The sequence below is a fragment of the Pecten maximus genome, chromosome 2 (assembly GCF_902652985.1).
Source record: "Pecten maximus chromosome 2, xPecMax1.1, whole genome shotgun sequence".
In the NCBI taxonomy this organism is placed as follows: Eukaryota; Metazoa; Mollusca; class Bivalvia; order Pectinida; family Pectinidae; genus Pecten; species Pecten maximus.
This window is the reverse complement of record NC_047016.1, coordinates 14,627,785-15,173,533: the sequence shown is the minus strand read 5'-3', so window position 1 is coordinate 15,173,533 and position 545,749 is coordinate 14,627,785. Positions and strand designations below refer to the sequence as shown.

Genomic DNA, 545,749 nt, shown 5'->3' with positions numbered 1-545,749 from the left:
TAGCACTTTTCATGCGTAATGCATTCGCTTATCATTGCGCTAACAACACTTCCGCTACATTGTTTTCAAGGGTTAGCGGTTTATCATTTTGCTAATATGTTCTTATTTGGTTCTGTACTATAATTTGAGTCTGTCAAAATTACGTTTACTGCAATTATAATTTCACTAGATAATTTAGACCTCTCTATGCCCATTGCAATCGTGCTCGTAGCGAGAGCCTTTCAAATTCGACGTAGGTTATGGAGTTCTCTGCTTGAGAATGCTCATTCTGAACTTATCTATATCGTTCGTGGTACCCCTAAACTGCAGTAGATGCACGAATTGTTTCGGACTTTAAATTGTTCAGCATGTTAATCATACTCATTGATACCAGTGTAGTGGAACTGGACCGGGTCGATCATCGGCGACCAGGTAGCTCAATCGGTAGAGCATCCGGCTAGTGTTCGGAGGTCTCGGGTTCGAACCCCGGTCTGGCCGTGCATTTTTCCACTCCTATTACATTTGGTGCCTGTGACCAAACCTTGTTTCAAGTGAGGTGAATACTTGACAAGGGGATACCCGAACCTGGGTTGTGAGTTGTGAAGTCTTCGGGGTCGAAGACTTAAAAAAAAAGGAGGGAAGAGTGTAGCGGAACTGGACCGGGTCGATCATCGGCGACCAGGTAGCTCAATCGGTAGAGCATCCGGCTAGTGTTCGGAGGTCCCGGGTTCGAACCCCGGTCTGGCCGTGCATTTTTCCACTCCTACTACACAAGTATACTTTTCTATTCCTCATCACGCTCAACAGCCAACAGAGGACCATTGAGAATGAGGATATCTAGTTTAGATAACCATGGAAACTCTCTCATGGAAATTTAATTTATATAGCAGGCCTCCTCTTTTTATCATTTTTTATAATGATTTTTGACCTTGTGTAATATCGATTCTTCACTGTGTCCATTTGAATTGAGGTCACGTGTTGATCATTCTTGCGTATCCATGGCAATGGCGTTCGTTAAGCCTCTTCCGGGGCCAACTCAAAATATTCATGGTTTCAAACATTCGTATGAAATATGATGTGTAGATGATTATTGTTGACATTAAGAACGGTTAACATGTCCTATTTCTGTGTACTCCATCACTCTTCGCCGAACTGGAAGAGTTCGTTCGGTACTATATCAGAAGCAGATAGTTTGTTTACAAACATACGTCTGACAGCGTGTGAAGAAGGTGTTTACTATCTCGACAGGTTCACCACATACTAGTGACGTACGCGGTTTTCCAGGAAGTCCTATTTCCCATCGTTGACTCTGAGTCTGAATAAGCTATTTGATTCCTTTTTCTTTAATATTACATGGATGTTCATTGGATTTCTTTATCTAGATATAATATTTATAGTACCAATAAGTTTCAAGCTGCTTATATTATTTTGATATCTAAAGAATCATTAATCATTCTGAATGTTGAATATTATTGTAATAAACGTAAATATATTAACATATTACAATTTCCACTCGTAGTGTTTCCTGTACAATAATTGTAGTTTGTTCGTTTTGTTCCATGTATTGTTTACATAAGCATCATGTGACCCAACTATTGAGAGCATGTTGCACTACGTCCCATTTTATTTTACAGTGTGGTTGATACACGTTTGTAAGATAGTCTGCTTTGTACAAAAGCTTCTTCGTCTGTAATGTTTATGTTGTTATATATAATATATTCAAGAATTTTGATAAATGTGGGAAATGTTATGAGACCTATAAATCATTTCTGGCTTTTAGCGACCACAGTTATGTATAAATTAACACATACCGTACATAGTTAACATGGTATCAACAAAACCGAAATTTCAAGTCATATGACATGGTAAAAATTTGGTCAAGTCACGCCCACTTTTCCTGAGGTGACATACGAAAGCTATTTATATAATTAATTTGATAATCACAAAAAATATAAATGTGACACATGAAAACTTTCCCCGAGGCAAAGATTTCCGTCTTATGTATGAGTAATTCTGCTATCATAGGATAGAGCATATATATATGATGTTTAGCATATTTTACTGAATATGCATATAAATCTCCATGTAACATTGCCCGTTAGTATCTTGTTTAATGTAATTTAAATATATACATAAGAGCCTCTGTGTAACATTTTGCACAAGTATCTTTTTTTAGTGTATATTATGTAAATGCATACATCTCCGTGTAACATTGCCGCTATTCTTTTGTTTAGTGTATTCGTAGGAACCTCCATGTAAAAATGCACGCCAGTATCTTGTTTAGTGTATTTTATGTATATTCATAGGAACCTTCATGTAAAAATGCACGCCAGTATCTTGTTTAGTGTATTTTATGTATATTCATAGGAACCTCCATGTAACATTGCCCGCAAGTATCTTGTTTAGTGTATTTTATGTATATTCATAGGAACCTCCAGGTAAAAATGCCCGCAAGTATCTTGTTAAGTGTATTTTATGTATATTCATAGGAACCTTCATGTAAAAATGCACGCCAGTATCTTGTTTAGTGTATTTTATGTATATTCATAGGAACCTCCATGTAACATTGCCCGCAAGTATCTTGTTTAGTGTATTTTATGTATATTCATAGGAACCTCCAGGTAACATTGCCCGCCAGTATCTTGTTTAGTGTATTTTATGTATATTCATAGGAACCTCCATGTAAAATGCCCGCCAGTATCTTGTTTAGTGTATTTTATGTTTATACATAGGAACCTCCATGTAACATTGCCCGCAAATATCTTGTTAAGTGTATTTTATGTATATTCATAGGAACCTCCATGTAAAAATGCCCGCCAGTAACATGTTTAGTGTATTTTTATTTACATACACACATCTTCGTGTAACATTGCCAGCTATTATCTTGTTAAGTGTATTCTTATGTTTCACGAAATAACTGAGAATATCATAAATAATTCAGAAGATCAGATACATAACCATTCCGTACATGTAATTTATCACTTCATCATCGAGATGGACAGCGTAATACGGTCATCTTAATGTCCGAGGTAACCCCAAATTGCCAGTGTATAACGTGGACTTTATTGATCCGTATGAAGGTTGCAGAGGATTCACTAAACGCTTAGCAGTATGTTCATTTTTTTTTTTTTTTTAATGTTCATAAATTGGTGGTAATATCATGATACGACAGTGGTATTTTCGTAATGAGCAAAGTTAACTGTGCCATAATGCCTGGCATAATTTAATTGATTATATCATACATAGCGCCCATCATAATTGAATTGATTATATTGTACATAGTGCCCGACATAATTGAATTGATTATATTGTACATAGCGCCCGACATAGTCAAATTAACTTATCGTACATACTGCCCGACATAATTGAATTTATTATATCATACATAGTGCCCGACATTATTTGATTTATTATATCATACATAGTGCCCGACATTATTTGATTTATTATATCATACATAGTGCCCGACATTATTTGATTTATCATATCATACATAGTGCCCGACATTATTTGATTTATTATATCATACATAGTGCCCGACATTATTTGATTTATTATATCATACATAGTGCCCGACATTATTTGATTTATTATATCGTACATAGTGCCCGACATAATCAAATTAATTATATCGTACATAGTGCCCGACATAACTTAATTAATTATATCGTACATAGTGCCCGACATAACTTAATCAATTAAATCGTACAGAGTGCCCGACATAATCAAATTTATTATATCGTACATAGTGCCCGGCATAACTTAATCAATTATATCATACAGTTGTGTACATATAGTGCCCTATATAATCACATTAATTAAATCGTACATAGTGTCACACATTATTTGATTGATTATATCACACCTCGCTTATATATTTCATTTACTTCTGACAAATAATGCAGTATAATTATGAATTAATCTGTCTAAAATGCTTACCTTGATGACACGGTTGCCATAATTCATTAGTTTTGCTTGCATTGTGGCTGTTCCCATTTATTAGCGAACTGTCACCTATATATTGCTATGTAATTTGTTAACTGCATAAAAGTGCAGTTATAAAATTAGGAATTTATCTGAGCTGATTTACATAGATGGTAGATATATGGTAAATATAATAACCCTACAATTTAAGTAGCAAAGAAGTTATATTTCCTATTATTTACTTAAATGTTAAGCGCTGCTTGAATACAACTCGCTATCTTTATTTACCACGAGTTAGCGAATAAATCGCATTGTTGGATTTATTTCCTCAAATGAGATGGTTTACATGTATATGTACATCTATTATTTTATATTTGAACGCCTGTTAACAATACAACCATGATATGACATCTTGTTATGGTTTATCAGTAACTATGACCCCAATGTACAATCATAGCATCCTACAAATTTTGAATGTGGCGCAAGGTACATGTATCATTGGAAGGTTTCTACGTGTTATTCAAAATATAAACAGGACGTCAAGCTATCGTCTCCATGGTGCAAAAATGTCTTCCGTCAATTATTGATATTTTGCGAAGCATTAAAAACTTATTGTAAGCATGTTTCTCGAGTTATATAATGAATGGAATCTAAAACAAGTGTTCATATAATGTTGAAACATGAAAACGTGTGTTTGATCCTTTATGTTTACTGTTGATACAGCTGATAGGTGTCGGAACCCTATTGATATTGTAAGCTCCATTTAAATCTTTTTTACATTAGGGGGTAGTAGGCTTCCGGATCAAATTGACTATTCCAAATGAAATACTGCAGTAGCTGATATATAAATGTATCAGTTCCAAGGTCATCTACATGACCATATATATTTGTTATATAAGAATCCTTGTGTTGCATTTTTATAATAACTCAATCAATCAAAATGCAATTATTTATTCAGAAAACGAATGATTCATGTAATCCATTAAATCATTACTTGAAAGCGGGACGCTAACCAGAACGGGTAGATCCAGCACCTGCTGACTGTAAAATGAAGAAAACTTAAATTAGTTTGTATACTAAACTTGTAAATGTGAAAAATAAATACTACATAAGGGAAAAATCATCATTGTGCAGTATAATGAATGAAAAATCAAATGTATTTTGCTATCAACATAAGTAAATTGAAACCAGCATAAATATCTTGCAACAATGAGTAATGCGGATTATTTATATAATGAGAAAGATAATTTGAGTACTTATAAGAGTCATGGATGAGATAATTTCAGTACGTATTAGAGCCATGGGTTGGATAATTTAGTATAAGAGCCATGGATTAGATCATTTCAGTACGTACTAGAGCCATGGGTTGGATAATTTAGTATAAGAGCCATGGATTAGATCATTTCAGTACGTACTAGAGCCATGGGTTGGATAATTAGTATAAGAGCATGGATTAGATCATTTCAGTACGTACTAGAGCCATGGGTTGGATAATTTAGTATAAGAGCCATGGATTAGATCATTTCAGTACGTACTAGAGCCATGGGTTGGAAAATTTAGTATAAGAGCCATGGATTAGATCATTTCAGTACGTACTAGAGCCATGGGTTGGATAATTTAGTATAAGAGCCATGGATTAGATCATTTCAGTACGTACTAGAGCCATGGGTTGGATAATTTAGTATAAGAGCCATGGATTAGATCATTTCAGTACGTACTAGAGCCATGGGTTGGATAATTTAGTATAAGAGCCATGGATTAGATCATTTCAGTACGTACTAGAGCCATGGGTTGGATAATTTAGTATAAGAGCCATGGATTAGATCATTTCAGTACGTACTAGAGCCATGGTGATATAATTTTACTACGTTTTCATAGTCATGAGTGAAATAATTTCAGTACGCTTTAGAGTCATGGATGAGATCATTTCAGTACTTATAAATCATGGGCTAGATAATTTCAGAACGTATTAGATACATCGGTTAGATAATTTCAGTAAGTATTTGAGCCAAGGGCGAGTTTGTTTTAGTACCATGGGTGAGATTATTTCAGTACGGATTAGAGTTTGGGAAAGCTAGTTTTAGTACGTATTACAGCCATTGATGATTTGATTCCAGTCCTTATTGGAGCCATATAAGAGATAATTTAATTAACAGCATACAGTATATAATTCCACATATTCGACCAATGTCTAAGTTTCTTATTTATCTTAAACAGTTGATACATTATTAAAAGTCTTACCACAGGTGGATCAGCGGATGTTTTTGGGAAGGATGAAGGGACAGAAAGGGAACGCCTCCAACCAAATCGACGACGAGCTACCTCCTGTTAACGATTCAAATTGTCAGTAAAAGTGTGTTCAATTGTGTATAAAGTTCATCTCCTATGAAATGATTTTATAAAAGGGCTAATTGGCTTTACGAAAAAAAAAACAAAATGATCAAATACATTTATTTTCAGTATTTTATATAATCAAACATCTGAAATATTGGGTAATTTAGTCCAAATTGGTAATTGAATATTGCAATTTACCTTGCGTGTACCATGTCAATACATGTAGATATCAAACACAACGCTACACTTTATTTTTATTCTTTATTGTATAATTGCTTACCCCCGATCCGTATTTAGTTTTATAAGCTGCCACACAATCCGTGTCCGACTTGTCATTTGTAGACATCTTGCCTATTCCAACATTTGGACATTCCCCGTTAGGGCAATTCCTTAGTCTTTGTGATGTGGTTGAGAATGATTCCGAAGGCAATATTTTCACAAACAGCACACTTTAGTAAAACAATAAACATACATACATATTATAGCAGATAGATCTACTAAGCAAATTAAAGATCGGTTGTGATGGAAAGTGTTTCGGTTTGGTAGATAGCAGATATTTATAATCAGATCCATTAAAACAAATTATATCTTCCCAGTGCAGATAACATTTCGTAGCATACGAATTATCAACACGTGTGTAATCTATCTGTTCTAAATATAAATATCTACTTTAATAGATTACAATTATTCGTACATTTTCCATTACTAGAGGGATAGATAGCCCTCGTTTTTACCAGGACATAATAATTTATCAATAATTCACACACATTACATTTTGCTTTATATTGTGGTACGTTTTACCTCGTCGATTCACTTCTTAACAGAATTTTTAACATGCAAAAATGTAACACATTGTTCCTTTAGAATACCATTTTTTTCTTATTTTGTTTTTCAATATGAAGATTGATGCTCCCACCGACTGGTACCAGTACACTGACAATGCTTCTGACATTTAAATTATGACAATGTCCATATATAAACATAGTGATTAAAACTGTACGGTGCACTGTACGCCAGTGTATGGACTACGTAATCCACAAAGGCCTATACATTCTTTGATAAGCTAACCAATAATGCTGAGTCTGTGGAACAATTGGAAATGTATAGAGATATTCAAAGTTACAAACCCCACATCGTCATCGAAATAATATGCTGATCCCGTAGAGTCTGATTTTAACGCATCAAGGCTATTCACAGCTGATCCTTTTTTCTTTTCAGGAACTTTATATTTGAGCCGGAAACTGAGGTCTTTCGGAACGCATATGCCTACGACGATGTCCTCGCCCCTGCGTAACAGACCATGAAATATACATTGCATAATGATATTATTCAAATTAATAGTCTGAAAAATCGAAGAAAATGTGTTTCATAGTTAAGTTACTTTCATCGTTTGACACCTTTTGTAAACTTAAACATTTAAGACGATGAACTGTTATTTTAATAAGAAATATACAGTTGAGTTAATGACTTAAACTTTAGCTGTGTAGTATAATGATGTACATCATGTATACTCCAGTACAAAAATACTTTAACTCTAAGCAGCTTGAAATTACAATAAAGAAATTATAGGGATTCACACTTACTTTTCCAGTCCAAGCGCCGATATCATAATGAATTTTGGTAAGTCTGAATTAAACATTGCCAGATAAGTATAGGATCCTCCTAGAATGACATTGAACGCTGACGAGGAACAATCTTTGTCTGACGTTTCTTTATAGTTTGTGACGTCATCAGACCTCATCATTGTCATACTCTCATGCTTGTCACCTCTAATGACAAGCTAGAAACAAAAAGAACAAACATTGATTGGTCGCATTTTAGAAACACTTTGTCGTTTTTACATATCTAGATCAAAACATTATAATCGAAAAATGGCAATATAGCACATGTCCTGAGTTGTAAGCCTAAAAATAGGTTTAGAGGGCCTACATCGTTCAGATTCTAAGTTTTAAAACATAACACATACACCACAGTACCATACATGAGAGTAAAACATTTATTCAACTATCAATTTACTTTCAATCACTTTTGTTCAGTCCTGCATTTCTGCCTCAAGAGAACTGAACTATACCGTATTCAGTTTCCTTCTCTAAAGGATGTAGCAGACTCAATTCTATCAATATCCCTTCATCAATATAAAAGAAGGCCTCATCTATTAACGCTGTTGGGCCTTCACTTTCACTTTCTATGGAATTATTGCATACGTTTATAGAGCACTGAGTCTCTTCACAGATAATGTTCCAGATTCATTCCAAATTATTCTTCTTGTTTCACTTTTCCATCCTCCCCCATGAGCTCCCCCCTTTCAACATAGTTTGCTACTGATGATCAAATCGGGTCAAATTATTCTTATCCTAACAGAAAAGGGGTATTTTATAGTTTACAGGTATGAATTAATGCACCTAGTTGGGCACCGCATATCTACTCCTGGGAGATCCGAGTCATAATTCATATACAATGGAGACACCTAATCTAGAGATAATCCTAGAGTTTCTTACTGTAACACTACCAACGCCAGTACATTCAGTATTATATAGAACATGAACTTTAACTCTCAAAATTTTAATGTTAGAGCATTTCTCCAAGTTTTCTTCGTGTTTGTTTAACCATCCTTTCTCTATACTGGTTTTGTATTTTTATTGAATTTATTTGCAAATAGTTTTGGGAAATAAATAACACTTTCATAAGCTTTGACTAATGTACAATATATGATGAAATATATTTTAAGTTTTATTTTTCTTAATATCTAGGTCTAACCTGGGCAAATTTTTCGTCACAAATTGCCATATCCCAAGAATCCCGTACAGCACAATTAGACGTTAATTGGAAATTACTGGGCCGCACGACACTGGCTCCTGGTATAGTTGTTACGTCGCCACTTTCATCGTAGAACATGTCCACCCTCAACTTATCTTCAATCTTCTGTGTGAGTGGAAATCTTTGCAAAACTCTGTTTCCTTCGGAATTCTTAAGCAAAATAATGTTTACAATCATTGCGTCAGTTCGTTTTCAAGGTACATAAGACTTCAGTAGAAATAGTTAATACTCGATAAATCTCAACATAGCCGGAAACAACAAAAATAGTAATTCTTAATTGAGATCGATAAGACAAGGCTTAATATAAACAAAAATAAAGATTTGCTTGGAAACCATTGAAAAGTGAAAGGATAATAAAATCCGGGAAGGTAAGTGTCTTGAGTGTTATCAATGACACCATACATACATACATTTTGTATCTAGGTGAAATCAGAATTATGACACAAGGAAACCAAAACATAGAATTCACTGCACTTCAACTTCAATCCTCCTTTGCAAAATACCTAATATCGGGTGTTAAAAGGAAGACGTATCCGAGCCTTCCATGAGTAATAAGATATCACAACGCCAGGAAGAACCCCCCGTCAGCCTCATTAATCATGAATATCCTACTGATGTTTGAAATCAGCACTAACTAAGCTGAATTCTGTACTAACATAAGATTTATTTGGTTAATAAAACCGATTATTCACGATTCAGAAATATTTGAGAAAAGAAAGAAAAATACACATATTCTATCAAATTAATTTCAAATAATCCTGAGTATCATCTCTTTAAGTCTAGCCAAACAGTTAAACATATTTGGGAGCATTCTTTTCAGAAAACGTTCTATCGGATTTGTAGATAAGAAGATGTTTTATAGAAAATCTGGTTTTGAAGATTGGTATGTTTTTGTCGGTTGTATTTTGAATTATTTTATAAAACATGCTTACATCATCGAACCCGAAGCCGACATTGCGGAATGTATTCCGAGGGGATCTGAACCTTTGTGGATTCTCCGTGAAAGATATGGCGCCTGTATCATAAGGGGCGTTACTGACATAGCCTCCAAACCAAACGTCATCAACCAAAACAGGTCCGCCTCCAAGGTACAAACCAATACGAGGATCGTCTCTGGTAATGTAAACAACAACTTAGTCAACATGATGAGTACGATAATAGTATGCAACTGTTAATCCAAGCCATAGGCACATTCTCTAAATGCCATGTAAAAAAGTATCCATCATCAAAGATGGAGCAAATTCCAGATTGTGTTAAAGCTCCTTTTTCTAGATTGTGTCATTTGTTATTTGATCACGCTACTGTTAAGCTTCCCCTCCAAAGTTCAACACTCTTAGCCCTAAGCACTACTGACTAAGAAGTACATGTACCTAAAAAATGTTAAGTTCGGTCTAGAGAATAAGACCTGAGTACAGAAACTGAAAAATTACTTTACATGTAGGATTCGGTTACTTTCAATTAAAGTAGAAATATTTTCAAAACAGTTCTTTGACGCGTCATACTTATCTATATAAATAAACAACGAGGTCTTACGGATTCTCCAGGTCCGGTAACGATCTGTCAAGTAAGCCCGCTGGTTCCCCTTTGTTGTCGGAATCTCCCACAAATACTGAGTTCACCACCAACTGTCCAGAGGTAAATCTAAACAATTCATGAATTTTTTACAGTTCAACATTATAGTAGAAAATTTTGCCCGTGTTCAAAGACCGAAAGCAAAGGCATACAGTGTAATCTCTAGGTTGGATTATGACCACATTTCCTTCTTCATAAATTTCCTTAATTTTACTCGATATTGGTTCGAGTCAGTGTTAGCATTTACACATTATGGAGTTGTTCTTCTTTGTTCATACTAAGACAGTGTCTCATATCATTACATGCAGTTGCTATAAAAATATCTCAATAGCTTATCACATGACGTCATAATCATGTTTACATGTGAGTTAATGACTTCACAGTTGTGCCTGTCATCACACCAGTCTAACACGACGTTACAACATAATATGTAACGTAAAACTTCCCGTTATTAAGAACTGTACCGTCAATATTAACCTCACGTTACAGCGTCTACACGCTTCACTATGACGTCACAGCAAGCATTAATTTCTACATCACTTTTCGGTATGTCACATAATGATGCTGTCGGTATATTTCTTTAACTAACAATACAACGTGATTGGGCCCATTTTGAAATACATTTATAGTCAGTAAACATTATATTATGTAACTTATATAACAATAATGTTCTAAGAAATTTGCCATAACGTTTTCTTCATTTGAATCCTTATTCCTAATATACAGTTAATTTATAAATACATGTAATACTTTACCTTTTCATGACTAAACCTTTTGGACTGTCCGAAAACCTTGGCAAAATAGAAGTGTTAATTAAAACAACCGAATATTTTAGAGAAATGTTCATCACAAATATGAAACCCTAACGTTATGTAAATCATACATATTTCATCTTAACATGTTTTGAAGCGGTTACGCTTAATTAATCATGAAGATAATTACTACATATGATAACGATTTTAAAATACTTGGCCCCATTAGCCTCTGATATCAACCCTAAAAATAGGACTTTTTCTGTTTTCAATTCCTGTTAATAACAAGATCACAAAACTTCATTTGTATATAACAGAAACACAAGACGAACTTCCCATTAAAGTAATGACTAAATTGATGTTACTTACGATGAATCTTTCACCTTTACATAACCTCCTCTTATTATCGCGTTCTTCATGCAGTTTTTGTATGCTGCCAATTAAAGACGTTCACAATGGATTAATGGTACTTTCATCTTTATCGAAACGGAGTATTTCACAAGTTTCATGTGATAAGCTTTTGTCGATTTCAGTATAGATATTAACCATAATTATATTGTCATGTTAGACATCTCACTTACACAAATACCCAATCTAATTCAGACAAAACATTATTTTACTTATTCCATTACCAGTTACATACCTCATCACAAACTTCAACCACTGACCTATTAAGAAACATTACCCATATCAATGTTTTGTCTAGCACAAAACATCTGACTACATCAATGTCTTCTGTCACAAAACATCTGACTACATTAATGGCTTCTCTAGCACAAAACATCTGACTATATCAATGTCTTCTGTCACAAAACATCTGACTATATCAATGTCTTCTGTCACAAAACATCTGACTATATCAATGTCTTCTGTCACAAAACATCTGACTATATCAATGCGTTCTGTCACAAAACATCTGACTACATGTACATCAATGACTACATCAAGGTGCTCTCTAGCACAAGACATCTGACTAAATCAATGTCTTCTGTCACAAAACATCTGACTACATCAATGGCTTCTCTAGCACAAGACATCTGACTATATCAATGTCTTCTGTCAGAAAACATCTGACTACATCAAGGTGCTCTCTAGCACAAGACATCTGACTATATCAATGCCTTCTGTCACAAAACATCTGACTATATCAATGCCTTCTGTCACAAGACATCTGACTATATCAATGCCTTCTGTCACAAGACATCTGACTATATCAATGCGTTCTGTCACAAAACATCTGACTACATGTACATCAATGACTACATCAAGGTGCTCTCTAGCACAAGACATCTGACTAAATCAATGTCTTCTGTCACAAAACATCTGACTATATCAATGGCTTCTCTAGCACAAGACATCTGACTATATCAATGTCTTCTGTCACAAGACATCTGACTATATCAATGCCTTCTGTCACAAAACATCTGACTATATCAATGCCTTCTGTCACAAAACATCTGACTATATCAATGCCTTCTGTCACAAGACATCTGACTATATCAATGCCTTCTGTCACAAGACATCTGACTACATCAATGTCTTCTCTAGGACATTCTTACCTGTTATTCTGTTGAACTCCACGAGTGCGACATCAGAATCGATGTCTAATGGAGTTACCAATGGGTTGTACATATTACCACGCAAAAGGGTGCCATTCTCATCCAGTCTATCGTCAAACCTCAGACCGTCCTAAGGTTAAAATATATTTATGCTTATTCGAAAAAAAAACATTTACGGTCATATAAAGCAGCATATGCAATCAAGTTAAGAACAAAACATAACTTTATTATCGAAACTCAGTACATGATTTTAAACCAGAAACACGACATATCTATAAACACTTTAAATAAGATTAAGAAAGGTAATCTTAACACACACATACAAACCTAGGTGTTTCGTCCTTTTGATTATCACTACCTGGGGTCTACATAAAACATTAAGATTTTAGGGGCAAAGACATGTGAGTTTGACTGTGTATAAGTTCTGCTACGAATGTACGTCTTCAGCATGTGGTCAAAAAGTATAATACTCACCAATCTGTTGGAATGTGCCACATTGTTACTAAATTTGGTGATTGCGGTTTGTTGGGCTTCTCCGTACTGCATGAACCCTTTACCCTTTGATGGTCCCATAGGTTCTTCAGTGAGAAAACGTACCATATACCGATACCCTGTAGACAGTGTAAAATGTTCTGTACATATATCATGTCTACTCTGATGATGTCAAATTCGACAACCAGCGAGATGATTCTGACATGTCTCTTAACTGATTCACTGCATAGTCCAAATGCAAATGGCATACGGATATCGAAATTCGACAAAAACTTATGTTAATACATTTGCCATCAGCTTAAGATTTATTATTTTTTTCTGTAATTTATTCCTATTTTATTTCCTTTTTTTATCATAACGATATCAATTTTGAAACTCGGGTAAAGAATATTACTGGCCCCTACCTGTCCGCCGGCCGCAACATTATTCTCCAACACGGTTAGGGGGTTTGTGATCCAAAATGTTGATGGTTTCCTGGAACAACAGCGACATTGTATGATTCCTGGACATGCCAAATGTTTAAATATCCACATTCCAAATACGACGGCTTAATTGGGGTACATTACTTACATATTGTCGGTCTGTATAAGATCGCCAAAGAGCTGGCCAGCACCAAGGTTCCCCGATATTGTCGTCCATTTTTCTCCACCATCTTCCAGGAAAAAACCGTGACCAATACTGTCGAAGCAGACGTTATCCATTACCTAAGTAAGTAAGTAAGTAAGTAAGTAGTAAGTAAGTAAGTAAGTAAGCAAGTAAGTATAAATTACTAATGTCAGATGTATTATCTCAAAACATTTATCCGATCATCAGACATAAGATGTTTTAATGACATGAATTATAACTGGCATTTGAAAGACATGAAAACATGTTTAGATATAAACGTTGTATTATTTGACTTTTGATAAAGAACGGTGGGCTATTTTTATAGTGCTATATAAAGTAAGACCTTTCAAAGCGATTTTAAATTTGCGAAAAGTCCTGATATACATATGTTTGTGTTAATAGGAACCTTTTCCTGTGAATACAATCACACCCGATAGTGTGTGTCTAACACCGTTAATTAAGTAAACTTTAACTTGATGTGATGTGTCTAACACTTTTAATTGGGTAAACTTTAACTTGATGTGATGTGTCTAACACTTTTAATTGGGTAAACTTAAACTTGATGAGATGTGTCTAATACCGTTAATTAGTAAACTTAAACTTGATGAGATGTGTCTAACACTTTTAATTGGGTAAACTTAAACTTGATGAGATGTGTCTAATACCGTTAATTAAGTCAACTTAAACTTGATGAGATGAACACCGTTAATTGAGTTAACTTAAACTTGAAGAGATGTCTCTAACACCGTTAATTGAATTAACTTACACTTGTTGAGATGTGTCTAAAGAACACCTTAAAAAAGTATCAATACAGTAAGATGCCGATATAACTGGGTTTTGTTGGGGTTTTTTTTGTTTTTTGTTTACTCATTTCTTTCTGATGTTAAGGGCTTAAAGTATTGATACCTAGGACTAAGGAAAATAAACTCAAAGTAGGAAATAAGAAAATATCAAAATATGGATGGGGAGGTGAATTAGCCTCATAGTTTTATAGATTTCATAATTTTCAATATTTTATTACGTTAATAGGTCCCAATGACATATATTTATCATTACTTGGTCTGAAACATGTACACTTGCGATATGTAAGCTATATACAGTATACACTTACTTCCATTAACGACCACAGATACCAGGAGGATTAGCTCCGTGTATAGCAAGACCAGAAATGTGGTGCTGGTGATTTTGTAACAATTTGTGACGTAACGAGTTCGTGCTTACCTAATTAGCTTCGTCTATAGCGAAGACCTAATACGTTGTTGTTGTTGTTTGTTTTTTGATTTTGTAACAATGAGTGATGTGATGAGTTCGTACCTTAGCTCCATGCGTGCCGTGAACAGTGACGCATCTTGCGTATGTTTGGTGGATGGAGTTCCCGCGGGCGTATGTGGGGGAGGGGTAAACAGCCGGGTCCCGCACATCCTCACACATGTGCCAGTGTATCGGGTAGTTACCTGGAATCAGTATAGTACCACTACAATCTAGCCAACCGTAAGTGTTATATAACGTAATAATTATTAAAACGAAAGTCAACAGTATTCTGAATAAACATAAAGTATACCCTTTGATGTAGACTGGCCCATATGGACGAGTTCGGCGCCCTCAATGTGGAAGTCTTTAAATCCCTTGAGAGCCTAAAAAGACATTTCTAGATGTTAGTGCACTACTGGTTAAAACGAAACAGTTGAAAACCGACAAATATTGAAAACATGACTATGCCACATTTAATAAATAACAAAAGAAAAAAATACATATCCGTATTGAAAAAGCATAATAGCATTTTTATAAACATAAATTTTGCACTTTTTGTTCCTTTAATGATTTTCAATGGTAATGGGTTATCTTCTGAAATCGCGTTCTGTGTTTACTATAGGTTAAAGTTTAAATGAAGCATTTTCATTTCAAATCTACTGTCAGCTTTATTAAGCTGAAGCCATAGTTATTTGACAGACACATACACGCGCGCGAGTGCACTTATACACATGCATTATATCTACAAACATCTCCACGTAAATTAAGCATGTTTTGATAACTGAATATTTCAGATATGCTAACCTTGATATGACCTCCAAATTCGTCTGCAAAATCAACCATTACACCTTCAATCACCACATTTCTGGTCAGAACAGCAATCTCGGCACGCATGTCCACATTTTTGAAGATTTTTCCATAATGGGTAAATTTCGGAGAAACTGTCAAGAAATTGTGTTCAACAACGAACAGAGAATAAAGACATGCAAGGAAAACCGAAATCTGAACTTAAAATCGATTAAACGAGGGAAAACAGTAGATTTTTCTTGAATGGAGATAACTTCAAAAAGTACAAAAATAATAACGCGACCAGGTGGTCCGCAGGGTAAACGTCTTCTACTTTATCCACCTTACATATATAGGTCAAGGCGACACCCGCCATAGAAATATAGATCACGACGACACCCACCTAACAAATATAGGTCACGACGACACCCACCTTACAAATATAGGTCACGACGACACCCACCTTACAAATATGGGTCACGACGACACCCACCTAACAAATATAGGTCACGACGACACCCACCTTACAAATATAGGTCACGACGACACCCACCTAACAAATATAGGTCACGACGACACCCACCTTACAAATATAGGTCACGACGACACCCACCTTACAAATATGGGTCACGACGACACCTACCTTACAAATATAGGTCACGACGACACCCACCTTACGAATATAGGACAAACCCAGTTATGTCACATTATAACAATGAGAACATGAGATGTGAAAACTGAACCAACAGATCTATCCTTCAGTACATGTGCTCTTCGAAATATTCAAGAAATTATATTATTCAGCATTTCGACTAGAAACTTATTGAGCTCTTTTAAAAGTCAAAGAGAATACATCAGATGAAATCTACAAAGGATACCGACAATGATAAATGACTTACGGTCGACCCTGACCTGGCTACTAAGACAATTATCACAGTCCATCACTCTGCCGGCTTCCACCTGTTCCCAGTCGTAGTCAGTCGAGGTGATGATGACGCGATCCCCTGTATGATACAATGATTAACCTAAATTAATAAAAGTATCCGTTTTCTGCTCACTGCTTGATGAAAACATTATCTCGTGTACATCACAGGGCATGACCTTTTTCTCTGACGTTATCCTGTATTCCGTTTTATTTAACCAACGACAGTGCCATTTGTATCGAGTATTTCCCTTGCTGTAAACATTGGGGTAATGTAGTAGTTATTACATGGGATGGCGTCGATAAGACACCTTTGAATAGTGATATTATTACATAGACGCTGTTTCCTGTATAAACTAGAATGTGGCTTGTGTGGGGTACACATACGATTGAAACATTGCAAAATTAAGCAAAATTCAATGTACATTAACTCACCCGTTTTCCAGGAAGTGACGTCATCAATGACGTTGATGATAGGACAGGATTTTGTCATTTTGGTAACTTGAAACTCGACGAATGATTTTCCGAACCCACGGGACTTAGTGTAACTGAATACAAAGTATTTAAGGCCAGTATCCTCCGATAGATATGAGGCTGTAGACGTCTGGTGAAGTCCTCCAACTTTGTATGGTTCGAATCCCTCAACAGTCTTCGAGGGGTCACCTATAGATAAAAGTTCGATAAATATAACGGCCATTTTCACTACTACATGAATATGAAAACAATTTTTCTGTCGACATCTTTTGGATCCAATTCGCAATTTTAAAGAAGAAAAAAGGTGAAAGGTCCTTATAATATTTTCGCATTTTATCGTGGCACTGTAAGTATATAACTTCTATTACAGATATAAGAAATCGATTTTGTTTTGATTTTTCTTTTTTTACATTACCGACCTTTCGTTAACACCATGGCGAATCCGTCATAGAAAACCAAGTTTCTGATCTCACTCTGCCCAGTAACGTCTCCGTAACCAAGCGTCTCCAGGGCGTCAAAGAACCGTGTTCTGTTCAGAGAATTTTCTCTGTCAATGATAAACTTGCGGACCGCAATGGCCACTACATTGCCGTCCGGGATAGCTACAATGAAACAGAAGAGATTGTAATCGAATTGTAGCATTTATAAGGACAGTGTCGCACTGCCCTTGTTTGGTTATGTACAAGTTGTACATTACACCTATTTGTAACATCCAGTAATAGCCCAGAAATGAAGAATGAATTCGGTTCATGATTCCGTAACTTGATAACGATGTATTTACTTATCCTACCGTCTGTGTATCATTAAAACTTATCCTACCGTCTGTGTATCATTATCACTTATCCTACCGTCTGTGTATCATTATAACGTATCCTACCGTCTGTGTATCATTATAACTTATCCCACCGTCTGTGTATCATTATAACTTATCCTACCGTCTGTGTATCATTATCACTTATCCTACCGTCTGTGTATCATTATAACTTATCCTACCGTCTGTGTATCATTATAACTTATCCTACCGTCTGTGTATCATTATAACTTATCCTACCGTCTGTGTATCATTATAACTTATCCTACCGTCTGTGTATCATTATAACTTATCCTACCGTCTGTGTATCATTATAACTTATCCTACCGTCTGTGTATCATTATAACTTATCCTACCGTCTGTGTATCATTATCACTTATCCTACCGTCTGTGTATCATTATAACTTATCCTACCGTCTGTGTGTCATTATAACTTATCCTACCGTCTGTGTATCATTATAACTTATCCTACCGGCTGTGTATCATTATAACTTATCCCACCGTCTGTGTATCATTATAACTTATCCCACCGTCTGTGTATCATTATAACTTATCCTACCGTCTGTGTATCATTATAACTTATCCTACCGTCTGTGTATCATTATAACTTATCCTACCGTCTGTGTATCATTATAACTTATCCTACCGTCTGTGTATGTATCATTATAACTTATCCTACCGTCTGTGTATCATTATAACGTATCCTACCGTCTGTGTATCATTATAACTTATCCTACCGTCTGTGTATCATTATAACTTATCCTACCGTCTGTGTATGTATCATTATAACTTATCCTACCGTCTGTGTATGTATCATTATAACTTATCCTACCGTCTGTGTATCATTATAACTTATCCTACCGTCTGTGTATCATTATAACTTATCCTACCGTCTGTGTATCATTATAACTTATCCTACCGTCTGTGTATGTATCATTATCACTTATCCTACCGTCTTTGTATGTATCATTATAACTTATCCTACCGTCTGTGTATCATTATAACGTATCCTACCGTCTGTGTATCATTATAACTTATCCTACCGTCTGTGTATCATTATAACTTAACCTACCGTCTGTGTATCATTATAACTTATCCTACCGTCTGTGTATCATTATAACTTATCCTACCGTCTGTGTATCATTATAACTTATCCTACCGTCTGTGTATCATTATAACCTATCCTACCGTCCTGGTATCATTATAACTTATCCTACCGTCTGTGTATCATTATAACTTATCCTACCGTCTGTGTATCATTATAACTTATCCTACCGTCCTGGTATCATTATAACTTATCCTACCGTCTGTGTATCATTATAACTTATCCTACCGTCTGTGTATCATTATAACTTATCCTACCGTCTGTGTATCATTATAACTTATCCTACCGTCTGTGTATCATCATAACTTATCCTACCGTCTGTGTATCATTATAACTTATCCTACCGTCTGTGTATCATTATAACGTATCCTACCGTCTGTGTACCATTATAACTTATCCTACCGTCTGTGTATCATTATAACTTATCCTACCGTCTGTGTATCATTATAACTTATCCTACCGTCTGTGTATCATTATAACTTATCCTACCGTCTGTGTATCATTATCACTTATCCTACCGTCTGTGTATCATTATAACTTATCCTACCGTCTGTGTATCATTATAACTTATCCTACCGTCCTTGTATCATTATAATTTATCCTACCGTCTGTGTATCATTATAACTTATCCTACCGTCTGTGTATCATTATAACTTATCCTACCGTCTGTGTATCATTATAACTTATCCTACCGTCCTTGTATCATTATAACTTATCCTACCGTCTGTGTATCATTATAACTTATCCTACCGTCTGTGTATCATTTAACTTATCCTACCGTCTGTGTATCATTATAACTTAACCTACCGTCTGTGTATCATTATAACTTATCCTACCGTCTGTGTATCATTATAACTTATCCTACCGTCTGTGTATCATTATAACTTATCCTACCGTCTGTGTATCATTATAACTTATCCTACCGTCTGTGTATCATTATAACTTATCCTACCGTCTGTATATCATATAACTTATCCTACCGTCTGTGTATCATTATAACTTATCCTACCGTCCTTGTATCATTATAATTTATCCTACCGTCTGTGTATCATTATAACTTATCCTACCGTCTGTGTATCATTATAACTTATCCTACCGTCTGCGTATCATTGAACTTATCCTACCGTCTGTGTATCATTATAACTTATCCTACCGTCTGTGTATCATTATAACTTATCCTACCGTCTGTGTATCATTTAACTTATCCTACCGTCTGTGTATCATTATAACTTATCCTACCGTCTGTGTATCATTATAACTTATCCTACCGTCTGTGTATCATTATAACTTATCCTACCGTCTGTATATCATATAACTTATCCTACCGTCTGTGTATCATTATAACTTATCCTACCGTCCTTGTATCATTATAATTTATCCTACCGTCTGTGTATCATTATAACTTATCCTACCGTCTGTGTATCATTATAACTTATCCTACCGTCTGCGTATCATTGAACTTATCCTACCGTCTGTGTATCATTATAACTTAACCTACCGTCTGTGTATCATTATAACTTATCCTACCGTCTGTGTATCATTTAACTTATCCTACCGTCTGTGTATCATTATAACTTATCCTACCGTCTGTGTATCATTATAACTTATCCTACCGTCCTGGTATCATTATAACTTATCCTACCGTCTGTGTATCATTATAACTTATCCTACCGTCTGTGTATCATTATAACTTATCCTACCGTCTGTGTATCATTATAACTTATCCTACCGTCTGTGTATCATCATAACTTATCCTACCGTCTGTGTATCATTATAACTTATCCTACCGTCTGTGTATCATTATAACGTATCCTACCGTCTGTGTACCATTATAACTTATCCTACCGTCTGTGTACCATTATAACTTATCCTACCGTCTGTGTATGTATGAGTATAACTTATCCTACCGTCTGTGTATCATTATAACTTATCCTACCGTCTGTGTATCATTATAACTTATCCTACCGTCTGTGTATCATTATCACTTATCCTACCGTCTGTGTATCATTATAACTTATCCTACCGTCTGTGTATCATTATAACTTATCCTACCGTCCTTGTATCATTATAATTTATCCTACCGTCTGTGTATCATTATAACTTATCCTACCGTCTGTGTATCATTATAACTTATCCTACCGTCTGTGTATCATTATAACTTATCCTACCGTCCTTGTATCATTATAACTTATCCTACCATCTGTGTATCATTATAACTTATCCTACCGTCTGTGTATCATTTAACTTATCCTACCGTCTGTGTATCATTATAACTTAACCTACCGTCTGTGTATCATTATAACTTATCCTACCGTCTGTGTATCATTATAACTTATCCTACCGTCCTGGTATCATTATAACCTATCCTACCGTCTGTGTATCATTATAACTTATCCTACCGTCTGTGTATCATTATAACTTATCCTACCGTCCTTGTATCATTATAACTTATCCTACCGTCTGTGTATCATTATAACTTATCCTACCGTCTGTGTATCATTATAACTTATCCTACCGTCTGTGTATCATTATAACTTATCCTACCGTCTGTGTATCATTATAACTTATCCTACCGTCCTGGTATCATTATAACTTATCCTACCGTCTGTGTATCATTGAACTTATCCTACCGTCTGTGTATCATTATAACTTATCCTACCGTCTGTGTATCATTATAACTTATCCTACCGTCTGTGTATCATTATAACTTATCCTACCGTCCTGGTATCATTATAACTTATCCTACCGTCTGTGTATGTATGAGTATAACTTATCCTACCGTCTGTGTATCATTATAACTTATCCTACCGTCCTGGTATCATTATAACTTATCCTACCGTCTGTGTATCATTATAACGTATCCTACCGTCTGTGTATCATTATAACTTATCCTACCGTCTGTGTATCATTATAACTTATCCTACCGTCCTGGTATCATTATAACTTATCCTACCGTCTGTGTATCATTATAACTTATCCTACCGTCTGTGTATCATTATAACGTATCCTACCGTCTGTGTATCATTATAACTTATCCTACCGTCTGTGTATCATTATAACTTATCCTACCGTCCTGGTATCATTATAACTTATCCTACCGTCTGTGTATCATTATAACTTATCCTACCGTCTGTGTATCATTATAACGTATCCTACCGTCTGTGTATCATTATAACTTATCCTACCGTCTGTGTATCATTATCACTTATCCTACCGTCTGTGTATCATTATAACTTATCCTACCGTCTGTGTATCATTATAACTTATCCTACCGTCTGTGTATCATTATCACTTATCCTACCGTCTGTGTATCATTATAACTTATCCTACCGTCTGTGTATCATTATAACTTATCCTACCGTCTGTGTATCATTATAACTTATCCTACCGTCTATGTAAGCGATGAAGGCATCAGTTGCTTTTTCCAAGCTCTTTTCGGAGGATGTGCCGATACGGAATACTCCCTGTTCCCGGTCCTCCGTCCCTGTAGCCGGGTCGTAAGACTTTACAATCAGGCCTTTTAGTTGATCTTCCTTGTTGATCTGTTAATCATTATTGATTCGTTATTTGCAAATACAGTGACACCAGAGACAAATCGTTGATCTATGAACAGCATTGTCAGCATTGCAATGCATCTAACACATTGTGAGCAAAATCGACATGGCTAGTTTGTACAATATATGCGATACAAATGAGCTAATTATGTCCCCCTGAAACATGCATTTTTCTCTTGTTTTTGTTGAAATTTAAAACCAACTCAACAAATTAAATGTCAACAGCAATGCCCACAGTTTGTTATGATACATATCAAAAGTTTACCAAGTTACTTCAGTTAAATTGCACCATATCACTGTTTTGACTGGATTTGTTGTTTTGATGCCCCTCAAAACAAATGTATTGCTAACAATCAGTAAGTCGACTTAGCAGTCGGCCTGGCAATCTATTATATTGAAATATACCTTATCAAATATCGACCGGGCAATCTATCTTATTGGAATTCGACCTGATCAGTTTGAAACAAACCTTGAACGGGATAAATATGAACATAATCTACATGTACATGACATCTAATATATCAGGATAAGACGTTTAGTTTTCAGACAATATGCAGCATATTCAGAGTAATGTTTCTAAATTAGATAGGCTGTAAAATTGTTAATTGTGCTAGTCAACTACAATATATTTATAAATTTCAATGCCAAATCATATTTAAAGGAACAACGGATATTTTAATGTTGATGATACTATCTTCAGATACATCCTTTGGTGTACATTACCACATCATGAGAGGTCAACGCGTCCCCTCTGATATTTTAATGTTGATGACACGTATCTACAGATACATCCTTTGGTGTACGTTACCACATCATGAGAGGTGAAGTCGTCCCCTCTGATATTTGAATGTTTATGACACGTATCTACAGATACATCCTTTGGTGTACGTTACCACATCATGAGAGGTTCAGTCGTCCCCTCTGATATTTTAATGTTTATGACACGTATCTTACCACATCATGAGAGGTGAAGGCGTCCCCTGATAGTTTCTCCACTGTATCAGTTATCTTTGTCCACGATAATTTATCCTCCCCGTGTATCTCTAGAGTTCCATCGACGTCCACTCCAATAAACTTTCTCCCGAATCCTGGGACTGTATAGGTCTCGTTCGAGTTTCCTGGAATATACATACATCTAGTTATTACACATTACCATTAATGTGGGGGTTTCAGGGAAAATAACAACAGGACATCGGGGGAAACATAACATGTATGAATTCGTTTGTTTTTGTTTAACGTCCTATTACAGCCAGGGTCATTTAAGGACGTGCCTGGTTTTGGAGGTGGAGGAAAGCCGGAGTACCCGAAGAAAAACCACCGGTCTACGGTCAGTACCTGGTAACTGCTCCACGTAGGTTTCGAACTCGCAACCCAGAGGTGGAGGGCTTGTGATAAAGTGTCGGAACATCTTTACCACTTGGTCACTGCGGTCCCTTATCTAAATATTTAATACGTACATGAATGTGGTACTAAGGATGGTATCTTATCCTTTATTATAACCACGGATGGTATATTCTAATTTATCATAACCACGGATGGTATATTCTAATTTATCATAACCACGGATGGTATATTCTAATTTATCATAACCATGGATGGTATATAGCCGAATCTATACTTGGTCTTTTCATAATCTCAGCAGAAGTCGACCGGAGGAAACTACTGTTTCTACAAAAAATGATAGCTATGGACCAATCCTATCTGCCGAAGCAAATTTTTACCATACGTCTACATTTATATATTTCAGTGTTACCCAACACACCAGCTAACCATAAATGATATTTCCCTGATATAGTTAAAGTACTCCGGAAATACAATCTTCTTTATTATTTGGAGACATATCTACGGTCTTACATATTTCCAACCAAGTCCCAATGGAAACGCATAGTGAAATCCACTATTAGGTCCTACGAAAACTCGGCTCTCAAGGAACGTATGGCAAATGATAATGACTTCTCCTTTTTCCAAAAGATTCATTGCTCATATGACCTATATAGCTTGTGGCATGCTGCGGAATCTCCGTCCGATATGCAAAACATTTATTATATATGTTCTGTGTTGGCTCTGCCTAGTGGCCTTGCTGATGAACAATGCCCACTCTGCACAATGTCTCATGACGTCGCAGTAATTCATCTGTGTGCTGATTGTATAGTCAATATTGCTCTAAAACAAAGCTTTATGGAAGACATTCTCATTACCTTCGGTCCAACTGTATTCCATTTCATTGAGAGAATGGATGCTACTGCCTTCACCCGCACCATATTCGGAGCCAATACAGGAATTCCCTTCATTGACGATACAGACTATGAACAATTCCTCATGAAATCTGTTCGATTTGTCGCTCGTGTTACGCGATGTCTGTTGTAATGTCTTGACTTAACCCAACGTAACTGTTTCGCGCGGACATGAAAATCCGTTTCAATGCCGCGCTTGCATCTCGATGTATATACATATTTTTTTTTTCGCGTTTTCTTCTAATTCCTCTGTTCATTTACTTTTTTTATGTCGATTTCCTTGTATTTAAAATCTCCAACCGGAGGAAATAAAGTATGATGATGATGATGTAATTTATCATAACCACAGATGGTATATTGTAATTTATCATAACCACGGATGGTATATTGTAATTTATCATAACCACGGAGAGTATATTATAATTTATCATAACCATGGATGGTATATTGTAATTTATCCTAACCACGGAGGTATATTGTAATTTATCATAACCACGGATGGTATATTATAATTTATCCTAACCACGGAGGTATATTGTAATTTATCATATCCACGGGTGGTATATTGTAAATTATCATATCCACGGATGGTATATTATAATTTATCATAACCATGGATAGCTATATTGTAATTCATCATAACCACGGATGGTATATTGTAATTTATCATAACCATGGATAGCTATATTATAATTTATCATAACCATGGATAGCTATATTGTAATTTATCATAACCACAGATGGTATATTGTAATTTATCATAACCATGGATAGCTATATTGTAATTTATCATAACCACAGATGGTGTATGTAATTTATCATAACCACGGAGAGTATATTATAATTTATCCTAACCACGGAGAGTATATTGAAATTTATCATAACCACGGATGGTATATTATAATTTATCATAACCATAGATAGCTATATTGTAATTTATCATAACCATGGATGGTATATTGTAATTTATCATAACCACGGATGGTATATTGTAATTTATCATAACCACGGAGAGTATATTATAATGTATCATAACCACGGAGAGTATATTGAAATTTATCATAACCACGGATGGTATATTATAATTTATCCTAACCACGGATGGTATATTATAATTTATCATAACCATGGATAGCTTTATTGTAATTTATCATAACCACGGAGAGCATATTATAATTTATCATAACCACAAATGGTATATTGTAATTTATCATAACCATGGATGGTATATTGTAATTTATCATAACCACGGATGGTATATTGTAATTTATCATAACCACGGAGAGTATATTATAATTTATCATAACCATGGATGGTATATTGTAATTTATCCTAACCACGGAGGTATATTGTAATTTATCATAACCACGGATGGTATATTATAATTTATCCTAACCACGGATGGTATATTGTAATTTATCATAACCACAGATGGTATATTGTAATTTATCATAACCACAGATGGTATATTGTAATTTATCCTAACCACGGATGGTATATTATAATTTATCATAACCATGGATAGCTATATTGTAATTTATCATAACCACAGATGGTATATTGTAATTTATCATAACCATGGATAGCTATATTGTAATTTATCATAACCAAAGATGGTGTATGTAATTTATCATAACCACGGAGAGTATATTATAATTTATCATAACCACAGATGGTATATTGTAATTTATCATAACCACAGATGGTATATTGTAATTTATCATAACCACAGATGGTATATTGTAATTTATCCTAACCACGGATGGTATATTATAATTTATCATAACCATGGATAGCTATATTGTAATTTATCATAACCACAGATGGTATATTGTAATTTATCATAACCATGGATAGCTATATTGTAATTTATCATAACCAAAGATGGTGTATGTAATTTATCATAACCACGGAGAGTATATTATAATTTATCATAACCATGGATAGCTATATTGTAATTTATCATAACCACAGATGGTATATTGTAATTTATCATAACCATAGATAGCTATATTGTAATTTATCATAACCATGGATGGTATATTGTAATTTATCATAACCACGATTGGTATATTGTAATTTATCATAACCACGGAGAGTATATTATAATGTATCATAACCACGGAGAGTATGTTGAAATTTATCATAACCACGGATGGTATATTATAATTTATCCTAACCACGGATGGTATATTATAATTTATCATAACCATGGATAGCTTTATTGTAATTTATCATAACCACGGAGAGCATATTATAATTTATCATAACCACAAATGGTATATTGTAATTTATCATAACCATGGATGGTATATTGTAATTTATCATAACCACGGATGGTATATTGTAATTTATCATAACCACGGAGAGTATATTATAATTTATCATAACCATGGATGGTATATTGTAATTTATCCTAACCACGGAGGTATATTGTAATTTATCATAACCACGGATGGTATATTATAATTTATCATAACCATGGAGAGCATATTATAATTTATCATAACCACAAATGGTATATTGTAATTTATCATAACCACGGAGAGTATATTATAATTTATCATAACCACGGATGGTATATTATACGTTTATTGCCATGGTTGCAGGAAGACTTGACGATGTGTTTACCCAAGGCATGTCATATTTCCCAAGGAGTAAATATGACTTGCCGCGGGTAAACTAGATCTAGGGGAGGGGGGTCATGGTGCTGTCTGACAGGTAAGAAATGACATATCTAGGGGAGGGGGATCATGGTGCTGTCTGACAGGTAAGATATGACATATCTAGGGGAGGGGGATCATGGTGCTGTCTGACAGTAAGGGATGACATATCTAGGAGAGGGGGGTCATGGTGCTGTCCGACAGTAAGGGATGACATATCTAGGGGAGGGGGGTCATGGTGCTGTCCGACAGTAAGAGATGACATATCTAGGGGAGGGGGGTCATGGTGCTGTCCGACAGTAAGGGATGACTTATCTAGGGGAGGGGGATCATGGTGCTGTCCGACAGGTAAGAGATGGCATATCTAGGGGAGGGGGTCATGGTACTGTCCGACAGGTAAGATATGACATATCTAGGGGAGGGGGGTCATGGTGCTGTCCGACAGTAAGGGATGACATATCTAGGGGAGGGGGGTCATGGTGCTGTCTGACAGTAAGAGATGACATATCTAGGGGAGGGGGGTCATGGTGCTGTCCGACAGTAAGGGATGACATTTCTAGGGGAGGGGGGTCATGGTGCTGTCCGACAGTAAGGGATGACATATCTAGGGGAGGGGGGTCATGGTGCTGTCCGACAGTAAGGGATGACATATCTAGGGGAGGGGGGTCATGGTGCTGTCCGACAGTAAGAGATGACATATCTAGGGGAGGGGGGTCATGGTGCTGTCCGACGGGTAAGAAATGACATATCTAGGGGAGGGGGATGATGGTGCTGTACGACAGGTAAGAGATGTGTCGTTGGTATACACTCATTGACAGGTAAGAGATGGCATATCTAGGGGAGGGGGATCATGTTGCTGTCCGACAGGTAAGAGATGTGCCGTTGGTATACACTCACCGACAGGTAAGAGATGTGTCGTTGGTATACACTCACCGACAGGTAAGATATGTGCCGTTGGTATACACTCACCGACAGGTAAGAGATGTGTCGTTGGTTATACACTCACCGACAGGTAAGAGATGTGTCGTTGGTATACACTCACCCACAGGTAAGAGATGTGCCGTTGGTATACACTCACCCACAGGTAAGAGATGGTATATCTAGGGGAGGGGGTGATGGTGCTGTCCGACAGGTAAGAGATGTGCCGTTGGTATACACTCACCGACAGGTAAGGGATGTGTCGTTGGTATACACTCACCGAGAAGTTGGATCTTAGCGTCCCCAGTGTATCGACAGGTCTCCGATCCGATGTCCATTCGTCCGCCATCAATATGGATGTAGTATGTCCGGAGAACAAGGTCACTGTCCGGAGCAAACACTAACTGACCACCAGTTGATATTGTTATACTGTTTAGGTCCACCCCGGGACTTTCGTCCAGTAGAATAGGAGTAGTGATTGTGACATCTTCACCCTCATCCGGGACCTGTACAGCAAATTAGAAAAAAAAACTAGATATCAACATTTTAACACCAATTAATATCTTTCTTAGTTCCAAGTTACGGGTCAGCCTTTTTGTTCATTTTAATATTTGATTACATGCAAGCAGGTAGGAAGTGTTTACGATCACTGATTGGAAAGATAATGTCAATAAGATAAATTGTTTAAGTATCGTCAAACTGGAGTAAAGTATCAAGTTGTGAGATACATCATAACTGGAAGTGTATTTAATATAATTAAACAAGATAAGCTGTAAAATATTGGGCTCCATTAAATCAGAAGGTAGATAATATTAATTGATATATTTTATTATAAACACAGTGAGTTATTTGAGTTAATATTGTTAATCCGCAATGTGATCTTCCTGTCGTAATATGTTAATATATGATGTCTTCTCGTGAAGTACACACACGAATATTTACAGCTCCCTTATTCAGCTTAATAAACTCGGACTGTGAATGATTAGCATGTATGCAGTGGGGAAAAAAAGATTCAGCGGATTAATAAGCACGGAATCAAAATTATGACGTTCCCTATTTGCGACGTTATCGGAACGTCAACTAGACAGTCTGGGAGTTTATGGTAAACCATGACCATTGAAAGTGATGGCTGGTCATTACTTTCTTAATTTAAGTGTAAGCAGGTACTTTTTACTGTTTCCTTGCTGCCTGAATCAAATAATGACATATCCCTTCGTATAATTTGAAAATAATGACCCCTCCCCTCAATTTAAGCATCTCTATGATCGGGAATTTTCCTCTGTCTCTGAGAAAATGGCTGCAGAAGGTGGAAAAAGTGCTGTTTCAGAGGGTAAGTTTGAGACTGTCTGTGATGAGCAAAGGCCATGTCTGCTGTCTATATCTGGTATCAGATGATAAAGAATGCTGTAATGTATCCATAAATGTGCTTAATGTCATGATTACGTTTTTTATTAAGAGAAAGTACGTTTTTATAAATTCACTATTCCAACTACATTTTGTCTAAAAGATACGATTTACCGTAACTTTTAAATTGGAAAAGTTATGGTTTTACCTTACTTTTGTAAGTTATGGCTTTTCATGACTTTTCTTATCAGGGAGCATTAATTGTTGTTCCTCATCACTACAAAGAAAAAAAACCTAATGGCTTTAGCCTGAACAACTCTGACTAACAAGTGTGTAGTGAGTTGGTCATGCACTGCCGAAGTATAGTTAGCTTGAACAAATATCTGTTTTGTTTGTGTTGTCAATATATAACTATTTGTTTTACACCTTTTTTGTATGTGTGTAGAGTTTTGTTCGATAATTAAATAATATTTTGCAATATTGTAGAATTCTTTTTAAATCTATTGATGATATTGTTATTTTCAATGTTTTTACTGTTATATCGAACTTCATTCAGGAGTGATTAATGCATAAGAAAATGGAAAATTAAACCATAGAATAAATTATCAAACATCAATTTGTTTATATCATAACTTTCATGATGTTACAGGTCAGTTATAATGAATATATCTTATGTTGCTATAAAAGATGTTTAATATATTGTTAGCTTTCAATCCATTTAACTAAAGAGGCATAATTTTCTGATAATGTGTATTTATGTTTTAATAGACAGTGTGGATAATCGTGTCTTGGGTCAAGAATGTAATTTACCTGATTTAATGGAATGTCACAAAGAAGCATTAGCTAAACTATGTAGGATTTGTGGAGGAACTGCTGTCAAGCCAGTACCAAAACTGCGATTCATATCAGATATCAAAAACATATATGGGGTTGATTTGCAAGCTGACAATGATTTTCAACACCCTTCAGATATATGCCGGGCTCATGCAGCAGTATTTTACAGATACCGTGTTTCTACCAACCGAAAGGAACCTTTTTCTACATCAATGAAACTTACAGAATTTATGCCACACTCCCAAGATGACTGTTTATATTGTCAACCTGGTACAAATTCCACGCATGCACAGGAACAGTCCCGGAAAAGAAAATGGCAACCACCTGGGAGGGGAAATCGAGGAAATTTGATCACTTTGCCAACACCAGCTTGTGAAAATACACAAAGAAAAAGTACTTTAGAGTCAATGACAGAAACCTTTGTAAACCTGTCCACAGATGAGCTAGACTGTGTAATACGAAGACTCACAAAACAACAAAAAATCCATGTTATGGAAACAATAATAAAAGATGAATTAACTAACATCCAGAAGGATATTGAATCCAATCAAAAGAAATTTTCAAGCATTTCAGAACTGCTAGACGGCGCCATTTTGAAAGGACTGATCAACGCAATTTTACCGTTTTCTCCTGTTACTCGCTGATCTCTCACAAAAAGCTGACGTCAAGCGAGTATTTTTTCAAAACTCAAACTGAATTTTGCGGAAACGGTTGCATATTTAACTTCTCCACGAGGTAAGTTAACAACAAATGGCTGAAGCGTTCAGTTCCTACAGAACAATAGACCAAGTCACTACTAAATCTGTGTCAATACACGCTGTGCTTGACAACCATAGTTAATCTGAGATGGAAATTGTGGATTGTGAATATATCAATTAATCAAAAACGTAAAAGGTATTTAACAAAACTGTTGAGTTGTTTCTTTTGATTTTGTTAACAATATTATTGTCTTTACGTAGATTCACTGAAACTATATTATCTAAGCAACCACGACTGCCGTATTTACCAACGTCGCAACACACCCTGAGTGAATTTTATTTTCTTCGTGCTGTATTTAAATGATTTGTTTGATGTAGATATAAGGATTGTGCCTCATTTTGACTGCGTATACCGTAGTATGCCCGCAGTTGGCAACGAACATATCATATCGAGCGCTAATCATAGGAAATGTTCGTTTCCAACTGCGGGAATACTACAGAATGTGGTAGGCCTACAGTCCTTAATGTTATTGATATATGGAACAAAATTCCACTGCGCACTAATCCCACTAAATATAACTCATTTAATAAACTAGAATTTGAAACCAAGTTGACATAGTTCATTTGATAAATTATTCTACCTCCGCGCATGGGAATACATTATACGACTGTTATATCGGTAGGGTATACATTATATAACTGATATATCAGTAGGGTATACATTATATAACTGATATATCGGTAGGGTATACATTATATAACTGATATATCGGTAGGGTATACATTATACAACTGATATATCAGTAGGGTATACATTATATAACTGATATATCAGTAGGGTATACATTATATAACTGATATATCAGTAGGGTATACATTATATAACTGATATATCAGTAGGGTGTACATTATATATCGGTAGGGTATACATTATATACCTGATATATCAGTAGGGTATACATTATATAACTGATATATCAGTAGGGTATACATTATATATCAGTAGGGTATACATTATAGACTGATATATCAGTAGGGTATACATTATATATCAGTAGGGTATACATTATATAACTGATATATCGGTAGGGTATACATTATACGACTGTTATATCAGTAGGGTATACATTATATAACTGATATATCAGTAGGGTATACATTATATAACTGATATATCAGTAGGGTGTACATTATATAACTGATATATCAGTAGGGTATACATTATATAACTGATATATCGGTAGGGTATACATTATATAACTGATATATCGGTAGGGTATACATTATAGACTGATATATCAGTAGGGTATACATTATATAACTGATATATCAGTAGGGTATACATTATATATCAGTAGGGTATACATTATATAACTGATATATCAGTAGGGTATACATTAAATAACTGATATATCGGTAGGGTATACATTATATATCAGTAGGGTATACATTATATAACTGATATATCGGTAGGGTATACATTATATATCGGTAGGGTATACATTATATAACTGATATATCAGTAGGGTATACATTATATAACTGATATATCAGTAGGGTATACATTATATATCGGTAGGGTATACATTATATAACTGATATATCAGTAGGGTATACATTATATATCAGTAGGGTATACATTATATAACTGATATATCGGTAGGGTATACATTATACGACTGTTATATCAGTAGGGTATACATCATACGACTGTTATAGCGGTATATGAACTTTACAACTGAGATAGAATTAATATCTTATTGAATAACTGTACTTACTCCATCTTCCCAAGTAGAGGACTCAGACCATTTTTTAAGGCCCGCAGTGGTGTGCGGACAAGCACTGGTCATCGAAATGACCAGCAGCACCAACGCGAATCGCATGGCCGGCATGGTAAGCAGACTTGGACTGAATGGTCATCGTTGTTAAATTTGTTTGATTTTATATGTTTGCCGCCTTCAGTTGATTTAAATCTAATTTTGTTTATCTTAAATTTGGATGTGTAGTCGAGTAGATATGGCCTCTAGTGATATAGCACCAGCCTCGTCCCAACACGGCCCAAACATTAAAATGGAGAGAAGCGTACAGCCTTGGCCTGGGGATACTTCACGTAATGATCTAGGCTTTCTGTAGAGTTGGGTACGGCCATGGTCAATGCCAGTGTGTAAAACTATTGTATTTAGAACATATATCATTAAAAGCCTACATTTTCATATAGAGGGCCGTTAAATGAACATATCTAAGTAAAAAAAAAGGTTATTTGTCATTCGGAATATGGAAGCACTAACATTAACTTTCAGTATTAGTTTTGTATGTGGATTATTTGCAAAGCTCATACTTGATAATAGATGGTCGTCTTGTTTTTATGGTCATGGTTCTGTGTGATAGACAATCGCAGTCTTTATGGAACTCGTGTAAAATAGGATATTTTGATATTTTTGTCAAATAAATTACTTTTGATGACGAAAAACTATTTAACTTCACTCTTGTATTCAAAAGGAGTAATTACTAATATCATACCTATTTATGTCTGAACTGTTATGTCTTAATGTGTTCGATGCTTTTAGATGTGCCTACGGCTCCGTTTTTATCACCTTAGTTCCGCTGGCGTAATTCATACAGTGTCAACCAATGAATTTCATGGCGTTCAATTTTCGCGGTTTCATTTTCAAAGACTCTTTTTCGAGATCACATTTTCCCGAAATCACGAAGTGTCCACAGTCCACTTCAATACATCATAGGATTGTAAACGAGTCATGGACATGAGCTGCATTATACACCTGTTCGTCCTTCTAGGTATTGTCAGGTATGCTGCATGGCGCCAAGTGTGGAATCTAGAAGCGAAGTCAAGAGTTCAAAATAGTCATTAACAAATGAAACATGTAAAATAGAGCAAGTGATGTGTAGTTTAACTTTTATGAACGCTTTTAAAGGACCGTGAACAGTGTGTATATGTTGTTTATAAGAATTTTGACATGGCATGATGAAACCGAGTACAGGGAAATAAAATGCGCCATAAGAATCTGCCAGTGTCCGTGTCTGGACATACGGAAAATAAATCGACCGCGGGTATTTCTCGGTTAACAGTACATTACAGAGGTAGTCGCGGACTTCGTACTTTGTACCGGGTGAATGGTCTCCGGTATGCTAAGTAGAGCGTAACACACAAGTTTTGTTTTTATAATTGTGCGATATATACCATATGTATGTTACAGCTACCCTATTGCAATATTAGAAAATCACTATTTGGCTACATGTGGTAGCATTCTACTAATTTCGTCTTAAATACAAACATATATACCGATACAGCATACAATGATACGTGGTTTGATTATATACTGTACCCCAATCTTAAGAAGATAACTGTAATTGATGACATATCTCATAAAAAATACAGGTCCCTTAATCCTACTTTTGTTTCCCTATTTCTTTGATAAATGCCTTTATTTCATTTAAATATGCTACATTTAATAAATGTTTTATTTCATTAAAATTTATTACATTTGAAAAAAATTATTTCATTAAAATGTATAACATTTTATAAGTATTTTATTTCCTTCAGAAATGTATCTCCATTTTTCATTCAAAATATATTTCTTTTGATTCTTCCACTATGTTAAGATATTTTTTCAATAACATTTCATTTGATGCAATTATTTGAATTTAAAAAAAGGTTACCTTATCAAAATTCTAATCTTCATTTCTAGATAGTTTGCAAGTTGTTTTTTATTTATCTATTTGTTAATATCTGTCGTTTTCTAGAGAATGATCCAGGTAGAAGTAATGTATATTTTACCAATTTATGATAACTTTAGACCTCGACATTTTACTTTCATTTCAAAACAAGGAGGACATCAGTATTTAAACTTGTCCTGTATTTACAAGGCCATGTGACGTATGTAGAGGGGTAAACAAAATCGTTCTATACACAGTTCAATGAATTTTCTCATTAATTAAATTATTTCAACCGTAAATCTACCCCCTATTATCAACTTCACTAATCAATGTCTGTGTCGCCTGTCCCGCGGTGTATTGACAGGGTTAATCCTAGTGACCATATACTAGGCCTTGACCCTGGAATCCACGTGTACCACTCCATGGCCGAATACGAGGATTTCACATGATTTCACATGCCGTAGTGAATTTGATGTACTTTCTAGAATCACAGCTCATCCGTACCATCACATAGGTACATGTAGAGTAAAATGTACGTGTGATATTATACCAACTAATTAAAATTAGACTTGTAATGTCAATTCCTGTACGATACTCTACGATACACTGTAGTAGAGGAGCGGTAATCACAGGTCTGATTAGATTAGATATGGTACTATCTGTGTTTTGTATACCGTTACTAACTCACTTGTCCTCGACATCTTCTGGTAGGACTGGGAGCCTCTTTGAGTCATTTAGTTGTTTTCTCCGTCCAGTCTCAGTTCCTCAAAAGTAACGACACGATTTTGTTAAGAAAATATAGCATTGATGTTACAAGGAAAGGGTAGTATTTGTTAACGGTAATATTTGAAAAGGTCATATGTGAATAAAGCTACAAATGGCACTTATGTTTGAGTAAGGCCATCTTACGTAGCTTCGAAGCTGTATGGACAACATACATCATTTGTACAATCATTTGTGGTCATAAATCGAGCATGATCATGTTTTCAAGCAGCAGTCGAAGTGAACAATATTTTCACCCCGAAAATGTGTACAAAAACAGAAAAGTTGACGGTATTGGCTCGTGTATCCTACATTATGGGTATATTTTAGTATTTATAGAGCGGAGTCTCCGTTTACTGAGGGCGAAATATAAGGTAAAAGTCACTTTAAGAACCTGAACTCGTTCTTTGAATTAGAGTTATCAATGATATCTGATCTGCTTTAAAGATGTCGATATTTTATGACGGAATTTGACCACAATGTATCAAAACCATTAAATACCCCGCTGAATAGAAATCAACACTTTGGTTGGATAACATGCTTTCAAATATTTTACCACTTAAATGTTGATTTTACAATTCTCGAGAACCTAACTGTTTATACCAAGCGCCACCCCTACAATGTAGGTATCAACCAGTGTGGTCAACACACCTGACTGTTTATACCAAACGCCGCCCCTACAATTGAATATGTACCTCTACAATGTAAATCTAATTGGTTCAAAATATGCCAAGATACGCGTCAATGGAGCATTTTTTCTCCCTGGCTAGATAAGTTTTTATTAATGAGTTACTGGATGAATTATGTGATTCAAAATACTCTTTATGTATACATGATGTAAATATTTAATGTTAATTGTCAAACTCAAGCAGATGATTATTACCCTTTTGTCTTTGTAAACTTGGTTTGGACAGTTCCATGGACATCTGCTACAATTACAGTTGTAAGTGGCGATTTATAATTAGCAACAACGCATCCAAATCGACCGTGATTGATTTTTAATGAACGCAAAAGTGTCTTTTCAAAAATAACACGCAATTGGAACCTCGGAAATGAAGCTGTCTGTGAATCTATCAATATAAACATGTCGGTATCCTTCTGAACAACTTCAGATCAGGCTGTCCAGATGTCAATGAAATCGTTCACAAGCTACGTTGTCAATGTTTTGCTTTGCTTAATTGTAATTTATTTGGTTCTGGAATCAGCCCTTTTACCGGTGCAAAGCTGTATAAAACAATTGTATTGCCAAGAAGTCTATTTTGCTGTGAACTTTGGTATTCAATCTCAGAGACCGAATGAAATCGCATTGAAGCATCCAAGATTATCCGAGGCACACTAGATCAGATATTGCCCTTAGTATGCCTGACCTTACATCTATATGTCTAAACATCTAGTTATCGAAACTTTGTTTCGGCTCTATGCAGAACAGATGCACGTTTTACAGCAAAGAGATTATTCTTACTGCGTCTTTTTCATGTATATTTTGACATTTGCTGTGATGGAAAAGGTTTTGTCCTTGACATCTGGAACATATTTAACAAATATGATCTGCAAGAATTTTTGTACCAGTTTTTGCAAACTGGAGATTTCCTAATTAAAAATATCGGAAACATCCTCACAGTGGAGCGAACGTCTCGGTGTCTGTAATGATGTCTGTAATGATGTCTGTATGATGTCTGTAATGATGTCTGTAATGATGTCTGTAATGAATTATCTAGATTCAAACGTCTACAATGTAAGATAAGCCCTTCACCACTATGGTACCGTGCTAAATGTTTCCCTTATCCAAATAAAACTTGTAGAAATGTGGCAAAGCTATGGGGAATTCCATCTAACTGCGAATGATCATGTGCACAGTGCAATGTAGAAGATGCAGTTGCTCTTTGTATACTTGATTGCTCTAGTTCATCGGTGCAAACTTTAGGTGACGTATTTTTTTAGTCAATGGTCCATGTGTTTGTATTACTTACTAACTCGTGTCGGGACGTCCAAATAGCAACGATCCTCGGTAGTCCTGCTGTCATAAAAGATATATTCGAACATGAAGATCGCCTTTTTGCATCATTTGCAACATATTGTTGTTTTTCTGCAGAAAACGCATCCCTAACAGTTTATACTGTTTGTATAATCAACATATGTATACCGTGGATTAAGTCAGCTTATCTTTGTGTTTAAGTATACAGGTCAATAGCAATTAAGTTAACTTTTTAACCAAGTTCGCTTATCTGTCAGTCACGGCTAGCTCGAGGGGGTTTGTATATATATATATATATATTGGTTAGGAGTCAATGAGTCAAGTGTACCTACCAGGCCGTGTCACTATGTAATCAACTGAGCTCAACGTGGAATTTCATATATCGTTTTAATCTAAAGTTGCTTTTATTAAGAGATATTAATGTTTCATAACAGTTTGATGAGTCTTTTAAACGAGTCCTCGACTATCAGTAACGTTTTTTTTCAATCTAAGTGTGTTTCTCCACATTTGATACGTTCACATTGTAATTTGAATCTCGATGTTTGTTGGATTGAAAGGCCTCCAGCTATGATTCATTCTTTATATTTATTGTTTGTCTTTAATTTACAGAACAGTAATCGTGTTAGTGGGTTTGACCTTGAATGAGTATTCCTCCTGCAACACATGGCTTCAATTTTCGTAAGATTCACATTCTGGGTAAATTAATGTAAAGTAACCTGATAGTTCAAATCAGATATCTCAACATTATACTTATCACAGAAGGTACCCCAATATACATGTGTTTATATCTAGTTTAAAAATACACGTACAACTGACATGTAATTATCCAAATTAAAGAAATACAACTTTTCTGAGAAGGAATATTACACAAATACGCAGTATTACTCCAGAGTGTTGGTGAAATATCTAGAACAAATTTACTTCCAGTATTTCTTAGTCTTGTATGGAATAAATAGAGGTTACACAACGAGTGGTTGTTGGATATGGAATTTATTTCACACGAGTAAGTTATTTTTTAAAAGTTACAAAAGACACGAGCTTTAGCGAGTGTTTTTTGCAACTTTTAAAAAATAACTTACGAGTGTGAAATAAATACCATATCCAACAATTTCGAGTCGTGTGACCTGTTTCTACCACAATAATATCGGCTTGAATCAAAGGGAAACGTGGCCAAGTATAATTTCGCGTATGCAAATAAAGTGTACCGGTGACGTCCGGGACCCGGTGATGTGACGTCATTAGATTATTGATGACGTCGATAAAAATTGCAGCTTGTGTCAAAGTTCACCGTGTTAGCCAATCAAAATGCGTACAGAGTTTATACCACGTGTGGTATAAACAGATTGTTAATCAACGGCTGTAATGATTAACTGATGGTCTGAGAGTTGAATAACACGGGGTATTGTGGTAGAAAACAATATTGATATCAAATTATAGTTTTATAGTTGCCTGATATTTTGTCACTTGGAATAAAAACTAATACAATATTACATGGAGAGGTAACTCATTTGTTCATCCTCAGGGGAAATCGTTTCATCTGAAATACGGTTATCCGAAAGCTCAAGCAATCTTTTTTACCTTAAAACATGAGGAATTCAGGTAACCTTGATGTCATGAGAGGTATTTCATTCAAAGAATAGTATTTATCTTAAAACTAATAACGTAACCAGACTGTTATAAAATGATATTGATATACGGTATCAGGAAGTGACAGCCTATTGATTTCATTACTCCTTCAATTTACGTATGTACAATGTACTTAAGATAAATCAGTGATACATTTTGTTACCTTGGAGATGAAGATGTAGAGCGAATGGGTTTCATCCGGCGATAGAAATATATATATATCGCATTCCGAGCCGTTAAGGAATTGGCCGAGAGTTACAATCTATAAATTTTAATATGGGTATATGTATGTCGCATGACTTTGACCATAAATATTTACCATCCATTGTCTTAAATAATGGATTTATTGTATTTGTAAAGAGGTTACTCCATATTGCAATGGAATTTATTCATTTTTATGTAAAACAAAACAAAACACACAAAAAACAAAAACAAAAACAAAACATGATGTTTGATATCAGAAAGGTTTTACTGGCGGCTATAGAATACAATCCTATTACAACTACAGAATCAACGGCTATATCATTGCATTGCTTTTCTTCTCTATAGAACTTCCCAACATGAAGTTTGAGTGTTTAAGCACGTTCGTGACCTGGTAATGACCTTCCAAAGTCGTCCTTATCTTTTGGTATTAAGGAAAGTCTTATCAGCTGGACAAGCTAACAGAATTTGTGGATCATTTAGAATCCGAAAGACAGGACGTCGACAGTATGTTCACCATGAGACTTCTGCCGTTACTGGTTATCGCTGTTTACGGATACAGGTAGTGATCAGATCATTATGAGATCGTCTTTACCTAAAATGGAGGAGTGATTTTCTGAAATCAAGTTCGTTCCTCCCCCTTTTTTAAGAATGGAGGGCGTTACGATTTACAGTTGCGTTAACCACGGAGACGAATGCTTCATTGCTCATCCATTTTGATTTGGGTTTTTTTTTTTCAAATGAAAAATGTTTCCAAAATCTGTTAATGATGTTATGTATTGTTTTACATCTACCAGGTTTGTTTGTATAATTGTATTGCTCGTTGTTTGCGAATCTTCTTTTAAGGTCGTGTACAAATCATGTATTTGTTATGGCATCGTTGTTGGTAATTTCATAGATTCTTCATTGGCCTCAGATTGATTTTGACAATAGAATGTTGTAATATTTTCCCCTCTCCAGTCTCTGCTTGGCTGCTGATGACCCTGTACAGATATTTTTGTCCCATATTGATAATGCGACAGCTAATCTCTGGGCCCAGTTGGAGACCGACAACGACCACGTGTTTCTAAGGAACGATCTGGAGTCCTTCATCCACTCATACGACACCGACAGTAAGTATTTACCATTATAAATGTGTCAGATATAATGTTTATAATGCTATCACTAATAAACATCCTACTGAATGTCTAACAGAGAGTATACCAGTATGTAATCCATTCAGTTGTCTGTTTTCCTTTTTAAGACAATTCTCATGTTACGATGGGGGAATTCTTCACTCATTTTCTGAAAGATGATCCCGACTTAGGTTCAGTTGCATATGGGCTGTTCCAAGAGTTTGACGTTGACCAGAATGGTACGATCGACACCAAGGACCTTGATACAGTTTATGCACGTATTGATATGAACGGTAAGTATCGCCATACATACCGTAAGTAGTCCCACATTCATACAGTAAGTAGTCTGGTATCCCTACGTAGTCCTGTATCCCAACAGTAAGTAGTCCAGTATCCCTACGTAGTCCTTTATCCCTACAGTTAGTAGTCCCATATCCCTACGTAGTCCGGTATCCCAACAGTAAGTAGTCCGGTATCCCTACGTAGTCATGTATCCCTACAGTAAGTAGTCCGGTATCCCTACAGTAAGTAGTCCGGTTTCCCTACGTAGTCATGTATCCCTACAGTAAGTAGTCCGGTATCCCTACAGTAAATAGCCCCGTATCACTACGTAGTCATGTATCCCTACAGTAAGTAGTCCGGTTTCCCTACGTAGTCATGTATCCCTACAGTAAGTAGTCCGGTATCCCTACAGTAAATAGCCCCGTATCACTACGTAGTCCGGTATCCCAACAGTGAGTAGTCCGGTATCCCAACAGTAAGTAGTCCGGTATCCCCACAGTAAGTAGTCCGGTATCCCTACAGTAAATAGCCCGGTATCCCTACAGTAAGTAGTCCGGTATCACTACGTAGTCCTTTATCCCTACAGTCAGTAGTCCGGTATCCCAACAGTAAGTAGTCCGGTTTCCCTACGTAGTCATGTATCCCTACAGTAAGTAGTCCGGTATCCCTACAGTAAATAGCCCCGTATCACTACGTAGTCCGGTATCCCAACAGTGAGTAGTCCGGTATCCCAACAGTAAGTAGTCCGGTATCCCCACAGTAAGTAGTCCGGTATCCCTACAGTAAATAGCCCGGTATCCCTACAGTAAGTAGTCCGGTATCCCCACAGTAAGTAGTCCGGTATCCCTACAGTAAGTAGTCCGGTATCCCCACAGAAATTAGTCCGGTATCCCTACAGTAAGTAGTCCGGTATCACAACAGTAAGTAGTCCGGTATCCCCACAGTAAGTAGTCCGGTATCCCAACAGTAAGTAGTCCGGTATCCCAACAGTAAGTAGTCTGGTATCCCAACAGTAAGTAGTCCGGTATCCCTACAGTAAGTAGTCCGGTATCCCCACAGTAAGTAGTCCGGTATCCCCACAGTAAGCAGTCCGGTATCCAAACAGTAAGTAGTCCGGTTTCCCCACGGTAAGTAGTACGGTATCCCTACAGTAAGTAGTCCGGTATCCAAACAGTAAGTAGTCCGGTATCCCTACGTAGTCCTTTATCCCTACAGTTAGTAGTCCCATATCCCTACGTAGTCCGGTATCCCAACAGTAAGTAGTCCGGTATCCCTACGTAGTAATGTATCCCTACAGTAAGTAGTCCGGTATCCCTACAGTAAATAGCCCCGTATCACTACGTAGTAATGTATCCCTACAGTAAGTAGTCCGGTATCCCTACAGTAAATAGCCCCGTATCACTACGTAGTCCTTTATCCCTACAGTAAGTAGTCCGGTATCCCAACAGTAAGTAGTCCGGTTTCCCTACGTAGTCATGTATCCCTACAGTACGTAGTCCGGTATCCCTACAGTAAATAGCCCCGTATCACTACGTAGTCCGGTATCCCAACAGTGAGTAGTCCGGTATCCCAACAGTAAGTAGTCCGGTATCCCCACAGTAAGTAGTCCGGTATCCCTACAGTAAGTAGTCCGGTATCCCCACAGTGAGTAGTCCGGTATCCCAACAGTAAGTAGTCCGGTATCCCCACAGTAAGTAGCCCGGTATCCCTACAGTAAGTAGTCCGGTATCCCCACAGTAAGTAGTCCGGTATCCCTACAGTAAGTAGTCCGGTATCCCCATAGTAAGTAGTCCGGTATCCCTACAGTAAGTAGTCCAGTATCCCAATAGTAATTATGCCGGTATCCCTACAGTAAGTAGTCCGGTATCCCCACAGTAAGTAGTCCGGTATCCCCACAGTAAGTAGTCCGGTATCCCCACAGTAAGTAGTCCGGTATCACAACAGTAAGTAGTCCGGTATCCCTACAGTAAATAGCTCCGTATCACTACGTAGTCCGGTATCCCAACAGTAATTAGTCCAGTGTCCCAACAGTAAGTAGTCCGGTATCCCAACAGTAAGTAGTCCGGTATCCCAACAGTAAGTAGTCCGGTATCCCTACGTAGTCCGGTATCCCCACAGTAAGTAGTCCGGTATCCCTACAGTAAGTAGTCCGGTATCCCCACAGTAAGTAGTCCGGTATCCCTACGTAGTCCGGTATCCCAACAGTAAGTAGTCCGGTATCCCCATAGTAAGTAGTCCGGTATCCCTACAGTAAGTAGTCCAGTATCCCAATAGTAATTATGCCGGTATCCCTACAGTAAGTAGTCCGGTATCCCCACAGTAAGTAGTCCGGTATCCCCACAGTAAGTAGTCCGGTATCCCCACAGTAAGTAGTCCGGTATCACAACAGTAAGTAGTCCGGTATCCCTACAGTAAATAGCTCCGTATCACTACGTAGTCCGGTATCCCAACTGTAATTAGTCCAGTGTCCCAACAGTAAGTAGTCCGGTATCCCAACAGTAAGTAGTCCGGTATCCCAACAGTAAGTAGTCCGGTATCCCAACAGTAAGTAGTCCGGTATCCCAACAGTAAGTAGTCCGGTATCCCTACGTAGTCCGGTACCCCAACAGTAAGTAGTCCGGTATCCCCATAGTAAGTAGTCCGGTATCCCAACAGTAAGTAGTCCGGTATCTCAACAGTAAGTAGTCTGGTATCCCAACAGTAAGTAGTCCGGTATCCCTACAGTAAGTAGTCCGGTATCCCCCACAGTAAGTAGTCCGGTATCCCCACAGTAAGCAGTCCGGTATCCAACAGTAAGTAGTCCGGTTCCCCACGGTAAGTAGTACGGTATCCCTACAGTAAGTAGTCCGGTATCCAAACAGTAAGTAGTCCGGTATCCCTACGTAGTCCTTTATCCCTACAGTTAGTAGTCCCATATCCCTACGTAGTCCGGTATCCCAACAGTAAGTAGTCCGGTATCCCTACGTAGTAATGTATCCCTACAGTAAGTAGTCCGGTATCCCTACAGTAAATAGCCCCGTATCACTACGTAGTAATGTATCCCTACAGTAAGTAGTCCGGTATCCCTACAGTAAATAGCCCCGTATCACTACGTAGTCCTTTATCCCTACAGTAAGTAGTCCGGTATCCCAACAGTAAGTAGTCCGGTTTCCCTACGTAGTCATGTATCCCTACAGTACGTAGTCCGGTATCCCTACAGTAAATAGCCCCGTATCACTACGTAGTCCGGTATCCCAACAGTGAGTAGTCCGGTATCCCAACAGTAAGTAGTCCGGTATCCCCACAGTAAGTAGTCCGGTATCCCTACAGTAAATAGCCCGGTATCCCTACAGTAAGTAGTCCGGTATCCCCACAGTAAGTAGTCCGGTATCCCTACAGTAAGTAGTCCGGTATCCCCATAGTAAGTAGTCCGGTATCCCCATAGTAAGTAGTCCGGTATCCCTACAGTAAGTAGTCCAGTATCCCAATAGTAATTATGCCGGTATCCCTACAGTAAGTAGTCCGGTATCCCCACAGTAAGTAGTCCGGTATCCCCACAGTAAGTAGTCCGGTATCCCCGCAGTAAGTAGTCCGGTATCACAACAGTAAGTAGTCCGGTATCCCTACAGTAAATAGCTCCGTATCACTACGTAGTCCGGTATCCCAACAGTAATTAGTCCAGTGTCCCAACAGTAAGTAGTCCGGTATCCCAACAGTAAGTAGTCCGGTATCCCAACAGTAAGTAGTCCGGTATCCCTACGTAGTCCGGTACCCCAACAGTAAGTAGTCCGGTATCCCTACAGTAAGTAGTCCGGTATCCAAACAGTAAGTAGTCCGGTATCCCTACGTAGTCCGGTACCCCAACAGTAAGTAGTCCGGTATCCCCATAGTAAGTAGTCCGGTATCCCTACAGTAAGTAGTCCAGTATCCCAATAGTAATTATGCCGGTATCCCTACAGTAAGTAGTCCGGTATCCCCACAGTAAGTAGTCCGGTATCCCCACAGTAAGTAGTCCGGTATCCCCGCAGTAAGTAGTCCGGTATCACAACAGTAAGTAGTCCGGTATCCCTACAGTAAATAGCTCCGTATCACTACGTAGTCCGGTATCCCAACTGTAATTAGTCCAGTGTCCCAACAGTAAGTAGTCCGGTATCCCAACAGTAAGTAGTCCGGTATCCCAACAGTAAGTAGTCCGGTATCCCAACAGTAAGTAGTCCGGTATCCCAACAGTAAGTAGTCCGGTATCCCTACGTAGTCCGGTACCCCAACAGTAAGTAGTCCGGTATCCCCATAGTAAGTAGTCCGGTATCCCCATAGTAAGTAGTCCGGTATCCCTACAGTAAGTAGTCCAGTATCCCAATAGTAATTATGCCGGTATCCCTACAGTAAGTAGTCCGGTATCCCCACAGTAAGTAGTCCGGTATCCCCACAGTAAGTAGTCCGGTATCCCCGCAGTAAGTAGTCCGGTATCACAACAGTAAGTAGTCCGGTATCCCTACAGTAAATAGCTCCGTATCACTACGTAGTCCGGTATCCCAACTGTAATTAGTCCAGTGTCCCAACAGTAAGTAGTCCGGTATCCCAACAGTAAGTAGTCCGGTATCCCAACAGTAAGTAGTCCGGTATCCCAACAGTAAGTAGTCCGGTATCCCTACGTAGTCCGGTACCCCAACAGTAAGTAGTACGGTATCCCTACAGTAAGTAGTCCGGTATCCAAACAGTAAGTAGTCCGGTATCCCTACGTAGTCCGGTACCCCAACAGTAAGTAGTCCGGTATCCCCATAGTAAGTAGTCCGGTATCCCCATAGTAAGTAGTCAGGTATCCCTACAGTAAGTAGTCCAGTATCCCAATAGTAATTATGCCGGTATCCCCACAGTAAGTAGTCCGGTATCCCCACAGTAAGTAGTCCGGTATCCCCACAGTAAGTAGTCCGGTATCCCCGCAGTAAGTAGTCCGGTATCACAACAGTAAGTAGTCCGGTATCCCTACAGTAAATAGCTCCGTATCACTACGTAGTCCGGTATCCCAACTGTAATTAGTCCAGTGTCCCAACAGTAAGTAGTCCGGTATCCCAACAGTAAGTAGTCCGTTATCCCAACAGTAAGTAGTCCGGTATCCCAACAGTAAGTAGTCCGGTATCCCTACGTAGTCCGGTACCCCAACAGTAAGTAGTCCGGTATCCCCATAGTAAGTAGTCCGGTATCCCCATAGTAAGTAGTCCGGTATCCCTACAGTAAGTAGTCCAGTATCCCAATAGTAATTATGCCGGTATCCCTACAGTTAGTAGTCCGGTATCCCCACAGTAAGTAGTCCGGTATCCCCACAGTAAGCAGTCCGGTATCCAAACAGTAAGTAGTCCGGTTTCCCCACGGTAAGTAGTACGGTATCCCTACAGTAAGTAGTCCGGTATCCAAACAGTAAGTAGTCCGGTATCCCTACGTAGTCCTTTATCCCTACAGTTAGTAGTCCCATATCCCTACGTAGTCCGGTATCCCTACAGTAAGTAGTCCGGTATCCCTGCGTAGTAATGTATCCCTACAGTAAGTAGTCCGGTATCCCTACAGTAAATAGCCCCGTATCACTACGTAGTCATGTATCCCTACAGTAAGTAGTCCGGTATACCTACAGTAAATAGCCCCGTATCACTACGTAGTCCTTTATCCCTACAGTAAGTAGTCCGGTATCCCAACAGTAAGTAGTCCGGTTTCCCTACGTAGTCATGTATCCCTACAGTAAGTAGTCCGGTATCCCTACAGTAAATAGCCCCGTATCACTACGTAGTCCGGTATCCCAACAGTGAGTAGTCCGGTATCCCAACAGTAAGTAGTCCGGTATCCCCACAGTAAGTAGTCCGGTATCCCTACAGTAAATAGCCCGGTATCCCTACAGTAAGTAGTCCGGTATCCCCACAGTAAGTAGTCCGGTATCCCTACAGTAAGTAGTCCAGTATCCCCACAGAAATTAGTCCGGTATCCCTACAGTAAGTAGTCCGGTATCACAACAGTAAGTAGTCCGGTATCCCCACAGTAAGTAGTCCGGTATCCCAACAGTAAGTAGTCCGGTATCCCAACAGTAAGTAGTCCGGTATCCCTTCGTAGTCATGTATCCTCACAGTAAGTAGTCCGGTATCCCAACAGTAAGTAGTCCGGTATCCCTACAGTAAGTAGTCCGGTATCCCAACAGTAAGTAGTCCGGTATCCCCACAGTAAGTAGTCCGGTATCCTCACAGTAAGTAGTCCGGTATCCCAACAGTAATTAGTCCGGTATCCCAACGGTAAGTAATAAGCGGTATCCCTACAGTAAGTAGTCGGTATCCCCGCAGTAACTAAGTCCGGTATCCAAACAGTAAAGTAGTCCGGTAATCCCAACAGTAAAGTAGTCCGGTAATCCAAACCAACAGTAGTAGTCCGGTATCCCCACAGTAAGTAGTCCGGTATCCCAACAGTTAAGTGAGTGCCGGTAGCCCCATCAGTAAAGGAGTCCGGTAATCCCCGAATGAGTAAATAGTCCGGTATCCACTAGTCGTAGTCCGGTATCCTCACAGTAAGTACGTCCAGGCATCACATAGTAAGTAAGTCCGGTATCCCCACCAGTGAAGTAGTCCGGTATCCCACAGTAAGTAGTCCGGTATCCCACAGTAAGTAGTCCGGTATCCCTACAGTAAATAGCCCCGTATCACTACGTAGTCCGGTATCCCAACAGTAAGTAGTCCGGTATCCCCACAGTAAGTAGTCCGGTATCCCCACAGTAAGTAGTCCGGTATCCCCACAGTAAGTAGTCCGGTATCCCAACAGTAAGTAGTCCGGTATCCCCACAGTAAGTAGTCCGGTATCCCAACAGTAAGTAGTCCGGTATCCCTACAGTAAATAGCCCCGTATCACTACGTAGTCCGGTATCCCAACAGTAAGTAGTCCGGTATCCCAACAGTAAGTAGTCCGGTATCCCAACAGTAAGTAGTCCGGTATCCCAACAGTAAGTAGTCCGGTATCCCTACGTAGTCCGGTATCCCAACAGTAAGTTGTCCGGTATCCCCATAGTAAGTAGTCCGGTATCCCTACGTAGTCCGATATCCCAACAGTAAGTAGTCCGGTATCCCTACGTAGTCCGGTATCCCTACGTAGTCCGGTATCCCAACAGTAAGTAGTCCGGTATCCCAACAGTAAGTAGTCCGGTATCCCCACAGAAAGTAGTCCGGTATCCCTACAGTAAATAGCCCCGTATCACTACGTAGTCCGGTATCCCAACAGTAAGTAGTCCAGTATCCCTACGTAGTCCGGTATCCCCACAGTAAGTAGTCCGGTATCCCCACAGTAAGTAGTCCGGTATCCCCACAGTAAGTAGTCCGGTATCCCAACAGTAAGTAGTCCGGTATCCCCACAGTAAGTAGTCCGGTATCCCCACAGTAAGTAGTCCGGTATCCCCACAGTAAGTAGTCCGGTATCCCTACAGTAAGTAGTCCAGTATCACTACGTAGTCCGGTATCCCAACAGTAATTAGTCCAGTGTCCCAAAAGTAAGTAGTCCGGTTTCCCAACAGTAAGTAGTCCGGTATCCCAACAGCTAGTAGTCCGGTATCCCCACAGAAAGGAGTCCGGTATCCCTACAGTAAATAGCCCCGTATCACTACGTAGTCCGGTATCCCAACAGAAAGTAGTCCGGTATCCCCACAGTAAGTAGTCCGGTATCCCCACAGTAAGTAGTCCGGTATCCCCACAGTAAGTAGTCCGGTATCCCAACAGTAAGTAGTCCGGTATCCCCACAGTAAGTAGTCCGGTATCCCAACAGTAAGTAGTCCGGTATCCCTACAGTAAATAGCCCCGTATCACTACGTAGTCCGGTATCCCAACAGTAAGTAGTCCGGTATCCCAACAGTAAGTAGTCCGGTATCCCAACAGTAAGTAGTCCGGTATCCCTACGTAGTCCGGTACCCCAACAGTAAGTTGTCCGGTATCCCCATAGTAAGTAGTCCGGTATCCCTACGTAGTCCGGTATCCCAACAGTAAGTAGTCCGGTATCCCTACGTAGTCCGGTATCCCTACGTAGTCCGGTATCCCAACAGTAAGTAGTCCGGTATCCCAACAGTAAGTAGTCCGGTATCCCCACAGAAAGTAGTCCGGTATCCCTACAGTAAATAGCCCCGTATCACTACGTAGTCCTGTATCCCAACAGAAAGTAGTCCAGTATCCCTACGTAGTCCGGTATCCCCACAGTAAGTAGTCCGGTATCCCCACAGTAAGTAGTCCGGTATCCCAACAGTAAGTAGTCCGGTATCCCCACAGTAAGTAGTCCGGTATCCCCACAGTAAGTAGTCCGGTATCCCCACAGTAAGTAGTCCGGTATCCCTACAGTAAATAGCTCCGTATCACTACGTAGTCCGGTATCCCAACAGTAATTAGTCCAGTGTCCCAACAGTAAGTAGTCCGGTATCCCCACAGTAAGTAGTCCGGTATCCCAACAGTTAGTAGTCCGGTATCCCCACAGAAAGGAGTCCGGTATCCCTACAGTAAATAGCCCCGTATCACTACGTAGTCCGGTATCCCAACAGAAAGTACTCCGGTATCCCCACAGTAAGTAGTCCGGTATCCCCACAGTAAGTAGTCCGGTATCCCAACAGTAAGTAGTCCGGTATCCCTACAGTAAATAGCCCCGTATCACTACGTAGTCCGGTATCCCAACAGTAAGTAGTCCGGTATCCCAACAGTAAGTAGTCCGGTATCCCAACAGTAAGTAGTCCGGTATCCCAACAGTAAGTAGTCCGGTATCCCTACGTAGTCCGGTATCCCAACAGTAAGTAGTCCGGTATCCCCATAGTAAGTAGTCCGGTATCCCTACGTAGTCCGGTATCCCAACAGTAAGTAGTCCGGTATCCCTACGTAGTCCGGTATCCCTACGTAGTCCGGTATCCCAACAGTAAGTAGTCCGGTATCCAACAGTAAGTAGTCCGGTATCCCCACAGTAAGTAGTCCGGTATCCCTACAGTAAATAGCCCCGTATCACTACGTAGTCCGGTATCCCAACAGTAAGTAGTCCGGTATCCCTACGTAGTCCGGTATCCCCACAGTAAGTAGTCCGGTATCCCCACAGTAAGTAGTCCGGTATCCCCACAGTAAGTAGTCCGGTATCCCAACAGTAAGTAGTCCGGTATCCCCACAGTAAGTAGTCCGGTATCCCCACAGTAAGTAGTCCGGTATCCCCACAGTAAGTAGTCCGGTATCCCTACAGTAAATAGCTCCGTATCACTACGTAGTCCGGTATCCCAACAGTAATTAGTCCAGTGTCCCAAAAGTAAGTAGTCCGGTTTCCCAACAGTAAGTAGTCCGGTATCCCAACAGTAAGCAGTCCGGTATCCCAACAGTAAGTAGTCCGGTATCCCTACGTAGTCCGGTACCCCAACAGTAAGTAGTCCGGTATCCCCATAGTAAGTAGTCCGGTATCCCCATAGTAAGTAGTCCGGTATCCCTACAGTAAGTAGTCCAGTATCCCAATAGTAATTATGCCGGTATCACTACGTAGACCTGTATCCCAACAGTAAGTAATCCGGTATCCCTTTAGTTTGTTACCCAGTTTCCCTACAATAATATTCCAGTATTCCAAGTAGCCCGGTATCCTTATAGTGAGTAGTGTCCGCAATAAAATGAATCCATCTTCGTCGAGAATTTCCCTGACTTCCATGTTACCATCCCTGACTTCGTGTTAGGTCGATGGCTACTTAATAGATAACCTAGACGACCAGAATTTCCTTTTCTCGCCTTCATTACCTCATTAGAATGATTATTGTAGTTTACAGACAAAACTAGTACTAGAACAGGTTAAAAATAATATCATCATGTGTTCTCTGTAGTAATTGTACAATGTAATGTTGGGGGATAGCCTTCTGTAGTAATTGTACAATGTAATGTTGGGAGATGGCCTTCTGTAGTAATTGTACAATGTAATGTTGGGAGATGGCCTTCTGTAGTGATTGTACAATGTAATGTTGGGAGATGGCCTTCTGTAGTAATTGTACAATGTAATGTTGGGAGATGGCCTTCTGTAGTGATTGTACAATGTAATGTTGGGAGATGACCTTCTGTAGTAATTGTACAATGTAATGTTGGGAGATGGCCTTCTGTAGTAATTGTACAATGTAATGTTGGGAGATGGCCTTCTGTAGTAATTGTACAATGTAATGTTGGGGGATATCCTTCTGTAGTAATTGTACAATGTAATGTTGGGAGATGGCCTTCTGTAGTAATTGTACATTGTAATGTTGGGAGATGACCTTCTGTAGTAATTGTACAATGTAATGTTGGGAGATGGCCTTCTGTAGTGATTGTACAATGTAATGTTGGGAGATGGCCTTCTGTAGTAATTGTACAATGTAATGTTGGGGGACGGCCTTATGTAGTAATTGTACAATGTAATGTTGGGAGATGGCCTTCTGTAGTGATTGTACATTGTAATGTTGGGAGATGGCCTTCTGTAGTGATTGTACAATGTAATGTTGGGAGATGGCCTTCTGTAGTGATTGTACAATGTAATGTTGGGGGATGGCCTTCTGTAGTGATTGTACAATGTAATGTTGGGAGAAGGCCTTCTGTAGTAATTATACAATGTAATGTTGGGAGATGGCCTTCTGTAGTAATTGTACAATGTAATATTGGGAGATGGCCTTCTGTAGTAATTGTACAATGTAATGTTGGGAGATGGCCTTCTGTAGTAATTATACAATGTAATGTTGGGAGATGGCCTTTAGTAGTAATTGTACAATGTAATGTTGGGAGATGGCCTTCTGTAGTAATTGTACAATGTAATGTTGGGAGATGGCCTTCTGTAGTGATTGTACAATGTAATGTTGGGAGATGGCCTTCTGTAGTGATTGTACAATGTAATGTTGGGAGATGGCCTTCTGTAGTGATTGTACAATGTAATGTTGGGTGATGGCCTTCTGTAGTAATTGTACAATGTAATGTTGGGAGATGGCCTTCTGTAGTGATTGTACAATGTAATGTTGGGAGATGGCCTTCTGTAGTAATTGTACAATGTAATGTTGAGATATGGCCTTCTGTAGTAATTGTACAATGTAATGTTGGGAGATGGCCTTCTGTAGTGATTGTACAATGTAATGTTGGGAAATGGCCTTCTGTAGTGATTGTACAATGTAATGTTGGGAGATGGCCTTCTGTAGTGATTGTACAATGTAATGTTGGGGGATGGCCTTCTGTAGTGATTGTACAATGTAATGTTGGGAGATGGCCTTCCGTAGTAATTGTACAATGTAATGTTGGGAGATGGCCTTCTGTAGTGATTGTACAATGTAATGTTGGGAGATGGCCTTCTGTAGTGATTGTACAATGTAATGTTGGGAGATGGCCTTCTGTAGTGATTTCTAAAGAATGTACTGAATAATGTTTCCATATCTATGAGGCATGGTAGGCTTGGTTACTGTTTCGTTTATTTCCACATCTATAAGGCCTGCTAGGTTTGCTTATAACATTGCATTATTAAGCAGTCTTTTACTTCAAACTGTAGTGTACCATTCTAGTAGTTTAAGAAATTGTTTAAGAAAACTGCAACATTTTCCCAATAAGATCTGATCATCTACACAATCAAGAGGTAATTTTGCTTTTGTCAGAACATTTGTCATCATTTTCCCGGCCGTTCTTGTTTTGTTGGACACCAGATTTACAGTACAGGTTAACACCATTTTAATACTTTTTCCTTCTCCGTGCGTTTTCGAGGATCAAGTTCAATATTAGTATTAAGTATATAATCGTCAAAGACCCACAGTTGATTGGACTACGATACACTACACTTATCACCCAGATGGTCCACTCAGCCAGAAAATCTCGCTTCTGTAGATGCCATCTGATTTGCCCCGACACATTTTCAAGTAGATATTTAAGCCAATGAGATTGAAGGTAGCATAGAAGCTGCATATAAAAAACAATGGCTGCGAATATTCACGTAAGCGTATGTTGATTGGTTACTTTTTATCGACTTACGTCATTGAAACAATTTTTGTTTGGCTGAGTGGACCCATGGGTGATAAATGTAGCGTAGTGCAATCAACCGAGGGTATGCGACTATGATAGTATATAGACGACACATATATATGGTGATGTACATTTAAATAAGCAATGAGCTTGTTTGTATTGTGTGAGATTTCCATTGTCTTGTCACACCAATTTCCTAGGGGATAAATGCATCTAATTTATATTCAACAGGTGATATGCGAGTCGATGAAGCAGAGTTCAAACAATACTTCAAATCTGTAAGTCGTATTTGATTTCTCATTTAAAATGTTATCCATCAGTCTTTATATCTCTAAAACTAGAAGTATTGGATGTATGGAAGTATTGGAGAGTTCCTCTCTCAGATAATGTCCTGCTCTACATTTCAGCTATTGACCATTCTCTACCTGCTGCACATACAAGGTATCCCCGACCCGGGACCAATTGAGTAGTAAACACAATAAAACATCTTGTTGACAGAGGACTTGTTTTGTAGTTAGTTGATCACAATTTATACCATAACAGGAAAGGAAAGACAGTTGTGTGACATAAATTGTAGGATGTCAACTGTAGAATGTCAAACTTGTATGAATAACATTGGTAGCAAATTTACGAAACCGCCAGGAAACATGCACATCATTTCGTAGACATACTATAGTATATATGGCATTCACGAAAGATAAGTCTTCACCTGGCACGATAAGATCTCAAAAACATTATCAACTAACCTATATAGATGCGTTCATGACAAAATCTGATAGATAAGGACAAATTGTCGTTGATAAATCATCGAATACAATTCTTCGTAATCGTTCAGAATCTTAATCTAGTTACCGGAAAAGAAATCTAAAAAAAGAATCCATCAAATAATTAGTAGTCTCATGGAGCAAAATATACTGACCAATCAAACAAAATGTTACATTAAGGTCATACATGGAAAATATTCTTACCAATCAAAAAGAATGTGACATACAGGCCAAATGGGAAATATACTGACCAATCAAGTAGAATGCTACATAAAGGTAATGGAGGGAATATATACTGATCAACCAAATACAATGTTACATAAAGGCCACGGAAGGGAAAATACGGACCAGTCAAATACACTGTTTCAAAAAGGCCAGTAGCCATATTATCTACCTTTCCTGGAAACAGGTAAATGTAGAGATACATTTTTAAATGATTTGTGTCCTATGTGTTATTGTTTATAAAAAAATATGTCTTTATGTGGACATTTTGTTACAGAAAGTAATAATGAAAGTTTTACAAAAAAAAAAAAACCAACAAAAAAAAACAAAAAACAAAAATACGTTGGTTATTAATTACTTTAAAGGCGACTCGGAAACTTAGTGTGGAGGAAGTGTTTACAAACGTTACATACGTAAACTGATCTTAACGGAGCTACATGCATTATATTGTCTTGACCGCAAATATGGTACATACGTAAAGTCTTATGTGAGGTTTTATTCAATAGGAGATTTTATGAATCGAATACTAGAAGTTTATAGTAAACAAGCTTTGGCAAGGCGAGGAGAGGCCAGTTTCATGAAATGTTAAAATAAAATAAAATTATAATTTTTGACAGGTTTTAGAGTCAAATGAGGAGGGCAAAATCAAAAGGAGGCAACCATTTGGTTGCGCAGCCAATGAAATCGCTATAGAGTATACTACACCAGTGACATAAACTGTATACGCAAACATATAACATGGGCGATTACACTGGTAACGGACCGATTATGTGATAAAAAGAATTATCTCAACAGAGACAGTTTTACATGTGTAAACGTATCGTAACGGAGCAGGCGTTTCAGACGTACATCTGGGTTCACTTCTTTGATTCTTTCAGTTTGTTAGAAGTCGTTCCAATGTTTGTAACACATTTTACCCATATGATCTTGAACTTTGGTAAATTCCTTTACACATACTTTGCGGGCCTACATCACAAGAACCTTCAAGGAAAATATCAAGAGTATACGTCTTTTGGGTTTTAAACAGAAGTCGAAAGGTAAAGATGACGCTAAACGGACGACGGACTCCGCATGACGGCATCAGCTCACTTCGCCATTCAGTTTGTCCACTACCATATTTAACAAACTCTTTTTTTTTTTTAATTTGTCGTTTGTCTTTCAACCTCTATGGTATTCCATCTGTTGAAATAGCGACATTTCCTTGCAATAAACCTTGGCTAGACAATTATTAGATACACTATGTGTTAACGGTGCCATTGAAACGCATGGTGTTTGCTGACAAACCTGGTTCATTGAGGATATAGCATATAGCAAAACTAAAAAAGTTTTTTTTTTTGTGTGTGTGTGTGTGTGTATGTGTCTTTAAATGATATGATAAATATGTTAACTTTGCTGATTTATAAATGAAACATATACCAGTTAAGATAAGATTAAAGTATTGTTTTATTATGAGCCTGGGTATACTCTATGTTGTAAAGATAATAATACAGTGGTTGCATACACGCGTGCATACATATCATATTCCAGCAAAACCGTAATAGGCCCAGAGTTAAATGATTATTAAATATTTTTAAATGCGCAGAAATATTTAGGTTGAACTGACAAATGTTTAAATGTGATTGAATCTAAAGATGGATTTTGTTAATAGGAAAAACTCAATCCAAGGTGAATGTTTATCTGTTACTCAGCATAACAAAATTGCTGACGGTTTTCTCATTATACCCTATTGCCGCTAAAATATTGAAACCTATTATAGATTGAAAATTATTTGACGCCAGCTATGGGAAAGGCGGGTTATCCATCAAATAGTAGTAACGCTTACGTATTACGCATTAAAGCATTGACAGTAAGATCGTTTGGAGTTCTGACTGGGACAAAGACATTTGGAGACAGAGACTGTTGAGGGAAAAGACACCTGGAGACACTAGAATCAGATTCGACTGGAGACTGCTGGACTGGACGGAAACGCGCGTGGCTTAAGGCGATTGAGTCTTTTAAATGGCATTATACAATCAGACACTTATGTATAATGCCGGCCTAGTCAGCGAGTTAGAGAATAAGTCGTTGTATTTTCTTGATACAATTGAAGTTTCAAAAAGGACCTTAAAGTCTACGCCTTGTGTCCACCACAATAGTGGCTTTAAATGCCAGCAAGATGCTCACAATATTTCAAAGTCACACTTGGATTGTCCATATGGTTCCTACAATTAGTATAACACGTTTGATATATCCAAACTTAACTCGTCCACTCAGCCAGCACAACACATTATGATAATCCGACCAAACTCTTCCACACACTCTGTATAACACATTTTAAACATAACTCAATCAAACTCGTCCCCACAGCCAGCATAACACATTATCATGACCCAACCTTCCTTGTCCCAACATACAGTATAAAACATTTTTAACATAACCAAACTAAACTCGTCCCTACAGCCAGTAATGACACGTCCCAGGAATCTGTAATATATACTTGTGCAGTAAATCATTGTATTGCTGGTAAACAAGGCTGACTTTATTGATCACTTTTGTTTATATATCATGCTAAGTACTGTATTTTCACGGCATGGTTTGGTTGTAGGTTTACGTTTCGAAAGGGAAGTAATTTTGAAATCAAAAGTATTCCAGTCGATACTTTCCTTTAGTATGAGTTTTTATATCACCTAACTTTACAACAGATACGGCTGTAAATCAGGGCTCTCATTTGATGTAAAATATGCTAATCACAAACCTTCACATTTATTATCATGTATGAATCAACATCCTGTTCATAAGCTATCTACCGTCTTTCAATATAAATACACATTCAACGGACGCGTGGGACACATCACATTCTTGGAATAAACTTGGTAACACAATTATATATCGATTTATATAAAAATAAACTTTAATATATATATGAAATATTAATATATATTTCTGATGTCACAAATAATGCGACAAAAATGAACATTGGTCAAAAGGAGTAAACAACAACACTCCCTTTGTATTGGTCACTCATAAGATCATGCTGAATTTGTTGTTACGATTAGTTATGGAGAATTTTTTAAACAAAAGACAGGAATACACAAGTGACTTGAGGGCTTTATTTACCCTCGCCAAAATAAACTTTACCCTCGCCAAAATAAACTGTACACTGCCAACATAAACTTTACCTTCGCCAATATAATAAGTTTAAGACAATGAATTATATTTATCCTGCTAACTCACCGAATTAAACAGGACACTCGAAAAGACAAGCTCATGAGTTAATATATAATGTTTGATGTACTAGTTATTTGGTTGCCATCAGATATATAAACGAGATATTGGGATTGAACTCATAACATCAATTCATATTCAATGAATAATAATATTGGTATAAAATGAAAAAGTGTGATTTATTATTGATGATAAACATCTAGGAAGCAGAGAGTTTATACTCGGATGGTTGATACCGGAAACATTCAGTTAAATTATACTACACATATATTTCATTTTTTGGGATCCACTTCTCAGAACTACGTATGGTAGTCAACACTAATATATACTTTCTGTCACACAACTACTCAACTTTATGTAATGTGGACACCGTCTATTGAGCTCCACCCTTCTGCCTTGGGGAGGAAATATACTTTTCAGTTATTCAATATTCAGTTCCCTTGACCAAATATGCTGCTTACCATATTTGACAAGTTGATCATATTTGATAGAAAACCGTTTATCTATTAATATGAAGGAACACTTCACACACACACACACACACACACACACACAATCCTTCCTCCTTTTAGGTCCATAAAAATACATCCCACACGGAAGAAGAAAGCATTTATGATTCACTTCTAATTCCCCTTTTGGGCCCCGTTAACAATGAGTCTCCTTTACGAAATAATATTCCAGACCAAACTGAGCAAATAAACCATCCAGAAAAAGATAATTAAGAATGTGCCAGTGCATTTATAAAGTCCACTAGTCCTTCGGACCAGCTGTTTAAAAATAGCGATATACAAGAAAAACACGGATATTTTACCGATTGCATCCGCAGCTTTCCAACTATTTGGATAGCTACATACATTGAAAAGATATACCTGTCCAAGGCTAGAATTTTTTAACATGTTGCGAAAGGTTTACACTGATATGATTATTTACAGAAAATGGCAATAACTAAATGTTTGTTTTGGGAGGAAATCACACACATCATACTAATAACTAGTTTATGGAGGATTCCAATCCTAATATAACAGCACTACTTTGGAGGACGACACAGAATATATAGTGATCGTAGTGAAACACACGTATTGACAAGGCTACTGATGAGAACAGACTAACAAATATTACATAATTGGATAAAGATGATATATGAATATATAGGTTTACAACTTGCTACAAAGAGGTAACGTATGATACCTAACACCTTGTGATAGTTCTGAACACTTCCTCTCCAGTATGCATTAGAACTTTTATTCTATTCGGCTGACCTTAACAGTGTTGTCTCCGTAGCCTACCCACAGCAAGTTTACATCAACACTAAGCAGTAATGGTTTGCATGACGGCCCTACTGACACGGTAAACAGGCAGTCTCCTAACCCATCTAACACATCAATAGAACTGGAACTTTGGTCGCACACTAACAGGTTACCGTCACTATAGAAACATAACCCGCCTGGATGAAATGGCTGTCTCTTTCCTTTGTAGGTAAACTGGGGTTCCAGTAGACCGTTATACACAGTGACGCAAGGACGCACGTCGACGTCGTTTCCGCCGTGAACAACAGCTATCGCAGTGTCCCTACTGTCCTGACAGTGTGATGTTATACGCAATGGTTTCATAAGAGGGCCTTGGATTTTATTTGATCTTAACACCTTTGGTGTTATATACAGAAATGCTTCCGCCGCCAAATACCGTGTCTCCCATACTGCCTACGACTACATGATTTTCTACTGTAAGACAGAAACAACTGATGCGATTCGATAGAGAGAGGACTACCCCAATTGCTCCAGTGTCGTAATACTCGACAATGCAGTTGTTTGAACAGGCCACCCACAGTCGTGTCGAGGTGTGGCTGATACAAATATCATCCACACGGGCTCTTGCCATCACTGACCTGATGGCGTTGCCTTTTAGGTCCACCAATGTTACCTTATTAATCCTATCGAACGCAATCCATGTACCATCCGCTGTCGCACAAATAGCAGTGAATGCACTTGAATGTTTGAAATGTGAAACATGACTCAAACAGTATTCTGTTGTGTGGCTTCTTTGGTTGTGTTATGATTTGATGCTCCGGGAGATTCGATAGGGTTATCTTGCCAGCATTTCTTTGAGGTTCCTGTTCTTGTATGCACGATTCTCGCGTATTCAAACAATGTATGGTTTCTGCAAGCACCTCTAAATTGTCCTCTGTTTGTGTCGAGACGTCACTTTTGTCAAGATGAGCATTCACGTCTCTCTCCAGTTCACAGCTGATATTGGAACAGGTCATCCTTCTCTCGTGTACACATCTGATATCTGAACCGGCCATTCTTCTCTCGTGGTCACATCTGGTAACAGAACCGGCCATCATTCTCTCCTGTTTTTGTTTAGATTCCTTTTGTCTTCGTCCACTACGTAGCAAGCCAAATGCACTGCTTATGTCATTTAAAGGGTCCGCGTTCTCGACAAAGGTGAAATTAGATAGGTGTTGAGGTGATGCTGGAACTTCAACGTCAAAATCTGAAATTCTCTGTTCAACGTCAGCTATACTAGCACTGTTTTGTGTTAAGGTTAAACGATATTTTTCAAAGTCCGAACGAAACTTTTTAAATTTCTTTGACAATGCATTTTTGTAATTCTGTAACATTTGTGCATGTTCCTTTTGCATGAGGCTACAGAGATTTACGTATCCTTCCCTCATCCTTTTCACCAGATCGTGGATAGCATGTCCCTGTGACTCCAGTCTCTGGATCAAATCACTATAATATGCATTGTTTTGTTTCAATAGTCGTTCAGTGTCCTCTATTTGCCTTTGGAACTGAAGAATGTTTCTTCTCTCTCTTTCTTCAACGAATCTTTGAATGCTATCCATACTGTCCAAAGTAAGAGACATGTTTTATATGTAGACGTTTACCATCAACTTGAACCTCGTCCAAACCTTTCATCACAACGCAATATATACACGAAAGAAAGTAAACCACGCGAGATATTTTTATAAAACCACTGTGTACAACGAAGTGACGTCACGAAAATGTTTTACTGAAATGAATCCCCTAAGTGTTCTTAATATATAACTTCCTGATCTTCAGTGAAATCTGACTTTCCGACAGAATATTTGTTAACGGTCACGGTCTGGTTATTCAACAGGATATTTTTTCTGCAGCTATGCGTTTTAAACAGTGATGTAGTGATGAGTGAACAATTGTGTATCCATCTGCCATACATACGTCTCGGAACAAATAGACACGAGCACAAATGATACAACCTGAATCGAAAATACCCTTATACATTACTGCCAGAATTTGTCACATAAAACTCCCAATTTTTTTTTAACAAAAAACTTGAAATTTAATTCGTAAAATGCAACTATTTAGACTAAACAGTTGTTAACCAGTTTCATGAGTAATGATGAATTTTGGGAATGTCATACACATACACGGAGTATGATTCGAGTCTGGTGTCACAGTGGATAGTGTACCGCCTTCACCGAGACAGTTTGTTTCCCTGATGAACATATCCTGGTTTACCTCGCCACTTCACCATGGCTATAAACATGTTTGTACATAAAATAAAATGGTTTATGAGCCTCGTTTTATTCCTTAGCAAATACGGAAGGTTCGTCAAGACTAGTTGGTCAAACCATTCTTGGAAATTTGAAGTATGTTTATAAACAAATATTGGGGGTTTATATTTGAAATAGTGTTTTTAAATAACAAAACAGTGACGCAAAATGACTAACACCAGACAGGCTCTTTATCACTGGTCTCGCAGTATAGCTCAATATTTGTGATAGACAATACAATTGTTATAGAAACACAATAAAGTATGAAAAATGATCCGTTTAGTTAACATGTGTGTTATCACAAGATCGCACGGTGAGTAACTTATACGTAGCATAGGGTTTGCTTAAAATGCATCATTTAAACATTTTTTTCAAATAATTCATTAAAACAATAAGTCAAGTCTATCACCCATACACTTCAAACCTCGTAAAGTAATATATCTTTATATATACTCGAACATTCCCAGTTCTGATTTGTTTGGTCAATTGTCTAGTATATAGCGGCCCATTCAAGAAGAATAGTGGAGTGACTGCAGTTTTGCTTGTTAGTTTTATTTAGTTTAGATACACGATATATGTTCCCCTTTGGAACTGCTCTCCATCCAATCCCAGCCATCTGAAAGGTTTCAACAGCAATATAAAACAATAATATATGTTTATATATATATATTATATCACATAACTTTTCATCGTGTTTTGTATAGTGACAAGTGGACTTTATATTTTTATGTAATTATATCATTGCGTATTAATGACATCCGGGCGTTTATCTCAATGCAATTATTATACATTGCAACTTATAAAACAAGAGGCCCATGGGGCCTGTATCGCTCACCTGGTTGAATTGGACCAAATGTCAAAATAATGTTCATATTGAATTTGTTTTATTTGTAAATCTCTAACAATGCTATATATGGTTATAGTGTGGGAATCCGAACTGCTTAAAAGATTAATGAAGTCCAGACTCTCTAAAGGTCTGAAAGATCTCAAGAATAGTTTTTAGAACATGCATGCATTCATCACTTTATAACTAGTAGCACTTTAAAGGAATTACATCTATTTCCCCTATTGGGCCCCACCCTTTTGGCCCCTCGGGGGGTCAGAGTCACCATTTATGCAAAATGTGTTCCCCTTTCCTCCCAAGGATGTTTCTGACCAAATTGGGTTCAAATCCATTCATAACTTTATGACTAGTAGCGATTTAAAGGAATTAACTCTATTTCCCCTATTGGTCCCCACCCTTTTGGCCCCTCGGGGGGTCAGAGTCACCATTTATGCAAAATGTGTTCCCCTTTCCCCCCAAGGATGTTTCTGACCAAATTGGGTTCAAATCCATTCATAACTTTATGACTAGTAGCGATTTAAAGGAATTACCTCTATTTCCCCTATTGGGCCCCGCCCCTTTGGTCCCTTTGAGGTCAGAGCCACCATTTATGCAAAATCTGTTCCCCTTCCCCCAAGGATGTTTCTGACCAAATTGGGTTCAAATCCATTCATAACTTTATGACAAGTAGCGATTTAAAGGAATTACCTCTATTTCCCCTATTGGGCCCCGCCCTTTTGGCCCCTTTGGGGTCAGAGTCACCATTTATGCAAAATCTGTTCCCCTTCCCCCAAGGATGTCTCTGACCAAATTGGGTTAAAATCCATTCATAACTTAATGACTAGTAGAGATTTAAAGGAATTACCTCTATTTCCCCTTTTGGGCCCCGCCCCTTTGGCCCTTCGGGGGTCAGAGTCACCATTTATGCAAAATCTGTTCCCCTTCTGCCAAGGATGTTTCTGACCAAATTAGGTTCAAATCCATTCATAACTTTATGACTAGTAGCGATTTAAAGGAATTACCTCTATTTCCCCTATTGGGCCCCGCCCCTTTGGCCCCTTTGGGGTCAGAGCCACCATTTATGCAAAATCTGTTCCCCTTCCCCCAAGGATGTTTCTGACCAAATTGGATTAAAATCCATTCATAACTTTATAACTAGTAGCGATTTAAATGAATTAACTCTATTTCCCCTATTGGGCCCCGCCCCTTTGGCCCCTTTAGGGTTAGAGTCACCATTTATGCAAAATCTGTTTCCATTCCCCCAAGGATGTCTCTGACCAAATTGGGTTCAAGTCCATTCATAACTTATGACAAGTAGCGATTTAAAGGAATTACATCTATTTCCCCTATTGGGCCCCGCCCCTTTGGCCCACTGTGTACAACGAAGTGACGTCACGAAAATGTTTTACTGAAATGAATCCCCTAAGTGTTCTTAATATATAACTTCCTGATCTTCAGTGAAATCTGACTTTCCGACAGAATATTTGTTAACTGTCACGGTCTAGTTATTCGACAGGATATTTTTTCTGCAGCTATGCGTTTTAAACAGTGATGTAGTGATGAGTGAACAATTGTGTATCCATCTGCCATACATACGTCTCGGAACAAATAGACACGAGCACAAATGATACAACCTGAATCGAAAATACCCTTATACATTACTGCCAGAATTTGTCACATAAAACTCCCAATTTTTTTTTAACAAAAAACTTGAAATTTAATTCGTAAAATGTGACAATTTAGACTAAACAGTTGTTAACCAGTTTCATGTGTAATGATGAATTTTGGGAATGTCATACACATACACGGAGTATGAATTGAGTCTGGTGTCACAGTGGATAGTGTACCGCCTTTCACCGAGACAGCTGGTTTCCCTGATGAACATATCCTGGTTTACCTCGCCACTTCACCATGGCTATAAACATGTTTGTACATAAAATACAATGGTTTATGAGCCTCGTTTTATTCCTTAGCAAATACGGAAGGTTCGTCAAGACTAGTTGGTCAAACCATTCTGGGAAATTTGAAGTATGTTTATAAACAAATATTGGAGGTTTATATTTGAAATAGTGTTTTTAAATAACAAAACAGTGGCGCAAAATGACTAACACCAGACAGGCTCTTTATCACTGGGCTCGCAGTATAGCTCAATATTTGTGATAGACAATACAATTGTTAGAGAAAAACAATAAAGTATGAAAAAGGATCCGTTTAGTTAACGTGTGTTATCACAAGATCGCACGGTGAGTAACTTATACGTAGCATAGGGTTTGCTTAAAATGCATCATTTAAACATTTTTTTCAAATAATTCATTAAAACAATAAGTCAAGTCTATCACCCATACACTTCAAACCTCGTAAAGTAATATATCTTTATATATACTCGAACATTCCCAGTTCTGATTTGTTTGGTCAATTGTCTAGTATATAGCGGCCCATTCAAGAAGAATAGTGGAGTGACTGCAGTTTTGCTTGTTAGTTTTATTTAGTTTAGATACACGATATATGTTCCCCTTTGGAACTGCTCTCCATCCAATCCCAGCCATCTGAAAGGTTTCAACAGCAATATAAAACAATAATATATGTTTATATATATATATTATATCACATAACTTTTCATCGTGTTTTGTATAGTGACAAGTGGACTTTATATTTTTATGTAATTATATCATTGCGTATTAATGACATCCGGGCGTTTATCTCAATGCAATTATTATACATTGCAACTTATAAAAAACAACATAATAATAGTTAGTATATTAAAGAAACATGTTTATTTCCACATATTTTGCAGTAAAGTTATCACAAGCAATCATTATCAGAGGTAACAAAATAAAGTCTATCTTTCTTATCCAGCCCATCAAGGTCTCCGTTCTCCGCTCGTAGTATATATAGTAAGGGTGTCGTGCACATCAAAAAGCAGGACGATATTAAATTTGTTCAAAGTAATGGTAAGTTCTCATGAATGTAAAATCATGTTAATATGGTATCAGACACATGGTTCAAATTGCTTTTAAATAAATGATAGATACTTAAGTACTGTAAATGAAGCCTGTTGATACAACCAGTGGAATTGATGTCTGTTGACGAGTATTCCTAAATTCATTCAGCATAATAGTAACTTTTATTAGATGTAAAATATCCGGTTATTTGATTACACTTTCTCTATGGAAATGGTTTCCTGCAGATTCAAAGGATCCGGAATGAATAACAAATATCATATGTCCCTTAAAATAGGCAATCGATAAAGTTTATGAATTGCTTGTAAAAAATCAGATATGTAAAAATAAGAAAAGCGCACCTTATACATGTACTATATTTCACAGAATATCGAGGAAGATGATGAAATATGATACAAAGATGATAAAATTAAATGCCGTTTAAAACATGAGGAAGGGTATTGCACACTCATTCAACAAAATCAAGTAAGATAATAACAAGACTATGACATATATTTACCAGATTATATTTATACCAATCTGTGGAGTGATTTCTTTGTATACAAATGCGAGTATGTTTGTGTACAAATATGTGAATATGTAAAAATGTGTGCATTTTGATAATAAATGTGTGAATGTTTGTGTAGATATCGGTATATTGGTGTACATATCTCAGTATGTTGGTGTACATATCTCGGTATGTTGGTGTACATATCTCGGTACATTGGTGTACATATCTCAGTACATTGGTGTACATTTATCAGTACATTGGTGTACATATCTCGGTATGTTGTTGTACATTTCTCAGTATATTGGTGTACATATCTCGGTATGTTGGTGTACATATCTCGGTATATTGGTGTTCATATCTCGGTATGTTTGTGTAAATGTCGGTATATTGGTGTATATATCTCTGTATGTTTTTGTACATATCTCAGTATATTGGTGTATATATTTGTTTATCATGCCGTCACATCATGTCTCCGTATATTGTATATATCTTAACCAATATATCGCCTTATTTCTTTGTATCATTAGGCCTACTCTATAAATATTGATATCATGATTATGTAAAGTTCTTATTCTTTGAAAATAATTGTTTCAACCGGTTATGATTTTCTTCAGAAGTCGAATCCCGTGTTAACCACTATTTTAATGTATGTTTTTGTCATCATGATTCTGTTTTGAGGTCAAATTCCTTGCCAACCGTTGTTTTAGCTTCTCTTTCTTAACACAATTTCAGAGATCGAATTGATTGCCAACCCTTTGTCTACACCTATGTACAATATATGTAACCTAAGTATATCTTCAAATAACACTAATCAAAGTATAATAAACATTCCAACACAAGAACACAGTAAAAAATCTGAATAAAAATAAAACGGCAAAAGGCCAATAAATACCGATAATTCACTCATATTAATCACTACATAAACCGAGCACGATAAAAGAAAATAAATATGTAACAAAACAAGTAACAAAAAACATAAAGCTAATTCCACCATACAAATATATTTGCATGATGAATAATGAACACCAATTCCAAGAAAAAAACATGACTAGATTACTTAAACTATCATATACATGATATACATAATACAAGGAAACCATTGTCTTACTAGTAAAACTAACAAAAGATCAATGAGCAGTATTATTTTTGTTTAGTTGGTTATTTACGTTATCAGCCCAGGAGACTTCATGAACCTATGATACAAATATCACAGGGAAATACTCAGAGGGATTTTATTAATTACTGTAGATATACTTGAGTTCAGAACAAAGTGATAATAGAGTATAACTCTTATGTTTTGAGGAATACATCCCTTTTAAAGAAATAACTTAAATGCTGTATAAAATCCTTCACAGTACATTTTACATTCAGTTCTGGAATTGAAGAAAGGCAGGAGGTATGGAAGTATAATCAGTGTTGTAAAGTCTAACTAATCATCGATCATATACATTAAAAATTCTGATAATTTTTACAAGTACATATTAACATGTGATTCACGATACAAACTTCCTTTCGGAACATCTCTGCTGATAAACTTATTTCAAATACATGCTAACATATTTTTTTTAACATTTTGGCATTAACACATTTCCTCTTAACAAGATAATTAAAAAAAACATAATTGTGTATGGTATTTCAACATATAGAAAAGACCAAACGACAGCTAAACAGTCCATTAAATTACAATATCAATGTTCTCCATTGTTGTACATCGCAAAGCCCATTAGAAAATAGAGGCTGATTGTAGTAAATACAAATTAATTATAAAAACAAACACATCAGGTAAAATTCTCCGGTTAGATTGCTGTGTCAACAACCCATCACAATCAATATTCCATTTACTGTTCACAATACCTTTAATTCAGAAGGTATTATCACAACCAAACACAGTCGAGTAATGTCACTGATCACGATCAGATTTGAAGGACTGTTTTAAATTGCATGTCTTTAAAAGACATTGCCTACACAAATTGTGATACATTACTTGAAGCAATTCATGATAGGATCACTCCATGTGTTTACCAATGTTGAAGCGTTGCCACATCAAAGCATATACATGTAGTACGTGCACTTAAAAAGATGTTTTTAATTGACTAGATGTAAACATTACTCGAAGATAATTTGTATAAGCTATAACAGTCCAATTCGAAGATAATTTGTAAAATCTATCAAACAGTCTAACTTGAAGATAATTTGTATAATCTATAACAGTCCAATTCGAAGATAATTTGTGTAATCTATAACATCCCAATTCGAAGATAATTTGTATGATCTATAACAGTTCAACTCGAAGATAATTTGTATAATCTATAACAGTCCAACTCGAAGATAATTTATATAATCTTTAAAAGTCCAATATTAGCATTTACTATTTTTTCTTTTTAATTAAAAAAAGCTAGTACTAACATGTCGAATCATATTCAAACAATATATATTAGCTTCTACAATATCTTCACAACTGTCGGTAAAACAAATATGAAACAATGTAATACTATTTTCATTAATTAAATCATTAGCATAATATCAAAACATTCTGTCAAGTATTCAATCATATAACTAACTTGCTTTTGAAGCAAAAACGATAACCATTCTACATGTCATATATACTTAAGGACTGTCAAATAGTCCGCGACTATTTATTGTGGCTATTACATAGGTAAAAAGCTCTACAAATGTGAGCTATTGTCTTTTCTACTTATAATGTAACCATCTCTTTAGTGGTTACAGTTCAAAATTAAAGTCTCTTCACGAAGTACCTACTACTGAAACAGGAACAGTATGGTCAAGGACAAGACAAGTCTCGACATAGGAATGATAGGGCCGTGACAGGATAAAATTGGCGTATCGGATCTGTGATCTTGGCAAAGCTTTATACGCAAACACGTCAATCACTGAACATCTTCGAGGATAAATGTCGTCAAAACGTAACCATTTTCCATGTAACTGTAATTTGCGAGTAGAATTGATAGATTAAGTATGCAAGGATCCTCTTTCCGATGACATATCAAATCAAATACACTTCGTAAAATACAGTATTGTCTTCTATTCATAAACATTAACATTTTGGAAAAATGATAAAGCATACTATGAATTGTAAGACGTTTTGTCTTTAACAATTCGAATTCGCATGGTCCATGGAGGGTACTTTTTGTACATACGGTGGGTGGAACATTCACAAACTGTTTCTTAAATTCAATTACATGTTACCAACATCATTCATCTGTAAAACATCATAAAACAGCTTAGACGAAAATGTCTAACATATTGGAACACGCTAAAGGTAAGCCTTCTCCATGTTGTAAAACATCGCCATGTGACCTAGGTAAGGATGTTAATTTACCTCCCAGCAAGGTGACGATGTCATTGATCTCTGAAGACAGTGACCCATCATGTTAGGGAACATGGAAATATGACCAGTGTAGGGAGGCCATTCGTCATACCACGGTACCTTTCAGACCCTCAACTGGACAATCCATTCCTTGATCGCCTGGTACACTATCATCAACACTTTCTAAGTGAAATAGAGGATGTCCATTGCCAGTGGGAGTACAAGGGCTGGTCTCTTGTGGAGGTTGTGAAGAATTATCATCGTTATCTTCATCTGAGTCATCATCCATGTAGATGATTGGGATCTGTAAAGGTAGGTTACAATTATACTTATTAATATATTTAAAGCAGACATATGTTTATAGTTAGATTTCATCTATGTTAAGATAAATCGAAATATTAAACTTCGAAATCAATGGTTTATAACATTTACTTATCCATTCACTGACATCCTGCAATACCACAAGTGTTGATATCACTCGGATGGAGAAGAGACCACCATCTATGGATATGCATGCCTTACTATAAGCAGCTGGTCAGACGCTATAAAATATGCGTTACATGTGAACTTTCATGATTATTTCCCTCTTACTCTGTGATAAAGAAATATATATATTTATATAGCATTTTACATTATATCAATCTGTCTCTCGTACTCATTGGTACAGTCTTCCTCCTTATCCAATTTCTAAACTAAATTTTCGCGGATGAAAAATACCGACTATCTGTAGGAACACGTATTCTATTACTGAATGCGTTCGCCTCTATTATCCGACACTATACGGACACACGTACCCTACCACTGGAATACTTTCGCCTTTAACACGACTCTAAACGGACACATGTACCATACTACTAAAAAAAAAGTTCGCCTCTAACATCTGACAATATACGGACATACGTACCCTACTACTAAACAAGAGATCCCAGAGGGATCTTGGCGCCCACCATTGAATGATCTTCATAGGTTCCATGTCAGATTGATCTTTTCTCTACTTTTCCCTTCCTCTAAGTCTTACTAATCTGTGTAAATTCAGAAACAGCCCTCTAGTACTTTTCAAACAAGGGGAACCTATATATAAAATTTAAGATTTAGCGATAATGGCTGTCTGTCATGATGTTTTCGGATTGGTCCCAAAATGCAACATCAGGGACCCAAGGGAATCTACACATGAAATTTGAGAAAGATCCCTTCAGTACCTTCTGTAAAATAGCGATAACAAACTTCAATTGTCAAAATCCAAGATGGCTTCAAGTCGGCCATGTTATTTTCCGATTGGTCTCAAAATGCAATATGCATAGCTAGGCACCAAGGGGAACCTTAATATGAAATTTGAGAAAGATCCCTTCATTACTTTCCGAGAAATAGTGATAACAAACTTCAATTGTCAAAATCCAAGAAGGCTTCCTGTCGGCCATGTTGTTTTCCGATTGGTCTCAAAATGCAATATGCATAACTAGGCACAGAGGGCAACCTTCAAATGAAATTTCAGAAAGATCCTTTCAGCAATTTCTGATAAATAGCGATAACAAACTTCAATTGTCAAAATCCAAGATGGCTGCCTGTCGGCCATGTTGTTTTCCAATGGATATCAAAATGCAATATGCATAACTAGGCACAAAGGGGAACTTATATATGAAATTTGAGAAAGATCCCTTCAGTGCTTTCTAGGAAATAGCGATAACAAACTTCAATTGTCAAAATCCAAGATGGCTGCCTGTCGGCCATGTTGTTTTCCGATTGGTCTCAAAATGCAATATGCATAACTAAGTACCAAGAGGAACCTACATATGAAATTTGAGAAAGATCCCTTCAGTGCTTTCTGAGAATTAGCGATAACAAACTTCAATTGTCAAAATCCAAGATGGCTGCCTGTCGGCCATGTTGTTTTCTGTTTGGTCTCAAAATGCAATATGCATAACTAGGCACCAAGGGGAACCTACATATGAAATTTGAGAAAGATCCCTTTATTACTTTCTGAGAAATAGCGATAACAAACTTCAATTATCAAAATCCAAGATGGCTGCCTGTCGGCCATGTTGTTTTCCAATTGGTCTCAAAATGCAATATGCATAACAAGGTACCAAGTGGAACCTACATATGAAATTTGAGAAAGATCCCTTCAGTACTTTCTGAGAATTAGCGATAACAAACTTCAATGGTCCCTTCAGTACTTTCTGAGAATTAGCGATAACAAACTTCAATGGTCAAAATCCAAGATGGCTGCCTGTCGGCCATGTTGTTTTCCAATTGGTCTCAAAATGCAATATGCATAACAAGGTACCAAGTGGAACCTACATATGAAATTTGAGAAAGATCCCTTCAGTACTTTCTGAGAATTAGCGATAACAAACTTCAATGGTCAAAATCCAAGATGGCTGCCTGTCGGCCATGTTGTTTTCCGATTAGTCTCAAAATGCAATATGCATAACTAGGCACCAAGGGGAACCTATATATGAAATTTGAGAAAGATCCCTTCAGTACTTTCTGAGAAATAGCGATAACAAGAATTGTTTACGGACGGACGGACGGACGGACCACGGACCACGGACGCAGGGCGATTTGAATAGCCCACCATCTGATGATGGTGGGCTAAAAAAAGTTCGTCTCTAACATCTGAAAATATACGGACATAGTACCCTACAACCGAAACAAAAGTTCGTCTCTAACATCTGACACTATACGGGCACACGTAACCCTACTTCTGGAATACTTTCGCCTCTAACACACGTCTATATATGAACACGCGTACCTACTACTGGATTTCTTTCGCCTCTAACATGATTGCGTGGAGATGTACGTATCCTATCATAGAAATAGTTTCAATGATGTAAAAAAAACAAGCTATCTGGGGATAAACGTACCCTTCTACTGGAATAATTCAGCTTTCAGTTTCGTTGATGTAAAAGATAGATTTATTTAGAGATTACATTGTCTACTTTAGAATAGTTATTCCCATCTCACATTTGTTCCTAAGTTATTAGAAACCGTCTCATCCATTTGTCTGTTTTGACAACAAAGTATGTTTTAAAAACTCTCATTTTCTTTGATGTCAAAGACTATCTGGGTATACACATACCCTGCTATTGGAATCCTTCATTATTCCACCTCTCACCCTCCTTGACGTTGAGGCGGTAGAGCTATTATCTTCTCCGTTTGACTTTGCAGAGTTTGAAGTGCGCATGTCCAAGTCGGAAGTGTCTGCCCCTGTTGGCTCGCCCCGTTTCCCCATTGAATTGTGCTGGTGTAGCCTCCTCTCATCAATGAGGGGAGACGCTTGTGGGGACAAGGAGCTTGGCCGGATCAAGTAGCTGATGGTGAACAAGGCGTGCAGGTCAGTTCAAAGTGTGTCACATGAATTAATGGTTAATGGTATTATCTATTTCCATAATGACTTTCTCGTCTGAGGTTTGCTAAACTGACATCATCTTGGAATGAAAACGTAGTCAGAACCTTTGATTTTGTCTATTTTCAACATTTTAATTCCAAAATTATTGATAATAATATGACTGGTTGAGGATGCAACCATTACCTATGGACATTGCTCCCCCGCAATTATTGATACTTTAGAACAATTTTACAAGACTAAATTTCCCCCAAAGACATGCAGCTTCCCGTATGTGAAACATGTACAAATAGTATGACTTTGTCCCCACCACTTACATAATGTCATCCAGTTCAAGACGTAGGTCATAACTAGGGTTGACAATCACATAGGAAATGTTATTGCGCTTCTCATTTCCGCAATCTGTTAAAAGGAAACACCTTATGTAACATGCTGCATATGAAATATCAAATAGTCATGACTGTTACAAGAGTGAGGCTAATATTCAGATATGTTACAGAGTTTTGGTACATATATAACCAGCGACTGGAAGAACGTGTGAAAATTTGATCCAAAATGCATAAAGGCTTTTCTAGTAAAAACCATGAAATACATTGTAATTTAAAATTATAAAGCTGAGTCTAAGCCTGATAACAAGGTGCAAAAGTTAAGACTGAGCAGGTCTTGATTTAGTGTTTTGTAGAATTTGGCTGGTATTACAATGCAGAAAGTTCAGGAAAGAAGAAATTATGGCGGCATAGAGGCTACCATAACTGTCTAAGCACGGGATTTACACGGCGTGTTCACATTTTCCTTCCTGTGGAAGAATGCGGAAACATTGGTATTTTGATCTTCACACAAATCTCTATAAAATTCTAATATTACTTTTTTTAATTATTTTATTTTTTAATTTTAGTGCTGCGTACAGGATACGGACTAATGTATTTACAGGTAAGTGTTAAAAATACTGACGATTGTAATTACAGGTAAATGCTACCAATACTGCCTAGAGTAATTACAGGTAAATGCTACCAATACTGCCTACAGTAATTACAGGTAAATGCTACCAATGCTGCCTACAGTAATTACAGGTAAATGCTAACAATACTGCCTACAGTAATTACAGGTAAATGCTACCAATACTGCCTACAGTAATTACAGGTAAATGCTACCAATACTGCCTACAGTAATTACAGGTAAATGCTACCAATACTATTTGGAGTTATTAAATACATCATCAAATTTAGTTTTCTGAAATTATCTTTCGGAGCTTTGTAAAACTCAAAGCGAATGTCATACTTTAAACAAAATTGAAGAATACATGTACATGTATATCGCAAACTATAAATCTTATTTCACGTCAGGGATGATCCTGATAATTAATGGAAATTAGACACAGCAAGTTTTTATCCCTTTTTTGGAAATATAATGAAACAATTCATACTACACTATCATATTTATCCTTTCAAACAATCATTTAACCTATTTATAAATAATGATTATATTTATGTCAAAGCGAGCCCTGCTAAGTTAGTGGTTATCAACTTGTCCCTACCACCATACCGAAACAGGCGATACATTGAATTGGACGTTTGAAATAACAAACTATGACTACTTCAAATGTATCGCACAAAAATAATAAAAATAGAATAGTTTGGTTAAATGTTTGGGAAATAATTCATGCAGGATTGCAACTGTGACAACAGCAGCATACAAGCACAACAAATATGATAGATGTATTAACATTGTTTAAATCTACATATATACGTCCTGTACTACTACGATATTGTATGTGCCCTCATAATACTGGCATGCAACTTGTAGATCAGAGGTCGACATTAATTCCTATATATGTTAGTATATTAGAACAGAATTTTGGGACATCGTCCTGGTAAATAGCAATACGTTTGTCTGAAAATCATGAATTTAATATCTTGGTGTGTGAATCAATAACTGCACTGGCAGTATTGTTCTAAGCTTGTTCTAATGACGTGCAAAGACATAAGGACTGTTGTGTACAAGTAGGTATAAAATTATAATGTAAATTTAGGTACAAGGTTGTAATGTACATACAGGTCTATAATTGTCATGTATTTTGGCTCTAAGATTATTATGAACATGAATGTCTAAACTGGTCAGAAACTGTCATGTACTTGTAGGTCAAAGACTGTTATGTCCTTGTAGATGAAACAATATGTACTTGAAGGCCTTAGACTGTCATGTATTTGTAGGTCAAAGATTGCCATGTACTTTAAGGCCTAAGACTGCCATGTACTTAAAGGCCTAAGACTGTCATGTACTTAAAGGCCTAAGACTGTCATGTACTTAAAGGCCTAAGACTGCCATGTACTTAAAGGCCTAAGACTGCCATGTACTTAAAGGCCTAAGACTGCCATGTACTTAAAGGCCTAAGACTGTCATGTGCTTGTAGGTCAAAGATTGCCATGTACTTAAAGGCCTAAGACTGTCATATGCTTGAAGGTCAAAGATTGCCATGTACTTAAAGGCCTAAGACTGTCATGTGCTTGAAGGTCAAAGACTGCCATGTACTTAAAGGCCTAAGACTGTCATGTGCTTGAAGGTCAAAGACTGCCATGCACTTATAGGTCAAACAATATGTGATTGAAGGCGTAAAACTGCCACGTACTTTTAAGTCAAAGACTGTCATGAACTTGTAGGTCAAAGACTACCATGTACTTTAAGGCCTAAGACCGCCATGTACTTAAAGGCCTAAGACTGGCATGTGCTTGTAGGTCAAAGACTGCCATGTACTTAAGGCCTAAGACTGTCATGTGCTTGAAGGTCAAAGACTGTCATGTGCTTGTAGGTCTAAGACTGCCATCTACTTAAAGGCCTAAGACTGTCATGTACTTGTAAGTCAAAGACTGCCATGTGCTTGTAGGTCAAAGACTGTCATGTACTTAAGGCCTAAGACTGTCATGTGCTTGAAGGTCAAAGACTGTCATGTGCTTGTAGGTCTAAGACTGCCATGTACTTAAAGGCCTAAGACTGTCATGTGCTTGAAGGTCAAAGACTGCCATGTACTTATAGGTCAAACAATATGTGCTTGAAGGCGTAAAACTGCCATGTACTTGTAAGTCAAAAACTGTCATGTATTTGTAGGCCAAAGACTGTAATGTGCTCGTAGGTCAAAGACTGTCATGTGCTTGTAAGTCGATATTTTAAACTGTTAAGTGCTTGCAGGTCAAAGACTGTCATGTGTTTGTAGGTCAAAGACCGTCATGCACTTTAAGGTCAAAGACCCATGTGTTTGTAGGTCAAAGACTGTCATGTGGTTGTAGGTCAAAGACTGTCATGTGCTTGTAGGTCTAAGACTGTCATGTGCTTGTAGGTCTAAGACTGTCATGTGCTTGTAGGTCAAAGACTGCCATGCTTATCATTGGCTTTGGTGTAGAAACTATATGTTGTTTAAGGAATGAAAATAAAACAAAAGACTAGAAATTATGTTGAATATTTGAAAAGTCAGATGTTTGAAGACAATTTGATAAACATAGTACTGACATTGAAATTGATGTTAGCTCCATCATGGACTTCTTCAAATAAAAGCAAATGGATATCATCTACCATGTCAGTGACGTAAGCAGCCACATACAGTATTGACAGTAATTCAAAACAATGAATATTAACTGTGATATCATTCTTCGGAGACAGAAATGTGTGCTTTTATGTACAATATGCAAGGTAATGTGCAGGATATCAATGTTGATAATTTTTGATTAACAAGTGTCGGGTATATTACTTGTGCTATACAAAGTGTAAATGCCCCTACCCCTTTTTCTCCTGTAGCGCGTCCTACTATCTGAAAAATGGAAAGCAACAGATGCATAAATAAAATGACAAAATTTGCATGGGGTAACATACATCACTAGGAACATAAAGCCTTTTTATTTTTTGCAGAGTTATATCTAATATAATGATATGAAGATACCTATAGAGTCAGTCGCACACTAGCTGTAATCATAAAAAGTAGAAAATTATAGAAAAAGGTAAATAACTTTAATGTTCAAAAATGACTTAGTTTATCATGTTTATCTAGGTCTGAAGTTGCTTATTTCTTAAATTCAAAAAAGAGACAACTTACCATAGATTCCATTTCAAATTTATTTATAATATTAAGATAACCAAATTCTACAACAATTGTATGTCCTCAACAATATTACAAGCCAGCAGTTAGGTTATTCAGGTCAGTGCACAATAATGTTCACATCTCACTACCAAATTTTATTTCCAGACATAAGTTATATTTAATTTCACTAAATCCCTGTAATTTTTTATACCAAGAATGTGTACAACATTAGTACAAATGTATAGACAATATGGTACCATATAATAGACAAAAGTCTTTTGAGGAGAAGCATCCTGTCAAACTGTGCCAGTCTTCAAACTGATCTTCCATATCATCGTAATAAAAGAGGCTGACAGAGTTAATCCCCCATATAAGAAGTCAATCTTACAGCCTCTGTTAGTTAACAGGCTGGAGAGTGAGGAGCACTGACAATTGTGGTAGTATAATATATAAAGTAGTATAATATATAATGTAGTATAATATATAAAGTAGTATAATATATAAAGTAGCATAATATATAAGGTCAAACAACTTTACATGAGTATGTTTATTTGATGGAACAGATTATCATACTTTGATAAATATGTGTTTTTTTTTCTTAATATAGCAACAGCAGAAGAAGATATTGACAGAAAATGCTATGAGGGTTAATCATCTGGGTGATTTACAATAGACTGACACAGGCATGCAGTTATAAAGGACAAAGTGGCAGCAACTCTTATAAAATTGGTAAATTCACAACTTCTATATGACAAATAGTTTTCTTGTTACTTTTAATGTGACCGAAAAAAAAGTAAAGGAAAGAGTAGAGAATGGGAGTGAGTGAGGTAGAGAGTGGGAGTGAGAGAAGTAGATAGTGGGGTAGAGAGTGGGAGGGAGAGAAGTAGAGAGTTGGAGTGATTGTGTTAGAGAGAGAGGGAAAGTGGGATAGAGAGTGGGAGTGAGAGGGGAAGAGAGTGGGAGTGAGTTGGGTAGAGGGTGGGAGGGAGAGAAGAAGAGAGTTAGAGTGAGAGAAGTAGAGAGTTAGATAGAGAGTGGGAGTGAGAGGGGAAGAGAGTGGGAGTGAGTTGGGTAGAGGGTGGGAGGGAGAGAAGAAGAGAGTTAGAGTGAGAGAAGTAGAGAGTTAGATAGAGAGTGGGAGTGAGAGAAGTAGAGAGTGAGAGAAGTAGAGAGTGAGAGGGGGTAGAGAGCAAGAGTGAGTGTGATAGAGTGGGAGTGGGGTGGAGAGAAGAATTGGGATCAAGTGGGGCAGACTGGGAGTGAGTTTAATATCGAGTGGGATAGAGAGTGGGATTGAGTGGGGTAAAGAGTGGGAGTTAGTGTGATAGAGAGTGTGATAGATATATATAGTGGGATGAGTGGGGTAGAGAATGGGAGGGAGTATGATAGAGAGTGGGATCAGAAATGGGAGGGAGTGGGGTAGAGTGGGAGTGGGTGGGTAGAGAATGAGATGAAGGAAGAGAAAGGAGATCAAAATTTTTGAGAAATGGAGAGAAGGAAGAAAAAAGAGGCAAATAAGAAGACTGGAAAGGGAGATAAGAGTATATAAACATAATGCAAAGGGTGAGATTTTCAAATATAGGGTAAAAATAAAGGGTTTCAGAAAGGGACATATTCAGAGTTAAACATATAGTAATGGGAATAAGATCTGTCAAAACTATGGGGATACAGGCGTGTTCATTATCAAATTGAATTTGCGTCAAATTTTATTTAGTGAGAGAAGAATATAAATTCTTGAGAAAATGAACTCTCATCATATTAAGCTTGTTGTGTACCATAATCTGACATTGGCAGGCCTAGACTCTGCATTCGGGACTTGACCATTTGACTAATCTCGTGTCGCTCTGGTGTCATGTGAGCATCATTTTCATCATGTTCCAGTCCCATCATACTCAGTGATACCTGATGGTAACAATAGACAAGTCAGTAAGGCTTTATCAACAACATACAAAAATAACTTTTACATTTAATACAGAAATGTGTGAAAATTAAGATATTGGCAAACAAATTCCTATATAATTCAATTTATTTTAAACTTTGTCATGCTTCAATTATTCCATATATATATAGATATCAACTGAATTTGATATAATATGTTATAATATTAAGCTATATTATAAAGCAGAGACAGAGTCATCATTATTTGATACCATTTGCACATTAAAAATGTAACATTTAGGACTGATTAGCAAGTTTAATACATGTTATAAGGTGGGGTGCCATGCTATGGTGTCCAGGTGATCTTTCAGTGTGCATGATTAATCTATAATGAGTCTGTAATGGCCCAAACATCTGTGACATTTGTCCTCATTATGACCTCCACTGTTGTGAGGACGTATGACCTCCACTATTGTTAAGACTTATGACCTCTACTGTTGTGAGGATGTATGACCTCCACTGTTGTTAAGACTTATGACCTCTACTGTTGTGAGGATGTATGACCTCCACTGTTGTGAGGACGTAATACCTCTACTGTTGTGAGGTCGTGTGACCTCCAATGTTGTGAGGACGTATGACCTCTACTGTTGTGAGGTCGTGTGACCTCCACTGTTGTGAAGGATGTATGACCTCCCCCTGTTGTGAGGACATATGACTTCCTCTGTTGTGAGGACATATGACCTCCACTATTGTGAGGACATATGACCTCCACTATTGTGAGGACGTATGACCACCCCTGTTGTGAGGATGTATGACCTCCAATGTTGTGAGGATGTATGACCTCCACTGTTATGAGGACGTATGACCTCCACTGTTGTATGGATGTATGACCTCCACTGTTGTGAGGATGTATGACCTCCACTGTTGAGGATGTATGACCTCCATTGTTGTGTGGATGTATGACCTCCACTGTTGTGAGGATGTATAACCTCCACTGTTGTGAGGACGTATGACCTCCACTGTTGTGAGGACGTATGACCTTCCCTGTTGTGTGGATGTATGACCTCTACTGTTGTAAGGTCGTGTGACCTCCCCTGTTGTGAGGATGTATGACCTCCATTGTTGTGTGGATGTATGACCTGCACTGTTGTGAGGATGTATGACCTCCACTGTTGTGAGGATGTATGACCTCCACTGTTGAGGATGTATGACCTCCATTGTTGTGTGGACGTTTGACCTCCACTGTTGTGAGGATGTATGACCTCCACTGTTGAGGATGTATGACCTCCATTGTTGTGTGGACGTTTGACCTCCACTGTTGTGAGGATGTATGATCTCCACTGTTGGTAGGACATATGACATCCCCTGTTGTGAGGACGTATGACCTCCTCTGTTGTGAGGACGTATTACCTCCACTGTTGTGTGGACGTATGACCTCCTCTGTTGCAAGGACGTATGACCTCCACTGTTGTGAGGACGTATTACCTCCACTGTTGTGTGGACGTATGACCTCCAATGTTGTGTGGACGTATGACCTCCAATGTTGTGTGGACGTATGACCTCCAATGTTGTAAGGACGTATGACCTCCACTGTTGTGAGGACGTATTACCTCCACTGTTGTGTGGACGTATGACCTCCAATGTTGTGTGGACGTATGACCTCCAATGTTGTAAGGACTCATGACCTCCATTATTGTTAATTAAGACATATGACTTCCACCATTGTTGTTGGGGTGGGGAAGGGGGGACACAATGTCCTGGAAGCTAAAGATTTGTATCAATCCAGAAGAATCTGCCGTAGATACAGGTGTATACAGGAGGTCTCATCAAAAATCCAGGTAACATATGGGTAAAAACGACGGTTAGCCCAATAGGAGATTCATTCAATGGCCTGATTAATTGGAGAGCATTGTTTACATGTTTCAGCTATAGGGTAGGTTTTGATAACAGCTCTTATAATATGGTGATAATTTACACTGTGTTACACACTGGCATCTCTTTTACTATATTCATTGTATTGATTATTACACATAGGGATATAAACATCCCCTCATACAAGCAACATATACTTTTGGACATTTATACAAAATAATGTCATATATCAAGCTGAAAACAAGAGGCCCATGGGGCCTGTATCGCTCACCTGGTTGGATTTGACCAAATGTCAAAATAATGTTCATGTTCAATTCCTTTTGTTTGTTAACCTCAAACAATGCTATTTATGGTTATAGCGTGGGGATCCCAACTGCTTTAAAGAAATAATGAAGTCCAGACTCTCTGTGTTTACAACATGCATTTATAACTTTATGACTAGTAGCGATTTTAAGGAATTACCTCTATTTCCCCATTAGGCGCCTCCCCTTTGGCCCCTTGGGGGTCAGAGTAACCATTTATGCAAAATCTGTTCCCCTTCCCCAAAGAATGTTTCTTACTAAATTGGGTTCAAATCCATTCATAAATTTATGACTAGTAGCGATTTAAAGGAATTACCTCTATTTCCCATATGGGGCCCCGCCTCTTTGGCCCCTTGGGGGTCAGAGTAACCATTTATGCAAAATCTGTTCCCCTTCACATAAGAATGTTTCTGACCAAATTGGGTTCAAATCCATTCATACCTTTATGACTAGTAGCGATTTGAAGGAATTACCTCTATTTCCCCATTAGGCCCCGCCCCTTTGGCCCCTTAAGGGTCAGAGTCACCATTTATGCAAAATCTGTTCCCCTTCCCCAAAGGATGTTTTTTACTAAATTGGGTTCAAATCCATTCATAACTTTATGACAAGTAGCGATGTGAAGGAATTACCTCTATTTCCCCATTAGGCCCCGCCCCTTTGGCCCCTTGGGGGTCAGAGTCACCATTTATGCACAATCTATTCCCCATCCCCAAAGGATGTTTCTGACCAAATTGGGTTCAAATCCATTCATAACTTTATGACTAGTAGCGATTTGAAGGAATTACCTCTATTTCCCCATTAGGCCCCGCCCCTTTAGCCCCTTGGGGGTCAGAGTAACCATTTATGCAAAATCTGTTCCCCTTCCCTGAAGGATGTTTCTGACCAAATTTGGTTCAAATCCATTCATAACTTTATGACTAGTAGCGATTTGAAGGAATTACCGCTATTTCCCCTAATGGGCCCGCCCCTTTGGCCCCTCGGGGGTCAGAGTAACCATTTATGCAAAATCTGTTCCCAATGCCCAAAGGATGTTTCTGACCAAATCGGGTTCAAATCCCTTAATAACTTCATGACTAGTAGCGATTTGAAGGAATTACCTCTATTTCCCCCATTAGGCCCCGCCCCTTTGGCCCCTTGGGGGTCAGAGTCACCATTTATGCAAAATCTGTTCCCCTTCCCCAAAGGATGTTTCTGACCAAATTGGGTTCAAATCCATTCATAACTTTATGACTAGTAGCGATTTAAAGGAATTGCCTCAATTTCCCCTATTGGGTCCCACCCCTCAGGCCCCTTGGGGGTCAGAGTCACCATTTATGCAAAATCTGTTCCCCTTCCCGCAAGAATGTTTCTTACCAAATGGGGTTCAAATCCATTCATAACTTTATGACTAGTAGCGATTTGAAGGAATTACCTCTATTTCCCCATTAGGCCCCGCCCCTTTAGCCCCTTGGGGGTCAGAGTAACCATTTATGCAAAATCTGTTCCCCTTCCCTGAAGGATGTTTCTGACCAAATTTGGTTCAAATCCATTCATAACTTTATGACTAGTAGCGATTTGAAGGAATTACCTCTATTTCCCCTAATGGGCCCGCCCCTTTGGCCCCTCGGGGGTCAGAGTAACCATTTATGCAAAATCTGTTCCCCATCCCCAAAGGATGTTTCTGACCAAATCGGGTTCAAATCCATTCATAACTTCATGACTAGTAGCGATTTGAAGGAATTACCTCTATTTCCCCCATTAGGCCCCGCCCCTTTGGCCCCTTGGGGGTCAGAGTCACCATTTATGCAAAATCTGATCCCCTTCTGCCAAGGATGTTTCTGACCAAATTGGGTTCAAATCCATTCATAACTTTATGACTAGTAGCGATTTAAAGGAATTGCCTCAATTTCCCCTATTGGGCCCCGCCCCTCAGGCCCCTTGGGGGTCAGAGTCACCATTTATGCAAAATCTGATCCCCTTCTGCCAAGGATGTTTCTGACCAAATTTGGTCAAAATCCAATAAGAACTTTTTGACTAGTAGCGATTTGAAGCAAATGTTGACGGACGGACGCCGGACGCCGAACGACGCACCATGGCATAAGCTCACCGGACCTTCGGTCCAGGTGAGCTAAAAATATCAATAAATATTGTAGTAAACTGAAAACACTATCAAAGAAGTTGTATCAATATGCAGAACAAATTACTCACATCGGCATTGCTAATCATTGCAGTCAGAACTATTAACTTAACACAAAAACACACAAAAAACAAACACTTCAAAATCAATAAGAATTAAGTTCCTTGCACACAAAATGAAAATGATCAACAAGAGGCCCAATGGGCCTGTATCGCTCACCTGGCTCTACCACAACTTTGAAGTTGATTGAGGTCATTTCTACACATACTATGCTGATTACCTCTTCATTCAAATATGCTGGGTTTATTCATATTAATAAATGTTCTAGTCCTTCATTCCAGTATAATATTTGCCTAATATCAGATTTCAGAGACTCTTGGCTATCACAAAATTATTGTTTACACATTTAAGCCGATTTCACCCCTGTGACCATGAATGTAGGTCAAGGTAATTTATTTGAACAAACTTCATAGCCCTTCACCCCAACATGCTACATGCCTAATATAAAGTCCCTACGCCTCTAGGTTATTGATAAGAAGTCATTTGAAGATTATAGCCTATTTGACCCATGTGACCTTGAATGAAGGTCAAGGTCATTCATTTGAACAAACTTGGTAGCCCTTCATCCCAGCATGATACAGGCCCAATATCAAGTCCCTTGGCATCTTGGTTATTGAGAAGAAGTTGTTCGAAGGTTATAGCCTATTTGACCCATGTGACCTTGAATGGGGGTCAAGGTCATTCGTTTAAACAAACTTGGTAGCCCTTCACCCCAGCATGCTACAGGCCCAATATCAAGTCCCTGAGCATCTTGGTTATTGAGAAGTAGTTGTTTGAAGATTATAGCCTATTCCACCCATGTTACCTTGAATGAAGGTCAAGGTCATTTATTTGAACAAACTTGGTAGCCCTTCACCCCAGAATGCTACAGACACAATATCAAATCCCTATGCCTCTTGATAATTGAGAAGAAGTCGTTTGAAGATTATAGGCTATTTGACCCGTGTGACCTTGAATGACGGTCAAGGTCATTTATTTGAACAAACTTGGTAGCCCTTCACCCCAGCATGCTACAAGCCCAATATCAAGTCCATGGGCCTCTCAGTTATTAAGAAGAAGTTGTTGGAAGATTATAGCCTTTTTGACCCATGTGACCTTGAATGAAGGTCAAGGTCATTTATTTGAACAAACTTGGTAGCCCTTCATCCCAGCATGCTGCAGGCCCAATATCAAGTCCCTGGGCCTCTTGGTTATTGAGAAGAAGTCGTTGGAATATTATAGCCTTTTTGACCCATGTGACCTTGAATGAAGGTCAAAGTCATTTATTTGAACAAACTTGGTAGCCCTTCACCCCAGCATGCTACAGGTCCAGTATCAAGGCCCTGGGCCTCTTGGTTATTGAGAAGAAGTTGTTTCAATGAAAAGTTGACGCCGGACGGACGGACGGATGATGGACGCCGCACCACGGCATAAGCTCACTTGCCCTTCGGGCAGGTGAGCTAAAGACACACACGGAGTTTAGATTACAGTATAGTTTTAAATATATGTAAATGTTTTTGAAAAACTTTAGAATTTCTAATATTAGAAAATAAATCCGTCCTAATTAAGATCAATACAAACTCAGAATTTTCTGATCTTAACATACTATTATTGGTCAATTAAAATCATTTTCCTTTAAAAAGGTTTCAATCTAAATCTTGTTCATAATTTTTGCTTCCATTCTATGGAAATATTTTTTGTTGTAACAATTAAGGATAATTTTAAATGAAATATAAAAAAGCACTGTTAGCTATCTAAACATCATCCCAACAGTGAAACATGTGACATCAAACCAAACAGTATCTAGGTATTACAGCTGTAAAATGGTAAGCCGGGGTACAGGTGTGCCCTTATCTGTATTAAACTGCTTTCTGTTGTGGGTTATAGCCAATATGAATGCCAGCTGCCTTACAGGTTCATAAACCTCATTTACATTCCTTTGAATTAATGCAATAGGCATTATTATTATAGATGGTCATTATTATAGAGGGTCATTATTATTGAGGGTCATTATTATAAAGGGTCATTATTACACATCATTATTAATATTGCAATGTTTGATATGTCACTATGTTAACATTTGAATTTGAGAAATGGAGTAATGTGGTCACCATGGAATACATGACTCTGTCCAGTTATTGTTAAAAATTGGGGAGGCAACCAGAGGCAAGCATATTATTTCTGGGTTACAACCAGAGGCAAGCATATTATTTCTGGGTTACAACCAGAGGCAAGCATATTATTTCTGGGTTACAACCAGAGGCAAGCATATTATTTCTGGGTTACAACCAGAGGCAAGCATATTATTTCTGGGTTACAACCAGAGGCAAGCATATTATTTCTGGGTTACAACCAGAGGCAAGCATATTATTTCTGGGTTACAATAAAGTATACAGGGATATGCATCAATCATCTTTCTCCAGATCTGTCTTGTCAACTTGTGTTATTTCAGACAACATACTTGAACGATATGAAGACTGGGGATAGTGAGTGATTGAAAACTGATTTCTGTATTGTTTCATAAAACTCTAACCCCAAAATAGAATTTGCTTGGTTTAACAATGCAGTGTAGATGTTGTAAAGTGATATAGAGTGAAGACAAAAATAAACAAAATAGACGAACTGTTATATAAATTGCTTTACCTCACCTCATTGACCATCAGTCTGAGAATATCATGTCATTATATACCCAAATTCTAGGTCACATGTGTTTACAGCAGAAACCATGCACAAACTCAAGCTCAAGTTTCTAAGTATCTTCAAGCATTTTCTTTCTGACAACACTTTTAAATCTATTTCAAATCACAGATTTAATTCAAAATCAAAACTTCTGCAAGCAAAGGAGTTATAAGGCAAATGACTACAAAACATGGCTGAAACATTTTTTTTTTCTGCTGTTGAAAACTTCAAACCTTCAAATAAATATGGGTAGGAGATCAGTATTAATGTTAGTATTAGTAAAAAACATGAGCATGAAATAATAAAATGGTGTCATATCATAGAGAGAGAAAAAAAGCAAGGAAAACTATGGAAAAATCTAAGGACAAACTACAGGAGAGGTGAAAACTCTAGTCTGCCTCAAAGTGTTGGCCTACATTGTCTGGTTTCTTATTGATGGTAGAGGATGAGGAGGTTGAGGACTGTCTTGGCTTCCGGCGGATCTGTATCAAGAAAATATGTCAAAGATCATATTTAAATACTTCCAGGTAAGATATTAGGGATTAATATAAAACTTAATTCAAAATATCAAGGCAAAAAAATGAAATGCAGCAATATCTTATTAATAGTGAAAGGAATATTTAAAGGAAAATTACAGTCTCAACTGTTTTGCAGAATGCAATGTGCAAAAAAGCAACCTTTCATCAAAAATGATTAAAAAAAAAAATAGTGATCATAATTTCAGACCCATGTAGTGGTTATAACACAATTAGAACTGTGGTTTGTTTAGACTGTGAGATTGCAGGAATCCCGATAAGGATGTAAACAAATTAAATGTTAGCACACCAATATCTTTAAACTAGAGAAATGCGATGAATTTGATTTATGTGTTCAGTCATTTCTACAACTACACTGATAGAGATAGTTGTTAGAGACAGCTTTACTCTCACATGGACATTCTACTTGGAAATACCTACATGTACAACACTGTTTTAAGAGATAACACTAGGGAATTTTCAAGAAAAGAAAGAGGTAGTTTTCTTACAAAGCAAAAACCTGCAATCTGGAGAAATACTTCTAGAATACTTAAGTGGAAAACTACAATTAATAGAGAGATTGAAGAGACAAAGCTGGACAATTTTCTATAGAGAACTAGATATGTAGGGAGAGGAGAGGAATCTTTTAACTACAATGTATTTCTGTAGAAAACCCAATATACAGGGGAAAGAGACAGACTTTAAGGTACAGGACAGGAGAGGTGTAGAATCCTACAGAGTGGAGAAGATTGGGATCTATTTATAGAAATTGTATTGGGAGAGGAGAAGTTTAGGATCTTTTCATAGAAACTATATTGGGGGAGGAGATGTTTAGGATATATTCATGGAGACTATACTGGGAGAGCCATACATTTGTATGTTTAGGAACTGTCAAACTTAACTAACAGAAGAGAATTTTAGGATCTATTTATAGAAACTATACTGGAAGAAGCAACTTTTAGGATCTATTTAGAGAAACTATACTGATAGAGGAGATGTTTAGGATCTATTTATAGAAACCCTAAGACTACTGGCAGAGGAGATATTTAGGATATATTAATAGAAAGTCTACTAGCAAAGGAGAAGATTGTGATCTATTTATAGAAACTATACAAGCAAAGGAAAAGTTTATAATCTGTCTACAGATAATATACTGGCATAAGATAGGTATAGAATCCTACAGAGAATACCTACAAAAATAATAATGTATAGCTCTGAGAGAAGAAGCGGTACAATATTCTAGAAATGTGACCACTGGGGAGAACAGATATTTTTCGGCCATTTTATAATTAAAAATAAATCACTTAGAAGATGTATTTGGTAATTCTGCTGAAAAATATGTATGTTTAGCAAGCACATCACACCAGCAGTGGCAATGCTGTTACTACTATCTGTGTATGCATGATTACATCCTGTGTAAATAAGGTGAAAATCAAATTAAATAATGACTGCCAAATGTTTAATATGTAATTAGAAAAGGTAAAGTAGAGTAGAGAATAACAGCGAGAACTACAGATGAGTCAATTTGACACAGATAGAGTGACATTACTGATATTCACCATGTCATGAGACTGTTCCAGAAAGACAATGTGACTTATTTACTGATTTCCTGACAAACTATCAAAAGTGATACGTACTACAGACTATGATTTGGAGTAATGGTTTGACTTGAGACTGTCATGGCTAACAGATTATGATGATTACAATGAAAGCTTCTGTTTACAACACAGACAGGAAAAAGCTTAGCGGTCATTGCTGAGGATGAATATATCACAAATTACTATTTGCTGGATGTATAAAAAAAAAAAAATTCTGTTAGATTTTATCCAAAACATTCTTCAATCACTTAAATAAAGATGCACTTCTTAATTTCTTTAAATGTGATCACCTTACATTAGCAATACACCATGTTTATAGTGACATGTTTAAGCATACATCAAAAGCTTAATCTACATGTAGATATATCAACCTTTTATATTTTAATATCAACCTCATCTTATATTTATATAAATATTTACCATTGTATAAATCAAAGCTATTAAATTGACAACATATAATGAGGCATTTCTAAGTTACAACACAATATATTATTGTATAGACCTTTACATCTTTAAAACATTTGAACTATACCTTACTCTAATCCTGAAAGGACATGTATCAGCAAATATAGAATCAAATATGACTGATATTTAAAAGCTAAATTCACATTTTATGAATAATAAAATGCATGACATATACATAATCCAACACAAGAAAGCGGTTTTAAGTGTGCACAAAAGCTTTGAAAGGTGTAACAACATAATAAAGATGATATGCATTTCCTCTGAAATAAAAGGATAAAGTAGAGTAGCAATGTTTAAAAAAGAAAAAAAGCACTGGTACTTACAACTGAATTTCTAAAGGCTAAGTTGAGGGCGGACTGATCGCGCACTACCATGGACGCATTCTATATCAACAAATAGACAGTAAACCAGAGCAGTTGGTTTGTATACTTAACAGCTTTTTGTGTTATGTCCGCAGTTCTCTTCTTTAAACGTAACAGAAATATTCTCTAGTTTGGAATGTTACTGGACATTGGTTTTGAACATTGCTGAAAAGTTTTCTAAACAATATAAGGACTGTGATGTAATGGATGAAATTAGTATTTTGTTCAATTCCCTAATAATTCTCCAACTGCTGTTATTGTGCCCGTTATGTGTCTGTGTATTGTATCCCATGGTGTGATCTTAAGTGTACCTGTGTATTGTGTTAGTGATGTGTTATCCCATGGTGTGATCTTAAGTGTACCTGTGTATTGTGTCTGTGTATTGTATCCCATGGTGTGATCTTAAGTGTACCTGTGTATTGTGTTAGTGATGTGTTATCCCATGGTGTGATCTTAAGTGTACCTGTGTATTGTGTTAGTGATGTATTGTACCCATGGTGTGATCTTAAGTGTACCTGTGTATTGTGTCTGTGTATTGTATCCCATGGTGTGATCTTAAGTGTACCTGTGTATTGTGTTAGTGATGTGTTATCCCATGGTGTGATCTTAAGTGTACCTGTGTATTGTGTTAGTGATGTATTGTACCCATGGTGTGATCTTAAGTGTACCTGTGTATTGTGTTAGTGATGTGTTATCCCATGGTGTGATCTTAAGTGTACCTGTGTATTGTGTCTGTGTATTGTATCCCATGGTGTGATCTTAAGTGTACCTGTGTATTGTGTTAGTGATGTATTGTACCCATGGTGTGATCTTAAGTGTACCTGTGTATTGTGTTAGTGATGTGTTATCCCATGGTGTGATCTTAAGTGTACCTGTGTATTGTGTCTGTGTATTGTATCCCATGGTGTGATCTTAAGTGTACCTGTATATTGTGTTAGTGATGTGTTATCCCATGGTGTGATCTTAAGTGTACCTGTGTATTGTGTTAGTGATGTGTTATCCCATGGTGTGATCTTAAGTGTACCTGTGTATTGTGTTAGTGATGTGTTATCCCATGGTGTGATCTTAAGTGTACCTGTGTATTGTGTTGTGTTAGTGATATGGTATCCCATGGTGTGGTTTGGATAGGTCAGTACATCAAGTTGTATATGCGGTTTTGATTGGTTGGTTCCGTCTGGTCAGTCCACACATGCATGTTTCCTTGTCCATGGTATTGGTTTAGATTAATCCTGTTTCAGAATGTATGTTTTTCTTGATTTCATATGTATTATATGTTACTTTAAATTCTTGTTTGATATGTCTGATTAAGTTTACATGATTAAGTTTATTGAGGTAATAAATGATCAAGGTCATGTAATTGATATATTGCTTCTCTAGTTTTGATTATCTTGTAAATTGAACATATCTTAATGTGAATGGGAGATTTGGCAACTTTGTAAGGTCAGTGTTTATTTAATTTACAGTCAATTCAGAACTGTTTATTCAAAGCTTGATTCTGATCATGAAAATCGTAAGGAATTGTAAATGGGATTTTGTACTGTCTCAGGTCAAGTCAGTTACATGTTCATGTAATACTAAAGTAACGTTTGTGTGTAAGAGTAATCTCCCTTATTTCATGTGGAATTGATCATTATACTGGGTTTGGTCTGATGACAGAGGAGTTAGTCCTTATTTACTATGATACACGATGAATCCTGTCGCAGCAACTTCAGTCAAAAATCAATAAGCAACTTCATTTCTGTTATTCTACAGAATCTGGTTTGTTAATTGTTTCGGTGTATCAAATTACTTCAATTATCTCCAATCAAAAATAAATAGCTATAATTTTTCTTTAAAAAAGTACGCATTTTTCAAACCAACTGCTGTATAAAACATAATGGTAATTCAAATAAGTAAAACATACAAATACACCTGTATATACATATATAATGGGAACCATGTATATAGGATGATATAGACTTTTTACACAGTACACATGGATATGATGACAACATGATGCATTATATATACCAGTTTGGACATTCAGTATCAGCAGTCATATTTAACAATGTTTACAAAACAGCATAACATTTGTATCAAATGTTATATACAATTTTAATGATCATTGTGAAAACAGAAAGTTTCCTTCAAGAAAATCTGTAGCATTTTATTTTAATAAAACTTATGACCTCATTAAAAAATAAAAACTAAATGTAGAAATCATTTCACAAAGAGAACTATAACTCTACTTTACTAGCAAATGAGAAATTTATTGGGAAAAAACATACCAACAAAGCTGAAACGACCTATTATTTAATGAGAGATTTATGCTACCTTATGATTCACTTACCGGTGAGGTTGCGTCCCCTGAATGGTCATGGTGAACCTGAGTACGATATATCCCTATAGGGATTTCACATGTGGTGGAGCAGAACTTCTGATACAATCTGCCATAAGTACGGATCCACAGATCCTCTTTTTTGATTTTCATCTTAGAAAGAAAAAGAAAATTAAACAATCACACTCTTAATGTACCTGTATATGTGTCATAAAAAGCAGAATTCTGAAACTACTGTATAAATCAGAATAGAGGAAATTATGGCAATTTTTCTTAATACAGAAATCATAAAATGACTGTAATATAAAGAAAAATTTATACAGAAGTTCACTAAATCTATAATACATTCTAAAGGTCAAGTTCTTACAACCATCCTACATGTACATTTTCCATATATTTTAATACTAGGTACATGTATATGATGTGTCCTGTTAATAAAATATAAAACATGATGGAAATGAGGTAACTCACGCATGACAGATGTCCGGAGCCAACAGCTTGATCGATTCCCAGGAGAAGTCTCACAAACGTAATCAGGTACTCCTTCACAAATGCCTGAAACCCAGCAACAGTACATCAATCACTTCAAAACAAGGTGGCGGCCATTTTAACACAAGGTGACAGCTATTTCAACGTAAGGTGACAGACATATCAACACAACGTTACAGACATTTCAATACAAGGTGACAGACATTTCAATACAAGGTGACAGACATTTCAACACAAGGTGATGGCCATTTTAACACAAGGTGACAGACATTTCAACACAAGGTGACGGCCATTTCAACACAACGTGACAGACATATCAACACAACGTTACAGACATATCAACACGACGTGACAGACATTTTAACACATGGTGACAGACATTTCAATGCAAGGTGACAGACATTTCAATACAAAGTGACAGACATATCAACACAACGTTACAGACATTTCAACACAAGGTGACAGACATATCAACACAACGTGACAGACATTTCAATGCAAGGTGACAGACATTTCAATACAAAGTGACAGACATATCAACACAACGCTACAGACATTTCAACACAAGGTGACAGACATATCAACACAACGTGACAGACATATCAACACGACATGACAGACATATCAACACAAGGTGACAGACATATCAACACAACGTTACAGACATATCAACACAAGGTGACAGACATATCAACACAAGGCGACAGACATTTCAACACAAGGTGACAGACATATCAACACAACGTGACAGACATTTCAACACAAGGTGACAGACATATCAACACAACGTGACAGACATATCAACACGACATGAGAGACATATCAACACAAGGTGACAGACATATCAACGCAAGGTGACAGACATATCAACACAAGGCGACAGACATTTCAACACAACGTGACAGACATATCAACACAACGTGACAGACATTTCAACACAAGGCGACAGACATTTCAACACAACGTGACAGACATTTCAACACAACGTGACAGACATTTCAACACAAAGTGACAGACATATCAACACAACGCTACAGACATTTCAACACAAGGTGACAGACATATCAACACAACGTGACAGACATATCAACACGACATGACAGACATATCAACACAAGGTGACAGACATATCAACACAAGGTGACAGACATATCAACACAAGGTGACAGACATATCAACACAACGTGACTAATAGAATCTTTCCCTACCTTGAGGGTGTGACAGAGAAATCTCAACCTGAGGGGAAGATTCTTGAATGTCCAACCCGAGGCTTGCCGAGGGTTTGGACATTCAAGAATCTCCCCCGAATGTGACAGACATATCAACACAAGGTGACAGACATTTCAATACAAGGTGACAGACATTTCAATACAAAGTGACAAACATTTCAATGCAAGGTGACAGACATTTCAATACAAGGTGACAGACATTTCAATACAAGGTGACAGACATTTCAATGCAAGGTGACAGACATTTCAATACAAGGTGACAAACATTTCAAAACATGGTGACAGACATATCAACACAACGTGACAGACATTTTAACACAACGAGACAGTCATTTCAACACAACGACACAGACATTTCAACACGACGTGACAGACATTTTAACACGAGACAGACATTTCAATACAAGGTGACAGACATATCAACACAAGGCGACAGACATTTCAACACGACGTGACAGACATATCAACACAACGTGACAGACATTTCAACACAAGGTGACAGACATATCAACACAACGTGACAGACATATCAACACGACATGAGAGACATATCAACACAAGGTGACAGACATATCAACGCAAGGTGACAGACATATCAACACAAGGCGACAGACATTTCAACACAACGTGACAGACATATCAACACAACGTGACAGACATTTCAACACAAGGCGACAGACATTTCAACACAACGTGACAGACATATCAACACAACGTGACTAATAGAATCTTTCCCTACCTTGAGGGTGTGACAGAGAAATCTCAACCTGAGGGGAAGATTCTTGAATGTCCAACCCGAGGCTTGCCGAGGGTTTGGACATTCAAGAATCTCCCCCGAATGTGACAGACATATCAACACAAGGTGACTAACATAAATATATACTTACCTGGTATAGTAAGGTGTCTAACATAAATATATACTTACCTAGTATAGTAAGGTGTCTAACATAAATACTTACCTGGTATAGTAAGGTGTCTAACATAAATACTTACCTGGTATAGTTAGATGTCTAACATAAATACTTACCTGGTATAGTAAGGTGTCTAACATACATACTTACCTGGTATAATTAGGTGTCTAACATAAATACTTACCTGGTATAGTAAGGTGTCTAACATAAATACTTACCTGGTATAGTTAGGTGTCTAACATACATACTTACCTGGTATAATTAGGTGTCTAACATAAATACTTACCTGGTATAGTAAGGTGTCTAACATACATACTTACCTGGTATAGTTAGGTGTCTAACATACATACTTACCTGGTACAGTTAGGTGTCTTTTACCTGGTATAGTTACGTGTCTAACATACATACTTACCTGGTATAGTAAGGTGTCTAACATACATACTTACCTGGTATAGTAAGGTGTCTAACATACATACTTACCTGGTATAGTAAGGTGTCTAACATACATACTTACCTGGTATAGTAAGGTGTCTAACATACATACTTACCTGGTATACTTAGGTGTCTAACATACATACTTACCTGGTATACTTAGGTGTCTAACATACATACTTACCTGGTATAGTAAGGTGTCTAACATACATACTTACCTGGTATACTTAGGTGTCTAACATACATACTTACCTGGTATAGTAAGGTGTCTAACATACATACTTACCTGGTATAGTTAGGTGTCTAACATACATACTTACCTGGTATAGTAAGGTGTCTAACATAAATACTTACCTGGTATAGTAAGGTGTCTAACATACATACTTACCTGGTATAGTTAGGTGTCTAACATACATACTTACCTGGTATAGTTAGGTGTCTAACATACATACTTATCTGGTATAGTTAGGTGTCTAACATACATACTTACCTGGTATAGTTAGGTGTCTAACATACATACTTATCTGGTATAGTTAGGTGTCTTTTACCTGGTATAGTTAGGTGTCTAACATACATACTTACCTGGTATAGTTAGGTGTCTAACATACATACTTACCTGGTATAGTTACGTGTCTAACATAAATACTTATCTGGTATAGTTAGGTGTCTAACATAAATACTTATCTGGTATAGTTAGGTGTCTAACATACATACTTACCTGGTATAGTTAGGTGTCTTTTACCTGGTATAGTTACGTGTCTAACATACATACTTACCTGGTATAGTTAGGTGTCTAACATACATACTTACCTGGTATAGTTAGGTGTCTAACATACATACTTACCTGGTATAGTTACGTGTCTAACATAAATACTTATCTGGTATAGTTAGGTGTCTAACATACATACTTACCTGGTACAGTTAGGTGTCTTTTACCTGGTATAGTTACGTGTCTAACATACATACTTACCTGGTATAGTAAGGTGTCTAACATAAATACTTATCTGGTATAGTTAGGTGTCTAACATACATACTTACCTGGTACAGTTAGGTGTCTTTTACCTGGTATAGTTACGTGTCTAACATACATACTTACCTGGTATAGTTACGTGTCTAACATAAATACTTATCTGGTATAGTTAGGTGTCTAACATACATACTTACCTGGTACAGTTAGGTGTCTTTTACCTGGTATAGTTACGTGTCTAACATACATACTTACCTGGTATAGTAAGGTGTCTAACATACATACTTACCTGGTATAGTAAGGTGTCTAACATACATACTTACCTGGTATAGTTACGTGTCTAACATACATACTTACCTGGTATAGTTACGTGTCTAACATAAATACTTATCTGGTATAGTTAGGTGTCTAACATACATACTTACCTGGTATAGTAAGGTGTCTAACATACATACTTACCTGGTATAGTAAGGTGTCTAACATACATACTTACCTGGTATAGTTAGGTGTCTAACATACATACTTACCTGGTATAGTTACGTGTCTAACATAAATACTTATCTGGTATAGTTAGGTGTCTAACATACATACTTATCTGGTATAGTTAGGTGTCTAACATACATACTTACCTGGTATAGTAAGGTGTCTAACATACATACTTACCTGGTATAGTAAGGTGTCTAACATACATACTTACCTGGTATAGTTACGTGTCTAACATAAATACTTACCTGGTATAGTTAGGTGTCTAACATAAATACTTATCTGGTATAGTTAGGTGTCTAACATACATACTTATCTGGTATAGTTACGTGTCTAACATACATACTTACCTGGTATAGTTAGGTGTCTAACATAAATACTTATCTGGTATAGTTAGGTGTCTAACATAAATACTTACCTGGTATAGTTAGGTGTCTTTTACCTGGTATAGTTACGTGTCTAACATACATACTTACCTGGTATAGTTACGTGTCTAACATACATACTTACCTGGTATAGTTACGTGTCTAACATAAATACTTATCTGGTATAGTTAGGTGTCTAACATACATACTTACCTGGTATAGTAAGGTGTCTAACATACATACTTACCTGGTATAGTAAGGTGTCTAACATACATACTTACCTGGTATAGTTACGTGTCTAACATAAATACTTACCTGGTATAGTTAGGTGTCTAACATAAATACTTATCTGGTATAGTTAGGTGTCTAACATACATACTTATCTGGTATAGTTACGTGTCTAACATACATACTTACCTGGTATAGTAAGGTGTCTAACATACATACTTACCTGGTATAGTTACGTGTCTAACATACATACTTACCTGGTATAGTTACGTGTCTAACATAAATACTTATCTGGTACAGTTAGGTGTCTTTTACCTGGTATAGTTACGTGTCTAACATACATACTTACCTGGTATAGTTACGTGTCTAACATAAATACTTATCTGGTATAGTTAGGTGTCTAACATACATACTTACCTGGTACAGTTAGGTGTCTTTTACCTGGTATAGTTACGTGTCTAACATACATACTTACCTGGTATAGTAAGGTGTCTAACATACATACTTACCTGGTATAATTAGGTGTCTAACATAAATACTTACCTGGTATAGTTAGGTGTCTAACATACATACTTACCTGGTATAGTTACGTGTCTAACATAAATACTTATCTGGTATAGTTAGGTGTCTAACATACATACTTACCTGGTACAGTTAGGTGTCTTTTACCTGGTATAGTTACGTGTCTAACATACATACTTACCTGGTATAGTAAGGTGTCTAACATACATACTTACCTGGTATAGTTAGGTGTCTTTTACCTGGTATAGTTACGTGTCTAACATACATACTTACCTGGTATAGTAAGGTGTCTAACATACATACTTACCTGGTATAGTTAGGTGTCTAACATACATACTTACCTGGTATAGTTAGGTGTCTAACATACATACTTACCTGGTATAGTTAGGTGTCTAACATACATACTTACCTGGTATAGTTAGGTGTCTTTTACCTGGTATAGTTACGTGTCTAACATAAATACTTATCTGGTATAGTTAGGTGTCTAACATACATACTTACCTGGTATAGTTAGGTGTCTTTTACCTGGTATAGTTACGTGTCTAACATACATACTTACCTGGTATAGTTAGGTGTCTAACATACATACTTACCTGGTATAGTTAGGTGTCTAACATACATACTTACCTGGTATAGTTAGGTGTCTAACATACATACTTACCTGGTATAGTTACGTGTCTAACATAAATACTTATCTGGTATAGTTAGGTGTCTAACATACATACTTACCTGGTACAGTTAGGTGTCTTTTACCTGGTATAGTTACGTGTCTAACATACATACTTACCTGGTATAGTAAGGTGTCTAACATACATACTTACCTGGTATAATTAGGTGTCTAACATAAATACTTACCTGGTATAGTAAGGTGTCTAACATAAATACTTACCTGGTATAGTAAGGTGTCTAACATACATACTTACCTGGTATAGTAAGGTGTCTAACATAAATACTTACCTGGTATAGTAAGGTGTCTAACATAAATACTTACCTGGTATAGTAAGGTGTCTAACATAAATACTTACCTGGTATAGTAAGGTGTCTAACATACTAGCACTGAACACATTTCCTGCAGCAAACGGCAGTCTGAACATGTAAGAGAGATGAGAGCCACGACTTTTCTCCTTCTGCAAAATAAAACAATAGAAAATAAACATTGTGCCACAGATAATTAAATTTATGAAGTGTAATATGTATTATCCACATGTTTATATGTATTATATAATAGTAATGAATCAATTTTTCTTAACATTTATTCTATTGTTCCACACACTATATTTTTAAGCAGAAGACCACAGGTATTCAGGATTCATGGACGATAAAGGTGGGGAAATTTAAATTCCGTTAATAATAAAAGAAATGGGATTGAAATCATAAGTAATAAATATAAGCATTGAACTGCTTTCATAATTCAGTTGGCCTTCATAGACATATGAATGCCAACTGAAAGCAGATCAATGCTTAAACATTGTTACTGATGACTATCTAAGCATTGCAGTTAGTTATCCTCACAAAGGCCTACAGTTTTACTATTTTAACTGTCAACAGAATGGCACATCTAACTTATAGAACCAGAAACATACAAACCTTTTCCATTTTTGACAAAGTATAGGAGTATGTATCATTGGCTCTGAATTGCATAAATCTCATGTTTGATGACTGGGATAACTCGGTAATAATATTGGCACTTGGAAATAATCTGAAAATGATAACAGCTTAGATTCAATATATTGTGGTGAAGACATTACCAATTCAGATAAGTTGTTGGTTCATGAGATATCTTACACGTCAATGTTTTATTTTAAAAACGGTCAAATATGACCCCTTTATAATGACCATTGGCGACCATAAAAATCAGGTGTAGAACTTGTTGTTATGATATTATGATGTGAATATGAACCCACCATACAAATCTAGGTCAAATCCATTCAAGTCATGTTCTCAAAATGAGAACTAGGGTAGTGACAATGAACCACATATAAACAAGCTATGTACAGTACAAACAAATGTCTGACTTCATATCACACAAGTTAATAGAACTTTTCCAATGAGATCAAGATGTTGACCATAAAACTGGAATGGTCCAGATCTCTCAAACCCCTGGGTTGTTACATCTGTAGTTGATATCTGTCACAGAAATTAGGATAATTGGAAAAAGTCTTTAAACAAAGTTATAAACTCACCTAAATATGGTCTGGACCCCCACTATAGTGCTACAAAATCACCTGAAGATGGTCTAGACCCCCACTATAGTGTTACACATCACCTAAATATGGTCTGGACCCCCACTATAGTGCTACAAAATCACCTGAAGATGGTCTAGACCCCCACTATAGTGTTACACATCACCTGAAGATGGTCTAGACCCCCACTATAGTGTTACAAACTCACCTGAAGATGGTCTAGACCCCCACTATAGTGTTACAGACTCACCTGAAGATGGTCTAGACCCCCAATATAGTGTTACAAACTCATATTAATATGGTCGACACTCCCACTATAGTGTTACAAACTCACCTGAAGATGGTCTAGACCCCCACTATGGTGTTACAAACTCACTTTAATATGGTCTAGACCCCCACTATAGTGTTACAAACTCACTTTAATATGGTCTGGACCCCCACTATAGTGTTACAAACTCACCTTAATATGGTCTAGACCCCCACTACAGTGTTACACATCACCTTAATATGGTCTGGACCCCCACTATAGTGTTACAAACTCACCTGAAGACGGTCTAGACCCCCACTATAATGTTACAAACTCACTTTAATATGGTCTAGACCCCCACTATAGTGTTACAAACTCACCTGAAGATGGTCTAGACCCCCACTATAGTGTTACAAACTCACCTTAATATGGTCTGGACCCCCACTATAGTGTTACAAACTCACCTGAAGATGGTCTAGACCCCCACTATAGTGTTACAAACTCACCTGAAGATGGTCTAGCTAGACCCCCCACTATAGTGTTACAAACTCACCTGAAGATGGTCTAGACCCCCACTATAGTGTTACAAACTCACCTGAATACTGTCTAGACCCCCACTATAGTGTTACAAACTCACTTTAATATGGTCTAGACCCCCACTATAGTGTTACAAACTCACCTGAAGATGGTCTAGACCCCCATTATAGTGTTACAAACTCACCTGAAGATGGTCTAGACGCCCACTATAGTGTTACAAACTCACCTGAAAACTGTCTAGACCCCCACTCTAGTGTTACAAACTCACTTTAATATGGTCTAGACCCCCACTATAGTGTTACAAACTCACCTGAAGATGGTCGAGACCCCCACTATAGTGTTACACACTCACCTGAAGATGGTCTAGACCCCCACTATAGTGTTACAAACTTACCTGAAGATGGTCTGGACCCCCACTATAGTGTTACAATCAGACAGAGTATCTTCTTCCGCAGAGTTTGATGTTTCTTTGTTTACAATCACCACATTGTCAGCCATGCTTATTCCAGCTTGTAATAGATTGTCAATTCTGTTAAATGAGAGAGAAATGATGTTGTTATGGTAAAATAACTTAATTAACTGAACATTGACTACCATCCTATAACTTGACATATTGTGGAGCTCTATGTTGTCATCAAAAAATATACACAATATAAGAACACACTACACCAGAACCAGAATTGATATCTTTACAAAGGCTTGCTGTAATGCCTAACCCAAGTTAGACAGACTTACAAATCCATCAACAACAGAGTAAGCTGGAGTCTGGATTGACAGACTTACAAATCCATCAACAACAGAGTAAGCTGGAGTCTGTGGATTGACAGACTTACAAATCATCAACAACAGAGTAAGCTGGAGTCTGTAGACTGACAGACTTACAAATCCTTTAACAACACAGTAAGCTGGAGTCTGGATTGACAGACTTACAAATCCATCAACAACAGAGTAAGCTGGAGTCTGGATTGACAGACTTACAAATCCATCAACAACAGAGTAAGCTGGAGTCTGTGGATTGACAGACTTACAAATCATCAACAACAGAGGAAGCTGGAGTCTGTGGACTGACAGACTTACAAATCATCAACAACAGAGTAAGCTGGAGTCTGTGGACTGACAGACTTACAAATCATCAACAACAGAGTAAGTTGGAGTCTGGATTGTCAGACTTACAAATCCATCAACAACAGAGTAAGCTGGAGTCTGTGGACTGACAGACTTACAAATCCTTTAACAACAGAGTAAGCTGGAGTCTGGATTGACAGACTTACAAATCATCAACAACGGAGGAAGCTGGAGTCTGTGGACTGACAGACTTGCAAATCCATCAACAACAGAGTAAGCTGGAGTCTGGATTGACAGACTTACAAATCCATCAACAACAGAGTAAGCTGGAGTCTGTGGACTGACAGACTTACAAATCATCAACAACAGAGTAAGCTGGAGTCTGTGGACTGACAGACTTACAAATCATCAACAACAGAGTAAGTTGGAGTCTGGATTGTCAGACTTACAAATCCATCAACAACAGAGTAAGCTGGAGTCTGTGGACTGACAGACTTACAAATCCTTTAACAACAGAGTAAGCTGGAGTCTGGATTGACAGACTTACAAATCATCAACAACGGAGGAAGCTGGAGTCTGTGGACTGACAGACTTACAAATCCATCAACAACAGAGTAAGCTGGAGTCTGGATTGACAGACTTACAAATCCATCAACAACAGAGTAAGCTGGAGTCTGTGGATTGACAGACTTACAAATCCATCAACAACACAGTAAGCTGGAGTCTGTGGACTGACAGACTTACAAATCATCAACAACAGAGTAAGCTGGAGTCTGTGGACTGACAGACTTACAAATCATCAACAACAGAGTAAGCTGGAGTCTGGATTGAGAGACTTACAAATCCATCAACAACAGAGTAAGCTGGAGTCTGTGGACTGACAGACTTACAAATCATCAACAACAGAGTAAGCTGGAGTCTGGATTGAGAGACTTACAAATCCATCAACAACAGAGTAAGCTGGAGTCTGGATTGACAGACTTACAAATCCATCAACAACAGAGTAAGCTGGAGTCTGTAGACTGACAGACTTACAAATCCATCAACAACAGAGTAAGCTGGAGTCTGGATTGACAGACTTACAAATCCATCAACAACAGAGTAAGCTGGAGTCTGTGGACTGACAGACTTACAAATCCTTTAACAACAGAGTAAGCTGGAGTCTGGATTGACAGACTTACAAATCATCAACAACGGAGGAAGCTGGAGTCTGTGGACTGACAGACTTACACATCCTTTAACAACAGAGTAAGCTGGAGTCTGGATTGACAGACTTACACATCCATCAACAACAGAGTAAACTGGAGTCTGTAGACTGACAGACTTACAAATCCATCAACAACAGAGTAAGCTGAAGTCTGTAGACTGACAGACTTACAAATCCATCAACAACAGAGGAAACTGGAGTCTGTAGACTGACAGACTTACAAATCCATCAACAACAGAGTAAGCTGGAGTCTGTAGACTGACAGACTTACAAATCCATCGACAACAGAGTAAGCTGAAGTCTGTAGACTGACAGACTTACAAATCATCAACAACAGAGTAAGTTGGAGTCTGGATTGTCAGACTTACAAATCCATCAACAACAGAGTAAGCTGGAGTCTGTAGACTGACAGACTTACAAATCCTTTAACAACAGAGTAAGCTGGAGTCTGGATTGACAGACTTACAAATCATCAACAACGGAGGAAGCTGGAGTCTGTGGACTGACAGACTTACAAATCCATCAACAACAGAGTAAGCTGGAGTCTGGATTGACAGACTTACAAATCCTTTAACAACAGAGTAAGCTGGAGTCTGGATTGACAGACTTACAAATCATCAACAACGGAGGAAGCTGGAGTCTGTGGACTGACAGACTTACAAATCCATCAACAACAGAGTAAGCTGGAGTCTGGATTGACAGACTTACAAATCCATCAACAACAGAGTAAGCTGGAGTCTGTGGATTGACAGACTTACAAATCCATCAACAACACAGTAAGCTGGAGTCTGTGGACTGACAGACTTACAAATCATCAACAACAGAGTAAGCTGGAGTCTGTGGACTGACAGACTTACAAATCATCAACAACAGAGTAAGCTGGAGTCTGGATTGAGAGACTTACAAATCCATCAACAACAGAGTAAGCTGGAGTCTGTGGACTGACAGACTTACAAATCATCAACAACAGAGTAAGCTGGAGTCTGGATTGAGAGACTTACAAATCCATCAACAACAGAGTAAGCTGGAGTCTGGATTGACAGACTTACAAATCCATCAACAACAGAGTAAGCTGGAGTCTGTAGACTGACAGACTTACAAATCCATCAACAACAGAGTAAGCTGGAGTCTGGATTGACAGACTTACAAATCCATCAACAACAGAGTAAGCTGGAGTCTGTGGACTGACAGACTTACAAATCCTTTAACAACAGAGTAAGCTGGAGTCTGGATTGACAGACTTACAAATCATCAACAACGGAGGAAGCTGGAGTCTGTGGACTGACAGACTTACACATCCTTTAACAACAGAGTAAGCTGGAGTCTGGATTGACAGACTTACACATCCATCAACAACAGAGTAAACTGGAGTCTGTAGACTGACAGACTTACAAATCCATCAACAACAGAGTAAGCTGAAGTCTGTAGACTGACAGACTTACAAATCCATCAACAACAGAGGAAACTGGAGTCTGTAGACTGACAGACTTACAAATCCATCAACAACAGAGTAAGCTGGAGTCTGTAGACTGACAGACTTACAAATCCATCGACAACAGAGTAAGCTGAAGTCTGTAGACTGACAGACTTACAAATCATCAACAACAGAGTAAGTTGGAGTCTGGATTGTCAGACTTACAAATCCATCAACAACAGAGTAAGCTGGAGTCTGTGGACTGACAGACTTACAAATCCTTTAACAACAGAGTAAGCTGGAGTCTGGATTGACAGACTTACAAATCATCAACAACGGAGGAAGCTGGAGTCTGTGGACTGACAGACTTACAAATCCATCAACAACAGAGTAAGCTGGAGTCTGGATTGACAGACTTACAAATCCATCAACAACAGAGTAAGCTGGAGTCTGTGGATTGACAGACTTACAAATCCATCAACAACACAGTAAGCTGGAGTCTGTGGACTGACAGACTTACAAATCATCAACAACAGAGTAAGCTGGAGTCTGTGGACTGACAGACTTACAAATCATCAACAACAGAGTAAGCTGGAGTCTGGATTGAGAGACTTACAAATCCATCAACAACAGAGTAAGCTGGAGTCTGGATTGACAGACTTACAAATCCATCAACAACAGAGTAAGCTGGAGTCTGTAGACTGACAGACTTACAAATCCATCAACAACAGAGTAAGCTGGAGTCTGGATTGACAGACTTACAAATCCATCAACAACAGAGTAAGCTGGAGTCTGTGGACTGACAGACTTACAAATCCTTTAACAACAGAGTAAGCTGGAGTCTGGATTGACAGACTTACAAATCATCAACAACGGAGGAAGCTGGAGTCTGTGGACTGACAGACTTACACATCCTTTAACAACAGAGTAAGCTGGAGTCTGGATTGACAGACTTACAAATCCATCAACAACAGAGTAAACTGGAGTCTGTAGACTGACAGACTTACAAATCCATCAACAACAGAGTAAGCTGAAGTCTGTAGACTGACAGACTTACAAATCCATCAACAACAGAGGAAACTGGAGTCTGTAGACTGACAGACTTACAAATCCATCAACAACAGAGTAAGCTGGAGTCTGTAGACTGACAGACTTACAAATCCATCGACAACAGAGTAAGCTGGAGTCTGTAGACTGACAGACTTACAAATCCATCGACAACAGAGGAAACTGGAGTCTGGATTGACAGACTTACAAATCCATCAACAACAGAGTAAGCTGGAGTCTGTAGACTGACAGACTTACAAATCCATCAACAACAGAGTAAGCTGGAATCTGTAGACTGACAGACTTACAAATCCATCAACAACAGAGTAAGCTGGAGTCTGGATTGACAGACTTACGAATCCATTAACAATAGAGTATTAGTTGGAGTCTGTGGATTGATGGACTTACGAATCAATGGATCCTATCATCCAGAAGACGAGAGGAAAGTGACAAATGGTGTCCAGGAAGGCAGTGTCAGGTCTACAACAGAGATGTGAAAGGTATTATAGGACAGCCATCAGGGTACAACCACGTAACTCTTTGGTTTCAAAAATACATTTATCAATTCAAAAAGTATTAATTCTCAGTTATTCAATAATTGCATTTGGAGAAACAATACAGAAAAGAATACTTACACATTACCCAGCAATAACACAATAGGGTTGAGGCTACTTTTAGGTCGGGCATGAGAACGTAGTGGAACAACAAAGTTGTAGATACCATTACTGGCAAAGTCTGCAGCTAGGATGATAGCTCTGTTATTCCAGTTATACTCCTTAGTAGTCTTATAGCTACAGTGTTTACAGGCCTACAACAGATACACATTGTCACAATTATAATGTACAACCACTGTTATACTCCTGTCTGACAGTATATACAGACCTACAACAGATACACCTTGTCACAATTATAATGTACAACCACTGTTATACTCCTGTCTGACAGTGTATACAGACCTACAACAGATACACCTTGTCACAATTATAATGTACAACCACTGTTATACTCCTGTCTGACAGTGTATACAGGCCTACAACAGATACACATTGTCACAATTATAATGTATACAACCACTATTATACTCCTGTCTGACAGTGTATACAGACCTACAACAGATACACCTTGTCACAATTATAATGTACAACCACTGTTATACTCCTGTCTGACAGTGTATACAGACCTACAACAGATACACCTTGTCACAATTATAATGTACAACCACTGTTATACTCCTGTCTGACAGTGTATACAGACCTACAACAGATACACCTTGTCACAATTATAATGTACAACCACTGTTATACTCCTGTCTGACAGTGTATACAGACCTACAACAGATACACCTTGTCACAATTATAATGTACAACCACTGTTATACTCCTGTCTGACAGTGTATACAGACCTACAACAGATACACCCTGTCACCATGTACAACCACTGTTATACTCCTGTCTGACAGTGTATACAGACCTACAACAGATACACCTTGTCACAATTATAATGTACAACCACTGTTATACTCCTGTCTGACAGTGTATACAGACCTACAACAGATACACATTGTCACAATTATAATGTATACAACCGCTGTTATACTCCTGTCTGACAGTATATACAGACCTACAACAGATACACCTTGTCACAATTATAATGTACAACCACTGTTATACTCCTGTCTGACAGTGTATACAGACCTACAACAGATACACATTGTCACAATTATAATGTATACAACCGCTGTTATACTCCTGTCTGACAGTATATACAGACCTACAACAGATACACCTTGTCACAATTATAATGTACAACCGCTGTTATACTCCTGTCTGACAGTATATACAGACCTACAACAGATACACCTTGTCACAATTATAATGTACAACCACTGTTATACTCCTGTCTGACAGTGTATACAGACCTACAACAGATACACCTTGTCACAATTATAATGTACAACCACTGTTATACTCCTGTCTGACAGTATATACAGACCTACAACAGATACACCTTGTCACAATTATAATGTACAACCACTGTTATACTCCTGTCTGACAGTATATACAGACCTACAATAGATACACCTTGTCACAATTATAATGTACAACCACTGTTATACTCCTGTCTGACAGTGTATACAGACCTACAACAGATACACCTTGTCACAATTATAATGTACAACCACTGTTATACTCCTGTCTGACAGTGTATACAGACCTACAACAGATACACCTTGTCACAATTATAATGTACAACCACTGTTATACTCCTGTCTGACAGTATATACAGACCTACAACAGATACACCTTGTCACAATTATAATGTATACAACCACTGTTATACTCCTGTCTGACAGTGTATACAGGCCTACAACAGATACACCTTGTCACAATTATAATGTACAACCACTGTTATACTCCTGTCTGACAGTGTATACAGACCTACAACAGATACACCTTGTCACAATTATAATGTATACAACCACTGTTATACTCCTGTCTGACAGTGTATACAGACCTACAACAGATACACCTTGTCACAATTATAATGTATACAACCACTGTTATACTCCTGTCTGACAGTGTATACAGACCTACAACAGATACACCTTGTCACAATTATAATGTATAACCACTGTTATACTCCTGTCTGACAGTGTATACAGACCTACAACAGATACACCTTGTCACAATTATAATGTACAACCACTGTTACACTCCTGTCTGACAGTGTATACAGACCTACAACAGATACACCTTGTCACAATTATAATGTACAACCACTGTTATACTCCTGTCTGACAGTGTATACAGACCTACAACAGATACACCTTGTCATAATTATAATGTACAACCACTGTTATACTCCTGTCTGACAGTGTATACAGACCTACAACAGATACACCTTGTCACCATTATAATGTACAACCACTGTTATACTCCTGTCTGACAGTGTATACAGACCTACAACAGATACACCTTGTCACAATTATAATGTATACAACCACTGTTATACTCCTGTCTGACAGTGTATACAGACCTACAACAGATACACCTTGTCACAATTATAATGTACAACCACTGTTATACTCCTGTCTGACAGTGTATACAGACCTACAACAGATACACCTTGTCACAATTATAATGTATACAACCACTGTTATACTCCTGTCTGACAGTGTATACAGACCTACAACAGATACACCTTGTCACAATTATAATGTACAACCACTATTATACTCCTGTCTGACAGTGTATACAGACCTACAACAGATACACCTTGTCACAATTATAATGTATACAACCACTGTTATACTCCTGTCTGACAGTATATACAGGCCTACAACAGATACACCTTGTCACAATTATAATGTATACAACCACTGTTATACTCCTGTCTGACAGTGTATACAGACCTACAACAGATACACCTTGTCACAATTATAATGTATACAACCACTGTTATACTCCTGTCTGACAGTATATACAGGCCTACAACAGATACACCTTGTCACAATTATAATGTATACAACCACTGTTATACTCCTGTCTGACAGTGTATACAGACCTACAACAGATACACCTTGTCACAATTATAATGTACAGCCACTGTTATACTCCTGTCTGACAGTGTATACAGACCTACAACAGATACACATTGTCACAATTATAATGTATAACCACTGTTATACTCCTGTCTGACAGTGTATACAGACCTACAACAAATACACCTTGTCACAATTATAATGTATACAACCACTGTTATACTCCTGTCTGACAGTGTATACAGACCTACAACAGATACACCTTGTCACAATTATAATGTACAACCACTGTTATACTCGTGTCTGACAGTGTATACAGACCTACAACAGATACACCTTGTCACAATTATAATGTACAACCACTGTTATACTCCTGTCTGACAGTGTATACAGACCTACAACAGATACACCTTGTCACAATTATAATGTACAACCACTGTTATACTCCTGTCTGACAGTGTATACAGACCTACAACAGATACACCTTGTCACAATTATAATGTACAACCACTGTTATACTCCTGTCTGACAGTGTATACAGACCTACAACAGATAAACCTTGTCACAATTATAATGTACAACCACTGTTATACTCCTGTCTGACAGTGTATACAGACCTACAACAGATAAACCTTGTCACAATTATAATGTACAACCACTGTTATACTCCTGTCTGACAGTGTATACAGACCTACAACAGATACACCTTGTCACAATTATAATGTACAACCACTGTTATACTCCTGTCTGACAGTGTATACAGACCTACAACAGATACACCTTGTTACAATTATAATGTACAACCACTGTTATACTCCTGTCTGACAGTGTATACAGACCTACAACAGATACACCTTGTCACAATTATAATGTACAACCACTGTTATACTCCTGTCTGACAGTGTATACAGACCTACAACAGATACACCTTGTCACAATTATAATGTACAACCACTGTTATACTCCTGTCTGACAGTGTATACAGACCTACAACAGATACACCTTGTCACAATTATAATGTACAACCACTGTTATACTCCTGTCTGACAGTGTATACAGACCTACAACAGATAAACCTTGTCACAATTATAATGTACAACCACTGTTGTACTCCTGTCTGACAGTGTATACAGACGTACAACAGATACACCTTGTCACAATTATAATGTACAACCACTGTTATACTCCTGTCTGACAGTGTATACAGACCTACAACAGATACACCTTGTTACAATTATAATGTACAACCACTGTTATACTCCTGTCTGACAGTGTATACAGACCTACAACAGATACACCTTGTCACAATTATAATGTACAACCACTGTTATACTCCTGTCTGACAGTGTATACAGACCTACAACAGATACACCTTGTCACAATTATAATGTACAACCACTGTTGTACTCCTGTCTGACAGTGTATACAGACCTACAACAGATACACCTTGTCACAATTATAGTGTACAACCACTGTTATACTCCTGTCTGACAGTGTATACAGACCTACAACAGATACACCTTGTCACAATTATAATGTACAACCACTGTTATACTCCTGTCTGACAGTGTATACAGACCTACAACAGATACACCTTGTCACAATTATAATGTACAACCACTGTTATACTCCTGTCTGACAGTGTATACAGACCTACAACAGATACACCTTGTCACAATTATAATGTACAACCACTGTTATACTCCTGTCTGACAGTGTATACAGACCTACAACAGATACACCTTGTCACCATTATAGTGTACAGCCACTGTTATACTCCTGTCTGACAGTATATACAGACCTACAACAGATACACCTTGTCACAATTATAATGTATACAACCACTGTTATACTCCTGTCTGACAGTGTATACAGACCTACAACAGATACACCTTGTCACAATAATAATGTATACAACCACTGTTATACTCCTGTCTGACAGTGTATACAGACCTACAACAGATACACCTTGTCACAATTATAATGTACAACCACTGTTATACTCCTGTCTGACAGTGTATACAGACCTACAACAGATACACCTTGTCACCATTATAGTGTACAGCCACTGTTATACTCCTGTCTGACAGTGTATACAGACCTACAACAGATACACCTTGTCACAATTATAATGTACAACCACTGTTATACTCCTGTCTGACAGTGTATACAGACCTACAACAGACACACCTTGTCACAAGTATAATGTACAACAACTGTTATACTCCTGTCTGACAGTATATACAGACCTACAACAGATACACCTTGTCACAATTATAATGTACAACCACTGTTATACTCCTGTCTGACAGTGTATACAGACGTACAACAGATACACCTTGTCACAATTATAATGTACAACCACTGTTATACTCCTGTCTGACAGTGTATACAGACCTACAACAGATACACCTTGTCACAATTATAATGTACAACCACTGGCAAATATAGTATCAGATGAATGTTTTCAAATTTCAACTACATAAGGAATCAACGTTACTTTCTAAATCATTATTTTCTCTAATATCCATATAGTGTTGAGTATTAATATTATTATTGACTTGATAAGAAGTCCCAAGCATGCACTTAAAATAAAGAAGAAATGTATGAAGTTTGAGTTTGATCTGTTCACTTTAACTTGAGTTAATATCTGGAAATACAATTTCTATGTATAGCAATGTGACCTTGACCTTTGATCTTTTGACTCAAAAAGAAATACCAAGCATGCACTCTTGATAAGGAAGGAGTATATCATGTTTGAGTTTTATCAGTCCATTAAAACATAAGTTCTTGTCCTGAAATATTGATGCATACGGATGGAATAATGGATGGACAGACAATGGCATTACACTATCTTCTTCTGATTTCCGATTGGAGGGATATCAAATCCAAAATATAATGCTGTGTAGAACATGATGCTATAAAATGTGAATAGAAGTAAATTAGAGATATCTTGTACAAAGTAACAAGTGGAGGTATAATAATTAATACTGAAAAGCAATACCATCATAAATAATACATATCCAACAGTGATAACAGGAGATCAAGACTCAGAATTATAGAGATGACTTTTGTAAGTAAAGATTTATGACATTCCGATAGATATTTTGTCCTGAGCAATGAAAGCACTATATATAATAGATTCTATCTTCAATTCTCTGTCATCTATTCTCATAATAAAGGTTTGAATATACATGTATATATATATATAGAATCATGAAACCAGCTTCAGAGAAAAGATTGAATCTTGGTTGAAATATAAAGAGTAGGTACTAGTCCTACTGACATTAATATTGTGTAGGCATCACTCACATTAGCCAGCTGGAGACAGCATAGAGGGCGCTTTTCCTTCATCAAGTGACACAAAGTAGGACTAGTGCCAACATAAGGAGTGATTGGTGGAAATCCTCGAATGTACCTGTCAATCAAATCAGTTACTCTTATATCATTCTCAAAATCATTATAGTTACAGCATTATTTTCTGATTTCTCTTGTCCCTTGGAGACCTGTTTAATGTAGAACTAGTTTTAGAATATAAGGGTTACTGTTTAGAAACCAAGCTTTTGATGAAGTTTAAATCTGAGTAAGAGACAGTCTTTATTTGATGTGTTAGGACGAGGGGAACAAACCATTACTTTTCAGAACTACCAATCTTACTCAGCATCTTGGTCATTTTCCAAGTCAAACACAATGTCATCCTCCTCTTCCTCAGATTCCACATCTGAGCTGAGTTGTATACGGATGTCGTTAGCCTCCAGTACTGCTGGAACTGGTGCAATACTGGGCCTCTTCTGTAAACTGGCAATGTTAAGGCCCTTTGGCAGGTCAAGTTGGAGCTTCTTGCTATCCTTTCGAGTGGGAGCAGGTGGACGGGTGATCTCGGACGGGTTAGGAATGTTGGCCCGAGTGTGCTGAAGCTCCAAGGCTACTGTACCTGTACAGGTATACAATATCATTAAAGATAGCTATGGCCGTCAACAGCAGATTTACCAATATTATTTTTTTATTGAAAAGCCTATAGCCAAGTAGAAAATGTCTGTAAGTCCTCCCTCCTATAACGTATCCCATGCAGAAGGGGTCAAAGGTGACCTCTGACCCTTTAATCTTGACCATTGACAACAAGAATGTAATCAGGTGTAGACTTTCAAGATATGTTGATGATCAATGGAATATGACATGATGGGATATGATGTAGCAGGAAGGGATGAACAGACGTGGGTAACACTATAAACTTCCCCTAGTTTACTGGAGGGAATATCAAAGGTATTCTATCCTTACAAATGGTGAGATTGTAGTTAGTATAACCTATTTACACAAGCTATCGTTGTGAGATTATAGTAAGTATAACCTACCCTCACTAGTTATCATGGTGAGATTGTAGTTAGTATAACCTACCCACACTAGTTATCATGGTGAGATTGTACTTAGTATAACCTACCCACACTAGTTATCATTGTGAGATTGTAGTTAGTATAACCTACCCACACTAGTTATCATGGTGAGATTGTAGTAAGTATAACCTACCCACACTAGTTATCATGGTGAGATTGTAGTAAGTATAACCTACCCACACTAGTTATCATGGTGAGATTGTAGTAAGTATAACCTACCCACACTAGTTATCATGGTGAGATTGTAGTAAGTATAACCTACCCTCACTAGTTATCATGGTGAGATTGTAGTTAGTATAACCTACCTACACTAGTTATCATGGTGAGATTGTAGTTAGTATAACCTACCCTCACTAGCTATCATTGTGAGATTGTAGTTAGTATAACATACCCACACTAGTTATGGTGAGATTGTAGTTAGTATAACCTACCCACACTAGTTATCATTGTGAGATTGTAGTTAGTATAACATACCCACACTAGTTATGGTGAGATTGTAGTAAGTATAACCTACCCACACTAGTTATCATTGTGAGATTGTAGTTAGTATAACCTACCCTCACTAGCTATCATTGTGAGATTGTAGTTAGTATAACATACCCACACTAGTTATGGTGAGATTGTAGTAAGTATAACCTACCCACACTAGTTATCATTGTGAGATTGTAGTTAGTATAACATACCCACACTAGTTATCATGGTGAGATTGTAGTTAGTATAACCTACCCACACTAGTTATCATTGTGAGATTGTAGTAAGTATAACCTACCCACACTAGTTATCATGGTGAGATTGTAGTTAGTATAACCTACCCACACTAGTTATCATTGTGAGATTGTAGTTAGTATAACCTACCCAGACTAGCTATCATTGTGAGATTGTAGTTAGTATAACCTACCCACACTAGCTATCATGGTGAGATTGTAGTTAGTATAACCTACCCACACTAGTTATCATTGTGAGATTGTAGTTAGTATAACCTACCCACACTAGTTATCATTGTGAGATTGTAGTTAGTATAACCTACCCACACTAGCTATCATGGTGAGATTGTAGTTAGTATAACCTACCCACACTAGTTATCATGGTGAGATTGTAGTTAGTATAACCTACCCACACTAGCTATCATTGTGAGATTGTAGTAAGTATAACCTACCCACACTAGCTATCATTGTGAGATTGTAGTTAGTATAACCTACCCAGACTAGCTATCATTGTGAGATTGTAGTTAGTATAACCTACCCACACTAGCTATCATTGTGAGATTGTAGTAAGTATAACCTACCTACACTAGTTATCATGGTGAGATTGTAGTTAGTATAACCTACCCACACTAGTTATCATGGTGAGATTGTAGTTAGTATAACCTACCCACACTAGTTATCAGGGTGAGATTGTAGTAAGTATAACCTACCCACACTAGCTATCATGGTTAGATTGTAGTTAGTATAACCTACCCATACTAGTTATCATTGTGAGATTGTAGTAAGTATAACCTACCCACACTAGTTATCATGGTGAGATTGTAGTAAGTATAACCTACCCACACTAGTTATCATGGTGAGATTGTAGTTAGTATAACCTACCCTCACTAGTTATCATGGTGAGATTATAGTAAGTATAACCTACCCACACTAGTTATCATGGTGAGATTGTAGTTAGTATAACCTACCCACACTAGTTATCATGGTGAGATTGTAGTTAGTATAACCTACCCACACTAGTTATCATGGTGAGATTGTAGTTAGTATAACCTACCCACACTAGTTATCATTGTGAGATTGTAGTTAGTATAACCTACCCACACTAGTTATCATGGTGAGATTGTAGTTAGTATAACCTACCCACACTAGTTATCATGGTGAGATTGTAGTTAGTATAACCTACCCACACTAGTTATCATGGTGAGATTGTAGTTAGTATAACCTACCCACACTAGTTATCATGGTGAGATTGTAGTTAGTATAACCTACCCACACTAGCTATCATGCTAGCCACTTTTGACGCCTCCTTAGCACCAGTGGGCAGGTTTTGCTGGTCCATCTTGCCCCCCTCCTCCTGGGACTGGGCCAGGTTGAAGGTTCGGGTATTCTCCTCCTTGGTGATGTTTAGGTAGAAACAGATGTCCGACTTTTTCATGATATGTCTGGGACCAGGATTTAACTGTATGTTAGAGTCCTTCAGGTCAGACTGTTGTATGCCGACCAGACTCACACCAAACCTGTATAAACATGGATTCCAAACACACTATATCAAACCTTTTATCATTATCTTTCATCGCTCTTTAAATAAATATTTAAATTCAAATTATGTCCTTTTTATTTCTTCCCTATCTATGATGATCAAAAGAAGAATTTTTCTATTTTACACTCATATGTTAATTAAAACTATATATCCTTTTAAAGCATATAAAACGCAAACTTTTGAATGATATAAATACATTTTATAGGTATGAAATGTAAAACTGTACTCCATAACAACTCCATACAACAGTGGTCTTGAATTAAACTAATTGGTTTGTAGGAAATGTCTATTATCTTTTGTTCTTTATCTCAACTATATTTCATGGAGCTGATAAAATGTACAGATGTTATCTATTCTCTTATTAAAAAACTAACCTGCGATGGGCATGAAAGGAAGCATAAGTAAAACTTTTGCCCTCATACTCCCCGAAGAATTTACTGTCACGGAGTTTGATGTGGTATATCTCATTGCCAGAACACCCACCATATAGTCTCTGCCACTCCTCTGATGATGTCTGTCCTTCACTGTAACCAACAAATATACAATACAGATCTAGAAACCAACAAATATACAATACAGATCTAGAAAGTATCAGACACTTACTGTACTGGATGTTTTATGATAACTTAATTGACTGGATAGAAGACAACAAACCAGACTGACCAAAGTCAGAGTAAGCTGGAGATATATAGGGTATATGTGACAGGTACACAGTTGTCATCTCTGCCTACAGGCTATTTCCTCTAAGGCTGATTGGTAGAATATTGGTAGGATGGGGGTAACAGGTTTGATCACTGGTGTAGACACTCGATAGTTCCTTCTAAAGTAGTGAAACTGGAAAAATGACTAAACAATCCATGACCTTTGAGGAACACAATGCCTGGAAAGTGGATTACATAGCACTCAGTGTCTAAATATTGTCCATTCAGGGTGTCTAAATATTGTCCATTCAGGGTGTCTAAATATTGTCTATTCAGGGTGTCTAAATATTGTCCATACAGGGTGTCTAAATATTGTCCATTCAGGGTGTCTAAATATTGTCCATTCAGGGTGTCTAAATATTGTCCATTCAGGGTGTCTAAATATTGTCTATTCAGAGTGTCCAAATATTATCTGTTCATGGTATCTAAATATTGTCCATACAGGGTGTCTAAATATTGTCCATACAGGGTGTCTAAATATTGTCCATACAGGGTGTCTAAATATTGTCCATTCAGGGTGTCTAAATATTGTCCATTCAGGGTGTCTAAATATTATCCATTCAGGGTGTCTAAATATTGTCTATTCAGAGTGTCCAAATATTATCTGTTCAGGGTGTCTAAATATTGTCCATTTAGGGGGTCTAAATATTGTCCATACAGGGTGTCTAAATATTGTCCATACAGGGTGTTTAAATATTGTCCATTCAGGGTGTCTAAATATTGTCCATACATGGTGTCTAAATATTGTCCATTCAGGGTGTCTAAATATTGTCCATTCAGGGTGTCTGAATATTGTCCATTCAGGGTGTCTAAATATTGTCCATGCAGGGTGTCTAAATATTGTCAATACATAGTGTCTTAATAATATCCATTAAGTATTTCTAAATACTGTCCACACAGAATGCCTTAATATTGTCCATTAAGATTGTCTATATTCTGTTCATACAGAATGCCTAAATATTGTCCATACAGAATGACTAAATATTGTCCATACAGAATGACTAAATATTATCCATTCAGTGTCTAAATATTGTCCATTCAGAGAGTCTAAACATTGTCCGTTCAGAGTGTCTAATTATTATCCTTTCAAAGTGTCTAAATATTATCCATACATAATGTCTAGATATTGTCCATTCAGAGTGTCCTGATATAGTCTATTGGAGGACATAGTGTCTTGAGAATGACACTGTAACAAGACAGGGATGATCACTGACCACTGATAGGCATGTTTACTGGCATTTAGTGATAAGAACACTGGCAGTAACATTAAAACATTGTAGACACATTGTCAGAGTAACAAATACAGGGACTGATGGTGACTAAGGAGAGATGTACTTACTGTCCTATGGTGGTATGTAACAGGAGAGTGACCAGGGTGGCCATACTTACTATCTATCGCGGTATGTAACAGTAGGAAGACCAGGGTGGACATACTTACTGGCCTCTGAAGGCATGTAACAGGAGAGTGACCAGGCTGGACATACTTACTGGCCTCTGAAGGTATGTAACAGGAGAGTGACCAGGGTGGACATACTTACTATCTAAGGAGGTATGTAACAGGAGAGTGACCAGGGTGGACATACTTACTATCTAAGGAGGTATGTAACAGAGAGTGACCGGGGTGGACATACTTACTATCTATGGAGGTATGTAACAGGAGAGTGACCGAAAAGGGTGAGGACCAGGGTGGACATACTTACTATCTATGGAGGTATGAACAGGAAGTGACCAGGTGACATACTTACGATAGATGGGTATGTCCCAGGAGTGACGGATGGACATACTATCTATGGAGGTCATGTTACCAGGAGAGTGGACCAGGGTGGGACATACTTACTTCTATCTATGGAGGTATGTGGTATGTAACAGGAATGACGGTGGACATACAGGGTGAGATGTATACCATGGTACTATATCATGGAGGTATGTAACAGGAGAGTGACCAGGGTGGACATACTTACTGGCCTCTGGAGGTATGTAACAGGAGAGTGACCAGGGTGGACATACTTACTATCTATGGAGGTATGTAACAGGAGAGTGACCAGGGTGGACATACTATCTATGGAGGTATGTAACAGGAGAGTGACCAGGGTGGACATACTATCTATGGAGGTATGTAACAGGAGAGTGACCAGGGTGGACATACTTACTGGCCTCTGGAGGTATATAACAGGAGAGTGACCAGGGTGGACATACTTACTGGCCTCTGGAGGTATATAACAGGAGAGTGACCAGGGTGGACATACTTACTGGCCTCTGGAGGTATATAACAGGAGAGTGACCAGGGTGGACATACTTACTGGCCTCTGGAGGTATATAACAGGAGAGTGACCAGGGTGGACATACTTACTGGGCTCTGGAGGTATGTAACAGGAGAGTGACCAGGGTGGACATACTTACTGGCCTCTGGAGGTATGTAACAGGAGAGTGACCAGGGTGGACATACTTACTGGCCTCTGGAGGTATGTACCAGGAGAGTGACCAGGGTGGACATACTTACTGGCCTCTGGAGGTATATAACAGGAGAGTGACCAGGGTGGACATACTTATATAATTACTGGCCTCTGGAGGTATATAACAGGAGAGTGACCAGGGTGGACATACTTACTGGGCTCTGGAGGTATGTAACAGGAGAGTGACCAGGGTGGACATACTTACTGGCCTCTGGAGGTATGTAACAGGAGAGTGACCAGGGTGGACATACTTACTGGCCTCTGGAGGTATGTAACAGGAGAGTGACCAGGGTGGACATACTTACTATCTATGGAGGTATGTAACAGGAGAGTGACCAGGGTGGACATACTTACTATCTATGGAGGTATGTAACAGGAGAGTGACCAGGGTGGACATACTTACTATCTATGGAGGTATGTAACAGGAGAGTGACCAGGGTGGACATACTTACTGGCCTCTGAAGGTATGTAACAGGAGAGTGACCAGGGTGGACATACTTACTGGCCTCTGGAGGTATGTAACAGGAGAGTGACCAGGGTGGACATACTTACTGGCCTCTGGAGGTATGTAACAGGAGAGTGACCAGGGTGGACATACTTACTGGGCTCTGGAGGTATGTAACAGGAGAGTGACCAGGGTGGACATACTTACTGTCTATGGAGGTATATAACAGGAGAGTGACCAGAGCGGACATACTTACTATATATGGAGGTATGTAACAGGAGAGTGACCAGGGTGGACATACTTACTATCTATGGAGGTATGTAACAGGAGAGTGACCAGGGTGGACATACTTACTGGCCTCTGGAGGTATATAACAGGAGAGTGACCGGGGTGGACATACTTACTGGCCTCTGGAGGTATGTAACAGGAGAGTGACCAGGGTGGACATACTTACTGGCCTCTGGAGGTATGTAACAGGAGAGTGACTGGGGTGGACATACTTACTGGCCTCTGGAGGTATGTAACAGGAGAGTGACCAGGGTGGACATACTATCTATGGAGGTATGTACCAGGAGAGTGACCAGGGTGGACATACTATCTATGGAGGTATGTAACAGGAGAGTGACCAGGGTGGACATACTTACTGGCCTCTGGAGGTATATAACAGGAGAGTGACCAGGGTGGACATACTTACTGGCCTCTGGAGGTATGTAACAGGAGAGTGACCGGGGTGGACATACTTACTGGCCTCTGGAGGTATGTAACAGGAGAGTGACCAGGGTGGACATACTATCTATGGAGGTATGTACCAGGAGAGTGACCAGGGTGGACATACTATCTATGGAGGTATGTAACAGGAGAGTGACCAGGGTGGACATACTTACTATCTATGGAGGTATGTAACAGGAGAGTGACCAGGGTGGACATACTTACTGGCCTCTGGAGGTATGTAACAGGAGAGTGACCAGGGTGGACATACTTACTATCTATGGAGGTATGTAACAGGAGAGTGACCAGGGTGGACATACTTAATATCTATGGAGGTATGTAACAGGAGAGTGACCAGGGTGGACATACTTACTGGCCTCTGGAGGTATGTAACAGGAGAGTGACCAGGGTGGACATACTTACTGGCCTCTGGAGGTATGTAACAGGAGAGTGACCAGGGTGGACATACTTACTGGCCTCTGGAGGTATGTAACAGGAGAGTGACCAGAGCGGACATACTTACTGGGCTCTGGAGGTATGTAACAGGAGAGTGACCAGGGTGGACATACTTACTGGCCTCTGGAGGTATGTAACAGGAGAGTGACCAGGGTGGACATACTTACTGGCCTCTGGAGGTATGTAACAGGAGAGTGACCAGGGCGGACATACTTACTATCTATGGAGGTATGTATCAGGAGAGTGACCAGGGTGGACATACTTACTGGCCTCTGGAGGTATGTAACAGGAGAGTGACCAGGGTGGACATACTTACTGGCCTCTGGAGGTATGTAACAGGAGAGTGACCAGGGTGGACATACTTACTGGCCTCTGGAGGTATGTAACAGGAGAGTGACCAGAGCGGACATACTTACTATCTATGGAGGTATATAACAGGAGAGTGACCAGGGTGGACATACTATCTATGGAGGTATGTAACAGGAGAGTGACCAGGGTGGACATACTATCTATGGAGGTATGTAACAGGAGAGTGACCAGGGTGGACATACTTACTGGCCTCTGGAGGTATATAACAGGAGAGTGACCAGGGTGGACATACTTACTGGCCTCTGGAGGTATATAACAGGAGAGTGACCAGGGTGGACATACTTACTGGCCTCTGGAGGTATATAACAGGAGAGTGACCAGGGTGGACATACTTACTGGGCTCTGGAGGTATGTAACAGGAGAGTGACCAGGGTGGACATACTTACTGGCCTCTGGAGGTATGTAACAGGAGAGTGACCAGGGTGGACATACTTACTGGCCTCTGGAGGTATGTACCAGGAGAGTGACCAGGGTGGACATACTTACTGGCCTCTGGAGGTATATAACAGGAGAGTGACCAGGGTGGACATACTTATATAATTACTGGCCTCTGGAGGTATATAACAGGAGAGTGACCAGGGTGGACATACTTACTGGGCTCTGGAGGTATGTAACAGGAGAGTGACCAGGGTGGACATACTTACTGGCCTCTGGAGGTATGTAACAGGAGAGTGACCAGGGTGGACATACTTACTGGCCTCTGGAGGTATGTAACAGGAGAGTGACCAGGGTGGACATACTTACTATCTATGGAGGTATGTAACAGGAGAGTGACCAGGGTGGACATACTTAATATCTATGGAGGTATGTAACAGGAGAGTGACCAGGGTGGACATACTTACTGTCTATGGAGGTATATAACAGGAGAGTGACCAGAGCGGACATACTTACTATATATGGAGGTATGTAACAGGAGAGTGACCAGGGTGGACATACTTACTATCTATGGAGGTATGTAACAGGAGAGTGACCAGGGTGGACATACTTACTGGCCTCTGGAGGTATATAACAGGAGAGTGACCGGGGTGGACATACTTACTGGCCTCTGGAGGTATGTAACAGGAGAGTGACCAGGGTGGACATACTTACTGGCTTCTGGAGGTATGTAACAGGAGAGTGACCGGGGTGGACATACTTACTGGCCTCTGGAGGTATGTAACAGGAGAGTGACCAGGGTGGACATACTATCTATGGAGGTATGTACCAGGAGAGTGACCAGGGTGGACATACTATCTATGGAGGTATGTAACAGGAGAGTGACCAGGGTGGACATACTTACTGGCCTCTGGAGGTATGTAACAGGAGAGTGACCAGGGTGGACATACTTACTGGCCTCTGGAGGTATGTAACAGGAGAGTGACCGGGGTGGACATACTTACTGGCCTCTGGAGGTATGTAACAGGAGAGTGACCAGGGTGGACATACTATCTATGGAGGTATGTAACAGGAGAGTGACCAGGGTGGACATACTATCTATGGAGGTATGTAACAGGAGAGTGACCAGGGTGGACATACTTACTATCTATGGAGGTATGTAACAGGAGAGTGACCAGGGTGGACATACTTACTGGCCTCTGGAGGTATGTAACAGGAGAGTGACCAGGGTGGACATACTTACTATCTATGGAGGTATGTAACAGGAGAGTGACCAGGGTGGACATACTTAATATCTATGGAGGTATGTAACAGGAGAGTGACCAGGGTGGACATACTTACTGGCCTCTGGAGGTATGTAACAGGAGAGTGACCAGGGTGGACATACTATCTATGGAGGTATGTAACAGGAGAGTGACCAGGGTGGACATACTATCTATGGAGGTATGTAACAGGAGAGTGACCAGGGTGGACATACTTACTATCTAAGGAGGTATGTAACAGGAGAGTGACCAGGGTGGACATACTATCTATGGAGGTATGTAACAGGTGAGTGACCAGGGTGGACATACTTACTATCTATGGAGGTATGTAACAGGAGAGTGACCAGGGTGGACATACTTACTGGCCTCTGGAGGTATGTAACAGGAGAGTGACCAGGGTGGACATACTTACTGGCCTCTGGAGGTATATAACAGGAGAGTGACCAGGGTGGACATACTTACTGGCCTCTGGAGGTATGTAACAGGAGAGTGACCAGGGTGGAAGTGGCTGGACACAAACAGTTGTTGGCAAGTAAGGCATACTTAAACTCATCTTCACACACTACATGCTCTGGAGACAAAAATCAAAATATGCTTGACTATTATGTATTAAACAAATACCACAGTTTCTCACAAAACATATTGATGGCCATGGTGTAACACCAAAGTGTATACATCAATCTATCTAATTACAAAACTTACCAACTAAGAACTCAGATACATTTTGTCTTTGTTGTAGAGGGAAACTTTGAATTCCACCTTATAATATGTTAAATTTAAAGATTCATTTGTAAATTGTTAATCAACTTTATCTTAAAATCATATTCTGCAATATACAGAAATAGTATTAGTAAAATTAGGCCCGAACAACAATATGCATTACCTACCTGCAAATTTGACATGGAATTTGTTTTCTGGTCTGAAGATCTGTACATACTGAGCACAGTCTGGGGCAAAATCCTTGATAGCCCAGGATCTGAGTATGGTGTGCTGGTCCTGAAGCCAGAAATAACATAAAATCATGTAGAAGATTAAGACATGTGACAAGGCAACTTACTATGGTTTTTATTTATAATGGTTGCTACTGTATAGAGATTTAAATTCATGTGGTCAATATTTTGCATTTTGGTTCTCAAAAAATATTTGCAGGGATTACAGTAATCTTGCCCCGTATTGGGATCAAAATCTATATTTGGCAAGTTGCTGAACCCTTCAGAGCCGTGATGGTCTAATGTTGACAGTGCCCAATATTGGGTAACCCTCTAGATTTTCAGATTGAATAAACTTCATTTGTGAGTTCCTTGATGACTTTGTTGTTACACCTACAGTACCTTGGTGAAGGTTGCTATACCTACAGTTCCTTGGTGAAGATTGCTATACCTACAGTACCTTGGTGAAGGTTGCTATACCTACAGTACCTTGGTGAAGGTTGCTATACCTACAGTTCCTTGGTGAAGATTGCTATACCTACAGTTCCTTGGTGAAGGTTGCTATACCTAGAGTTCCTTGGTGAAGGTTGCTATACCTACAGTTCCTTGGTGAAGATTGCTATACCTACAGTACCTTGGTGAAGGTTGCTATACCTACAGTTCCTTGGTGAAGGTTGCTATACCTAGAGTTCCTTGGTGAAGATTGCTATACCTACAGTTCCTTGGTGAAGATTGCTATACCTACAGTTCCTTGGTGAAGGTTGCTATACCTACAGTACCTTGGTGAAGGTTGCTATACCTACAGTTCCTTGGTGAAGGTTGCTATACTACAGTTCCTTGGTGAAGGTTGCTTTACCTACAGTTCCTTGGTGAAGGTTGCTATACCTACAGTTCCTTGGTGAAGGTTGCTATACCTACAGTACCTTGGTGAAGGTTGCTATACCTACAGTTCCTTGGTGAAGGTTGCTATACCTACAGTTCCTTGGTGAGGGTTGTTATACCTACAGTACCTTGGTGAGGGTTGTTATATCTACAGTTCCTTGGTGAAGGTTGCTATACCTACAGTTCCTTGGTGAAGGTTGCTATACCTACAGTTCCTTGGTGAAGGTTGCTATACCTACAGTTCCTTGGTGAAGATTGCTATACCTACAGTACCTTGATGAGGGTTGCTATACCTACAGTACCTTGGTGAGGGTTGTTATATCTACAATTCCTTGGTGAAGGTTGCTATACCTACAGTTCCTTTGTGACTTTGTTGCTATACCTTAAGGTCATCTTTGTAGCTTGTATTTATACTTACAGCAGCTGTTCTGTCACTCTGGTTCCTGGCTGCCAGGATAAAACATGCAAGTGCATCCTGCATCCTGTAAGAGAAGGTTAATTATGTATTAACATAACAAAGACCATAACAAATAGTACAGCGAAGAACTTCTTATCTTTTTACAAATGTCTGTGAATGAGAAGTTTTTATGAATATGAAACCCACTGGCAATTCAAAGTACAAGAAACTCCAAATTACTGTCTCCTTCATTTGAGGTCCAACACAGATTGAGAGGTATCAACATTGTTGAAGTTTCAAGGTGCATGTGTAGATATAAATATATATATACCAAAATGTTAACTACATACTCATATTGTGACAATGTTCTTGTTTAGAAACATCAGATACATAGCCTTATAAAACACAACTACCTACCTACAACGGGTAAGATCAGCGTCCTTGAGGGCTGACCCTTGTATATATATGACCCTCTGGGTCCACAAAGGAACCTGTAGTAACATCTTCATAGTGGAGTCCAGCTCACACGGTGATAGTAGCACTACATAGTAATCCTGAAAAATAAAAACAATGAATGGTAAATATTTTTAAGTGAATGAACTGGACAGGATTGATTGCTGCAGGTGGGTCCATTAATTCGAATGTCAGGTAGCCCATTTAATTGAATGAATTAAGTTAGTTAAATGTTAGGTTGCCCAGTTAGTTAAAATGTTAGGAAGCCCAGTTAATCATAATCATGACTCAATGTCTTACATCAATGTGTTGTGATCATCAGGATTTGATGTCTTACATCAATGTGTTGTGATCATCAGGATTTGATGTCTGACATCAATGTGTTGTGATCATCAGGATTTGATGTCTGAGGTCAATGTGTTGTGATCATCAGGACTTGATGTCTGACATCAATGTGTTGCGATCATCAGGACTTGATGTCTGACATCAATGTGTTGTGATCATCAGGATTTGATGTCTGACATCGATGTGTTGTGATCATGTGGACTTGATGTCTGACATCAATGTGTTGTGATCATCATGACTTGATGTCAGACATCAATGTGTTGTGATCATCAGGACTTGATGTCTGACATCAATGTGTTGTGATCATCAGGACTTGATGTCTGACATTGGTATGTTTGTATCTTGCAAAAAATGTTCCAACAATACATCCATTACGCTATTGTTGTGCTGTTGGTGCACTGGGAATTCGATTCTTTTCATTGTGTGTCTGTTCATTTGCCATGTATTGTTACAGTGTGAAAATCAATATAGATTACCCATCTGTGAATAACGCATTTTACCATGCAGTTCTGGTTTACAATCAGTTTGAAATCAAACGCTTCTGTCAGCAAACAAAAAATTAACTTACCCAACTGAAAAATTGCATCATGTTTAAAGTACAGAAAGCTTTGTGTATTTACAAAGTTAAAAAATCCACCAAATAATGGTGTCATGTTATCAACTTTCTGGTCATGATTAGTTAATAAAAAGCTCATAATCATACGGTGTCTATCAATAGGAAAATTGAGCACTTGAATTGATCTTGTTTAAAAAAGAATTACCCGCTCTGTCACTTTTGTGTAATGAGTATATAAAGTCATAATGACCTTCAAATCCTCATCATTCCAACAACTTGTATAATCTAATGTGACATCAACATGTGCATGGCTTTCCATATGTTCACACTCTTACTAATATATCTACATGTACCTACATTTCATACCTGATATCTGACCACCATTGTTCATACCTGATATCTGACCACCATTGTTCATACCTGATATCTGACCACCATTGTTCATACCTGATATCTGACCACCATTGTTCATACATGTACCTGATATCTGACCACCATTGTTCATACCTGATATCTGACCACCATTGTTCATACCTGATATCTGACCACCATTGTTCATACCTGATATCTGACCACCATTGTTCATACCTGATATCTGACCAGTATTGTTCATACCTGATATCTGACCACCATTGTTCATACCTGATATCTGACCACCATTGTTCATACCTGATATCTGACCAGTATTGTTCATACCTGATATCTGACCACCATTGTTCATACCTGATATCTGACCACCATTGTTCATACCTGATATCTGACCAGTATTGTTCATACCTGATATCTAACCACCAATGTGTCATACCTCATATTTGAACACCAATGTTTCATATGCTCTCTAATTTCAAGGATCTTAATATACATATACTTGAAAAAAATAGTTCTAAAGAATATTGTTTCTAAACAGAACATGGACCTGATGAATTTCCACATGACCAACTCTAAAGAAATATCCTCCTTATTGTCTTACTTGTAATAAGCAGACTCTCCGAACCTGAGAGTCCAATTTTTCTTAAATATCATGATTAGCTGTGTACCCTCAATAAATAGACAATTCTTTATCAGTAAAGGTTTTTTTCCCATAATTGTGTCGCAAAATCTTTCATAAAATTTTGGGCTAATACTCCTTAATTCATGCTGAGATATTGACAAAAAGTCAATATTTTTTTCATATTTTTTAACTAATGATTGTGAAATTCCTAATGCTTACTCACTTTTTATTTGACCTACTAACAATGAAGCGTTATTGGAATAAACAAATTGTAATAGTCATATACTTCAAGGCCAAACTTAAACTTGCCAACTTCTTAGAATTTCCAGGGCAGAAATTGTGAATGCTTAAAATCTTCCTTAGAAAATTTCAACATGAAGAACATCCTCCTACCAAACTATTGTCTATACCAAACTATTGTCTATACCAAACTATTGTCTATACCATATTCTAGGCTCTTCTTTCTGTAGTACTGATTGGAGTTTTGAAATTATGAACAACAAGCATGGTGGGTATTGCTGTCTCCTACTGGCCCCCACTTAAAACAGTGACCTTGAGTGTGACCCAAAAACCTGGAAACTCGATCTTAAACTTGATCTATAGCTACTCATACTTAAGGTACATGCTAACCTTCACCAACACATATCATGAAGCATGGCTGAGAAAAGTGTGGACAACAAAACAGACACCAACACACACAAACAGAACATGCTAAATTTGCATTACAAGTTTCTCTCAGGTTAAGAGGATTCATCAGAGAACATGGCATATTACTGAATTTCTACAGCTATCACTGAAAGTGAATACTGGCGTAAACAGATCAACTGACGAGAGGGGCTAATGCTAATAGGTCTTGTCTGATCAATACAAAGACAGGATATAGCCTCAACACAAGTAATAGGTGGTAGACCTTAGGCTTGTTGATCTCATTACAGGTAAAAGATGGTGGACCAAGGCCTGTAGGCCTCGTTACAGGTAATAGGTGGTGGACCTAGGCCTGTAGGTCTCGTTATAGGTAATAGGTGGTGGACCTAGGCCTGTAGGCCTTGTTACAGGTACAATGTAATAGGTGGTGGAGCTATAGGTTTGTAGGTCTCATGACAGGTGATAGGTTGTGGAATTAGACTTGTTGGCCTAATAACAGGTAATTGGTGATGGAGTTAAGCTTGTAGGCCTCTTAATATGTGATAAATGGTGGAGCTAGACTTGTACTAAGTTGTAGGATAGGTCACATGTCAGGTGATCGGTTGTGGAGGCCTCATGTCAGGTGATAGGTTGTGGAACTAGGGTTCTAGGTCTCATGACAGGTGATAGGTGGTTGAGCTAGGTTTGTAGGCCTCATGACAGGCGATAGGTGGTGGAGCTAGGCTTGAAGGCCTCATGTCAGGTGATTGGTGGAGCTAGGCTTGTAGGCCTCATGTCAGGTGATGAGTGGTGGAGCTAGACTTGTAGGCCTCATGACAGGTGATTGGTGGAGCTAGGCTTGTAGGCCTCGTGACAGGTGATAGGTGGTTGAGTTAGGCTTGTAGGCCTCGTGACAGGTGATAGGTGGTCGAGTTAGCTTGTAGATAGGCATCAACACAGATAAAAGCTGGGGGGATAATTATATAAGGCTTGAATGTATCGGCACAGCTAATTGGTTATAGCTAGTGGATCTAGACATGAATGTCTCATCACAGGTAATAAATCGGGGGTGAACCTAGCTTTAGATCAAAGTTGATTTGCAAATCAAATACATATATATAGACTTATTTAATCTTTACATTTCTTGATGATGATAAATTTCTTAGTTTAAAGAGACCTGATGAATGGGTACTTGTGATCTGTAGATGATCTGGTTCGGTACTGGCGGTCTGCCAGAAGCTTGTTTCACAGACTGATCTCATTAAGAATAAATTGTAATAGATACACCTTCTGATGTACTTTAATTGGACACTGAAAACTACAATTTCTTCTTGATTAAAGCTCATGAAATAAAATTGATGAGCAGGTGTCACTTGTTGCTTGACAGTAATTTGTGACTTCAAGCTAAAGTAAAAGACATTATATAAGGTTGCTGTCTCTTGGGAAAAGACCATTATCTTGTAGGTGACTTTCAGTCAACGGGTATTGATTAAAACACATACAATTTTTTTGACAAGCATGTATTTTGTAGATGAAATATCATCAATATCACCAGGATAATTCGGTAGTCATAACAAGATACTCTCATTTATTAAGATCCTATCAAATAATTACTTTAAGTTAACATTTTCCTACTTTTTGGGCTGCTTCTCCCAACAATTGTTCAAGCCAAATGTGGACCACTGTCATTCTAATAAGGATAAATAAGGATTTTAAAAAAATGCTATATTTCCTCCAGGGGAAACATACATTTTGTTTAAACAACAATGGATATCCTTTGCTGAATAATGCCCTAGATTAAATTTGATCAAAATCCATCGAGTCGTTCAGAACTAGTTGACCACCTTCAGATCAGGTGACCTAACGAATCAACTGTAATTTGTGAAGTGATATCAGACAGTATCTTACAAATGCTGGTTCAAAAATTACAGGTACAGAATAATCAAACACAAAGTATGGTCAGCAAGAGACAGAACCTACCACAAGACATGGCCCAACACAAGGTATGGTCAGCAAGAGATAGAACATTAAACAAGACATGACCCAACACAATGTATGGCCCAACACAAGGTATGGTCAGCAAGAGACAGAACATTAAACAAGACATGACCCAACACAATGTATGGCCCAACACAAGGTATGGTCAGCAAGAGACAGAACCTTACACAAGGCATGGCACAACGCAAGGTATGGTCAGCAAAAGACAGAACATTAAATAAGACATGGCCCAACACAAGGTATGGTCAGCAAGAGACAGAACCTTACACAAGGCATGGCCCAACACAAGGTATGGTCAGCAAGAGACAATTTGTCAGCAAGAGGCCCAGTATCTTACAAATGCTGGTTATGAAGGGCGATCAAAAATTACATGTACATAATTCAAGGTATTGTCAGCAAGAGACAGAACATTAAACAAGGCATGGCCCAACACAAGGTATGGTCAGCAAGGCACAGAATCTTACACAAGGTATGGAAACACAAGGTATGGTCAGCAAGGCACAGAATCTTACACAAGGCATGGCCCAACACAAGGTATGGTCAGCAAAACACAGAACATTGAACAAGGCATGGCCCAACACAAGGTATGGTCAGCAAGACACAGAACCTTACACAAGGCATGGCACAACACAAGGGCCCAATGGGCCCAAATCGCTCACCTGCAATGCAGTGATCTTTTCATATATGGATCCTGCAGTTATTTGAAAGCATGCTACAGGACCAATATAATGTCTCTCTGCACTTTGGCTTTTCACTAAAAGTCATTTAAAGATTTAAGCATACTTGATCGACGTGACCTTGAATGAAGGTCAAGGTCATTCATTTGAACAAACTTGGTAGCCCTTCACCCCAGCATGCTACAGACCCAATATCAACTCCCTGGGACTCTTGGTTATTGAGAAGAAGTTGTTTAAAGATTTTAGCCTTTTTGACCCCTGTGACCTTGAATGAAGGTCAAGGTCATTCATTTGAACAAACTTGGTAGCCCTTTACCCCAGCATGCTACAGACCCAATATCAACTCTCTGGGACTCTTGGTTATTGAGAAGAAGTCGTTTAAAGATTTTAGCCTTTTTGACTCCTGTGACCTTGAATGAACGTCAAGGTCATTCATTTGAACAAACTTGGTAGCCCTTCACCCCAGCATGCTACAGGCCAAATATTAGGTCTCTGGGACTGTTGGTTATCGAGAAGAAGTCGTTAAAGATTTTAGCCTTTTTGGCCCCTGTGACCTTGAATGAAGGTCAAGGCCATTCATTTGAACAAACTAGGTATCCCTTCATCCCAGCATGCTACAGACCCAATATCAACTCCCTGGGACTGTTGGTTATTGAGAAGAAGTCGTTTGAAGATTTTAGCCTTTTTGACCCCTGTGACCTTGAATGAAGGTCAAGGTCATTCATTTGAACAAACTTGGTAGCCCTTCACCCCAGCATGCTACAGGCCAAATATTAGGTCTCTGGGACTCTTGGTTATTGAGAAGAAGTCGTTTAAAGATTTTAGCCTTTTTGACTCCTGTGACCTTGAATGAAATCAAGGTCATTCATTTGAACAAACTTGGTAGCCCTTCACCCCAGCATGCTACAGACCCAATATCAACTCCCTGGGACTCTTGGTTATTGAGAAGAAGTTGTTTAAAGATTTTAGCCTTTATGACCCCTGTGACCTTGAATGAAGGTCAAGGTCATTCATTTGAACAAAATTGGTAGCCCTTTACCGCAGCATGCTACAGACCCAATATCAACTCCCTGAGACTCTTGGTTATTGAGAAGAAGTCGTTTAAAGATTTTAGCCTTTTTGACTCCTGTGACCTTGAATGAAAGTCAAGGTCATTCATTTGAACAAACTTGGGAGCCCTTCACCCCAGCATGCTACAGGCCAAATATTAGGCCTCTGGGACTCTTGGTTATTGAGAAGAAGTCGTTTAAAGATTTTAGCCTTTTTGACTCCTGTGACCTTGAATGAAAGTCAAGGTCATTCATTTGAACAAACTTGGTAGCCCTTCACCCCAGCATGCTACAGACCCAATATCAACTCCCTGGGACTCTTGGTTATTGAGAAGAAGTTGTTTAAAGATTTTAGCCTTTTTGACCCCTTTGACCTTGAATGAAGGTCAAGGTCATTCATTTGAACAAAATTGGTAGCCCTTTACCGCAGCATGCTACAGACCCAATATCAACTCCCTGAGACTCTTGGTTATTGAGAAGAAGTCGTTTAAAGATTTTAGCCTTTTTGACTCCTGTGACCTTGAATGAAAGTCAAGGTCATTCATTTGAACAAACTTGGGAGCCCTTCACCCCAGCATGCTACAGGCCAAATATTAGGCCTCTGGGACTCTTGGTTATTGAGAAGAAGTCGTTTAAAGATTTTAGCCTTTTTGACTCCTGTGACCTTGAATGACGGTCAAGGTCATTCATTTGAACAAACTTGGTAGCCCTTCACCCCAGCATGCTACAGACCCAATATCAACTCCCTGGGACTCTTGGTTATTGGGAAGAAGTCGTTTAAAGATTTTAGCCTTTTTGACCCCTGTGACCTTGAATGAAAGTCAAGGTCATTCATTTGAACAAACTTGGTAGCCCTTCACCCGAGCATGCTACAGACCCAATATCAACTCCCTGGGACTCTTGGTTATTGAGAAGAAGTCGTTTAAAGATTTTAGCCTTTTTGACTCCTGTGACCTTGAATGAAAGTCAAGGTCATTCATTTGAACAAACTTGGTAGCCCTTCACCCCAGCATGCTACAGACCCAATATCAAGTCCCTGGGACTCTTGGTTATTGAGAAGAAGTCGTTTAAAGATTTTAGCCTTTTTGACTCCTGTGACCTTGAATGAAGGTCAAGGTCATTCATTTGAACAAACTTGGTAGCCCTTCACCCCAGCATGCTACAGACCCAATATCAAGTCCCTGGGTCTTTTGGCTATTTAGAAGAAGTCGTCTAATTTTTTTTTAGCCTTTTTGACTCCTGTGACCTTGAATGAAAGTCAAGGTCATTCATTTGAACAAACTTGGTAGCCCTTTACCCCAGCATGCTACAGACCCAATATCAACTCCCTGGGACTGTTGGTTGTTGAGAAGAAGTCGTTTGAAGATTTTAGCCTTTTTGACTCCTGTGACCTTGAATGAAGGTCAAGGTCATTCATTTGAACAAACTTGGTAGCCCTTCACCCCAGCATGCTACAGGCCCAATATTAGGTCTCTAGGCCTTTTGGTTATTGAGAAGAAGTTGCTTGAATGGAAAGTTGACGCCGGACGGACGGCCAGACGGCCGGACGGCCGGACGGCCGGACGGACGACGGACGGACGACGGACGCCGCGCCACGGCATAAGCTCACTTGCCCTTCGGGCAGGTGAGCTAACAAGGTATGGTCAGCAACAGTCAGAACCTTACACAAGGCATGGCCCAACACAAGGTATGGTCAGCAAGACACAGAACCTTACACAAGGCATGGCACAACACAAGGTATGGTCAGCAAGAGTCAGAACATTAACAGAGGTATGGTCCAACACAAGGTATGGTCAGCAAGAGACAGAACCTTACACAAGGGTCGGCCCAACACAAGGCATGGTCAGCAAAAGACAGAACATTAAACAAGGCATGGCACAACACAAGGTATGGTCAGCAAGAGACAGAACCTTACACAAGTCATGGCCCAACACAAGGTATGTTTAGCAAAATGGACTGTCATGAGTAAGAGGTATTCAGTACCAGCTAATGTATGAACATTTTAATTACCTTTAAATCGGGATTTAGTAACCTGTATTTAATTACTAACCTAATTGTATTTTGGACATAAATTTGGGTTGTCTTACTAGTAATCTAAGACTGATTTACCTTTAAATTAGGGCTGTCTAACTAGTAATCTAGGACTGATTTACCTGTAAATAAGGGTTGTCTTATTAGTAATCTAGGACTGATTTACCTTTAAATTAGGGTTGTCTAACTGGTAATCTAGGACTGATTTACCTATGGATTAGGGTTGTCTTACTAGTAATCTAGGACTGATTTACCTATGGATTAGGGTTGTCTTATTAGTAATCTAGGACTGATTTACCTATGGATTAGGGTTGTCTAACTGGTAATCGTAGGACTGATTTACCTATGGATTAGGGTTGTCTTATTAGTAATCTAGGACTGATTTACCTGTAAATTAGGTTGTCTTATTAGTAACCCTGGACTGATTTACCTATAAATTAGGGTTGTCTTATTAGTAATCTAGGACTGATCTACCTATAAATTAGGGTTGTCTTATTAGTAATCTAGGACTGATTTACCTGTAAATTAGGGTTGTCTTACTAGTAATCTAGGACTGATTTACCTATAATTTAAGGTTGACTTACCTGTAATTTAGGGTGGGCATAAAATTCATTGAGGAAGTCCATTATGGTGTCAGCCTGGAGAGTGGTGGTACACACAACAACATGTTTCTCTGTCTGGGCACGGTGGCTGCTGTAGGCCCCACCTTGTTTCTGCCGTTCCATCCAGAAAAAGGCTAACTGTTCAAACTTTTGAGGAATAGAGAGTAAAGTCATTAAAATATTCAATGTTGCTTAATTTAAATGTTAATTTGATAGATTTTAAATATGTTTTGACAACAGACTTCTACATTAAACACAATTTTTATTACTCCACAATGATTTCAAAATTTGAACAATAAGGTGGTTTTTTTATCAACATGTCATAAATACCTGTGTGGGCAAGACAATAAGGGCAGCCCCAATCATGCATATCATAAAGAACTGAGATATCCAGATGTCAGGGCATATATCTCCATAGCCTACAGTAGAGAAGGTGACCACAGAAAACCAACAGGACTCAAACAATCCAAATTGTTGGTTACCTCCCCTCTGTAGATGTTGTATACCACAAACACTGAAACCAATCAGACAGTTTGTGTAGTTAAAAGATTTTATACAACCAATCACAAAGCTCAATACTTCATATACAACCAATCAGTTTAATTCATATACAACCAATCAGTTTATTTTATCTACACAACCCATCGCAAAACTTAGTTTATATAATTAATATATACAGACCAATCAAAATCATCAGTTTGTCTTTTATACAAAGGCAATAAGAAAGCTCAATTTACATAAACAATAAAAAGGGTTCAGTTTGTTTACTTTCTATACATAGTCAAATCATATATAGATTTAGTGTACTAATTACCTGGTAAACACAAGGCACAATACAGTAGCACACAGAATCATGAGTTGTTGAGCAAGGGCTGATTGGGATTTCATCATCACTCGGTGTAAATCATTCTGAAATAACAACAAAGTGCTGATGTATGTCACACATATAACGTCAGCATGGTCTAACACTGGTGTTTCAGTCATTTAATCTGTCTGAAATATTTTCTTTGCATATCTAACCATAGAAAGAAGCCCACAATAGCAAGGGGACCATCTGTATACAACATACGAGGGACAGCTGTATGTATGATTGATATGTTTTGAGCCTCATATTGAAGGATTTGAATTTTGCCAGACATATTGTATTATTTTTCGAAATAATCCCCTTCAGTATCTATACATTTTGCCAGTGGTGTTTAAGGGCCTCAATGCCACTTATATATGACTCCTTTTCTTGGCTGTTCAGAAAGTCATCTAATCCATGTATGATGTCATCATCGGACTGAGAGTGCATGAGTGCCTGAAATAGCTATTTTCAGTTTTGGAAATAGACGAAAGTCTAATGGAGTGAGATCAGGTGAATAAGGCGGATGCTCAATCAATTTAAAGCCACAATCGTGAATGGCAGCCATGCCAAAGACAGACATGTGAACAGGAGTATTGTCCTGATGGAATAACACACCTTTAGTGAGCATTCCGCGGCGCTTAAGTTCAATATTTTTCTGTAACTGCCTCAGAAGTGAAGTATAGTATGTGCAATGGATTGTTTGTCCCTTTTGGAGATAATCTATCAGCAGAATACCATCTGTATCCCAGAAAACTAACCATTGAAACAACTAGTATTTGCCTTCTTCGGCAGGGGAGAGCCGGGGAGCTTCCATTGTTTCGATTGTTGTTTGGCCTCTGGGGTAAAATGATGGACCCATGTTTCATCCGTAGTGACAAATATTTGAAGAAAGTTGGCAGGATCTTCCTCAAAAAGGTTAAGATTAGCATGCAATAATGTGCGCCTGGTATGCTTCTGATCAACTGTCAGAAGTCTTGGTACCCATCGGGCCAAAAACTTTCTCATTGCAAGATCCTCGTCAGAATGGAATGTACTCTTTCCTGTGAAATGCTAACTCTACTGGCTATATATCTTTCTGTGACTCGTCTGTCAGTCATAACAATATCATTGACTTTATTGACCATTTCTGGGGTTGAAACATTGACAGGCCTTCCAGGACGGGTCATCCTCAAGGCTCTGTCAGCTGCACTGAAATTCCACCACCCACTTTTTCACTGTAGCAATATATAAAAGGGCATTTTTACCTAGTGTTGATACCATATCATTATGGATATTAGGTTTTAAACCTTTTTTATGCAAAAATAGGATCACTGCTCTTTCACTAATTTTGTCCATTTTGCAAAAGCTGCTTGTCTTGTTTACTTTAGTGTGCTACCTCGTCGATACAAATTAACCAAATAAGACCAGTCCTTGGGTACATGGCCCTATATAGACAGAGAATAGTAGGACTTAAAAAGAAGACCCTTGAGTACCTCCTTCAATACGAGGCTCACAACATATCAATCATTCCTCGTAACACAGGGATCATCTGTATACTTAATAACAGGGGGACCATCTGTATACACAATAACAGGGGGACTATCTGTATACACAATAACAGGGGGACCATCTGTATACACAATAACAGGGGGACCATCTGTATACACAATAACAGGGGGACCATCTGTATACACAATAACAGGGGGACCATCTATATACACAATAACAGGGGGACCATCTGTATACACAATAACAGGGGGACCATCTGTATACACAATAACAGGGGGACCATCTGTATACACAATAACATGGGGACCATCTGTAAACACAATAACAGGGGGACCATCTATATACACAATAACAGGGGGACCATCTGTATACACAATAACAGGGGGACTATCTATATACACAATAACAGGGGGACCATCTGTATACACAATAACAGGGGGACCATCTGTATACACAATAACAGGGGGACCATCTGTATACACAATAACAGGGGGACCATCTATATACACAATAACAGGGGGGACCATCTGTATACACAATAACAGGGGACCATCTGTATACACAATAACAGGGGGACCATCTATATACACAATAACAGGGGGACCATCTGTATACACAATAACAGGGGGACCATCTGTATACATAATAACAGGGGGACCATCTGTATACACAATAACAGGGGACCATCTGTATACACAATAACAGGGGAACTATCTGTATACACAATAACAGGGGAACCATCTATATACACAACAATAGGGGGACCATCTGTATACACAATAACATGGGGACCATCTGTATACACAATAACAGGGGAACCATCTATATACACAATAACAGGGGGACCATCTGTATACACAATAACAGGGGGACTATCTGTATACACAATAACAGGGGAACCATCTGTATACACAATAACAGGGGGACCATCTGTATACACAATAACAGGGGGACCATCTGTATACACAATAACAGGGGGACCATCTGTATACACAATAACAGGGGGACCATCTGTATACACAATAACAGGGGGACCATCTGTATACACAATAACAGGGAGACCATCTGTAAACACAATAACAGGGGGACCATCTATATACACAATGACAGGGGGACCATCTATATACACAATAACAGGGGAACCATCTGTATACACAATAACGGGAACCATCTGTATACACAATAACAGGGGGATCATCTGTATACACAATAACAGGGGGACCATCTGTATACACAATAACAGGGGGACCATCTGTATACACAATAACAGGGGAACCATCTGTATACACAATGACAGGGGAACCATCTGTATACATAATAACAGGGGGGGGGCATCTATATACACAATAACAGGGGGACCATCTGTATACACAATAACAGGGGAACCATCTGTATACATAATAACAGGGGAACCATCTATATACATAATAACAGGGGAACCATCTATATACATAATAACAGGGGGACCATCTGTATACATAATAACAGGGGGACCATCTGTATACACAATAACAGGGGAACCATCTGTATACACAATAACAGGGGAACTATCTGTATACACAATAACAGGGGAACCATCTATATACACAACAACAGGGGGACCATCTGTATACACAATAACAGGGGGACCATCTGTATACACAATAATAGGGGGACCATCTGTATACACAATAACAGGGGGACCATCTGTATACACAATAACAGGGGGACCATCTGTATACACAATAACAGGGGAACCATCTATATACACAATAACAGGGGGACCATCTGTATACACAATAACAGGGGAACCATCTGTATACATAATAACAGGGGAACCATCTGTATACATAATAACAGGGGGACCATCTGTATACATAATAACAGGGGGACCATCTGTATACACAATAACAGGGGAACCATCTGTATACATAATAACAGGGGAACCATCTGTATACACAATAACAGGGGAACCATCTGTATACACAATAACAGGGGAACCATCTGTATACATAATAACAGGGGGACCATCTGTATACATAATAACAGGGGGACCATCTGTATACACAATAACAGGGGAACCATCTGTATACACAATAACAGGGGAACTATCTGTATACACAATAACAGGGGAACCATCTATATACACAACAACAGGGGGACCATCTGTATACACAATAACAGGGGGACCATCTGTATACACAATAACAGGGGGACCATCTATATACACAATAACAGGGGGACCATCTATATACACAATAACAGGGGGACCATCTGTATACACAATAACAGGGGGACCATCTGTATACACAATAACAGGGGGACCATCTGTATACACAATAACAGGGGAACCATCTATATACACAATAACAGGGGGACCATCTGTATACACAATAACAGGGGAACCATCTGTATACACAATAACAGGGGAACTATCTGTATACACAATAACAGGGGAACCATCTATATACACAATAACAGGGGGACCATCTGTATACACAATAACAGGGGGACCATCTGTATACACAATGACAGGGGAACCATCTGTATACATAATAACAGGGGGGGGGGCATCTATATACACAATAACAGGGGGACCATCTGTATACACAATAACAGGGGAACCATCTGTATACATAATAACAGGGGAACCATCTATATACATAATAACAGGGGAACCATCTATATACATAATAACAGGGGGACCATCTGTATACATAATAACAGGGGGACCATCTGTATACACAATAACAGGGGAACCATCTGTATACACAATAACAGGGGAACTATCTGTATACACAATAACAGGGGAACTATCTGTATACACAATAACAGGGGAACCATCTATATACACAACAACAGGGGGACCATCTGTATACACAATAACAGGGGGACCATCTGTATACACAATAACAGGGGGACCATCTGTATACACAATAACAGGGGGACCATCTGTATACACAATAACAGGGGAACCATCTGTATACATAATAACAGGGGAACCATCTGTATACACAATAACAGGGGAACCATCTGTATACACAATAACAGGGGAACCATCTGTATACATAATAACAGGGGGACCATCTGTATACATAATAACAGGGGGACCATCTGTATACACAATAACAGGGGAACCATCTGTATACACAATAACAGGGGAACTATCTGTATACACAATAACAGGGGAACCATCTATATACACAACAACAGGGGGACCATCTGTATACACAATAACAGGGGGACCATCTGTATACACAATAACAGGGGGACCATCTGTATACACAACAAGAGGCCCAATGGGCCTGTATCGCTCACCTGGCTCTACAGCAAATTTACAGTTGATTGAGGTCATTTCTACAGATACTATGCTGATTCAGATAACAACTTTATTCAAATATCAGAGTAAGCTAGGTTTATTCATGTCAATATATTTTCTAGTCCTTCATTCCAGCATTCTATTGGCCTAAGATCGGATCTTGGTGACTCTTAGCTCTGAGCATGCTACAAACAGGCCAAATATCAAGTCCCTTGGCCTCTTGGTTATTGAGAAGAAGTGATTTGAAGATTATAGCCTATTTGACCCCTGTGACCTTGAATGAAGGTCAAAGTCATCTATTTGAACAAACTTGGTAGTCCTTCATCCCAGCATGCTACAGGCCCAATATCAAGTCCCTGGGCCTCTTGGTTATTGAGAAGAAATTGTTTGAAGATTATAGCCTATTTGACCCCTGTGACCTTGAATGAAGGTTAAGGTCATTTATTTGAACAAACTTGGTAGCCCTTCATCCCAGCATGCTACAGGCCCAATATCAAGTCCCTGAGCCTCTTGGCTATTGAGAAGAAGTTGTTTGAAGATTATAGCCTATTTGACCCCTGTGACCTTGGATGAAGGTCAACGTCATTTATTTGAACAAACTTGGTAGCCCTTCATCCCAGCATGCTACAGGCCCAATATCAAGTCCCTGGGCCTCTTGGTTATTGAGAAGAAGTTGTTTGAAGATTATATTCTATTTGACCCCTGTGACCTTGAATGAAGGTCAAGGTCATTTATTTGAACAAACTTGGTAGCCCTCCATCCCAGCATGCTACAGGCCCAATATCAAGTCCCTGGGCCTCTTGGTTATTGAGAAGAAGTTGTTTGAAGATAACAGTATATTTGACCCATGTGACCTTGAATGAAGGTCAAGGTCATTTATTTGAACAAACCTGATTGCCCTTTCCCCCAGCATGCTACAGGCCCAATATCAAGTCCCTGAGCCTCTTGGTTATTGAGAAGAAGTTGTTTGAAGATTATAACCTATTTGACTCATGTGACCTTGAATGAAGGTCAAGGTCATTTATTTGAACAAACTTGGTAGCCCTGCACCCCAGCATACTACAGGCAAAATATCAAGTCCCTGGGCCTCTTGGTTATTCAGAAGAAGTCGTTTGAAGATTATTACCTATTTGACCCATGTGACCTTGAATAAAGGTCAAGGTCATTTATTTGAACAAACTTGGTAGCCCTGCACCCCAGCATACTACAGGCATAATATCAAGTCCCTGGGGCTCTTGGTTATTCAGAAGAAGTCGTTTGAAGATTATTACCTATTTGACCCATGTGACCTTGAATAAAGGTCAAGGTCATTTATTTGAACAAACTTGGTAGCCCTTCACCCCAGCATGCTACAGGCCCAATATCAAGTCCCTGGGCCTCTTGGTTATTCAGAAGAAATTGTTTGAAGAGTATAGCCTATTTGACCAATGTGACCTTGAATGAAGGTCAAGGTCATTTATTTGAACAAACTTGGTAGCCCTTTACCCCAGCATGCTACAGGCCCAATATCAAGTCCCTGGGCCTCTTGGTTATTCAGAAGAAGTTGTTTGAAGAGTATAGCCTATTTGACCCCTGTGACCTTGAATGAAGGTCAAGGTCATTTATTTGAACAAACTTGGTAGCCCTTCACCCCAGCATGCTACAGGCCCAATATCAAGTCCCTTGGCCTCTTGGTTATTGAGAAGAAGTCAATTGAAGATTATAGCCTATTTGACCCCTGTGACCTTGAATGAAGGTCAAGGTCATTTATTTGAACAAACTTGGTAGCCCTTCACCCCAGCATGCTACAGGCCCAATATCAAGTCCCTGGGCCTCTTGGTTATTGAGAAGAAGTTGTTTGAAGATTATAGCCTATTTGACCCCTGTGACCTTGAATGAAGGTCAAGGTCATTCATTTGAACAAACTTGGTAGCCCTTCACCCCAGCATGCTACAGGCCCAATATCAAGTCCTTGGGCCTCTTGGTTATTGAGAAGAAGTTGTTTAAATGAAAAAGTTGACGCCGGACGGCCGGCCGGACAGACGGCCGGCCGGACGGACGGCCGGACGGACGGACGGACGACGGACGCCGCACCACGGCATAAGCTCACTTGCCCTTCGGGCAGGTGAGCTAATAACAGGGGAACCATCTATATACACAATAACAGGGGGACCATCTGTATACACAATAACAGGGGAACCATCTGTATACACAATAACAGGGGAACTATCTGTATACACAATAACAGGGGAACCATCTATATACACAATAACAGGGGGACCATCTGTATACACAATAAGAGGGGGACCATCTGTATACACAATGACAGGGGAACCATCTGTATACACAATAACAGGGGGACCATCTGTATACACAATAACAGGGGAACCATCTGTATACACAATAACAGGGGGACCATCTGTATACACAATAACAGGGGGACCATCTGTATACACAATGACAGGGGACCATCTATATACACAATGACAGGGGGACCATCTGTATACACAATGACAGGGGGACCATCTTTATACTTACAAACATGTTTTGTAAAGCAAGTTTGGCTAACCAGCAATTCAGGAATACAGGGATAAACAAATTACGAAGGGGCTCCTCCCAAAAAATCTGAAAAAAAAGAAATGTAAATATACCAATGGGAATTAATCATTTGTATCAAGAAAGTAATGCAATGTTGCATATAATGTGTGACCAATATAGACATTAATGATTATACAAAACACATATCTATATTTGGATATATATACTTACTGTGACAACAAATGGTACAGTGTTTACTAACTCTAACAGGAACTCCAATGACAAAACTTGCTGCAAAATATTTCCCTGAAAGTAAAACAATGTAGTATTATTACCAAGCTAATTAAACAGAGCCTTTCTAATCTGTTGTAATCAAGCCCCTTGTTAATCTGTTTGTTTTCAAGCTTACTTAACAAAGCCTTGCTAATTTGTTATTATCAAGCCAACTAAACAGCGCCTTGCTAGTCTGTTTGTTACCAAGCTAATTTAACAAATCTTTGTTAATAAATGTTTGTTATTAAGCTCACAACAGAGCCTTGTTCATCTGTTGTAATCAAGCTAACTTAACAGAGCCTTGTTAATCTGTTGTAATCAAGCTAACTTAACAAAGCCTTGTTAATCTGTTGTAATCAAGCTAACTTAACAGAGCCTTGTTAATCTGTTGTAATCAAGCTAACTTAACAGAGCCTTGTTAATCTGTTGTAATCAAGCTAACTTAACAAAGCCTTGTTCATCTGTTTGCAATCAAGCTAACTTAACAGAGCCTTATTAATCTGTTGTAATCAAGCTAATTAACAGAGCCTTGTTAATCTGTTGTAATCAAGCTAACTTAACAGAGCCTTGTTAATCTGTTGTAATCAAGTGAACTTAACAAGGCCTTGTTCATCTGTTGTAATCAAGCTAACTTAACAGAGCCTTGTTAATCTGTTGTAATCAAGCTAACTTAACAGAGCCTTGTTAATCTGTTGTAATCAAGCTAACTTAACAAAGCCTTGTTAATCTGTTGTAATCAAGCTAACTTAACAGAGCCTTGTTAATCTGTTGTAATCAAGCTAACTTGACAGAGCCTTGTTAATCTGTTGTAATCAAGCTAACTTAACAGAGCCTTGTTAATCTGTTGTAATCAAGCTAACTTAACAAAGCCTTGTTCATCTGTTTGCAATCAAGCTAACTTAACAGAGCCTTATTAATCTGTTGTAATCAAGCTAACTTAACAGAGCCTTGTGAATCTGTTGTAATCAAGTGAACTTAACAAAGCCTTGTTCATCTGTTTGCAATCAAGCTAACTTAACAAAGCCTTGTTCATCTGTTTGCAATCAAGCTAACTTAACAAAGCCTTGTTAATCTGTTGTAATCAAGCTAACTTAACAGAGCCTTGTTAATCTGTTGTAATCAAGCTAACTTAACAGAGCCTTATTGCTAATGCGTTTGTTACCAAGCTATGTAACACATCCATTCTCTAGCTACTAAACAGTCTTGTTAATCTGACCTATAGCTATTTCTATCAGGTAACTACTTGAAGAGATATTGGAGCTAGTTTTCACTCGGACACTGACTGGTTCCAGTTTCTATTGACAAGCTTGCATTGTCTTGGCGGCAGCAGATGAGTTCATTCAGGTCACAAAACCCCTGAGGCGCTCATCTTATTTGGATTTCTGTCTTGCCACTTGCGGATGCTCTACATCCAAGGGGATTTGATTCATTATACAGTCTAACATTCCACACTAATAATGAGTATACATTTAAAGGTCCTCTATAGATGTATATGTACTGATCTGTGTAGTCTTTAAATTGACACCAACAAATCTGATACAAATATTTTGAGCTTTTGATAAATCAGCCCAAATATATTTTTTTCCAGCAATTATTACAAGGTGAGAAATGTCCAAGTGGAAGACATTTTCCAATGTGAAAATATAGGGTTTTCATTAATATTACTCTAATGACCAGGGTACAATGATAACAAAGTTAATTTATTTGAGGTGGCACTAAAATGAATATCTAGGTGATGATTTTGAAGATGATGTAATTATAAGTATAACGTAAATGTGATATGGTAGACATTTATGGTACAGACAACACAATTGTATGTGATATAATGTCATCGTTGTATATCACAATGAAATGAGAAGGTCCAGGTTAGTTTGACAGATACAGACCATTAACATTTCCTGATGAATCTGACATAAGGATGCAAACCAGGAGTGAACCAACCATTTACAGTTGTGATTTCAACATTAACACTTCAGACCCCAGAGGAACGTTTCTAGATATCAAATCAATGTAAGCCATATCAAAAAGACAATTCCCTTACATGATTCAACCTTAAGATTTTTAAAATATTTACTTTTATGTTTTTATTTACTTCTGTTGAATTAATAAATTAAATCATGATGAAACAAAAAACACTCGATAAATTAATGTTTTTACTTCACAATTAATATCAAAAAATTATTTTCCAAGAAAAACAAAAGAAAAAACAAACATCCACACTCCTTAGATTAACTGAACTGGAATACGTTTTTTGTTAAACACATGACAACATTTAGGTACCTCATGTATGTGTGAAAAGTTGTATTTATTACTTTTAATGGAAAAAGAATTATAAAAACTTCAGTTTTACCATGACAGTTTTGCATATACACAGTTTTACCATGACAGTTTTGCCTACAGACAGTTTTGCCTACTGACTGTTTTACCTTGACAGTTAATTGTCTATACCAGCAATGTTACAGCAACAATTTTGCCTACAGACAGTTTTACCTGGACAATTTTGCCTACAGACAGTTTTCCTAGAGAGATTTGCCTACAGATAGTTTTACTGCAACAATTTTGCCTACAGACAGTTTTACCTGGACAATTTTCCTACAGACAGTTTTACCTGGACAATTTTGCCTACAGACAGTTTTCCTAGAGAGTTTTGCCTACAGACAGTTTTACCTGGACAATTTTGCCTACAGACAGTTTTACCTGGACAATTTTGCCTACAGACAGTTTTACCTGGACAATTTTCCTACAGACACTCAGCTAGATCAAACTCACTCTTGTATGTATGAACTTTAATACATTAATGGAAATTCCCGTTTTTGAACAGCACTTTAAAAGCTACGACAGATAATTTGTAAACAGTATCATGTTCATGCACATGAATTGAACCAGAAGTGTACTCTAACATGGTTATTCTACCACCAAACATTGATACCAAAGATTAAATTTCATTACATGAAAGCAAACTTTAAAAGCCATTGAAAGTGTATTGGATAACTGATCTCAGCCACAGTGTAAAACAAGGCATGTTCATGCACGAACATTGATCTGTTAAGTAAAAGGGTGCATGAACATAATGCATTGTTTTATATACATAAAATGATATATATCTTATTATATATTGTAAATATATATATATTATAGATACTATAAATTGTTTTATATTATATTTACTATATATTGTTTATGATACTATGTATTATTTTATATTATAGATACAATGTATTGCTTTATATTATAAATACAATGTATTGTTTAACTTTTATATAATAGATACTATGTATTGTTTTAAAGTATAGATACTATGAATTAATCTAAGCATTAACTGTGTTATTATTATTGATCTTATGTTTTATATATTAGACAATATTTATATTATTTTATATATATAATTTGAAGACAATATGCATGGTTTTATACTGCTATAGCTATAGCTATAGATCATACAGAAATGTAAGTATTTATTATCTAGCGGACATATTTTCCATCTTCTTGAAATTTCCATGAGGGAGATCTCATATTTCAAGATTTTTTTGTTTGGATTAACATTTCTAAAAACGATGAAAAAAAAGAAGTTTAACTGGTGATTGATGTATATTTGAGTCTCCCTCTCTGACAGTGAGGGCTGACCAGTATAGCTGTATAGTTTTATGTAGTCATTACTTTATGGTTTATAGTGTATACTCTTACCCTATTATTGTAGACCACATCTCATGGCATACAGTTTTGATATAACTGTTTATAGTATGGGATTATTTGATGCATTAATTGATAAAACATCTATTAGCTATGATCTGCTCCATTTAAGAATTCACAGCACCCTTCAAGTTTTCAAAATATTTCTTTTTCACATTTATATCCTTACAAATTTGTCTTGTATTAAATTGGATCTGTTTCCTTCTCAGCTGAGTCCGATAATGCAATCAGAAGAGTTTCACTAAATTATTCACACAGCCTAAATATCAACATCCCATGTTGATAAATGTGTAACTGTGTCCTCCATGTCACCGACACTGTGGTGCCCAGCACTAATACAGCCAGAGAAACCTATATATGCATACCTACTTCATAATTCATCACAAAAACAAATGATATAATTATATCACAGAAGGAAAGTAGTACAGTACCTGTGTTATCAGATTTATTTTTATTATTTCATTCGAAACTGCACAAGTGTTTGCTGTTTGGTATTAATGGCTTATTATCATAATGTTGTATATCAGATGTATGGGAGGACACAGCCAAAAGCAGCATTTGCTCAGTCATAGCATTGAACTTAATGATACTGAGCAAACAATGAGTCGAGTAGCAGAATTCACAGTATAGCCAAACAACTCTCAGAACTTTCATGGTCATAATTTCAAACCCCAGGCAACGTCAAACTCCATTCAATATTAAACAGTCGAGATCTTAACTTTATAATTACAAACAACTTTAGCCACCTAAAACCCAAATGTCCTGTCAATACTACCTTTCATAATGCCTTCCATCAATCTAGATATCCTTTATATCTCCCCTCTCATGATCCCCTCCATCAATCTAGATATCCTTTAATTATCTCCCCTTTCATAATCTCTTCAATCAATCTAGATATCCTCTTTATCTCCCCTCTCATAATGCCTTCCATCAATCTAGATATCCTCTATATCTCCTCTCTCATAATCCCCCCATCAATCTAGATATCCTTTATATCTCCCCTCTCATGATCCCCTCCATCAATCTAGATATCCTTTAATTATCTCCCCTCTCATAATGCCTTCAATCAATCTAGATATCCTCTTTATCTCCCCTCTCATAATCCCTTCCATCAATCTAGATATCCTTTATATCTCCCCTCTCATGATCCCTTCCATCAATTTAGATATCCTTTATATCTCCCCTCTCATGATCCCCTCCATCAATCTAGATATCCTTTATATCTCCCCTTTCATAATCTCTTCAATCAATCTAGATATCCTTTATATCTCCCCTTTCATAATCTCTTCAATCAATCTAGATATCCTTTATATCTCCCCTCTCATGATCCCCTCCATCAATCTAGATATCCTTTATATCTCCCCTCTCATGATCCCTTCCATCAATCTAGATATCCTTTATATCTCCCCTCTCATGATCCCCTCCATCAATCTAGATATCCTTTATATCTCCCCTCTCATTATGCCTTCCATCAATCTAGATATCCTCTATATCTCCCCTCTCATGATCCCCTCCATCAATTTAGATATCCTTTATATCTCCCCTCTCATGATCCCCTCCATCAATCTAGATATCCTTTATATCTCCCCTCTCATAATGCCTTCCATCAATCTAGATATCCTCTATATCTCCCCTCTCATTATGTCTTCCATCAATCTAGATATCCTCTATATCTCCCCTCTCATGATCCTCTCCATCAATTTAGATATCCTTTATATCTCCCCTCTCATGATCCCCTCCATCAATCTAGATATCCTTTATATCTCCCCTCTCATAATGCCTTCCATCAATCTAGATATCCTCTATATCTCCCCTCTCATTATGTCTTCCATCAATCTAGATATCCTTTATATCTCCCCTTTCATAATCTCTTCAATCAATCTAGATATCCTCTATATCTCCCCTTTCATAATCTCTTCAATCAATCTAGATATCCTCTTTATCTCCCCTCTCATAATCCCTCCCATAAATCTAGATATCATCTATATATCCCTTCTCATTATCCCTTCCTTCAACCTAGATATCCTCTATATCTCCCCTCTCATGATCCCTTCATTCAACCTAGATATCCTCTATATCTCCCCTCTCATAATACCTTCCATCAATCTAGATATCCTCTATATCTCCCTTCTCATTATCCCTTCCTTCAACCTAGATTATCCTTTATATCTCCCCTTTCATAATCTCTTCAATCAATCTAGATATCCTCTATATCTCCCCTCTCATAATGCCTTCCGTCAATCTAGATATATTATATATCTCCCCTCTCATAATGCCTTCCATCAATCTAGATATCCGCTATATCTCCCCTCTCATAATCTCTTCAATCAATCTAGATATCCTTTATATCTCCCCTCTCATGATCCCCTCCATCAATCTAGATATCCTTTATATCTCCCCTCTCATGATCCCCTTCGCAATCTAGATATCCTTTATATCTCCCCTCCCTCATGATCCCCTCCATCAATCTAGATATCCTTATTCTCCCCCTCTCATTATGCCTTCCATCAATCTAGATATCCTCTATATCTCCCCTCTCATGATCCCCTCCATCAATCTAGATATCCTTTATATCTCCCCTTTCATAACCTCTTCAATCAATCTAGATATCCTCTTTATCTCCCCTCTCATAATCCCTCCCATAAATCTAGATATCCTCTATATATCCCTTCTCATTATCCCTTCCTTCAACCTAGATATCCTCTATATCTCCCCTCTCATGATCCCTTCATTCAACCTAGATATCCTCTATATCTCCCCTCTCATAATACCTTCCATCAATCTAGATATCCTCTATATCTCCCTTCTCATTATCCCTTCCTTCAACCTAGATTATCCTTTATATCTCCCCTTTCATAATCTCTTCAATCAATCTAGATATCCTCTATATCTCCCCTCTCATAATGCCTTCCGTCAATCTAGATATATTATATATCTCCCCTCTCATAATGCCTTCCATCAATCTAGATATCCGCTATATCTCCCCTCTCATAATCCCCTCCATCAATCTAGACATCCTCTATATCTCCCCTCTCATAATGCCTTCAATCAATCTAGATATCCTCTATATCTCCCCTCTCATAATGCCTTCCATCAATCTAGATATCCTTATATCTCCCCTCTCATGATCCCTTCCTTCAACCTAGATATCCTCTATATCTCCCCTCTCATAATCCACTCCATCAATCTAGATATCCTTTATATATCCCCTCTCATGATCCCTTCCTTCAACCTAGATATCCTCTATATATCCCCTCTCATTATGCCTTCCATCAACCTAGATTATCCTATATATCTCCTCTCTCATAATCCCCTCCATCAATCTAGATATCCTTTATATATCCCTTCTAATAATCTCTTCAATCAATCTAGATATCCTCTATATCTCCCCTCTCATAATGTCTTCCATCAATCTAGATATCCTTTATATCTCCCCTTTCATAATCTCTTCAATCAATCTAGATATCCTTTATATCTCCCCTCTCATGATCCCTTCAATCAATCTAGATATCCTCTATATCTCCCCTCTCATAATGCCTTCCATCAATCTAGATATCCTCTATATATCCCTTCTCATTATCCCTTCCTTCAACCTAGATATCCTCTATATCTCCCCTCTCATAATGTCTTCCATCAATCTAGATATCCTTTATATCTCCCCTTTCATAATCTCTTCAATCAATCTAGATATCCTTTATATCTCCCCTCTCATGATCCCTTCATTCAACCTAGATATCCTCTATATCTCCCCTCTCATAATACCTTCCATCAATCTAGATATCCTCTATATCTCCCCTCTCATTATCCCTTCCTTCAACCTAGATTATCCTTTATATCTCCCCTTTCATAATCTCTTCAATCAATCTAGATATCCTCTATATCTCCCCTCTCATAATGCCTTCCGTCAATCTAGATATATTATATATCTCCCCTCTCATAATGCCTTCAATCAATCTAGATATCATTTATATATCCCTTCTCATAATCTCTTCAATCAATCTAGATATCCTTATATCTCCCCTCTCATTATGTCTTCCATCAATCTAGATATCCTCTATATCTCCTCTCTCATAATCCCCTCCATCAATCTAGATATCCTTATATCTCCCCTCTCATGATCCCTTCCTTCAACCTAGATATCCTCTATATATCCCCTCTCATTATGCCTTCCATCAATCTAGATATCCTCTATATCTCCCATCTCATAATCCCCTCCATCAATCTAGATATCCTCTATATCTCCCCTCTCAAAATGCCTTCCATCAATCTAGATATCCTTATATCTCCCCTCTCATAATGCCTTCCGTCAATCTAGATATATTCTATATCTCCCCTCTCATAATGCCTTGCATCAATCTAGATATCCTCTATCTCTCCCTTCCTTTTTTAATGAAGTTAGATATCCTCCATATATGTCCTCATTCTCAGACATCAAGCTAGATTGATCTTCTTAACCTCTGCCCACTGACATAGCTCTATCAAATCAACTAAATTACCCTTACTCCTTTTTCCTTCAAACACAGCTGTGTCCACAAAAAAAATCACTAACTAAGCCTATCTTATATGACATATCTCCAGTTTGAACACCAATATATCTACTTCTGACCTATCAATCCTTTAATCTGTTATCCAATACACAAGTTCATGTAGCAGAGTATAAAAAATCACTTAAGTTACCATAGGTTTCCATGGTTACAAATGTACTTATAAAAACACCTAGATTACATATTGTATGTGACGGAATCATTATGATTGACATTTTATACCATTTTATAATCAATAGCATCACCTTGCCCTATTAACCTAACCTAATACATACAGGATTAAGAATGGATTCTTCCAGACATCAGTCTATTTAAGGTTTGTGGGATATAATATGCATTTTGTCAGCTTCCGCTTGGTCAGGAGATCAACTGTATCATACAGAGTTGTAAGAAAAATTTCTTTATTTAATTTCTATTTCTCCTCCAATACACCTCAATATACCTTATAGCTTAGCACACATATCAATCAAGGACATTTCAGGGGCAAACCTTCTACTATAGAGTTAGAACAGAACTTATTGATGGATGTTTAGGGAACGAACCATATATGTACAATAGAGTTAGAACAGAACTTATTGAAGGATGTTTAGGGAACGAACCATATATGTACAATAGAGTTAGAACAGAACTTACTCAAGGATGTTTAGGGAACGAACCATATATAATAGAGTTAGAACAGAACTTACTCAAGGATGTTTAGGGAACGAACCATATATGTACAATAGAGTTAGAACAGAACTTATTGAAGGATGTTTAGGGAACGAACCATATATGTACAATAGAGTTAGAACAGAACTTATTGAAGGATGTTTAGGGAACGAACCATATATGTACAATAGAGTTAGAACAGAACTTATTGAAGGATGTTTAGGGAACGAACCATATATGTACATTAGAGTTAGAACAGAACTTACTCAAGGATGTTTAGGGGACAAACCATTTATGTACAATAGAATTAGAACAGAACTTATTGAAGGATGTTTAGGGAACGAACCATATATGTACATTAGAGTTAGAACAGAACTTACTCAAGGATGTTTAGGGGACAAACCAGATGCTGCCAGCATGCTGCGAATCCGCAAGAGTAGTTGGTGTTGATTAAGGATATTTTATGAAAACAATCTTGTAATGCACCAATGAATATTGATTTTTAAACTTCTTATGTTGCAAATTACAGAAAGCAGCAGTTCTTTTCTTCTGAAATTCAACAGCACTTATATCTTATCAAGATTTGGTCTGAACATTGTATCTGACACCATAACTATGACTGGCCTTAATCACAGACTTGGGCTAAACAACTGATGTATTTCACACTTTCCCTTGTACCCTAACTCCTTCATTAGAAGAGATAGTTAACAGTATTTTTCATAAACATACAGATGAAGATTACCACCTTTCAGTCTATCATATTTCCCACAATACAAACTCAGAAACACAACAGCCTTACCTTATAGCTGAGATATTGGACAAGAATGGTCTCAACAAGGCTGATTCCAGCAACTGTCACCTGGATGATCCATAGACCACTTGACCGATTGACCCACAGAATCCTGTTCCTGTATAGTCAACATAGCCAATAAGTAAAAACATTATTTCATTTAAATTGCAATTCAACAAAAGCCACAATTACACATCATAACCAGACTGTAGGTCAGAGGTATATACACCTTCTCACATAAAATCAGAAAAAAAAAGCATACAACTTCAAGGAAATTTATAAATATAGCTAGCTAGACTATTTAATAATAACTTTGTTTGAAAATGGCATAAAACATTCACCATTTAGAAGTTTAAAAATTGGGCTGCTTGACCTTTTGTTGAATTCTGATCAACATTGCTATATATATATATAATCATATAAAAAACTGACCATAAGAATATTTAGAAATTTAACATTAGCCTCTGACCTTGCAACCTTGACCTTTTAACCAGGAAATTTCTAGATTTTCTTAATTTGCTTCTTTAATGTCAAGGGAAATCTTTTAACATTCTGTTTTTCTGATAACAGTGACCTTATAAAAGTGTTGAAGTGTGTGATGTATGTATATTTCATTTTTCATTAAGATAGTTCTTAATGAGATCTACTTGTCTCATGGTGCCTGCAAGGATAATTCTCTTGGGGAATTCTGTATAACCAGTGTCACACTGGTTGAATGAAGAAGTCCAATCTACATCACAAGGATGAGTAATTTTGGTTAACAGAAATCCCTGGAGAGGCTTTAGGAAAGATGATGAAAATCTACACGAGATTTAAACTATAAAAACATAGCATACATTTAGTAGAAAAATAATTTTCTTCCAGCATTAGATTATGTTAAGTTGCCTTAAGTAAAGATCAGATTAACAAATAAAACTTGATGTCATTTAAATGAAATTAAAATCAAAAACATAATAGAAAATAAATAACATAATTTGTATTGAAAACTGATTAAACAATTGAAGGGTTAGCCTTGGAGAAACAATGGCAGCTGGCAGTCCCAAATATCAATTGTTTTAACAGTTAATATGTCATTGTAACACAGACCAATATGTAACAGGCTGTACTTTATCAGGCTTTAACACTTTATCAACTTACCAGTTGATAGATGGATTTTCTTGGAAACGATCAGGATCAACCGGTGTCCAACAGTCCTGGGTTTCCACGATCGTACCATTTGGGAATTCTTGGCTGGAAAATACAACATGATCATTTTAGTACACATCACTATGAACAAGTGATATAAAAGGGGTGTCGGCTCTCATGTAACTTCATTCCTTAATTATCTGTCATATTGAAAGTCATATGTCAGTAGTGAATGAATTATGTGTGAACATGTTAAATAGTAAACCTATAGAATCTGGGGAAGTTTAGTCCATTACTTCTTGTAGCTAAAACACTAACAATACTGTCATAACTGCCATCCAGGCATTTTCATTTCTTTTTAGGTTTTCTCAAAAAAAAAACAAAAAACCAACAACAACAACAAAAAAAACCTCAAAAACTGTAGGGATCAATAGAATTCCTCTAATGGATAAGAAAAAAGATCCCTGTGTCACTATTTGTGATGGCACAGGAAAATAGAGCGAGAAATATTGGCTACAAAGATACAAGAAAATAGAGAGCGAGACATTGGTCACAAGGACACAGGAAAATAGAATGAGACAAAGATATGGAAAAACTGACTGAGATATTGGAAGATAGAGAGAGACATTGGTCACAAGGACACAAGGACACAAGGACACAAGAAGATAGAGAGAGACATTGGTCACAAAGATACAAGGACACAAGGACACAAGACGATAGAGAGACATTGGTCACAAGGACACAAGGACACAAAGATACAAGGACACAAGGACACAAGAAGATAGAGAGAGACATTGGTCACAAGGACACAAGGACACAAGAAGATAGAGAGAGACATTGGTCACAAAGATACAAGGACACAAGGACACAAGAAGATAGAGAGAGACATTGGTCACAAGGACACAAGGACACAAGAAGATAGAGAGAGACATTGGTCACAAAGATACAAGAAGATAGAGAGAGGCATTGGTCACAAAGATACAAGAAGATAGAGAGATCGAGGCATTGGTCACAAAGATACAAGAAGATAGAGAGAGGCATTGGTCACAAAGATACAAGAAGATAGAGAGATCGAGGCATTGGTCACAAAGATACAAGAAGATAGAGAGAGGCATTGGTCACAAAGATACAAGAAGATAGAGAGAGGCATTGGTCACAAGGTCACAAGGAAAAGAGAGCGAGACATTAGTCACAAAGATACAAGAAGATAGAGAGAGGCATTGGTCACAAGGTCACAAGGAAAAGAGAGCGAGACATTAGTCACAAAGATACTAAGAAAATGGAAAGAGACATGGTCACAAAGATATGGGAAAACTGAGTGAGACGTTGGTCACAATGATACTAGAAAATAGAGTGAGATTTATGAATGTACGTTGCTATTTTAAATGGTGTAGGAGTACTTTATGGTTGGCTATGTCAAGCCTTCAGTTGTGTTACAATTCCCAATACACCAGAAAAACAGAATCTCACCACCATTCAGTTCTAGAAACTCGGCTGTTAATGTGAAAGCTTTCACAAAATCAATATCCATCTATCAGAAGTTAAGTCATATCATTACCGCATTTACATAGGACACCAATCATGGTCCCACAATGTACCATATCTTGTTAAAAGGTAGGCTTAGTATTGAAGATGTATTTCAAAAGTATTCAAGATACATATACATACATGGGTAGGTATGCAGACATATTGATAACCAACAGTTCCTGGCATCCTAGTAATATGTAACAGAACAAGACTGGTTTGAACACTCAGGTCGCCAGGTAGATGATAATTAAAATGTTGGTCTACAGGTTGGAGATTCCTAGTTTGAATCCCAATCTGGTCACTACATTCTTCCTCTCCTTTACTTTTATCACCAAACTAGTTACTAATGGAAGGTAATAGAGCGTTTTTATGTAAAGTTCTTTGGGGTTGAAGTGGAACATGGATTGGGCTGAATACTGCTGCCTAGGTAGCTCAATTGATGACAAGGGTCCATCTAGAGTTTAGACTTAACAGGTTCAAATCCCAGTCTTTAGTCATTGCATTTTTTTTTCTCCTAAAACATTTGGTACACACTTAGATATACCCACAGATGATAGCATGGCTTAAGGTGTACATGTCCTTGGAGGTGAAGGTTTGGTTGAAGGAGGGAGGAGTGAAGTGGATTGGGCTGAACACTAGTGGCAAGGTAGCATATATGGTTAGAGTAATCTGCGTAATAGGGTAACCTGCATAATAGGGTAATCTGCATAATATGGTAATCTGCATAATATGGTAATCTGCATAATATGGTAATCTGCATAATAGGGTAATTTATGTAACATGGTAATCTATGTAATATGGTAATCTGCGTCTTGGTTTGTTCATTGTAGTTTTCATCTCCAATTTATTACAGTGAAATAAGGTGTAATAAGAAAATATCCAGCCCAACTTTGGGCTAAAATAAGTGATCTGACACTCTCTAGACAGAATTATGTCAGTCAGACCTGGTAATTAGGAGATTTACTCACACATAACACTACCCTACCATTCTCAAAGTTACTCACACATAACACTACCCTACCATTCTCAAGGTTACTCACACATAACACTACCCTACCATTCTCAAAGTTACTCACACATAACACTACCCTATCATTCTCAAAGTTACTCACACATAACACTACCCTATCATTCTCAGATTTACTCACACATAACACTACCCTACCATTCTCAGATTTACTCACACATAACACTACCCAACCATTCTCAAAGTTACTCACACATAACACTACCCAACCATTCTCAAAGTTACTCACACATAACACTACCCTATCATTCTCAAAGTTACTCACACATAACACTACCCTACCATTCTCAAAGTTACTCACACATAACACTACCCTACCATTCCCAAAGTTACTCACACATAACACTACCCTACCATTCTCAAAGTTACTCGCACATAACATTACCCTACCATTCTCAAAGTTACTCACACATAACACTACCCAACCATTCTCAAAGTTACTCACACATAACACTACCCAACCATTCTCAAAGTTACTCACACATAACATTACCCTACCATTCTCAGATTTACTCACACATAACACTACCCTACCATTCTCAGATTTACTCACACATAACACTACCCAACCATTCTCAAAGTTACTCACACATAACACTACCCAACCATTCTCAAAGTTACTCACACATAACATTACCCTACCATTCTCAAAGTTACTCACACATAACACTACCCTACCATTCTCAAAGTTACTCACACATAACACTACCCTACCATTCTCAGATTTACTCACACATAACACTACCCAACCATTCTCAAAGTTACTCACACATAACACTACCCTACCATTCTCAAAGTTACTCACACATAACACTACCCTACCATTCTCAAAGTTACTCACACATAACACTACCCTACCATTCTCAAAGTTACTCACACATAACACTACCCTACCATTCTCAAAGTTACTCACACATAACACTACCCTACCATTCTCAAAGTTACTCACACATAACACTACCCTACCATTCTCAAAGTTACTCACACATAACACTACCCTACCATTCTCAAAGTTACTCACACATAACACTACCCTACCATTCTCAAAGTTACTCACACATAACACTACCCTACCATTCTCAAAGTTACTCACACATAACACTACCCTACCATTCTCAAAGTTACTCACACATAACACTACCCTACCATTCTCAAAGTTACTCACACATAACACTACCCTACCATTCTCAAAGTTACTCACACATAACACTACCCTACCATTCTCAAAGTTACTCACACATAACACTACCCTACCATTCTCAGATTTACTCACACATAACATTACCCTACCATTCTCAGATTTACTCACACATAACACTACCCGAATCATTCTCAAAGGTTACTCACACATAATACTACCTAACCATTCACCGTAGTTACTCACACATACAACATTACCCGACCATTCCCTCAGCTTTACTCACCATAACACTACCCAACCATTCTCAAAGCTTACTCACACAACACACCCAACCATTTCTCAACAGTTACCCACACAATCGCCATCTTACCTACCATTCTGCAGATTTACTCACACATAAAAATTAACCTATCCATGCTCAGATTTACTCACACATCATACCCTAGACCTTCTCAAAGTTACTCACACAATAACCCGACACTACCATTCTCAACAGTTACTCACACAATAACAACACTACCCTACCTTCTCAAAGTAGTTACTCACACACAATAACCACTACCCTACCATTGCGCAGAGATTACTCACACATAACACTACCCTACCATTCTCAGATTGACTCAACATAACATTACCCTACCATTCTCAAAGTTACTCACACATAACACTACCCTACCATTCTCAAAGTCTTCATCTCTAAAGACGACTACAGCCCAGGTTCTTTAATTCTAACAGTTTGGTAAATATATTGGCACCTGGTCCTGTAAACATCAGGTCTTAAACAGTTATTTGAACTTAATTTACTTTATAAATGGTTAAACAACCACTATACATTACCATCAGAAAACAGGACATGATTGCATAAGACCTGAAACCACAGCCTTTCAATACCTTCCTTATCAAGTCAGAAATATCTACTTCCATATTCCAAAAGCTAATGCAAATTAAAGTTAACAAATACATTGGTAGCCAAATGTAGGTTGACATGAAGTTTTCCAAAAGCTATTAGTGTAAATTAATATGTATTTCACAACTACATATATTGATAGCCCAGCATCATCCTATGTATCTTCTAAATTATAGCCTCTGAAATTACCTGGTAATACAAATTCTGTAAAGCAAGCCGTTAACATATGGTATTTAAGTAAAGGTCAACAAATGCAAAGGGTAATGCTTTGAGGGGGATGTCTGGCTATAAACACATGTTAATAGTTAATGTGATGCCTTCCATTTACCAAATGACAAAACACAGGAACTCCTGGATTTAAAACCCTAGCAAATCCATACTGATCATCATTACCACGACTCCCAATTCAGGATGTAGAGAATCAAAATGAAAGGTCACGATAATGTACAAAAAACAAAGTAACAATGGCCACTATCAAAGGTGAGCGTTTTTTGTATCATGATCGTTGTGGTGATGAGAAACTATCCTAGACCATGCACATTAGATAACAGACAAATCAACCAGAGACAATCCCAACACCATACTCTATGTACATCTACTCAGGCTGCTGTATAACAAGAGGCCGAATGGGCCTGTATCGCTCACCTGGCTCTACAGCAACTTTGGAGTTGATTTAGGTTATTTCTGCATATACCATGCTGATAACCATTTCATTCAAATATCAGAGTAGGCTAGGTTTTTCATGTCAATACATTTTCTAGTCCTTCATTCCAGTTACAATTGGCCCAATACCAGGTCTCTTTGCATTGTGTAAAGAATTTAGCCTATTTGACCTATGTGACTTTGAATGAAGATCAAGGTCATTCATTTGAACAAACTCGGTAGCCCTTCACCCCAGCATGCTACAGGCCTAATATGAAATCCCTGGGCCTCTTGGTTATTAAGAAGAAGTCATTTGAAGATTTTAGCCTATTTGACCCATGACCTTGAATGAGGGTGATACTTACATTTGGACAAACCATCCATGGACACCCTTACAACACAGAGGACAGTTAACTTACCATTTGGACAAGCCATCCATGGACACCCTTACAACACAGAGGACAGTTAACTTACCATTTGGACAAACCATCCATGGACACCCTTACAACACAGAGGACAGTTAACTTACCATTTGGACAAACCATCCATGGACACCCTTACAACACAGAGGACAGTTAACTTACCATTTGGACAAACCATCCATGGACACCCTTACTACACACAGAGGACAGTTAACTTACCATTTGGACAAACCATCCATGGACACCCTTACAACACACAGAGGATAGTTAACTTACCATTTGGACAAACCATCCATGGACACCCTTACAACACAGAGGATAGTTAACTTACCATTTGGACAAACCATCCATGGACACCCTTACAACACAGAGGACAGTTAACTTACCATTTGGACAAGCCATCCATGGACACCCTTACAACACAGAGGACAGTTAACTTATCATTTGGACAAACCATCCATGGACACCCTTACTACACACAGAGGACAGTTAACTTACCATTTGGACAAACCATCTATGGACACCCTTACTACACACAGAGGACAGTTAACTTATCATTTGGACAAACCATCCATAGACACCCTTACAACACAGAGGACAGTTAACTTACCATTTGGACAAGCCATCCATGGACACCCTTATTACACACAGAGGATAGTTAACTTACCATTTGGACAAACCATCCATGGACGCCCTTACAACACAGAGGACAGTTAACTTACCATTTGGACAAACCATCCATGGACACCCTTACAATGTAGAGGGCACATGTTAGCAGCTTGATTACAAGGTTGAATATTCGTATCCGTAAACCTGTTGAGAATAGAAATAATATGACCAGATTATGAAATAACTAGATTGATCATTACATGAATTTCCCAGTCTGAAAGATAAATCCTCTTCCATGTGAACCACTTCTTTCATTGTCTATCTGCTTCTGCAATGCGAGATTTGGTCGATGAAAAAAAAAATTTGGAAGATATATGTTAGCAACTGTATTGAAATATTGACAAAGACAGTAAAATGAAGCACTTTGATAAAATGATTTCATGGAAAATACACCACAGCATTTACAATTGCTCTGAAACATTGAAATTGACAAAATGTTACCAAATATTGAGTCCCTTAATTTTTGGTGCCTAAGAATGTGTTTTTAGCATTCGAACATTGGTGAACCGTTGGTTGGTACATGTAGCTTAGTTGCAATTACAGTGTAATTGTACAAAGCAAATAATAAGCATGAAAAGAGCATTAATTGATACATAGAAGGGTCCCCTACCAATGTATCAACATGTCTGTAAAAGTATAACACTTTATTGGCCTTCTAGACAGTGAAAAATTCTTACAGTCCCTGTCATGAAGTCAATTTGTGCATACTGCATGGTGTTATATTTGCAGCAGACGCTCTTCTGCAAGCTTATTATAACAATTTGTGTGATTTTGCTTTGTTTATGAAAAAACACAAAGAGAATATATCAGATTAAACATAATTTTTATTTATTTCTATTGCATGGGCCAAGGGGCTATAACAGCTGTGGCACTGGTAGACTTCAGTGATACCAGGGTAAATTAGTAGTTATGTACATAATTCGCTTGGCAGGCGATTTAGTTATTTTGTTTAACGTCCTAGGAACAGCCAGGGTCATTTAAGGATGTGCCAAGTTTTGGAGGTGGAGGAAAGCTGGAGTACCAAGAGAAAACACTAGCCTATAGCTATGGTCTGAGTACCAGGCAACTGACTCAAGTAGGTTTAAACTCGCAACTCAGAGGTGGAGGGCTATAGTGATAAAGTGTCGGGACACCTTAATCACTCCTCTTAGATGGAACTGTTGGCCAGGTCCATGGAACCAAAGGGAACAAGCTTGATAGAACACATTATGTTATTTGCATTGTTGTTAAAGTAATCATAACTTGTATCAACTGATTTGCTTTTTTGGCATCTTTCCTGTAAGTTCATGTCAGACACCCATGTATAATCATTAACAGGGATTTACTTCTGAGTGGGTTAATGGGAATATAATCACTGTTACAATATTTAAGTCACAACTTATCTAACTTATTGATTAATTTTCATGAGAAAAATGAAAAACACAGAGTATTTATCAATCCTAACTACAGAAATGGAAAAGGCTTACATTGTTTTTACCAATGATAAGAAGAACGACGATGCAAATGCTAGCTACCCAGATTAATGGACAGACAAGAATATTGGCTTGAGGTTTAAGGAGCTTCTCTTTCCATTTATTTTCTGTAACTGAATGTTAAATCCCTATAGAGGTGATATTGGAAACACAGACAGAGCCTTCCTAACTGATAGCAGTGGCATATAATAATAACGTTTTATATAGACAGTTAACCTCCCTACAGACAGTGGTGACAGTTACATTATACAGACAGTTAACCTCCCTATACAGACAGTGGTGACAGTTACATTATATAGACAGTTAACCTCCCTACAGACAGTGGTGACAGTTACATTATATACACAGTTAACCTCCCTACAGACAGTGGTGACAGTTACATTATATACACAGTTAACCTCCCTACAGACGGTGGTGACAGTTACATTATATAGACAGTTAACCTCCCTACAGACGGTGGTGACAGTTACATTATATAGACAGTTAACCTCCCTACAGACAGTGGTGACAGTTACATTATATAGACAGTTAACCTCCCTACAGACAGTGGTGACAGTTACATTATACAGACAGTTAACCTCCCTACAGACAGTGGTGACAGTTACATTATATAGACAGTTAACCTCCCTACAGACAGTGGTGACAGTTACATTATATAGACAGTTAACCTCCCTACAGACAGTGGTGACAGTTACATTATATAGACAATTATAACCTCCCTACAGACGGTGGTGACAGTTACATTATATAGACAGTTAACCTCCCTACAGACAGTGGTGACAGTTACATTATATACACAGTTAACCTCCCTACAGACAGTGGTGACAGTTACATTATATAGACGGTTAACCTCCCTACAGACAGTGGTGACAGTTACATTATATAGACAGTTAACCTCCCTACAGACAGTGGTGACAGTTACATTATATAGACAGTTAACCTCCCTACAGACAGTGGTGACAGTTACATTATATAGACAGTTAACCTCCCTACAGACAGTGGTGACAGTTACATTATATACACAGTTAACCTCCCTACAGACATTGGTGACAGTTACATTATATAGACAGTTAACCGCCCTACAGACAGTGGTGACAGTTACATTATATAGACAGTTAACCTCCCTACAGACAGTGGTGACAGTTACATTATATACACAGTTAACCTCCCTACAGACAGTGGTGACAGTTACATTATATAGACAGTTAACCTCCCTACAGACAGTGGTGACAGTTACATTATATAGACAGTTAACCTCCCTACAGACAGTGGTGACAGTTACATTATATAGACAGTTAACCTCCCTACAGACAGTGGTGACAGTTACATTATACAGACAGTTAACCGCCCTACAGACAGTGGTGACAGTTACATTATATAGAGAGTTAACCTCCCTACAGACAGTGGTGACAGTTACATTATATACACAGTTAACCTCCCTACAGACAGTGGTGACAGTTATATTATATACACAGTTAACCTCCCTACAGACGGTGGTGACAGTTACATTATATACACAGTTAACCTCCCTACAGACAGTGGTGACAGTTACATTATATACACAGTTAACCTCCCTACAGACAGTGGTGACAGTTACATTATATACACAGTTAACCTCCCTACAGACAGTGGTGACAGTTACATTATATACACAGTTAACCTCCCTACAGACAGTGGTGACAGTTACATTATATAGACAGTTAACCTCCCTACAGACAGTGGTGACAGTTACATTATACAGACAGTTTATAACCTCCCTACAGACAGTGGTGACAGTTACATTATATACACAGTTAACCTCCCTACAGACAGTGGTGACAGTTACATTATATAGACAGTTAACCTCCCTACAGACAGTGGTGACAGTTACATTATATACACAGTTAACCTCCCTACAGACAGTGGTGACAGTTACATTATATAGACAGTTAACCTCCCTACAGACAGTGGTGACAGTTACATTATATACACAGTTAACCTCCCTACAGACAGTGGTGACAGTTACATTATATAGACAGTTAACCTCCCTACAGACAGTGGTGACAGTTACATTATATACACAGTTAACCTCCCTACAGACAGTGGTGACAGTTACATTATATAGACAGTTAACCTCCCTACAGACAGTGGTGATAGTTACATTATGTAGACAGTTAACCTCCCTACAGACAGTGGTGACAGTTACATTATGTAGACAGTTAACCTCCCTACAGACAGTGGTGACAGTTACATTATATAAACAGTTAACCTCCCTACAGACAGTGGTGACAGTTACATTATATAGACAGTTAACCTCCCTACAGACGGTGGTGACAGTTACATTATATAGACAGTTAACCTCCCTACAGACAGTGGTGACAGTTACATTATATAGACAGTTAACCTCCCTACAGACATTGGTGACAGTTACATTATATAGACACTTAACCGCCCTACAGACAGTGGTGACAGTTACATTATATAGACAGTTAACCTCCCTACAGACATTGGTGACAGTTACATTATATAGACAGTTAACCGCCCTACAGACAGTGGTGACAGTTACATTATATAGACAGTTAACCTCCCTACAGACAGTGGTGACAGTTACATTATATACACAGTTAACCTCCCTACAGACAGTGGTGACAGTTACATTATATAGACAGTTAACCTCCCTACAGACAGTGGTGACAGTTACATTATATACACAGTTAACCTCCCTACAGACAGTGGTGACAGTTACATTATATACACAGTTAACCTCCCTACAGACAGTGGTGACAGTTACATTATATAGACAGTTAACCTCCCTACAGACAGTGGTGACAGTTACATTATATACACAGTTAACCTCCCTACAGACGGTGGTGACAGTTACATTATATAGACAGTTAACCTCCCTACAGACAGTGGTGACAGTTACATTATATACACAGTTAACCTCCCTACAGACAGTGGTGACAGTTACATTATACAAACAGTTAACCTCCCTACAGACAGTGGTGACAGTTACATTATATAGACAGTTAACCTCCCTACAGACAGTGGTGACAGTTACATTATATAGACAGTTAACATCCCTACAGACAGTGGTGACAGTTACATTATATAGACAGTTAACCTCCCTACAGACAGTGGTGACAGTTACATTATATAGACAGTTAACATCCCTACAGACAGTGGTGACAGTTATATTATATAGACAGTTAACCTCCCTACAGACAGTGGTGACAGTTACATTATATAGACAGTTAACCTCCCTACAGACAGTGGTGACAGTTACATTATATAGACAGTTAACCTCCCTACAGACAGTGGTGACAGTTACATTATATAGACAGTTAACCTTCCTATAGACAGTGGTGACAGTTACATTATACAGACAGTTAACCTCCCTACAGACAGTGGTGACAGTTACATTATATACACAGTTAACCTCCCTACAGACAGTGGTGACAGTTACATTATATAGACAGTTAACATCCCTACAGACAGTGGTGACAGTTATATTATATAGACAGTTAACCTCCCTACAGACAGTGGTGACAGTTACATTATATAGACAGTTAACCTCCCTACAGACAGTGGTGACAGTTACATTATATAGACAGTTAACCTCCCTACAGACAGTGGTGACAGTTACATTATATAGACAGTTAACCTCCCTACAGACAGTGGTGACAGTTACATTATATACACAGTTAACCTCCCTACAGACAGTGGTGACAGTTACATTATATAGACAGTTAACCTCCCTACAGACAGTGGTGACAGTTACATTATATAGACAGTTAACCTCCCTACAGACAGTGGTGACAGTTTCATTATATAGACAGTTAACCTCCCTACAGACAGTGGTGACAGTTACATTATATAGACAGTTAACCTCCCTACAGACTGGTGACAGTTACATTATATAGACAGTTAACCTCCCTACAGACAGTGGTGACAGTTACATTATATACACAGTTAACCTCCCTACAGACAGTGGTGACAGTTACATTATATAGACAGTTAACCTCCCTATACAGACAGTGGTGACAGTTACATTATATAGACAGTTAACCTCCCTACAGACAGTGGTGACAGTTACATTATATACACAGTTAACCTCCCTACAGACAGTGGTGACAGTTACATTATATAGACAGTTAACCTCCCTACAGACAGTGGTGACAGTTACATTATATACACAGTTAACCTCCCTACAGACAGTGGTGACAGTAACATTATATAGACAGTTAACCTCCCTACAGACAGTGGTGACAGTTACATTATATAGACAGTTAACCTCCCTACAGACAGTGGTGACAGTTACATTATATACACAGTTAACCTCCCTACAGACAGTGGTGACAGTTACATTATATACACAGTTAACCTCCCTACAGACAGTGGTGACAGTTACATTATATACAGAGTTGTTAATGCATGGAACTGAATGACTTCATTTTGAAAAATGGAAAATATTTTGCCCATGTTGGAGCATAAACTTGTGACCTCTTGGTTCTCTAAGCAAACACCTTAGCAACACTAGTCTTGTTGTGGAAATTCATAACTATACCAGATGCAGTTGTTAATGCAAAATGTATGCTGAACTTCTTCACTAAACAAGAAAGAACTGGAAAAACATATTCCTATCAAGTGCCTTGATCGGAATCAAACCAGGCTCCCTGGTGCAATAATCCACAACCCATGATCAACATCAATTGAAACCTGCATCCACAGCTGAGTGACATATCCAATCCCATATCCGAGACCATTATATAACACTATGTACACAAACCTTATCTATCAAATACTGTAGTAAATAAGGGCTAGCCAAATTAATTCACATTGTACACAATCATGACATTTATGCTAGGGTACATCTAAGCTTAATATCTCGTCACATTTCATCTACGACAAGATATGGTGGCTGTAGATTGCCGAAATTGGGAGATAGGTGTATAGGGATAGCATTAGTCAGGCTGAATGGTTGCCATAGAGTCCCTCTGTGGCGGCCATGGTATTTGTAAAGATCCAATGACCACCATAACTTATCTGCATCCAGAAATTAAAAAATACAGGGAGTTGCGACTATAACATTTATATCTGACTGCTACTCATGTATGAGATCGTGGGAATACTGCGGTGGTCATATAATTCCTATTGGCGGCAGATACGTAGATATTATAGACCCTGCGGCTGCCATGGCAACTGTGAACAAGCCATTATACTGGACATTTGTCTGATAAAGAAGGTGACTGATAAAGAAGGTGACAGAGTATGTTATGTACACTTAAATGTCATTAAAACATCTCACATCAACTATCCACTGCTTTTACTTTCTAAATCTACATTACAACAATTAACATACGTATAATTACCAACCAAGAGGAACTATCTGAATCTTAATTAATACAGTGTACTGTTAAACTATTTTTCAATCATGCAGTAAAATCTAAAAAAAAGAATTCTTCTGGGTGTAATAAAGACTTTTTGGGTATGATGCTAATTAAGACCTTTAAATTTAGAAATAATACAGAGACCTTTTGGGTATAATGCTCATGCAGGGACCTTTAATTAGAGTATGATACCCAGATGTTTCGGATATAATGTTCAGAATTTTTTGTATATATAATGCTGATAGAAACCTTTTTGGTATATGAATTCTTTTGTATAATATTGAGGCCTTTTATATAATACTGAAACCCTTTGTATAATACAGAGACTCTTTGTATAATACAGAGACCCTTTGTATAATACTGAGACCTTTGTATAACAAGAGGCCCATGGGGCCTGTATCGCTCACCTGGTTGGATTTGACCAAATGTCAAAATAATGTTCATGTTCAATTTATTCATACACATACTCTCTAAGGGACTGAAAGACCCTATGGATTATTTTTACAACCTAATTGTGTTTGAAGAAACTAAGTTCCTTAGGGTGGGGAAAGACCCTTGGGCCTCTTAGACTCCGCCCCTCAGGCCCCTGGGTGTTCAGAGTAAAATTTATACAAACTCTGTTCCCCTCCCCCCAAGGATGTTCCTGACCAAATATGGTTCTAATTCATTTATAACTTTATGACTTGTAGCAATTTAAAGACTAATCTCTATTCCCCTATTTGGCCCCGCCCCTCAGGCCCCTGGGGGTTCAGAGTAAAAATTTATACAAACTCTGTTCCCCCTTCTCCCAAGGATGTTCCTGTTCAAATTCATCCATAACTTTATGACTAGTAGCGATTTAAATGATTAACCCTATTTCCTCTATTTGGCCCCGCCCCTCAGGCCCCTGGGGATTCAGAGTAAAAATTTATACAAACTCTGTTCCCCTTCTCCCAATGATGTTCCTGATCAAATTTGGTTCAAATTCATTCATAACTTTATGACTAGTAGCGATTTAAAGGATTAACCCTATTTCCCCTATTTGGCCCCGCCCCTCAGGCCCCTGAGGGTTCAGAGTAAAAATTCATACAAACTCGGTTCCCCTTCCCCCAAGGATGTTCCTGACCAAATCTAATTAAAATCCATGAAAAATTTTATGACCAGTAGCGATTTAAAGACTAATCTCCATTTCCCATATTTGGCTCCGCCCCTCAGGCCCCTGGGGGTTCAGAGTAAAAATGTATACAAGCTCTGTTCCCCTTCTCCCAAGGATGTTTCTGACCAAATTTGGTTCTAATTCATTCATAACTTTATGACTAGCAGTGATTTAAAAGATTAACCCTATTTCCCCTATTTGGCCCGGCCCCTCAGGCCCCTGGGAGTTCAGAGTAAAAATTAATACAAACTCTGTTCACCTTCCCCCAAGGATGTTCCTGACCAAATCTAGTTAAAATCCATTAAAAACTTTATGACTAGTAGCGATTTAAAGACTAATATCTATTTCCCCTATTTGGCTCTGCCCCTTAGGCCCCTGGGGGTTCAGAGTAAAAATGTATACAAACTCTGTTCCCCTTCTCCCAAGAATGTTACTGACCAAATTTGGTTCAAATTCATTTATAACTTTATGACTAGTAGCGATTTAAAGGATTAACCCTATTTCCCCTATTGGGCCCCACCCCTAAGGCCCCTGGGGGCCAGACCAACCGTTTATACAAAATTGGTTTCCCTTCACCCAAGGATGTTTCAGACCAAATATGGATCAAATCCCTTTATTCCTACGGAAGAAGAAGGATTTCAAAGAATTTGCTATATTTCCCCTATTGGGCCCCACTCCTAAGGCCCCTGGGAGGCCGACCCACCGTTTATACAAAATTGGTTCCCCTTCACCCAAGGATGCTTCAGACCAAACATGGATCAAATCCCTTTATTCCTGCAGAAGAAGAAGGATTTTAAAGAATATGCTATATTCCCCTATTGGGCCCCACCCCCCAGGCCCCTGGGAGGCCAGACCCACCGTTGATACAAAATTGGTTCCCCTTCACCCAAGGATGCTTCAGACCAAACATGGATCAAATCCCTTTATTCCTGCAGAAGAAGAAGGATTTTAAAAAATATGCTATATTCCCCTATTGGGCCCCACCCCCCAGGTCCCTGGGAGGCTAGACCCACCGTTTATACAAAATTGGTTCCCTTTCACCCGAGGATGCTTCAGACCAAACATGGATCAAATCCTTTTATTCCTGCAGAAGAAGAAGGATTTTAAAGAATTTGCAATATTCCCCTATTGGGCCCCACCCCCCAGGCCCCTGGGGGGCCAGACCCACCGTTTATACAAAATTGGTTCCCCTTCACCCAAGGATGTTTCAGACCAAATATGGATCAAATCCCTTTATTCCTACAGAAGAAGAAGGATTTCAAAGAATTTGCTATATTTCCCCTATTGGGCCCCGCCCCTCAGGCCTCTAGGAGGCCAGACCCACCGTTTATACAAAATTGGTTCCCCTTCACCCAAGGATGCTTCAGACCAAACATGGATCAAATCCCTTTATTCCTGCAGAAGAAGAAGGATTTTAAAGAATAAACAATATTCCCCTATTGGGCCCCGCCCCCCAGGCCCCTGGAGGGCCAGACCCACCGTTTATACAAAATTGGTTCCCCTTCACCCAAGGATGCTTCAAACCAAATATGAATCAAATCCCTTCATTTCTACAGAAGAAGAAGGATTTTAAAGAATTTGCTATATTTCCCCTATTGGGCTCCGCCCCTAAGGCCCCTGGGGGGCCAGACCCACCGTTTATACAAAATTGGTTCCCCTTCACCCAAGGATGCTTCAGACCAAATATGAATTAAATCCCTTCATTTCTACAGAAGAAGAAGGATTTTAAAGAATTTGCTATATTTCCCCTATTGGGCTCCGCCCCTAAGACCCCTGGGGGGCCAGACCCACCGTTGATACAAAATTGGTTCCCCTTCACCCAAGGATGCTTTAGACTAAATATGAATCAAATCCCTTCATTTCTACAGAAGAAGAAGGATTTTAAAGAATTTGCTATATTTCCCCTATTGGGCCCCGCCCCTAAGGCCCCTGGGGGGCCAGACCCACCGTTTATACAAAATTGGTTCCCCTTCACCCAAGGAGGCTTCAGACCAAATATGAATCAAATCCCTTCATTTCTACAGAATAAGATGGATTTTAAAGAATTTGCTATATTTCCCCTATTGGGCCCCGCCCCTAAGGCCCCTGGGGGGCCAGACCCACCGTTTATACAAAATTGGTTCCCCTTCACCCAAGGATGCTTCAGACCAAGTATGAATCAAATCCCTTCATTTCTACAGAAGAAGAAGGATTTTAAAGAATTTGCTATATTTCCCCTATTGGGCCCCGCCCCTAAGACCCCTGGGGGGCCAGACCCACCGTTTATACAAAATTGGTTCCCCTTCACCCAAGGATGCTTCAGACCAAATATGAATCAAATCCTTTCATTTCTACAGAAGAAGAAGGATTTTAAAGAATTTGCTATATTTCCCCTATTGGGCCCCGCCCCTAAGGCCCCTGGGGGGCCAGACCCACCGTTTATACAAAATTGGTTCCCCTTCACCCAAGGATGCTTCAGACCAAATTTGGTCAATATCCACTGAGTAGTTTAGGACTAGTAGCGATTTAAAGGAAAAGTTGACGGACGGACGACGGACGCTGCGCCATGCCATAAGCTCACCGGCCCTTCGGGCCAGGTGAGCTAATAATGAGACCCTTTGTATAATACAGAGACCCTTTGTATAATACAGAGACCCTTTGTATAATACAGAGACTCTTGTATAATACTGAGACCTTTGTATAATACAGAGACCCTTTGTATAATACAGAGACTCTTTGTATAATACAGAGACTCTTTGTATAATACTGAGACCCTTTGTATAATACAGAGACCCTTTGTATAATACAGAGACCCTTTGTATAATACTGAGACCTTTGTATAATACTTGTATAATACTGAGACCTTTGTATAATACTGAGACCTTTGTATAATACTGAGACCCTTTGTATAATACTGAGACCTTTGTATAATACTTGTATAATACTGAGACCTTTGTATAATACAGAGACCCTTTGTATACTACTGAGACCTATGTATAATACTGAGACCTTTGTATAATACTGAGACCCTTTGTATAATACTGAGACCTTTGTATAATACTTGTATAATACTGAGACCCTTTGTATAATACAGAGACCCTTTGTATAATACTGAGACCTATGTATAATACTGAGACCTTTGTATAATACTGAGACCTTTGTATAATAATGAGACCCTTTGTATAATACAGAGACTCTTTGTATAATACTGAGACCTTTGTATAATACTGAGACCTTTGTATAATACTGAAACTCTTTGTATAATACTGAAACCCTTTGTATAATACAGAGACCCTTTATATAATACTGAGACCTTTGTATAATACTGAGACCCTTTGTATAATACTGAGACCTATGTATAATACTGAGACCTTTGTATAATACTGAGCCCTTTGTATAATACTTGTATAATACTGAGACCCTTTGTATAATACTGAGACCTTTGTATAATACTGAGACCTATGTATAATACTGAGACCTTTGTATAATACTGAGCCCTTTGTATAATACTTGTATAATACTGAGACCTTTATATAATACTGAAACCCTTTGTATAATACTGAGACCCTTTGTATAATACAGAAACCCTTTGTATAATACTGAGACCTTTGTATAATACTGAAACCTTTGTATAATACTGAGCCCTTTGTATAATACTGAGACCCTTTGTATAATGTGGAGACATTTTGTATGATACTTTGTATAATACTGACACATTTGTATAATACTGACACATTTTGTTTATTATGCAGAGACTATGTTCTGGTTTAAAGCTGAGACCTTTTAAGCATAATACTTTGACCTTTTGGGCGAGACGTTTTAGGTTTAATGTTGATACTTTTTAAAAATAATTAATTTGTAAAATAGGGACACCTGAGCCATAAAATAGCAAAAATCAGTTTGTAATCAGTTAAAGCTCAATATTGCTAACACAGTTTTAACAAGAAAATTTGGTAATCGATCGAATTACAGTCATCCACCAAATTTGAAATTATATGCTGAGAATGTGCAGATAATTAATACATGTAGGAACTAGTTCTAGATACTGAATGTCTTGACAGATCCACAGTAGTCAGTAAAATATTGATATGAATGAATTCAGTAACAATTAACACTAGTTCTAGAAGGCAATATCAGAAGTTTAATGCAAGTTATCCATGTCCCGTATGATGAATCATGATCATGTATGCCCCAAGTAACCCAAGTAAGATTCACTCTTGGTGAACCATTGCCCCAAGTAACCCAAGTAAGATTCACTCTTGGTGAACCATTGCCCCAAGTAACCCAAGTAAGATTCACTCTTGGTGAACCATTGCCCCAAGTAACCCAAGTAAGATTCACTCTTGGTGAACCATTGCCCCAAGTAACCCAAGTAAGATTCACTCTTGGTGAACCATTGCCCCAAGTAACCCAAGTAAGATTCACTCTTGGTGAACCATTGCCCCAAGTAACCCAAGTAAGATTCACTCTTGGTGAACCATTGCCCCAAGTAACCCAAGTAAGATTCACTCTTGGTGAACCATTGCCCCAAGTAACCCAAGTAAGATTCACTCTTGGTGAACCATTGCCCCAAGTAACCCAAGTAAGATTCACTCTTGGTGAACCATTGCCCCAAGTATGAAGTTCCAGTATCAAGTATAGTGTCCGAGGTATACAACCCTGAGATAAAGTACCGAAGGACGGACAGAAGGTCAGACACAATACAAAACTTCATTGTTTTATACTGTTCCTTCCATTCCACGGTGGATGGCTAGTAATGGTAAACCCTAAAATGGTACAGATGGCCTTAATTAAGACTAAATGGCAACCATGACTTTAAACCATATTCCTCTTCTGGTTCGATCTCCTCAATGTGTCTCTCAATGTTAATAAAAGCAAAACAAGAGTAGATCTACTGGTAGTAGTGAAAATACATCCTTGTATTACATTAAAAATATGGAAATAACCAGAAAATAATCGTCCAGTCATAATTCAGCTTATAAAACCAAACACAATTACATATCATGATTATAACATAATTTTCTAAGTTTCAAAGAGATTTAGGCAAAAACTGAGTGGATATATCTAGACAAAAAATACACCTTATGATACATGTAAGTTACCGTTGCCTTAATATTGTGGGCAGAAAATCTACACAATAACTAGACAATGTCTGTAAGACATAAATGCCCCCACTGCCACTTGACACCCCGAAACACAGTTTGGTGAGGATCGCATCAGTAGTTCCTAAGATTAGCTAGTTACATTTCATAGGGCCACGGGACAAGATGGGACGCGATGCAATGTGACAGGACATGGGACGGAGATGGGAAACACTATATACCCCCCCCCCCCCCCCCCCATTTCATGGCAGGGGCATTAAAAAGGGAAGGATATTGAAATTTTCAGGCTCAGATCCTAATTTAAAAATCAAATTATAGAACATAACTAGAACACTGAACACCGACAGCTCAGCAAGGGACCTGTCATGTGACACCCCCTCATCATGAAGAAGGCATCTGCCCATATATAGCTAAGGTTAATGTTTGACATTAATTCTTCAAGAACAATTACAAGGAAGTAAAATATACATTTTACATTAACTATGACTTGCTTCCTTCCACCTCTATATTTGCTGGGCAATTAGAAATGTAAATACATATGCAATCTTCATTTGTTAATTTAGACTTGTTTCATTTCAACATAAAAACCTCCCCCATCAAGAGCCAGGGATGTAATCATAGATTCAATTTGTTTTTGACCTTTAGACCCCAATGACATTAACCTTTAACCCAGTGAGGGGCTGTGATAGCTCAGTTGGATGGAGCATCAGCCAAATAAACTCAGATGAAGACTTGAGGTGAGTGTTGCACTCCCTACCTGCGGTAGTTTGTGTTTCTCAAGAAGCTAAGAAACAGACTGATCGGTGTTGACAAGGTTGTGTCCATGGGCCAGTCACACTTTACCCTTATTGATCTGGATAGCATATATAGATGATGGACCTCCCCAGCCGTATGTTGTTCTGTACAGTATCCACTACATCGTAACTTCTACAAGGCGACCCCATCTAAAAATGACCCTAGTTGTTCAATCTAATCAGCTTGACCTTTTTGTCATCAATTAAGTAAGCTTCTCAATTGCAATGTATTAAAAAATCATAACACAAAATGATTACATGTTAATCAGTAGGTACAGATACTTTAAAAGTTTCCATTGCAAATTTGTAAAAGCAAAATCACAAGAAGCAGAATTAAACACCTTGTTATTATTCAATTTGTCATCATTTGGATTTCTGGTTAGAAAAGATATATGGTTAATGTGAAAATATGGACAATATTTGTAGTCATGAATGATTCCCAGGAGTCCCATAAGTCATTGTGGATATGGAGGAAACCCAGAAGGCTGCACTCTTACTCACAAATACAATAATATACAGAACAACATCAAACATGTCTCGTCATACTTACTAGATCTTTGGTTTTTGATGAAATAAAGCTGTAGCCGTTCTTTCAGTGATTTTTCATTGGTAAAGAACTCAACTCTCACTCTGAAAAATATAAACATAACAACTTTTGTAAACATTTATTATAAATATATAAGGACACCTTTGTTGTCTTGCTATATACTCCTGGGACCAGGCTGTACTGCTGTCTCTATACTGACTTGTTTTCTGTACAAGGCTGTAGGATTATTCTAGAGAACTGATCAGAACATAATTTATACACAACACAACAAACAGTATGAAAGTTCAAAAATTTATTGAATGGAACCAAAACTTGTTCAGGCTCATATTGATGATCTAAAATGTTTGACTTTCTCAGGGGCTGCTCATTCTTACAACTAAATTACAATTAAATTTGACTCACTACTAAAAAGATACACCTAAATAATTAAAAAACTAATGATACTAGTGGGGCAAGCAACCCCCGAGCTTGAGCGATCACAAGCTTAGATAGATATGACTGAATAAAGAAAAGAGAGATCCCTAGCTTGAGCGATCTCAAGCCACCGAGTAAGCAGCTGTACACAATAGCTGGCGACTCTGCTAAGACTGTATAAGATGGAGCGACCCCGACAGACCTTGCAATGTCCTTCTAGTTCATCTTATCTTATGTAGTTGATGATATGTTGTCTTTAGATAACAATATCTATCAATTATGTCAACTGAATATTCCCTAAGGAACTTGAAATCATTGACACTGGACTCGTGACCACCAGCTGCTTACCTCGACCTGTAAGAAATTGCAACAGTCAAAGCTGACGTGTAACAGTTAAGATTTCAAATTCCCTTATTTAGTTTTCCTTTTCTAGACAGTAAAATCACTACTTCCTCTACCTAGTGTTTATATTACCAAGTAGCTTCAGCATTTAAGGACTTTTATCACTATTTCTGTAACAGGTATACATGTCGACTACTGATAAAGATAACGATTAAAACAACACATACTTTGGCGAGTTTAATGCAGGTTGATAAGGACCGAATGTTTTATGGTCGGACATGATCTCACTGAGAAATATTCTGTGTGTGATATAAATTAGACATGATTGATGCTTGCTGATAAGCCTTGTGGTTCTATTTCTGGAGATGTGACATGACCTGATTTGACAGAGATTTGGATGTTGGTTGTTAACGATGAAGCTGATGCTGGAACACCTGTTCTATTGTCACCTCATACATCTGAGGATGTGACATGACCTGATTTCACCGAGATTTGGATGTTGGTTGTTAACGATGAAGCTGATGCTGGAACACCTGTTATATTATCTGTGTACTATTACCAGGGATCCCATGTAAATCTATGTATGTTTGTCATATATTGGCCTCGTTTTATCTTTTTAGTTGGAATTTTTATTTCACTTATATGTCAGTGATCTATTTTTGTATCTAGCTTGTATAATAAAGTGGCATATTTCATATAATTTTGATGCTTTAATTATCGTAATAACTGAAGATGTTTGCAAAACATGGGTAACTGCAAAAATATGCATGAAACCAACAAAACATTGTTTCTGCAATTTCAAAAAATCATCTCTCCAATCGTAAATACACTTTCTGAGATAAAGGGATACAAATGTACATGTAACAAAATATGTACTATATTATACAAATATATCATGGGTATCTGTGCGAAAGTCCAGAATATTTGACACGAGGTACTACTAATCGACCAATGTTCTATTGCACGAGGTCGGAGGCCAAAGGCCGAGTGCAATAGTACATTGGTCGATTACCAGTACCGAGGGTGTTGACATCTAAGTGACTTAGAAGCTTGAAAGGGTAGGACTAAACTCAGAAACGTCACAGGTGATCAATAGTTTGCACGTGATAAAATTTCAAAATGTCACAGGAGTTCAATAGTTCGCACGTGACTGTGAATAGTCATTTTAGCCGTGCAATAGTCCAAAATATAGCTTATGTATATGGTTAAGGAAAATCAAATGCATCATGTAATAAAACTGTTTAATAGATAGGACAGTCAACATGTTCTTTTATTATTCCAACTATAGAACATGTCACCCTATAGAACATCAGAATTTTTACATACAAAAAATGTGAATGATATCTTCCAGTACTTTCAGAGAATTGATTGACAAAATGTAAGACCACAACATGTGACAATTAATCATCTTTTTCTTCAGATGATCAAGTTTTTGAAAATGGACATGCATAACTTAATAAAGCTGAAGAGAAATCTAGTACAAGAGGCCCAGAGGGCCTGTATCGCTCACCTGGTTTCATGAGATATGAAACAATAATGATGCTTAAGTATATTTGTTGCTGGTATTAATTGCTATGTCAATATATATCATAAGCATTTTATATGGGAACATGTACATTGGTTTTATTTTAATACTAAAAATGCCAAAAGTGCATTAATCCATGAAATGAAATTGACTTTTGGTGCTACCCCATAGGGATCCTACCACACAAATGTGAGTGATATCCATTGCTTAGTTTCAGAGAAGAAGTTGTTTAAACAAATTGACCAATTTTGGCCCCGCCCCTCAGGCCCCTGGGGGGTCAGCCCCACCATTTGTACAATTTTTAATCCCCATCCCATAGGGATGCTACCAGTAAAATATGAGCGATATCCATTGCTTAGTTTTAGAGGAGAAGTCGTTTATATCAATTCTGCAAACTGACCCCTTTTGGACCTGCCCCTCAGCCCCCAGGGGGGTAGGCCCCGTCATTTGTACAATTTCAAATTAATTCCTACCCCAAGGTGATGCTACCAGTAAAATATGAGAGATATCCATTGCTTGGTTCAGGAGAAGAAGTCAATTATATGAATATAGCCCGACTGACCACATTTGGCCCCTGCCCCTCAGGCCCCTGGGGGGTCAGCCCCATCATTTGTAAAATTTTGAATCCCCACTCCAAAGTGATGCTACCAGGCAAATATGAGCGATAACCATTGCTTGGTTTCAGAGAAGAAATCGTTTATATCAATATAGCCAGATTGACCACATTCGGCCCCACCCCTCAGGCCCCTGGGGGGTCAGCCCCATCATTTGAACAATTTTGAATCCCCACCCCAGAGTGATGCTACCAGGCAAATATGAGCGATAGCCATTGCTTGGTTTCAGAGAAGAAGTCGTTTATATCAATAGCGCCAAATTGACCCCTTTTGGCCCCGCCCCAGAGGCCTCCAGGGGGTCAGCCCTATCATTTGTACAATTTTGAGTCCCCTACCCATAGGGATGCTTCTGACAAAATTTGTTCAAATTCCGATCAGCGGTTATGAAGAAGAAGTCAAACAAGTCAATTGTTGACGGACGGACAGACGACAGACGGACGACAGACGGACGGACGGACGGAGGGACGGACGGACGACGGATGGCGGATGACGGACGACGGACGACGGACGACGGATGACAGACGCCACGGTATGGCATAAGCTCACCTTGGTCCTTCGGACCAGGTGAGCTAATAAGAAATTTGAGGGAAAATCACCCAACTTGATTTATGATTATGAAAGGGCAGACAGCACACAACATATATATATATACAGACCAAATGGTATTTGAAACCATCAGGGACTCATAATAGTTTGACTTAATGTCTGCATGCTGAAATTTTATGAAAAAAAAATATATAAAAGAATATCTGCAAAATGTAAAATTAAGTAAATTGATAGTCTGTATGTTTTCTAAAGCTACTAAGTGAAGTATGTTTTCTAAAGCTACTAAGTGAAGATTAAGTCACCTTTGTGAAACTCCTACATGTAATAGTGCTATTTACAAAAATCTAAAAGCTTTTATAGAAGGCAGCTGAGCTTGATGTGACAAAGTGGTCCAAATTTCAAAGCTTTTATTACACCCATCTAAAACGTGAATTCCATAGAAGTGGACTGTCACATGGGTATACGCAGCCAACAACACAACAACCAAATACTAACAAAGATTGAGGGTGATGTTTGCAGCCAAAAGGAATTCCCAGTTATTTTGTACATGTATACAGCCAGTTTTCTACTGATAAGTATTAAACAGGTGCATTGACCCACCCTTTATAAAAAAAAGTTGTTCTCCTTCCCCTAAAGATAATTGTGACTGAATTTGGTTAAAATCCATTTGCTCAAAAGAGGGCAATTGAACAAGCAGCACATGTAACACTCACCCCCACCCCCTGTTCAGGGATATGTGAACAAGGGAATTAATTATCATCAGACATTTGCTATGCTACAACCTTCCAAGTTGGCTACTATTTCATCGTTGTTAGACCTGACACCTGGACACTATGGAAGATGATGGTAACAACAAATCAGTTTCCGTACAGCTATCCAATGTCACAAGTACGTAAGACTTTGACAATTCATCAGACAGTCGCAATTTGTGAGCTTCATGATCATCGGTTATTATGAAGCAACTACCACCTTCTGCCCTTATATTGGCACCTGTGTAGGGACTGCGGAATTTGATACGCAGTATTGCTTGTGAAAGCATCGCTGTAACCCCTGGAAACTAGAGGAGGAGTTCCTGGTGGAGGGAGATATATGTAACCATGGTGAATACAAGCCACAATATACCACTAAGCTAGAGAGATCTTCTCTTTAGCTCAATCAGTTGAGCACAAAACGTCACTTGTAAGCCATCATTTTTCGATTGGGACAATTTTCTGACCTCAACGTGACAGCTGATGATCTATAATCATAGAATGTATCATCTGTTACAAAAAATTAGTGTTTATCATTCTATGAGATCTTAGTTGTAAAAAGGAATTAACATTTTGTTAGTATTTTTCAAGCCACGATAACATGTTCAGGCCAAGATGGACAATGTGAATTCTACCTACAAACCGATGTATATTAAATTTTCCAAACCATATTACTTTGAAATTCTCATAGTACTTAATATCAAGGGTCTCCGTACAAATCTGTTTGTTTGTATTTTGCCTTTGTTAGTTTTGTTGTTTTGTCAGTATTCTCTGTTGGTTTAGTTTCAAGAAATATTTAGCAACAAAAGATCCAAAGCAAGACCAGCCTACTTTCAATTTGTGAATTTTTTTGTGATTAATGCGTCAAACACAACTACCATGTTTTCTATTGGGCAAGAAGCACAAAAAGCACAAAAAAACACATTAAAAAAACATGATTCTATCATTTATAACATTATAATGAACATTTAAAATGCTAACCATCATCAGCTTTACTTACTGTGGTGGCGGTGGTATATTATCACAGTTAAACGACAAACGACGAACTCCACTGTTCCGGTGGAAATCTCCTCGTTGATGCTGATTTCGTTGTTTACGCATGGAGGAGTTAATGCTACGAGTCCTTGGATTGTGTATGTGATGGTACAGCCAGACATTGGACATCATAAAATGTAGCGATGTCCCTTATATCAAACAAAAATAAACAAAAATGAACACCCTTTGTGTGTTCCTTTATTTGGTCTGTATACCAGTTGTACCAAATAGGTATGGTACCATGTAATAGAATTGAAGTTTTCAAGATGGCATCTGTCTCTACTTCAAACATAAAACCTGATTATTTAACTTTTTAACAACTTAATGGATGTAAAATCAATAGATGAATAATTCCATCATGTAATGAAACATGAGATTTACACAATTTCATGATCTGTGATCTGCAAAATGAATTGAAGATTTGCCAACTTTTTTTTGACAAAAACATTTGCAAGACGAATGAAGCATCACAGTTCTGCCATCTTGGATCCAAGTGGTATGTTTCAGAAAACAAACCATGTGAACCAGTTCAGTTCTGCATATTCCATTACAATTACAGCAGATTATAGAACCGGTACAACTGGTACGCACCAAATAAAGGAACGCCTGAATCACCCTAAATCCTCTAGATCTGAAAACACCCTTTATATGTATCAACAGCGAGAAGCCACACCCTAATAAAGAGCACAACATGTACATGACCATGATATGAGGAAAAAATTGTAATTAATCAGACATGATGAAGTTGCACATGATAAGCCACAGGATATACTCCAAACCACTAGGGTACAATGATAAACTACACAAAGATCTGATGACCTTTTCAGGAATACTGGAGGTCTCTAGATCATCTCTCCCATAAACCCTTAACCTACACTAAATAATGGTTAATAACTCCGTATTATCAGTACATATATAAATGTACATCAAGGTCAACACATAGCTCCAACAAGAGTATCGTACCCAAAGACAATACAGACTCTGTCAACAGACTCTAGAGTATCGTACCCAAAGACAATACAGACTCTGTCAACAGACACTAGAGTATCATACCCAAAAACAACACAGACTCTGTCAACAGACACTAGAGTATCGTACCCAAAGACAACACAGACTCTGTCAACAGACACAAGAGTATCGTACCCAAAGACAATACAGACTTTGTCAACAGACACAAGAGTATCGTTCCCAAAGACAACACAGACTCTGTCAACAGACACTAGAGTATCGTACCCAAAGACAACACAGACTCTGTCAACAGACACAAGAGTATCGTTCCCAAAGACAACACAGACTCTGTCAACAGACACTAGAGTATCGTACCCAAAGACAACACAGACTCTGTCAACAGACACAAGAGTATCATACCCAAAGACAATACAGACTTTGTCAACAGACACTAGAGTATCGTACCCAAAGACAACACACACTCTGTCAACAGACACTAAAGTATCATACCCAAAGACAACACAGACTCTGTCAACAGACACTAGAGTATCGTACCCAAAGACAACACAGACTCTGTCAACAGACACTAGAGTATCGTACCCAAAGACAACACAGACTCTGTCAACAGACACTAGAGTATCATACCCAAAGACAACACAGACTCTGTCAACCGAAACAAGAGTATCATACCCAAAGACAACACAGACTCTGTCAACAGACACTAGAGTATCATACCCAAAGACAACACAGACTCTGTCAACAGACACTAGAGTATCGTACCCAAAGACAACAGTCAGACTCTGTCAACAGACACTAGAGTATCGTTAACCCAAAGACAACACAGACTCTGTCAACAGACACAAGAGTATCGTACCCAAAGACAACACAGACTCTGTCAACAGACACTAGAGTATCGTACCCAAAGACAACACAGACTCTGTCAACAGACACAAGAGTATCATACCGAAAGACAACACAGACTCTGTCAACAGACACAAGAGTATCATACCGAACAACACAGACTCTGTCAACTGACTCTAGAGTATCATACCCAAGACAACACAGACTCTGTCAACAGACACTAGAGTATCATACCCAAAGACAACACAGACTCTGTCAACAGACACTAGAGTATCATACCCAAAGACAACACAGACTCTGTCAACAGACACAAGAGTATCATACCCAAAGACAACACAGACTCTGTCAACAGACACTAGAGTATCATTATCAGAGACAACACAGACTTTGTCAACAGACACTAGAGTATCATACCGAAAGACAACACAGACTCTGTCAACAGACACTGGAGTATCGTACCCAAAGACAACACAGACTTTGTCAACAGACACAAGAGTATTGTACCCAAAGACAACACAGACTTTGTCAACAGACACTAGAGTATCATACCGAAAGACAACACAGACTTTGTCAATAGACACTAGAGTATCATACCAAAAGACAACACAGACTGTCAACAGACACTAGAGTATCATACCCAAAGACAACACAGACTTTGTCAACAGACACAAGAGTATCGTACCCAAAGACAACACAGACTCTGTCAACAGACACAAGAGTATCGTACCCAAAGACAACACAGACTCTGTCAACAGACACTAGAGTATCGTACCCAAAGACAACACAGACTCTGTCAACAGACACTAGAGTATCATACCCAAAGACAACACAGACTCTGTCAACAGACACAAGAGTACCATACCCAAAGACAACATAGACTCTGTCAACAGACTCTAGAGTATCATACCAAAAGACAACACAGACTCTGTCAACAGACACTAGAGTATCATACCGAAAGACAACACAGACTCTGTCAACAGACACTAGAGTATCATAATCAGAGACAACACAGACTTTGTCAACAGACTCAAGAGTATCATACCCAAAGACAACACAGACTCTTTCATCAGACACTAGAGTATCATACCCAAAGACAACACAGACTTTGTCAACAGACACTAGAGTATCGTACCCAAAGACAACACAGACTCTGTCAACAGACACTAGAGTATCATACCCAAAGACAACACAGACTCTGTCAACAGACACTAGAGTATCATACCCAAAGACAACACAGACTCTGTCAACAGACACTAGAGTATCGTACCCAAAGACAACACAGACTCTGTCAACAGACACAAGAGTATCATACCCAAAGACAACACAGACTCTGTCAACAGACACTAGAGTATCATACCCAAAGACAACACAGACTCTGTCAACAGACACGAGAGTATCATACCCAAAGATAACACAGACTCTGTCAACAGACACTAGAGTATCATTATCAGAGACAACACAGACTTTGTCAACAGACACTAGAGTATCATACCGAAAGACAACACAGACTCTGTCAACAGACACTGGAGTATCGTACCCAAAGACAATACAGACTCTGTCAACAGACACTAGAGTATCATACCGAAAGAAAACACAGACTTTGTCAACAGACACAAGAGTATCGTACCCAAAGACAACACAGACTCTGTCAACAGACACTAGAGTATCATACCGAAAGACAACACAGACTCTGTCAACAGACACTAGAGTATCGTACCCAAAGACAACACAGACTCTGTCAACAGACACAAGAGTATCATACCGAAAGACAACACAGACTCTGTCAACAGACACAAGAGTATCATACCGAAAGACAACACAGACTCTGTCAACAGACACTAGAGTATCGTACCCAAAGACAACACAGACTCTGTCAACAGACACAAGAGTATCATACCGAAAGACAACACAGACTCTGTCAACAGACACTAGAGTATCGTACCCAAAGACAACACAGACTCTGTCAACAGACACTAGAGTATCGTACCCAAAGACAACACAGACTCTGTCAACAGACACTAGAGTATCGTACCCAAAGACAACACAGACTCTGTCAACAGACACTAGAGTATCGTACCCAAAGACAACACAGACTCTGTCAACAGACACTAGAGTATTGTGGCCAAAGACAACACAGACTCTGTCAACAGACACTAGAGTATTATACCCGAAAACAACACAGACTCCAGTGAAATTTGACAACAGCTTATCCTATCCAGAGACAACAGAAACATCAGTAAAAGTGACCATAGCTTATATCCTACCTGGAAACAACACAGACTTCAGTGAAATTTGACAATGCATATTATACCCGAGACAACAGACTATCCACCAGTTCTAACATCATTAAATCTGATCGATGAAGTAGCTGCAATGTAGGTAGAAATTGTTCTGTGACAAAGAGACTGACCTTTGTATACATCCCCAGTGAAATTCAAAACCTTGCTCCACCAAGACAGATTGCCAAACAGTCAGAGCTCAAACAGAAAAGGTTTCATTCAATTACATAATGCCAATTTCCCTAATCAATAATCTATTACCCCTATCAACACCACGGTTGCCACATTGGTTCAAAACAATTGCAAACAGTTAAACCTGATAATTCATCTCAAGGTTCTCCACTGATGAATTCACACGAAATAAGAGCTGACAGGTATTCAACATGGTGGTCATTTTAAATCACCATGTCTAAAGTCAATAATTCATGGTAGGATCATATATATGTATGGCACAAAAACAGTATAACCAAGACCTGTTGCCAGAATATATCATTCCAACTCCAACTACAGTCTATAATAAATCTAATGCTGTTAGAAAGGAGCATTTCTGAACAAGGCAGTTGGTTTTTACTCCAGATCTGTACAAGCTGAGCAAGATAGATTTTTTGTTTTACCTAGATCTGTATAAGCTGAACAATTTAAGACAGTTGGTTTTTACCTAGATCTGTTCAAGCTGAGCAAGACAAATGGTCTGTTTTACCCAAATCTGTAAAAGCGGAGCATGGCAGATGTTTGTTTTAACCCAGATCTATACAAACTAAACAGAATTTTTTTTTTTTTTCTGTTTTTACCTAGATATATATATTGAAGCTATATATGCTGTCTATGTCCAACTCTAGTCTTCTGGTTATAATGTATCTCACTCAATCTCAAAGGTAAGAGAATTGATTATATGAATACAGACAGACAAATTTACACTTATTTCCATTTCTCTAGCCTCCTGACAATCCCTTTTTGATTGGCCATTGTGATATGTAAAATCCTATAGCCACCACTGCTGGAAGGTTCCACTATCTCCAAGATAAATTGTCTGATATGGGACACTGAGCCAGTAATGAACTGGGCACGTATAGCCATAACAACCTTGTTCTGTGACTAAAATTGCCTGACAGAGGCCTGACAGAGGCCTGACTGAGGCCTGACAGAGGCCTGACAGGGGACTGACTGAGGCCTGACTGAGGCCTGACCGAGGCCTGACAGAGGCCTGACTGTGCCTGACAGAGGTATGACTGAGGCCTGACTGAGGCCTGACAGAGGCCTGACAGAGGTCTGACTGAGGTCTGACTGAGGCCTGACTGAGGCCTGACTAAACAAGAGGCCTCATGGGCCTGTATGTCACACCTGTTCTTTAGCTCATAAAGTGATGATTTTGGAAGATTTAATTTGTGTGAATTTCAAAGCTGATTTAGGTCATAAATGTGAAACCATTTATAACATTTTTTGAAGTAATTGTTACATAAAACGGACAAAACTTTTGATGTTCAGAAACAAAACTGCTGTGACCTTGAACGGTGAAGGTCATTCATTGGAACAATTTGGTAGCCTTCATCACAGCAGTCTATATAAAGCTATTTGTGAGATTTCATGACCCTTGCTCTTTCGGTTATCAAAAGCACATAATTAACCCCTGAAATGCATAAAATAATTTGGCAACCTGTCAAAACTTTTGAAAGGGTGTAAAATTTTAATTTGTCACCCTGATCAGATGTGAAAAGGTATCATGGTCACTTGCCCAACCATGTGGGTTTCTACGGGTACTCCAGTTTCCCGTCACAATCTGACCCCTTGAATGTTTCACCCCGGGCCAACTAAGGTGATTACTATAAGTTTTAACTGTTTTTACTTGTTTCACAATTGTGATAAAATAGATTAAGCAATTATGCAGGTTTACAAGCTAGTTATCCAATTTGAGGTTGTAGTGTCAATGTCAAATTGTACCCAGTTGTTAATATTTGGTGATTCATTATGTGATGATATGTAAAGTCTGTGAATTTTTGGAGGTTAATACTGGTTTATCCAATCATATAGCAAGAATTCCATGGAAGTGGATGAGCCACCTGAGCAGAAAGTTGTGTGATTACAAAAGTTATCACAATGAAACAAATTTTCTACTTTTAGTAACAGTGACCTTGACCTTTAGACCTGAAAGCAATCCCAAGCAAACACTTTGGTAAGGAAGATCATCATGAAGTTTGAGTTTGATCGGTCTAAAGGAGCTTAAGTTATCACACAGAAACCTCTGAGGATGACGCCATCACCACCAACACCGTTCATGAAGAGCTTTTTCTCACTGGTTTGGGAAGGGGCCTTTTTGTCTCATCAAAAGTTTTTTTCTGGGGCTTGTACAATCTCTCTCACAGACATTTCAAGTAGAGGATAAATGTACGTGGAATACTTTATTGTGCTAGTCACATACATTAACCTATACTCACATGGTGGGAGTATTCTATAGGAGTATGTTAACTTACTTGCATGGCCGGGAGTATCCTAGGAGTATGTTAACTTACTGACATGGCCGGGAGTATCCTAGGAGTATGTTAACTTACTTGCATGGCCGGGAGTATCCTAGGAGTATGTTTACTTACTTGCATGGCCGGGAGTATCCTAGGAGTATATGTTAACTTACTTGCATGGCCGGGAGTATCCTAGGAGTATGTTAACTTACTCACATGGCTGGGAGTATCCTAGGATGTGTTTACTTACTCACATGGCCGGGAGTATCCTAGGAGTATGTTAACTTACTGACATGGCCGGGAGTATCCTAGGAGTATATGTTAACTTACTTGCATGGCCGGGAGTATCCTAGGAGTATGTTTACTTACTTGCATGGCCGGGAGTATCCTAGGAGTATGTTAACTTACTGACATGGCCAGGAGTATCCTAGGAGTATATGTTAACTTACTCACATGGCCGGGAGTATCCTAGGAGTATGTTAACTTACTGACATGGTGGGAGTATTCTAGGAGTATGTTAACTTACTGACATGGTGGGAGTATCCTAGGAGTATGTTAACTTACTCACATGGCCGGGAGTATCCTAGGAGTATGTTAACTTACTCACATGGCCGGGAGTATCCTAGGAGTATGTTAACTTACTGACATGGTGGGAGTATCCTAGGAGTATGTTAACTTACTCACATGGCCGGGAGTATCCTAGGAGTATGTTAACTTACTGACATGGTGGGAGTATTCTAGGAGTATGTTAACTTACTGACATGGTGGGAGTATCCTAGGAGTATGTTAACTTACTCACATGGCCGGGAGTATCCTAGGAGTATGTTAACTTACTCACATGGCAGGGATTATTCAAGGAGTATGTTTACTTACTGACATGGCCGGGAGTATCCTAGGAGTATGTTAACTTACTTGCATGGCCGGGAGTATCCTAGGAGTATGTTAACTTACTTGCATGGCCGGGAGTATCCTAGGAGTATGTTAACTTACTCACATGGCCGGGAGTATCCTAGGAGTATGTTAACTTACTCACATGGCCGGGAGTATCCTAGGAGTATGTTAACTTACTTGCATGGCCGGGAGTATCCTAGGAGTATGTTAACTTACTGACATGGCTGGGAGTATTCAAGGAGTATGTTTACTTACTCACATGGCTGGGAGTATTCAAGGAGAATGTTTACTTACTGACATGGCCGGGAGTATCCTAGAAGTATGTTAACTTACTTGCATGGCCGGGAGTATCCTAGGAGTATGTTAACTTACTCACATGGCCGGGAGTATTCTAGGGGTATGTTAACTTACTGACATGGCTGGGAGTATTCAAGGAGTATGTTTACTTACTGACATGGCCGGGAGTATCCTAGGAGTATGTTTACTTACTCACATGGCCGGGAGTATCCTAGAAGTATGTTAACTTACTGACATGGTGGGAGTATTCTAGGAGTATGTTAACTTACTCACATGGCCGGGAGTATTCTAGGGGTATGTTAACTTACTTGCATGGCCGGGAGTATCCTAGGAGTATGTTTACTTACTCACATGGCCGGGAGTATCCTAGAAGTATGTTAACTTACTTGCATGGCCGGGAGTATCCTAGGAGTATGTTAACTTACTCACATGGCCGGGAGTATTCTAGGGGTATGTTAACTTACTGACATGGCTGGGAGTATTCAAGGAGTATGTTTACTTACTGACATGGCCGGGAGTATCCTAGGAGTATGTTTACTTACTCACATGGCCGGGAGTATCCTAGAAGTATGTTAACTTACTGACATGGTGGGAGTATTCTAGGAGTATGTTAACTTACTCACATGGCCGGGAGTATTCAAGGAGTATGTTTACTTACTGACATGGCTGGGAGTATTCTAGGGGTATGTTAACTTACTCACATGGCTGGGAGTATTCTAGGGGTATGTTAACTTACTGACATGGTGGGAGTATTCAAGGAGTATGTTTACTTACTGACATGGCCGGGAGTATCCTAGGAGTATGTTTACTTACTCACATGGCCGGGAGTATCCTAGGAGTATGTTAACTTACTGACATGGTGGGAGTATTCTAGGAGTATGGTAACTTACTCACATGGCCGGGAGTATCCTAGGAGTATGTTTACTTACTCACATGGCCGGGAGTATCCTAGGAGTATGTTTACTTACTCACATGGCTGGGAGTATTCAAGGAGTATGTTTACTTACTCACATGGCCGGGAGTATCCTAGGAGTATGTTTACTTACTGACATGGTGGGAGTATTCTAGGAGTATGGTAACTTACTCACATGGCCGGGAGTATCCTAGGAGTATGTTAACTTACTTGCATGGCCGGGAGTATCCTAGGAGTATGTTTACTTACTGACATGGCCGGGAGTATCCTAGGAGTATGTTAACTTACTGACATGGCCGGGAGTATTCTAGGAGAATGTTAACTTTAACTCACATGGCCGGGAGTATTCTAGGAGAATGTTAACTTTAACTCACATGGCCGGGAGTATCCTAGGGGTATGTTAACTTACTCACATAGCCGGGAGTATCCTAGGAGTATGTTAACTTACTGACATGGCTGGGAGTATTCTAGGAGAATGTTAACTTAACTCACATGGCCGGGAGTATCCTAGGAGTATGTTAACTTACTCACATGGCCGGGAGTATCCTAGGAGTATGTTAACTTACTCACATAGCCGGGAGTATTCTAGCACTATGTTAACTTACTCACATGGCTGGGAGTATTCTAGGAGTATGTTTACTTACTCACATGGCCGGTATTATTCAAGGAGTATGTTTACTTACTCACATGGCCGGTATTATTCAAGGAGTATGTTTACTTACTCACATGGCTTGAAGTATCCTAGCAGTATAACTAGCCATAGTTATGATATTGACTTAATTACTGAATGTAAATATTTGGTCAAGTCAACAATGATTTCAGCCAAACCAATAATCAAATATAATATCTGCCTTTTATGATATCTAATATAAATTTCATTAGAACTGAATCAAATGAAACCCTTCAGCATATATAGCGAGACAATTGGCATCCTTACACAATCAGAAATTAACATTTCAAGTCTGCTATTGTGATTTCATATGATCTGACTATGAAATTCAAAGAGCAATGAAATACAATCTTTGCCTCATATATCACCTAATAGAATTTTTTTTAAATATTCCTGTTGAAACTTATCTCAAACCAATGTGAAGCAATGAAACTTGAAAGTGAAAAGTTGAATTTTGGAGATCTCAAACACAATATCAAAATCTAGCTCAAAAACAAACTGTTTGACCGACATGTAGAAGCTCAAACATCATGGATCAGTTAATGTTAAAAATTTGTATTGACTATATATACATCACCATTGATTCCTAACAATCCATAGACAATCCATAGTTACACTGATAATCCACAAGTGAAATAAAAGAAATCCAAAAACTATCCAATAAGTAATACCTATGATCCACCATCCTAGAAATTATCAATATATAGTAATACCAATGATCCACCGTCACAGAAACTATCCATATATAGTTATACCAATGATCCACCGTCACAGAAACTATCCATATATAGTTATACCAATGATCCACTGTCACAGAAACTATCCATATATAGTAATACCAATGATCCACTGTCACAGAAACTATCCATATATAGTAATACCAATGATCCACTGTCACAGAAACTATCCATATATAGTTATACCAATGATCCACCGTCACAGAAACTATCCATGTATAGTTATACCAATGATCCAGTGTCACAGAAACTATCCATATATAGTTATACCAATGATCCAGTGTCACAGAAACTATCCATATATAGTTATACCAATGATCCACCGTCACAGAAACTATCCATATATAGTTATACCAATGATCCACCGTCACAGAAACTATCCATATATAGTTATTCCAATGATCCACCATCACAGAAACTATCCATATATAGTTATACCAATGATCCACAGTCAAAGAAACTATCCATATATAGTTATACCAATGATCCACCGTCACAGAAACTATCCATATATAGTTATACCAATGATCCACTGTCACAGAAACTATCCATATATAGTTATACCAATGATCCACCGTCACAGCAACTATCCAAATATAGTTATACCAATGATCCACTGTCACAGAAACTATCCATATATAGTTATACCAATGATCCACCGTCACAGAAACTATCCATATATAGTTATACCAATGATCCACTGTCACAGAAACTATCCATATATAGTTATACCAATGATCCACTGTCACAGAAACTATCCATATATAGTTATACCAATGATATAGTTATACCAATGATCCACCATCCCAGAAACTATCCATATATAGTAATACCAATGATCCACCATCCCAGAAATTATCCATACATTTTTTAAGTACTATGAAAAAGAACACTTACATTCTGTAAATCCTGGGACATGTTACTGAAATATGTACACTATATGACTAAAGTTAAAGGAATTATGTTAATTTGCTGTATTTCGCAATAAACATCATCAGCCATTTCACAATCTGTGTCTATAACACTATGCAAAGGATACAAAGTAAGTAAAATGTACAAACTAGTAATAGCACATGATAATGTAGCAAAAGTGGAGAGCATATAAAGTCACTTTGCTAGCTTAGGTGAGCAAGAGGTCACTACTTTGATGTCCAGTGTGGGCAGGTTTCATTACTCCTTCCTATTACAAAATAATTCACCTGTAATATTTTTTCCCAAATAGTTAAGTTTGACCAATTCACCCCTTACATTTTATCCATGACCACTGAAATCAATACAACTTGTATTGATGTGTAGAGGAAATGTACTAAATGGTTAGAGTGTCCATCTGAATTAGTTCCGAGGTCCCAGGTTTGAGTCCGAATCTAGTAATACCCACAGAGGTCACAGGTACAGGGTCTCATGTGTGTCTTCGGGGTCGCAGACTTTGTGGAAGGAGGGAGGAATGTAGTGGGATGGACTGAACGCCTGAGTAGCACGGTAGCTCAAATGTTATAATAATTAGAGCGTCTGTGTAGAGTTGGGAGGTCCCAGGTTCAAGTCCTGGTCTGATTTTCCTCTCCTGTTACAGATGTTATTATACTTTATGGTGTGACTATATATGATAAGATACATGTATGATCTGATGGTGTGAACATATGAATTACATATGTTTAGGTGATTAGGTGACAAACAGACTTTTGGTTTATTTTGTTTAATATCCTATTTAATTTACAGCCAAGGTTCTTTAAGGGCGTGCCAGGTTTTGGAGGAGGAGGAAAGCCAACGGCCTGTGGTCAATACCTGGTAACTACCACACGTGGGTTTCGAACTCGCAACCCAGAGGTGGAAGGCCAGAGACAAAGTGTCCAGACACCTTAACCACTCGGCCACCGCGAATCTTTGTCAAAAACAGACTCACTAGACCATGAGCAGACGCACAAAGCAAAATGGCTTTAAATTATAGTACAACTGACATTTTTCTGAATCAATAAAATTTACATTGCTCTATGCATAAGTCCATGGAGATTTAAAACACATCACAGATAAAGCACCAATAGACAAGTTAACACGCCCAAGAAACATTCCTGGTATTAACCTCTGTATATACTGGTAACAACCTCAATGTATATAAAGGATAAAAGACCGAAGAACCATCAACATGTACAACATTACCGGTAGGAATTTAGTCAGATCAATAGAGTATTAAAAACTCTCCTAACAAAGATCAAAATTAAAACAAAAACTGCCTATTTTAGCCTAGTTTTTATTACTACAATGTATCAGTGTAATGTAGATTAAAAGGATACAGTCCACACAAGTTAGAATTTTATGAGATGCTTTTTGTAAAAATTGTACAAAAGCATCTACTTTTAATTTGTTTCTATGGACTTGTAAGCCTCAATTTTCTAAAGAGCAAATAATAATATGTTATTTATATTGTATGAATTCTATATAGATCTAGCAAGATCGATTTACACATGTAGCTGGCCATGATTGCTTCTCAACAGTTTTAAGCTTCATGAACAGACTGTGAAATATTTGCTGATTATATATATACATATGTATTACGTAATTGACAGGAAATAATTCTTATAATGCCATGAAAATGCGATCCAAATAGAACCACTTGCAATTGCACAATAGTGTTCTTACACACAACTTAAAAGCATTCAGTCACTCTTCAGTGCAGATTCAACAATTCAAGTCAATTTCAGAATTCACATAAAAAATATTGTAATTCTTTATTGTGTGGCAACAAGTGACCTTCTAGCATATTTTTCTATTTATGACATTAGATATAAAAATCATTACCTAATAAATATATTTTAAGGAGGTTTATAATTTAAATTGGTCAGGTCAGGGTTCCAACCAATTTGGCTGTCTATACTGACCACAGATAGTTTTATGCTGACAATAGCTTGAAAATTCATGAGATCTCTTGAACTTGTGTTGTTACTTTTAAAATGACACTATAGCAATTGTACATCAACAGACTGAGATCTAGGTTTAAAATGACAATATAGCAATTGTACATCAACAGACTGAGATCTAGGTTTAAAACTATGGTTTACTAAACATGATGTATGACAGTAATATGGCAAGGTAAACAATGAAAGACAGAAATGATCATGATAAATAATATATCATAAACAATTAAAGATAAAAATTATCATACACAGATAATTACCTTGGCATATCAGGGAATAAATAAAACAAAAATAGACCATATAAAGCTGACTGAAATTCATCAATATATCTATAGACACCTGTGTTTCACAGCAGTTTTAAGCTGTATAATCACCTGATTCCAAACCTCACTGATTTCTATATCCCAGCACATTACAACATCCAACATTTGTTTAGGTGGCAATGCAAGTAAGTAATTATATAAAGTACCAGATCATCTCACAAAATCTGTCTTAGTTTGGAACGAAACACAATTCATCATTCATCCTCCTCCAAAATGTCCTGTTGGCGTTTTATAATGTCTAACTGGCGACACAAACTGAAGAATTCATATTTGCCTGTAAACACAGTGACTTCCTGTATAATCAATAGAAGGCGGTTTCCAATCATAACCCTTTGTTGTTAATTACAAGTACCAATTAAAGTGTTTAGAGTGACGCCACATCAGTCACTAGACATCAGTCACTGGACCATTACGATAGATACACCAGTACACGGGTATTGATCTAAACATTTCGTCACGTCCATATGTCACCAGGTGTAAAATACCTGTTAATATAGGTCAATGTAATCCTTACCGAACAACAAAAGGGGAGGAAGAACATTTTCCCTACTCTAATTACGATTGTCAATATTTACATTGACATCAAAATAAACGTTCAAGTTATTACTGTCACTCATACAATATTGATTTCAACACCTTTAATTATTAATGTAAACCATTAGTTAGACTAACGGGCTATACTGACTTCACACCCTAAAACATACAGTACTGTTTACCCGAAATCAATTTTGATGAGATGCTCAGTTAAATTGTTAAATCTTTGAAAGAATCTGCAGTGAGTATACAATTTTCACATACAATTTTCACAAAGTATTCATAACAAATAGTGAAACTGAGCGATCTGAAAATCAAAGAATAATTGGAAGTTTCCATGTGTCAATGGCAAAATTGAGCAAAAAATTAAGAGGCCCATGGTCTTTAAACATAACCTGAATTTTGATATATATTTTTCCCCCTCCCAGTGGGAAATGTGACACCACAGGGTCATCAAATTCACAATTTTGGTAAAGCATCTTTTGACCCTTAATTTCTATCTATGAAAAGCATTTGATTCCACCATATCTTGGTCAAATTTGGCTGACCTTTGGCTCTGGACGTTTCCCAAATTTCACTAAATTGATGTTGGTTCAGTCGTTTCTGAGAAGAAGTCGAAAAGGTAAATTGTTTAGGACATATATTTATAAATAGATATATTGCTACAGACTGGCTTTGTATCAAATCGTTTTTGCTAGATTCACACTAAGCAAGATAACAATTATGGCAAATTCAATGTTTGCTTAATCAACCACCCTTAGTGTTGTTAGAATGTTCAATTTTGATAAAATAAGGACTTGGCCATCAATAATTAATATTTCATTATACAAAATTTAATAACAATAAGTGGATGATAAAACAAAAATGAAATAGATTGTTCCCAATGGAGACTCTGTGTACATTATATCAAACTTAACTAATAAAATCCATAGTCCCCTCAGCCTCTGGATACATCCAACCAGGAAAATGTAAGAATATGAATAATTGTATATGGCCAAATCCAATTCAAATTAATTAGTGTCATTTTTAAAGTAATCAAATGGCACATGGTTAATATAACTATCTCCTTCCTTTGGCAGGAGTTAATGCAGTTTATACCTGGTTAGTTTAACTATTTCCCTCCCTTCCCATGAGGCCTATATCTGGCTAATTTAGCTATATACCCCTCGAGCTCCCTCCCAATGAGGTCTTGATACCCCTCAAGCTCTTTCTCTTTTCAGTCAGTATATATCTGGCTAGTTTATCTATACCCCTCCCTCCCTATACAGTCAGTATATACCTGGCTAGTTTATCTATATCCCTCCCTCCCTATACAGTCAGTATATACCTGGCTAGTTTATCTATACCCCTCACTCCCTATACAGTCAGTATATACCTGTCTAGTTTATCTATACCCCTCACCCCCTCTCTATACAGTCAGTATATACCTGGCTAGTTTATCTATACCCCTCTCCCTCTCTATACAGTCAGTATATATCTGGCTAGTTTATCTATACCCCTCACTCCCTCCCTATACAGTCAGTATATACCTGGCTAGTTTATCTATACCCCTCCCTCCCTATACAGTCAGTATATATCTGGCTAGTTTATCTATACCCCTCCCTCTCTATACAGTCAGTATATATACCTGGCTAGTTTATCTATACCCCTCTCTCCCTATATCTGGCTAGTTTATCTATATCCCTCACTCCCTATACAGTCAGTATATACCTGGCTAGTTTATCTATACCCCTCACTCCCTCCCTATACAGTCAGTATATATCTGGCTAGTTTATCTATACCCCTCCCTCTCTATACAGTCAGTATATACCTGGCTAGTTTATCTATACCCCTCACTCCCTATACAGTCAGTATATACCTGGCTAGTTTATCTATACCTCTCCCTCTCTATACAGTCAGTATATACCTGGCTAGTTTATCTATATCCCTCCCTCCCTCCCTATACAGTCAGTATATACCTGGCTAGTTTACCTGACAGTATACCCCTCACTCCCTTATATATATAATATTTTGTATACAGGTACATAATGTATTACCTATAACTGAAAAACTGATACATGTATACAGGTAAATCATACATATATACCTGAAAAATATAGGTACATCATGTTACATCTATACCTGGAAAATGTATACATGTATACAGGTACATCATGTTACACCTTTACCTGGAAAATTTATACATGTATACAGGTACATCATGTTAAATATATATCTGGAAAATGTATACATGTATACAGGTACATCATGTTACATCTATACCTGAAAAATGTATACATGTATACAGGTACATCATGTTACATCTATAACTGGAAAATTTATACATGTATACAGGTACATCATGTTACATCAATACCTGGAAAATGTATACATATACAGGTACATCATGTTACATCAATACCTGGAAAATGTATACATGTATACAGGTACAATCATGTTACATCTATAACTGGAAAATGTATACATGTATACAGGTACATCATGTTACATCAATACCTGAAAAATGTATACATGTATACAGGTACATCATGTTACATCAATACCTGGAAAATGTATACATGTATACAGGTACATCATGTTACATCAATACCTGGAAAATGTATACATGTATACAGGTACATCATGTTACACCTTTACCTGGAAAATTTATACATGTATACAGGTACATCATGTTACATCAATACCTGGAAAATTTATATACTGAAAACCTCAGCACCAAAGAGCCAAAATCACTTTCGTGTTTCACAGATAAAGAATGGTTAAAACTTCCATCATGTCCATTTAAAATAATGATAAGTGCATGACTATTAAATATACCGATGCATGATTTGAAACCTGCACACAAACAGAAAAAAATTATCTTCCCTAACATGCTAGATCTATCGGTCGTCATGATCAACTCTACCAAAATAGTTACATTGTTCTTGTCATCAAACGATACACAATAATATCTCCAACTCATGATCAATAACACAAACTAGTGGCCTGTAGGTACCATCATAGATATCTATCAAACCTTAATCTTCAAACCCGGGCAAACATTCCATGGATCTCCTCCCTCCATCTGTCTACCTCACTGGTAGAGGAGTAGCCAGCACAAACATTTTTCCAATATTGTTTGCCACACTAACGACAACATGCGATTCCTTTGATGGCTGGTCACTCAGTGAAGGTATCACATTGCTCTTCCTCTACAATAGAGTTTGTGTATCACCGGTTATCATTTATACACAGGTAACATTACTAATAACATCAACAGCTTGGCCCTGTTGACGAAGGCATAGGTTAATCAATATCCTCATCATCCACCTTTATGTAAAAAAAACCTGGGACTGTGCATACTGTAGCTAGTAATATTTGATACATATCATACATACATGTACTGATACAAATCAAACAAGATCAGGTAATTATGAAGCTGAATGTGACACCCACAATTATCAAGATGTCACATTATAAACGAGAAATATCTTTAAAATAGATAAACGGCATAGTTTTAATGCTGGTGGTTATAATGTAAAACTGCTGGTGAAATAGATTAACAAACTAATGCGTTTCAACACAGATAACAAAATTATATCAGTTTGAATCATTTTTGGTGATATTAAAACTGCATTTGAATCAGGAATATAATTTCATTAATGTATCATTTGAAAAGACGCATCCTCTTATTCAGCTTGCAATCAATCTTAACTTTGTTTCATTTTTAATTGCTTATCTACATTTCGCATTTATACCGCTACATTGACCAATCACATACTTCATCTTGACCAGTAACGCCACCTAGCTGTCGCGTCATATCCGGGGCAAAAAGAATACTATACGGCTATGCTGTAAAATGAAATATAACATATAAGAAGATGCTTTCATCCCTTGTATTATCTTGTTTATATTCCTATACCTGCCAAATGTGATGGCAATCGAATGATGGACAAGTTAAAATCTCAATGTCTGTATAACATGCAATACAAACATTGGTATCATCGACCGATTGACCTAGATTGATCAATTCGTTGTCCTTTTCACCCAAAAAGAAATCCCAAACAAGCAGTCCCTAGATTATGAATCAAAACGTGAAGTTTACGATGTGTCCTCTTGAACTTGATGAGACATTGTCTGGAAAACACCTATCTAATTATAAGTATATATAGTGACCTTAAACTTTTTGACCTAGCAAGCAGTTCCAATAAGAAAGCAGTGTGAAGTTTGGGCCTTATTAGTGTAGCTACTACTTGAACTTGAGTTATTGTCTAGAAACCATTTTTTTCATTTATAGTGGCAGTGACCTTGACCTTTGTCCATTAAAGGAAGAAGAGTTTGAAGTTTGAGCTTGATGCATGGTCGACTTGAACTTTATTTATTTTTTCTATGCATGAATGGTGATGCAGACTGTCAGAATGATGGAAAATCGGCTGGCCTGACAGACAGATGGGTGACGGCATTACAATACTATATAATGTAATTGTTTTACATGTGTATAGTATATGCCATCATGTCACATACACAGATGTTATATATCACCTTTTTATGTAAAATTTGTCAATAAAGATAAATTATTACTGATGGAAAGATGATTATTTTACAAGTCACTATTTAAATTTGTATGAATGAATCTTATCTCCATCATTGATTTTACTGATTTTGAGAGTGCGCTAGCGCCCTAGATCATCATTTCATACATAAATACAGACAGTCCAATTCAGTACCATCCAACCAGCCAGTAGTAAATAATGAAACATCTATTACACCTCTGAGGTTCTATTTTCTTATTGCAAATTTTTACTCATTTTCCCTTCGGTAAATCTTTGGCAAATTACTCACAAACGAAAATATGATTATACGTCATCAATTTATATGTCACATCTGCAATATTTCAGTCAGTTGTGTGAGAAATAGTTGAAGTGGTTTATATTAGTGTAGCTTCTATCTACCAATTAAGGGCAACAGCAGCTAATGAAGACAATCAACAACATGTGTCTACCGCCTCAGTATTTCCTATGGTTCTACCTTACACACACCTGATTTACCTTAGTTATCTCTGAATGTCCTACCTCAACATTTCCTATGGCTCTACCTTACACACACCTGATTTACCTTAGTTATCTCTGAATGTCCTACCTCAGTATTTCCTATGGTTCTACCTTACACACACCTGATTTACCTTAGTTATCTCTGAATGTCCTACCTCAGTATTTCCTATGGTTCTACCTTACACACACCTGATTTACCTTAGTTATCTCTGAATGTCCTACCTCAACATTACCTAAGGCTCTACCTTACACACACATGATTTACCTTAGTTATCTCTGAATGTCCTACCTCAACATTCCCTATGGTTCTACCTTACACACACCTGATTTACCTTAGTTATCTCTGAATGTCCTACCTCAACATTTCCTATTGCTCTACCTTACACACACCTGATTTACCTTAGTTATCTCTGAATGTCCTACCTCAACATTTCCTATGGCTCTACTTTACACACACCTGATTTACCTTAGTTATCTCTGAATGTCCTACCTCAACATTTCCTATGGCTCTACCTTACACACACCTGATTTACCTTAGTTATCTCTGAATGTCCTACCTCAACATTTCCTATTGCTCTACCTTACACACACCTGATTTACCTTAGTTATCTCTGAATGTCCTACCTCGACATTTCCTATGGCTCTACCTTACACACACCTGATTTACCTTAGTTATCTCTGAATGTCCTACCTCGACATTTCCTATGGCTCTACCTTACACACACCTGATTTACCTTAGTTATCTCTGAATGTCCTACCTCAACATTTCCTATGGCTCTACCTTACACACACCTGATTTACCTTAGTTATCTCCCTTTCCGTAAAATTTGCCTAGTTTAATGTAATTGACATTGTCAATCAATATCATATTGGTGGCACCAATATACTGAATGGCATTACATTACATATGATCTCTAAGATTATTTTCTGTATCTAGAGAGCCAGTATGTAAGGGGAAAAAAACCCTAAAATTTGAGGGTATGGTCCAACACAAATCATCAAATGTTTACAGTTGTGATGGTATATACTCACCATCTTTGTCCTAAAAACGGGTCACAATTATCTCAGTAGAAATGTCTAGACTAAAATAAACAAGTTACATATCATAGTGCCTTGCCCAAGGACAAATCATTAGATCAGACCCCATTCAATAATTCAGTTCCCATGTAGCACCAATTATCCAATGTTCTCAGGTGGAAAATAAATGTCAGTGCTGGAAAGGCCATGTACCATATACTGTTCCTGTTAACTCCCAGTGTTGTAGCCACTTGACCGCACAGTTTGACCACAGTATCAACTGTTTAGGTAGTCATAATAAGTAAATAATGGGACAACAGAGAACCTCTGTGCAAGTTTTTGGAATCTGTATCAATTTTGTACAATTTGTATTGAGATTTTATTTTAGTTGTAGCCAAGATGTGGCGGGACTGGACTGAGGGGAGGGTTTATGGTCAGTCAGTGAGGTTGCTCAAATGGTTAGAGCATCAATCTAGAGTTCGGAGGTCCGGGTTCGAGTCTCAGTCTGGTTGCTGCATTTTTTCTCTCCTGTTACGTCGAAACCTCAGCTTCATTTGCAACATGTCAAGCAATAGTACTAAGTTCCAATGAAGATTTTCTATTTAAAACAGTAACCTTGGCCTTGTATCTACTTGTACCACATATTTTTATTATTTTAATTCAAATAAGAAAATCAAACCAGTTGAATGATGTTAAGTATTTTTGTTGATGTGATGATTTTACCGTATTTATCCAAGCCAGGTAAATAAAGTCCATTAATGCATAGAGTTTGATCAGTAAAGCACACAAATGCCATTTTTATTGTCCTGCGATAAATAAGCCTGCTACACATTTTAAGTCAAAGTATATGGTCCCTCGGGCTTATTACAGAGTGAAAACAGTAATTGAAAAAGATGTTGCTATGGCAAGAAATGAAAAGGATATGATATACCATATGATGTATGTTACACTTGGAATATTATATAAACCATTAATTTTAAACTTGCCCCAGTTCTCACACTTATGTATAACAGACTCTTTATCACTGCACAATTGGCAACTGATAAATGAACTCAGATTACACAATATACCCATTATCTGCATGTCTGTTGGTACAAGTTTATTTTACTTTAAAAAGATAGACATATATACAGCTGATATTTCTTATGATTTTGAAAGTCATATCATAAAAGTATTCCATATTCTTTTAAAACTTTTTCATAATTACATTTTTTTTTTAATTAAACAAAACTTAAAAATCATGCAACAAAATAGAATGATCAGAAAAAATAATATATGAGATATTCTACACCTCGAGTCACAAAAGTCTGACTATATCTGTTCTAGTACCTTTTAAGAACTATTCCTGATGACTTTAGTGGTAATCCTCCCCCTCCCCCTCCCCACTCCCTCCTCCTTCCCCAAATTTAAAAATTATACTGCCTAATATAAGTAAAGTGCATCGGAGAAAGAAAAATCTGAAACTGAAGGCTCACTGGATCATATACTGGTAGGTCTTATGAAATACACAGGCGATATTGCCGCTCACTTATAATTTCTGAGGTTATCGCAATATTTTTGCTTTGATTGTTACACTTATTTCCTATCATTTTTTTATAATATACAAATGTACACAAATATATTTCATACTGCTTGGCTAATACAATGCAAACTTTTTATGACACAATCAGAGCTGTACAAATGTTTATAAATAGATCTATAGCCAGATCTTTAAATAATTTCCACAAATTTAATATCACATGTTTGTTAACATGGTAAATTGAGACATACAATTTCCATCAAAATATAGGTACTGTAAACGTACTTATATTAGCGCACTCATATTTTCGCGCAAACTACCACCAGCGACATATTCGCGCAATCATGAATTAGCGCATCGACGCTTTTCTGGAATCGACTATACTTTGGGAAAACACCCTGTTACTAAAAATAGATTTGTACATTGTCAGCGATAGGGCCTGGCAGGTCGCACTGACTACAGTTTAATTGTGAGTTGTTTTTACTGAATAAATCTATAGATACATTGTATACTAGTTGTATTGGTGTGTTTGGTCAGTTTATAACTATCCATCATGCTGAAACGTTGGTTAATATCCGCTGTGGATTCGCCACCTCCGTCGTCGATGTTACCCGATCCACGGTTAGCAAACTGTCAGGCCGATGCAGAAAATATCGTATTAGCCAACGATGAGATTACTAAAACCCCACCAAATTCTCAAAAAAGAGAATGTGTATTCGGTATGTCCCTGCATCTTGTACGGGGGAATTACAACCGTTAGACGTTTCCGGAAACGATGACTTTAAAAGATCTGTAAAAACGTGTTTTCAAAACTGGTAAGCGGACAGTGTGGATGGTTTGCTCAAGACTGGTGGACCGATCGATTCAGTAAATGTGGATTTCAAGCTTACCACCCTGAAACCCCTCCATGCTGGTTGGATGGTTTCGTCCTTTCAGTCGTTGAAGAAAGATGCAGTCATGCGTGGTTGGGACAAAAGCGGCATACTTGGAGCTATTCATAAAATCCGTGACTGAACTGTAGGCCCTATAGCCTTGCGGCTTATACCCTAATTACTGCCATATGAACTGTTAACAGAGACAGTGTTTGCGTAGTGTTGTATTTATTATTTTGTGTTTTTGTGAATAAAATAAACATCGATTGATAAGCATTGTACGTTGTGTTTGATGTCAAATAACTGGTTCACACCACGGGAGATAGATCGTATTGGATTACTAGCAAAACATAGCTAGTTATTTCACGTAATGTATGCACACTTACTAGATACAAAATTTAGCGCTGCACATATATTAGCGCTGCACATAAATTCGCGCACTAATGCTAGCGCGAAAAGCGCTTAAATATGATTACCGCTAAAATAAGTACGTTTACAGTAGTTACTTACATTTTTAAGATTTTGATTATCCCAGGTATGGTTGTCTTACTTTAAGTTATAAATCAGAAATCTCTAGACGTCACATATTTTTTGGGATATGATCATCTCTCCAGAAATACCCACAATTAGAACATAAATATCATGGTAAGTCTTCTTTTCAACCAATGCACATGAAACATTTCTTTCTTTCTTTTTTTTCATACATGTATGTGCATGTACCTATGAGATGTACATGTATGCAGCTTTACAAGATATAGTGTATATATATATCTAACAGAGATTACCAGATAGCACGCCCCAGAAATCAATCGGAAACATCCTCATTGACAGATTATTGCTTTGACCAGTACCTGTGTACATGTAATTCCAGGGTTTTGTGAGATACAAACCAGATATGATATATGAAATTACATTGATTTAAAAAGGAAGGTGAAATAACTAGCTATCAGGTGACTGAGGAAATTAACTATAAGTAATAGCCATGAAGTCAAACCAGAAGAATTTCACGAATGACATATATATACAATGTACATGTATATATAACAATAGGTTGAATCAAAAGTCATGTCAGTTAATTGGCACAACAAGCTGTGGTCACTGCATAAGTTCAAAAAATATTCTCTTCCTATAAACATGAACAAAAGGAATATGTAGACATTGTGTCAATGAAACCACCTGGCCAATTGGTATACTAAATATGTTATGAGCATTAGCATTAGCAATATCAAGTTCACAACTAATTCTACATCCCACAAGTTCACAACTAATTCTACATCCCACAAGTTCACAACTAATTCTACATCCCACAAGTTCACAACTAATTCTACATCCCACAAGTTCACAACTAATTCTACATCCCACAAGGAAATAAATGATTTCCTGATGAGGTCAATATAAATAACAAAACTTTCCAATGGTCTTTTGCCAACCTGCATCTCTCAAAACTATTTTTCATGTTGCTGTCTGTCAGCTAAGCCAACATCTCTCACAGATCTAGAAATCTTATGAATATTCAATCAGGTCTTTAGAAGTCTTATGAATATTCAATCAAGTCTTTAGAAGTCATGAATATTCAATCAACCTCAACATATACATACTGCAGGTAGAGTAACAGGGAAGAAAATCAAAACCACAAAAGAGAAATCAAAATAACCCGCTTATCATACAGCAGTAATTAGCTATACATGTAGAATGGTTACATTTTAAAGGTCAAGGATGCATGGCTGATGTAGTGTGTGTCCTTGCTTTCAAAATCAGATGGGTAGTACAATATATGGCACTGGTCAACACGTTTCTTGTTTTGATATAAAGACAATTATGTCACTGGTCAACACATTTCTTCTTTGATATAAAGACAATTACACATAATTGATATATCTGATATTGAAATTGGAAGACTTCACTTGGCAATTCAATGACATTACCTATTATGATAAAGCCTCTTTTATAAATTCAATCTTTACTAGCTTAGCATGCATTACATAATTCAAGTCAGATAAACAAAAGCCACCACATTCAGCAAAGAACATAAACAGTTTATCAGATGATTATATAAACAGTGGGATATTGAATTTTATTGATTGAAAATCTGATATATTCGTGAAAGAGTGAAGGTATCATTTTGATTTTTGACCAATGAGACTGGTACTTTCTATTCTCAGCAATTATATTGAAGCCACATACAGATGAAGAATAAGGTAGAAAATTAGTATAAGTTAATTTTAAATTGTCAGAAACATCTTTGCGACTATCTAAATTATACCATCGATAACAGTTTTGTAAGCATATATATTACACTGAATTACATTGATATAGATCTATAACACTTAATATAGATTACACTGAGAATTGGATATATTCATGATTATATGTAAAGGGAAATTAATTCTGCTAGCCACTTTTACAGTTCAACGTTCAATAATTGCACCATAAACAATAAATACGAGGCCTGGTTTGACCACCCTTTACTTAACAGTAATTAGGACCAATAAGCTGTCATGATCCCTACAGTCCCTACATGAATTTTTCATATGTCCACTGACAGACATACTCCACATATAAGTTATTTACAGGAGCAGGCATGGTTATGCCTTTATGTTTGTATCTATGATATAGTTACATAATTTAAAAATTGATTGTGATATATACATAGTGATATATTATGCGTGATTGTAAGAATGTCCATTAGCGACTCGTGTAAGGCAGGCTGGCAATGTAACGATTCCACGATGGACCACAGCCGCGAAATATAAACTCTCCGTCTCTTTACCTTCCTGTCATTTTGCTCATTCGTATAGCTCCTTTTCCTTCTCTCGTTCTTTTTCAGTGAAGTTGTTTCGTATCTGGACTGATGAGTAATGCTGGCTATTTTGGAGATTACAGATATTTCTAATCAAAGTGTCGAGGCCACTCATAGGTCCTGTGCAAGAGGGATTGAAATACAGGAAAAAAGCAAGTACATGGCAGGAAATAAGAAGTAATTTTTGTTGTTGTTTCCTAAAGTGCATTCCTGAATGTTTCACTGATGATTATCCTATGTCATTTTAAGAATTTTTATTTACTTTAAAAAGGCTGTGGTTGTGATGAACGGTGAAGAATTAAATGTTTAATTAAACCTCACTTGAATTGGCATACTATGATTAAGTGTAATCTGTGATTGTGATGTATGTCATGTTTCTTGATAACCACATCGCGATTCCCTACGTCGAAGATTCCTATGAATTACTCTCCCAGTATATTTTGGTTCCTAAATTTTTAAATTGTAGGCATGCTGTTTACTGCCTTTTTCATCTCCGTGTATTAACTGATCTGTATCATGAGTAGATATTTGACAACTTTCGTTAGAAGAAACTCTTCTCGGAAATTTAATTTGTTCGTGATGAATGGACCTACCTTATCTGTTCCGGTGACTTGTTGAATCGCATGTTCATGCTATATACTTTGTACAAGCATTTCACTATCTAATTTAAAACATGCAACCTCTTTATTGCTATCGGAATCTCTGTTGCCGAAACAAGCGAACATTATAAGGTTTCACCTCATAATCATTTCAACTAGCTCAACCAGCATGCCATTTTTGTGTGGCCTATTTCTTGGAAATGATGAACCAATCAGAAGTATTCTACTTTTATTTCAAGCATCAAATGTAAAAACAATCGGAGATTTCACTTATCGATTTCCAATTGGAAAATCTGAGATAGGCGAGGGCCATTTTTGCCAACCTAAGAGCTCGAGGTGACTTTCCGATGTCGCATGATCTACAGTGTATACCAGTTACCTCCCCTCAGAAAATAGTTTGGAATACTCAGGGATAAAACAGGTAAATGTGTACGATTTTAACTGTTTTTCTATAAATTATTTATCTTAAACATGTACATATACCAGCATGTCTTCAAACATATAAAAGCATGAATCATATTACTTAATCACAAACAAATACTTCGGGGAAGGAGATAAGATTGTCTAGTGTGTTGTTTTTGGGAAGAATTATTTCCGGTCCCATCCTGGATTTATCGGGATTTATCATAGAAATAAGCAACATTTTGACTCCCCTGATCAGCATTCAAAATGAATTTGTTTTAGCGAAAGTTGGCGAAGATCCCCTATGGTGGCTGTTACACAGCACCCAATAAGCGGTCTTTTTGTTCCAGGTGATCGTAGTTTAACAAGAATTGGCCTATTATTTTTATCTATCTCATTTTGTTTTCCTGTTTTTGCATAACTTGTAAAAACGTTGTCCACAGTTATTCTGAATACATTTTTTTATGTACTCCCAAAATTTCCTTTATTGTTGACTTATGAACTTCCAATCTTTCCCTGCCTTCTTGTTCTTGCTGCCCTGCAATTCCGAATACCATTAAATTATTCTCTCACCTTTTCCTTTCTCCTAGTTCTGATATGACAAAGTCAGTGTTTGGTGGCATTTGATCCTTTGGTTTTACTTTTGTGATTTCCTCCTTGATTATATCACGTACCTGACCTTTAACAGATCAATGCCACAGATTTTCCCAGTTCCGATAAATCACACTCAAATTCCTTGATGATCTCTTTACATCTTTCTTCTATCTTCTTATTGGTTAAGATGTTTTTTTCTACAACTTCTTGACAGGGACCGCAAAACCCCAATGCATCAGATTTTCTAATCATTTCGATATCTTTAACCTTTTTGTGTAGGCATTGGTTGCAGAAATTCGGGTGACAATGATTACATTCCAGTATTTCCTTGGAGGAATTTGCCGTTGTCTTAGAACGTACTTTACACTGTTGTTCTTCCAACTCCCATGGCATCTTAAAAATGTCTTCTCTGAGCTGGAATTTAGCTGGTTACCTGAATTAGATTCAGTCATGGACGCTGACTTTGTCCTTGCTGTAACTGCACCTCCTGGACTCCTTCTGATTTTGATTTTGGGCATTTGTTCCAGACAAAAGCGACTCGACTCTCAGATCTGACATGCTGGTCTAAAAATATCACTTAATATCAATTCCAATTACCTTCTAGCATTCATCATGAAAACGAGTGAAAATGCTAAAATATGTTTCTGTAGTTACGGAGCTCCAAAGAACATGAACCTTCTTATGGGGTGACGTCACAATAACAATGATATAAAGGCACTGATGGACCTATATAGCTATTACAGGTATACTTCATGACAATAATACACCACATCAATAGCAATTCAGCTCATGTGCAAGCTACAAATATCTTTACCAAATTAATAGAAAAAATGTGATACCCTTTCGGTAAACTAGAAAGATTTCATTATTTCAACCAAACAAATACACTGAAGGAAGTGGATCCACCTACCCACTCCTTTAACACTACTTCACATTTTCCCAAATATCAACCAAGATTCAAAATACCATTTTAAAGAACTAAGGAAAACACAATCTTGTTGAATGCCTCAACAAGAGTCGAAGCTATCCATTTGAGCTACATAGCCACTAACGCTCAGCTGAGACCAGTTCCACTATATATTCCATCTCCTTCAACAAAGTCTTTGAGCCTGAAGACACACACGAGAACCTATACCCCTCTGTGGGTATTTAGTTGGGTGCCAAATGTAACAGGAGAGGGACGAGGGTTCAAACCTGGGACCTCCCAACTTTAGATAGACGCTCTAACCATTTAGTACATCTAGAGCTTAATGGTTTACTTGCACAACACACCCCAATCCAGTTCTGATACATAAACCCATTTAGGTCTCCCCAGCTGTTCATGATCATGAGCCAATATTATCAATATAATTACTGCAAGTATTATTACAATTTATTGGTGTTTTTAAATATCCAGTATTAGCAAAATATACTGTTCCCAATATATTCCATGTGATGCCCCCATAGTCCTTACAACAGCTACATTTATCTTAGGTACATACATAAGATTACAACAACAATCTGTAACTATACAGATGTACATGTATCAATGACTCTCAGGTGTTAATTAGCAACCTTATATACAGAGTTCTTAGTCCCAGGTGTAAATGTTACGACTAGAATACAACAATGTGGACAGGATGTAGTGTTCTACTCTCTAGACTATTTCTCTGATACATCATTTATAAATGACAATGACATCAATTTGTATGAAACTTCATCAATCAAACTTGGACATCAGACAGAGCAGTACTATATTTTCTGTATAATACTAAATCTTTTATATGATGCTCAATGATCAATACTAGGACTCGAGAAACCAACAAATTACAAATTCACATAATAATGATAGCAATTTAGACAATACATCTCTATAAATATTTTATTATCATTCTTATACAGTATAACATTGTGTTTGACAATGGCAAATATCACAATATTTTTTTTCTACAAGTCGGTGGATCTAGGACTCTGATCCAAGTTCCAGTGTTGCTCACACAAAATTATGTACAATAAGTATAATTGCTCATTAATCCAAAAACAGCATACAATTTATTTCTAAAATGCCATATATTGTTCAGGTGAAATTAAAACATATTTCCCATACGTTACATTTACAAGATTACCTTATAGGTAAAGTCTGCACTTTAAAGTGACAGCATTCTACTTTTTTTTTATTATTCTAATTCCAATGATTGCATAAATATATTATGGCTTCCCATATGAATCGTCTGTGGTGACATCATCTCTGATATGGCAACCAATGTTGTGACAATGCTGCACATAGGAATACAGAAATAAGCTCTATTGATCAGGGTACTGCGCATTATATATCCCCTCACTTGGGGCCCCACAGTGAATTTATGTGCCTTTTTTAATCATTGAACCAAGTTTGAGTTATCAGTTTACAAATAGTTGAAAAAATCTAGATGTTGATCTGGACATTTGAAATTGACTGTGCATATTGGGATTACTGATGGTGTATCATCATGTGGTGTGTCCTCTTATGCCACAGATGTATGCTGGGAAAACACAGATTGTATCTTAATGGATCAGACATCACGTACCATTTCAAAAACGTATGGTATTTATGAAGAACTTCACCAAAACAACAAAGAATACTTGTGTCAAAAGATAAACACAACATAAAGAAAATTTCATGAAGAGATAAGTATGCAATGTAACATCTTAAGACTGTTGTTGAATACATGAGCAGCGTACCAAGATGCAAAGTAAAGAAATTTAAATTTTATATCTTTTACAAAATATAATTTGCTGATGTGAGACAGGACTCCATGATGCTTGCAGGATAAAATCTCATTATCTACAGCACTCTTTGCCAGATAGATACCCAGACTTGTCCTTTTATTACTCAGGCCCTGCTAACATGTACAAAGTCCTAAGCCAACGATAAATTTAGGCAGCTGCTCTTCTAAATGAAGTGAGTCATTTTAAAAGCATCTCCATTTACTGTTCAGTAGTTTTTTGAAATTTGAATTTTACATAGACAAATAGAATTTTATTGTGCTGAACCCAAAGGTGTCAGAATGCAGCTTCCATCTATGGGATGCGGACATGCAGAGATCACAGTGCTAGCAGTAGACTATGCATGTAGATTCTCTCAAACACAGCAAGTTCTTGAATGATATGTTTTTTTCAAAAACATTCTTTTAAGCAACGTACAACCACAACAGCAATCTGCCAATATGTCAATTATAATTTTAACTTTGAATCAGGCCTTTTTAGATGTGTTGTTATAATTACATCCTTTGTAACAAAACCCATTACACTATAGATGTACTGTTCTCCCAAGGCCACCACCCTTTTATTGGAAAGGGAACAAAACACGATAATGTTTCAGTTAATGTCTGCAAACCTCAAACGTGGTTTATGTCGATCAAATTTAATTGATGTCTGTAAGCCAATGGCTAAATAACACCCCCTCCCCCTCTCCCCAACCATGGTAAACAATTGACACCTATTGTTTTGGAAGACACTACCATTGTATTTGCTATCGCTCAAAGCATTGGTACAAGCTTTAAAGTATACCAATAAAATTCAGCTTTATGAGACAATATCTCAATTATAACTGACCAATCAGCAGCCTCTATTATATTTACGTAATATGCTTCTGGAAACAAAAGATGTCTTAAATAATAGGCAATACACAAAGTTTGTATAAAGTTGATGTAAGTTAATTGATGAGCTATCTTGATGAGCTGTTGGTCATTATACAAAACCTGTGTACAGTGACCAGCTCTCACCTGTGTACAGTGACCAGCTCTCACCTTTGTACAGTGACTAGCTCTCTATCATGACAACCAATATTTCTGAAGAAAAAAAAACTACATGCATGCATGTCTTCATATTATTCCTTAACAGCCCTATTCATATGAGAAGTACAATATACCAGTATAGGCTTAGCCAGTTTTCCAAACAAAATATATACATGTATATATATCTTTATGTAATAACACCCCCTCCCCCTCCCCTCAACCATGGTAAACAATTGACATCTATCGTTTTGGAAAATACTACCATTATAATTACTATTCTTCAAAACATTTGTACAAGTTTTTACCACTAGTACTATTTACAATTATTACAACTATTTTTTTAGTTATCTTTATGTAATTGTATGTACATGTATTATTGAATAAGGAAATATTTTGAAATGAAACAAACTAAGTTAGGAGTATAGTCTGGACAGAATATGTCTCACTTGTATATAACAGTGGCATTAATATGAAGTGCCAGGATAAATTGATGGAACTTAATGGCTTTCAGAGAGACACAAGAATATGTCATGAATAACATATAACAGACACACTTAAAAACATATTCTGAGGAGCAGTTGGTTCAGTTGACCCCAGGTTAGTTTGCTAGTAAATGGGTAACTGACAGATGTTTAAGATTAAAATGTAAAACAGATTGCCTGCCTGTTGAGGGCAACTAGACTTTAGGCAAATCAATTTTCGAATTAGAAGAATATGTATTATGCATAATTTGTTGAATAAATGAAACCTTCAAGGGACAAAAACTTGTGCATCAGACTATTAGTCGAGGTCCAGGCCAGAGTAAAAACTCACAGTGTTGGCATAAAAAGCAATTATACAGATAAAAACTGTCTTAACGACATCAGAAATAGGTACATAGCTGTTACGTCTATCAACATTGGATTAGTACATCCAATTTACGTACATTTTGCACATTCCAATGATTTTCAGGTAAATATCCTTACTTAAACATGCCTTATACAAGATCTAAAATGACTTTATGTATACATAGCCATGTTTCATTCATCAGCACTTTGGTAACTAGGAAACAAAATTACAAAAAGTGTTAGGATACATTTGTGTGTGTTTGTTATAGGCACCATAGGTGTCATACAGGGATTATTGGGCCACCTATAAGGAGCCATATCACTATATCTCCAGCCTCTTCTTATATATATATATATAATCAGTAATAATTATAATCCAATTTTCCAATTAGCTAAAAACATTTCTAATATGTGAACTCATAACAGTTTTAAAGGTTGAAAAATGAATTATGAAGTTAGGTAACTATGTTAGGGCCAACATGTGCATACCATCAAACTGTCATCCCATGCTGATAACGTTAAACAAGTTAAAAGGAAATTCAAAAGAAATGAAATAAATGATAGTACATATACAGTTGTTGACTGGGGTTGAGGTCATCTGTTGCCAAAAATCACAGTCGATAACTGTTTTGTTATATCCTTCTCAAACATCAAATATTTTACTGAAAATGACAATAATGAAATTCATAATAATTTATCCACATAACAAGAAAATTGACAATGCTTTAAAAAATTGACAGTGTGATGATTTGTTGTTACATTTATTACATGTATTATCTTCCTCATGCAGACTAGATTACAATGAAACATAACTATATGAATTCATTAACATTGTTAAACAAGAGGCCCATGGGGCCTGTATCGCTCACCTGGTTGGATTAGACCAAATGTCAAAATAATGTTCATATTCAATTTGTTTTATTTGTAAATCTCAAACAATGCTATATATGGTTATAGTGTGGGAATCCGAACTACTTTAAAGATTAATGAAGTCCAGACTCTCTAAGGTCTGAAAGACCTCAAGAATTGTTTTTAGAACTTGCATTAATCACTTTATGACTAGTAGCGATTTAAAGGAATTACCTCTATTTCCCCTATTGGGCCCCGCCCCTTTTGCCCCTTTGGGGTCAGAGTCACCATTTATGCAAAATCTGTTCCCCTTTCCCCAAGGATGTTTCTGACCAAATTGGGTTCAAATCCATTCATAACTTAATGACTAGTAGTGATTTAAAGGAATTACCTCTATTTCCCATTTGGGCCCCGCCCCTTTGGCCCCTCGGGGGCCAGAGTCACCATTTATGCAAAATCTGTTCCCCTTTCTCCAAGGATGTTTCTGAGCAAATTGGGTTCAAATCCATTCATAACTTAATAACAAGTAGCGATTTAAAGGAATTACCTCTATTTCCCATTTGGGCCCCGCCCCTTTGGCCCCTCGGGGTTCAGAGTCACCATTTATGCAAAATCTGTTCCCCTTCCCCCAAGGATGTTTCTGACCAAATTGGGTTCAAATCCATTCATAACTTTATGACTAGTAGCGATTTAAAGGAATTACCTCTATTTCCCCTATTGGGCCCAACCACTTTGGCCCCTCCGGGGTCAGAGCCACCATTTATGCAAAATCTGTTCCCCTTCCCCCAAGGATGTTTCTGACCAAATTGGGTTCAAATCCATTCATAACTTAATAACTAGTAGCGATTTAAAGGAATTACCTCTATTTCCCCTATTGGGCCCCGCCCCTTTGGCCCCTCCTGGTTCAGAGCCACCATTTGTGCAAAATCTGTTCCCCTTCCACCCAAGATGTTTCTGACCAAATTGGGTTCAAATCCATTCATAACTTAATAACTAGTAGCGATTTAAAGGAATTACCTCTATTTCCCCTATTGGGCCCAGCCCCTTTGGCCCCTCCGGGTTCAGAGCCCCCATTTGTGCAAAATCTGTTCCCCTTCCACCCAAGGATGTTTCTGACCAAATTGGGTTCAAATCCATTCATAACTTAATGACTAGTAGTGATTTAAAGGAATTTCCTCTATTTCCCATTTGGGCCCCGCCCCTTTGGCCCCTCGGGGGTCAGAGTCACCATTTATGCAAAATCTGTTCCCTTTCCCCAAGGATGTTTCTGACCAAATTGGGTTCAAATCCATTCATAACTTAATAACTAGTAGCGATTTAAAGGAATTACCTCTATTTCCCCTATTGGGCCACGCCCCTCCGGCCCCTTATGGGTCAGAGTCACCATTTATGCAAAATCTGATCCCCTTCTGCCAAGGATGTTTCTGACCAAATTGGGTTCAAATCCATTCATAACTTAATGACTAGTAGTGATTTAAAGGAATTACCTCTATTTCCCATTTGGGCCCCGCCCCTTTGGACCCTCGGGGGTCAGAGTCACCATTTATGCAAAATCTGTTTCCCTTTCTCCAAGGATGTTTCTGAGCAAATTAGGTTCAAATCCATTCATAACTTAATAACTAGTAGCGATTTAAAGGAATTACCTCTATTTCCCATTTGGGCCCCGCCCCTTTGGCCCCTCGGGGTTCAGAGTCACCATTTATGCAAAATCTGTTCCCCTTCCCCCAAGGATGTTTCTGACCAAATTGGGTTCAAATCCATTCATAACTTTATGACTAGTAGCGATTTAAAGGAATTACCTCTATTTCCCCTATTGGGCCCAACCACTTTGGCCCCTCCGGGGTCAGAGCCACCATTTATGCAAAATCTGTTCCCCTTCCCCCAAGGATGTTTCTGACCAAATTGGGTTCAAATCCATTCATAACTTAATAACTAGTAGCGATTTAAAGGAATTACCTCTATTTCCCCTATTGGGCCCAGCCCCTTTGGCCCCTCCGGGTTCAGAGCCCCCATTTGTGCAAAATCTGTTCCCCTTCCACCCAAGGATGTTTCTGACCAAATTGGGTTCAAATCCATTCATAACTTAATGACTAGTAGTGATTTAAAGGAATTTCCTCTATTTCCCATTTGGGCCCCGCCCCTTTGGCCCCTCGGGGGTCAGAGTCACCATTTATGCAAAATCTGTTCCCTTTCCCCAAAGGATGTTTCTGACCAAATTGGGTTCAAATCCATTCATAACTTAATAACTAGTAGCGATTTAAAGGAATTACCTCTATTTCCCCTATTAGGCCACGCCCCTCCGGCCCCTTATGGGTCAGAGTCACCATTTATGCAAAATCTGATCCCCTTCTGCCAAGGATGTTTCTGACCAAATTGGGTTCAAATCCATTCATAACTTAATGACTAGTAGTGATTTAAAGGAATTACCTCTATTTCCCATTTGGGCCCCGCCCCTTTGGACCCTCGGGGGTCAGAGTCACCATATATGCAAAATCTGTTCCCCTTCCCCCAAGGATGTTTCTGACCAAATTGGGTTCAAATCCATTCATAACTTAATGACTAGTAGCAATTTAAAGGAACTACCTCTATTTCCCCTATTGGGCCCCGCCCCTTTGGCCCCTCCTGGTTCAGAGCCACCATTTGTGCAAAATCTGTTCCCCTTCCACCCAAGGATGTTTCTGACCAAATTGGGTTCAAATCCATTCATAACTTAATAACTAGTAGCGATTTAAAGGAATTACCTCTATTTCCCCTATTGGGCCCAGCCCCTTTGGCCCCTCCGGGTTCAGAGCCACCATTTGTGCAAAATCTGTTCCCCTTCCACCCAAGGATGTTTCTGACCAAATTGGGTTCAAATCCATTCATAACTTAATGACTAGTAGTGATTTAAAGGAATTTCCTCTATTTCCCATTTGGGCCCCGCCCCTTTGGCCCCTCGGGGGTCAGAGTCACCATTTATGCAAAATCTGTTCCCTTTCCCCAAGGATGTTTCTGACCAAATTGGGTTCAAATCCATTCATAACTTAATAACTAGTAGCGATTTAAAGGAATTACCTCTATTTCCCCTATTGGGCCACGCCCCTCCGGCCCCTTATGGGTCAGAGTCACCATTTATGCAAAATCTGATCCCCTTCTGTCAAGGATGTTTCTGACCAAATTGGGTTCAAATCCATTCATAACTTAATGACTAGTAGTGATTTAAAGGAATTACCTCTATTTCCCCTATTGGGCCCCGCCCCTTTGGCCCCTCAGGGGTCAGAGTCACCATTTATGCAAAATATGTTCACCTTTTGCCAAGGATGTTTCTGGCCAAATTTGGTCAAAATCCAATAAGAACTTTTTGACTAGTAGCGATTTTTAGTATTTTCTGTGATATTAAGAGCTGTGAATACCATGGCAACAGCTTAAAAAATGCTCAAAAATTGCAAAATATTATGATATTTGACCCAAAATGACACAATTCTCTACACAATTTTTTTTCTGAAACCTATTTAAAATTAAATATCTCTATCCCAAAGACAGAATTAATCTTGTTTTGACATATGTTGTAAATTAAGTTTTTCCGCTATTTCACCTTTTCTGTGGGCTTCAATTTTTCGCTGTAGGCAAAACTAAATTTCCTGTGTAAACACACTTTCGGAAAATCCGGAAATTTAAAATCCGGAACCAATTTATTAATTTTTGTTTTAACAAATGTGAAGCCTGTATGTATACTACTTCATACTGAATATACCAATTATAGTGTACATTTATTTTTTCATTTTTTATGCATATCATAATACAGGAGTTATTTGCTTAACAAAAAAATCGCCCATGGCCAGGCTGTCCTACTGTAGTGTACTACCTTATCCGATGGTTCGACATATCCATGTCCGTTTGTATACGGAGTCAAAATACCCGACTATCATTGGTTGTATGCAGAACAAGTACTTGATAACATAGTCGAAAATAAGCAATAAATAATAACAAAGAAATTAATTAATTGTAAATGATAACAATTATTCCTTTATCTAATAAACAATATTGTGCACAGTTACAGATCAAAACAAAGTTCACGGTGAAATCATAGACACAAGCTTTACACACGGGAGTCGTACAATGACAGTATAATATTCCATGAAAACGATACATACATTATAAGAATATAAATGTATAAATTGTACTCATACTATTTATCTTAAAATCCGTTTATATATTGTTCTACAATTTAACAATATTAAACAATAAACAGTTCAGGAAAATTGATCGACCCTACGCGTGCTGATTTTGTATCAAAGATGAAGGCTGCGGTCAGTGTTTATCGGCTGCATGATCATGCATTGCCACGATCTTTTGAACAGAGTAAAAACATCCCGCATATCATTGTTACTATATATTGCATCGTCGTATTCAGAATTTAGGCATATATAGATTTAAATCAATGACAGACAGGTATTTTTTCTTTGCATTTTTCGATGGAAGATATGTAATTTATCGTTTACTTTTTCCTTTTTTTTCCGGCGGCCATGTGTATCAAAACAGTAAACAGAACACATATTGGTTTGTAGACTAAAACGTGCACATTTTATTCTTAGTTATGTATACCTGAACATTTTACTTCACCTGTGCACCTGTATAAACAATGGGATGATGTGCGACCGACAGCCGGAAACTAACAATAGGCTCTGGTAACACCGTTACGGCTGATCGGTCACACTCTGTCAATCAGGCGAGGTCAGCAAATTTTACCCGAGACAGCATGACGCGTCGATGTTCAACACAAAAATGGAAATTTTGGTATAGTTTAGAAGGGAGGGACCACAAAAAATATTCGCCACAACCTCAGTATTCGATTCAACAATGTTCGAATCATCCATGCTTAATTTACTAAGATAAAAATGGGAAAAAATCGGGACCGAACGAAACGTTCGACTCATCCGATGTATTCGATTCAACCGTGTTCGACACAAGTGAGTTTTACTGTACATGGTTCCATCTTGTTTACGAACGGCGCAGTAGAACTTTCTCAGTAAATCGTTCAAATCCTCAGTTGAATAATCATTGATCAGCGTAAGAGAGAGATCGCATGTCTACAGAAAGTCGGTCAAGATGTTTTCCACTGTTTTCATCACATTTTTCGTATTTTTGCTGTTACGGTCATCCAAAATTTGCTGTATTTTGTCTTAAGACACTAGGGCAAACCTACACAAACCGTCTGCACCACTTGTAGCCATTTCCAGGATGTGCAAACGACAAGGGAAGGTAACTCTAATGTTTACAGTAAATCGTAATCACTCGGGCGCATTCGGGTACTTCAGGAAAGGTTAGCGGTCAACAGTCAATTTTAACAGTCGATTTTAACAGTTCGCTTGGACTGATGACCACAACAGTTAAACTTTTGGCATTTTTCCTTTTATACTTTATTGTTGATTGAGGGTATAACAATCGAAAATGTGATTTTCTTTTATAAACTATAAAAAAAGTTTACCCACTCCCCAAGGGCAAACCTAAGACCCCAGGGTCATGAAATTCACAATTTTGGTAAAGCACCTGAAGACTCTTTCATTTATGAAGAGTATTTGATTGAATTGATTCTACTTCATTTTGGTCTTGAGAAGAAGCTTTTTGAAATTAAGTTAATTTGACCCTTTTGGCCCCGCCCCTCAAGTCCCAGGGTGTCAGTCAGTGCCAATATTAACATACTATTCAACAAACATTCCTTACTGATAATTCAAACCAGGTATGCATTATTTCCAATAGCAATTGAAATAAATTATGGTCAAAATGGGTTTTCTTTATATACTGTAAACTATAGTAAATTCTACCCCGTCCCCAGGATGAAAACTGAAACCCCTGGGTGATGAAATTCACAATTTTGGAAAAGGACCTTTATATAAGTTAGTTCAGCGATTTGGGAGAAGTCGAAAATGCAAATTTTTATGACACACGACGACAAAAGGCGATCGCAATAGGTCAACTGAGACTTCGTCTCGGGTGACCTGAAAATCTTTTTTATTTACTTCATGTCAAATGGTAAGCGAGAAAGATATTTGAAATAAACTAACATTGAACACAATAATTTACAAAGAAATTTAAAAGAACACTTTAGAGCAGCAAAAGTATGCACAACAAATTCTTAAGTTTTCATGAAAAACTGTTAATGATAGTGATATATCGATGGAATCCTGAAAATGAACACCCTACATTTGCACTACTCTAGATCTGACATTCAGTGCAGGGAAACACATTCAATTCTGACTCAAAACCTGTGATCATACAGAAAATGAGACTGGAAATGGAATTTACTGGTGTATTCCCACATGGAAGAAAAGTGAAGAATATATATGGTGCCACAGAAAGTCTGGGGGTACACTGGGGTCACATGCTCCAGTCAAATGCTGATGGCAAAGCCAATATCTCACTTAAATAAATTGACTGTCTACTTTAGATACATGCTGTATGTGTCTACAATGACACTATAATGTACTACTTGTACAACATTCCTATTTGGCAACTTTACAGAAAACATTATTTGATTGAACTTCCACTGTGACCCTTGGAGGGGCATGTGAAATAGGTATTTGATTTACATGTTTGTGTTTTTTGAGAAATGAGAAAGAAAAGAAAACAAAGTCTAGATCTGAAATTGCTTTCAGTTTACTCAAGTGTGAAGAAATGTGGTGAATGTCTGCTTGAACATGAATCAAATTGCTTCAAGTGTATTATAGAAATCAATTAATTCACAAAAATGTATTGTTAAAACACAATCAGCTATTATCAATTTATAGATTCAATATATCTTCGTTTCAAAAATGACCAAAAAACTTCAAATAAACAATACAAAAAAAAAAAAAAAAAAGTTTTTTTCTTATTTCAATTTACATGTTAGGTTATATTGGTTGCATTAAATGGAGGCTTGCAGGAGCTCAAGTTATGATGGTGAACCCAGGAGGACTAGGTGTATCGATCATTAAACATTCATATTTATTTTAGCAGTACATGATATCTGATCCATATGTCTGAGATTGATTCTGCTTAGAAATGTGCTGATTAGTCTGATCTGCACCAACCATCAGGTGGTATCCATGCAGGTAAATACTGTATAATTGGAAGGAGATCGAAGTGTGGCAATTAGCTTCAACCAAGACTGAGTGTGAAATTGTGACAATTGACTGAAGTATTGACTGGCTCCATTATACTGGTATACACCGTTAAAATGTTGTACTGACTGTGTAATTATAGTATACACCATTACAATGTTATACTGACTGTGTAATTACGGTATACACCATTACAATGTTATACTGACTGTGTAATTATGGTATACACTGTTACAATGTTATACTGATTGTGTAATTATGGTATACACTGTTACAATGTTGTACTGACTGTGTAATTATGGTATACACTGTTACAATGTTATACTGGCTGTGTAATTATGGTATACACTGTTACAATGTTATACTGATTGTGTAATTATGGTATACACTGTTACAATGTTATACTGACTGTGTAATTATGGTATACACTGTTACAATGTTATATGGACTGTGTAATTATGGTATACACTGTAACAATGTTAAACTGACTGTGTAATTATGGTACACACTGTTACAATGTTATACTGACTGTGTAATTATGGTATATACACCATTACAATGTTATACTGATTGTGTAATTATGGTATACACTGTTACAATGTTATACTGACTGTGTAATTATGGTATACACTGTTACAATGTTATACTGATTGTGTAATTATGGTATATACTGTTACAATGCTATACTGACTATGTAATTATGGTATACACTGTTACAATGTTATACTGACTGTGTAATTATGGTATACACTGTTACAATGTTATACTGACTGTGTAATTATGGTATATACTGTTACAATGCTATACTGACTATGTAATTATGGTATACACTGTTACAATGCTATACTGACTATGTAATTATGGTATACACTGTTACAATGTTGTACTGACTATGTAATTATGGTATACACTGTTACAATGTTATACTGACTATGTAATTATGGTATACACTGTTACAATGTTATACTGACTATAATTATGGTATACACTGTTACAATGTTATATGGACTGTGTAATTATGGTATACACTGTTACAATGTTATACTGACTGTGTAATTATGGTATATACACCATTACAATGTTATACTGATTGTGTAATTATGGTATACACAGTTACAATGTTATACTGATTGTGTAATTATGGTATACACTGTTACAATGTTATACTGGCTGTGTAATTATGGTATATACTGTTACAATGTTATATGGACTGTGTAATTATGGTATATACTGTTACAATGTTATACTGACTGTGTAATTATGGTATACACTGTTACAATGTTATACTGACTATGTAATTATGGTATACACTGTTACAATGTTATACTGACTGTGTAATTATGGTATACCCTGTTACAATGTTATACTGACTATGTAATTATGGTATACACTGTTACAATGTTATACTGACTATAATTATGGTATACACTGTTACAATGTTATATGGACTGTGTAATTATGGTATATACTGTTACAATGTTATACTGACTGTGTAATTATGGTATACACTGTTACAATGTTGTACTGACTATGTAATTATGGTATACCCTGTTACAATGTTATACTGACTATGTAATTATGGTATACACTGTTACAATGTTATACTGACTATAATTATGGTATACACTGTTACAATGTTATATGGACTGTGTAATTATGGTATACACTGTTACAATGTTATACTGACTGTGTAATTATGGTATATACACCATTACAATGTTATACTGATTGTGTAATTATGGTATACACAGTTACAATGTTATACTGATTGTGTAATTATGGTATACACTGTTACAATGTTATACTGGCTGTGTAATTATGGTATATACTGTTACAATGTTATATGGACTGTGTAATTATGGTACACACTGTTACAATGTTATACTGACTGTGTAATTATGGTATACACTGTTACAATGTTATACTGACTGTGTAATTATGGTATACACTGTTACAATGTTATACTGACTGTGTAATTATGGTATATACACCATTTCAATGTTATACTGATTGTGTAATTATGGTATACACTGTTACAATGTTATACTGATTGTGTAATTATGGTATACACTGTTACAATGTTATACTGACTGTGTAATTATGGTATATACTGTTACAATGTTATACTGACTGTATAATTATGGTATACACTGTTACAATGTTATACTGACTGTGTAATTATGGTATACACTGTTACAATGTTATACTGACTGTGTAATTATGGTATATACACCATTTCAATGTTATACTGATTGTGTAATTATGGTATACACTGTTACAATGTTATACTGATTGTGTAATTATGGTATACACTGTTACAATGTTATACTGACTGTGTAATTATGGTATATACTGTCACAATGTTATATGGACTGTGTAATTATGGTATACACTGTTACAATGCTATACTGACTGTGTAATTATGGTATACCCTGTTACAATGTTGTACTGACTGAGTAATTATGGTATACACTGTTACAATGTTATACTGACTGAGTAATTATGGTATATACACCATTACAATGTTATACTGACTGTGTAATTATGGTATATACTGTTACAATATGTTATACTGACTGTGTAATTATGGTATACACTGTTACAATGTTGTACTGACTGTGTAATTATGGTATACACTGTTACAATGTTATACTGACTGTGTAATTATGGTATACACTGTTACAATGTTATACTGATTGTGTAATTATGGTATACACTGTTACAATGTTATACTGATTGTGTAATTATGGTATATACTGTTACAATGTTATACTGATTGTGTAATTATGGTATATACTGTTACAATATGTTATACTGATTGTGTAATTATGGTATACACTGTTACAATGTTATACTGATTGTGTAATTATGGTATACACTGTTACAATGTTATACTGACTGTGTAATTATGGTATACCCTGTTACAATGTTGTACTGACTGAGTAATTATGGTACACACTGTAACAATGTTATACTGACTGAGTAATTATGGTATATACACCATTACAATGTTATACTGACTGTGTAATTATGGTATATACTGTTACAATATGTTATACTGACTGTGTAATTATGGTATACACTGTTACAATGTTATACTGACTGTGTAATTATGATATACACTGTTACAATGTTATACTGACTGTGTAATTATGGTATATACACCATTACAATGTTATACTGATTGTGTAATTATGGTATACACTGTTACAATGTTATACTGACTGTGTAATTATGGTATATACTGTTACAATGTTATATGGACTGTGTAATTATGGTATACACTGTTACAATGTTATACTGACTGTGTAATTATAGTATACACTGTTACAATGTTATACTGACTGTGTAATTATGGTATACCCTGTTACAATGTTGTACTGACTGAGTAATTATTGTATACACTGTTACAATGTTATACTGACTGAGTAATTATGGTATATACACCATTACAATGTTATACTGACTGTGTAATTAGGTATATACTGTTACAATATGTTATACTGATTGTGTAATTATGGTATATACACCATTACAATGTTATACTGACTGTGTAATTATGGTATATACACCATTACAATGTTATACTGATTGTGTAATTATGGTATACACTGTTACAATGTTATACTGATTATGTAATAATGGTATACACTGTTACAATGTTATACTGACTGTGTAATTATGGTATATACTGTTACAATGTTATATGGACTGTGTAATTATGGTATACACTGTTACAATGCTATACTGACTGTGTTATTATGGTATACACTGTTACAATGTTAAACTGACTGAGTAATTATGGTATACACTGTTACAATGTTATACTGACTGAGTAATTATGGTATATACACTGTTACAATGTTATACTGATTGTGTAATTATGGTATATACTGTTACAATGTTATACTGATTGTGTAATTATGGTATACACTGTTACAATGTTATACTGACTGTGTAATTATGGTATACACTGTTACAATGTTATACTGACTGTGTTATTATGGTATACACTGTTACAATGTTATACTGACTATAATTATGGTATACACTGTTACAATGTTATACTGACTATAATTATGGTATACACTGTTACAATGTTATATGGACTATGTAATTATGGTATATACTGTTACAATGTTATACTGACTGTGTAATTATGGTATACACTGTTACAATGTTATACTGACTATGGTATACACTGTTACAATGTTGTACTGATTGTGTAATTATGGTATACACTGATACAATGTTATACTGATTGTGTAATTATGGTATATACTGTTACAATGTTATACTGATTGTGTAATTATGGTATACACTGTTACAATGTTATATGGACTGTGTAATTATGGTATACACTGTTACAATGTTATATGGACTGTGTATTTATGGTATACACTGTTACAATGTTATACTGACTGTGTAATTATGGTATATACACTGTTACAATGTTATACTGACTGTGTAATTATGGTATATACACCATTACAATATGTTATACTGATTGTGTAATTATGGTATATACTGTTACAATATGTTATACTGATTGTGTAATTATGGTATATACTGTTACAATATTATACTGACTGTGTAATTATGGTACACACTGTTACAATGTTATACTGACTGTGTAATTATAGTATACACTGTTACAATGTTATACTGACTATAATTATGGTATACACCATTACAATGTTATACTGACTGTATAATTATGGTTTATACACCATTACAATGTTATACTGACTGTGTAATTATGGTATACACTGTTACAATGTTATACTGACTATAATTATGGTATACACTGTTACAATGTTATACTGACTATAATTATGATATACACTAGCTGTAACAATGTTATACTGACTGTGTAATTATGGTATACACTGTTACAATGTTATACTGACTATAATTATGGTATACACCATTACAATGTTATACTGACTGTGTTATTATGGTATACACTATTACAATGTTATACTGACTGTGTAATTATAGTATACACCATTACAATGTTATACTGACTGTGTAATTATGGTATACACTGTTACAATATTATACTGACTGTGTAATTATGGTTTACACTGTTACAATGTTATACCATGTCTGGTATATGGATGGGTTATAATAATTGTACAACTGCAGAATTTCAAAACCAAACTATTATGATCCTTTCTATATCAACTCCAGCTTTTTAGTAGATTAATCATTAAGCTAAATTTTGTCAGCTTTATAAAGTCTGTTAAAGTCACTGATATGATGTAAAACATAATGTATTATTGTTCCAACATTTCACCTTCAAACTCCCTCTCATCTATGGAATTTCTGATGTGAGTTGAAAGCGATACTGGTTTCTATTTCAATCATCATTACATCAATTCAATAAAACTATGCTTGAGGCCTCCTAAATAGCTTTAGACCTCTGGTTTACATGATGGCCCAGATATAGCTAGCTACTCAAGCTCTCAGTATGTATGAGTTAGGTACATACAGATGTACCTACAGGTACATCAACACTTCCTGGTGTTACAGTTGGATTCCTTCCAGGCAGTTACCAGTACTAAATTGTGCACTTACTAATCGTATACATATTGTACATATATATATTTGTTCAGAAGGACTGTATATATATAATAATAGTACAGTATATATATATAGAGGTTACACAATGAGTGGTTGTTGTATATGGTATTTTTTTCACTCTCTTAAGTTATTTTTCAAAAGTTACAAAAACACAAGCTTAAACAAGTGTTTTTTGTAACTTTAGAAAAATAACTAAAGAGTGAAAAAAATACCATATATACAACAGCACGAGTTTGTGTGAACTGTTTCTACCACAATAGAAAAGCTATTTTGAGGATGAATTGACCTGTTTTGTGTTAACATAGGTTCTTTTCGCAATATCAGGTGCGAAGGGTGTGGTGTAAGGATATGACCTAAATTGAAATGCCACTAATTAATATGCAAAACTGAAAATGCGTAAATTTATGGAAATATTGTAATTTATAACAAATCATCTCAAATAATAAGCAAGTTTTCATTTTCAAAGCAATAAATCTATAGAAATTCACATATATTTTCAAGAATATGACAAAAACAACTGCAAACTACTTCTTGTATATGTGCTATCACTTCCGGGACATCGGAAAGTGCTCTTCAAGTGTTAGCCAATCAAATCGCATCGAATCATATGTGATTAAAAAATAATCTCGGTCAATGAACGTGTCAACCAATCAAAATACATTTAGAATTTATCCCACATGTGCTATAAACTGAATGTTATTCAACAGTTGTAATGATTATTTCATGCCTCAGTAGTTGAATAACACCCACCTATTGTGTTAGAAATGTTAATAAACCTTAAATGGCTATAGAATTAAACAATGCCCATCATCTGCAGGCCCGGTATATATTTTGCATTATAATCAGATGCATGGAATAATTATCAGAAGGTTATGCTACATGCATTTCATTTTCCTGTAATAAAATAAGCCTACATTGAATGAGAGATAATACTGATATTGACCCCTGGAGATAAATATAAAGCTTTACATGTAGAACAAAGTATAATCATTTTCAGTTTGAAATTTGATTCTGTTTTTAAAACATTTGTAGTGGGACTGGACTGGGTCGATCTTCGTTGACCATGCAGGTAGCTCAATTGGTAGCTAGAGCATCCGGCTAGAATTCGGAGGTCCGGGTATGAACCCTGGTCTGGTCGCTACATTTTCTCCTCTCCTGTTACAAAATTGGCGCCCAGCTAAAAAACCCATGGTGGTGGTATAAGGGTTTCGTGTGTCTTCGAGGGCGAAGACTTGGAAAAAAGGAGGGAGGTGTGTAGTGGGACTGGACTGGGTCGATTATCGATAACCAGCTGGTAGCTCAAATGGTAGCTACCGACTAGTGTTCAGAGGTCCCCGATCTGGCCACTACATTTTCTCCTCTCCTGTTACACATTTAAATATTCATCCTGTAGACCGTATTTATCTTATTTTTTTTATTGATAACACAATTGTATAATTATTGGTAATTAAATCATGCATTATACATTGGTGTTATGTTTTGTATCTAAAACACATTAGGATCCTTCAATGAATCACAATTATTGCAAGATCTTGTAGCAGTCAAGTGAAAATAACAAATTTATAAATTTTAGGAAAGATTGCAATTTCTAAATCATGAAAGATTTTGGATTTACAAAGCTATAGTTTAAAATATACCAAGAACTTATATAATTTTGAACATGCAATAAAAATAAAAATGTCTTTCTTATGTTTTACAATAGTATTTTCTATGAATATAACTATTCAGATTGCTTGGTTTTATTATTTAAACATCAGCTAGGTCAAAGTCAACAAACTCAATATTTACAATGTAATTAGCACAAATTGGCTCTATAAATGGATCATGGTCACAAGATTATAAATCCCTTATATTGTTAATATCTAGGACCTTACCTGTAAACATTAAAGCTACAAACATTTTTAAATTGTCTTTTAATTTAATTGTTTCAATTAAATGCCACTTAAATTAATTTGTTTTTAAGAAACACATTTAAACTAATCTTGGTTCAACACCAAAATGTATCAACTTTTTCGTGACACTTAAAACATATCTGTAAAAGGGTATTACAAAATATTTATAGGCCTATTGTGAAATTAGCAATACTTTCGCTTCTATAAATAACAATGGTTAATTAGGCCTATCACCGAGCTAGTGAACGGGATATAAACTAGAACAATAAATTGTCATTATATGATTCGTTCTGAAATTCTACACTATATCTGTGAAAGTAAACATACCTGTCTTCAAATGTATGGACAGAATCTCCCAAGACGAGGTCCCTAAATCTATACCGAGGTGGCAGGGACGGCACTTGGGAGAAAACATCAGTTTGTGCTGTGTGCATGTTTTCGTTTTACCCGCACCATTTTCCAGCATCCTAAACTTTGTTGCAGTCGACAACATTAAACCAATTTTCGGATTGTACGATACGGAACGCAACCATTTACAATCGATAGTAAAATTTTGATCCAGGAAACATTGGTGTGCTTTATTTCCATTTTGCATAATTCATATAGATAATTTACATTTTATCTGTAAAAGCAATATACATTACAAAACAGCCAGGTCTAAATTGTGAAATTGTATCCCACCTAAACAGATAAACGAATTGATTCTGAAAAATAGTGTCATGGCGACTAAGCAGACGACTTGTGACAGCACGCTATGCTCGAATCTAATTTTATGACTAAAACGGTGGAAACGTCCAGTTTTTGACAGTAAGTTGTTTAGTTTATTGACTCAATTACATCAGTGTTTTGTACTTGCATCATCAAAACTTGTTGTTATTGTCGTTGCAATAAAAGTTCGATGTCATTCCGTCGGTAATCACAGTGCCCCTATCTGTCTCAACAGTATGATCATTGTACAGGTTCGCGATTTGAGATCTGCGCGCATGATATGAGACCACGGCAACTCTATCCCTCAGTGCTATGTTTATTCATTGTAATTTTATTCACTGTACTAAAATATTGACAGTGTCAGTTTTTATCAGTCCTCTAAAACGCTATCAGCTGGTCATAACCACAGGAATCTGACGTTCTTTAAGTTAAGGACTCACACGGCGAAATATTTTACTATACGTTATCACAAATGTAGTGACTCCATCCCCCTCATTCGCTTAGTTCTATTTGAAATTCAAATGATGTGAAATTTTAATTTCATATCAAATTAAAGTTTGAAGTTCTCGCTACCTGAAAAATGATGTTATTGTTTAGGTTTAACTGCAAATAAAGGCACACAGGTACTCGAAAGACAGTATAACCCTATCCCCCACCACCTAGGGAATTCCTGCCTTTAGCCCACGTCATTCGGTTTTCTGTAAGAGTGAATTTTTTTTCTAAATCTCAAGGCATAACTGGATCTTTATTCTTGTACAGTGGACCCTCGATAATCCGAACACCTTCGTTCCCAGCCCAAGCCGTCCGGATTACGAGTTTTCCGGACTGCCGAATTTCGTCTACCAGGTCGTCCAGGGACGTTTAAATAACATACATACACGTCTAATTGTCAGTCTTTTTAACAATAAATATACTTATGTTTCTGATATGATTCTTGTTTTGTTTTATTTTGTAGAAACTAAAAAATAAACTATGTTTTAAAAGAACATGTAAAGTGAAAGTTGTTTTATCTATAGCGGGCATATGTGACCTACAAACAACACACATGTGTCACGTCCCGGAGGTTCACAAACGAGTAGAAATTACAAACGTTAAATTCCTTAAATAAAAGACCCGGATTTTACAACTTACCAACAGTCCATGTTTTTGCGTTTTTTTACCGTAAGTTAAAACCCTTAAATGAAAGACCCGCTATGTACAAAGTACGTTTTTTACGTAAATTAGAAACCTGAAGTGAGACCCGGTCTGTACAACTTACCATCAGTCCATGTTTTTTTAATGATTTTTACGTAAGTTAAAAATCTGAAATAATTAATTAATGTGGTGAATCGTATCTCACTTTGCTGTCCCAAGCTACCTATTTCAAAGTACGCGACACCAGCAAGAACTACCCAAGCTGTCTGATAATTATCAAACCCGTATTCTCTTAACAACGTGACGCTTAATTAAGTAGATCAGAGGTATCGGACGACTATTAACTAATTTGTGTGTATCAACCCAGTTCTTGTGATCACTGCTTAATACTTAAATGTGTATGTAATACATAACATGAATCTTTCAATGAGTCATCGTTACACGTAACGGTGTTACAAGCCGATATCCGTGTTAATGATGTTAATTAACGATCAAAAATGTATTACATGTATTGTTGATAAAAGCAAGACCAGTCTATACTATAAAATCCTTTAATACTGTAGCATTTTGGTCATAAAGAAAAGCAAGGTACCGTTATAAAAACAGAGATACACAGGTAAACACCCGGGGCTACGACCTGGCAGCGGTCGCTATGACTACACACAGTGTCAAGCAATAGTCTGTACAGCTGTCGACACAGGTGACTTGCCGCGACATTTTTTTTTCCTCGTGGTGAAAAAATCGTTCGGATTATTGCGGGAAATTTACTAAAGAAAAGTATGTTCCGTTCCCAAAATGGGCTTCCAGAATCGGAATCCGAATTTCCGGCCTGGTGAGTACAAATAACGTTACAGAAATCCGTTCCCGTGTTATTCCGTCCGGACTGTGAGTTTTTCGGACTATCGGCGTCCGGATTATCGCGGGTCCACTGTATATAGGAAGCATACCTATTCCATACATTAATTCAATAATTGCTAAAAAAAATAACTAAAAACCTCAGAAACTCATTTTCATTGAGTTCAGGTTTTAGGTTTTCATTTTGTTTAAGGTTGTTATAACAGCCAGGGTCATTTAGGGAAGTGCCAGGTTTTTGAGGAGAAAAACCACCAGCCTACGGTCAGTACCAGGCATTTCAACTGCTCATGTGGATTTCGAACTTGAACCCCAGAGGTGGAGGGTGAGTGATAAAGTGTCAGGACAACTTAACCACTAGGCCATCGTGGCCCTCATTTTCTTTCAGGACTTGCATTGGTTCAACAGAAACAGCAGCTGATTGGCTTATTTAGGATTAAATTGAATAGGTAATCTATGAATAAAAATAGCAGCTGTCTTTTTTTATAGCAAGAGGGCAAATATTTTTATCAATTATTTGATTAAATTATGTCTGATTCCTGTGTTATAACTAACCAGTGAATTTCGGAGCCCACAATTATAATAAGTTTTTAGCAGACTGTTTCTCGGGAACCTGAAGTGGTTGTGTCCTTGGGCAAGACACTTCACCCTAACTAATTGTGCTGGATGGCATGCTACGGGCTTCCTGTATGTTGTTCATTGAGGAAGTTACCAACTACTACAAGGAGACTCTACATCAAAATGACCCTGGCTGTTCACAAGGCAATTATAACCTAGCAAAACAAAACACAATGAATCTATATAGGTTGAAACCTGACAGTCAAATGACTCTATCACTGGCATAAGAAAATAAAGCGATTTAAAAAAAAATCTTCTTCTATAAGAAGGGTTTGGTCCATCATTGGCCTGAATCATCTGTAGGTTGACTACAATGCATTGTACTGGATGGCAGATCCTGGGATACATGTATTATATATAATCATTAAACTTTCTAGGTGAGCAACAGGCCTTTTTGACCTTTTGTATGTCATACAAAATGTCTTGGAAGAAGACACTGATGTATGTTATGTATGTTATAGAATGAATTGCCTGAAACAATCAAGTGCATGCAGCATCAAAGTCTTGTTTTTGGTGGGGTTTTTTAAACTTACATTTTCTAACAAACATTAAGATATTCTTATTTATTCATTTTATTTTCTTAATGGATCCATCTTTAGCCTCAGCATACTCTTGTTGGAACAGTGAGGCAAGCAATATTTAAAAGTATTGAGTTTCAAATCACTATTTCAACAAACAGATCTACTTCCAACATCATTGGAACTGATCATGATCAATTAGAATGTATAGGTTATTTGAATAAATCATGAACATTAATTAGTGAGTAGATAAATTATATCAATTTGAATGAATCTTAATATCAATAATGTACTAACTCCAGCTTATCCCAATCACTAACAGGTGATTGTGATTGGATAGATATAGATCTCTTTTGAGTGACAATGTTTACCTAACAGCTGTGTGATGGATAGATATAGGGTAGATATCTTTTGAGTGACAATTTTAACCTAACAGCTGTGTAGTTGTAATATCACCTAGAATATGACATCACCAGGATTATTGTACTCACTACTGTGTTGGTATCATATACATGTATATATTATCAACATTGTTGTTATCGATACAAAGATTTATGGGCATTAGAATGTTAGTTTTCATCATCTGTAAAACAGTTTCTGTATGTTTGCTTTTATAATTTGCTTTCTGTAATTTTTCAGTTGATTCATTACATGTTTGACATATTGGCTACCTTGAAGTCAGCACTTGAAGTTTCAAGACTAAAGACAAGATTGATATAGACAAGATTACAAACGAGAAATGATTTGTGTAATTTTTAGTGATTCCTCTGGGAGGCTTTGGTGGAAAGAGCGTATGTAGATTATATAGATATATATTGGCTAATCAGTGAGATAAGCAAAATTGTTAGAGTTTTGCAGAAGAAAGGTAGGTACATTAGTATGCGCTTGTAGGGGCATGCATGCTCATAAGGAATTATACCATAATAAAAAAAATATGATAAGTTGGAATTGGTTATTGTATCCTTGTCACAGATCATATTATCAATACACCATTGATGTGTTTTTTTTCCTTTTTCCAGATGGACACTTTTGTGTACCAAGAGAAGTAACTCCGATATGACAACTTCTATTTCATCAGAGTCCAACGTGGAAACGAAAGCGTCAGTGATTATTTTCACAGAACCATGAAATTGTCCTCACGTGTAATCATTCTGGCCATCATCAGTTTTATATTGTTGATTTCCTATAAAATTCTGGAGCCAAACATCATTGACACAAACTCTGGATCAAAAAATGCTGAGAAAGGCCAAATTATTGAGAGAATTAAGATCAAGGGAGATGACTCTGCCACCCTTCAAGGAAAACTGTCTGGAAAGACATTACGAGATGCTGTGATAGCCGAAATCACAGCTAAATATTTACTGAACTATTCCTATCCATTGTCAGAGTCACCGTGGAAAGTGGCAGAAAGTATTGCTACAGACAGACAACTCCACCCCACTCACTGTAATGAACTGGGTGAGTACTTCATCTATCTTGTAACAAGTACCTTTATACAGAAATACACAAGTTGAGTAGATACCAAAGCAAAGGTATTGGGTATATTCATAGGAAATAGCATTACGACAATGTTTTGATTATTTGGGTAGAATGAACAGAGCTCCTTTTGAGTGTGAATCAAGGATGGAGTAAACAGAACACTCATTCTTTGGGTGGATCTAAAGTAGAATACAAACATATAGAGTGCTCACTTTGAGTAGGATAGAATATACTTAACATACACTTAGCACTCACTCTGAGGATGAATCTTCATGTAAGTAGAGTTAACAGTGTGCACATTCTAGGGGTGAATCTACAGTAGAATTAACAGTACACTCGCACTGAGGGTGAATCTACAGTAGAATCAACAGTACACTCACACTGAGGATGAATCTTACACAGTAGAATTAACAGTGTACTCACTCTGAGGGTGAATGTACAGTAGAATTAACAGTGTACTCACTCTGAGGGTGAATATACAGTAGAATTAAAGTGTACTCACTCTGAGGGTGAATCTACAGTAGAATTAAAGTGTACTCACTCTGAGGGTGAATCTACCGTAGAATTAACAGTGTACTCACACTGAGGGTGAATCTACAGTCGAAATAACAGTGCGCTCACTCTGAGGGTGAATCAAGATATATAATTAACAGATCTAGAGCCCTCACTCTGAGGGTGAATCTACAGTAGAGTTAACAGAGCGAAACTCTTGAGAGAGAATTTACAGTATAATTAAGAGAGCGTTCACTCTGAGGGTGAATGTACAGTAGAATTAAGAGAGCGCTCACTCTGAGGGCGGATATAAGGGTAGAATAAATAATGGGCCACTCACTCCTGGGGTTAAACAGTACATGTATTTATGTTGAGACCTTGTGCCATGAAGATCCAACTTAGGTAATTATAGCTTACAAATCACCCACATCTTCCTGTATTTGATATCAACATGTTTTACTGTACAAAGAGTTTACATGCAGATATCATGAGGACATACAGATGAAATAGACATGTAAATGTGTTGAGGTTGTCTTGTATTTGTACTGACCTTTCATCAGAGTCACTGAGAAGGGATTCCAGGTCAACTGTCGACATGGACCCTGACTTTTTACGTAGGACCACAACTGGAACTTTATGGTATCTGTCGCGCTTGACCATCTTCACCTCCTTGATGGAGTAATCTCTCTGGGGGATCCTCTTCTTGCACTTCTCTGTAATATTGTAAATGTTATTTGGTCAGATCTCCAACGATCAAGGTTTACTCACTGTTAATCAGTGCTTGATTAATTTGTACAACTATATATTCAATCCTGAAAATTTAGATCTCAGTGCTACATGTCATTTAGTTGTCTTCCATATCATTGCTAAAATTTTAAAGTATATGGAAATTGTAAATGAATATATAATTTCAGTTTCACAATTGAATTGGTTAATTTCACATAAGCACACACAATTCTGTGATGAAGCAATTGCAATTGAAAGTTTTGTTGAACCTTGAGTTATTTAGATCATAGAAATTTTTGACAATTTACTTCTTGAAGGTAAAACTTGATATATATAATTTTAGCCCAACTTCATCATATAGTTTCATGCTATTCAAATTTCATTTCTCCTTTCGTCCATCATCCATCTGTAAACAATCTTTGTTATGGTGCTAATTCATTCAATTTCTATTTTAATCTGGAAAACAAAATGGCAGACAGATAGCAATCTTGGATTTTGACAGTTGAGTATTGGAAATATACTTCTCAATCTTTATATATAGGTTTCCATTGGTTCCTAGTTGTGGTCATTTCATTATGAGTCGATCTGATCAGGAAAACAAAATGGCTGACAGTTGGCCATCTTTGTTGACAGCTGAAGTTAGTTATCGGCTGTGTCTTGGAATTTCTGTATGGATGTTTTTAAAGTTAATTATTTACTGTCCAGTGCTTTTTCTAAGGGCTTTTTTGGGGCTGTTAATTTTCCCAATTCATCAGTTTTCTTCCCAAAATGAGACAAAATGGCCCCATCCCAAACCAATGAGAAAAAGCCCTGCTGTCACTGCCTACAAACCAATGATGCTGAAGTTTTATCTTTTACCCTCATAATTATCCATGTGGTATTTCACGCTGAAGATTTCATTTGATTAAAAATGGGGCCAATGCTTTGTGACCTCATATGAAGTTTTCATTGTGACCTTTCCTAGGAAATTTGCAATGTTTTTTTTTCAATTGAAATCTAGATTCTTGCACACAACAGTACTTTTCTGATTTGATAGAAATATGTCCCCAGAGTTGTGCAGTTTGATAATAATGTTTACATGATCAAATTATGAAAATAACTAATAAACCTTACATACTATTCGGAAATAAATTAGTCTATACGATAAATATTGACCAAGTCCAGCACATGTTTGGAGACCTGTATGTACAAAGTATATATTAAAAGTAACAAAAGTACACGTAGTTGGCTGTCAGTAAGCCGATTACCAATGCACTTGATATATATTACTTTGAAATTACTGGTGTCAACCATTTTTATCCTAACATTTCATCTAAAGAAGTTGCAGCGTTTCATGTCAATGTTCTAACCTGCATGCATATAGTTTCCAGGGGATTCATTTGCCTGTGTTGATGAGAATCTGACCAGAACAGCAGACCTGCCATGTATAATCCTGTTAGTGATACATGTTAGGGTATATCATATGGTTTGTAGGTGTTGACTTAGTTAATAAGTAACAGACCACTATACATCTTGACTAATGTTATCACAAAGCATAACAGTCTCATTGTATTTATGAATGAAACTCTGGTATGTAGTAGGAGTGGAAAATTTTGGAGATTTATATACTGCTATAACTCAGCAATGTAGCCATCTGAAAGCAGTTTAAAAATTATTATCGTAGCCATCTCAAATCAGTTCACAAATTATGATGGGTGGTTATTGGGCCTTTAGCAAACAGCCAATGTCTTCCCCAACTCCCTGAGGAGTGTATAGCTGTAGCTGCCATTTAGGAGCTAACAACTTGCACACAACATTTCTTGCACTGCCCTTACACATACTTGTACAGCTGAGTCAACTAGAACACATTAACAGAGTAAAGTATCCCGTTCAAGGATACACATTGCCCATGCCAGACTCGAACTAGCAAGCCTTCGGTCATGTAGCCTCGCGTCCTACCACTAGACCACTATGCCTCTGTAATGACAATGACTATGCATTCATTATTCCAAAATAAATTTACAATATTGATTTTGTAAATTGATGTGATGTAAAACATAATTTATATGGACTATATATACAGTGTATATATATATAATTGTGATGCTGGGAGACTATAAGTTACCAGATATTGATCTCCTCAACCACCTACATGTATCCCAGGTGGTCATATATATCCAATTATGTTGTAAAAAACAATACTGATAAACTTGTGACCTAAATTGATGCATTCAAATGATGAAACCAGTCTATATAATGCCATATTATATTAACAACGATGAAATGGAACCAGTCTTTATATTGCCAAATTTTACGGAGAATGATCAATGGAATCATTCTTTATGTTGCCATATGATACTGACAACGATGAATAGAACGAGTCTTTATATTGGAAATTGCCATATCATATTGACAAAGATGAATGGAAGCAGTCTTTATATTGCCATATTATATTGACAATGATGAATGAAAGCAGTCTTTATATTGCCATATTATATTGACAACGATGAATGGGGCCACTGGGCAGTTATATTGCCATATCATACTGACAATGATGTCAGAATGGGACCAGTCTTTATGTTGCCATTGTTAAAGACGAACATAAAGTGGAAAACAGCAAGAAATGATCTTAGAGACGAATTTAAATTTGTTACCTTTAAATACAGAAAGTTTGTTTATGAATTTGGGCATGATTTAGAGATGATATGGACATTTGTTTAATTGATATGCGTGTATCAGTATAACATTATATTGGGGCCAAGAGAGATAGATAAGTGTGTACTATGTGTAATTTAGGACTGACATTTAGATAGACCAGTCTTGCATGTATCCAGGATAGTGTTTGAAGTTATCTATAAATTTCCATTAAAGTCAATCATTTCCTGCAATATGAAAATAAAAGCTGCAGTTTTCTCTTTCTCTGCTCCATGACAATTTGATATCATTTTCTAGGACACTGTACCATATGAATAATAGGATAACCAGCAGCCTAAAGTACCTGTTGTATAATAGGTTTTGTAGATATTAAAAGATATTTATGTATGAATCTGAGATTATAATTGGTGATTTATACAAGTAATCTATCTTGCTGTAAAGTGATATCCTGAATCAACTAACAGATTCATGGATATTATGTCAAACAACAACACATGTTTGCAATTAAAACAGATGATTAAAATATTTACAACAAACTGGAGTCTGTAAAGAGGAATTCACAGAACTTTTACTTGTACATTAAAGGAATGTTTGATGTGAGCAACTTCAGAATATTTATACCATAAGTATATTGCTATTCAGAAGACATATTGCTATCAAGCTATAGTCACTGTAAGACATGGTGCTTTATAACTGTAGTCACTTTAAGACATATTGCTATCAAGCTATAGTCACTGTCAGACATATTGCTATCAACCTGTAGTCACTGTCAGACATATTGCTATCAAGTTGTGGTTACTGTAAGACATATTGCTATCAAGCTATAGTCACTGTCAGACATATTGCTATCAACCTGTAGTCACTGTCAGACATATTGCTATCAACCTATAGTCACTGTCAGACATATTGCTATCAACCTGTAGTCACTGTCAGACATATTGCTATCAAGTTGTGGTTACTGTAAGACATATTGCTATCAAGCTATAGTCACTGTCAGACATATTGCTATCAACCTGTAGTCACTGTCAGACATATTGCTATCAAGTTGTGGTTACTGTAAGACATATTGCTATCAAGCTATAGTCACTGTCAGACATATTGCTATCAACCTGTAGTCACTGTCAGACATATTGCTATCAAGTTGTGGTTACTGTAAGACATATTGCTATCAAGCTATAGTCACTGTCAGACATATTGCTATCAACCTGTAGTCACTGTCAGACATATTGCTATCAACCTATAGTCACTGTCAGACATTTTGATTGTTAACAAGCTGTAATCATCATAAGACATATTGCTATCAAGCTGCAATGTAAAACACATTTCTATCAAGCCATTGTCACTGTGAGACATATTGCTATCAAACTGTAGTGACTGTATAAGACATTGTTAAAAATGCTGCAATGATAAGACACATTGCTATATATATCAAGCTGTGGTTACTGTAAGACACATTGCTATCAAGCTGTGGTTACTGTAAGCCACACTGCTATCAATAAGACACATTGCTATCAAGCTGTGGTTAACTTACTGTAAGCCACATTGCTATCAAGCTGTGGTTACTGTAAGCCACATTGCTATCAAGCTGTGGTTACTGTAAGACACATTGCTATCAAGCTGTGGTTACTGTAAGACACATTGCTATCAAGCTGTGGTTACTGTAAGACACATTGCTATCAAGACATAGTCACTGTAAGACACATTGCTATCAAGCCGTTGTCATGGTAAGCCACATTGCTATCAAGCTGTAGTCACCAAAGACATATTGCTATCAAGCTGTGGTCACTGAAGACACATTGCTATCAAGCTGTGGTTACTGTTAGACACATTGCTATCAAGCTGTGGTCACCGAAGACACATTGCTATCAAGCTGTGGTCACCGAAGACATATTGCTATCAAGCTGTGGTCACTGTCAGACACATTGCTATCAAGCTGTGGTCACCGAAGACATATTGCTATCAAGCTGTGGTCACTGAAGACACATTGCTATCAAGCTGTGGTTACTGTTAGACACATTGCTATCAAGCTGTGGTCACCGAAGACACATTGCTATCAAGCTGTGGTCACCGAAGACATATTGCTATCAAGCTGTGGTCACTGTCAGACACATTGCTATCAAGCTGTGGTCACCGAAGACACATTGCTATCAAGCTGTGGTCACCGAAGACATATTGCTATCAAGCTGTGGTCACCGAAGAAATATTGCTATCAAGCTGTGGTCAATGTAAGCCGCATTGCTATCAAGACGTAGTCACTGTTATCCAAATTGCTATCAAGCTGTGGTCACTGTCAGACATATTGCTATCAAGCTGTGGTCACTGTAAGACATATTGCTATCAAGTTGTGGTTACTGTAAGACATATTGCTATCAAGCTGTGGTTACTATAAGACATATTGCTATCAAGCTGTGGTTACTATAAGACACATTGCTATCAAGCTGTGGTTACTGTTAGACACATTGCTATCAAGCTGTGGTCACTGTCAGACATATTGCTATCAAGCTGTGGTTACTGTAAGACACATTGCTATCAAGCTGTAGTCACCAAAGACATATTGCTATCAAGCTGTAGTCACTGTCAGATATATTGCTATCAAGCTGTAGTCACTGTCAGATATATTGCTATCAAGCTGTGGTTACTGTAAGACATATTGCTATCAAGCTGTGGTCACTGAAGACATATTGCTTAAGCTGCTGTATCCTTAATACATATATTGTTTAAAGATATTGATATAGCTTTAGAAACCAAAAGACACATTGCTATCAAGCCGTAGTCTCATGGTAAGACATATTGCTAACAATAACATGATGTAGATACCTTAAGACATGTGCCTTATGAGTTTTTTGTAGCCACCATTTTCAAGGCACTTGACATTCTGTAAGGAGTGCTAATCAACTGTATCCAGAGCTGCTTCTCAGCCTGTTGAAGCTAAATGTTCCTTTTTGACTGATACTTGGTCTCATTGGTATTCATCAAATCATCTTTACAAAATCTTATCACAAAAGTCTGCACACCATGTCCATTCCAATTAGGCAAGCTTAAGCCTACCTGGGACATTAAGAGAGCTTTTAAGACAGTTGATGTTTTATCACAAATGGTTAGGAATTTGTGGAAAAGTGACTTTCATTTCATATGTTTCTTTTACATTTGATTAGGAGAGATGTTAGCAAAGATAACAGTCAGTTACATTTTTTATTGATATATTGATAGGCTTGCATTTATTATGCTAATTCATTATACCATACACCATGAAAATTAAGAGATAGAAAAACGATAAGCTGCTGAAATGAATTTCATTTTTGCTGATAGTTAAATAAACTATAATGTATGTATATATATTGTTTGATTGGTTTGGTTTGGTTTGTTTTGTTTAACGTCCTATTAACAGCCAGGGTCATTTAAGGATGTGCCAGGTTTTGGAGGTGGAGGAAAAAAGATAGATATAAAACCAGTAAGGTAAAATAACTATCCAAGAAGTTCCATTGTTCTGAGTATAAGATTATGCCATTACTGTTGGTGTGTCTTTTGTCAGTCTCCTAACAAATATTTACATTAATATTGCAGTATGTATATGTACACAATCTACCAGACAGAAGTGGCATTTGTCAGACTGATAATACCATAGCTCATAGCTAGACTGACAATAAAAACCCAACAAAACGGCACATATCCATCTAATGGAATACACTGTCAGGAACAAGAATTGTTTTTTTTTTCTAAATATAATCGAATAGCTAGAATGGTAGGAAATGTAAATATATAACCATTTGACTGTCTTAATAGGATCTTTATAGTCAAAATGACTGATACAGATTATAGACATGCAAATGGTCAACATATTGCACATATATAGACCATGATATTTGTCTGTAAAGCTGTATCATTCATGTCACTGTAAATGCCATAACAAGACATTTTAATAACTAAATGTGAATATATACACAACACAAAAAACAGTATATGATGTTCAAAATTTATTGAATGGAACCTATACTTGTTCAGGCTTAATCACTCAAACTTTTGGCATTCTTAGGGGTTGCTCATTCTTACGCTGAATTACATCAAAACAACTTACAATATTACATAATTAAATTAAATTGCTACTAGAAAAGATACACCTATACAGTTAATATAGTAGTGATACTAGTGGGGCATGCAGCCCCCTTATAACTTGAGTGATCACAAGCTTAGCTATGACTGTATAATGAAAGGAGAGATCCCCTTATAAATGGAGCAATCTGAAGCCACAGAGTATAAGCAGCTGGTATAGCAGCCGGCCCTGCTAAGACTGCTTCAGATGGGGTGACCCCCAAGCTTGAGCGATCCCAAGCTTAGCATCTACATCAGAAATAAATACACAAAACATAATACAACTTTGTATAATGAATTGGGGGCAGGAAATTTTGGGTTCCCCGAATTACAAGTCCAAATCGAAAGAGGTTACATTAGATAAAAGTAACAGAATGGGAGCTCTCAAGAAAGAAATATTTATGTGTTAGAAGGATAAGGACAATAGGAAATTAAAGACAGTATTCATAGTGAATCTATTATCGAAAACTTGAATATGATTGATTATAATTTGTCCAAACTAAGCACAAGATTGCCATGTAGAAAATTATGCACATTGCAGTGCATTATAAATGTCTTAATCTTAATTAGTTATGAATATTTAAATACTGAACACAAACAAATCATATAACTTTTAATGTAAACCTGTTAAGGAGAAAAATAGTAGGATTCATTTATATGATTACCACTAAAACATTAAAACATTAAACTATTATTATAACGGGTACAGATGAAAACATGTGAATCTGAGGACAGATAAAACTAAACTGTTCCTTCCCCTATTCCTGTAGATTGTCAAAAGTGGTAGGGGGCTTATTTGGAAGAGAGGGCTTATGTGGAGGAGAGGGCTTATTTGCAGTGAAATACAGTAGGTATCATTCCCAGGTAAATATATATCTTAAAATCTACAGATTAAAGTGCTGGAGAAAACCAGAGTACCCAGACAATATCCCCATGACAGTCAGGCAAGTGACCCAATACAGTTTCATGTTCAATCAAATATGAGTAAACTATCAGCTGCCTTACCCAACCACCCTGTGATTGTTTCTCTCAAATGTCTCTTACCATTCTGTATCAATTTTTACGACATCCTGTCGAACAAATGTCCCAATCATCACATCAAAGTGAAATCACACCATCAATTTGGACAATTAACAGCAACAAAAGTTGGCCTGGGAAACAGATTCCATGACAGGTTTCAGGGCCTTAAGCCACATCTTTGGATGTAAAAAAAATCAATACAGATGAAGTATTAATGTCAGCGATGGGTTTCTCAGTTGGCACATACTTCTCTATCATGTCAGTTTCACTACATCTTTAGGTCAATATATCACTTCCAGATATCCAAAGGTTTTAACTGGCCAGGGGGTAAAGATACTTACCCCATAATACATAAGCTCTAGATAATGATTCTTATTGGACAGGTGAAGATAGAGATTCCTACTGGTCAGGGGGTATAAAGGTCCAGATAGAGATTCCTACTGGTCAGGGGGTATAAAGGTCCAGATAGAGATTCCTACTGGTCAGGGGGTATAAAGGTCCAGATAGAGATTCCTACTGGTCAGGGGGTAAAGATACTTAATACATAAGGTATAGATAGAGATTTCTACTGGTCAGGGGGTATGAAGGTCCATATAGAGATTCCTACTGGTCAGGGGGTAATAATGTCCAGTTAGAGGTTTTTATCTGACCATCTGAGATTTATGCAAATTCAAATGAACCAATCTCTTAGCAGTGCCTAATCAATAAGAGTATTTGCTTTCCCCAAGAAACACCATTAAAGAAACAATAAGAAACCTTCTGTTCATAAGTAACAGGAGAAAAAAACTAAATACAGAACGTGAGGTTTTCATGGAGACTTTTTGACAGTGTTGATGTTGTTAAACAAACAGCACAATATGTCCCTATTTATAGGCCTTGATTTACTTTATAGCTAATGCTAGGGTATAGCCCACACATTTCTGTACCAAATATAGACTACATCTGATAAACTGGCCTTTCACCTATAGTTTAGTTATAACGTAATAGTTATTTAAGTTATTCAGGAAAGCAGAATTAGTTCAGCTACCGCAATTTGACTATTTACTGGAACTATTCCTGGTTTAAGAACAGCCTTGACATACTGTTTAACAAGGTTACAGTCCTGATTGGTAGCGGCAGTGTTAGCTCATATTAGCATGACTGCCAGCCCTGTTTAACTCCCAGGTTAACCATTAACAGTTAAACATGCTTGTGTTAATCAAGTAATTAATACCTGCTAATATGATTAGTGTTACTCCATTTAAGTCAATCATTAAGTTATCGTCCCCTGATGTATAGTAGCACAATGGAAGCTACAAGTAGTTAATCTTATAAATACGATGATGCTGCATGTATAACAAGTGGGTGGGTTAAAATACCAATCATTATAATTAAATCGTGCATAGGTTAGCAAGTCTAACGAGCATGCCGTCTGATCTTTTTTGTCACAACAAAACACTACCAGTAATTACAAAACACAGATCCTCATCATCATATCTCACACATATCTCAGACAGAATTTAGTAATGGTGTTGCATGATACAAGAGGCAAAAGGGGCTGTGGGAATACTTATTAATGTTGCTAACTGTATTACCGTAAAAAATATAACTGTAAATTGAGATATTTTGGTGGTGGTTATATTTTGGTTTATTTGGCACCTAGTATATGAAAGCATCAAAATTTAACACACCAAATTAAAACCAGATAACACTGTCAGTATTGAAATACCAAATTATCAGGATGCACCCTTTTCTTGCCTGATAATAATACCAAACAAAGTAAACAAAGTAGGTATTGTGGCTAACAACAGAGGACTTTTTATCAGTGTGTTTGCATGAAATGTGCCATTTTTTCATTCTTCAATAAAGGTATGGTTCCTAAAATTGGTGTTTAAATGATGATTGTACTTGTAAACTTTCATTTTGAATGTTATTGCTGTTTGTGAAAATGTGAGTTACTGCATATGTGGCTCAGGTAAATTCACATGGTTTTGATTGATTCTTTGTCTAAATTCAATCGGCCAAAACATAACATGTATGCTTACTGACACTTAATAAAAATAAAATGTACTGTAAATTAATGAATATGTACCAGGGGTAAATGGATAGATGTCATAACTAATTACTTGTTCATATGTTTGTATAGGAAACAAAATAGGTTGGTCAACTGTATGGGTCATGACAAATCTTCCGGTCTGTGAACAGCCATAACTTCAAAAGCAATCACTGTGTGATCATGATGAAAACTTCAATGTTCATGAACAACTCCCATGGGAAATACATTTGATCTCAGACTCAATGGCACTATTGCAACATGAACATCAGAATACGCCAAAATTTGACACATGGTTGATGGAAACATCAAATTCAGATACACCAAACTAAAACCATCCAGTTTTGGCGGAAAAAAAAAAAGGTCAAAATTTCCTGACACCAAAATATCCCAATTTATGGTACTACTTTTGGCAGAGGTATTTTTCCCCCATTATACAGCAACCAATTTCAGAATTTGCAGGTCAGAGGACCAATGATGTTTTGCACAGAAATGTAATTGAAATCTATATATATTGTATATATACTGGTATATCTTAATAATTCTCCCATTACGATTCTTGGACCTTGTATGTTACCAGGGGTGCATGGGACTGCTGCTCTCACCCCTATGCAGAATGAGTGTGATTTTCATCTTTTGCCCATCAGCAAGCAGTTTCACAGTAATTGGGCGGAGAGCCTAACCTGTTCAAGTTCGATCAGAGCTTGGGACCTTTGGAGTGAAATGAAGTGTATAAGTGTCATGGCTAGTAATTGGCTATGGTTATGCATAGAAGGAGGATCTCAACTTTTTCCATGTAAGGATCTTGACACTAGGGATGATAATTATAGTCATAGCACATGCGATGCATAAGAACTGGTAAATTCAAAACTTTGTAAAGTTTTAAGTAATCTGTTTGAAGGTGAAAAATTAACATGAAGATTTTGATAAAATTGTCATATATATTATAATATTATTGAATTATTAAGCATTGAACTGCTTTCATTTGGAAGTTATGGGCTGATGAATGCCAACTGGACAAAGGCAAATTCAATGAAGCGTGCTAGTGCTTCATGTTGAATTTGCCTTTGTTCAGATGGCATTCATCAGCCCATAACTTCCAAATGAAAGCAGTTCAATGCTTATATTTACATTTGACAACGAATTTGAAAGACTATATCCAGGAATTTTACTCTGATAATGAATGTACAACTTATTATCGTCAAAGATGGAACAGCCTTTTCAACAGCCATCTTTCGTTATCGCCAACGTGACAATTATGACGTCACTATAATAATGACGTCATGATAAAGATTTGGAAGTTATGGACTCATAACTTCCAAGTGAGCTTGGTAAAGTTATATAGTGGGGCTGCAGTGTAAATGTAAATATATTACTGTATATCCTTATATTCTAAGCAGGATAGATATTTACTGCACCTTCTGTTGTTGAATTCAACATAACTTTATGCGACGGAAATGATTTCATTGGGTAAAATTTCTAGGTATTGTGTACTTTACTTTAAACATATTTAATTTCAATTAAGGAAAAGGGATTAGGCACAAGTTATTGCAACTTACTAAGGCCTTCTCCCAGGTATTGTGTATATAGTTATAATTACTGAATGTTAGTTGTTACATGATACAACTATGGTCCTAGTGTTGTGTTACACAGCATCGTCTGCAGCGCTACATGCTGTCTGTATATACAGTCAGACATGGCATTTATTTATGTGTCAAGTCCAATTTATATCTGCAGACTCTATTTACTGAGGATCATTCTATTACAAAAGGCTGTCATTTTAATTTATTTCAGCAATATCTTAACACCTTTAAGATGTAACAAGTGATGTAACTGGGACTGGATTCCCAACTGGTGCTGTCAAATGAACACCAGGATGAGACAGGTGAAGATAACCTGCCAGAACTACTTGGAGAATAAGCAGGAACTAACTAATACACTGTTGTGTTAGGATCATAAATGAAACACATAGATTTGTGTGAAATGTTCTCTGTGATAAAAAAAAACACTGGGCATTTCTTCTCATGATTTTGATAGGATTTTCAGTTTTGATTTTCACCTGTTAGTTTGGTTTTCTTGTATCTTAAAATACTGTCCCTATAGAACACTTTGTACCTAAGTATCAAACAAACACATGACTAAAATCTATTTCAATATAACAATTCAGTTATTACCTGAAGATCTATAATAATGTATATACGTACCTAGTAAACCAGCCTTTGGTATGATTTATAGAAAACCAATGGAAGTCAATACAGTAGCTCAGTTTTGATGATTTGGTACACTGGCTGTATTTATAATATCCCTTAGTTTATAATGGTGAATGTTTGTACAGCATACACAATATGGTTAGCGTTGTTTTCATATAGAAAAATAAATACTATGATGAATAAAATATTGATTCTCTACTTCATAAAAAACTTTGAGAAAATCTAGCTATTTTCATTTATATTTTCATTGATTCATCATAAGATAAATGCATAAGATATTAATACAAAGACCTTCAGTAAGCAGCAACCTCATTAAATATGTGTAAAATTTGTCCACAATAAAATGAAAATCGATAAAAAAAAAAGAACAGGTTTTTTCCTGGTTTTTTTAGTGCTGATAATGGGCCCCATTCCCAAAATTATTTCTTTTTTAAGCAAAGTTTCCAAAATTTGCAGTTTGCTCCCAAAACTTTTCTTCCTAAAATGAGGCAAAAGGCCCAATCGCGAATCAGTGGGGGGGAAAAAACAACCTGAAGAACCTTCCTTGAAACAGTATTTCCTTGGATATCATTTGAAAACCATCAGCCTGTTAGATCAAAACATACATCATCATTGATTATTTGAGTTTAATGATTAGCATCAACCTGAAGCCAGGAACCTGGGTAAAATGTTTATATGCACTGGTAGAAAGATTTATTATCCTTTAAAAGTCATAACATCTGTAACTAGGAACCATCACTGAATATCTATTAAAGGCCAAACATACAAGTTGAGTAAGGGACATTAGAATTAAACCTAATGATATAAATTATCTGAAAAACAATGGCACACAAACAAAGGATACCAATGACACATGATGGTGATAAGCAATGCCATCTTACTTAGATGGTGAAGACCAATGATACCTGACAATGGACACCATTAATGACACCTGGTGATGGACACCAATGTTACCTAGTGATGAGCACCAATGACACCTGGTGATGGACACCAATGACACCTGGTGATGAACACCAATGACACCTGATGATGGACACCATTGACACCTGGTGATGGACATTAATGACACCTGGTGATGGACACCAATGACACCTGGCGATGGACACCAATGACACCTGGCGATGGACACCAATGACACCTGGCGATGGACACCAATGACACCTGGTGATGGACATTAATGACACCTAGTGATGGACACCAAGGACACCTGGTGATGGACATAAATGACACCTGGTGATGGACACCAATGACACCTGATGATGGACACCAATGACACCTGGCGATGAACACCAATGACACCTGATGATGGACACCAATGACACCTGGCGATGGACACCGTTAATGACACCTGGTGATGGACATTAATGACACCTAGTGATGGACACCAAGGACACCTGGTGATGGACATAAATGACACCTGGTGATGGACACCAATGACACCTGATGATGGACACCAATGACACCTGGCGATGAACACCAATGACACCTGATGATGGACACCAATGACACCTGGTGATGGATATTAATGACACCTGGTGATGGACACCAATGACACCTGGTGATGGACACCAATGACACCTGGCGATGGACACCAATGACACCTGGCGATGGACACCGTTAATGACACCTCACCGGTGATGGACATTAATGACACCTAGTGATGGACACCAAGGACACCTGGTGATGAACACCAATGTCACCTGAGGATGAACACCAATGACACCTGGTGATGGACACCAATGACATCTGTCGATGGGAAACAATGACACCTGACATTGACATTTTAGATGACAGATATTGTGAATCCTTGAAGACATGATCATTCATATAATGACTTCTTTCTTTGAAATTGATCATTCAGCAAGCACCCATAAATGTCACATTTCTAGCTGTCATGTGGTTTCCTCAAGTGGAAAGGCATCATTATATGCTAGGGAAATCATGTCTGTTTCTGGGCCTTCAGTGATAGAGATTCTTGCATGATGACAGATTTCCTCTGATGTGTATTGGAGTATGAGTATTTTTTTAGAAATACATTTGTAAATGGTTCTTTGTGAGAAACCTGCTTGACATTTTGAGAACTTGCTACATTGAAGGAAACTTTTGTGGGTGTTCTAGGGACAGCTAACAAGGAATGTAATGTCATGTTATTAGCTCACCTGGTCTGAAGGATTGTTGAGCACATGCAATGGTGCGGCATCCTTTACCCGTCAACTTAACTATTAGTCATGAACCACCGAGCAAATTTCAGCCAAATTTGGTTTGGAGTATCCTTGTATGAAGAAAACCCAGTTTTGTATAAAGGATGGGCCTGGCTCCCACAGGGGCCTGAGGGGCAGGGCAAGCAGGGAAAATATGCACCAAATAGGTCAAAATCCTTCTGAAAGAATGAATGGATTAGGTTAATATTTGGTCTGAAGCTTCCATGGGTGAATGGGAACCAGTTTTGTATAAATGGTGGGTTCTGGCCCTACAGGGGCCTGACAGATGGGGCCAAATCGGAAATATGCACCAAATTGGTTTAAACTATTCTTCTCCTGAATGAGTAAAAGAATTTTGTCCATCTTTTGTCTGAAATACTCCTTTCGTGAAGGAAAACCAATTTTATATAAGTGATGGGTCCTGGACCCACAGGGGCCTGAGGAGTGAGGCAAAATATGGAAAATAAAGCAAATTCTTCAAAATCCTTCTTCAGTAAAAATGTAGTCTGTTTTCCCATACTTAATGCCATATCCAGGTGAGTGATACAGGTCCTCTGGGCCTCTTGTACAATTACAGAGAAATTACTAGTACGATTTTACACAAATCATTGACACCAGATTACAGATTGCTGAGTACAAAGTATATTCTAGATAGATACTACCTCAACTTACTTTGATTGACCATTAAAATGTTTTGTTTTATATAAAATTAATTGAAACAATTTGATTCATTTGAGGAATAATCAATTTTAAATAAAAATATCCAAGATCTAATCCCTTAAACATCATACAGTAGTAGTGGTCGTAGCAGTAGATAGACTTTAGATAAAAGGTTTATTTCCATAAATATGCTTTTTGCTGACGAGGATTGACATAGACAATATTACAATGCTTTATCAGGTATGAACTGCTCATTAAGACAATATTACAAGGCTTTATCAGGTATGAACTGCTCATTAAGACAATATTACAATGCTTTATCAGGTATGAACTGCTCATTAAGACAATATTACAAGGCTTTATCAGGTATGAACTGCTCATTAAGACAATATTACAATGCTTTATCAGGTATGAACTGCTGATTAAGACAATATTACAAGGCTTTATCAGGTATGAACTGCTCATTAAAGGGAGAATCTGCTTTGGCAGCAGAGCTGTTAATATTACTTAAATGTAGCATTCAATTAATTAGCTACACAAAGAGAGGATTTAATTTGTCTGATTAAACACTATGTGGCAGTCTCTGTTGTTTTATTAATACTATACCTACTAGTTAACTGGCGGAGTAGACATACTCCAGTAGGACATTCCTGTAGTTGGGTGCATGCTTGCTGCTCAAAGAGTCAGCGTAGATATGTCTAAATGGATAGTCCATTATTATATAGCTGTAATAGCATTACAGTTCTGTAACAGCCTTCATTGATTGATTCAGTCTAACTAGTAGTATTTACAGGGCAGTTACCTTACAATAGAGGGCAGTGAAGACAATGTATATTGTCTACCGAGTAACCAGGTCATGGTGCAGAACAATGTTTTTACTCAAATAAACAGGCCATGGTCATAACACCGATCTATTATGTCAATAAGGTTCAAATCTAATCCATTTGGCTTTCCCTTTATCAGAAAATCTATTTTACACAGGGTTTTATTGTACTGTACTAGAAGTGATAAATACAACATCATTGCTGCTGCTGCTGGTATCATGGCATTATTTTGTGGTACTTTACATAATGCTGTTGATTCTACTAAATGTCTTGCCTTTATTCACTACTTAAAGGTAGTTGATATTCACATGCTATTAAGTCAATGACAATGCTATGTAGCTTTGTATTTTTTTCTGCTTCAATTATTCATACTGGTATCTCACTTTATTCACAATATGTGACCACCACATCTTATTGATGAAAAGGCTATCAAACTTATGGCTGAGCATGATATTATAAAGCCTTACTGCAAATGTGATCAACAAACCTTTCAAAAACAACATGTTACAGCTTAAATAAAGTGTATCTGCTTAAATATCCAGATGAAGGCCCCTGTGGGTGTCTTGTTTCTGAAGTATGTATTAATGTTTCACTTTGCTTATTAATTTTTCTGGCTTCAATTTTTCTTGATGGATATTTCTTTATATTTACTTATAAATACCATTTCTCATTCCTGCTACAAATGTTTCACATAAGACATCTATATCATAATCTAAACATCTACAGCATTATCCTGTAGCTTTAGAGGCTGAATGTCCCCCAAAAGTTTTCTGTGTTTGGAGATGAAGGACAACTTAATACTCTATTAGTTATTGGAAAGGTATATTGTACTGCTTACATTGTGGGAAATAACTATTTTGTTTTTGCATCAGGATGTGAAATTATGACACAGAACCATTGATGAGGTGTAGATAAAATAAATATCATGCTACCGTTATATCAATGTGTGTTCTCTGTATTTATATATATGTGTTATATAAGCAATACATGACCTCATTGACCCCATTCGCTATATATAATGATCCTTTACTGATATTTGTTCAATAAAATAGAATGAATCCTCTAGAGCACTGACAATGATTTTCTAAAAATCGTATTGGTGACCTTTGACCTAAAGTATTGAGAGAGGATTTTCTAAAAAAATAAAATAGAATAGTGTCCTTGACTCAACAACCCTAAAACTTGTCTGAGATATTATATAGTCCTTTGTAAGTGTATGAAGTTTGATTTAAATCAGGGAATGAAGATTATGTATACTAGAGTGCTGAGAAGGATTTTCTAAAAAAAAGTAATGGTGATGTTGACCTTGACCCAACATCTCTGAAACTCAATCTTTTTCGAGATAGGATGGTCCTTTATACTGGTAATTGTGTGAAGTTTGCTCAAAATCACTAAAGGAATTAATCTTCTGTAGCGCTATCAAACTTTCTTGTTACTTATGACTATTTCTGTACAGTATACTGTATGTATACATGTACCTTTCCCAAGAAGGGGACTAATAACGAATAATGGTAATGAGAAATTAATGCAGTCATGAGAACAGCTGAAAATTTAGACTTAATGTTTATATTTGTTGCAATTCTAATTCTAAATTTCCCATTTAAAAAAAAAATATAATTCCAGACTCCCCTGAAAATAGTAGATGATATCTGTAATGACTTACCCTCAACACTGAGACGGTCTGTGGAAGACATGGCAAACCAGAGCACAAGCTTGCCCTCTGTGAATTTCTCTGTAACAATGTATATTCCAAGCTGTTTACATTTTACCAGTAGTTGTTGTGGTGTATATATACTCCAGTAAGGTTTCACTTTTATAATGTAATCTTCTGAATCATACACACACAGATTTATGAGAATCTGTTACTAATAAATATTCTGTAGTATTGTACTACTCCAATAAATTTCAGCTTTTATGATGCTACAGGGTCACATAGATTTATGAACAGAGAAAAATATATATCTTTCATTTCAAAGCACTTGGATTTTCAGAAATTCCTCAAATTGAGTGAATGTTGTTATCCACTTTTTAAGGATCACCATTGACGTTTGTTTGCCAAGTCTGGTGGTCAAGCTAGCTGACAGTGATTTCCTGATGGAAGCTCTCCTTACAAACACAAGTCTTAATAGTGTATATGTATGTACCCATATTCTGATTCATTCAGGGTTGAAATGGATTTCTGCTGATTTCCATGATTTCCAGCAGCAAGACTGCTAGATTGGAGACAGTGTAACATTAGTTTTCCTACTTAATTGGAATTTGTACGATTATTTCCTCTTCCGTACACAAATTGAAAGCTTTCGGTCCGATCCCCAATTTCATTCATATAGGGAATTGTGGTTGCATGGATGCAAACATTTCTTGGCAGTTTTATCAGAAAACTATTGAATATTACAGGCCACTTTTGGAGGAGGCTAATGCTTGTGCAACATTGTGCAAAGTCTGATATAAAATTCACTCACAGAACTTAAAAAAACTTGAAAAAAAAATATAAGTAAATTTTATGATGATGGCAGCTGTTCCAATGCTGTTCCTGTTTCCTGAAGATGAACCATTGATTCAGTCAATGCTAAAGCACTCTATTTCCCATAAAAGGACCATTGACATATTGTGATCTGGTTGTTAGATCTGAGCAAATGTCAGTATAGGTCCCAAACTGCTCTCACTTGAGAATACATGTATGATGTGCTTGACATACAAGTAGATCTACATTTGTATTGCACTTTTACACAACATCATATATGTCAGCTTGTGTTTCACAAATTATTGGACATCATTGGCATCTGACAGGAAAAGGTTTATTTTCATTTCCATGGAGAGGAGATAGGCTCTCTGACAGGTAGATATATTTTTTCTATAATCAATAGTGAATTAACTGTTACCTGTGTTCCAAAAGACATGTCCATCCCACAGAATATCACTGGCAATAAGCTTTATATAATCTGTTGTAGATTTAACGACCAGTTTATAACACAGGTATAGAACTTTTATGATGACAGTAGTGTACAAGTCAAAGCATGCCTCACAGGTTAATGAGGAGGAACTAAAGGTGTGATAGCCGTGACGTGTTGATAAGTATAGATCTGTAAATGATGTTAACGAGTAACATTATTGATGAATTCAAACACACCGAGATTCCTACTTCCTGTTTGGAAGGTACTAACAATTCAGCAATAGCCTGCTGTAGGTTCTGTGTCCATTACACTAACAGGCACAATTCAGATGTGTTCAGTCCTTCACATGTTGGACCTTATAAACAACACAATAAGCTCATCTGGATAAATACTCAATACTTATGATATGCAATGCTTAATGACAGGTATATAGTTCTTAACAGGTAAGCTTCATCATAGGTAAACCATCAGCATCAGCAGCTGTGGAAGCTGGGTGTCATGGCTATGTTAGTTATACCATAAGTCATGGTGTCTTGTGTCAGATATTTCCAGTTCACTGCTTTAATCATAGCATTCAGCATCAGTTACAGACACCAGTAAAACTCTATACTCTTCATAACAGTACTAATTCCATTGATCTCAAACATCACACTCATGTAGCTTATAATCCAAATACATGCATGTTCATTCATGTCTAACTTCGGATGGTTCAGCATTTAATCAAATTTGAATGTTTGTAGTAAATTGTTTAAAGACTGAAGTACACCTTTGGCAAGCTGTCTTCACTGAAAAGGCTGATTGAGGTTGTAGCAATGTTGTGATTAGTCAGTCTCCAGTTAAGAAGCAGGCTGTACCACATGGTCACAGATGGCTGAGTAATTGTGCCTCATGAAATATGAATATGAGTAAAAAGTATCAATGTCATCCTTATCTTCATATCCAGGCAGAGATATGCGGATTATAAGATTATGCATTAACACTGTATCGCCTTTCAAGAATTGGGCATATACATTGAAATCACCTGCAGTCTGACCAAAGGGGCTCATAGTAGGTGCATACTTTTACTGGGGTTACTGGTATGAGGGACATAGGGAGCTTTCATTGATCGCTGTTGTTATGTTGCTCATGTGTTCACACACTGGGAGTCCATGCTATGTAAAACATTCAGACTCAGTATCAAAGTAATATACTTGTACCAGCTGCAGTAGCGCATATCCATAGAAGCAGGAGTAGTAGTTAATAAACTATAAAAGCATTTCATCAAACCAATCAACGTGTCTACAGATTTGAATTTTGTTTGTGATAATAAAAATAAAATTTTACAATGGTAATGCTTGCAAGGAAAATGATTGTATAGAAAGACAATTACCTGAATACAAAACTTTTTTTTTTCTTTTATATCTTGGAAATATATAAGTCTAAATGTTAAGAATCAAAAGACATTGGTTGTTAGTTGTATAGGCACCTGTACACCTACATAGAGGGAGGAAGCTAGCTATATATAATATAGGGTGTAGTTGTTTTGTCCTAATTAACACTCATACCATGGAGTCTGTAGTAATGGAATTTGGCTGATCCTGATTATTGTTGTTATGTATAGGATTGCGGAGTGTCTGGAGTAGCATTACATGTCGGACATGGTGGAAGTAATATCTAGGATACAACAAATACAAACATTAATCACAATAGCAGATCCTTGTACATGTTTTCCTTTCCTCCCAATTCATAAAGGATCAAGACTCCCTATTTGACCCTTAATTTAGACTTGTAATCATGAAGTTTGTTACTTCTTTTTCTCAGAGGGTACCCAATGAATCTTTCTGAAATGTCGAATTTTAGACTGATCAGGAAACAAAATGGGTAAGAGAAGTTAGATGATTTTGACATTAAAGTTTGTAATTACCATTTCTGAAAAATTAATCAATGAATATTTCCAATGTGTCATTTGTGGTTTCTTCGTTGCTGGTTGTTCATTTACAATATTGAGATTGAAGAAATATTAAAGTACAATCATTTTTTGTCAATATATTACATGTGTCAAGAAGAACTTTCAAGTGTGGACACCTATATCCCTCTGGGATCTCAAAGTTATGGTTTCATCGAAACGCTTAAAATTGCTAAATAAATGAACTATATACATGTAGTAGCTTGTATATATATTTGCTCAATGTAACTAAATTGACCTGATACTCCTCCATGTTGTATGTAATTAAGCTGCATTGGTATATGTAATCATACTAAGTGCTGCTGATCAAAACTGCACAGCAACATTGAAAATGTATAGGTGATCTTCTGGCAGGAGCTTTGTTTGTTAAGACAATTATTATTGCAGTCACACTGGTGCCTACACATGTAATTGGCTGCCAATGATATTCTTCAGTTGATTATTTCACCAGAAAAAGTGTGAGGATCTTCATGTTTCACCTTTTTTTCTGAAACACATTCTTATTATAATCCTAAAACATGACAGGTTGTTAGGACTTCTTACATAATCTTAAAATACATTACGTTTTATATACTTCTAAAACACAACATTTTCCTATAAAGATCATAACATCCTTCCAAATTTATATATTGTACAAGTACAAGAAGAGCCAAAATGTTGATATACTGACATGTGTATTATGGTGTATATATGCACTCACCATTACAGGGGTTGTTTGTGGATTGTTAAGTAATGATCCCTGTCAGATAGAACTTGTTATTATGGATTTTCAGCCTGTGCTTCACCAATCACTATATGTGGATAGGGGTTATTATAGTTTCAACAAAAAGTCAACTGATAAGATGAGATTTATTGAACGTCACTTTTAATATTTACTCATTTTTAGCATTTGAATGGTTAATCAATGCTTTTGTTTCCTTTTGCTGCAAAAAATTATGTCATACTCATAATAATGATATGAAATTCTAGCTGGTTTAATGGAGTTTGTATCAGTCTTCAGTATAGATAAATATTGATGTTCACACTTCAAACATTTGTACAAGCCCTAAAGTAGCTGCTACATTTAAAATCTAGGAAAGTACAGATCAAAATCGAAGAGTCAGTAACCATTAATTTTTTTTCCAATTTGTCCCTGTATTCACAAAACGACTGGCCTTTGTGTAAGAACATCAATCCTTTAGCTTTGATTGGGTAACATATTGATATACATTGGTAACCCATGGTCTTCTATTCTTTTGGATTTGCTAGGGTGTCTCTTTTTACACCGTGTGGTATCTAGCCTCCTTCTGAAGTTGATTCGATATATCATACACCATCATATTCCTTGTTTATGGTCTAGCCTCTCTTTGGAGTTGCTAGGACATCCCTTTATACAAAATGTTATGATTCAGTTTTGCTCCCTTTCGGTTTTCAAGATTCAAGATTCTTGAATCAAAATTCATTATTGCTTTCTGGGCACATGTGTATGTGCAACCTTGAATGAAGAGATCAGTATAGAAAACAAAATACATGTATATATATAGCAGATTGGGGATTGCTATGCTACATGTCCCTTTTGATATCCCTTGGTCTACTTGTTTCCTTTGGGGATTGTTCCTTTTATACAACAGGGTATCCCTTGGTCTACTTGTTTCCTTTGGGGATTGTTCCTTTTATACAACAGGGTGTCCCTTGGTCTACTTGTTCCCTTTGGGGATTGTTCCTTTTATACAACAGGGTGTCCCTTGGTCTACTTGTTTCCTTTGGGGATTGTTCCTTTTATACAACAGGGTATCCCTTGGTGTACTTGTTTCCTTTGGGGATTGTTCCTTTTCTACAACAGGGTGTCCCTTGGTGTACTTGTTTCCTTTGGGGATTGTTCCTTTTATACAACAGGGTATCCCTTGGTGTACTTGTTTCCTTTGGGGATTGTTCCTTTTATACAACGGGGTATCCCTTGGTGTACTTGTTCCCTTTGGGGATTGTTCCTTTTATACAACAGGGTATCCCTTGGTCTACTTGTTCCCTTTGGGGATTGTTCCTTTTATACAACAGGGTATCCCTTGGTCTACTTGTTTCCTTTGGGGATTGTTCCTTTTATACAACAGGGTATCCCTTGGTCTACTTGTTCCCTTTGGGGATTGTTCCTTTTATACAACAGGGTATCCCTTGGTGTACTTGTTTCCTTTGGGGATTGTTCCTTTTATACAACAGGGTGTCCCTTGGTCTACTTGTTTCCTTTGGGGATTGTTCCTTTTATACAACAGGGTGTCCCTTGGTCTACTTGTTTCCTTTGGGGATTGTTCCTTTTATGTAACAGGGTATCCCTTGGTCTACTTGTTCCCTTTGGGGATTAGTTAAGTTTTATACAAAATGACAATCCTTGGTCTACTGTCTTCCTTTTAGTAACTAGGGTTTCATTTGATCGATCTTTTCAGAATACTTACAAATGATACCTATGTTTTAAGCTAAAGATATTGTTCCTATGCGTTTATTTCTAGGTAGAATCTATACATCATAATTATCCCTTCCCTATGAAGCTAACTATTCCTGTCTTCTTATTTCAAAAACAAAAGTAATTAATTAAAGCGAGCACATACCATTCCAACACTTCCCAGGGGCCTGCATGCAGTTGTTTAATTAAAATGACGGAGTTTAATTTAATTTCTCACCTTGAGTAGTCCAGGTGTGGATAGATAGCCAGGAGAGATAGCATTAAACACTCTCCCAAGTGAGAAACAGACCCACAGCGATGTTTGTCACTTATTGGCACTAATGTTTATTGCAAAGAATAACATCAACCACACATATTTACTACAAGGGAGGTAATTATGACTATTGGTATCATATGATATTATTGACTGCTACACACCTATTTACCATAAGGGGGGTTATGCTGATTATCACCTGATAATGTTAACTATACCAACACATATTTACCACAAGGGAGGTAATACCGACTATCTGAAACACCCTGACTACATTTACAAACTTAAATGCCTGTAAAGGCTCATAAAACATACATATTTTTAGCTCACATGGCCAAAAGAGGCAATTGAGTTTATGCTGTGGTGCAGCTTCTGTTGTCTGTTGTCTATCTCCGACCCTGTGTCAACATTTTCATTTCAATACCTTTTTCTCAATAAGCAACAGGACTCATGATGAGAGACCTTAAATTTGACATGTAGCATGCTAGGGTTAAGGGCTACCAAGCTTGTTGAAATCAATGACCTTGTTTTATCTTTAGAAGCTAACATATAACTGGTTAAACTGGAGGTTCAGAATGAAATGTCACTCCGACCTGAGTTAGATCTAGGTAAACTGTGCATTAGTTAACAGACTGAAATACCCATCTAAATATATTGTCTAGGGAGGCTGGACAGCACCTCCTGTAACAGTGAATGGTGTCAACAAGAAAACGCTTAGCAGCTGGTATACATTGATACAAAATAGTGATTTCCTATATTTACACGCACACATTACTGTAGAGACTATATCGATCTGTGACACTTCCCTATGGGACTGCAGAATTGCTCCTGACATGTATAATAAAACAAAGTATTTGTTTACACTGTAGAATTTACATTGAATTATGTAAATCTCTATTGGAATGAATGTGTAATATGGAATGTCAACAGAAATGTACAATCACATTTCATTTACTTCACCAATAAAAGCGTTCATACATTCACATTTGTTGGACAGGTGCTTCCAACTCTTTTCTCACAATTTACTTCACCTATGTTTCTTTTTCTATGTTATATAAGTCTGACTAATTCTTGATTACACATTCAAAATGTTTCATGTCTAGACTTCACTTCGGATATATGCAGTGTCATGGAAATTGTCCACTGCGGGTGAAGAGTTTTCAAATTTCATAGAATTGTTGGAAAACTTGGCAAATTCATGCTCAGTTAATTTTCCATGGACAATCTACAGCCTGGAAGACCCTATATCCCTTTTAAGTACATTTCTTTGCCATAATTTATCAAATAAATTGGAAAAATTTCTATTATGATTGATGCATTTGATGCATTTATCCAGCAATCAACGTATACCCAACAAGGCCATTAATTCCCATTGCCAAAATCATGCTGGAGATTTTCAGTAAATCCGATATCAATTTTTGACATTCTTTGATCTTATGCCACATTTTCCTGGTACGTTTTATAAAAGATAATGTTTCATCTAAATAAAAATACAGCAATATAATATCATTGACTTATAAATGGTACTGTTTCTAAAACCATCTTTAATTTATGTATCGATTTATACTGGTTAATGACTGTTACAATTTATTGTTATCCCACACAGTTTACATCCTAACATTTATAATTAATTGGTCATGCTTTCCAATATTAATTGGCACCAAATATTGGAAATGTAGCCTATTGATTCTTTAGGCTTTCGCTTTGGGCTTAATAAGTATAAATGCAATTTTGGGAATTTGAAAAAAGAAATTAATCTGCTGATTCTGGTTTCAAATTTGCATAACTATAGTATGGATGTCTTGATGAGGTGTTACAACTTCAGGCCCACCAAATATCTTTTCAGAGCTTGTTAATTAGTTGTCCTTTAGAGAGGATTCAAAACCGTCCCATGCAATTTGATCAATATGAGAAAACTCTGTTTGCCAATTTGTAGTCTGAAAATAGAGGGAAAATGCAATCAGGATCCACACTCAAGACCTCTGAATTCTAGATGCTTACTCTAACCATAAATTGAGGAATATGCAAGGCCAGAGGACCAAAAAGGCACACAACAGACATTATATCGGTGTGATATAATGTCTGTTGTGTGCCTTTTGGGTCCTCTGGCCTTGCATATTCCTCAATTTATGGTTAGAGGAAGCATGGATATAATTTTGAGGGTTGCTAACTTAATAAAAGTGAAAATGCAATGACCAGATTGAGACTTGAACCCTGTACCTGGCAAATTGGAATCATAAAGCCCAGTCAAGTTCCACAACACTTCTCCCTCCTTCAGTTGAGTGTTTGACCCTGAACACACAAGGTGCTATATCCCATAGGTATATTTATTTGGTGTCAAATGTAATAGAAGAGAAAAATGCAATCATAAAATCATACAGTGCTCAAACTTGGGACCTGCAATCGCTAAATGGACATAGCTGTAACCAATTGAGCTACCTACATGACTACTGTCAGTCAGCCAAGTCCAGTAACAGTACAGTATCACTCGTACCATAAACCAGTTGATTAACAAGTTTTACTATTCATATTGTGTCTGAACTCACTCTTCCAATAACACTTCTTTATGACTATCCAAGTTGTGTTATTGTTTTGGCTATGGATACATGACCATACTCCCAAAGTGGGTTGGTCATCACAAGACAAGATGACACATGGTAACCTAGTTCTGTCACAGTTTACAGATTTCTATTTCCAAGAGAGGGTTCTACACAGACCATCATGACAATTGCAGACTCTGTAATACAGACACTGTAATACCCTTGAGCAACAAATTGCTGTAAATGTGTCTCTGTTTTTGTCAGTGAGGTCAAATCAAGATAAGCCTGTTTATAATTGCCTTTCCAATGAAAAAAGAAACATTTTTTTCTGTCTTATTGATTTATTTGTTTTTAAAAAATTATCAACATGTTTAGAATGATAAAGGAACAAAATTTATCCTTTAAGTGATATAATTATGATATCATAGTTAAATTGACCTAGAGAAATATAAAACCTTCAACTTCAAATATCAACTTAAGCCAATTGAAACACCAATGAAAAGGCAGAATACAAATTGACCAGTCTATGCTTGATATTTAAGTTCATGGATCAATATCAATATGGTTATATGTAGTTTTATTCAGAGAATTTTGGACAGATGTCTATTCAGGAATTTGCTTGAGATAAAAATGTATTCAAAGAAGATTCAATAGTAAAGTCACAAAATAGATATCCTCTATGCTGTTACATGACCTTTAGAAGCTAAGTTAGGAATGAGTGAATTTTGAAAAGCATTTGATGATGTATGCTTTTCTTGGAATGTACATAGTAGAGGTACATATACATTATTGTATGCTAGTCTGTACTATATGATAGACAATATTTCATAATATACCATTAATAGTGTAGAAGAGGCAGCATTCAGAATTATCAGTTATTCTATTTAAACCTTTTTATCAATATCCATATAAACAATAGGATTCATCGGTTAAACCAGACTGCACCAGTTGTGATTATGTGTGGCATTCTTTCAAAATTGATTTTCATTGATTTTCAATTCAGATATAATCTGGTCTATATTTCTCTTGTCTTGTGTTATTCAGTTTGGTTGAGTCTATATTGATCTTGTTCAGCCCTTATATACTGTGCTGTCACTATGTGTCTATAGGGGAATCTAATATTTGGGGATCTTATATACAATACTACTACTTCTCCTAAATTTTCAGGGAAAATAATCATGTCTGAATTGGTTAAAATGATCCAGTTGAAGTATGGCTTTGAACATTCTTCCAGGTCAATCACAGTATTCCCTGTTTGTTTAAATACTGGTATAATTTGTTCAATCTTTTGTAGATTTACTACAAGTTTGAGGTTATTTTTTAAGAGAATGGTGAAATAAATCATAAATTTCAGTTTTAACCAATTGAATAACCATAAGACCACTGGTAATCTCTTTGAACCAATTGAATACCCTCAACATTACTGGTAATCTCTTTGAACCAATTGAATACCCTCAACATTGCTGGTAATCTCTTTGAACCAATTGAATACCCTCAACATTACTGGTAATCTCTTTGAACCACTTGAATACCCTCAACATTGCTGGTAATCTCTTTGAACCAATTGAATACCCTTTACACCACTGGTAATCTCTTTGAACCAATTGAATACCCTCAACATTACTGGTAATCTCTTTGAACCACTTGAATACCCTTTACACCACTGGTAATCTCTTTGAACCAATTGAATACCCTCAACATTACTGGTAATCTCTTTGAACCACTTGAATACCCTTTACACCACTGGTAATCTCTTTGAACCAATTGAATACCTTCAACATTGCTGGTAATCTCTTTGAACCAATCGAATACCCTCAACATAACTGGTAATCTCTTTGAACCAATTGAATACCCTCAACATTGCTGGTAATATCTTTGAACCAATTGAATACCCTTTACACCACTGGTAATCTCTTTGAACCAATTGAATACCCTCAACATTGCTGGTAATCTCTTTGAACCAATTAAATACCCTCAACATTACTGGTAATCTCTTTGAACCAATTGAATACCCTCAACATTGCTGGTAATCTCTTTGAACCAATTGAATACCCTTTACACCACTGCTTATCTCTTTGAACCACTTGAATACCCTTAACACCACTGGTAATCTCTTTGAACCAATTGAATACCCTCAACATTGCTGGTAATCTCTTTGAATAGAGTTCACTATAGATCTAATCATGATGGCCAAAAGGAAATATCTTTCGGCAACAAACACTCAAAAATGATGAATCAAATTCAAGAACGTGTGCCCTCATTATTTTATATTGCAATTAATTGTCTAAAACAAAATTACATGTGCAGACCATCACAATTACATCTCTGATATAATAAATTGTGTATTTATGTGACATATGCTAGAAAGTGGTTTTAAGAAATTACCTTAATCAATAAGCAGTTTTAAACATCCCTAGCTGGCTGTGATGTGAATGAAAGCTGTCTATATTTGGACTCAGATCAGTGTAAGAGATATATTTTATTTTCAATATCTAATAAGACTTTTCTCCAGTAATATTACCAAAAGTATTGGCTAGCTGTACAGATTTAAGATTTCCCAAGAGAACATATGAATGGTAATTTGTTTCAAGTTTTATGATAATGATATTTAACCATAGCTCTATTGTGGATCTCCGCAGATTTTTGGGGTATCTAATTTTTGCAAATTTTGTAACCAATAAAATCACAAAAACCGACAATTTTGTCAGTGTTGGTTGAATGAACAAACTACATCCCTTTGCGTATATATACTCTCTTCTTTTACACATGTACATGCAGTCAACTTCGAAAATATTGAAGTTGGAAACAATTTCAGCAACAGCGTAGTATTATTGAAAACCTGCTTTGGTTCACTATAATGTATTTATCCATTTTATTACTGAAATAAAAAATTCTGAAATAACTGAAACCACGAAGTAGTTCCTGCTGTGGTACCTATATATAATCACAACATAGTGTTCATTAGTCAAGTCACAAATTTTTATTATTTAGGTCTACATGTCATGGATTGAGTTGTTTTTATTATAAACTTTTGCACACAGATCAATAGACACATTTGTCATTAAAGAAATGAATAATAAAGTTTCGAAGGAACAAGACACCTAGCTAACATATCTCCAAAAGTTTTGGGTAAGAAGGTCTTACACACACACATGAACCAACTCCATGTATGTCAAGTTAATACTCTTCAGACTGGAGCTTTGATGTATGTCTCAAACAACGTGAAAAATCAGGCATCAGTATATATATAATTGTGACTGTATGTGACAACTTAGAAACCGATTAGAGCTGTATTAATTGTGTAATTGTACAATAATTAGACTGAAATTTATTGATTCAAGTAAGAATTCTGAAGCTTGTGCAATGTGACTGCACTTATATTTTTTGCAATACAATATCACTCAGTCGGTATATCCTGAATTTCAAAGTCAGGACCAGTCAATAAATATCAAACTATTGTCATAGATGTCAACTTTCAAATTATATTGATAAATTGCTCTAAATGAAGTGAAAAGCTTTATTTTCATGCTGCATGCAAATCTCAGTTGATTACCAGTCACTCTTATTGTGATCTCCAAAAAATTTGTCATAATGAGATATTCTCGTTGAAAGCTTTTTGGGATAAAATGAAACCCATTTCCAGGACAAGTACCTCCAATTAACCACTCTTTATTGGTACAATGCATCCGGTATAAGCCCACCAATACCTCTTCATAGTGGAGCATGAGGATATTCCCATTACCAACTGTAATTCTGTTCCCCTGAGCAATTCTATTATGAGAAAAAGTATTGGCCCACAAATTTTGGTTGTTGAACAGTTATATGAATAATGGCATAACATGCTAGTGCCCTTACCAATATTAATCAAATATTTTTAGGGCTGTTTTGTATTGTAAATGTATTTACAAATGTATCAATAAATAGCTTTGAGAAGTGTAACACCCTGACATGAATTCTTGATGAAACTAAATACACAAAAGTCAATATCCTTGGAACACCTTTGGGTCAATTATAAGACAGCAGACCTGTATCAATAACAGGCAATAACATAAATAAGATGGAACAAACAAATATAACCACCACCACTACATTAAAAGATATTATAGAATGTAATAATGAACCACTCTGTTGTTGTCTGTGAACATTTTAATACTCTCATCAAATTTCAGGTTGATGCAAGAGATCCATCTTAAAATGACCAGCATTCTGAGCCTATCAATATCATATATGCCCCCCACAAGCTGCAATAGTTGCACCGACTCTTGTGCATTGGATTGATCAGGATATTGACCCTCTTTATTGATAAATGGTTCCATTCCTCATCCAGTGCCAACACCAACTGAGTGACATTGACATCTTATCCTAAGTCTGTCCAACTCATCCCATAAATGTTCTATCAGGGAAAGGTCCAATCAGTCTGAAATTTGACGAGGGTACTAAATGTATATGGGTGAAAATGTGTATTAACACTAATACATTTTAATTAAAGAACCTGGGCAATCAACAAAGAATAAGTTGTGAAAAGAAAATCCTGCAGTTCACTATAAGGAATACTGCATCAACAAATCAAATCGATATGAAATTTTTCAGTTTGAAAAACTGGGTCAAAAGATTGTCAAGTTGGATCACCTTCAGAATGTTGGCTTCTCTGAATAAGTTAAATTGTTATAATGAGTGCACCTCTACCTTTTTTATGGGAAAGGGGTTGTTTGAATTAATGCTTGATTAAAGAATGATTGGAATGATCATGTTGTAATTATGTATAAAGAGTTTGTGTTGATATAGTCATTTTCCACCAATCCCCATAACAAACTTGTTGTGAATTGATGTTTATACATTAAATTGAATTCTTGCATCGAAATAATGTAAAGTAAACCTCATAGAAATATTACACACCTCAGGATTACTACACAAACAATTCCCACCCAAAAATCAATGTCAATTTGTAAATCAAATCAGTCATTATTGATATAGTTATACGGTTCTGATGTTAGGAGACCTAGCTGTACTATGGGGAATACATTGTCAATCATTTAGTCCCTCCAGGTTACTAATCAATGACACATCTGTTGCTCACTTCAACCCTCCAGGATACCAAGCAAGAAAGCTACCTCTCCCTTTAATCCTCCTCTCCAGGTCACCAAGCAGGAAGGATGCCTTCCCTTAAACATTCCAGGTCACCAGTCAGAAGCATATTAGGGTCACTAAGCAGTAGGGACCTAGATGTCACATGAGAAGTTGTTTAAGCTGTACCTACCTGAAATAACAGGATAGCCAAAAGAAGATCTTCCTCTTGACGACATAATGCATTACAAATCCAGCATTCCAAATATTTCTGCCAAGAAGCACAGAATTCTACAAATTTATTCATTTGACCTTGTCAGCTGTTGTTTAAATCCTTCCACACCAAATAAAAGTAATATTATCTTAGGGAAACTGCCAGTCTTTAGAACGAACATATTCTGTGCTGGATCCTAGTGCTGGGCAAATCAATGGTAAGACAGCGTTACTCCATGGAAAAGCCTTCAATCAATATCTTAATTCACTTGCACCCTGCTGCTGTTATACCGTTTTTAGCTTTAGCCCCATGTCCTGTTTTATACATGTGGTGACTTTTTTCATGTGTAACTTTTCCCAATAGTCGATAGATGATCATGACACTGTGGATTGTATATAGGTACTGAAGCAGAGCCACCTGGTAATAGTAATTAAGATGATGTGGTGGTGTGTAGAAAATGGTTCATTTACTTCTTGCTTGAGCCTCTGGGTAAAATGTTTATTATTTTGAACCATGTGCTTTTCTAAAAACAATGACTCGATCCATTCTATCTTAGATGTTATTTATGCATTATATATCACTGTTTATCCAATAACTACGCTTGTTTCACTGATATGGCACATGATAAAATTTGTAGCAGTGTGTTATTGTTTTGTTTACACACCGCGGTGTGTAACCACTTTCTAAGCCTTCAATCGGTCATTTGTGACCCCCAACAAATCTGATTAGTTTACCTCTGGCCTTTGACCACAGACTATTTTTACCACTCTCAGGTATTCTTTTTTATCGTCTGTCTTCAAAAGATCAACATGGACATGTTTTGTGGATTTGCCGGTGGTCAGCATTAGCATAACTGGGTGAGATCGAGGGGTGTCCTCATGGAAATGTTAATTAATCTTGGGGTTGAGTCGTACAAAATATAATTAGATGATGGTGAAATCACAGGTGCCCAGTTTCTAATAATCCATATATAATATATATCAATTCCACTCTACTGCTAATTATAAATAGACTATTTATATAGTAGTAGAGTGGAATTGATATACATGTATATATATTATATATGGATTATTAGAAACTGGGCACCTCAGAGTGTGGGTAAAATAGACGACGCACAGAAGCGAGATATTGCATCGATTATAGCGAGCCATAACTGACACCCCACCTCCCCCTTGATTCTTGATATTCAGTCAGGACCCCGATAGCCTGAATGAATCATCAAAACAATGAACAAATATAATACAAAATGGTTAAATCGCTGTCCCTATAATCATAGTCATTTGAATGAAACGGTCGCGGCATCTAACGTAGGCCTATAAGCCTAGAGCTTCCCTTTGTCTGGTAACAGTAGTAGCTATATATATATATATACAGTTTGGTGTCATTCGGTATGGATATTGTACCAACAGAAAAAAAAAAAAACCAATAAACACTTTTTATCATTCCACTTACCTTTATTACGAATATTTATCCCAAACACAAAAATGTAAAAATCATTTTGGAACATTTGTCTCGTGTCAGTAAACTAATGAGATTTCGTGTAAACACGCTGACAAACGTGAAATACATATTGTTCTGCACTCCAGCTCGGTTTCCGAAATGTTTGTTGAAATGCAAGGTGTCTTGAATAAATTGATCTCAGAATGAACATTTAACGTCACTATAACCAGTAATAGCATACCTAAGAAATCCAGGAAAGGTCAGATAATTGAATCTGACAATGATTAGTCTAATATTCAGCTGTGACGTTCAACTTCGCGATGACGGTGTCATCTTCGAATATATTTGAGCGGAGTCATTTACACAAGTTACCTATTAATAAATCACACAGACACAAGGATTGTCAAACAAATAATTTGTTTTGTAAAATTATATCATTTACAAATATAGTACAGAAGATATGAGTCGTGCATCTAAAATAGATGATAAGCTTTCATTCATTGTCGCGTAGTGATTTGGTTCACAGAATTCAGTTGCTACATTGGGAGAATTTGAACTTGACAAGCGGGATAAACAAATTCTCGGACTCGTGAAGATTGTTTATCATTTTTATCCATCTCTCATTAGTTAATTTTCTGGTACAGGATCATTAAATTATGTTGTTTTTCCTTAATGATATAAGAGCAGTTGGCCGTTGTTGAACAAGTTACTATTGTCCTGAATCCTGATATCTATTCCTTAGGTTTCTACTGATCTTGGTATGCTTTACAAGAGCATCTAGATTCAATGATGCTTGGAAAAAAATACTGACCTTAGTATTTACCTTAGTATTTACCTTAGTATTTGGAATTGTCCAGGGAACTCCTCTCTCAATTTTCTCTTTGACACTCGTGCTTTGTTACCCTGATGTGTAATTAATTGAACAATTCCTGTTATATTTCTATCTTTTTCATTTTGTATGGGACAGGTATACATACTCTTCATTACTCTATTGGTTTCTGGTTTAGGGGCCACGGTGGCCGAGTGGTTAAGGTGTCCCGACACTTTAACACTAGCCTTCCACCTCTGGGTTGCGAGTTCGAAACCTACGTGGGGCAGTTGCCAAGTACTGACCGTAGGCCGGTGGTTTTTCTCCGGGTACTCCGGCTTTCCTCCACCTCCAAAACCTGGCACAGCCTTAAATTACCCTGGCTGTTAATAGGACGTTAAACAAAAACAAACAAAAAGGTTTCTGGTCAAGAAAGTTTTGCATTGATTCTAAGTAGTTGTATTATTAACAAAACTCACCAGGAAATAGTTGTCAAATATCTTTTTATTCTTGAACTATTTTCGTAAATGAATTGATTAAAGTTATTAAAATATTGGTATGAGAGATATTATAATCAGACAAATAGCACCAAGTTGTCTACACTGTGTTGATGATAACAATTTCAACTGTTACATACAATGCTCAATAGGAAATGTGATTATCAGCATTGTTGCTTTCATTAAGTTGTAAAATGTTTTAAGAGTTTCCCACGTCAAGATTTTGGTTATGAATCAACGCAACAAAGCAGTGATTGTCTTGTTTCTTAAGACTTCATCAAATAATCATATAACTGATCATGTTCAGGAAAGGAAATATCGTAATTTCACTCACATTATTGAATTGACTTAAGGTTCTCTGTTTGTAGTTTGGGAAGTTTTATAGCTAAAATAGTTACTAAAAAGACACAGAGTCAATGCCTGTCTGTTCAGATTTAATCAAGAGTTTTTATCCTCCACTTGGATACCAAATGATGTGCAGGGTGTTTAAGAAGGCAAAAAGATGAAGAAGGTGGTGGGTCACAACAAGCAAGGAGGGTACTGCTGTATAGTTGTCCCATGATGGAACAATCTGTCTATATTCCATGAAGTTTGTATGTACATACAAATGTACTAATTCCACACTAATGCCAAAATAAAACATCAGTTATCAACAGATTCTAGTAGGAATGGGACAAAATCCTAATTCATCTTTGATCAATGATCGTGCCTTACTATACAATACATTACTTCTCTAACGAATATGGTAGAAATCCCATGGTAGAATCCAGCTTTGTGGGGATGACATCTAAGATTGATCCATTTTCATTTTGTGCCATTTCTCAGTGTACTACATAATTCCCAAAGCTGTCCTGTTCCTGCAGTACCTTTGAATACTGAATCTATGTAACACTGTTACCAGCTTGGTAGACATCACCAGAGTGTCAAAGATAGCAGGAAATCTTTGTATTAGCCTTGATGTGTAAAAAGAAGCTTTGCCCCAAGAAGTAGGCCATCATATTAGTTTTTTATCAACCTTTCTCTCATATCGCGCCATGTTGGATAGAGTTTGCCCATGTAAGATAGGTATGTAAGATAGGTATGTAAGATAAATCTATCGATCTTACATAGCATTTCACGCGCGCGGAGTTATCTGCGTTCAAGGGGGACAACTCTTACAACGTCGTGTGCTTGTATTTACATTTGACAGTCCTTAGATTTATTATATCGTCGGTGTCGGTTGAAACGTAGGATTTAACTATAAAAATACACACATTCTGAGATAAATATATATCATATCAGCTATAAACCAATAGGGCTACACGGTTAAACGATTAGACATTTCATCTAAGCGAAATATAACTCCGTTACTGTATACATAGAGTAGTAGACTAGGCCTACAGTCCTGTTGTAACAGTTACAGTAAAGACTGGCCTACCCTACAGGTTTTTCATTTGCCATTTAAAACATGCAAACACACACAATCACCTGGCAATGATAGGAAGTTGAATAAAAGCCATAAATAAAAAAAGAAAAGTTTATAAAAAAGAAAATGTCAAACATCATAACCGATGAAATGGTTCCGTTCCGTCAGCACAGGGGCCTGGATTGTTCACTCTAGGCCTACTGAACTCAGTAATATAACCTGTGTATTTGGAACATTCGGTACAAATGACACCCCTCAATATTCATATATAGAAATATTTATTCTATTTTTACAACAGAGTCTACTGTATATTTGTGTAGAGTAACCAGGAAAACTAACTGTTATCCTAGCCTTTCATCGTTATCGACGGACCTACCTTCGTCATAAGGCATTCTATCAAGAAAACTGGTTAAACACATATAATCCTATGTCACAGAAAGGATCGAATACTCGTATCGAGTCACTGTTCGCTGCTTCACACATGAAGTTGCCAAAATCACTGTGAATTTAAAATTACCACCCACGAAACATCGCCGCGTCATGGCGATCGAGATCGACATCTGTATGAATGGAATTCCAATGACAGTCGTGACGTAGTATTTAAATAAAAAAATGTGGCTTGGCAATACAAAGTACAGTGTGTTCCGTGAAATGATCAAATATGTCGAGGTGCAAATCAAATCATCAGTAAAATTGGAAAAAATCATTTCAGCATTGGATTTTTCAAAGTATTGTTGATAGAACTTCTTTTTCTCGGATGTTGACAATTTGATCACGGCCACGTAAAAGTCGGTCAAGTAACGGTAATTTTCATTCATTTTGTTCATTCGTTTTTCACTTAAGCACAGAAGGAATGAAATTTGTGTGCAAACTTAGTTTGCCAAAATGGGGTATGATCTTTCAGAATATCATAAGTATTTTTAGTATAAACGTCAAATAAAAAAAAATTTTAAATGAAGAATATGGATGGCTGAGGGACACTTTCGCCAGAAATTTGGTAGTGGTATGACAGAAAAAGGCTCTTTCATTATGTGTGTATGTAGGATAGGGATATTCCACCCTCGGGATCACAAAATGTGGTAAAACCCTCGGCAAGCCTCAGGTTTCACCACATTTTGTGACCCCTCGGGTGGAATATCCCTATCCTACATACACAAATATGAAAGAGTCTTATAATCTTTGTATATGTCCATGTACCAGTCTCCTAGTGAGTTAACATACAGGAAAAACCTGAATAAGTTTGATAATTTTAGAAAACCAACACAAATTTTTTTGAAATAATTCCTGAATTATAGATATGACTAATAAACTGTTGTCATACTGTATTCATTGTCAATGTGAATGCAATCTATTTTTTTTTCAATAAAGATCATGGTTAATGAATGTAAATGATAAATTAGAATGGTGTTAATACAAACTTCTGTAGAATGATAATAGAACAGAAATTGTTTGATAGCAAAATTAAAACCTTCTGCTTGCATGGATGTTATACATCTACAATATGTGCTGGGAAGGGTGAATTTTTATCAGCAGACCAATAGCTTCACCCTTAATCCAATAATGGGGAGGAGGTGGCCAGTTTTTTTCCCCTGGGAAAACTGTAAGACTGAGACAAAATGGTGAATTGTTGAAAGATAAGCTTTCTTTTGGGAAATTCTCTATGAAGTCACAAAAACCATTTAGAGGCAAAGTTAATATGGAAAATCAATAGTATTTATAACAGACTGAGAACTAACTGGTAAGTTGTTGAAAGTTTATGTTTCTTATGGAAATTGGATAATAAAGTCACACAAAAAACATCTACAATTCCTTTCCATGTTTAGTAGAAAGTTACAATAAAATTCATAAATGGAGGAAAAGTGTAAAATATTATGATGTTACCTTCATTTTAGTGTGTAGTCCATTAAGCTCCATGGCACAGATGTTTGATAAATGACTTCATACAACACAACTTATACAGATAGTTTCTTCTGAATGACATACAATATATCAAACAAGACAGATATATATCCAGGATCGAGCTCCTTGTAATTTTATCTTCGAAATTAATGTACCTGGTAAATCAAAATATATTGAGTTTTAAATTCACTACGTCACTCAAACAGTTGTAATAGATTTTGTAGAATGGCAGGCATGGTAACATCAACATGTGACTAGTGAGAGTCATGCATTGTTGTTCTACAACAAAGGTGCTGCAGCAGTCAAGATCGCTATCTATCATATGTCATTAACACTAGTTCCTCAAACAAATAATACCTTCACTGGTATCCAACACCATACAGATGTCATACATATGGGTCATCTTCCTGTCATGTCTTCTCAAGTAGAATTAATTAATTTTCAAAAATAGACTGCCTACTACTGTGATTATCAAGAAAAGTGCTGTGCATACAGGTATAGGCTAACCGATCATGTACCACCACTGTCAGTATTGATGAATTCCAGTTGGTACTGGCTTAATTATTCATTAGCATTGTTCATTGAGTTGCAGGCAGTGGGGTACTCGTATATCCGTTACTCCCCTATCAGATATTATCTTAATCTGAAACACATTGTTAGCCACTGATATTGCAATAACCTGGGAATGTATTGTAATTTACTTGGTTGATCAAAGGTTCTCTTATTAACAAGTTCTGAACAGGAATTTTCAATCCTAAAATAATGTATATATTCATGCAAGCTAATTTTATCCTTCTCAGCATTGTTACAATAGTAACATGTGTCATGCATAATATGTACCCACCAACCAAACAGTATTCGGATACTTTTTTATTCTGGCATAAAATGTGTCCCCCAACCCTTGCACTCTTGCATTAAAAGTACCCCCTACCAAAAATCTTTAATTCAATCTAATATTGGCCAGGGAGGTTATCTTGGGTCTGTAGCATGCTGGGAAGTAGGGCTACCAAGGTTGTTAAAATAAATGACCTTGAACTACATTCAAGGTCACAGGGGTCAATTAGGCTAAAATCTCTTACCAACTTCTTATCATTAACCATAAGGCCCAGTGAGTTGAAATTGGGCCTGTAGCATGCTGGGGCGACAGACTACCAAAAATGCAAGTTTGTTCAAATGAATGACCTTGACCTACATTCAAGGTCATGGGGTGAAATAGGTTAAATTTTTAAGGACTTATTCTCAATAACCAAGAGGTCCAAGGACTTGATATTGAGCCATGTAGCATGCTGAGGTGAAATGCTACCAAGTTTGTTGAAATGAATGACCTTGACTGTAGGTCAAGGTCACAGGGTTCGAATAAGCTAAAATCTTTAAATAAATTCTTCTCAAAAACCAAGAGGCTAACATCTTTAAAGAAAAAATTCTTGATAGCCAAAAGACTCTGAGACCTTATATTTAGGCCAATAGTATTCTGGGATGAAGGACTAAAAAATGTATTGACTTTAATAAACCTGGCCTACTCTGATATTTGAATAAAGTAGTAATCACCATAGTATCTGGTGAGCCCATTGGGCCTCTTGTTATGCAGAAGAATAAAAAAGTATCCTGGGGGGGGGGGGGGGGGTATTTTTATGCAGGGGAATAAAACGTATCCGTGAAGTGGGGAAAAGATTCCTTTTAAATGCATATGAAGGATTCCTATATTGATCCTAAGTCATAATTGGTGGTTGGGGCAAAAAAAAATCAATTTTTTGGCCACTGACCTCTACCCCTGTTTAGGTTGATACTGGGTGCTATTTCGCATTGTTGATTCCTGACCTCTGCTACTCAGTCAAGGTGTACTGGGGTAGTACAATCATTTCTTATCCCTGACATCTTAACTGCCAAGCTTTAGGTCTGACATGTCTGATTTACCCATGCAATAGTGGTAAACCAAATTCCCTAGGGACAGTCTGCACCTGCAGCAGAAGTCCTGATCTTCACCCACTGACTGTCTCCCAGACAGAACAATACACCATGGCTCTGTGAAATCTGGCACCATTCCAGTCATTGGATGTTTGTGTCTCTGGCTTCATCATTGGAACTAATTAACACTAGTTTTGGAGATATAAGATTTTCATTCTGCATGCAACAGCCAACTTTAATTGCCCCATTTGGTCCATCACAATCTACTACCAGCCTGGTCTTTTACCAGGGTAATTATTGAAGCCATTGAAGTGTCAGGAAATCTAACTAGATTAACTTAAATCATCTCAACCTTGCTTATTTGTAGTTTCAAACAAGTAAAAAAGTCAGTTGCAGTGTAATTAGAAATTGCTGTAAACATGATTTGTGTTATTTGTCGAAATTCATTTGTAGCCATTAATTTTCTGTAGTATTTAACAGAATCCCCAGGAGAGGCAGCATCAGAAAAAGTATCTCAAATTGTTAACAGTGCTCAGATGGATCTGTCATGATACACTGTAATACTGGAATGCTTTCAGTATAGTAAAAGGAAATCTGTCAGATAATAGTGTCAGGATTACATGGTATACATAATAGAGGTAGAACTTCAGGGGATTTTCAGATCCAGATTTTGTTAAACAATAGACTGGATCTGAAAATCTCCTGAAGTTCTACCTCTGCCCAAGATGGCAAACTTGTCTTAGTTTTTATGAGCACAGCCTATGACTCGCCTGCATGTAATATATTTCACCATTCCCCATGGAATAAATTCTGGTGAATTGTGGGATACATGTTGATGAATCATGGGATATAAACTGGGGAATTGTGAAATATATTACATGCAGGCGAGTCATAGGCTGTGCTCGTAAAAACTAAGACAAGTTTGCCATCTTGGTCAGGATCCTGACCAAGTGAGCTCTGATAATCTGGATTTGATCATTGATTTCAGGCTCGGAATTCCTACTTTTTAGGTCACCAGACCCAAAGGGTCAGAATGACCTATAGTCATTGTGCTTCGTCTGTCATCGTCCGCCGTCCACCATATGCTGTGCGTAAACTTTTCACATTTCAAACTTCGTCTCAAACTCTAACAGTGGGATTGAGCTGATCGAAACTTGCCTGAAATGATCCTGAGATAGTCCAAAGTTGGTCCAAATTCCAAGATGGCCACCATGGCAGCCATCTTGAAAAACACATTTTAAACTTCTTCTCCAGTTCAACTAGTGCTTATTGAGCTGGAATTCGGTGGAGATGTTATGGAAGGGGAGCCAAGAAAGTGTTGTTATTTTTCAGCCTCATAAATACTTTGACCTGGCAGCCACAGTGGCCATTTTGTAACATGATTGCGCAATCATAGTTTTCCTGAACAACACACCTATTTCAAACTTCTTTCCAAAACTTTCCAAATTTTAAGATAGCCGCCTATCCTAGAAAACTACATTTATAAAAATAGGAAGTTAATGTATTTTGTTCTGTGAAAATTTACAGGTGCCATATTTAAAAATGAATATCACCTTGGTTTAAATAGATATAGCCTATAAAAATGACAAGATCGATAGCCTTGACATTTCATTGTAATTTGGAAGGAAAACCAAGCTGGAAGAACTAATATACAAGGGAACTTTTGGATGTACGTGCAGGTTAATTTCAATCATGGGTTAACATAGGGAATCAGGGGATATATGCAAAAAGATCATGGAATGTATAAGGAAGATTTTTGGATACATATTGGTAGATCATGGGTAATATCAGTTAAGGGGGTTATTTGATTCGTGTATATATATATTGATCACAGAATACGGTATATATATTTACTGTATACTCAGGGAATTCAATGTGCAATTTCTGGGAAAAGGCTTAAAACCATTTAAAAAACATTATAATGTTTATGGGAACGATATTTTTTATGGCTGAACCTTTCTTATGAAGCATCACGTTCATGTGTATTTCGAGTAGACAGTACATAGCCTTTACAGGTCTGTATCCATAGATTAAAGTCAGGGAAAGGGATTAAATGTCAATTTATCATAATTCTATTCCTGACAATAACTGTCTTGCTCTTTCTGTGCCTGTTTCCCTCGCTGTAAGGAGGGCATTGATTCCAGTATGAACAGGCCATAACTTCACAATTTCTCATCAACTGCACTGTGTGCATCACAATCATATGTAATCTGTTCCATGTTCATATTCTCTTTAGTCTTTGTCCTTAGGCTATCATGATCAGAAAACAATAGTTCAATCATTGCAAGGATTTTAAAGACTGTTTCATTACCGTCACCTTCTTTTAGAAATTTAATTGCCGCGGTTCAAAAAACATTTCCTCATTAAATTGTTTTCTTGTTCTTTTCTGAATCAGGTAGTGTGCTTATATCTAATGTACACCTGTGTGACTTTATAGTACAATCCTAGAACCAATCACAACACTCCTAGGTATTATTAAACACCACTCATCTTGTGCTCGGTATAACGACACAGTGAATTCAAGATCAAATTTTGGTAGAGAAAAATGTCGTGTCAAACATGTATAACTAATATCCAATATCCAATATTTTCTTGTTTTGTCTGATTTATTATAGACTGTCAGGTGCTCCTGTCGGGATCTAGTACTCTGTTACAGCATCATTGTTTCCATCAGCTGAAACTTAAACCCAGATTCACTCTCCTTCTGTTACATTACATCACATTACATCACATATAGTCAACAATGATCTCAGTCAATGATATTAGTTTTAAATAGCCATTCTTACTAAGTTTTTTGTTTCCCAGATAACAAATATTAGGTATTTAGCATGCTGAGATGAAGGGCTACCAAGTTTGTATAAATGGATGACCTTGACCTTCATTCAAGGTCACAGCTAGGGGCCAAATATGCTAAAATCTATCAAAACTCAGGTGACCGTTTAAAGGCCCATGGGAGTCTTGTTATTATTGGAATTAGTTACCACTATTTCTCAAAACATCCTAAATGGATCTTTCTCAAGTTTCATATTAGTCTCTAGTTGTAAAAAATGAGTTTTGAGACTGATTGGAAAACAACATGGCTGGCAAGTGACCATCTTGGATTGTAACAGTGGAAGTGTATCAACAAATAGTTATATCTTAAGATTGGGTTCTTACAGAACATTTCTCTCAAACTTGAATGGCTGATAGACAGTCACTTTGGTTATTAGGTGTTTGTTATTCCAAATGAGTTAGAGGAGGACTGAAAGATGAGAAAAGTCGAGAGAAAAGGTCGCTCTTACATACATGTAGATCCAATATAGGTCAATCGATAGTGACCCCTGGGATCTCTTGTTTCATTTTCATGATTTTGATGAAGCTGCATAGCTATTATTGTATCATAATATAGCAGCAACCTTGTTACAATTATATGTGGGTGACAGGTTTTTGTTGATCAATTGTCGTGACTGGTTTTGTTCTATGCCATGGACAAATATTTTTTAAGATTTGGGTGCTTGGTGCTAAATTTGGACCCACTATAACATAGCTCTTCCTTGCAGTATGGAAAGCATACAACCAGTTATAGCAAGTTTATATCTGGTGAAAAGTTTTTTGAAATGTTGATAATGACAAAAAATTTAAACTTTTTTTCATTGTAGGTCCAATTCTTGATGCAATGACAAAGATAAGTATAGAGACAGCAGATGTAAACAGGGCAGGAACCCAACTCAAAATGACCTTCACCTTGCCTGATGGCCAAAGACTTATCTTCAAACCTAAATGGTAACTATGACCATTGTTAATTGTTGCTTTCTCAAGAATTAAAAACTGGTTTGTGCAGTGATGATATCAGAACTGCATTATTCATGATGATACTTGTTGAAATAAGTCATATAATTGTTTGCTGTTTTATTAAGGTGGTTCTAAGAAAGATTGCTTGGTTGAAGTACACTGATATTTGCTGTGTTACAGGTACCCACGAGAAGAAGTCCTGAGCAATGGTCCTTATGAAGGCTGGGACAGGCACAATGGCGAGTTAGTGACCTTCCACATAGGAAGGTTAGTTTATACAAAGCTTACTTCATAAATCTGTCTGTTTAACATCCTCGCAACTAGCGAAGGTCATGTTGTTTAACATCCTCGCAACAGTGAAGGTCATGTGATGAAGTATAGAAAAAATATAAAATATAAAGATAAAGCTACCATCTTATACAATGGAAGCACCAGATCAGTTGTGGTCCATAGCTGATGACACAAACCTCCAATTCCGCATGGGTTTAGTCACCTCCTAGGATCAGCATTAGAGTAAGGCCATATTCTTAGGTTCTCTAATGTTGTCTGAGCAGGAGATGTCAGGGAAACCCCCTCCAAGCCTGAAGAATGGCAGGGTAACAATTAGTATCCCCTTAACATGCAGTAAAAAACAGCAGACTTATTCTTTCCCCACTCCAGTGTGGGTTACAAAAATGTTTAATTGCTTAGTCCAGATATACAAGCTTTCAATTTTTTTCAGATAGAAAAAAAAATCAATCAACAAATGTAAAACTTAATTAAGTTCAATGAAAGGTACCTACTTGAATCCCTAGAACAGCCTATTGTTAATTTGTGTTTTGGTGTCTTGCCAACTATCATCAGGAGAACTTGGGAAAACAAGAAGCTCATAGGGCCTGCATCGCTTATCTGGATATTTTAGTATTCATGGGAGACACTTTCATTTATTGTAATGCAATAGATATAGCAAATTCAGATGAAAAACTTTCTACATTGATATCTGATTAGGTTAGGTGATCCTCCTTTTTATACATCAATAAGTTCTCTTTACCCCCCAAAAAATGTTTTAGGCTAACATCTTTGTTATTTATTTCTTCATTTGTGCAGATCGAAGAACACTTTAAACTTAAGTTGTCCAAAGGACATGTTTCAGCTCGACGGTAGCCGTCATCAAATATAAAAATCAATATATAGTGACATCATAGATACCTGTGATGTCACCAATTTTATCTCACCTCAGGTCCACAGCGTCAACCACTTGTCATGCATCCGTACTGCATCCTGCGTCATGAACCATGCAGTGAGCAGATTTTAACAAAACTTTGTATGGAGCATTCTTGGGTGAAGGAAAACCAATTTTGTATAAACAATGGGTCTAGCCCCCAGGGGCCTGATGGGAAGGGCCCAATAGGGGAGATATATAGCAAACTCTTCAAAATCCTTCCTCAGTAGAAATGTGGATTGTTTCCCCATATTTATATTTTATACTGCCATATCCAGGTGAGCAATACAGGCCCTTTGGGTCATTTGTTATGTTTGTCAGCAACTCTCGGCATTAACATTCGGATCTAAGAAAGAACTACCATGTTGGTCTCACTCTTTTTTTAGTATGTGTTTAAATATCTGTAATAAAGGTATGATTTGCCTCAGGTTGTTGGAGTTAAACAGAACACCTTTAGTGATTGGCCGAAAGATCAACCTTCAAACAGAGATTTTGCCACATGCCACAAGCAGACTAAAGAAAACTTTCTTCACCAAAGGTAATGATCAAGTTATATGGAATTTTGTTTACTATTATAGTGGAATGTAACTAGTGATTGTTATCAATTAAACAGTAAGTGACATATTTTTTTTTTTTCATGATGAATGTCCTGACAGTGGAGTTCAGGTTTTGACCAAACAGTTAATGCCTATTTGGTCAGTCAGGGTCTCAGCATGGAGTCAAAGGTCAAACCTTCTCTGATTAAAAGCTATATTGATCCTTTTAAGATTTTGTTATTTACCCCCTCCCTGACAATGAAATAAGTGGGGTATATTGGATTCAGGTTGTGTATTCTATTAAGATCTTGCCTGGCTATCCAAACGTTTTGAAACTTCACTGATGTTGTCAGCAGTCAGGCACACTTTGAAGTTATCCACCTGTGCTTACCGTTTTCATTTGGATATTTGTATGGCAGTTACTCTCAGTCCCTTTGATATACATCAAAAGTTCATGGTCAGGGAGTGGTCATGGGTCGGGAATTAGGTCATAGATGAGGCAGTATGACCAGTTTGGTTTATTTGGTTTATTTTATTTAACGTCCTTTTAAAAAAGCCAGGGTCAACTTAACAACTTGGCCATCGCGGCGCTTAGTATGATCAAAGGTCAGGAATTAGGTCATAGGTTAAGGAGTGTGGTCAGAGATCAAGAATTAGGACATTGGTCAGGTAGTATGGTTAGAGGTCGGAAATTCGGTCATAGGTTAATGAGTGTGGTCAGAGATCAAGAATTAGGTCATAGGCTAAGGAGTGTGGTCATAAATCAGGGAGTGTGGTCACCAGTGAGGAAGTGTGTTCATAGGTCAGGATATGTGGTCATTGGTCAGAGAGTGTGGTCATTAGTCAGGTAATTTGGTTTGTTTTTGTTTAACTTCCTATTAACAGCCAGGGTCATTTAAGGACGTGCCAGGTTTTGGAGGTGGAGGAAAGCCGGAGTACCCGGAGAAAAACCACCGGCCTACAGTCAGTACCTAGCAACTGCCCCAGGTAGGTGGCGAACTTGCAACCCAGAGGTGGAGGGCTAGTATTAAAATGTCGGGACACCTTAACCACTCGGCCACCACGTCCCCTTAGTCAGGTAATGTGGTCACTGGACTGGGAATGTGGTCATTGGTCAGGATATGTGGTCATTGGTCAGAGAGTGTGGTCATTAGTCAGGGAATGTGGTCACTGGTCAGGGAATATGGTCATTGGTCAGGGAATGTGGTCATTGGTCAGGGAATGTGGTCATTGGTCAGGGAATGTGGATATGGTCATTGGTCAGGGAATGTGGTCATTGGTCAGGGAATGTGGTCACTGGTCAGGGAATGTGGTCATTGGTCAGGGAATGTGGTCACTGGTCAGGGAATGTGGTCACTGGTCAGGGAATGTGGTCACTGGTCAGGGAATGTGGTCACTGGTCAGGGAATGTGGTCATTGGTCAGGGAATGTGGTCACTGGTCAGGGAATGTGGTCATTGGTCAGGGAATGTGGTCATTGGCCAGGGAATGTGGTCATTGGTCAGGGAATGTGGTTCAGACAGTAAATTCTGTAAAGATATTCTGTTACCTTCATTGACATCATATTGAGTATGGTGAGATAAAACAAATTAAAGTAATTGTTGTTTTATGTTCATTGTAATTGTAGGAAACAACACCTGTTTTTATGGTATGTGCTACTACTGTAAGGGAGAGTCGACTGGTGTTTGTGGGGAGGGTGATATACTGGAGGGAGTTGTCATACTTTGGTTACCTACCACTTATAAACTGTCCAAACACAACCACCCATGGAGGCGGACTTACAGAAGCTACAAGGCAAGGTGTGTATACAGTAAATGTACTATACACTCACATGTTAGCACATTATCATGTTTAATTGGATATGTACAATAATGTAATTAATTTGATGTACCTACATCAGAAAACAGTTGACAGAAACTGCAATGAGCACAGTCATTATTTAGTGCTTCAACTTACAGGACTGAGATCTCCAATATAAATACTAACAAAACTGCTCGAGGAGTAATTCCAGAGAAGATCTCATGTGTCCACTAAGGTCAAAATAATCATGTGTAGTATTTAATTTGTATACAGTTATGGTGAACATGATAAACGGTCTATCTAGATCCTATGGACCGATATTAAACATTATTGGTATATTTCTATTGTCACTAGACAATCATTAGGCTTTTATCCCTGTCACGTCAAGGTCACTGAGATTTCAATAATGAAAACTTTTTACTTGTCAATATTATATTATAGATTGTCCAATGTAGACCATGGTTTTTAAGTGAAACCTTACACCATTTGTATAATCAGCTTTTCATCTACATGTAGTGTGTATCGCCTGTTTTATTGATATCTCTAAAATATCGCCACCACCAGACAGTACCAGTATTAGTCCTTGTTACCATGGTTTGACATGTTGTGTGACATTCCTGTCATCCTCACACTATTGTTACACTGTATTACCAAAGAGCATGATGTAAACCTACGTAGGGAAATGTCATATATTAGACCATGGTTTGAGTCCATTTGATTGTCTGGCTTGTTAAATTATTGATAAAGTTTACTTAACATCAAGAGCTTAACTGAAATTAACAAAAAAACAAAACCAGTTATCCATGATCTAAAATGCTGTGTCATCAGCTGCTCATTATTTGATGTTGTGTTTGTATGTAGACCTCTGGATAATTTATATGCTTGTAATGCAATAAACCCAGTGGTCCTGTGTCGATTTCATACCAAGTCATCTGGTGTAGACTTCATACCCTGTGGTCCTGTGTAGACTTCATACCCTGTGATCCTGTGTAGACTCCATACCCTGTGATCCTGTGTAGACTTCATACCCTGTGGTCCTGTGTAGACTTCATACCCTGTGGTCCAGTGTAGACTTCATACCCTGTGGTCCTGTGTAGACTTCATACCCTGTGATCTGGTGTAGACTTCATACCCTGTGGTCCTGTGTAGACTTCATACCCTGTGATCCTGTGTTGACTTCATACCCTGTGATCCTGTGTAGACTTCATACCCTGTGATCCTGTGTAGACTTCATACCCTGTCGCCCTGTGTAGACTCCATACCCTGTGGTCCTGTGTAGACTTCATACCCTGTGATCCTGTGTAGACTCCATATCCTGTGATCCTGTGTAGACTTCATACCCTGTGGTCCTATGTAGACTTCATACCCTGTGGTCCTGTGTAGACTCCATACCCTGTGGTCCGATGTAGACTTCATACCCTGTGGTCCGGTGTAGACTTCATACCCTGTGATCCTGTGTAGACTTCATACCCTGTGGTCCTGTATAGACTCCTTACCCTGTGGTCCGGTGTAGACTCCATACCCTGTGGTCCTGTGTAGACTTCATACCCTGTGATCCTGTGTAGACTTCATACCCTGTGAACCTGTATAGACTTCATACTCTGTGATCCTGTATAGACTTCATACCCTGTGGTCCTGTGTAGACTTCATACCCTGTGGTCCTGTGTAGATTTCATACCCTGTGATCCTTTATAGACTTCATGACCTGTGATCCGGTGTAGACTTCATACCCTGTGGTCCGGTGTAGACTTCATACCCTGTGGTCATGTGTAGACTCCATACCCTGTGATCCTGTGTAGACTTAATTCATACCCTGTGATCCTGTGTAGACTCCATACCCTGTGATCCTGTGTAGACTTCATACCCTGTGATCCTGTGTTGACTTCATACCCTGTGATCCTGTGTAGACTTCATACCCTGTGATTCTGTGTTGACTTCATACCCTGTGATCCTGTGTAGACTTCATACCCTGTGATCCTGTGTTGACTTCATACCCTGTGATCCGGTGTAGACTCCATACCCTGCGGTCTGGTGTAGACTTCATACCCTGTGGTCCTGTGTAGACTTCATACCCTGTGGTCCGGTGTAGACTTCATACCCTGTGGTCCTGTGTAGACTTCATACCCTGTGGTCCTGTGTAGACTTCATACCCTGTGGTCCTGTGTAGACTTCATACCCTGTGGTTCGGTGTAGACTTCATACCCTGTGGTCCTGTGTAGACTCCATACCCTGCGGTCTGGTGTAGACTTCATACCCTGTGGTCCTGTGTAGACTTCATACCCTGTGGTCCTGTGTAGACTTCATACCCTGTGGTCCTATGTAGACTTCATACCCTGTGGTCCTGTGTAGACTCCATACCCTGTGGTCCTGTGTAGACTTCATACCCTGTGGTCCTGTGTAGACTTCATACCCTGTGGTCCTATGTAGACTTCATACCCTGTGGTCCTGTGTAGACTCCATACCCTGCGGTCTGGTGTAGACTTCATACCCTGTGGTCCTGTGTAGACTTCATACCCTGTGGTCCGGTGTAGACTTCATACCCTGTGGTCCTGTGTAGACTTCATACCCTGTGATCCTGTGTAGACTCCATACCCTGTGATCCTGTGTAGACTTCATACCCTGTGGTCCTGTGTAGACTTCATACCCTGTGGTCCAGTGTAGACTTCATACCCTGTGGTCCTGTGTAGACTTCATACCCTGTAGTCCGGTGTAGACTTCATACCCTGTGGTCCTGTGTAGACTTCATACCCTGTGGTCCTGTGTAGACTTCATACCCTGTGGTCCGGTGTAGACTTCATACCCTGTGGTCCTGTGTAGACTCCATACCCTGCGGTCTGGTGTAGACTTCATACCCTGTGGTCCTGTGTAGACTTCATACCCTGTGGTCCTGTGTAGACTTCATACCCTGTGGTCCTATGTAGACTTCATACCCTGTGGTCCTGTGTAGACTCCATACCCTGTGGTCCTGTGTAGACTTCATACCCTGTGGTCCTGTGTAGACTTCATACCCTGTGGTCCTATGTAGACTTCATACCCTGTGGTCCTGTGTAGACTCCATACCCTGCGGTCTGGTGTAGACTTCATACCCTGTGGTCCTGTGTAGACTTCATACCCTGTGGTCCGGTGTAGACTTCATACCCTGTGGTCCTGTGTAGACTTCATACCCTGTGATCCTGTGTAGACTCCATACCCTGTGATCCTGTGTAGACTTCATACCCTGTGGTCCTGTGTAGACTTCATACCCTGTGGTCCAGTGTAGACTTCATACCCTGTGGTCCTGTGTAGACTTCATACCCTGTAGTCCGGTGTAGACTTCATACCCTGTGATCCTGTGTAGACTTCATACCCTGTGATCCTGTGTTGACTTCATACCCTGTGATCCGGTGTAGACTCCATACCCTGCGGTCTGGTGTAGACTTCATACCCTGTGGTCCTGTGTAGACTTCATACCCTGTAGTCCGGTGTAGACTTCATACCCTGTAGTCCGGTGTAGACTTCATACCCTGTGGTCCGGTGTAGACTTCATACCCTGTAGTCCGGTGTAGACTTCATACCATGTGGTCCTGTGTAGACTTCATACCCTGTGGTCCTGCGTAGAATTCATACCCTGTAGTCCGGTGTAGACTTCATACCCTGTGATCCTGTGTAGACTTCATACCCTGTGATCCTGTGTAGACTTCATACCCTGTGATCCAGTGTAGACTTCATACCCTGTGGTCCTGTGTAGACTTCATACCCTGTAGTCCGGTGTAGACTTCATACCCTGTGATCCTGTGTAGACTTCATACCCTGTAGTCCGGTGTAGACTTCATACCCTGTGGTCCGGTGTAGACTTCATACCCTGTGGTCCTGTGTAGACTTCATACCCTGTGATCCTGTGTAGACTCCATACCCTGTGATCCTGTGTAGACTTCATACCCTGTGGTCCTGTGTAGACTTCATACCCTGTGGTCCAGTGTAGACTTCATACCCTGTGGTCCTGTGTAGACTTCATACCCTGTAGTCCGGTGTAGACTTCATACCCTGTGATCCTGTGTAGACTTCATACCCTGTGATCCTTTATAGACTTCATACCCTGTGATCCTGTGTAGACTTCATACCCTGTGATCCAGTGTAGACTTCATACCCTGTGGTCCTGTGTAGACTTCATACCCTGTAGTCCGGTGTAGACTTCATACCCTGTGATCCTGTGTAGACTTCATACCCTGTAGTCCGGTGTAGACTTCATACCCTGTGGTCCTGTGTAGACTTCATACCCTGTGATCCTGTGTAGACTTCATACCCTGTGGTCCTGTGTAGACTTCATACCCTGTGATCCTGTGTAGACTTCATACCAAGTCATCCGGTGTAGACTTCATACCCTGTGGTCCGGTGTAGACTTCATACCCTGTGATCCTGTGTAGACTTCATACCCTGTCGTCCGGTGTAGACTTCATACCCTGTGATCTGTTGTAGACTTCATACCCTGTGATCCTGTGTAGACTTCATACCCTGTCGTCCTGTGTAGACTTCATACCCTGTCGTCCTGTGTAGGCTTCATACCCTGTGGTTCTGTGTAGACTTCATACCCTGTCGTCCTGTGTAGGCTTCATACCCTGTGATCCTTTATAGACTTCATGACCTGTGATCCGGTGTAGACTTCATACCCTGTGGTCCTGTGTAGACTTCATACCCTGTCGTCCTGTGTAGACTTTATACCCTGTCGTCCTGTGTAGGCTTCATACCCTGTGATCCTTTATAGACTTCATGACCTGTGATCCGGTGTAGACTTCATACCCTGTGGTCCTGTGTAGACTTCATACCCTGTGATCCTGTATAGACTTCATACCCTGTGATCCTGTTTAGACTTCATACCCTGTGATCCTGTGTAGACTTCATACCCTGTGATCCTGTGTAGACTTCATACCCTGTGAACCTGTATAGACTTCATACTCTGTGATCCTGTATAGACTTCATACCCTGTGATCCGGTGTAGACTTCATACCCTGTGGTCCGGTGTAGACTTCATACCCTGTGATGCTGTGTAGACTTCATACCCTGTGATCCTGTGTAGACTCCATACCCTGCGGTCTGGTGTAGACTTCATACCCTGTGGTTCGGTGTAGACTTCATACCCTGTGATGCTGTGTAGACTTCATATCCTGTGATCCTGTGTAGACTTCATACCCTGTGATCTGGTGTAGACTTCATACCCTGTGATCCTGTGTAGACTTCATACCCTGTGATCCTGTGTAGACTTCATACCCTGTGGTCCTGTGTAGACTTCATACCCTGTGGTCCTGTGTAGACTTCATACCCTGCGGTCATGTATAGACTTCATACCCTGTGGTCCGGTGTAGACTTCATACCCTGCGGTCTGGTGTAGACTTCATACCCTGTGGTCCTGTATAGACTTCATACCCTGTGATCCGGTGTAGACTTCATACCCTGTCGTCCTGTGTAGACTTCATACCCTGTGGTCCTGTGTAGACTTCATACCCTGCGATCTTGTGTAGACTTCATACCCTGTGGTCCGGTGTAGACTTCATACCCTGTCGTCCTGTGTAGACTTCATACCCTGTGGTCCTGTGTAGACTTCATACCCTGTCGTCCTGTGTAGACTTCATACCCTGTGATCCTGTGTAGACTCCATACCCTGTCGTCCTGTGTAGACTTCATACTCTGTGATCCTGTATAGACTTCATACCCTGTGGTCCTGTGTAGACTTCATACCCTGTGATCCTGTATAGACTTCATACCCTGTGATCCGGTGTAGACTCCATACCCTGTGGTCCGGTGTAGACTTCATACCCTGTGATCCTGTGTAGACTCCATACCCTGTGATCCTGTGTAGACTTCATACCCTGTGGTCCTGTGTAGACTTCATACCCTGTGATCCTGTGTAGACTTCATACCCTGTCGTCCTGTGTAGACTTCATACCCTGTGGTCCGGTGTAGACTTCATACCAAGTGGTCCGGTGTAGACTTCATACCCTGTGGTCCGGTGTAGACTTCATACCCTGTGATCCTGTGTAGACTTCATACCCTGTGATCCTGTGTAGACTTCATACCCTGTGATCCTGTGTAGACTTCATACCGTGTGATCCTGTATAGACTTCATACCCTGTGGTCCTGTGTAGACTTCATACTCTGTGGTCCTGTGTAGACTTCATACCCTGTGATCCTGTGTAGACTTCATACCCTGTGGTCCGGTGTAGACTCCATACCCTGTGGTCCGGTGTAGACTTCATACCCTGTGGTCCGGTGTAGACTTCATACCCTGTGGTCCTGTGTAGACTTCATACTCTGTGGTCCTGTGTAGACTTCATACCCTGTGATCCTGTGTAGACTTCATACCCTGTGGTCCGGTGTAGACTTCATACCCTGTGGTCCTGTGTAGACTTCATACCCTGTGATCCTGTATAGACTTCATACCCTGTGATCCTGTGTAGACTTCATACCCTGTGGTCCTGTGTAGACTTCATACCCTGTGGTCCTGTGTAGACTTCATACCCTGTGGTCCTATGTAGACTCCTTACCCTGTGCTCACATGTAAAATTAATACCCTGTGCTCATATGTAGAAATACGTGATAGAACAAGTGTCTCAGTAGTGAAAAGAGTCAGATTTCAAAGTTCTGATTTTTTAGAGTTTTTGCTTACTTTCTGATGAATACGAGTGATGTGATAAGCGCCATAATATAAACTTCATATTTACATAAAATGTGATTTATTAAACCTGTTTAATAAAGACTAAAGGTTTGTGATATCAAATAATTGAACTACTAAGAAACCCTATATTACATTGATACAAATTATAACCTGTATTGATGTTAAAGATGTTTGATGTTGTAATATACTGTTGTACTGTTTGTAAGGTGGGAGACAGATAACAAGTACTGTGACCAAGTAAGGAATGTTGAGATGTACAGCAGTGGTCCGAGACTACTTGACCTTATAGATATTACTGTACTGGACTATCTGACTGGGAATGCTGACCGCCATCACTACGAGACAAATGGAGCGCAGGCAGACAGTCCTGTGGTTATACTGGACAATGGCAAGAGGTGAGTGACCAATGTCATATTGACACCATCACAGATAAGGTATTTTCTTGAAAATAATTACTTCACCTTTGTCCATCATTGCTACATCATTGAACCATCATGACTTCACCAATGTCCACAACCTTTGATTAATTCACCAATGTCCACAATCATTGATTCACCATTGTCAAATCATTACTTCACCAATGTCCAGAATTATTAGTCCCCTGCCGTTTGAAAAACGGGGGGACTATAGGTTAACCCTCCGTCCGTCTGTCTGTCACGCAATAGTTGTCCGGACAACTCCTCCTAAAGTACTACTCCGATCTTAATGAAACTTGGTATACATGATCAGTATAACATGTAGTTGTGCATCCCACATTTGTTTTTTTCGAAAAACCATTTTTCAAAAAAAAATTGGAAATGAATAGGTGCACTTCTAGCTCAGGCAGGGGACTTTGTATTGCTGTTGCAATACTATCCATCCTTGTTATCATTGATTTACCATTGTCCAATCTTCCTTGACCTGTTTATGATTATTGCTTTACTGTTGTCCAATAATTGCTTCATTATTGTTCAATCATTACTTCAGCAATGTCCACAATCATTGATTGGCAAACATCCACAATCATTACTTCACCATTGTCCAATCATTGTCTCACCATTGTCCAATCATTGTGTCACCAATGTCCAATCATTACTTCACCAATGTCCAATTATTACTTCACCAATGTCCAATCATTGTGTCACCAATGTCCAATCATTGTGTCACCAATGTCCAATTATTACTTCACCAATGTCCAATCATTGTGTCACCAATGTCCAATCATTGTGTCACCAATTGTCCAATTATTGTCTCAACTTTGTCCAATTATTGTCTCACCATTGTCCAATCATTACTTCACCATGTCCAATCATTGTGTCACCAATGTCCAATTATTACTTCACCAATGTCCAATCATTGTGTCACCAATGTCCAATCATTGTGTCACCATTGTCCAATTATTGTCTCAACTTTGTCCAATTATTGTCTCACCATTGTTCAATCATCACTTCACCATTGTCCTATTATTACTTCACCAATGTCCAATTATTGCCTCACCAATGTTCAATTATTGTCTCACCATTGTTTAATCATTACTTCACCATTGTCCAATCATTACTTCACCATTGTCTAATCATTGCCTCACCATTGTTCAATCATTACTTCACCATTGTTCAATCATTACTTCACCATTGTCTAATCATTGCCTCACCATTTTCTAATAATTACTTCACCATTGTCTAATCATTGCCTCACCATTTTCCAATCATTACTTCACCATTGTCCAATTATTGTCTCACCATTGTCCAGCCATTGCTTCATCAATATCTAGTCATTGTCTTGTTATACTCCAATTATTTTGTTGTATTAACTCAATTTAAATCTTTATTCTGGTTTATACATATGTATTGGACACTACAGTAGATCTAAGTATGTATTGTATTGAAGATTTACATGTTTGTTTTGACAGCTTTGGTAATCCATACAAAGATGAGGAGTCCATACTGGCACCACTTTACCAGTGTTGCAGGTTGGTACTTTGATTTTTTAAGTCTATTACTGATGGTAAAATACTCGACTCAGTTTCTATTTCATGCATTGTTTGTTATTGTATTGTTATCTACTCAGTATACACTTGGTATAAGCTGAAGCACACATGTTCATCAAATTATATCTCTGAAGATTGTATATTAGTGTTACATTCTCTCCAACCTGCTCTAAATGATGATGTATTTGAAGTAGGTATTCATTATCATTTTACAAGTCATTTAGAATATTATTGATCATGTTTCAGGATACGTTTCAGAACATGGCAGAGATTACTAATCCTACAAGATGGGGTCTTGTCCGAGGTGCTGCGGGAAGTCTTAAACCAAGATCCTATCAGACCAGTACTGTCAGAGAGTCACTATGTGGCGCTAGACAGGCGTCTCAGGGGTATACTGGCCCAGATACAAGAGTGTATAGACCATGAAGGACTTGATACAGTTTTAGTCAAAGGTGACCATATAAGCTGATGCTGTACTGGCAAAAGATACAGTACTGACCAAAGGTCAAAGGTGATCATATCAGTTAATACAGTACTGGGTATCATTTCACAAAGCTTCGTAACTTACTAACGCTCGTAAATATTTACAAAAAAGTTACGCAAAACTTACAAAGTTCATACATCCATTTCACAAAGGTGTTCGTAATTTTTTTGAATCTTACGACAAAATCGTACATTCTCCCGGTAAAAATATATCACTCTCTAACTTGGAGGTTAAAAAAAAAGACCACACTATTAAGATGAAAACTGTCCTATTACCGAGTCCCGTATACAGACTATGAACTTCATTTTGTTCTATCAAAACAACCGTATTATTGAGAGAAGATAAAAACAATTTCGGTAAAATTCCAATATCATATTGTTAATCATGTGGTAAAACAAGCAGTAACAACGCAATTTTCACAGATTTTGTTCACTGCTCTCAGATATACGCAATGCTCTTGAAATAAACTAAACATTGACACAGTCTACGAATATGCATACAATTAGTTGCATAACAATGAGTATATTGCCCGAATCGCTCCTCGACATTCAAAACTCGATTTCCGCCTCGAAACAATTGCTCACAAGGCAAAGTCGTTCTCTTATGTTAAATTTGTAATTCAGTACGACGTCATTTTCTGTTCAAAAACGCATGTTTGCATACAATTTTAAATTTCATAAGTTACAACAGGGTGGATATGGCATAAAGTTACACAAGGTACTTACGCAATCTGACTTACGCAAAATTTGTAAGTTACGATGCTTTGTGAAACGATACCCTGGTCAATAGTCATTATATCAGCTGATAAGGTACTGTTTGGTCAAAGGTGACCATATCAGTTGATATAGTACTGGCCAAAGGTCAAAGGTGACCATATCAGCTGATGCATCACTGGCCACTGACCAGAGTTACAGTAGTGATACTGTAAGGTCAAAGGCCATGTTAATATGATACATTTGTAAATTGGCATTTTGTATTTATTGTTGTACAATCTTGGACATGTCACTTTGTTATGAAAATGAGAAAAATTTTAACCAAAATGAAGCATTTGTCTCAACAACATTTTTTTAAGTTGTCATGTCTATGTACAACCCCTTTGTGATCTGTGTAACCTAAACGATGGACACATATAGAGGATATTCAATTGTTTGCCATTTAATATAAAATATATTTCACTTGTATGGTAGATTTTTTTAATATTTTCACGAGTGCTTAGTATGAGTGAAAATATAAAAGAAAGTCTGTCATACGAGTGAAATATATCTAATATTAAGATGCTGACCATTGAAATTTCTTTTCATTGAAATTTCTTTTTATTACATTTCAAATGAGGCCTTAAAATGCTTTTATTAAAATTTTACTGTACCTGCCTACTGGAAAGTAGCTAAGCCAATCCGTCGAAATGACAACCGCTTGAGTCAGCTGATCAGGATAATTGCGCATTTTTTTAGCAATCTATACTTATTAAATCTTTCCATATCTCCCCAATATTATAGCATGCGGCAGATGGCAACAATGCCAGGGGGCAACTGGGGAGATTGATCAAGGGGAACAACTCTTACAACAGGAAAGTAGTTCTCAAAAAACCTTACATTTTCACTACAAAATCTTTAATTTTCACTGCAGTGATGAGCAGCGAAAATATAAGATTTTGCAGTAAATTTTACCAGTTTGATAATTTTTTATATTTCACAGGCAAAAATGTGATAAATTTTAAAATTTGTTTGTAAGAAACAAATATTATGTGTTGCTGATCTACACAAGAAGTGCCTTATTTGATGCATTTATTTTAATATATTCAGGAATATAATTCCTGTTATTAGGATTATTGTAAGAGCTAGTAGCAGAGTAGATCTTCACAGGAACCATATCTTATAAAACATTTATCTAGACTGTACGATGATTTTATCTAAAATACACCATTCGCAGATTAAAAAAAAAAAACAGAAAAGAAAAAAGTAAGAAAGAAAAAGTAAGTATTGAACATTTTAGCCCTTACACAATCTTTTTTATAATTGGATGCCCTCAAATGACCTTATATACATGATTTGCATGCTCCTCAAAAACATGTCACAAACTTGTCCCAATTACATGCACTTTTATTGCAAGACATGTTTATTGAATGAATGTTTGCTCAAAGCTAATTCAGTCTGGTACAAATTATTGTAACAGGTGTATATATTATGTTTTAAAATAGATCTTTTTTAATGTGGAGAATCTTAGGAAATCACTAGTTACTTTGTTTGTATGAATGACATTGACCTTCTTGCAAGGTCAAAGGTGTCAATGTGTTGCAATCTTTAAACAACTTATTAACCAAGAGGCCCAGAGTTACAATAATGGGCCAGAAGCATGCTGGGATGAAGGGCTAATCAAATTTGACCATGATGATGATGATGATGATGATGATGATGATTGTTAATGAGGATGATGATGATAATGTGAGGGATGATGTATTATAATTTTTGAGTGTTAATGATGACTTCGTTCTATTAAAATCTTTAAAAAAACTTCTCATTAAATGAGATTCCTAGGGTCATGATATTGCGCCAGTAGCATGCTAGGATGAAGGGCTACAAATTTAAGTTGATTCAAATTAATCACCTTCACCTACTTTTAAGCTTACAGAGGTCAAGATGTGCTTATTAATATCTGAGAACTGCAGAACAGGTGAGCGATACATATGCATATACAGGACCATTGGGCCTCTTGTTTTGTTCTTTAACATTTTTGCTGTTGAAAGCACTCAGCTAAATCATGATTTCCTTAATTGCATTTTCTGTATATATACCAGATAATGTTTGTACAGCAAATATTCATCATTGAGCAAATCTGTTTGTATACGGTATTTCTTAAACTCTCGTTTGTAATTTTTCGAAAGTTCAAAAAAGAGTTACATGACCTATTTCTATCACAGAAAGAAAGCCATTCTGACCTATTCTGGTCCCACATGTGTTTTTCTTTTTACAATATCAGTTTTGGACTAAACATACAACCGGTGCTATCCTGTAGTAAAATGCCACTTATCGATATACAAAACAGCTAGACAATTTCAGAAATATGTGGAAATATTAGGTATGCTTAAATCACTTGGGAATATTTCTTCACAAACAAACCTCTTCAAACATGTTAACTCTATTATTGTGTCAAGCCCGCAGGTTTGTAATTAAATGAGGCGGTGTATATAAAATCAATTGAAATGTCTGTAATAGCAAGTTATGATAAAAATAGAATCAACATGGATGCCATGTACAAAAAATCCTGAGAGATATATGAATTTGCAATCGACTCCCCTCACTGCAAAAATATATAGCATGCAAAATATAAGTGATTTACAAGAATTTATTACAAATCATAACAAGTAATTAACAAGTTTATTACCTTCAAAGAAACAGATAAATAGAAATCTGCATAAAAAGTTAATTATCACACAAACACTTGAAGTCTTTTTTTCATATTTACATGTATTAATTCTGTAACTGCACGAAGCGGCATTCCCCATCAGAGTTCACCCTGTCAGCCAACCAAATTGCATTTACAGTTTGTTGTACAACAGTTGTAATGAATAATTGATGTTGTTGAATAACAGATATAACACCAACCTATTGTGGTAGAAATTTGGTTCTGTACTAAAATTTGATTGTGCCAAAATAAGTAATTTTCACAGTATTGAGGGCCAAGTATTAGGTAGTTACTGAATAACATCCGATACAAGTATGTCTGTGATAAAAAGATTTAGGAACATGTTGGTGTTCATTGTATTAAAGATGACAAATTTGTTGGTTTTCATTTTGTTAAATATGAAAAATGTGTTGTTTTTTATTGTGTTAAAGATGGCAATTATCTTGGTTTTCATTGTATTAAAGATGAAAAATATGTTTGTATTCATTGTTTTAAAGATGAAAAATGTGTTGGCATATATTGTATTAAAGACAAAAGATATGTTGGTATTCATTGTATTAAAGATGAAAAATATGTTGGTATTCATTGTATTAAAGATGAAAAATATGTTGGTCTTCATTGTATTGAATGAAAAATATGTTGGAACTTATTGTATTTAGATATAAGAGCATGTAACCGCTAAAAATTTGTACTATGTATATTATGTAACTTTTTCAACTTGGTAGTTTATACATATATATATATAGGTGATATATGATACATGTATCGATCACAACAGCAGTTGATGTGGTAACTTTTTAGACTTTTATTACTTCGTCGACCGGTTTCGGGGCCGCGGTGGCCGAGTGGTTAAGGTGTCCCGACACTTTATCACTAGCCCTCCACGGTCCACCTCTGGGTTGCTAGTTCGAAACCCACATGGGGCAGTTGCCAGGTACTGACTGTAGGCTGGTGGTTTTCTCCAGGTAATCCGGCTTTCCTCCACCTCCAAAACCTGGCACGTCCTTAAATGACTCTGGCTGTTAATAGGCCGTTAAATGAAACAAACCAAATTAAAATGATGTACAATTTCATTCACATTGAAAAATTAGTCGTGTGGACTTAAAATGAATTGCTATACATTTAGACTAATCCCATTCGCTCCCCAAAGAAAAGATTTGAAAACATTATTAAAATTTGTCCATCCAGTACAGAGATATCGAGCCCAAAATTGCGCAATTTGCACCTGTAGATCTTCTGCTAATCAGTACTCTGCATGTCACTCACCCTGAATGAGAGCTGTGACATCACAAGTTCAATCACTCGCAGCCAGTATGATAGAGAGTGATAGCTCTACGGGGGCAAATTGAAAACGGATTTTAAGGAATTTAATTATGGTGAATACTTTACTTTAGATTTTTAGTAGATAAGCATTTTAAATATGTGTCAGTCAGTTAGTTGTATAACAATAATAATAATAATAATATACTTTATTTTCTGAGGGTGACATATTTAGCATGTGCTAATCTTCCATATGGCTCTCTATAACAACATACAAAACATAATATACATTAATCAACACATAACAAGATATCTTGAAATATATACAATATGGTTGGAAAAAGTTATAGTATATATATATGAACATGCAGGTACTCATGATAGAATAATCATAATACAGTTACATGTATCATTCGGTAGAACAAGAATTTCTTTATATATACATTGATAGGGAATTATTTAAAATCAATAGATAATAATACACATGCTTTCTTAATAATGTAGTTTCGCTTGAATTGGAAGAACTGAAATTTATGATTTTAAGCTTGAGAGAAAATGATTGCATATTTTTTGTTTGAAAGTTGTAAGAGATGTTATATTTTTAAGATGTAGTGGTAGGTTATTCCATGACAATACTCCAGAGTAGCTAAATGATTTTCGCATTGTTTCTGATTGCAATTTGGGCAAAATAAGTTTATCTGTAGTTGACCTCAAGTTATAAAAGTACGAATTTTGACAAGTTTCAATTAATGAGCGTATATAATCAGGCGTCATGTTATGCAAGGCTTTATAGACTAATATAGTTGTATGATATTTTATTCTTTGTTCAAATGGTAGAACTTTGGCTTCTTTAAAAAGGGATAGACTTTCTGTTAAAATGGGTTTATCTAGCATTATTTTAAGAGCTTTCTTTTGCAGTTTTGTTATTTGATGAATTTGTTGTTTTGTAAGACCGTTTCCCCATACTATGGCTGCATAATCTAAAATTGGTAATATGTATGAATTATAGTATATTTTTCTGGCATCTTTAGGTAAATATCTTTTCATTTTTCGGAGTAAAGCAATTGATATTGATAATTTAGATAATACTTTTTTTACTTGCTCTGTCCAACTTAATGTTTTATCTATAACAAATATGTACATGTATACATATCATCGCATTACTGTTGGACAATTATCCTGCTGTTATGAGTTTTAAATTTTGTTTTTGTTGCTGTTATTTATCATGAAAACTAGTGTCAATGTATTTTGGCTGTATATTGTAAGGAGTAATAAAATGCCATGTGTAATATTAAATTGTCTGATCAGAATGTGATTTATGAATATTTTTTTATTTTATCAGAGAGCCATGAAGTAGGAAAAGAAAGATTTTTTAAACATCTCGTAATCGGACTCCATATATATTCTATACGTGTATGTGTTATTCAGTTTCTTCATTTTTAAAATTTGCATATGAGAAACCGTTAAATACATAATAGATGAAAATGAGAACACTGATGTCAAGTTACATGGCAGGCTATAAATTCACCCATGCATTGTAACTACTGTGTTTACTAAGCATCTTGGTTATTCAAGACGTTAATGGTATACAGGTATGGTAGTTAATCATGGGTACCTGATTACATACAGGTATGGTAGTCAATCATGTGTACCTGATTACCTACAGGTATGGTAGTTAATCATGTATACCTGATTACATACAGGTATGGTAGTTAATCATGTGTACCTGATTACATAAAGGTATGGTAGTTAATCATGTGTACCAGATTACATACAGGTAAGGTAGTTAATCATGTGTACCTGATTACATACAGGTATGGTAGTTAATCATGTGTACCTGATTACATACAGGTATGGTAGTTAATCATGTGTACCTGATTACATACAGGTATGGTAGTTAATCCTGATTACATACATGTATGGTAGTTAATCATGTGTACCTGATTACATACAGGTATGGTAGTTCATCATGTGTACCTGATTACATACAGGTATGATAGTTAATCATGTGTACCTGATTACATACAGGTATGGTAGTTAGTCATGTATATCTGATTACATTCAGGTATGGTAGTTAATCATGTGTACCTGATTACATACAGGTATGGTAGCACATCATGTGTACCTGATTACATACAGGTATGGTATTTAATCATGGGTACCTGATTACATACAGGTGTGGTAGTTAATCATGTGTACCTGATTACATACAGGTGTGGTAGTTAATCATGTGTACCTGATTACATACAGGTATGGTAGTTAATCATGTGTACCTGATTACATACTGGTATGGTAGTTAATCATGTGTACCTGATTACATACAGGTGTGGTAGTTAATCATATGTACGGTAAACCTCCGATTAATTCGAACACGCGGATAGTTCGAACACACATTTTTTTCAAGAAAAACAGTAATTTTTTAGCTAGTAATAGTTCGAACTCTGGCTGTTTATAACTGACACCATTTCGGATAGTTCGAACTTGTCAAATGAAGAACGTAAAGTAAGATTTTTTTTCCCCGTAAACTCCATTGTAAGCTCGCGACGACTCGCCCGATGACCGGCCCAGAAAAAAATGCCAAGATTTAAATTTGATCAGCAAGCACGTTTAGCGCTAGGTTATTAGATTGTATGCGTGATCATTAGAATGCGTCTGTGATTTAATATATGCCACATATTAAAGCGTTAATTAATTTTGTTTTACATTCCAAAATACACCACACCACGCACGAGACAACTGGTTGCAAATTTAGGCCCCGACAATGTATAAATAACATGCGATATTTGTATTCACGCTGTATGGCGAACTAAGAAATCGTCCGTGTATTTTCACATATAACTAATGTTAACTTAGCATTATGATTATTTAATTGTGACTGGACATCTCTTAGTATTGCCAATCAAGGTGTTACCTGCATGAAAACCTGCGACCTCGCGCTAGGTAAGCAGGCCACGCGAGGTGTCGCTTGCGGTAAAGTTGAAAGGATCGGCTGCCCGATCGTGCTGAGTGACGTGAAGAGCATTCATATCCAGTCAACACAATCCACAGGTGTCCCAATTAGTGATGGATAAGTTTGCAGGTATCAACTATGTTTGGTAGATAATACGACTGGGTATATTTCAAAGCAGACATGTTGATGTTCTGACCTAATTTTACCAACATATATCGCATATTTTTACAGTAGTGCTTTCGTAAACGCAACAGGTTATGTAGACTGCTTTCGATGTATTAAAGAGACCATTTATTACAATAATATAGCGATGGTTTCTGATTCAGATAAAAAATATAACCGTGCAAAGATTATACTGTACAAATGTTTAACTTTTGTGTCACAAATGAAACGTGTACTGTACTGTTTTTGGGCCCACTGTAGCTACGCATTAACCGAGCGGCTTCGCACAATAACCATAATAATTATCGCGAAATGAAGAATGTTTTAACAATCAATTAACATTGAATTAAATAAAATACTATCATTTTACTTTTTTATAAATGTGCCATTATTCAGACCGCCGTTATTACGTATCAGATTTAAGATGGATGTGTTTGTGTCTAATGATTTTACTCTGTCGAGATTTTCGCCGATTTTGACTCGAATAGTTCGAACTCTCGCTTATTTTCTGAAGCATAATTTCGAATAATTCGAACTGGTTCGTCAATATTTATTTAATTTTGTTGGAACTAACCGGAGGTTTACCGTACCTGATTACATACAGGTATGGTATTTAATCATGGGTACCTGATTACATACAGGTGTGGTAGTTAATCATGTGTACCCCATTACATACAGGTATGGTAGTTAATCATGTGTACCTGATTACATACAGGTATGGTAGTTAATCATGTGTACCTGATTACATACAGGTATAATAGTAGTTAATAGTGTGTACCTGATTACATACAGGTATGGTAGTTAATCGTGTGTACCTGATTACATACAGGTGTGGTAGTTAATCATGTGTACCTGATTACATACAGGTATGGTAGTTAATCATGGGTACCTGATTACATACAGGTATGATAGTTAATCATGTGTACCTGATTACATACAGGTGTGGTAGTTAATCATATGTACCTGATTACATACAGGTGTGGTAGTTAATCATGTGTACCTGATTACATACAGGTATGGTAGTTAATCATGTGTACCTGATTACATACAGGTAAGATAGTTAATCGTGTGTACCTGATTACATACAGGTGTGTTAGTTATTCATGTGTACCCCATTACATACAGGTATGGTAGTTAATCATGTGTACCAGATTACATACAGGTAAGGTAGTTAATCATGTGTACCTGATTACATACAGGTATGATAGTTAATCGTGTGTACCTGATTACATACAGGTATGGTAGTTAATCATGTGTACCTGATTACATACAGGTGTGGTAGTTAATCATGTGTACCTCATTACATACAGGTATGGTAGTTAATCATGGGTACCTGATTACATACAGGTATGGTAGTTAATCATGTGTACCTGATTACATACAGGTAAGGTAGTTAATCATGTGTACCTGATTACATACAGGTATGGTAGTTAATCATGTATACCCCATTACATACAGGTATGATAGTTAATCATGTATACCTGATTACATACAGGTATGGTAGTTATTCATGTGTGCCTGATTACATACAGGTGTGGTAGTTAATCATATGTACCTGATTACATACAGGTATGATAGTGGGGTTTTTTTGGTTTTTTTTATTACATTTCAAATTTTTTATTGATTTTCTTAAACATACAAACAAATACACAATACATACATTACAATATCTATATTATTCAGACTATTTAAGATTATGATGCTATTATATAGATATTGTATACAAATAACAAGTAGACAAACAACATGTAATCTACAAGACCAATTTCAACCATACAGGTCTGAAAAATTGTAAGGAATAGTATAAGGAGTCTAGAATTTATTTAAATTACATTCTATTTTTCCTTTTCGAATAAAGCATGCCATCCTCCCCATCTTGTAAGGAATTTAACATATTCATTTCTTGATTTATACATAATCTTTTCAATCTCATAGTACTGACATACATGAGATTTAAACACTTCAAAGCACACATCAATTTTCTTAATTCTACAATGATATACATATTGTTTGAACAGGTATGATAGTTAATCGTGTGTACCTGATTACATACAGGTGTGGTAGTTAATCGTGTGTACCTGATTACATACAGGTGTGGTAGTTAATCATGTGTACCTGATTACATACAGGTATGGTAGTTAATCATGTGTACCTGATTACATACAGGTGTGGTAGTTAATCATGTGTACCTGATTACATACAGGTATGGTAGTTAATCATGGGTACCTGAATACATACAGGTATGGTAGTTAATCATGGGTACCTGATTACATACAGGTATGGTAGTTAATCATGTGTACCTGATTACATACAGGTATGGTAGTTAATCATGTGTACCCCATTACATACAGGTATGGTAGTTAATCATGTGTACCTGATTACATACAGGTATGGTAGTTAATCATGTGTACTTTATTACATACAGGTATGGTAGCACATCATGTGTACCAGATTACATACAGGTATGGTAGTAACTCATGTGTACCTGATTACATACAGGTATGGTAGTTAATCATGTGTTCCTGATTACATACAGGTATGGTAGTTAATCATGTGTTCCTGATTACATACAGGTATGGTATTTAATCATGTGTACCCCATTACATACAGGTATGATAGTTAATCATGTGTACCCCATTACATACAGGTATGGTAGTTAATCATGTGTACCTGATTACATACAGGTATAGTAGTTAATCATGTGTACCTGATTACATACAGGTATGATAGTTAATCGTGTGTACCTGATTACATACAGGTATGGTAGTTAATCATGTGTACCTGATTACATACAGGTATGGTAGTTAATCATGTGTACCTGATTACATACAGGTATGGTAGTTAATCATGGGTACCTGATTACATACAGGTATGATAGTTAATCATGTGTACCTGATTACATACAGGTATGGTAGTTAATCATGTGTACCTGATTACATACAGGTATGGTAGTTAATCTTGTGTACCTGATTACATACAGGTAAGGTAGTTAATCATGTGTACCTGATTACATACAGGCATGATAGTTAATCATGTGTACCTGATTACATACAGGCATGATAGTTAATCATGTGTACCTGATTACATACAGGTATGGTAGTTAATCATGTGTACCCCATTACATACAGGTATGGTAGTTAATAATGTGTACCTGATTATATACAGGTATAGTAGTTAATCATGTGTACCTGATTACATACAGGTATGATAGTTAATCGTGTGTACCTGATTACATACAGGTATGGTAGTTAATCATGGGTACCTGATTACATACAGGTATGGTAGTTAATCATGTGTACCTGATTACATACAGGTATGGTAGTTAATCATGGGTACCTGATTACATACAGGTATGATAGTTAATCATGTGTACCTGATTACATACAGGTATGGTAGTTAATCATGTGTACCTGATTACATACAGGTATGGTAGTTAATCTTGTGTACCTGATTACATACAGGTAAGGTAGTTAATCATGTGTACCTGATTACATACAGGCATGATAGTTAATCATGTGTACCTGATTACATACAGGCATGATAGTTAATCATGTGTACCTGATTACATACAGGTATGGTAGTTAATCATGTGTACCCCATTACATACAGGTATGGTAGTTAATCATGTGTACCTGATTACATTCAGGTATGATAGTTAATCATGTGTGCCTGATTACATACAGGTATGGTAGTTAATCATGGGTACCTGATTACATACAGGTATGGTAGTTAATCATGTGTACCTGATTACATACAGGTGTGGTAGTTAATCATGTGTACCTGATTACATACAGGTAAGGTAGTTAATCATGTGTACCTGATTACATACAAGTATGGTAGTTAATCATGTGTACCTGATTACATACAGGTATGGTAGTTAATCATGTGTACCTGATTACATACAGGTATGGTAGTTAATCATGTGTACCCCATTACATACAGGTATGGTAGTTAATCATGTGTACCTGATTACATACAGGTAAGGTAGTTAATCATGTGTACCTGATTACATACAGGTATGGTAGTTAATCATGTGTACCCCATTACATACAGGTATGGTAGTTAATCATGTGTACCCCATTACATACAGGTATGGTAGTTAAATATGTGTACCTGATTACATACAGGTATGGTAGTTAATCATGTGTACCCCATTACATACAGGTATGGTAATTAATCATGTGTACCTGATTACATACAGGTGTGGTAGTTAATCATGTGTACCTGATTACATACAGGTATGTTAGTAACTCATGTGTACCTGATTACATACAGGTATGGTAGTTAATCATGTGTACCTGATTACATACAGGTAAGGTAGTTAATCATGTGTACCTGATTACATACAGGTATGATAGTTAATCATGTGTGCCTGATTACATACAGGTATGATAGTTAATCATGTGTGCCTGATTACATACAGGTATGATAGATAATTATGTGTACCTGATTACATACAGGTATGGTAGTAACTCATGTGTACCTGATTACATACAGGTATGATATTTAATCATGTGTGCCTGATTACATACAGGTATGATAGATAATCAACTGGGTGATATATCTCTCAATCCGCATTGCATTAAATCTAATCTGTTAACCATTTGATCGACATTTCAGAGATTATTTCAAAGATATTCTCATGATGTTTATTGTTGACTGCAACACAAAAATGTCAATACAGATGTGTATGTGTACATGTATGTGTGGATACATGATAGTTTCTGTGTTGACCTTCTGGTTTGTGTGCCCAGATATAGAGTATTTGAATGGTATTGATATTATGTGGGAGCTTTTCAGATGTATAATTACTTATTTGAATCACATGTCCGTTGTCTTCAAACATATTTAGATATATGGTAGGTCCATACAGCGTTGACTACCAATATACCTTGGTAATAATGTTAAAGATGTGTATTTCAATAAAAAAAAAACTTTTAAAATGTTAAATTAACTCTGTTTAGTGCACATTTCTATGGAAGAATTACCAGAATGTAGTTCCTGGTGTGCTTATGTAATCCTCAGATTTGACTTCAATTCAAACTCAATTGAAGTGGTTCTACATTTTACAAACTTTCAAATGTTCAGATCATTTTTTAAGATATGTTTTGATTGCGAAAAACATGTGGACAATTCAGTTGATCACTATAGGGTACCCAAGTCCTCGGAATACTTAGTTATACAAAATATGATGTACTGGTAGTTGACTTTTTTAAAACTCCTATATGAATCACAAATAATTAGTTGCAATAAATTCTGGGGTGTAATATTTTCATTTTTAACACAACTACAACAATCATGCGTTTACCACATTCCACAAGTTTATATATGATGACATCACACTGCAGCCAATGAAAAGTTGTTTGTCGATATTACTTCTCAGACAATTTCACTGTATGACTTATATATATATACATCGTTGTGCTCTCTGTAGAAGAATAAGATATTTTCTTTAAAACCAGTATAGAGGTTGTTATCTCTGAGCAGACAAGTATAATGTTTCATTATGGTACCAAAATATTAATTTCATGTATTTTTAAACCATAGGAATCAATTGCAATCAAATTATGTGTGTTATACAAGAAACAGTCAATCCCTCATGTGGATGTTATCAGTATTTTTCTACTTCACTGATTTGGAAGCACGCAATATCTTATTGTAAGTATTATTCTTATTATTTATTATAAGTGGAATTGAATTAAAATATACATGGATATTTCTGATGTTTGAGTTATTTATACTGATTAAAGGGAGAATGTGGTGGTCATTTTGAATTTGTCCTGGATCAGATTAGATCAACACAAATGTACCAGAACATCATAATGATAAGCAACACTCTTGAATCTCAAACAATCTGTGTAAACTCTTAAAGGCCCATACCTAGTGGGCATTTACGTCCCAGTAAACTCTTACAAGGACCATACCTCGTAGGCATTTACGTCCCAGTAAACTCTTACAAGGACCATATCTAGTAGGCATTTACGTCCCAGTAAACTCTTACAAGGACCATACCTAGTAGGCATTTACGTCCCAGTAAACTCTTACAAGGACCATACCTAGTGGGCATTTACGTCCCAGTAAACTCTTACAAGGACCATATCTAGTGGGCATTTACGTCCCAGTAAACTCTTACAAGGACCATACCTCGTAGGCATTTACATCCCAGTAAACTCTTACAAGGCCCATACCTAGTGGGCATTTACGTCCCAGTAAACTCTTACAAGGACCATATCTAGTAGGCATTTACATCTCAGTAAACTCTTACAAGGACCATATCTAGTGGGCATTTACGTCCCAGTAAACTCTTACAAGGACCATATCTAGTAGGCATTTACATCCCAGTAAACTCTTACAAGGACCATATCTAGTAGGCATTTACATCCCAGTAAACTCTTACAAGGCCCATACCTAGTGGACATTTACGTCCCAGTAAACTCTTACAAGGCCCATACCTAGTAGGCATTTACGTCCCAGTAAACTCTTACAATGACCATACCTAGTAGGCATTTACGTCCCAGTAAACTCTTACAAGGCCCATACCTAGTAGGCATTTACGTCCCAGTAAACTCTTACAAGGACCATACCTAGTAGGCATTTACGTCCCAGTAAACTCTTACAATGACCATACCTAGTGGGCATTTACGTCCCAGTAAACTCTTGCAAGGCCCATTCCTAGTGGGCATTTATGTCCCAGTAATCTTGTACAAGGCCCATACCTATTGGGCATATACATTCCAGTAAACTCTTACAGGGACCACACCTACATGCCTAGTAGGCATTTACATCCCAGTAATCTCTAAAAGACCCACACCTGTTTGGCATTTACATCATAGTAAACTTGTACAAGGCCCAAACCTAGTAGGCAATTATGTCCTAATAAACTCTTAAAAGGCCAACACCTTGTCAGTACATACACTCTTACAAGGCCTTTATTTGTCCTGATCTTAGTTGTACACCCTACTGTAATTCAAATCTCTATATTTGTCCTGATCTTAGTTGTACACTCTACTGTAATCCAAATCTCTATTTTTGTCCTCAACATAGTTGTAAACCCTACTGTAATCCAAATCTCTATTTTTGTCCTCATCATAGATGTACACCTTTCTGTAATCTAAATCTCTTTTTTTTTTTTTTTTGTCCTGATCCTAGTTGTACACCCTACTGTTATCCAAATATCTATTTTTGTCCAGATCCATGTTGTACACCCTTCTGTAATCCAAATCTCTATTTTGTCCTGATCATAGAAGAACACCCTTCTGTAATCTAATTTGTTTTTGTCCAGATCTTAGTTGTACACTATACTGTAATCCAAATTTCTATTTTTGTCCTGATCTTAATTTTGGGGTCATAGTACAAAATGTCACTTCTTGACATTGTCGGCAAGTTGACGAAACAGTAACACTTTAGTCCTGTTGCCACTACCTCATTATTACAAGACAAAAACCAATCATTTAATGGGAAATAATGTTCTGTACATGTCAAGTATTGTTTAAGTCAATTAAACTTTTGGTTTTGAGAAGATGAAAAAATCAACAACCAAGGTAATAAAAGTCCTTAAATCCTTAACAATGGGGACCCATATATATATATAGAATGTGTTTTCACACACCAGTTAGGATATTACAGTGTAGATAAATCATTACCACACTGAAAATGGAATAAAAAGGTTTTATTTCTTACAATGCTCTAGTTAACATCAGATTCAGTATGACTTAATTCATTTTATCAAATGAAATGGAGATGATCCAACATGAAATGATAGTTTTGCCTATACATGTACTTCACAACAAAATTATTCAAAATCAAAACAAATTGCTTCACAGAGTAATTTCACAACAGTTGACAGTGTATGTATGACATGGATAAACTTCCATCAGGTTAACACAAAATAAAGTCTCCACCTATTCGATGACACTCTGCTTGTTGCGAGAGTCACTCCAGGCTTTGCTGATGTTCTTTTTCATTTCATCATCTCCGTCATCATACATTTGCTTCAACATGTCCATCAGAGAATCGTTAGGGTCCTTGCTCTCGTCTGCCTTGGGTCTTCAAATAAAATAGCATTCATTACTACAAATACTGTATACAAAGGGAATTAAAATATCAGTAACTGAAAACTGAATTTTTTGCAAATGCTGTATACAAATGGTGTTGAAATATCAGAAATATCAGTCACTGAAAAACAGAAATACATGTATGAAGAAAGTATTTACAGAACAACTGATCACACTGAAAAAATTATGAAATAAACAAAAGTTCAAAGCCAATTTTCCCATTTTCAACAGTTGTAGGATAGAGAAAATTCTCTGAATTTATATAAATGCAAATAATATTTGAATAGAACAAATTGTAGGATTTAAAATGATGTTCGGAACAAGTTGGAAAATTTCTCAAAATCTGGTTATTCTAAACCTTTTAAGAACTCTCACTAATGACGTTCCTGTGGTCAGTTTGGACAAACAAAACTGGTATGAATATAACCCAAATATAAAATTTGTCCATGTAGTGCATAGAAGAATCTGGAACTGAAGGTTCACTGGTAATAGATTCTATGCAAAGCATTGGGTAAATACATAAGTGTATATGACTTTACCTTTTAATTTCTCATGGGATCACAATTTCATTGCCTCGTAAGAATAAAATTTTGTGGATTTTAAAATGTCCACAATTCACACTGTTTGGCTAATAAAATGCCAACTTGTTCTGGCACAATCAGTGCTGCGCAACTGTTGGTAAATCAATTTATAATATAACTAGCTCTATAAAGAATTTCTACAAATTTAATCTATCATATATATGTTTGCTTATATGGCAAATTGATGCATACAATTTCCATAAAAATAAAAGTTCTTTAAGTTTTTGCACAAAAAGCATCAAATGAAATCCTGTAACTTGTGTAAAACATCGCTTTAAATATTCTGACAAAAATCTTCTGAGTGATTCCAGTCAATAAAATATTTTGTCAGTTTTAAAGAGTATTTACTTTTTACTATCCTGTGCTTTTTTCTCTCTTTCTGTAACATAAGGCCATGTCTTCACTGCTTTTTTCTTCAACATCACCAAGACACTGTTAGTCTTCACCTAAATTAAAACAAAATTGTTACAAAGCATGTTTCAATTCTCTTTCTTGTTTTACAGGATATCATAAACAAGACTACAATAATGAGTCATGCTTGGTAAAATATGACAAAACACAACAATTCCAAAGTGAGTATGTCTGACCTGTGTGACCAACAGCAGTGAAACCATTGTTTATAGTTGCAGTAACAGTAACCTTGACCTTTGACCTTTGACCTTCAAACCTGAACAGCAATCCCAAACAAGCTTCTGTAAGGAAGCCATGTACAAAGTTGGAGTTTCATAGTCCCAAGGCCATGGAAACACTCTTCTATTTATTGTCAGTGCCTCCGGCCTTTGCTTCCGACACTTGAAATACAAATCCAAGTGTAACAGAGCATATGATTTAATAAATTGAAATCACTGTCTCCCCCAGGGATCGAACCCGGGACCTCTGGCTTACAAGTCTTAAGCTCAACCTATCCAGTTAAAGAGAAGTTCTCTCTAGCCAAGCAGTATATTGAGGCATATGTATTATAATTATGATCTTAAGATGGAATTACCTATGAATTCCTTTACAAGTCGATATACAATGTGTACTCTCATTTTTGGAACCTCTCTTTGAAGAAATAGATCAATAGATGTTTTTAACTAGAGATTGGTATTGTGAATAAAAACATATCTCCCTTTCTCCATTATTATGCATTGATGTTTTTGCACTCCATTGACCTTTGTCATTGACCTTTGCCATTGACCTTGGCCACTGACTTTGCAAGTAGAATGATAAAGATATTCAGCAATTTTCATTAGAATATCTTGAAACATTTAAATGTTATTGCCGATCAGAATATTATTAGAAATGCAAGTATACTGCCAGTTTTGTCAAGAATAAGAACTGATACTAATACAAACTGCCTCCCTTCTTTTGAAGACATAGTTATCACCATCTTAGGATGCAATTAATGAAGGTGGACATCCACTACTTACCTTGAAATAGCTGTTGTCTGATCTTACCTTGAAATAGCTGCTATCTGATCTTACCTTGAAATAGCTGCTGTCTGATCTTACCTTGAAATATCTTCTATCTGACTTACCTTGAAATAGCTGCTGTCTGATCTTACTTTGAAAAAGCTGCTGTCTGATCTTACCTTGAAATAGCTTCTGTCTGATCTTACCTTGAAATAGCTGCTGTCTGATCTTACCTTGAAATAGCTTCTGTCTGATCTTACCTTGAAATAGCTGTTGTCTGATCTTACCTTGAAATAGCTTGTCTGATCTTACCTCGAAATAGCTGCTGTCTGATCTTACTTTGAAATAGCTGTTGTCTGATCTTACCTTGAAATAGCTGCTGTCTGATCTTACCTTGAAATAGCTGCAGTCTGATCTTACCTTGAAATAGCTGTTGTCTGATCTTACCTTGAAAAAGCTGCTGTCTGATCTTACCTTGAAATAGCTTCTGTCTGATCTTACCTTGAAATAGCTGCTGTCTGATCTTACCTTGAAATAGCTTCTGTCTAATTTAACCTTGAAATAGCTGCTATCTGATCTTACCTTGAAATAGCTGCTGTCTGATCTTACCTTGAAATAGCTGCTGTCTGATCTTACCTTGAAAAAGCTGTTGTCTGATCTGATCTTACCTTGAAATAGCTGCTGTCTGATCTTACCTTGAAATAGCTTCTGTCTGATCTTACCTTGAAATAGCTTGTCTAATTTAACCTTGAAATAGCTGTTATCTGATCTTACCTTGAAATAGCTTCTGTCTGATCTTACCTTGAAATATCTTCCATCTGATGTTACCTTGAAATAGCTGCTATCTGATCTTACCTTGAAATAGCTTCTGTCTGATCTTACCTTGAAATATCTTCTATCTGACTTATCTTGAAATAGCTGCTGTCTGATCTTACCTTGAAATAGCTGCTGTCTGGAACAATCTCCTCCATTAAGTTTGCTATGTGCCACTCATGATTTTTATTTTTCAATTCATTTACTTGCAGTCTAAATGACCTACAGAACAAAGAAATGGATAATGTAACATACTGTTTACCTCCATAGATTTGTTTAGTACATGTACCTGTATTATTAAACAATAATTAACATAATCTCCTATTATCCACTGCTATACGTATATAAAAGGTGTTAAGAAACTCTGTTCCGCAAATTTACTTATAATTCAAGAGAAGTTATGTATTGCCTCCAAATTTTAGTCGCAGTTAAATTAGTTGGGTGCATCCTATATACTATGTTACCTCCCTTGAGCACGACTCTCTTCGGTTGCTATGGAGACATGTATACACAGAAGTAGCAGATGACAAAATCAAAATGCCAGCGACCATCTTGAAAAGTTCATCCTCAGAATGCCTGTCTCCAGAGCAGGAATGAGGACAGGCCACGGTTCTGTTAGACTTCAGACATAATGTTTAATATGTGACTAACTCTCTACGAAAAACTGAAAGATGGGTAAGGAAGTTGAGGCAGAGGAGAGAGGAAAATATTGGACTAAACACTGATGCCTAGACGGGACGTCCTACAAGGGAAGATGACAAGAAAATGCTCCAAGCCAAGGACCTAAAGAAATTTGATGTAAGTCATGTTACAGAGTACAATTATTTTAAAAATGTGAAAAAATAGTGATGTTTCAAAAGATTGTGGTGTCCATTATTAACAAAACATCAGTGCCGGAATAGAATGATGTTTGCAAGAGATCACAAACATTTAACAGAAAAAGAGTCTTCAGTGTTAAATCTACAAACTGTTTGTTTCATAGTCCGAATCAACAAGATGACATTGTGTGGAGGTCCCAGCCAGATGACGTACCCGAATCTAGCGTTGTCAAGTCAAGCACGAAAGTTATGATATGGGGGCTATGGGAGTAAGCGGACACTCCATGTTCTAACTACTGAAAACTGTTGATGGACAATTTTATCAGGATAACATACTTAAAAAACACCCGAAACCAGCTTTATTTTGACAGAAAACAACTGGTGCCATGGATGAAAGGAAACTGGTACCGTACCCCAGGCAGGCTATTTTCCAGCAGGATGGTGCAACACCCCATACAGCTCATGCTTCACAGGAATGATGTACAAATAATTTGCCAAACTTTATTTCTAAAGAGGATTTGCCTGGCAATTCTCCCAATTTAAATCCAATTGAAAATCTTTGAAGTATTCTTGATACTGAGGTGTATGGAGACCCCTGTCTAATGCCAATGGCCCAATTACGATGTCATTTAAGATTTGCATGGAGAGGTATACCTCAGGGACATGTGTCTTCACTCAATGCCTAATAGAATAAAAAGTATAATCAGATACAAAGGTGGTGCCTAAGGTTATTCAAACAGAAAGATCAAATTATACAAATGTCCTTATTATTCTTGAAGTAACACCATTTTATATTTGCAGTACAGATTTTCTTAACACCCTTTACTATCATAGTGTGTGAGCTGATATGGGACATTTAGCGAAAACAATGTATGGCGGGAATGAGCTATTACATGCAGTATGGCTAATGTAGTTCACTCTCTTCTAAGTATTTTAATGGAGCTGAGAAGTTATGTAGTTTCTATGAATACCAACCTTGAAGTAAAATCACAAGTGATTTTATCCGTGGGTAAACTTTGGACATCAGGCAACTGGGCATAGATTTTCATGAATTTTTCCGACTGATCCCAAGCTAAAATGATGTCAACATTTTTTTTAAAGATAAATTTCAAAATTTAAAGATCACTGAAAATCCTGACACAGAAATAACTGAATTTATTTCCTACATTCAGGTTAACTCCCTCTATCTTGCTTGCAGCTGAAATCAATTTAAACTCTTCCAAATATTGTTTTCTTTATCTTTTCTCAAATTGGTCTTTTATATTTTACACCATTAAGTTATTGCAACAGGTTTCATCGGATAATATACACCTCATATTGACTAACTTATACTGTAATATGACATATCTACAGCTGCTCTTTCTGAAGGCTAATGAAGGCTTAGACTTTTAAAATAATTTACTTGCAAACAATAAATACATTTTACTGATGTCTAAATTTAGGGTAAAAAATCAAGCAAGCATGTGACAGTCATTATACAAGAGGCCCAGAGGGCCTGTATCGCTCACCTGGTTTCATGAGATATGAAACAAGAATGATGCCTAAGTATATTTGTCGCTGGTATTGCTATGTCAATATATATCATAAGCATTTTATATGGGTACATGTACATTGGTTTTATTTTAATCCTAAAAATGCCCAAAAGTGCATTAATCCATGAAATGAAATTGACTCTTAGCGCAACCCCATAGGGATGCTACCACACAAATGTGAATGATATCCATTGCTAATTAGTTTCAGAAAAGAAGTTGTTTAAACCAATTGACCCCTTTTGACCCTGCCCTCTGCCCCCCGGGTGGTCAGCTCCTTCCTTTATACAATTTTGAAACCCTGCTACCAGTCAAACCATTACTAAGTTTCAGAGAATAAGTTGTTTATATCAATTTAGCCAAATTGACCCCTTTTGGCCCCACCCCTCAGCCCCCTGGCGGCCCGGGTCAACCCCATTATTTGTACAATTTTGAATCCCCACCCCATAACCATGCTACCATACAAATGTGAGTGATATCCATTCCTTAGTTTCAGTGAAAAAGTTGTTTAAACAAATTGACCACTTTTGGCCCCACCCCTCAGACCCCTTGGGGTTCAGCCCCACCATTTGTATAATTTTGAATCCCCACCCCATAGGGATGCTACCAGGCAAATATGAGCGATATCCATTGCTTAGTTTCAGAGAAAAAGTTGTTTATGTCAATTTAGCCAAATTGACACCCTTTTGCCCCGCCTATCAGCCCCCAGGGGGGGGGGGGGGGGGGGGGGGGGGGGGGGGGTCAGCCCTGTCATTTGTACAATTTCAAATTCCTACCCCAAGGTGATGCTATCAGTCTAATATGAGAGATATCATTGCTTGGTTCCGGAGAAGAAGTCGTTTATATCAATATAGCCAGATTAACAACATTTGGCCCGCCCCTCAGGCCCCTGGGGGGTCAGCCCCATCATTTGTACAATTTTGAATCCCCACCCCATAGTGCTGATACCAGGCAAATATGAGCAATAGCCATTGCTTGGTTCCAGAGAGGAAGTCGTTTATATCAATATAGCCCGATTGACCACATTTGGCCGCACCTCAGGCCCCTGGGGGGTCGGCCCCATCATTTGTACAATTTTGAATCCCCACCCCATAGTGATGCTACCAGGTAAATATGAGCAATAGCCATTGCTCGGTTTCAGAGAAGAAGTCGTTTATATCAATATAGCCCAATTAACCACATTTGGCCCCACCTCTCAGGCCCCCATGGAGTCAGCCCCATCATTTGTACAATTTTGAATCCTCATCCCATAGTGATGCTACCAGGCAAATATGAGCAATAGCCATTGCTCAGTTTCAGAGAAGAAGTCGTTTATATCAATATAGCCCAATTAACCACATTTGGCCCCGCCCCTCAGGCCCCTGGGGGGTCGGCCCCATCATTTGTACAATTTTGAATCCCCACCCCATAGTGATGCTACCAGGTAAATATGAGCGATAGCCATTGCTTGGTCTCAGAGAAGAAGTCGTTTATATCAATAGCGTCAAATTGACCCCTTTTGGCCCCACCCCAGAGGCTCCCAGGGGGTCAGCCCCATCATTTGTACTATTTTGAGTCCCCTACCCATAGGGATGCTTCTGACCAAATTTGTTTAAATTCTGATCAGCGGTTATGAAGAAGAAGTCAAATAAGTCAATTGTTGACAGACGGACGGACGGACGACAGACGGACGGACGGACGACGGACGCCATGGTATAGCATAAGCTCACCTTGGTCCTTTGGACCAGGTGAGCTAACAATGAACCATGCTGCCAAAACAATAGTTTACCATAAGTTTTCTCCTGTATGTAGGATACAGAACGAGGCTGTTTGATTTTTAGTCCCTCTGTTGTAGGTTTAGCAGTTTCTGTTTCCATGGCAACGTCACTTGTTCTGTCAGCCTCCTCTTTGTTGATGATATCTGTTTCTATCTTCCGAAGTTCTACAGATAAAATATCTTTTACTCTGGGACGAGATGCAGTTTCCAGGAAACCTTTCAATTCTGCAGCATCCTTCCTTAGCTTCAAAAACAAAAAGATGTACTTATATGTAACAATAACAGTTGAAGTGGCAAATTATTTTGAACCAAGGTACACTGTATGCAAGGTGGAAATAACAATCTAGAAGTAATCCACTGTGTACCTGGTATCCATTCATGACGACAACTGCTTTGAATTTGGAGAGAATGTGTGCTCTCAAGCTAAATTTAAAGCCAAAAAGAGCAGTTCATTAGATCGCTACATTGTATAGCTGACTTTAACCTTGACAAAACTTATTTTGAAATGCTCTATTTGCTAGATAAATGCCAAACATTTACTTGTAATGAATTTATAGGAATGACTTGATATATTCTAAAATCTGGAAAGCAGTATTAAAAGACAGGGGTATATAGGTGTTAATGTAAAGTCTCGGAGGAAGATGTACTGGTTATAGTAAAGGTGTAAAGTCTAGGAGATGGAGGTAAAGGTTAGTGTAAAGTTTTAAAGAGAGATGGGGACATATACATGTACTCAGGTTTATCATGTCAAGTCTTGAAATGAGTTGAGGGGATTTGTGTAAAAGTGGATAGTATCACCTTACTAAATTATATGGTACAGTGGCTCAAATCAGTGGGATTAACCTACATTTTCTTGTAGTAGGGACTATACACTTGGAGGTCCCATTTCTTATTACATTTGTACATCTGTTACAAATTCGGTGTCATTGGCAACATCAATTTGAAATGAGAGGTATTGTTGATAGTCTACTTGTTCAGTTTGGAAAGACTTTATGAAAGAGGGAGTACGGTTAAAGTGGAGAAGACAATAGGTCACCTTTCTAGCTCAGAGTAATGGTAATTCCATTTAGCCTACTGGTGTGAGCGAGAGGTTATTTTGCCAGTGCTGTGAGCGTGACCAGATTTTATGGCGGAAGAGAGGACAAGGAAATATAGATATGATAACCAACTGTCGTTGATCAATTACAACTTTTCTACTTCAAAATCAGTCAACCGACCAATTAATACACTTTGTACTTAAATGTTACCACCCCTTTGTTCTGGATGGGTGAAACGAAAATGAAAGTAAAGTTTATGAAAATTTCAGCGTCTGTGTCACTTAAAGCTAAATTTGAACTACGTAAACTTACTTCATCCGTACTCATGGCTATTTGGGGGTATCAGTAGGCTAACTGTATATAATCACTGTGACCTGTTTCACGCCAACAACACACTCTTGCAGCAGTGTACTAGCTGAATTCTGGATTTTTCCAACATGTGTGCCAAAATTTATGAACACCGTTATTTGCACGCTTAACAGTTCATCTCATAATTCCTTTTTATGAAACGTTTTAACGACTATGATGCGTTTACTTTCCTACACATTCGAAATTTTTCATTACTTGCAATAGAAGAAAACCGAAAAACTCGAATGCTCGTAATATTGCGCCTAACCAACTGGGCCCAACAAGAAGCTCATCGCCGTAGAATATACTGAGGCCGACAAAGAACGATGTCATATTTTGAGAAGATCTATAGATGTTTTAGAGGCCCGAAATTATATCGCAGACACAGAGATGAAGACAGACCCAAATATGAAGACAAACATGTAAATATAATGAGATAGCCTAATTTTCTATTTGTGGGAAAGGAAAGTACAATGTCAACGACGATAAACTGAAAGTTGCTGAACTGGACCCACAGACTAACAGACATATACATAGTTACTGGCTATATATGGTATTTCTCTTCATATATTATAATTCATACAGATGTACGAGTATCCAATATTTGTTAACCAGTTTGTCTGTGTGAGAACATGTATAGAAGAAAACCCCTATACACACTAAAATTATAATTATAGAAGCACTGAAGTGTATGCAAGTCATAATATTAATGTAATCCATCTATACTGGCAATGTACTGGCCATTGGGTACCACATGCCTGGTAATTTATACGCCCACCAATGACTCTATTGCAATTCACTAAAGATAGTAATGAATATTATTCAATCGTCATACACCAATATAATTATGTTGGATATTACAGGGACATACATACACTGTAGGTCTGCTAATTGATGTAAAATGAAGATAACTTTTTTCAAAATTGTTTGCTATTAAACTTGATCACAAACAATGTACATGTATTCAGCCTTTATTTGATTCAATAATGAAAAAAAAAAAAAAAGTATTTTTGGAGAAAACTTGCTAAAATATAAACTATATTTGATGCAAAATTTTGATAACTTTATAACAAAAATATGTTTCAAAAACTTAATCAGTACTTCAATACACATGGAATTTATTCAGCTTGTTACTAATCCAAAACTGAAAAAAATTGGACGATCGAGTATTTTTGGAGAAAAGTGGTTCACAATAATGTAGTATATTTCGGTAAATTGTTTGTTATTTAGGCCAAATAAAATTATAGTTGTGTTTCCCATTTCGGCTCCCAAAAAAATAGGGTAGGTAGGTAGGAAAAACATTTTATTTTATTTTTTTATTTTATTTTTAGCTCACCTGGTCCGAAGGACCAAGGTGAGCTTATGCCATACCGTGGCGTCCGTCGTCCCTCGTCTGTCGTCCGTCCGTCCGTCCGTCAACAATTGACTTCTTCTTCATAATTACCACTGATCAGAATTTGACCAAATTTGGTCAGAAGCATCCCTATGGGTAGGGGACTCAAAATTGTACAAATGATGGGGCTGACCCCCCAGGGGCCTGAAGGGCGGGGCCAAAAGGGGTCAATTTGGCTATATTGATATAAACAACTTCTTCTCTGAAACCGAGCGAAGGATATTGCTCCTATTTGCCCGGAAGCATCACTAGGGGGGGACAAATTGTTAAATGGTTTTTTACCCCAGGGTAGGGCAAGGGTAAATGGGCAATATAGCATATGTAAAGATTTTCTGAAAGGCATGATACTCTATATTCCCGCAAACTTGGGGGGTTAAATGGAAAATGGGACGTGCCAGGGGCGAGGGGGAAAAGGGCAAATAAACAATTGATAAAGCTTTTTCTGAAAGGACCCTTAAGCACTTTATCTGGGATAAAAATTACTTGGTTGGGTTCAAATTGACAAATTTTGGGGTGCTTGGGGCCCGAGGGGGGGAAATGTTAATTGACTAAGAAACAATATTTTTGGGAAACAGCAAGAAATGCTTAATTTTGAAATCATATGAGGTGGGGTTTAAAATTTTTTAAAAGGTGTCTCCCATAGACTATGCATAACTAGGCACCGAGGGGAACCTAAATAAGAAAATTTGAGAAAGATCCCTTCATTACTTTCTGAGAAATAGCGATAACCAACTTCAATTGTCAAAATCTAAGATGGCTGCCTGTCGGCCATGTTGTTTTCTGATAGGTCTCAAAATGTAATATGCATAACTAGGCACCAAGGGGAGCCTACATATGAAATTTGAGAAAGATTCCTTCAGTACTTTCTCAGAAATAGCGATAACAAACTTCAATTGTCAAAATCCAAGATGGCTGCCTGTCGGCCATGTTGTTTTCCGATAGGTCTCAAAATGCAATATGCATAACTAGGCACCAAGGGAATCCTACATATGAAATTTGAGAAAGATCCCTTCAGTACCTTCTCAGAAATAGCGATAACAAACTTCAATTGTCAAAATCCAAGATGGCTGCCTGTCGGCCATGTTGTTTTCTGATTGGTCTCAAAATGTAATATGCATAACTAGGCACCAAGGGGAATCTAAATATGAAATTTGAGAAAGATTCCTTCAGTACATTCTCAGAAATAGCGATAACAAACTTCAATTGTCAAAATCCAAGATGGCTACCTGTCGGCCATGTTGTTTTCCGATAGGTCTCAAAATGCAATATGCATAACTAGGCACCAAGGGAAACATACATACGAAATTTGAGAAAGATCCCTACAGTACTTTCTCAGAAATAGCGATAACAAACTTCAATTGTAACGAGATCCCAGAGGGATCTTGGCGCCCACCATTGAATGATCTTCATAGGTTCCATGTCAGATTGATCTTTTCTCTACTTTTCCCTTCATTTTACTAATCTGTGCAAATTGAGACATCCCTCCAGTACTTTTCAAACAAGGGAATCCTAGCTATATAAGAAATTTGAGATTTAACGATAATGGCTGTTTGTTTGCCAGGTTGTTTTCAGGACAGACTGGTCCAAAAATGCAATACAAGGGACCAAGGGGAACCTACTTATGAAATTTGAGAAAGATCCATTCAGTACTTTGAAAAATAGAGATAACAAACTTCAATTGTCAAAATCCAAGATGGCGGTCTGTCGGCCATGTTATTTTCAGATTGGTCTCAAAATGCAATATGCATAACTAGGCACCAAGGGAAACTTACATATGAAATTTGAGAAAGATCCCTTCAGTACTTTCTGAGAAATAGTGATAACAATCTTCAATTGTCAAAATCCAAGATGGCTGCCTGTCGGCCATGTTGTTTTCAGATTGGTCTCAAAACGCAATATGCATAACTAGGCACCAAGGGAAACTTACATATGAAATTTGAGAAAGATCCCTTAAATACTTTCTCAGAAATAGTGATAACAAACTTGAATTGTCAAAATCCAAGATGGCTGCCTGTCGGCCATGTTGTTTTCAGATTGGTCTCAAAATGCAATATGCATAACTAGGCACCAAGGGAAACTTACATATGAAATTTGAGAAAGATCCCTTCAGTACTTTCTGAGAAATAGTGATAACAATCTTCAATTGTCAAAATCCAAGATGGCTGCCTGTCGGCCATGTTGTTTTCAGATTGGTCTCAAAACGCAATATGCATAACTAGGCACCAAGGGAAACTTACATATGAAATTTGAGAAAGATCCCTTAAATACTTTCTCAGAAATAGTGATAACAAACTTGAATTGTCAAAATCCAAGATGGCTGCCTGTTGGCCATGTTGTTTTCGGATTGATCTCAAAAAGCAATATGCATAACTAGGCACCAAGGGGAACCTACATATGAAATTTGAGAAAGATCCCTTGAGTACTTTCTCAGAAATAGCGATAACAAACTTCAATTGTCAAAATCCAAGATGGCTTCCTGTCGGCCATGTTGTTTTCAGATTGGTCTCAAAACGCAATATGCATAACTAGGCACCAAAGGAAACTTACATATGAAATTTCAGAAAGATCCATTCAGTACATTCTCAGAAATAGTGATAACAAACTTCAATTGTCAAAATCCAAGATGGCTGCCTGTCGGCCATGTTGTTTTCCGATTGGTCTCAAATTGCAATATGCATAACTAGGCACCAAGGGGAACCTACATATGAAATTTGAGAAAGATCCCTTCAGTACTTTCTCAGAAATAGTGATAACAAACTTCAATTGCCAAAATCCAAGATGGCTGCCTGTCGGCCATGTTGTTATCCGATTGGTCTCAAAACGCAATATGCATAACTAGGAACCAAGGGAAACCTTCATATGAAATTTGAGAATGATCCCTTCAGTACTTTCTCAGAAATAGCGATAACAAACTTCAATTGTCAAAAACCAAGATGGCTGCCTGTCGGCCATGTTGTTTTCAGATTGGTCTCAAAAAGCAATATGCATAACTAGGCACCAAGGGGAACCTACATATGAAATTTGAGAAAGATCCCTTCAGTACTTTCTGAGAAATAGCGATAACAAGAATTGTTTACGGACGGACGGACGGAGGGACGGAGGGACGGACGGACGGACGACGGACCACGGACGCAGGGCGATTTGAATAGCCCACCATCTGATGATGGTGGGCTAAAAACACCTGAAACCAGCTTTATTTTGACAGAAAACAACTGGTGCCATGGATGAAAGAAAACTGGTACCGTACCCCAGGCAGGCTATTTTCCAGCAGGATGGTGCAACACCCCATACAGCTCATGCTTCACAGGAATGATGTACAAATAATTTGCCAAACTTTATTTCTAAAGAGGATTTGCCTGCCAATTCTCCCAATTTAAATCCAATTGAAAATCTTTGAAGTATTCTTGATACTGAGGTGTATGGAGACCCCTGTCTAATGTCAATGGCCCAATTACGATGTCATTTAAGATTTGCCTGGAGAGGTATACCTCAGGGACATGTGTCTAAATTCACTCAATGCCTAATAGAATAAAAAATATAATCAGATACAAAGGTGGTGCCTAAGGTTATTTTAAACAGAAAGATCAAATTATACAAATGTCTTTATTATTCTTGAAGTAACACCATTTTATATTTGCAGTACAGATTTTCTTAACACCCTTTACTATCATAGTGTGTGAGCTGATATGGGACATTTAGCGAAAACAATGTATGGCGGGAATGAGCTATTACATGCAGTATGGCTAATGTAGTTCACTCTCTTCTAAGTATTTTAATGGAGCTGAGAAGTTATGTAGTTTCTATGAATACCAACCTTGAAGTAAAATCACAAGTGATTTTATCCGTGGGTAAACTTTGGACATCAGGCAACTGGGCATAGATTTTCATGAATTTTTCCGACTGATCCCAAGCTAAAATGATGTCAACATTTTTTTTAAAGATAAATTTCAAAATTTAAAGATCACTGAAAATCCTGACACAGAAATAACTGAATTTATTTCCTACATTCAGGTTAACTCCCTCTATCTTGCTTGCAGCTGAAATCAATTTAAACTCTTCCAAATATTGTTTTCTTTATCTTTTCTCAAATTGGTCTTTTATATTTTACACCATTAAGTTATTGCAACAGGTTTCATCGGATAATATACACCTCATATTGACTAACTTATACTGTAATATGACATATCTACAGCTGCTCTTTCTGAAGGCTAATGAAGGCTTAGACTTTTAAAATAATTTACTTGCAAACAATAAATACATTTTACTGATGTCTAAATTTAGGGTAAAAAATCAAGCAAGCATGTGACAGTCATTATACAAGAGGCCCAGAGGGCCTGTATCGCTCACCTGGTTTCATGAGATATGAAACAAGAATGATGCTTAAGTATATTTGTCGCTGGTATTGCTATGTCAATATATATCATAAGCATTTTATATGGGTACATGTACATTGGTTTTATTTTAATCCTAAAAATGCCCAAAAGTGCATTAATCCATGAAATGAAATTGACTCTTAGCGCAACCCCATAGGGATGCTACCACACAAATGTGAATGATATCCATTGCTAATTAGTTTCAGAAAAGAAGTTGTTTAAACCAATTGACCCCTTTTGACCCTGCCCTCTGCCCCCCGGGCGGTCAGCTCCTTCCTTTATACAATTTTGAAACCCTGCTACCAGTCAAACCATTACTAAGTTTCAGAGAATAAGTTGTTTATATCAATTTAGCCAAATTGACACCCTTTTGCCCCGCCTATCAGCCCCCAGGGGGGGGGTCAGCCCTGTCATTTGTACAATTTCAAATTCCTACCCAAGGTGATGCTATCAGTCTAATATGAGAGATATCATTGCTTGGTTCCGGAGAAGAAGTCGTTTATATCAATATAGCCAGATTGACAACATTTGGCCCGCCCCTCAGGCCCCTGGGGGGTCGGCCCCATCATTTGTACAATTTTGAATCCCCACCCCATAGTGATGCTACCAGGCAAATATGAGCAATAGCCATTGCTTGGTTCCAGAGAGGAAGTCGTTTATATCAATATAGCCCGATTGACCACATTTGGCCGCGCCCCTCAGGCCCCTGGGGGGTCGGCCCCATCATTTGTACAATTTTGAATCCCCACCCCATAGTGATGCTACCAGGTAAATATGAGCAATAGCCATTGCTCAGTTTCAGAGAAGAAGTCGTTTATATCAATATAGCCCAATTGACCACATTTGGCCCCACCTCTCAGGCCCCCCATAGGTCAGCCCCATCATTTGTACAATTTTGAATCCTCACCCCATAGTGATGCTACCAGGCAAATATGAGCAATAGCCATTGCTCAGTTTCAGAGAAGAAGTCGTTTATATCAATATAACCCAATTAACCACATTTGGCCCTGCCCCTCAGGCCCCTGGGGGGTCGGCCCCATCATTTGTACAATTTTGAATCCCCACCCCATAGTGATGCTACCAGGTAAATATGAGCGATAGCCATTGCTTGGTCTCAGAGAAGAAGTCGTTTATATCAATAGCGCCAAATTGACCCCTTTTGGCCCCACCCCAGAGGCTCCCAGGGGGTCAGCCCCATCATTTGTACTATTTTGAGTCCCCTACCCATAGGGATGCTTCTGACCAAATTTGTTTAAATTCTGATCAGCGGTTATGAAGAAGAAGTCAAATAAGTCAATTGTTGACGGACGGACGGACGGACGACAGACGGACGGACGACGGACGCCACGGTATGGCATAAGCTCACCTTGGTCCTTTGGACCAGGTGAGCTAACAATGAACCATGCTGCCATAACAATAGTTTACCATAAGTTTTCTCCTGTATGTAGGATACAGAACGAGGCTGTTTGATTTTTAGTTCCTCTGTTGTAGGTTTAGCAGTTTCTGTTTCCATGGCAACGTCACTTGTTCTGTCAGCCTCCTCTTTGTTGATGATATCTGTTTCTATCTTCCGAAGTTCTACAGATAAAATATCTTTTACTCTGGGACGAGATGCAGTTTCCAGGAAACCCTTCAATTCTGCAGCATCCTTCCTTAGCTTCAAAAACAAAAAGATGTACTTATATGTAACAATAACAGTTGAAGTGGCAAGTTATTTTGAACCAAGGTACACTGTATGCAAGGTGGAAATAACAATCTAGAAGTAATCCCCTGTGTACCTGGTATCCATTCATGACGACAACTGCTTTGAATTTGGAGAGAATGTGTGCTCTCGAGCTAAATTTAAAGCCAAAAAGAGCAGTTCATTAGATCGCTACATTGTATAGCTGACTTTAACCTTGACAAAACTTATTTTGAAATGCTCTATTTGCTAGATAAACGCCAAACATTTACTTGTAATGAATTTATAGGAATGACTTGATATATTCTAAAATCTGGAAAGCAGTATTAAAAGACAGGGGTATATAGGTGTTAATGTAAAGTCTCGGAGGAAGATGTACTGGTTATAGTAAAGGTGTAAAGTCTAGGAGATGGAGGTAAAGGTTAGTGTAAAGTTTTAAAGAGAGATGGGGACATATACATGTACTCAGGTTTATCATGTCAAGTCTTGAAATGAGTTGAGGGGATTTGTGTAAAAGTGGATAGTATCACCTTACTAAATTATATGGTACAGTGGCTCAAATCAGTGGGATTAACCTACATTTTCTTGTAGTAGGGACTACACTTGGAGGTCCCATTTCTTATTACATTTGTACATCTGTTACAAATTCGGTGTCATTGCCAGGCAACATCAATTTGAAATGAGAGGTATTGTTGATAGTCTACTTGTTCAGTTTGGAAAGACTTTATGAAAGAGGGAGTACGGTTAAAGTGGAGAAGACAATAGGTCACCTTTCTAGCTCCGAGTAATGGGAATTCCATTTAGCCTACTGGTGTGAGCGAGAGGTTATTTTGCCAGTGCTGTGAGCGTGACCAGATTATATGGCGGAAGAGAGGACAAGGAAATATAGATATGATAACCAACTGTCGTTGATCAATTACAACTTTTCTACTTCAAAATCAGTCAACCGACCAATTAATACACTTTGTAATTAAATGTTACCACCCCTTTGTTCTGGATGGGTGAAACGAAAATGAAAGTAAAGTTTATGAAAATTTCAGCGTCTGTGTCACTTAAAGCTAAATTTGAACTACGTAAACTTACTTCATCCGTACTCATGGCTATTTGGGGGTATCAGTAGACTAACTGTATCTAATCACTGTGACCTGTTTCACGCCAACAACACACTCTTGCAGCAATGTACTAGCTGAATTCTGGATTTTTCCAACATGTGTGCCAAAATTTATGAACACCGTTATTTGCACGCTTAACAGTTCATCTCATAATTCCTTTTTATGAAACGTTTTAACGACTATGATGCGTTTACTTTCCTACACATTCGAAATTTTTCATTACTTGCAATAGAAGAAGTCCGAAAAACTCGAATGCTCGTAATATTACGCCTAACCAACTGGGCCCAACAAGAAGCTCATCGCCGTAGAATATACTGAGGCCGACAAAGAACGATGTCATATTTTGAGAAGATCTATAGATGTTTTAGAGGCCCGAAATTATATCGCAGACACAGAGATGAAGACAGACCCAAATATGAAGACAAACATGTAAATATAATGAGATAATTTTCTATTTGTGGGAAAGGAAAGTACAATGTCAACGACGATAAACTGAAAGTTGCTGAACTGGACCCACAGACTAACAGACATATACATAGTTACTGGCTATATATGGTATTTCTCTTCATATATTATAATTCATACAGATGTACGAGTATCCAATATTTGTTAACCAGTTTGTCTGTGTGAGAACATGTATAGAAGAAAACCCCTATACACACTAAAATTATAATTATAGAAGCACTAAGTGTATGCAAGTCATAATATTAATGTAATCCATCTATACTGGCAATGTACTGGCCATTGGGTACCACATGCCTGGTAATTTATACGCCCACCAATGACTCTATTGCAATTCACTAAAGATAGTAATGAATATTATTCAATCGTCATACACCAATATAATTATGTTGGATATTACAGGGACATACATACACTGTAGGTCTGCTAATTGATGTAAAATGAAGATAACTTTTTTCAAAATTGTTTGCTATTAAACTTGATCACAAACAATGTACATGTATTCAGCCTTTATTTGATTCAATAATGAAAAAAAAAAGACAAGTATTTTTGGAGAAAACTTGCTAAAATATAAACTATATTTGATGCAAAATTTTGATAACTTTATAACAAAAATATGTTTCAAAAACTTAATCAGTACTTCAGTACACATGGAATTTATTCAGCTTGTTACTAATCCAAAACTGAAAAAAATTGGACGATCGAGTATTTTTGGAGAAAAGTGGTTCACAATAATGTAGTATATTTCGGTAAATTGTTTGTTATTTAGGCCAAATAAAATTATAGTTGTGTTTCCCATTTCGGCTCCCAAGAAAATAGGGTAGGTAGGTAGGAAAAACATTTTATTTTATTTTTTTATTTTATTTTTAGCTCACCTGGTCTGAAGGACCAAGGTGAGCTTATGCCATACCGTGGCGTCCGTCGTCTGTCGTCCGTCCGTCCGTCCGTCAACAATTGACTTCTTCTTCATAACCACTGATCAGAATTTGACCAAATTTGGTCAGAAGCATCCCTATGGGTAGGGGACTCAAAATTGTACAAATGATGGGGCTGACCCCCCCAGGGGCCTGAAGGGCGGGGCCAAAAGGGGTCAATTTGGCTATATTGATATAAACAACTTCTTCTCTGAAACCGAGCGAAGGATATTGCTCCTATTTGCCCGGAAGCATCACTATGAGGTGGGGATTCAAAATAAGATTTTGGAGAAACTGGACTCTAGGTCTGGTCAATCCAAATCTTACCAGGGTCAAGGACAGAGCAGAGGTCGTGGTCGTGGTCGAGGTCGAGGTAACCACAGAGGTAAACCTAACCACGACAAACAAAAATCCTCTGATAACCCAAAAGAGTAACGGTCTCTGCGGTAGGCCAAGCGGAGACCGAATCATCTTCAGCAGGCCAAACCAACATCTTGGATAGACTCTTAGGAGTATCCAATGAAGGTGACATTTTCATCGATGGTGTTCAGGTTAAGGGCTTGATAGACAGCGGTTCAATGGTCTCTACTATATCAGAGTCATTTTTTAAAACTTTGCCGCATAAACCTGACCTCCAAGATATATCAACCTTAGGGCTTGATGTGACAGTAGCCAATGGTTCGAACATTAAGATCAAAGGTTTCATAGAATGTGATGTCCGATTGCCATTCCTGTCTGACAAAGTCTTTAGTGTTCTAGTACTAGTAGTACCTGACACAAATTACAATAAATCATGCCCATGTCTGATGGGTACCAATGTAATAAGACTTGTCAAAGATTTTATGAATTCCGGAAATTTTACTTTACCACCCGAGTGGAAGGTTGCTGTGGATAGCATTTCTTGTACATTCGACACCAGGTCACTAAACAAGAAAGTTCTTAAGGTTCATCCTTACCAGTCCACAGTAATCAACGGCATGGTCAGAGGGCTCGATCCCGATACCTCCACTATAATCACTGAAAACAGATCCGATAACTCTAATCTTAAGTATACAGTTTGTCCACAGGTTCTCAAAGTGAAAAATAGTGTATCAAATGTGAAAGTACCTGTAAAAATTTGTAATCTCACTGCTAAACCCATCTATATGCAACCCAAATAAAAATAAGCACCTTTAAAACAATATCTATCAAGATACCAATGTCAATAAATAATGACACTGCTACACAACAACCTTTTCTCTAATATCAAAGCATTAGCTTGAAGGTATTAATCTTGTTACTAATTTTTCAGAAAATTGGTCAATATTTGTTTCTGTTATTGCACGAAAACAAAATATGTCTTACAGACAGAAAGAAAAACCCAAATCTATATCATCTGGACGGGTTGAAGCTTAATTAATTGAGATAATAAATACAGACACCTGTTGACTTTTAGTGATTAATTTTAATTCCAAAATTAACAACACAATGAATTATAAACAAGAACAAGGAACTAAATGTTTTGGTTTGATCATTTAAACACACTTTAAAACTTTAGACATTATTTTGCAGTACCATTTTTGAATTTTGTTGTTCACAGTAAATTCAAATGGCAAGATTTGTCAACAGAAACATTTGCACTGTGCATGCACTGAATAAAGATGATTGCTTGAAGTAACATTTCTAAGGTAGCAGAACAACATCAGTATCTATTAAACTGAAAAAAACATTTTCAAAAATCTTTGTATGTATGCATGTACATTACAAATTGTTCAGTTTTGCCGAATACAGACACGTCGGCTCCCTTTATATCGTAATCGCGATGTAACATTGTAGCGATCAATGTATTGTTTGGGAAAGCCGACATATACTTAACATCTTTATCTAGATGACTACATTCCTCCATTTGTATTGCTAATACAGTTGACATTGCTGTGCCGGTCGCCATGATGGCGGAAGAAGCGCTTGGATGACTACGATTTACGGTCATTATAAACGCTGTAGCGGAATCCGGAAAATCGTAAAAAAAATTGAGACCTGCGTAGCCAAATCTAATAAAATGTTTTAGGGTCGGCGGGAAAAAATAGGGTCGGTCGGGAAAGAGGAAACACAACTATATTTTTATTTGGCCTTACTATGAACAGTAAGCGGCCATTGCCTAAGCTCAGTGATCTATGCAAAATTTGAGCATTTTGCTTAAAGTCATTTGCTAGAAAAACTTAATCAGTGCACATGAAATTTATTCAGCTTTTTACAGATTCAAAAATTGAAACGATTGAACTAGAATTTTTGGAAAAGTGGTTCACAATAAGGTAGTGTTGTTAACTCGATGTCATCTCGCTACATCATTACTAACAGATACATGTAGAAACAGTTTCCAATCCCTGTATATATGTACGTCCCTGGATATGAGTTTTAATCCAAGTGTGACTTGCATATTCAATGTTTGTGGGAGTTCTGTCCATCCATGCATGTGCCTTAGTCCTCTAAAACTGACCATAATCGCAGGCTCCAAAATTCTGACCACGCAGTCGCCTGTTTATAGTCAGCTATATATCTGCTCTTCAAAACCTGGGGATTGTTACCCAAATCTGGCTACAGATATTTAGGGATTATACCAAGAAAAAGTTGTGTTGTATGAAATATATATCTATGTGCTCATTGATCTATTCTAGGCTCACTTGACTACATGTCAATTCGTCAAATTATGGAGATGACATTGTTTAATCTAGTTAAAGTGTTGTTTCAAACATACATCGAAAGCCATTTTAACTTGACCAAATATGTCACAGCCAGTCAGAATTACTTTCTGTGAAATGTAAACATGGACATATGCTCCTATGCAGGTTATTCATTAAATACCATTAAAGTAAAATGAAGTAATTTAATCAATATTTCTTGGCAAGATTAGTTTTGATAATATAATTCTTATATATCCTCATCTATCAACATCATAATGATAAAATGGTACAGATATTGAGAAAAAAATAACCAGCTGTTGTTAACAAGGCATTTTTACCGGAAGCAGTTTTGATTGACTGATGCATATTTCATGTAGGTAAGATTGTTGCCTATGCAGACAGTCGACAATCAAACAATGCAGCCTCCATAATTTGATGGATTGACATATGACATGGAGTCAAGTGAGTGTGAGATCAATCAATGGACACGTATTACTATTTCCTGCAACATCCATTTAAAACTCCCTCAATAGCTGTAGCCAGATTTGGATGACAATCCCCGGTTTTGAAGAGCAGTTGATAGAAACATGCCACCAGTCAGAATTTTAGCGGACGAATTATTGAAGATAATGAAACTTGGTACACACCTTTCTTTAGTGATTTAGTGGTGCCATTCAGATTGTATTTCCCATAATTTTACTCTTACCATGGAAATAAATGGTGAAAACCTTAAATATTACCGTCCAAAGCGTATCTCTGAAATGTTTCTAAAAAAAGGTTATTTCACAAACCTTGTTCACATGTTCAATAGTTGAATCATGTCTTAATTAGATAAATGACTGAAAAAAACATGATTGCAACTAACTTTGTTATGAAACATGTACATTATAATGAATATTCATCCCATGTATTCATGCACAAGTATGTGTTGTTTCTGTGTCACAGGTACATGTACCATATGAATATAATGGCAAATTTCTGAAATATGCATGGTACTTCAGATTTTTTTTCATTCAAAAAATTTCAGAATTGTTTGTTTTTACTTTTAGTTGATTTTCTTTGAGTTGATTTTCTTTGGTGAAATCATTAAAATTTCAATTTTTGCTGTTACTACAGGCCAAAGTCTACACACCAAATATGTTGGAAGCCACTGGTAACAAGTTCATCAGTGTGGTAAGTTAAATCTTAAACATATACTTTCTCAAACGCTGTCAACACCACATCAAATTCTGGTACAACATCAAAATAAACTATAAATTCTGGATGCCAATGTAATATCTAATGTACATTTGTACCTTTCATTTTAAAATCACATTAATATACCAACAAAGTAATGCCTTAAAACCTTATTATGATCACACAAAAACGACAACACAGTTTTTTGGCAGATTGAATTCATTTGCTGTTTAATATGATACAATTCTAAAACTTTTAAACAGTTTTCAACTCATTTCAGCATGAAATTATTTATGATCACGCAATACATGTGTATCAATATATCACATTTTACAGTTGAGATTCTGCTTCTCGTTTTCCTACTGGACATCCCCAGTGGTACTGTCCCTGTTGTACAGAAGAGGTGAGTACAGGACTGACTAGTGTTGTAACCTCAGAATGCCTCATCATCTAATTTCTACTCTTTATTATTTTAAATAAACATGTGCAGGGAATTGTATCAACAAATCATAATCTGTAGTAAAAATTTGTATTTTGATGTGTTATGATTATTAAGGCATGTTTTTTTTGCCAGGTTACTTCTCTCTGGATGGTATGGTCAGTCTGGGAAAGCTGGGCTTTTCATTAAGTGTCATCTACTTGGTAGCCTGGTTGTTGAGAGGTAAGAACCCAAACATTACAATACTTTATTTTAATATTTGACCAATAAGTACACTGCTTTAACCAAATGACATTGGGGAAAATGAAGATTTGCATATAGCTCTACCTGGCTCTCCGTCATGTTATATGACATCATAATGCAAGATAAAATACATAACATCACAATTTGGCGTACATTTGTGAGCCGTTGACCGGGGACCACAATGAATTCTAGAAGATATTTACCTGTAAAATGTAATAAACATAATATCTTACAGTATGCGCTCGTGAAAAATATCAAAATATTAACCACACTTGTGAAATATATTTGGTATTACTGAAGACCCTGTTAGATATCCTCTATATAATTAGTGAAGCATTCTGAGCTCATAGCAATTATTAGCACATATTTAGGTCCTTCAAAAAGGTCTGTATTATATAGAATTTAAAGGGACAATTGATATAAGCGTTTTTTTAATTCATTTGAAATAAAAATTAACGCCCTTCCAGAAAAAAAGAATGTGTACTTGATACAGGTAATTGTATACCATTTGGCCAATGTTCACTTAGCTCAGTTTAAAAAATTGATAAAGCCAACACCAAATACAGTGTTAAATAAAACAAACACAAAATAATATATTATACACAGGAATTCATGAAACTTATGCACTATTACCGAAAATAAGAGGTTTGTACATGCTGAAGTTGGTCACAATAATGTAGACTATCACAGCTAACGTTTTGTTGACACATTTTTTGGTTCCTTTATTAATATCAAATACTGTTTAGAAAACATTGACTGTTGGCAATATCTTGTTATATAAATCCATCATAAGAAATATCATATCTCAATTTCATGTCAGTTTGAACTTGGCTGCAGTGTTCTAGCTGATGAGCTGTATTTCTCTATAATTTATAATCTTATCTTTTCAGTTTAAATGGTCAATGGTTACCACTTTGTTATCCAGTTAAAGTTCAGTTAACACTACAGGTATCTGGTCATGATTAATGAACACTACAAGTATCTGGTCACAAATCAGTTAACACTACTGGTATCTGGTCACAAATACAGTTAACACTACAGGTATCTGGTCACAAACTACTGGTATCTGGTCACAAATACAGTTAACACTACAGGTATCTGGTCATGATTAATGAACACTACAAGTATCTGGTCACAAATCAGTTAACACTACAAGTATCTGGTCACAAATCAGTTAACACTACAGGTATCTGGTCACAAATCAGTTAACACTACAGGTATCTGGTCACAATTCAGTTAACACTACAGATATCTGGTCACAATTCAATTAACACTACAGGTATCTGGTCACAATTCAGTTAACACTAAAGGTATCTGGTCATGATTCAGTTAACACTACAGGTATCTGGTCACAAGTACAGTTAACACTACAGGTATCTGGTCATAATTCAGTTAACACTACAGGTATCTGGTCACAATTCAGTAAACACTACAGGTATCTGGTCACGATTCAATTAACACTACTGGTATCTGGTCACAATTCAGTTAACACTACTGGTATCTGGTCACCATTCATTTAACACTACAGGTATCTGGTCACAATTCAGTTAACACTAAAGGTGTCCAGTCACAAACTACTGGTATCTGGTCACCATTCAGTTAACACTACAGGTATCTGGTCACCATTCAGTTAACACTACAGGTATCTAGTCACAAACTACTGGTATCTGGTCACGATTCAGTGAACACTACTGGTATCTGGTCACAAACTACTGGTATCTGGTCACGATTCAGTTAACACTACAGGTATCTGGTCACAATTCAGTTAACACTACAGGTATCTGGTCACAATTCAGTTAACGCTACAGGTATCTGGTCACGATTCAGTTAACACTACAGGTATCTGGTCACAATTCAGTTAACACTAAAGGTATCTGGTCACAAACTACTGGTATCTGGTCACAAACTACTGGTATCTGGTCACAATTCAGTTAACACTACAGGTATCTGGTAACGATTCAGTTAACACTACAGGTATCTAGTCACAAACTACTGGTATCTGGTCTCGATTCAGTAAACACTACAGGTATCTGGTAACGATTCAGTTAACACTACAGGTATCTGGTCTCGATTCAGTTAACACTACAGGTATCTGGTAACGATTCAGTTAACACTACAGGTATCTGGTAACGATTCAGTTAACACTACAGGTATCTGGTCACAATTCAGTTAACACTACAGGTATCTGGTAACGATTCAGTTAACACTACATGTATCTGGTCACAATTCAGTTAACACTACAGGTATCTGGTAACGATTCAGTTAACACTACAGGTATCTGGTCACCATTCAGTTAACACTACATGTATCTGGTCACAATTCAGTTAACACTACAGGTATCTGGTAACGATTCAGTTAACACTACAGGTATCTGTCACGATTCAGGAGTAATATCACAACATAAACACTAATATATCTTTGTTTGAATATTACCGGTACATGGACTACAATCTGAATATAGAGGCATTTATGCCTGCGTTCAGAATATACTAAGTTATACTAGGTTATGACCTGGACTGTTTATTTTTACAGGAAAAGGCCGGTGGGACAACTGGGATTATATCATGTTTCTGGATATCCTGATGAAGGCACAGAAATCAGATGAATACCGGGTAAAGTGATCTTCTGGATCATGTTGTCTGATGGATTTTATTGGTTATTGTTAAATCCTGGATTACTGTGGGTTTAAACAAAGTTTCTAAATAGCGGCTTCCTTTGTATTTCTAGTGTTCTTGCCCACAATCCTATATGTCTGGCACATTTCTAGTAATACTAGAAGATGAATAGTTTTATATAGTCATAAATGAAATAACCATACATGAATTAATATGGGTATGCCATGAAAATAACTGGATATATTTTAGAAGTGCTATTATGTTTTTATGTACCATATAATGTGCTATGATCTTTAAAACTGACAGAAACTGACAAACTCTGGATAATAGATCATCAAAGATGTGTTCTGTGTTAGAATTGTGTGTATTTCATACAATAGCAAAAATTTACGGCCAATATAGTAAAATTTCTAGGACAGGTTGGAAAGATTAAACATCTTCAATCTGAAATAACGTACTGTTAAGATTTAAGAATCCGAAAAACATGAGAAATCTGGGATGATTTACTTACAATATTGTTGGCCTTGGGAGTAAAAGCTATGGTAGCCATGTTTGTACCTGTAATCCAAATTACACATTACTAAATACAGATGTATGTTGTTGACTTCCTGATTACATTCTCAAGTTACATTACAATTGTGGGTCTGGTTTCTAATTACTGGCAACACTATTAAAATGCTTGTTAATTGTATTTCATTTCGACGGATCATTACTGGACAATGTATCTGAAGCGATGCGTTTCATATAGACAACATTTTGTGGCAGCTAGGAGACATGTTTTGTTCTGTCTTAAGTTTTAGCTCACAGAGATGAAGTCCCGGAGAGCTATTGCTATACCCCTGTCAGCCACAGTGTCTGTACAATTCTATCTTAAATCTTTTATAAAACAGTGTTGTGTTATTTCTAATGAGGATACAGCTTTGGTGTTTCACTTGTATTCTTTGTGACAAGGCCTTTCCATTGGTACTACATTTGCAGATCTGCTGATCTTGACTGACTTTTGAACTACTATTAAGTAACTACATTGTAATTCTGAATTTCTACTCTTCGGGCCAGCTGTTTTTTTTCTGACAACTCTTGTTTTAAGTAGGATTGTTATACTGAATTTGATTTTGACAATTTGTAGTAATCAGAACTTGAAAGACAATCTTTTTTTTCTATTTCAGAGGCAGCTGTCAAAATTTGATTTTGAATTTTGGGCTTGGCCAATTGACTACAGTGTTGGGTTAGTATTATTGAAGATATATACAACTTTATAATAAAGCCTTATTGTATTGATTAACGCCTAATTTTGAATTGTTCATTCTCTACACAATTTATTTTCTTTGTTCTACACTGCTATCATGCAGGCAGTGCCCACCAACTGTACAGTGTATGAATTAATTGTTATACATGTTTGTTACTGATGAACTGTAAAGCTCAAGGTCAATAAACAAATTGAAAATTTAAATAACTGTTCTGTTAGGTTAGCTGGATCATTTCACTAGATATCTGTAGAAATTATTGTGCAAATACCCAAAAAGTAAAAAACAAAAATGGCCCACACATTTCACAGATTTTTTTTTCTTTTGTGATTTCTGGAAAAACTTTTTCTAATCTTAAATGTTATAGTAAAATAACATGCTGTAAATCTTATATTTAAAAAAAACATGGCCATGACAGAGAAAGTCTGCACCAAACACCAGTAGGCCTATAGTGTAATAAACAGAAATATACAATCATACATGGAGGACTTCTAAATCTATTGGATTAATGTGAAACCTTTCAATAAAAAAATGTCTGCAGTGACAGTTCTCTGTCAGTTTTAAAACCTGATTAATACTTTCATGGCGACTAACTTGTGTGAGCTACTGTCGTAATTGTTGATTCATTATTTGAAATGTTACTATACACCATACCACAGGGTATACAATTGACGAGGGTATGAGGAATTTATGTTTCCAAGATATAAGGACTGAAAGAGATAACCACAGCTAGGAACATTTGACGAATGTGTCAGGCCACTTCTTTACTCCTGTACATGGCCACTGCTCGGCTTATCTCAGAATATGATGTATTGCATGACACAGTACAAATATTTACAGTGTTACTATCAGTTTTCAAATTGTAGAGTATTAATGCTGATGATCATTACTGATCAGAGAACATGGTGACATTACTTTGACAAATATTTAGTTTTTAACTCAATTTCACTTTTCAGAGCATCAACAAGGAACAAAGACACTGCAGGGAGATCACAGCCACCAGCCACTGGGTCCATCACACAGGTTCCACTGTCTGCACTGAGGTAAGAGGGTCTTACTACCCACAGGGAGTTATTACAGGGGCAGGACTTGTCCCCTCGTTCTGATGAGTGAAGATCAAGACACAACTTCTATCAGATGAGTGGAATAAAATTTATATAGATCATTCAGTGCAACATATCTTTTGTCAGTTTTCAATCAGTAAACGTGGAAATTTACGTGAGGGGGAAATTAACGCTAATTAAGCGGAGTCCTTTTGATCACGAAAATTCCCCCACATACATATTATTTTGATATCAATTTGCATAATCTTGAACTACAAACGAAGGTGGATCGATTGCGAAAATTACCCCAAAGCGTAAAGTTTACATATCAAAATCGCGAGATTAACCCCCTGCAAAAATAACCATGTTTACAGTAGTATGTTTTTCATAGTAATATACACCACATGAGGATGTGCTTTATTGGGATAAAGACTATATATATGAGGGTAATATTGATGTGTTATATTTCCAGTTACATGTGTGCCCACACCTTTGGTCGTCGTATGATGTACCCCGGCTCGACAGCTCTCATCAACACTCTCCTAGGTATGTCACTGCCCATTGTTATATGGTGAATTATATATATATAATAGTACATTTATAACAAGATTTGTAGATCAGGTATATTACAGCTAGCATACAATGGATTTCAATGTAAATTATCATAATACAATTGTAGCAATTTGTCTTCTTAAGATATTACCATAAAGTAAGAAATCTTCAGCCTTAAAATGGACTATTTTCAAGAGCCAGATTTCTACAAAAAAAAGAGTTTACTCTGAATATCAAAACATATCTTTATTTACAATTGTACCTGTCAGATTGATTGTGTAGTTGGTTTAAATCCAGATGATGAATTTGATTACCTTAGAGTCTTTTTATTTACAATTGTACCTGTCAGATTGGTAGTAGTGTCGTTGGTTTAAATCCAGATGATGAATTTTATTGCCTTAGAGCCTCTTTATTTACAATATTGTACCTGTCAGATTGGTAGAAGTGTCGTCGGTTTAAATCCAGACGATGAATTTGATTACCTTAGAGCCTCTTTATTTCAGTTACAGATTACATATAATGAACAAAGAGTGATGAGCTCTTTTATCTTCTCACCATTTCATGTTTGCTTATTTCAAGAAAACATGCTGATCCAGGAAAGAGGAAGGCTGGTGGACGAGGTAACTGTTTCAATTATATCTGCCAATATTTCTTTCATCTCAGATTCAATTATATCTGCCAATATTTCTTTCATCTCAAATTCAATTATATCTGCCAATATTTCCTTCTTCTTAACTTTGTCTGCCAATATTTCCTTCATCTCAATTATATCTGCCAATATTTCCTTCTTCTTAACTTTGTCTGCCAATATTTCCTTCATCTCAATTATATCTGCCAATATTTCCTTCTTCTTAACTTTGTCTGCCAATATTTCCTTTGTCTCAATTATATCTGCCAATATTTCCTTCCTCTCAATTATTTCTCCCAATATCTGGCTAGTGTAATGTTTGCGCTAGAATATCTATCACCATGAAATAAAGGCAAGTCGCTTACAAACAACTTTAACCCCCTTTGCTAACAGACTTGAATTATTGTTTGTTTTCTTTTAGGACCATACTTTGATGATGGTAATTGATACAGAGTCTGGTCAGACGCAAAATCACACGTGTTTTTCATTTACCATGTGTATCGTTGATCAGTGATAGCAAGATGAAATCCGATATTTTCTGTTAGAAAACTATCAAAATTAGCACATCTGTTGGTCGTAGTGGTCAATCATGATGTTTACAATGACTGTACAGTCCATGACAGAGACAATATACAAAATCTAGAATGATCGTGATAAGATTTACTGCAGTCTCCTAACATGAACATCTTCTTTATTGGTGAGACCTCCGTCAAAAATGACGATTACGGTCATCTTCCGTTCTCATGATTTCATGTATACACTTGCACACTTGGAATATTTTTATATCTAAATGGTCCAACATAAGGGATCCCACAGGACATTTCATGGTGATTTTTACAACTGATGTGTTCCCTCAGAGTGGATCAAGCTTTCTAATTTTAAGAAAATCCAAACTGATAAATGATTAACTTGCTTGTTTTAATCTTTAGCTACATTTAATTATAATATACCCTTTTCAAATGCTGTTATGTAATATGCATAAAGCTGTGAAACTTTTTGTGTTGCATAAAAAAAAAATAGAATTTTTTTTTTTCATATCATCAGAATCTGAATGTATTCTTATTGCATTTTTTACCTTATACAACTTTTTGTTGTTTGCATATACAATATGATTAATATCCAAAATAAATTAGTTAATTGCTTAAAAATTGAGTAAAAATGTCGATATTCATGTTGCGCACAAATCTCCCTTATTTTAGGCAAAACTCCCTTAAAATAATCATCAATCTCCCTTATTGGTCTCCCAAAAATATGGCATGTATGTATTTCCTTCTTCTTAACTTTGTCTGCCAATATTTCCTTTGTCTCAATTATATATGCCAATATTTCCTTTATCTCAATTTATTTCTCCCAATATTTCCTTCCTCTCAATTATATCCGCCAATATTTCCTTTGTCTCAATTTATATATGCCAATATTTCTTTCTTCTCAACTATGTCTGCCAATATTTCCTTCTTCTCAAAGTGGAATAGTCTGGATTCAGTGATGAATTTCAGCTTTATTTAAATGTTTAGTATATTGTTTTGCCTGGTTACTGAAGCCTAGGGTTCACCAGGATTGATCATTGGTTGAAGGAAAATACTGGTAGAGTCTTTTTGCTTCGAACTTTAAATTGAAATTTTTTTTAATGGACATTGAAAGAAACTTTTAAACATTAAGTTTTCAAAACTCATTAGTCAACTACCAAGACCATTTTGGCAGTTGATAAGCAGTAAAACAAAGATTTTTGTGTTCCAACAGTTCATGCGAATGGTAGTCTGTCCTGCTATAGGACCTTGATTTACTGGATAAGAAAACAATTCTAAAACGTTTGTGTGACAGAATTCATCACATTTATACTTGATGAATTATTTTGAAGTTGTAGTCCGTGATTAACTTGTAACCTGTGTGTTTAGTGTAAAGGTAGGAGATGTAAGGTTGAGACGGAGGACAAGAATGAGATAGACACCATGTTTATAGACCGCAGACCACAGGGACAGACAATGGTACAGAAGGGACATACACTGGTAAGGAATACGATGATCATCCTCATATAAATGTCAAGTCTAACTATGTTACTGAAAATATCAGGCAATATTACAAAGGGAAAAGGATGTTACCAAATACCTCAAAGGTCTTCAAAGACAAGACAGCAATTTTGATTGGATGAAATTATTATACAGTTTAAACACTCAAAACAAAATTTCACTTATTTAGATAAGTAGTCATTTTACTTAAAATCAGTATGTTTTCAAGTAATTGATTTATTCACTGGGTAAGTAATTGCAAGTAATTTGATTTTAAGTAATTTTCAAATAAGTATGGGTAAAAGAAATACTTGTTTGAATTACTAATAATAGGTAAATAAGATAGACATTAGGTATTTGTTTTACTTAATTCTTGATAATTAAGTTGCATGGTAAGTAATATTTTTCAGGTTTTACGTAATTCATAACAGTACAACTATTCATATATCTGTTGTTCAGTAATGTAGTACAGGCAGGTTTTGTTTTACCTAGGTGATAACATGTGAAGGGAATTCAGGGTTCTACGAGATCGGCTGTACTAAGACACCACTTGATGCTGGCTACTCCGTCCTCGGCTGGAACCATCCGGGCTTTGCTGGCAGTTCTGTAGGTTTTATCTGTGCCTGGTATAGTGTGATGACTTCTTGTTGATTGAACAATCTGAAAAGTACTCTGCATTTTAGCAAGTTTACTTATGTAGTTACCTAGTACACAGTCATCTACATGATTTTAGAGGGTATGTTTAGACTGTAGGTAAGATTATCTACATAATTTTAGAGGGTATGTTCAGACTGTAGGTAAGAATATCTACATGATTTTAGAGGGTATGTTTAGACTGTAGGTAAGAATATCTACATGATTTTAGAGGGTATGTTCAGACTGTAGGTAAGAATATCTACATGATTTTAGAGGGTATGTTCAGACTGTAGGTAAGAATATCTACATGATTTTAGAGAGCATGTTCAGACTGTAGGTAAGAATATCTACATGATTTTAGAGGGTATGTTCAGACTGTAGGTAAGAATATCTACATGATTTTAGAGGGTATGTTTAGACTGTAGGTAAGAATATCTACATGATTTTAGAGGGTATGTTTAGACTGTAGGTAAGATTATCTATATGATTTTAGAGGGTATGTTCAGACTGTAGGTAAGAATATCTACATGATTTTAGAGGGTATGTTCAGACTGTAGGTAAGAATATCTACATGATTTACTGTAGGTAAGAATATCTACATGATTTTAGAGGGTATGTTCAGACTGTAGGTAAGAATATCTACATGATTTTAGAGGGTATGTTTAGACTGTATAGGTAAGAATATCTACATGATTTTAGAGGGTATGTTCAGACTGTAGGTAAGAATATCTACATGATTTTAGAGGGTATGTTCAGACTGTAGGTAAGAATATCTACATGATTTTAGAGGGTATGTTTAGACTGTAGGTAAGAATATCTACATGATTTTAGAGGGTATGTTCAGACTGTAGGTAAGAATATCTACATGATTTTAGAGGGTATGTTCAGACTGTAGGTAAGAATATCTACATGATTTTAGAGGGTATGTTCAGACTGTAGGTAAGAATATCTACATGATTTTAGAGGGTATGTTTAGACTGTAGGTAAGAATATCTACATGATTTTAGAGGGTATGTTCAGACTGTAGGTAAGAATATCTACATGATTTTAGAGGGTATGTTCAGACTGTAGGTAAGAATATCTACATGATTTTAGAGGGTATGTTCAGACTGTAGGTAAGAATATCTACATGATTTTAGAGGGTATGTTCAGACTGTAGGTAAGAATATCTACATGATTTTAGAGGGTATGTTCAGACTGTAGGTAAGAATATCTACATGATTTTAGAGGGTATGTTCAGACTGTAGGTAAGAATATCTACATGATTTTAGAGGGTCTGTTCAGACTGTAGGTAAGATTATAAATTCTGAAAAAAAATCTTTAGATTTTAAACAGTCCAACGTACATCCTATATTATGGAGGCACTTTGGTCTGGTGATAGGATGTAGGGCTACATGACCAAATGGGTCGTTAGTTTCAGTCCCGACACGGACGCTGTGTTGTGTCCTTGAACAAGATACTTTACTCCATTGTGTTCAAGTCCACTCAGTTGTAAATGAGTATGTAGTAGGGCAGTGTAAGAAATGTTACATGTAAGCTGTAAGGGACGAAATGGTAGCTCCTGGCTGTATGCTCCCTAGGGAGTTGAGAAAGACATAGGTAGCTAAATGCCAAATAAACACTAAAAATAGTTTGTGAACCACTTTGAGATGGCTATGTTGCTGTAGTACAGCAGTGTATTACAACTTCAAATTATTATTGTTATCAAATTGGCAAACCTACTACCAAACAAGCTATTACTGCAATTAATAGTCTGTAGTGTAGAACATAATTAACGATGTTATGTGCTGCCAACTTATAAATGAATTTAAATGATAATAAATAACCAACAGACTGAGTGTAACCTATTATTTATACACCATAACAGGGCTCCCCTACTCCTGAGCAAGACCAATGTGCTATGGACGCCGTCATGCAGTATGCCATTAACAAGTTAAACTTCCCCCCTGAAAACATCTGGCTGTTTGCCTGGTCCATCGGTGGCTATCCAGCCTCCTGGGCAGCCAAGACCTATCCTACCATCAAATGTGTGGTGAGTATCTGTACATACACCGTTGTTTACAGATATTGAAATCTCGGAGATTAAAAATGTTTGACTACGTGGTTTCTAGATATTGAAAATTAATCTGGTGAATTAAATTGAAAACGTGTCGGTTGTGAAATCAGTGAACAAGATTATTTTAATAAATTTAAATCAGTAAGCTATGTTTTAAGTAAAATATCAAATGAGAATATCTGCTTATGTTAAATCTGTGAGGTATGAGTTCAGAAAATAAGAATATATGCTGACGTTAGATCTGAGCAAAGAATTCAGTATTTTTGAATATCTGGTGATGTTTAAATCTGTGAGCAAAGAATTCAGTATTTTTGAATATCTGGTGATGTTTGAATCTGTGAGCTGTGAGTTCAGTGATTATTAATATCTGGTGATGTTTAAATCTGTGATCTATGACTTCAGTATTTTTTAATATCTGGTGATGTTTAAACTCTGAATTAATGTTTTAGACACTGGATGCCACATTTGATCATGTTGAGCCGTTAGCTATTGCCAGGATGCCTCAGTTTGCCAGTAAGTACAGAATATCTACAATAATAAGAAACTAATGATTAAGATTTTTTATTTGCATCCAATAATGCTTTCCTATGGATTTTAAGTAAAGGAGATTCCTTATCTTGAAGAATATTGATGAAACATAGGCCAGAAAACCTATCAAGTAATCTTAGAAATAGAAAAAAAAACACTGCATATTTATTTCAATAGTTTAAAGGTAATATTTAACTTGAGCTAGGTGAGATCCTCACCTCTACAATTGTATAATCATATCCTAATCAGTGATTGGTGGTATGTATTATCGTATCCTATTCAGTGATTGGTGGTATGTATTATCGTATCCTAATCAGTGATTGGTTGTATGTATTATCGTATCCTAATCAGTGATTGGTGGTATGTATTATCGTATCCTAATCAGTGATTGGTGGTATGTATTATTGTATCCTATTCAGTGATTGGTGGTATATGTATTATCGTATCCTAATCAGTGATTGGTGGTATGTATTATCGTATCCTATTCAGTGATTGGTGGTATATGTATTATCGTATCCTAATCAGTGATTGGTGGTATGTATTATCGTGTCCTATTCAGTGATTGGTGGTATGTATTATCGTATCCTAATCAGTGATTGGTGGTATGTATTATCGTATCCTAATCAGTGATTGGTGGTATGTATTATCGTGTCCTATTCAGTGATTGGTGGTATGTATTATCGTATCCTAATCAGTGATTGGTGGTATGTATTATCGTATCCTAATCAGTGATTGGTGATATGTGATATCGTGATATGTATTATCGTATCCTATTCAGTGATTGGTGGTATGTATTATCGTATCCTATTCAGTGATTGGTGGTATGTGATATCGTATCCTAGTCAGTGATTGGTGGTATGTATTATTGTATCCTAATCAGTGATTGGTGATATGTGATATCGTGATATGTATTATCGTATCCTAGTCAGTGGTTGGTGTTATGTATTATCGTATCCTAATCAGTGATTGGTGATATGTAATATCGTGATATGTATTATCGTATCCTAATCAGTGATTGGTGGGATGTATTATCGTATCCTATTCAGTGATTGGTGGTATTATTTCATTGTTTCAGGAGGACTGGTTTCCCATACTATAAAAACCTACCTGAATCTGAATAATCTAGAACAGATTAAAGAGTAAGTTGTCTGTGTTTTTCTTTATACTGCTAACATGTTGTGTATTAGCTTTTGTTTGTCTTTGTGGTTGCTATGGAGCCATGAATATAAATAACGAATATTGTTATATGTATTATTGTTATATTATTGTTACATGGACTAATCACAAAAGTGGTAATAAACCTGCCTTTCACCAAGTCAGCTACGGTTCGATTCCCGATCGGACATGTAAAGGTATGGGGTCACCTGCCTGACAATGCGGGTTTTCCCCGGTACTACGGTTTCCTCCCGCTGTAAGACCCCTTGTGTGCTTCAATCCAGGCTAACAAGTGTGATTAATATATGTTGGTACAACTTGTTTTGTAATTGTTGTAAAATAAATAAAGTTAACAATTACAAAGTTTTTTCATACTTAGTGCATAGTTTCACTACAAATTGACCTAAGTAACTTTGATAATTTATTCATACTTGCTCTTTAAAAATTGTACAAAGGATTGGAAAAGCTGAATGTTGGTAGCTCTTTAGAGTTAAGAAGGTCCAGATAGATACAGTAAGGCATGGAGACAGTGATCTTGTGGTAGGATGCAGGACTAAGTTACCAAAGGGTCGCTATTTGAGTTATGCTGTGTTGTATCCTTGAACAAGATACTCCATTCCGTCATGTTCCAGTCGACTCAGCTGTAAATTAATCTATGGTTGGGCAGCACAAGAAACGCATGTAAGCTGTTAGTGCTGAAATGGCAGCTCCAGGTGTATACGACCAGGAGGGTTATGAAAGAAATTGTCTGGTTGCAAAAGGCCCAATAACGACAAATTTAGATGGCAGTATTGCTGTAGTAATGCAGTATGTAAGAGCTCCAAATTATTCTAGTAATTAATTGTAAATACCAAATAATGGATTTAACGGCCTCAATCAGTAACTATTCTTTCCCCTCTTGAACTTGTCAGGTTGGCTTAGGGACCAATAGTGTAGGAAAATATACACTGTAAGTAACATTGTATTACATGGTATGGTTACATTGTATTGTTACATTGTATTTTTACATCATTACATTGTATTGTTACTTTCATATTTGTTACATTGTATTGTTACATTAATTTTTGTTACATTGTATTGTTTGTATTCCTTAGGTTTCCAGGTCCAGTTCAGTTTATTAGAAGAACGCAGGACGAAATGATTACAACCCGTCCACTAAACATAGGGTAAGAAATAATCCGGATTTAAGGATTACAAGCCGTCCACTAAATATAGGGTAAGTAATAATCCGGAATGAAGGATTACAACCCGTCCACTAAATATAGGGTAAGTAATAATCCGGAATTAAGGATTACAACCCGTCCACGAAATATAGGGTAAGTAATAATCCGGAATTAAGGATTACAACCCGTCCACTAAATATATAGGGGGAATTAAGGATTACAACCCGTCCACTATATATATGGTAAGTTATAATACAGAATAAATGATTACGACCCGTCCACTAAATATAGGGTAAGTTATAATCCGGAATTAATTATTACAGCCAGTCTACTTGATATAGGATCAGTTATAATTCAGTATTCAGAATTACAACATCGGTATGGTAAGTTATAATTTGGATCATGCATCCACTATCATCGTAATGAGGTTTTTGACAAAAAGCAGAAAAGCAGTAATAATTTGTATGGAAATTATGTTCCTGGCCAAACTCACTTCATTCATTGCTGTTTTAGATTTATGAATCTGGTTTCAAATATTTGAAATGAGAATTCTGTGATTAGGATTTCCAATATCCATTACATCCAGCTAATTGGGCCTCTTGTCTATTATTTACAGAGAAATAGAATTGTTCCTCTGAAAACTTTTCATTTCAATCCGAAACATCCATACCGAGTATTATTTTGTTTTCAGGGAGACGCCTATGATGTCACTGCCCAGTAACAGAGGAAATGACTTATTGATAGGATTTCTAAAGCATAGGTAATTAATACAGTCAAATCTGTGATGGAGTCGAGCCCACATCAGATGACACACAAAGCTATAACATCAAATCTGAGTGTAAAGTGTCTGCTTAGTGGACCTGTTCATAGGTTGTTACCATCACTATTGACGTTGCTGCTGTGATTGAGTCAAGCCCATATCAGATGACACACAAAGCTTTAACAAGACTAGAACACTGCTCTACCACCTAAGGTCTATACAAAAACATATTAGCACATTAAAAAACCACAACAGAGCAAGTATATATAAGACAAATGCTGTGTTACTACACTAACTCAGTCATAGACATGTTACATAACTCCATTGGCTAACATTTTAATCAAGACACATACTATTCTCTTCTACAGAATAAAACACCAACAAGTTACAATAGACACCACATTCTTATTTCTGGTGACTCCAGATCCATACACACCCATTCTTCAGTCCAGGTACTTCAGCTCTATCAAAAGTGGTGTTTGCTAAAAGCAGAAGAGTTATACAAAGGTGTGAGAATTGAGCATAAAATATTCAGGTTTTTGTTATTTCATTAATGGTATAAGATGAAAACTATGAGGTGTTCGACTAATGCAGGATTATGTAGGAGATATGTGCCTTGAAACCCTCAAGTGTTGTGATTTGTACTGCTGAAAATGACAGGAAATTCAGTAACGTACTGGAAACACAAATAATTTGTTATTATCCTAGCCAGGTGTTGTATGTTAAGTTTAATTACCTGTCTTTATTTACATCATTTTGTTTACTGTTCAGGTACCCAAATATTGTAGATGAAACAACCGTACGAACCCTGGAAAGGTGGTTAGCAGAAAAGACTGAGGGACAATGTGAGTATCTATTAGCATAAATAATGGACTCGGGCTTGAAGCCTCTATATCCATATCAATATCAATACATAGTATAATATAAATATTTCCTGTGTAATTAATGGCTTTATATTAGTTCCTGTACATTCATGAATAAAAACGGTTATTTTTCCAATGATCATCTAACATTATTTCAAATTTTATGTATCATCATAAATGATCCTCGAAAAGTATATTACTGTCGACTACTTACCAGTAAGTTAATAAAGACATGACCAATAGCATCTATAGCATGTATTTCTGTACTTTGTAAACCAACAGAGGGTATCAATACTGGGGTATAAAACTCGGGAAATGACAGTCTGGTGAACTCCTTAGCATCAAGTACTACATGTCTCTAACATATACAGGGTGCTTCCATACTTTCTATTAAAGCCTAGTGGGTTTTTTTTTTTTTTTAGTTTATTTTGGAATTTGCTTAAAACTTACTTTAATGACAAAGCGGTACAACATAATTATGTGAATTTCTTGTAAACCAGGTAATTGGTAATTTGTATTGATTATAGGGTAAACAAGAGATCCCAGAGGGATCTTGGCGCCCACCATTGAATGATCTTTATAGGTTCCATGTCAGATTGATCTTTTCTCTACTTTTCCCTTCCTCTAAGTCTTACTTATCTGTGTAAATTCAGAAACGGCCCTCTAGTACTTTTCAAGCAAGGGGAACCTATATATAAAATTTAAGATTTAGCGATAACGGCTGTCTGTCGGCCATGTTGTTTTCGGATTGGTCCCAAAATGCAACACCAGGGACCAAGGGGAACATACATATGAAATTTGAGAAAGATCCCTTCAGTACCTTCTGTAAAATAGCGATAACAAACTTCAATTGTCAAAATACAAGATGGCTGCCTGTCGGCCAGGTTGTTTTCTGACTAGTCTCAAAATCCAATATGCATAACTAGGCACAGAGGGCAACCTAAAAATGAAATTTAAGAAAGATCCTTTCAGCAATTTCTGACAAATAGCGATAACAAACTTCAATTGTCAAAATCCAAGATGACTGCCTGTCGGCCATGTTGTTTTCCTATTGGTCCCAAGATGCAATATGAAGAACTACAGACCAAGGGGAACTTACAAAAAAGTTTGAGAAAGATCCCTTCAGTACTTTCTGAAAAATAGCGATAACAAACTTCAATTGTCAAAATCCAAGATGGCTGCCTGTCGGCCATGTTGTTTATCCGATTGGTCTCAAAATGCAATATGCATAACTAGGCACTCAGGGGAACCTACATATGAAATTTGAGAAAGATCCCTTAAGCACTTTCTGAGAAATAGCGATAACAAACTTCAATTGTCAAAATCCAAGATGGCTGCCTGTCGGCCATGTTGTATTCCGATTGGTCTCAAAATCCAATATGCATAACTAGGCACCAAGGGGAACCTATATATAAAATTGGAGAAAGATCCCTTAAGCACTTTCTTAGAAATAGCGATAACAAGTTTCAATTGTCAAAATCTAAGATGGCTGCCTGTCGGCCATGTTGTTTTCCGATTAGTCTCAAAATGCAATATGCAGAACCAGGCACCGAGGGGAACCTACATACGAAATTTGAGAAAGATCCCTTCAGTACTTTCTGAGAAATAGCGATAACAAACTTCAATTGTCAAAATCCAAGATGGCTGCCTGTCGGCCATGTTGTATTCCGATTGGTCTCAAAATGCAATATGCATAACTAGGCACCAAGGGGAACCTATATATAAAATTTGAGAAAGATCCCTTCAGTACTTTCTGAGAAATAGCGATAACAAACTTCAATTGTCAAAATCCAAGATGGCTGCCTGTCGGCCATGTTGTTTTCCGATTGGTCTCAAAATGCACTATGCATAACTAGGCACCGAGGGGAGCATACATATGAAATTTCAGAAAGATCCCTTCATTAGTTTCTGAGAAATAGCGATAACAAACTTCAATTGTCAAAATCCAAGATGGCTGCCTGTCGGCCATGTTGTATTCCGATTGGTCTCAAAATGCAATATGCATAACTAGGCACTGAGGGGAACCTATATATAAAATTTGAGAAAGATCCCTTCAGTACTTTCTGAGAAATAGCGATAACAAACTTCAATTGTCAAAATCCAAGATGGCTGCCTGTCGGCCATGTTGTTTTCCGATTGGTCTCAAAATGCAATATGCATAACTAGGCACCGAGGGGAGCATACATATGAAATTTCAGAAAGATCCCTTCATTAGTTTCTGAGAAATAGCGATAACAAACTTCAATTGTCAAAATCCAAGATGGCTGCCTGTCGGCCATGTTGTTTTCCGATAGGTCTCAAAATGCAATATGCATAACTAGGCACTGAGGGGAACCTATATATAAAATTTGAGAAAGATCCCTTCAGTACTTTCTGAGAAATAGCGATAACAAACTTCAATTGTCAAAATCCAAGATGGCTGCCTGTCGGCCATGTTGTTTTCCGATAGGTCTTAAAATGCAATATGCATAACTAGGCACCAAGGGGAACCTATATATGAAATTTGAGAAAGATCCCTTCTGTACTTTCTGAGAAAAAGCGATAACAAGAATTGTTTACGGACGGAGGGACGGACGGACGGACCACGGACCACGGACGCAGGGCGATTTGAATAGCCCACCATCTGATGATGGTGGACTAAAAATTGAGGAGGTCAGGAATATATATGTCACATGATTAAATAATGTTTCACACAAGTTGCAGAGGTGGTACCCTATAATATTTGTCTGTTGTAGATGTACTGTATACTGAACATGGTGTGAATGACAAGGAATGCACTCTCAAACTTAAACATCACATGGACTTTGTCTCCAATACATTCCCGTCTGATATCGGTAAGTCTCGAACATCACATGGACTTTGTCTCCAATACATTCCCGTCTGATATCGGTAAGTCTCAAACATCACATGGACTTTGTCTCCAATACATTCCCGTCTATTATCGGTAAGTCTCAACCTCAAACATCACATGGACTTTGTCTCCGATACATTCCCGTCTGATATCAGTAAGTCTCAAACATCACATGGACTTTGTCTCTAATACATTCCCGTCTGATATCGGTAAGTCTCGAACATCACATGGACTTTGTCTCCAATACATTCCCGTCTGATATCGGTAAGTCTCAACCTCAAACATCACATGGACTTTGTCTCCGATACATTCCCGTCTGATATCAGTAAGTCTCGAACATCACATGGACTTTGTCTCTAATACATTCCCGTCTGATATCGGTAAGTCTCAAACATCACATGGACTTACATTCCCGTCTGATACCGGTAAGTCTCGAACATCACATGGACTTTGTCTCCAATACATTCCCGTCTGATATCGGTAAGTCTCAACCTCAAACATCACATGGACTTACATTCCCGTCTGATATCGGTAAGTCTCAACCTCAAACATCACATGGACTTACATTCCCATCTGATATCGGTAAGTCTCAAACATCACATGGACTTTTGTCTCCAATACATACCCATCTGATATCGGTAAGTCTCAAACATCACATGGACTTTGTCTCCAATACATTCCCGTCTGATATCGGTAAGTCTCAAACTTAAACATCACATGGACTTTGTCTCCAATACATTCCCGTCTGATATCGGTAAGTCTCAACCTCAAACATCACATGGACTTTGTCTCCAATACATTCCCATCTGATATCGGTAAGTCTCAAACATCACATGGACTTTGTCTCCAATACATTCCCGTCTGATATCGGTAAGTCTCAAACTTAAACATCACATGGACTTTGTCTCCAATACACTCCCGTCTGATATCGGTAAGTCTCAAACATCACATGGACTTTGTCTCCAATACATTCCCGTCTGATATCGGTAAGTCTCAAACTTAAACATCACATGGACTTTGTCTCCAATACATTCCCGTCTGATATCGGTAAGTCTCAACCTCAAACATCACATGGACTTTGTCTCCAATACATTCCCATCTGATATCGGTAAGTCTCAAACATCACATGGACTTTGTCTCCAATACATTCCCGTCTGATATCGGTAAGTCTCAAACTTAAACATCACATGGACTTTGTCTCCAATACACTCCCGTCTGATATCGGTAAGTCTCAAACATCACATGGACTTTGTCTCCAATACATTCCCGTCTGATATCGGTAAGTCTCAACCTCAAACATCACATGGACTTTGTCTCCAATACATTCCCGTCTGATATCGGTAAGTCTCAAACATCACATGGACTTTGTCTCCAATACATTCCCGTCTGATATCGGTAAGTCGCAAACTTAAACATCACATGGACTTACATTCCCGTCTGATATCGGTAAGTCTCGAACATCACATGGACTTTGTCTCCAATACATTCCCGTCTGATATCGGTAAGACGCAAACATCACATGGACTTGGTCTCCAATACATTCCCGTCTGATATCGGTAAGTCACAAACAGCACATGGACTTTGTCTCCAATACATTCCCGTCTGATATCGGTAAGTCTCAACCTCAAACATCACATGGACTTTGTCTCCAATACATTCCCGTCTGATATCGGTAAGTCGCAAACATCACATGGACTTTGTCTCCAATACATTCCCGTCTGATATCGGTAAGTCGCAAACTTAAACATCACATGGACTTACATTCCTATCTGATAACGGTAAGTCTCAGATATCACATGGACTTTGTCTCCAATACATTCCCGTCTGATATCGGTAAGTCTCAAACATCACATGGACTTTGTCTCTAATACATTCCCGTCTGATATCGGTAAGTCGCAAACTCAAACATCACATTGACAACCTCATACATCTACAGATTGAATGTTTGGTTAGACTTTGTGAACATTTTCAGTTAAAGTAATACCAGGAGTATCTTTCACTTTGTCCTGTAGTTATTTACTTCTAACCATTTGATGTATGAGTAGGGGTAGGAGTTAGCCTATTGCTAGTTTGATCACCCACCCTTATAAACTTTAGAAACAATGCTATAGGTAAGCCATTGTTTATATGAATTTTGAAATGCTCTCAAAGGTATACACAATGTATCAGCAATCATGTACATAAAATTTTGGATGATGATGATAATTTATTTCTTTACACAGGAGCCGACTATTCAGACGACTATAAAAAGAAAATGACATTATACCTAGTAAGTGTATTGTAATTCTTCTAATCTCCTGGCTTTACTGTAACAATAGAGTTTAGTACCAGGTAATATGACAATGCCTTCAGAGAGTTATCAGGTGGAGTAAGATATCTTATGAAGCATGCTGTTCATGTTTTCTTTCACAGAATTGTGTTTTTTTATTTTATTAATACACAACAAATGCAAGATGCATGTAAATAAAAACAAAACAAAAACTAACTGATGTGCAGGCTTTATTTACCTGAGAAAATTGAGGTTAACTGCCTGCTACACTGCTGATGATCCCTAATATTTCAGTTTTTGCTGTCAACAAATGACATAGTGTTAAATTTGATATTTCATTCCTTACAGCAAAGTATCTTTAGTATTTGATGCTTATCAAAAATAAACATCAAGTATATTGCATTCATGTACAATCAGCCATTGTACGGAATCTGGAATTTTTTTTACAAAAGCAAAAAAAAAAAATGTTTTAAATCACAATATATTTGGTAAATATTAGAGTAGTAATACACTAATAGATTGCTGACTTCAGATAGCTTTTGTGATATTATCTCCAGGCAAGCAAGCATCTGAAGAACTTCGATACAACCCACTGTACACCACTTCCTCACGATAGATTTGAAGAGCCCTGGCGAGCAGGAACACACGACGCCCAGACACGGTGACCTCGTCACCTCTAGGCACTCCATCCACAAGGAAAAGCTGACTTTGAAATGTGTTTAATTGTGTAAAATACATGTGGTAGTTAAGTGGTATATTACCACGTAGATTTTCTCAATTGATATTTCTTATGTGATTCCTTTTACCTGGAAGGATATTATAATTGTACTTTTAATACCTTTTTACAGAGTACCCACTTACTTGTTTTGATTAAATCTTGTTTTATCAAATACAATTCTAAATATTTCATTAGTGTAGGTGTAACGCATGCATCACTTTATCACAATTTACATTAACTGCTTGTTTCCTTCTATTTTTCTGAGTGGTCCCTGAAAAGATACTGCTGAAGAAAAATCTGCTGTCATTTTCATTGATTTAGTTATTTATTTATAATTCACATAAAAAGGAAATGTACGTTAAAAAGTATGTTGTATGTTTGTGTGGTTGATAAGACATCATCAGATGTATTGGTTCGTGTAATAAATCATTAGTCCTACACTGCTGTTTTGATGAATGAAGGTGTGAAACCAGGTAAATCTGTTAAGTTTCTTGAAACAATAGAATGCCAACGGGCATCCTCAACTTTTTTGGAATGTATGTTTTTACCACAATGCTGTATATGTATATGTGCCGGTCGACGAGAGGATGGATAGGTAGTGTGCCGGTTGATGAGAGCAACATACTAAGATGTTTCCGAGATGACAATGCTCTATTATTGTGTTCACATACAATTATATTAGATTCCGTATGTTTAAAATACCCTCTCATGTTTAAGTGGTGATATTTTCATAACAAAAAAGACTTCCTCAGAATTGAGTGATTTCCACGTCTGCAAACGTAGATCCCAGTACAATGAGATTTGTATATCTGCAAACATGAGAACTAGGAACAATGGGATTTGTATATCTGCAAACATGAGAACTAGGAACAATGGGATTTCTATGTCTGCAAACATGAGAACTAGGAACAATGGGATTTCTATGTCTGCAAATGTGAGCTCCATGAACAATGGGATTTCCCTGTCTGCAAACACGAGATCCAGAAACAAAGGATTTTGTTGTTTGATTTGTTATATTACTGTGTATCAATAGGTATAGGCCCTGGTTAATATTCACTTACAACCCACTTGATGTTTGATTCTGGATCATTGTTGATTGGAGATTAAATTTCTTCTAGATATTATCGTGTTTTGTTTGTTTCCCGATTACCTCCCTTCCCTGCTGGAACTCCTCAGGGAATCTCCTGTTGTATATTTCTGCAAAAATACCCGGTGAGTTCAGGATGCTCCCTCTCCATGAAAAACTGGGTACATTTTGTCAAAAGTCTGACTAACTTTGTACTACCTTGAACTTTGAATAGATTAACATCCAATCAAGGCTGTCTCTACCCATGTTTAACATTGTAATTTTCATCGATGATTAACTGCTATTTGCACTTAAAAATGTAATGTTAAGATTTCTATTTTAAATTGGAGTTGAGTTCAGGGCCCGTTTCATCAATGTTCTTTATCTTGAAAAAAAAACAAATTAAAATTTTCCATAGGAAAGCATTTTTGTAACAGAATTCAGGCAAAAAATCTTAATCAAGGAACCATGATGGAACTGGACACAGTTATGTATTGTTATTAAACATCTAAGCATGGACATACAAACCAACATACTCTATCAAAGGTCAAGGTCACCAATATATTAGTTCCCTACTGGTGAAACCAGGGGGACTAGGTTTTCTCTCCGTCCGTCTTGTACTACGTAACGCCAAAGCTTTTCAGCACTTTAGTAGCTTCATTTCTTGAGGAATTTTATCAAATTTCTCACAATGGTAAAGGACCATAATATACTGGACAAGTTTAACTTTCCAGGTGTTTTTGGGTCAAGGTCAATGTTATTATTTGTAGCTGTGACAGTAAGGGACATGTATTGCTTTAATTAATACCCCAGTATACATGTTTACAGGGACCATCATCTGGGGCTGTTGTATTTATACTGCTACTTTGTGATACTGGTAATAATGGACCATATAACTATACAAGCCTGTCTTTAACAGTAACCCAAGGGGCCAATAAAGGCCGAAATAAACAGGTGCTTGTTATATAGAGGTGGCCTTAAAGGCAGGATTACCTGTTGTTGTTCCAATCATTTTTGCTGGTGACATGTTCAATTATACTAATAGACATTATATATTACTGTTGTTATATATTGGCACTTCCTAGATCAAACTTACATTTATACAGTGTTTTTGTGAGTAGTTGCTTTAGAAGTTATTTATTTTTCAACAATCATGTAACAAGTTTTAAAATTGAATTATACTGGTATTCATGAATCCTGTTGATATACCACTCCACGTCTTTCTTAGTGAGAGACGAGTATGCTATGCCATCCCACTTGTGTCTTAGTGAGAGACGAGTATTCTACAGGGTTAGCACGGGCCTTGAGAAAGCCTTGAACTTCACCTTGGGTCTTGAAAAGCCTTGAATTTCATTCTAGGCCTTGAAAAGCCTTGAAAATTGGTTTACAGCCTTGAAAAATCCTTGAATATTAAGGTTTCATTAGGATAAGTGAAACCCTGGCCACTGATCAATTGGATTCAACTTTATCTATGCCGCCTCACTTACAGACATTAATAATTACCATGTCATGTTGTATTTTGATCAAGTGGATAATTATAAGTTGCTTTTATGTTTTTAAGACATTGAAAAAGCCTTGAAATGGCCTTGAATTTGGTTTGACTTAATCCGTATGAACCCTGTTCTTCTATACCATCCAACTTCTAGCTTAGTGAATGAGACGAGTATGCAGTCGGTATGTAGAAGAGAAACATTGAGAATACATTTCTAGGCTTGTTGCTTGAGTTATGTACATAATAGAATCTAAATGAGTGTCCACGTAATATCGTACTTAATTTAATCTGGTTCACTAAAATCAATATTACATAGAACACTCGGATTTTTTTCATACATAGAACACTTGGATCCTCTCTATACATGCACAACTGCTTTACCACAATATCAGCAAAATTTGTTCATGACTAAATAAAACTTTATTACCTGTATGGAAAAATCATAATTAATTGAAAAATAAACATGATTCACTTGAATCAGTGTCTTTGTTTTCATTCCAATTTATTTTGATGTAATAAAGCAGCACATCAGAAATGTTGATAGCTTACATCAAACAATAGGGAGACATTGTCTAATGGTGTCATTGGAGTCTTCCATACTTATGTTAAATAGTAGGGAGACATTGATGGTGTCATTGGAGTCATCCATACTTATGTTATATAGTAGGGAGACATTGATGGTGTCATTGGAGTCATCCATACTTATGCTAAATAGTAGGGAGACATTGTCTGATGGTGTCATTGGAGTCATCCATACTTATGTTATATAGTAGGGAGACATTGATGGTGTCATTGGAGTCATCCATACTTATGTTAAATAGTAGGGAGACATTGATGGTGTCATTGGAGTCTTCCATACTTATGTTAAATAGTAGGGAGACATTGTCTGATGGTGTCATTGGAGTCTTCCATACTTATGTTATATAGTAGGGAGACATTGATGGTGTCATTGGAGTCATCCATACTTATGTTAAATAGTAGGGAGACATTGATGGTGTCATTGGAGTCATACACATTGATGTCATCGTGTAGAAAAAAATTCTTAACAAAGTGTGCCTTTTCAAACCTACTTGCCCACAAAATAATCATTTATGGATGAATGTTTTGGATTTGACTTCATTCCTTGTACATGTACTTAGGTCACCTGACTTAAAACAATCTCATATTGAACTCCGGTAGGTAGGTGATAAAAACAATCTCATATTGAACCCGGGTAGGTAGGTGATAAAAACAATCTCATATTGAACTCCGGTAGGTAGGTGATAAAAACAATCTCATATTGAACTCGGGTAGGTAGGTGATAAAAACTGTCTCATATTGAACTCAGGTAGGTAGGTGATAAAAACAATCTCATATTGAACTCCGGTAGGTAGGTGATAAAAACAATCTCATATTGAACTCCGGTAGGTAGGTGATAAAAACTGTCTCATATTGAACTCAGGTAGGTGATTCACCCATCTATACTCTGATGCTCAGTTTTATACAAAAAAAAAATACCAATCTGTAAAACAATACAATTTGTCTATTTTAATAATAAGATATAAAAGTGCAATTAATGATACATATTGATCAACAATAAATGCATTCTTCATGTAGGATTAAGTCCTAACTAGAGTTGAAATATTCATAACAGTTCACAGATGATGTAACAAACATTGTTTGGGAGTATTCAATGGTTACTAAGAGAAACCAGTCAAGTTTGTCCCATGATAACCAGTAGATTTGGAGTATCCTTGGTAGCTGATAGTAATCAGTCAATCTGGAGCATCCTTGGTAACAAGTAGATCAGGAGTACCCCATAGTAACTAATAGTAATCAGTCAATCTTGAGTATCCTTGGAAACAAGTAGATCTGGAGTACCCCATAGTAACTAATAGTAACCACTGAATCTGGAGCATCCTTGGTAACTAGTAGATCTGGAGTACCCCATAGTAACCAGTGAATCTGGAGCATCCTTGGTAACAAGTTGTTCTGGAGTACCCCATAGTAACTAATAGTAATCTGTCAATCTTGAGTATCCTTGGTAACAAGTAGATCTGGAGTTCCCCATTGTAACTAATAGTAACCAATGAATCTGGAGTATCCTTGGTAACCAATAGTAACCAGTAGAACTGGAGTTCTCTCGGTAGCCAGTAGAATTGTTGTACTCATGGTATTTGATAGCAGATCAGTAACCAATCGTAACAGTAAATCATGAGTGCCTCATCTTTTGGTAGCCAAAAGTAACCATTAGATCTGGTGTACCTCATGGTAAATAATGGTAACCAATAGATCAGGTGTATGGTAACCAATAGATCAGGTGTACCTCACAGTAAACTATGGTAACCAATAGATCAGGTGTACCTCACAGTAAACCATGGTAACCAGTAGATCAGGTGTACCTCATAGTAAACTATGGTAACCAGTAGATCAGGTGTACCTCATGGTAAACTATGGTAACCAGTAGATCAGGTGTACCTCATAGTAAACTATGGTAACCAGTAGATCAGGTGTACCTCACAGTAAACTATGGTAACCAGTAGATCAGGTGCACCTCATGATAAACTATGGTAACCAGTAGATCAGGTGTACCTCATAGTAAACTATGGTAACCAGTAGATCAGGTGTACCTCATGTTAAACTATGGTAACCAGTAGATCAGGTGTACCTCATGGTAACCTGTAGATCAGGTGTACATCATGGTAACCAGTAGATCAGGTGTTCCTCATAGTAAACTATGGTAACCTGTAGATCAGGTGTACCTCATGGTAACCAGTAGATCAGGTGTACCTCATAGTAAACTATGGTAACCAGTAGATCAGGTGTACATCATAGTAAACTATGGTAACCTGTAGATCAGGTGTACCTCATGGTAACCAGTAGATCAGGTGTACCTCATAGTAAACTATGGTAACCAGTAGACCAGGTGTACCTCATGGTAAACTATGGTAACCAGTAGATCAGGTGTATCTCATGGTAACCAGTAGATCAGGTGTACCTCATAGTAAACTATGGTAACCAGTAGATCAGGTGTACATCATAGTAAACTATGGTAACCAGTAGATCAGGTGTACATCATAGTAAACTATGGTAACCTGTAGATCAGGTGTACCTCATGGTAACCAGTAGATCAGGTGTACCTCATAGTAAACTATGGTAACCAGTAGATCAGGTGTACCTCACAGTAAACTATGGTAACCAGTAGATCAGGTGTACCTCATAGTAAACTATGGTAACCAGTAGATCAGGTGTACCTCATGGTAAACTATGGTAACCAGTAGATCAGGTGTACCTCATGATAAACTATGGTAACCAGTAGATCAGGTGTACCTCACAGTAAACTATGGTAACCAATAGATCAGGTGTACCTCACAGTAAACTATGGTAACCAGTAGGTCTGGAGAATTACCCATTGACTTTGCATGAGATTTGTGCTTGCTATTTATCTTTACTGCTCTTAATATCGATTATCTTATTCACAACATTGTCTTTCTTGTTATCATACTCATGTAACTCCTTGTTATCATACTCATGTAACTCCTTGTTATCATACTCATGTAACTCCTTGCTTGTATTTAGTGCTGCACATGTTTATTATTATTGATTATTTTGTTAAATATGCTGTGATATTTTCCATGTTTGTTGGAGTAATAGCTCTTCAGGGCTAACGTTCCGGTTACCATGTATACGGGCAAATACAATTTCTTGTATCTTGTATATATGGAGTACCATATGGTAACCAATAGCAACCAGTAGGTCAGGTGTATCCTGTGGTTACCAATAGTAACCAGTAGATCAAGTGTAGCTTGTGGTTACCAATGGTAACCAGTAGATCAGGTGTACCTTGTGATTACCAATAGTAACCAGTAGATCAAGTGTATCTTGTGGTTACCAATAGTAACCAGTAGATCAGTTGTATCTTGTGGTTACCAATGGTAACCAGTAGATCAGGTGTACCTTGTGGTTACCAATAGTAACCAGTAGATCAAGTGTATCTTGTGGTTACCAATAGTAACCAGTAGATCAGTTGTATCTTGTGGTTACCAACAGTAACCAGTAGATCAGGTGTACCTTGTGGTTACCAATGGTAACCAGTAGATCAGGTGTACCTTGTGGTTACCAATGGTAACCAGTAGATCAGGTGTACCTTGTGGTTACCAATAGTAACCAATAGATTAAGTGTATCTTGTGGTTACCAACAGTAACCAGTAGATCAGGTGTACCTTGTGGTTACCAATAGTAACCAGTAGATCAGGTGTACCTTGTGGTTACCAATAGTAACCAGTAGATCAGGTGTACCTTGTGGTTACCAATGGTAACCAGTAGATGAGGTTATCTTATATGTGGTATATATCCTATTCATGGCTGTAGATTCAATGTCTCGTCAGACTTCTGAGACTCAAAGAATCTGATGAGACATTATCCTATTAACAGATGGCGCACACAGCACTTCTATCACATAAAGTCCGTATGAAGTACTTTTAAAATTGCTGTGATGAGAAGATTATTCACACAAACGTCGCCTCATCTCTCAATGCTGCTAGACAGTAACATGTCTACACCTAGTCCATAGAGAGGAAGTGACATACCAAACATTCAGTCCTATTTTTTGTCAGCGCTTCCATCCATCTCGTGATAGTTACTGCTTTGTGCACGTTTCTGGTCACGCTTGACCACAATAAATACCAGGATGTAGACAAGAGCGCCGTAAATGTAAGGTCCCGGATACAGGATGTAAAGTGTAGCTGGAACAGAGAGTATTTATCTGGTCAAGTATACCAAGACAGAGATCAACATATTCATGCAAGGTAATTAGTAATGTGACCAAGTTCAAAAATAAGTTAAGACAAATATATCGTCCTATATATATATATATATACCATGTATATGGCAATAAAAATGGTTATAAACACTGACCTCTCCAGGCCTGGGTCTTGGTATAGTCAGCAGATTCGAATGCTTCACGTATACTAGGAATGAGAAGTTGTATATTGCCTCCGATGTTTGTGATGATGAACAGGTATAGGGCAACACCTGTTGTCCGAATATCAGCAGGCATCAACTCGACTATTACAGCTAATGTGATTCCAATCCACATCTCACCTGTAAAAGGAGTTCATAATGGTCATTATGCTTGAAGACCACATCAGTCAAACAAAAAAGTAAGCTGCATCATGGGTCAATTAGGAGTGAAATTTGGGCCAGGTCGAGTCTCTGCATCATGTCATGTGTCAAGTATCCCTAGAAACATCCGTTAAGGTTTGGTTAACCCTTTCACCCCTACTGACCATATTAGACTTAAAATGATGATTGAATGGAAGAGTCCACTAAAGTTAGGGTTGAAAGGGTTAACGTAATCAATTCAATATAGATATACATTCTTCTCAACCAGATGCTGATGCTGACACTGATGCCAGGAGTAACTCTTTAAAAATCTTTATAATCTTTATCAGTTCTCATCTTTATAATCTTTATCAGTTCTCATCTTTATAATCTTTATCAGTTCTCATCTTTATAATCTTTATCAGTTCTCATCTTTATAATCTTTATCAGTTCTCATGTAACATACAGCAGACATACATGTACAAATCTGTGTGTGCTTAAATATGTATGTTAGAGTTAACTGTAAAACATGACATTTGCACTCAGGAGTTTTAAGCTGTTGACCTTTGACCTTTGTGTAACCAGTTGTCTCATGCTGTCATGTGCAAATCCAAACTGATTTATACTTGCAATCTGAAATCATTTCTAGACAAAAAGGTTTCTAAATAAGTATTTCTAGACAAAGAAAGTTACCAAATAAGTAAGTAGGTATCTGGAAGGCAAAGGCAGCGGGAGGGTCAAAGTAGAGAGTGCCAGCCGCAAAAGGTGCTGCTATGATCTACAACGAAACACAAAATACTTACAATATCTACAACGAAACACAAAATACTTACAAAATCTACAACGAAACACAAAATACTTACAAAACTATGTCACACCACAATGATGATCACGAATGTGAGCCAGAGCTCTAGTGTTAGATTAGACTATACTGACAAGGTTGTTTAAATTACTGTCACCCAATAACAATGGTCTTGCGTGACTGTATAAACTATAATGTACAAGAGGCCCAAAAGGTCTGCAGTGTTTTTTTCAGGTAATTTTTTCAACAGCCTATGCCTTTTCAATTGGGAAAATAATTGCGGTGTTTGGTGAATTTGGGAAAATAGCAAATAATGACAAAATACTTAAATAAGTCAAAACACTTCATTTATTGGCTTTTCTAGTCTGCCTAGTCTTGATATGAAGAGTCAGTAGCAAGCATCCTGGGTTATTACTTAGACTACAAAACAAAGGAAGTTTTCTTGTTTTCATCTTGGTGTTTGTCTACGGACTCTCTGAAACGCTTGCCTGCATGTCATTTGTGGAAAGCGCAACAGTGATCAGGATTTGAGTTACCTCCCTTATACCGTTTATACGACTAATTGAGGCCAACTTGCCTATCGCGGAAGTAAATTTGTCAGTCTACTGTTCACGTGTATGATGATCAACTATCGTACCATAATATTCACATATTCTAGGAATGAAATACAATACAGATAACCAGATAGAAATTCAATACAATTTTTTTTTTTTTTTTAAATTGGGAAAAATGAGGTTTCAAAATTGGGAAAATACAACTTTTTTTGGCAAGGGGAAACAGCCTAAAGTCGGCTGTAGATCTGGCCAAAAAAAATCACTGGTCTGGCAATGCTTTCCTGATTGTGTTTAACGGTCAAAATTCTAGCTGTTTTGTTCTACTGCTCAGTCTCAAAATTGAACATATACAACTAGAGACCATGGGGAAGCCATATGTGAAATTAGAGAAAAGTGCAATCAGTACTTCTGATGAAATGGCAAAAATAATAATTGTTTAATGAGAGAACAAATAGCCTGATGGACAATGAACCACAGATGAAGTATGATTTAGATGTCCCAATATCTGGTGGTGATGGGCTAATGAAGATTGGGACATATGAAATAGTTTATAATATAATTCCATGTAGTACCATATCCAGCCCAGATTATGTACAAAACAGTTATGAATATAATTCTAAGTTACATACATGTATTTATGATATCTTTTTGTTTCAAGAAAAAAATTCATACCAAGCTAACAAATATGATGGATATTCTGCCGTACAACCCTCTTTTCTTGACAACTCGATCGGCTATAAAACCTCCTACAAGCACACTAAGACTTCCACCAACGAGTGGTATCCACGACATCCAGGTTCCAATCTGTTCCTTGGTCTGACCAATCAGTGTAAAGTATGGCTGTGTACTGTAGGCGAATACGTACCCCGCTGTAATACAGATGACAATAAAGCTGACAATGATTAACACAGCCACTCATGTTTATAATCCTGTGTAGTTTCATTGTAATTTGTTCAGAAGTAGTCTGGACTAGATTTGTCGAAGTACAGGGCTTATTTTGGTAACATGGCAACCAGTCCTGTAAAATGTCCTAAATAATGGCTATGTGTAAGATTTAATAGTTGTCTTGAATTTTATCCTAAATCTTAGAGAGCTAGATGATATTGAGTGACCATCAAATTCTGTACTCACATGCATTTCTTATGGAGCCTCCCAAACAGATCAGAATCACGGATGGACTAATGAAATAACGTCCAATTTTTTTCAGTTTTTCAACCCAAGATAAATCTGCCACCGGAGCAGAATCTTCTCCCTTCTTTACGTCTCTTTTTCTTTCTGGCTCCTTCAGAAATATGAATATAACAATTCCAAGGAGTATTCCTGGAGCTCCAGAGAGGAAGAATGACCATCTCCATCCCTTCAAGAAAAAGATACAATCACATTTTACTATGATATCTTCTTGAACTACCAAACCAAACTTTAACAAGAGGCCCATGGGCCTTAACGGTCATCTAAGTTTTAAGTTAATTCAATTGACCCTTTTTGGCCCCACCCATCAGCCCAGGGGGGTCAGTCAGGGCCAACATGTGCATACCATCAAACTGTCAGCCCATGCTGATAATGTTTACAAAGTTAGAATGAATTGCAATAGAAATCATTCAAATGATATTCAAAATTGTGATTTTCCTTAAAAACTATAGTAAAGTTTATCCCCTCCCCAGGGGCAAACGTGAGACCCCAGGGTCATGAAATTCACAATTTTGGTAAAGCATCTTAAGACCCTTCCATCTATGAAAAGTATTTGATTCTAACTTATTTAGGTCTTGAGAAGATTTTGGAAATATTTGTCAATTTCACCCTGTTTAGCCCGCCCATCAGCCCCCAGGGATCAGTCAGAGCAGACATGAGCATACCATCAAACTGCCATCCCATGCTGATAATGTTAACCAGGTTAGAATGAATTCCAATAGAAATTCAAAAGTCAGTCAAAAATGTGATTTCCCTATATAAACTATAGTTAACTTTACCCCCTCCCCAGGGCAAACGTGAAACCCCTGGGTCATGAAATTCACAATTTCGGTAAAGGACCTTAAGACGCTTCCACCTATGAAGAGTGGTTTATTCCACCATATCTGAGAGTAGAGAAGAAGATTTCTGAAGTTTTGGACAATTTGACCCTTATTGGCCCCACCCCTCAGGCCCCATGGGGGTGGAGACCATATAATTCACAATTTTGGTTGACATAGCCATAGAAGCTTCCTGCTAAATTTCATTGAATTTGGTTAAGCAGTTTTGGAGAAGTCGAAAATGTAAATTGTTTACAGACGGACAATGCTCGAGGAAGGACAAATGGCGATTAGAATAGGTCATTGAGCAAAGCTCAGGTGACCTAAAAAGTTATTTTATCCACAGCACTGAAATAACTCTCCTATACTTTATTTCACTGGGTCTTCACGCCATGTCACAAGGTCATCACACCATGTCACGAAGTCATCACGCCATGTTACCAATTCATCAAGCCTTGTCATGAGGTCATCACGCCATTTCATAAGGTCATCACGCTATGTCTCAAGGTCATCCCACCATGTCACCAGGTCATCACGCCATGTCACCAGGTCATCACATCATATCAACAGGTCATCACGCCATGTCACCAATTCATCAAGCCTTGTCATGAGGTCATCACGCTATGTCTCGAGGTCATCCCACCATGTCACCAGGTCATCACACCATGTCTTGAGGTCATCCCACCATATCACCAGGTCATCATGCCATGTCACCAGGTCATCACGCCATGTCTCCAGGTCATCACACAATGTCACCAGGTCATCACACCATGTCACCAGGTCATCACACCATGTCACCAGGTCATCAAGCCATGTCACCAGGTCATCAAGCCATGTCACCAGGTCATCACACCATATCACCAGGTCATCAAGCCATGTCACCAGGTCTTCATGCCATGTCACAAGGTCATCACACCATGTCATCAGGTCATTAAGCCATGTTACCAGGTCATCACACCATGTCACCAGGTCTTCATGCCATGTCACAAGGTCATCACACCATGTCAACTTGTCATCATGCCACGTCACCAGGTCATCACACCATGTCACCAGGTCATCCCACCATGTCACAAGGTCATCACACCATGTCACCAGGTCATCAAGCCATGTCACCAGGTCATCACGCCATGTCACCAGGTCATCATGACATTTCACAAGGTCATCACGCCATGTCACCAGGTCATCACGCCATGTCACCAGGTCATCACACCATGTCACCAGGTCATCACACCATGTCACCAGGTCATCACGCCATGTCACAAGGTCATCACACCATTTTATAAGGTCATCACACCATTTTATAAGGTCATCACACCATGCCATCAGGTCATCACACCATGCCATCAGGTCATCACACCATGCCATCAGGTCATCACACCATGCCATCAGGTCATCAAGCCATGTCACCAGGCCATCACACCATTTCACAAGGTCATCACACCATTTTATAAGGTCATCACACCATTTTATAAGGTCATCACACCATTTTATAAGGTCATCACACCATTTTATAAGGTCATCACACCATTTTATAAGGTCATCACGCCATTTTATGAGGTCATCACACCATTTTATAAGGTCATCACACCATTTCACAAGGTCATCACACCATTTTATAAGGTCATCACACCATTTAACAAGGTCATCACACCATTTTATAAGGTCATCACACCATTTTATAAGGTCATCACGCCATTTTATAAGGTCATCACACCATGCCATCAGGTCATCAAGCCATGTCACCAGGTCATCACACCATGCCATCAGGTCATCAAGCCATGTCACCAGGTCATCACACCATGCCATCAGGTCATCACGCCATTTCACCAGGTCATCACGCCATTTTATAAGGTCATCACGCCATTTTATAAGGTCATCACACCATTTTATAAGGTCATCACACCATGCCATCAGGTCATCAAGCCATGTCACCAGGTCATCACCAGGTCATCACGCCATGTCACCAGGTCATCACCAGGTCATCAAGCCATGTCACCAGGTCATCATCAGGTCATCACGCCATGTCACCAGGTCATCACGCCATGTCACCAAGTCATCACACAATGTCACCAGGTCATCTCACAATGTCACCAGGTCATCTCACAATGTCACCAGGTCATCACGCCATGTCACCAGGTCATCACACAATGTCACCAGGTCATCACACCATGTCACCAGGTCATCACGCCATGTCACCAGGTCATCACACCATGTCACCAGGTCATCACACAATGTCACCAGGTCATCAAGCCATGTCACCAGGTCATCAAGCCATGTCACCAGGTCATCACACCATGTCACCAGTTCATCCCACCATGTCACAAGGTCATCACACCATGTCACCAGGTCATCAAGCCATGTCACCAGGTCATCACATCATGTCACCAGGCCATGTCACCAGGTCATCACGCCATGCCATCAGGTCATCATGCCATTTCACAAGGTCATCACACAATGCCATCAGGTCATCACACCATGCCATCAGGTCATCACACCATGTCATCAGGTCATCACATCATGTCACCAGGTCATCCCACCATGTCACCAGGTCATCACACCATTTCACAAGGTCATCACACCATTTTATAAGGTCATCACACCATGCCATCAGGTCATCACACCATGCCATCAGGTCATCACACCATGCCATCAGGTCATCACACCATGCCATCAGGTCATCAAGCCATGTCACCAGGCCATCACACCATTTCACAAGGTCATCACACCATTTTATAAGGTCATCACACCATTTTATAAGGTCATCACACCATTTTATAAGGTCATCACACCATTTCACAAGGTCATCACACCATTTTATAAGGTCATCACACCATTTTATAAGGTCATCACGCCATTGTATAAGGTCATCACACCATTTTATAAGGTCATCACGCCATTTTATAAGGTCATCACACCATTTCACAAGGTCATCACACCATTTTATAAGGTCATCACACCATTTTATAAGGTCATCACGCCATTGTATAAGGTCATCACACCATTTTATAAGGTCATCACGCCATTTTATAAGGTCATCACACCATTTTATAAGGTCATCACACCATGCCATCAGGTCATCAAGCCATGTCACCAGGTCATCACACCATGCCATCAGGTCATCAAGCCATGTCACCAGGTCATCACACCATTTTATAAGGTCATCACGCCATGTCACCAATTCATCAAGCCATTTTATAAGGTCATCACGCCATTTTATAAGGTCATCACACCATGCCATCAGGTAATCACACCATGCCATCAGGTCATCAAGCCATGTCACCAGGTCATCACGCCATTTTATAAGGTCATCACGCCATGTCACCAGGTCATCACGCCATTTTACAAGGTCATCACACCATGTCACCAGGTCATCACACCATGCCATCAGGTCATCAAGCCATGTCACCAGGTCATCACACCATGTCACCAGGTCATCACACCATGTCACCAGGTCATCACGCCATTTTATAAGGTCATCACGCCATTTTACAAGGTCATCACACCATTTTATAAGGTCATCACACCATGCCATCAGGTCATCAAGCCATGTCACCAGGTCATCACGCCATTTTATAAGGTCATCACGCCATTTTATAAGGTCATCACGCCATTTTATAAGGTCATCACGTCATTTCACCACAGGTCATCACACATCAGTATTACATTTCCTGATTGTCCTAGCTATTGTCACATTTCGTGTTTATTTATATGTTATAACTGGAAATAACCACACATACCTGACCATTGATGTCTGCAAGTGTGATGAAGTTGCCAAAGGCATAGGCCAGGCTGTAACCCATATAGATCCCCCAGTTGTAGATTCCTATAGCGAGCCCTCGTGTCTCTGTGGTGAAGTAGTCTGTTATTATAGAGGCAGCAAACGGAGTACATCCAGCTTCTCTGAAATTAAATGATATTAATAGCACTGATAATTAATGCTGCAAGAACATTGTTTCAATCATATTTATATCTTTGAACTGCTTTCCTTTTAAATTAAATAACATATACTACAGGAACTTTGTATTTTCTTCCAGTCTTTCCAGAGTAAATTTCTATCTGTTAAATAAAATATTTTAATTTCAATTTCCCTATATATTCCCTTACACCTTCCACTTCTGAGATGTGTGAGACATACCTAAAGATATCCCTTACACAACTTACCCCAATCTCAGTGTACACTTAACAGGACTTACCCCAGTCTCAGTGACCCCCTCACACAGCTTACCCTGTCTACAGTATTTTCCCACACACAACTTACCCCAGTCCCTGGCCAAAGCGCAGAAGGGCCAACTGCCAGTATTCCTCCACAAATCCCATGAGAAGTGTCATCACAGACCAGAAAACACAACAAATGGCCAGTAGATTCTTTCTATTATACTTGTCAGCCATGAAGCCAACAAAAATCCCAGAAAAGGTGAAGATGACAATGAAGACTGGACCAGCGATGATCTGGTAGAGCAGTCCCCTGACCATTGTAGTTCCATTCACATATCAAACTGTTGTTACTGTTCACTGTAGACGTACAACTATAACAGACCAAACAACACTGTATCAGTCACTATCCAATCACTACAGATCCTAGCTTCTATGTTCAACACATTGTATTGGAATATAGAAGCCAATGTATATAGTGGGGGTTAGTTCATCCTCCTTTATACTCCAGGGGTTACAATCATTTCTACCCAATAACTCTTCAAATTGATTGTAACCCCTGGAGAATAGAGAAGTTAAGTTCATGCTAATTATACAACTTATGATGTCATTACTATATTTAACCTGTAAAATATATAGTAGCCTGTCAACAAGAAATCCCAATTTGGCACCCACCATTGAATCATCTGAATTCTATGTCAGACTGATCTTCTCTCTATTTTTTCCCTTCTTTCTTCTCTTCCTCTTAACACGGAATATCCCTTCAGTACTTTTCAAGAAATAGCGATAACAAACTTCCATTATGAAAATCCAAGAGTGCTGCCTGTCGGCCATTTTTTTATTCTGATCAAAAATCTTAATTGAACTGGCACAACTAGAGACCAAGGGGAACTACACATGAAGTTTGAGGAATATCCCTCCAGTATTTTTCAAGAAATAGCGATAACAATGAATGTTTACAGACAGACGGTCAATGGACAGACAATGTACCAGAAACTCCGATGATGGTGGGCTAAAAATCTAATCTAAAAGTGGGGAGATCTTCTTGCAGGACAACAAATAGCATTCTTACTGAACCACGTGTGGGCTACAGTCTTTGTTTATTTTGTTTAACGTCCTATTAACAGACAGGGTCATTTAAGGACGTGCTTGGTTTTGGAGGTGGAGGAAAGCCGGAGTAGCTGGGAAAAACGCATCGACCTACAGTCAGTAGCAGACAACTGACCACGTGTGTTTCGAACCCGCAACCCAGAGGAGGAGGGCTAGTAATAAAGCAATAGGACACCACAACCACCCCTGACCTGCAGTCTTTGGCTTATTGTGGAATAAATATGGTGGGGAGAGATATCTCATTTAAGTTTTACCACAAACACATTAACTCTTCACAGCTTTCACATTACATGGCATCTAACATAATACTTTCAAACATGCTTACTTTGTTTCTGAAATGATTTCTTCACACTTGATTCCCTGCAGTTCTGCTTTGGTGAAGGTTGTGTTTGCCATACAGCCTTTGTCCCCATACTTAATGTCCTGTGCTATGGACTTATTAGTGATGGCAAGCATGAACCGGTCCAGCTGGTTCAGAAGGAAGGCGAGCAACAGCAATACCAGTACAAATACCTTGTACGGAGTTATGGTGGTCCACCATCCTACATCTACAGAAACAATATAAACCTTGTATGGTGGTCCACCATCCTACATCTACAGAAACAATATAAACCTTGTATGGTGGTCCACCATCCTACATCTACAGAAACAATATAAACCTTGTATGGTGGTCCACCGTCCTACATCTACAGAAACAATATAAATCTTGTATGGTGGTCCACCATCCTACATCTATAGAAACAATATAAACCTTGTATGGTGGTCCACCATCCTACATCTACAGAAACAATATAAACCTTGTATGGTGGTCCACCATCCTACATCTACAGAAACAATATAAACCTTGTATGGTGGTCCACCATCCTACATCTACAGAAACAATATAAACCTTGTATGGTGGTCCACCGACCTACATCTACAGAAACAATATAAACCTTGTATGGTGGTCCACCGTCCTACATCTACAGAAACAATATAAACCTTGTATGGTGGTCCACCATCCTACATCTACAGAAACAATATAAACCTTGTATGGTGGTCCTACATCTACAGAAACAATATAAACCTTGTATGGTGGTCCACCGTCCTACATCTACAGAAACAATATAAACCTTGTATGGTGGTCCACCATCCTACATCTACAGAAACAATATAAACCTTGTATGGTGGTCCACCATCCTACATCTACAGAAACAATATAAACCTTGTATGGTGGTCCACCATCCTACATCTACAGAAACAATATAAACCTTGTATGGTGGTCCACCATCCTACATCTACAGAAACAATATAAACCTTGTATGGTGGTCCACCATCCTACATCTACAGAAACAATATAAACCTTGTATGGTGGTCCACCATCCTACATCTACAGAAACAATATAAACCTTGTATGGTGGTCCACCATCCTACATCTACAGAAACAATATAAACCTTGTATGGTGGTCCACCATCCTACATCTACAGAAACAATATAAACCTTGTATGGTGGTCCACCATCCTACATCTACAGAAACAATATAAACCTTGTATGGTGGTCCACCATCCTACATCTACAGAAACAATATAAACCTTGTATGGTGGTCCACCATCCTACATCTACAGAAACAATATAAACCTTGTATGGTGGTCCACCATCCTACATCTACAGAAACAATATAAACCTTGTATGGTGGTCCACCATCCTACATCTACAGAAACAATATAAACCTTGTATGGTGGTCCACCATCCTACATCTACAGAAACAATATAAACCTTGTATGGTGGTCCACCATCCTACATCTACAGAAACAATATAAACCTTGTATGGTGGTCCACCATCCTACATCTACAGAAACAATATAAACCTTGTATGGTGGTCCACCATCCTACATCTACAGAAACAATATAAACCTTGTATGGTGGTCCACCATCCTACATCTACAGAAACAATATAAACCTTGTATGGTGGTCCACCATCCTACATCTACAGAAACAATATAAACCTTGTATGGTGGTCCACCATCCTACATCTACAGAAACAATATAAACATTGTATGGTGGTCCACCATCCTACATCTACAGAAACAATATAAACCTTGTATGCTGGTCCACCATCCTACATCTACAGAAACAATATAAACCTTGTATGGTGGTCCACCATCCTACATCTACAGACACAATATTAAACCTTGTATGGTGGTCCACCGTCCTACATCTACAGAAACAATATAAACCTTGTATGGTTGTCCACCGTCCTACATCTACAGAAACAATATAAACCTTATATTGTGGTCCACCATCCTACATCTACAGAAACAATATAAACCTTGTATGGTGGTCTACCATCCTACATCTACAGAAACAATATAAACCTTGTACGGTGGTCCACCATCCTACATCTACAGAAACAATATAAACCTTGTATGGTGGTCCACCATCCTACATCTACAGAAACAATGTAAACCTTGTATGATGGTCCACCATCCTACATCTACAGAAACAATATAAATCTTGTATGATGGTCCACCATCCTACATCTACAGAAACAATATAAACCTTGTATGGTGGTCCACCTTATACTATATGTATACTTGGCATGAGAGTATAAAGAGACAAAGAGTTTATAGGGACTAACATATATCTATATAGGGACTAACATACACTGTATCTGTCTATATAGGGACTAACATACACTGTATATGTCTATATAGGGACTAACATACACTGTATATGTCTATATAGGGACTAACATATATTTATATAGGGACTAACATATGTCTATATAGGGACTAACATACACTGTATCTGTCTATATAGGGACTAACATATGTCTATATAGGGACTAACATATATCTATATAGGGACTAACATACACTGTATCTGTCTATATAGGGACTAACATACACTGTATCTGTCTATATAGGGACTAACATATGTCTATATAGGGACTAACATACACTGTAAATGTCTATATAGGGACTAACATGTCTATATAGGGACTAACATATGTCTATATAGGGACTAATATACACTGTATCTGTCTATATAGGGACTAACATGTCTATATAGGGACTAACATATGTCTATATAGGGACTAATATACACTGTATCTGTCTATATAGGGACTAACATACACTGTATCTGTCTAAATAGGGACTAACATATGTCTATATAGGGACTAACATACACTGTAAATGTCTATATAGGGACTAACATACACTGTATATATCTATATAGGGACTAACATATATTTATATAGGGACTAACATATGTCTATATATAGGGACTAACATATATCTATATAGGGACTAACATATGTCTATATAGGGACTAACATACATTGTATCTGTCTATATAGGGACTAACATACACTGTATATGTCTATATAGGGACTAACATATGTCAATGTAGGGACTAACATATGTCTATATAGGGACTAACATACACTGTATATGTCTATATAGGGACTAACATACACTGTATCTGTCTATATAGGGACTAACATATGTCTATATAGGGACTAACATATACTGTATATGTATATATATGGACTAACATATGTCTATATAGGGACTAACATATACTGTATCTGTCTATATAGGGACTAACATATGTCTATATAGGGACTAACATACACTGTATATGTCTATATAGGGACTAACATACACTGTATATATCTATATAGGGACTAACATATACTGTATCTGTCTATATAGGGACTAACATATGTCTATATAGGGACTAACATACACTGTATATGTCTATATAGGGACTAACATACATTGTAAATGTCTATATAGGGACTAACATACACTGTAAATGTCTATATAGGGACTAACATATGTCTATATAGGGACTAACATATATCTATATAGGGACTAACATATATCTATATAGGGACTAACATATATCTATATAGGGACTAACATATATCTATATAGGGACTAACATATGTCTATATAGGGACTTACATATGTCTATATAGGGACTTACATACACTGTATATGTCTATATAGGGACTAACATACACTGTATATGTCTATATAGGGACTAACATACACTGTATATGTCTATATAGGGACTAACATACACTGTATATGTCTATATAGGGACTAACATACACTGTATATGTCTAGATAGGGACTAACGTACACTGTATCTGTCTATTTACCTTCTGTACCCTCTGCTTTAGCTGCCTCAGCCATTTCCTGGTCAATCTCTTCTTCCTCGTCTGAAAAATTACGATAGCCATTTCTCGTCATTTTCATCACCTTTTCTAGTGGCATGAGAACTGTATGTATAAGTATGTAGTAGTACTACTGAAGTGCTGGTAGTTACATATATAACTATAAACACATGACAGGCAGTCGATACTGAGCCACATGATCTACTACCAGTACATTTACTTCCAGGATTATTTTTATCTAATCCTAGCTCTGATATCGACAAATGTATCAGTTTGGTATCTATCTCTACTAACTGTCTATAGTGCTATATATATAACAGTTACCTGTCTATAGTGGTCTCTATATATAACAGTTACCTGTCTATATTAATCATTATATAACAGTTACCTGTCTATAGTGGTCTCTATATATAACAGTTACCTGTCTATAGTTGTCTATATATAACAGTTACCTGTCTATAATTGTCTCTATATATAACAGTTACCTGTCTATAATTGTCTCTATATATAACAGTTACCTGTCTATAGTTGTCTGTATATATAACAGTTACCTGTCTATAGTTGTCTCTATATGTAAGTTACCTGTCTATAGTGGTCTCTATATATAACAGTTACCTGTCTATAGTGGTCTCTATATATAACAGTTACCTGTCTATAGTGGTCTCTATATATAACAGTTCCCTGTCTATAGTGGTCTCTATATATAACAGTTACCTGTCTATAGTGGTCTCTATATATATATCAGTTACCCGTCTATAGTGGTCTCTATATATAACAGTTACCTGTCTATAGTGGTCTCTATATATAACAGTTACCTGTCTATAGTGGTCTCTATATATAACAGTTACCTGTCTATAGTGGTCTCTATACATAACAGTTACCTGTCTATAGTTGTCTCTATATATAACAGCTACCTGTCAATAGTGGTCTCTATATATAACAGTTACCTGTCTATAGTGGTCTCTATATATAATAGTTACCTGTCTATAGTTGTCTCTATATATAACAGTTACCTGTATATAGTGGTCTCTATATATAACAGTTACCTGTCTATAGTTGTATATATATATAACAGTAACCTGTCTACAGTTGTCTCTATATATAACAGTTACCTGTCTAGAGTTGTCTATATATAACAGTTACCTGTCTATGGTTGTCTGTATATATAACAGTTGCCTGTCTATAGTGGTCTCTATATAACAGTTACCTGTATATAGTGGTCTCTATATATAACAGTTACCTGTATATAGTAGTCTCTATATATAACAGTTACCTGGCTATAGTGGTCTTTATATATAACAGTTACCTGGCTATAGTGGTCTGTATATATAACAGTTACCTGTATATAGTGGTCTCTATATAACAGTTACCTGTCTATAGTTGTCTATATATATAACAGTTACCTGTCTATAGTGGTCTCTATACATAACATGTACCTGTCTATAGTGGTCTCTATATATAACAGTTACCTGTCTATAGTGGTCTCTATATATAACAGTTACCTGTATATAGTGGTCTCTATATAACAGTTACCTGTCTTTAGTTGTCTCTATATAATAGTAACCTGTCTATAGTTGTCTATGTTTGTATATAACAGTTACCTGTATATTTTGGTCTCAATATAATTTCTTTATATATTCCTCATATATTAATAATTTCTTTTTATATTTAATAATACCTGTCCATAATAACCATCCTATAGGTGATATACTGCTTCTACAGACCTTTTCAAGACCAGAAACAAACGTCAATAATAGGACAGAATAACTGTGTTCCAGTCTATACATTTAGGACAAAATAACTGTGTAGTAGTATATACATTTAGGACAGAATACCTGTTTAGTAGTCTATACATTTAGGACAGAATACCTGTGTTGAAGTCTAAACATTTAGGACAGAATACCTGTGTAGCAATCTATACATTTAGGACAGAATAACTGTGTTGTAGTCTAAACATTTAGGACAGAATACCTGTGTATACGTCTATACATTTAGGACAGAATAACTGTGTAGTAGTCTATACATTTAGGACAGAATAACTGTGTTGTAGTCTATACATTTAGGACAGAATAACTGTGTAGTAGTCTATACATTTAGGACAGAATAACTGTGTAGTAGTCTATACATTTAGGACAGAATAACTGTGTAGTAGTCTATACATTTAGGACAGAATAACTGTAGTAGTCTATACATTTAGGACAGAATAACTGTGTAGTAGTCTATACATTTATGACAGAATACCTGTGTAGCAATCTATACATTTAGGACAGAATAACTGTGTTGTAGTCTAAACATTTAGGACAGAATAACTGTGTAGTAGTCTATACATTTAGGACAGAATAACTGTAGTAGTCTATACATTTAGGACAGAATAACTGTGTAGCAATCTATACATTTAGGACAGAATAACTGTGTAGTAGTCTATACATTTAGGACAGAATAACTGTGTAGCAGTCTATACATTTAGGACAGAATAACTGTGTAGCAATCTATACATTTAGGACAGAATAACTGTGTTGTAGTCTAAACATTTAGGACAGAATAACTGTGTAGTAGTCTATACATTTAGGACAGAATAACTGTAGTATTCTATACATTTAGGACAGAATAACTGTGTAGTAGTCTATACATTTAGGACAGAATAACTGTGTAGTAGTCTATACATTTAGGACAGAATAACTGTGTAGCAGTCTACACATTTAGGACAGAATAACTGTGTAGCAGTCTATACATTTAGGACAGAATAACTGTGTTGTAGTCTAAACATTTAGGTCAGAATAACTGTGTATACGTCTATACATTTAGGTCAGAATAACTGTGTTGCAGTCTAAACATTTAGGTCAGAATAACATACAAGTGTCTTCATTTCGTTAATTTTCAAAACTTGGCCAAATAAAAGTTTTCTCTGCCCTTCTGTAAGTGTTCTTAACTTTGAAACACAAAATGTTATCACACGCCATGTCCTATATAGTCACACCAGATTACACGTGTTGCTATCACTCAGATATAGATAAATTTCCAATACTCTTGTTGTGGATTATCAAAGGTCAAAGTAAGTGTTATTCAAGTAACATTTGTTGATATGAGTGGACATTTCATTTTTTCCGTCTGGGACATACAATGGAGCTGTATCATGGAAGTATAATTTACACATGTGTTGCCACTACCTTGAATGAATTATAACTATATACCAGGTACATGTATAACACGTGGTTCTGGCTTATCTCACAGCTGTATTGCTAATGGACTTTGTACTGTAAACGTTGCCTAGTTTTTTTTTCAAGGAAAGAACAAAATCGAAAAAAAAAATTGATAACTTTTCATTATCTTGAAGTTTATTTTGATCTGTTTCACAATTTCTTCAAAAAAGACAATAATTTTGATTCAAACTTTTTTAAAAACCTGAAAATAAGAATCATTGAAAAACAGCTTTTATATAATTGGACTTAATTATAAACCATAAAACATGTAAATTGAAAATAAACTGTAAAACATGTAAATTGAAAATAAACCAAAAAACATGTAAATTGAAAATAAACCAAAAAACATGTAAATTGAAAATGACAAAAACCTAACTATAAAACAGTACACGTTCTGTGTAGGAAGTCCTTAGTTTAAAATTTAGTGTTTTATAGTAAAATGGCGAGGTTTAATATTTAATGATTTTAATCTAGAGATTTCTTGAGAATAAAATGTTTTTTATAGAAGTTATTAAGATTATTTTTTATTGCTGTACCTTACTTTCAGTATACAAAATGAATAGACCTCTTGAAAACCCTTCAGGACCATGTTTTGTGATCCTGAGAGTTTTACAATGTTTTGTGATCCCGAGAGTTTTACCGCATTTTGTGATCCTGAGAGTTTCACCATGTTTTGTTATACTGAAAGTTTTACCATGTTTTGTGATCATGAGAGTTTTACCATGTTTTGTGATCATGAGAGTTTCACTAAGTTTTGTTATACTGAAAGTTTTACCATGTTTTGTGATCCTGAGAGTTTTACCGTGTTTTGTTGTCCTGAGAGTTTTACAATGTTTAGTGATCCTGAGAGTTTCACCATGTTTTGTGATCCTGAGGGTTTTACCATGTTTTGTGATCCTGACAGTTTTACCATGTTTTGTGATCCTGACAGTTTTACCATGTTTTGTGATCCTGACGGTTTTACCATGTTTTGTAATCCTGAGAGTTTTACCATGTTTTGCGATCCTGACAGTTTTACCATGTTTTGTGATCCTGACGGTTTTACCATGTTTTGCGATCCTGACGGTTTTACCACGTTTAGTGATCCTGACAGTTTTATCATGTTTTGTGATCCTGACGGTTTTACCACGTTTAGTGATCCTGACAGTTTTACCATGTTTTGTGATCCTGACAGTTTTACCATGTTTTGTGATCCTGACAGTTTTACCATGTTTTGTGATCCTGACGGTTTTACCATGTTTTGTGATCCTGAGAGTTTTACCATGTTATGTGATCCTGAGGGTAGAATATCCATATCCTTCATAACCACATATAAAACAGTATTTTTCTCTTATATCTGGCTTCTATCGCAATTTTGCAATTTTTTTAATTTTCAACTAATAATGTTATGCTTTTCAGGAAAACAGTGACTGGAAATGAAATGTCGTTATGATCAAACCACAAGGCTTTATTAAATAAATATCTATACAATACAGCCATGGAAAACAGGAGTTTACTGCCTGGGATAAACCAGTTTTACAGCCATATTGAGAGAATATATAAGTATTCCAAAACTCATCATATATTTCATTTCTTTTCAGTAAATTTAATTCAAATTGAATTGAACATCTGGCTTTGCCTATAATTAAATTTTTCGCTAACAAAATAAAATCAATTAAGTTTCATCTGGTAATCATAGAGTAAAATTGAAATTAATATAGCAAATGCTTAATCAATTATCCCAAGAGCTTCAAACAGTATCTAGAAAATATTATAAAAAGAGAGAAAGAAAGAAAATGGGTGGTCAGGTGGTACAGTGGTAACAGGGTTTGTATTCGGTGAATGGGGATCTCTGGGTACTGATGTCCTCCCACAGAAAGACCCCTCATGTACCATTAGTACCCGACACATTAACTCGGTCCCACACTGTGTCGGTAAAGTCAGGGTTAACTGTACCCGACACATTAACTCGGTCCCACACTGTGTCAGTAAAGTCAGGGTTAACTGTACCCGACACAGTGACTCGGTCCCACAGTGTGTCAGTAAAGTCAGGGTTAACTATACCCGACACAGTGACTCGGTCCCACACTGTGTCAGTAAAGTCAGGGTTAACTGTACCCGACACATTAACTCGGTCCCACACTGTGTCAGTAAAGTCAGGGTTAACTGTACCCGACACATTAACTCGGTCCCACAGTGTGTCAGTAAAGTCAGGGTTAACTGTACCCGACACATTGACTCGGTCCCACAGTGTGTCGGTAAAGTCAGGGGTTAACTGTACCCGACACATTGACTCGGTCCCACAGTGTGTCAGGTAAAGTCAGGGTTCACTGTACCTGACACATTGACTCGGTCCCACAGTGTGTCAGTAAAGTCAGGGTTATAACTATATACCCGACACATTGACTCAGTCCCACAGTGTGTAGGTAAAGTCAGGGTTAGCTGTATCTGACACATTGACTCGGTCCCACAGTGTGTCAGTAAAGTCAGGGTTAACTGTACCCGACACATTGACTCGGTCCCACAGTGTGTCGGTAAAGTCAGGGTTAACTGTACCAGACACATTGACTCGGTCCCACAGTGTGTCAGGTAAAGTCAGGGTTAACTGTACCCGACACATTAACTCGGTCCCACAGTGTGTCGGTAAAGTCAGGGTTAACTGTACCCGACACATTAACTCGGTCCCACAGTGTGTCAGTAAAGTCAGGGTTAACTGTACCCGACACATTAACTCGGTCCCACACTGTGTCAGTAAAGTCAGGGTTAACTGTACCCGACACATTAACTCGGTCCCACACTGTGTCAGTAAAGTCAGGGTTAACTGTACCAGACACAATGACTCTGTCCCACAGTGTGTCAGTAAAGTCAGGGTTAACTGTACCCGACACATTAACTCGGTCCCACAGTGTGTCAGTAAAGTCAGGGTTAACTGTACCCGACACATTAACTCGGTCCCACACTGTGTCAGTAAAGTCAGGGTTAACTGTACCCGACACATTAACTCGGTCCCACACTGTGTCAGTAAAGTCAGGGTTAACTGTACCAGACACAATGACTCTGTCCCACAGTGTGTCGGTAAAGTCAGGGTTAACTGTACCCGACACATTAACTCGGTCCCACAGTGTGTCGGTAAAGTCAGGGTTAACTGTACCCGACACATTAACTCGGTCCCACAGTGTGTCGGTAAAGTCAGGGTTAACTGTACCAGACACAATGACTCTGTCCCACAGTGTGTCGGTAAAGTCAGGGTTAACTGTACCGGACACATTAACTCGGTCCCACAGTGTGTCGGTAAAGTCAGGGTTAACTGTACCGGACACATTAACTCGGTCCCACAGTGTGTCGGTAAAGTCAGGGTTAACTGTACCGGACACATTTACTCGGTCCCACAGTGTGTCAGTAAAGTCAGGGTTAACTGTACCGGACACATTGACTCGGTCCCACAGTGTGTCGGTAAAGTCAGGGTTAACTGTGTCCCGACACATTGACTCGGTCCCACAGTGTGTCGGTAAAGTCAGGGTTAACTGTACCCGACACATTGACTCGGTCCCACAGTGTGTCGGTAAAGTCAGGGTTAACTATACCCGACACATTGACTCGGTCCCACAGTGTGTCGGTAAAGTCAGGGTTAACTGTACCCGACACATTGACTCGGTCCCACAGTGTGTCGTAGACTGGCCCCTGTCTCTTGAATATTAAATCAGTGTGTTGGTAGGGTTACTGTACCCGACACATTGACTCGGTCCCACAGTGTGTCGGTAAAGTCAGGGTTAACTGTACCCGACACATTAACTCTGTCCCACAGTGTGTCGGTAAAGTCAGGGTTAACTGTACCCGACACATTAACTCGGTCCCACAGTGTGTCGGTAAAGTCAGGGTTAACTGTACCCGACACATTAACTCTGTCCCACCGTGTGTCGGTAAAGTCAGGGTTAACTATACCCGACACAATGACTCGGTCCCACAGTGTGTCGGTAAAGTCAGGGTTAACTGTACCCGACACATTGACTCGGTCCCACAGTGTGTCGGTAAAGTCAGGTTTCACTGTACCTGACACATTGACTCGGTCCCACAGTGTGTCGGTAAAGTCGGGGTTAACTGTACCCGACACATTGACTCGGTCCCACAGTGTGTCGGTAAAGTCAGGTTTCACTGTACCTGACACATTGACTCGGTCCCACAGTGTGTCGGTAAAGTCGGGGTTATAACTATATACCCGACACATTGACTCAGTCCCACAGTGTGTTGGTAAAGTCAGGTTTCGCTGTATCTGACACATTGACTCGGTCCCACAGTGTGTCAGTAAAGTCAGGGTTAACTGTACCCGACACATTGACTCGGTCCCCCAGTGTGTTGGTAAAGTCAGGGTTAACTGTACCCGACACATTAACTCGGTCCCACAGTGTGTTGGTAAAGTCAGGGTTAACTGTACCAGACACATTGACTCGGTCCCACAGTGTGTCGGTAAAGTCAGGGTTAACTGTACCAGACACATTGACTCGGTCCCACAGTGTGTCGGTAAAGTCAGGGTTAACTGTACCCGACACATTAACTCGGTCCCACAGTGTGTCGGTAAAGTCAGGGTTAATTGTACCCGACACATTAAGTCGGTCCCACAGTGTGTCGGTAAAGTCAGGGTTAACTATACCCATCACATTAACTCGGTCCCACAGTGTGTCGGTAAAGTCAGGTTTCACTGTACCTGACACATTGACTCGGTCCCACAGTGTGTCGGTAAAGTCAGGGTTTATAACTATATACCTGACACATTGACTCGGTCCCACAGTGTGTCGGTAAAGTCAGGGTTTATAACTATATACCTGACACATTAAGTCGGTCCCACAGTGTGTCGGTAAAATCAGGGTTAACTGTACCCGACACATTGACTCGGTCCCACAGTGTGTCGGTAAAGTCAGGGTTAACTGTACCCGACACATTGACTCGGTCCCACAGTGTGTCGGTAAAGTCAGGGTTAACTGTAACCGACACATTAACTCGGTCCCACAGTGTGTCGGTAAAGTCAGGGTTAACTGTACCCGACACATTGACTCGGTCCCACAGTGTGTCGGTAAAGTCAGGGTTAACTGTACCAGACACATTAACTCGGTCCCACAGTGTGTCGGTAAAGTCAGGGTTAACTGTAATCGACACATTAACTCGGTCCCACAGTGTGTCGGTAAAGTCAAGGTTAACTGTACCCGACACATTAACTCGGTCCCACAGTGTGTCGGTAAAGTCAGGGTTAACTATACCTGACACATTATGATTAACTCGGTCCCACAGTGTGTCGGTAAAGTCAGGGTTAACTGTACCCGACACATTAACTCGGTCCTACAGTGTGTCGGTAAAGTCAGGGTTAACTGTACCAGACACACTAACTCGGTCCTACAGTGTGTTGGTAAAGTCAGGGTTAACTATACCAGACACACTAACTCGGTCCCACAGTGTGTCGGTAAAGTCAGGGTTAACTGTACCCGACACATTGACTCGGTCCCACAGTGTGTCGGTAAAGTCAGGGTTATAACTATACCGACCCAATGACTTGGTCCCACAGTGTGTCGGTAAAGTCAGGGTTAACTGTACCCGACACATTGACTCGGTCCCACAGTGTGTCGGTAAAGTCAGGGTTAACTATACCCGACACATTGACTCGGTCCCACAGTGTGTCGGTAAAGTCAGTGTTAACTATACCCGACACATTGACTTGGTCCCACAGTTTGTCGGTAAAGTCAGGGTTATAACTATACCCGACACATTGACTCGGTCCCACAGTGTGTCGGTAAAGTCAGGGTTAACTGTACCCGACACATTGACTCGGTCCCACAGTGTGTCGGTTAAGTCAGGGTTAACTGTACCCGACACATTGACTCGGTCCTACAGTGTGTTGGTAAAATCAGGGTTAACTGTACCCGACACATTGACTCGGTCCCACAGTGTGTCGGTAAAGTCAGGGTTAACTGTACCCGACACATTAACTCTGTCCCACAGTGTGTCGGTAAAGTCAGGGTTAACTGTACCCGACACATTAACTCGGTCCCACAGTGTGTCGGTAAAGTCAGGGTTAACTGTACCCGACACATTAACTCTGTCCCACCGTGTGTCGGTAAAGTCAGGGTTAACTATACCCGACACATTAACTCGGTCCCACAGTGTGTCGGTAAAGTCAGGGTTATAACTATACCGACCCAATGACTTGGTCCCACAGTGTGTCGGTAAAGTCAGGGTTAACTGTACCCGACACATTGACTCGGTCCCACAGTGTGTCGGTAAAGTCAGGGTTAACTATACCCGACACATTGACTCGGTCCCACAGTGTGTCGGTAAAGTCAGTGTTAACTATACCCGACACATTGACTTGGTCCCACAGTTTGTCGGTAAAGTCAGGGTTATAACTATACCCGACACATTGACTCGGTCCCACAGTGTGTCGGTAAAGTCAGGGTTAACTGTACCCGACACATTGACTCGGTCCCACAGTGTGTCGGTTAAGTCAGGGTTAACTGTACCCGACACATTGACTCGGTCCTACAGTGTGTTGGTAAAATCAGGGTTAACTGTACCCGACACATTGACTCGGTCCCACAGTGTGTCGGTAAAGTCAGGGTTAACTGTACCCGACACATTAACTCTGTCCCACAGTGTGTCGGTAAAGTCAGGGTTAACTGTACCCGACACATTAACTCGGTCCCACAGTGTGTCGGTAAAGTCAGGGTTAACTGTACCCGACACATTAACTCTGTCCCACCGTGTGTCGGTAAAGTCAGGGTTAACTATACCCGACACATTAACTCGGTCCCACAGTGTGTCGGTAAAGTCAGGGTTATAACTATACCGACCCAATGACTTGGTCCCACAGTGTGTCGTAGACTGGCCCCCTGTCTCTAGAATATTAAAATTATACATAAAATTGAGCTTTATGATTTTGATCCCTAGGATATGTCTGATTCTAGAGTTTCACACTAGGGGCAGATAATCTATTATTAGAATTTAGCTTCGCAATTATTAACAAGACAACTTAGAGTCTGGTGGCCAGTCTAAGTGTGTCGGTAAAGTCAGGGTTAACTGTATAAGAAATGAAATCAGAGCACACGGAATAAGAAAATATTTCCTTTTTTCCATTATAAAAAAAAATAAAAGATCGATTACCGTATCTGAAATACTGCCTACAAATCCCTGGCAATCATAAAGAAAATGATTTGAAAAATGATAATCTAGCATATTTAGAAGTCTCAATACAAACATTTGTACACTTATAAAGAAAGTGCAGGTTTTTTTTCTGTATTAATGTAAATTCAGTATCTTAACATGATAAATGACAGAATCTTCAGTACATGTAATAATATAGTATAATTAGATAGCCTGGCCTTACCTGGTACGGGTGAAGTCCTTTAGTGACCAAATGTTATCAAGTAACATTTAGGACTGACCACAGATCGAGTGCTACCTCCCTTATCTACTAACCTCCTCAGGCATTTCTAAGCTCAATGCGCCTCCCTGTACCCTCATACATTTCCTACGTAACAAGCGATTATTTATAGTTTGAGGTCATTTCGTACATATTTCAACAGTTAGGAATCGGTAGCAGAGCCAACGCCGTTTATTTCTAATTGGATGGTAGTGGGTTCCTGTACTCGTCAACTGGATATACCCAAAGGTATGACGGGTGATTGGACAATGATGAAAATCAAAATTAGGTAACAATCACAACAGCTTCAGTGTGGGAATTTTTCCTTGTTTTTTTTTATTACCATCAACCGGTCAATGGTAATCAATTAAACCAAGAAAAAATTCCCACTCTGAAGCTGTTGTTATTATTACCTACTTTTGATATATCAACAGTTTATTTTTATACCAGATACAAGTTTTCTTGTGATTGTTTGATTGCAATTATACCTTCTAAGTACATGTTTGCTTGAGTTTATCTCTGTAGGAGTTTAAAGGTTTTGAAAATTTCAAACTGAAGCTAAATCTGCATTAATCATATAGGCAGATACTGATCCAGTTAGCTGTATGGTAATGAATCCTTATCGGTTTAACCCCCTGTATCCCTATAGGGTTAGTCCAGCCTCCCTATGGGTTTAACCCCCAGTATCCCTATAGGGTCAGTCCAGCCTCCCTATGGGTTTAACCCCCTGTATCCCTATAGGGTCAGTCTAGCCTCCCTATGGGTTTTACCCCCTGCATCCCTATAGGGTCAGTCCAGCCTCCCTATGGGTTTAACCCCCAGTATCCCTATAGAGTCAGTCCAGCCTCCCTATGGGTTTAACCCCCTGTATCCCTATAGGGTCAGTCCAGCCTCCCTATGGGTTTAACCCCCAGTATCCCTATAGAGTCAGTCCAGCCTCCCTATGGGTTTAACCCCCTGTATCCCTATAGAATCAGTCCAGCCTCCCTATGGGTTTAACCCCCTGTATCCCTATAGGGGGTCAGTCCAGCCTCCCTATGGGTTTAACCCCCAGTATCCCTATAGGGGGTCAGTCCAACTTCCCTATGGGTTTAATCCCCTGTATCCCTATAGGAGGTCAGTCCAACTTCCCTATGGGTTTAACCCCCAGTATCCCTATAGGAGGTCAGTCCAGCCTCCCTATGGGTTTAACCCCCTGTATCCCTATAGGAGGTCAGTCCAGCCTCCCTATGGGTTTAATCCCCAGTATCCCTATAGAGTCAGTCCAGCCTCCCTATGGGTTTAACCCCCAGTATCCCTATAGGGTCAGTCCAGCCTCCCTATGGGTTTAACCCCCTGTATCCCTATAGGAGGTCAGTCCAGCCTCCCTATGGGTTTAACCACCTGTATCCCTATAGGGTTAGTCCAGCCTCCCTATGGGTTTAACCCCCTGTATCCCTATAGAGTCAGTCCAGCCTCCCTATGGGTTTAACCCCCTGTATCCCTATAGGAGGTCAGTCCAACTTCCCTATGGGTTTAACCCCCTGTATCCCTATAGGGTCAGTCCAGCCTCCCTATGGGTTTAACCCTCTGTATCCCTATAGGGTCAGTCCAGCCTCCCTATGGGTTTAACCCCTGTATCCCTATAGGGTCTGTCCAGCCTCCCTATGGGTTTAACCCCCAGTATCCCTATAGGGTCAGTCCAGCCTCCCTATGGGTTTAACCCTCTGTATCCCTATAGGGTCAGTCCAGCCTCCCTATGGGTTTAACCCCTGTATCCCTATAGGGTCTGTCCAGCCTCCCTATGGGTTTAACCCCCAGTATCCCTATAGGGTCTGTCCAGCCTCCCTATGGGTTCAACCCCCTGTATCCCTATAGAATCAGTCCAGCCTCCCTATGGGTTTAACCCCCTGTATCCCTATAGGGTCAGTCCAGCCTCCCTATGGGTTTAACCCTCTGTATCCCTATAGGAGGTCAGTCCAGCCTCCCTATTAGTTTTATAAAGTATACATTCTTACTAATCCATAGTGTCTACTGTCTGCTGACTAGGGTGTAGGGGAAATAACTCCGGCAATCAGTAATATATCCATTTATGAGGGACGGAAAATTTCTTGATCCAGAAGAATTTCAGGGTCACCATGTGACAGTAGTGCGGCACTGAAGATTGATTGGAATCCCAGTCAGAGGGTAAGATATGTAACGGTGACGGTGCAGTTTGAGAGACACCATTTTGTCCTACAATGGTGCCATCTATTTCACTACACCTATGCGACGTTTCAAATCACCTAGCTACTGTCATTTATCATACGGGAATAATAGTGTTCTTCAAAACAAGATATAGAGTGTGAATGTTATACACATTCTAAGAGCCACACTTTTAAATATGTAAGCAGTGAACATCTCTATGTAAGCAGTGAATATCTCTATGTTAGCAGTGAATATCTCTATGTTAGCAGTGAATATCTCTATGTTAGCAGTGAATATCTCTATGTAGGCAGTGAATATCTCTATGTTAACAGTGAATATCTCTATGTAGGCAGTGAATATCTCTATGTTTGCAGTGAATATCTCTATGTTAGCAGTGAATATCTCTATGTAGGCAGTGAATATCTCTATGTAGGCAGTGAATATCTCTATGTTAGCAGTGAATATCTCTGTTAGCAGTGAATATCTCTATGTTAGCAGTGAATATCTCTATGTTAGCAGTGAATATCTCTATATCTAAGGCAGTGAATATCTCTATGTTAGCAGTGAATATCTCTATGTTAGCAGTGAATATCTCTATGTTAGCAGTGAATATCTCTATATCTAAGGCAGTGAATATCTTTATGTTAGCAGTGAATATCTCTATGTTAACAGTGAATATCTCTATGTAAGCAGTGAATATCTCTTTGTTAGCAGTGAATATCTCTATGTTCGCAGTGAATATCTCTATATTAGCAGTGAATATCTCTATGTTAACAGTGAATATCTCTATGTTAGCAGTGAATATCTCTATGTTAGCAGTGAATATCTCTGTTAGCAGTGAATATCTCTATATCTAAGGCAGTGAATATCTCTATGTTAGCAGTGAATATCTCTATGTTAGCAGTGAATATCTCTATGTTAACAGTGAATATCTCTATGTTAGCAGTGAATATCTCTATGTTAACAGTGAATATCTCTATATTAGCAGTGAATATCTCCATGTTAACAGTGAATATCTCTATATTAGCAGTGAATATCTCTATGTTAACAGTAAATAGCTCTATGTTAGCAGTGAATATCTCTATGTTAGCAGTGAATATCTCTATGTTAGCAGTGAATATCTCTATATCTAAGGTAGTGAATATCTTTATGTTAGCAGTGAATATCTCTATGTTAACAGTGAATATCTCTATGTAAGCAGTGAATATCTCTTTGTTAGCAGTAAATATCTCTATGTTAGCAGTGAATATCTCTATATTAGCAGTGAATATCTCTATGTTAACAGTGAATATCTCTATGTTAGCAGTGAATATCTCTATGTTAGCAGTGAATATCTCTATGTATATCTATGTCAGCAGTGAATATCTCTATATCTAAGGCAGTGAATATCTTTATGTTAGCAGTGAATATCTCTATGTAAGCAGTGAATATCTCTATGTTAGCAGTGAATATCTCTATGTTAACAGTGAATATCTTTATGTTAGCAGTGAATATCTCTATGTTAGCAGTGAATATCTCTATGTTAGCAGTGAATATCTCTATATTAGCAGTGAATATCTCTATGTTAACAGTGAATATCTCTATGTTAGCAGTGAATATCTCTATGTTAGCAGTGAATATCTCTGTTAGCAGTGAATATCTCTATATCTAAGGCAGTGAATATCTCTATGTTAGCAGTGAATATCTCTATGTTAGCAGTGAATATCTCTATGTTAGCAGTGAATATCTCTATATCTAAGGCAGTGAATATCTTTATGTTAGCAGTGAATATCTCTATGTTAACAGTGAATATCTCTATGTAAGCAGTGAATATCTCTTTGTTAGCAGTGAATATCTCTATGTTAGCAGTGAATATCTCTATATTAGCAGTGAATATCTCTATGTTAACAGTGAATATCTCTATGTTAGCAGTGAATATCTCTATGTTAGCAGTGAATATCTCTGTTAGCAGTGAATATCTCTATATCTAAGGCAGTGAATATCTCTATGTTAGCAGTGAATATCTCTATGTTAGCAGTGAATATCTCTATGTTAGCAGTGAATATCTCTATGTTAACAGTGAATATCTCTATATTAGCAGTGAATATCTCCATGTTAACAGTGAATATCTCTATATTAGCAGTGAATATCTCTATGTTAACAGTAAATAGCTCTATGTGAGCAGTGAATATCTCTATGTTAGCAGTGAATATCTCTATGTTAACAGTGAATATCTCTATGTTAGCAGTGAATATCTCTATGTTAGCAGTGAATATCTCTATGTAAGCAGTGAATATCTCTTTGTTAGCAGTAAATATCTCTATGTTAGCAGTGAATATCTCTATATTAGCAGTGAATATCTCTATGTTAACAGTGAATATCTCTATGTTAGCAGTGACTATCTCTATGTTAGCAGTGAATATCTCTATATCTAAGGTAGTGAATATCTTTATGTTAGCAGTGAATATCTCTATGTAAGCAGTGAATATCTCTTTGTTAGCAGTAAATATCTGTATGTTAGCAGTGAATATCTCTATATTAGCAGTGAATATCTCTATGTTAACAGTGAATATCTCTATGTTAGCAGTGAATATCTCGATGTATATCTATGTCAGCAGTGAATATCTCTATATCGAAGGCAGTGAATATCTTTATGTTAGCAGTGAATATCTCTATGTAAGCAGTGAATATCTCTATGTTAGCAGTGAATATCTCTATGTTAACAGTGAATATCTCTATGTTAGCAGTGAATATCTCTATGTTAGCAGTGAATATCTCTATATTAGCAGTGAATATCTCTATGCTAACAGTGAATATCTCTATGTTAGCAGTGAATATCTCTATGTTAGCAGTGAATATCTCTATATCTAAGGCAGTGAATATCTCTATGTTAGCAGTGAATATCTCTATGTTAGCAGTGAATATCTCTATGTTAACAGTGAATATCTTTATGTTAGCAGTGAATATCTCTATGTTAACAGTGAATATCTCTATGTTAGCAGTGAATATCTCTGTTAGCAGTGAATATCTCTATATCTAAGGCAGTGAATATCTCTATGTGAGCAGTGAATATCTCTATGTTATCAGTGAATATCTCTATGTTAACAGTGACTATCTCTATGTTAACAGTGAATATCTCTATGTTAGCAGTGAATATCTCTATGTTAGCAGTGAATATCTCTATGTTAACAGTGAATATCTCTATGTTAACAGTGAATATCTCTATGTTAACAGTTAATATCTCTATATAGGCAGTGAATATCTCTATGTTAGCAGTGAATATCTCTATGTTAGCAGTGAATATCTCTATGTTAACAGTGAATATCTCTATGTTAACAGTGAATATCTCTATGTTAACAGTGAATATCTCTATGTTAACAGTGAATATCTCTATGTTAACAGTGAATATCTCTATGTTAACAGTGAATATCTCTATGTTAGCAGTGACTATCTCTATGTTAGCAGTGAATATCTCTATATCTAAGGTAGTGAATATCTTTATGTTAGCAGTGAATATCTCTATGTAAGCAGTGAATATCTCTTTGTTAGCAGTAAATATCTGTATGTTAGCAGTGAATATCTCTATATTAGCAGTGAATATCTCTATGTTAACAGTGAATATCTCTATGTTAGCAGTGAATATCTCTATGTTAGCAGTGAATATCTCTATGTATATCTATGTCAGCAGTGAATATCTCTATATCTAAGGCAGTGAATATCTTTATGTTAGCAGTGAATATCTCTGTAAGCAGTGAATATCTCTATGTTAGCAGTGAATATCTCTATGTTAACAGTGAATATCTCTATGTTAGCAGTGAATATCTCTATGTTAGCAGTGAATATCTCTATATTAGCAGTGAATATCTCTATGTTAACAGTGAATATCTCTATGTTAGCAGTGAATATCTCTGTTAGCAGTGAATATCTCTATATCTAAGGCAGTGAATATCTCTATGTTAGCAGTGAATATCTCTATGTTAGCAGTGAATATCTCTATGTTAACAGTTAATATCTCTAAGTAAGCAGTTAATATCTCTATGTTAGAAGTGAATATCTCTATGTTAGCAGTTAATATCTCTATATAGGCAGTGAATATCTCTATGTTAGCAGTGAATATCTCTATGTTAGCAGTGAATATCTCTAAGTAAGCAGTTAATATCTCTATGTTAGCAGTGAATATCTCTATGTTAACAGTGAATATCTCTATGTAAGCAGTTAATATCTCTATGTTAGAAGTGAATATCTCTATGTTAACAGTGAATATCTCTATGTTAACAGTGAATATCTCTATGTTAGCAGTTAATATCTCTATGTTAGCAGTGAATATCTCTATGTATATCCCTATGTTTAAAAGTTTGATGTAAATTTCTCAAACAGGCAGCCATGAAAAACTTAATCACAATTTTGTACCAACATTTAGTTTTATGTTGTCTCCCTAACCACACAACGAATATTGATGAATGCATGAACAATGTATGTTTCTTTCTCAATGATATCTCCATTGTGTGCCAATATTCATGGCTACCAACTATATCACACAGAAAAATGGGACATCAATTCTCTGTCCGTTGGTACATACATCACAATACCCTGTTATCAAACTCTGCCCCTTCCAGTGACCCCACTCCTCACCATCCTTCACCCATCCATGCCCCTTTACCTCTGACCCCATCCCAATGAATGGTTACAAACTGATATTTGCATGTTGGCCCAATCCTGACAGTCAATAGTCCACTTAACAGTGATTTAACAAACAAGAGAACTGCCTACCTGGACATGGTACAACATGTCTGTCTGCGAGGAGTTCATGGTTCTCCAGCGGCAGATCAAACTGCAGTTCATGTTTTTCTGACACTGTAGATGATCCAATCACAGTTTTCATGGTTAAATTAGCTGCTGAAATTTCTGTCCTCACCCGAAACATTAATCAGTGAGTGCACTGAGCCTTAAATGGGATACAGACTGATGGATTAAATCAGCGTCTTGTCTGATTGGTCAACACTCCCTTTATATAACATTTAATTACCTTCATAGTAATCTTAACTTAGAGTTAAAGAAGTGTTTATTTCAAACAATGTTTATGATACTGCAACATTAACAATACAGAATTAGAGAGCTAATTATTTTCTGTATGTAAACCTACAGTCTGTATTTTAAGTCACCAGCTGGTCAGTCTATACACTGACCAGTAGTCCCTGTCAAGCTGACCAGTCTATCAATCGGTCACTAAGAACATGTGTTAGAATAACTTGACATCTTTTGTAATCATGGCCAGGTGAAACCCTCAAATCTCATTGCATGTATACGCATTATTAATCAGATCTACATGTACCATTGTACACATATGTCGATTATATCACAGGAACTCTTTATTGTTTCAATATTGACATTACCATAGAAACTCTTTATTGTATCAATATTGACATTACCATAGAAACTCTTTATTGTATCAAAATATATTGACATTACTATAGAAACTCTTTATTGTATCAAAATATATTGACATTACCATAGAAACTCTTTATTGTATCAAAATATATTGACATTACTATAGAAACTCTTTATTGTATCAATATATATTGACATTGCCATAGAAACTCTTTATTGTATCAATATTGACATTGCCATAGAAACTCTTTATTGTATGAAAATATATTGACATTACAATAGAAACTCTTTACTGTACAAATATATTGACATTACCATGGAAACTTTTTTTCATTTTACAAAAATATTCACATTACCATAGAAACCCTTTATTGTATCAATATACAAATGTATTGTCATTACCATAGAAACTCTTTATTTTACAGATATACTGACATTACCATACAAACTGTTTATTGTACAAATATATTGACATTACCATAGAAACTTATCAATTAACTATTGATGAAATTGTGAAATCCTTGATGACAAAATTCATTGACATAAAATTTTCAACAGATCCTGAACTAGAATTGTTTTTCCCTTAAATCCAATTATTCTTTTAAATTGAAAATTTTAAACTAAGGAATTTTCCTTGGCAATGAAACATCGGCCATGTCTCCAGTATAAGATACATAGGTAGTTTGACATGGCAGCAGACTATCCACTCTAACATGTGAGAGATTTGACATGGCAGCAGACTATCCACGCTAACATGTGTGAGAGATTTGACATGGCAGCAGACTATCCACGCTAACATGTGTGAGAGATTTGACATGGCAGCAGACTATCCACACTAACATGTGTGAGAGATTTGACATGGCAGCAGACTATCCACGCTAACATGTGTGAGAGATTTGACATGGCAGCAGACTATCCCACTAACATGTGTGAGAGATTTGACATGGCAGCAGACTATCCACGCTAACATGTGAGAGATTTGACATGGCAGCAGACTATCCACTCTAACATGTGTGAGAGATTTGACATGGCAGCAGACTATCCACACCAACATGTGTGAGAGATTTGACATGGCAGCAGACTATCCACGCTAACATGTGTGAGAGATTTGACATGGCAGCAGAATATCCACATTAACATGTGTGAGAGATTTGACATGGCAGCAGACTATCCACATTAACATGTGTGAGAGATTTGACATGGCAGCAGACTATCCACATTAACATGTGTGAGAGATTTGACATGGCAGCAGACTATCCACACTAACATGTGTGAGAGATTTGACATGGCAGCAGACTATCCACACCAACATGTGTGAGAGATTTGACATGGCAGCAGACTATCCACACTAACATGTGTGAGAGATTTCCTTATCTCACCGTGAGACAGGGAGATTCCTCATTCACAAATCAACCACATCACATCAACAATGTCTTCCAGTGATGTAACACCAATATAACATACATAAAAGGACCAACAGGGTAACAGAAAAATAATCATCATAAGTGGTGAGAGAGAGGGATCTCAAGCTGTCAAACACTCAGCAACCTCATTTTGACAACTTCAAGATCTTCCTCTCAGTCACTTTACCCAACCCCACCCCATCCCCTTGGCTAAATGACAATATACTCCTACCTTACCCAACCCCACCCCATCCCCTTGGCTAAATGACAATATACTCCTACCTTACCCAACCCCACCCCATCCCCTTGGCTAAATGACAATATACTACTACCTTACCCAACCCCACCCCATCCCCCTGGCTAAATGACAATATACTCCTACCTTACCCAACCCCACCCCATCCCCTTGGCTAAATGACAATATACTACTACCTTACCCAACCCCACCCCATCCCCTTGGCTAAATGACAATATAATCCTACCTTACCCAACCCCACCCCATCCCCTTGGCTAAATGACAATATACTCCTACCTTACCCAACCCCACCCCATCCCCTTGGCTAAATGACAATATACTCCTACCTTACCCAACCCCACCCCATCCCCTTGGCTAAATGACAATATACTCCTACCTTACCCAACCCCACCCCATCCCTTTGGCTAAATGATAATACACCTCCACCCTATCCCCTTGGATAAATGAAATACACTCCCATCTTACCCATCCCCACCCAACCCACCCATTCTCTTGGCTAAATGATAATACATATAAATGTACACTCCCACCTGAACTTACTTATCCCCACCTATCCCCACCTCATCCCCTTGGTTAAATGATAATTCATCCCAACCCCACTCCATCCCCTTGGCTAAATGACAATATACTCCTACCTTACCCAACCCCACCCCATCCCCTTGGCTAAATGACAATATACTCCTACCTTACCCAACCCCACCCCATCCCCTTGGCTAAATGACAATATACTACTACCTTACCCAACCCCACCCCATCCCCCTGGCTAAATGACAATATACTCCTACCTTACCCAACCCCACCCCATCCCCTTGGCTAAATGACAATATACTACTACCTTACCCAACCCCTTGGCTAAATGACAATACAATCCAACCCCACCCCATCCCCTTGCTAAATGATAATACACTTCTACCTTACCCAACCTCACTCCATCCTCTTGGCTAAATGATATGCCCCAACCCCACCCCATCCTCTTCGCTAAATAATAAAACACTCCTACCTTACCCAACCCCACCCCATCCTCTTGTCTAAATAATAATACACTCCTACCTTACCCAACCCCACCCCATCCCCTTGCTAAATGATAATACACCCCAACCTCACTCCATCCTCTTGGCTAAATAATAAAACACTCCTACCTTACCCAACCCCAACCCATCCTCTTGTCTAAGTGATAATACACACCAACCCCAACCCCACCCCATCCTCTTGGCTAAATGATAATACACTCCTACCTTACCCAACCCCACCCCATCCTCTTGGCTAAATGATAATACACTCCTACCTTACCCACACCACCCCGTCCTCTTGGCTAAATGATAATACGCCCCAACCCCACCCCGTCCTCTTGGCTAAATAATAATACACTCCTACCTTACCCACACCACCCCGTCCTCTTGGCTAAATGATAATATGCCCCAACCCCACCCCGTCCTCTTGGCTAAATAATAATACGCCCCAACCCCACCCCGTCCTCTTGGCTAAATAATAATACACTCCTTCCTTACCCAACCCCACCCCATCCTCTTGGCTAAATAATAATACACTCCTACCTTACCCAACCCCACCCCATCCTCTTGGCTAAATGACAATACACCCCAACCCCACTCCATCCTCTTGGCTAAATGATAATACACTCCTACCTTACCCAACCTCACCCCATCCTCTTGGCTAAATGACAATACACCCCAACCCCACTCCATCCTCTTGGCTAAATGATACACCCCAACCCCACTCCATCCTCTTGGCTAAATGATACGCCCCAACCCCACCCCATCCCCTTCGCTAAATAATAAAACACTCCTACCTTACCCAACCCCACCCCGTCCTCTTGGCTAAATGATAATATACTACTACCTTACCCAACCCCACCCCATCCTCTTGGCTAAATAATAATACACTCCTTCCTTGCCCAACCCCACCCTGTCCTCTTGGCTAAATGATAATACACTCCTACCTTACCCAACCCCACCCCATCCTCTTGGCTAAATGATAATACACTCCTACCTTACCCAACCCCACCCCATCCTCTTGTCTAAATAATAATACACTCCTACCTTACCCAACCCCAACCCATCCTCTTGTCTAAGTGATAATACACACCAACCCCACCCCATCCTCTTGTCTAAGTGATAATACACACCAACCCCAACCCCACCCCATCCCCTTGGCTAAATAATAATACACTCCCAACTTACCCATTACATCGGTCATGAGATGGTGGGCTAAAAAACTTTAAGATATTACTGTCAGAACTGATTTTTTAATTTTGTCTTACACATGGTCATTGAGTTTTCAGAGTTCCAGATAATAATGTTTGACTTTAGTCTACTACCACAGGGACTTGTCACAAATTCTCAACCCAGGGTCATTACATGTATGTATTATAGTTTTAATACATATTTATGAAATATGGGTTGGGAATTCCTCCTTGTGGTTTGAACTAGTGTTATAAAGATGAAGTAACTACTGTTTATGATAGATATCAAATGAAAACAAAATAATTCAATGCAGAAAAGGTAAAAAGCTGTCCTAAATTTATTTATTCTTTACTAATTCAAAAATGGAAGCATCTAAAAAACATATGCACAACAAACCAAAAACATAATATTACAAAGGTGAAGAGATGAAACAGACTTTATTTCTAGTTACTAAGCAATTGCCTTATTTCTAGTTACAAATCAACATGGCCTTATTTCTAGTTACTAAGCAATGGCCTTATATCTAGTTTCTAAGCAATGGCCTTCTTTCTAGTTACAAATCAACATGGCCTTATTTCTAGTTACAAAGCAACATGGCCTTATTTCTAGTTACAAAGCAACATGGCCTTATTTCTAGTTACAAAGCAACATGGCCTTATTTCTAAATTACAAAGCAATGTGGCCTTATTTCTAGTTTCTAAGCAACATGGCCTTATTTCTAGTTTCTAAGCAACATGGCCTTATTTCTAGTTACTAAGTAACATGGCCTTATTTCTAGTTTCTAAGCAACATGGCCTTATTTCTAGTTACAAAGCAACATGGCCTTATTTCTAGTTACTAAGTAACATGGCCTTATTTCTAGTTTCAAAGCAACATGGCCTTATTTCTAGTTACAAAGCAACATAGCCTTATTTCTAGTTTCTAAGCAATGTGGCCTTATTTCTAAGTTACTTAAAGCAACATGGCCTTATTTCTAGTTACTAAGCAACATGGCCTTATTTCTAAGTTACTAAGCAACATGGCCAATATTACATGCAGGATGTCATAGAAATCTTGTTAAGAGAACAAAATGCACAACAGAAAGCTGTATATATTCTCAGATGTTAGTCAAAGCAGCGTTAGTCAAGTACAACGTCGATGACAAACCTTGGCGGAGGACGTCATATTTGATGTGGCTCCTGTCTCCACGTCGTGAGGATGCCATGGTCCTAAGTAGACTTCTGTCTCTGCCAACTGTCACAAAGACATATATACATTTTATCCCTGTAACTTGATACAATTTTCTGTCTCTGCCAACTGTCACAAAGACATATATACATTTTATCCCTGTAACTTGATACAATTTCAATATCTTTTGTTCAGACATATCATTTTGATGTAAATTAAAACTTCTCTATAAGAATATGCCTGATTCAATCTATACTGTAAACATACATACTTCAGTGGTAATCTTATTTTATCACTTTTCACATTGAAACACTATCGCTAAATCAGACTACACTAATTAAAGTTTCTGTATCCACGGCGGGTACTGTGGATGTACAAATCTATCATAGCACTAATAAAAGTTTGTTTATTGTATCCACGGCGGGTACTGTGGATGTACAAATTCATCATAGCACTAATTAAAGTTTCTGTTTATTGTATCCACGGCGGGTACTGTGGATGTACAAATCTATCATAGCACTAATTAAAGTTTCTGTATATTGTATCCACAGCGGGTACTGTGGATGTACTAATTCATCATAGCACTAATTATACAGTGTACCAAGATAGATCTCCTAGATCTCGGGATGACAAACCAAAATGAAATCACTTAAGCCGTTAGCTGGACAAATTTCCAACATCTGGAGAAAATTTTAGTTTAAGTGAACTGGAACAAAAAAATAATTCTCCAACTTGCTATGAATTACATTAATTCTAGTCAACATCTGATTTTCTTCTGATTACATCCTCACAATAGCCAATATCCAGTCATTGATAAGTTGGGGGGGGGGGGGGGGGGGGGGGTCCGATTACATCTAGACTAATCTTAGTCCACATTCACAGTACTAATGGTAAAGTGTGAGCTTTTGCTACAGTGGGATAGATGCAGTGAGATACCGCTAGTGGGCTCAGCCAAGGTGGGGCTCAACATAGTGGGCTCAAGACAGTGGGCTCAACAGCGATATAGAGCTGGATGGACAAAGTGGGCTTGACAGATTGATATACAGTGTGATCATACAGACTAGTTAACTGAAAATAAATTTCATTGATAAGCTGAGATATTCACAGCCATACCTAGATAATATATTAGATTACATATTAGCTGTAACATTTCAGTACCTGTGGGCTTTATCTCTTCGAACTTCTACGACCTAATGTGTGGGTACAGTAGGTGAATGGCTTCACACATGAGTACTGCTGAACCTAAATCTTGTCTTTTTCCAGTTGTAATGGAACAGCAAATACAGGTCACATCTACTTCCTGTGAAAAAGTGAAAGAATCTTCAGATAAGTCAAGGAGTAGGCTAGAAATTGTTTGATGTTTTTTTCTTTTTATTTTATGGTCAACATTTTTTTAATCAAAAAACACTAATGATTCAAATACTTGAATACATGAAAATGAAATAAAAGTCACAAGAAATTTAAAAAAAAAAAAAAATTGTGAGAGAAATTTATGAGGCAAAAAATAATTGAGAGGCTTCCTTGGAGCTATTATATAAGAACCTGAGTCGTGGTTGTCTTAGGGGTGAAGACTTTTTGAATGAGGGAGTATTGTAAAAGTGGAGCTTATAAGCCACCTAATAGCTCAGACTAGCGGGAATTTTCCTTTAGCCTAGTGGTAGGATGTTTGCCTTGAGACCGAGACCAAGACCAACTGGCAGCGGGCATGGCCGGTATATGTTGATATATTGTACACATATATATTGTACCGTTCTAGATAGTTTTTAATAAAGTTTAATTTTAACACAGGCACTTTGTGTAATTGATATTCAACACCCATATTAAAATCCTGTATCCAATTCAAGTTATACACACATATACCAGAGGTGAAGTAATTGTGGCAGCGTATTGGGTATGGCTTTAGAGACACAGGAGGATTGAAAATTGTACTACGCATACACTCTGTGACATGTAGCTGCTTCTCACAAAGGGCAGACTGGATTTGAGGAAGGTTACTCCAACAATGTTAGAGGTTTTACACGGCGAGATACTTTTGACAGGCGCCAAAATAATATCCGATAGAAAAAGAGCCGACCAGTGGCCTTCAATGTTATAGGAGTATGAGGAAGGTATAACAAATTAAGCAGCAATTTTTAAACAGGCCAGCTAATGTTGGCAATTAATCTATTTGTTAATTAATCTGTTTGTTAATTAATCTGTTTGTTAATTAATCATTAAGCTTCCTGGTATAGCCGTGTATAGTTTGATCTGATGTTTCTAGTATATGAAATTTGAATTAAAAAATTAAACTACAACGCGGAACTAGATGTGTTTCTGTTTTCACCAAACGTAATAAACATGCACATTCTATCTATCACCTTTACCTCTACGATATGAATCGTTCTCCCTTATCAGCACTGCTAGTATATACACGTAATTAACCCGAATTGACGTGACAGTTACTAGCAAAAGAAAAATTACGTAAACAAAAGCACGTGATGTTGTGACACTGGACCATCGGAACACCTCTCCGTCTGCAGATTAAATAAGCAAGTTTCGGAGAAAATGACGAGGGGTTCCGATTGGTTAAATAAGATGACGTCTACTTTCACTTCATTCTGACGCCGTTAAGGATGTACGTGAAGCTTTCTCAGTTATGTAACTCGCGACTGGGCCTAAACGTAATGTCTACTGTAACAAAACGTTAGGCTCCAAAACATAGTCAGGTTGGAAAAGAGTGAAAAAATAATGAAAAAATATTTTCTTAGGGCGAATTTGTTCTCCTAAAACCAGTTTTAGTTTCGAACCGGTTCTGTAAACTTTCCATTTGTTGAGTAAACCAGTTTCAAACCACATTTAAACTGAAACCGGTTCATTCATTTGTTTCTGATAAACCTAAACTAGTTTATTAAACCATTCAAACCACCACCGGTTGTGGTTTGGAAGGTTTCGTATCTGAAAACAAGATGGCGAATGTTGTCAACACACATGCAGAATGTGCTCTTGAAGTGCGCTACGTGCTCCAAACTTGCCAGCTATGGCTTGTAGTGTCATTTGACTGGACAAATAAAATATAAATTATAAATATTTAATAATTGTTTTCCCATTGGTATGACAGTTTTCCCTTGTGTTTGAAAGAAAGTCTGCTAGAACTGCATGCGTTTCCCTGTCATTGCATTGTGTAAGTATGTCTTCAACATAATTTGGGATTCGGGGGATTTTTGTGCGTTCAGGAGGTATTAACGTTTCAAATACTGCTCTGAAGTTTTTCTCCCAAAGACACCACATTGAAAACTAGAATTTTGCGTTTGTTTCTCAAGAGCAAACCAGTTTTAGTTTACAAACCGTTTTGAAAACCAGGTTTAAACCATAAACCCAAACCTAAACCAGTTTATTTGCAACAAATTTGCCCTAAGATGGATCAGAGACCTATATACTATATAGTATATAGGTCTCTGGATGGATTAATAAAAGCAAGTTTATAGCGAAAATTAAGATTCTCTTAGTTAAAAATCAATTATAAAAACGTAACAAACATATACGAATGTATATCTAAGTCCGTGATATTAATGATTAAACGACATAAAGCCTAATATATACCTTCGTTATGCTAGTTATGCGAAGTTATGCTGGAACATCTCAACGCAAATCTAAACAAACCGAACAGCTCTCTGTCTCAATAAACGATGTGAAAAACTTGTCGGAATTACCATAGATGATTGTCTAACATGAGACAAACAAATTGCAGAAACTTCAAAAAAAGTTATCTTAACAGATTTTCCAAATGAGACGAATTCGACCTTTTCTCGCCGAATCATCTTGTCTGACTTACTACAACTGTTTCATTAATCCCCATTTCGACTACTGTTCTACCATATTGGGAAATGCTTCACAAAATCACATTGCTAAAATTGAAAAAACTTCAAAAACGTGCTGCAAGGATACATTATTGTATGTTTAAAAGACTCAAATGGCTTACTTTTAAAAAACGGATTTTGTACAACAACTCTATTCTGATGTACAAAGTCCTTAACAATATGGCCCCAGATTACTTGAATAACTTTTAAGTTGTCATCCGCAATTCAAACAAGAACTACCAGATCATCAGCACAGAATGTATTTTACATGCCATCTTTTAAAACAAATATATTCAAAAGATCTTTTACCTGCCAAGGTCCTTGCATATGGAATAGTTTACCATCGTATGTACAAAACTGCAAAAGTCTTTTATCTTTTAAGAAATGCGCCAAACAGTATTTTATGGTGTCGTAATGCAATATGTATTGACTTTTTTACTATAGAAATATAATACTTTTAGATGAAATAATTCAAAGCTGTGATAGAAGTATCTGTGCTAATCAAAATTGATAAATCAGTGTGGAGCCTGGTCAATCATGCTGATGACTCTGTAGACGTGGTAAGAGTTGATATGACCAACACAGACGCATAGCCCTCTGCATGATTGATCAGGCTACCAGGAAACTGGAACATTAGTGCAATATGGCAATCTCAAATAATATAACTGTGATAATTGTCCATAATTATATTACTACTAAACTATTTACAGCTACATGTATTACATATTTATGTATATTGCCTCGAAAATTCGACAATTTACTTGTCTGTACTGTCGTTATTACTACTTGACAATTATTTATTTCTAGTAATACGCATCCAACATTTGTTTGTTAGGATCCAGTACCTATATTGGATTATACTGTCGTTGTTACTTACTAGACCCTATATACAATGTATATTATTATATATTTATATTGTAAATAATGTACATTTTACTTGACCATATGAAAGACGAGTCGTTGATTCAATATATGTAATCAAGACTAAATAAAACCTATTATTATTATTAGTGGTAGTTTTCGTTATTCTCTATAATTGACGTCATGGCTTAACACACGGAAACTGGAACATTAGTGCAATATGGAAATCTCAAATAATATAACTGTGATAATTGTCCATCATTATATTACTACTAAAATATTTACAGCTACATGTATTACATATTTACGTATATATATATATATTTATGTTGTAAATAATGTACATTTTACTTGACCATATGAAAGACGAGTCGTTGATTCAATATGTAATCAAGACTAAATAAAACCTATTATTATTAGTAGTAGTAGTATTCGTTATTCTCTATAAATAACAATATAATTGACGTTTAGATAACACACGGCATTCCTTCATCAAGTAATATAATAGACGCTTAATTCCTTTCAAATAACAACCCCATGAAATTATTTCCTTCCCTGAAATTCGACCGCTGGTATAGCCACAGACATACCAAGTGTATATTTGAGTCTAAGGTATAGCCCACCCCCCTGCTGAGAGGGTAATCCCGCGATCACTACACTGAAACAATAGCCGATAAAACAATGGCCAGGTGAGCCTGACCAGGTGTGCCCTGACCAGGTGGGTCCTGATCTGACCGAGGACACCTATCTGTGACGGTGTGACGAGGTGTAGGCGATAAGCCAGTAACTAACCAACTAACTTATAGTTACCGCAAGGTGATGAGATGTGATTGCTTGGTTTAATTATTATATAGGTTGATTTAAACATATTTTATTGCAATACATAAAAGGATTGGGCCCAAGTGATAGCAACTTATAGATGGCCTTTCCTCAACTGTATGTAACATTTTTAGTGACAGCGACATTTTAAAAAACCTTTGCGAAGAGATATATATGTGTGTCATATTTACGTCCCTGGCTTTCCATCCTCCTTATCAAAAATAACAACAGAATTTCCGGCACGGACTTATGTAAGAACGTGTGTCAAGGAGGACCAACAACAGGGTTATATGAGGACGGGTGTCAAGGAGGACACCAACAACAGGGTTATATGAGGACGGGTGTCAAGGAGGACACCAACAACAGGGTTATATGAGGACGGGTGTCAAGGAGGACACAAACAACAGGGTTATATGAGGACGGGTGTCAAGGAGGACACCAACAACAGGGTTATATGAGGACGGGTGTCAAGGAGGACACAAACAACAGGGTTATATGAGGACGGGTGTCTAGGAGGACACAAACAACAGGGTTATATGAGGACGGGTGTCAAGGAGGACACAAACAACAGGGTTATATGAGGACGGGTGTCTAGGAGGACTAACAACAGGGTTATATGAGGACGGGTGTCAAGGAGGACACAAACAACAGGGTTATATGAGGACGGGTGTCTAGGAGGACTAACAACAGGGTTATATGAGAACGGGTATCAAGGATGACACCAACAATAACGCTAAGAGGTATTTTTTTGGTAATATTAACGTTAAGATTAAGAGGAAACTTTTGTGTGGTGTAACGTTAAGGGGAAACTTTTGGGTGGTAATAACGTTAAGGGGAATCTTTTGGGTGGTAATAACGTTAAGGGGAAACTTTTGGGTGGTAATAACGTTAAGGGGAAACTTTTGTGTGGTATAACGTTAAGAGGAAACTTTTGGGTGGTAATAACGTTAAGGGGAATCTTTTGGGTGGTAATAACGTTAAGGGGAAACTTTTGTGTGGTATAACGTTAAGAGGAAACTTTTGGGTCGTAATAACGTTAAGGGGAATCTTTTGGGTGGTAATAACGTAAAGGGGAAACTTTTGGGTGGTAATAACTTTTGGGTCGTAATAACGTTAAGGGGAATCTTTTGGGTGGTAATAACGTTAAGGGGAAACTTTTGTGTGGTATAACGTTAAGGGGAATCTTTTGGGTGGTAATAACGTAAAGGGGAAACTTTTGGGTGGTAATAACGTTAAGGGGAAACTTTTGTGTGGTATAACGTTAAGAGGAAACTTTTGGGTGGTAATAACGTTAAGGGGAATCTTTTGGGTGGTAATAACGTTAAGGGGAAACTTTTGTGTGGTATAACGTTAAGAGGAAACTTTTGGGTGGTAATAACGTTAAGGGGAATCTTTTGGGTGGTAATAACGTAAAGGGGAAACTTTTGGGTGGTAATAACGTTAAGGGGAATCTTTTGGGTGGTAATAACGTAAAGGGGAAACTTTTGGGTGGTAATAACTTTTGGGTGGTAATAACGTTAAGAGGAAACTTTTGGGTGGTAATAACGTTAAGGGGAATCTTTTGGGTGGTAATAACGTTAAGGGGAATCTTTTGGGTGGTAATAACGTTAAGGGGAATCTTTTGTGTGGTAATAACTTTTGTGTGGTATAACGTTAAGGGGAAACTTTTGGGTGGTAATAACGTTAAGGGGAATCTTTTGGGTGGTAATAACGTAAAGGGGAAACTTTTGGGTGGTAATAACTTTTGGGTGGTAATAACGTTAAGGGGAAACTTTTGGGTGGTAATAACGTTAAGGGGAATCTTTTGGGTGGTAATAACTTTTGGGTGGTAATAACGTAAAGGGGAAACTTTTGGGTGGTAATAACGTTAAGGGGAATCTTTTGGGTGGTAATAACGTTAAGAGGAAACTTTTGGGTGGTAATAACTTTTGGGTGGTAATAACGTAAAGGGGAAACTTTTGGGTGCATGGTATTAGCTTTAAGAGGAACTTTTGGATGGTATTAACGTTAAGAGGAAACGTTTTGGGTGGTATAATAGTCATGCAAAGTTACATTGAACATTAATTTTTAAATAATTTCAGACAGTATCTACAATTAGAAACTGACCCATGGTGACCATTTGAGAATAGCATCTGTCCCCTATGTCTATCTGACATTGGAACTGAATATCATTTTGTTTTCTAAAATCGATTGTTTTAGCAGAAGAACTTTTTTAGCTGATGACGTTGACCAAATTGTTTTCTTTGTTCAAATTAACAAGAACATCGTATGTTATCGTTACATGACAAAAATTCTCCGGGTAATTTTATGTATGGTATATGGTAAACGAAGTCTAAATACGATCCATAGGAAACATCAAGGGTACATCTGCAGTTCTCTAAACTAGGATATCTTTAGGTAAACAGCCCCGCCTGTATCTAATACCTCTCTATTACATTTGTGGGACTGTTTACGGACTGTTAATAATAATGATAATAGTCCTTATTTACACATTGTAACAAAATGGATCAAAGACTCGACAAGTTGACATAAAATATAGCGTATCTCTGTTGTTTTATTATATCCTTAATTCGATAGGACGTTACTATCAGAGACATATATACATCTATATATGTCTCTGTTACTATCTTGTGCTCAAACTTCTTGTCATTTTTTGAGCAAACAAATATATTAAACTTAATAAAGATGGTTTGAGGAACTAATACTTTCCAAGTTTTCCACGCGTCCAATTAGCATTGGAAAAATTTGAAAAGAATATATCGGCAGGGACATATAATATATATATATCGGCAGGGACAAAGGATATTTATGTCCCCGATATCGGTGAAGTGTCGGACCCAGCGGAATAAAAACAAAACAAATCTTATAAATACATAACTGTTGTATATAGCCATCAGAACTAGTCTGTCGACTGCTGGTATGACTCGTGGAACTCGGTTAGACCTCGCTATCAGTCGCTATCAGTCGTTCCAAGGATTGAAGGGAAATAACTGCGCTATGCTTCTCACTCCGAAGAGAATTATATGTTCCACATGTTCCTTATCGATATGAAATACACTGTAAAAATGTGAGACTTAAAAGGTGCGTTATAAACATACACTGCGAAATTAATATGATAATCTAATGATCAAGCTTGGCCGAGTATGTGCTTTGCGATTTTTTTTTTAATCATGTTCACGAAAATACTACAGTGTATTTTAAGTCCCTAGCATAATAATTATGATACAGTAATAAAACTACATTCGTATCACTATCATTTTTTATAGCTAACACTATTCATGTCCTTCTAAAATGTGTTCTTTGTATATCCCGTTTCCATATAAAATCCAACATGTGTATGGTAACCACGACACACAAGATAGATACGCAGGTAGGAATCATTAGATAGTAAGTCACGCATACTAAGGTAAGAAGTTAATAGCTTTATACAACAATTAGATTCGTATTAAAATTTGCTTTGGGGTGTATAGGGTGATTTTTGTTTGTTATGACCCAAAAAACGTTTAAAACTAATTAGACGGATTTTAGTTAGTATTTATATGGCTTTATCACCTAAAGATGTAAACTGATGCGTTTCATTTGATTTTCCTTAACTGTTCAGTGCATCTAATCACGTGCACTTAGACCTAATCTAAGCCCATGCTAAATTAAGAAGTACTTTTTTAATCGTTCTTAAATGAGGACTCCTTACTTATTTTCATTATTTAAGAAGAAGAAAAGAATAAATGTCTATCCAAAATCAAATGCTTTGTGGAGTTTATAGAATCTTGACGTTTGACATAGATAGATTTGCTTGGCCCGCTGTAGGGTGTTAATTTTCTTTTTTTCTAATTAATCATTTCACCCTCAATGATATCGGAACGTCTTTCAATAAGCCCTCGAGATCAATATGAATTCACCTGTTTTACCTGTTAATTGAAATTTATTTGCCCCGTGAGGTGCTCAAAGTGGAATGCCAGGACCCCTAAGGTGCCTCACAATTATTGTGTCTGCCTAATCAACATCTCTCCGAGCTGTCAATCTTCGTCAAGGGCGTGAAGAGTCGGTCACTAAATCCCACTTATTCATTGGTCAGTATTTATATCCGGATCGCAATCACCCACCGGAGATTGCCGAGTAGATACTTTGGGACATTTGATTGGTTCATGGCCCATAGACGGGAAAGAATCAAGTTAGTTTCACGCTTGTCGAGCCGCCATTTCTGTTTTGAGGGAATTTGACTGGCAGTGTGTAGAAGCCCTCCCAACTTTACGGAACTGTTTAGGAATTTGTGCTTTATGGAAACTGTGACATACAATCGGATTATGTGTTTGGATTAACATCGCAATTAATTCCCATGTTTAAACGTCAGTGGAAGGAATAATTCCGTTGTGTCATTATCATGGACGATACACAAAGGCTAAGCGTAATGCATCCGCAACAGGGAGCTGTTAGTATGTCAGGGCCCGAAAATATGATTCAACAATATAATCTACAACCTACGGGACAAGAACCTTCAGAACAACGAAAACAGGAAATTGGTGACATTTTACAACAAATAATGACGATAACTGACCAAAGTTTAGACGAAGCGCAAGCAAGGTGCCGGTACATGACATTACAGCTATACCCCTTCTGTGAAATTCTCAATTTCATCCCCCATTTACCATTACAGAAAGATATGCATGCATTTTTCTCGTAATTCTTAATGCCCATTTGGAATATGCAAATTAATGATGTGCCAATTCTTTATATTTTTTCAGAAAACACACGTTGAACTGTCATCGAATGAAACCTGCGTTATTCAGTGTATTATGCGAAATCAAAGAAAAAACGGGTGAGCTTATCTGAAGTTGTCTTTCCTTCATCTCGCAATACACAAGACCTTTTAGCTTTGTGTTGTTATGCCGTATTCTATGTTTCGCCCAACCGTATTTGATAGTTAATATCATACAGGTAAAACATTTGGTGTGAAGGAGAAGAACAGTACGCATATGTTGGATTTGTTGTATTGTAACAATAATACGGTAATAATTAAAAGCTTACATTTTACAACATTATTATACCCAGGAAAGCGATGTTGTACATTGTATAAGTGTTATTCTAAACATATTTAACACAATGAATACCATATATGGCAAATTTATTAATGTAATTTTGAAAGAAAAAAAGATTTTTTTTTATTTGTACTGCACAAATCTAAAATATCAAAGGATCCTTTCAATATGAAGATGACACCAATGTTGGAAATACATCAATTTACACACCAATGTGAAGTCTTTGTTACATTTTCAGTCATGCTAATCATTCATCAAAACATAGGATAATATGCAACAAAATTGATTATGATGCTATAATTAATAAATACATTAAATTTAATTAAAAGTCAATGAGTATATTTAATATGAGATATTATATATGCATTTCCTATTTGTGGATATTATATAATGTTAATTATAGCTGTAGTTGTCAAGTATAGGTGCAAAACCTTATCTATATTTTGAAGAAAAAAGATCTATTAGGATATAATTATACAGGGGTATAGAGATAATGGCATTATGCTTCAGATATTGTCTGTAGTCTTTCTATAATTGGACGAAAATTGCTATGATATATAAAATCTAGAAGGGCATATATGAAAATGTGGAATGTTGAATATTGTCACCTTTATAATAAAAGTACATGTTACAGTTCTGTCAATGACACCACTTGAAGTTTTTAGTAACACATATTAAATTAAAACAACTTATTTTTTAAAACTCATTGCTTATACATATAGTCATATTACAGTAATTTAAATACAGTTTTTCTTACTGTTGATAACTTTCTTTAAAATTTCATGTGAAACACACAAAAATATTAATGCAATGAAGACAAAAGGAATTTCTGGAGTCATTAAATGATATTAACAATTATTAATAGCAGTGAATTAGTGTATGAAGATATGACAAACTTCACTGAATAAGATAGCTGTAATATAAAATGTTTGCATTATATTTTGTATAGTGGTTGGCTGTGACCGATTGACAGAATGTTTGACTGACAGATACACATGTACGAGCTACTGTATTGACTAATGGTGGACAGGATTTATGTGGGGTCTAGATTTCATTCAATAGATGAGAGAACGTGTTCATTTGCAATAGTAATATTTGTAGGCTTTTCATTTCAAGCAAGTATGTACTGAAGATTGTTTATGAAAGTAGTAGTTCTCAATTTATGTAGAGTCTAAAGGAAAGTAGAAGCTGGGGACTTCTAATCCAGTATCAAAATCAAGTTATTGATATTAAGCAAATTTTATTATTCTGAAAATATATGGTCCTGTTGCATAATATATTGTGTGTCATATTAAATTTGTAATAAAATTTGTGGTGGCATTGTTAGGCTAGAGGGCTGTGATCAGGTGTTGATAATAGATCTAATTTAAGAAGAACCCTGGGTCCCAGAAGTTAAGATTAAAAAAAACCAATAATAGATGTTTAATAACTGATAGGATTATTCTGTCTGTACAGCTATATGTGGAATGTCAATATATTGTAGTTGTTGGGGTTCGGATAGTTTGTAAAACTTCTCTTCTAAACTGTTTAGTAATTATATAATGAAATACTGCTATCAATGTGTCGTGTGTTAAAAATTTAAGTTTGAAAGTAGCATTATATAAACAATAGATTAAATTTTTACTTCACATGGGAAATTTGGAAGAAAAAATGTAATTAATGGAAAAGTAAAAATTAAAACTTTGTCACTGAAATGAAATTTCTGTTCCCATTGTCTACGGAGTATCACTTAATTTGATGGGTGAATACATTTGCTCGTAGATTCCAATTTTCAAACTGACAAAACCACCTCAACATTTGTCGTCAAATTTTGTGATAATCTGCGTAGTTCCCGCCAAACTTTAATTATATAGTTAGAGACGGAGGGAAATGGATATTGATTTTACAGTAGCGCTGCTTTCTCTACTTCCTGTTTCAGCATAGGATTTTAGGTCAGCTGTCAAGAAATTGATTTATGAAATCTTTGATAAGGGTTGCAGAATATTTTCTCTTTTTTTTTTACAGAAATTTATGAGAAAGCAACAATAAAGATTGCTAACTGAAGCTAGTATAATATAGTATGATATATAACACAGGATAAATAGTAAAATGGTTTACTACCTTTATCAAATATTTAAAAAAAATTAGAGTTTTATCGAGAGAGTTTGCAGTCATTCTGTAATATAAAAATCGCAATTAACATTGTAGTAGCTTCATATACTGTTGTAAATATATATATATAAGCCGTTAAAAATAAAGCATGAAGCTTTCCTGGTAGAAATATTCGAAGTTCTTTTATTCATTACAAAATTTCATGTGACATGTTTATATGTCATTTTCGTACAGCTTGATCTCAATCACGGTTCACAAAAATTTTATGGCCTCCACTACATCAAAATCAAATTTGATCATTTTTGTACCATATCCCCATCTCCTATTGTTCTGTACATCAGACGAGCAGTTTCCAAGGTCTCCTGTCATTTTGCACAAAATGAAAATAACCCCAACTTACATGGGTTGGCTCAATTTAACATTGGCTATTAAAGCTTTATTTAAATTATGTATTTCTAAACTTTGGAAATCACAATATATGGCTATATATATAAATACCATAATAAAAGAATAAGGTAAATATTTTTCTTATTTGTTGTTATAAATTCCATTTATATAAAACAGCTTCATTTTCCTTTTTTGAAATTGCCATTTTGTGTAAATTTTCGGAATGGAAAACTCATTAGCCTACAATTGCAATTTATAAATATTTCTTTAATTTTCTGTATGCTATATATGTATTATTAAAATACTTTTTACAGATTTTGAAGATAAGTCCCAGTTTTAAAAATGTTGAATAGTCTCATTATATATTACTAAGAGATTTTTAAAGTTGTCCAAGCTAGCTATAGTCCTACAGAAGAAAATGAGAATTTCAAAAATTTGTCTAAGACTGAAAAAGATGACTCAATTTTTTGCCAGCTCTTATTAATCTCAGGAATCGCTGATAGAGATTCATTAATATTTTTATTGAGATATATAGTCGCAAATCATGCTTAACATACAAGAATTTAATATACATTAAATGCAGCATATTTATTTGAAATCTTGTACTTTTCTTTGCTGAATTAATTATTGATCAAAAGGTTTTGCCGAGGAGTGTCGTAGATGTACATGTCCAATTGTAGAAGGCATGCTCCAAATCTCTGGAGCTCTGATGGGTCGTTCGCATCTAAATTGAGACCCTGTTAACTGGGACATGGGTTTTCACAGCAAACCAGTCTGTAGAGATGCTATTTCATATTGATTAAATTTGGAGGTACGGGGAGTCTAATACGCAATAAAAGTCTCGATCTGGATCCAAGGAGCGCTTGACGAGAAGATGTGACAGTGATGGATGACAACTGCGCTACACTTGTATCGATTTTGGGTGAACAGGGTTCTGAAACGAAGATTGAATTAAATTCATTTAATGTGAGTTACGAGTCTTATGTGTGCTGCTGATCCAGTGCTCCGTGGTTTGTTATGGTTGGTGTTTGGCTTGGTGAACAAAATCTGTTTGATATGGCCGCATTAAACTTTGGTTATTTTTCAGTAATATAGACATGTTAAAAAAACTAAAGGACTTACATAGCATTATAGCATTTTGTGAAGCATATATCCTGATGACATATATCTTTGTCACATGATCATGAGTAAATGGAAACATATATACATGTAGATATTGCCATAGAAAATTACAAAACTTTGAAGTCTAAATAAGAGCATTTGTCTTCAAAAGGAAATCCTACATAAGCTTATATAAAGCATGGAAGAAACAGGGTGGCAATTTCAAGAATATAATAAAATGGATTTTAATTCAATCTTCGTTCGATTTTTTCATAGATTATCAGGGAGTTTTTTTACTGTTAGTGGTCGTTAATTACACATGAATACTAACTAAATACGTGAATGTGTATATATATGAACATAATATGCAGTTTGTTCATGTGTATGTATGTTGTTGGAGGCAGTTCATACATCATACTGTGATCACAATCTCTTCTGACTCTGGCATGGTGATAAATTTCACTAATTAAACATTTCACTTTTGGAGGGAAAAAAATATCAAAGCAGAAAATAACAATAAAAGGGAAAACATGGTTATGAAATTCCATGTGAAATACACGAATGAGATGTTTTCTTATCTCTTGTTTTATTTGTTGGAAATTTGATGTATCATGATGTCAAAATTAATGTCTTCCAATAGCTTTGGTTGAGTTGTCAAAATGAGGTGTCTGTCAAATCCTTGGACATGGCTGGCTGATTGTCACGGTGTGGTTAATAAGAGGAGCTTGCACCTGTATAATAAAGGAATGCAGACAATGACCCTTGTTATAGCCTATTGTGAAAAACCAACATTTTAATAAAACTTTTATATTTGAATCTCAAAGGCATTTTTCTTGATTGCAGAATATTGTGATACTAATATCAAGGTTAGCAGCTGTAAGATACTTGTAAACATCAAAAAAATATCAGAAAATATATATGTATTATTGGTGGTATGGTTTGTTAAACTTCATAAAGCTATGTAAATGGTGTATTTATGTGCTGTATCATCACTGTTACTGTACTTTGTATCTGGTGATAGAATCACACAAACGTTACCTGTAAACTCGTCTCATCCAGGTGTGAACACATTATCATATACTCCTCAAACTTTTATTGGACCTTATAATGTTACTTCTAAAATGTAATGATGTGTAGGATATTTTTGTGAAAGAAAATTGTACCTCAATTGGAAAACATTCCTGGGTTTACATTCATTTTTACATACAAAGTGATCATGTAGATTGTGTTGTAGAACTGCTCTGCAATGATCAACCTTACAAGTAGGACAATCACCTCAAATTTATACCTCAATTGGAAAACTTTACTGAGCTTACACTCGTTATAACATATACAGTAGAAAGTGATCCTGTAGATTGTGTTGTAGTAGAACTGCTCTGTAATGATCAACTTAACAAGTAGGATAACATTCCACTTTTAGATAATATCAGTAATATGTTCATGAAATTTCAAAAATAGTTTATTGAAGCCTTCTGAATATAAATGATATAAAAACCTACAATTACTGTTGCAAATCTGTTCTATACCTGTGGTACTATATTGACTTATTGCAAATTATGACCTTGACCCATTTTCTAATGACCTGTCATCTTGACCTTGACCTACATTCACCACATGTACACCTGTTTTGCTGTATTTACATCAGTCAAATTTGTTACCTAAAAAGCTGACCAATTAATATATCCTTTTTCCTTTTGACCCTGTGATGACCTTTGCATGTTTCAGTACTGAGTATAAGGAACTCCCAGGAGGAGGAACCACCAGATCCCCAACTCATGCGACTGGATAACATGTTAATAGCAGAGGGTGTGGCAGGGCCAGAAAAAGGAGGTGGTTCATCAGCAGCAGTAAATGCGACAGCAGCAGCATCCGGTGGCCAGCCTGACAGTGCTATAGAGCATTCAGACTACCGTGCCAAACTGGCACAAATTCGACAAATTTACCACACAGAACTGGAGAAATACGAACAGGTGAAACTCACAAACTTGTTTGTCTTTGCACCCAGGGCAATGGTGGCAGTGGACACCCTTTCTAAACATGGCTGCATCTGGCATTTGTTGTTGATAACTTTGATCTTTTATGAGAAAGTGAAAAAGTAACTTTATACCATAATTTACTTGTTGCAAAACTATTTTCAAAATTAGATTATTTAAAATTGTTCCTTAATGCATTCATGTTTTTTGGGTCTTCACAAAGAGGTAAAATATCATTGTTTCATAAGTAAATTTTAAGAACAGATCTTTGTTTGCAGTTTGCCACGGTAGAAGTATACATAATTGTAAACGAGCTGTCAAATAAATCAAAAATGTATTTTCATGTTACTCAATTTTCATTTTTGATAAAAAAATTATTGATAAAGAAAATGTATTTTACCTCTGCTCTGTCTTGTTGAAATGCTGTGTCCTATATATGTATATGTATATAAAAAAAACCTGTTTATATTCAATATGTTTCCACGTCTACCCTTAAAAAGGCTTTAATCTCCATTTTCTGTTACTCAAATATATTTTTGATGTATATTGGAGAGAGATATATCACCAGAAAATTGATTTGAACAAATTATATCAATATAAATTTAATTCAATTATGCCAACTTTTATGTTTATGATATAAAAGATCAGTGATTGGTTAAAAAAGTTACCCTAGATATGTATACATATCTGTTACCCTGGACTAGATCTGTAATATATATCTGTTACCCCGGACTAGATCTGTAATATATATCTGTTACCCCGGACTAGATCTGTAATATATATCTGTTACCCCGGACTAGATCTGTAATATATATCTGTTACCCTGGACTAGATCTGTAATATATATCTGTTACCCTGGACTAGATCTGTAATATATACCTGTTACCCTGGACTAGATCTGTAATATATACCCGTTACCCGGACTAGATCTGTAATATATATCTGTTACCCCGGACTAGATCTGTAATATATATCTGTTACCCCGGACTAGATCTGTAATATATATCTGTTACCCCGGACTAGATCTGTAATATATATCGGTTACCCTGGACTAGATCTGTAATATATATCTGTTACCCCGGACTAGATCTGTAATATATATCTGTTACGTATACCCAGGACTAGATCTGTAATATATACCTGTTACCCCGGACTAGATCTGTAATATATATCTGTTACCCCGGACTAGATCTGTAATATATATCTGTTACCCCGGACTAGATCTGTAATATATATCTGTTACCCTGGACTAGCTATATAGATCTGTAATATATATCTGTTACCCTGGACTAGATCTGTAATATAGATCTGTTACCCTGGACTAGATCTGTAATATATACCTGTTACCCCGGACTAGATCTGTAATATATACCTGTTACCCCGGACTAGATCTGTAATATATATCTGTTACCCCGGACTAGATCTGTAATATATACCTGTTACCCCGGACTAGATCTGTAATATATATCTGTTACCCCGGACTAGATCTGTAATATATATCTGTTACCCTGGACTAGATCTGTAATATATATCTGTTACCCCGGACTAGATCTGTAATATATATCTGTTACCCCGGACTAGATCTGTAATATATATCTGTTACCCTGGACTAGATCTGTAATATATATCTGTTACCCTGGACTAGATCTGTAATATATATCTGTTACCCTGGACTAGATCTGTAATATATACCTGTTACCCAGGACTAGATCTGTAATATATATCTGTTACCCTGGACTAGATCTGTAATTATCAGATCTGATACCCTGGATTTGATCTTTTTTGTTTAAACACATTATCATATGTGTGGGTGTGTGTTTCCCTGGACTAGGTAAGTTTGTGTTTTGATCTTTTCTTTTTCAGTTCCGACTTGAGACCAAGGTGATGATGTTTTATATATGATTATTAATGGATAACATGTTCTTTAATTTACAGATTTACTGGTAATCTGAAATGTTGTGATGAAATTGATGTGATCTCAAATTTACTTTATGCAAGTTTTTGAAACGGAAAAAAATGTTATACAGCTATGTTTCTGTTGATATACTGAAGGCAGTTTTATCAAAACATATCAGATTATCCATTTGAAGAATAATTTTGTCATAGATTTCAATTTGAGAAGAGTTGGCTGGGTGTTTAAAGCAGTATTTTGTGACTGTCCTAAAGTTTCGGATAGCTTGTGATGACCAAAGCTGCTATCTCCTATCTGTACATTTCTCTTGATTATAGAAACAATTTTTCATTAACAGTGTCTAAGGTTTCTTTCTTCATTTTCAAATATTTACAATTATATCAATCCAAAATTTTGCATGAACAGACAGTGGCTTGCCACCTGATTATTTTGTTTAAAAATAATTCTAATTTCTTTATAGATCCCATATTTTGTTTCTAGACTCGTGTGCTTGTTATCATGAAGCATGCCAAAATCTTTAGAGTAGTTTCTAAAATGATCTGTTAGAACCCAATAATTGATGTATTAACACCTGGCTATTCATTGACTCAGCAAAATGTTTGCAAGTTGCAATTTGCTGTTGACATTTTCGGACCTATAATTTGAAACAAATGGCTAAAAAGGTACAGGATTCATTTAAGAATTCCAACTTAACATTAAGAGTATGCTGAAAAAACGTTATTTAAAGGTGAGCTTAAGACAGCATTAACTTGTAGTTGAGAGAAATTGGCATAGAATTCAGCAAGAAAGCTAAAACAAAAAGCAGCATGTTGAGGGATTAAACCAGCAAAAAACAGATTCTTGATTAATAAATTTAAGGTTAGCTGACGTTTTGTGCCTGGCCTTGTCCCCTGGGGTCCTGCCAACATTTACCATACGTTTACATTATCTTCAGATTCACCCGCTCCATTTCGATAATATTTAAAAAAAAAAAATGCATTGTACATTTTGGACCGTGGCTGGTGATGTTGCTGGTACCATAATGTTAATAGCGGTCTCTACTTGCCAAAACCCTAGAGTTTCAGTGAAGTTTTATGCTGAATGCAATACACATTCATTTGTAGGGTAAATACATCTTATATAAATGAATTGCCATAGGGGTTCTGTAATTTGTGAATCCAATCCCTTTGTGTTACATTTCTAAATTGGAAACTACTGATAGTTAAAGTATATCGTGCTGTTGATTACAAACTCAGCAGCATTCTCTTAAAATCTTAATTGATTTCAAAAGATGCTTAAGATTATTTTGCCAGTTGGTATGCAAATAGTTTGTAAAAGGTATGAAACATTAATTTGAAAATGCAGTTACATAATTGTTAAAAGGAACAGTCGTAATATCCTATTAAAACAAAAAGTAAAATGATAAATTAATTGCGAACTATCAGTGAAGAAAAAAAACAACCAAAATATATAGATATAGTAAATTGAATTACCTATTGTAGATGAAGTAAGCTTTAAAGTTTAATCAATGAACTTGGGAAGCATCAACTGATTCCTTATTGATTTCCCGGTAGTGTGATACAGATTATTCCACATGGTGTTGTCTATTGTCCTTTTATCATTTTCAGCCATCTTTCCCAATTATTATTATGTTATATTTTATAGCTGTGATCATTCATCTGACAGATAAATTTTACAGACACACCTCATCTACTGCAACTGCGGGCAGAGCAAGTGAATTCACCAAATCTTCCTTAGTACAAGATTCAACAGAAATTATTAGACAATCAAAACACAGGAAATGAATATTCAAATTTCTTAACAAGATCAGTTATTATACAGAAAGCACAAATCAATAGAAAATAAAACGTTAAAAAAATTACAATGCACAGTATAACCGGGTTGTAGATTAAGAGATGAGGTGTGTCCGTCTTACTGCTCGTTTACGTAACTCCTGACCGGACGGACATTAGTCATGCATGAGTTGTCCACCTTGATTGACGACTTGGTCATTGTCTGGAGATTATATACTCCAACACTCTGATGTGTCCTCCGCCTTCCAGTGCTCTTCTTGGCACTTTGATGTTTACCACCTGTATTTGAATATGCCACCTTGCTTATTGTATAATTATAGAGCGATGGGTCAGAAATCAAAAACTCAGACTACGAGGCAAAACTCGCCCAGATTCGCCAGGTCTACCAAACCGAGTACGGAAAATATGAACAGGTTAGCGTCATTATGTCTTCTGGCAAAACTGTAATACATTAATACCACTACTCCACACTGTGACTGACTCGAGTATGTTTTTTTTTGCCATGTTCTGTGTGTCTTTCTTCCTTTACCTGTGTTGTCATATCTCACCTACATAGTTTTGGTCCCGGTCACTTACTCATAATCATTCTCTCTGTTTTACCATATTTTTTGTTTATTTATTTATTTATCTATTTTTTTCCACTTTTCACTCTTTCCAACCAAATTAACAACTTTGGTGTTTCTGAAGGGAACATTTTGAATGTGTGTACTGTTATAATCATTAACTTAAGTACTAACCAGTAGTCTAGTTAAATAGTGACTAAATTGTCTGGATGTTTTTAACATGTATCATTCAAATTCATCAACATGTCTCCGAATAAGATCATACCTGGTAAGACATTTTTTATGCAACTTTTTCAAATTTTTTCACCGAAAGAGTTGTCTTATTTATTTCATATTATATGGATTTTGACAAATATTACAATGCATTTTGTAAACTAGGTAATGGTTTTGCTGTAAAAATCTGAATGGAGTAATTGATTTGAAGATTTAATTTCTGAGACATGTATATGACTTTGTGAGCGATGTTTGTGTGCTAGAGAACAACCTTCACCCTTAACATGGTTTTGGAAAATCTAGAGGGACTAGAGATCTGCATGAGTGTAAGTAGCAAACAGAATGTCAAAACAATTTTGATTGGTCAGCTTTTAAATGAAGTATCTGATTGGTTAGTTGGTGATTCTGCTTCTTGTCCAAGTAGATTTATCAGTAGTTGGTGTATAGGGTGTTTCTAATATTGGGGTTTGGTTTTGGTTTTAGACAGTGATGTTTTTTACATTTACAGTAACTGAAGATTTTTGATAAGTGTAAATCCTTGGTTTTGTGTTTTGGAAAAAAAATATCATGTTTAAATGTTTTATATGTAATTGATTGTAAAAGTACTTTTGTGTTTTCTTGAATAAAGATAATAACTAATGACTGGTTTTAATGATCGTAAAAATATATTCATCAGTAAATGTTTCATCTTATTTCTATCCTGTTCTCTGTCAATAATAGAGTAGAATTTCTCATCAATAACATCAATTTGTTGTTCATTATGTTTTGTGAATCCAACTGATCTATAAATTGATTCTGTTGATTGTTGTTATACAAATTCATATTGATACTGTGTATTATAATTACTGGTACGTATTGATCAGTTGTCAGCTTGTGTGTTATGATTACTGGTACGTATTGATCAGTTGTCATCTTCACCTAAATTCTAGAAGTAGGCGTGTTTGAAATTTTATGTGTGCTAATTTTACTTGGTTAAAGAATTATGAAGTAAAGCAAGGATATCTGTGATCAATATTTAATGCATATGGAGTTTAAGATTCTGGCGTTTCTCAGTTCTGGCAATGAAATCGATATAAAACTTATCTAAAGGCCGAGCAGATAACCCAGCTGTATTGGCTAGTGGTTCTAGGCAGCAGGGATCAATGCGCACTTCAGGGGTATCTGCAGTTGCTAACATAACTGTGTAAGATTTAACCACAGTTTGAAATTGTTGAAGCAATAGATTGAATTTCTGTACGAAGCAATAGATTGAATTTCTGTACGTGTAGCATTGAAATTGGACGTAGCTACAATGTTTGTTGTCTTGTTAACGCTCAATAGGTTTTTATTGAAACAGTATAATCGGCTTTCTCTAACTTTTTGAGATTTCACCTTTAAAAACTGCTAAGTTATTGCACATGTGTATATCCAGGATTTGATTTAGGAACGTTTCCAACAATTTTGGCTTTTGTAATCTACTTTTGTTCTCAAAAATTACTATACTTAGTCTCATATTTGAGCCAAATTTTATTCCGCTAATTCAAGTATGTAGTTATGAAATTCAGAAGTGATAAATAATGGTAGATTGTGATTATACATGCTTGTATAAATGGTTATAGATGTAGGAAAGGTGAACAGAAGAGTAGGATTGTTATCAAAGTTGGAAGCGTGTTTTTATTGATAACATGTAAACAAAGGATTAGGTAGGATAGATGATGATTGTTGGAAATAGAGATAGGATAAAAGGATATGGTTCAATTTTGTTGGAACAATAGATAAAGGCTGAATAAAGGTAGAACGGATGGACAGGTTGTTTAGATGGTTAGATTTAAATGTTACAGGTATGATAATTAGGGTTGGAAAGTGCAGGTGATAAAGGATGGTACAGAGTGAATGTTTTAGGTAATTTGTACAGGTAATAATAGTGTGTAGGTTCAGTGTGGGTTTATGGATTGATTTTGTAACACAATAATATTAATAAAAAAAAATAACATTGTGGACGAAGGTTGTGTAGGGATCAGATGGAGAAGGTTGTTTAGGGGTCAGATGGAGAAGATTGTGTAGGGGTCAGACAGAGAAGGTTGTGTAGGGGTCAGACGGAGAAGGTTGTGTAGGGGTCAGACTGAGAAGGTTGTGTAGGGGTCAGACTGAGAAGGTTGTGTAGGGGTCAGATGGAGAAGGTTGTGTAAGGGTCAGACAGAGAAGGTTGTGTAGGGGTCAGACTGAGAAGGTTGTGTAGGGGTCAGACAGAGAAGGTTGTGTAGGGGTCAGACAGAGAAGGTTGTGTAGGGGTCAGACAGAGAAGGTTGTGTAGGGGTCAGATGGAGAAGGTTGTGTAGGGGTCAGACGGAGAAGATTGTGTAGGGGTCAGATGGAGAAGGTTGTGTAGGGGTCAGATGGAGAAGGTTGTGAAAGGGTCAGACGAAGAAGGTTGTGTAAGGGTCAGACAGAGAAGGTTGTGTATACGTAGGGGTCAGACAGAGAAGGTTGTGTAGGGGTCAGACAGAGAAGGTTGTGTAGGGGTCAGACGGAGAAGGTTGTGTAGGGGTCAGATGGAGAAGGTTGTGTAGGGGTCAGACTGAGAAGGTTGTGTAGGGGTCAGACTGAGAAGGTTGCGTAGCGATCAGACGGAGAGGGTTGTGTAGGGGTCATACTGAGAAAGTTGTGTAGGGGTCAGACTGAGAAGGTTGTGTAGGGGTCAGATGAAGAAGGTTGTGTAGGGGTCAGACGGAGAAGGTTGTGTAAGGGTCAGACTGAGAAGGTTGCGTAGCGATCAGACGGAGAAGGTTGTGTAAGGGTCAGACAGAGAAGGTTGTGTAGGGGTCAGACAGAGAAGGTTGTGTAGGGGTCAAACGGAGATGGTTGTGTAAGGGTCAGATGAAGAAGGTTGTGTAGGGGTCAGACGGAGAAGGTTGTGTAAGGGTCAGACTGAGATGGTTGCGTAGCGATCAGACGGAGAAGGTTGTGTAAGGGTCAGACGGAGAAGGTTGTGTAGGGGTCAGATGGAGAAGGTTGTGTAGGGGTCGGACTGAGAAGGTTGTATAGGGGTCAGATGGAATAAGTTGTGTAGGGATCAGATGGAGAAGGTTGTGTAGGGGTCAGATGGAGAAGGTTGTGAAGGGGTCAGACGGAGAATGTTGTGTAGGGGTCAGACTGAGAAGGTTGTGTAGGGGTCAGAAGAGGACTGAAGAGGTCAAATGGCATGGGGTCTGATATTAGAGTCAAGATGTCTTCTAGTCAAATAGAAATGTGTAATGGTCAGATAGAGGTCAGGTAGAAGTTAGATAGAAGGGGTCAGATAGAATTGGTTGTGTAAGGTCAAATAGAAGTGTCTGGGCAGTAGGGGTCAGATAGAATTGGTTGTGTAAGGTCAAATAGAAGTGTCTGGGCAGCAGGGGTCAGATAGAATTGGTTGTGTAAGGTCAAATAATAGAAGTGTCTGGGCAGTAGGGGTCAGATAGAATTGGTTGTGTAAGGTCAAATAGAAGTGTCTGGGCAGCAGGGGTCAGATAGAATTGGTTGTGTAAGGTCAAATAGAAGTGTCTGGGCAGCAGGGGTCAGATAGAATTGGCTGTGTAAGGTCAAATAGAAGTGTCTGGGCAGCAGAAGTCTGATAGAATTGGTTGTGTAAGGTTCGGGTAGAATCGGATAGAATAGGCTACTTAAGGATCAGATAAATGAGGTCAGGTAGAAGAGATTGTCACTTAAGGTCAAATATCAGAGGTTATATGTTGGGGGTCAGATAAAAGAGGTCATGTAGTTGTTGAGAGGAGAGGTCAAAAGAGGCTGTATAGGAGTCTGATACAAGATGTATGATACTTACCAGATAGACACAGCTAGGTATCATAAAAAGGTAAAGGTGTTGACAGATAGGGGATCACAGAATAATGTAGATTGATTAGTTGAGGGGTGACTGATTAGTTGGGGGGGGGGGGGGGGTGACTGGTTAGTTGAGGGGTGACTGATTAGTTGAGGGGTGACTGGTTAGTTGGGGGGGGGGGGGGGGGGGTGACTGGTTAGTTGAGGGGTGACTGATTAGTTGAGGGGTGACTGGTTAGTTGAGGGGTGACTGGTTAGTTGAGGGGTGACTGGTTAGTTGAGGGATGACCAGTTAGTTGAGGGGTAACTGGTTTGTTGAGGGATGTGCCTTAATGAGTTGAGGGGTGATTTGATGAGTTGAGGGTGATTTGATGAGTTGAGGGGTGATTTGATGAGTTGAGGGGTGATTTGATGAGTTGAGGGGTGACTGATTAGTTGAGGGGTGTGCCTTAATGAGTTGAGGGGTGATTGATAAGTTGAGGGGTGCCTTAATTGAGGGGTGATTTGATGCATTGAGGGTGACAGTTGAGTTTAGGGGACACTAATGGGTTGGTTGTTGATGAATTGAGAGGTGACTGAGAGCAAGATTTTGGGCAAAACTCCACCTAAAGCTCTGCATGAATCCAAAACAAGTTCCGATTGATGTGGAGGGTACCAGTTTCCAAAAAGTTGTTTTGAGATTTCCAGCTTTTCTTCTACAAATTTTGAAATAGAATGCTTTAAAATAAATGAAGGAAAAGATTGTTTGTACTCCCAAGTTCTAATTAATGCCTGCTTTCACTGCATGCTGTTATCAAGGCTATATATATGATCAGGATTGATTCACTATTTCAACTCAATGGTTAAATTTTCTTTTCTTGATCATGATAATAATGTATCTTCCTTCCAAATTACCAGACAGAACAATGTCCAGTGATTGAACACTAAAGGACAGGTGTGCTGGTTTGCATTGCGACAGTCAACATATATCATGTTTTACTTTATACTAAAAAACTTTGTCATAATGGGGAATTCCCAATTTCTTCTCTTCATCCTTTCAGGCGTGTAACGAGTTTACAACACATGTTGTCAACCTCCTACGGGAACAGAGTCGTACACGCCCCATTGCACCCAAAGAAATTGAGCGTATGGTTGGCATCATACGTAAAAAGTTTGCTGCTATTGAGATGCAGCTGAAGCAGAGCACGTGTGAAGCTGTTATGATCCTAAGATCAAGGTTCCTGGATGCAAGGTACAGTCTCATAGATAGCCAAAGTTTTTTTTGAAGGGTTTTTTAAAAAGTTGATTCGCTCACTCAAAATATCAGAAATAAAAACAAAATTCTTTATTTAAAAAATAGGTACCTATGTCTTCTAAAGTTTTCAACAGAATGTCTCAAAGTTTTCAAAAGAATGTCTCAAAAGTGTAAACCTGATTTGTAAATCATATTTGCTAAAATCAAATTAATGGTTTGGATTACAGGAGAAAAAGAAGAAACTTCAGTAAGCAAGCTACAGAGGTGCTAAATGAGTACTTCTACTCACACCTTAGTAATCCTTACCCCAGTGAGGAGGCCAAGGAGGAGCTGGCTCGCAAATGTGGCATTACAGTATCACAGGTAGGGACCATCTTATTGTCATAACAGTATCACAGGTAGGGACCATCTTATTGTCATACAGTCAGACATAACAGTATCACAGGTAGGGACCATCTTATTGTCAGACAGTCAGACATAACAGTATCACAGGTAGGGACCATCTTATTGTCATACAGTCAGACATAACAGTATCACAGGTAGGGACCATCTTATTGTCAGACAGTCAGACATAACAGTATCACAGGTAGGGACCATCTTATTGTCATACAGTCAGACATAACAGTATCACAGGTAGGGACCATCTTATTGTCATACAGTCAGACATAACAGTATCACAGGTAGGGACCATCTTAGTGTCATACAGTCAGACATAACAGTATCACAGGTAGGGACCATCTTATTGTTATACAGTCAGACATAACAGTATCACAGGTAGGGACCATCTTATTGTCATAACAGTATCACAGGTAGGGACCATCTTAGTGTCATACAGTCAGACATAACAGTATCACAGGTAGGGACCATCTTATTGTCCTACAGTCAGACATAACAGTATCACAGGTAGGGACCATCTTATTGTCATAACAGTATCACAGGTAGGGACCATCTTATTGTCATACAGTCAGACATAACAGTATCACAGGTAGGGACCATCTTATTGTCATACAGTCAGACATAACAGTATCACAGGTAGGGACCATCTTATTGTCATACAGTCAGACATAACAGTATCACAGGTAGGGACCATCTTATTGTCATACAGTCAGACATAACAGTATCACAGGTAGGGACCATCTTATTGTCCGACATCCTCAACAGACATAGCAGTATCACAGGTAGGGACCATCTTATTGTCCGACATCCTCAACAGACATAGCAGTATCACAGGTAGGGACCATCTTATTGTCAGACATCCTCAACAGACATAACAGTATGCATCTTATTTCAACAGATCATAGCAAAAAATTATTGGAAGCTTAACATGCCTACAGCAAGTTAATTAGATATGCATCAGGTAATATTAAAACGTGATGTATTAGAGATTTTTGATGAGGCCGCAAGCATGGTCTAAATGTAGCTTGAGGTGCATGTGGAAAGATGAGAATAAACACATGTGGTGTATATCGCATCAATTATAGATAACACTTTTTTTCAGAAATCTTTGTTGATTTAAATTTAAAATCTACTACAATTGGTAGAGAGGTGAATTATTTTAGGTATTGTGACTGGAAGGCTGAATAACAAAGAGGTTACTAACACATGGAAATCCCTCCCAACCATGGCGGGAGTGTTGTTTAGGAAACAAGGTCATAGGTCAAATCTAGGATGTTGTCAGATTGTGAAATCCTGAAAGTGCTGAGGGTTTATGATGTGTGTGTGATAATCTGTCAGGTAACCACTTTTTTCCCTTGATGCAGACAAAATACCACTCAATGGGATTCCTACAAACACAAGTCTGGATTTACAAATTGTAGGCCACAATGAATTAGGCTGTTGATGTGAAAGACAGAAAAACAATGGCTAAATATGTGACTAGGTTTTAGAACTGTGAAAGAAAGAAAGAACTAGAAACTTATAATTAGTGGTTTGATTCCCTGATGAACTAGAGTCTGCTTGATGTTTTGGGTCCCTGATGAACGAGTGTCTGTTTGAGGTTTGGGTCCCTGATGAACGAGTGTCTGTTTGAGGGTTTGGGGCCCTGATGAACGAGTGTCTGTTTGAGGTTTGGGTCCCCGATGAACGAGTGTCTGTTAGAGGTTTGGGTCCCTGATGAACGAGTGTCTGTTAGAGGTTTGGGTCCCTGATGAACTAGAGTCTGTTGGAGGTTTGGGTCCCTGATGAACTAGAGTCTGTTAGAGGTTTGGGTCCCTGATGAACGAGTGTCTGTTAGAGGTTTGGGTCCCTGATGAACGAGTGTCTGTTAGAGGTTTGGGTCCCTGATGAACTAGAGTCTGTTTGAGGTTTGGGTCCCTGATGAACGAGTGTCTGTTAGAGGTTTGGGTCCCTGATGAACGAGTGTGTTAGAGGTTTGGGTCCCCGATGAACGAGTGTCTGTTAGAGGTTTGGGTCCCTGATGAACTAGTGTCTGTTTGAGGTTTGGGTCCCTGATGAACGAGTGTCTGTTAGAGGTTTGGGTCCCTGATGAACGAGTGTCTGTTAGAGGTTTGGGTCCCCGATGAACGAGTGTCTGTTAGAGGTTTGGGTCCCTGATGAACGAGTGTCTGTTAGAGGTTTGGGTCCCCGATGAACGAGTGTCTGTTAGAGGTTTGGGTCCCTGATGAACTAGTGTCTGTTTGAGGTTTGGGTCCCCGATGAACGAGTGTCTGTTAGAGGTTTGGGTCCCCGATGAACGAGTGTCTGTTAGAGGTTTGGGTCCCTGATGAACTAGAGTCTGTTAGAGGTTTGGGTCCCTGAAGAACTAGAGTCTGTTAGAGGTTTGGGTCCCTGATGAAGTCCATGGGAGCTGAGATTTACTCTGATAAGTGTTGGGTGTAGAGGTGTACCCTATGGTGAGTTGTTTTGTCTATGGTTGTTTAGTCTGTGGGTGTGTAGTTGTGCACTCTTTAGACTGGGTGATAGGATCCTGTGGAGTGGCAGTTGTCTAGATAACATAGATATATGATCCTTCCCTTCAGTGCTCTGATAACAATACATCTATAGGCACTGGCTTATCCACACACAGACCCTATAACCTGGCCTGGAGTGAAATATGTCCCTGAAAAAAAATCATCTTAAACCATTAAAATAGGACAAGTCAGTTGATATACTGCCTGAGTTCAGAATAGTAGCCACTAGTACTAGTATGGTGGTAAATATCTAAATTTGTGAATTGTAAATTTTAAAAAAGTACATCTGTATGTGGTAGTTGTTGGTAATGACTTGAACAAATATACTGATAATAATATTGTATAAATGTACCAGGTACAACATTGTACAAATATACCAATCAAAACATTGTATAAATAAACCAATCAAAACATTGTATAAATAAACCAGTCACAACATTGTATAAATGTACCAGTTACAACATTGTACAAATATACCAATCAAAACATTGTATAAATATACCAGTCACAACATTGTATAAATGTACCAGTTACAACATTGTACAAATATACCAATCAAAACATTGTATAAATCGTCAATACCAATCAAAACAACATTGTATAAATAAACCAGTCACAACATTGTATAAATGTACCAGTTACAACATTGTACAAATATATATCAGTCGCAACATTGTATAAATGTACCAGTTACAACATTGTATAAATATATATCAGTCACAACATTGTACAAATATATATCAGTCACAACATTGTACAAATATATACCAATCACAACATTGTACAAATATATATCAGTCACAACATTGTATAATATTGCAAAAGTTTGATAGACCAAAACTAGACACCAAAATCAGTACAGTTTGCAATGGCATATCCTTAAATTTAAACAAAGAGAATGCCTTGTGTCTGCTGTATCTGTTCTGTTTATTATGTATCAATGCAGTCCCTAAAGAACTTGGTTGTATTGATTTAAGGTCAAGTAAAACCCTGGTTGTAGGCATCAAGAGAATTTTTTTTTTTTTACATATTGGCATTCTATACTCTGTAGACTTTGGCCAGCTAGGAATGTGGGCTACATGTGGAAGGGGTAAAATTACTGTTCCCCAGCTCGGCCTGGACATACTTGATGTATGTGTCACTCCCTCTGGAGGCCAGTACACAATCCTACACCTGTGCCATCCCTTTTTGGTGGTACCAGCCTCTCTACTCTAGCGGTTATTTATGGAGGAAATTGCTCCACTAGAATCTTTTCACCACAATCTTTTTTTTTTTTTTTTGAAAAGGCAAGATTTTTTTCATGTGCGTCATACATTTGCTTATCTGTTTTATGTGATTTAAGTGACAGGTGAGCTTAAGAAAACTTTTAATTCTCCCCTCCATCCACTTCAATAGTCGCAAGTATTGATTTTATTCAAATCTACTATGCAACAACACTTTAAACGTGGATTTCAAACCATACAGGGAACTAGTTTGCTTCAATTCAAAATGTGCTTAAAAACTGTATTTTAAAATTATGCATAATCAGTTAGCTCGTATTAATTCAAAAGTTAAATACTCTGTAGTATTATAAAAAAAACTTTTCTGTTGTATATATATTGCTGAGTTATAACTAGGCAGGTATATGTTGTATTAATTGTAACGATCCAAGACAAAAGAAGACATGAAATGACTACCTATGATGTAGATCATGGTTAGTTAATTCAGTATTGTAGAGGGCTTTAACGGTTATGGAGTTGTATTGAGTTACGGGAAGTCAGTCTGTATAAACCATTGTATTATCACAGTTGGTACTGGGGCGGAATTAATATTTTATGCCTGGCAAAATTGAGTTTTTATCTTGAATACACCCATGTGATTCCAAATGTATGGTGACACGCATTTTACACATGAGCGATTATCGTAAAGAGGTCTGGCGGAACCATCAAAAGGCTATAAACTTATCACTGCATGGCTCATTAGGCACGAAATGAGACAAAAAGTATTGGTTTTCAAGTGTTATCCTCAGGCTAGCCTAGGTTAATGGCCCTCCTTATCCACAAAGGTGTAACCCTCCCTGTAACATGGCCACCAGGGCAGGGGTCATCTCACAACCAATTGCCACACTATCCCTCTCAATCTATTAGGAAACCATTAGTGTCATGATCTCCAATGTGTTTGAATTTAAAGGTTTAACTTAAGTCATTATTTGTTAATGATTTTTTTCCGACTTAAATGTAAACTGAAGTCACTTGTACCAGATTAATTGTAAAGGTGTATATGAGGGAAGTGCTGATGTGTTTTTCAGCTAAAAAAACACAATATTTTTGAGGATGTTATTCTATTTATAAGAAATAAGTGTCATATGAAAGGGTTCATGTATATTTCTGGTTGTTTATTTGATTATTCTGCTTTTAATTTTAATTATAAATTAATTTTACTTATTCAAAAACTTAATTTAATTTAAGATGTACATTTATAAACAAAAAATAGAAATGTTTGACAGATTCCATTTTGGAAATCATTGGAAATTAACAAAACAATTCTAGGTAGTGGGGGATTACATGATCATACTCTGTTTTATTAGTTGTATTAAAAATTTAACGAAGGAATGTGGACAGGATGTTTGATAGTTCGGCAAGGGGGAAACACCATTAGTGTCACTGTACCGTTCCTTTCATTGACCCATATTCTTAACACTTCAAAGTCTAATCATGTAGTAGTTGTATCCATGTAAAGATTTAAGGTAAGTTTGATAGTAATCAGTGCTGTCAGTTATGATGCTAGACATATCTTGCTGCCAAATTGCAATGCAATCGCTGCAACAAATCCTGCTTTCCATCACTTAATGTTTGGATGTTAGGCCTGGTTTCTATTCTTTTTATATTGGCGTATTTAGCTGGAACTTGTAAAACAGGATAGCACTATAACTGTTCAACCAGTATAACATTCAGATTTACTCCAGTAACAGTTCAGTGACTCAGGGTACAGCTAAAATGTATTTTTGGAAAATGTGCAAAACCTAGGATTTTAACTTGTTAGATTTGCACAGGGAAAATCTAGCCATTTCATGGCCTCTATCAGAATCAGAAATAATGGTGTTATCAGAAATAACAGGTTGTTTTCATGGCCTCTATCAGAATCAGAAATAACAGTGTTATCAGAAATAACAGGTTGTTTTCATGGCCTCTATCAGAAACAGAAATAACAGTGTTATCAGAAATAACAGGTTGTTTTCATGGCCTCTATCAGAATCAGAAATAATGGTGTTATCAGTAATAACAGGTTGTTTTCATGGCCTCTATCAGAATCAAAAATAACAGTGTTATCAGAAATAACAGGTTGTTTTCATGGCCTCTATCAGAATCAGAAATAACAGTGTTATCAGAAATAACAGGTTGTTTTCATGGCCTCTAACAGAATCAGAAATAATGAGGGTTTTTCATGGCCTCCATAGATCAGAATCAGAAATAACAAGAGTATTTTCATGGCCTCTATCAGAATCAGAAATATTAGTGTTCCATGGCCTCCATTGATTCCTTATAAACAACGAGATGTATTTGAAATGCTGTTCTTGTTTTGTATATGCTGTGTTTCTGTACAGCTTGACTTCGTCTGACAGAACTCTCCCTTGACATTCTGTTTAGATTAACAGGATAACAATGGGCAATTTCACAGGGTCAAAACTGGTGTTTAATCAGACTGGAGCTTTGAGCTATTTGTCAGATTTGGTGAATCGGTACTGACCTGAGGTTAGGGGAGGCTTTAGGGTAATGGTTGGCCCCTGGGGTGCTGTAAATTGACTTCTGACTGTGAAGGGACATAGCCTTTGTGTGAAGCATATCTTAACATTGTGGCTTAATGACTATTTGAACTTCTATACAAAATGGGGATGATGACCTTCCAAATGGCCATCAGGATACTGACCAGTGGGCTTTACAAAATGAATTCCTAAAGGAAATGACAAGGTACTAAAGGTGTATTGTGAAGATCAGGAAGGCCTGTGTTTTGATGGAGACAGGCCTGCTCTTTTGATGATAATGACAGGTTTGTGGATTGTTACAAACAAGACATGTCCATCAATAGATGTCTTAAAGGAATGTTTGTAGTGATCATATGGTCACACTATATTTAAAATTTGTTGAAAATATTTTGGATCTTGAATTCACAATAATATGCATAAAACATGTAGAAACTGCCCTTGGTGATGGAGTCTGGGACAATGATTGGGTATCACTATTGATGTGGGTGTTTGGAATTGGCATATGTGTTGGTCAAGTAGGCAGGTTGTGTACCTCTAGACCAAGGAATTATCAGTGAATATATCTGATCCCTAACAACAAACCTACAACCTCTCAGGAGTGTGGAGAGGGGGTATGATGGTGGACATGGGGGAGGCATTGATTGATGGGTGTTGTGGCAACCGACATGATTGACAGAAAATAGAAAGGAAGATAGAGGTAGGAGGTTGCTCATGTTGGTGGAAAAGTGGAATCATTGTGATGACATGACATGGAAAGGGAGGGGGGACTGAGTCTGGACAGGCTTCAACATTGGACTTGGGGGGGGGGGGGGGCTGGTGGACTTGGGGTTGGAGATAAGGTAAAAGGGTAGATGGCCAAGCTGTGTGATCAGAGAGATATGCATTCTGTCAAAGCAAAACTGCATTCAGTTTCACCCATTCCTTATCAGATGGGACAGGGAGGGGAGACAACTCTTTCCTACAGGGACAGGGAGGGGAGAAAAGGATTCAACTCTCCCCTACTGGAACAGGGAGGGGAGAAAAGGATTCAACTCTCCCCTATAGGGACAGGGAGGGGAGAAAAGCTCCCCTACTGGAACAGGGAGGGGAGAAAAAAGTATTTAACTCTCCCCTACTGGAACAGGAAGGGGAGAAAAGGATTCAACTCTCCCCTTTAGGGACAGGGAGGGGAGAAAAGGATTCAACTCTCCCCTACAGGGACAGGAAGGGGAGAAAAGGATTCAACTCTCCCCTACTGGAACAGGAAAGGGAGAAAAGGATTCAACTCTCCCCTACTGGAACAGGAAGGGGAGAAAAGGATTCAACTCTCCCCTATAGGGATTGGGAGGGGAGAACAGGATTTAACTCTTCCCTACAGGGACAGGGAGGGGAAAAAAGGATTTAACTCTCCCGTATAGGGACTGGGAGGGGAGAAAAGGATTTAACTCTCCCCTACAGGGACAGGGAGGGGAGAAAATGATTTAACTCTCCCCTATAGGGACAGGGAGGGGAGAAAAGGATTCAACTCTCCCCTATAGGGACAGGGAGGGGAGAAAAGGATTTAACTCTCCCCTACAGGAACAGGAAGGGGAGAAAAGGATTTAACTCTTCCCTAAAGGGATTGGGAGGGGAGAAAAGGATTTAACTCTCCCCTACAGGGACAGGGAGGGGAGAAAACAGTATTTAACTCTCCCCTATAGGGACAGGGAGGGGAGAAAAGGATTCGACTCTACAGGGACATGGAGAGAAAGAATTAACACACATACACCCACTCCCCATAAAAGTAGTAGCATTATAGTCAAAAATGTCTACCCCTGGAGTTGATGTAGCAGATGATATGCCCATCATTACTGCTTATTGTTGATGTTGTTATTGTTTACATGATATATATATATATATATATATATTACTACAAACAGTAAAAACACTGATGTATATCATCAGATCCATAATTCTCTTTCCTGGTGTTTCAGAATTTCAGCCAAACAAATCAATAATGCTGTTATTTTTACATATTGTTGAAAACATTTGGATGTAAACATGAAGAATTGCCTTTGTTGGTATTTCCTATTTTGTGAATTATTTCCATGAGACATAAATGATACAAGATTAGAAAAAACCTGAAGTTTGACAGAAATAAAATGAATAATGAGGTAGGTTTGTGTGATGAGGTTTTCTATAAAGACAGATAGTCCTCAGATTAGGAATCACAATTATCTCTCACAGTTGATAACATGTATACATCTAATACACAACTAGGCTAGCCAGGCAAAAAACATAAACAGGACTTTTATAGTTTCAGGGAAAAAAATGTTATTATTCCTGCATTTAAATGTTGTTTATATGCTTTATGAATAATTCATCGGGGCAATGATGCCGAACAGGCTGCTTGAAGGCATAACAAAATATCCATGTTTTGCCAGACATGTACAAAGAACTGGCCCTGTGGGATTCTTTTTTCTGATTCTTGAATATTTTAATTCAAGTTCTGTTATTCAATTTCCAACACATTATCGCTGGTGATTATCTCTATTAATACGGGCTTTGTTGGAGAGAATCGGGGTCGGAGAGGAGGAGAGAGATTAAGATAATGACGGGGAGGTGTAAGGTTTCTGTACAATGCCCACCGTCTGAAATGTACAATTATTTACGCTTTCACAACGCTTTCTCCCAGTATCAAATTACGCTCAATGGAAAAAAGTTGTATGCTGATAAGGCAAATTAAAAACGATTATACCCAGACTCTTTAGAAAATTGAATGAGATAGGACACAATAGGGGCTGTGTGGCGATAGGAGTAGGGGAAAACGGCAATTCACTGTCGCACAATGGTGCAGAGGTGCCAAGAAATATACCGTGAAAAAAGATAGTATTCAGAGATAAGACACATACTTTTCTTTCCGGGAGAATGATCTCCTTTTGTAGGTTAGTGTCTATCCACAAAAAAATATTTCATGAATCGTTTCAACCTAAAGAAATTATAATTAAGGAGAATTTGAATACTATAGTAATTCATATAACTTGTTAATTTTATAAAAAAAAAATATCATCGAATGTATTCATGGATACCAGTTATGTAGATCAAGAAAGATAAACTTGGAGGTTATCATAGTGCATGAAAGGCCACCTACCATGTTGAGTACAGACCTGAAGTGGGTAGGTTTAATTATTGGTCTACTTGCCTGTATGTTTTACTAGTAACTGTCCGGAATTTACAATATTTCCAGGTTCATATAATAAATGTAATTATTTATTCTTTTAATAAATCCTTTAATAGGTATATGCATTTAGATAAATTGTTATTAAATATTTATAATGAAATAATAAAAAATCAAAGAATATTTCAGAATATTTTGTTTGAAAGTTATATCACCATAGAAATGTAAAAAAAAAATATGGACAGGAACACCCTTGTGAAGCTAACGTGGTAGAATTGTCACAGAAAAGGGTTTTTTTTTGGCCAGGTTAGGATAAAAGGCCTATAATTAGGGCCCCAAGGGTGTGGAGATAGATTCCTTGGGGCACATCATGTCAGCCCTGATACTGGATTAGAACATTTGGACTGACAGGACCATCCGTCATATACTGACAGCCAGATCATGTGACTCAGGCTCAGGTTGCTGGGAAGTATTCAAAATGGGGCCCATAAAAAGGGAAAATGTATTCTATTTATTGCAGTTAAATATAAGTTGTCCTAATTTTAATAAAAAAAAGAAATGTTATTACTTATGATAGAATTATGATTAAAGATATATGAAAATAAAATAATTCTATTTTCATTTTAGAAGTGAATATGGTGCTTTAGTTACAGATATGACTTAAGAAAAGCCGAAGTCTTTCATTGTAGTTTGTTCTTAAAGCAGGTCAACTGTCACAACATATCTTGTAATGTATAATATTTATCCCTTTATAACTGGAATATACTGTAAACTGTCTTACTTTGGTATCTTACATTTCACCATATCATCACATTTTAAAATAACTGGCATAGAAATAAATCTGACAACATAGAAAACTATGTAGGAACTGGAACAATTGAAATTTAGCATAATGTTATTACTGCAAAACTGCTTATATAACATTTCGGTAAAATTTGTATGTTGCAGGTCTTTAAACCTAAAACTGCATGTGATTATCGATTACGGGTGCGATATGTTATGCCCAATTATCAGGTCTTAAATTGTTCCTGTAATCAATATTTCACAGAGTTATGGACCGTTAGGTTATCCACTTTATACAGAGTTATAGGCCGTTACTTTATCCACTTTATACAGAGTTATGGACCGTTACTTGATCCACTTTATACAGAGTTATGGACCGTTACTTTATCCACTTTATACAGAGTTATGGACCATTACTTGATCCACTTTATACAGAGTTATGGACCGTTACATTATCCACTTTATACAGAGTTACGGACCGTTACTTGATCCACTTTATACAGAGTTATGGACCGTTACTTTTATCCACTTTATACAGAGTGGATGGTGGTAGTCGAAAACCCGAGTTATGACCCTTTGACAGTTCATTGCTTTGTCTTGGGAACATCTCTTATACTCTGTCAAATGTTTTGATTCTCTATTTTAATAAACGATTTATTACTTTCTGCTTTGTTGATGACTATCGATTATAAAAATGAATAATTGATAAGGGAGGTTACTCCTGAATATTTACAATTGCCAATTTCTGAATCAATAACCTAAGTGTGAGCAATTCTGTTTATTTCTCGGTAACTTTAGTTTAGAATGTGACCTGGTTGGCTGCACACGAATAAATGTAAATATTGAAGGGACTTCTTTCTCCAAAGCACATGTCTGTTGACTTAACAATAGCCATTCCTAATTTTCATAACATATAGATATTCATCTTTAAAATACTGAGACAACTGTAAAATTGTTGAAATAAATAAAAAGGTATGAACAAAATATTTGAAATAAAGGAACTTTTTTTTCTGTTTTTGTCATGGAGAGAGTTGGCAGGGTTTAACTTTGGCAATAGCTTTTGCAAATAGCTGTTGGGTATGGATAAACTTGACATCAAAATATTGTTCAATGCAGATCAGACAGGGTAAATGTTAGTGTCAGACTTCTCAAACCTATTGTTGTTAAAAGAAAAAATATAAGAACATGTATTAAACTTTTATTTTTATTAGTTTATGAGGTCATAAATCCAATGGAGCTCAAGATAAATTGTGTAAACACTTTGCGGTTCTGCAATTTACTCCTGTTCAATTGGATTTTGATGCAGAACTCCAAGTGGTGAGCCAAATAAGAAGGAAGCTCTATACACAATCAGCAGTATGGAGATTATTCATATGCAGATAAAACAGACATCCGGGTTCTAAGTTAACAAAATGCCTTCTACGTGACTTAACTTCATTCCCTACTTTTTTACTCATCATCAACTTCATTCCCTACTTTTTACTCATCATCTATTTTTCCTATCTCGTTATTTAAAAATTTGATTACTAAAAAAAAAATTATATATATAATTTGATGATGCTAATACATGGTTGATGTGGAAGTATTGAAAATGACAAAATGCATTGCAATTCTGTCTGAAAGGCTCATTAACCAAAAATATAATCAATAATTAGTCAGTTGCTCTGAACTGATAATCGATTCTGATTTTCCAACTGATTCCAAACACTAATGTCATCTACAACTTTTGTATTTGATTAACTCCTCCAATACGAAGTGGAATGTTACATGTCAAATATTGTGTCTCTTACCAGATTCTGTACAGAGATATGTTGCTCTCTCTAGTAGGCAGGATATCACAGAGCATATCTAATTACCACATTTTGTATGTGGAACAATACCTCTTGGGATGTGTGGAATACTAAAATAGGATCCATTTCCTGCTATATATACAAACTTATGGTACATTTATCATTTTGATGCTAAAGACTGTCTGGATGTAGGTACTATGGATTGCTTGTAGTAGTTGGTATTTGTAGGCGACATACAGGTATCACTGATGTCTGTGTCAGTGTCGTCAGTGTCCGCACAGAGGTTTCCGAGTGATAACTTGTGTTCTCTTGGACCGATCAAACTCAAACTTTATGCTGATCTTCCTTATCAAAAGGGCTTGCTTGTGATTGCTTTCCAGGTCCAAAGGTCAAAGGTCAAGGTCACTGTTAATAGAAAATAGAAAATTGGTTTCCTTGTGATAACTTTTGTAAACACCCAACTTTCTGCGCAGGCGACACATCAACTTCTGTGGAATTCTTGATTATGTTATTTGGGTCTGACATCTTTAAATGGTCATATAGATGTTTTAAACAGTACAGAAACAAGCAGGTCATATGTGGCCCTGACTTTATCTAACAAAACTGCTCATTGTGCTCTTCTTCAGGATTTGGATCAAATTTGATGTCTTTTAGGAATGTTTTAAAGATGATGTTTATAAATGTCACATCAAAAGTAATGTAAAATATGCTAGGAAAAGAAAATGAGGATGAAAGATATCAGTAAGTAAAACATAATATTTTGTAATTAATTCAGTAATAGAGGTTTTGAAGTTTCAGCTAATTGTGGTACTTAGACAGCTGGTCCTACATACCTCTATGTTTTCATAGTAATTTTAGATTTGAGAATCACATCAGCGATTCTGTTGGCCATTGACCAACAATCGTATAAATATTTCTGTTTTATGAACAGTAAACCTTATGTAGAATGGCTGGTGATTCCAATGATTTACGACACACTAAACATAAGATTGTTATAGGCATCAGACTTAGGAAATAATCTGAAGCAGAGTAAAAGCCGATTCCATGTTTGATGTTAATCGTATGGAATGTGGTCTGATTAAGGTAGAAAGATTCACTGTAAATTTATGACACTCATAGAATGAAATCATGGTTTTGATGAGATCTTGTAGAATTAAAAATTGACAAATTTATAGAAAGTTGAAATCCTTTTAGACCCAAAACATTGAAGATTAAGTTTTATGCATTAAAGATGACTGGCTTTTAGATCTGTTGTGTTTAATCAACATTCTTGAAGATGTTGATTGTTATTTGTGGAAATGGAGTTGAATGCTTCCTTATTCAGTGGCCCTGTTATTGAAATGTCTGATTAGTTCAAGGCTGTTCCATCACTGATCACCCTTCATTTAATCCTTTTACAATCCCCCATGATAAGAAAAATAACAGCCTTGAAACCAAAACTGAAGCTTAAAAGCTGGAGACTGTTTAAGTTGCATGCAGTGTATGATTGCATGTAGATATTGTTCCCTTGGGGGCTTGTACGATTCCATTTCCATGTTCAATAAAATACTGCCAAGTTAGATGGATCTGCAGGGAACTATGATTCTCTATCAGTGTGATATTGTAGGGAATTATTCCGCAAAATTTTGATATATTTAATAATGTATTTATTTAGTTCCATATATTTATTCTAACCAAGCTGGTCGATATTTCAAAACAAAAAAACAAAAAAAAAACAAGTTTACTAGTTCATGGTTTAGATGAAATGCCAACAGAAATTTTATAAGTGCCTTAAACTTACTGATTTTAACAAATTTCTAAATAACTTTGTTTTTCCTTTTTATGCTCTTATGCATCCAAGATGGCTTCCACTGCCTCTGATTGGTTGAAATTTAGATAAATGATCAGATCTTCACAAATTGCAATATTGAAAAAGAAACAGTTTTCATGTACTAATATTGTTCTCTAGGATTAAATTAAAACCTAGGAAAGATAAGTAGCTGAAAAAAAATCCCAAATGAGAATGACTCATTGATGAAATCATTAATATTTATGATAAAATTGCTTCTGATAGTTGAGAGCATGAGGTATTGTTTTGGTGTGTTTTGAGATGAATTTCCTTTGGTGAGCCCCTCCTGTCGTTAATTGCCTTGGTCTCACATCACCTGTGTTAGTATATACACAAAGTAACAGTGTGAAGGGCTTAAATTACACTCCGAAATATCACAGCAGTAACCAACAATCATATACAGGTTTCAAATGTTTTGACTTTCTGATCAACCTGCAATTTTTCACCAAGCGTAAAAAGAAAGTTACATGTAAGGGCAACAAGCTGCTATTACAGTTTTCTCTTAACAATATCAGATAATAATGCTTTATTTGATGAATAATATATTAAAAAGGTAGAGTGGTGTGTTTATATCCTGTTACTAAAAAGATATAGGCTTGATGATATATTATGAAAATTGTCCCCAAAGTGTATTTGTCATAAAAGGTTTGATAAAGGTTAGACATTCTGGGTTAGGTGTCTACTGTACTTGATCGTGTGTAGATAAGGAAATAGCCATCAGGTGTAATTGTAAAGAAGAACTAACGTGTGGATTTAGATGTTAATTTTATTGAGGGATAAGATATCATCTTAAGATAGGATTTCCAGTAAAGGCACATCCTGATAAGACTATTTTCTGTAAACAAAAAGGAGATATTATCAGGTGTGAGGTGTGCGTATTGTAAGTCCGATCTAGTGGTGAAATTTGTACGTTAATGTATTGCACGTGTTTTCTGTCAAGCAGGCCTAATGGGTACTTATCCAGGCACAAACCCTTCATTACACCGCCCAATTAACTAGCAAAACTACAGCCTGCATTTCACACGAATCACTTGCATGAAAATTTAATTCCCACCAGAGCAACATAAAAAGTGTGTTTTCTCCTGTAAAGCCACATGGCCAACACTGTGGATGTGTTTTTGTGTGCGTTTCATACTTCAGTACAATAACAGAACTCCACAACTAGTTTTTCAATTGTAGTGTTAGCTTGGAATTTATAATGAAAAGAAATCAGAGGTGAATTAAGTTATTTGAAAATTTGTTACTTTTAAATTTTATTTCTGTATATTTTGAAGTATAAAATTCTTCAAGGATGACTAAAACTTGTGTGTTGATTTCAGCACAGTAAAGTCAGTAGCTGACAGTAGGTTGTTAACATGATGACGACTGTGGAAAAGACGAGACCTTGTTAGTGTAATAAACAGACGACAATCCTGTCATATATGATTTATATTCTTATGCTACATTGCGAAATGGATGTTCGGAATCGCTAGTTATTACAACTCATTAAAATTTATAAACAGTACTATTGTGTGCAAATGGATGGGTATTTATTCCAAGGTATTCAGACCAGTCGGAGTTCAGGTCTATGCACATCATACAGTTATAAATAATTTTGGCTGTTCACATTGCTAAGCATTTGTTACTAAATGAGTTCGAGTATTCTCATGTAGATGAAAGGTCGTAAATGTAATTCTAATATCGGGGTTTGGCAGGCAATTAAAAACACATCTATGCAATTCTATTAATTAAAGATCGAAAGTGACAATTTCAATTAGGATAATGGCAGTCATCGTGATGCTGCTTTATACACATTAATCTCTGTCTAGATGTTTACACATATATAGACCAGTGTCTGAAAGCTGATTGTAAGTGATTGGCGACTCTGTGTACAAATATTTAGTTTTCCAATTCAGTTTTCCAGTCCATGTGTCATTTAAAACAGATTTTGCAATTTCTTTTCACCATTTATGCCGAATTGGTTGAGCGATCATTAAAATACATTTAAAAAGAAATCCCTCTAGCCATTACAACTAATGACATAGAATGATCGACTTAAATGAATTATTACCCCAGAAAGTGATATTTACACAAATGGCTGAACTAAGTGACTTCTGCAGTCTACCTTGCCTCTTGTCACATGCTTTTTACCTTATGAAATAAGTATTTGGTGCATGTGAAATGTATAATTCCTTGATGTTTTATGTATTTCCAACTTATAGTAAGCCGGATTTGTTTGTGATTGTGATGAGATATTATTTTTCTGTTTATGTGTTTACAGGTGTCCAATTGGTTTGGTAACAAGAGAATTCGCTACAAGAAAAACATTGGTAAAGCACAAGAGGAAGCTAACCTGTATGCTGCCAAAACAGCGGCTGCAGCCGCAGCTGTGGGGCACGATGGGCAAGGTAGTGATGGCTTGTACCAGGATTACGATGATGATGTATTGTAGGGCAACTCTGTAGCACCGTTGTTCAAATCTTGTCAAGGGAGACAACTAATCATCTACCAATGGGGGGGGGTGTTATGCCAAATAATCTTTACAGAGCAGGTTTTCTACCAAATAACAGGGAAACTCTTTACACAACAAGTCTGCTCTTCTATCAAAAACCGGGGAAAATCTTCACACGAGTCTGTTCTTCTGTCAAGTAATGAAGAAAATCATTCATACATATCTGCTTTTCTACAAATTAACATTAAAATCTTTGCCTAACACAGCTACATTTCTACCAAATAACAACAAAACATGTTTCAGTAACAGGTGATGTTTTGATCATCACTTGTTTTTTGTTTATTGATTAACAATGATTAAGGCAGGTAAGCAGCTTAATCTGGGTTAGACATATAATATAGGATTGTAATTGTGTTGTATGAATAGCTGATCTTGTCTCTCAGCTATAATATTTAAACAAATGCCCTGTACATTTGGTAAAATACAGTCAGGTGTTAAGTAATTAATCTTAATAAAGATATAAAGGGCAAAATAACCATGAAACATACTTTGAAGCATTGAATATCTCATAGTAGTATACTGTTACTTAATAAGTCAGATTTTCCTTTGGTATGTGTAGTTTTGGGGGAGATATTTATAGTCATTACAATGCTGATGAATGGAATCATTGCTGCTTATGTTGGGTCATTCATCCAATAAGTTTTGTCATTACATATATTGATGAACTTGCTATGAGTCGAGTTATGTTAAATTTATGTAGTATGTGGTTCTTGTGCTTTGCCAGTGGTAAAATCTACGCATGTGAAATTTTGCATTTATTTCCATTGCAAAGTCCTGTGATCTGTTAGGGATGTTCTAGTCTGATGTCACTATGTTGTTCTTTGTATCTGCAAGATAGGTGGAGTTAAAGGTCAAGGTTATATAGCCATTCAGGGTCAAAGTTTGTGTAGCTTTGATGATTAATGTCATCTCAAGGTTCAAGTGCTTTGCTAGAGGGTAAAATATTGCATATTGACGTTCAAAGATTGTGGCACCAATGAGATGATGTTTATATATATATATGCTGCTTGACATGTGCTTTTCTGTTATCAAACTTTCTCATCCCTCACAACTTTGTTGAAAGAGAATATTATCTAACTTTCATTTCATATTCTGGTTCACCATTGGGTTTTTTTTCTTTTTCATTTTCATTTTTTCTTCTTTTTTTTATTTAATTTTGAATAGAAATTTTGAAAGAATCAGAAATTTTAAACAATTATAACTTTCATTGTGTTTTAAATGCTTGATATTTTATATAAAGATTTGTCTTCATTTTTGTTTACCTTAACTTCTGTTTAACTTATAATCACATAATTTTGAAAATTATTTCATTTGAAAGAAAAGCATTAAATTTCAAATCATGCTCTTTGTTTCATAAAGAAATTGAGCCATTTTTTGGTTATGATGATGTAAAGTGGATTTTACTAGGGTTTAAGGCAGTTTTTATTTTGCTTATATTTTTTCTGCTGCTTTTGGACACATTGTTGACAGCAATATTAATTATCTGTGTTGTTTGCTCCTGGCTTCCATCTACATGTATATTTTGAAAACTACATGAATAATGGTTTTACATTTATTTCCTGTTTATGTTAATGAGATGTTCATCCACATTTTATTTTGAAAATAGTGATTCTGTAGTTGTTAAATGATATAACCAATAGGTTTTTATGACATGAACTTTTTACTTTGTTTGTTGTACAGTACATGGGAGAAAAAAAAGAGAAAAAGTAGATTCCTGTTCATTTTCATTATTGGTATGCTAGATTATGGTGGAATATTTAATAGACAAAGTATATCGTTAATAATGTATGTATAAATGAAAAGATATGTATTTAATATGTATTTTACAGTTTTTCTTGCCAAAAATCACATTGTGTATTTTGAAAACTGCATTGGTGCATTGGAGGTTATGTGCAAGCCATTTTGTTTTTAGATGGTCAAATGCAAATTTAAATACTATGTCATATCTGACCAGTTAAACTTATCACAGTGCTGAGAATGGTGATTTCTATAACAGAAACTTGTCCTCCATTTTGATGCATTTAACAAAATGATGAAATCATGTTTTTTTCTTATATAATCAACTTTAAATATATGTAGCTTAAACATTTCAGATATATGTACACTGAGGTTTTACAAAAAAACCCATTTCAAGTTAAAAAGACAACTTAATTGAAATAAGTTCATTAAATATCCAAAATCAAAGTTGTAATTTAAGGGTTGTGATAACAATGAAAGTGGGATAAAGGTAGTAAGTTTACATGGTCAAATATGACATGTTTTGTATAAACCATCTGTGTACCTGTAGAATGTGTGATTCAGACAGCTTGTTATTTGTGTATTATTCATAGTCATAACAACAAATCGTATGTGTTTTTTTCTTTTGAAACAAAATTAATTCAGTTGTGTCATTTGTAAACGTTTGAGAAAAAAAAATGTGTTTTTTTGTAATGTAACGTTTGCATGGAAAGATATACCTCATTTTAATGAAAATTTATGAAAATAAAATCTCCTGAAGATTGAAAGTCCATCTTAGTGTGATCTTTTTCTGGTTATTAACACTACTTAATGACAAGCTGTCTATTAAGACGCAGTGTACCTAATTACAGGACATGAGTTATGTCCCCTGTATAGACATGGGTGATGCCCCGGTATAGTACATGAGTTATGTCCCCTGTATAGTACATGGGTTATGTCCCCTGTATAATACATGAGTTATGTCCCCTGTATAGTACATGGGTTATGTCCCCTGTATAGTACATGGGTTATGTCCCCTGTATAGTACATGAGTTATGTCCCCTGTATAGTACATGAGTTATGTCCCCTGTATAGGAAGTTACTGTTTTCTCATCAGATATATAAACATGTTTTATTCTAAACCAATGTTTAAGACAGGTTTAGAAAAAAAAAAGTGTTGATACAGTTTCTTTCAAATTTGTTTCTTAATAACATGAAATTATATTATAATTTTGTAAACAGCTAAATGAAAGTCTTTGTATATGTTAGTTTCCAGAAAGGAGGCATGAGAATAAGGAGTTATAGGCTAGACTACAAGATGAGATGAGATCCTATCAGTGACTTAGAATTATTGTAGACTAGACTAAAAATGAGAGAAAACTGAAGGTAGTTGTGTTAAAGTGATTTTGTGTGGAATCTCGGATCCATAGAATGACTGGAGTTAAAGGTGAAGTCGGACATTCCTGGATTGATTGGACCAGTAACAAGATAGCAAGGTTTTCATAGTAGGGGACATAACTACATGTGCAAAAAAGGGAACTTTTCTGCCATATTTTTAATTTGCAATATTTTGATCAGTCAGACTTTTATCTTGCAATATTACTTTAAAAGTTGTTTCTTTCTTTTTATAGTTCAAAAGTTTTTGTGTGTGTGTTTGTTTTTTTTTACCAAATTTTGAAGCAAAAGTGATATATTTTTCTTAAAATTTAATAAGCGGAACAAAATTTCAATAATAATGAAATAAGGAACCTCAAAAATAAGAATCTTTACCACATTGAAAATGTGAAACAACTTTATTTTCAAGCTAATTTTTTTCCTCAAAGATATTATGAAGAAGTATGGCACAAATTTGCTAGTATGTAATAAATAAAAACACTGCCTTCATAACTCCAATGCACCATTGTCTGATACATGTACATTGTGTTATATAAAAGCCAGGTTTGTAGGCAGAAACTCAACTTCATATTTCTTATTGTAAATTATCTTTTTAAGAAGTGAAAACTACTTCAGCATTAATGTTGGGAACATCAATGCATGTTTGTTTACTTCAGAATTTCATCCAAGATTATATTCTGTCCAAGCATCGCGCAACATCACATTTCTGTCCAACATCAGAATTATAATGTCGCCCAACATCACATTTCTGTCCAACATCAGAATTATAATGTCGTCCAACATCACATTTCTGTCCAACATCAGAATTATAATGTCGTCCAAAATCACATTTCTGTCCAACATCAGAATTATAATGTCGCCCAACATCACATTTCTGTCCAACATCAGACGTCATGGGTGCTTATTTTACATTTTCAACTTCTCAACCAAGAGGCCTCGGGGTACTGTTTCACAAAACTTCTTAACTAACAAATTTTCATAAAAATTACGAAAACATTATGCAAAACTTATGAAGTCCATATAAGTCCCTTTAACAAAGGTGTTTTTTTCTTTTCTTACGTAAAAATCGAACTTTCTCTCAGTAAAAATATACTGCTCTCTAATGCAGAGGTAAAAAAAAAATTTGTTGTGAAAATTGTTTGCCGTCCTATAACCGAGTTTCGTATACAGAACTATATTTTGTTATACCAAAACAAACATATTATTGAGCGAAGATAAATTTTCTGTAAAATTCCAATTTCATATTGTTTATCATGATGTTAAACGAACAGTATCAATGCAATGTTCACAGATTTTGCTCACTGCACACAGATATACATAATGCTCTTAAAAACAGTCTACGAATATGCGTGCAATTAGTTGCATGAAAATGACTATTTTGCCTGCATCCCTCCTCGACATTCAAACTTGGCTTCTGTCTCGAAACAATCGCTCACAGACATAGTCGTTCTCTTATGGTAATTTGTAATTGAGTATGACATCATTTTCTGTTCAAAAGGGAATGCTTTCGTACAGTTTTAAATTGTTTTCATAAGTTACGACAGGGGGGATGTTGTGTAAAGTAATGCAAGGTTTAATTTTCATGAAACTCTTAGTAATTCTTAAATCTGACTTGCGCAAAAGTTACGAAAATTTGTAAGTTACGAAGCTTATGAAACGATTCCTTGGTCATGATATTTGGCCAGTAGTACGCTGGGATGAAGGGCTACAAAGTTTGTTCAAGTGAATGACCTTTACCTACTTTCAAGCTCATCAGGATTCATATGTGTTAAAATCTTTAAACAATTTCTCCATTATGAAGAGGCAAAGGGCCATGACACTGAGCCAGTAGCATGCTGGGATAAAGGGCTACCAAGTTTGTTCAAATAGATGACTTTGACCTACTTTTAAGGTCACCAGAATGTGTAGGATAGTTAAATGACCTCTTTTCAATAACCAAGCGACCTGGGTCATGCTATTGGGTCAGTAGACATGCTTTAATGAAGGCTACAGTTTATTAAACTGAATAACCTTGACCTACTTTAAACGTCACAGAGGTCAAATGTTTAAAGACTTCTTAATAATGAAGAGGCTCATAGCCATGCTAATGAGCCAGTTTCATGCTGGGATGAAGGGCTACCAAAGGTGTTCAAGTGAATGACCTTGATGTACTTTCATGGTCACAAAGGTCAAATATGTTTAAATCTTTGAAACAACTTCTCAGAATGAGGCACAGAGTGATGATATCAGGACAGTGGCATGCTTTGATAATATACATAACATTTGTTCAATTGATTGACCTTGACCTGCCTTCACCTGCCTTCAAGGGCACACCGATCAAATGAGAAAAAATCTTAATCTAAAAACAAAAATATCAACTATCATTGTACACCCAACATCACATTTTTGTCTAAATAAGTACTGAGAGTTACACTGTATACAGATACATGAACTGGTAGTTACACTGTAAACAGATACATGAACTGGTAGTTACAATGTATACCGATACATGTACTGGTAGTTACAATGTATACAGATACATGTACTGGTAGTTACAATGTATACCGATACATGTACTGGTAGTTACAATGTATACAGATACATGTACTGGTAGTTACACTGTATACAGATACGAGTACTGGTAGTTACACTGTATACAGATACATTTACTGATAGTTACACTGTATACAGATACATGTACTGATAGTTACACTGTATACAGATACATTTACTGGTAGTTACACTGTATACAGATACATGTACTCGTAGTTACAATGTATACAGATACATGTACTCGTAGTTACACTGTATACAGATACATGTACTGGTAGTTACACTATACAGATACATGTACTGGTAGTTACACTGTATACAGATACATGTACTGGTAGTTACACTATACAGATACATGTACTGGTAGTTACAATGTATACCGATACATGTACTGGTAGTTACACTGTATACAGATACATATACTGATAGTTACAATGTATACAGATACATGTACTGGTAGTTACACTGTATACAGATACATGTACTGGTAGTTACAATGTATACAGATACATGTACTGGTAGTTACACTGTATACAGATACATGTACTGGTAGTTACACTGTATACCGATACATGTACTGGTAGTTACAATGTATACAGATACATGTACTGGTAGTTACACTGTATACAGATACATGAACTGGTAGTTACAATGTATACAGATACATGTATTGGTAGTTACAATGTATACAGATACATGTACTGATAGTTACAATGTATACAGATACATGAACTGGTAGTTACACTGTATACAGATACATGTACTGGTAGTTACAATGTATACAGATACATGTACTGGTAGTTACACTGTATACAGATACATGAACTGGTAGTTACACTGTATACAGATACATGTACTGGTAGTTACACTGTATACAGATACATGTACTGGTAGTTACACTGTATACAGATACATGTACTGGTAGTTACACTGTATACAGATACATGTACTGGTAGTTACACTGTATACAGATACATGTACTGGTAGTTACACTGTATACAGATACATGTACTGGTAGTTACACTGTATACAGATACATGTACTGGTAGTTACACTGTATACAGATACATGTACTGGTAGTTACACTGTATACAGATACATGTACTGGTAGTTACACTGTATACAGATACATGTACTGGTAGTTACACTGTATACAGATACATGTACTGATAGTTACAATGTATACACATACATATACTGGTAGTTACACTGTATACAGATACATGTACTGGTAGTTACACTGTATACAGATACATGTACTGATAGTTACAATGTATACAGATACATGTACTGGTAGTTACACTGTATACAGATACATGAACTGGTAGTTACACTGTATACAGATACATGTACTGGTAGTTACACTGTATACCGATACATGAACTGGTAGTTACAATGTATACAGATACATGTACTGGTAGTTACACTGTATACAGATACATGAACTGGTAGTTACACTGTATACAGATCTAGATACATGTATTGGTAGTTACAATGTATACAGATACATGTACTGATAGTTACAATGTATACAGATACATGAACTGGTAGTTACACTGTATACAGATACATGTACTGGTAGTTACACTGTATACAGATACATGTACTGGTAGTTACACTGTATACAGATACATGAACTGGTAGTTACACTGTATACAGATACATGTACTGGTAGTTACACTGTATACAGATACATGAACTGGTAGTTACACTGTATACAGATACATTTACTGGTAGTTACACTGTATATGGGTACATTTACTGGTAGTTACACTGTATACAGATACATGTACTGGTAGTTACAATGTATACAGATACATTTACTGGTAGTTTAACTGTATATGGGTACATTTACTGGTAGTTACACTGTATACAGATACATTTACTGGTAGTTACACTGTATACAGATACATGTACTGGTAGTTACACTGTATACAGATACATGTACTGGTAGTTACACTGTATACAGATACATGTACTGGTAGTTACACTGTATACAGATACATGTACTGGTAGTTACAATGTATACAGATACATGTACTGGTAGTTACACTGTATACAGATACATGTACTGGTAGTTACACTGTATACAGATACATGTACTGGTAGTTACACTGTATACAGATACATGTACTGGTAGTTACACTGTATACAGATACATGTACTGATAGTTACAGTGTATACAGATACATGTACTGGTAGTTACACTGTATACAGATACATGTACTGGTAGTTACACTGTATACAGATACATGAACTGGTAGTTACACTGTATACAGATACATTTACTGGTAGTTAAACTGTTTAGGGTACATTTACTGGTAGTTACGCTGTATACAGATACATGTACTGGTAGTTACACTGTATACAGATACATGTACTGGTAGTTACACTGTATACAGATACATGTACTGGTAGTTACAGATACATGTACTGGTAGTTACAATGTATACAGATACATGTACTGGTAGTTACACTGTATACAGATACATGTACTGGTAGTTACAATGTATACAGATACATGTACTGGTAGTTACACTGTATACAGATACATGTACTGGTAGTTACAATGTATACAGATACATTTACTGGTAGTTACACTGTATACAGATACATTTACTGGTAGTTACACTGTATACAGATACATTTACTGGTAGTTACACTGTATACAGATACATTTACTGGTAGTTACGCTGTTAAGGGTACATTTACTGGTAGTTACACTGTATACAGATACATTTACTGGTAGTTACAATGTATACAGATACATGTACTGGTAGTTACACTGTATACAGATACATGTACTGGTAGTTACACTGTATACAGATACATGTACTGGTAGTTACACTGTTAATGGTACATTTACTGGTAGTTACACTGTTTAGGGTACATTTACTGGTAGTTACAGTGTTAAGGGTACATTTACTGGTAGTTACGCTGTATACAGATACATTTACTGGTAGTTACACTGTTAAGGGTACATTTACTGGTAGTTACACTGTTAAGGGTACATTTACTGGTAGTTACACTGTTAAGGGTACATTTACTGGTAGTTACACTGCTTATTCTCCCTTCATTGGTATTTGTGGAAGAAAAAGAGGGATTTTCAATGCAGTGAATAGAAACCATCATTCAAATTGACCATTTCTGATGTCCACTGTTCATACTGTAAAGAACATATAGTTTTCTCTCTCTCTCTGATATTTCATCTCACTTAACACTTACATTACTATATTGGAGGTAACGTATATTTCAGTACATGGATATTTTTGTGAACCTACACACTCTGACATTTCCCCAGACAATAATGGACTCTCCCGGATCAATACAATGTTGAAATTAAGGGTGTGCAGTTCTGGATTTTCTGGATTGCGGTAAACGTTGGTTGGCATATAGTGTTTTATCAGCTGGCATTATTGATTATTGTTTATTTCTACACAGCTCTGCCTTTCAATCATTTACTACCGCCACCTAAATTGTTTTCCTAAATTGACTGATATTAAATTTTTAGGGGAAAGTTTTATGGTTTTATTGCAGAACTACAAAGATAAGAACTTGTCTGTGTCGTGTTCATTATATTCAGCTTAACGACAAAGTACAATTTATGATTTTTTTTTTTTTGAATTTCATCAAAATCGCAATGTTTCTCATTTAGTAAGCAAACCCTGTAACTCCTTAATAAGAGCAATTGTATTAAGGTGTAAATCAGGTATGTAGTTGGATTTAGTTAGAAGTCAAAGCATTAAAATTATTGAGCTAAACCTGGCTAGAACAACTGTCGCTGGCCACTGGTGTATCATTATTTTCGGTGTAGTGTTTGTATATAGTGCATTGATGGTGTGATAAATCGTGGGAGAAGTCCTGTGACCTGCAGTATTGTACTGTACGGTGTGATTTAACAGTACTGACTGAGGTTGGAGTACCCTTCTGTTGATACCATATTTGACTTGATTATTTCCTGGGCCCTGGGACGATGGACCAAATGACAAATAAACAGCCTGACATTTAATGCAATGATTTCCCTAGCTTAGAAGATTTTATCTGATTTTTTTCTGACCTTAAAGGCCTTCAAAGAATTGTTACAGATACTACAGATATTAACGCTGGGTTTTATTCATTTCTTCAAAGTCTGTTACAGAAAAACTGTGGTGTTTAATGGTTGTTAAGTTGTTGAGTTTTAGGACTGCTACTGTACATACAGATGTTATTGCCTTGTCTTGTTCTGTAAAACAAAACCTATTCTATAGTACGTTTTTAGGTGTCTGCCAGAAACCCAATAGAAAAAGATTCTAGCTATGAAATGTTGATTATATACAATTTCAAAGTATAGATTAGGAAAAAGAAATACTGAAAATTTGAAGTAATTACTTGCATATAAAAATGCATTTGTAGGTTTTATATTTTTAAACACTTGAGGCTGTGGTAGGACATTGGACTGATCCAACCTCAGTTAAAGTTCCAAAGTGTTCAATCCCTACCAGGGCCTTAGCAAGCTGTGGTCTGGGGCAAGACATATTACTTTAATCTCTCTGTGCTGTTCTGTGAGTTAGCCACCAGCTACTACAGGGAGACCATGCATCAAAATGACCATAGCTGTTCACAGGATGATGAACATTTGATGAGAAATTATTGTGTGAAAATTTTGGTAGATTGTTAACAATGTTCCTTAGTGTCAGGGGAACATGTTTGATATCTGGTGTAAAGGTCCTCTAACCAAATACATGCTTCTCAAAATCTTGGTATTTCCATGTTGGAGGTTGTGCATTTATAGTCAAAATGTTGGAGCCTAAGAAAAGCTGGGTATTTTGTGGACCAGTTGGATTAAAAAAATTATGAACAATAGAAAGTTATACTACTTATATAGTTAAACCTGTCTTAATGTGACTTTCCAAGGGAACCGGTCTAAAAGGTCACATAAGACAGGTGGTCACTTAACACAGATGAATGTTTTTGGTTTATTTAGGTTAAACCTGTCTAACCTGACTTTCCAAGGGAACCGGTCTAAAATGTCACATAAGAAAGACGTGGTCACTAAACACAGGTTAATGTTTTTGGTTTATTGTCCGAGGTAAAGACAACAAAGACTAAAACTGTATCTTTATAATGTTTATTCGGTTAACCTAAAAACTCACGCGAGATTTTATTTTATTCATACATGGAATATACCAAAGTTTTATGATGATTGTTATTCTACTTCCAGCTTGGGCTGTAAACAAAGTCGCTAAATCCAGGTTTTTGTCTATATATTGAGGATAAACCAAGGTCGTTAGGTGCGATAGACAGGGACTCACTTAAAACAGGTCAAAAATATAATGAAATACATCGGGAGGATAAAAAAAGGTCGCTGATGATAGGAAGTTGCTTAAAACAGGGGGTCACTAAGGCAGGTTTGACTGTACTTGTAATTATGTCTCCCCTTCGAATGAAGGGAGATGTTGTATTAGTACTGGTTCCAATGAAGGGAGATATTATATTAGTACTGGTTCCAATGAAGGGAGATGTTGTATTAGTACTGGTTCCAATGAAGGGAGATGTTGTATTAGTACTGGTTCCAATGAAGGGAGATATTGTATTAGTACTGGTTCAAATGAAGGGAGATATTGTATTAGTACTGGTTTCAATGAAGGGAGATGTTGTATTAGTACTGGTTCGAATGAAGGGAGATATTGTATTAGTACTGGTTCCAATGACGGGAGATGTTGTATTAGTACTGGTTCCAATGACGGGAGATGTTGTATTAGTACTGGTTCCAATGACGGGAGATGTTGTATTAGTACTGGTTCCAATGACGGGAGATGTACAGTACTGGTTCCAATGAAGGGAGATGTTGTATTAGTACTGGTTCCAATGAAGGGAGATATTGTATTAGTACTGGTTCCAATGAAGGGAGATGTACAGTACTGGTTCCAATGAAGGGAGATATTGTATTAGTACTGGTTCCAATGAAGGGAGATATTGTATTAGTACTGGTTCAAATGAAGGGAGATGTTGTATTAGTACTGGTTCCAATGAAGGGAGATATTGTATTAGTACTGGTTCCAATGAAGGGAGATATTGTATTAGTACTGGTTCCAATGAAGGGAGATGTTGTATTAGTACTGGTTCCAATGAAGGGAGATATTGTATTAGTACTGGTTCCAATGAAGGGAGATGTTGTATTAGTACTGGTTCCAATGAAGGGAGATGTTGTATTAGTACTGGTTCCAATGAAGGGAGATATTGTATTAGTACTGGTTCCAATGAAGGGAGATGTTGTATTAGTGTAGGAAGGTTGGCAAGTGTGTGTCTTCATTTTATCTCATTATTCCTACTGCAAACACTTTTTTCAAAAATTCAAAAAATATCTCATTGCATTCTATATACAAAAGTAATATAGACATTAACATAGTCCAGAACTGACCAGTAAAGTTAAGGAGAACATGTTTTTATGAAAAGAATCGCACATTTCTGACTGTTTGTTATAGATACTAAATTTCCTTTATTATTCATAATAGCAGCTATCATGTGCACTGTGTGCAGGACGGTTGCATATTTTGGATCAGGGTATCTAGATAGGACTAGGTGATATAAAGGTCATGATTATTTGTGTGGTGAAGGTCATGGATGGTGGGTAAAGGCCGTGGGTGATGGGTGTTTTAATAGATGATGTATCTGACAGATATAGAAAGCTGTGTGTTGTTACCATAGCAACCCTGTTGGTGAGGTATTATGTAGATAAAACCTACATGTGTTCAGTCTTCTTTCCAAAGTATTACAATAGATTCTTCTGTATTAACATTTGCCATAATGATACTTTCTTAAAAATAGCTGGAATGTAAATAGAATTTGGATTTAAAATTTTGTTAATTTAGGTTTTAGATGAATTTGAATTTTATTAGCCCACCATCATCAGATGGTGGGCTATTCAAATCGCCCTGCGTCCGTGGTCCGTCGTCCGTCCGTAAACAATTCTTGTTATCGCTAATCCTCAGAAAGTACTGAAGGGATCTTTCTCAAATTTCATATGTAGGTTCCCCTTGGTGCCTAGTTATGCATATTGCATTTTGGGACCGATCGGAAAACAACATGGCCGACAGGCAGCCATCTTGGATTTTGACCATTGAAGTTTGTTATCGCTATTTCTGAGAAAGAGCTGAAGGGATCTTTCTCAAATTTCATATGTTGGTTTCCCTTGGTGCCTAGTTATGCATATTGCATTTTGGGACCGATCGGAAAACAACATGGCCGACAGGCAGCCATCTTGGATTTTGACAATTGAAGTTTGTTATCGCTATTTCAAAGAAAGTACTGAAGGGATCTTTCTCAAATTTGATATGTGGGTTTCCCTTGGTGCCTAGTTATGCATATTGCATTTTGTGACCGATCGGAAAACAACATGGCCGACAGGCAGCCATCTTGGATTTTGACCATTGAAGTTTGTTATCGCTATTTCTGAGAAAGTACTGAAGAGATCTTTCTCAAATTTTATATATAGGTTTCCCTTGGTGCCTAGTTATGCATATTGCATTTTGGGACCGATCGGAAAACAACATGGCCGACGGGCAGCCATTTTGGATTTTGACCATTGAAGTTTGTTATCGCTATTTCTAAGAAAGTACTGAAGGGATCTTTCTCAAATTTCATATGTAGGTTCCCCTTGGTGCCTAGTTATGCATATTGCATTTTGAGACCAATCGGAAAACAACATGGCCGACAGGCAGCCATCTTGGATTTTGACAATTGAAGATTGTTATCGCTATTTCTCAAAAAGCACAGAAGGGATCTTTCTCAAATTTCATATGTAGGTTCCCCTTAGTGCCTAGTTATGCATATTGCATTTTGAGACCGATCTGAAAACAACATGGCCGACAGGCAGCCATCTTGGATTTTGACAATTGAAGTTCGTTATCGCTATTTCTGTGAAAGTACTAAAGGGATCTTATTCATATTTGTTATGTAGGTTCCCCTTGGTGCTTAGTTATGCATATAGCATTTTGAGACCAATCGGAAAACAACATGGCCGACAGGCAGCCATCTTGGATTTTGACCATTAAAGTTTGTTATTGCCATTTCTGAGAAAGTACTGAAGGGATCTTTCTCAAATTTCATATGTAGGTTCCCCTTGGTGCCTGGTAATGCATATCGCATTTTGGGACTGATCGGAAAACAACATGGCCGACAGGCAGCCATCTTGGATTTTGACCATAGAAGTTTGTTATCGCTATTTCTGAGAAAGTTCTGATTGGATCTTTCTCCAATTTCATATGTAGGTTCCCCTTGGTGCCTGGTAATGCATATCGCATTTTGGGACTGATCGGAAAACAACATGGCCGACAGGCAGCCATCTTGGATTTTGACCATAGAAGTTTGTTATCGCTATTTCTGAGAAAGTTCTGATTGGATCTTTCTCCAATTTCATATGTAGGTTCCTCTTGGTGCCTAGTTATGCATATTGCATTTTGAGACCAATCAGAAAACAACATGGCCGACAGGCAGCCATCTTGGATTTCGAAAATTGAAACTGGTTATCACTATTACTAAGAAACTAATGAAGGGATCTTCCTGAAATTTCATATGTAGGTTCCCCCAGGTGCCTAGTTATGCATATTGCATTTTGAGACCAATCGGAAAACAACATGGCCGACAAGCAGCCATCTTGGATTTTGACAATTGAAGTTTGTTATCACTATTTCTCAGAAAGCACTGAAGGAATCTTTCTCAAATTCCATATATATAGTGCCTAAATCTTAAATTTTATATATAGGTTTCCCTTGTTTGAAAAGTACTAGAGGTTTCTTCTGAGTTTACACAGATTAGTAAGACTTAGAAGAAGAGAAAAGTAGAGAAAAGATCAATCTGACATGGAACCTATAAAGAACATTCAATGGTGGGCGCCAAGATCCCTCTGGGATCTCTTGTTGATTATCATGTGAATTTTTTTAATTTTTTTAGCCCACCATCATCAGATGGTGGGCTATTCAAATCGCCCTGCGTCCGTGGTCCGTCGTCCGTCCGTCCGTCCCTCCCTCCGTCCGTCCGTCTGTCCGTCCGTCCGTCCCTCCGTCCGTAAACAATTCTTGTTATCGCTATTTCTGAGAAAGTACTGATGGGATCTTTCTCAAATTTCATATGTAGGTTCCCCTTGGTGCCTAGTTGTGCATATTGCATTTTGGGACCGATCGGAAAACAACATGGCCGACAGGCAGCCATCTTGGATTTTGACAATTGAAGTTTGTTATCTCTATTTCTGAGAAAGTATTGAAGAGATCTTTCTCAAATTTCATATGTAGGTTCCCCTTGGTGCCTAGTTATGCATATTGCATTTTGGGACCGATCAGAAAACAACATGGCCGACAGGCAGCCATCTTGGATTTTGACAATTGAAGTTTGTTATCTCTATTTCTGAGAAAGTATTGAAGAGATCTTTCTCAAATTTCATATGTAGGTTCCCCTTGGTGCCTAGCTATGCATATTGCATTTTGGGACCGATCAGAAAACAACATGGCCGACAGGCAGCCATCTTGGATTTTGACAACTGGAGTTTGTTATCGCTATTTCTGAGGAAGTACTGAAGGGATCTTTCTCAAATTTCATATGTAGGTTCCCTTTGGTGCCTAGTTATGCATATTGCATTTTGGGACCAATCGGAAAACAACATGGCCGACAGGCAGCCATCTTGGATTTTGACAATTTGAGTTTGTTATCGCTATTTCTGAGGAAGTACTGAAGGGATCTTTCTCAAATTTCATATATAGGTTCCCTTTGGTGCCTAGTTATGCATATTGCATTTTGGGAACAATCGGAAAACAAAATGGCCGACAGGCAGCCATCTTGGATTTTGACAATTGAAGTTTGTTATCGCTATTTCTGTGAAAGTACTGAAGGGATCTTTCTCAAATTTCATATGCAGGTTCCTCTTTGTTCCTGGTTATGCATATTGCATTTTGAGACTAATTAGAAAACAACATGGCCGACAGGCAGCCATCTTGGATTCTGACAATTAAAGTTTGTTATCACTATTTCTGTGAAAGTAATGAAGGGATCTTTCTGAAATTTCATATGCAGGTTCCCCTCAGTGCCTAGTTATGCATATTGCATTTTGAGACCAATCGGAAAACAACATGGCCGACAGGCAGCCATCTTGGATTTTGACAATTGAAATTTGTTATCGCTTTTTCTGTGAAAGAACTGAAGGGATCTTTCTCAAATTTCATATGGAGGTTCCCCTTGGTGCTTACTTATACATATTGATTTGGACCAATCGGAAATAAAATTGTGACGGCACCATTTAGTTTTTACAATTTTTAAATTTTTTGCGCTATTTTCAGAAATATTAAGGGATCTTTCTGAATTAAATTGCGGTTTCCCCCCCATGCCATTAGCATATTTCATTTTTAGACTAATCAAAAAACAAGAATTTAGTCTCCTTCGCATGAAGGGAGACGTTGTATTAGTACGGTCCAATGAGGGAGATATTGTATACTGGTTCCAATGAAGGGAGATATGTATTAATGTTCATGAAGGGAGATATGTGTTATACTGGTTCCATAAGGAGATTTGTATGTATGGTCCAATGAAGGGAGATATTGTATTAGTATGGTCAAATGAGGAGGTTGTATTAGTACTGGTTCCAATGAAGGGAGATATTGTATTAGTACTGGTTCAAATGAAGGGAGATATTGTATTAGTACTGGTTCAAATGAAGGGAGATGTTGTATTAGTACTGGTTCCAATGAAGGGAGATGTTGTATTAGTACTGGTTCCAATGAAGGGAGATGTTGTATTAGTACTGGTTCCAATGAAGGGAGATGTTGTATTAGTACTGGTTCCAATGAAGGGAGATATTGTATTAGTACTGGTTCCAATGAAGGGAGATATTGTATTAGTACTGGTTCCAATGAAGGGAGATGTTGTATTAGTTCTGGTTCCAATGAAGGGAGATGTTGTATTAGTACTGGTTCCAATGAAGGGAGATGTTGTATTAGTACTGGTTCCAATGAAGGGAGATATTGTATTAGTACTGGTTCCAATGAAGGGAGATGTTGTACAGTACTGGTTCCAATGAAGGGAGATGTTGTATTAGTACTGGTTCGAATGAAGGGAGATATTGTATTACATTGTAGTACTGGTTCGAATGAAGGGAGATGTTGTATTAGTACTGGTTCGAATGAAGGGAGATATTGTATTAGTACTGGTTCCAATGAAGGGAGATATTGTATTAGTACTGGTTCCAATGAAGGGAGATTTTGTATTAGTACTGGTTCCAATGAAGGGAGATGTTGTATTAGTTCTGGTTCCAATGAAGGGAGATGTTGTATTAGTTCTGGTTCCAATGAAGGGAGATGTTGTATTAGTACTGGTTCCAATGAAGGGAGATATTGTATTAGTACTGGTTCCAATGAAGGGAGATATTGTATTAGTACTGGTTCCAATGAAGGGAGATGTTGTATTAGTACTGGTTCCAATGAAGGGAGATGTTGTACAGTACTGGTTCCAATGAAGGGAGATGTTGTATTAGTACTGGTTCCAATGAAGGGATATATTGTATTACATTGTAGTACTGGTTCGAATGAAGGGAGATGTTGTATTAGTTCTGGTTCCAATGAAGGGAGATGTTGTATTAGTACTGGTTCCAATGAAGGGAGATGTTGTATTAGTACTGGTTCCAATGAAGGGAGATATTGTATTAGTACTGGTTCCAATGAAGGGAGATATTGTATTAGTACTGGTTCAAATGAAGGGAGATATTGTATTAGTACTGGTTCAAATGAAGGGAGATGTTGTATTAGTACTGGTTCAAATGAAGGGAGATGTTGTATTAGTACTGGTTCAAATGAAGGGAGATGTTGTATTAGTACTGGTTCCAATGAAGGGAGATATTGTATAAGTACTGGTTCCAATGAAGGGAGATGTTGTACAGTACTGGTTCGAATGAGGGGAGATGTTGTATTAGTACTGGTTCAAATGAAGGGAGATATTGTATTACATTGTAGTACTGGTTCGAATGAAGGGAGATGTATTAGTACTGGTTCAAATGAAGGGAGATATTGTATTACATTGTAGTACTGGTTCGAATGAAGGGAGATGTTGTATTAGTACTGGTTCCAATGAAGGGAGACATTGTATTAGTACTGGTTCCAATGAAGGGAGATGTATTAGTACTGGTTCCAATGAAGGGAGATATTGTATTAGTACTGGTTCCAATGAAGGGAGATATTGTATTAGTACTGGTTCGAATGAAGGGAGATGTTGTATTAGTACTGGTTCGAATGAAGGGAGATATTGTATTAGTACTGGTTCAAATGAAGGGAGATGTTGTATTAGTACTGGTTCCAATGAAGGGAGATGTTGTATTAGTACTGGTTCCAATGAAGGGAGATGTTGTATTAGTACTGGTTCCAATGAAGGGAGACATTGTATTAGTACTGGTTCCAATGAAGGGAGATGTTGTATTAGTACTGGTTCCAATGAAGGGAGATGTTGTATTAGTACTGGTTCCAATGAAGGGAGATATTGTATTAGTACTGGTTCCAATGAAGGGAGATGTTGTATTAGTACTGGTTCCAATGAAGGGAGATGTTGTATTAGTACTGGTTCCAATGAAGGGAGATATTGTATTAGTACTGGTTCCAATGAAGGGAGATGTTGTATTAGTACTGGTTTGAATGAAGGGAGATGCTGTATTAGTACTGGTTCCAATGACGGGAGATGTTGTATTAGTACTGGTTTGAATGAAGGGAGATATTGTATTAGTGCAGGGAAGGTTGGCAAGTGTGTGTCTTCTTCATTTTATCTCATTATTCCTACTGCAAACACTTTTTTTCAAAAATTCAAATATCTCATTGCATTCTATATACAAAAGTAATATAGACATTAACATAGTTCAGAACTGACCAGTAAAGTTAAGGAGAACATGTTTTTATGAAAATAATCGCACATTTCTGACTGTTTGTTATAGATGCTAGAATTCCTTTATTATTCATAATAGCAGCTATCATGTGCACTGTATGCAGGACGGTTGTATATTTTGGATCAGGGTATCTAGATAGACCTAGGTGATATAAAGGTCATGATTATTTGTGTGGTGAAGGTCATGGATGGTGGGTGAAGGCCGTGGGTGATGGTGTTTTAATAGATGATGTATCTGACAGATATAGAAAGCTGTGTGTTGTTACCATAGCAACCCTGTTGGTGAGGTATTATGTAGATAAAACCTACATGTGTTCAGTCTTCTTTCCAAAGTATTACAATAGATTCTTCTGTATTAACATTTGCCATAATGATACTTTCTTAAAAATAGCTGGAATGTAAATAGAATTTGGATTTAAAATTTTGTTAATTTAGGTTTTAGATGAATTTGAATTTTATTGATTATCATGTGAATTTTTTTTAAAAAAATTGGAATTTCTATTGGTGTTGTGTACATGTGGTTTATGGGGAATCAAAGTTGTGTATCTTAAGTTTTGTTTGCTTATCTTGTTTGATAAATCAAGATTATGTTATGTCCTACTGTAGAGGTGGGAATATTTGGGTGGAGATATTTATTTGTATTTCACAAAATTAGTGGTATATTTGTACTCCATCTTATCTATATTCATCTTTATTTTATACAGTGTGTCTACTACAGATACCCACGACATAGTAATAACATCACAAAGTTAAACAATACAGTCGGCACCTGTATCTGTCAAAATCTTACACGGTGTTAAGAAGGCATAGCATGATTAGGTGTACGTGGGGCGAAAGGGATAATGTGGTCATGATGTTCTTAACAAAAAATAGGAGATGGGCCACCCAGACATGGGGATCAATGAGATGGGTTCACCAGGTTATCGGGATCTGTGAGATGGGCTGATGGGAATTGGTGAGATGGGCTGACCGGGTTATGGGGATTGGTGAGATGGGCTGACCGGGTTATGGGGATTGGTGAGATGGGCTGACCAGGTTATGGGGATCAGTGAGCTGACCAGGTTATCGGGATTGGTGAGATGGGCTGATGGGTTATGGGGATTGGTGAGCTGACAGGGTTATGGGGATTGGTGAGATGGGCTGACAGGGTTATGGGGATTGGTGAGATGGGCTGACCAGGTTATGGGGATTGGTGTGATGGGCTGACAGGGTTATGGGGATTGGTGTGATGGGCTGACAGGGTTATGGGAATTGGTGAGATGGGCTGACAGGGTTATGGGGATTGGTGAGATGGGCAGTTGGGCTATGGGGATTAGTGAGATGGGTCAACCCAGACATGGGGATCAGTTAGATGGGTCGAGCGGGCTATGGGATTAGTGAGATGGGCTGACCAGACATGGGGATGATCAGTGAGATGGGCTGACCAGACATGGGGATCAGTGAGGTGGGCTGACCAGACATGGGGATCAGTGAGAAGGGCTGACCAGACATGGTGATCAGTGAGATGGGCCGTTCAGGCTAAGGGGATCAGTGAGAAGGGCCACCCCGAACATGGGGACCAGTGAGATGGGTTGACTGGGCTATGGGTATTGGTGAGATGGGTCAACCCAGACATGGGGATCAGTGAGATGGGTCGATCAGGTTATGGGATCAGGGAGATGGGCTGACCAGACATGGGGGTCAGTGAGATGGGCTGACCAGACATGGGGATCAGTGAGGTGGGCTGACCAGACATGGGGGTCAGTGAGATGGGCTGACCAGACATGGGGGTCAGTGAGATGGGCTGACCAGACATGGGGATCGGTGAGGTGGGTCGATCGGGCTATGGGATCAGTGAGATGGGCTGACCAGACATGGGGACCAGTGAGATGGGCTGACCAGACATGGGGATGATCAGTGAGGTGGGCTGACCAGACATGGGGATGATCAGTGAGGTGGGCTGACCAGACATGGGGATCAGTGAGGTGGGCTGACCAGACATGGGGGTCAGTGAGGTGGGCTGACCAGACATGGGGATCAGTGAGGTGGGCTGACCAGACATGGGGATCAGTGAGGTGGGTCGATCGGGCTATGGGATCAGTGAGATGGGCTGACCAGACATGGGGACCAGTGAGATGGGCTGACCAGACATGGGGGTCAGTGAGATGGGCTGACCAGACATGGGGATCAGTGAGGTGGGCTGACCAGACATGGGGATCAGAGGCAGGGTCAAATGGGTAAAAGTGTTTGAAACATTGAATTGGAATTAAATTGAAATTAATTACGTGAATCATAGATAACAGGAAGATTTTCATTTGGGGATTATCCTAAAATATGAATTTAGGGTCTGACTCATTAGGGGTTTGAATGAAAGTGCAGTTTTGTGGTTTTGTGGATAGATTGAGGAAGATAATGGTATATGGCCAAAGAGGAAATCCCCCCCCCCCCCTTCTTTGATGCAGTGTGGAAGCACAGCCTTAATCAGCCAACTTGGTGTTATCATCACATGTGTAAATGTTTCTTTGTGTTAAATCCAATAATGAACCAAAGTTGCATCTGTACTAACTTCTCTTGTTCTGATGAAGCTTTTGGGAGTAAGATCTCGGTGGTAAAACCAAACTCTCGAGTAATGTTAGTAGCTGAATTTGTCAACTGAATAATTTGAATTTTATATTTTGATTATACACAAATGTAATAGTAATTTACACTATTTGATGGGTTTAAATATGGAAACAGATGCTGGGTACTTTAAAATGCACGTGGTTCTTGCCTCAAGGGCCATTTATGATTAGATTTATCTGAATTCTGAAGCATGACTTCACTGGTACAATATACATGTACAGTATATTTACAGTAGGTTTACAGCACATTTAATGTATGAAGTTTATGTACACTATAAGTGCAGTATGTTAGAGGAATACAAGAGGAGTGGATTTGAGTATAATTTGTTATATTATCTCTATTTCTCTCATTGTTTATATTATACTTCAATAATGGTATACCTCTTGAAAATGTTCATGCTAGATATCTACAAATGTTTAATTGATACAAGTATCTTCAGTAAAGTGAAATATGCTCGTAGATATCTTAATGATATCGACAAATAACTGCACAAGAAATTCCTGCAATGTTCAAACTGTATAATATACGGTATGTTACACACTTGGATTTAGGACCCTATACACTCACACACAAATTACAGTATAGACGGCTGGTGACAATCTTTGTCTAGGACTTAAAGCAAATATTCTAATTCTGATAAGGAGCTTGATGAGAAACATGTTTACTAGAAAATTGCTGTTTATCCTTACTACATTAGTTTTCTGTTACAGAATATCAACTTTGTCAAGTTTTATTTAAACTTCTTAAATTACCAGTTCAGTCAGGTGCTTATCCTAATTGTGAATTACAATGAAGTGTTGTTTTCTCACCAGGTGGAGCTGCTGGTTACAACTTGGGGTCATCACAAGGAGGCATTGGGGGCCAGGGCAGTGGCATGTACATGAACCTCAATGGAGACAACTACCAAAGCAGTGACAACTCGGTAGGAATCTAGGGACTGTGTTATACTGCACAAACATCAGTCAAATCCCGCCCCAGCTCACATACCATATCTAGACACAAGACTGTGTTATACTGCACAAACATCAGTCAAATCCCGCCCCAGCTCACATACCATGTCTAGTCACAAGACTGTGTTATACTGCACAAACATCAGTCAAATCCCACCCCAGCTCACATACCGTATCTAGACACAAGACTGTGTTATACTGCACAAACATCAGTCAAATCCCAACCCAGCTCACCTACCATATCTAGACACAAGACTGTGTTATACTGCACAAACATCAGTCAAATCCCAACCCAGCTCACCTACCATATCTAGACACAAGACTGTGTTATACTGCACAAACATCAGTCAAAGCCCAACCCAGCTCACGTACCAATGTCTTGTCACAAGACTGTGTTATACTGCACAAACATCAGTCACAGGACTGTTAAAACTGCACAAACATCAGTTAAATCTCACCCAGCTCACATACCATGTCTAGACACAAGTCTGTGTGATACTGCACAAACATCAATCTAATGTATACAGAAACAATGCTTCACAATACATTTGTGTTCGTTAGAATTATTATTAGATACAGCTTTATATATCTTGTGTTTTATACATTATTCACAGTATATACCTTGTACAATTGTATACTGCACAAACATCAGTCAAATTTCACCCCAGCTCACGTACCATGTCTAGTCACAAGACTGTGTTATACTGCACAAACATAAGTCAAATCCCAACCCAGCTCACGTACCATAGCATAGGGACTTCCTAACCATGACCTCTCATGTTCAACCAATTATCTGACCATGACACATTTACAGATGTCATGATCTGATGTTCTGATATTTATTGTTTGATCATGGTATGTCCTTGACCTTGACAAAGACTTGCAAAGTATACATGGACCAACCTTGACTGATACAAAAAATACTTCTGTTTTAACCCAGATACAAAGATTAAGATTCTAATTGATGTTCATTGCATTTCATTAGGTGAAACTCTGTTGATCTGACCTTGACCCCGACATAGATATGTAACTTTAGTGACCTGACCTTGACCCTAACATAGAAATGTAAATCTGATGACCTGATCATGAATCAGGTATTTAGGTATAACTATGATGGCCTGACCAAGACATAGATACAGGATATGATTTTGATGGCCTGACCTACATCCAGATACAGGATATGACTTTGATGGCCTGACCTACACCCAGATACAGGATATAACTTTGATGGTATGACCTAGACCCAGATAAAGGATATAACTTTGATGGTCTGACCTACACCCAGATACAGGATATGACTTTGATGGCCTGACCTACACCCAGATACAGGATATAACTTTGATGGTATGACCTAGACCCAGATACAGGATATAACTTTGATGGTCTGACCTACACCCAGATACAGGATATGACTTTGATGGTCTGACCTACACCCAGATACAGGATATGACTTTGATGGCATGACCTACACCCAGATACAGGACATAACTTTGATGGCCTGACCTACACCCAGATACAGGATATGACTTTGATGACCTGACCTTCACCCAGATACAGGATATGACTTTGATGGCCTGACCTACATCCAGATACAGGATATAACTTTGATGGCCTGACCTACACCCAGATACAGGATATGACTTTGATGGCCTGACCTTCACCCAGATACAGGATATAACTTTGATGGCCTGACCTACACCCAGATACAGGATATAACTTTGATGGCCTGACCTACATCCAGATACAGGATATGACTTTGATGGCCTGACCTACACCCAGATACAGGATATAACTTTGATGGCCTGACCTACACCCAGATACAGGATATGACTTTGATGGCCTGACCTACACCCAGATACAGGATATGACTTTGATGGCCTGACCTACACCCAGATACAGGATATGACTTTGATGGCCTGACCTACACCCAGATACAGGATATGACTTTGATGGCATGACCTACACCCAGATACAGGATATGACTTTGATGGCCTGACCTACACCCAGATACAGGATATAACTTTGATGGCCTGACCTACACCCAGATACAGGATATAACTTTGATGGCCTGACCTACACCCAGATACAGGATATGACTTTGATGGCCTGACCTACACCCAGATACAGGATATGACTTTGATGGCATGACCTACACCCAGATACAGGATATGACTTTGATGCCATGACATTGACCCATGATATATATCTGATGACCCGACCTTGACTTTGACATTGAAGTATGAATCTAATTGCCTGACCTTGACATAAGTATTCTAAATCTTTGATATTGACACCAATCTCATAGCTCCAGAATATTTGTTCTATTAATAGGCACACCCATCCTATCACAAATAGCATCCTCTATTGACCCAACATTGATTTAACAGCTATAGTAGTTTGGCCCCATCTTCTTACCTTGAACCAGGGTGATAAAAGTTGAGGTCAAATCAGTGAAACTGATTGCCTAGAATGTCGGTGTTGTGATTTGACTTTTGTGGCCATGAATACTGTTGTAAAGTTAGCATGCTAAATGTTCAACTGTGTTAGCATGTCAGCATGAATCTAATGTATACAGAAACAATGCTTCACTATACATTTGTGTTCGTTAGAATTATTATTAGATACAGCTTTATATATCTTGTGTTTTATACATTATTCACAGTATATACCTTGTACAATTGTATTCAAACCAAAGTTAACACTGTTATTACAAAGCATTTTGTGGTTAGATCATATTCAGATATTAAACTTACTTTAGATACATTGTCAGTTGTCAGTTTGTCAGATCTAATGAGGGATGTTTGTACAGAAAAAAAAAATATAGTGTCAATTGTCAATTTGTCAGACTTAATGAGGGATGTTTGTACAGAACTAAATATAGTGTCAGTTTGTCAGACCTAATGAGGGATGTTTGTACAGGACAAAATATAGTGTCGGTTTGTCAGTTTGTCAGACCTAATGAGGGATGTTTGTACAGGAACAAAATATAGTGTCGGTTTGTCAGTTTGTCAGACCTAATGAGGGATGTTTGTACAGGAACAAAATATAGTGTCGGTTTGTCAGTTTGTCAGACCTAATGAGGGATGTTTGTACAGAACTAAATATAGTGTCAGTTTGTCAGACCTAATGAGGGACGTTTGCACAGGACAAAATATAGTGTCGGTTTGTCAGTTTGTCAGACCTAATGAGGGATGTTTGTACAGGAACAAAATATAGTGTCGGTTTGTCAGTTTGTCAGACCTAATGAGGGATGTTTGTACAGAACTAAATATAGTGTCAGTTGTCAGTTTGTCAGACTAAATGAGGGACGTTTGTACAGAACTAAATATAGTGTCAGTTTGTCAGACCTAATGAGGGACGTCTGCACAGGACAAAATATAGTGTCGGTTTGTCAGTTTGTCAGACCTAATGAGGGATGTTTGTACAGGAACAAAATATAGTGTCAGTTGTCAGTTTGTCAGACCTAATGAGGGATGTTTGTACACATCTAAATATAGTGTCAGTTTGTCAGACCTAATGAGGGACATTTGCACAGGACAAAATATAGTGTTGGTTTGTCAGTTTGTCAGACCTAATGAGGGATGTTTGTACAGGAACAAAATATAGTGTCAGTTGTCAGTTTGTCAGACTTAATGAGGGACGTTTGTACAGAACTAAATATAGTGTCGGTTTGTCAGTTTGTCAGACCTAATGAGGGATGTTTGTACAGAACTAAATATAGCATTACAGCATGATTTTAATCCTTTTTACATTTTCGTTTGCATGCAATTTAGGTGAATAGTTGTATCTCCATCAAATTAAATTAATGAAAAATAAAACCAAAAAGTTTGATACATTAACTAGAATTAAATGTCTCTTGAAACAAGGTTGAATAGAGTGAAAACTTCAAATAAGTGTTTAAAGTGAAAAAAAAAAAAAAAAATATCAATGTAGTGGTCATACTGGTTACCTGAAGATAAATATTAAGTTGGTATTAAGCCATAAATATAATCTAAGGAAATATGGTGTTGATTATCAGAAATCATTGCATTCCACATTTACAGAACTATAGGGAAAATCAATGATCTTCGTTGTCATTTAACTACAATTTGAGGTCATGTGAAGGTCAAATGGATACATGTTTAGTTCCTCATAGATTAATAAGACTGTTCAAAGCCTGTGGAATTTTACACTGATAAACAAATCGTTATATCACCTGACTACAAGGGCCATTGATTGGTTAATATAAGCAAAAAAACACAGAAAACACATTCTGATATTTTTTTCACATTCTAACAACCACAAAGTAAGTGTTAGAAATATTAACAACATATCTACAAATACAGCCAGCCTTATAATGGTAAAGGGGATAGCACTGTAAAAGGAGATCGTCGTGGTGACACATAAACCGGGACCACATGACATTTGTCAATTTCAGTACTGCAGTTCTGCAAACCACACTGTCATCAAGTTAGTTTATGATCCAATAATCTGACCTGACGTTGGTTATATAAAATAGGTGTGTTAACCACTTGTTGTGTGATGAAAAATGATGCTACCTTGTATAATATCAGACCACTACTGTATCCGGGTTTTCATGTACCAGTACAAACTGTGACAAGGTAAGATCAAGTGGAGACAACTCTGTTAATGTTAGCTGGCACGGTTAAGTTTGCATGTGTGTGATGTCTGTGCCTGATCTGTCCCCAGGTGAACGCATTGCGGCACGTGATCGCCCAGACAGGGGGGTACAGTAGTGACAACCTACACAGCTCCACCTCTTCATCCATGTACGACCAGCACATGTCCTCACAGGTACTACACTCCCCTCGCAGCTGATTGGCCACCCATAGCTCACCTGGTCAGTCGCCTCCATGCTGATTGGTCAAAGACTTTTCTTGGCATTCAATATTAATTTCTAGCTGCCATGTCAAAATATTAATGGAAAGAATGACAGGAATGAAATTTTGTACAAAACAGTGAAAGCATATAATATGTATATCTCACATGTTATCATTACGAAGTCCAAACACCCCCACTGTGTCACTATCCTATAATTATTTGGATCCATTCATCGTGAGATATCTATTTTTTGGCTATTCGTTTTGATAAAAGAATCAATTCTGAAAAAAAATGTCAAGGTCTGAAATGCATTGTTGTTTTTAAAGGCTAAATAGAAATTGTCGAAAACATTCCACATTGTGTGTAGATTGTTGGTTAAGGAATGCCATTACTGCAACGTGAAAACATTGAAGTGAAGTTGGATAGATTTTGCTATTATTTTGTTATTTTTGTTGATACAACTTGTTATGGATGTTTTGTTTTATGAAGAATCTATATTTAAACTGTATAAATATTGTACTATGTACAAACTGTAGCAGTGTATTGTTATAACCTTTGTTGTTTTCATGACCTTAAAAGGTCACTAAGGTAGATACAGAGTGCTGTACTGATGAAAATCACTGTAAATGTCAGAATATGTTTAGCCCTATAAATGAGAGATTTTGTTTCTCCGGTGAATAAAAATGTTCATTAAAATGATCAAAGTGTTAAATGAAATATCAACACCCTGTTGATTGTCAGGTACCTGTTGGTGTCCTTGTTTTAACCAGCACTTTATTTCAAACACAATGAAATGCCAACATGGCCATTTTAAGTAATGTTATTTTTAATGATTTATGTTTTCTTTTGTACTATTAAATATGCAGACACCCAACTTACACTAGAATCTCAAGTTTTTAATTTGTCCTTACAATTAAAAGTTGTCCAGTACAAACACATCCTATAATGGTTTAATTAGAATTTTACTGCAGGATGTTAAGTTTTGTGTACTTGTATATTTATGAGGACGGTAGGGAATGCTGCATGTATTACCATAGTTAAGAGGAGCATGGTGTCATGCATGGCTTGGTGCGAGAACAATGAATCATTGTATTGTTGTATTGCTGTGTTGGTAAGGCCACACATGGGACTAGTACCTAACATCTCTATAACCATCCTTTACTGATATGACAGAACAAAATCTTAATAATAACAATATATTGAACCGTTCTATCAGTAGTTATGTAGCGTTACCCCCAGCACCTTTCCATGGCCTGTACTAGAATGTTTTAGTGCTGTATAATTAAGTCCGGCTTTTGGTATAATATGATGTGCACAAATTAAACGAACTTTTTATGTTACCTTTCATGTAACCATATTATATCTGATAATATTAGTGCTGTCAATATAATTTAAAAAAATCTTTGTGATCTGTCCTGTTTGTACCCCAGAAGTTGTTCAGGGGGACAACTCTGGGTTACCTCCCTTCAGTCCCCAGACTGCCCAGGTCTCCTATCAACCTTACCTTACAGAGACAGTATAAACCCTGGCTAGTATACCTCTCATGGTGATCAGTTTTATTTGGCCTCAATAATACAGATGTCATGGAACAGATTCTCATGACATCATTTAATGGGCTAGATATATATGACAAAAATTACAACCATTTTAAAACAAGGAAAATAGTACTCAGCAAGTCTGTCAAGATTTTGACAAAATGAGTTTTTATCACATAATGGTCATATCACTTAGTGATATTTTTGTATATATCACCCTGGGGCGTTTTTCTTTGGCTGCTTCAGTCAGAAATTGATTATAATGATTAAGGCCTACACATTTTGGCTTAAAAACTTGTAAAAATGAAGTTTTTTTTTGAGTTTTGTGATCTTAAATATTTTCATTTAAAATGATATTTAATGAAACTCATCTCAAATTTTAAACTTTTACTCACCAAGACTTGCAAATAGAAACTTCAAAGACTGGTTTCATAAACTCTGCTATTGAATGAAAACTCCTTTAAGAGGCTGTATATGAATAGATACTCCGGTAAGATCACATTTTCATGGTATTTTTAGTGACAAACAGTAAATTTTCTCTTATATTTGGGAATTTTCTAAAACAGAAATCTTAACTTAATATTTACTGAACATTTACAAATTTTCAAGTTGACTTTTAATTAAGGTCAAAGGTCATTACTGTTGGGTGATTATCAAGATTGACATTCCCGTCCACAGCTACAGTAACTCAGCATTACCGCCAGGAGATGACTGCCCCATCGTCAGGGTGACCAGCCAACCACGACAGCCAATCGTCTCTGTTTCATCACACATATGATGGAATCTTTGTTAGTTGGGACATTTTGGTTCCACATAAAAAATTGTTTTTAATGCAGCAAGCTTATCAGTATTTATATGTATGTGCTGCCACATGTTGTGGGTCGGAGAAATCTGTCTCCTTGACTGTCCAGAATAACAGCTTCCACCATTGATGAGTGTATTGTTAGGGTCCTACATAACGAGAGTGAGGAGCCCCCTAGGTGTCACTCTGTCTGATGGGTCCTACATTACGAGAGTGAGGCGTCCCCTAGGTGTCACCCTGTCTGATGGGTCCTACATTACGAGAGTGAGGCGCCCCCTAGGTGTCACCCTGTCTGATCGGTCCTACATTACGAGAGTGAGGAGTCCCCTAGGTGTCACCCTGTCTGATGGGTCCTACATTACGAGAGCGAGGCGCCCCCTAGGTGTCACCCTGTCTGATGGGTCCTACATTATGAGAGCGAGGCGCCCCCTAGGTGTCACCCTGTCTGATGGGTCCTACATTAGGAGAGTGAGGCGCCCCTTAGGTGTCACCCTGTCTGATTCTCTCATTACATTACCGGTGTTCAGTTCCTAACAAATTCTATTCTGAATGTGAGGGTTATATCCCCTTTACCAGCCAGGCCTCCCTATGGCTTCTGCTTAGTGATTATAAGAGGACATTTTAAATTCTAGTTTTACACTGGTCATATCCTTCACTATGAGAGATGCCTGCTTGATCTTATATAGAATGAATTACATTTTCTATAAACATCATCCTAGAAACAGAATTTTCTGATGTATTTCTGTCGACTCATGATCGTTCCTGTTATCCGAGTTGATTCTGTACATTATAGCAGGTTGAGTGTTGGCTCAGGAATATTTGACATTTTCCCTCAGTGTTTATGTTTTAGAGTAGCAGTTACATGGTTTAAACTGTTGTTAACTATGGCAGGCTAGGGAAAAAAAGAGGCATTTATTAATATTGATAACTAATTTATTGATATTGATAAATAACTTTAATTCATTAAAAGAACTATAACAGTAGATTTTATACAGTGATTTCTTCTTATAAATAGTGAAATGGGTTTAAGAAATAGCAATACATGAGCCTACTCCATCAAAAACGTACTATAGATATAGCTGTTTATAAGTTTTAAAACAGTGTTTACCTCTGTTGATGTTTTGAATGAATACTAAACAGAGAAAGCCTAATGCAGTCACGTGGGCGTGAATGCCGATTGAGTCGGCACAGCATTCTGCTTGTAATCGGTATCATTATGCATGGTTGTAGGACCTAATTGTAATGTTACAAAATACGGTTGCAGACACTTGAATTTTTGTACATTTGTAATTAAGGAAAAGTCTTAGTTTAATGATTTTTTTTTTTTAAATTACATACTTCACTTGATAATATCTTTCAACTGTTACTTTTACAGTTGCAGTTGCTGTAACATTAATAAATCCATTTTTTATGATATAAATGAATGAGTATTAATAAATGATTTTGTAATATCAATAAAGGCCCTTTTTCACAACAGCTTGCCATAGTTTACATATTGATATTTGTTCATTTTCAGAAATTGATAGGTATGCCAATAAAACAAAGGGAAAAAAATGTATTAGATAAGTATCCTTGTAAACTACAGGATACTGTTTAAAGGGAAGCAACTCTGTTTATAATAAACTTAAAAGGAAAATGAAATCTTACATGAGTCAAAACATTTTGTTATCCTGATGTTTGAAGAATGATAACCCCTATGACCTCCCCAACATACACCTACTCAGCTAAGATGTGTAGTCTAGAGTCTCATTACACTACTCAGCTAAGATGTGTAGTCTAGAGAGTCTCATTACACTACTCAGCTAAGATGTGTAGTCTAGAGTCTCATTACACTACTCAGCTAAGATGTGTAGTCTAGAGTCTCATTACACTACTCAGCTAAGATGTGTAGTCTAGAGAGTCTCATTACACTACTCAGCTAAGATGTGTAGTCTAGAGAGTCTCATTACACTACTCAGCTAAGATGTGTAGTCTAGAGAGTCTCATTACACTACTCAGCTAAGATGTGTTGTCTAGAGTCTCATTACACTACTCAGCTAAGATGTGTAGTCTAGAGTCTCATTACACTACTCAGCTAAGATGTGTAGTCTAGAGAGTCTCATTACACTACTCAGCTAAGATGTGTTGTCTAGAGTCTCATTACACTACTCAGCTAAGATGTGTAGTCTAGAGTCTCATTACACTACTCAGCTAAGATGTGTAGTCTAGAGTCTCATTACACTACTCAGCTAAGATGTGTAGTCTAGAGAGTCTCATTACACTACTCAGCTAAGATGTGTTGTCTAGAGTCTCATTACACTACTCAGCTAAGATGTGTAGTCTAGAGTCTCATTACACTACTCCGCTAAGATGTGTAGTCTAGAGAGTCTCATTACACTACTCAGCTAAGATGTGTAGTCTAGAGTCTCATTACATTACTCAGCTAAGATGTGTAGTCTAGAGTCTCATTACACTACTCAGCTAAGATGTGTAGTCTAGAGTCTCATTACACTACTCAGCTAAGATGTGAAGTCTAGAGAGTCTCATTACACTACTCAGCTAAGATGTGTTGTCTAGAGTCTCATTACACTACTCAGCTAAGATGTGTAGTCTAGAGTCTCATTACACTACTCAGCTAAGATGTGTAGTCTAGAGTCTCATTACACTACTCAGCTAAGATGTGTAGTCTAGAGTCTCATTACACTACTCAGCTAAGATGTGTAGTCTAGAGTCTCATTACACTACTCAGCTAAGATGTGTAGTTTAGAGTCTCATTACATTACTCAGCTAAGATGTGTAGTCTAGAGTCTCATTACATTACTCAGCTAAGATGTGTAGTCTAGAGTCTCATTACACTACTCAGCTAAGATGTGTTGTCTAGAGTCTCATTACATTACTCAGCTAAGATGTGTAGTCTAGAGAGTCTCATTACACTACTCAGCTAAGATGTGTAGTTTAGAGTCTCATTACACTACTCAGCTAAGATGTGTTGTCTAGAGAGTCTCATTACACTACTCAGCTAAGATGTGTAGTTTAGAGTCTCATTACACTACTCAGCTAAGATGTGTTGTCTAGAGTCTCACTACAGTACTCAGCTAAGATGTGTAGTCTAGAGTCTCATTACACTACTCAGCTAAGATGTGTAGTCTAGAGAGTCTCATTACACTACTCAGCTAAGATGTGTAGTCTAGAGTCTCATTACACTACTCAGCTAAGATGTGTAGTCTCTAGAGAGTCTCATTACACTACTCAGCTAAGATGTGTTGTCTAGAGAGTCTCATTACACTACTCAGCTAAGATGTGTAGTCTAGAGTCTCATTACACTACTCAGCTAAGATGTGTAGTCTAGAGTCTCATTACACTACTCAGTTAAGAGGTGTAGTCTAGAGAAAGTCTCATTACACTACTCAGCTAAGATGTGTAGTCTAGAGAGTCTCATTACACTACTCAGCTAAGACGTGTAGTCTAGAGTCTCATTACACTACTCAGTTAAGATGTCTAGAGAGAGTCTCATTACACTACTCAGCTAAGACGTGTAGTCTAGAGAGTCTCATTACACTACTCAGCTAAGATGTGTAGTCTAGAGTCTCATTACACTACTCAGCTAAGATGTGTAGTCTAGAGAGTCTCATTACACTACTCAGCTAAGACGTGTAGTCTAGAGAGTCTCATTACACTACTCAGCTAAGATGTCTAGAGAGTCTCATTACACTACTCAGTTAAGATGTGTAGTCTAGAGTCTCATTACACTACTCAGCTAAGATGTGTAGTCTAGAGAGTCTCATTACACTACTCAGCTAAGATGTGTTGTCTAGAGTCTCATTACACTACTCAGCTAAGATGTGTAGTCTAGAGAGTCTCATTACACTACTCAGCTAAGATGTGTAGTCTAGAGAGTATCATTACACTACTCAGCTAAGATGTGTAGTCTCTAGAGAGTCTCATTACACTACTCAGCTAAGATGTGTTGTCTAGAGTCTCATTACACTACTCAGCTAAGATGTGTTGTCTAGAGTCTCATTACACTACTCAGCTAAGATGTGTAGTCTAGAGTCTCATTACACTACTCAGCTAAGATGTGTAGTCTCTAGAGAGTCTCATTACACTACTCAGCTAAGATGTGTAGTCTCTAGAGAGTCTCATTACACTACTCAGCTAAGATGTGTAGTCTAGGGTCTCATTACACTACTCAGCTAAGATGTGGTGTCTAGAGAGTATCATTACACTACTCAGCTAAGATGTGGTGTCTAGAGAGTCTCATTACACTACTCAGCTAAGATGTGTAGTCTAGAGAGAGTCTCATTACACTACTCAGCTAAGATGTGTAGTCTAGGGTCTCATTACACTACTCAGCTAAGATGTGTAGTCTAGAGTCTCATTACACTACTCAGCTAAGATGTGTAGTCTAGAGTCTCATTACACTACTCAGCTAAGATGTGTAGTCTAGAGTCTCATTACACTACTCAGCTAAGATGTGTTGTCTAGAGAGTCTCATTACACTACTCAGCTAAGATGTGTAGTCTAGAGAGTCTCATTACACTACTCAGCTAAGATGTGTTGTCTAGAGTCTCATTACACTACTCAGCTAAGATGTGTAGTCTAGAGTCTCATTACACTACTCAGTTAAGATGTGTAGCCTAGAGTCTCATTACACTACTCAGCTAAGATGTGTAGTCTAGAGTCTCATTACACTACTCAGCTAAGATGTGTAGTCTAGAGAGAGTCTCATTACACTACTCAGCTAAGATGTGTAGTCTAGAGTCTCATTACACTACTCAGCTAAGATGTGTTGTCTAGAGTCTCATTACACTACTCAGCTAAGATGTGTAGTCTAGAGTCTCATTACACTACTCAGTTAAGATGTGTAGTCTAGAGAGTCTCATTACACTACTCAGCTAAGATGTGTAGTCTAGAGTCTCATTACACTACTCAGCTAAGATGTGTAGTCTAGAGTCTCATTACACTACTCAGCTAAGATGTGTAGTCTAGAGTCTCATTACACTACTCAGCTAAGATGTGTTGTCTAGAGAGTCTCATTACACTACTCAGGTAAGATGTGAAGTCTAGAGAGTCTCATTACACTACTCAGCTAAGATGTGTTAGTCTAGAGTCTCATTACACTACTCAGCTAAGATGTGTAGTCTAGAGAGTCTCATTACACTACTCAGCTAAGATGTGTAGTCTCTAGAGTCTCATTACACTACTCAGCTAAGATGTGTAGTCTAGAGTCTCATTACACTACTCAGCTAAGATGTGTAGTCTAGAGTCTCATTACACTACTCAGCTAAGATGTCTAGAGAGAGTCTCGTTGCTGATTCTGAATACCACATATATCTATATAGGGTAGCAGGGTTATTCTACATCTGTCAGAAATAGTTGGATATATTTTATTATTTTGTGAATTCTATAAACATCAGCCATGTACAGTAGTATATTCAATTATTAAACCGTACCTTTATTCAAATAACTGTTTATATATATAATGTCCATGAAAACTGATATAATCACAGTTTTGACATTATAGAAATTGTTCAAACAGAAATTTATTTAAATCTGAAGTTAAAGTTTTAAACTCTTTGTTTTATTTTGTTAATGTGCTAACTTGGTTGTGTAGATTGATGGGTTGTTACGACAAAGTGCCATACATTTGTTCAGTTTTGTTTTTTATTATTATTACTATTATTTTGTTGAAAATTTGAATAGAATTGACAATTTCCTCCTTTTTTAAAGTTTTTGATTAGTCAATAGTTTCTATATCTTTATGAATGTATCATTATCTGTGTAGACTAGTCTGTCTGCCTCAAGTACCCAGCAGTAGTCTAAATCTGATTTCTCGCCATTCAAATTTTCTGTCTTAATCTTTATGTTTAAGATTTCATAATGATGGGGAAAAGCATTATGTACATATATTGTGTAATACTAGATACATTTTTGATGATATATGTCATTTCTGAGATATGTGTTTCTGAATCATGACTTTGATCTTTACCAAGTACAGATCTACAATCACTGCCCTGTAGCTACTCCTTTCATCCCCACAAACCCAATGTAGACTGTGCCATTACCTGTATAGGAAGAATTTATTTAAATATGTGGGGTTGAATGGGGCCAATATATTTGTTGTGAAGTGTGTAAACAAAAAACAAGAGATTATATATCAATGATCTTTATTATTTTTTAGGACTTATAAATCTACTTTTTGAAGATGTGAGATAAATGTCCGTTATATTAATGTTATACAACAGCATTGATTACCGTTCCTCCATCCTGTTTGTCTGGGGTGTTCAATATATCTCCAATATTTATTGTTAAACATTTTGATTGGAATGCTACATATTATGAAGACATTTTTCAAGAATCTTTCCTTTGTTAACCTGACCTTTACTTTTGAAGGTCATGTGATGTGTTTGTGCATCCACTTTGTCCATTACATTATAGATTTTAAGGAATTTTTAAAGTGAAAGATTTAAGTTTCTTAATTTATTCTATTTTAACCTTGAACATTTTTATCAATGAAATTGATCATATTTCTGATGTTATATCTTGTCAACTTGTTTTATTGAAAGTGGTTCACGTATCAGTCAAATTTGTTATAAGTGAGTTGGTACATATGTCCGTCAAATTTGTTATTAGTGAGTCGATACATGTATTCTTCAAACTTGTTATAAGTGAGTTGGTACATGTATTGGCCGCAGTCTAAGCTGTCCTTTAATTTTCTCTTTGTTAGCTGTCAGTTCGATATGTTGTCATTCAATGTCATTAACTCATACAGAGACATAATAGAAATTGAGATGTGTACAGATTTTATGGAAAATAATAAACCAAATATGAAATGATTGATAGAGTTATGTGTCTGTATTTCAGAGTAATTCTTGCTCATTAGTCTTTTCTTCTCTTCAATGACAACCTACTGAACCTATTTTTTCAGAAACATCTAAAAAAAAAATGCAAAAATATGAATGATGTGTTGGTGACAGGAAACCTTGATTATATGCAGACAGCATCAGTAGATTGTAATACTTGTTAATACCCATTGATATTGTCTCACTGATGTCTGGTGTAACAGTGTGATGTTCATCAAACATAGCCTGGATGGTTATAATTTATGTGAACAAGTTTAAAAATGAACCAGTTATATTGTGACATTACTATAACTCTTCATACTGGAGGTAACAAAATCAGTATAACTCTTCATTTTGGAGGTAATAATATCACTCAAACTCTTCATACTGGAGGTAATAAAGACTATTCTATATTCTATTGTATTTGATTGGTTGATTTGAAACTCTGTGTGGTAGTCTTGCCCAATATACATGGGTGAGTTTACCTATATCCGTACATTACTCAAACCTAATGCTTATCACACCTTTGTAATTACCTGTTATTTTATCCATCTTTTCTTTTGTTTGATGTTTTGTTTTTGTACTAACATTTCTAAGTTGAAAACCTATATATACTTTTTATGTTACTATGTTTTTGTTCATTTTTTGTTTTTATTTTCATTAAACATTTATTTATTTTCATTATTTTCAAACTAAACATGTTTCACTATTACTAATTTCTCATACAGATCTGCAAAGAAATGGGACTTAAAAATGACTAACATGTGTCCACTTACACTAACTATCATACAAAGCTTGGTTGGGTTTCTCTCACCTGTAACTTAACTTCAAACAAACTTAACATGGCATTTGAATATGATGAACGTCACATCATCTTCAAAAGCATCTGTCAACCATTGGTGATCAGTCAATCTATATAATTTTTCATTTTGACTTGTAAATGAACATAAATAAATTCACTGAACCAAAGAAATGTTTGTTTGAAGTTGAGGTAGATTTGATACTAACAATGTTATATGGGCTCTTACTAACAACAATTACACGGGGCATGAGTGTTTAAACAAGCCACAATGGAAAGTGATGTGATGGCCACCTAACTAGCCCATACAGGTTCACTCTTCTGCATGAAGCAACTGGGCATGGAATAACTTTCACCGTTAATAAGATGGGGAAAATTGCATGTCGATAAAAAATAATTAATTAGATATTCACTCAATTTCTTAGCAGATCTGGTGAGGAATTAAAAAAATTATTTAAACACTATTTTTTTTTTTTTTTTTGCTGAAATTAATAGTGTAAAGTTAAAGGAAATATTTGAAAACATTCTATGCATCATTTATTCACTTAAGAAAAAAAGGAAACCAAATCATAATTAAGCAAAATATGTTAAACTAAAATATGAAATTTCAATGGTAAATTTCTAGACCAGGTTATGTTGTATAGATGATCAGTAAGATAAATGTTTTAGCTCGGTAAACTTTCTGAAGCTATTTAGATTTCTCAACTAGCTAGATTAGTTCTCTCTTATAAAAAAAATTGTAGGATAAATTTCTGAGGCAGGTAATCGATACAGCATAGCTACATCAGTTTTTGAGGCAGGTCAAAGGATAAGTATATGATATTTCTCCGATAGATTTCTTGTTCACATAAATCTATATCTTATTCAGGTAAATCTGTATCTTATTCAAGTAAATCTGTATCTTATTCAGGTAAATCTGTATCTTATTCAGGTAAATCTGTATCTTATTCAGGTAAATCTGTATCTTATTCAGGTAAATCTTGTATCTGATTCTTAAAGATAGATTTTTATTAAGCTTTGTAAAACTAAACCTGTATGAACCTGTTCTTAAGATATATTTTTTTTAGGTTTATCAATCTTTATGCGATACTTTTTAAGCAAGGTAAAAACTGTACAATTATATCCACCAAAATAGATTACCAAGCCAGGTAAACTCATAAGGTTCCTAAGCCAGATGATGGTTTCTAAATAGATTTCTAAGTCAGTAAAACAACATGGTATTTCTAAGATGGATATGTTGGGTAAACGTACCTGTATAAGACTCCTGGGATAGATATCTAAGCCAATCACATCACTTTTCATTGTAGGCGACACCTCTGAGGAGTACAGCAGGCAGTCATGGGGGCTCTCCCCCAGATATAGATCGCAAACCGGAAGACAGCGTGGACAGCTGGACGGCCGGACAGACTTCTCTTGGTGGACAGACACCTCTGGGCTTCATGCACAACATGGACGGTGATGGTGGGGAGGGATATAACCCACACGAGCAGGAAGACATCAAGAGACCACTAGTCTGAGGTCAGAGGTTACTAGGCGGAGGTCAGAGGTTACTAAGCAGAGGTCAGAAGTCTGTGAAGACAGGCTGAAGTTTATAGAAAGTGTTTCTAAAAGCATTGATATGACCTAAACAGTGACAAGGCATATATGAACAGCAGATTGTTAAAATATGTATACATGTATATATACATATATAACAAAACTAGTGTTGTGACAAAGATTTATTAAATGAATCCCAAGAACTAGTCTTTAGTACTTTCAAAGATGTTGTGAGATCATTATTGACGATGTCTGGGAATTTTCTATGTGTAAAACCAGTGTTAACCTTGATCTTAGCATTGAGGAATTCTAGTCATACATCTTACTGGATTCATGATTAATTCCACTGTGGGAGTTCTGGAGATTTTATATATCAAAGCTACATATGGACAATTGTGCATACTGTCTATAGCTAATATGTGCAAATCTGGTGTATAAGTATTTGTTTATCTATGTTAACTTGTTTGAAAAATGAATGCTGATTTGTAACTGCTATTCAAGAACATTTCATCTCTTTAATGTGTAAGCAACCTGAAAAAGAAACTATTACCAGGTATATTAAATGGCAGAAAAAAACTTATAGCAACTGATGTCCATTGTCGCAGAGTTAACCTAAATATCTGTATCATGACATTCCGTACAAAGTAGTTACCTGGAAGATTTGTACCCACATTGTAACAGACCTAAAGTTAGACTATAGTTTTACCTAGATATCTCACAACACCTGACAACATATCACTGTGGCCAACATGTTTATCTAGACATCTCACAACACCTGACAACATACCACTGTGGCCAACATGTTTATCTAGACATCTCACAACACCTGACAACATACCACTGTGGCCAACATGTTTATCTAGACATCTCACAACACCTGACAACATACCACTGTGGCCAACATGTTTATCTAGATATCTCACAACACCTGACAACATATCACTGTGGCCAACATGTTTATCTAGACATCTCACAACACCTGACAACATATCACTGTGGCCAACATGTTTATCTAGACATCTCACAACACCTGACAACATACCACTGTGGCCAACATGTTAATCTAGGTATCTCACAACACCTGACAACATACCACTGTGACCAACATGTTTATCTAGACATCTCACAACACCTGACAACATACCACTGTGGCCAACATGTTTATCTAGACATCTCACAACACCTGACAACATACCACTGTGGCCAACATGTTTATCTAGATATCTCACAACACCTGACAACATACCACTGTGGCCAACATGTTTATCTAGACATCTCACAACACCTGACAACATACCACTGTGGCCAACATGTTTATCTAGGTATCTCACAACACCTGACAACATACCACTGTGGCCAACATGTTTATCTAGATATCTCACAACACCTGACAACATACCACTATGGCCAACATGTTTATCTAGATATCTCACAACACCTGACAACATATCACTGTGGCCAACATGTTTATCTAGATATCTCACAACACCTGACAACATACCACTGTGGCCAACATGTTTATCTAGATATCTCACAACACCTGACAACATATCACTGTGGCCAACATGTTTATCTAGATATCTCACAACACCTGACAACATACCACTGTGGCCAACATGTTTATCTAGATATCTCACAACACCTGACAACATACCACTATGGCCAACATGTTTATCTAGATATCTCACAACACCTGACAACATATCACTGTGGCCAACATGTTTATCTAGATATCTCACAACAACTGACAACATACCACTGTGGCCAACATGTTTATCTAGATATCTCACAACAACTGACAACATACCACTGTGGCCAACATGTTTATCTAGGTATCTCACAACACCTGACAACATATCACTGTGGCCAATTAATTGTAGGACACTGTTACCAGAGGTCATTAATTGTAGGACACTGTTACCAGAGGTCATTAATTGTAGGACACTCACCAGAGGTCATTAATTGTAGGACACTCACCAGAGGTCATTAATTGTAGGACACCCTCACCACAGGCCATTAAGTGTAGGACACTCTCACCATATAGTAATATTGTATATTGTATACATACAAATACAAAATAGATCCTGTGAACACGGTGGATATTTGTATACAAGTTTCATTGAACAGTATGTAACATTCACAGTATAAACTATCATAAAATGTCAAAAATATGTGCTTTATGTTCTATTTCTTTCATTGCTTCCATTGCTTGTAAACTGTTGAGAAAAAAAAAATTGTAAATAAACATTTTTTTATGAGTATATATATAAAGTTCAGTATTCATGTGCTTGTACTAGTGTTGGTGTTACTGTGTTAGGGAGAATAGATGTGACTAAAAGGTATTGTATATGTTACATAGGTACAAATTCTCCCTAGTCAAAACACCTGTAGACAGATTGACATATATAGACAAATAGTGTAGGTGATACAGACGATGGACAGACAAATACAGTAGGTGATACACGGACGAAGGACAGACAAATACAGTAGGTGATACAGACAAAGGACAGACAAATACAGTAGGTGATACACAGACGATGGACAGACAAATACAGTAGGCGATACACAGACGAAGGACAGACAAATACAGTAGGTGATACACAGACGATGGACAGACAAATACAGTAGGTGATACAGACAATGGACAGACAAATACAGTAGGTGATACACGGACGAAGGATAGACAAATACAGTAGGTGATACACAGATGATGGACAGACAAATACAGTAGGTGATACAGACAATGGACAGACAAATACAGTAGGTGATACACAGACGATGGACAGACAAATACAGGTGATACACAGACGATGGACAGACAAATACAGTAGATGATACACAGACGAATGATAGACAAATACAGTAGGTGATACACAGACGATGGACAGACAAATACAGTAGGTGATACACAGACGAAGGATAGACAAATACAGTAGGTGATACACAGACGATGGACAGACAAATACAGTAGGTGATACACAGACGAAGGATAGACAAATACAGTAGATGATACACAGACGAATGATAGACAAATACAGTAGGTGATACACAGACGATGGACAGACAAATACAGTAGGTGAAACACAGACGATGGACAGACAAATACAGTAGGTGATACAGACGATGGACAGACAAATACAGTAGATGATACACAGACGAATGATAGACAAATACAGTAGGTGATACACAGATGAAGGACAGACAAATACAGTAGATGATACACAGACGATGGACAGACAAATACAGTAGGTGATACACAGACAAAGGCCAGACAAATACAGTAGGTGATACACAGACGAAGGACAGACAAATACAGTAGGTGATACACAGACAAAGGACAGACAAATACAGTAGGTGATACACAGACGATGGACAGACAAATACAGTAGGTGATACACAGACGACTGACAAATACAGTAGGTGATACAGACGATGGACAGACAAATACAGTAGATGATACACAGACGAATGATAGACAAATACAGTAGGTGATACACAGATGATGGACAGACAAATACAGTAGGTGATACACAGACGATGGACAAACAAATACAGTAGATGATACACAGACGAATGATAGACAAATACAGTAGGTGATACACAGACAATACAGTAGGTGATACACAGACGATGGATGAAAAGCAGATATAGGAGAACTGTCCTAAGACAAACAGGCTTGATACAAATTTCTGTTTATAACAAAGCAAACAAAATGGATGTGGTTCTGTGGAATAAACAGCATTGTCTTGAATATTGCAGTTTCCTAACAAAATTTGACTAAGAATTTTTAGCCCTCATCAGATGGTATAGCTATTGAAATACCCCTTAGTCCCCTTGTCTATCGTTTGTACATTCATCACCCTTCGTCCCCTGATCCATCATCTGTCCATCTTTCGCCCTTAGTCCCCTGGTCCATCGTCTGTCCATCCTTCGCCCTTCGTCCCCTGGTCCATCGTCTGTCCATCTTTCGCCCTTAGTCCCCTGGTCCATTGTCTGTCCATTTATCACCCTTTGTCCCCTGGTCCATCGTCTGTCCATCCTTCGCCCTTCGTCCCCTGGTCCATCGTCTGTCCATCCTTCGCCCTTCGTTCCCTTGTCCATTGTCTGTCCATCCATCCGAAAACTGATCTTAGATCTTTCATGGACTTTCTTTATACATGTAGTTTCTTTTTGTTATCAAAGCGGTTAAAAGGAAAAGGGGAAAGAAGAAAGGAAAAGGGGAAAGAAGAAAGGAAAAGGGGAAAGAAGAAAGGAAAAGGGGAAAGAAGGAAAAAGTAGAGAATGACCAGTCTTTTACAGGACCAAAAAAAGATCAGTCAAAGGTGGCCATCACTGTCCTCCTGGGATGGGGATGTAATTGGGAACTTGATTAAGTGATGAGTGGGATATTGTAGAAAGGCTGTCTCTTAGATGGTGCTATGTATTCCTCAGGTATGTAGGTAGTACAGTTCTCATGGTCAACTTGTTATATCACAGAGCAAAGAAATATCAAATTATTAAACATACCTGAACATTTCATGAAGCCACAATGAATATAGACTGGTTGTCTCTTTGGAGTATATCAGCCAGTATTGATGATAATGTACTTACTGTTTGTGGGGTGATCTCCGGATGGGGATGACAATGAATGAACTTCCTGTTTATGGGGTGATCTCTGGATGGGGATGACAATGAATGAACTTCCTGTTTATGGGGTGATCTCTGGATGGGGATGACATTGTACTTCCTGTTTGTGGGGCATTCTATGGATGGGGATGACAATGAACTTCCTATTTGTGGGGCATTCTATGGATGGCGATGACAATGTCCTTCCTATTTGTAGGGTGATCTCTAGATAGGGATGACAATGAACTTCCTGTTTGAGGGATGATCTCTGGATGGGGATGACAATGTCCATCCTATTTGTGGGGTGATCTCTGGATGGGGATGACAATGTACTTCCTGTTTGTGGGATGATCTGAATAGGGATTTGGAAGCACAGTATAGGCTAAACTGAAGTGACAAATAGTCCAGACTGGTGTTGAGTGACTTGATGACAACAGTTGGTGAGACGAAACCTAACAATAGTCTGTCATATAGGCAGTAAACCAGTACCTTAGTCCAGACTGTCCTAGTCACCTGTAGTTTAGGTTAATCAAGCACCACTACTTTTACCTTCCTGAATTTCATTTTTTGTTTGTCAGATTTTCAAAGGAAAGTGAAATATTGTAGCAGGGCATACATGTAGATAACACCTTATATTGTTATAATAACATATCAAGCTGGGCTGTATTTTCAGGTTGTAGTGCTAGATTTTCTGGTTTGTGAGATGTAGGGTTGTGTGTTATATTTTACTCTGGCTTTGCTGTGCTTGTTAATGAATTACTATAGTAGATTATTTATTGTCAGTGAATCTATATTGCAATTAACTTTGAAGTCAGTCATCTAAAACAATGACATTCAAAGTTCAGGTACATATATATAAGATTCTCAAAACTTTTTTCAATATTTTCAGACTGTAGTTTACTCTAGGTTGATCAAGAACCAGTGCTTCACTATGGTAGTTCATCGTTGTCCCAATAGGGTATTAATTTTCAATGGAATAATATTTCACGGTTGTCCGAGTAGGCCTAGTTTGTGGGTATTAAATTTCCTGGGGTTAATATTTTACCGTTGTCCAAGTAGGACCTAGTTTGTGGGTATTAAATTTCTGGGGTTAATATTTCACCGTTGTCCCAGTAGGGTATTAATTTTCAATGGGTTAATATTTCATAGTTGTCTCAGTAGGCCTAGTTTGTGGGTAGTATCTCGCTGGGTTAATATTTCATAGTTGTCTCAGTAGGCCTAGTTTGTGGGTAGTATTTCGATGGGTTAATATTTCACGGTTGTCTCTGTAGGCCTAGTTTGTGGGTATTAATTTTCACGGGGTTAATATTTCACAGTGAGTTTGTGGGTATTAAATTCTGTGTAACATTGACTTGTAAACGTTCTGCAGTGAACATTTCAGTACATCCGTGTTTATTTTCTCCCTGTATTCAATAACCGCGAAAATGGGCAAAATCCCTAGTATCAAATTAACAGTCTATGCAAATATATTGGTGTGTAATATTTTCCCACAAATATTTGATCTTGTAATAGGATGAAACATGGACATTTATTTTGAAAACCATGGTGACGTAATATACAAGAGATATTTCATTTTATAATACTTGTCATAGTATATGATATAACTATATCCAATACATGTACGAACTTCAAATTGTAATTATTCATGTGACTTTTCATTTAGCACAGAATTAATTTATTAATTCCAAGAAGTCTTACAAGTCAGTTATGTAGAGACCTATGAAAATAGCCAACACCGGGGATGGTATTATTCCAAACTTATTACAATCAGAGTGTTACACAAAAAACATTTAAACTCAAATTAAGCAAAATTGTAGTTTGTTTAAAAGTATAAGTAGGTTTTGAGATTACATCTTATTTCTAAGGAGTCTGTATACCAGGTAACAGTACTGTAAGGACCGTGTATACCAGGTAACAGTACTGTAAGGACCATGTATACCAGGTAACAGTACTGTAAGGACCGTGCATACCAGGTAACAGTATTAACTGTATGTATACCAGGTAACAGTACTGTAAGGACCGTGTATACCAGTTAACAGTATTAACTGTAAGGACTGGAATTAACTACATAACATATGAAATCACTACAATGAAGTATAGGGATTAAGGTTGTCTTCCATTGTGTTTAACAAACACATGATTTTAGATAATTTGTTGAATGTTTTGTGAGAAAATGGTGCTGTATGTATACAATTATGTGTTGTTGTATTGAATTGAATTGGTCTGCTTCAAATATTTTAGTCAAGAACTTTAAAAAACAAGGAGTGTGCCATATTACTTCTTCAGGGAAATGATAGTACACTTGAAACCTTTGTCATAATTTCCATTTTCCCACATCTCCACCAGTATTTGTAAACTCATAGATTTGCGAAGTTGAAGATAACCTAGATGTGCTTAGACTATTCTTACTTTGAACAGCACACCTGAACTGATCATACTGGTATCATAGGTCAAGTCATTATTTAGAAAGCTTTTGTTTTACCGTATTTATCTGTAAATAAGCCCCACCTTCAAATAAACCCCTCTTTCAGTTGTTGCAAAATTAGCAATTTTAAAACAGCAACCTGAAAGTGGTTCACCAACACACTCTGACACCACTTGGGATCAGTGTCTAAGGGTAATAGTCGCATCCCCAGTAATTTTTCATAGTTCACAAACAAGCCCTGCCCAAACTTTTTTTTAAACTTTTAGGGAGAGGGCTTATCAGTGCATAAATATAGTACTTAACTTTTACATTAGGGAGGGAGCTTATCTGTGCATAAATATAGTACTTCACTTTTACATTAGGGAGGGGGCTTATTTGAGGATAAATATGCTTTTCCTTTTTGAGGCATGTACAGTATAATATACATTTTGCCAAAGTAATCATTTCTCGGCATATCATTATCATGTATCAGTATGAACACTGCTTGTAGCCGTTTTGTTTTGTAAAAGAGATGAGGAAAAGCTGAATAAACATACATAAAACTTCACCTGAATGTGTCATCTTTGTTAAGTTTGTTGATGAATAAGTCATAGTCCGTACTGTATACAGGGAATCATTGTCATCATAGTCCGTACTGTATACAGATAATCATTGTCATCATAGTCTGTACTGTATACAGATAATCATTGTCATCATAGTCTGTACTGTATACAGATAATCAGTCATCATAGTCCGTACTGTATACAGGGAATCATTGTCATCATAGTCCGTACTGTATACAGATAATCATTGTCATCATAGTCCGTACTGTATACAGGGAATCATTTTCATCATAGTCAGTACTGTATACAGATAATCATTGTCATCATAGTCCGTACTGTATATAGATAATCATTGTCATCATAGTCCCTACTGTATACAGATAATCATTGTCATCATAGTCCGTACTGTATACAGATAATCATTGTCATCATAGTCCGTACTGTATACAGATAATCATTGTCATCATAGTCCGTAATGTATACAGATAATCAGTCATCATAGTCTGTACTGTATACAGATAATCATTGTCATCATAGTCCGTACTGTATACAGATAATCATTGTCATCATAGTCTGTACTGTATACAGGGAATCATTGTCATCATAGTCCGTACTGTATACAGGGAATAATTTGGCCCAGAATTGAATCGCTCACATGGCAAGTAATCATTTTTAACAAATAAAGGCAAAAATGTATTTTGTAAGTGATGAAGTGGGAATAAAATTCTTAAAGTTTTTAACAAATTTTATCATTGCGACTTTGAATATAGCTCTGTCCTAGAGACACACCACTGTGACCAGCAAAATATAAGGCTTCTGTGTCTTCTGGAATTTCACAAGACTATTACAATTTTTAAAATATTTGACCTGTTCCCTTTAAGATCAGTCAAGGTCATTAGTATGAGGAAACTTCAAAGCACTCCCTAGCAGGTACCTACTAGTAAAACACCTGGGTCTACTAGTAAAACACCTGGGTCCACTAGTAAAACACCTGGGTCTACTAGTAAAACACCTGGGTCTACTAGTAAAACACCTGGGTCTACTAGTAAAACACATGGGTCTGCTAGTAAAACACCTGGGTCTACTAGTAAAACACCTGGGTCTACTAGTAAAACACCTGGGTCTACTAGTAAAACACCTGGGTCTGCTAGTAAAACACCTGGATCTACTTAAACTTGAAAATAACTCATTTTCAATTATATGAGGAAGCTTATTCAAGCACTCAGTCCTAGATTAAATATCAATACCCAGTTGCTGGTAGTTTCTTAAAGTTAAAAGTTGCAGGTGGGCAGACAGACAAGGATGATACAACAAAAGACCACTCCTGAACCATTCCATAATGGCACTGGCACTGTGACATGGGAGCTAAAAATAGGAATTCTCTGGTTGCTTAGAAATCATATATGTATGTATGAAAATGTTTATTAGCATAAACAAAGCAAGAACTGGTCACATTCAATGATTTTTCTTTATTTGCTGCTGGCAAAGTAAAATTTTGTTTGAACTTTTACAAATTCTTTTCACAAACCTGACAATTTCTTGACATGACTAACATAAATCTTTCGTCCTACAAACTTAGATAAACATTCAGACAGCAACACAACACATCTTCTTTCTACGAAGTCAATGAAGCATGTACATTTCTCCTGTTGCCATGGCAACAGTTATTAAATGATAGGAATAAACATTCCAAATATCTCTAACTAATGTTGTTTATATAACAAACATGTCGCTAATGTTGTCCTGTAACAAATCTGTCCCTCCAACTAATGATGGGTTGCCATGGTAATATACACTAGTCTACAGTTCCACTCCAACTCCATGATATGGAATGCGTCTTCATTGTATGTACATGTAACCAAAGTCTTACAAAAACCTGTATCTACATCATATACAAATGTACAGCAAGTGGTGAGGAAATAAGATCATATCACAAAAGGAAAAAACGTCCGACCAGAAACTGAGGCCTGCTGACGCATGTTAATCTGAACTCTGTAGAGCGAGTAGGTTGTGTGAACGAGTAGGTGATTTGTCTGGAAATTAGTTGTCAATACTAACACCAATAAAATTGATTTTAGAGAAGCTTGGATTTCACTCTTGTTACGGTGTACTACTGCACAGTAAGGCCTCATTCAGTGGCGTTTAAAAGGGAAATTACTGCCTAAACCAGATACATATGTACTTGTTTTTGTTTAAACAGACAATTCAAAATCAATATATAGTAGATCTTGATTAATTTATTGGTGAGTTTTAATTATGTATTATAACCATCATCAATCATCTTTTCATATAAGATATTCTATTGAAATGGAAATAAATAAGGCTGACATTCACATTTTTTTAAAAGATATCCAGTAATTTTACAAAATCAAACCAGATCCAATACATGAACACTGTAGATATTGGTGGGATTTTAGATTTAAAATCAATTATCTTTTTGTAAGATACTGAAAGCAAACAATTATGATCATCATTCACAAAAAAAAAAGAAAATCTTAATTGTAGTGGAGCAAAGCCGAGCTGTTTGAGGGGAGATAACTTCATCATAACTTCCACTGGCTTGCTGAACACACAGGACACCTTTTCCTGCCTAGTGACGTCAGTGGTTGTTGAAACTATTTACACCATGTAACATCCCACAAATTTACTGTCCCTTTCTTATAACACAATATCGGAAAAATCACTAAAAAAACTTAATCTTTAAATCAAGAAACAATCATATTACAATTTTACAAAGGCCAACATTTTTTAGTTGGTACAGCAAGTGTCCATTCATTTTCTGTCAATTAAAATGATATCCAATTAAAACAAATTAACTAGCCAGACCTAACCATTTAAAACATTTGATCCAGGGAGTAGTTTGGCTAACTGATAAGAATACATGTAATTTTGTGTATACATAAATAATGACATGCTTACACATAAAGTGAGGTGAGCTAGTGTTGTACCCGATCCACAACAACAATTGCATAATAAATACAGGAAACATTTACAGAAATTCATCACAGAACTACATGTACTCCAAAATAAAGGAACTTCTCAATAAACAGCCAGCTTGTTGAGCACTTGGTGTCCAGGATTCTTCCAAAAGATACTGAATATTTTCTCCATTTCTTTTGAACAGTAAAATTACAATAAATGCTCAGGAACACAGAATGCAAACATGTGAAAACGCCAGACCAATGCCTCAAGCACAAGCCAAATTTAGCCCAATGGACAGGGTTGGACCTGACCCAGAATAGAAACACTTGGTACAATGGGTGGCCCCATGGGTCAGGGTTGGACCTGACCTAGAATAGAAACACTTGGTACAAAGTTTGACCCCATGGGTCAGTGTTGGACCTGATCCAGAGTAGAAACACTTGACCCAATGGACAGGGTTGGACCTGATCCAGAGTAGAACCACATGGTACAAGGTTTGACCCAATGGACAGGGTTGGACCTGATCCAGAGTAGAAACACTTGACCCAATGGACAGGGTTGGACCTGACCCACAACAGAACCACATGGTACAAGGTTTGACCCAATGGACAGGGTTGGACCTGATCCAGAGTAGAAACACTTGACCCAATGGACAGGGTTGGACCTGATCCAGAGTAGAAACACTTGACCCAATGGACAGGGTTGGACCTGACCCACAATAGAACCACATGGTACAAGGTTTGACCCAATGGGCAGGGTTGGACCTGATCCAGAGTAGAACCACATGGTACAAGGTTTGACCCCATGGACAGGGTTGGACCTGACCCACAATAGAACCACATGGTACAAGGTTTGACCCAATGGACAGGGTTGGACCTGATCCAGAGTAGAACCACATGGTACAAGGTTTGACCCAATGGACAGGGTTGGACCTGATCCAGAGTAGAACCACATGGTACAAGGTTTGACCCAATGGACAGGGTTGGACCTGCCACAGTACAAAGTTCTGTTATGTGTACAGGTTCACATTTTGATTAACTAGTACTACACTTTTGCTATAATCTTTTCTATACATAATAATTCTGATATACTTCCACCATTATGAAGCTGATTTGTATTCCTTAATGATATTTGGCCCCAAAACCAAGAGGAGTACTTGGGTGTCTTGTTTCTGGCGTTCTCACAGAAAATTATGACATAATTAAATAACTAATGTATAAATTATACTACAGACATGACTCAATCAATGGTAAATGCATTTGAACCTTTCTAACAGAGTTGAAAGATGCCACTACTTGTACACTGAGGGAAGGTTTAACACTAGAGAGACAGCATTTCTACATACTGCTGTGGGGTGACCATGGATGATAACATCAAATGTATAGTGATACATGTGAACAGGATATACATCTAAACTGTATCCTTTAATGTGTGCATAAATACAGTCTCTACTACATGATTATACGATTACTAAAAATGTTTGACGTTGAACAACTGTACCAGACAGTTGTACTAACATGGTGGTGTATCATCAACTTTCTTGTACGAAACGATCAACATCTTCAACATTACCACAGTGAACCACCAGCCACTCCACTCAGTGATCACCACCTGTATGTAGCTGACCTTGGTGGTGCCTGGTGACCCTGTTACTAGGGATACCATGTACTTGTGAGGCTGTTGACAGGCTGACTAAGTAAGATGTCAGAATACTGGTAACCTGCTACACTCTCGTAAATGTTCTATGGATGTCAACATTTATTTTGTCATCAGCATTGCCATTGTCAGTACTGTTCTCACTGTCAGTATTTGACTAGACATGCTGAAACAGATCCTGACCTATTTTGATCTGTTTCCACTCTCTGTGCATCTCTTACAGTGTGCTTTATCCATGACCTTCACATTATCTAAATTATAATGACCTTGACCCCGTAATACACTTCAGGTCACTAAGTACTATGTCTGTTATATACCATAATAATATAGATGGCGCTACTGTATTGCACCTCAACGCATCTTTGTGGTGATGCAGAGTCGCCGTGGAAACAGATTTGACACTAGGTTTCCATGGTGACAATTTCATTTTCCTGTGATGAAGATATCTAGTACTGGCGACCAGACATGTTGGGGCGATCAGGGATCTTGGGTACTACACCAGAGGAAGGTCGCCTATAACAGAAATCAAATCTGGTATTAACATGAAAATGTAAGATATCCACATAACTGTTAAATTTCACTCAACACAGATTTATAGCTCAAAAATGAATAATTGTAAATGTAACAATGCCTAATAGAGTAGCTTAAGTCTGTGATATCTATAGAGGATCATCCATCAGGGCTCTTTACGCACACCTTTCTTTGCTAGTTCTATGTTAGTCTGATTTTATTTGAATCTTTTCTCATAATTATCTGTAGTACTGATAGTTAAACTATTAAACAGAACAGTAATATGTGTAAGAACCTATAAATAAAAGAGACAGATCTGGTTCTTTCCAAGAAATAGTGGTATCAATCTGTCAAAATCCAAAATGGATGCCAATGGGCTATATTGATTTTTTCAACACAGTCTCAATATAAAACCATGCAGAACTTGGGTCCTTCTTGAGAAATAATGATAACAAGAATTATTTTAGGACTGATGAACCACAGACAATGGCGATTTGAGCAGTACAACCTCTGATGATGGTGAGCTGCCTGAATAGGCCTCATTAAATATATTATTAATGTTTAGTAAGCAAGCAGTTAAACAGCTCAGCATTATCACATAAAAATGTAATTATAAACCTTTTCTTTAGCTTAAAGTAAAAACATTGAATACTGATAGTACACAACATTCAAAAACAGGTCCAAGCTCATTCATATTTCTAGCTAGTTTCCTGCTAAGGTGTTTAACAAATCCACACAAAAATTATCTTAATCTTATTCACTTCCCAGCTTTACAGCACTGAGATAAAAGTAAATCTCCGTCTAGATGGAGGCTTTACCCGACAGATAAAAGTAAATTTCAGTGTAGTTAGTGGACTTTACCCGACAGATAAAAGTAAATTTCAGTGTAGTTGGTGGATTTACCCGACAGATAAAAGTAAATTTCAGTGTAGTTGGCAGATTTACCCGACAGATAAAAGTAAATCACCGTCTAGATGGAGGCTTTACCCGACATATAAAAGTAAATCTCCGTCTAGATGGAGGCTTTACCCGACATATAAAAGTAAATCTCTGTCTAGATGGAGGCTTTACCCGACATATAAAAGTAAATATCTGTCTAGATGGAGGCTTTACCCGACAGATAAAAGTAAATCTCCGTCTAGATGGAGGCTTTACCCGACATATAAAAGTAAATCTGTCTAGATGGAGGCTTTACCCGACAGATAAAAGTAAATCTCTGTCTAGACGGAGGCTTTACCCGACATATAAAAGTAAATCTCTGTCTAGACGGAGGCTTTACCCGACATATAAAAGTAAATCTCTGTCTAGATGGAGGCTTTACCCGACATATAAAAGTAAATCTGTCTAGATGGAGGCTTTACCCGACATATAAAAGTAAATCTGTCTAGATGGAGGCTTTACCCGACATATAAAAGTAAATCTCTGTCTAGATGGAGGCTTTACCCGACATATAAAAGTAAATCTCTGTCTAGATGGAGGCTTTACCCGACATATAAAAGTAAATCTCTGTCTAGATGGAGGCTTTACCCGACATATAAAAGTAAATCTGTCTAGATGGAGGCTTTACCCGACATATAAAAGTAAATCTGTCTAGATGGAGGCTTTACCCGACATATAAAAGTAAATCTCTGTCTAGATGGAGGCTTTACCCGACATATAAATGTAAATCTCCGTCTAGATGGAGGCTTTACCCGACATATAAATGTAAATCTGTCTAGATGGAGGCTTTACCCGACATATAAAAGTAAATCTGTCTAGATGGAGGCTTTACCCGACATATAAAAGTAAATCTCTGTCTAGATGGAGGCTTTACCCGACATATAAAAGTAAATCTCTGTCTAGATGGAGGCTTTACCCGACATATAAAAGTAAATCTCCGTCTAGATGGAGGCTTTACCCACCGAGATAAAAGTTACATCAAGAAGTTATATTATGAACAATTATAAAAATCTGTGAGCTTATTAAACATGTGCTTCAATGATTATGAGTAAACGTGAGGTGTTATTAGTACTGAGTGACCTTTAATTATCATCTAAATGATACAAATGAGAGGAATCGGCTGGAATAAATCCTTTATATTATCACTGCTACAAATGAGAGGAATCTGCTGGAATAAATCCTTTATATTATCAATGATCAACACTAGCCTTTATACTCCAGATACAAACAGGCAACAAAGAATTTTAACTAGCATCTACACCATTAAAGGTACTGATTAATAGGATGGCAGAGGTACTAATGATAGCATAGGGACAATATATTTCCCTAGGATATCAATGCCTCTTTAGGATAATATATACCATTTCCTTAGGACAGTAATGCCTCCTTAGGGCAATATATACCATTTCATGAGGACAGTTATGCCTCCTTAAGATAATATATACCATTTCATTAGGATAGTAGAGATACAAAAATGTATCACCTCCGTAGGTAATACATGTACTATTTCCTTAGGTCTGTATAGATACCTCTCCTGAATACTAATTAATATCTTGTAAAATGCAATTATTTTAGAGTTTGGATATGTTGATATATAATGATATATTTATAGTTGTAGATTGTAGTGCCTCAATTTTGAGGATTTTTTGAAAATTTCCTTCAGAAAGTATGTATTTCTAGAATAAGTACAGTACTGTACATTTTAGCTAAAATAAGAACATGACTAATAATATAAAAATTCCACCAAAACTAAGTCCCTAAAAAGCTGACTCATTATGCTAAAAGCTTCTGTCCGACACAAAGAAGTGAAGAAAGCATCTCTCTACAGATAGATGACAACGCTAATACCAGGTACCACTACTCAGAATCTCGAGGTGTGAGGAGGACTTAAACATTGTTAAATAGGTAAGGAAGTTCCAGTTATCTGTAGATACACTTGTGAATAAAGATGGGATGATGTTAATAATGTGACATTATTTTAGATACAGAACAAAAGGTTTAACAACAACAGGTGGGAATTTACCAGTACCTTGGGATCCCTATGTCCAGTATTTTCCAGTACCTTGGTATTCCTATGTCCAATATTTTCCAGTACCTTGGGATCCCTATGTCCAATATTTACCAGTACCTTGAGATCCCTATGTCCAATATTTACCAGTACCTTGAGATCCCTATGTCCAATATTTATGAGTACCTTGGGATCCCTATGTCCAATATTTACCAGTACCTTGGGATCCCTATGTCCAATATTTACCAGTACCTTGGTATCCCTATGTCCAATATTTATGAGTACCTTGGGATCCCTATGTCCAGTATTTTCCAGTACCTTGGTATCCCTATGTACAATTTTTACCAGTACCTTGGTATCCCTATGTCCAATATTTATGAGTACCTTGGGATCCCTATGTCCAATATTTACCAGTACCTTGGTATCCCTATGTCCAATATTTATGAGTACCTTGGGATCCCTATGTCCAATATTTATGAGTACCTTGGTATCCCTATGTCCAGTATTTACCAGTACTTGGGATCCCTATGTTCAATATTTACGAGTACCTTGGGATCCCTATGTCCAATATTTACCAGTACCTTGAGATCCCTATGTCCAGTATTTACCTGTACCTTGGGATCCCTATGTCCAGAATTTACCAGTACCTTGGGATCCCTATGTCCAATATTTACCAGTACCTTGAGATCCCTATATCCAATATTTACCAGTACCTTGGGATCCCTATTTCCAGTATTTACCAGTACCTTGGTATCCCTATGTCCAATATTTTCCAGTACCTTGGGATCCCTATGTCCAGTATTTACCAGTACCTTGGGATCCCTATGTTCAATATTTACGAGTACCTTGGGATCCCTATGTCCAATATTTACCAGTACCTTGGTATCCCTATGTCCAATATTTACCAGTACCTTGGGATCCCTATGTCCAATATTTATGAGTACCTTGGGATCCCTATGTCCAATATTAACCAGTACCTTGGTATCCCTATGTCCAATATTTTCCAGTACCTTGAGATCCCTATGTCCAATATTTACCAGTACCTTGGTATCCCTATGTCCAATATTTTCCAGTACCTTGGGATCCCTATGTCCAGTATTTACCTGTACCTTGGTATCCCTATGTACAGTATTTACCAGTACCTTGGGATCCCTATGTCCAGTATTTTCCAGTACCTTGGTATCCCTATGTCCAATATTTTCCAGTACCTTGGTATCCCTATGTCCAATATTTTCCAGTACCTTGAGAGATCCCTATGTCCAATATTTACCAGTACCTTGGGATCCCTATGTCCAATATTTACCAGTACCTTGGGATCCCTATGTCCAATATTTACCAGTACCTTGGTATCCCTATGTCCAATATTTATGAGTACCTTGGAATCCCTATGTCCAGTATTTTCCAGTACCTTGGTATCCCTATGTACAATTTTTACCAGTACCTTGGTATCCCTATGTCCAATATTTATGAGTACCTTGGGATCCCTATGTCCAATATTTACCAGTACCTTGGTATCCCTATGTCCAATATTTATGAGTACCTTGGGATCCCTATGTCCAATATTTATGAGTACCTTGGTATCCCTATGTCCAGTATTTACCAGTACCTTGGTATCCCTATGTCCAGTATTTACCAGTACCTTGGGATCCCTATGTTCAATATTTACGAGTACCTTGGGATCCCTATGTCCAATATTTACCAGTACCTTGAGATCCCTATATCCAATATTTATGAGTACCTTGGGATCCCTATGTCCAATATTTATGAGTACCTTGGTATCCCTATGTCCAGTATTTACCAGTACCTTGGGATCCCTATGTCCAATATTTACCAGTACCTTGAGATCCCTATGTCCAGTATTTACCAGTACCTTGGGATCCCTATGTCCAATATTTACCAGTACCTTGGGATCCCTATGTCCAGTATTTACCTGTACCTTGGTATCCCTATGTACAGTATTTACCAGTACCTTGGGATCCCTATGTCCAATATTTACCTGTACCTTGGGATCCCTATGTCCAATATTTACCAGTACCTTGGGATCCCTATGTCCAATATTTATGAGTACCTTGGTATCCCTATGTCCAATATTTATGAGTACCTTGGGATCCCTATGTACAATTTTTACCAGTACCTTGGTATCCCTATGTCCAATATTTATGAGTACCTTGGGATCCCTATGTCCAATATTTACCAGTACCTTGGTATCCCTATGTCCAATATTTATGAGTACCTTGGGATCCCTATGTCCAATATTTATGAGTACCTTGGTATCCCTATGTCCAGTATTTACCAGTACCTTGGGATCCCTATATTCAATATTTACGAGTACCTTGGGATCCCTATGTCCAATATTTACCAGTACCTTGAGATCCCTATATCCAATATTTACCAGTACCTTTGGATCCCTATGTCCAATATTTACCAGTACCTTGAGATCCCTATATCCAATATTTACCAGTACCTTGGGATCTCTATGTCCAATATTTACCAGTACCTTGAGATCCCTATATCCAATATTTACCAGTTCCTTGGGATCCCTATGTCCAATATTTACCAGTACCTTGGGATCCCTATGTCCAATATTTACCAGTACCTTGAGATCCCTATATCCAATATTTACCAGTACCTTTGGATCCCTATGTCCAATATTTACCAGTACCTTGAGATCCCTATATCCAATATTTACCAGTACCTTTGGATCCCTATGTCCAATATTTACCAGTTGTCACGTTGTTAATTAACAGTGTTCTTCAAACTCAGAAATATTTTTTAGTTTTTTAGAATTCCAGAAAATAAGTAAACCTATCTGATCTGTGTTAATACACAACATGACAAATGGCACATTTTACATGTCAAAGACAAACAACCTCAAAAACATCAGTTTACTGATGTGCTTGGACAAATAATTGTCTTGCCTCCTTCGAAATTTCTTTTGATGAGCTATCAAATCTTAAATCACACTGGAGCTAAAAAGTAGGAATCATGGAAATGAATAATTCATCCCAAAGTTAATCTGAATGTTTTGAGTTTGTGTCTTGTCTATATCACACAAGCATTAATATGTTAGTAGATAATGGCAGGCCAACAGCAGACAGAAAACCCAGTAGCTGGAAACTGGACAAATATCTGGTTCTCAGAACTTATCCCTAACTACCTCCACTGGTTTGTTTGTATTTTTGTTTACCTATTCAGGCATTAAAACATTATGACACGTATATTACAACAAAGAAATATAACTTCCTAATAGAACCAGATATTTTGTCCAGTCATCAAGAAGAGCCCTATTACACAACCAGTATAGTAGATAATTACCCTCTGAAACTGGGTTTTGTGCTGTAAAAAATGTATATTGTTACAACATTATGGTTATATTTGACATATAATCCTGGTACAAGTCTCATAAAGCTTTGTCAACTTGAACAGTTGTCCTTAACTTTCTTCAAACCCAGAACACCCTTAATATTCTGTATGATATACTGTGTTGCAACAAAATATCTTGTGTGTTCCCACTACACATGTGTTGATGATCTCATTAACTTATCTGTCAGTTAACAAGACTTAATAAAACAGGTACCAGCCAACAAGAGGTATGCAAAAGGCTAACAAGCATACATACAGTAAATAAACAATCAAATTACGGCCATACAAAATTAATGATATACAAGATGCAATAAAAAGGAAGCTATTATGTACATATCATTACAACGATATCTGACAGGAAAATCATGGTATCTTACAGCAAAACCATGAATATTACAGGAAAAACACAATATCTTACAGGAAAACCACGATATCTTACCGGAAAACCACGATATCCTACAGGAAAACCATGGTATCTTACAGGAAAATCATGGTATCTTACAGCAAAACCATGAATATTACAGGAAAAACACAATATCTTACAGGAAAACCATGAATATTACAGGAAAAACGCAATATCTTACAGCAAAACCCTGAATATTACAGGAAAAACACAATATCTTACAGCAAAACCACAATATCTTACAGAAAAACCACAATATCTTAAAGCAAAACTACCAATCTTACAGGAAAACCATGGTATCTTAGAGGAAAACCATGAATATTACAGGAAAAACACAATATCTTACAGGAAAACCACATTATCCTACAGGAAAACCACAATATATCTCACAGCAAAACCACCAATCTTACAAGAAAACCATGATATCTTACAGGAAAACCATGGTATCTTACAGGAAAACCATGGTATCTTACAGGAAAACAACAAATCTTACAGGAAAACCATGCTATCTTACAGGAAAACAACAAATCTTACAGGAAAACCATGCTATCTTACAAGAAAACAACAAATCTTACAGGAAAACCATGGTATCTTACAGGAAAACAACAAATCTTACAGGAAAACCATGGTATCTTACAAGAAAACAATAAATCTTACAGGAAAACCATGGTATCTTACAAGGGAAACCACGATATCTTACAGGAAAACTACAATATCTTACTGAAAAGCCTTTTAAAGTTTTCAGAAATACATAGAAGTTGGAAGTCATTGTTCTGTGAGACAAATATGATAACAAACTAGAGGCCTCCTCTGTCTATCCTATAAACAAATAGGTGCTAAAAGTATGTAATAACTTAGACATTGGTGTTTCCATATCTCTAGTAGTTACAATAGCTAACAGACGCTAACTTCTAGTCCATCACCTCTATATGACAGCCAGTGGGCAATGATACTCCGAGACTTCTTAGATCCAGGAAGAAGGTTACATTTTCAAAATTCAAGATGACATTCTAACCAAAGATGATAATTGACAGTACATAAAGACAAGAGAACAGGTCTATAATACCACAAAGACAAGAGATCAGGTCTATAAGACCACAAAGACAAGGGATCAGGTCTATAAGACCACAAAGACAAGAGAACAGGTCTATAAGACCAAAAGAAAAGAGATCAGGTCTATAAGACCACAGAGACAAGAGACAAGGTCTATAAGACCACAAAGACAAGAGATCAGGTCTATAAGACCACAAAGACAAGATATCAGGTCTATAAGACCACAGAGACAAGAGACAAGGTCTATAGGACTACAAAGACAAGAGATCAGGTCTATAATACCACAAAGACAAGAGAACAGGTCTATAAGATCATAAAGACAAGAGATCAGGTCTATAAGACCACAAAGACAAGAGATCAGGTCTATAAGACCACAAAGACAAGAGATCAGGTCTATAAGACCATAAAGACAAGAGATCAGGTCTATAAGACCACAAAGACAAGGGTCTTAAATCAACTTTAGCACAGACAAAACATGCAAAGAGCAGCACACAATTGAGACTGACACCATGCTGTCCTCGTTGACAGACTGCTCCAGCTCTTCCTCACTGAGTTATGCCCAGTAATAATAATGGATGCACTAGTAGGATTAGTGACATGCTTTAATTCATTCACCTATCTGACAGAACATAAAACTACTGGGCCTAGACAGTGTATAAATATTACAACTAGAATCACAACAACACTACATCATCTCTATAATACACGAAATTATATTCAAAACAATGCAAAACAAGGAGAAATTGGCCATCTGCAATATCAACAAAGTTAAACTAGGTACAAAGTACAACGAAGATATCAACAAAGTTGAACTAGTTACAAAGGTACAAGGTAGATATCAACAAAGTTGAACTAGTTACAAAGGTACAAGGTAGATATCAACAGCCCCTCTCTATGACAGATACTTACGCAGGAATTGGAGGCACGTTGCCGCCTTGTCCAAAGCCTCCGCTGCCCTGGAATGCCCCACCAGCCTGGAAAGCCATGTTGGTAAAAGTGCCTGCAGCTTGCTGGGGACCGCCCATAGCATTAATGACCATACCCACTGGTACCTGTGGGGCCGGGCGGTTGGGAATGTTTGGGGCGGGGCGATTGGGGATTGTTGGTTGATTGCCCCCAGGGCGGTTAGGGAGTGGTGGTGGAGGTGCACGACTCGGCTTGGGTGAAGATGGCCTGGAACTCGGCCGTCTACAAGTAAAGATTGAAGATTTAGTATACTGTCCCTCCAGTGGACATAGATATATACAGGCATCTCAGTAATACAGTAAGGTTGTTAGCTGATCTAATTCTCTTCAATTACATTGATAAAAGTGGCAGCTGCAGTTTAACAATATTTTACAGTCCTACAGACAGAGCTGCAATATCCTGTGACTCTGATTGCTTGTAAGGTTTTCAGGTTGAGAGAAACATATTTTTTTGTAATATTTTGATCATTTTACAAATTTATGGCATTTCATAAAGTATGAATAACTCCCTACCCTAATGCACACCACTTTGTGCTGGCTACCCCTGCCTCTACAACTCACCCGTTATAAGACTGTTCCACATTGAGCCAATCACTGTCAACTGGGGGAGGGCAGGGAGTGGACACTGTTGTCGTGGAGATGTCACCGATTATCTGTAGGGCTTCTTTTGTAGCATGATACATGCGCAGCATTTCTTCCCGACGATTTGCTTCCTCTTTAGATTCTTCCATCATGGAACTCTGCAAAATATTGAAAATCTCTTCAAATTTCTGCCTCAAAAATTGAAGAAACTTTAAAATAAACAAGAGGCCCAATGGGCCTGTATCGCTCACCTGGCTCTACAGCAACTTTGAAGTTGATGAGGTCATTTCTAAAGATACTATGTTGATTACCTCTTTATTCAAATATCATTGTAAGCTAGTTTCATTCATATTAAAAATTTTCTAGTCCTTCATTCCAGCATTCTATTGGCCTAATATCAGGTCTTGGAGGCTCCTGGCTATCGCAAATTTCACCCCTGTGACCTTGAATGTAGGTCAAGGTCATTTATTTGAACAAAATTGGTAGCCCTTCACCCCAGCATGCTACAGGCACAATATCAAGTCCCTGGGCCTCTTGGTTATTGAGAAGAAGTCGTTTGAAGATTATAGCCTATTTGACCCATGTGACCTTGAATGAAGGTCAGGGTCATTTATTTGAACAAACTTTGTAGCCCTTCACCCCAGCAAGCTACAGACCCAATACCAAGTCCCTTGGCCTCTTGGTTATTGAGAAGAAGTTGTGTGAAGATTATAGCCTTTTTGACCCCTGTGACCTTGAATGAAGGTCAAGGTCATTTATTTGAACAAACTTTGTAGCCCTTCATCCCAGCATGCTATAGGCCCAATATCAAGTCGCTGGGCCTCTTGGTTATTGAGAAGAAGTCGTTTGAAGATTATAGCCTATTTGAACCATGTGACCTAGAATGAAGGTCAAGGTCATTTATTTGAACAAACTTTGTAGCCCTTCACCCCAGCATGCTACAGGCGCAATATCAGGTCCCTGGGCCTCTTGGTTATTGAGAAGAAGTCATTTGAAGATTATAGCCTATTTGATCCATGTGACCTTGAATGAAGGTCAAGGTCATTTATTTGTAGCCCTTCACCCCAGCAAGCTATAGGCCCAATATCAAGTCGCTGGGCCTCTTGGTTATTGAGAAGAAGTCGTTTGAAGATTATAGCCTATTTGACCCATGTGACCTTGAATGAAGGTCAAGGTTATTTATTTGAACAAACTTTGTAGCCCTTCACACCAGCATGCTACATGCCCAATATCAAGTCCCTGGGCCTCTTGGTTATTGAGAAGAAGTCGTTTGAAGATTATAGCCTATTTGATCCATGTGACCTTGAATGAAGGTCAAGGTCATTTATTTGAACAAACTTTGTAGCCCTTCACCCCAGCAAGCTACAGGCCAAATATCAAGTCCCTGGGCCTCTTGGTTATTGAGAAGAAGTCGTTTGAAGATTATAGCCTATTTGACCCCTGTGACCTTGAATGAAGGTCAAGGTCATTTATTTGAACAAACTTTGTAGCCCTTCACCCCAGCATGCTACAGGCCCAATATTAAGTCCCTGGGCCTCTTGGTTATTGAGAAGAAGTTGTTTAAATGAAAAAGTTGACGCTGGACAGACGGACGGACGACGGACGCCGCACCACGGCATAAGCTCACTTGCCCTTCGGGCAGGTGAGCTAAAAGATGCTTGTGAAATATGTATGTCCCTGCTCCATCTGTGAGGGAGATGGAGCCAACACAATTTTTCTAAATTTGAGTGTTATATTGGAAAATTTTGCACTTAATTGACCTTTGACCTTGAGTTCAAGGTCACAATGATCCAATGATACATAGCTTCAGGGCATTGAAATCAACTCTCAAGTTCAGGAAGAGTTTTTAAGACAAGGATAATCAACAAAGAGATATAAATCTGTAAGATAGGCTAAGAGGAAATGATCTTACCTGGTCTACTGTTGAATATAGATGAGCTAGCAATTCACCGCCAATAAATTCTTTAACCTAAAAGGGAAAACATTTCCATTATTAATATTACAATGAAAATTACCTTACCTATAACTGGTTACAAAATATTTCATGTTTGTAGAACATAAATTTCAAATAGTGCACAGAGAAGTTTTGGTGTTTAAAATTCTGTGGTCTCTAGTCAACATTAGCTTTTAAGACTTCAATGTTGATGGAAATTTTACTCACTTCGTTGACTATCATGTACATGATGGTTTTTGGGACTAAGTCTCGCTGAGTTTTGTTGACAATCTTCATGTAAGAGTCAACGAGGTTACGGATGGTCTCAACCTGTCGCTCCAACTGGGGATCCATGGAGCCGATGTCACTGCTACTCGACTGAAGAAGAACGTTATACCATCAGACCGAGAACAGTGAAGTATCACATAGATTAACATAGAAACAGTATAAGGTTAGTGATACTGTACTATATGATCCTAAAGATAGTAATGTCAACAATTCCATTTAATATCATATTGCCTGCTTTTTGTACCATTTTGTTTAATATCATGTTTTGTATTATTGCATCATTTTCCCTCTGTACATATCTTATATAACTGATTCTGATTGACTGCATCAGTATTATTTCCTCTTATGTTTAATGTTATCATCTATTTAATGTCGTCATCTGTTTAATGTCATCTGTTTAATGTCGTCATCTGTTTAATGTCATCATCTGTTTAATGGCGTCATCTATTTAATGTCGTCTGTTAATGTCGTCATCTGTTTAATGTCATCATCTGTTTAATGTTGTCATATATTTAATGTCATCTGTTTAATGTTGTCATCTGTTTAATGTTGTCATCTGTTTAATGTCATCATCTGTTTAATGTCGTCATATATTTAATGTCATTATCTGTTTAATGTTGTCATATATTTAATGTTGTCATATATTTAATGTCGTCATCTGTTTAATGTTGTCAAATATTTAATGTTGTCATATATTTAATGTCATCATCTGTTTAATGTCGTCATATATTTAATGTCATTATCTGTTTAATGTCATCATCTGTTTAATGTTTTCATCTGTTTAATGTCGTCATCTGTTTAATAACAACTTATGTTTTATGTCATCATCATTTTAATGTCATCACCTGTTTAATGTCATCACCTGTTTAATGTCATCACCTGTTTAATGCAATGGTTTATCAAAGCATTACATTCTCTCTGTAAACATGTATATAAATCTCCTCTTTATAACACATTTACCTGCCACCTACCCACCATCACAGGTTACCATACACATTCTGGTAACCCATGTAGCTGATCACTGTACATGCTATCTGAGATGAGGCAGATATAAAGGGGATAGTCATCATCTAGAGAGCAGACAATGCTGTATTTCCAAGACTCAAAATATAGACATGACAATTCAAGCAAAAGTCACATGACCAGGCTATGCATGAGGTAGAAGTTATCATCCACAATACAGATATTTACAGCCTTGACAACCGACAGTCAATCTCCAGTGTTGATCAATGTGGCAACACAGTTCTATTATAATATGGTAGCTACAACTGCACCTAATGAGAAATAAGATACAAACAAAATGTCTCCATGTTTACACAACTGACTGTAGAAATATTTCAGTCAGAGAGACATTCAATGTAAAAAGTCATTATCACATTCCTTCGGGGTGTGGTCTTTGACCTAATGAGAAATAAGATACAAACAAAATGTCTCCATGTTTACACAACTGACTGTAGAAATATTTCAGTCAGAGAGACATTCAATGTAAAAAGTCATTATCACATTTCCTTCGGGGTGTGTCTTTTTGCAGTTAAATATGGTAGGTGTATTATTGGTCAGCATTTATATATATATATATATCTATGAATCACTGATACAGCTGATGACAAACCATGCTGTTCCCTGGGGAAAACTGTTCAAAATTTCAACCTACTTTAGTTGTCTTTTGACAATCTAATAACCACAAATCTACATATTTTAAGCTGTTTTTACATTGGATTAATTAGATTTTCAAAATGATTCATAATAATTAAAGAAGATTTAATGCAAGTTTATGTCTAGAGGTAAATAGATTCGGAGCTCCCCTGATAGTAAGACAGTGTTGGTAGAATTCTCAATGTCTCAAGGATATTATTACTGACTTCACTTGATACTGTATCATTTCAGACTTCAATATTCACTGACAAATATGTTTTATGCTGAAATAAAATCCATCATATTTTGCCTCAAAAAGTTATCATACATCAATAAAACAAATGTGCATTCAAATTGAGACTGCTATAGCTAGCGATGGATGATACATAGTGTCGCAGAGGAAACAGGCAGTGGATGGAGGTCAGAGATGTTTGTTGGAGAGATAGCATAAAGTGATATGGGAAATAGAATGAAGTCAAACCTACATCCTTAACACCCTGAAACACAACAGCAATCTTGGATATATACAAACTACAGATACATAAACAGTACTGTATACAAGTGTAACACAGATCAACATAACAAAACGGTTACCGGGTGATACATCTATATACAATCTCTTATTTATCTTCCCTCCACTTTAGACTTGAAGATCACACAAACCTATTTTCAGATTTTGTTTCTCTCTAATTATTATAACCCTATCCTACATTTCAGTTCCCACTAAACTTTCAGTTCTTGTTTATCCCTCACCCTATCCTAGATTTTCAGTTCTTGTTTCTCCCTCACTCTATCCTAGATTTCAGTTCACACTAGGTCCGCCCACTTCCTCTTTCCTACCCTTGACACTGCCATAGCCTAATCCATGTACCTGTATCTCCTCTACCTCTCCTTTACCTCCACCCCCCCCCCCCCCCCCCCCCTAACCTGACCTATTAATTGTTAGAGTCCCCCCTAACCTGGTCTATTAATTGTTAGAGTCCCCCCTAACCTGATCTATAACTTGTTAGAGTCCTCACTTACCTGATCTATAACTTGTTAAGAGTTCCCCCTAACCTGATCTATTAATTGTTAGAGTCCCCGCTAACCTGATCTCTTAATTGTTAGAGTCCCCCCCTAACCTGATCTACTAATTGTGGAGTCCCCCCTAACCTGGTCTATTAATTGTTAGAGTCCCCCCTAACCTGATCTATTAATTGTTAGAATCCTCCCTAACCTGATCTATTAATTGTTAGAGTCCCCCCTAACCTGACCTATTAATTGTTAGAGTTCCCCCCTAACCTGATCTATTAATTGTTAGAGTCCCCCCTAACCTGACCTATTAATTGTTAGAGTCCCCTCTAACCTGATCTACTAATTGTGGAGTCCCCCCTAACCTGGTCTATTAATTGTTAGAGTCCCCCCTAACCTGATCTATTAATTGTGGAGTCCCCCCTAACCTGACCTTTTAATTGTTAGAGTCCCCCCTAACCTGATCTATTAATTGTTAGTCCTCCCTAACCTGACCTATTAATTGTTAGAGTTCCCCCCTAACCTGATCTATTAATTGTTAGAGTCCCCCCTAACCTGGTCTATTTATTGTGGAGTCCCCCCTAACCTGGTCTATTTATTGTGGAGTCCCCCCTAACCTGATCTATTAATTGTTAGAGTCCCCCCTAACCTGGTCTATTTATTGTGGAGTCCCCCCTAACCTGGTCTATTTATTGTGGAGTCCCCCCCCCCCCCTAACCTGATCCCTTAATTGTTAGAGTCCCCCCCTAACCTGATCTATTAATTGTTAGAGTCCCCCCTAACCTGATCTATTAATTGTTAGAGTCCTCCCTAACCTGGTCTATTTATTGTGGAGTCCCCCCTAACCTGGTCTATTTATTGTGGAGTCCCCCCTAACCTGATCTATTAATTGTTAGAGTCCCCCCTAACCTGGTCTATTTATTGTAGAGTCCCCCCTAACCTGGTCTATTTATTGTGGAGTCCCCCCCCCCCCCCCTAACCTGATCTCTTAATTGTTAGAGTCCCCCCCTAACCTGATCTATTAATTGTTAGAGTCCCCCCTAACCTGATCTATTAATTGTTAGAGTCCTCCCTAACCTGGTCTATTTATTGTGGAGTCCCCCCTAACCTGGTCTATTTATTGTGGAGTCCCCCCCCCCCCCCCCCCCAACCTGATCTCTTATTGTTAGAGTCCCCCCCTAACCTGATCTATTAATTGTTAGAGTCCCCCCTAACCTGGTCTATTAATTGTTAGAGTCCCCCCTAACCTGATCTATTAATTGTTAGAGTCCCCCCCCCCCCCCCCCTAACCTGATCTATAACTTGTTAGAGTCCCCCCTAACCTGATCTATTAATTGTGGAGTCCCCCCTAACCTGGTCTATTAATTGTGGAGTCCCCCCTAACCTGGTCTATTAATTGCTAGAGCCCCCCCTAACCTGATCTATTAATTGTGGAGACCCCCCTAACCTGGTCTATTAATTGTTAGAGCCCCCCCCCCCCCCCCCCCTAACCTGATCTATTAATTGTTAGAGTCCCCCCTAACCTGATCTATTAATTGTGGAGTCCCCCCTAACCTGGTCTATTAATTGTTAGAGCCCCCCCCCTAACCTGATCTATAACTTGTTAGAGTCCCCCCTAACCTGATCTATTAATTGTGGAGTCCCCCCTAACCTGGTCTATTAATTGTGGAGTCCCCCCTAACCTGGTCTATTAATTGCTAGAGCCCCCCCCCCCCCCTAACCTGATCTATTAATTGTGGAGTCCCCCCTAACCTGGTCTATTAATTGTTAGAGCCCCCCCTAACCTGATCTATTAATTGTTAGAATCCCCCCTAACCTGATCTATTAATTGTTAGAATCCCCCCTAACCTGATCTATTAATTGTTAGAGTCCCTCCTAACCTGATCTATTAATTGTGGAGTCCCCCCAAACCTGATCTATTAATTGTTAGAGTCCCACCTAACCTGACCTATTAATTGTTAGAGTCCCCCCTAACCTGATCTATAACTTGTTAAGAGTCCCCCCAAACCTGACCTATTAATTGTTAGAGTCCCCCCTAACCTGATCTATAACTTGTTAAGAGTCCCCCCTACCCTGGTCTATTAATTGTTAGAGTCCCCCCTAACCTGACCTATTAAATGTTAGATTTTGCTATCTTATTTTGTTATTGCTGTTACTTACAGAATCCTTGTTTTCCTCTGAGCTTCGGTCGGGGTAGACACCTGCCCTGAGGAAGGAGGCCTTCCAGCTGTCTACTTCCTCCTGACTCTCCGCTGACAGCTCCAGCTGTTTGTAGTCCTTGTATACATTCCTACCAACACAATAGGTTATCTAATGTTATAGTCTGGTCAATACCTACATCATCTCACTAATGTTATAGTCTAGTCAATACCTACATAACTCATACATCAAACCTTCACACTCTATATAACGGTTTAATTTGCAATTCAATTTGTAGATGACAAAGTGAAATATAGTAAAATTTAATCCCCAAGTATAGCACTACAACTATACAACAACCAATAATTCATAGATATAGAACATAATAAGTTATCAATATTTCAGAATGTCACAGAATATTTCAAATTACTATGCGAAGATTTAATACACATATGCTTTAAGAACTCTTATTAAAACATTTTGGCAATGAGAAATGGTATGAGATTTTATGTATAACAGTATAAGGATCTTTAAAACAGGTGAACATGACGAAGATCTTTCCCCTGAAATATTACGATGTTTATTACATAAAGCCACAACAGACATAACTTTCATCGAAAACAATTCAAGAAAAATGCATATAATTCCATATACTCGGGGCAGCTTCGTGCATTAGTGTTGATATAAAAGTAACACATCAGGAAATGTCCACATTAACAGAGACTGTGAAAACTTCTACGGTCCCTGTGCTAGTACAAACACTGGTCCCCGTGCTAGTACAAACACTGGTCCCCGTGCTAGTACAAACACTGGTCCCTGTGATAATACAAACACTGGGCCCTGTGCTAGTACGAACACTGGTCCCTGTGATAATACAAACATTGATCCCTGTGCTAGTACGAACACTGGTCCCTGTGATAATACAAACACTGGACTGGGCCCTGTGATAATACAAACACTGGGCCCTGTGATAATACAAACACTGGTCCCTGTGATAATACAACATGGTATTTTCGGCAAATATTTGTCACTTCAAGTGATTCCACGTTGTAGTCTTAGTCTTATTCCAAGTAGTATGTTACTTTTGATATTTTCCCTGTCAGTTCAAATACAGGATGTTCTTGTGTGTAATCTTTATTATTTCTAATTGAATATTGGCATTAGCAGGGGAATTGTTTTTGGGTTACTGGGAATCTATCTCAGTTACGTATATTGTGACTTTAAGTAAATTATATATGTAAATAGAATAAAACATTCCCTTGAAAGATTACAGATACAATTATACTTCCAATCTGAGAGAATTTAAGACAGTTGATTAAAGCTTTAAGCAATCAAATATTCAACATGATTCAAACGTATTACATAGATTGAGGATTCCAGGTACCTAATGGACATTAATTTATTAGTGACAGCCCTACAATTGTATGAATGTACATATATGTATGTTACATATTATATAACACACGTTATCAGTTTGATGTAATCTCCCACCAAACACAAACACAAATTAGGCCAAACAATGGAAAGCTTTTTCTGGTTTATGTAGTTTACAAGTGAAAAGCGTAACGGCAGCTCTAGTACAACCAAGTACTGTATGTATTCCTAACTACTGAATCCGAGATCTACCATCCGACAGTAAGGTAGCCTACACTTCCCACAAATGAAAATAATCAGTGGTAAAAAAATTATTCCTTGAAGCATGGAAACTCATTTAATAAATCTGACAAATTAAACTCCCCAATACATAGATAGGATATGTAAAAGAAAATATTTTATTGATAATGTATGCACAAATCCAAGTTGATGTGAATATTAAAAGTTGATTTGAATGTTTTTGAAGAAATTCTTGATAATTCTCAAAATTCACCCAACTTTAATGCTAAATTAGATTAAAAACAAATCTTTATCTTTGCCCTGAGCTTTACATTTTACTATCCTCCTTACACAAATATACCTAACTTGGTTGATATAGTACTATTACTTTCTGAGAAACTAAGTTAAATGCAACTTCTTAATATAAATGTTGATTTAAACTTAAATTTAAATGTGCATTGCTGATAAAATAATCAAACTTAAGTCTCAATTCAATAACATGGTCACAAAAACCACAATGTCAAAATCATCTTCCTACAGTTGAATTACAAAACATTCATAATCTTATCTGAAATATAAAGTTTTATTCATCAAATAAAGAATACCATTTATCTTAACTCTTCCCTAAGTAGTAAATATAGAATATTATAAATATAAAATATTAAATTGCTACAAAAAAGCACTCAGACACAGAAAAGACAGTCCATTAAATCAAATTCTGTATCCATGGTTACTTGATCCTTTTAATTTGGTTTTAATAAAAAAAAAATTCGTCAGAAAGACTGCAAAAAATGACTAAAAAATTGTTGTTGATCAAACAGATCTGATAAAAACACATTTTTTCACAATAGAACTAAAATTCATTGAAATCTATACATGGAAACAGAAGATCATTTAGTTTGAAAAGAAATCAGTGGAGAAGAGAAGGTCAAACAGAGGCTAGACGTAACCAATGACCTACCTGGTCTCAGAATTGTAAATGGCAAACTGATTTTTATGTGAAAATATACCACCCTCGATATCTCGTATCCTTAGACCCTCTACTGCAAGCATATATCGCTTTTCTCTTTCCTAGAAATTCAACAAATCAACAGTGTTTTGAGCATGCAGTAGGAATGTCAGACCTGAACACTGTCACTTAAACATTTCCTGTAAAAAAAGAAGCAAGGTATGGTAGGGGAATTAATCAGAAGCTACTCTAATTAAACAGACAATTAGTAAAGCATGATGAATTTCAACATCAATAAGTATGTGCTTTGGAAAATCTGGAACTGCATTTCTGTGTTATAGAAGATGCTTACCAATACACAAATCTTCCACACAGAATACAGAATGTGTTCCTCCAATGATAACATTATATTAGAGTGTACTAAGTGTAGATTACAACTAAGTGTAGATTACAAACATTGATGACATACTCTTTTAAAGAAGCCTTCTACTCTTCACGAGAAATGCTGTTCCATTTCCTCCATAATGTGCAAGAATAAATTAAACCAGGGAAAGAAAGACACCCAAACCTGTTTTCAGTCTGGAAGATTGCAAAATTCTTTCGCTTGCTCACGAAACCCGAGTCAGGCATATCCCGGACCTTGAGATTATCCAGGGGTAACATAAACTTCTTTTCCTTTTCCTACAATTGAGCAGTTGAGATGGTACTCTACACTAGCCACCGATCACCTACCCACGCGCTAACGGAGGTGAGCTATCAGCTCCCATTGTAGACTGACCTAGTAGTCCGCAGCATGTCGACCTGACGCATGCTTACCAAAGGATTCATGATAAGTAACCAAGCGTAACTTTGTAGATACGTGGTAAGCATACAGTATGGTTATAAACTGTTTCTAGCTTACCTTGATAACTGCTTTACCAGTCAAAAACAACAACAACACTTATACAAGGAAACCCTGTTTAGTAAACTACAACAGGTTCTGGTTAGCAAAACAGTTATATCATTGACAAGCTTGTATGTTGTGTAACCTGGTTAATTTTGATATACTCCATTTGTGCTTTTTGTTTGTGCAGCGGAGTATATAATTTCGTTAAATATTAAAATTAAAAAGTACAGGTCAAAAGTGCTTTATGACAACGAAGCCGTGTGTTGATCGAGAGTAATATTAAAATTGACTATCTTATAAGCTATGCTGAATTTACACTGGTAAAGTAAGATCTATTATATACAAAGTAAGCTAGTAACTGTTTACAAAAGCTAGAAAAATATCAAAAAAAAAAAAAAAAAAAATGTTTTTAATCTGTAGAAAAAAACCAATTCCATGATCCATAGGCAAAATATTAATCTAGCTACAGTGTATACAGGGGAAATGCATGATGGAAGTCTTGTATTTCAGTGGGAAGAGCCGTAACAAATCCTCAACAGGGAATAGCTATAGGTAGATGGTTTCTGGAGGAAAGAGGTATGATGGGATTAGAAGCATCAACTTTTGAAATAGGAGGCAGCCTTGTGGAAATGCCAGAATTTTGCAATGAAAAGTTTTGTAGAAAAGATCTCAAAGGAGCTTGGTATTGACGAGTGTGAGGTATTTTTGTATGACTTTGTGGTGTGTAGTTGTTAAACTTTGTATACTAAAGGAATGCCTTAGTCATGTCTATGATAGGTAGCTGTTTTATCGAAATGACAGAACACCCTTTTCAGAAACTATACATTGAAGTTTTCAGTTATTGGTGGTTTGATAGGAAATTTATATGGAATCTCACAGGTATGCAGGAACTGTAAGTGTTGATTTTTATTAATAAATTGTTAGATAATATATATGATATAAAAAAAGAGTAAAGCAAGTTGTTAAATTGTCAGGTCATGTTTCACCTTACATTATGTGGCACTAGTAATTATGAAAATGTTTATACTGTAGTCGCTTTTGACCAAGAAATAAAGATGCTATGAAGAATATAATCATCGTAATTTTCTAGGTATTAGAGTCATGCAGAAAGAAAACATTTAAATGCTCCCAAGCAGTCTGTGGTCTCCATAACACATCAGTTTATATAATTATAGCACCATGGTTTGATGAATACACTTCTTAATCTCTTCAAAAGATCTTTAGTTATTCTTTTATTGATCGAATCAAGCAACTTCGCCATTGATTTAAAAAAGAAAGTAGCAAAAACATTATTTAGTCAATCTCTATCAGTTAATGGTTTCATTTGCAAGCTGAAAGTCTTGAGATATTCCAATGTAGAAAGTGTCATGGTACATTTACATGCACGCAATGTGTGGTTAGCAACTTTTACAAGGCAACGTTTACAACACCATCTCCAGACACACTGGACCCCGAAAACAGCAGCCAACTCATCAGATATTTCCATAATCATGGAGTTATTTCCCTTTTCTTAAATCTTCTGTCATTTTCTCCATTTCTATATTTATCAAATGTATTATGTCAATGTTTTAGAAACCACTATTAATTTTAGACATGATGTTACTTAACTAAGATAATGTTTGACTGGCTGCTATATATAGGGAAAAAGTTTTTATGGAAAGTTTAAAAAAAAAATTAATATGGATGCAGACATGCCAATACATGCAAACAATGAAAGCTGATTGGATCATTATGCCAAAACCTCATGCAACCAGCAACTTGATTGGCCGAGCGCTTCAGACCACTACATGAGCCCAGAGAAAGAGTTTGAGTAAAAGCGATAGCCATAGCTACGGGGAACCAGAATATTGGGTATCCCAACATATATAAAGCCTTTACATGGGGCCTCCCCCGACCTGTGTGTGTATACCTATGCTCTGAAGAGAATAGAGCGAAAGTGGGTCGGCGGGAGAGAATTCCCGATGTCTCTTGGTCTCGCACTTTCAGACCTTCCAAAGGGAGCATGTATTTCTTGTCAGATTCCTGTCAAAAAATTACAGAGTTAGTGTTTTATAATGCAACATGCATATGTTGTTACGGAAACCAATGATCCCAGTTGGAGATGGAGTATATGTTAAAACTGTCTCATTCAACATGAGTCTGTGATCTAACACAGACTTGAGATGAGATTTGCCTCCGATGGAATACATTTTTGGGATGAGGTGAGTAAATACTTGACAGGAATAATATTGTGACGCTGAAGTGTTGGCATTAATGATGTGATCCTACACAACACTACTAGGTAAGTACTCAGCAGGACAGTAGGACTTGAACGATGTAGTAATGCCCTATTCTGTTTCACTAAAGGACTAGGAACCAGATAAAACCTTACCCTATTTACACTATGATGAATGGACAGTACAAATACAACATCATACAATCTTCACCACAACAAAACACCCGTCCTAGTGTAGACACAATTACTACCACAACCCATATATATAGAAAATAAAATCTAATACATTGGCTCATTTCACCTTAAACAATCTTATATATAAATAATTCATTATTTAATATCCCAATACAAAACACATAATGTCACCTAAACCATGCAGTTTTCAGTGTATCAAAATATAATTCTGCAACATGGGTTGTCTATAAGTAACAAAATATTTTGTCAATTTAACAGTTAAATGATAGGCCTACAGAATACTGATCACACCTCACACCAGTACAACACATCACGCCTACCAGTACCTTATCATGTACAGAAATTTTACATCAGATAAACATTTTATTTTTCACTATATATAAATGTACTGAGGGATAAACCACATGTATCTTCATCCTAAATAATCCGAATACCCAAATTGGGATCAAAGTTTGGAATACTTGGGTATCATAATCCATGGATGATTTGTGTTGTTTTAAAAATTGGGAAATGCAAAACAAAAGATGTGAAAAAAGTTGAACATAAAACGAAAAAAAACAAACCAAAATCAAAAGATTTTTCCTAAACATGTAAAACAATTTTTGCTTTCAACTTATAATAATTTTATAATTTCAAAAATCTTTGTAATATTGACTACAGATGTCCAAACGAAAATAACAAGAGTTGATGAAGCTAAATAAGCAGAATGATTGTTCCTCAACATGAGCCAAATCCCTGTTAAATTGTTAGTACGTATATAATCACCCAAACCTTTTTCAAACCTGACTAAACTTAAATAGATGTTGAAACCAACCATAAAAATATTCATTAACTAACAGCAGTAATAAAAAAATATAATATTTCATAAATATAAACAGCATACAGACTTTCCAGCAAGCTCCATGCAAGCAAACTCAGGAATGATCAAGACTTGGTACAACCTTTATTGAAATTGCTTGATTCAATACTATAATGGAAAATGGTTCCTACAGTATAAAGGTGTTATAACTTGTAATATCTGTCTTACTTGGAAATACAATATGAAATCATTAATTTTAACAGAAGAACTTTTTTTTTTTTTTTTTTTTTTAAATATATACAATTGGGAATAAATCTCCAATGAGCTTTACCCTTCGAAGCAAATGTGGCAAAAAAAACTTCAAAGATCAAAATAAATAAACTGACAAAAGTTAGCCACAGAAATCTGATTTTGAAATTAAAAGAATGTAAAATAAAAATGTAAAGAATGACTTTAACAGAATAAATAAAAGAAGCATCTGTCTGATTGTTTTATCATGCAATTATCTGTAGGTAACCAGGGTGATATTGGGTAAATGATTAATATCAGGACAATGTAGTCAGGGGATTCGGGTAAATTTGTGGGGTCGAGTTAACAGGTTATATAAAGAGTCAACCATTAGTGCAGGGGAGCCAACCATTAGAGAAGGAGAGTCCAACCATTAGAGAAGGATTTACTAGACTGGCTAGCAGTGATGGGGTATTATAGCATGTCTTGATACTGTGGTGTTGGTAGTATTGTTACGAGGAGAGAAGGTTGGTTGTGTGTCCTTATTTGTATGTGCAAAATAATAACTGAACCAAGCACAAAGACAAATCCTTTCTCTATGAATTACATTAGTTAAAATAAAATTAAAATAAAAGAAAATGACCATTTGATTGCACTTAAATGCCGGAGGAACATCACTGGCTGATTAGTACAGAGGTATTTATAAAAGGTTCCACTAGCTTTCTGAGTACATCAGAAACAGTCTTAAAACACAAATGTGTGCAGAGGAAAGATTTGTGCTTGGCTATAGACAAGAATGAATGTGCATGCTTTGAATGGGAAGAAATGGGAATGAAAAGGCAAGAGAGGGGAGATAACTCAGGAACAGAGAGTGATGGATTACAGATTTCAGAACAATATTTCTATTCAATAGTACATGTCATCAAAACTTCAATTCAGTAATATTCATAAATATATAATGTTCAATAATATATATGTCATCAAAATATATATATATTTCAATTCACCAATATTAATAAATATATATTTCTCTATTCAATAATATAGGTCATCAAAATAAATATCTCAATTCAACAATGTTCATTCATTATATATATAATTATATGCATATCTTTATATACAAAATCACATATCATAATAATACATAATTCATATCTTAATTCAACAATATTCATATCCTGTATATATAGATATATATTACATAGCACAAAGCACCTGTCATCAGATTTTTGTATGCTTTATATTTTTATTGTCATATTTAAGTACAATTATATTTTTTTTTAAAGAAATCTAGTTTTGATACTAAAGTAGCTTTATTTATGTGTAATTAAAATAATGTCATAATGTCACTGTAGATATTCCTGTGTCCCTAGTGTTAACCATGAACTATTATCCACCTGTATCCCTAGTGTTAACTATGAACTACTATTCATTCTTATAGGAGTACAAATACTATTCCTTATTTTTAAAATTTTATCAAGTTTGGGCACATGATTTGGGTATTAAACATATGCTGAAAAATAGTTTTATCACAAGGTAATGAATCCTTCAAGGAAATATTGTCTTGTATACGGGGACAAATTAATCAAAATCTTGTTGTTTTTTGTTTGTGTTTTTTTTGTACGACATTCGATAACTGTCAGTCAATCAGATTTCAGCAATCTCGCAGAATAAACATGATTCTCAGCAATCATAAAACTTATGTGGGATCAAAATGTTCATCACAGTTCGACATTTTCTTTAGAGAAATAGTCTTGAAACATGTATCTATGGAATCCAGTGGTCAACTGGTAGGCATAGTGAATCTTATATCCAAATGAAAATCAAACCTGATTAGAAAATATATAAAGAATATGGTTACTAATTATTTCTGAAGTTTCATGAAAATTGGAAGAATTATTCAGTATTTTCACATGGAAACTACTATAGAGTCAAAATCAATGCTGTACACTGTTAGGAAATTTGAATTCCACATACAGTCATGACAATGAAACTGAATGGGTAATTGATGATGTAAGTATTTGCAGAGTTTCATGAAAATTGAAGCATTTCTTAAGTATTACTGTAAAACCTTTGTGAAGACAATTCAGGGTGGAATGTCGGCACCCTTTTTGATTTGCTTGTTAAAACACCTTGTGCTGTTTTAAACACTACACAGGAATTATTTTTCTTATTTGAAATGTTTACTGAAGTTTATCTTTTAGTAATGAATATCTTATTTCCGAGTCAAATTCTTTTAACAAGAGGCCCATGGGCCTTAACGGTCATCTGACAAACACTTACACTTACAGCAGGGACACACCCCTCAATCCAGCATTATTACCATAAATTATTTATCTCAGCCAGTTATGTTTTAGATCAAATTTGGTTTTTATCCATTTAGCTTGTGCAGGAAGAGCAGCATCATAAAACAAAATTTTAGCCAAGTTCCCATTTTTGGGGCATGCCCCTCTGTCTCAATGGGTCAGACAAGACTCATTTATATCAATTAGGATTGCCTTTCCCCAATGATGTTTCATACTAAACATGGTTGTAATCAATTAAGGCATTAAGGAGGAATTGCATTTTTAAGAAATGTTTAACCTAAGCGCTCCTTTTGCCCAATCTTTTTTTCCCCAGGGGTCAGACCTGTCTCATTAAAAAATATGATTGCCGTCACCTATGTTTCACATCAAATTAGGTTGTAATCCACCAAAAGGTTAGGGAGGATTAGGATTTAACAGCAAATATTCACCAAAGTTCCCCTTTTGGGGCCCTGCCCCTCAGGCCCCGGGGGTCACACTAGCCTCGTTTATATAAAATATGACCACCCTTCCCAAAGGATGTTTCACACCATATTTCGTATTAATCCACCTAAGGGTTAGAGAGAAGTAGGATTTATAGCAAAAATTCACCAAAATTCCCCTTTTGGGGCCCCGCCCCTCTGGCCCTAGGGGTCAAACCAGCCTCATTTATATAAGATATGATTGTCCTCCTCCAATGATGTTTCACACCAAATTTGGTAATAATTCACTATGGGGGTTAGGAGTAGTAGTATTTTAAAGCAAAATTTCATCAAAGTTCCCCTTTTGGGGCCCTGCCCTTCTAGTCCCAGGGGCCACACCAGCCTCATTTATACAAGAGGCCCATGGGCCTTAACGGTCATCTGACAAACACTTACACTTACAGCAGGGACACACCCCTCAATCCAGCATTATTACCATAAATCATTTATCGCAGCCAGTTATGTTTTAGATCAAATTTGGTTTTTATCCATTTAGCTTGTCCAGGAAGAGCAGCATCATAAAGCAAAATTTTAGCCAAGTTCCCATTTTTGGGGCATGCCCCTCTGTGTCCCAATGGGTCAGACAAGACTCATTTATATCAATTAGGATTGCCTTTCCCCAATGATGTTTCATGCTAAATATAGTTGTAATCAATTAAGGCATTAAGGAGGAATTGCATTTTAAAGAAATGTTTAACCTAAGCGCTCCTTTTGCCCCATCTTTTTTTCCCCAGGGGTCAAACCTGTCTCATTAAAAAATATGATTGCCGTCACCTTATATTTCACATCAAATTAGGTTGTAATCCACCAAAAGGTTAGGGAGGATTAGGATTTAACAGAAAATATTCACCAAAGTTCCCCTTTTGGGGCCCTGCCCCTAAGGCCCCAGGGGTCTCACTAGCCTCGTTTATATAAAATATGACCACCCTTCCCAAAGGATGTTTCACACCATATTTCGTATTAATCCACCCAAGGGTTAGAGAGAAGTAGGATTTATAGCAAAAATTCACCAAAGTTCCCCTTTTGGGGCCCCGCCCCTCTGGCCCTAGGGGTCAAACCAGCCTCATTTATATAAAATATGATTGTCCTCCTCCAATGATGTTTCACACCAAATTTGGTAATAATTCACTATGGGGGTTAGGAGGAGTAGTATTGTAAAGCAAAATTTCATCAAAGTTCCCCTTTTGGGGCCCTGCCCTTCTGGCCCCAGGGGCCACACCAGCCTAATTTATATAAAATATGACCACCCTCCCCCAATGATGTTTCACACAATATCTGGTTGAAATCCACCAAAGGGTTAAGGAGGAGTAGGATTTTATAGCAAAATTTCATAAAAGTTCCCCTTTTGGGGCCCTGCCCCTCAGGCCCCAGGGGCCACACCAGCCTCATTTATATAAAATATGACCACCCTCCCCCAATGATGTTTCACACAATATCTGGTTGAAATCCACCAAAGGGTTAAGGAGGAGTAGGATTTTATAGCAAAATTTCATCAAAGTTCCCCATTTGGGGCCCCGCCCCTCAGGCCCCAGGGGTCACACTAGCCTCATTTATATAAAATATGACCGCCCTCCCCAAATGATGTTTCACAACATATCTGGTTGAAATCCACTAAAGGGTTAAGGAGGAGTAGGATTTTATAGCAAAATTTCATCAAAGTTCCCCATTTGGGGCCCCGCCCCTCAGGCCCTAGGGGTCACACCAGCCTCATTTATATAAAATATGATCACCCTCCCCAAATGATGTTTCACACAATATCTGGTTGAAATCCACCAAAGGGTTAAGGAGGAGTAGGATTTTATAGCAAAATTTCATCAAAGTTCCCCTTTTGGGGCCCCGCCCCTCAGGCCCCAGGGGTCACACCAACTTCATTTATATAAAATATGACCGCCCTCCCCCAATGATGTTTCCAACCAAATTTAGTTGTAATCCACCCAAGGGTAAAGGAGGAGTAGGGTTTTTTATAGCAATATTCACCTAAGTTCCCTTTTCGGCGCCCCGCCCTTCTGGCCCCAGGGGTCAGACCAGCCTCATTTATATAAAATATGATTGCCCTCCCCCAATGATGCTTCAAACCAAATTTGGAAGTAATCCACCCAAGCGTTAAGGAGGAGTAGCGTTTTGAAAGAAAAAGTTTACGGACGGCGCACGGCGCACGGCGCACGGCGGACGACGACGGACGAAGCACGATGACTATAGGTCATCCTGACCCTTTGGGTCAGATGACCTAATAAAATATGACCACCCTCCCCCAATGATGTTTCACACCATATCTTGTTGAAATCCACCAAAGGGTAAAGGGGGAGTAGGATTTTATAGCAAATATCCACCAAAGTTCCCTATTTGGGGCCCGGCCCCTCTGGCCCCAGGGGTCAGACCAGCCTCGTTTATATAAAATATGATTGTCCTCCTCCAATGATGTTCCACACCAAATTTTGTAATAATCTACTTTTGGGTTTTGGAGGAGTAGTATTTTAAAGCAAAATTTCATCAAAGTTGCCCTTTTGGGGCCCCGCACCTCTGGCCCCAGGGGTCAAACCAGCCTCATTTATATAAAATATGACCGCCCTCCCCAAATGATGTTTCACAACATATCTGGTTGAAATCCACTCAAGGGTTAAGGAGGAATAGGATTTTATAGCAAAATTTCATCAAAGTTCCCCATTTGGGGCCCCGCCCCTCAGGCCCTAGGGGTCACACCAGCCTCATTTATATAAAATATGACCGCCCTCCCCAAATAATGTTTCACAACATATCTGGTTGAAATCCACTAAAGGGTTAAGGAGGAGTAGGATTTTATAGCAAAATTTCATCAAAGTTCCCCATTTGGGGCCCCGCCCATCAGGCCCCAGGGGTCACACTAGCCTCATTTATATAAAATATGACCGCCCTCCCCAAATGATGTTTCACACAATATCTGGTTGAAATCCACCAAGGGGTTAAGGAGGAGTAGGATTTTATAGCAAAATTTCATCAAAGTTTACAGACGGCGCACGGCGGACGGCGCACGGCGCACTGCGGACGAGGACAGACGAAGCACGATGACTATAGGTCATCCTGACCCTTTGGGTCAGATGACCTAAAAATCTCCTCATCCTAAATGATGTCAATACCTATGTTTTAATATGTTCATACAACAATTTGTATAAACTGTTGACATGAATAACTACCTCCTCGTCCTTAAACCAGCATAACGTCTCAGCTGTGAGGACAAACCAGAAATCCTTAGACCCTCCTTTCATAAAACTGATGTTGTGGAGGGTTAGCCAGCCTTTACGAATAACCTGAAACAACACAAACATACCGCATTAAGTACAAGATTAATGATAAGTCAATATGTATATTTTGTGATTTTGGGGAAAAGCCAATACATACAATTTCACTGTCCTGTAATTAACTTGCCCCCTACTTTGTCAGACACACTGTCCTGTAATAAACGCCACCCCCCCCCCCCCCCCCCCCTCCCCTCCCACCCCTTTGTCATAGACTAAGTGATGAACCCCTTGGCTTATTGCAGGATAAATATAAACATGGCACTGTTTTCATTCTTAAAGCTGAAGAAATCAACGGAATACCTTTTCAGTTGTTTCGACTGATAAATTATACGTACATATGTAAACTTCATTATCTACAACAATAGGTTTCAGAAGATGGTAAAGTACAGGTGCATATTCTGAAGGAGATGCAATTTAATACTATAAATATGGAATGGCTGATTATACAATTTAATACTATAAATATGGAATGGCTGATTATACAATTTGATACTATAAATAAGGAATGGCTGATTATACAATTTAATACTATAAATAAGGAATGGCTGATTATACAATTTAATACTATAAATATGGAATGGCTGATTATAAAATTTAATACTATAAATATGGAATGGCTGATTATAATCTATCACCTGATTCCCAACTTTTTTTCTCTGGGTATTCTCCGTTTTGTTTTGGGCACTGAAATGAGAAAAGTTACAAGTGATGAATTTCCTGACATAAATACAATGAGTCTTTATAAGGTCAATCTTATAACTCAATTAATACAGTCAGGTCATTAATTCAAGAAGGAAGAAAGTAACAAGAGGCCAAAGGGCCTTAACGGTCATCTGACTCTAAATTAAAGAACATTATACTATTGTAGTATGTATTCTCTGTAGCAGGTATAGTGGCACTGTTGGCCATGATGGCTATTTTGGAATTTGGATAAACACGAAAAATAGCACTTGATCAAGACTATCTCAGGATCATTTCTGGTAAGTAAGAGCTGAATCCCACTGGTGGAATTTGAAAAAAAGTTTGAAATAGGTGTTGTTCAGGAAAACCATGATTGCGCAATCATGTTACAAAATGGCTGCCGTGGCAGAGGCAAAAAAATAACAACACTTTGTTGGCTCTGCTTCCTTAACATCCTCACCAATTTCAAGCTCAATCGCACCAGTGGAACTGGAGAAGAAGTTTAAAATGTGTTTTTCAAGATGGTTGCCATGGCGGCCATCTTGGATTTCTGACTGACCCATAAATAACAACACTTGGCCAGGATCATCTAAAGATCATTTCTGGTATGTTAGAGCTGAATCCCCCTGGTGGAATTTGAGAAGAAGTTTCAAATAGTTCAGGAAAACCATGATTGCGTAATCATGTTACAAAATGGCCACCTTAGCTGCCATGTCAAAGTTTTAACGATGCCGAAAAATAACAACACTTTGTTGACTATCTTTCCTTAACATCCTCACCAATTTCCAGCTCAATTGCACCATTGGAACTGGAGAAAAAGTTTAAAATGTGTTTTTCAAGATGGTTGCCATGGCGGCCATCTTGGATTACTGACTGACCTGAAAAATAACAACACTTGGTCAGGACCATCTCAGGATCATTTCTGGTAAGTAAGAACTGAATCCCATCGGCGGAATTTGAGAAGAAGTTTCAAATAGGTGTTGTTCAGAAGAACCATGATTGCGTAATCATGTTACAAAATGGCCGACGTGGCTGCCATGTCAAAGTTTTTACAAAGCCAAATCAAAGTACTGAAAGTACTGAAGACACAAACGAAAACAAATTATTTTAACTGCTTTTGTTTAGTGGGGACATGGTCAACTTTGTATGGAACATCACCAATACCTGATTAGGACTAGGACAAAATATTGGCAAGAAAAGAAATTCATATCTACTTTTGATTGCAAGTGCGTCTTGGCAGCTAATTGTCAGAATAGGTACTCGGGTAATCTTATTTGACATCTTCAATGGGTTAATGTATACGTAGTTGTAGATGTAATATGAAGGTCCTAGATTACCTGTAAAATTAATGAGGCCTTTCTTTTCAAACTTTTGAGGATCCCATGCCTATAAGCGCTTCACAAATTATCATTATCATTAGCATTTGAAAAAATATTTATACATTTGATGTAGCGCCCCATCTAGCTACCAGCTTTTAGATAAGAGAGAGCTCAGGTTAAAAACATTTGTGTGATTGTTTTAGGATTTTATCGTGTGTGTGAGCCCTGGTTTGAATGATGTCATGTCAAGGTTTTGAATGATATTTTGTGGCAGATTGTTCTATCCCTTCAGTTCCTTCTGTAAAATAGCGATAACAAACTTCAATTGTCAAAATACAATATGGCTGCCTGTCGGCCATGTTGTTTTCCAATTAGTCTCAAAATGCAATATCCATAACTAGGCACCGAGGGGAACCTACTTATGAAATTTGAAAAAGATCCCGTCAACACTTTCTGAGAAATAGTGATAACAAACTTCAATTGACAAAATCCAAGATGGCTGCCTGTCGGCCTTATTGTTTTCCGATTGGTCTCAAAATGCAATATGCATAACTAATGTTAGCACCAAGAGGAACCTACATATGAAATTTGAGAAAGATCAATTCAGTGCTTTCTGAGAAATAGCAATAACAAACTTCAATTGTCAAAACCTAAGATGGCTGTCTGTCGGCCATATTGTTTTCCGATTGGTCTCAAAATGCAATATGCATAACTAGAAACCAAGAGAAACCTATGAAATTTTAGAAGATCCCTTCAGTACTTTGAGAAATAGCGATAACAAGAATTGTTTACGGATGGAGGGACGGACGGACCACTGACGCAGGGCGATTTGATTGATGAATAGCCCACCATCTGATGATGGTGGGTTAAAAACACCTGGGTCTGATAAACAGACTCTGGAGGCGTAGAATGCGGATGTAGACAGGGCAGGGTATACCATCACGACGGGCACATTAAACTAAGCACTATATTCAAAACTTAGAATTACATGCTCATATCAGCTCAGACTTGAGACAGTTTCTTAATCGCTCATTAGAGTGAACACGATTTTCATATAGCACTCTACGTTATATGTTTACACTCCATACTGTGTAACTACAAATAATCTATACAACAAAAACACATTCATTCACATGTACAGTTCAAATCAATTTGAAGTGGAATTTTGTTTTTCACTTATGTACATTGCATCAAATATTCTCCGCAATAGTATATGTACCATATACATAACTGTAACTGCATGATACATATATATATGTATGTATGGTATATATATCATGTTAATTAATGTTAGTGAGATGTGAATGTAGCTATATGTATTGATATCATCGATTTCAAAATCAGAGGGTTTTTTTTAATCTGCAGCATCTGTCAGATGAAAATGTAGTTCGAATGCCCAAACTGGATGAACTGTAAATGTAGTAGCATTCTTCAAAGTCCATTATGAATGCTTTTCATACAAATGTATTTCTTTCAATTGTTCATGTGTTTAAATTATTAGAACACTGAAGTAATTTTTATTTTCATAAAAATGGAAGTACTGCCTATCTTTAAAACTAAATTGGATATTGACAAGATAAATTTGCCAAAATGTTAAAAATCAAACCTTATTAAGTAGAATCTAAACAGTTGTAAATGGCTAAGCCCACTATTCTTAACAACAAAATTACTTATTTTGATTCTCTGTCAAATATAATCAGGTTACTTGAAGACTTTGTCAGAAAAGTTAACACATATATACATTATTAATAGTTGCTTTAATTAAATTAATCTGAATTTGAACATTAAACCGACTTAACAATTTAAATGAAAAAAATTTGTTTTCACCATTTACCATAATTGACAAGAAGAAAATAATTATTTAACTCAACCTATGATATAGTATGTAACAGCCATCAAGACAATACTATTATCTTTAGTTATTTCACAATAGGATATATGCACAACACAAAAAAGTTTTACAAATTTTTGTTGTTTAGAAGAATAATGAACTTAGTATTTTTTGCTGTTCTTCTCAAATAATATGTACTAGTGTTGTAAAGAAAAAAAAGATTAAATAATAATAATAAATCTAAGTTATAATAAATTATTTGCATTGATTTATCAATACTTTACTGTGCATTAGTTTAAAGGTTAATTTAATTCAGAAGCTGAAATGATTTAAGACAGAAAAAAAAAGCAGATGTAGGAATATAACATTTCCACTGCCTTTAAATATCTCTGGTTAAATTTAGCAATCAGTACATTTCCATGAAAAATGGTGTTTTCTAAAGAGTTACTGCCCTTTAACCGTCCCTGAAGCGTTCAAAACTCCACCAAACATAATAAAGGTCTATGTAGATGTACATCGTAGACCCCTTTCTTTTTTATAATATGCTTCGACTGTTATGTAATATTTCAAATGATAATGATAGATCATTTTCTATTTTTTTTTTAAACCATCACGAATATTAGAAAAAAAGAATCAGTCGCTATAATTAGAGATGAAATTTTCAGTGACGTCTACATCTGCATGCAGACAGCCACGTTAATGCGGTATGTGTTCTGTAAACGAAAAACTTCATGTGCATAACGTAGGATATAATCAATAGATGCGAAGTCAATAATAATATTCACAAGTCCATTTGACATTTCGAAACCCTATTCAGTGAGAATTTATTTAACTTTTTATTTGCAAACATGCGTATGGTACTCGACTGCCGTTGTTGTGATATTGTCATGATGAATAGACAACTTTTTTTCTTTCGTAAAAAAACATCTAGGCCTATATAATCTAACCATCTGCAGACTTCATCAATCACATGCAAGTTAATATTTCAGTGAGAAAATGACATTCAAAGTTGGGTTTGATCACCTACTCTTTCTTTTATTATTGTTTACATTACTGAAAGATGGCGGACAAAATCGGATGCTGGATGAGTGATTTTTCAATGTACAAAATAACACATCGATGTCGATGATGAAAATTCAGCGTGATGTTAGTAGATTTTTCTTCCGGGTCATAGGTAAGCAGCAATATGGCGCCAGCGAAAAGTCGATTGTATCATTCCGCGTGAAATCTAATGCGTTCAACGCGGAAAAATATTCTTACGTATCATCGACAGAACATACTTAAATTAAATACTTTGAAAACTATCTATTTGTGAGGTTCTGTTGTTTTGTCATATATCTAACGAAACTGCAGTGTTGCATTTGACTCCGTAAGTCACGGGACTATTTTTTTTTTGCGATAGAATATGATTGTGAAGTGGCAGTGGAAGTTGTGTCAGAGCGAACGAAAATGCCAAAAAAAAAAACCACATTGTCCTGTCAGCTTCTAAAATACAACAAAACAAAAGGTGATTTTTTTTAATAGCTGAACTTCACTGTATGTCATTTTTTATCGTGAAGTTAAACAAATATTTACTGCATAACATTACGGAGTTACTGTAAAGCAACGTTTAGATTGGCCAACAGCAGTATCCGCCAGAGCCCTCAAAAGCGCTGACATAGACTCAAACTTACGTTTGTGTCTACGTTTGTGTCAACAAAACAAAAGGTAATTTTTTTATAGCTGAACTTTACTATATGTCATTTTTTATCGTGAATATTTACGATATTTACAAATATTTACTGCATAGCATTACGCAGTTACTGTAAAGCAACGGTTAGATTGGCCAAGGCAGTATCCGCCAGAGGGCATCGTAGATTTTGTCAGCTACACCTCAAAAGCGCTGACATAGAATCAAACTTACGTTTGTGTCAAAAATAACAACACTTTGGTGACTATCTTTCCTTAACATCCTCACCAGTTTCCAGCTCAATTGCACCATTGGAACTGGAGAAAAAGTTTAAAATGTGTTTTTCAAGATGGTTGCCATGGCGGCCATCTTGGATTTCTGACTGACCTGAAAAATAACAACACTTGGTCAGGACCATCTCAGGATCATTTTTGGTAAGTAAGAACTGAATCCCACTGGTGGAATTTGAGAAGAAGTTTCAAATAGGTGTTGTTCAGAAGAACCGTGATTGCGCAATCATGTTACAAAATGGCCGACGTGGCTGCCATGTCAAAGTTTTTACGAAGCCGAAAAATAACAACACTTTGTTGGCTCTCCCTCCTTAACATCCTCAACAATTTCCAACTCAATGGCACCAGTGGAACTGGAGAAGAAGTTTAAAATGTGTTTTTCAAGATGGTTGCCATGGCGGCCATCTTGAATATCTGACCGACCTGAAAAATAACAAGAGGCCCAGGGGCCTTAACGGTCATCTGACTCTAAATTAAAACCCTTATATTATTGTAGTATGCATTCTCTGTAGCAAGTATATAGTGGCACTGTTGGCTATGGTGGCCATCTTGGATATCTGACCGACCCAATAAATAATAACACTTGGTCTGGACCATCTAAGGATCATTTCTGGTAAGTTAGAGCTGAATCCCACCAGTGGAATTTGAGAAGAAGTTTGAAATAGGTGTTGTTCAGGAAAACCATGATTGCGCAATCATGTTACAAAATGGCCGCCATTGCTGCCATGCCAAAGTTTTTACAAGGCCGAAAAAATAGCAACACTTTGTTGGCACTCCTTCCTTAACATCCTCACCAATTTCAAGCTCAATGGCACCAGTGGAACAGGAGAAGAAGTTTAAAATGTGTTTTTTATGATGGCGGATATGGCGGCCATCTTGCATTTCAGACCAATCTAAAAAATAACAACACTTGGTCGTGATCATCTCAGGAACATTTCAGGCAAGTTTCAGCCCAACAGCACTGGTGGAACTTGAGAAGAAGTTTAAAATGTGTTTTCAAAATGGCGGCTATGGGGGCCATCTGTGATTTCGGACCGACCCGAAAAATAACAACACTTGGTCGGGATCATATCAGGATCATTTCAGGCAAGTTTCAGCTCAATAGCACTGGTGGAACTTGAGAAGAAGTTTAAAATGTGTTTTTCAAGATGGCGCCTATGGCGGCCATCTTGGATTTCGGACCGACCCGAAAAATAACAACACTTGGTCATGATCATATCAGGATCATTTCAGGCAAGTTTCAGCTCAATAGCACTGGTGGAACCTGAGAAGAAGTTTAAAATGTGTTTTCAAAATGGCAGCTATGGCGGCCATCTTGGATTTCGGACCGACCCGAAAAATAACAACACTTGGTCGGGATCATATCAGGATCATTTCCGGCAAGTTTCAGCTCAATAGCACTTGTGGAACTTGAGAAGAAGTTTAAAATATGTTTTTCAAGATGGCGGCTATGGCGGCCATCTTGGATTTCGGACGGACCCGAAAAATAACAACACTTGGTCGGGATCATATCAGGATCATTTCAGGCCAGTTTCAGCTCAATAGCACTCGTGGAACCTGAAAAGAAGTTTAAAATGTGTTTTTCAAGATGGCGGCTATGGCGGCCATCTTGGATTTTGGACCGACCCGAAAAATAACAACACTTGGTCGGGATCATCTCAGGATCATTTCAGGCAAGTTTCAGCTCAATAGCACTGGTGGAACTTGAGAAGAAGTTTAAAATGTGTTTTCAAAATGGCGGCTATGGCGGCCATCTTGGATTTCGGACTGACCCGAAAAATAACAACACTTGGTCAGGACCATCTCAGGATCATTTCAGGCAAGTTTCAGCTTAATCCCACTGGTGGAACTTGAGAAGAAGATTGAAATGTGAAAAGTTTACGGACGGCGGACGGCGGACGACGACGGACGAAGCATGATGGCTATAGGTCATCCTTACCCTTTGGGTCAGATGACCTAACAACACTTGGTCGGGATCATCTCAGCATCATTTCAGGCAAGTTTCAGCTCAATAGCACTGGTGGAACTCGAGAAGAAGTTTCAAATGTGTTTTCAAAATGGCGGCTGTGGCGGCCATCTTGGATTTCAGACTGACCCGAAAAATAACAACACTTGGTCGGGACCATCCCAGCATCATTTCAGGCAAGTTTCAGCTCAATCCCAGTGGTGGAACTTGAGAAGAAGTTTGAAATGTGAAAAGTTTACGCACGGCGGACGGCGCACGACGACGGACGAAACATGATGACTATAGGTCATCCTGACCCTTTGGGTCAGATGACCTAAAAAGGCCTCCAGCCAACAATGGAAAGGGTTCCTTGCTACAATGACTATGTTAGAACAAGTAGCTGAATATTTGATATTACATAACCATTTAGAAATTGCATTTGTTTAATTAACTGGCCCATACTTAGCAAATCCAATAAAATCTTCATGGTTAGTGTTCATGTATGCTAGCTGACACTCCACCAGCAGCTGAAGCTGGTCCTTAACCTTCTGTTCACATTCACGTATTCGTGTGTTCACTACCCTCTCCACCTCCTCACGAAGTCGAGGGTAACGACCCATCTGAAAAAAGGCAATATGAATAAAGATTAAGCTCAATAAGTGGTTTAGATCACAGGCGCTTGCATAGAATATGTGATTTTCATTTTTTTTTATTTGACAGTGGTATGTGTAATCTGTTAAGTACAAGGCCGGAAACTCCGCCACGAGCGAAACGGCAGACCACTACACTTCAATCGACTAAAAAACACTTTTATTCAAACTGACACGGCGCACACTATATGCGACCGTCATCAGAAAACATTCATCTTTAACCTACCGTGCCACTCAATACGAATTGTTACATCCAAAACACAATAATCCGTGAAAACATCGCCGTGTCAGTTTGAATAAAAAGTGTTTTTTAGTCGATTGAAGTGTAGTGGTCTGCCGTTTCGCTCGTGGCGGAGTTTCCGGCCTTCTGTATTACACAGTACACATACCACTGGTATCATTTTTTTTTTCTAATTTTCTATGCAAGCGCCTGTGGTTTAGATGTGTCATGATGATTTGTCCAGGGTTTAGCTCAGTGAGTGGTGGAGATAAGTACAAACAAATCTGACTTACCTGTTGTGTGTTGCGCCTGACAACTGAGGTGAGCTCGGTTACCACCAAATCCACACACTTGATTGAGGGGCCAATGAGCTTCTGTATTTGACCTTTAACAATAGCCTCAAAGGCCATGTCTGGTGTAAATAAGCCAGTTCTGAAAACATCAAGTGGATTGTTAAATAAACAGTTCACGAAAATTTAATCAGAAAGTGAAGGTTAATAAAAATATCTGATTTTAAGCTTTCTGTGACGGTTCAATCAGAAAACATTTTTGCTATTGCTATATTTTGTAGGTGAATTGAAGAAGCAATATCCATACATTTATACAATTATCCTCTAAACACATTCATGAGAAATAAAAGAACCCTTGTAATAAGTGAAAAATTCCCATGAAAATCAGTTTGAAGTTGGTTCCAAGATTCTTACACTCAGAATATCTAGGATCAGACTGGTTACTTACCTGATGGCATGGATATTTCTGATGGCGATACTGATTTCTCTCCTCAATTCTCGCTCATCAAATTCCATCTTTAAAGGGAAAATAGGTGTTAATCTTGTGTGTTTCATTCCGCTCTAATATAACACAAATACCACACACACTATGGCCTACAGCGACCACAGAACCAAATCAAAAATAGATTGTCATCAGGGCCTACTGATTGGATATTTAGGTGAGAGAAGTTTCCAAAGTTTTATGTTTGGGCAGGGCAATACATGTAGATGTAAAATATGTAGAAAAAAAAGTTGTTTTTTTCTAGCCTGATTTTGTCAGGGAGTGTTAACTAAGTGTGTATTTTGTTGTGAATTTTTGCTGCTGAATTCAAAACAAGATGGTGGCCCCCATATAAAAAAAGTTCAAATTGGTTGAATTTTTAATCATTCTATTTACAGGTTTCCGAGATGACATTCTTCAAAATTATGCCTACTGGAACAGTGTTGAAAACTCCATTTAATCAGTACAGTGTATGGGAAATCATTTGGTTCTGTGGTTCCTATAGAAGTGTTGCGTTCACTAGATTCCTTAGAAACAGGTGATTGTAATACCAATACCATACATACTATGGCCTACAGAAGTGCTGTGTTGCTGGATTCCTTAGTTACAGGTGATTGGAATACCAATACCACACACACTATGGCCTACAGAAGTGCTGTGTTGCTGGATTCCTTAGTTACAGGTGATTATAATACCAATACCACACACACTATGGCCTACAGAAGTGCTGTGTTGCTGGATTCCTTAGAAACAGGTGATTGTAATACCAATACCACACACACTATGGCCTACAGAAGTGTTGTGTTGCTGGATTCCTTAGAAACAGGTGATTGTAATACCAATACCACACACACTATGGCCTACAGAAGTGCTGTGCTGCTGGATTCCTTAGTTACAGTTGAACTCTTCTATCAGCACCTATTAATTGAGGGTGAAGGTCGGTCTTCATACATACCTTGACTAACTCAAATGGAAATCTTTCATGAAATATGCGGTTGATTTTGGCTCCCCCTGACAACTCTCTGGTGTTTATTACTGACCCGGATCCTTCTATACTCTTCTCAAAGTCTACATTGAACTGTTGACAAATTCTGTAATATAATGAATCCACTGATAGTAATGAACATTTAAAGTCATTTGTCAAATAATCATCAACATTCAAAGTCAACTACACACTTGCAAAATTATTATACATATCAATTCAATTACATTCAAAATCAATTTACCTTTACAGTCTTGTATATTAACTAAACTTTGTTTATTATTATAATATCCCAGAAATAAAACATAAATAAGAATGTTATTAGATTTTATTATAAACCTACTGCATCATGGCCTTTGTCTTCCGAGATGGGTCATCAGGCCGAAAGTTTTTGAATTCTTGAACTTCCTTTTCCATGGATAGTAACTGTGACTGAAGTCTGTTCCTTAGAGCTGGTAGAGAATCTCGGATGTGATTTGTTAACTGTTCATTAAGTACTTTCTGTAAGTATGGTGTACCCATACGATCTGCCATATGTCTGTAGAACACAGAGAATAGTTCTTACATTACCTCATCTACTTTATACAATACCTACTTGTCATGTTATATAATTACTGTTAGTTAATTCTGCTGACAATCTTTCATTAGAACAACTAAATGTGGAAAAGTGATTTCTTAAAACATTTAAAAATAGTAAAATCTTACCTAACTTTAATACTTAGTATTCTGATTGTATTATCATTTTTCTGTGTACTAAATGTTGCATTCCATTATTCTGCATTTCTTGGTATATTTTGTGAAGAAGTCACAACAGTACTGTTAATTAGTAAAAGCAGTCGTACCTGTAAGCTGGATGACTAAGGAAAAATTTGCGTTCAGAAGCCATGGCCGCTCGTATGTCCTTCCTGCCTTCTATATCTTTCTGGCTCCTGTTCACCACTCCGACGTAACCTGTAGACAGAAAATTCACCCAATAAAACTGTATATTGTCTAAACTTTACGAACAAAGGCTACTGAAAACAACAGTAATCAGCAAACAGCCATACCAGTACTTAGGACTGTTTATACTGAAAATATTAAAACTAATTTTGAAATGAATTTTTCAGGCATTATCAGTTTTACCTCGCCGTAGTGGTAATGTACGGTTTTCCAAGATGTCACGGGCGTCTGTCCCTTCGTCCATTAAATCCAGTTTGGTGATAACACCTATGGTCCGTGTACCTATAAATAGATAACACTAACAGTAAGTTCAGGGATTTTAACTGGCATCTATTTCTCTTTTTACAATCTATACATGAAACATTTCTGTTCCTCAACACTCAGTCTTGTTTTTTCTTATTCACTGCCTGTTTTACTGAACATTGAAATAATTTACCTTATCATTTTCCCACAGATATGACTTGTAATGAATATATAGAGGATATTGAACGGTTTCCCGTTTAATATAACATATATTTCACGAGTATGACAGAGTATCAATATTTTCACGAGTGCGAAGTGCAAGTGGAAAATATCGAAATATTTTGTCATATGAGTTGGTCAAAAACGAAAAACTTATATTTTCACTGCAAAATCTTATATTTTCACTCGCTGCAGTGAAAATATACGTTTCATTAGTTTGATAAATTTCTATATTTCACTGACAAAAATGCAATAAACATTAATATTACATAAGATTCTAACAAATTTTCAATATATATTAATACTTCTGATCAATATATGATAATACATGACTGTAGTTAACACTTAATAACAGACAGTATGTAAAACAAGGAAATTATTTATACCTTGAGGATCAACCTCCTTAGCAATTTTCAGGGCGTCCGAGTTGGCAAGGTCAGTGTTAGCTGGAGACACAGCTAAGATGAGACATGTTTCCTTGGTGATGAACTCCATGAGCATGTTACGGATTTGGGCCTCAATGTCCTGGGGCTGATCCCCCACAGCAACCTTGGTCATGCCTGGCAAATCTATCAAAGTCAGGTTCAGCACTGAAACACAAACAAAATTCATGTTTACATGACAGAATATATTGATTACTGTCCAACAGACACTTGTCTATATCTGGATTACTGTCCAACAGACATTGTAACATCTACCTGGATTACTGTCTAACAGACACTGTAACATCTACCTGGTTTACTGTCCAACAGACATTGTAACATCTACCTGGATTACTGTCTAACAGACATTGTAACATCTACCTGGATTACTGTCCAACAGACACTGTAACATCTACCTGGATTACTGTCCAACAGACACTGTAACATCTACCTGGATTACTGTCCAACAGACATTGTAACATCTAACTGGATTACTGTCTAACAGACATTGTAACATCTACCTGGATTACTGTCCAACAGACATTGTAACATCTACCTGGATTACTGTCTAACAGACACTGTAACATCTACCTGGTTTACTGTCCAACAGACATTGTAACATCTACCTGGATTACTGTCTAACAGACATTGTAACATCTACCTGGATTACTGTCCAACAGACACTGTAACATCTACCTGGATTACTGTCCAACAGACACTGTAACATCTACCTGGATTACTGTCCAACAGACATTGTAACATCTACCTGGATTACTGTCTAACAGACATTGTAACATCTACCTGGATTACTGTCCAACAGACATTGTAACATCTACCTGGATTACTGTCTAACAGACACTGTAACATCTAACTGGATTACTGTCCAACAGACACTGTAACATCTACCTGGATTACTGTCTAACAGACACTGTAACATCTACCTGGATTACTGTCTAACAGACATTGTAACATCTACCTGGATTACTGTCTAACAGACATTGTAACATCTACCTGGATTACTGTCTAACAGACACTGTAACATCTACCTGGATTACTGTATAACAGACATTGTAACATCTAACTGGATTACTGTCTAACAGACACTGTAACATCTACCTGGATTACTGTCTAACAGACACGGTAACATCTACCTGGATTACTGTCTAACAGACACTGTAACATCTACCTGGATTACTGTCCAACAGACACTGTAACATCTACCAGGATTACTGTCCAACAGACATTGTAACATCTACCTGGATTACTGTCCAACAGACATTGTAACATCTACCTGGATTACTGTCCAACAGACACTGTAACATCTACCTGGATTACTGTCCAACAGACATTGTAACATCTACCTGGATTACTGTCCAACAGACATTGTAACATCTACCTGGATTACTGTCCAACAGACATTGTAACATCTACCTGGATTACTGTCCAACAGACATTGTAACATCTACCTGGATTACTGTCTAACAGACACTGTAACATCGATCTGGATTACTGTCCAACAGACATTGTAACATCTACCTGGATTACTATCCAACAGACACTGTAACATCTACCTGGATTACTGTCCAACAGACACTGTAACATCTACCTTGATTACTGTCTAACAGACACTGTGACATCTACCTGGATTACTGTCCAACAGACATTGTAACATCTACCTGGATTACTGTCCAACAGACACTGTAACATCTACCTGGATTGCTGTCCAACAGACATTGTAACATCTACCTGGATTACTGTCCAACAGACACTGTAACATCTACCTGGATTACTGTCCAACAGACATTGTAACATCTACCTGGATTACTGTCCCAGAGACACTGTAACATCTACCAGGATTACTGTCCAACAGACAAATTGTAACATCTACCTGGATTACTGTCTAACAGACACTGTAACATCTACCTGGATTACTGTCTAACAGACATTGTAACATCTACCTGGATTACTGTCCAACAGACATTGTAACATCTACCTGGATTACTGTCTAACAGACATTGTAACATCTACCTGGATTACTGTCCAACAGACACTGTAACATCTACCTGGATTACTGTCCAACAGACATTGTAACATCTACCTGGATTACTGTCCAACAGACACTGTAACATCTACCTGGATTACTGTCCAACAGACAGTGTAACATCTACCTTGATTACTGTCTAACAGACACTGTAACATCTACCTGGATTACTGTCCAACAGACACTGTAACATCTACCTTGATTACTGTCTAACAGACACTGTAACATCTACCTGGATTACTGTCTAACAGACACTGTAACATCTACCTGGATTACTGTCCAACAGACATTGTAACATCTACCTGTATTACTGTCCAACAGACATTGTAACATCTACCTGGATTACTGTCCAACAGACCAGTACAAATGTACAACTTTAATTCATCATTTTCATGCTTCATCTTGAATCAAGTTTGCAGTAAAGAAATCAAAACTTAGCATTAAAAGCGATATATATGTATACTTCCCAAGGTAGCGAGACTTGCCCCTGGAAGCAAACCTGTCCCTGTTAGCCAGACCTAGGCCCCCAAAATCTAAACCAGTCCCTGCTGGCCAGAACTGATCCCGTAAGCCAGACCTGCCCCTTGTAGCCAGACCTGTCCCTGGTAGTGAGACCTGTCCCTAGAAGCGATAACTGCCCCTGATAGTGATCTTTTGTACTGTTTAGGGGCAGACCCTAGTAGTTCCCTCCCAGTTTGATGTTTTCTGTTGAAGAAATTAAACCCTTGGATACTGAGTGTGTGTGAAACCCAGAGGTCACTGGAGTGATAGGCTCCTCTCAGTTATACTTACCATTTGGAGAGTAGACTCTCAGGTTGATGGGGACATTGGAGATGCCTTTGTTTGAACCAGTCATCCTATCTGTTTCAGCCTCAATCTCTTTCCTAACCATATCAAAATCTGACAATGGTTTTCCTTTAAGGTGCAAGAACTCTGCATATTCTGTAAAACGTGAATAAAAATTCTAGTGAAAATAATGTTGTAATTTACATCTGTTTCATTTAAACTTGAAACATTCATATTAAATTCAGTTAAAATGACCATGATATACAGGTTTATCTGTTGCTGTTAAGCCAGTTGTCCCTATCTGCAGACTTGAAGTGCTAGCTAGCCACTCACCTGTTTTGCCATTGATAAGCTGTAGAACCAAGGGTCGCCTAGTAACAATACCATTTCCTCTTGGCAGAAAGTCTCTGTAAAGAAAAAAGTCTTTGTTTAACATTTTGTATTATTGATAAAGTTAAATGTTTCCAGTTCTGATCTTAGCACTAGTTATACTAATTAACCTTGTGCAATCTTGCTAAATTTAACATAATGATCTGTATAATCACTACTCACCATGAAAAATATCAATTCGTTATAACTGACTAAGATGTTACTATCATCTTAAGCCCATGTCACACATGTGTTTTATAACGAGGCTTCACATTCTCAGATATAACTACAGTAATTAAGTTAAACTTAAGTACATTACTTTGTAAGTTAAAGAAGGTTTTAACTATGACCAAAAATGAATAATGAAGTAGCTACATGAAGTCAAGTAAAGAAGGTTAAATTACATTAAGGTACGCCAAATTGAGGGGTTAAAGTAAACTTGGTTAAACTCTGTTAAATTATGCTCAACTGAACTAAAGAATACTTTACTAGATGGAAGTATATGTTAAAGTATGAGGAAGTATAACTGAAGTACATTGAAGTGTTCAAAAGTTTTTTTTTAAGTCAATTAAGGTACATTAAATTATGCCGAAGTGGGTTATTTTTAAGTACATTTAGCTATTTTAGACATGTATTAACCTCTAGATTTCAGTAGGGCTATAGCAATATTATATATATAGATCTATATGACGTTTCGTAGGGTGTATATTTCAGATGTGGTGCACGAACCACCACAAAGCTATGAACTGTACAGCAGCTAGCTTTTCTGCACCAACAATGACACATCATGTATCCTAACTTCCGTGATTAGAAGGGATCAATTCACAGCCACATCTCCTCCATGGGAAAAGATAGATTGGGCTTATTTTCACACAGTAAAATCTTCCACGCTTAATCCATATTAACTAATGTTATACAAATAAATCTCAATTTGTAGCATTTATTTCCTCCCTAAATTCCGAGAAAGTTTTCACAAAATGCTGCTAATGATTCTTTCAGGTTTGAGATTAGAATGTATACAGCCATTATAGGAATTCATACTAATACTGGATTAGGACAGAGAAGCTGGTCTATAGCTAAAGGATACACAACACAGATGTATCATACTAATACTGGATTAGGTCAGAGAAGCTGGTCTATATAGCTAGAGGATACACAACACAGATGTATCATACTAATACTGGATTAGGACAGAGAAGCTGGTCTATAGCTAAAGGATACACAACACAGATGTATCATACTAATACTGGATTAGGTACGAGAAGCTGGTCTATAGCTAAAGGATACACAACACAGATGTATCATACTAATACTGGATTAGGTCAGAGAAGCTGGTCTATAGCTAGAGGATACACAACACAGATGTATCATACTAATACTGGATTAGGACAGAGAAGCTGGTCTATAGCTAGAGGATACACAACACAGATGTATCATACTAATACTGGATTAGGACAGAGAAGCTGGTCTATAGCTAAAGGATACACAACACAGATGTATCATACTAATACTGGATTAGGTATGAGAAGCTGGTCTATAGCTAGAGGATACACAACACAGATGTATCATACTAATACTGGATTAGGACAGAGAAGCTGGTCTATAGCTAAAGGATACACAACACAGATGTATCATACTAATACTGGATTAGGTACGAGAAGCTGGTCTATAGCTAAAGGATACACAACACAGATGTATCATACTAATACTGGATTAGGTCAGAGAAGCTGGTCTATAGCTAAAGGATACACAACACAGATGTATCATACTAATACTGGATTAGGTCAGAGAAGCTGGTCTATAGCTAGAGGATACACAACACAGATGTATCATACTAATACTGGATTAGGACAGAGAAGCTGGTCTATAGCTAGAGGATACACAACACAGATGATTCATACTAATACTGGATTAGGTACGAGAAGCTGGTCTATAGCTAAAGGATACACAACGCAGATGTATCATACTAATACTGGATTAGGTATTGGGTGGGGTGTGCTGCTGGGTGTCTTCGACAGTATGCTTCAGTGAGGTAGCACTTTAAATCGGCAAAAGTTCCGGCCTATCACAAGGAGACTTCAACACGAACATACCGCACCCTCCCAAAACACACATACGCACTCACCACACTCATACATGTCGCACGCACGGGGGGGCCGTCCTTAAATGACCTTAGATGTTAATAGGACGTTAAACAAAATAAACCAAACCAAACCAAACCTTTAAGTAATAGAGTTCAGAATACAAGATGCATGGTTGAGTTTAATTTGATGTGTTTTACAGAAAATTATATACATAATTATAGATATCTTAACATCTTTAATGATGTAGAAAATCTAGATGGTGTACGTTTTTCAAAAAATAGCTACTTTATTTCTAAAGGTCCTATACCCATCAATGAAAATTAACAATATATTGTAACTGAATGAAATGAGATGATGACAAGCAAGCTAGTGTTTTAAGACATCCAGATCAACTGGTCCACATGTACTTGTCTATATACTGAAACAGTGTTTCCTGCTTATTATACAGAGATACTTAGACATAATATCCGTTTGGATATAGTGACCATCAAGATAATGACCAAGGTCATATAAGTCAAATTTAGTTCCGTGTCTGCCTCCATACAATGGAGCACCTACTCATCATACAGTATTAATGTAAATTACTAAATGAGATATCACAGCTCTCACTACCAGTGTACTAGGTCTTCAAAAGACTGTAAACAGTGAAATATAGGATCAAGAAGCTGTAATTAGTGAGGCATTGGACCCCTACGCCCATAGACCCTGTATGGAGCTAACATGTCCGATAGTATAACCCTTTATTACATGGCATCCTCTTACTGCCCATAGACCCTGTATGGAGCTAACATGTCTGATATAACCCTCTATGCATGGTGTCCCTTACTGCCCATAGACCCTGTATGGTGCTAACATGTCTGATATAACCCTCTATGCATGGTGTCCCTTACTGCCCATAGACCCTGTATGGTGCTAACATGTCTGATATAACCCTCTATGCATGGTGTCCCTTACTGCCCATAGACCCTGTATGGAGCTAACATGTCTGATATAATCCTCTATACATGGTGTCCCTTACTGCCCATAGACCCTGTATGGTGCTAACATGTCTGATATAACCCTCTATGCATGGTGTCCCTTACTGCCCATAGACCCTGTATGGTGCTAACATGTCTGATATAACCCTCTATGCATGGTGTCCCTTACTGCCCATAGACCCTGTATGGAGCTAACATGTCTGATATAACCCTCTATGCAAGGTGTCCCTTATTGCCCATAGACCCTGTATGGTGCTAACATGTCTGATATAACCCTCTATGCATGGTGTCCCTTATTGCCCATAGACCCTGTATGGTGCTAACATGTCTGATATAACCCTCTATGTATGGTGTCCCTTACTGCCCATAGACCCTGTATGGAGCTAACATGTCTGATATAACCCTCTATGCATGGTGTCCCTTACTGCCCATAGACTCTGTATGGTGCTAACATGTCTGATTGTATAACCCTCCATATCTGGTGTCCCCTATACAGAACTTTGTCCCCTTGACTACTAGCACAAGACGTATGTAAGCAAAGTGTAGGTTATTGATGGAACTGTGGTTAAAATCTGATGTCTTATGGCCAGCCTTCCATTGAAAACAGCCTTCCAACAAGAGCGTTAATAATTAATACGACTCGGTGAACATCAATCAATTGATTATTGTACTGGTGATGTCCTGCAGTAAGATTACAAAGCTCTGGGCTGTTGGTGTAAGGACCTCTACACTGTCTCAGTCAGGCTCAGGGAACACATACAGCTTTAACATCAGTCACCCTTAAAATCATGATGTCACAGACCAGCAACTCTGCTGAATGAAACTGTCAACTAACAAAATGTGTTATTCTTAGATTAGCAGGACTGGACCCTGAAGACACTGTATGTTTCTTGGCATATCATAGAAGGCTTAACATGACATATTCTTCAGTCAGCTGATACCCAGATCAACAGTACTTAAATACTTACTACAGCTGAAGATAGGTTAAAAACCCTAAATAAATAAACTTGTTCATACGGCTATGCTTGTTTAAGCAAATAGCTTACAAAAATCCATATTTCACATTTGAAACTATGTAAAGCCTAAGCGAATACCAGTAATGGCTGGTGGCGACGAGGCCTATACCAAGCTACTGTGTCACACTGCATACTGCTGTACAAACATCCAGCATCATTGGTATACAACATCCAGCATCATTATATTTAGTATACAAAGATTTCAAAATATGGCAAACATAGTAAAATAGGAGGAGAGTATTGAGTTTAAACCTGATCACTACTAGGCAGAGTCATGTGACCTGGCAGTGAGAGAAGACTATGTAGCCCAATAATTGATTAATGGTGTTAGAGAGCTTGCCTGGTAGCATCTAGTGATTTTTCTTTGCATCATTGATTGGATTCGAGTCTGTACCATGGGAAAATTCAGTTGAAATATTCACCTGATGTTGGATACATGCTGATAATTCTAACAGGCTCCATACTAAAACAAATATATCTTCGGGTATATAAGAATGCAATGCATATATATATATATATATATATGATAATTAACCCCCATGGAAAATCACCTGGTTATTGAGGTGACGATGGAAGTATATCAGGTCAGAAAATGATCACTGAGTCAAACATTTGGATCAGAATATCACTGGATCATACATTTAGATCAGGAATAAAACTATTGTATTGAAGACTTTAAATAAGGTCCCTTAAGACTGGCATTCCCCCACTGAGGTTCTGCTTATCAACTCTAGGCAGTTAGCAGTCTTGATTCAGAAAGACCTGTTTATTTTACATTGGATTATAGATACCATGCCGCCATACAGTATATCTGGAAACAAAAGACAATATAGAATTGATGAGAATGGGTGGTTTCCTTCACACCAGACTTTCTTGTGAAGGTGCTGTAAGCCATTATTTCCTCACTGTTACTCCACAAAATGACCACTTCTGGGAGAAATGAAATCTTTTGGTTTTTTCTCAGATTTCAAAAGAGAATTATGATGTACATAGATGGTGCCTAGCCGTGTAGAGTGGGATCAATATCGCGTAGCTGTGTAATGTCGAGCATTCTGTACACTCACTGAAAGAATAGTTTAACCCGACTAATCTAGGCAAGCAAGAAATGAGGAGCTATATAGGCAGGGAACACATAATTTATGTAGATTGAGAACTACTTAAGGCAATTATCATATCTATTACAGTAAATATATATAAGGTCTCACACTAGTTGTATGTATCATATCTTAACAGATGTAGTCTTATTTTCTTGCATTTCTTGTAAATTAAGGTCATGGTGCGGTGGTCTGTACCATTGGAAAGGCAAGCATTGATAGCCGATGACCAATTCCAAACATGAATGTTACTGTATATGTAGAACTATGTTTTATCACAAACAATTCTCATTCCAACAGAACAAAAATTGTATAACTTCTACCAGGCAATTCATGATCAACAAGTCATTATTTTCTATACTTCACCGTACCAACTAGTTACTGGTTTATCGCCTACATGACTTCACCCATTGCTACAGTGTAACTAATGTTTGTGGGCAGTATCACACTGAGGTCAGTGATCATAACACCCCACAGAGGTCAGGTCAACACATGTACAGAGAGGTCAATTTAGCTTATACAGTAGTCAGTCATACCACGGTGGTCATCACAGAGGTCAGGGTCATTTACATCAGGTCTTCTTAGAGGTCAAGTCAACACAGAGAGGTCAAGCTCAAACAGTGGGCATTCACATCAGCCGAAGAGTGAGCATCACTGAGATCAGGGTCAATTACATCACGGTCTTCCTAGAGGTCAATTATGTAAGTCAACACAGACTATACCCTGCATGATCAGCCTGACAGAGATCCTTACACTACAGACTATACCTGTATGATCAGCCTGACAGAGATCCTTACACTACAGACTATACCCTGTATGATCAGCCTGACAGAGATCCTTACACTACAGACTATACCTGTATGATCAGCCTGACAGAGATCCTTACACTACAGACTATACCCTGTATGATCAGCCTGACAGAGATCCTTACACTACAGACTATACCCTGTATGATCAGCCTGACAGAGATCCTTACACTACAGACTATACCCTGTATGAGCAGCCTGACAGAGATCCTTACACTACAGACTATACCCTGTATGATCAGCCTGACAGAGATCCTTACACTACAGACTATACCCTGTATGATCAGCCTGACAGAGATCCTTACACTACAGACTATACCCTGTATGATCAGCCTGACAGAGATCCTTACACTACAGACTATACCCTGTATGATCAGCCTGACAGAGATCCTTACACTACAGACTATACCCTGTATGATGATCAGCCTGACAGAGATCCTTACACTACAGACTATACCCTGTATGATCAGCCTGACAGAGATCCTTACACTACAGACTATACCCTGTATGATCAGCCTGACAGAGATCCTTACACTGCAGACTATACCCTGTATGATCAGCCTGACAGAGATCCTTACACTACAGACTATACCCTGTATGATCAGCCTGACAGAGATCCTTACACTACAGACTATACCCTGTATGATCAGCCTGACAGAGATCCTTACACTACAGACTATACCCTGTATGATCAACCTGACAGAGATCCTTACACTACAGACATAACTGGTACCATATTGTGGATCAATTCCAGCTCTTTGTTACCCTTCACAACCTAACTACTTCTAGTTCCCTAAATGTTTCCCTTGCAACAAATGTTTGCATTTAAGAACAAATCAGCAGACATTAGTGTCTATCTTATTGTAATATACCCCGAATACTAGAGGTATATTACAATATAAGTCCTCTGTCCTAGCTAAAACATGGCAGTATAAAGCTGACGCATGATCGATGAGATGAAAGACAGAGCAAAATCCTAGAACAATATCAGCAAGCTGGTCCAAAATAGTAGACTGCAAGACGGATGTTCATGAGTTCAAAAAGGAAATTGAATAAGTGAACTTGCTATAGGGATAATATTGACATATATATTCCACACTATGTACAGCCGAACTTCAAAAAGAAAACAATAAAAGGTTTATAAGATTTCACTACATACTCAGCATCTGAACAACCCTCTGGCTCCTGAAACCTAATTGAAAATGCATGGTTTCCCCACCCTCCCAAGTCGACACGAAAAAAAAATAGCTCATCTATAAGTGGATGTATGTGGTAGATAAACATGAGTTAGCCTTCCTGTCTGATCACCTATCTTAGTAAATGAGCAGGTCATTTTCTATCAAGGATTCTACCAAACTAGAGCAAAAATCAATGGAGAGCTTGAAATAACTTGGATACCAGCCTCAGACTACAGATGGATTTTCCTACTGGATAAACATTCACACAAATGTACAGCAGAAACGTGTAGCCGTGAACAAGTGATCAAAAAGATACGATATTTAGATGACCTGCACCATAATGGTTATCACAACTAATATCCTTTCCAAGTTGATTAATTCTCCACCAATGTGACCGAGATCTACAAGGTGAATGGTCCACCACTATGTTACTTAGATATACAGGGTCGATGGTCCATCATTCTGTTACCATGGGGTCTACAGGGTCAATGGTCCATCATTCTGTTACTGAGGTCCACAGGGTCAATGGTCCATCATTCTGTTACTGAGATCTACAGGGTCGATGGTCCATCATTCTGTTACTGAGGTCTACAGGGTCGATGGTCCATCACTATGTTACTGAGGTCTACAGGGTCAATGGTCTATACAGGGTCGATGGTCCATCATTCTGTTACTGAGGTCTACAGGGTCGATGGTCCATCACTATGTTACTGAGGTCTACAGGGTCAATGGTCTATACAGGGTCAATGGTCCATCATTCTGTAACTGAGGTCTACAGGGTCGATGGTCCGTCATTCTGTTACCATGAGGTCCACAGGGTCGATGGTCCATCACTATGTTACTGAGGAATACAGGGTCAATGGTCAATCATTCTGTTACTGAGATCTACAGGGGCGATAGTCCATAATTCTGTAACTGAGGTCCACAGGGTCAATGGTCCATCACTATGTTACTGCGGTTAACAGGGTCAATGGTCCATCATTCTGTTACCATGAGGTCCACAGGGTCGATGGTCCATCATTCTGTTACCATGAGGTCCATAGGGTCGATGGTCCATCACTATGTTAGTGAGGTCTACAGGGTCGATGGTCCATCATTCTGTTACCATGAGGTCCACAGGGTCGATGGTCCATCATTCTGTTACCATGAGGTCCATAGGGTCGATGGTCCATCACTATGTTACTGAGGTCTACAGGGTCGATGGTCAATCACTATGTTACTGAGGTTAACAGGGTCAATGGTCCATCATTCTGTTACCATGAGGTCCACAGGGTCGATGGTCCATCATTCTGTTACCATGAGGTCCATAGGGTCGATGGTCCATCACTATGTTAGTGAGGTCTACAGGGTCGATGGTCCATCATTCTGTTACCATGAGGTCCACAGGGTCGATGGTCCATCATTCTGTTTCCATGAGGTCCATAGGGTCGATGGTCCATCACTATGTTACTGAGGTCTACAGGGTCGATGGTCAATCACTATGTTACTGAGGTTAACAGGGTCAATGGTCCATCATTCTGTTACCATGAGGTCCACAGGGTCGATGGTCCATCATTCTGTTACCATGAGGTCCATAGGGTCGATGGTCCATCACTATGTTACTGAGGTCTACAGGGTCGATGGTCCATCATTCTGTTACTGAGGTTAACAGGGTCAATGGTCCATCATTCTGTTACTGAGGTCTACAGGGTCGATGGTCCATCATTCTGTTACCATGAGGTCCATAGGGTCGATGGTCCATCATTCTGTAACTGAGGTCCACAGGGTCAATGGTCCGACACTCTGATACTGAGGTCAACAGGGTCAATGGTCCATCATTCTGTTACTGAGGTCTATGGGGTTGATGGTCCACCATTCTGTAACTGAGGTATATGGGTCTGATGGTCCACCATTCTGTAACAGAGGTATATGGGTCTGATGGTCCACCATTCTGTAACAAAGGTCTATGGGGTCAATGGTCCACCATTCTGTAACTGAGGTCTATGGGGTTTTTGGTCCGTCATTCTGTTACTGAGATCTACGTATACAGGGTCAATGGTCCATCATTCTAGATCTGCTACTGAGGTCTACAGGGTCAATGGTCATTGTACCTTACCATCTCAATATAATAATACCATATATCTCTATAATTTCCAGGGTTAAAATTCAAATGTTTAACTATCACATTATTTTGACTACAAAAAACAATTTATGAATAATCAATAACACACAAACAAAAAAATGACAAAATGACTTACTTTCCAACAATGTTCTCTAAAACACTACTTTTTCCTGCACTCTGACAACCCACCACAGCAATTTGTGGGAATTCTAAGTTGTGATAAAAGTTATGTCCAATGTTTGAAAAGGCATCCTGGAGCCGGTTCACCGTCGGAATCAGTTGATCAAGTGAAATGGGTCCCGACATTTTCAGGACAAGGTCTCACCTCAAGTAGGTTTTTGTATTTAAAAAATAATCAAAATCAAATTCCTCCTCCTATCACTGTTTTGACAGTCTGTAAATCATTTATAATTTCATACCTGGTTAATTATTTTTTGAAATCTCAACTTTAACCAAAAGAAATAAATTTCTTTTTGATCACAATTATGACTTTATATTTCTATACTGATTATTTCATTTAAGAATTTTCAATTAACATAATTAATATTTATACCAATAATCAATTATACTGAACATTTCAAAATTACAAGTAATTTACATACGTTATCACAGTCAAAACAGTCACTGTACAGTCCACTATGTAATGCTAGAGGGTTCCTGAACATGTAGAGCTCAAATAATCTGAGAAACCAAAATCCTAAAATGTTTCAAACAATGACGCTTATATAAACCTTGTCTCTGCAATGATGTCATTTTTGGCAAAATACTTGTTTTGGAACAGTGTGTCACAGTATTATTTTTGAAACTTTTGCTATATATATATAAAGCGGTCAAATATGTACCGCACAGAAAACATCCATATATGGGCATAAGGAATGACGTGAGACAAAAAATTCATTATTTCTAGGTCAGAAGTCAAAGCTAAATACCCTGGGTAAAAGATATAGTCATTTCTAATTATAACCCAGTTTTACATACATTCTCAGGTGATACAGGTAGACAGCTAATGAGAGCCCAGATTTGTCTTATGATTCATACCTACCCATGATGAAAGATTTATTTTTATCAAATAATGATTACAATTCGTCCCTTTATGTTTTACATGTATATACTGAAGCATTTACTGTATATTTATCAAGTAATCATTTAACATGAATAGATTTTAGAAAGCATACATATACCTTATTCATCACAATGGGTAATGTCTAAAAATAGCTGTATTACCCATAAATGAGGCCATCAAACCGTATAATCAACAGGACATGCAGGGAAATTTTGAACATGGACAGTTTTCTTCAGAAGATCTGTCAATCTCAACAATAATAATAAATTAGCACAATTTGGATAGTGGACCTCTCCATTCCATCACCAGACCAAATCCCAATAGGTGTATATGGAACAAGTACATCAAACTGGAAATGTTTTGGTTTGCCCATCATTGCAAAATCTTTCAATTATTAATTATATATGAATTTTGAGTTTACAAGATCTTTATACCATTCTATTAATTCATTCTTCTCTCTAGAACTGAATCTTTTATTTCATTGATAGCCATACCATGAGAGTACAACATTTATGCATTAACATATTTGACAGATAAAACTGTATACTGTTTGTGTTTGATTTTTTTTCTTTAATACTGTTCATGATCAGATTTTCATCATTTAACATAGTGACAAGTACAGTTCGGTTTGGTTTATTTTGTTTAACGTCCTATTAACAGCCAGGGTCATTTAATTAGGACGCGCCAGGTTTTGGAGGTGGAGAAAAGCCGGAGTACCCGGAGAAAAACCACTGACCCACGATCAGTACAAGGCAACTACCCCACATGGGTTTGGAACACACAACCCAGAGGTGGAGGGCCAGTGATAATATGTCGGGACACCTTAACCACTCAACCACCGCAGCCCCTACAACTACAAGTACAGTCGGGCTGACCATCACTGCTACATTAAAACATTCTTTTTTAAGAACGCCGATGTGGCGCGGCGGGTATTTCTGGCTAGGCGATTGGGTGCCGTAGATCGTGAGTTCAAGGCCCGGTCAGGGCACAAGTCAAAAAGTTGTCTTCCTTCATCATTTGTGTTTCTAAGCTATATATCTATTTATTAGCACAATGTATCATATACACTGTGTTGGTGATCCGAAGATATAGATTTGAATTTCCTGTCGTAGTTGTACCGAGAGAAATATATACAAGGAGAATATATATATAGTGATAAGTACAGTAATACATACAGGGAACATAGTAACAAGTACAGTATAATACATACAGGGAACATAGTGACAAGTACAGTAATACATACAGGGAACATAGTGATAAGTACAGTAACATACAGGGAACATATTGACAAGTACAGTAATACATACAGGGAACATAGTGATAAGTACAGTAATACATACAGGGAACATAGTGACAAGTACAGTAATACATACAGGGAACATAGTGACAAGTACAGTAATACATACAGGGAACATAGTGACAAGTACAGTAATACATACAGGGAACATAGTGACAAGTACAGCAATACATACAGGGAACATAGTGACAAGTACAGTAATACATACAGGGAACATAGTGACAAGTACAGTAATAAATACAGGGAACATAGTGACAAGCTTAAGTACAGTAATACATACAGGGAACATAGTGACAAGTACAGTAATACATACAGGGAACATAGTAACAAGTACAGTAATACATACAGGGAACATAGTGACAAGTACAGTAATACATACAGGGAACATAGTGATAAGTACAGTAATACATACAGGGAACATAGTGATAAGTACAGTAATACATACAGGGAACATAGTAACAAGTACAGTATAATACTAACATACAGGGAACATAGTGATAAGTACAGTAATACATACAGGGAATATATTGACAAGTACAGTAATACATACAGGGAACATATTGACAAGTACAGTAATACATACAGGGAACATATTGACAAGTACAGTAATACATACAGGGAACATAGTGACAAGTACAGTAATACATACAGGGAACATAGTGATAAGTACAGTAATACATACAGGGAACATATTGACAAGTACAGTAATACATACAGGGAACATAGTGATAAGTACAGTAATACATACAGGGAACATATTGACAAGTACAGTAATACATACAGGGAACATAGTGACAAGTACAGTAATACATACAGGGAACATAGTGACAAGTACAATAACATACAGGGAACATAGTGACAAGTACAGTCACATACAAAGAACATAGTAATAAGTACAGTAATACATACAAGGAACATAGTGACAAGTACAGTAATACATACAGGGAACATAGTGACAAGTACAGTAATACATACAGGGAACATAGTGACAAGTACAGTAACATACAGGGAATATAGTGATAAGTACAGTAACATACAAGGAACATAGTAACAAGTACAGTAATACATACAGGGAACATAGTGACAAGTACAGTATAATACAGGGAACATAGTGATAAGTACAGTAACATACAAAGAACATAGTAATAAGTACAGTAATACATACAAGGAACATAGTGACAAGTACAGTAACATACAGGGAACATAGTGACAAGTACAGTAATACATACAAGGAACATAGTAACAAGTACAGTAATACATACAGGGAACATAGTAACAAGTACAGTAATACATACAAGGAACATAGTGACAAGTACAGTAATACATACAAGGAACATAGTAACAAGTACAGTAATACATACAGGGAACATATTGACAAGTACAGTAATACATACAGGGAACATAGTGACAAGTACAGTAATACATACAGGGAACATAGTGACAAGTACAATAACATACAGGGAACATAGTGACAAGTACAGTCACATACAAAGAACATAGTAATAAGTACAGTAATACATACAAGGAACATAGTGACAAGTACAGTAACATACAGGGAACATAGTGACAAGTACAGTAATACATACAAGGAACATAGTAACAAGTACAGTAACATACAGGGAACATAGTGACAAGTACAGTAATACATACAGGGAACATAGTGACAAGTACAGTAATACATACAGGGAACATAGTAACAAGTACAGTAATACATACAGGGAACATAGTAACAAGTACAGTAACATACAAGGAACATAGTGACAATTACAGTAACATACAAGGAACATAGTGACAAGTACAGTAACATACAAGGAACATAGTGACAATTACAGTAACATACAGGGAACATAGTGACAAGTACAGTAACATACAAGGAACTTGTTAGAAAATTTCATTATTGATCAGTTAAAAGCAAACATGGATGGCAACTAAGGACTAAGTGGAACATACACATGTGCACACAAAGTTTTAGAAAGATGTGTGATAATCTATCAAATGAGTCAGAGAAGCATAATCTGCAGTAAGCTACATGGAGGAGACAAAAGCCACACCATTGCAACTTATGACAGGAAACAAACACTCCACAATCCATGATAACAAGTATAAACAGATGTGAAGGTGCAGGTGACCGTCTCGAGAGATTTTTCCAATACTTGTAATAAATCAGCACAAGTCAGACACCTAGATTTATCCTGATTTTGATAAGCAAACAATTCTGGTCAAATTATTAGTCGAACAATTACAGTAAGCGCACCTACCTCTTGGATCATGCAACATTTTTTTTCGGATCTGAATTCTTGATTTTGCATTGCCAATCATGTATATGTCCTTGTTCAAGACATTTTCTTTGGTTGGCTAATCAGTTTGAAACTTAAGATTGTTTCCTCATGCAAATGAATTTCTTTCTTGCATTTGCATGATATCGAGGCTTCATGGCTAAATAAAATAATTTAAGTTAAGTTTAAAGTGATTTTGGATATTTTAGTAATGAAGCTAGGCTATACCTTAACTGGCATAAAATAGGCGATGTTACATAATATACATGAGTTTGTGGTTTTCCCAAAGTTGGTGTATTAGTGGTCATCAATATTCACTAATTACAATCCTCACAGTGAGGTGTCACAATGACTCAAAATTAAACGGAAATTATTTCTCAACCACATCATACGAGTCTTAGATGAACACAGTGAAACGATAGAATTATTCACCGAAATCTTTAAACACTATGCAAAATCCCTTCATGCTAAATTTTGAAGATGATACCAGAAGATCAATGAAAGTTTTATTTTGATTTTTATAAACATCGAGTGATTGATCTACGCCCCCTTTCTGGAAAACTGTAAATACAAGCATAAGGACAGAACCGTGTCCTCGTGGTTATATTGATTCTCATATGAAGACCGTAATGTGGCACCTGGATTAAAATATACCAGTTTGACCAGCTTAACGACAACAACAACACAGACGAAAAATGCCGGAAGTAAATGTTGTTATTCTTACCGTCCAACGAAGTTTTCCAGAACACTGCTTTTACCGGCGCTTTGGCTTCCTACGACAGCTATTTGAGGGAGATCGAGAGACAATGGGACGCCAAGAGAGACAAATGCATCTTGCAGCTTATTCACAACTGGAATAAGCTGCTCCATTCCAATATTCCCTGCCATTTTTGTTCTTATTTTCGTGAAACGTCACTTCAATTTCACTCAAAACACTTCATGATGGCGGATGACCCTATACAAGAATAATCGAGACCGCTTACAACGTTGATAAATTACACAATATCCCGATTGCTAAAACTTTTCAAAAATGGATAAGACATATATGAATATACCGAAATGTAGCTTAAACCAGCGTCTAAAATGGACAATAGATACAAAATAGCATTGCATTTTTTAATGAGATTTTAAAATAAATTATTTTTAGTAGGTCACGGGAGATAACTGCTGATGACTCACATCGATCATCGGATCATGGATCATGAAGATGGTTTCGTAAAAGGAAACACACTTGCAACACCCTTGTCTAATAATTAAATCATGGTGATCTATTTGCAATTAATTTGAAAAATAAGTGAAAATTAATATTTTTATGACATTGTTTTTGAGATGGGGATCGATGCTTTAAAATTGAAATTAAACCTATTCCAACTGAGGCTAAATATATCTATTACCATAAAAACGTATTATTTTTAGAAATTGTTATTAAGTAAGACATATGTTTTCATAATTAAGGAAGACAGTTTGAAAATTTCAGGTTTAAGGCACAAAGTAATAATACATTATCATACCCTAATAAGCACTTTCATAATCTCGTGGCGAAATAACAATTTGAATATCGAAATGTCTTACAGACACTTTCAGTTGATATCTCTGCAAAAAAAAAAAAAAAATGTAAATAACACTCAATGTAAAAGTTTTCGCCAAGAATGGGCATATAGCATATTTATTTCCCCGTTTCTTCTTTTTGTCTAAGCTTGAAATCCAAAGCAAAGTATGAAATGACGGTCCTTAATTATTTAATTCGTGTTTGTTCAATTAATTGAACTATCTTCAAATAATTGAAGATAGGTTTAATTTAATTAAAGATAGGTTTAATTCAATTAGAGATAGGTTCAATTCATTTAGGTATAGGTACAATTCATTTAGAGATATATTCAATTCAATTAGAGATAGGTACAATTCAATTAAAGAGAGGTTCAATTCAATTGAAGATAGGTACAATTCCATTAAGGATAGGTTTAAATTAGACTAATTGAACCTATCTTCAATTTATTTGAACCTATCTCTAATTGAATTGAACCTATATACAATTACGAACAAATAGGGAAAAGAGACGAATTAAAGATAGCTTCAATTGAATTAAAGATATAGGTGCAATTGATTTAAAGATAGGTCCAATTGAATTGAAGATAGGTTAAATTTAATGAAGGATATGTTGTATTTGAAGATAGGTTTAATTCAAATTAGAGATAGGTTCAATTAAATTAAATTGTACCTATATTTAAATAATTAAAGATACATACTGCAGGTACAAATAATTAGACCTATCTTTAATTGAATTGAACCTATCTTCAATTATTTGAATATATGTTAATTTGGCGTTCCATATGTTTGTATATATAAGGGCATTAGGCACAATTGTAAGTTATCCAACTTATACTTAGCCCTTTCCTCGGATGATTTTAACCGAACTTTGCGAAACAACGCCTACTTCAGGAATCGCGCAACTAACGCGTAACAATTATTAAGTAATGCTGCCTTTGGGTATTGCGAAATAAGCGCCTAACAACGAGACCTTTGGGTATTGCGAAATAAGCGCCTTACAACGAGACCTTTGGGTATTGCGAAATAAGCGCCTAACAACGCGAGCTTTGGGTATCATAAATAAAGTTAGATACGGATAGATTTTTTTTTATATCTAGAACGACGTACTGGTCTAAAACTGGTAAAAATATGTAATCCAGTTCACGTAATATGTATTCTCTGTATACATAAACAGCTGAGGTATTGTCATACCTTCGAATTATTTTGTCAGTAGTTGCAGGCACAACTATATACATAATTGTATAGAAACAGTGCATCACTAAAATATAATTTTCTCAGGAACTTCAGAACGTTTCTCAATTCAATTTCATGAACATATTAACCTTATCATACCACATGCTATCACGTGGTTAGGTTATCTGCTGCACGTGCGTTTTGATACCTATCCGAACAATATGATTAAGACGTTATTGGAAGGCAGTGCACGTGTAAGTGAATACATAAATTTATGTTTGTGTCAGTATCTTTCTATGGGTACGATATGGACCAAAAACACCCTAGTTTAAAGAAATCGCAATTTCTAAATGCCCCAGTTGACGGGGAATGAACGTTTCCGGATAATCGGCATGCTTGAGGCAGAAATGACCCAACATGACGTCGCACAGCGTTTCCATGTGTATATGAATATTCATACCCTGCATACACTGCTCTCCGGCACTGACGACGACCATCTGTCTGAAATTGTCCGTCCGTCGTCCAGAGCTACGTTATCGCAGCTAAGGAATACCATATAGTCTTTGGTAAGATGTTATCGGCAATATGTCACAACTCGGGATAGACCGCGTTCAGGACATCCGCGTGTGATGTCACTTCAACAGGACAATCACATTCGGTTAACACATCTTAGAAATCGTTTCCAAATGGCCTGTTTAACGTCTAGAAACATTCCTGGACTGAGAAATATCCACCAAAGAAACTCGGAATCCGACCGCAACGCCAAGCCAAACGATCCCTCGTTTGTACCTTGCTCTATTCGTAGCTGGAACTCGTTAGATCTATCTGTACGATCGTTGTCTTCCCTTAATTTGTTCAAAAACTCTATAAACTCAAATGTAAACCCACCTTCACCTATCTACTACAGTTACGGTGAAAGAAAGTTAAACATTTTACATATTAGATTGAGGCAATTGTAGTGTTCTCAGATATGATCTGCACCGAGTTAATCTTATTAATGATCCGTTTTGCACCTGTGGACATCCTTCCGAAAATGCCTTTCACTTTTTCTTAACATGCAAATTGTATAATTTGGAAAGATTTGATATGTTTCAAAGTTTAAATGCCTTAGGTTTGGTTTTGGTTTTAGAACTTCTCCTGTTTGGTCATTCATATCTTTCTGTAGACCTAAATCTACTCAAATCCAGCAAAATATTTTGATATGTATTCTTGTACTCTTCCTTGCAAATGTGTGGCTATGTTAGATATTCTATATGTTTAGGCCTATCTCAATGTTTTCATGTAATGTATTTGTATGATTGGATAGGGTGTCCGTAAGTTGAAAAAAAACGTGTGCTTAATCATATTGAATCATATTGGTAATGAAACATGTTTAAAGTAAAAAAAAAAACAAAAAAACAAAAAACAACGTAAAAACGCGAACTTTGGATATTGCGAAATTAGCGCCTAACAACGAGAACTTAGGTATCGAGAAACCAAAGCATAATACAAAATGTCGGATTACATTTGAGGGGTAATTGGGATGAAACAACAGATTAATGATATTTTATCTTAACTTGACTTACCCCAGGCTGAAAGCTAGGATTAACAAGAAGGGGAAGTTACTCTAATGTCAGTAATGTGACTGTAATCTTTATCAACTGAAATCAATTTGATCGCTGTGTCCATTGTTGAAAGTGGACATGTGATTTCAAACATTTCTGTAGATCCAGAAGACGTATTTTTTTAAATACATGATTATGTCCTTTACTAATTGCTGGTGTACTTTTCATACCAAGAAGTACAATAACTTTGCATCTACAACTAACAACACATAAATGTTTGATAAACTCAGAAATCATGGTTAATTGCATTCAAATAATTTTGTTGTTGTTTTCAGTATTAGAAACAAAGGTTGGGATACTCTCCTCGTCTGTCGTTATGATAATCGAATATTATTTAAGTATCAATTATGGTATTAGAAAACAATGTGTATATATACAGTTCCATGTGACATTCCTTAAGATAGCTGTATGATAAAGTGCCATTTAAGTTTCTCTTTTGTTCATTATTTGAATAATCTTCACAAAAAAGAGGGATCATAAGGCCATCTTTACGTCGATTTTGCACGTGTTCATTGTATTGGTAGTCACCCAGAGAAGCGATGGTACCTAACGGTATGTGGTTCGTTGTTTTGTATGTTCCACTGAGGTTAGAGAGATGATGAGACCGTAACATTAACACTCTCTCGTTGTGACGCATGTTGGGTTTGAATATAACACGGAAGTTGAAAAAAAAAAAAAAAAAAAACAGACAAACTCCCAAAGCAAACCTTTCCTCCATCTGATCAATTGGGAAATTCTTGGC

The 545,749-nt window shown here is 37.2% G+C and overlaps 10 protein-coding genes and 3 long non-coding RNA genes across 49 annotated transcripts; 6 read left to right on the top strand and 7 right to left on the bottom strand.

Moving 5' to 3' along the window:
• The first annotated feature begins 7,529 nt into the window (after nt 1-7,529).
• LOC117319050 lies at nt 7,530-7,964 on the top strand. The gene is made up of 2 exons (XR_004530562.1): nt 7,530-7,691; nt 7,780-7,964. It is a non-coding gene; the product is annotated as an uncharacterized LOC117319050 (long non-coding RNA).
• Nucleotides 7,965-12,943: 4,979 nt separating this feature from the next.
• On the bottom strand, nt 12,944-33,539 carry LOC117319040 (protein DDB_G0287365-like). The gene is made up of 14 exons (XM_033873948.1): nt 33,408-33,539; nt 29,034-29,259; nt 23,893-24,056; nt 22,773-22,926; nt 17,888-18,070; nt 17,430-17,657; nt 16,972-17,076; nt 16,091-16,227; nt 15,597-15,669; nt 15,350-15,489; nt 14,000-14,133; nt 13,834-13,903; nt 13,412-13,548; nt 12,944-13,067 (listed from the first exon to the last, which is right to left on the bottom strand). The coding sequence occupies exons 1-14, from the start codon at nt 33,519-33,521 to the stop codon at nt 13,058-13,060; spliced, it is 1,875 nt and encodes a 624-aa protein (XP_033729839.1). The 5' UTR covers nt 33,522-33,539; the 3' UTR covers nt 12,944-13,057.
• A 6,757-nt stretch (nt 33,540-40,296) lies between these two features.
• LOC117319028 lies at nt 40,297-53,719 on the top strand. The gene is made up of 5 exons (XM_033873941.1): nt 40,297-40,430; nt 40,829-40,980; nt 41,112-41,276; nt 53,451-53,497; nt 53,627-53,719. The coding sequence occupies exons 1-5, from the start codon at nt 40,378-40,380 to the stop codon at nt 53,687-53,689; spliced, it is 480 nt and encodes a 159-aa protein (XP_033729832.1). The 5' UTR covers nt 40,297-40,377; the 3' UTR covers nt 53,690-53,719.
• Nucleotides 53,720-64,518: 10,799 nt separating this feature from the next.
• LOC117318987 (potassium channel subfamily T member 2-like) lies at nt 64,519-267,760 on the bottom strand. 5 transcript variants are annotated; one of them, XM_033873919.1, is made up of 33 exons: nt 267,292-267,760; nt 230,071-230,233; nt 171,862-171,941; nt 157,514-157,604; nt 151,138-151,230; nt 150,010-150,118; nt 140,287-140,361; nt 140,056-140,142; nt 132,720-132,814; nt 132,236-132,419; nt 131,888-132,052; nt 122,997-123,133; nt 122,601-122,664; nt 121,259-121,367; nt 120,834-120,942; nt 113,977-114,126; nt 113,332-113,579; nt 110,625-110,901; nt 110,280-110,385; nt 104,062-104,234; nt 103,835-103,906; nt 99,088-99,222; nt 97,314-97,425; nt 96,752-96,853; nt 90,572-90,655; nt 90,113-90,253; nt 87,745-87,804; nt 85,260-85,325; nt 77,733-77,859; nt 75,661-75,690; nt 72,209-72,293; nt 71,625-71,856; nt 64,519-68,849 (listed from the first exon to the last, which is right to left on the bottom strand). In XM_033873919.1, exons 2-33 carry the CDS (start codon nt 230,178-230,180, stop codon nt 68,652-68,654), a joined length of 3,906 nt encoding a protein of 1,301 aa, XP_033729810.1. In that variant the 5' UTR covers nt 230,181-230,233; nt 267,292-267,760; the 3' UTR covers nt 64,519-68,651. The 5 variants fall into 5 exon arrangements, with proteins under 5 accessions (XP_033729810.1, XP_033729794.1, XP_033729807.1 ...); XM_033873903.1 differs by lacking the exon at nt 267,292-267,760 and adding an exon at nt 247,580-248,372; XM_033873916.1 differs by lacking the exons at nt 85,260-85,325; nt 267,292-267,760 and adding an exon at nt 247,580-248,373.
• On the top strand, nt 224,432-289,896 carry LOC117319019 (glycosaminoglycan xylosylkinase-like). The gene is made up of 9 exons (XM_033873930.1): nt 224,432-224,526; nt 228,569-229,007; nt 272,853-272,976; nt 273,166-273,252; nt 274,615-274,724; nt 276,349-276,520; nt 283,377-283,565; nt 285,059-285,118; nt 285,383-289,896. Exons 2-9 carry the CDS (start codon nt 228,674-228,676, stop codon nt 285,603-285,605), a joined length of 1,299 nt encoding a protein of 432 aa, XP_033729821.1. The 5' UTR covers nt 224,432-224,526; nt 228,569-228,673; the 3' UTR covers nt 285,606-289,896.
• An 11,151-nt stretch (nt 289,897-301,047) lies between these two features.
• Nucleotides 301,048-309,840, bottom strand: LOC117318974 (calcyclin-binding protein-like). Of its 2 annotated transcripts, none has more exons than XM_033873892.1 (6): nt 309,686-309,840; nt 308,349-308,580; nt 306,027-306,123; nt 304,329-304,455; nt 302,378-302,475; nt 301,048-301,440 (listed from the first exon to the last, which is right to left on the bottom strand). In XM_033873892.1, the coding sequence occupies exons 1-6, from the start codon at nt 309,698-309,700 to the stop codon at nt 301,296-301,298; spliced, it is 714 nt and encodes a 237-aa protein (XP_033729783.1). In that variant the 5' UTR covers nt 309,701-309,840; the 3' UTR covers nt 301,048-301,295. The 2 variants fall into 2 exon arrangements, with proteins under 2 accessions (XP_033729783.1, XP_033729787.1); XM_033873896.1 differs by having other exon boundaries at nt 304,356-304,455; nt 309,686-309,838.
• A 5,048-nt stretch (nt 309,841-314,888) lies between these two features.
• Nucleotides 314,889-318,414, bottom strand: LOC117318949 (calcyclin-binding protein-like). The gene is made up of 3 exons (XM_033873875.1): nt 318,252-318,414; nt 316,913-317,144; nt 314,889-315,025 (listed from the first exon to the last, which is right to left on the bottom strand). Exons 1-3 carry the CDS (start codon nt 318,264-318,266, stop codon nt 314,904-314,906), a joined length of 369 nt encoding a protein of 122 aa, XP_033729766.1. The 5' UTR covers nt 318,267-318,414; the 3' UTR covers nt 314,889-314,903.
• Nucleotides 318,415-318,522: 108 nt separating this feature from the next.
• On the top strand, nt 318,523-348,296 carry LOC117318938 (phosphatidylserine lipase ABHD16A-like). Its single transcript, XM_033873869.1, has 20 exons — nt 318,523-318,709; nt 323,433-323,489; nt 323,829-323,895; nt 324,067-324,153; nt 326,707-326,786; nt 327,956-328,014; nt 328,990-329,076; nt 329,549-329,622; nt 330,208-330,248; nt 332,152-332,262; nt 332,755-332,868; nt 334,766-334,930; nt 335,404-335,467; nt 336,558-336,621; nt 337,732-337,803; nt 338,492-338,560; nt 339,332-339,405; nt 342,159-342,257; nt 344,497-344,543; nt 345,101-348,296. The coding sequence occupies exons 1-20, from the start codon at nt 318,614-318,616 to the stop codon at nt 345,206-345,208; spliced, it is 1,635 nt and encodes a 544-aa protein (XP_033729760.1). The 5' UTR covers nt 318,523-318,613; the 3' UTR covers nt 345,209-348,296.
• Nucleotides 348,297-348,552: 256 nt separating this feature from the next.
• LOC117318959 lies at nt 348,553-352,455 on the top strand. Its single transcript, XR_004530523.1, has 2 exons — nt 348,553-349,146; nt 349,261-352,455. It is a non-coding gene; the product is annotated as an uncharacterized LOC117318959 (long non-coding RNA).
• On the bottom strand, nt 352,300-383,331 carry LOC117318931 (MFS-type efflux pump MSMEG_3705-like). Its single transcript, XM_033873865.1, is given in 11 exon segments — nt 352,300-352,543; nt 352,716-352,901; nt 353,595-353,679; nt 354,930-355,126; nt 355,389-355,614; nt 360,001-360,163; nt 360,522-360,727; nt 360,729-360,789; nt 361,851-362,073; nt 365,680-365,739; nt 383,194-383,331. Coding segments are annotated over 11 exon segments (1,662 nt in total). The 5' UTR covers nt 383,306-383,331; the 3' UTR covers nt 352,300-352,400.
• A 4,760-nt stretch (nt 383,332-388,091) lies between these two features.
• LOC117318967 lies at nt 388,092-391,321 on the bottom strand. Its single transcript, XR_004530527.1, has 3 exons — nt 391,202-391,321; nt 389,997-390,138; nt 388,092-388,904 (listed from the first exon to the last, which is right to left on the bottom strand). It is a non-coding gene; the product is annotated as an uncharacterized LOC117318967 (long non-coding RNA).
• Nucleotides 391,322-398,525: 7,204 nt separating this feature from the next.
• Nucleotides 398,526-477,107, top strand: LOC117318883 (pre-B-cell leukemia transcription factor 1-like). Of its 11 annotated transcripts, none has more exons than XR_004530479.1 (11): nt 398,528-398,941; nt 399,097-399,170; nt 404,695-404,939; nt 408,968-409,060; nt 414,262-414,452; nt 414,683-414,818; nt 430,904-431,030; nt 453,079-453,188; nt 457,906-458,010; nt 469,302-472,158; nt 472,432-477,107. XR_004530479.1 is itself a non-coding variant. In XM_033873835.1 (10 exons), exons 1-10 carry the CDS (start codon nt 398,736-398,738, stop codon nt 469,509-469,511), a joined length of 1,491 nt encoding a protein of 496 aa, XP_033729726.1. In that variant the 5' UTR covers nt 398,528-398,735; the 3' UTR covers nt 469,512-477,107. The 11 variants fall into 11 exon arrangements, 6 of the variants coding, with proteins under 6 accessions (XP_033729740.1, XP_033729733.1, XP_033729726.1 ...); XR_004530480.1 differs by having other exon boundaries at nt 469,302-472,261; nt 472,815-477,107; XR_004530477.1 differs by having other exon boundaries at nt 469,302-472,261; nt 472,295-477,107.
• A 1,444-nt stretch (nt 477,108-478,551) lies between these two features.
• Nucleotides 478,552-541,668, bottom strand: LOC117318767 (dynamin-1-like). Of its 22 annotated transcripts, none has more exons than XR_004530450.1 (23): nt 536,183-536,367; nt 526,755-526,828; nt 526,428-526,577; nt 523,559-523,762; nt 522,894-522,992; nt 522,614-522,722; nt 522,115-522,309; nt 521,745-521,880; nt 520,757-520,824; nt 520,312-520,450; nt 519,611-519,768; nt 512,049-512,097; nt 511,309-511,422; nt 501,620-501,732; nt 498,531-498,660; nt 495,845-495,856; nt 493,665-493,814; nt 493,416-493,472; nt 491,483-491,661; nt 490,866-491,144; nt 488,453-488,473; nt 480,689-482,193; nt 478,552-480,644 (listed from the first exon to the last, which is right to left on the bottom strand). XR_004530450.1 is itself a non-coding variant. In XM_033873775.1 (22 exons), exons 1-22 carry the CDS (start codon nt 541,568-541,570, stop codon nt 482,127-482,129), a joined length of 2,667 nt encoding a protein of 888 aa, XP_033729666.1. In that variant the 5' UTR covers nt 541,571-541,668; the 3' UTR covers nt 478,552-482,126. The 22 variants fall into 22 exon arrangements, 11 of the variants coding, with proteins under 11 accessions (XP_033729666.1, XP_033729695.1, XP_033729665.1 ...); XR_004530451.1 differs by having other exon boundaries at nt 478,552-480,688; nt 480,733-482,193; XR_004530452.1 differs by having other exon boundaries at nt 480,733-482,193.
• Between the last annotated feature and the right edge of the window lie 4,081 nt (nt 541,669-545,749).

What these genes read in the sequence shown, in the direction of transcription:
- LOC117318974 (XM_033873892.1), bottom strand. An exon ending in ACTTGTGATTTTACTTCAAG is followed by an intron (nt 304,456 to 306,026) that starts GTTGGTATTCAT and finishes TTTGTTCTGTAG; the next exon opens with GTCATTTAGACTGCAAGTAA. An exon ending in AAAGCACAGGATAGTAAAAA is followed by an intron (nt 301,441 to 302,377) that starts GTAAATACTCTT and finishes TTTTATTTGAAG; the next exon opens with ACCCAAGGCAGACGAGAGCA.
- LOC117319040 (XM_033873948.1), bottom strand. Translation starts at nt 33,521, where the DNA reads ATGCCGGCCATGCGATTCGCGTTGGTGCTGCTGGTCATTTCGATGACC. An exon ending in CTTCATCGCTTACATAGACG is followed by an intron (nt 18,071 to 22,772) that starts GTAGGATAAGTT and finishes GTTTCATTGTAG; the next exon opens with CTATCCCGGACGGCAATGTA. An exon ending in CGTCACTTCCTGGAAAACGG is followed by an intron (nt 17,077 to 17,429) that starts GTGAGTTAATGT and finishes TGTATCATACAG; the next exon opens with GGGATCGCGTCATCATCACC.
- LOC117319028 (XM_033873941.1), top strand. Translation starts at nt 40,378, where the DNA reads ATGTTCACCATGAGACTTCTGCCGTTACTGGTTATCGCTGTTTACGGA. An exon ending in CCACTCATACGACACCGACA is followed by an intron (nt 40,981 to 41,111) that starts GTAAGTATTTAC and finishes TTCCTTTTTAAG; the next exon opens with ACAATTCTCATGTTACGATG. An exon ending in TCAAACAATACTTCAAATCT is followed by an intron (nt 53,498 to 53,626) that starts GTAAGTCGTATT and finishes TCTACATTTCAG; the next exon opens with CTATTGACCATTCTCTACCT.
- LOC117318938 (XM_033873869.1), top strand. Translation starts at nt 318,614, where the DNA reads ATGTCATATTTTGAGAAGATCTATAGATGTTTTAGAGGCCCGAAATTA. An exon ending in TACAGAAGGGACATACACTG is followed by an intron (nt 332,263 to 332,754) that starts GTAAGGAATACG and finishes TGTTTTACCTAG; the next exon opens with GTGATAACATGTGAAGGGAA. An exon ending in AATCTAGAACAGATTAAAGA is followed by an intron (nt 336,622 to 337,731) that starts GTAAGTTGTCTG and finishes TGTATTCCTTAG; the next exon opens with GTTTCCAGGTCCAGTTCAGT.
- LOC117318987 (XM_033873903.1), bottom strand. Translation starts at nt 247,610, where the DNA reads ATGTCTTCCACAGACCGTCTCAGTGTTGAGG. An exon ending in TTGCTTTACAAAACATGTTT is followed by an intron (nt 132,815 to 140,055) that starts GTAAGTATAAAG and finishes TTGTTATTTCAG; the next exon opens with AATGATTTACACCGAGTGAT. An exon ending in TTGTGCCTTGTGTTTACCAG is followed by an intron (nt 132,420 to 132,719) that starts GTAATTAGTACA and finishes GATTGGTTTCAG; the next exon opens with TGTTTGTGGTATACAACATC.
- LOC117319019 (XM_033873930.1), top strand. Translation starts at nt 228,674, where the DNA reads ATGAAATTGTCCTCACGTGTAATCATTCTGGCCATCATCAGTTTTATA. An exon ending in GTGACCTTCCACATAGGAAG is followed by an intron (nt 273,253 to 274,614) that starts GTTAGTTTATAC and finishes GATTTGCCTCAG; the next exon opens with GTTGTTGGAGTTAAACAGAA. An exon ending in TACAGAAGCTACAAGGCAAG is followed by an intron (nt 276,521 to 283,376) that starts GTGTGTATACAG and finishes ACTGTTTGTAAG; the next exon opens with GTGGGAGACAGATAACAAGT.
- LOC117318767 (XM_033873728.1), bottom strand. Translation starts at nt 536,352, where the DNA reads ATGTCGGGACCCATTTCACTTGATCAACTGATTCCGACGGTGAACCGG. An exon ending in CTTAGTCATCCAGCTTACAG is followed by an intron (nt 522,310 to 522,613) that starts GTACGACTGCTT and finishes TGTGTTCTACAG; the next exon opens with ACATATGGCAGATCGTATGG. An exon ending in TTCCATTTGAGTTAGTCAAG is followed by an intron (nt 520,825 to 521,744) that starts GTATGTATGAAG and finishes TTCCCTTTAAAG; the next exon opens with ATGGAATTTGATGAGCGAGA.
- LOC117318883 (XM_033873813.1), top strand. Translation starts at nt 398,736, where the DNA reads ATGGACGATACACAAAGGCTAAGCGTAATGCATCCGCAACAGGGAGCT. An exon ending in AACTGGAGAAATACGAACAG is followed by an intron (nt 404,940 to 408,967) that starts GTGAAACTCACA and finishes GTATAATTATAG; the next exon opens with AGCGATGGGTCAGAAATCAA. An exon ending in ACCAGCACATGTCCTCACAG is followed by an intron (nt 458,011 to 469,301) that starts GTACTACACTCC and finishes TTTTCATTGTAG; the next exon opens with GCGACACCTCTGAGGAGTAC.
- LOC117318949 (XM_033873875.1), bottom strand. An exon ending in CATACAGGAGAAAACTTATG is followed by an intron (nt 315,026 to 316,912) that starts GTAAACTATTGT and finishes ACATCATTTTAG; the next exon opens with CTTGGGATCAGTCGGAAAAA.